The sequence below is a fragment of the Nomia melanderi genome, chromosome 8, assembly GCF_051020985.1.
Source record: "Nomia melanderi isolate GNS246 chromosome 8, iyNomMela1, whole genome shotgun sequence".
NCBI lineage: Eukaryota > Metazoa > Arthropoda > Insecta > Hymenoptera > Halictidae > Nomia > Nomia melanderi.
The window spans coordinates 11,071,577-11,622,538 of NC_135006.1; the positions used below are offsets into that span (position 1 = coordinate 11,071,577).

The 550,962-nt window shown below is 44.6% G+C and overlaps 10 protein-coding genes, 3 long non-coding RNA genes and 1 other non-coding gene across 41 annotated transcripts; 6 read left to right on the forward strand and 8 right to left on the reverse strand.

The window, feature by feature from the left end:
• Positions 1-14,280: 14,280 nt before the first annotated feature.
• sano (CABIT domain-containing protein serrano) lies at positions 14,281-246,623 on the forward strand. Of its 5 annotated transcripts, XM_076369735.1 has the most exons (6): positions 14,281-14,661; positions 14,797-14,962; positions 110,979-111,033; positions 195,159-196,991; positions 197,356-197,551; positions 243,748-246,623. In XM_076369735.1, exons 4-5 carry the CDS (start codon positions 195,307-195,309, stop codon positions 197,546-197,548), a joined length of 1,878 nt encoding a protein of 625 aa, XP_076225850.1. In that variant the 5' UTR covers positions 14,281-14,661; positions 14,797-14,962; positions 110,979-111,033; positions 195,159-195,306; the 3' UTR covers positions 197,549-197,551; positions 243,748-246,623. The 5 variants fall into 5 exon arrangements, 4 of the variants coding, with proteins under 4 accessions (XP_076225850.1, XP_076225851.1, XP_031833817.1 ...); XR_012999083.1 differs by lacking the exons at positions 195,159-196,991; positions 197,356-197,551; positions 243,748-246,623 and adding exons at positions 151,681-151,711; positions 175,450-175,551; XM_076369736.1 differs by having other exon boundaries at positions 14,281-14,962.
• Positions 15,540-137,298, reverse strand: LOC116427517 (uncharacterized). Its single transcript, XR_012999084.1, has 4 exons — positions 137,088-137,298; positions 92,079-92,158; positions 67,214-67,284; positions 15,540-16,291 (listed from the first exon to the last, which is right to left on the reverse strand). It is a non-coding gene; the product is annotated as an uncharacterized LOC116427517 (long non-coding RNA).
• Positions 208,743-208,862, forward strand: LOC116427581 (U5 spliceosomal RNA). The gene has a single exon (XR_004235118.1). It is a non-coding gene; the product is annotated as a U5 spliceosomal RNA (small nuclear RNA).
• A 659-nt stretch (positions 246,624-247,282) lies between the features above and the next one.
• Positions 247,283-249,479, forward strand: Uros1 (Uroporphyrinogen III synthase 1). The gene is made up of 2 exons (XM_031977920.2): positions 247,283-247,679; positions 247,771-249,479. Exons 1-2 carry the CDS (start codon positions 247,496-247,498, stop codon positions 248,382-248,384), a joined length of 798 nt encoding a protein of 265 aa, XP_031833780.1. The 5' UTR covers positions 247,283-247,495; the 3' UTR covers positions 248,385-249,479.
• Pez (protein tyrosine phosphatase non-receptor pez) lies at positions 248,594-251,609 on the reverse strand. 6 transcript variants are annotated; one of them, XM_031977918.2, is made up of 8 exons: positions 251,300-251,441; positions 250,967-251,167; positions 250,460-250,826; positions 250,215-250,383; positions 249,980-250,141; positions 249,819-249,907; positions 249,552-249,753; positions 248,594-249,479 (listed from the first exon to the last, which is right to left on the reverse strand). In XM_031977918.2, the coding sequence occupies exons 3-8, from the start codon at positions 250,807-250,809 to the stop codon at positions 249,153-249,155; spliced, it is 1,299 nt and encodes a 432-aa protein (XP_031833778.1). In that variant the 5' UTR covers positions 250,810-250,826; positions 250,967-251,167; positions 251,300-251,441; the 3' UTR covers positions 248,594-249,152. The 6 variants fall into 6 exon arrangements, with proteins under 6 accessions (XP_031833778.1, XP_031833776.1, XP_031833779.1 ...); XM_031977916.2 differs by having other exon boundaries at positions 251,228-251,441; XM_031977919.2 differs by lacking the exons at positions 250,967-251,167; positions 251,300-251,441 and adding an exon at positions 251,448-251,609.
• A 1,032-nt stretch (positions 251,610-252,641) lies between these two features.
• Positions 252,642-284,560, reverse strand: unc79 (UNC-79 domain-containing protein). 3 transcript variants are annotated; one of them, XM_076369762.1, is made up of 47 exons: positions 284,192-284,560; positions 283,968-284,087; positions 283,712-283,873; positions 283,011-283,181; positions 282,858-282,947; positions 281,841-282,026; positions 281,514-281,761; positions 280,438-280,652; positions 276,567-276,895; positions 274,734-274,875; positions 274,245-274,421; positions 273,581-273,858; positions 273,142-273,278; positions 272,285-272,515; positions 270,839-270,982; positions 270,287-270,404; positions 268,884-269,056; positions 268,345-268,493; positions 267,837-267,994; positions 266,668-266,849; positions 266,021-266,222; positions 265,368-265,562; positions 264,480-264,593; positions 263,166-263,314; positions 262,973-263,094; positions 262,476-262,707; positions 262,256-262,397; positions 261,833-262,028; positions 260,913-261,186; positions 259,775-260,067; positions 258,988-259,292; positions 258,148-258,239; positions 257,895-258,087; positions 257,725-257,813; positions 257,422-257,651; positions 256,851-256,961; positions 256,650-256,790; positions 256,421-256,575; positions 255,932-256,026; positions 255,467-255,718; positions 254,658-254,885; positions 254,439-254,594; positions 254,186-254,361; positions 253,464-253,737; positions 253,261-253,401; positions 253,060-253,182; positions 252,642-252,985 (listed from the first exon to the last, which is right to left on the reverse strand). In XM_076369762.1, the coding sequence occupies exons 1-47, from the start codon at positions 284,211-284,213 to the stop codon at positions 252,791-252,793; spliced, it is 8,307 nt and encodes a 2,768-aa protein (XP_076225877.1). In that variant the 5' UTR covers positions 284,214-284,560; the 3' UTR covers positions 252,642-252,790. The 3 variants fall into 3 exon arrangements, with proteins under 3 accessions (XP_076225877.1, XP_076225876.1, XP_076225875.1); XM_076369761.1 differs by having other exon boundaries at positions 257,895-258,080; positions 258,150-258,239; positions 270,287-270,416; XM_076369760.1 differs by having other exon boundaries at positions 270,287-270,416.
• Positions 284,561-288,702: 4,142 nt separating this feature from the next.
• LOC116427545 (dual specificity protein phosphatase 10) lies at positions 288,703-423,281 on the forward strand. Of its 6 annotated transcripts, none has more exons than XM_031978007.2 (7): positions 288,703-288,846; positions 300,255-300,388; positions 302,942-303,336; positions 308,202-308,387; positions 335,444-336,376; positions 410,795-411,187; positions 419,423-423,281. In XM_031978007.2, exons 3-7 carry the CDS (start codon positions 303,216-303,218, stop codon positions 419,734-419,736), a joined length of 1,947 nt encoding a protein of 648 aa, XP_031833867.1. In that variant the 5' UTR covers positions 288,703-288,846; positions 300,255-300,388; positions 302,942-303,215; the 3' UTR covers positions 419,737-423,281. The 6 variants fall into 6 exon arrangements, with proteins under 6 accessions (XP_031833867.1, XP_076226210.1, XP_076226212.1 ...); XM_076370095.1 differs by lacking the exon at positions 288,703-288,846 and adding an exon at positions 293,268-293,410; XM_076370097.1 differs by lacking the exons at positions 288,703-288,846; positions 300,255-300,388; positions 302,942-303,336; positions 308,202-308,387 and adding an exon at positions 324,581-325,346.
• LOC116427546 (uncharacterized) lies at positions 347,885-350,642 on the reverse strand. The gene is made up of 4 exons (XR_004235097.2): positions 350,393-350,642; positions 349,459-350,276; positions 349,187-349,386; positions 347,885-349,102 (listed from the first exon to the last, which is right to left on the reverse strand). It is a non-coding gene; the product is annotated as an uncharacterized LOC116427546 (long non-coding RNA).
• A 681-nt stretch (positions 423,282-423,962) lies between the features above and the next one.
• Positions 423,963-429,235, reverse strand: LOC116427512 (uncharacterized). Of its 8 annotated transcripts, none has more exons than XM_031977945.2 (10): positions 428,857-429,233; positions 428,624-428,735; positions 428,387-428,532; positions 427,740-427,863; positions 427,491-427,617; positions 426,955-427,062; positions 426,769-426,809; positions 426,624-426,668; positions 426,074-426,230; positions 423,963-425,974 (listed from the first exon to the last, which is right to left on the reverse strand). In XM_031977945.2, exons 2-10 carry the CDS (start codon positions 428,638-428,640, stop codon positions 425,789-425,791), a joined length of 951 nt encoding a protein of 316 aa, XP_031833805.1. In that variant the 5' UTR covers positions 428,641-428,735; positions 428,857-429,233; the 3' UTR covers positions 423,963-425,788. The 8 variants fall into 8 exon arrangements, with proteins under 8 accessions (XP_031833805.1, XP_031833810.1, XP_076226215.1 ...); XM_031977950.2 differs by having other exon boundaries at positions 427,491-427,587; positions 428,857-429,232; XM_076370100.1 differs by lacking the exon at positions 426,624-426,668 and having other exon boundaries at positions 426,074-426,293; positions 428,633-428,735; positions 428,857-429,235.
• A 659-nt stretch (positions 429,236-429,894) lies between these two features.
• Positions 429,895-431,985, forward strand: Atg6 (Beclin-1-like Atg6). 2 transcript variants are annotated; one of them, XM_031977944.2, is made up of 5 exons: positions 429,895-430,223; positions 430,490-430,647; positions 430,707-431,119; positions 431,194-431,682; positions 431,762-431,985. In XM_031977944.2, the coding sequence occupies exons 2-5, from the start codon at positions 430,537-430,539 to the stop codon at positions 431,877-431,879; spliced, it is 1,131 nt and encodes a 376-aa protein (XP_031833804.1). In that variant the 5' UTR covers positions 429,895-430,223; positions 430,490-430,536; the 3' UTR covers positions 431,880-431,985. The 2 variants fall into 2 exon arrangements, with proteins under 2 accessions (XP_031833804.1, XP_031833803.1); XM_031977943.2 differs by having other exon boundaries at positions 429,899-430,219.
• Positions 430,641-433,099, reverse strand: LOC116427514 (uridine diphosphate glucose pyrophosphatase NUDT14). 4 transcript variants are annotated; one of them, XM_076370104.1, is made up of 3 exons: positions 432,544-433,099; positions 432,373-432,434; positions 430,641-431,236 (listed from the first exon to the last, which is right to left on the reverse strand). In XM_076370104.1, exons 1-3 carry the CDS (start codon positions 432,984-432,986, stop codon positions 431,190-431,192), a joined length of 552 nt encoding a protein of 183 aa, XP_076226219.1. In that variant the 5' UTR covers positions 432,987-433,099; the 3' UTR covers positions 430,641-431,189. The 4 variants fall into 4 exon arrangements, with proteins under 4 accessions (XP_076226219.1, XP_076226218.1, XP_031833814.1 ...); XM_076370103.1 differs by having other exon boundaries at positions 432,373-432,446; XM_031977954.2 differs by lacking the exon at positions 430,641-431,236 and adding an exon at positions 431,975-432,209.
• Positions 433,100-433,248: 149 nt separating this feature from the next.
• On the reverse strand, positions 433,249-436,194 carry LOC116427528 (uncharacterized). The gene has a single exon (XM_031977977.2). It carries the CDS (start codon positions 436,192-436,194, stop codon positions 433,249-433,251), a length of 2,946 nt encoding a protein of 981 aa, XP_031833837.2.
• A 527-nt stretch (positions 436,195-436,721) lies between these two features.
• LOC116427570 (uncharacterized) lies at positions 436,722-437,477 on the reverse strand. The gene has a single exon (XM_031978073.2). It carries the CDS (start codon positions 437,469-437,471, stop codon positions 436,722-436,724), a length of 750 nt encoding a protein of 249 aa, XP_031833933.1. The 5' UTR covers positions 437,472-437,477.
• A 28,923-nt stretch (positions 437,478-466,400) lies between these two features.
• On the forward strand, positions 466,401-536,823 carry LOC143174790 (uncharacterized). The gene is made up of 4 exons (XR_012999142.1): positions 466,401-466,526; positions 478,202-478,367; positions 529,271-529,400; positions 536,714-536,823. It is a non-coding gene; the product is annotated as an uncharacterized LOC143174790 (long non-coding RNA).
• Positions 536,824-550,962: the final 14,139 nt, after the last annotated feature.

A 550,962-nucleotide genomic window follows, 5' to 3' on the forward strand; every position in this document is an offset into this window, starting at 1 on the left:
AACCAGCGAGAAACACGATTTCCTTTAAGCGCGAGCCATTGCTCGCGAGCAACAGACCCCGGCTGTTAATATATCCAGAGAACGAGGTACATGACAAACAGGTTTCTCTCCGTGGCGTTCTACACTGTTAGGAAGCCATTGAAGCGAGCGGTGCCAAGTTCCCCTGGCAGGTGATAACGCGAGCCCGAAGATTTTATCGAAGTCACCGCGAATTTTCGATTCCCATTTGAGTTCCACCTTTTTCGCGCACTGGAGCGTCGATTATTTCCACTGATTGAACATAAAGCGGCACAAAAGATTTGAATAATCAGACCATTCGAATGGTTAAACGCGAAAGATTTTTATAAAAGTCCTTAACTCTTCATGAAAGGATCTGTTCATACTAAATTAGGAGCTTCTAAAATGACCTACCTTTAACACTAGAACCGGATGGATCAAAATAACCCATTCGAGATCTCATTTTTTTCCAGCTATTCAACAGGTAACAGACGCTTCTTCGAAAAAAGTACTAGAGAAACTGGTTTAGCAATACACGAACTGAAGTCTCAATAATTGCACTATTGAGGTTTTTACAGAACTATTTGAAAAAGACAATTTAACTGCTCGGTAGTTCTAGTGTTAATCAATAGCTTTTCGAGATCTGACTAGGAATATCTCTATAGAAATATCTCCAACGTCGTTTTCATCCAATCTTCGTAAGCAGCTCTAAAATGATGTAACCATTTAACACTAGAACTACCAGGTGGGTCAAAATGACCAATTCCTAACTGCTTCTTTTACGATTGTAGCAAAGGTACAGATACTTCTTTGAAAAGTGATTAATGATGCTGATTTATTAATACCTAAATTGGAATACGAGACAATTGAAATCTTGATAAATTCATGTTTGTGGTTTTCATAAAGAAATGTTCAAAAGTCAGGTTAAGTGCTCGATAGTTCTAGCGTTAATCATTGGTTTTATTTCATTTCATCATCTATGCTAATCAAACCGAAAAATCTCCGAAAACATAGTAGGTCGTTCGTTCAAGGTTGCCGAACAGTCCACCGGGATGCTGGTGAATTGCTTAAGGACAACTTAGGAGACTCTACGTGACTATAATCGCCGACACGGGTCTCACGAATACCACGACGCGGGTTCGCCGATGAATTTTACGACAAACGTCGACTTTTCATTTGTATCTTTTCTTCTCTTTGATGAATTCTACGATTTTACGACGGCGCACAGTGTGGTATTTGCCCGTTCTGAGCGGCCGAAATTAAAGACAGGTTTCTATCGACTTTTTACAAGAAAATACGAGTGTAATATAATAATATACAATACTATGCAATTATACGGCATATAACAATAAATTTATTAATATAAATTATATATAATTTCACATAAATATATGAAACAGTATATATTTATATATCTTATATTACATGACGTAATATACAATAATGTAGTAGATAATAAATAATAATACATCGTAAAAAATATTTAATTGTTTAATTCATTGATTTCCTGCAAATTTTATATACCAGCGAGCAAAATTAAAGAATCACGATATTTGAGAAATTGCTGCAATTGAAAGAGTTGAAAATATATCTAAACAGAAAATGTCGATGAGTTTGAAGTTATGTTAAAGTGTCGATTTTCACGTGAAGATACATGGTAAAAAGCTGATAAACTATTAAAAGTAGTGTATATATATATCCGAAAACTTCGATAAAGAAGACAAATTCGTACAATTTTTCCAGAACACATGGAAATTCAAAGTTGAAGAGTAAAACGCGTACTCGAAAAATGCCTAACTTTCGAGATAGCTCAGCACTTTTCGTGTGCTCCAAGGATAAAAACACTCGTAGGACATTGTTCCTCGCACATTCAACTATCCCAAACAGCAACAATTGCTTGCTTTAGGTAAAATGTTTTAAATAGACCTTCGGCCAGCCTGATCAGGCGAATACCCCACTGTGCGACGCACGATGGCACGCGGCAGGGCGTGAACCACGCGAAACGCGCGAGCCACGAATGAAAATCGTGAATACGATTAACCGTAATTACTGTAATGACCACGTCGAAGATCGAGAGATAAGTCGACACACGCGGCTAGAAAACCGCCGCCGATCGTAACGGTACCGAAATCGATGGACACGGACGGTTCTAACAGTGGCCTCGGGCCGAAGCGTTGGAATGACGGACGTTACGACGGAGCTCGCGTTACGGCGTTACATTATTTTCTATGAAATCGACCGCGCGAGCAGCGTTCGACGAACGTAACGTGCGCGTTAACACGTTCGCTACCAGCGTTTATTTCGGTGGGGGCATCTTCAATTATAATATTTTATTCAATCCAATAAATCTTGTAAACAAATCGAGGAAATGAAACTGAAACGAGTTACTGAGTATCTGAATATAATGCCGCAGCTTGTAACTTGAAATAACAATATCTATAAGATTAATTTCATTTGCATGTAAAATATAACGTGTTAACGCATCAATTTTCTGAGCGAGCAGCGATATCGATGAACTTCAAGTCGAATATTAGGTGATTTTTCGTTTGACGATAATGCGAAATTGTTACCAGTGTTACTGTTTTGAGGGGAAGATTTCTAATATGGTTTAACAAACATGTATGTCATGGTGTTGTATTAAGTTTAAACGAAACATTGTTAGCGGTTTGCATGGTTTATATTAAATCTAGACATAGAAAGAGCATGGAATGTTTTCTTTTACTAACGCATTATTAACTATAAATAGTTCTAACAGGTGCACCTACGAAATTAAACCTTTGCAGTCGGAAGCTGTCCGCTAGAAACATTGGACACTTCTCGATGAAACATAGGCGACACTATTTGCAACGAACTAATGAGAAAACATACGTAAATTAAGAAACAAAGCTGTTGTATATAAATATTTCACATATTGATGCATTATACGAAACTTAATATTATATATAACACTTTGTAATTTTGTTATATCAAATCAAATGGTGACTGAGAGTCACCTTTCAGGTGCAAAGGGATAAACCGTAAAACAAGGGGTTAATCGATCAGCGTGTCACCTGAATTTAGGCGAACACCTGAATTCACAATCTTTGGTGTAAATTTACAACCTGATTTCCTCGATGACACATCGAGTTAACCTCTTGCCCTACAAAGAGTTAGACTCGTGGTGAAGATTTTCAACATGATTCAACAAATATATATATTACTCAGTTCATTCGAATTCAAAGTAAACATTCCTCTGTAATCAATCATTATACTTAAAAGGAAGTATAGGCACAACATATGCTTAGAATTTTCTCTTTTTCTAAGAAATTATTAATGACAACGTAGCCGTATCGATCAGAGTTGTGAAAGAAATCATAGGCCAAGGGATTAATAGAATTTCGTTGGGCCTACAAGATGGAGGAAGGTAAACAGAAGCATTCGCTGAAAAGCTTTGAATTCTCCGTTTCCCGTTGCTTCTGTGTGGGATTCTGATGACTGCTAACTCGACAGACAACGTGGTACGGCATCACGGGACGGTCGGTCACACTCGCGAGTTATCTTCCACACGGAGAGTGGCCCTGGCGCGAAAGACGCGAGGTTCACGGTCCCACAATGCCTCGGAACCTATTTTTCATCGTCCCTTCCAATGAATTATCCGGGCTTAACGTCGTTAAACGCGACCTCCTCGAGGCGGAGGGTAGCCGAGCGTGGGCCTAGGACAGTCTGGTAGCTCGTTCTTTGGCCCACCTCGACGAACCGACCTTTTCTCTTCTATTTTGCTCCCTCTGATCTTCAATCTTTGGACCCCACGTCATAGGGTGTCCGTCTTTAGAAGGTGGCCCGAGACGCTTTTGTGCCGGTCGCTTCGGGAATTTTTGTACGGGGCGCTCCAGAAATAGGGATTTTAAAAGGGAATACAATTCGGAGGGCTGGGCAAGAATTTACAACTCGGTGGCAAGAAAATAGATATGTTATTAACACGTTGAACGCCGCACGATTTCATAGAGAAAAATACACAAAATGGAAGAAATATAATATTAGATCGTTTGTTTGAAATGCATTATTATTATTGCACGTTGAGGTAGCTGAATGACATCGCATTAGGTAGCATTATTTATAATATAGAAACGTTTACAAATAATCATCGTTTAATCGGGGCTCACTGCTTTTAAAGCAGTTTAGACAGACAGGGGATATTTCAGAATCGAAGAACGTTCGATATTACATATTCTTTCTTAACCCTTTGCACTCCATGAGCGCCTCTCAATCGCCACGATTTGGTGCAACGAAATTATGAAGTATAATATATTCAACGTTAAGTTTCAAAATTCAGTAAAACAGCCTCTTTCTTTCATTCGTGCACCACTTTTCGTTAAATTATTCTCAAGAAATGTTGACTATACCTCATCAGAAAATGTATTGGGTATTTTCGGTAGATTCTTGGAGTGCAAAGGGTTAAGTTTCGCCAATGGAAAACAAGAAACTGATATCGAACCGCTTCTCATATATCTATTTAGCAAAGGTCATTGTTGTAGACTATGCATGCATGTTTCTCGATCTTCTCGATCTCACACGTGTCCCGGTGACAAACAAGCGTATAAGACAAATGTACACCTTCATTACCAATATTCGGCCAAATCAAAGAATTACAATTACAATTGAATTACGCTCTATACGAATTACCAGACTCCATCGATCTTCTGCAAGCGAAACGAGAGTGTATGAAAAAAACCCGTCCACGCGGTACGTTTCGACTATCCAGCTCACAAAGGGTTACTCTCCATCGCGCGGAGACCGCGTTCGGAACCTGTTCCCGCGATTTTTGGCTCGGCGACGCGGAAAAATCGGCCGGCGATCGCGTCCGGTCCCCGATCTACCCCCGCCGATCGCGGTCGGCTCGCCTATCCCGTGTCCGGCGACACGTTCGGCCGTGGCCGGCGTTCTTCCCGTGGAAGGAGGCGGTTGTAATTACTTCATTCCTCGCAGATAGGATACGGCACGCGTAATTTATTCGAGAAACCGTTTCTTAACGACCGAGCGCGCGACCGAGGGGTACGCTAATGCACTCGGAAAGTGTCGCGCCGGCCTGTCCCCCGGCCGGCCGTAATGGTGTCCCTGAAGAAGAGGCGCGAGAGAGGTGTCCCTGAATTTGCATGAGGCCACGATTTTACGGAATGTAAATTCCCTCCACCGATACGCCGAGCGAGAACGCCGGACCGGGAGGGAGGGAGAGAGAGAAAGGACGAGGGAGACCCGCTTAATGTCGCGACTATGATTAGACGGCCGCCTCGACCCCCTCGATCAGCAACCGCGTATTAATCTCGACGAGCGATATCCCCGATGATGCTACGGGCCGCGCCGAGCGTAATTAAGGGATGACTCGAACGATATAACCCGGACACCGGTGAAAAATACCCGGCGATCGATGCACGCCAAAGCGAAGATTAACTCCGCTTCCGAGAACGATACATAGGTGGAAGATTGTTCTAGCGGGTCGGACGGGAAGCCGATGGAAACGGGGTGGTCCGATCGCGTTTCCGGTTTCCTGCGACCGCCACGTTCGTCCGTTGGTTTCCTCTTGTTCGTACGGTGTTCCGGGTGCTCGAGATTTATCGCGTTCGCGTGGAAACAGTTTAACGAGTTCCTCCAGTCGGATTTTTTTCCTTCTTTTTTTCATTGATCGTCGGAGTTTCGTTTTCTTTATAGATATATTTCGTTTGCTTTTGGTTTTGTTGGGATCGAAGCGGAAATGATCGCGCTGCGGGAAGTGACTTTGCTTAGATTTTAGAATCGACGGTGCTCGATGTATGTAATTATATGCATATATATACGAGCGCGCGCGTGTGTGTGTGTGTGTGTGTGTGATCGTAAATAGACTGATTTTCAGCAACGCGTATCGAAGAAGAATGCGGTGTGCACGATCAAGTGTAAGGTACGATTAAATTGAATATTGTTTTTGCCCCGATCCCGGCGTACCCGATTCATCGACGGAGGAAAATAAACTTCCGTTTAACTCCTGAATTATTATCTTTCGTCCCGTTTTTACAGCCCGAGTTAAACTTAAATCCGTAGCTGTCTCTGATTATCTTCCGAGATTATTCCTAAGAGGCACGGATTAAATTAGAAGTAATTTACACGCAAACGGGTACATAAAATATTTATGATTCTATACGCCGACATCCGCGCGATTTCGTTTAATGACCTGGACCTTTGTCCGCGTTTCACAACGCGCGGGTATATAGCGAGCGACTCTCCGGCTCGGGCGATGATTTTAAAAATCAACGGAGTCCTTGATTAACCCTGGAAAGACTAAGACTCGAGGACTAGGCATCTAATCTGCATACATAACCATTTATTCCCGATGCTTTTCTCTTCGGACGTAATATCTTTACTGAAAACGATTTATCAATGACATTTTCGAGCACGGACGTGCACGTCGGCGATAAACAATTCTATTCAAAATGTTCCCAAGCCAACAGAAATAATATATCTTTAATATTTCATAAACGGCGGACTCGGGATTCCATCCCCTAGCCTTTCCAGGGTGAAAACTGGTTTAAGGTTATTTTGCTTCGGAAGTCCTCGATTAACTCCGGAAAGACTGAGCAATTTATTTGCATACGCAACCATTCATTTTCGATGTTCCTCCGCGGAGGAACAATATCTTTACCGCGAACGATCATTCAATGTCCTCCTCGAAAACACCGGAGACAATAAACGATTACTTTGAAATATCTTACACGAAAGGGATAACATATATCCGATATTTTATAATTGGAGGGCTCGCGGGATCGCTCTCCAGTTTCCTTCGCGGCTCGAACTGGTCTAACTGAATCTCTTTCTCTCGTTGACGTCTCACTTTTCCGAAGGAAAAGGAGAACAAGCGATTCGAAAAGTAATAAAATATTCTATGTTGAAAGGTTGCTTCTTTATTTACAACGATTCGCCTATCGACCCGTCAACAATCTATATTCGCATCTGAAAAGGCAATTACCGTATCGCGGGAAACGATTAGTTACGAACGACGATTGAGCCACTAAACAACACAACGTATAACAATATAAAATAAATATAAATTTCCGTTTAAGTGAAATCAAATCGAAACGTTGCTAACGTATCATTGTCACTTGAATTGAATCTGACAAATCTAAGCGTGATGTACTTGCTTCGAATATAAACGAAATATTACGTTTTTATTGCTAGTCGTTAATTTCTACAGTAAACATAGAACTATGAAATTCTTTTCTCTACCAAATTTCCAACAACAAGCTTCATCAAGATCACAATCGCGGAAGAAACCTTTGCTCTCCGAATTTCTTTCGCATTTTTTTCTCGATAACTCTGTATTATCATGATATTTCATTTAAAATTTTAACCCATTGCCGCAAACGACGGCTGCAGCCGTCCATTTCACGGACTGTACTGCATGCATTTATTTGTTTATTCTTCGGCAATACATTGAACAAAAATGACGTAACAGTCTAAACAACATGTAAGTCGATTTTGTACGATTTTTCATGACCTGAACAAGTCAAAGCAAACAATTAAAAAAACTGCGTTCCTGGCCACGATTTTAAAACTAAAAGTCTACGACAATGGATTGAACAATAGTTAGTTCTTAGAGAGGGTAAACGATTCTTTTTACTAATAATATCGAAAATAGCATAATAATATAATCTACTTTAAAATTATCATGACAAACAATCACAGCTGCGAATAAAACTGATGTAAAATCCCCTGACATAGCGCAAAGGGTTAACCCTTTGCGAACGAAGATTCTTTGAAATGTACAAAACCTACAGCGGGTGAAACTAAATTATGTATCAATTGCTTAAACAATAGAAAAAAAGGAAACTACGTGCTGATCTCTTGCTGTTTGAGTAATTGAATCACGTTTTCGACTTAGTCTCCGAAACACGAGAGTTTTATCTCGACAAACTGTAGACATTCGTCCGCAAACGGTTAATGGAGATCCTACTCGTACGTTACCCGACGAAACGACAGAAAGTTCTGCTGATAATGCTTCCTAGTCTGACATCTCTCGGGAAAGGTCGTCCGGAGAGCTCGCCGCGGCCAGTAATATACCGTTCGGTGTGTTTACACGCAGGCATGAAAATTGTCGGGAAAATGATGGCGGTGGGCGGGCACGGCCTGGCCGGGGGTCAGGTCGTGTCACGGAGGAGCTGGCGTACACGCCTCCCTAACGATCGAAATTCATTTCCATAATTATCTCACGACCGCCGCGGATCGCCGCGCCACCTCGGGGAAACGTTCGGCCTGATTCGAGTGCCTCGCCGGGGACATGCCACGAATTCGTGTGAACCGTCGACGGACGGAAGTTCGAGGTTAAATTCTTCGCCGGTCCGCGCGCCGCAGCGCTCATTATCCCGTGGCCCGTTAATAAGCGCGCGGAGCATTCCTTAATGGATTCGTTATTAGATAATTACGCGGCACCGATCACACCGGATATCGATTATCGGACGCGTTCCAGGTCAACCAGGAATCGCTCGGTCGAGTTCCATTAATTCTCATTAGGAGACCTCTGCCCCTGGGCCTTACGATTTTCCTTCGACGGAATTAGGGTTTCTTGGGCGTCCTTTTGGACGTTGGGACGATCAGCGTTTAACGCTTTGCACTTTAGAGGCGCGTATCAGTCAATTCGACACAGTGAAATTGTGGAGTTTGACATTCAATGTTAATCCTTTGCGGACGAAGATTCTTTGAAATATACGAAACCTTCGGCAGATGAAGTTAAATTGTATATCGATTGCTTAAATAATGAAAGGAAAAGAAATTATACACAGATCTCTTGCTGTTTGAGTGATTGAATCGTTTGTCTGCGAGTTACTCTTCCAAATATGGAAATTTGATCTCGCCGAAATGTCGACACTCGTCCGCAGGGGGTTAACATGTTCGTTACCAGCGTCACACATTTGTGACGACTGATATTTCATATTTTGTGCAAAGAAGAGTGAATTACTTTTACATGTGTGTTGATATAATATTGTAACGCATGGTACAATGTGCAGGAAATTGCGAAGATTTCTTGTTTCGAGTGTTATTTGTACTTTGCGAAGATGATATGTTTTATTTAATAAAATATTGCGATCATGAAGTCTTACTGAAATGCTGGTAGCGAATGTGTTAAACTTTGTGTGATGCGTCGATATGTGAAATATTGGAGTATAGTTTTCTTTTTCAATGTATGTGCGATTTCTCGACAGTCAATTTCAGAAAATGATGGTCTCATTGGGAAGTACTGACATTTTCAGCGAGATGAAATGTTCATATCAAGAAGACTAAATCGCGAACGAATGATTGAATTACTCAAACAGCAAGAGACCAGTGCGTCTTTTTTTATTTTGATTAAGCGATTGGTAGATAATTCAGCTTAGTCTGTTGAAGGTTTCGTACATATCGAAGAACCTTCGTCCGCAGAGTGTTAATTCTCATGGAAAAATACAGTCAAGTCCGATTCCTCGACAGTTGTAGCGTCGATATCAGAATTGACATCCATCTCCGTTCTCGAGTGACCCCAACACCGCGTGTTCGGGTTACAAGAGAACGTTCCCCGTTCTCCACCGGTCGGCGTGCGTGATCAGCGGTCCCCCTTCGCGTACATTTACATATCCGCCAACCCCCGTGATCGTGAGTGCACTGTTTAGCGTGCCGGTGTACCACGTATGCGCGCTCGGTGCCCCCCACTTTTTCTCGTCGAGCGTTTCCTACGGAACACGGGCGAGCAGGGCCGAACGTAAGGGATCGTGCGGGCGAGTGGCTCGCGAGCCTCGCTGACTCTCGTATCATCAGCCATAATGTCGCTTTTTCATAACGGGCACGGGAACACGGCCTTAAATCCTCGCTTCTTCGATCTCTCGTGCGCATTAAATTCAGCGAGGACGCGAGATTACTTATAATTAAACCTCCTGGGCAACGCGCGTCGTAGCTCGCCTCGCTCTCCTCTCGTTCTCTCTCTTTCTTTCTTTCTCTCCCTGTTTCTCTCTTTTCCTTCCTTTCTCTTTCTTTCTATTTCTCTGTCTGTCTCTCTATTTCTGTGTTTCTCTCTTTCAGTTTCTTTGTTTCTCTCATTCAATTTCTCTGTTTCTTCCTTTGAATCTTTTTGTTACTCTTGTTCAATCTCTCTCTTTCTTTTTTTGAATCTCTCTGTTTCTCTTGTTCAATATCTCTCTTTCCCTCTTTGAATCTCTTTGTTGCTCTTGTTCAAACTCTCTCTGTCTCTTTTTGAATCTCTCTGTTTCTCTAGTTCAATCTCTCTCTTTCTCCCTTTGAATCTCTCTGTTTCCCTTGTTCAATCTCTCTCTTTCTCCCTTTGAATCTCTCTGTTTCTCTGTTACAATCTCCTTGTTTCTCTCTTTCAATTTCACTGTTTCTCTTATTCAACCTCCTCATTTCTCTTATTTACCCTCCGTTTCCCTCGTTCAATCTCTCTGCTTCCCTCTTTCAATCTCTCCCTTTCTCTCTTTCAACATCTCTATTTCTCTCGTTCAATCTCCCTGTTTCTCTTTCTCTCCCCCTTTGTTTTTCTATTTTCCTCTTTTTCTCTTCATCCCCTTCCGCCTGTTCATATCCGCGGCCCAGCGAAACCGTCCGGCGATTTTTTAACTCCGCATCGGTGCACTCTCGCGGGCGCACGGCTCTCCCTTGGCAGTATGTTACTGCGCGGGACGCAATAAGGTACATCGTTGCGATACTCTCTTGCGTGAGTATGCATTTACCCGGTTGCGCGCGCTCGCGCCCCTTTCTTCGCTGATTATCCTTTGCGTAGGCAAGCGGCATGTTTATGAATGTACGAACTCCGGTGTTACCATGTCTCTGCGTGGATCTTTTATCTCGGAAACTGAAATCGTCGTAAGGGAACACGACACGTTGCGTTTCTACGAGTATGTTACAAACACTGCCTCTGCCTATTCCCTATCTTCCAATCGTCAGGAAGCAGATTGAAACTGAAAAAGACGTTGCTACAATTGAATCAGAATAAACGATGATCACCACGAGAAATAAAGAAGACTCTTCTCAAAAATGTAATCCTCCTTTCATGTTTACACAGATTTATCGAACAACTCCATCCAACAAAGCAGCGCTCTACGAGGAGACAAAGGGTAGAAGACCGAACAATCGCACGCTGAACAAACATCGTTCCGCGGCCGTCCACTCCGCTCTAACGCATTCACCGGCACAAATATTCCGAAAATATTTATGGGCGTCGCTCGGATAAGGGAAAAACACTTGGCCGGTGGCTAGGCGTGAAATTACCCGCGCGATAAAGATCCCATGCGACCGGCGAGAAGGAAAGAGCGAAAAGAGCGACGGAGACGTTCGAACGGGGTGTTCTCCCTTATCCGGGGCAACCCGGAGGAATCGTCCCCTCCTTGTTTCAGCGGTTTCACGGCTAAAGGAGTGTGCGCTGCCCCGTTCATGATCTACCGCCATTCCATTATATCCCTGGATATTGTGCTTAACGTCAGGACGTCGTGTAATGCCGTGTAATTCCGTAATATGCGCAACGTAATGCGGCCGCGAGTTCATTATTATCAAATCCATAAATTTGCCCGCGTTACACGGCCCGAGCGGGTGGCGGTGCCGGCTAGGGGAGCGGGAGGGGAGATGCAAATGCGCGGCGCTGGCCCGCGCCGAGCAGTAAATTGTTTCGTTAACATCGCTAAACACCGCCTCGCCGGATCGCTCGATTTATCTGGCTTGGAACGCTGGAATCCATTTCCCCCGGGTTCGCTTCCGCGATATTAAGGTCGTCCCCGAGCGCAACGCCGCGCGCGGAATCCCGTCCGGGCGCGAACCGAGAAGATTCCCCGTCGATGCTCCCGGCCGCCTCGCCGACACCGCTCGAACCGCAACGGTGGATCCTTTATCTGGATCGAGTGCCGGGGAACGACTAATTAAATCCTCATAATTCACCGGCGCGTATAATCGACGATGGTAACGTCGAAGGGCATCGCGGAGTTCCTTCGACAATGAGTGCGTCGTTCGGCGTTTTTGGTTTCTTGATTGCGAGAGGCTGCCTTGGGTGATGTAGATTACATTTGGTTCGATATCGTTGGACGCAATCGTCGGTTAGAAATGTTGAGTGTTCGATTGAATGACTTGCGGTAGTTCTGGGACGAGTCGTTTCTTTCGTGTGTTTTGCAGGTGTAACGATGATCGGAGGTACTGTCGTTAGGGATGTATTACAGATGAATTGCTGAGAACCGGCAGAGCGCTATCGAAACTCCGAAGGATTAATCAGGGATTATCGCGAGCGAAGGTCGTTGTAATTGGTCGAGTGGCTCGCCGAAGGTATCGGTTTCCTTCTCGTTTGGAATTAGGATCGCGACGAAAACGCGGGCGCAGCAGACCGCGTAGACGACGATTATCGCTCGGGGCCGTCGCGATTTTATTAGCGGACGCGCGTGCAAAACGCGAAACCAGTTTCTCCCCGCAGGAAAGCCCGATACCGATACGCGGCAATATTTCTACAAGGTAATACACTTAACGCGACGCGAAACAAAGCAGAAAAACCGCGGGGTAATGCAATAATGCCGGCAATTAACGCGACATTTCGTGCGCGCCGCTGTGAATCCGCGGCGACGCGTCTTCCTTAAACGCGCGGCCGACGCTGCATTATCGTTAACGACGGTCTAAACTGCCGGTGGCGCGGGACAGTGAACTCAGAACGAATCGTTACCGCCAAAAATTTCATCGCTCATCCGTTTTTACCGTGGATTGAACAAATAAATGGTGACTCCAGTCTCTTAGCTACTGGAGGATCAGCGTACCGGTTCCCTCGTGAGACTTTAGCGATACGAAGTTCGAGTGCTCGACGTTTGAAGAGTTCGAGGATTTTCAAGCTTCTCGAAGCTGTATTGCAAACGTTTAACACTAGAACTACCGAGCACTTAAACCGTCTTTTTATAATTTTCTTATAGAAGCTATAAGCGTGAATATATTAAGATTCCAATTGGTTTGTATTTCAGTTTAGGTATTCCTAAATGAGTTTCTCTAACCCCTTGCTCTACAACATCCTGTCAGACTCGTGGTGAGGATTTCAAATAAAATTTAACAAACATAAATATCATTTAATTCTCCCAAGTCCAAATTGAATATTATTTTTTTATCAATTATAATACTTCTAAGTAAACGTTAACATAGAATAAGTAGAATTTTCCTTCTGCTATAATAAACTATGAACAAAATATATTTGTGGAGCGCAATTGTGGAAGCAATCATAGGGCAAGGGGTTAATCATTTCTTAAAGTGTCTGCACCTTTACAGTAACTGCAAAAGAAGAAATTAGGAATTGGTCATTTTGACTTGCCTGGTAATTCTAGTGTTAATAGCACAACAAAAACTCGAGAGCCGAGTGTTTGTCGAGCAGACTGGAGATTTAGACAATCTACGAGATCAACGTGTCGTGCCTCGAGAAATCTGGAACTTATCCTACAAGTTCGGAGACGTGGAAGTTCGATGCTTCCACATCAAAAGAGTTCGACACACGATATAGTCTAAAACTTCAAAACATCAAGAACCAAAAAACACTCCGAACTCACAATTCCTAGAATCTAATGATCAAAGACGTTGCACTCACACTTCAAACAGCACTCCCACAGAACGTCCACCTCTAAACCACCGAATACCCAAAGCACCAGAACCCGATACCCTAAAAAGACCAACAGACCCAACAGCCCGTAAGATCCCATCGATCCCCATCCCCTAATGCCCCCAAAACCCCAACTAAAGTTTCCTCGAGACAAAACACCTTTCCCCCACCAACCGATCTCCTCAATGATCGAACCCCATCCACGGGATCCCGAAACCCCATACCGTCCCACACGAAACCACCATCATCCGATCCGAACTGTGCCACCGTTGCCCGATCGGTCCGCGCAACGAGAGCAAAACGGTTACGAGAACGCGCGAACGCGGCCATAATGCGCGCTCACGTAAGGGATACCAGCCGAGTTCTTCATTATCGTCAGGGGCCTAAATTGCGTGGGCGTACCTATACCTTCGTACACGATACTTACCTTGATGTACTGTACCCGGTACCCAGCGCGCGCGCGCGCGCGTGCTCACTCCCTCGCTCGCTCGCTCGCTCGCTTCCCTCTCTCGCGCGCGCACACAGTCATCTATCGGCGTGTGCGGACACGGCCGCTCACGGGTCGCGGGCACGTCTGCGGCTACAGGTTCGCGCGGCCGAGCCGTGCCGATGTTGCTCGACGCTGACCGAAGCCCGCGAAGCCGGTTGTCGCGCTCCTCGCCAGATGCGACGTCGAGTCAGTATCGCGTCAGTCCTCCAGCGGAATTGGTCAGTGATCTGTGTCAGAGCAGGGCCAGTCGTCGACTATCTCTTCCTTTTTTTCTCTCTCTTTCTCTCCTCTCTCTTTCTGTCTCTGTCCCTCCCTCCGTCTAGTCCTCCCGTCCCGTCCTCTCTCGCACACACACACACGCACACTCTCTCTCTCGTTCGCCAGCATCCCTTAGCCACCACCCCTGCCTGCCCCCAAAAGGAAAAAAACGAAGTCGAAACTTTTGTTCACGGAAACCGGAGGCTACGCGCCGTCCCGAAACCAGCGGCCCCCCCCTCCGTTCGACCGAGAAGTCAAAAGGTGGTTTTCACGTGCTCCGTGACGGGGGAAACCCCCCTCGCCGAGGCTCGACGAATTTCGACCGGTATCAGAGTACTTGTATATACATATATATATAGATACGGGGATATAGATGCGCATATATATGCGAGCATGTGTATATGTGTGTATCTATACGGGTATATGTGTATATGTATGTAAGTTGCATGCATGAGTACAGATACACGACGAACACGCACGCCCGTGCGCGGCGGGTACGTACAGTAAAATATACAGTGCCAACTAACAGTGGAGTTACCAGTGGGGAAAACAAAAATTAGTTTGCAAGCGGACGTGCCTCGCGGCGACCCTCGTCCACCACGTTCTGGATCGTACGGCGGCGGCAGGTGAGTGGAAAGTTTTATAAGGGTATCGTTTCGTGGCGACTTTTGCTCGCACCGTGGCCCCTTCGGCAGGCCCTGCAGGGCTCGGCGTTGCTCCGATCGATCGGGGACTTTGTTTCGCTAAAGTGGATCGGAATGCGTAGCTTTTAGTCAAGGTATTCGCAACGAGCGAGCGCGATATTGTAACCGGACGAGATCAACTGGTAGCTCGAGCGAGGACGTATTCACGGGATCGGATAGGAAATTGTAACCGGTGAACCGTACGTGTCACTCGCGGAAGAGACGTACGAATAGGGAGTGGAATATACTCGCCGGTACGATCGGTTTATATTTTATCGAGCAAGAAAACCTAGCCGTTGGGCAGCACAGTCACGGTACCATTTATGGGACCAATGGCTGGCATTGTATCGGGACGTTGCATCGAATAGTCACGCGTGCCTCGAAAAATTGGAGCGGACGTTCTCCGGGGCGCAGCTGGAGTCGGCCGGCGTGCACCTCTTATTGTCTTAATCCCCCGTGAATCACGGCAATTTATTTTCGAGTGTTTGCACATCAACGCGACACGTTCCATTACCTGGAACGGTGAGTCGGTGTTCCGCGGCCAGAAAAACCCGCAGCCGTGAACTGGCTCCGCGCTCGCTCCTCCTCGAATATTGTTTCCCTTTCTCTTTTTTTCGCCTGACCGTCCCGCGATGCCAGGAGACGTTGACCCGGTCACTTCTTGCTGGCTCGGCCGGATCTGCATCCCCGTCGCCTGATGGATCCCTTTTCGACACACGTAGGGCCCGCTGAGAGCCTCGGTTCTTTTCTACTGCGTTGCGCTGCGGCGAGATAGTATCCACTCCATTTGTTAGCGGCGTCGTCCAAAAAATGGCGGTCGAGGTGGGAGCGACTTCTCCCGCAAGGTGATCGTAAAACCGAGACTGGTAGGACGTGGCTCTCCTCTTCTCTTCGTCTCCTTTATTTTCTTCTTCTGCTTCTCCTCCTCCTTCTCCTTCTTCTTCTTCTTCTTCTTCTTCTTCTTCTTCTTCTTCTTCTTCTTCTTCTTCTTCTGCGTCTTCTTCTACTAAATCTTCTTCTTCTTCTTCTTCCTCCTCCTGTTCCTCTTCTTTCTTTTTATTCCCGTTTTTCTTGATCCCTTACCGTTAGTGGTCCGCTCCGCAGTCGAGGATCGCGTTGATCAGCGTCGAAATTTATCTTCGGAGATCCCCCGCCTCGTACGTGCCTCCGCCCGGCTTTTTCAGCCCGCCTCTCGAAACTCTTCTGCGGGACCCACTTTTCTTTCTCTTGTTGCGATTTTGTGCTGACCAGGGACGACGGAGTACCGGTACTCTGGAATATTAATACGCCGGTGTTAGAGGATGGGTATAGGTGGGAATATCGGTGGAACATATCTTTGGGTTTAGCCTGAGGTAGGTGTTCGCTCTCGCAGTTTCGGGGATAGGAGAGTTCAACGGTTTGCTAGTGACGTGGAGCGCGTGGTCTGAGAGTCCTGTGTAAGTTTGCCGCTTCGAGACATCGGTGGTTCGAGATACTAGTTCTTTCGTAATTTAGTTTTCGAGTCCTGAGTAGTTTGAGAGTTGGATACTGCTTAGAGTTCGGTATTCCAAGAGTTGAACGCTCTGAGAGTTGAATGTCCTAAGAATTGAATTTTCTGAAACCTCGGCATCGTGGAAATTAGATACTTTGCGAGCTGAAAATGCTGGGAATTTAGTCTCCCGAGAATCAAGTATTCCAGCATCGACAGTTTCAGAGTTGAAACCTCCAAGAGGTGAATACAGAATTCAAGCTATTTGGAAGTAAGTATACCACGAGAGATTAACGTCTCGAAAATTCGATGCTGCGAGGATTAAAAAATTGATAGCTTCAATACTTCGGTAGGATTCGGTGGCTGGAAACTTTCGAAATTACAGAGTCCTGCGTCTATTAGAGGTTCAGAACTCTGTGAGCTAAGTACAGAGAGCTCGACATTCGGACGTTCTCCAAGAGTTCAGCCGTGAAAAATTAATACCGAGAGCCATCATCTCTTCTACATGGTAATACTCCTGGCGTACTTGTACCCGTTTCCACCGGATGTGTATAAAGTAAGGTTCTGATACGCGAAATAAGGAAACAGTTTAACGCGTATAATCGAACAGGTATATATACCGATTAACCGATCCACCGGCCGAAGAAGTTCCCCTATTCGTCGGGATAATTGCCGTTTCGCGGTATCAATTAAAAAGAAGTTGATTGTTATAGGTGTTTCTCGTGGCGCACGTATTTTTCCGTCTGACCAGCAATATCGCCGTCGTGTAATAGGTTACATGTAGAACACGTACGCACCGCGAGGTGCCATTTTTTGCGGCCCCTTCCGATATTAGAACATATCGCAATTATGCGTTACTATTATTAACTGTTAATACGCGGCTTGAACCGGACTGGTTTGCAAATCCGGATTCCTATAACGTTGACTTCCCAATTACGCCTTCGTCAAGATACGCTCCGGCCGTCGTCGGAAGTTTTAAACATTTATTGCAACGGAAATAAATACCACTCTGTTCGATATCCCGCGACAAAATCCAATTTTCAACGGAGAACCGAGCCTCGCCGACCAGCCCGTCGGTTTCCCGAGCATGTCCGAACTTGAACCGAAGCAGTTTTCAACGCTTCAGCTGCCGCGCACGTTAATCACGCACGTGTAACATAATAACAGTCCTTTTTGGTTCTAAAATTAATTTTTACGATAATGCGCCCAGCGAAGGAAATATTCTTGGAATTTACAGGACGCGAGAGCGGTCGAGCGGAGCCGCGAACTTTCAATTTGACCAACTAAATCGCTTCAATTTCGCGAGTCTTTGTGATTAAATACGCCAACCGCGCTCTGTTCATTCCCTCAGGACGGCCAACCGGAGTCGCCGTGGATCCCGAGCAGGATTCAATTAATTACCTTTTGCTTTCATCGAGTTACGTAACAATAACGCAACTTCCGTAATCACGAATCCCCCGGAGAAGGGAGAAGCGAAGGGTGGTGAAAAAAGAGGAAATGATAAGGAAGGACGTGGATCCTGTTTCATGCGGAGTGCATTACCCGTTCGATAACTATCATTATTATTACTATCTAGTAATAGGCGCGGCCCCCGTTCGATTCAATTTCCAAAGAAGATGGTACTAAAAACCAGCCGGCCGGATCGATCCTTAATAGTCGTTTCACCGTGAAAGAAAAAGCTCGGACGTTCCCCGCAAACAACGATCCGGATCGTTTTCCTCGAATGCGGGCAATTTCAGGCTGGCGACCGCCGCGAATCACGATTTTCCCGCTGCGGTTTTTCTTTTTTTCCCCGACGGTCGCGCTCACCGGACAATGGCCCGGGTATACGCGAGCGAGCGAGCGAGAGAGCGAGCGGGAGAGCGAGGTTAAAATCGAATGTGTGTCACGTTCACCGCGGCGTCGATTAGTAATCGGAGCGCGAGCCGGCCAATTACACTTGAAAAAGTCAATGTTACGCCGGGGAAGGTTCGGGCGCGGGTTGCGCAACGTGTTCCGGGTTTGTGTGTTCCGTCGACGTTCCGCGCCGGTCCTGTGAACTTTCGCGGCAGCGAGGGCCACGGTGAATGAACGGCATTGTGTTTTGTTCGACGATCGACGCTGGCTGGCTTTGTTCGCGTTCGCATTGCACTCGATCGCGTTGCGTGGGTAAAACGATTCGTCGAGCATCGACGGGTTTGATATTGTTTGCCGGGGATCATCCGATAGAGAGGAATCCTCGATAGGTTCGTTTGTTGTTCGATCGGATCTCTGGTGTCTTTGCTTTCTGTTGTTTCCGGAGATACTTTGGTATCCGTAGTTTCCATTGTTTCAATGGGTCATTCGTTTGTTGCTCGATTGGTAAAATCTTCGATAGGTTCGTTTGTCGTTGGATCGGATCTCTGGTGTCTTTGCTTTCTGTTATTTCTGGAGATACTTCGGTACCCGCAGTTTTCATTATTTCAATAGGTCATTCGTTCGTTACTCGATTGGTCGTCGAGACGTGCCTGCATTTTTGAGTCTCAGATAATACAGATTTACTTATTAGCAGATTCTCAAGGTGAATCATCGTATCCAGGTAATACCGGGCAACTCCAATATCACCGACCGACGCAATAATTCATTATCACAATGGACTCCTTATCGTGCCTTATCGTGTTCAACTTTTGCACTCGTTATCGGGGTGCATCGCAATAATAGCCGCTATCAGGCGATGCGCTTGTCTCGCGAAAAATCTATACGCAACGAGCAAACAACTCTCTCCGCGGTAAATACGGTGATTCACATCGTCGCGCGTATACCGGGTGTTTCGAGAATGAAACTCCGACGCACTAATAACGATACCGAAGATAGCGTTCACGATACAACTGAAAAATATCGGAGGCGTCTCGACGCGGGGGCATCCGTGAATAGAACTGGTGTCGAGCCATTCAAAGGGCTAACAAAACGACAACAGGTACCCCGACGACCGATTTGCACGGTGAATTAGAGGATCCCCGTTTCGACCCCCTTCTTCCCCCTTTTTATTCCCGGTGCATTACGACAGCAGCGTGTATCATCAACGCGTTGTCCCCTCCCCCGATGCCGTCGCTCCCTTCACGCCGGTGGGATCGCAGAAGGAACCGGGGGACTGTTTTACGGCCGGCCAGCATCCGCGGCTAACAATGTTTGTTATAGCGGACGCACACCGCGGAATGTACGCATTATATCATTACGCATTATTACCCATTACATACCTCGTTACACCGTATGTATCGTATATTATGCCTAGACTGGGGCCGGCATAGAAAAACTGAAGGATTTCTCTCCGTTGCGTTGTACGCTCTCGCGGCTGATGGGACTGCTCGCGCGAACGCCGAGGACCATTGCCATGCGAGAGACTTTTCTTTCTTCCTTTCTTTCTTTCCTTCTTTCTCGCTTTTTCTCGCGTCTCGGCGCGTAATACGTGACACGGGCAGGATATCTAATTGTATAGTAAATAACCATCGCCGGGAGGCACATTGTGTGGCACCTATCGCGCCGTGACATTCAGACCCGAGATCCCTCCGGTATATGGGCACCTGGGACCAGTCTTTTCTTCGGTGCACCCCTCGTCACGCGTTGTCGATGGAAATCACGCGATCCGCGCCCACGAGCCTCGTCGCCGGCTGTTTCGGGACGTTCCGCGGGAATATGACGCCTATCGGCTGGCCCGTGACGTTTATTTCCACGGTTTCAGAACCACCGGCCGTTGCACGGTTCCTCCGCGGCACTCGCGTCGTCTTTGGATATCGCCGAGGATGTTTATCGTCGGGAAATGCATATTCGGCAGATAAGATTTGGCTTTTGTTGGCGGAGAAGCGCGTGGTCGTGTAATTATTGACGAGCGGGGAATAGTGATTCAGCACGTTCGCTATCAGCGCTTGTTTCGGTGACGGTCTCCTCAATAAAATCAATGAAATATTAGAAAAATGAAACTCAAACGAGTTATTGAGTTACTGAATATAATGTCGTAGCTTATAGCTTGAAATAATATCTATAAGATTAATTTCATTTGCTTTATGTAAAACGTAGGATTACGGCCGTCACAAATTTGTGACGCTGGTAGCGAACGTGTTGAGTATAAATTTACCTTCAAGATAATATATTGGTAATAGCAAAATGGTTTTCTGCTTTGCACTCGAAAGTTTTTCACTGGAAATACTTAACATTTTTCGACGCGATATAGACGATATTGTTTGAAACTAATTTAACGATCGTTCACAGGTAAATTAAGCGACAAAGCTATTTTATTTAAATGTTTCCTATAGGAGTACGGCCGTCACGAATATGTGACGCTGGTAGCGAACGTGTGAATGAGGAGGAATTGATGATTGATGAAGAATTGATCTGTAACGGATCTGACGTGTTTGCTTGTTGAATGACAACGACTTTTGCTTGATTTTTAGTTGATTTTAGTCAATGTTTACTGTTAGCTCCATTGAAGGAATATTCCAGGAAGTTCGCTCTATCTTATGAAAGTTGGTTGTGTTGCGATGGTAACTGGACTTCGAAAGTTCGCGCGTTTATGGCGTTTTTCAGCGTGGAAAACGTACAGAAGCGAACAGTTTAATGAAATGTATTAAACGAACGAGTGACCTTGTTTCACGGTTAACCGGTTAAAATGATGGCGCCCGTGGCGCATACGAGGAAAGCTGATAATGGTTATGCGGCTTGAAAGAAGAGAAACGCGAAACGGGGACGATAAGAAGGGGTAATATTATTTCGCGGATGAAGGAACGGGAGCAAATCGAATGAAATCGACGATAGGCGCCGGCGAAAGGTTCAGGAAGCAACGAGTCCTGTTATTAAATAATCGTAACGCGCAGCGGTTGCCAGTGAAAATCGAAGTATGCTTGATTGATCGTAGACAATTAAACGCAACCAGTAAAACTCTGGCGAGGCGTTCGAGCATGGCTGTACAGGGCGTTTCAGGAACGCCAACGATAATTTTTAAGACGCTTGGAAAATAAAAATCTGAATGCCAAACACGTTCGAACAGAAATACTCGGGAATCTGTACCATTTTACGCAGGAACGTGTTTCCCGTTACGTGTTCCAAACTCTAATTTCGCAAGAAATTTCGTCCACGATTTTTCCGAGCGAAAAGAACCGAATTTCCCAACGTCTGCACACGCACGCGTACCGTCGCACGTACATTTAAATTTTGTAATTTTCACCGTGCCGTTTGTGTTTGCCAAACGGCTGCATTTACGATTTCGTCGATACCGCCGATGGTCGATTGAAATAGCCGCTCACCCGTGAAAAATCAATATTTCCACCGTCCACGTTGGTTTTCCCTGTCGGTCGAGAAAAAACGAGAAACAGGCCATTCGGCGTTCAATTAAAGTTCCAAATTCAAACCGGACTTCTCTCGTTTCCCACGAAAATCGAACGTATCGCCTGCAGTCCACCGAAGAGATATTTTCCACGAGGAAGACGCGCGCAGATGGATCGCGTGGATCCCAAGGCAATAAAATGATCCTTTCACCATAAACTAAACTTGTAAGGTGCTCCTTAACCCCTTGCCCTACAGCATCGCGTCAGACTCGCGATGAAAATTTTAATGCGAATCCGACGAATCTGAATGGTATTTACTTTGTTCGAATATAAATGAAACATTAGCTTCCTAGTATCAACAATTAACTTTTGAAATACACGCGGATGTAGGATAAGCATGAAACTTTCCTCTCTTTGCAGTGTATTATTACCAAATATTTTTATTAACTCCTTGATCCACAACATCGTGTCAGGCTCGCGTCGAAAGTGTTCAACTGAATTTGAGAAATCTATGTGTCATTCATTTATTATGTATATTTAACACGCCACGTGTTCACCGATGACCGGAGCTTCCAGATAGCTGAACAATTGCAATAAAAAGATTGATGTTACATAAAGATATTTAATAACATAAGTAGCTAGATAATAGTGTAACATGACCACTGCGATACCGAATCATTAATAACTATTTTCAATACCATTTGCCTCTGTTATTAAAGAATAAGTGCTACTATACAAAACACCAGAAATTCTCGTGCCAGTCAACGTGTTAAAACATAAATTATCAATCGTTATCCTCCGGAGCAAACGTAAATATAGAATAAGCATTAAAACCTTCGTTTCCTAGTAAATTCTTAACGATAAAGTAGTTGTGTCGGTGATGGTTAAGAAATAAATCATAAGCCAAGGGGTTGAGCGTAGCTGCGAAAGAAGTCGTACTAAGGGCTAAGTTCGAGTCTCAGGACCTAAACGAAAAGAAATATCGTGAATTTATCTCACTGTTCACGCGGCACAAAGGCCGAGAGAGAAGGGTTTCGGCGTGTCTCGTTAGACAAACCAGGAAACATGAATCTGGCGAGAGTATCGTCGTTAACGCGCGAACTTCTTTCGTTCGCGAGCGCCGCCTGCGCAATTCCATTCGTTCCCGACGGTATTCCCCGCCTTTTTCTCTCTTTGAACGCATACCCGGTGATTCTCTTGTACCCGAGCTTGTCGCTCGATAACAGCCCTCCCTGCGCGCACCGCTTTACCGCCGGAGATTACGCGGATACGCGTTAAAACCGAATTACGCGACTCGGTTTTGTTCGATAACGCGAACATTGTTGGCTTATTAAAGCGATAAGATAACGCGGAGGGAAACCGCGTAGGTAACTATCAACGGTACACTAATTAGAACTGGTCCCCGTGCCGCGCGCCCGTTCGTTCTTTCGTTTCTCCCGCCGCGCGCGTCCGTTCCGCGAGCGTTTCCCCGATACGGCGAATTATCGCGAACACCGACGCGATCAAGGTCCGTAAGGAAATTAGCCCCCTCCCGCGACGCGAACGCGGAGCCCACGGAGTTCTGGGTCGTGGAAGAATGTTAACTGGAAAGTTTTTCGTTGGAAATATTCAGCTTTCGATCAGCTATAAACGATGTTTTGTTTAACCGTTTGGACACTAAACAACTTTCGTGGATATTTACCAAAAATGCGGAAGTGATTGGGGGCGTATGCAAAAAAATTAATGAGAGCAGTTATTTAATGAGATCACAAATATCCTGTTATTACAAACAAATATCAAAAAATAACATTTATTCGAATAAATTTAATTTGATTTATTTCTTGACAAACATAGTAAGAAGATTATAATTGACACTGATGAACAGAAGCGCCTCCGTGCTCTCCGCAATTTTGGCACAACACAAGAAGAGCGCTGTAGCGCTCCTCAGCACTCAAACGGTTAAAGTAACGGACAGAGTTGTTTTACTTCGGTGTTTCAATCGTCTGAATATTTCTTTTATTTTTAAGAGGAAATTTGCGTGACCCCAATGTTAGAACCGGAAAGAATCTGATCAAGTTTCATCCTTTACACTCGGAGCTTTCTTATTGGAAATGTTCAACATTTTCTGGTGGGATATGAACGATATTCTTTGGAATTAATGTGGAAATATACAAGAATTAAGAAACATATCTTATTTCAGTGTCTGGCGAACTGATGTGTTAAAGCTTAACCCTTAGCAGTCCGAAGTACTCTTGGCTTCTTATTTTGAGATTCAATCGATTTAACATCAACGTTATTTAATTCAATTACAGCTTAATAAGACGCTCCATTTATTTACTCCAGAATATCATGAACTCACTGAAATGGTACCTTTAAATGGTTTAATTATGATACTACAAACAAATATAGAAAAAAATTGTTAAAATAAGTAGTTGCTATAAAATCAAGTGCCGAGTCTAACTCAGAACTGCTAAGAGTTAACCCTTTGCACTCTCAGTCATCATTTAATTTCATATAACAAAATTCCAAAGTGTTATATATAATACTAAGTTCTGTATAATGCACCAGCATGTGAAATGTTTCTATAAAATATCTTTGTTTCTTAATTGACGTATGTTTCCTCATTAGTTCGTTTCAAATGGCGCCGTCTATGTTTCATCGGAAAGTGCCGAATGTTTCCAGTGAGATGCTTCCGAGTGCAAAGGGTTAACCCCTTGCCCTACAACATCGAGTAAGACTCGTGGTGAAGATTTTTAACATGATTCAACAAATATATATATTACTCAGTTCATTCGAATTCAAAGTAAATATTATTCCTCTGTAATCGACTATTACACTTGAAACGAAATACAGGCGTAACATATGCTTCGAATTTTTCTCCTTTTCCAATAAATTATTAATGACAAAGTAGTCGTATCGATCAGGGTTGAGAAATATATGATAGGCCAGGGGGTTAATATCGCGTATTAGACTTTGTAATTTTGCTGTATCGGATTAAGTGTCAATTCGCAGTCCCTCCTCGAGCGCAGAGGGTTAATCGAATTTAATCGCGGACACAGGATAGCGCTGGGATTCTTCTCTCTTCGCCTGGTCGAACGACGCGGATTTTCTTCCGACAATGATACCCGCGGCGACCCGCGCGACTCGCCTCGATAACCGATACCACGGTCCTTCGTGACAGAGTTCCGATTACCGATCGAGTTTCTCTCGTTTACTGGCTCTTAACCTTTCGCCTCTGTATTCGTTTTTAGTTCCCCGCCTTTAGGTTGAATTCTTTAGTTTCCTTCTTTCGGATATTGTACTGTCCGTGTGCAGTTAGTATTTTCCGTAGCGTTCCCGTGGAAAGTAGACGCCAGTCCAACCGGAATAATTCGAGTATCTTTTATCTCTGGATTAAGAAGGAATATTTGTTCGAGAGATAAGCGCCGAACCTTAAGCAACGTTTTCTTTCCTTGTTTGTAATCACAGGCTATTACCACTAAACGATACGAATAACATTCACGATTATTAAATCCGACACACAAATCTCCGTTACAATACAACAGATTCGACTGCTGCAATTCGTGAGAAAACACTAGAATTAAGCACCCGAAACGACAGTTTCCAGTTTCCCAATTTCGCAGTCATTGATATCTTGAAACCATTAAACATCTGAAACGATTCGAAAATGATTCCACTTCAATACTATGATCACTACACAATGAAACCGAAGAAAATCTATAGTTACAATTTATATGAACATTACCTATTAATCTCGTTAAATGCTCGGTTGTTCTATATTCAGATCGTCGCAGAAGAATGTTGCAAAAAATAGATTAACGTAGTTCGTCATAAACATTGAAAGCAAATTGATATTTAATTAACTCTTTATAAAGATCGAAATGTGGTAAAATTGATTTGCAACATTCCATGTGTATAATCTTAAGAACAATGATAAAATTCGTCAAAAATTAATCCCCACGATCGCACTTCGATGCCAATCGAAAAACCGCGCATTACAATACAAAATCATAAGTAATTAGGCACTCGAACGATCGATCGAAGATCGGAAGCTTCTCCGTTCACGTTGATTTATCCGATCCTCCTGTTTACCGTTCCCGGGTGTCCCCTATATTGTTTCCTCGGATTTTTCCGCGGCGCGTGATAAATGTCTCAATAGCGGCGGGAGCGGTGGTTAACACTGGTGATTTGAATGCGCGCAAGGACACGTCGGCGGCGGCGGCGGCGGCTGCTGCTGCCGCCGCTGTTGCTGCTGCTCGCGATGTGTGTCTTGAAATGGCTGCCGGGTAGCGTCGTTTATTTACCTGCGATTCTTATCGGCCGGCCGGTATTCGATCACCGCCGGGTTGCCGGTCAGTTCTCGTTTCGAGGGACGGTTCCCCGGGTGAAACCCAATTGAATTAGTTTACGTGGATAAATAAAGCGTTGCATCGCGTCGCGTCGCGTCGCGCTGGGAGGATCGATCGCCGCGGGGCGAGGAAGCGTCCGCGCCGCTCTCTCGTTTATCAGTCGGCGATTCGCGCGGGTATCGTTTTCGCGAAGGTGAACCGGCTTTCCTCGCCGCCGATATCGGTCGGCCCGCGGGACACCGAGGATCGGTTTCCATCAGAAAACAAACGGAAAGAAACGAAACGATTCTTTGGCTTGGCTTGGCTTGGCTTGGTTGGCTTTTGTGCCGATTAACCGTTTGAGAAGGTTTTTAGTGGAAATATTCAACGTTAACGGGGGAGATACCGACGACACTTGAAAGTAATTGATAGGGGAACGTATACCTGACCCTCGATTTACGCGGAATTCACACGAGCCTCTTTTTCTACGGTAAATTGGAACACTGTTTACGCGGTAGTCTTTACGCGCGATCTCAATTTAGGCGATCTGAATTTAGTAACAGCGAATAAAATATAATTTTGTTCTTTAAAATGCCATGTTTTTAAGGGAGATTCCTTGGAGTTTGAACGTGGTTTTATAGAATGTTTAGATTCGTTTTGATTGTGGTTCCGTGGAAAAGGATATTTTCTTTAATAGAGCGGAATATTAATGTTTACAGTTCGTGAAAGGAAACGAAGCAAAAACAATGTAGTTCACTATTTCTTGTGCTGGCTGGGTTTACTAGAGTCTCTTTTTATTTACGCCGGATTATATCTGTCCTTCGTTTCACGAAGAATGAATGTTTTACTGCTTTTACATCTAATTCATACGCCCCGAACGATCTCGCAAATTATGGGATTTTCTCGTTTCGATGAATCTTCGTTTGCGATTGCAAGGACTACAATACCTCGCTTCCTCGTTAGGCAATTAGCTCTGTACGGTAGTTCTCATCAAGAACAGGGGAAGCGATTTGAACAAAAGAAGGGCAATGAAACAGTTCGAAGAAAGAATACTAATAAATTAATAAGCCTGATCTTACTAGATTTCTGCAACGAATCGTTTTCTTCCTTGAATAAGGATTCCATCAATGAACCGTGTTGCATTCACATTTTACGTGTTTCAATTCTCAAACGTTCAACAACAGTTTGACACCAATCAAAATGTATTTCAACTAATCGAAAATATAAATAAACACTAACAAAATTATACAAAAACCATCCTCCCATCATCAAACTTCAATAAGTCAACCATTTACTAAAATAATCACATTTCTTCAACGATGTTCCAAAATGTATTATATTCTGTCGCATTTTCCCTTTTTCTTATCAATTCCCAATCCAAATCTCTTATCAACCGAGCTTCTCATTGTCAAAATCGATTATCCTACTTTTTGAATTTTTTAAACGCTTCAATAGCTCATGAATTTTCATACTTAAAATAAATTTTCTTACTATCGAAATTACTTTAAAGTTACACTATTTTATACATTTTACATATTCTTTAGATCAAAGCTACAACTGTAATAACAAAGAAAAATGCCTTCTATAATGATTATTTAATTTTCTTATTTTTCTCCCTCGATGTTCTCTTTAACTCTTTCATTAAACTTCTAAATTTTGAAAATCTGCTGCTACATCACTTGTCGCTACGTTCTGTTTTTCTCCGCTACGTTCGGGTTATCCGATATGGTTATTGAGTGGCTCAATTAAGACTCTTCACAGCCCCGCGCCGTGAAGTATACTCTAATTCGATCCGAGCTCGAAAGAATCCCGGAGAGCCTCCGGTTCATCGGACTGTGACCAAGAAGTTCGACGCTTACCGACTTTCCACGGTAGAGTAATCGGCTCCGTACGCGAATAAATCGCCGCCTCGCCTCTTCCGACTCTCGTTTTCAAGTGAGGGCGTCCGCGGAGCCAGCTCGCACGCGGCCACCGGAGGATCGTCGCTGGAAATTGCGCTCGAGTTTTTTCCGGGACCCGTTTTTGCCGTCGTGGCAGAGGCAGAGACCAGCTCGCGAACATTATTGCGGTTTCCGACGCGACATTTCTCGATAGATTTCCGTATATTCATATATTCACTGTTACCCAATAAAATACCGATCAACTTTTCGACGGCGTTCACCGTTTCAATGCTTAATCACGATCAACAGCTTGATTGCATTAACTTTAGATTACAATAGCTTGCTTGATTACATTGTAATCGACATGCACAGAAACATTTGATTTCTTGTTATTGTATCGGAAAATAATTCTCGCTTGTTATTACAAAAAGATTAGTAAATTCTATGATTTAAAATTGTTAGGGGATCTCGGGAGTGTATCGGATGATTTTTTAAATCTTTCCAAAGATTTGTACGAAAAACGTATTGTCGGAGGAGTATACAGCACGGAAAGGGTTGTACAGAGATAGAAATAATAATGATAGAAGGGTTAGAAGCATTTTCATTTGAATATTTTGCGTCTAACCGTGTTACATATAATTAGATATTCAATATAGAATCCTAGAATTTTTCTGTGTCAAGTCAAATCCTGACAGTGAGCCGCCTCTCGAGTGCAAAGGGTGAATTCACGTTACCCGCTGGAAAATAGTTCGTTAAACGGCTCGCGCGAACCGGTTCGCGGCTCTTGCAACTTTGACTCGCTAATATATCGCCCGGCGCGCGTTGCGTCACGAACGCGTTACAGTTCCGAAGAATTTTTCGACGATGCCTCGCGTACACTGCTACCCCGGCTGCGCAGCCCACGCGGCCGCGATCGCACGACGGGTTATATAATTGTTCCCGGCGCAGCTTTATGTAAACTTCGATCTTTCCGGGGCGCGTTTAGAAAGACAAGATCTGCGCGCGAGTTTATCTGTACGGTCGAGCATAGGAGCCGATCGGACGAAAATAATAAGGAAACATTGGCGACTGCTTACCTAATGGTTTCTTTCGTAACGAAGCTTGCTCGGTGCGTTCGAATTAAACGAATGAACCTGTGCACACCGTATGCAAAAACAGATATCGAATAGTAACATTCTGTCGATGCTACGTTTATAGCATCGAAGCCTACGAACTAGGTTTCCTCGTAAACGACAGGCCAAAATGAAAAATTTTCTTCTCCACTTATTCGTGAAGGTGGCCAATTTAATTATTTCGCGTAGACAATACAATCACGAATACAACCAACATTTCTTCACTCGTAATTTGAATCATTGATTATTTTGACACGTTGAACGGTTACGAGTTAACTCGCGTTGTATTAACATTTTCAACTTCTGAAACACAGAGCGACAGAAAAAATTCTATAAACGATATGTCGAAAGTTTCGTTTCAATCCATTATGTATAAATACAATTTATCGAAGTTTATTCTGATTGTTTCTCGTTCACATTTAATAATAGAATAGTAACCAGTAATACAGCTACCGAAAACTGCCGGTCAGCAATGTGTTAATCAGCAGTCAAACATTCCTCGGTAATCTACCATCCGAATTCCTTTAGTTTCCATTCAACAGCGTTCCAAAGAAACGCACCTCGCCCGGATCACTGAAGAATCACTCCAGAATCACCGTAGAATCACTCCAGAATCACTATAGAATTATGGAAACACTATATCCGCGTAACCGACGACAAAGAGGGATCGCCGGCGTTCGTGCTCGCGCGCGTGCGCCCCGATTGAAAACTCGGAATACGTCGGCTTGGAAGGTAGGTCGTTTATTAGAACGGATAGCGACCGGACCCGGCCACGCCCGGTCAGCTAATCGTTACCCTCGGTACACCCCGGAATATTAATTAACCGGCGTGATTAATAAAGAAGACGAAGCGGTGGCTAGTTAAGCGCGGCGCAGGAGTTACCGGCGTCCATTGCGACCGAGCAGGCGCCACGGTTATCGTAATTATTGTAATTGGCGTTTACGAGGGCCATGAAGAGTCGCCGGTTGTTGGGGCCCGCTTCTCCGGGAGCACCGGAGCGGAGAGGCGACTCGATCTTCCGGTTCTTCGGCGATCGAAGGTCGGTCATAGCCACGCGGGATTAGAGCGTTACTCGCGGCTCTCTGTTCCTCTCCGTGTCCCCTCCCCTTCCGCGATCGCCACGCACCATTTTCCTCCTCTCAATGGTTCGATATTTAAACAACCCGTCGTTCCCATTAAGAAGATTTATTGCCGCGCTCGAACGTGTCCGTTGATTGGACGTGAAACATGATAAGCCGACGGGAAAAAGAAGAGGGACGCGCGACATTTCTTTTCGTTTTCTCCTCTTTCCGCGCGGAATATTAAATAAACGCCCTGTAGCGAATATATTATCGTTTATTATATTAGTTGTCGTACGCGCCAGCGGTGAAACGTGTAAGAATGATTAATGAAATGTTTCACGTGTCTATTACAAATTGGCTGAAACCGATGGAATGTCCCGCGCACGGGCCGGTGATTTCAACGGCCGGCCAAGGGAGCTCGCTGCGCGTCGAGCGTGGCGACTGTAGATTTTAACTAGGATTTTTCCTTTTCAACTCGGTTTTTGTTTCACTCGCGCTGGGGTTTCTAGTGACTCCTGTGCGCTTCGAGGTGCAGTTTCAGAACGTTCTGTATATCTTTGAGCCTCTAACGTAGAAGTTTGCAATGCTGTTAATAATTCAACGTCAGTGTTATTCTCGTTTCGTTATTAATACAATATCGTCAATCGATCTCTCGCGACAGAAGCTTCTTTTCTATGGAAAAGTCAGATCTATGGTGTTTACTGTGGACGGAGCTCAGCGAAAGGTTATTCTGTTATTCTCGACTCTTATCTTCGAAGTGTATATATATACATAAAATTTCTTTGTTTCACAGTGAATCATAGATAGCGGAATAAGTCTGCCGGGCGCAGCCGCGAAGGAAATTGCAAAGAGATTAATGAGCGCCTGGCAATGAATCGCGAGGAGAAAGAAATCGGCAAAGAAATCTCCGCGTTGGCTACGCCAATGGGCGCGATGAGGGACGCGCGAAAGAAACGTCGGGCAAGGGGATCAAAGACGCGTAAAGAGGCGCATGCAATCAAACGAGGGAGGGCTGGGGCCGTTTAAACAGCGCGCGGGTTAAGGCTGTTGCACACTTAACGGCGGCGCACCTGACCGGTACCAGACCAACGTCAACCTTTTCACTTTCTTGTATACGAGGTTCAAATGGAAACGCGTCCTCCTGCGTGCACCAGAACTCCACCAGCATGCTTCGATGGTAAGCGGACGCGTTTCTATTTGGACTACGTTAACTCTTAACATTTTAACTACTTGCTGCAATGGTTTCAAAATATTTGATACGAAGAGCTTATAACAGGATCAAACCGTTTGTGAAGAGTGAAGTAAATTATACATTGGTTAGTGGATCATTAGTTCTAAAATATTCTGGTTGATAAGCGTTGATGTACTGACGAATAGCAAATTTGCATTATAAGATGAGCACTGAGCAGTCACATTTAGAGACAACACTAAAACTACCAAATGACCCATTCCAAAGTTCTCCTTTTACAATTACTGGAAAAAATAGATCCTTCTCTAAGAAATTTTTAAGGATATTGTTTTAGTAATACGTAAACTAAGTATTTAATGATCGAAGTCTCGATAGATGCACTCTTGGGGTTTCTATAGAAAAATTTAGAAATATCAACTCGACTGCTTGGTAGTTCTAGTGTTAATGGTTCAATGTTGCTCTTCGCATTCGTCTTGCTCCGTGTGTCGCGATCTCGACAGTTAAAGGTTAAAGTCAAGAGGTTAACGTTGGGCTGGTGCCGTCGGGCTCGGTGCCGTGAAGTGTGCAACAGCCTTTACGGCGTTCGGCGTTGGCTGCCCCGTTGCCTGCACCCGCCGTGTCTGGGTGACGTTCCCGTGTATCTCGGCCGGGGCTACATGGAAACGGATAATGAGAGAAACAACCGGATGGAACGTAGGGAAGAAGAGTCGTGAGCTTTACTGCCCCCGACCCTGCTCCCAGGTGGGACCCCTCTCGCCTACCCTAGGGCCGGGGACCTTGAAAGCGAAACAAACGCTCTCCGAGGCAGAAGCGTTCAAATATTAAAAGGACTCGTCTTTCTCTCTCTCTCGTCCCTCCCGCGGGAGCGTTTCCATTTCGCGTCGGGAAGAAAAACTGCGAGCGAAGAGCGGGATACGTCTACGTTCGAGATCATCCAACTAGGTTCTCTCTAAGCAAAATCAGAAGATGCATTTGTTCGTTGAAGTATAGATTCTCAGGACACAGAGGATACATGGTTTCGGAATCTTATTTAATTAGCTCCGTCTTTCGACGCGAAGTGTTCGCAAGATATTTTGCATATTGAAGCCTTAAAGATAAAGATACCTGTGCACGTCGGATACAACCGCGAAGCTGAACATCTACGAAGAAACGAGACGGTACCTAACTCGATCGTCGAAAATATCGTCGTTCGGGGGAGCACGGGGAACGAAGATCCATAAAGCGCGAAGGCTAAGCGGCGAATGAAAAATCGAGGAATCGGCCGATGAGCCGGTGCTCTCGGGCGCCCCGGGTAGACGCCGTGAGTGTATTCCGCGTCCGCGGGCTCGAAGTCTGCGCCCTTTTACGGAGGGAAATGGCTGGCTCGCAATTAACCGCGGCCGAGTTTCGCACGGTTAAGGAGCTCTAAACGGTTCTTGACCCGGTTATTAAGCCTCATATCCTCCCCGGGAACGATTTCTCTCGTTAGAGAAAAGACATCCACCTCCTCCTTCTCACGCGAAATCGAGCATGGCCGTAACAAAACGAGATTACGCCGGTCTCGGGGCCGATTTGAATGTAAGAACGCCGGCCAATTACATGGCTCGGCTGACTGAGCCGGCTCGGTTCGTTCGTTCGGCCGATACGAGCGGTTAGAGAGCACGGTTCCACGGGCACGGCAAGCCGACGTTCGCAAGAACGCGTCGTCGAAATACCCAGAGACCCAATTTGCCCGCGCGGTCGGCCATTATGATTAATTCGTCCCGCGCGCCGTAATCGCGCCGCATCTCGGCCCCTCGTAAAAATACGCGTTACCGCGTCGCTTCCACGGAGCTCGTTTCCTTCGAGCCCGTTCCGCGGCACCGAGTTGGCCCTGGGACGCAATAACAACAACAACAACAACAACAACAACGACGACGACGACGACGACGACGACGACGACGACGACGACGACGACGATAGAGAAAGAGAGAAGGAGAGAGGGAGAGAGAGAGGGAGAGAGGGCAACGGCGAACGCCCGTCGAGCGTACTTAACCGAGTGCCTGGTAACAGATTATTAATTGCGTTCCGGGTCTTGCGATTTAACCCTTGCGAATGGTCTCGCTTCGACCCAGCAATTTACGACTATCTATAAAATTGTTCAGATGAACGCGCGGGGAACGTCGGTGTTCGCGATCGCGTTGCTTTCGTTCCGACTTGGAAGAAGACGGTTAGAGAACAGATATTTGAGAAGTCCTCGTCGTTTCACCGAATTCATTCGACACGGATAGAATTCGTTACGCGTTTCTCTCGATTGGTAATCCATGGTCTTCCGTTTGACGGTGACAAACGTCTGCAGCTTATGATCCGCTTCCGTTTCGAATCGTATCGTTCCATTGTAACATAGTTCATTCTAGTTGTACCGGGAACGTTGGGATTTTTACGTTAATCCCTTCTCCTATAACATCGTGACAGACTCGTAACGAAAATTTCAAATTGCATTCAACGAATCTACGTTATTTACTTCTCCTGAATGCGAATTGAATATTACTTTTCTACTGTCGATCGTTAAGCTTTAGAGTAAACGCAGACTTAGAATAGACGTCAAATTCTGTTCGTCCGCCAGTGAATTGTTAACGGTGAACCAGTTTTGCCAAAGTGGAGAAAGAAATTTTCCTATACTTAATCAACGTCCTACTTCCCTCGAAGTGCACATCCTCATCGAACCACAGCTCATCGAGTCTCAGCCGAAATCGGTATCGACGCCGATTACAGCGCAATCGAGAAGCCAATTTCGAATTCGCCGCTCGTCCATCCCCGGTGACAGTGATCGTACCGTCTGAAAAGGACGACGGTCGTCCCGGCAACCGTCGCGCGCCGGTTGCACTGAAACTGGCATTATGCACGCGACGTTTGTCATTTAACCACGATAATCGCGCGCGAGCCCGCCAGGAGTACCCGTTCGCGTTTGTCGTGAGATTTCACGGCGCACAATGCAACGAAGGCGGGCAGAACTCGTATCCGGCGAGCGAGCGAGTAAAGAGCAGCTCATTCTCCCTCGGTCTCTCTCACTGCCCCCGTTTCATTTTCGCGTGGCTCGGGAGAGCGATTCTAGGGCCCCGTTTGACACAGTGCGCGCGAGCGGCCTGTTCGCTCGCTGCAACGACCTTCGCGGATAATGGTCGCGAGCGAGCGAGCTGAGCGTGCAGCTCGCGGCCGATCCGCGAGACAGCGAGGAGAAGACCAATTTACGCTCCCTGTTTATTTGAAAAGGAAACCCGCGCGAGCGAGCGAGCGAGCGAGCGGAGATCTCTCGGCTGAGCCGCGGAAAAATGGCCCCCGGTGCCATTTCTCGTTCCTTCGCGGAATGAATTGTTATAAATTATTGTTATTAAAGCCGGCGCGGTAAGAAACACGCGAGCTTTCTCGCGCGTTAATAAAACGCGAGCGACGGATTCCTCGGGCCTCTGGGCCCCGGAGCCTCTTCTTGGGACAACGTTTATTGCCTCGTCCGACGCGGCGCAACGCGTATTACCCGAGCATTCGCGGGCATAAACAGATCTCGCCGCGCGACGATTATCGCGAACACGATTCTCTCTCTTTCTCTCTCTCTCTTTCGCCTCTGTTCCCGGCGCGGTGTGTCGCGATTCTAAGAGGATTCGAGCGCCCTTTCGGTGTTCTCGCCGGAACGATCGGCTGCGCGCCGGCTTGTTGTTCCTGTTGTTGCCGGTTGTTGATTGCAGCGTTCCCGCTGCAGCCGCTCCGGAGGAAACGGACGTCGCAGCCTTTTACGCGGCTTTTTCTTGCTCGCGACTACCCTGAAAAACGGTATCGCGTGCTGATTTCGGTGCTGGAGCCTGCCTGGACGGAGTCCTAGCCGGTTTACGAAAGTAGTATACTGGAACTTATTATTAGCTTTTTCGTGCTCTCGCGTCTGCTGGTGGTGGCACGTAACTGTAGGAAGAATGGGGATCGTCGTGCGGCGTGATCTTACGCGTTCGTTTGTCTATAATTTCGGATTGTACCTGGAAATTAATCGCATTGTTCCGTGCAGTGAACTTTGGATAATTGATTAAATAACACCTTAAGAAACGAACATTTCAGTTGGACGTAGAAAAGGGCAACACGAAGAAGAAAGACTGAGAGTCGAAGTGTTCGGCAATATTAAAGGTTCAACTGAAGAATCAAACTTTCATTTTCCGCATTTGACGAACGTAACTTTTCATTCAAATGAATGAATGACTGAAGTTTCGGATATAGGAAAGGACTTCGAATAGAAGAGAGACATTGAAGCCATCCAGTTCGACAATATTAGGATCGTGTAACACCCTTCGGCCGGTCTTTAGAGTCGAATTCGAATCAAAACCCTCGCAAGTAGTTGTAGAAGAATATAACTACCTAAAACTTCAAGTATTAACATAAATCTACTTGAGATTGCCTAAAGCGTACCAGTGGGAATCGTTGATGCCAGAACCTAGGACAACGCTGGTCTCTGTTAGATCCACGCCCCCGCGTTCTCCCCGCTCACCGTGGCCATCGATTAGCGTATTTCAGCGACTAGAATTCCGTTAGGAGGCTCGACTGAAAATAAAACTGACGAAAATGAATCTCACCGTCTCGGGGTTACGTGGAATCCCGAAATGTGGCCGTGAGCCCGCCGCATCCGCCATTGTCCGGTTGACCTTCATGAAACGAAACCGTCCGCTTCCTGGAAATCGAGAACGATCGAGTCGGCGGATCACAGACGATTCAACCCCTCCCGCCCCCGTAACCATCGAGGAACGATCTGTCGCTGTCTGCGGGACCCTCGATTCGGATCCGTTCGATTATATCTAGGTGGTCCGACGAGAAAGTTATAGGCTTGCACAATGCCCGGCCGACAGGAACGTTCCGGCGAAACGGACGCGAAAAGGGGAATAAAGGGATACTCGAGGATCGTTCGGGGATGAATATCCTTTGATCTATGGAATAGGACCCGGCCAACGATCTACAGACCCCTGACGAAGCGTGAATCCGGCGAAATCGTGCAATATATCTGCCGTACGTGTTTTTCTCTCTTTGCGAACCCTTGGACCTTCGAGAAATCATTTTTCTATGCGAGTCCTTCGAGTTTGCCCATAGCTTTTTAGTGTTCATTTTGCAGTCTCTATATATCGACTACGTCTACCTAAATCGTAAACTTCAATGATAAATATAACATTTATATAAATACGAATAAATTACAATAATGTAGGAAGTAATAATAGTTCGCGCTAGCACAGCAACTCGACTTCAATACCTTAATACGCGACTCGTCAAAATACACAATGCCCCGAAATTCAAGCGCACCCCCTATTCATACAATCGCATACCTCCATCTCACTTGCACACCCTCCAGAACATTCTTCTGTCACCGTGCATTAACTTCATGTTTATTCGGAATATTCTAGATTCATCGAAATGAATACCATCAGCTACGAGAAATCTATAATTCAAGAAGTCAATATATTCTAGAATATTGCGAACACAATGAACATTGACGCGCGCACGCATAATCGCCGTTCATCTACTTCCACGCATGCTCATCATCCATTCATACATTTGTTCCCACGATAAATTCCGGTGAACGTTTTCCACGGATTTATATGAAACGTTACGATCGATCGAGTTTTACTGGATACGCCAGATAGAAGGTCAGGGGAGCAATCGCTACGGAAAATCTTGACTTTTCCGCGCCTATTTCCTTGGGAGAATCGCCTCGATTGTACGGGCAGCTTGATGAGCGCCGATCGGAGGATCAAAGCGTTATAGCCGATTCTCGTCTGTTTCCTGCGAAAATGCTTTGTTCGATTGCTGCTCGCCGCGGAAACGAGCGGAGATGGGATCGGGACTCGTCCCGAAAACGTGGTTTCCCGTTGCGGCGAACGGGTCGCAGCCGCGCATCCATATGTAACGATCGAACAATAAGGACGCGAGAAGGTAACGCGGGCCCGGTAAGTGTTACAAGTATACCCGGGGCTGCGCATTGTATGCCTCCTCGTGGCATACTGAACGAATACCCGTTATACCCGAGTTCGAAAGATTCAAGCGTTTTGCGCAATCGGTCTGTTACCGGGTCTCTCTCCCGTTCCCACCACTCGGTGTGCCTCACATTCTGACCAATGTGACACACTTTCCTGCGATAGAGTCCCGAGCGTTGCCGACCTATCGCGTACGCGCGCGATTTTTCGAAGGAAATCTGCTCGGCGAACCGGCCGTCGAGATCGGGAGTAACGTGATCCGATCGCGTATTAACCCTTTGCACCCGAAACTTTTTCACTGGGAACATTGAACGTTTCCTGCTGAGATACAGACGGATTCTTTGGAACTGACTCACGAGGGAATGAGCATGAATTAAGTAACTAAGCGGAGTCATTACTATTTTATAAGCTACTTCGTTACATCGAATCCAGGCAAACCGCCGCTCAAGTTATTTATACGATTAGAACGATTTTACAAATAAAATCAAATGAAGGGTGTCTCTTCGTGAATGTTCTCTTAACCTTGTCCCTCGAACAGAGTGACCCGGGGAATTTGTTTTGCTCGACTGGAATATTGATACGAACGTTCGAAGTAAGAGGGAAATGAGAAGTCGATTTCTTGGCAAGATTGAGAAACAGAATAATAGAAGCAATAATAAGTGTTTATCGTAAGGAACGAAGGAAACATGCGAGAGGTCAATTAGAGATATCAGAAAAATTCGAAACGAGAATGAGTTAATACCGTCGAAGCTTCTTACGGACGCTTCGAAAGCGTCCGTTCCATTCGCGGTTGCAACCGTAGTCTAGGGAGATCGTGAAAGTGATTAGAGCATGGCTAGAGATTGCGGTTTCTTCTTCCCGAAGATCGGAGTAAACACTGAGACGGTCCGAAAGTCGGTAAACATCCTTTTTCCATACGGGCATCGTCATAAATCTCTCCTATAAGAAAGTAAAATACGGACCGGCCGTTTTTTCGCGGCGGCCATTAAACAGTTGCAAAATACAGCCCCCTAGTCTCCGGCAGACTAATTACTTGGACGGTACGAATTACCGTCGTTTATGTAATGACTGCCGGTGCTCGGTCGTTTTGTCGCTCGGCTGAATGGGATGCTGCGATTCTCTCCGCTTTCGCGGGGCTTGTGACTCAGACAATGGCTGCGTTTTACTTTCGAATCTGTCGTCGGGTTAGCGATACCTGGTATCGTTGATATCGCGATCCCTAGACTGCCGCGAATCATTCGTCACCAGAATTACAAATTACCTTGTGTCTAGCTCTTCGCCAGTGGTATTCTCGGCGAGTTTTCCATCGATTCGATATGAACGTTGGATGCCCTGGGGGTCACCGGTGACCCTCGAGCAAATCGAATTATCATAGTTCACTCAATGAAACGACGATTATAACCCTTCGCGGGCATTTTGCGCAACATTTTGCTGACATCAAACTTTCATCTTTGGAATACTAAGTAACAAACGAACGATTGAACTATTCAAACAACAAGAAATCAGTACATAGTTTACTTATTCTCTGTTATTTAACCATTCGACGTGTAACTTGAGAGGATCTGCAAAAGGTTTTGTATACTTTAAAGAATCTTCGTCCGTAGGGGGTTAAAACATTTCTATGTTATAAACAATGCTATATGATATAATGATATTCAGATAGATGAACGTGGAATAGTAATAATGCAATTTGATGGAATGATTTAATATTATATTTTCTCCAGTCTGTGTACTTTCCACTGTGAAGTCGTTTGGCGTCCAATGTGTTAATCCTTTGCACTCGAGTGGCGACTCTCTGGCACTATTCAATTCGATATACCGAAATTCTAAAGTCTTCCACAAAATATTAGGTTTCGCGTAATCTATAAATATGTGAAATATTGAAATAATAATTTTGTTTAATTTATGTGTGTTCTCTCATTCAGTTCGTTTCGAAGAAAGTCGTCTATAACTCATTGGAAGATGTTGAGTATTTCTAGTAAAAGACTTCCGAGTGCACATTTTTCTGGTGACAGTACCTAGTCGAAGAAAATATTTATATTTCTAGACGTGATTTATAACAAATATATGGATATTCAAAATTTGTTGATGTCAATGTGTTTCGTTGGATATAAATTCTGTGGAGAATAATAAATACATACCCCCCGGTAAAGTAACACTCGGAAAAAAGGAACATGCTGCCATATTGGCGATTTCGAAAACAAATGTTAAATGACGCCACTGTAGCACCGATCGCAAAGGGTTAAATTGTGTAACACGGAATGATTTACGGAATTAGATACATTAAACACATTTTTTAAATTATTCAGGCATCGATGTGTTTATATATAGATGATTGTTGTACACGACTGATTGTGTATTTAGATAGATACGAATGATAGAAAATAAAGGATAGCGACGAATAAGAATATATCGAAGAAAGTTACACGCGTAATCATTCGATTTTACTACGTGAAACATAACTCTAAATTTTAAGCTGCGCAACTCGGCGTTGGTTTTCTTATTTAAAATAGCCCGGCCTATTTGCACGCAGCTCTAATCTTTAAATCTTACTGTCGAGCAAAATTTAATCCGACCACATATCACGGCTCGCGATTAAAATGTAACAGTTAATCCGATTACGACTCAGCTTCTGCAATCCGCGATCGTTACTAATCTACAATACCGTAATCGAGGCAATTACACCGAGTCGTAATTAATAATCGTAGAAAGTACCTGGTAACGGTTGCACGCCGTTCGTCTCTTGCTTATCCGAATGAAATTTTCATGAATATGCGATTAACCTTTAATAAATCAGTGATGCGCCATGATTAAATTCTCAAATTGATTTAAATGTATAACAGAAAGCTTTTATTTTATTACGAAATCATTGTTTCCTCTCCGACAGTCTGTTTCATCCAGCAAACCAAAATTTTCGCGAACTTTATCTAATTAATTATATGAACTTGCCCTATCTTTTACAACTCGATTGACCTACGTTGATGTTAACACGTTGAATGCCGCACGATTTCATAGAGCAAAATACACAAAATGGAAAAAATGTAACACTAAATAATTCTATTGAATTGCATTATTATTGTATGTTCATCTACTAGCTGAATGCCACTGTATTAGGTAGCACTGTTTATAATATAAAAATATTTTCAAATAATCGTGTTTGATTGAGTGAACTATAGTAATTCGATTTGGGAGTTACCGGTGACCCATGGCATTCAACATACTAATAATGTACCAAAAAAGACAGAGAACTTCAAACTTGTCCTATACCTACACGTACCCTAAAAAATAACAACTAACAAGAGAAGAATGTCATTTAACCCTTTACACTGGGGAGGTGACTCTTAGTCATCGCTTGGTTTGATACATTAAAATTATAAAGTTTGATGTTTAGTACTAAACTTTGTATCAAAGTAACATATTTTTGTATCCTAACACGTTGACTGCCACGAGAATTTCTAGCGCTTTGAATAGTAATAGTTACTCCTTAATAACAAAGGCAAATGATATTGAAAATAATTATTAATGGTTCAGTATCACAGTAGCAATATTACCCTATGATCTAGCTACTTACGTTACTAAATATTTTCATTTAAACTCAAGTTTTGCATTGTAATTGCTCTTCAGCACTTTGGAAGCTCCGGTCATCGGTGACCACCGTGGCAGTCAACGTGTCAATTTATCAATTAAATAATTAACATTAGTCGCAACAGGCATCGTATATACGTTATCAAAGAGCGTTGAGTATTTCCAGCGGAAAACTGTCGAGTGCAAAGGGTGAATTCAAAAACAATAGAATATCCCGCATTCTATTCAAAGTCTTCGCCACGAGCCTGATATTTTAAAGCTAAGGGTTACCGTTTCAGCGCGAAAGTTTGAGAATGTTCTTCAAACGGCGTCAGTCATTTCGATTCGAACGGTTTACACGCAAACGGTGTTCCGCCGTGCTCTCTATTAAATCCGATCTATGGATCGGTGTCCCGGCAATTCGCGATATATCTCGGGCCCTCTCTCGGATCTCGCGGGCCGCGATTAATAATTCTTTTACCGAACAGATGTTTCGACACGTCAGACATGCAACCGGACTATCCATCACGGTTGCCGACATAGCAGGAAGCTGACCTGAAAAGGAGAGCACCGGTCGTCTCGCCGCCGCGTTACATACTATCTTCATTATGTCACGATCGGAACGGCGCGCGCGCACGCTCGCACGCGCGTCACACTCGGAGAAATAATGTCCCGGCCGATTTCGTCCCGCGAGCAAATCACTGTGTCGCCTCGTTGCGACACGCTAACAACGATCCGATATCGGCGCGGTCCCGAAACGCGGACTTCTGACAGGGAATAATGATCTGTCGCCGAGTGGACCGATCTTATCGAGCCACCGTGAATTTCGATTGTGCTGGCTTCTCTATTTGCTGCTCGTAATATTTCAATTCTCGTTTTTTTCCACTTCGAGGATCGAGATCGTTTCGATTTAGGCACGTGTGCAGCCTGAAGTCTCTTAGTTGACGGTGTTTAACCCGTTTGCATCATGGCTCTACTTAAATTTCTGTGTTCAGACATCGGCGGCGTTCAACTGAGGGTCGGCCCGTATTACCGCGCGCGACCGTATATCGGAGGTTTACATTGTCACAAGCGGAATATTCCGCGGGCGGTGATAAAAGGAAATCGCGGCTCACGGAATATTCCGTGCTCGGGGATAGGAGACGATCGTCAGGAATATTTCGCTTACGGATGCAAGTGGGTTAAAGTTCCCTCGCGTTCCGAATGTCTCTTGATTAGAAACGTAAATGTTTCTGTACATTCCGTATGAAGTTTAACCGTTTGAGTCCCAAGCGTCGCGCTGGCGCTTCTCTGTTACATTGCTCAGAAGTGCCAGTCGGTTCGTAGAATCAAATGAAGCTTACTTCTTTCTTTCCCTTCTAATTATTCGTTTTTATTTTTCTTATTACCCGGAAATAAAACTGGAAGAACGTAACGATCGCGCTATTTAAAATTTGTTTTTGTAAAAAGGGAAAAGCCTTATTCAGTTTCTAAATCGAAAGGAAAGAAGCGCGATCGCGCCGCTTGGCTTTTTTTCGACTGGGCTTTTACTAAACTCCGTGGGACTCAAACGGTTAAAGATAACGATGCAAACGAAGCTGTCGAAAATAAAGTCACTTCGATCGACGCGACGCGCAAAAAAGTGACGGATAAACTTTCTGAACTCTGCCAAAAACTTAGCGTCGTATCATATAATGAGACTGAAATATTGTCGAACTGCTTTCCGGTAATTTCAACTTTATGTACATCTGTCGAAGCCCGTTTCGCGATCGGAAACAGCGAATGCGATTTCGACTCGGCGTATCCCGTGGAATAGGCCTTCAAGCATGGTTTTCGAGGAAATTTCTTCGCGAGTGGAACTTGATAAATAATACTCTTCGACGGGAGGATCGTTTTCTCCCGGTGGGAGAGTAGGGTGGGAGGGAGAGAGGGGAGAGGGAGAAAGGATCGATAGGAAATCGGTGGCCGGTGAATATCGGCGATCGGTTCCGCGGGGTAACGCTCTACTTGCCGAGAAATGTCAACCGCATTCTGCAACGGCGACCGGCCGGCCAGAACATTCGCCCGGCCTAACGCTTTTCCGAGCGCCTACGTTCCTCGTTTGATTCCCCATTGTTCGCCTCGGATGATGTCCTGAAACGTGTTTCTCGCGGCTCGGCTGCACGGAGACACCGGGGAGAGCCGTGCACCGGGAATATGCATATTTAGTCGCGGCTCGCGGGCCTGCAGCCGAGCCGAGTTAACCCTTTGAGGACAAATGTTGTCGTTTCAACGTGAAACTTTCTCGCGTGGAATACGGGCCAGTTAACGGATAATATCGTTGTCCGAATACCAAGACATTGGAACGTTCTTTTCTATTTCTGCGCGTAGGTATGATCCTTCCGTCAGCCGAACTGCGACGGATACCTCGATTTCCGAGAAACATTCGTTATCGTTCTCATTTATCCGTGAATATTTCGTATGATTAAATAACAGTCGAAAGAATAAATAAATCTCAGTAGAGATATTTCAATCCGTTAAAAACCACGGTTCAAATAACGTACGATGATTTCGCGTGCAAAAAGGAAAGGAAAATTCACGAAGGAAAATAAGAGCGCGGTGAGAGGCCCGCCGACCGTAAAGTCGTCAGAAACGTCCCGCTGTCCGCGGAAATCAAGCCGAAGGAGCCTTCCGTCGGGTTCTCCTCGCGAAAGATCGTTCGCGAGCGAGTGCTCAGTGTCCCCGGAGGGCTGGCAGGAGGGATTCAGTTGAATAGTCCTCGTGCGGAGGATATTGGTCGAGGAGTATCCCCGGACCGTCTTCGTTTCCAGCAAAAGCGAGAGTCACTCCCACGCGATGGTAAGGAACGCTTAATATCCTTTCCTCCTCGCCATTAGCGTCGATCGTTAGGCAGTGCTATTTCACGTGCGGAACGCAAACGATCCTGCGCACGATCCGCCACGAGCGGCGAATCAGGCTAGCCTGGCTAGCAACACTCTCTCTTTCTTTACCCCTCTCTCTCCCTTTTTCTCTTTCTCTTTCTCTTCGTCTATCCGTGAAGGTTTGTGCGTCGCGAAGGGCTTCGTAGGTGCGTGCGGCCGCATCCGTTTTTACGGCGGATACGCGCACGCATGGATGCACCCGCGCCGCGGCGGCCGTTTCGCTCCGCACTCGTAATTTATATCAGGGGGGGGGGGGGGGGGGGGGCGTTGCCTCGAAATTGTCCGTGGCGAATATTCTTCTGCGCATAATGATCCTTATTACCGAGCCGAGGATGTTTATGCAAATGCGCGCGCCGCGAAGAATGGGAGTTCCGATTCAGCCGCAGTTGTTACGTACGTTTGTTGCCTATTAATAAGACCCAAGGACCTGCGGTCCGCGTCGCGCCGGGATAACCGGAGGACCGAGGGTCGCGTCTGTGTCTACGTGAAACGCTCGTGAATCCTGCGTGTATCCTTCGATCCTTGATTCGCTTGAAGAATTTGGATCGTGGATCGTTTGAAACGATCACTTGGACTGGCGTTTGTGGACCCTTTGTTTCTTGTTTTACTCGAAGAATTGGTTCGACTCTATTATTTTTATATCGATCATTCTAGATCGATGATTGCAATCATCCTCGAGATACTAGTGTTACGACTGATACATTGTAGCGGCGTCCTCACCCTGCCCGCGCGCTCCCGCGATAAACAGTCGATGCTCAAACCCGAAACCACTGATGAACCAATCATCGGAAAGCGACCATTTGATTGGCTTATCGATTGTCACATGTTAACATACTTAAGCCGGCCTCATTTTCCGTCGCGAGCATTGTCTTCTACCTCTGAATGAGCGTAGGTACTGTATTATTAACCAGTTCAATTAGCGGATAAAAGCTTGTGAATCTAACGTCGTCTAACCGTCCATAAAAAACCAGCCCGAATTCCTTCAATTCGACGTTTGGGCACGTACAACCAGCATTCTTCCAAGGTTCACGTAAACGGTGACTTTTCCAACCCCGCTTCTCGAGCAACGAGGCCAAGTGACAAATTCAACGCGTCCAATCTTCATTCGCATCTGCTCTCGTCGCGCAATCTTCGTCGATCGCGATGCACGGTAACCGCAACTTCTCAAAGCTATCTTCCGATCCGATCGTCCGTCTCGTCCCCTCCCGTCCTCCCCGTCGCTGGCATTCCGTTCATTAATCTTCGTTCGCCATTCTCCGCCGCGCGTTTCCCGCTATCCGAACCAGTGGAAAACAGGACGCCGGCAACTGAGCGTCCGAGATCGTTTCACGGAACAACGGAAAATCGCGGCGGAGCGGAGCCGGTCGGATAGTGTGCCGGTGCCTACAATGGGTAACCTTGAATTTAGCAGAGCGGAAACGACGGCCGCATCTCGCCCGGCGATCTCTTTCTCTCTCTCTCTCTCTCTCTCTTTCTCTATAATTACTTTCTCCGAGCCGGTCTATCGGCGGGATCTGGTCTAATATGAGCGAGAAACTATCGCGGCGCGCTCTCGGTGCATGGTGCCGCGCGCATGACGTAACAGTAACCTACTTCCGCCCCGCGTGTTCATTCATGTGCCATGAAAGAAACGGGACCCGGGAGAGTAAACGAGAGAAATAGAACGCGGACCTGGCGAACGGTGGGACAAAGATGGCGAGTGCGCGAACGCGCGACGGAGAGAGAAAGAGAGAAAGAGAGAAAGAGAATACGTTAGGCCCCGGATCTCTCATCCTTTTCCACGGCAGACACGCACTCGTGTGTTGTTGTTGCCGGTCGCAGCGGCGGTTATCGTTGCATCTGTTGCACGATACCAGGCCAGCCTCCTGTTAGAAGCTCTCCGCATCGAACATTAGACCAAAAACGGCTAGGAAACGGGTCACAGCCAGGCTCCTCCAGACACCACGGAAAATTGTTGCCGCGATCCGAGGGAAGATTAACTGCATCGCCGAGTGTCGTTGATCGTGCTTCCAGACGCCGCTCCCTGGAAATCGTCTCGCGTGTAAGGAAAGCGGACACCTTTCAGCGGCGTGAATCGTTTACGTTGCTGAAAGGGGAGGGTTGTTCGCTTCAGTGGAATTGGGCGTCTGTGGTCGGACACTGAGTTTTTGAGATTTTGTAACGTTTTCGGTGTCACGATTCCAGATTTGGTGGCAACGATCTGATTATTAGTAGAAGATAAAGCGTTTATTATTTCATGCATTGTCTGTTGTAGTTGACAATTGTATGTGAAAGAAACATCAACTCTGCATTTTAGAAATCTCCAATTTCATTGGAAGATTATCTTTCCAATCAAACCTCGGAAACATTCATCCAATTAACCCGACTCTCAATCGCCATTTGGTTGAAGCAAAAATATAAAATGAAAAATTCAATGTAAAACGTTGAACAAGGTATTAACACGTGAAACAGAAATATAACAATTCTGCTCCATAATTTATGCACGATGATCCTTTATGCGCGTTACAAATAATATTGTTAATATTTCTTCAGAAAATAATGAATGTTTTCATGGAAAGTATCGTCGAGTGCAAGGGGTTAAATATCCAATAGAAAGTGCATGGAATACACTCCAAGTTAGACCATCCCATCGTACTCTTCCCAAACTGTGTACCGACAGTATAAATATACAACTGTCTCGACCGATATTCCCCCAAGTCCCGATATTATTTCACCAAAATGATTGACAACGGCGCAAAAGGAAAGGGAGGGGGGTCGGAATTTCGAAAGGTGTGATACGTCGTGGGTGTGCGGCGCAGGGAGAGCCGATTTGGCGACGCGAAACGAACGAACAATGCACGTCAGGTGAACGACACGCGGCGCGCGGGTTTCCGTTGCGTTTCGCGATCGGATTTGGGAGTAACCGGGAGGAATTTAAACGGGCGTGTAGGCGACAGTGAAAGCAGCGTTACTTAATACTCGTGCGGTATCGCCGCTCGTAAATAACAAAGACCCGCGCGCTCGCGCGCACGGCCGAGCCGCACACCGACGGGCCACGGCCGACTTTTGTCGCCGGTCGGCCGGCCTTAAACGTACAGCCGGCCGACCGGGTTACAGGAAGGCGGCCTAACGAAAAACGAGAGTCGCGGGCTGGAAAACGAAAGTCGAAGAGACAAATTGCAGTCGCCGACGAACGCGCATTCCCCGGGCCCCGGTGCTCGCGGGATTATTACCCTATAAATCCTGCCCCGACGAGATTAAAAAGCTCCGGGAGAGATCTTTGTCGTGCCACGGCCCCAACGCGCCGGCCCGAACCGCGTTTCCCAAACCGCTATTGTTCGACGCCGGTTTAACTACCTCCGAGGGACTTTTCTAGATTTTATACGCCGCCCGGTAATTCTACCTCCACCGTCTGTCGCCCTTATCAATACGCCGCGGATTTTATCCGTTTATTGCACGCCTGACAGACCGGATTTTATTTCACGCGGAGAATGTGGATGTTTGGCGGAATTTTTGCAACTGTTCACTCGCTTCTTATTCCCTTGATGCCTTTCTTGTAGGGTTTATTGATCCTTTTTCTTCTTTGGGAGTTCCGCTAACTATAGAGATAGGAAGGGTGGTAGGATTTCCAGTACATTCGCGATCGAATGTTATTACAAACTCGTTACACCTTAATGTCCAGCGAATATCCTTCGAGTCTACGATCACTATTTTGCACAACGTAGGAAGGAAGTCCCAGAGATTTTCCAAATCCACGCGAGTTTCCCATCAACAGCCAAGCATCTCAAGCGCAACCCCACGAGAAACTAAAAACTCCGTGTACGTCTCTCAACCAGATAATACCTGAACCATTGTTCTCCGCGAGCATCCTAAAACCTTCCCGAAGCGTTCCAACGTGACCTTTCCCGGTGACAAAAAGACGCCGCAAGAAAACCCCGCGGAAAGCTCGGTTGAGATTCGTTCGGTCGTTAAAAGGGGGAGAAGATGAAAATCTCGCCGCGCCGTTTCTGCTCGTGTGAACGGAAGCGGGAGAGCGGGATGCCGTGACGTTCCCGCGGCGGGAAAACCCCTGAACCGTCGTTCTGCCCGTCCGTTTGGGTCCGGTTCCCGCGGTCCGCGTTTCCGCGTTTTGCATGGCGGCCGACGCGACGGAAAGAAGATCGGTCTCGCTCGTTTTCGAGCGCGTCCCCGCGTTTTTTTACCCCTCCACGGAGCTGGATAAGGGGGCTACGCTCGGGGACGACGACGACGATGATCGCAGCCTTGAAACCTGTCCCCTCGGGCCCGGACGAGCGGTCCCCTCGATTTACACGGCGCCAGCCGGCGCGAAAGAGAGACAGAGAGAGATGGAGAGGGGCAGCGCCGGGCATCGTCGTGGAAATGCGTGCCGCGGCGCGCATTCTTTTTATTAATGAGCCATCGCCGGCGACGAAGGTCGTGCCTCCCGATGATCCTGATTAAACTGACGATCGCGCGGAACGGTGCGCCACGGCCGCGCGAAAGAAATTAATTATTTTTGCTCGGAACTTTTAATCCGTTTCTTCTCGGCCGCCATTAATCAGCCGGCTCGAGCTTGCATCGCTACTTTGTGCCCCGATGCTTTGGGTTTCCTTTGTGGCATCCGGTGCTTCGCCTGCGTCTTTTTGGAGCGACGATGCTTCTTGTCCATCCTTTTGGCTCGCTGGATGCTTGTGTTCGGTGTAAGCTTCTCGACAGCGGTATTCGTTGAGCACGAACGCGAATCGGTTTGAGCAGGCTGGCATTTGGATGGGTGGTGGTGTTTGCTTTGGATCAGAAATTGTTTGGTAATACGGGAGTTTATGGTGTTTCACCCTTTCTCGTCCGACGTTGGGTCTAACTTGATATAACGTTTCCTTGTAGCAAGGTCCGGCGTCGAATGTGGTACGGTAGTTTTTAAGTTAAGAATTATAGTGGTTTCAATGATCTCTGCATGCCGATAAATTTATTTATATTGAAAGCCATCGATAAAGGTCTTTGATTGTTTTCCAGCTTATTTTGTACTTCATCCTGTTTATAACTGTATCGAATCTGGGACAAAGTTCTTAGGTCGATGAATTGATAAAAGTCAAAAATTCATTCGCACCGGACTGCTGGGAATAGGAAAATTCATTCGAACCGCGAAGGGTTAAAGTTTGCTTCTCTAACATTGAAATCAACCGTCAAAGCTTGTTTTCATAAAAATCAGGAATCCGCCGTCGATATCTCTAGGCGATGCGAAAAGATCTCGAAAATCCAGAATAATGCTCACTAACCACAGCGAAACCCGTAACGAAAGAAATGTAAATTCGCAATCAAGCTTCGGTCGCGACGAATGAGATCGCAGAACTTGTTTCCACGAAAATCAAGAAAACCGTTAAACGGCGTCATCCAATCGCGTCAGTCGAGTTTCGCCTAGCTCGGAGAAACCTACTCCATCTTTGCTCGCCGCAGCTTTGAAGCTTCCCTCTCGGGGCAAACGGACAAACAGACAGACATCCGCGCGGACAGCAGATTTATTCAGTTTGCTGATATCCGATCGACAGGGAGCGCGCGTGATCCTCTCCCTCGCAGTCCCGAGCGCGTGACAAATCGAATCGAGGGCAAAGGGACAACCGGCGGGGAGACCGATGAATAGAGGAATAGATCTGTCGCGTTTAGGTCGATCCGAGGGAGTTTTTCGTGCCGGCCTCACCGGACGTCACCCGACGCGATGCCGCGGATCTATGTAGATCCCGTCAGGATCTGGAGGCACCGGTTTACCGACAGCGACTGTTCTAGTCACGGCCACGATCGATATCGTTCGATCCTCTCGGACGCTCTCCTCGGATCGTGGCATCCTGGAATTGGCAATTTCATCGAATTCTTCATTTAATCACGCAACCGTCGATCTTCACGCGGAATCAACGTTCCTCTGAGTAATTTAGAGGAACAGGTATTAGACAGAAACCGATCTGTCTCCTTAAAAATTGTAACAAGGTGAAGGCAACGTAAAGATACTCTTAAATTCTCGTGTTTCATTGTTTCATACTTTACGTACCTGTGAACGCATGAAATTAACCCTTTGCACTCGAGAGGTGACTCTCACTCACTACCTGATTTTATACGGTAAAATGATGAAATTTGATATTTAACGCGTTGAATACCATGGGGATCACCGGTGACCAACCAAATCGAATTATTATAGTTTATTGAATTAAACGATGATCATTTGAAAGCATTTCTGTATTATAAATAATGCTACCTAATGCGGTGCCATTCGGCTGTATCAACGTGCAATAATCATGCAATTCAAACAAATGATTTAATATTATATTTTTTCATTTTGTGCATTTTGCTCTATGAAATCGTGCGACATTCGACGTGGTAATGTTATACCTTGTACAAAGTATCAATTTGAGAAACATTGAAATAAAGTAGCTCTGTTCCTCAATGTACGTGTAATTTCTCGTCGAGTTAGTTTCACGAAATGTCTTTATCTCATCAGAAAATGTTAAAATATTTCTAATGAACAAACTTCTGAGCGCAAAGGGTTAATCACGTTTAATATCGACGTTAGAAGCTGTGGACTCTCCGCTCGGTAATTAGAGGATTAAACGAGTCCGCGATTTTATCCGATCACATTGGAAATCGTCGAGGCATCCTATTCAATCTAGCAGAATTTCAACGGACGAAAGTCTGCCAAAGAGACCGTGAATTCGCAGTTCAGCCGTCGAAGAAGTATTCGAGAAGAATCTCAACTTCGAACGTTCAAAAAATTCGATTCCAAGCGGCACCCCGCGGCGTCTGAGATTTGTCGAATGCATCCGCGGTGCTGGAGACGCATGGAATTCCGCAGACCCAGTTATTATAGCTGCGCGCTAATAATAAACGGCTGAAAGAGGCGCGCGACAAACGGAATCCAGCGATAACCTGTTACTTTGCCTAGCCCCGAGACCTTCGCGGCATAATGATTTTCCTTGTCCGCTAATAACGAGATCATGGTACCGGCAGAAACGATTGTCGCCGGAGAAGTTCAAGGCGAGAGTTTTCGTGGGGTTGGAATGACGTTTGCATCGGCCGTAATATATTGCTTATTGCTGGCAGCGCGCTAGAGAAATGTCAAGGTTGCCCTAGCGTTCTCGTTAATAATACGGCATAAATAGCCTGACTCTGGAAGCATGTTCGGCCTGCAAGCGCGCCGGACGCCGGGACAGGATGAAATCAATGGACCATTCCGCCGGTATCCTCGTAACATCGGAATTTGATGCTTTACTCTGAGCCTGGCCCTCTTTCGACACGACTGCCACGAGAACGTTCAGCGTTTCGTGCACTTAACCACTTCTTCTATGACGTCCAGTCAGACTTGGTATTACAGACCGTTTATTATATTGTTGGACTTATCTCGATGAAGATTTTTAACCGAATTCGAGAAATCTCTACGTTATTTATTTACTTTTAAGATAAATTAAATATTACTCGCTTATTATCAGTCTTTAACCTGTCTTTTTCTAATATGTTAACGATAAAGTGCTTTTATCGAGCACAGCTGCGGAAGACATCGTGAGACGTACAAGCGTTATCGTTACTTATTCTTTCACAACGACAAATGATGTTAGAAATAATCTAAGTAATTATTGAGTTTTCACGTTGCTCAAGTTACTGTTGCGTTTTGTAGATTGGAATATTCGTTATGATTGGTTCGCGATCGCGAGAATTCCTCCGAGTACAAATTTCCTGCGGACTCTGCGTATATTCCAGGAATATACGGACCCGTTCCAAAGACAATTCTCCCGGTCATTAGCCCTTTCTCTGGCGAGCTCTCTCGCCGATCTGAATCCCGCGGTCGCGTGCACTCGCTAGAGCGCCGATTACTCACGCCCACGCCGTGCACCGTGCGTACAACTCCTACCTATCTCAATCTCCCTCTTTCCCTGAATTTCTGACCATTAACCGCTTGCCCGCTAATATCGATATTGAATATTAGACTTCTAAACAATCCTTAACACGCCAAATGCCGTTTCTGTCACTGATGACCGACGCTTCTGAATCGCTCGACAGAAATTGCAATATGCAAGACGACTGGTGTCGAAAAATATTTGATAACATAAATGAGTTAACACTATTGTAATCTAAGAATTCTGACGCTAATTAACCCTTTGCACTCCGGAAGTTCTTCATTGGAAATACTCAACATTTTCTAATTAGACGCCAACGACATTCTTTCGAACTGACTTGTCGAGAAATCGCACATAAATTGAGGAACGGAACTATTTTCTTTCAATATTTCACGTATTGATGGACTGCGACATAATTTTGCTGTGTAAAATCAGTTGGCGAGTGAGAGGCGCATATGGAGTGCAAAGGGTTAATAACTGTTCCGATTTAGCTTTGCTACGAAGGAAGAAACCATGTATGAAACGTTTGAGATTCTCGTGGCGTGTAACGTGTTAAGAGCGTAAAACACGAAAGGGGAAGAGAGTATTCCGAAATGGAACGTTCCCGGTCGTTCAAATATTCATGTAACACTGTCCCCTTGCGTTGCGTCGCGTCGTCGACGATCGATACTTGATCTGCAATTAATTAGACAGGAAAAGTTGCGTTTTATCGCGATGGCTGGCAAGGCGAAGTAAGGCGAGGCGAGGCGCGTGCGTGTGCCCCCATTGCCACGCGTGACAACGGGAAGCGTATACAGGGTGTCCCGAATTTAAACGTCAGAATCGATGGACTAACAAAAATAATCATTCAGAGATAAGTCAGTGCGTCGTATTAAGCTGTAATTGAATGAAATAGCGTCCTGTATTCTTTTGTAGTATCACAATTGTACCGTTTGGAGGTACCGTTTCAGTGATTTCCAAATATTCTAGAATAAATGATTAGAGCGTCATGTTAAGCTGTAATTGAATGAAATAACGTTGACGTTAACCTCAAAGTGAGAAGTGGAGAGCCTGAAGGGGATAAATTGGAGACACCCTGTGTATCCGGGGCGGGCGGGCGGCGTCGGCTGATTAATTCGACGCGTAGCAGCCGCGGCGTACGGTTCGCGCGTCTCCGCAGATCGAATTCCCCGTAACCTTGTAAACCGGCGGTTACACGGCGTTATACATATCGGCGAAGGTGTCGAAGCCGAGCGGGGACCGGCCTACACGCCCACGCGCCGAACAGACAGATGGATTAGACAGATACAGACTCCTTCCTTGTTCCACTGGAACGATTAACCTATTCGCGCGGGATTCATTTCGCGTACATTATGGACGAAACGCGTTGAACATGGGATTAAGATACGTATAATCACCAGTAAAAACACTTTCCATAAAAACACTAAAAATCCATCGAGCTCGTATGTACTAGAAAAGAAGAAAATCGCGTCTCAATCTGTGCGACATCATAATTCTACTCCCAAAACTAACTGCTCGTTATTTGGATAACGACATTATTTATTTACAGCTTTCGATTTAAGGCATGAAAGCCCCCGAGTCGCTGTTACGGCGACATTCGACCGCTAAGGTTTAACCCTCTGCACTCGAAAGTTTTTCACTAGTCTAACGATAAACTGATCTAAGGTTAATTCATAGATAAATTAAGGAACGAAGCTATTTTATTCAAATATTTCACATAGCAATGCGATGTTCGATTTAAAGTACTAAATATTCAACTTCATAGTTTTGCTGTAACAAATTAAGTCGTGAGAGTCACCTCTCGAGTGCAAAGGGTTAATAAGGTTGTCGATTTGCCAGGAAAACCGCGAAGAAACGAAGGACGTAGCAAAAGAACAATTACGCGGAAGAAGGTTCTCGGTAGAAATAATAATAGAGAACTGTGTATATTCTATTTGTTCAAGAATATCATTCAACGGAATGTATTCAGCCATTTCCTGCGATGTTAACCCTTTTCCCGCAGCTCGGAATAAAAAATGATCCTTCCGAACGGAACGCGTTATCGAGAGACGTTGTGTAAGCCCCGATCTCTATCGAATGCTGCCGAAAATAGAAATACTCATTCATTAGAATACGTTCTTTCCGCGCAACGATTATTTCAGCACGCATACACGCATTCTTCGGGGCGAAAGGATTCAGATACTGTAGCGTGCAACGAGATTGGCTCGTTCCTGCGCGTTTCGGCTTCCATACTGCACAACGAGTCTAACTAGATATTCCGTGCGAGTACCACTGATTGCGAGAGCGTATTTCTACGGCCTTGTATATCCATCGATATGCAGGTTATCTCCTAAATCTATGTGAAAAGACACGTTGGAAATATGCGATAATAATATACCGCGGGAGACTGCATTTCTGAGGTACTGAATTTCGAATGCGTCGCGCACGCATTAACACGAAAGCGACACGGAAATCTTGAGTGTTTCACGTAACATTAATTCTTTCGTAGCAAAGATAAATAGGAACAATTATTAATCTGTTTGGCATCATAATTCTTACACTGTTAACTTACTTACGTTATTAAATACTTTTATTCGACATCAGTTACGTTACGTATAATTATTTTCTAGCAATTTGGGAATATTGGTCTCCGATGACTGACATGGTTAACGTGTCAATACCTCCAATGAATGGAAATAGCAAGTTCCATTAGATCGATTCGTTTGAAACTGAGCATTTCACTGGTTAAATAAATATTTAGCTCGGTTTTGATAAGCAATGGAGAAATCGAAAGGTCAACTATTTCAAAATGTTCGATTCTGTAGGAAATACGGTGTATCGTTTTCAAAGTTAGGTTTCACGGGCTCTTGACCTGCCAGATAATATTCCGAATAATAAAATTACTCTCGCCAGGCCGAGCAGAGAAGGAACCTCCTAAGTCGAGAGGTTAACGCGAAAAGCGGTCCCGAGAATTCCTCGGATCGTTAGCGCGCCAGTAGTCCAGTGTCATAATAGGTCAGACGGTGATAAATGAACGGACGTCGCCGAGCGGGGGCAGACTCGCGCGATCACCGGTACACGGTTGTTGCTCGTTGCTCGGACAACTTCTTACCGGCTGCTAAACATCCACCTTGATTTATAATTATTCCCAATCGATTCTGAGGATAAGCTAGTTCTGGTCGCCGGATAACGATCGGATCGCCATTCCTCTTTTCACGTTCCGACTCGCCTTTTACACTTTCCCTCTGACCGTCTTCCCTCTCATCTTCCGATATAACGCCAAAACTACCGAGCCCTTAAATCGACTTTTTGAAATCCCTCCATGGAAACTAAGAGCGCATCTACTCAGACTTTAATCGATTTACAATTTAGTTTAGCCATAACTAAATAAATGTTTTTAATCATTTCTCAGAGAAACACCTGTCATCTTTTTATTAACACGTTGAATGCCGCACGATTTCATAGAGCAAAACAGCCAAATCGAAAGGATGTAATATTAAATCATTTGATTGAATTGCATTGTTATTATTGCATGTTCGTCTGGCTGAATGTCACCGCATTAGGCAGCATTATTTACAATATAGAAATTTTTTCAAATAATCATAGTTGAACTGAGTGAATTACAGTATTCCGATTCGATTGGGGGTCACCGGTGATCCCCAGGGCATTCAACGTGTTAATTGCGAAAAGAAGATACCAGGGATCGGTTGCTTTGACCCGTCTGGTAGTCTCAGTGTTAACCTTGTTTCGACTCAGATTTTCAAACTTCGCTCAAACATTCCCCTCCCTGTATTCGAATTAAACTGTCACAAGATCGCATGAGAATCCATCGGGAATATCGACTCGTTCCTCGCCTCCAGAGGAAACAGAAAACGAGCGACAGGGAGAAATCGGAATAATTCCACGCGTCCCACGAAGCCGTCAAAAACGTTCAAAGGGTTAACACCCGACGAAAATTCCGACTCGAAGAGGAAGGTGTCGAGGACCTTCGAGACCTTTTCATGTGCTCCCTGGTCCGTAAGGAGCGAGTCCGGGCTTATCTCGACGAGAGGCCCGGTTTCACGAACACGGTCTCTGAGTGCACATGTACGCGCGGATAACACGTTGCCGCGCAGGCTCTCCTCCCCCTCCGTCCCGGCCCCACCCGCCGTCTCTGTCTTTCATCCGTTCGTCTCGTTCCTTCGTTTCTGTTTCTTCTCTTTCTCATCTCTTTCCGCTTCTTACTGCCATCCCCCCCCGCTCCCTTTTCCCTCGCCGAGAATCTCTTTCTCCAGCGACTCCCTTTCTTTCCCTCCGTTTACCTTCGACGTGTATATACCTTTTCCTACTTCTTCCATCCTGGAACTCTTTCCCTTCGCCTCTCTCTCTCCCTCCGTTCGACTCTGTCCCTCTAACTCCCGTTTCCCTCTTCGTCTATCCCTAGCTGCACTTTGGTTTCTTCTCTTTCTTCGATCCCTTCCTGTCCTCCTCCTACTTTTCTTCTTCATCTTCTTCTTCTTCTTCTTCTTCTTCTCCTCCATCGCCTTCTTCTTCGTCTTCTTCTTCTTCTTCTTCTTCTTCCTCGTCGGACGGTTCGCCGTCCTGCTCCATCGGTTCGCCCCTCTGTCTCACTCGACGAGCTGGTCCTGCTATAACCCGGAGTCGGCTGACGGTCGCCCCATGTATGGCAGCTTGTTTTATGCTGGCCGCGCTGCATTGCGATGCACGCCGGTCGCGCCGTGGCGCGCTCGCTCGCTGGCGAGGGGCCCCGTTGCACTTGGAGCGAAACACGCGATATATATCCCCGAGAGCCGCATCGCCGCGGCCGCTGCCCACCCGCCCGTCCGTCCCGGGCCCCACGGCCGCCGCTTTCGAACGCGCGTCCGCACGTAACACGGTGGCGGGACACCGCGACCGATCGACCGACCCGTCCCCGCTTTCGGACGCGAATTTCCCTGAACCGACCGGCACGAGAACTCGTGCGCCGCCGGCCGAATCGTGGCTCGAGCGGAGCACCTTCGTGTGCTTGCAGCACGCGATACGGCTCCGGGAAATACGACGGCTGTCCGGAAAGCATCCGACCTTGTTGCTGCAGAAGGCATCGTTCTTAACCCCTCGCCTTGTAATGACGCAAGACACGTCGCGAGGATTTCTAGGTTAGGCTAATAAAAATGTCGTCGGACGTGCGTTCGCGTGTAAGACTCCTTTGGCGTTATCCGTGCGTTGGATTTAACCGTTCGCGCTCGGAAGTTTTTTCACTGGAAATATCTTAACATTTTCTGACGAGATAAGAACGATGCATCGTGAAACTAACTCGAAGAGAAATCATACGTGCATTGAGGAACGAAGCTATTTTATTCTAATATTTCACGTATCACGGCATTAGGCAAAGTTCAACATTGAATATCAGATTTTGTAGTTTTCCACGTCAAATCAAATGACTGAGTCGCCTTCCGAGTGCAAAGGGTTAATCGTGAAGAATCGGTTTGACTACTAACAAATTCTCTTCCTTTCCTGTCAACTTTCGATCTCTTTAGAGTGGTGATCTCTGTAAGCTCCACTTATGGAAACTGTCTTAAAATTATCATTGAAAATAGCTCGCGTTGCAAAGGAAGTTTTACTCTTTCGTTACACACTTGTACCTTTGATACGGTTGGCAAAGTCGAATTATTGACAAGGTTCAGTAATAAAATTCCCATATAAGCGACAATTTCGAATCAAGTTGGAATTCACTTGGAAGTAGCCAAGGGTTAAGCAGCCGACAGGAATCATATATAATCCGGTTCGAAACTCCTTCAAACCGATAAATCTCGGTTTCGCCGAAATTCCGGAGTGACTTAACTCCAGTCGGACCTCGCTAACCCCTCGTCTTACAACAACGAGCGAGACTCGCGGTGAAGGTTTTCAACATGATTCAACAAATAAATATTACTCAGTTCATTCGAATTCAAAGTAAATATTATTCCTCTGTAATCAACTATTATGCTTGAAAGGAAACACAGACATTTCTATATTACAAATATTACTACCTAATGCGGTGCCATTCAGCTACATCAATGTGCAATAATAATAACGCAATTCAAACAAGTGATTCAGTATTATATTTCTTCCATTTTGTGTATTTTGCTGTATGAAATCGTGCGGCATTCAACGCGTTAAGCTTCCGCCTAACCGGAAATTCTAATCTCCCGGTCGACATCGGTTAAACGGATTCTGGAACGATTTAAAGCGCTCGGCGAAAGGAAAGTCGCGACCGGGTTGCGAGTCGTGTCCGTAGAAAACGCTTGCCGAAAGAAAGACGGAAAGAGAGGGGTGAGGAGGGTGGCATGCACGAGCTCGGCGGGTTCGAAACGCGCGTAATGGCATTCCTCGTTCTCAGCTGCGTTCGCACCCTGACCTTACTCGCCCATATTCGGGCCTGATCGTGATTGCTTTCTGCCTTTTTTGCACGCCAGCTTCCTGTCCCTGTGTACGTGCAAACGGACGCGCGTTACTCTTTTCACGGGCGCCTCTTATTACCTTTTTCTTCCCGCGTGCACCGCGAAAAAGCGAGAGCGAGCCACAATCGAAATCCCCCCCACGCCCAGCCGGCGTCATCATCCCGCACTTTCGCTTTCTTCTCGCCGTTTCGGAAATTCCCCTCTAACGCTGCTCGCGTTTCGTGCGAAACGAAGGCTGAGTATTCTTGATTGACACTGGAACTACCGTAGTAAACACGTTGACTGCCACGGTGGTCACCGATGACCGGAGCTTCCAAATTACTTGAAAACAATTATAATTTGTCAGACAACTGACGTTGAATGACAATGTTCAATAGCGTGTGTAAATAGGTAATAATGTAACCTAATGATTGCAATGCCAGAAAAGAAGTAATCGTTCCTTTCTATCTTTGCTACAAAAGAAAAAACGACACATAAAACTCTGAAGTTTTTCGTGGCAGTCCACTTGTTAAAACGATTGGTTTCGGTTTCCTTGTTTCGCAGTGATCGACATTAATACTGGATTTACGGAACCAGTGAATTTGATGGATACTGAATGTTTTGAAGATATTTATTAGTAAAAATCGCCTCGCCCCCCCCCCCCCCCCAATGTCATCAACACGCACTTTCGCTTTCTTCTTGCCGTTTCGGGAATTCACGTCTAACGCGTTTCGAGCGGAACGAAAGCTGAGTATTCTTGGATTGACACGAACTACCGTACTAGTTGACGCGACTGGATTCGGTTTCCTTGTTTCGCAATGATCGACACTAACACTGGATTTACGGAACCAGTGAACTTGACGGATACTGAATTTTTTTAAGATTATTTAGTAGTAGTTTAAGTCGAGTTTGGTTCGTGTAATTATGTGAATACATATTGTAGTACTGGAGGTTTGAAGCTATAATTTGTTCGATGTAAATGAACAAGTAGTTTTCTAGAACAAATAGTTATTAACCAACTAGGATATTCGAAACGGTTTCGAAAATAGTTTCACTTGAATTCTGTAACGAATGTCTGAAGACACTGAAAATAATCTACAGTTACAATTGTTAGAGTTAACATGTCGATTATATTAAATGCTCGGTAGTTCTAATGTTAAGTAACGAGGTAAATATGTGTGAATGTTGACGATAAACAGTAGGAAAAGATTTTTAATATTTCCCTGTCCGAGTGAGAATCAAGAGATGCAATTTGCGATATGGTAGATGAGTGGATTTTTTTCGATTCACCCTATGATCCGCTTCATTTGAGTTTATTCTATTTATTTGTTAAAAATTAAGGGCTCTGGCCTTTCGTTGCGACGTAGGGTGTTATATACGAAAGCTTAGGGAGATGAAGAAATTCGAATTAATGTACGAATCGGTACAAATGTATCAGTATAATGCGAGGTTAAATGAAACAATGATGTGAAACAAGGTGGTCGAGCATCATTATGGTATTATTCAGATAGATTTTTGCATTATTCTTAGTTGAATGTGAAGTTTAATCGTTTATTTCATTCATATAAGCGTACGTTTTGGAATATGTCTCTCGTGATTATGCGGAGGGAACTTTACGGACGAAGGCGTGGACGTTCCGTTCCTTTTAGCGATTAACGAACTGAGGATTTATAATGTAGGTATGGATATCGCATACTGGAGAAGTTAGATTACATTAATACGCTATTTTCCAACATACGGTAATTTAGCAGTGAACTATACTTAGAAGTAAACCGAGTGATCCTCTGTCGATAATGGGTCGGCCGTAACAGTAATCATTTAACGCGGATGCTGAAAACGAGGAAGGCCGCTGCGGGACAGGGATGTTGCGTAAGGATAATGAGAGCCCGCGATGTTATCGGTAAAAAAATCAATAACGATAATAATTCTTGCAACACTTAACGACGTCCGAGCGGAACAGGATGTCGGGACGTGAGTTCGCGCTGTATTTCAATTTACCGGAAATGAAAATCGAATGTTAGTGCTGTTCTACGCGGAAGTCTAATGTTAAATTTAACGAAGCTCAATAACGTGATTTCCAATAACAATGTCCGCAAACGGAATGTAATATTTTCCTTCGATCCAGAGAAAAACAACGAACGCATGGAATGCAATTCGAAGCTTTCACCAGGAGTCCAACCCGGCATCCTAAAGCAACAGAAACAAAATAAAGGCTACTCGATTATTCCTCAGCCCTAACCGACCGCTAATCAATGATATTTTAAACAACAAGAAAATCAAGTTCAATATTTCAAGCTTTACGCACCGCGCAAATGCTGAAACATTGGACAGTCGTGCTGTCACCGCGAGCCGCGCATCCCACTCAACAACAACAAACACACTTCTCAACTTCGCCGGAGTCAACAGCGGCGCGGACGTACCGAACCAATGGAAATGCCGGTGAAAAAGCGGGCGCAGAAACAGAGAAAGACAAAAAGTGAAGGAGACAGAGGGAAAGAGAGAGGGAAAAAGCGAAAAAAGAAAGAACGAAGGATCCTCCTCTACGCGGAGAGCCGAGGAGAGATCAATGGCTCGGACAAACGCAGCGTACAGTCCGCTGCTCTTTTCTCGTTACTCTTTTTCGATTCCGATAACTTGAAAAGCGGCTCTCTACCGAGATCCCTGCTCGTTGTATGTGCTCGACACACAGGGAAAGAGATAGAACAACCGGGGAACGGAGACAGAGACGGCAAGAGACGAACAGGGACAGCGAAAGAAAGAGAAAAAGAGGAACACGTTGAGAGCAACAGAGAAGCTCGGTTAATTTTTAAGAGGATCGAAACCTCGCGCACTCTCTCTTTGTCCTCGTCTCCTCGGTACCAACGTTGTCGTTCGCCTGTCCGATCCGGCCACCAATATTTCGTCCGGAATTATTTATATCGCGGGATACCATCCTTTTCTTCATCCTTCGACTGGTTCAACGAACCGGATCGATTTCAACGTTCGCGACTCCGCGTCGCGGAGAATCGTGGCGTCTCTCTCTCTCTCTCTCTCTCTCTCTCGCTCTCTCTCTTTCTATCCATCTTTCTCTGTCTTTCTCTCCTCCCCTCTGTATCTTTCTCCCTCTCTCCTTCCCCTCCCTGAATGTTCTCTCTTCGCTACGCTAGCTCGTTCGCTCGCTTACTCGCTTACTCGCTTACTCGCCCGCCCGCTCGTTCGTTCGCTGACTGGCACGCTCTTTCTCGCTCGCGTTCTCCCGCGACCGTCTCGGCCAACGTCGAATTAATTATTGAAACGCGGCGAGTACGCGCGAGCGGAATCGCTCCGCCGCCCGTTCCCTTAAACGCGCGAATGTCTGAAACGGCCTGAAGGCTAGTTTTCACTGACAACGCGCCGCTCTCGCGCATCCAGCCCCTGGGTGCCGAGCCACGTGACCTTGGCAGCGCGCAGAGAAAGAGAAGGAGAGTATAGGAACGCGCCCGTAAGCCGCGCGTTGCCCGGGACCGAGCGCGAACTCTTGTCATATCTTGAACCGCGGAATCGATCGGTCGTTATCGGCCGATTTTCGGCGGGGATCCGTGGATCGTTGACGGGCTGATCGTTTCGAAGGGTTTCGGAAGTGTTTACTTTGAAATACTCGTTGGCGAGGGAAGTCGACCGTGTTGGCTGATGGGATTAGGGGATATGTGGAAACACTTTGGGGTGTTAACCCTTTGCACACGAAGATTCTTTGAAATATAAGAAACCTTCAGCAGATCGAGCTAGATCGTATATTAACCCTAATCGTACCACGTGTTTTTATAACGAATCATACCACGATGTGACTCTCAGTCACTTATGAGAATAAAAGGAATGATTAAAATGTTATTGTTTTCGTTTATAGGAACACAAATTTTAAAAGCCCAAAGAAACTTTTGGAAATGCAATATGAAATAATCAAAAAATTTAAGTAGAAAGTTCAAATGTGAGTCAAAGTCTCGTCGTGGTCCGATTAGGGTTAATTGCTTAACACGTTAAGCGCCATGTCAGTCACCGAGGGCTGACGCTTTTGAGTTACTTGAGAACAATCGTAACATGCAAGATAACCGATGTCGAACGATGTTTAATAACGTGACGAAGTTGATAATAGTGCACTGCAAGTATTGGAAATAGTTAATAGTTGTCCCTGCTTTTTTTTTTGCCACGAAAAAATAACTAAATTTTCGTGGCGCTTAACGTGTTCAACAATAGAAATAAAGGAATATGCTGATCTTTTGCTGTTCGAGTAATTAAATCATTCGTTAGCAACGTTGACTCTGGGAAACCTTGTTCGTGACTGTCGGTTTTTTTAGCATGTCTTGTGTTCTGTTTCGGATTTCTTTGGCGATGACCCCTTGCACTATCATTCTTTTCACGATTGCGCTCAGTAGAGATATTTTATTGTTTATCGCTCAGAAGCTAATGCGGTTAAGTCGATTTTTAAGTATTTTTTGATTTCTGTAGATTTTAATGGAATAAATAATATCCTTTATAATTATTAAAGGGCTGACTCGTTTCTTCGTTTTTTCTATGGCAGAGAGCCCTCCTTTTTATAGCTTCTGAATATGTTTTATAATTATTTCAGAAGTTAAAACATTAATTTTCTTAATTTCTGTTCTCTGGATTTAACCGCGTTGGTTCCTGAGCGACTCGATTTATTTAAAACAAAGAAAGGATTGTATGCTTGGAGTGTGTCAGCGATTTTCTAAGAGAAAAATAGATGATACAAGATGAACGTTTCATTTGTACTGGGAAGAATTAAATGGCGTTTATTTTTGTTAGATTCCGTTTGAAAAAATCACCACGTGTTTGGTAGGGTAATATATAAACTTTTGTAAAGTAATTATACGCAGGTAAATTCTCCGTGTTTGGAGTTCTCATATTCAAGATCAATATGCACGAACATCTATCTTTCTCGTTTAATTAATAATGAAATAAAATGTACAGTGAATCTCCGCAAACCTGGTGTAATTGTATATTATTCCATGCACTTTGATTAATACGTTTCAAACAAGAATTTAACGACTGTTCCCCGAGGGTTTTGCGTACACATTGACACTTTAATTATTAATTTATGTGTCAGAGCTGGTTCGTCGAACCTGCGACTCGATAGAGTTCAAACGAACTGGGTTGGGGTAAATGTAATCTGATTACGCGTTAATGACGGCGATTAAAATTGAACCGTTGACTCGATTATAAGTTACTTTATGTAACTGTTAATTGGGGCCCGCCGCAATCGTTTCGTTCACAATGGCGGGGACGGAGGTATTAACGGTTACAGAATGGGACCCGTAATTGCGATAATTATTACATTTTAGTCGTCATCCGTGATGAGGCTAATGAGATCGAGCATCAGGCTTGTGGTTACTTTCTTTGAACGACAGTTTGCCGAACAATAATTTGATGTCTCGTATCGTTTTCGAACCGAATAATTAGGATAATAAGCGATTCTCTTAAAGTTACAGCGTAAAAGTGTACGCGGCAATTAGACGGGCGTTTATACCAACTTCGAATGGAACATATAAATTCAAGGGAAATAAAGTACAATTCTATGTATTCTTCGTGTCGTAAGGATTTATTCTTCTAGCTATAAGAATAATCTAAATCAGAGTTGAACTCGACCGATCGTTGTACTTTATTCCTCGTCCGAAGGTAATTTACTTTTTACATCAATCATCTCCCATTCGGTATTTTCCAATCCTCGATTCACACGTTCTTTTAAGGGTCTCGTGATTGATTCTCGAAAATGCTCGCTTCTTTTTTAACGCTTTTGATTCAGCCTCCATGATTTCATTCGCGTCGCTCGAGGGTAGACAATCATCGTTAACGACGAACGGACGAATACCGCGAAGATTATCCACGAATAATCTTCGATCGTATCATTCGGGTCACGGACATCGTCTAAAACCATTATTCATTCAGCGATACGTCTCTCGCGTGAGGTTCGCGGAATAAACTTCACATTAATTTCTATTTTCACGCGTCGATTAAAGGCCAGTCCGAACATTGTATTCAGCCGCTTACACCGCGGATTGTTCACCTATTCCGCGAAAAACATTGCGAAATGATTCCTCTCGCCTCTACGCGTCTCCTGGCTTGACCGTGTCCACCGCGGCCGAGCTGGAGGCTTGCAATCCTGCGGGTATTTATGCATTCATAGCTTCCATAAATCTTCAGAAGGGAACGAAGAAACCCGACGGAAAAACCGAACAGATGGTTCTAATAGAATTTTCACGGTTTTTCAACCGGCGCTTCATTTCGGACTTTAAGCGTTTGCACTGGAGAGGTGACTATGAGTCACCATTGGATTTGATATAACAAAATTACGAAGTGTTATATTAAGTTTCGTATGATGCATCGATATATGAAATATTTCTATAAGAGGTGAATTTCAGTCACCATACGATTTGATATATCAAAATCATAAAATCTTATAATATAATATGATATTAACACGTTGACTGCCATGCCACTGACGACCGGAGCTTCCAAATTACTCGACAATAATTATAATCTGACAGATAACTAATGTCGAATGATAATATTTAATAAATTACTAGATAACAGTGTAACGTAAGCATTGCGATACCAAGTGATAAGTAACTGTTCCTCTTTATGTTTGCTACAAGAGAATAAGCGATACATGAAACTCTGAAAGTTTTCGTGGCAGTCAACGTGTTCAGCTCCTTATAATCCATGAACACGTGAAATATTGAAATAATAGCTTCGTTTCTTAATTTACGTATGTTTCCGCGTTAGTTCGTTTCGAATAGTGTCGTCCATGTTTCATCGGAAAGTGTCGAATGTTTCCAGTGAAAAGCTTCCGAGTGCAAATGATTATGACTATTAATATAAAGACTATTTATACAATGTCTCATCGATCAAATGTTCTTCGGAATAAAACGGATTTTATTATTTCCAATTTATATAGAATGTGTGTATTATTTCAGTGCAATTCAAATATGATTCGAAATAAAAAATTCTCGATGAGCCGATAGTATGAAGAAAATATAGAAAACAGCATTCGGTATGCGAAGGGTTAACAATCGTTGAGCATTCATCGGTATTTTCGATGCTGTTTTCGCGGAGATCGTCGATTACCGACGCGAGTTGTATAAAATCGAAGGGAAGCGAGTCGAACGAACGTCCGCGTGTCGGTGACGGTCGAACGACTGAAAATAGGCGTCCCGCGAAACTAGTTTTTACCGTAAATCCGCGGAACTCGGCAGTCGGAAGGCTCGTCCTGTCGTCGTTCGTCGTTCAACGTCGTCGCGAGGATAGCGAACGCGACGATGGTATATACACACATCGCAAAAATAAATCCGACTTCTGGGTCACTCGCATCTTTTCCATTCTTCTTGTCAGACACAAAACCTCCGCGACAATATAGAAATTTCGATCGCGAACGATTTCGATTTTCGTTCTTCATTCCACGATAGTCTCTTCCTTTAGAAATTTTTTGTCGATCCATGCGCTGCACTCCGACAGACTCCATTTTTGGACAAGGTTTCTTGCATCGCGACCACCACCCCTTTGCTACATACTTTTAATCTAGTCCTTTTAGGACATTCAGAAGAAAACTAGTTCTCTTCGAGCAGAGTTCTCATATTCTATTAGATTCATTTAATCTTTTCCGATTAACTTCTATTTTTCACGAACAAGCAGCATTGAGCTTGACTAAACAAGACAATCTGGTATACGTGTTGCTATCTAATGTTGAACCTTTGACCCCTTGAACTACGATATCGTGTCGGACTCGTGGCAAAGATTTCAAATGGAAACAAATATGCATTTCGGCGAGATGAAATTTCCATATTTGGAAGAGTAAGTCGCAAACAAACAATTCAATTATTCAAACAGCAAGAGATCAGTGTATGATTTCTTTTCTTCCTATTATTTCAGCAATCGATATATAATTTACATTCATCTGCTGAAGGTTTCGTATACTTCAAAGAATCTTCGCCTGCAGAGGGTTAATTCCCTCAAGTTCAGACCGAATATTCTATTTCTACTATTAATCCCAGTGCTTCGGAATAAACGTGGATTGTTTCTCTTTCTAATGAGTTATCAATGAAATAACTCCGACGAGCGCAGCCGTGGAAGAAATCGCAGTGCAAGAGGTTAATCGAACAGACAAACACGTCTCGCTTTTGAATAGGCATAATAAATCGCGAGTAAAGTTGGACGTCAGAACTTTTTGCGCCGATCGATGCGTTCGATTTCGAAGGATTCCGAGAAACGCTGAGACGATACCTGGCGACGGAAAAAAGCCGGCTGGGACGGTGCGCGAACTGCGACCGCAGAAAAACAGATTCTATTTGTTGGAAACGTGTCTTGAGAAGGTAAGCGGGCTGCTCGCTCACTCGCTCGCTCGTGGCCTCATTGAATTACCCGGCCCGGCCGGCGTCCTGGTAGCATTGAAACGGTTAAATCCTTTTTCCCATACGAAGATACACGCCGAGATTACGTTAATTCCTCTCCGGTGCGTCGGTGGACGTCAAAGTGACGCGCGCGCGTCCTCGTTAGATGATTCACCGTTGAACCGTACTTAAGTAAGCACTCGCGCACGAGCGGATCCACCTTCGACCGTTCCCTCGCCTCTTAATTTATCAAATTTAATTATCACCGTCGTAACCGCGGACGTTCCGCCGCGGATGATTGATCGCGGCTCGCGGCGGTACGCGTAAACAGCGTTTTCGGCCAGGGAAAACGGTAAAAATACCCATTGCCGTAGACGTCAACGGTGGCTGCACGTCGATGACGCGGCGTGAAACAAGAGAGAGATTCTCCTGTGTTGTGAACACTGATCGATGAACCGTTCGGAATTCGATGGAACCAAATAATCTAATTGAAGCGCCATTCTTCAAGTATATCCTAGAAATGAACTAACTTAAACTGAATTTCTGAGACAGAGTACCAACCGAATCTCATCATTAACGCGTTAAGTGCCATTAAAATCTTGGCCGTTCTTTCGTAGAGTTTACCTTTTGTAGCAAGAGAAAGCTGGTACAATGATTATTTCTTACTATCCCTGCATTACGCTATTATCAGCTTAGTCACGTTATTAAACACGTTCATTGAACATCCGTTCTCTTGTATGTTACGATTGTTTCCAAGCAATTCAGAAGCGTCTGCTCATTAGCCCTTAATTCACTCTTAGCCAAACATTCACCGAATACATTCTCGAAACCAAGGTTCTCCGGCATTGATCACACCCCATCATCCTTTTCAAATACACTAATCATTCACTCACCTTTCAAATTTCGTCGTCGTTCACTTCATCCCTCGTTTTTCCGAAGAGAGACCGAATCCAGGGAGAAATGCCTGGAACCAAGTGACGAAGGACTAAATAATGATCGTCATCGGGAACGGCGCGCCGACACACAGACGGCAAGTAAAATTACAAGACGGCATTGAACGTGACGACGCCTCGGTTTCCCGCGCGCCGACGCCGATGATTATTTTCTAAATACGTGACGTCACGTAGACCGAGGCGAACGAGGAACGCGCGACTCCGCTTGGTACGCCGACGCTAATTAGACGGTTACGTCGCGAAAAAGTTCGACGAACCACGAGCGAGCGAGCGAGCACGCCTTCCACCGGCGCGGAACCCGTCGTCGTTCCGCGATGACACGGGAAACAGGTACCCGTTACGGGCGTTCTATGTAAATGCTGTCCCCCCGGCGAATTTTCTGTGTTCCTTTTTGCGGGCCGTTTCACTGAGGCACTGCTGTCCGCCCGTTCCGGCCAGCCGAGCACGCGCAACCTCGGGAAACACCTCTGGTTCTCCCGCTTTTCCTCATCCCGCGTTCGTTTTCATTGTCCGGGGAAAAAGAAACGAGACTCTCCGATCCGTGGAAACTTTCGTTCGCGTTGACACCGGCAACTGCCTTGGAATGGCGGATTTCAGTGTTCTTATTTTATAGTCATTGGTTTGTTGAGAGTGTTGAATATCCTACGTGATTTTAGAAGTGAATCGTTTTGTTTGAATATATGAAGGAAAATTACGTATTGTTACAGTTTTTATAAGGATCGCACATTTATCGTAGTCGATGCTCGGTTGTTCTAGTAATAACCTGCTGACGCGTATCAGGGACGGCGGAGAGAATTTTGGTGCGTTAAACGTGGGATTTGGTTTTGAGAATCACTCGCGGGGTGTGTAATAATGTGTCTGATGTATATTAAAGTAGATAAAGTGGAGTGAAATAGTATTATAGATTTATCGGAGAAAGTGAGTAATTGATGAGGGAATTAGCATTATTTTGGGTTACTCTCTCTGTTTCTCTCGTATTTTTATTAGTGTTTTTATAGTATCATAGTGTACACTAACTTTGAAATGTAACTATTTCTTTGCTTAGTTTCATGCGAGGTTTTATTAGGAAAACGGGAAGACCTTTCGATAACTCTAATCAACCACAAGTGAGGCTCGTGGGAATAATTCCTGGTTTAATAAAAATCATCGCTGTTCATTATGTGTGCATCGAAGCGGAAGATTGTTTTGCCAGCGTCGACGTTTTACCTTCGAAGTAAAGTCACGGTTACAGTGACTGGAAAATTTGTTCCCCTTTCTTGTACATTATTGATAATAAACTTAGACGGGTTTGGTTGCGAAGAGGCTTCGAAACTCCGCGATTCGTCTTCGACGTAGCCGTCTAATTCGACGGTCTAGGATCGAACGAACCGCTTCGGGTTATTTTATCAGAGAGCTATGCGATCCGTTTTGCCCATTAATATTGATAATAGTCCAATAAGTCGATCTTTATTGCGCGGACGGTCGTTAAAGCCGCGAAAGAAGAAACTGTGGATGATATTTTGTGCCTACGAACAATCGCATACAGGATAACGAGAATAATAAATATTTCGTTCGCGTGAGTTTCATTGCTCGGTTACGGGAAATGGGGAGCACCGAGATTCTTCCTTTATCAGATTTCACAGTCCAAGCACTCCCGGGGCAGGGGTTCACAGTTCAGGTGGCGCGTGAAGTTTCACAAACTTCGAAACCTTTCGACACGGTACGATACCAACGGATACTTCGTTCGAATGGATTCCCCGACCTCCGTTCGTTCTACACACGCGGAAATTCGCGAGAAACGTAACGAGAAACTTCAGGAATCGATACATTATTCCTGTTACCTTATTGGATGATCGACTGCTAATCGAAGAACGTCGATAGGATCGGCAAATGAGAATACCGAGACAATAAACCGCGATTAAAAATGATTAAATTTCTAAATGAATGAACCACTTGTTCGATGAAATTATTTCAAAATTACTAACGTATTCGCGAACTTAAACAGCAAAGGGTAATCCAATTACCTCGACGACGTACGAATCTTATTAACGATGTGAAGTATCGAATAAAAATTTCCGGGAGGAACTGTTTCCAAGGATATCCCGATGATAATCTTCTTATTTGCAAGTAGTTTCGAGCGCAGGGAATCGAATTGCTCCGCTCGACTTTTTGTTCTAACAGCGTTTCCTGCGAATCGAATGTATCAATCCGCGATGCGGACGCCGGTGTTCGATAGTATTCGCCTGATTCGAGTTTAACGGAGCCGGACCGGTTCCCGTGGGACGGCGAAACGGGAACGAGGATTCGAATATTATAATTCGAGGATGTATGTCATCGCGTTGAATGATTTTACACGACGCCGGACCGTTGTCGTTCAATAACCGTTGAGGCGGCAAGTATCGACGCGTCCCCAGAAAATTACTTCGTTCGCGCATGTAAATTGCAAATTACTAATTGGCGCCTCCGTGTACCTCGATATCATAGCCGCGCTATTACATCCGAGAACAGAACAGGGTGATTTACACGGAGGACTCGTTCCGTCGCGTTCCACCGTGTCCCGTTTATCGCCGCGCAATTTTCCGGGGCCTGATACGTCCATCATACCCTGTTCTGTGATCTTCGAAATTTCAGGCTTAGTATTTAATGTCTCTGTTGCGCTAATCGACGGCGATGACACTTAAATGTCACCCTTTCGGGAACAATCAATTTTATTTGTTCCCCCACTTGTATAATTAATTAATGAGAAAATTGCGAAAGAAAGTTTTTAGGAATTCTTGATTGAGAAGTTCCTCCGTATTTTCTTGATAATAAATCTTTCAAATAACCGAGATTTGTTTAGTGCAACACGTAGCATTTGTAGTCTTTTTAATTTATATATTATTATTCCTCTCATTTTCTTCACGTTCACTATAATTCTTCGAGTTCACTAATCCACGAGAAAGTCACTTTCGGCCTCGATTCCTTTTCCCGGCTAAGTCCACGAGATCCTCTCGTTTTTACGTTCAATTAATAACTGATCGCTACAATTCACAGTGAAACTTTTACTATTCACGGTTGAAGGCAAAAATCAAACTTTCACGGTGCCGTGAGACATCGCGGAGAAGAGGAGCGTGCGAGTACACGAAGCACCGTCCCACTTCTTCAGCTTTTTTCGAGTATTGATATTCCGCGCGCCCCGGGGAGCGTTTAATCCGAAGTTTCTCGGCGACTCGATTACTCGAGTGTTTTCGCGCGATGGAACGCGAAATCGTGGTACGAGGATAATAAATAAATTCTCGCGGAAGAAGAAAGGGGAAACGAACGAATCGCGAGGGCAGAGCCCGAGGACCGTAGGATAAACGTACGATCTCGCGTTTCGTTTCTTGCGAGTATCGCGTCGGTCCCGATCGTCGCGATGGGAAGCGGAAGAACCCTCGCGGAGGAGATTATTTATACACTGTGCATTATCATTACAATATTATTCACTTATTCAACGCTGATGGCCTTTATAGGGGCCAATTATGCGACTACCGGAAGAGGGCGCCGAGTAATAATGCACCGTGCAATTTGCGACGCGTATTGACGCCTGCAAAATGGCCTCCGGTCTGTCGTAACGGAGTGCAGTCGCTGCTTTCCGATCAGCAAAAAGTCCCAACGGTGAACGTTACCGTTGCCGGAAGCTTCCTTTCACGAGGAAAATTAAACAACGGCGAGACTTCGATTTCGAATTCAACTCGTTCTGCTTAGCCGGACGGGACGGCGATTAATTAGAAAGACAATTAATCCGCGCGATCGCGTTTATACATTTCATTCGGACGCTATGAATTTTAATGCCTCCCGGTTCTTTTCTGGACGAATGGACTTTCGTTGATCCTTGAAACTTGATTTCCTTCCGTTGATTTCCTTCTTCATGAATTTCATTTGCTCGGGTGAAACCATCTCTATCTGTATAAATAGAAATTCTGTCCTTAAGAGATCAAGCGCGTGAAAACTACCGCGTGAATAGCGTTCCAATTTACTTTGTAGAAAAAGTCCACGTAAATCGAGAGTCAGGTGTACACGATCAAGGTTTCAGAAACATTTGATATATAACGTCGCAAATTAAGAACTGTATATCTTATGAACTTCGTTATCTTACACATAAATTCTCCAATATAAGTTGTTTACAAAACCGTCTATTAATCGATGGTCCCAATCTGTTAACCGATAGTGCACGTACAAAGTGACCGTTAACCCTAGATAACTAACCTTAAATTACTGTTACCATGTAACAAAATATTCAACTCATATTTTTATATTTCCATTCAGTTCAAACGAAGTATCGCAGCTCAAGCGTAGAAAATGAACGTTTGTAGTCTTGGTAGATGTTAAAAATGCCCTGCATTCACAAAAATGGCGGAAGCTGGTAGACCATTTAGACCAGCGGCGGCCAAACCGTGGCGCATGCGCCAAACGTGGCACATTGAATGATTCCAAGTGGATTGCATCCTTGCGTCAACTTACACTTTTCAACTGCTTCAATAAACGCGTGCCCTGTGAACTCACGTGAATTAATTAATTTAATCGCGAGATTGAGTTATTCCTTTTCCTCCTCCAAGCGAAGTAGATCCTTCTATCCTTATTCTTCCACAACCGTGAATGTAAGGAAGTCGAAGAGGTGCTTGAGTATGGCGCGTCTGAACTCGCCTGCGAACGAAATTAGCGTATTGTATGCAAAGATTGGCCAGCACTGATTCAGATGCATGTTTAGTTATCCAGGGTGAAACTAGCACCCCGCGCTGAGCTCGAGGGTTCCACGAGTCGTCGCGAAAGCTCGCCGGCGCGGGTTCGTTAGATTTTCGTGCAGGAATGTGCCGGCTGTCCTTGCTTTCGTATGCGGCCTGTGGGCTCCCCTTCGCGGTAACAGCCGAGGAAACGCATCCGGTGCATCCGTGCAGCACGCAGTCACGCATGCGTTCTCTCCCGCGTTTCCCTTCTAGCCGCCGGTTCGCGCCGCGCTGCGTCGCGCCGGGGCAGCCCTTCCTTCCCTGCCCCTTCATTTCGCCCGGAGTCGGCTCCGCCATCAACGGCGGCCGGGTTTTTGTTTCTACGGGCGTTCTAGGCCGAGCGGAATTAACAGGGACAGGGTGTTTCGTGCTGCTTACCCGCCTCGGACACGTGTTCATTATCACCTGCGTTAGCCCATCGACGAAGCAGAGGGACGGGCCAGGGTAGGCGAGGCTGCCGCCGAGTTTCTTCCGAGGAACGCGAACGAATGGAGGCATTTATTGTTGGGTTGCAATTTCAGCGGCCGGCCGGCCAAGCCGTAAGACACTAACGAGGAAAACATTCGAACTCCGCGCAGCTTCTCTCCCGTTTTATTCTTATCGTTACTCGGATTATTATTATTGTTATTAGTATTAGCATTAGCGTTATTGTTATTATTATCGTATCGTCTTTATTATGCAATAATTGGGCCTTTAAACGTTACGAGTGGACGTTTCGCCTCGAGACCCGTACCAATGACGCTCCGGTCGGGAAGCAGCATTTTTCGCGTTCGCCGGAAATTCAGTAAGCGATACGCGGCTAGTCGCGTCGGGTTTAATCGAATTCGATGGAACTTTTATGATTGACACGATTTCAGTTGACTCGGTGGAAGTGTCTTCCGAGGTGGTTCGCTGCTTGAGATGTTTTACGTTGATGTCTGGTTATAATCATTATCTAAGATGTAATTTTAGAGATTGGTCGGATCTGTCGTTCGACGAAGGGGAGTGGTGACGATTAAATCAAGATGGATATTGCGCGAGATAAGATTTTATTGGTCGCGATAGCCTTCGGAGATTGGAACGAAAAGGAATATCGAAACTGCCGAAAAGTTCGGGAAGGAAACTGATGGGAAAGGTAAATAATACAGAAATGAACAATCTAAAAGTGGTAAAGATTACAAATCCTATTACATATCCTAGGGATGGCTTGAAATAGAATTTAACAAACAAAAGTGTCGCTTAATTCCTACAAATCCAAGTTGAATCTTTTCCTAACGAATCCTTTCCTCTCCTTTCCCTAACGAATTGCGAAGAATAGTTTCATCGAGAAGAAATTATAGTGCGAGTAGTTAACGAGCCCACACGGCAGAAAGTAAAACAGAAATCGCGTGAGATAAAGTTTCATGCTTCTCGACAGTCTCCGAAGAATAAGACGAAAACAAATATTTCAACCGCGAGAAAGATTTATAAGAAAACAAATATAAAACGAAGGCAATGCAAAAATAAATACTTCAAACGTAATCAAGATTACAAATCCCTCGTCCCGTTGACGCGTCCAAGATCAACGTTACTTTTCTATTAACAATTGTGAGACTCTAGAGTAAATGTGGACAGAGAACGTGGAATCCCCTCATTTTCCTAACGAATTGCGAAGAATAGTTCTATCGAGAAGAAATCACAGTGCGAGTTAACGAGCACACACAGACGAAAGTAAACCAAAATCGCGTGAGATAACATTTTGTTGGTCACGACTTTCTCCGAAGATTACGAACACAAATATTTCAATCCTTAACCCCTTGACCTATGATTTCTCTCTCAACTCTGATCGATATGGCTACTTTGTCATCAATAATTTCTTAGAAAAAGAGAAAAATTCTAAGCATATGTTATGCCTATACTTCCTCCTAAGTATAATAATTGATTACAGAGGAATAATGTTTAATTTGAATTCGAATCAACTGAGTGATACATATATATTTGTCGAATCACGTTGAAAATCTTCCCTATGAGTCTCAGCCGAGACAAATATAGAAAATGAAGATAACGTAACATCAACTTATGCTATTGAATTACGTTGTTATTATTACAGGTTTGAATTGCCGAATGTCAGTGCATTAAGTTGTATTACTTATAACACAGAAAAGTTCTCAAATAATCATCGTTGAATCGAATGAATTATAGTAATTCGATTTAGTTGAGGTCACCGGTGACCCCCATGGCATTCAACGCGTTAAAAATGACTCGCCCCGTTGACACGTGAAGACGAACGGAAACACGCGGAAAGCAAAAGAAAGCGCAGCGGGACGGTGTCGGAAACACGGTTCCCCGCTGGACGAGCGAGCGCGGGGGCTTTAATTTATTCGGCGGCCCGCGCGGAGGAGAGAGGACACGAAAAGACGGGACGCACGCGTCGCATAAGTAATGGCCGGCCGATCGGGTAACGATAGATCGGCTCCTCTCCCACCATCTGAATAAATAATTCGCGGCTTTTTCGTCCCGCGGTCTGGCAGGATCGGCCGTTCGACGTGAGAAGGTTCGAGCCCCGCGGATTTGCATATAAACGGCCGCCTCCTAACGTTACACCGCGTCACCCAGTCGTTACCGACGATGGCTAACGGGTCGCCCCTTTGTTCCTCGCACGATCATTAGCAATTATTAGCAGTAATTTTCGTGACTCGTGGGATGCGAGCAGCTATCCGGCTGGCCAACCGGCCGGTCGATCGGGTCCCATCGATCCTATCGAACGGCCGGGAACACGGCTCGGATTACGCCGGGAGACGTGGTCCGGGTGTCAATCCCGGGGACACGATGGGCTCTACCGTGTGATCGGCCTCCCGGAGTCTCTGGGAACGGCCGTTCGAGGAAACGGTGTTTCGTTGGCTGATTGCCTAAGGCATGCGAGGAAATTATTGGACGTATCGGAGGAACTGTTTGATCTTAGCTTGACTCCGATGGAGATGCCAGTATTTTCTCTGAAATCTGTTTAGACGTGAATTGAAAGGACCTTTTCTGAGAAATGTTAGATAATTTGCAATCGGTTGATTATTTTTCATCGGATTATGCGCGAACGCGTTAATGAGCTTGGCGAGAGAAACGCTCGGGGTTTACCAGAAGGATTAGAACACTAGATTTTACTTTTAAATGATTCAGTTTCTTGCGAATAATCAAAAGGAATTAAGATTGTAGATGAAGATTTCGTGGGCAGCGTGGGCTATTTCGTAACAGTTACTTGGCGCAACTGGGATGTATAGTGTTTTTCATCTTAAAAGATTTCGCAACAAATTAAATGTTATTCTACCGTATATTAATGTTATTCTACCGTGATGCTTATAATTAATAATCGCTTCTGCTTCTGCCTGCCACGAAAGAGCAAGTGAACAGAAAATATTTTATTCAAGGTAACACGGACAGGATTCTCGTGGGAATCCACGTGTTAAAGCAGTTCCATAGATTATAATTATGAATCATAAAGTTATTAAGGGAACACGAGTACGGAACGAAGAAACGGACGAAGCGTTTTCGATTCGGCGGCGTTGCAAATTAAAACGACGGCGTCCGTGTTTGTCGTGAACCGTCCACGGCGCCGTTGAGTAACAGACCCGGTCACGACATTCGTAAAATTGGCCGGGCACGGCTTCGTTACAGAAACGGGGAGAAAGAAGGAAGCGGCTCGATCCCGGAGCAACGGCGAATCTGGGACGAAGCCCGCGTAATTCTCTTATGACCGGCGGAACGCGGCTGTATCGAGCTGCTTGATCTCGACCGGGCTCGGTTGACCTTTGCGAAACCTGGAAGTCTGGTTATAATCGGCTGCGCCCCCTCGCTATCCACCGGAGAATCTTTGATACCCGGTTAATTATTTTTTAGCGAACCGTTTCGTCCGCTCTAGGTAGCTAGTTTCTTATCTAACGTAGTTGCATTTCTTAGCTGGTTTTCCATCCAGAAATAGTGCATTTCTTAGGATGTTTATTATCTACAAATGGTAGAATGTTTGAGAGAGTTCCTTATCTACAAATACTGCTTTTTAACTAGTCTCTCATTGAAAAATGGTTGCACTTAAGCAGTTTCTAGCCTAGAAATAGAATATTTCTTAGCTGGTTTTTGGTCTAAAAATAGTGTATTTCTTAGATAGTTTATTACCTACGAATGGTAGTATTTTTGAGACGGTTCCTTATCTACAAATCTTGTTTTTTAATTAGTTTCTCATTGAAAAATAGTTGTACTAAAGCAGCTTCTGGCCTAAAAATAGTATATTCCTTAGTGAATTTATAAACTACAAATGTATCTCTTAAGTAGCTTCTTATCTAGAAACACAGCCGTATCTCTCAACAAGTTTCCGATGTAAAAACAGTATACATCTCAGCTACCTTCTCGCCTAGAAATATTGAAATTTCTCGTCTACTTCTTCATCCAGATGTTCTCTTACCAGTTACCCGGATTCTCGCCCAATGGCACGCCTATTTTCATCTAGTATCTGAACAAGATACCCATATTTCAATCCTGAAAGCAGCTCTATCGATTTCCGTGGCATTTATAAAAAATGCAGCCGGAACGTTGTATCTTATAAGTGGATCCAGACGAACGATGTCTGGTGTCCTTATTTTGACGCATCCCTCTTAAACATAATGAAAATAAGGATAATGGTAACAGCCATTGGTAATGGTAATGGTAATGGTAATGATAATCTATCCACGGATTACTACAATCAGCCAGCGTTAGCGTGTAATTACCAAAGTGGTCAACTCCTCACGGTGTCGACTTTGGGCGTGTCGGGCCAGGGTCAGGGATAATCTCCTGAAATCGAACACGGACTCGTCACGAGGCTACGCTCGGATGGCCGAGTCGTTTTTTCCGTTTAACGTCAGGCAATTTTCTTCCCCGCTAATTAGACGGTCAATGATACGAGCCTCTCGATTCGCGTGTCGCGTGTCCAATATTCGCTCTGAAAAAGGAACGTCGGAAAAACCGATGTAAGACACGTGTATACGCGGCGTTGTCGGATCAACCTGCGTTGAACCGTTTATTAGCTTATCTCGATATAAATTTGAATGGTCGTGATTTATCAAGGACCCGCCAGTGGTCGTTAACCGTCCAGGAAAAGAGAGGAGACTGATTCCCCGGCGCGCGCTCTTCAAATCTGACACAAACGAGCCGCGTATGATATCCTTTATGGCTCGCCTTGAAACCACCGTCTATCTTAATTCGCGATCTTAATACGTCATGGCATCGTGATCCCCAGACGCGTCAGCGTCACGCGTCTCTGCCCGTACGTGATCCTCCCATCCTTCGTGCGCCTCGGTCCCCGGCTTTTCGTCACGTGACACCGCGCGCGGACCATTTACAGTCTCCTCGTTTCATGCTGTTAACACTTCGCCCGTCGGGAAGCATATTAACTCCTCTCGCTATTTCTGCTGCGTTTAAAAAAACCTCTTAACTCTTTGGATTCCAAATAAAAGCTTTTACGAAGGACACATTCGTTTTTGCAATACACGTTGGAACCGAATCCGTTGAAATGACGGATCTCAGTTTTCTTACCTTGCGATCATTGGTATGTCAAAAGTGTTGAACATCTGAAGTGACTTGAGAAATAAATAATAGTTTGTATATGACGGTCGGTACGCGAGGAAACCGGAAACGATTGTCAGAATTTTTATAAGGATTATGTATTAATCAGGTTAAAGTTCTTTCGAATGTATAGATCTGTTGATTCATTTTGCAATTCGATGAAACTGTTTTGTTGGTAATCATTTATTCGAAGAAAAGAATTCAATGCTTGTTCTGTGTCCACCGTGTAATCTGAAGATTAACGTTTGATAATAGAAGAGCAATAGTTAACTCTTTGCAATTAGACATTGGTCTAGACCACTTATCAGCGACACGAACATTCATTCACAAAATGATATTTTTTCATTTCAGAGAACAAGGTATATTGCCAATGATAATTATAATATTTATAATTTCTGGCTAGTACTATTGTTTATACGAAGGAGGCAGTCGAGTGCAAAGGACTAATTTAAAGGAGGCGAATAATACGATCCTTTCGTTTACAGTTCCAGTCGCGGTTGGAAGATTTATGAAGGAATCCTCAGTCGCGAATTGTTCGATTTTAATAGAGTCGTTAAAGGACTTGCGGTTATTAGGTGAAGCGTTAACGGCGAGTTTTTGCGTGCAGTTGTTCCGATCGGCAGGTGAAAACCGGTCTCATCGATACCGATTCACCTGTATCGAATTTTCATCGACAGTTTCTGTGTCCTCGGTGAAAAGTAGGTGGTGCACGAGAGTCAATTAAACGCTACTAATTTCTCCTAGTGTACGTATGAAATTTATATCTGACATCCGAGGAAAGTCTCCCGCGCTCGAGTGCTCGATCTTCTCGTCGATATCTCCGCTCGGAGCGAATGTGGGCCAATCGAACGTCGACCGTGAACTTCGTAATCTCTCCGTACAGAATTTCCCGTGTTTACTTAACACGATTAACACAAGATCGCCTCGATTAACGAAATTCGGTGTGTATATATATATACCGATACATATTCGTGAACAGTGAATTACCGATCATTTTGAGTTATAATCTGATTATAATCATAGTATAGTTTACAACGGAGCAAAGAGAAGAAGGCAAACGAGAAGGCAAAAACAGAAGAAGCCTAGTGCTTCCTCATTAATATTTCTCTCGTTATACGCATTTAAGCAATCTCCATTTATCCGAGCAATTACCGTATTACACCGGAAACAGACACGCAAGACCAATTTCTTGAATTGACTTCTCGGAATGGTCTGACGGCGCGGAGAAAGCGTTTCGCGTGCAACGAGTGAATATTTCGTCACTTTCGCGAGATACATCCGAGAAAAAAGGTTGTCGCGAGCGAGTGTAGTTAACGCTCGTTCGATGCTGGGCCGGTACACGTACCTAGCACAAGTTTCGAAACATGTACCTAGCAAATTGTTCTTGTGTGATGTAGTTCGAACAGATCTTCATGCACAGCGAGTTTTCAGTCGTTTTCACAGTCGTGTTAACCGTAGATTTACAGATATTGCTTGTACACTATATTCTGTTGTTCTACACAGAAAATTAAAGCTGTATTAGAGCTCTATAGATAGACAATCAGCACACATATTCACATAATTTCGTTAATCAAAGTCAATGAAAACTTTTATCGAATAACTTTGAAATTGAACATCCATTAATTACTCGCACTTCATTTTATTGCTCCTACCAAAGTAGACGTGCATTCGTATAGATCTTGAAAATTGGAGCACCATAAATAGAGAGTTAAGATACCTTTTCATGCAATTTCGCCAATGAAAACAGAAGCTTAAACCAAACAATGACTGTAACATTGAATATCCGTCTAACTATCGGGTTCAGTAAATCCAGCGTTATTCGCTGCAAGCGAAGAAATAAGTGAAACGAGGGAAAAGAGAGAGAGACAGAGAGAGAGAGAGAGAGAGAGAGAGGGCGAGAGCGAGAGAGCGAGAGAGCGAGAAAGATGAAAAAGGAGAACGGAATCGCGTGGAAACGGACGGTAGATGTGTCCGCAGCACGCGTGCTCTCCTCCTTTCTCCGCGTCGCGTCGAGCCGCATCGGGCCGGTCTCGATTCTCTCCTCTTCCCGGTTTCCCTGGCCAGTGTCAAGTTCATCGTTGAACGCTCCGTCGTCCTACGTGTGCTAACGCACTCGGCCCCGGCCGCTTCCTCTTCGGCCATAATTATGCCTCTTGCGCAAAAGCTTGTACGGCGACGTTCGTGTCTTCGCGCAACCGCGCGCGCGGCCGCGGCCAGCCTGAGAGACCTTCTTAGCGGCCTCGATCGACAACTCGAGGCCGTTTGCCCCGTGCACTTCCTTCGTGCTGTACGTCGCGTCGATCCTTATCCACGATCGCGGCTCCCGGTTCCCTCGGAAAATGCTGGTCGCATCGGAAACTTCGAAAATCTTTGGATTCTTTGAAATCCACGAATTCTTCTGCCCCTTTGATCTCTTTCGGCGTCGACGGTACTCTTTGCTTTGGAAAATATTAGGATCGGAAAGCTTGGGAAGCTTTGGATTCTTCGAGATTCACGGATTGATCGTGCAATTGAGCTTGTTTGGGTTTGATCGAGTTTTTTTTTAAATATAGGTTGATAGGGAAGCTTAGAGAGATTTAAGTTTGTTGAGATTCACGGGTTGATTTGTGTAATTGAGCTTGTTTGATCGAGTTTTGTTTTTGAAAGTTAGGATAATAGAAAAGGTCGGGAAGGTGTGGATTATTCTAGAGTTACGGGATTCCCTGGGCTACGATGGAAAATTGAGAGAACCCGAACGACCTTTAACGAAGGAGGTCGATACTGCGAAACACTTGTACATTGACGCTTTATTGCCTTCGGTTTTCAGGTTAGTGAAACGTATTCATTTTTCTGTATCTCGGATGATTATGTTTTCGAGCTGACGCGTAATAAAACGATTTCTCCGGTTATTTTCGATTAAAGTTTTACCAACGGTAGAGCTGGAGTCTGATCGGCGACTGGAAACATCTACCGACACATTCTACTTCTCTTGATCAACCCATGTTCCTCATACGTGGCATTTAATTCCCATTTCCTTTTTCGCAATGTAATGGATGGGGCCGAAAGAGTCACGACTGTTGCGTTCCTGCACTCCCAATAGCGTGTGAAATGGTGCAACTTCGTTCGATATTCCGTCGAGTCACCAGAAAGCCGGGAACATCCTGACCGCGATCCATTCCGTTGACCCGACGATCGGAATTTTCGGTGTTCGCGAGTTTTTTCATACTTGAGATTTGCATACTTGGATTTCGGCCAGACTGGAATTTCTCTGTTCACGGAGTCGACGCGGTCGCCGGAATTCCTTGAGCATGAATATCAATGGGGTTTTTATGAAGAGCGGGCACAGGTTCTTGGGGAACGCGCCTGACTCAGTTAGACATCGTCTACTTTCCAGAGGGGAATGACCAATTCGAAAATGAGGCTCCTATATTCAATCTTATCATGTGTTTTTAACAGGTGACTGACAGATTTCGAAAACAAATAAATAGCAACGATGTCCGACCTTGGTTTCCTTAATATACTTCATGAATGATTTACTAGTTTGTTTATATAATATATTATAATACGATTCTTCGTTTCTTTAAAGAATTTAGTTTCATTCCTTTGATAAATGCTGACATATAAACAGAGAAATCTCCAGATTTATTTACAGACATTCCACCGTATCTTTTTTATATTTTTAGGAAACGAATACCTTACTTCCGCGTATAAATTCTGGCGAGCGTGTCTGACTTCATTCTACTTAATCCACTTTGGAAGGAAACGCTTTTAATCCGCGACACGCGTCTTCATGGTACTTGTTTATCTTCTACCGGGCGTATACTTTTAAGAGACGTGTCTCTCGTACTTCGCTGCTTCAGTTCCGGCACACAGATCCGACTTAATTCTACCAAATCTGCTTCGAAGGGAAATATGCTCTTAAATTCATAAAATGATTCTACACGTTACGCATAAATACCATACGATAATACACTTCGTTACGACTTGTCGAAGCTCAAAAATTATTTATCGAATGATCACGAAAACGAAGAAGTATTCAGAAATGAAACGAAATTTAAACGACAAAGAAAAATTTGTCACTAGAAATATTCAATTTATTTTTATGAGATATAGATGACATTTTTTTAAACTAACTTAACGAGGAATCTGTTCACAGAATAAGGGGAACAGTGGTATTTCATTTACACATTTCACGTATTGACAGATTACTCAAGACTTAATGTTAAATACGAAATTTTACAGTTTCGATGCACCAATCGAGTGGTGACTGAGAGGCACCTTTGGAGTGCGAAGGGTTAATATTTGCGAACGCGGCGAGGGCGGCCGACTCGAATAAACGTGGAACTGGGGACACGAAAACATGAGCGCGAGGACCGAGAACGCGAAGGTTGAACGACCCAAGGGGCAAGCGACGAGAACTTAATATTTCTATAGAATCCGCGGCGCATAAATTACGCGGGACATGTGCGCATGGTCCATGGAAGGAACAGGAAGCGGTGCCAGCGCGCCGACACACGATTCGACAAAGTATTATCGACACGTGACGAGAAAGTCGAGGGCTCCGCTTGCGTGGGATCGTCATTCGACGCACGGAGAGGGTCGCTCGATTTTCGTGGTACTGCACCGAGCTGGCCAGAATGCTTGAATACGCTTTTAAAAAGCGAACGTGCGCTAGCCAGCGTGCTCCTCGTTGCATTTCTTCTGCAACCGCGGAAATCCTGGACGTTTCTCGGTGACAAATTTTTCGAGGACAGAAAGGAATCAGAATTAGACTCTACAAACTTTCACTGCTGTATTGTCAGATGTCTTCGTGAAATGATGATTGAACGTTCAGAAACTCGGACAACTGCAACAGGTGTCACTGATCAATTCTTGAAAGATTCGATACGTGGTAGCTATATATTTCTCAATATACACTCTTCTATATTCGAACATTTTATCTATTTAAGCTACGCAAGATACGAGTACGCTATTAAATTCATTCCTCTCTCCTAATTTCTCTTTCACTGAATCCTCATTCGCATTCTCCAAGGTCCACTTATACTCAACACTGTCAAGCCTCAATCAAAGCATTTATTTCTAACTTTCATTATCTTGTAATATAGAGCAATATCCCGTCAACCAATAATAAGTAAATAAAAAGATAGAATCCCCGCGAGATTTCGTGGGGGATCTGCCATTGTATCGAGAAAGGGATAGTTCCTGTTTTAAAATTTTTCTCATTCTTCTCCCGTGAAAGCTGAAGAAAATTGCTCAGCATTTCCACTTTCCTAACACGTTTACGCCGATCTTCGCCTCGAAGGTAAATTGAAGCGAGGACACGGAATTCAGATGAACGCGGGCGTTTCGGTTGGCGACGCAAGGGTTAAACGCGGCCGGTGACCGGCGGAATGCACATTTACACGGTGGACGAGGCAGCCCGTGGCAGGGCACGACAGACGTTATTGATACGTGACGAGAAAGCGAACCCGCGGGACCGCGGTGCCGTGTGGGATCGGCATTCGTTGCGCCGCGAATGGCGAAGACAGGCATCAGCCTGTACGTCGGTATGCAAAACCGATTCGATCGAGCGCGGTTTTCCTCCAACGAGACGCGTCCCCCGGCTCTTTCAATCGCTCGGTTCCAGCGACAATGTTGCGCCGTCGCCGTCGGCGAAAACGGGGAACCGAAACACGCTCGGGGGTAGGAATTGAAATACGCCAAGGTTACGCGTCTCGTGCGTGCGCATACGAGAAGATGATTTATGACGATCTCAGAGGCTTCTTTCTTCTTTTAGCTGTTAGATTATAGTACGTTCTTCTGGTACATTTTGCCTGATTATGCAAGTAGCTTGCGCGGTTTGTGTAACGTATCGTGAATTGTTTGCAAGGTCTCCGCCTATGTGCGTGACGCGACGGAATTGTGTTTCGACTAATAACTTCGAAAACGGATTCTGACCACTCGCAGCCGCATTTCTTACATCGGTCGTCTTTCGAACAACGGATTTCATATTTCATGAAGTATATCCTGGTCGAACGACTGTTTCGAAATCACTTCGAAGGAATTTGTTTTTATGGCAGTATAAACATCTAGCGAAGAGTTCTTCGAATTTTTTATGTAGTGCGAGTTGAATAGATTAAGGACTGCAGTTCGGCGTGTAGTTTGCATATCGCGTGACGATTACGGGAATAGTTCATCTGTTACCTCAAGGTATCGAGTTACCTCATAAGTAACGTTTGTTACACTTCTATTCTGAACATCAAGTGAACTCTTTCAATTTCAAATGTATTCCCCTTGATAATCTACAGATAATGAAGGAGGATGTATTTTATATTAACAACAGTTTTCTTTGTCTTAATCTTTCAAGACTAAAAAAGAAGAGAGTAAACCGCATTATCTATGGGACGATCCAATACTCGCACCAGAATCCTACGAAAACGATTTCCTTATAATTTAAAGTTTCCAGCATATACGCCAGTCTAGCCTCGGGTCAGCGTGCAGTGTTCATCCCGGACGAGCGTTAGCCGCGCGAATGAAGCCGCTTTCTTCCCGCGCCCGATACATTCTCGTTTCCAGCGAGATTCGCCTTCCCTACTACCGATTTTTTGAATCCGGCGCAGCAATTACCCGCGCGCAATCCACGAGAAAATCACTTCTGCGTAAATGGCAGGCCGCGAGTTGCTGAAGTCTAGTTTCCAGCGGCGGCCACCTTAAACCGATTAAACGCTCAGTTTACGATACATTATGCGGGGAAGCGTTCGGCGAGTATCGGGAGGGAACGCGTCCACTCTCGCTCTAAATCTTGCATTAGTATTGCCGTAATAATAATCCGGCGCGTACCTGCGCCGGGGCCGGACAGTTTCCGCGAACGCGAAGAAAATCACCCCGCGAGCGTTCCTCTCGCGCGTTACCGTCCATAATCGCGCCGCAATTGCGCAACCGATTAGCGGGAAATCCGCGCTGACATCCGGGCGCGATTTCTTCGGCGCGAGTGGAAAGCAGGTTCCCGCAAATGAACGAGCATTGGGGAAATCGCGGACAGCTTTTGGATATTCTCTGTAACGCAGTATCCATTGATCGTCGTGAGGTTAAGTTTCAGCTGGAAGCCGAACTTAGCTTGTTGTTAACTCTTGTTTCCTGTATACAGAGGTATCGTGATGTCTGGACTGTTACGAGAAGTTACGTCCGGCAAGGGTTATGTGATTTCTCTTTTGTGGATACACGTGAAACGATTTTTACGTTTTTCGAGTTTCTTTCTCGGAAGGTCTAATTGGAGGTTTGTTTTTTGCGGCTGGGCGGAGTGTCGCGTGTTTCGATAGAGGTGGAGTGTAATTATAATAATGTTTGATTTGAAATTCTGTGTTTTCTATCGTTCATTCGTTTTATAGGAATTCTTGTATCGCTTGATTGATCGATTTCTCAATTTTTGTCTTCCCTTTTGTTTGTGTTTTTACCGAGACAAATTTGTCATCGAACTTGATCAAATTTAAGATTTCACCTTTTCCTTCCTTCATTCATATCAATTTTTATATTATCCAATTAATTCCCAATTTTTGTCTTTCCCGTCGTTTCTGTTTCTGCCGAGAAAAATTTGGCATGAAACTTGTTCAAATTTAGAATTCCAGCTTTTTCTTCCTTCGATCTTATCAATTTCTATACCACCTGATTAATCAGTTCCCCAATTTTTATCTTTCCCATTGTTTCTGTTTCCGCTAAAAGAATCGTATCTGACTTTACTTTTATTTTGTAGCCAGTTAATCGACTGGTTACGGTAGGAATAGATATCATACGTGTACAAGCTGGTTGGTTAGTGTTAAACCGATTCTCGAATTTCTTTACCGTCGACAGCGTGTATCTCCTTTAACAAATATCCGAAGGAAACTAGTGTGGATCGATGGGAGATAAATATTCGTGAGGGTCTCTAAAACACGGGCGAGTTTCGCCGTATTCACGAGCCGCGGCGAGGAGAAATTCCGACGTTGGCCGCCGATTCCCGTTCGCGTTTCGTGACCACGGCTCGTAACCATCTGCGACGAAACGTCTGGGCACTCCATCCTGGACGATTTAAGGGATTAGCCTGAATCACCCCCGACTCTCCGGAAATAACCGTGGTAGCCGGAGCCACGAGCGTGCGGCACGAAACACGCGACCGACCGAAACTTTCGGCCGCGAAACGATTTTTATCGAATACTCGAAGCTTCCTCTTTCGCCGGAAGCAGGGGCGTTCTGAATCGAAAGAACCGCGTAAATCGTGGACTCGGCTAGGCGTATCGTTTTCCCCGAGCGCAGACGCGGCAACGTTGAAACTGGGTCGAAGTTTTAACCCTTAACTCGATCAACAGAACATTGTTTTTCTGAGAACCGTCAAAACAAAGAAGATGTTCTCTTTTAGGAAGCTTCGGCGGGTTAGAAGATAAACAATGATTTAGAATATTTAGAAGAAACGAAGAAGAATTGGATATAGTTGTTTCGCAATAAAACGTCTTTGAGATTGTTTGAAAATTGAGTTGGAACGGTTGGATAATAAGTCGCTCGAGAAGTCTCGGTCGTCGTGACATAAGGAAATATAAAGTTCTATGTGTATTAGATGTTTCATAATATGCTAATATGTGAAATGTTGAAATAAAATAGTTTCTTTCCTCAATTCACGTACGATTTGCCTTGAATTTGTTCTGAAACTGATCACTTGCATCTCAGCAGAAAGTGTCGGATATTTTTACTGAGATACTATCGAGTGCAAAGGATGGATCTATTCGTAATGATCGTCAGGCGGCAGCCCTCGGCGCAGATGCGCATTAAATCGACGCAAGAATCCAGCGCGATCGCCTAAAAATGTCCACGCCACCATTATTCTCGTTGTCCGACGGTCCGGCCTGTAACCAGAAATATTGTTCCTTTCATTCCGGGCTTTTATAGCTTTCATTATCACCGTGTGTGCGTGCGTATAATAAATACGGATTATTATTATCACCAGCGGTATTAGCTTCTCTTGTTTATCTTATCCCGTCCCACAATAATTTCCTTTTACTGCGTGGCCGAGAGCCGTGTTCTTTTTCGAAGATGATAATTGAAGCACGTCGGAAGTTCTCGTTGTTATTGGAACGGTGAAACGATCGGGGATAATGGACGATTCATTTCGAGGCGATTCCGCTCGTCAATTTAATGGCGACACCGTCAGCATCGGTGAATCCGAAAGAGCCCCGCGACACTCGTAACGACGGCCGGCCGCGGCCCATTAAAAATCCCAATTGCCGCTTCAAAAGTAGTTTCGTTATCGGCGCGCCGCCAACACAAAGAAAAACCGCGGGACGATAAAAACGGAAACGAGCCACAGTAAACTGGTTAAAAGTTCGTGCCGGCTAAATGCCGGACGACAGATCAGAGTTATTCCCGCCCGTTCGTGGCGGGGAAGTTTAAGGAACGGCGAACCGCGGCCGTTCCCAAGCTAATTACGTCTCGATCGATTCCCGCGCGAATCGTTCTTGTTCATCTTCCGGCGATCGGGCTCGGGAAGGAGGGACTTTTTTGATGCGATTACTGGATACCGCGAGCGGGGAAAAAGATTGTTTTGAAAACGTCCTCTCCATGTTCCGGGTGGATTACACGCGCGCGGTTTCCTTAATTTAGGATTAGAACCAGTGAAATCGAAATGCTATGAATAATTGCGGAAGACGGACATTAGGTTCACGATCACAGGTATTTTAGGATTACCGGGGATCAAGCTTGTTTTTTCGAGGGACGACGCGGCTTAATACTGGGCCGATGTTACGATGCGTCCACTCGGAAATGAGTATCCGACTTTTTCTCGAGTAATCACTGCTATAATTCGCGTGCGGCGATACCTCGGTTCGCGGGCAAGTCCTTCCGTCGATCGGCGCGGATCGCCACTGTGTAGATCATTGGAATTATCGTTTCAAGAATGTACGCTCTGTTTTCCATGGTGATTGGAGCACTCGGAGACCTCAAAAGTTTTTCAGCGTTTTGTTGGTGGGACTTCGCGACCGATTTCCTGGATTGATGAAAGAAGATTGACGATTCATTCGAATGGAAGTGAAATCTTTACGGACGCTAATTGTACAGTTTTCTGGTAATTGTGTTCTGATTTGGTTCAGTATGAAGATGCGAAAAACGTTGAATATCTAACCTAAAGCGATTGGAACTACTTCTATACCCAAGCATCGCAGAAATCTCCTAACCCATTCGATACTCAAATTTTGTTTCTAAACTTTTGAGTCTCATAAAAAGTTACTCTTCGATAACGGTTTGATTTATATTAAAAGAATGAGACACTTTATTCACGACAAATCTAGTCTACCTGTTCGATCTTCATCAGGTGATCAGAATTCAAGCCAATTAAATCCGCACACGTAACGAAAAAGGTTCGCCTTGGAAAGAAACATTTAACCTAGATCCTGGAACAATTAGAATACCGGTGTCCGAAGGTTAACAATGTTTCCAGCGGCCCGCTGACGTCGGCGGTGAAAAGTACCGCCTTGAAAGCATCGATACGATGCTCTTGAGTAATTACAACGGTCAAGTTTCGCTCCGCGGAAAACCGTTTGCAACGGGCGATAGAGTCTGGCGTTACGCGCTGGATAGAAAGTATCGACTCGGAGCCGTCTAGTCCATTTCCCGGAGTGATGATAGTGCTTAGTTTTCCGCGCGAACAGCGTTGCGCGCCGTTGAAGCGTGTTTCTCGGTCATCGTTCACACGTGTGCACAGGTACACGCGAACAGGCACAGTAGGCCTCTCGCGTCTGTGTATTGTTTATAGTTTTGATCGATTACGCGCGACTTAATGTACGAATGGCGAATTATTGGGACGTCCCATGAGTTTGTGCCACTTACTTTTCTTGACAAATATAAAATTCTTATAACTTCAGAACCTGTGGTTCTCGAATACCTTATAACGACTAAATTGAAGTATAAAGGTTTAGTCGTCTAAAATCTACTGTCGCTCTGTGATTACAGCATAAAGTTATGGGACGATCTAATAGCAACGAAAATAAGATGAAGAATTGTATAGAATCTAGAATAGAATACAATAGAACTGCATTCTTCAGTTTAGCCAGCAAGTAGTGGACTATACTTGTCAATCCTTGCACTATGATCTCTTTTACATTTTTCTTTTACATTTTTACATTTTTCATTAAAAATAGAAGAGTTCCATACACATTCTACTCGTTTTAAAATGTATCAGTATATATAAAATGATTAACAAACAGAACTAGTTAAACAGGGTTAACAAACACATGTAAAATAAGTAAAAACGAAGACTTCTTCGCACACTGGCAAATGTCTGAATTAATTACCAGCACAACAGGTTAACACATTGTGTACTGGTAACGAGAAATCTCGTTTTTATATAAAGACATTTAGCTATGCAACTTTGCTAACTACCGGAGCATTTAAAAAAACATTAAGTTTGATTCGAATTGATTATCTACTTAGAACCACGGTTTCCAACCTGAGAGGTGCGGCTACCAGGGGTGGCGCCAAAATTTTTAATAAAAAATTGATGTTCATACCATAATATCTACAAATAAACTTCATATCGTAACGTAACAGTACAAATTCAGTTAAGCAATGTTTACTTTGTAATATAGTTGTTATTATTTGAAACGTATTTATATTATTATATCTATTGCAAGATAGGGAGGCGGAAAAAAAATTGTTTAGGGAAGAGTAGTAGCATAAAGGTTGGAAACCGCTGATTTAGAATATATTACATTACAATTTGACATCTGAGTTCTCCGTACATAGCGATACAAGTCGATCTCTCTGAAAATCGTCATCCGGTACGCAATGTGTTAAGATATCGACGTCCATGTTCATTCTCTATCGTCGCATCTCGCTTCGTTGCATTCTATTTCGTTGGCGTTCCGTTACGCGGCTCGGCCAATAAGAAAAACGTGTCAAAACTGAACAAGACCGTTCCCCCTGCCCCGTGCACTTTCAGGTTGTCGGTAACCGGCACGTACGTGAGCGTCGAACAAGTACTCACTTACATGTACACATCCGCGCTCGTCACAATTTCTCTAAAATCGCCGCGTACTTTCTAGCATGCATCACGGCTAAAGAGGTTAACGGCCACGATATTTTCAGCTAATTGCGCGTGTTCGGCGGCCGGCTGGTTAACGGCCCGATAAAAAGTTTCGACGCGCGCCGCTGGATCACGCGCGTGCCTCGCCTCGTTCCGAGATCGAAAGTAACGCGGAAACGGTTCCGCCTCGAACCACCCTTCGCTTCTCCTGGTCTTTTTCAGTTTTTTTCCTGTTTCCTCGGTCGCTCGCGAGTCGATAAGGCGACGGAACTTTGCTACTCGATTCCGCTCCTCACCCGGAACACACTTTGAATCACGAAGCATTCGGCACACAAATCATTAACCGATTCTCGGATGCTCAATCATTACTTCTATCTTCCGTTCTCGCGAAGAATGCGTCGTATTACTCGTGCCTCTTGATAGAAACCATAACATATAGCGCAGACGAGTAGATGAGAAATGGCAACTGCACAAGAAACCACTGAGTCACCGTGCATTTCGCGAAGCCCCTCCTTCGTCCGCTTCGTCCGAACGCGCGTACGACCATCACGCCGGAAAGTTTATTATCAACTGGAAAAAACCGTTACACGGTACGAGAGAACGAAATGTCACCGGAACCGCTAAAGTCGCCTCGCGCGCATACGCCGCGTCGTAAAAGGATGAGGAATTAAAATTGAATTTCACCGGCGAATAAAAAGATCCTCCGCGGTTTCCACGAATTTCTCCAAAACGAGCCGTGCACAGTACATTAATCCGACATCGATTCTCCGCATCAGGAATTCCCAGCAACGCGCAGCACGCCCGCGGAGCCACCGCATTGTCGGGGAGAGAGAAAGAAATCGCGTACGCGTTAACGGATTTCGAATACTTCATCCGGCGCGGCGGCCCCGTCGACGAAGTCGAAGAAGAAGAAGAACGAAGAAGATATTCCGGCTATTCCGCGGCTGAGAGGACGCGGTCAATTAACCTGCAACTATCCGCCGGATCGTTCGGTGGTGGGGTGGGCCGCTCCCCTAATTAATCCCAAACACGTGTGGTAGCCGCGACTCGATTAAAATTCCCGCGTTTAATTACGCGGACCGCGATTAATCGGACTCCGCGGGCCGGCCCGATGACAATAGGGCGCGGCCACAGGGTGCGCCCGTGCACCCTGACGTGTCCGATCGATCGAGAGGTGAACCCGACGGCAACAAACACGGTAATTGTCCAGAATCACGGCTCCATTTCAGTGGTACCAGCGTCGATTATGTTGCGGGAACAGGTCTCACTGGGTACGGAGTTTACCAATCTCTATTGTCTGAATGAAGTTCGAGTACACATATTGCAACGAATGCAACTTCGATCAGTGAGAATGGAGACAAACATGTTTAGCAATGCGAAACTCTAATGCTTCACAACTTTTGATCGAATACTCTCTGCTAAAAAGATTAGTTTTGGGTGTACAGGATGGTGACCTTAATAGCATATGTCAACATCAATGTTATATCAGAATTGCTCTTTTTGTATATATGTGTGAACACTCTTTATATATATTTTCGAGAATATCTTGCAAATCGGTGTTTGTAATTAACGCGAACTCCAGCTTGGATTTAACTGAAGCTTATAGAAATGTTACTTGGTTCAGTTATAGTTTAACTTGGGTTTTAATCGTTCACTGGAAGGCGGAATTGATTGTGATTTAATTTTGATATATTGTATTCCGTTCTGCATTAATCGACAGTTAAAACTCGAATTTCTCGATGTTTCTCCTCTCGTAACTTTGTTTCTGAAGCTTCCAGTGGTCAAGTAACCGTTGTCTTTAGAAGACTGGTAAGAATTGCTACAGAAATTCGCGGTCCATTTGGAGGTGGAGCCTGGGGCAATCACTGGAAAGACGAAAAGGACAGAACAGCGAAGAGAGATAACGGAGAGATTAGCGAGGGGAGCGAGAAGGGGAGGGAAAGGGGAACGAAACTGGGAGAGGAGACGCGAAAGAATCGAGGGTTGGGCTGCCGCGTCGCGCATTGGGAAATCGAATCGCGGAGGACAGATAGTTACGAGATGGATAGAACAAAGGAGAAAATGTGGCTGGAATGACAACGACTGTCGCAACCGGCGGGGCCGGGGCCATTGTGTTTGCTTAATGCCCGCGTTCGAACGAGAAATCGACGGCCCGGCCGATCGGAGGCCCGTTCGTACTCGAACCGCTCGCTCGTGAAATTTTCTGCGTGAATTCGCAGTTTCCCGAAGAAACGAGACTCCCCGGGGAATCTTATAAGAACATTTGGAGAGCACCTTGTCCTTTAACCTTTAGCACTCGAAAGTCTTCGACTAAAAACATTCAACATTTTGCAATGAGTTGTAGACGAAATTCTTTGAGACGAACTGAATGACAGAAAATACATAAGTTAAGAAACAAAGTTACTGTTTCTATATTTCACATGTTTATGGATTACACAGAGTTTAATGTGTGTATGGTTACTGGGTCACCTTTCGAGTGGAAAGGGTTAAATTTTCGATACTGTTCTCGGGAAGCAAGTACTACTGTATAGGTTACCCGCAAGTAGAATCGGCCAGTCGTGGACAGACGCAGTGGATGTTCCATTGTAACTGATTCTTCAAGGGAGTCTCGATTCTCTGCAACATAAACACTTGGTTTACAAGTTCAGCAGACTAAATTTCATAATTATTACTTGTTAAATGTCTACGTCAATTTTTATTGATCCAATTACACGTATGTTCCTATTTTAAAACTCGCAATTTCAAAAGTCTGAAATCTAAACGAGTATCGATCTCTCCAGGAACAATATAGTAAACTGTACAATAACCTAACCTGTTGTTAATACAAAAATAAATCTGGAAATTTGATTATTCTTACGAACTGCGGCAATCTCCAAGGTTGATCGGGTGAGTTCTAGACCGTGTCTTCGATTAAGAAACTATTCTGCTCTACAGATGTAGAACGCTGCCGAAGGTCAGAGAGGTACGGATGCTGAAATGAAATTTGAAATGCCGATACTCTGACACAACCGCGCGTCATCAGGTTAGATCGATTCACCGGCGCGCCGGTAGCCGTGATAGCGAGCGAGGCTTTCGTAATTATTCCCCTGACATTATTTTCGAAGGAAACCGCGCGCAATTTTCGCCGAGCCTGCTTGGCGTCCCGATCACCACCGGCTCGCCTTGCCGTTCAAAGACGTTCGTTCGCCGCGACGCGCTCCCCGACTCGTCGAGAATGTTATTTACAATACTGCCAACCCTTAACTGCCGAAGCAGGCGGTCTGCATAAGCTCGTTGCCTCCTTGACCCATTAACCGAGTATCCTTTCCACGGAGAACGAAATAACTTATCTCGCGAGGATACGAACACTTCCATGCTTTAATTAAGAACTTCGCTTCTTACTCGATCCCGCCCGGGGAACGAGGCTGGACTGATCGATATTTCCTTCTTTAAACCTCGCAACACCTTGACCGCTGAATCGATATTACGGTCGAAGCAAGTTTCTCGGCGCAACAAAAACTGCGCGGTCAAGACCTTCCAGAGATCTTTCCAGTTAACTGTAGGAACCGTTGAAATCTTACATCGAAAGCCTTAAACCTTTCAACATTTTCTGATCAGATACAGACGATATTCTTTGAATCTCAGTAATGAGAAAATGCACGTGAACTAAGAAACAAAGCTATTTTATTTCAATAGTTCACATATCGATGCATTGTACAAAGTTTAATGTTATACATAAGATTTAAGAATTCAGCTATATCCAATCAGGTGACGACTGTCGCCTCTCGACTGCAAAGGGCTAAACTCGCAAACTTGCCGAAATCTGGTTTAGCATATACTAAGACTCCCAAAAATCACGAACATAGAGATACTCGAAAGAACAAGGAGCTAAGTACACAGGAATCCATCGTCTTAACAAGGTGACATATTCGAACCTAAAATACTCAAAAGGAGATAAAAACCCGTCAGTGGAATCTCGAGATCGAAGACAAACACCTGGATCGCAGAAACAGCGGAATTCAGTTTGAAAAATCTGTATAATAGGATCGAATAATAATAATATGTACTCGTAAAACGTGGCTCGTCGAAAAATCGATAATTGATCATTAAGGAAACGAGTGGCTTTTTACGTTTTAATATAACGAATATAACGTGCTCGAGCAACGCAGTTTGCTGGTTAACGGTGGGGCCGAAACAATTGGAAAACACAGAGTCCGACAATACGCATTCCACGGTGAGCAGCGGTTCACCTCCTTCGCCCATAATTATCGTGATTCGATTACTCGTATGTACAAGGATGTTAATCGCCGGGATCCCGACGGTCATAAGCCTGCATTCATTGAGGTCCGTGTACGCGGAGAATGCCAGTCGTTCGGCGCATTTTCATCGTTCCTTTTTTTTTCGTCGTTTTTATTCTTTCCTTCTCCTCCGGTTCGCCCCGCTTCCCTTCTCCCGTTGACCGTGGCACGGAACACGAATATCGGGTTCTCGAACGATTTCGTTTCGGTAGGCCGGCACGGAACAGGCTGAAGACGGGCCGGCACGGGACGGGACGGGACGAGCCGGAATTTCACGGTAAATTCCTGGCGCGTCGAACGTGGCCCGGTTCCACGTAAAATTTCGTACCGGCCGTCGGCCGGGCTCGAATCTGCCGAACCGGTGACCCAGTGACGTACTAAACAAAGCCCAGATCCCCCATCCTCTCCATCCGGAGGCTTCCATCGGGTTTTTCGTGACCGGCACGCCGGGAATTAACCCCTTAACGGCCGTGCCAGTGACATATACGGGCAGAACGGATCGACAAAGGACGGTAATGAGGATTTATTCATTTGTGTGCCTTAGAATATGTCTATCATTCATGAGTTTTTCAGGGAATATTGGTTAATATTGTTAATAATATTGTTCTAGGAATTGTCGAAGAAAAAGGTTTCGTGAAATGTTTCGGGATTAATTGAGCGTTGCGGTTATTAATATTAATAGTGAGTTCCGAGGTTTAGTGATTTTTGACGGCAGGTTGAATGGTAATTATTGAAGTGGTAAATCTTCAGAGGTGGCTGAGGTGATATTTCTGGGCATCGTAGTCGATGTTTCAAATGGGGAAAGAAACGCCAAAGTCACGTGTTACAGTGTAAACGATTAATTAAAGGCTTTCGGGAAACGTTCGAGGTACACTGGAATATCACTCTCTTTCGCCAGTTATTATCCGTCGTATATAATTCATAAATTACAGTACGTACTTCTAAACACGCTTAGTTGCTAGAACGTAATTAGGACTTGGGATAATTAGAACTTTCTTCCGGAGAAGTGTACGAGCAGCGATGTTAATATGCTAACCCAGTATTACAGATGTAAATATGTAGCTATACTAGATTCGGTGTTATATATGAGAATCTTTTATCACGGGGAATGACATCAATTTTATCCGAACAATCAAACGAGAGCATGATTAACCATTAATCCTAGCGGATAATTAAAAATTGGTACGCCTACACAAATATGATTTTCAAAATACATCATAGAGTTTCTGCAAACAACATTTCCCCAAGAAATCGCCTTACTATATCACTCAAAACAGTGTATTCCCTTCTAATCGTATTGCCATTAATACTCAAAACTGATTAAAGAAATACGTACTTCATAATCATCATCATCATTGAACTCCAAACAATTATCAAACAACCATCAGTAATCGACCCGTTACAAACATATACTAAACTCATCATGAACTAAGTCTCCATTCCACCTTCCGGATCGTCCAGAGTTTTAATTACCCAGGAACCCAATAATTTCGATCCTCGGATTACACCTCGGAACACATGCAACGGAAACACGCTGCAAAACTCCCCGAGCTTTCATTTACCCGGACCGTTAGTCGCCCAATTAAATCGTGTGACCCAAAGAAACGTAATACAACGCGAATAATAACAACAGCAGCGTTCTAGCCGTATCCCGGATTCCTCGCGACGGAGGCACGGACGCGTACCGCGCGGTGAAAGGTTACAGAAACCCGAGAAGTGTCCGTGTCGGGACTTGGCCGCCACCGAAAGTGGGTAACGAGACTTCCCCGCTATCCACGAGGGTCGCGTGCGCGACAATTAAGCGATTAAAGACGGACACGCGCGGCGCGAGCCGATCGCCGGAGCTCGGCCGGCGTTTGCCGCCTTGTTGCGCAAATCGCGCATTCGCGGCCGATGACGCACGCGGCACCCGCCCGCCCGGTGCCATTTCAGCCGGCGCTGTTTCGAGCCGTAATTTCAACGGCTTCCCATTAAGCAACCCGACGATTGCCGGCCGATTGGTTACAAGGATCTCTTAATCGACGCCGATTTTTATGCGCAATCGCCGGCTCCCACCGGGCGGAACGCGCTCGTCATCCTCTGATCTCGGGAAGAAGCCACAGAACGGACTGATTGGACAATAAGGACCTATGCGAACGAGCGACAACGCCGCAGCGGTAACGCTGTGCGATTTTGAAAGAAAAAGACGGAAGTACCGACAGTTACTGGCAGTGACGCTAGAAAGCAACTAAACAGTTGCGTTTTCCTCACTCCGCTGTAATTTCTCCTCTACCCTATTCCTTATTGGCGTAGGCTGGCCGAGCGTATATGCGTTATGAGTATGAATGCATGAATGCAGTGTGGCGTACCTGCTTAAGTGTTTGGGACGATGCGTCGGACGAATGTTTTAGTTTTAGAAATCGGGCGAAGAGGGAAAAATGTGTTTGCTTGTGTGTCTGAGTGCAGAGCAAGATAAGGGGCGAGAGCGACCGAGCGGGGACGAGTTTGACTCCGGCGATATAGACGACTTCATAGCGTAGCACGTAGTGCGGTGAACCCTAGTATATATATATTTACATTAAATACCTTATACGTTTAATAAGTTCGTCACGATTAACTATCCTTACTCACGATATCCATCACTGCATTAGCATCCTTCAATAAACTCCACAACCACGACAGAACTCTACAGTAACGTCGGGGTAAACTGTGTTCTCCTCAATTTCCCCTCAAATTAAGAGCAGAAATAGTCGCTCTAAAATCCAATTGTGAGTCACGAAATGGCTCTTCGAGCTCTTCGTCGCGTGACCTTAGTGTGCGTGCCGTCTTAGATAGTCATACACCAGAACCGAAAATCCGCGTGGACAAGGCGTGCGCCTTTGAATCTGACCACTTAGACGAGAGTGCCAGGTCGCCGGCAACTGACGGTACATGCTACTTATTCGCCTGTCATGTTAGTTCCATCGGCCTTAGACTTAAACATGCACAGGAGCAAGGGGAATCGGCCACTCGCGATATCCGGGCTGCTTAGACGCATGGTCATTATCATCGCATTCGGTCTCGCTTCTTTCTGTTGTTATTGCTGCGCGTTAATGATGATTATGCGTCGAAAACCGAGACGGCCGGAACATCGCGAGTCGAAGAGTCTTCTTGCTTTTGTGACGTTTTAACTTTTTGGAGTGACTCAGGACGCGAGGGTTGCGCAGTAATGTTCTCTTATCCTCTTTTTGCGAGACGGAAGAGTTTTTCTCTATTACTCCAACATCGCGACGCTATTGTATGTAGATTCTAAGAATCAAAATGGAAATTTGAGGATAGATCGAAGACGTTGAGACATTTAAGTTGAGTCGAATTGATAAGCGAAGACAGCGAGAGAAGAATGAACAATTCTTGATATCATTTTTGTCGTTTTTATTGGTAGCCGACATTGTGATAGATGAAGAATATAGTATTGATAGATTTGAGTTCGAAATATTTTACCGAAGAACGTTAACCGAGTCAAATGTCAGGTTCGACTCTGAGCAGAATCTAATAGAGTGTTAGGATTGAAGCAAGGGTTCAGAATATTCTCTGATAGTCGAGAAACTCGGAACTGGGGAGAGCACGTAGGAAGCTCGAGGAAAATCGAGTGGAAAGTGGGCTGGAAGCCTCGCTGGAATCCAAACCCGTTCTGTATCCAGGTGAAGGCGACTCGTTTTATCAATTCCCGCGGCACGGGAGAGATGCGCGGCGACGTTAGCCGCGAGGTCAATCTCTTTTCGCGTCGCAGGACTGGAATTCAAGGATCTCTCGCGTTTTCCAACAGCTATTGTGGAAGCGCGTAGCTATCCGCGCTTTAAGAAAGCAAATCGGAGGTTTGGAATAGGTTTGCGGTAATTAGACTGCATTTGCATGAAGGTTTAAGGGCAGTTTATTTAATCGCGATTGTGTGATAATTATCTTCGCGAGATCTGCGATAAATTCAGTTGTTTCATCCAAATGAGAGCATTGATTCCTTCCGCGCTTTAATTTATTTTCAACTATCAACATTGACTGATTTCTCGCTACAAGAAAACCATTCTATACTTACTACGCGAGCCATTCATTTGACAAAATGATCATTCCTAGCCTATGAAATTATCGACAAAATGCTTAATTTAATCAAAGTCTGAGGAATACTTTCTGTTATCATATAAAAACTATAAAAGGAAATTGTCAATCGGGTAGCTGTTCCATAAACTTAAATAGATGCGACAGTTACCAGAGATCAGATATCTAGAGTAAAGTCCACGAAAAGGAGGCTTCGAGAATTAATAAAATTCTGTTATTGGTCCATCGTTTAAACCGATTGGTATTTGAATTCGAATTAAACGAAGAAATTGGAGCAATCGCCTTGGCGTGCAAATAGCTCGAGTATAGGAGAAAAATCGCATCGATCAGCTTGGTCTCGCGAAAACGGCACGAGAGGAGGGCTCGATAACGCAGCGGACGAGCGTAACTCGCGGGGATCGGAGGAAAGCGCGCGATACTTGGCCGCGATCCGCGCCGATAGTCGTGTAGAGGGTACGCCGACCGACTATCGCGTTGCATTAGCATATCTCCGCGGCAATAAAGGCCTGAACCGTAGAGCCGCGTAAACCGGCTGATAAATTAGACGCGCTAATCGAACGCTGTTCCAATAAACGCGCGTAATCGGGCGCACCGATCCGACGCGAGAAAATTTCGTCGGCCAGTTTCTCCTACGAGATCGGCCTCCGACGCATCCGACGTTTTATCGTCTAACGACTTTCCTTTTGTTGGTGTGCTCTCGGGTTTCCGTTGACTGGCTCGCATAATTCGTTAGATTCGTATCCAGTGGATGATCCTTCGTAATCGAACGAACTTAGAAAGGTGGTTTAGGTAATGTACAAATGAGTTTGATAATTTTCTATGAAAATACCGGTTTATCGTTCTACTAATTGCTTAATCGTTCTTGTCATGAAATCGAAGAGAACACCAATGAACACACTGAACTCGGGATAATATTCGAAGATCGTTGAACTTATCTCGTTTAATCGAAACCAATGGACATGAACAGTCAGCTCTTCGCATTCGACAGTTTACCGTTAGAGATATTCAACATTTTCTGATGAGATAGACATTCTTTGAAATCGTAACAGATAAAACTATTTTATCTGAATTGTCATGTATCGACGGATTACACAGAACTCAATATTAAACACAAGACATTATAATTTTGTTGTATCAAGTGATTTGCTATATCAAATGCTGACTACGAGTCACCTCTCAAGTGCAAAGACTTAACACTCTCGACAGTTAGATTCACAATGAACTCTCCGATCGACAAAGACAGAATGTGCTAGGAAAGGATTGAGGTCTAATATTTAAGCCCTCCCCGGCCAGAGGATGATTAAACGAAGAAACCGAGAAGTTAATGGTTCTCCCTCGTTCTTTTCGTTTCTTTTTTTTCGACGACTGTTATATCGTCGTACGTGGTCGCTGCGTGGAGCACGTAACCGAGATCCACGATAGAAGAAGAGTTCTTATTCGCGGCCCGATGCGCGCGATCCGCCTCGGGCAAGGGACACGGGGCATTCCTCTGAACGCGACCGCTTTTTCGGGCCGCGGCGCGGCGCGCGGCGTCCTGCGGAAAGTCAATTTCGTTTATTAGGAGAGACAAGGAGGGAAGAGTGGCGCGGACGGCGGCGCCCCGTCCGCCGAACGCTGGAACCAGTTTCTTCGTACGTGCTTCGGCGAAATTTTATTTCGGGCGCGTTCCACTGAACGATTATCCTTACCGAGAAAATATGGAGGTAAGGGGAGCAGCCAGAAAAACGGGCGTACCGCTCCGTTCTCTGCCGTTCCCTCGAAACACGAGCGGGGACGGGGATTAGCCGCGCGGAATTTCGTCTCTCCTTTACCGGGAATCGAACGCTGCACTCGGGAACGCGATGCCTGTGTTTATCCTTCAATGGAGAATCATCGTTTATCCTTCCATATACTTGTTCCCAATTTCAGAGGTCGGAATCTAGGAACTTGAATATTAACGGATATAATCTAAAGTTAAAGGAAGAATCCAATATTGGAAGCGTATTATTGTCCTATTAACTTCACAGATCACTTTTAAGCTACCCAAGCGATACGATCCTCGATCTGAACCTCTAATCTACTCCTCAAACTAAAACCCTCGAACAACTAATTAGAAACTCTGCAAAAATCACTGGTATCTCCCACTTGTATATCCCAAGACATCAACGAAGACAATCCCAAATTTCCCAACAAGAACTCTAGTAACCATTTGCACCTTTGACAGATCAGCTAGTAAGTGAAAGAGTTCCGCGCAACGAAAAAACGTCGCTCGTTAGCTCCCGCGTGGCTTGGGGGTCCGGTCACGTTAAGAACGACCCGGTCTGGCCTGGAGATGGGGCCAGGAGGCCGAGGACAGAGGTGGTGGCAATCCCGACGCAATTACCGGGTCGCTATCGGCCGGTTACGTCGCGCGCCACGCAGCCGACTCGTAAACACGGAGGATGGTTCCGCGGATAGGGTAGAGGATGGGATGGGATAGGACAGTCGGCCGATTTCGTGTCCAGATAACCCCGGAGCGGCCGGCACCAGCCCCCCGCGTAATCTTTACGACGGGGGCTAGAAGGAAACGTCATAACTCGCTGCGGCCGTGGCCACCGTTTGCCGAGTTACGAGCGTGCCCCGCGCGAATAACGCGCTAATTGAATGAACCGGAGAAACTGCCCTCCCTTATCGTACCGCGAGGATCTTCGATCCTTCCGTCGGCTGCTTTCAGGAACGGAAGTTGATGCGTGCCGTCGGTTGACGGACAGGCACTTGGAAGGAATGTCAAGTTGGTCACAATGGTGAACTCTTCGTCAACCTGTAACTTAGGGTTGAAAGATAAGTAGGTTTGGACGCGTTGAACATTCTTTGGACAATCGGTTTCATGAAGCAGTGAAATAATAAAGAATTTAACTCTTTGCGGACGAATGTCGACACTTTACCGAGACTGAACTTTCATGTTTGTAATGCTAAGTTGCAAAGAAATGATGTAGGTACTCGAACAGCGAGAAATCTGTATATAGTTTCCTTATTCTACATTACTTTAGGTATTTGATATGTGATTCGGCAGAATCTGTAGAAGGTAATGTATACTTCAAAGAATCTTCGTCTGCAAAGGATTGAATTGATTGTAAGTGGCTTTCGTGAAGGTTTTTAAGATATGGTTCTCGTATTTAAGAGTGTTAGTTTTCGAGGTTGAATTGCTTGTCGGGAATAGGATATGGGTGAATAGGAGTGTTTGGAAATTACTATGTTTGAGGATCAACGGCGGTTCTTTGAATGCGAAGAACGAATCTTTACTTTCACGAAGCCGGCTTTAGGGGATAGTCTAGCAGGGGTCGGCGGTTCTTGGAAGGTGGTCGCGAGTAAAATGAACGTTCCCAAGGAGAACCGTGTAGAATCGGATTCTGCGAGATAATGGTCTCGGTAGATCAAGACTAAGCCAGGTACTGCAGCGAAGTTCTACGTAACTTCGTATTTTACCTTCGTATTTTATTATTTCCTGAGAATTTTTCCTTGACTGTAAGTGCATACAAATCTGAAGCGAGGTTATGATGTATGGGGACAGTTTTATGTTGCGTTGGGTGCCGTGGGCGATGATCGCGTGCCACCTTTATCTTCTTTGTACGAGGTTCAGGAAAATCTTCAGAGGTGAAGTCAATTTTCTGTGGAGGTGTCGGGCGAGGGTAACGATGTTTCAAAGCTGAAGTCAGTTTTCTGTGGGGGAGTCGAGGCGAGAGTAGTAACCTCGTGGGCTGCAGACGTTGGCCTGAAGTTACTTTGGCGATAGAGAATCGGAAAAGAATATCCGTTCTCGAGGTCTGAAGATAGATTTATCGTGGATAATGTTCTTTCGGGCGAAGTAGTGTTGCGGTCGGACAGCTTGAAAGACCTTTTCACAGCTGGTTCGATCGTAACAGGTCGGTCTACAGTTAAAGTGATCTTCCCGTTGAAAGGATTCGTCGAGTTCAAGGTAAATGGCCAGACGATTCAAGCTGGCTGCCTAACCTAGACATTGGCACATGTGTTAGGTACGTGACCAGGGAACTGAGAAAACATCAACATCGAATTTGAAGAACAATCACCAGCTCGATCGTCGTTGAAAAGGAACAAGCATGAGATTTTCTATATCCCGAGGAATTCTCACTCAATTATCATTCTTTTTCAACTCCGATCGAATCATTAGTACCATTGCTTGCAGCCCTAACGATTCAATCTCCTCGCCAGCTCGATGAACTCAAACCACCTCGATTACACGTTCCAAAAACAAACTTCACCTTCCCATCAGACTTTCCGTCACAGAAACAAGTAAATACACACAGTGCATCGGCAAACATTCGAGCCAACATGCAAATACTCGCTTCACCTAGACTTTTCGCTGAGGGTCGCTGAAAATGGCACGCAACCGTTCCCATACGACCAAATCGACAAACAGATTACATTCCTCATTTCACACGTATTTCGTGCGTAACGTCGCGGTGAGATCCAGCGCAGCCACCCTCGTCCAGGCGGCGGAGTTGACGAACGAGCGTAGGGGAACGCGGCACGAATAACAATCTAATTCAATTGCCGGATCGTTAGATACGACAGCGGCGGCCTCGTTAATACACTTAAGTAAATACGTCCGTAATAACAGATAGCAGTACGAAGGAATAGATTTTCGCGGTCACGCAACTCAGCAACCGGATTGCCGAGGCTGCTCTCCCTTGCTCGCTGGACGAGGGGGAGTACGGCGGGAGGGAAGAAGGGACAGAGAGAGATAAGACGAGAGAAGGAGGCAAAGAGCGAGGGGAGGGAGGGGGGAGACAGGAGACCGCGCGGTGATTCCAGCCGGCGATAGTTCACGGGACGAGCGCGTTATCAGCGTGATTAGTCCAAACGCGGAGAGCGTCGTAACTCCAGACCGAGGCGGCCGCCAAACACCGCCGCTAAATTACGAAGTCACCGGGCTGCACCCGACCGCAATAACCCGCCGGAACCCGTATTCCCCTGCCCGACGATAATTGCGAGTTCGTTGCCTATGTACGCGCCCGCGCGTCACCCTCTTCTTCCCCTTTGGCTTTTTCCCTCTACGCCTTTCTCTTTCTGTCCGCGGCGCGGCACGGCGCGTCCCCGCGGTACGTCGTCTCGCCAAAGGTTATGCTCTCTCGCGAGACAAGTTGAACAACCAGCCGGCTCTCTAACGGGTGTCACGAATCCTTGGTACGTGAAAAGATCAATCTGAGAGTTTGAAAAATGAAACTGAAAGCTTGAGGTGGTCTTTGAAGTTTTACGTTTGCGGAGTGCGCTGGGCACGCGTGGTTTCACGGGGAAGTGAGGAATAGTTGTGCCTGCTTTTGAAGCGTTGAGAATGGAAGATTGAGGGTTTATATTGGAAGGGAAGTAAGAAACACAGTAGATGGAACTTTTGATAAACTGTGAAAAGAGTGTTTACCATTGAACTGTCGGTTCGATGGGCTTCTTTAGAACTGATCGTTCGAATTTTTCCGAGCACGAGAAGTCTGAAAGGTGATGAACAATTGCGATGAACTTTTGAGACGCCCGGTACGTGGTCCGATCCGCGGAAACCTGAACGGTACCGCGTCCGTGGCCCAAGAACAAAGAGTCAGCGGGTTATCCGCGGGGACGTTTATTATTGCCACGATGTTTCTGCCGGCGCGCCGCGAGATTAATTCCGCGATGAACGATAATTGACTGCACTTAGGGCTAATGGAACCGATTCCGGGACGGTCTTTATAACGATCTGCGCCCGATCGCGGCGATACCGTGGAAGGTCAGAAGCGTCTCCCGCCGGCAGATCCCTCAATTCCAGTTGACCATTCTTCTGGTTACCTAACTGCACTTCGGACGTCTTCACTTTATCAAGATTGGGGGCCATTCCGAGGCATCAATTCCGTTTGATGGGGATAACAGCGTTCTTAACTTCACGATCCCCATAAACGATGACTTACGACTGTTGATCGCACTCGCGTGGAAATGAGTCCCGCTCACGAAACGCCCGTATCCGGAAGAAAAATTATATTGCGCGCCGCGGTACGACGCGTTTCGACGATTAAACGCCGTTCTCCCGGCAGCTGCGACTCAACCGTGCGCGCTCCAACGGATTTCTAAACCTAGACTGCAACTCTAAACTGTCGTTTTCCCGATGGAACTTCCTGAACAGGCGCAATTTCGTTTTAATCCCAGTTCACGCGATCATTAGCGAACCTTTCGATCATATCGAAGAGCGACGGGTTAATTAACGAAAACGTCAGCCGCACAATATCGCCTAAGACGTCCGGATAATTCTACGATCCGCTACTCATCCGATCGTCAGCGTTTCAACTCCCGTTGATCAAAGTCTCCGCTGCTGGAATAGCTCAATAAAGTATACAAGCGTTTAGGCTATTACTTTTAATGACACCGACGGAACGCCGCAAGCTACCGTTTACAAAAACCGGCCGAGCGTTCCGTCCAATTCCCTAGCGCCACCGAAACAATCCGATTTCCACTCATTTGGCATACCACTGTCGTTTCATTCCTCGAGCTTTCTAATCGCGTTTCGTTACGCGCGGTGCCGGAGGTGCCATAATCGATTTCTCACGGCCAAAACGATCAGTGCTCCCTTGCTCGGAGTCCCTGAACCGCCGATTGTCTACCCCGTCGCCGTCGCCAACTGTTTCCGTAATATCGGCCGAACTCCCGTCGAACTCCGCAGGAAACAGTATCATTTCCAGCGAGGTGAAGGCGCTCTAATGGCGGAATAATAGAGCGAGCGGGGAACGGTCGCGGCCGAGCGACCGGCAATAAACGTCAGTGGAAATGGCCGAAGATTAGCCGAGATAAATCTAATTGACCGCGGCGGAATAAGATAATAACTGCATAAATATCTATCGGGCGTCATTGTTGTCAGCGGGCCGCTCGCCCGGATAAAAGCAACGGGACAATACGGACAGTCTATTCTGTGCTCTGCTCGTATGTATCATATATGTGTGTGCGCCTGTATGTGTGCGTTTGTGCGCGTGTAAGCGCACGTGTGTCGGTAGCCGAGTCTGCTAACGCGGACGATGCGCTACCGGGGAAGACAGAGATCGTTGCCAGATAGATGCAAAGATACGGTGGACAACGGGCAATAATAATCTTATTCGCTGTCAATCCCCGCCGACTCGTGTCTCGTTCCATTGAAAACCCGGCGTCGCTCTTATCGATCCACCTTTGTCCGCGAGAAAATCCCCCGCGCCGGCCAAAGGACTTTTATCAATTCCCCTGCCAGTAGGTACTACCGGATACATCGGTGCTCAGCGATCCGAGATGGGATAAAGCATATTGCAAGTCGGCCCCGTTTAAAGGACTCCGAGCGTTTCTTCTAGGAGCAGCAAGCCGATGAAAATAGTTTTGTTTCATATCAGTTTGGAGCGGGTAAAGGACATCTCGAAGTATCAATTGGCTGTTGGTTGAGTGGATTCGAGATTTTTGGGAACCGAGAATTCTTCTGGGTTCACGGTGAATCGCGAATTTTTGAAATGATGAAATAATGAGATATGTTGTGGACTGAATATATGCAAGGTCTAAAGATTAAAACTACTATTATATTAAATCGCAACTAAGAACAATAACGCTTGACTCGATTGACGATCACCGACAATCCTAACTGCAACTCTTCGGCGAAGACCATATTCATACTCTAAAACAGTCCTCTCAGCGTTATGCTTCTTGAAATTACCTTAAACGCTACGTATGTTCCATATGATACTAATAATACTTCTACTAACAGTCCAATCGTTAGAAATGTTCAAAAGAAATTAAGAGGATGAAGATATCATGTAAACCAATTTCCGAAAGGATGGAAACTGTTCGAGAGCCTTTCTCACTGAAAACAAGCGTGGATCTATTAAGAATGGAGGCTGGAGCCATTGGTTCGATCGGTCTATACACAGCGGTTCCGCCACGCCGAAACTAGTAGAGCAAGATGACTCGGAGCGTGGCTGGCCGAAGGGTTCTCATTATACGAGCGGAGCGACCGAGTCATTCCGATGCCAGGATTAAACGTATCTCGAATGAAATTGGTACTAGTTACAACATTGAGCTACACCGTCGCTCGCACCTTTCCTCCGCAATTCTCTCCCCATCCCTCTTTACTTCTCTTTGTCCCTCTTGGTCTTTCTCCCTCTATGTCTATCTCTATCTTTATCCCGTTCTCGCTTACGCACGTTTGTCGTTCTCTGTTACGCGCACGTACTGTTCCTTGGCCGACTAGCCAGCAGCAATAAATATGCTGATTAAGCGAGTACGGACCGCCGGTTAATTTGCAGTATATCAGTATCCAACAGTGCATTTTAATTGGTCGTGAAGCATTATTGCAACGTATAATCAATGACGCCACACATCAACCACCGATCCCCGTGCCTCCCTCCCGCTCGCCGCGTTGTAGCGCTCCCCGGACGTGAACGCACCGGGAATTCTGGAAAAACCGGCCGTCTAGAAGGCGCGGGTTTGATCAAGGGTGCAATACTTCACCGGAGTCGGTGTCGAGGAACGCGCGGACGTCTCGGAGTCTCGTGGGAAGAGGTTCCGGACGCGGGATTCGGGTGCTGAGCAACTCGGCGGTCGGCTACAGCGTTTTTCTTTGGATTTTTCATTCGATTTTTTAGGGGTTTGTGAAAATACGGGAGTGGAATTTTTTGGAATCTCGGGTGAGTGACGCGTGTATTTAGAAGTGGAGATCTAAAGTTATCAGTGTATGGATTGAGAAGCTCGGACGCTGAAGTTTGAAAGTTCTAGGAAGTCTAGCAAGTTCGGTGCATTCCAAGGTGCAAAGTTCAGGATTGGGAGCAGAATTAGACGGTTAGAATTCAAAGAATTTCAAAGCTTCGAGAGATTGGAACTTTGGAATCCGAGGAATTTCAAAGATTTGAGAGTCGAAAATTCGCAGGATCTTATAAAACTTCGAGACTTCGAGATTTGGGAAGCCAAGAGGTTTCGAAGATACAAGTCCTCGGAATTCGAAGAATTCCTGTCCCATGCACCCCGGACCTGAAGTTTCAGAGCATCTGTAATTTCAGAACTCTCGGAACACGAGGGAAAAGCGCTCGTCGCTGCTCCACCAGTTTCAATTAGCCTCTCCCTAGGCAGCCGTGTCAGATGTTCTCTATAATACCGCCGCCCGCGGGACGAGTACAATACGCGGCATTCGTTGCGCAACTGTCGCTGGAGAGTCGCAGATTTCGTTGCAAAATCACTAAAAGGTCTGCAGCGGCGAGCCGAGGCTAGAGCGCGACACCAATCCTCGCGGGCAACCTTGAAGCGCCGAAGCCTAGATGCACTGGCGAGCGTGAGACTCCGGCCTATTTAGCTGCATCGTTGCACTTTACCGCGAGGAATCGAGATCGTGATACTTTTCATCGTTTCACAATTGAATAGATCGGGCTCGATGCCCCCCAGAATTCCACCTGAGCCTTTATACGGCTAATCGCGCTGAATTGCATTTGCATGCGCTCCCTAAGCCCATTGCAGCTCCATGACATGGATGTTAGTACTTTCCCGTAATCGAATGTCAAAGTTAATAATCCAAAACAGCGATAAGAAGACCTGTCCCTTATAATTTCCGATAGAAATTACTTTTTGACCGGTTATCAACGGCGGATTTATATCATCGTGCGTCAAGAGACTCTTTAATACAAATTAAACGTATAATGTCCACTTTGAAACCAGTTTCCGACAGCTGCTACATTCTCCACTTCGAAATTCTTGGAGCGTGACAGTTCGTCCTACTAATTCTCATCAGTTGCAGCCAGCACATGTCTCTTCTAGGGACATCTCGCAACCAATTACTGATCCTCGATCTCTTAATCCTGGCACTCAAACGTTCAAATATCCTCAGCGAATCCTTAGCTTCCAGAACTCTTACTCTCTAAAGATTCATTGAGAACAAGATTACACAAACGAAAATTCGTTGAAGAAATCGAAAATCCTCATCGCTTAGAAACCTAAACTATCCTAAACCTCGCAAGTCCTCAAAATCGACATTGCAACCTTCGTGAAATGCAAAGCCATTACAAGCGACATACACAATTGTAGAAGAACGATTTCGTTTAGAGTTTATCATGAACCTATTTTTCGAATAGTCTCGAAGAGTCAGGACGTAATGTTCGCGAACACTCTTGCCCAAGTAGTTACTAGCTCCTCCCACATCCCGAATTCGGTTCCTCCATATTCTAAACATACAACCTTCGTCTCAAGACGATCCAGACATTCGCTGCATTTCGATCATCACGCTCCTCCCTCTGACACCACCGATCACCTTTCGGCAACCTTCTGAATTCCAAGACCGCGGGTGCCGCCCGGCGAGGGGTGGGCACCAAACAGGAAAAAGAGGAGCGAAAGCACGCGGCCCACACGGTCCCTGTATTTATACTGTTGTCCCGTCGGCGAGCGTAGAACGCGCGCGTTCCGCCTCGAAGGCGGACACGCCGGCCGGCCTCAATTTGTCCGAGTGTTTAAACGCGCGGTTTCTATCTCTCGCGCGGAGTGCCGCGCTGGGGAGAGTTCCCGCGCCGCGCCAGGGGGAACCGTATCTATCGGCGACGATCTTCGCGGACGCGAAACGCGAACGGCCGCGCGGGAGAGAACACGGGATCCCGTCAGCAGATAAAATGGGAAACGAGAAGGGTAGGCGAGAGGCCCGACGGAGAGGGTGGCGCGGGGGACGATAATCGCGTACGAAGGCAATTTAATGACCCCGCGGCCCGGTCACGGCGACCGGGTCTGCTATTCTTTCCAAGCGTTACCCGCCACCCTCTCCGGTTTCTAGCGAGCCTAGCAGCGTCGCGCGGCCGGGAGGGACGCGGATTCTTCTGACCTTGGGAGGGCACCGGTTGCGAGGGAGGAGGATATACCGGCTTCGGACGATATCGCAGACACGATACACCTCGGAATGCGTTTAGGAGGATCCGCGCGTCTCGTTGCGCCGCTGTTAGCGTATCGTTAGCGAGCACCATTGAAGTAGATAGGAGAAAGGGATATTCCTTGCGGGACCGTTTGGGAATGGTAGCTGCGGAGTTTAACGCTGGAACACCAGAGTCACGCTTGGTCTATTTAAGATTTCTTTTATGAATCACTGTGGGTTACACGAGAGAGTTAGAAATAGGTTCTACTACTAAATTCGTATGTGTATGAACTTTCTCATATGGATATTCTGAAGCTTCTTCGAAGATGCGTTCTAAAGTTTCCGAGGCCTTAGCTTTTAGACCTCGATCACAGAGATATCGGGTAGACATCTTACACAATCTGTTGTAGATCATCTTATCCGAGTTGTCCAAGCGTAGCAGACTTTAATGATTCCAGCTTCTGTGAGATCGAATTCCTTGTGTCGTTTCTCTAATCTCTCCCGTTTTAATGTCACTCCATCGAACCGAGCACTCGATCAATAGTACCCGAAGAACATCAATCACTGATCGGCGCGACAATCTACAGGTTTGACATGAGAATCGGATTATCGTAAACGAATCGCGCTGCCTACTCCATTCCTAGGATCGACATTCCGTCGAATCGAAGACGGCATACGGAATTTCCTTCGGAAAACTAGGCTGGCCCACGGAATCTGGAACAGGCCCGCGCCACGCGTTGTCCGGCCAACGCGTGCGCTCGCCTATTCCTGTTCCACGTGTGTCGTACACCCACACGGGGCCGGTCTCGAGCCACGTCGATACGGTTCTCGGTTACCTAATCGCGGCGGTTCTCCATCGTCGACGGCATTGTCTCTCGTTTTCCTCGCCCCGCCGCCCTCTGTCCCCGTCCCTGCTACAGGCCCCGGCCAGGTTCAACGACGCGTGAACGCAAACTTTACTCGTTCCATTACATTTTCTACTTGGATAATCCAGCCCGTGTCTGTTGCCGGCGCGCGGTGTCACGTTCCTGAACTGGTCCCTCTTTCTCTCTCTCTTTCTCTCTCTCGCTCGATCCCTGTATACTCTGGTTACCGGACTGGGATTGAGGACTGGCCCGAAATTTAGTCGGAAACGAACGGATCACGGAGAATGAACTCAGAATTTTTAATATCCCTAAACGGAGCAACGGGACAATGACGTTTTCTTGGATGATTTGGTAATATGGGATTCTAAAGTTGGACGCGCAAAAGCTTCTCGTTTGACCTTCTGACGCGAGATTTGAGATTTCGAATTGAGTCTTCGTTTTGCACTTTGAGAGTAGTCTTATGTCGAACTTAACTTTTGGAATTTCTAGGAGTAATTTGTAGAGTTTTGAAATGGAATTTTATTGAGTTTGGAAAGGAAATGGTATTTAGATTCTTCTTTGTTACATGTAGCGATGGAGATTGAAATTGATTGCTCGAAGTTTCTAGAACTCGATATTTCTGTGCCTTAATGAAACACCTCGTATTTAGGTGGATCGATTCTGGTAGCGAATAAACGCGTCAAAGGACTCGACAGGGATGTTAATATTCATCGAGATCGTCGCGTCAACGCGGGATGGGACGTTCGAGTTTTACAATCGATCGGAGCGAGCCGCGCGCGCCGGCTCGCGAACAGCCTCTCGCCGGTTTAACGATCCACCGAGGCCGCAAATGAACCAGAAAGTTAATTCTGACGATTGATCGTCGTTAGGCTAGCATGCACGGTTGGACAAATTAAGGCGTAACGGGTAAATGGCTCGTTAACGCCGCCTCGTCGTCATCTGCCTCTGTTTCTTCTTTGTTGTTCCGCGTAGAAATACCCAACGGAGGATTTGATTGTTCTTCCGTTAATTTATGAGCAGAACCGATCGGCGTGAGCCTCGTTGGGAAGAATATCGAGCGGTCGGTACGAAATTGCCAACAAGCGAGCGAAATTTTCGACTCGGTTTCAAAATCGTTTTCATTGTCCGAATCCTAATTCTTCAATATTATTTATACGTCTGGACAGTTGTAATGAATTTGTCGGTTAGTATTTACCGTTTATAATAATAACAAATTATTTATAACTGTCCCGATACAGCAAGACGACGATAAATTGTACAAAATGGTTTTAAAATCTATGAAGCTGCTGTTTAAAGAATAAATATATGCGATGGTTCCTTTAGAATATTATATTAGTCTGTTCTAATCGGAATGGCGACTTAAAATCAGTCCATAACGAATCGTTCTCCCAATGTTTCAGTGCCGACAGAAAATCGGAAGCACCGAGCGCGCAGTGGAGTGCAGCAATATTATCGGTGAGTGGAATCATCTGTAACAAATTTTTCATCAAGTCATCGATGGCCAATTAACGCTCTCTTCAGCTGACTTTTTCTACGTCCAGCGTTGCCCGGGCCGATGACTTGTTTGTTTAGCATCTCTATGACGCAAGAACATCGAAGCGGAAGTTTACTCTGCGACTGATCGATGAGCATATCGAACTTTTTCGCCTCGATTCTGGGCCAGTTGATCCGCTCGAATTTCTTCTTAGCTGCGCGTCGCAATCTTTACCGGTTCGAAATTCTACGTGTCATGAACACTACAACTATCAAACAGCTCAAAATGATCTATTCCTGATTTCATTTTTTACAATCGTTGAGAGATACAACGACTTCTCAGAGAAATTACTGAATAACCTTATTTGCTGATGTACGAACTAAAACACAAGATAACCAACATCTCAATAAATACACTCTTATAATATCCGCGGAAGAATAATAGGAAGTCAATTTCACTGCTCGGTAGCTCTAGTATCAACGAGGGGATCCGAGTGTCTTACTCCGAGAGAAGGCGCTGTCGATCGACCGAGTAAACCGTAGAAAACCGAATGTCGTGCGGTCGCGCGACACATTACGACCCGCCATTTTGCGTATCGTCTTTCCAAACTCGGGGCTTGCGTTTCGCTAACATCCGGCCATTCCCGAACGCGTCACCGTGAACGTATTATCGCGTTGAGAAGAATAGCCTGTATATACTCCCAGGGTTAATGGATCGTGAAAAGCACTCAATCGATTGACGTTTCCTCTTTTTTTCGCGCGGTGAATGAGGGAAGTCCGCTTGTCCGATCACCGGGATAGTAATTGTATTATATGCGGAGTCTTCTTTTTGGATTTCGTTTCGTCCGTCGGCTCTCCTTCACTCTCGGCATCTGAAACGTTGGTCTCGAGTGGCGGCACGAACGTCGATCACACGTTTCATACCTATTGAGTTTCATTTTTAATCTAATCCTTGTGTTGAGACTTTAATTGATTTACAGTTGAATTTGCGTAGTGCTTAATCAATTTCTTTAATAATTCCTCAGAAGAACATTTGCTATTGTTTTAATAATTACAGAAAGACATCAGGAATTGGTCATTTGAACCTATTTCAGGTAGTTTAGTGTTAAAGTCTCATGACAATCATTCTTACACGTATCTTAATAATTACTCCTGTTATCGATCAAACTCTAGAAGAAACTCTATACCCACACTCCAAAGTTCCATTCCAACTATCCTGAAATTACATTTATACTCAGTATTTCCACTGAACTTCAACCAACAGATGAAACCAAAATAATGTGAAAATCAACATCGTTACGTGGAAAAGAACGTGAAGCATGATGAGTCGCGCAACGAAAATACTGTTCCCGAGTCCCCGACGAACTGTCTCAGCGGAGAGGTACTTATCCACGGTCTAGTCGAGCCATGCATCGCCCGATGAGAATATGACCCCGGCACGTTCAAGAGCCGGGTCCGGCGAGGCGAAGCGTGGAGACGCATTGCCGCGGCGCGGTCTCGCCGGGTCCGGGACATCGGGTTGGTGGTCGTGCGCGTCGGTGCCTCGGTCGTGTAGGTGACGGGGCGATATGGTGGGAGTACCGCAAGGGTCAATCCACGGCGCGCGGGCATTATATTCCAACGGCGCACGGGGGCCTTAGGACGCGCGGGTTCACAGCCACCACACGGCGACGTTCGAACGCTTAATGGACGGAATTTGTCTGGCCGGCAGGTACACTGACAGCCAGTCGGCAGAGGCCAGCGGCCGTGCCTCTGCGAACAGAGGAGACGCTTAGAGGATGCCCGATGACGGAGCAACGCGTTCATGTCGAGCCGCTCGCGAGATGTGGGACAGTTCCGCGGGAACTGATTTTTCCGCGCAAGAAATTGATGGGTGAACGATTTGCCGATTAGCTAGCTGCCGTGCTGCACCGCGATTAGGCTTTGGAGTCTAAGGCTCGGACCGTCTGAACAGTGAACACGAAGCTCGTAGGTCGTTTCGGTTCGATCTCCAGGTCGACTACGTTGATCTTTCTCTACTTTAGGATCGGTGCTTCGTTGATGGATGATTTTTAAGCGGACCGACGGTGGATATTTGATCTTTGGTCTGTAGACTGGTCTTCTAGACGAGTTTAGGAGATGAGTCTCTGTGGAGTTTAAAGGCTGTTGATTTCGCGGTGTTGTTAGACGGTTTTCTAACTGGAATGAGGATGTAGTTTAAGTCTTTTAAAACTCGTTTCGTATGTAGACGTATTTCCTTGACAGCGTTTGAGTAAAAACAATATATCGCTGTTTGTCTACTTGTTCAGTGGTATTTCAAACAGGTTTAGAGATTGAGGTTCAAGAGATCGCAATGTTTTGTAAGGGAAACGTATTGTTCCGCTGTCTTCAAATCTCAGGCGAAACGACGGCGTTCCTTCTGTGGCAACGATCGTCCGGCGACGGTTAGATTAATCGGTGACCGGGTCTAGTCACGGATCACGAGGAATCCTACGGGATAGCCTAGGCAGCCGGGCGGCTGGTTCCCGACGCCTCCCGCTCGAAACACTTGTCAGTGTTCGCAGGCGGTTCAGACAAATATCATCCATTAATGCGTGACTGCAGTTATGCGGGGCCCGGTCGAAAGGCCGCGCGTTCCTTGCTCGGTGCCGAGTATGATGTTCGAGGGACCGTGGATTGACCCTTTACGGTACCTCGAACGTCAATGGTTTAATTACGGCTGGAAGTTGTTTCTTCTATCGCGATGATTTTTAAACGGGCCGAGAGAGGAAAGAGAGAGAGATGGGACGAGAGACGATCGCGTGTATCCACCCTCGAAGGTCAGAGATACGCCTCGGGTGAGTGGCGCGTAAAATGGCCGACTTCTTGTTCGTTAGCCGGGAACGATGACGTTACGGTGCTGAATCGTAGAGAGATCAACTTTTGCGCATTGTCGTAAACACGCGGGGAATCGGCGCGGCTACCTGGCCCCGCCGTGAAATCCTAGACTCCGGGCAGACGCCGGTTATCCAGCGTGTATCGCTTGACAGTCCATTATCGGGCCAGCGGTCGGACCATTAATACGGATCGGTGTGATCGACGCGGCAACTTGCCCACGCGATAATTGCCGCTACACGGTTACGTCCGATTGATTTGTTGGCTCGATAAAGCCGGCGCGTTAATGTTCCGCGCCGAAATATCGAGTTCACGGAGACGCGTGACGTTTCGGTATGCCGAACCTGTTGCCGGCGGTTGAGCTGTTTCGTTGTATTATCACGCGACCGCTTTTAGTCTTCGAATTTTTACGATTCTCCGGAATTTGTTCGTGCTTCCATTCGCAAATGTTTAGATTATTAAATACATTTAACGATCTTCAAATATTCAAATTTACAAATTTTCGAATCCTCAAATATTTAAATACTCAAATTTTTAGTCTTCCAAATTTTCAAACTTCTATTGAATGATTGGTATTTATCCGATGCACTGTTAATAATTAAAAACTTGACTGATTTCGCAATCAATCTTCTAATGGTAATATTAATAGCTTCTTACCGAAATAGGAATCCACCGCGTGTAATTTCTGTGTTGTAACTATTACGGTATTAAAAGAAAATTCCTATAATATTCTACTGTTAATTTATAACTGACAGATGAAATATTAATTGTTTACTTGAAATCCTCCTCGCAGTCGACACGTCAATAAACAACGAAATAAGGAGAACTCGAAAGAGAAAGCTTTTACATCTCAGTGAAATCAGTCACCGGCGATCGTCCGGTGGCAAAACGGAGTTCGAGTAAGACCGGCAGGGTTCACGCGGTTCACACGCGCGCGGAAATGCCTGGACACTTGAGCTTTAACGACCGGAATTTGTCTGGTCAGGCAGGTACACGATACGCCGGGCTAGGAAAGCAATCAGGAAGCGAGGAAAGTCGAAGGAGACTAACGAGTAGTACCAGGAATGGATAAATAGGTAGCCGTCCCTGGAGACTTACCTTTCCGGTGGCAAGTTTGCTACCGTGCTAGCTGGATCTCGTCGCGTTTCGATAGTTTCGCGGATCGGAACAATGAAACACCATTTAAAATGCACGAACTCGTTTGACACCATTTATATCCTACCGAATTCCCCCAAATCAAGTATACCTCGAACCTTCTTAAAGGACTTAGGACAAAGATTACAACCAATCGCAATCTTCTTTCTCTAATTAACAAATCTACCACTGAACATCAATCCATCTAATTGTCAATAATTCTAATACTCCACTCTACTGAGTCCAAAGTAAAAAAAGGGAAACAATCGTCGAATCGACCGTTAAATATCCCACAATGTTCAGCTGAATTTATCATGCCCATTCACTATTCAAGAAATATTCGAGTCTTCGTCTCCGCGTAACAATGGCCGGCAATAATCGCTGGAGAAATTCTGCCGAGCATCGGCAACGGATCGAAAAGTTATTCAATTTCGAACAATTACGTATCACCGCGGCGATTGCATCGCGCTGGCTGGCCGTGAGAGACGGGGGCCCACGAAGAAGTCATACGGGTGGATATTTCCATTTGTATCGGCTATAAATTAACGCGACCAGGAAAAGAGAGAGAGCCGGCTGTCAAAGGAGGCACGTTGACCGGTCAACACAATCGGCGCGCCGGTTGTGTAGCATGCCTTTTTCGGCGAACTGTGAACGTAGCCTGAGGTCTGGCATTCCCCCTATCCTCGTCGTCGTCGGCCGGTTCGTCCGGGGTCACCGACGAGGGGTCACGTCGCTCGCATGGCATCGGTGACTTTTTCATTTTTCTCCTCCCCCTCCGACCCTCTCGCTCTCGCGCTCTCGAGACTCCCCCACCTTCCCTGCCTCCCCTTCCAAGCGATAGCCAGGGGCCTGTGCTCGCTGCTGCCTCGTTTAAAGGAGTGGTTGGACGCATAGGCGCAGCCTTTAGCGAGGATTCTTTTGACCCTCGCCACGGGGTCGTAGGTGACGGGCAGAACGAGGGGATCGAGTTTTTCTACAGAATATCGGGCTCATCGAGTTGAATAGATCTCGAGGAGAAATGATTCTTTTTAAACCTTAATTAGTATAAAACATCTGCGGGATGAACATTTTCATTTATTTCTATTTTCCTTTGCACGTGGTTTTTGATATTTCTGTATAGTGTTTTGTAGTATTAACTGAAGTGAATAAATAATCGCAATAAGTGACAGTGGTTTGTAAGATCCTTTGCAGTATTTGGTTCAGAATTAAGTTGTTTTGAAAGATTCAGGAAATTTGACGGAATACGCAGTCGGTTCATTCGAAATTTATCGAAACTTCTTTTCCTGATGTAATCCTATGAAAGTATAGGTTCTTATAGAGATCACTGTTTATGAATAATGTACGGTGCACAGCGGTTTTAAAAATCGTTTTTGAAAGTGACCGAGACAACGAAGCGTTTTTGAAAGGAACCGCGGAGGACGATGCGCGTGGGTCGAGCGAACGCGTTGCCCTTTAAATGTCATGTACGGTCTAATCACGGCGTTGCGGCGACGACATCGACCCGAAAAATAACGGTAACGGGGCTTGTGTGTACCGTCACGGGCGGCGCGAGTCGGCGCTGTCCCGGCTACAGCGGTTTTTGCCCGTTGCCCCGGCCAAGAACGGCGCCACGCTGGTCAAAGGTGCTCGCGTATAAAACCGATGAAGACGCACTCTTAGAGTACATGTACAACGGAGCTGCGGCGAGGGCGCAACGTGGAAGTGAAGTTAGGAGATCACCAGATAGCTAGGCTGATTTTCAAAACTTCAAGTTTTCAAACTTTCCAGTTTTTAAAGCTTCAAAGCTTCAAAGTTACACAGTCATATAATTTCAAATTTTCAAAGATACAAGTTACGAAATTTTTAATTTTGAAATTTTCAATTGTTTAAACATAAGTTTTTAATCTTCTCCAACGAGTAACTGATATTCGCCTGACGCACTGCCAACAATTCAAAACGATATCTAAATCAATTTTACAACGGCAATATTAATAACTCCTCAGCGAGGTAAGAAACCTAAGAATACGTGCAATGTCGTCCACCAATTTTTTTTATCTTGAGATCATGTTCAATTGTTAGTTTCCACCGCAACTCCGCTGTAAACGTACCCTTACGCTCGGACGCAAGAGGAAAACACGGGACAACGACAGTTACCGGTCGCGACATGATAAATACTCGTGATTACCGATTTATTTCAATTTCCTGTCGTGACGTTCACTAGTCGATGATTCTTTTTCGTCAGAAAATTTTATGTAGACTGATTATTAGATTCGAGATCTTAACGACAAAGGTTATTTTAAATGACAGCTTTTGTAGAATGAGTTGTTTCGAGGAACTTGAGTAGAGTTGACATCCTTTTACTTTCTCAATATTCCATTTTCTTGTTAAGTCGTTCATTCGTCATTTAAATCAACGAACAGGGTAATTTTACGACAGTGTGTCACTGTGCCTGATTATTGAGTTTCGGTATTAAACAAGAGAAATGAAATGCGCACGTACGCACCGATATCCTTGAAGGGACCAATTTGGTACGACCGTAGAAAATGATGCAATGTCCGATACAGTATTTTTTAATGAACGACTTTAATGGTATAATATTAAATAGAGCACCATAAGAAAATAATGCTCCAGTTCTCAAGGATACTGCAAGCCTCGCAGATATTCTCTAGATGTTCTCCTCGATTAAACTCAAGGATCCTGGTTCCCGCTGCAATTTAAAGACGTTATACATTAGCGCCACGAGTCATCGCTCGCTTAAAAGTACATGCGCGCTTCAATAATTATCTCGTCATGCAACCGGCCCGATAGATTAAATTATTATTATTCATCTTTATTGCGTGGATGAATACAATTATTATAATTAAATGGTAACAGTAAATAAGAAAAAGTGACGCGCGACAGCCCAGGGTTCAGGGTTAACTCGTTTTTCTTTGATCTAATCTAGATATCCCTTTCACCTGTTTTGTATGACTTCAAACGTTGCTCGTTTGTATGTGATGCGATCTGCGCCGGTGACCTTCCGTGTCAACTCCGTACTTAACAATCCCCTATTAACTGTATCGCCAAATAATCCTATATCCTGCATTTATTTGCCATCGGCAAGTTACCACTACTAAACCTATTAATTTATATTATCATTTTTATGTTCACTTAGCTCAAAATGATCTAGATAAAAAACAAACTTCTCTTACATTCTAATCATGTGTGGGTATTTCTACTTAAGTAAACGGGGTCTATTTCTAACGGACGTGACGCTCAAAGGGTTTTAGTTTCCTTATTCCATAACTATTGGTACCTTAAAACCCTTAACACTAATACCACCGAGCAGTTAAATTTAGAAATTCCTCTATGGAAACTCTAACATCGCACCTACTGAGACTTCAATCGATTCACAATCCAGTTTGCGTATTGCTAAATCAATTTCTCCAATACTTTCCCAGATACACATTTGCCATTTTTTCAATAATTACAAAAAGGAGACATCAGGAATGGATAAAATATCCGAAACATCCATGTTAAACACTTCCAACCGAATACTATAACGAATATCCGAAGAAATCAGAAGTACCGTATTACAGCATTAAATTCTCGGTAGTCCTACCGTTAACCCCTTGCCTTACAATATCGAGTCAGACACGAGGCAAAGATAAATGTCATTGAGTTGCGTTAAGATTAAATGTAACATTATTGTTCTTGCTGGCAGTTTGTATGGTTTATACTAAATCCAGACATAGAATGTTTTCTTTTACTAGTGCATTATTAACGATAAATAGTTCTAACAAATGCACCTACGAAATTAAATCGCAAGGCAGGGGGTTAATCCCCAGGCAGCGCGTTCGAAATTCTGACTAAGATGGAAAGAGTGCTGGTAGCTTGGTCTGCGTACGAGGAACGCGGCGGGCAGAGGCCGGCCTGGGCGATTAGAATCTGACTAGGCGGCGACGCGCGGAGGCAGCTTCTCGTCGCCTCGAAATTCGTCTTGCATCGACGAGCAGGCAGGATCGTAAATCACTGTATCCGAGGAATCCGCGATTATCCCATCGAAAGCGAGGCTCCAGCCGCGGCGCGGCGAGTCCGCCGCCGCCGCCGCAAAGAGACAAACGGGCTCCTCGTAAGGTCATTCGAGGGCCGCAGCGTCCGCCGGCGCGGCCGCGCGCGAGAGGCGCGTATACCTGCATTTCCGCGTTCACGCTGCCGAGCGTCGCCGGGTCGTAGGTCGAATATTCGATAGGCGAACGCCTGCTTAACGGTACATCACGTGCCTGCCCGGGCTTTTGACAATCCCCGGTGCCGGCTAATCGGCCGGCTACCACGAGAATGCCTACCGGAGAGTTAACGACCACCGGACTTTATCGGTGAGCGCCTCGAATATGGGACGCTCTGTGCGCCAGGAAACCGTTTCCGGAATTGAATTTAATGATACTAGGTGCTCTAATTGTGGAGATCTATATGGGGGAATATCTATTTTGGTAGGGGTAACAGAATGAAATGTACGCAAATGACGGATATTAGATTTCATAGACGTTATTTGATGAAACGTACGGTTGATTTTCATTTACGAAATTGTATGAATATGTATCATAATTATCTACTTATGCGGATTTAATTTTGAATATCTATACGAGTGAATATCTGTTTTGGTAGGAGCAGTAGAATGAAATGTGAATAATTGAGAGGTATTCAATTTGATAGATATTATTTGATGAAAGGTTCGGTTGATTTTCATTTCAAATAATCCTATGAATATGTATCTTAATTATCTATTTATGCTGCTTTAATTTTGAAGATCTATACGACTGTATGACCATTTGAATAGGAGCGATAGAAGGAAATGTGAATAATTGACGGATATCTAGTTTTATAAAATTATTTCCGTTGAGCCTTATCTGGATCTAGGTCATATGAACGTTTTTTTAGAGTTTATTAAACTGCGTAGGAGATTGGGCTTTCGAAGATTGTGTTGGGTGACCAATCCGTTATCTGTAACGCGTCGCGTTGCCTTAATGATTCACCGTTTTCGGGCATCTTCAACAGAGCCACCTCCGAACCCTGAGTCTCGACGACCAGGGTTCATCTCTAAGTCTTAGCCATCCTCGCCTTTTTCTTTCCATATTTTAATATATAAGTAACCGAAGTGCAAGCAGCGGAGACATTCGAATTGTTAATCTGGTACCGAAACTCTATCGAACCCGTTACTCAACAAGCTTTGTACCTACGCCGTCGTCACTAATAATAATATATTATTAGTAAAAGGTAAATTATATATTAAGCTATTTCGGCTTGTCGATATTTTCACCCAGTATACAACAATTGATTATGCTAAAGCAAATAACACCCGCTATCTTCTATATCTCACTGTAAAACGTTGAATGTTTCCAATGAAAACCTTTCGAGTGCAAGGGGTTAATTCGAGTGCCAGTGTTATGATTTACAGGTGTTCCGAGCGGATTTTCAATACTTTGAACGACCCACATTGGGAGTGATGTCTTTAGAATTGAATTGCAGATCCAAGAGCGCATGTTTCATGCAGTTAGTTTGCGTAGGTTAATTCGAACGGTGGATTTACGATTCGAACGTGTTCGATGTTTAAGAGCTGCATGATTGAAGTTTCAATGAATGGATATAGTTCAACGGATGTTATAATGGTTACGTGACAGAGGTCCTACCGATATTCAATCTCTTCAAAGTAGAACGACGAGTTTGAAATGTCTGTAGGCTTAAAACATCGGAGATTCATGCACGTTATAGCGCGCGCATCTACGAATGAAGGGTGTTATACGTACTTGCAAGGATAACCGAGAGCCTTAACCTTTCAGCGTGAACATGCAGTCTCACAGAGCTCTATATAAAATGTCATGAATTCTGTAACCAGTGAAATATTCCTTATACACTCGATACTATTGCTACGTAGAGATACATAAATAAGCGAAACCAAATAAACACAATAAATTTCTCTATGAATTGCTATGAACGAGAATATTTAACATTAATCGGTAATTTTCAGACTTCCATACTTAAAGGTTAAATTCACGTCCATACTCAAAGGTTAACATTTGCAACTCTCTCTGTAAATCGATCCGAGCCTCGGATGCCTGCCGAGAGTTCGCGTGCACCGAAAGAATAAGGAATCCGAGAGTCCCCATTCAACGGACATCAAATTCGCGAGCTCGTAACGCTTGAAACGCCCTGTACAGTTAAGTCCTTAAAACGCGGAGCAGCTCGGCTCGCGCGTCGAATCGCGTTTTCAGCGTTCCCGGGGGTTATAAGGTGAGACCAATTAAAAATCTGCGGCTCAGGAATCCCGCGGAATATGTCGACGGGGATAGGTCGTCTCAAAACAAACGGCCGATCCAAGCCGGCAGGATATTGTGCCCGTCGTAACGGTAAAAAAGAGTACTGCACAGGCGTGAAACGTCGTAGTCACGATTCGAATTCGCCTCGATCGCCGCGTAATGGATCTTCATCGGGCACTCGAGGCTCGCGTCCGTCCGCACGGCGGGAATTTTAAATTCGAACGGCCCGGGTATCGGGAACATTGATTGACAACTGTATACGGCACGATCACGATTATATTGTAGTCGCGTGCGCTCACACGCGCGTCCCGTCACGATCGCCGGCGTCCATTATATTAGATCTGTGTTCGAAGGTTCTCCCATAACTTTCAATCCGCCTCTACAAGATTGACGTCAACAAGCCATCGGGTTCCGCCTGAAAATACAAACGTTCGATTGAATCGCGGAGGAGAACTCGCCTCGCTTCCTCCTCGGTACAAACAAAAATCGATAGGAACGGGTATCTGCGTCGGACCTCGGGGCGTGAAACAATGTAAATATTAGCTTATTATACGCCAATCATGCGAATGAATAACTGGGTTAGGCAAGCTTGACCCGTGACGTGGCTCCGGCCAAGTCGACGTCATTCAAAATCCTCCTTCCACCAAGCGTTTCTGCACGGAAGTTGCGGACGACCGGACTGGCTAACGAAGGGGGTGTTGAGGTAACTCGAAAAGGAACACGGAGGAAAGAAGTCGAACGAAAACTCTAAGTAGTGGACAGTAGTAAATAGGATATTCTAAACGAGAAACGTCTTTTCGTGAATGACGATCCAAATCTCGAAGTACAAATTTTGAGAAGTAAAAAACGAATATTAAGCTTCTTATGAGATCAAGGACCCACGAGATTCTTTTTTAAAAGCCTCGCGACCCGAAACTACAATGTCAGAGTCAGGCAAATGAAATTCGAGCTGTTGAATGGATCAAGTTCCCTTCGAGAATCGGGGGAATCGCGTGGAGAAGGTTCTAAATGTCAATGGTGATGGCAAAGGTGTTCTTAAGATCAAGTGCTCCTCGGATCCCTGAGATTCAAGGATGAGGTAGCAATTAGACACGCGAAATAAGGTCGAAATCTCCTTGGATCACTATTTTCCTTCGAGTTTCCAGGTCCTTAACAGCTGGTCCAAGGAGAAAATCGCTGGAAAGGGTAGAAGAGAAGTCGGTCGACGCGAGAGTGTAAATCAGAAAAGATCTCGGTGTCAGATCCCCCTCGATAGGAAGCGGCTTTTGAAGGCATTGTGCTTGCCGGATTACACGGAATCTATCGCGCATTATACAGGCCGACTGAATAGATAGATAAATGGGCAACGTACGGGAATAGTCGAGGACAGAAAGAGAGAGCAAGACAAGGTAAAAGAGAAAGAGAGAGAGAAAAAGAGAGAGATGGGAGAGAGAAGAGAGCAAGGCTGGGCCCACTAAAGAGCACGATGCTTGGCTCCCTCGAACAATGGGGGTCTTGGCTATAATCGGAAGTAAGTCTTGTTAGCGTAATGCGTAACTGTACATAGTGACCGGCTAATTTCGCATTATGTCCCATTACGTGTCGACGGATTAAGGGCTTCGGATGGTCGAGTCGCCTTTTACTTGCCCTCTATCCGTCGTTTCTACTGCATCGATTTTAGTCACATAAGTTTGGAATAGCTGATTAAATGAAACATCTTGAACCCTTTGCTCTATATCGAAACAGACTGAATTCGGCAAATCTAAATATTATTCATTTACTTGTCACATAAATATTACTTATCCATTAACAATCTCTCATCTTCAGAGTAAACGTAGATACAGAATAAGCATGAAATTCTCTTTTTTCACTAAATTTTTAACGATAAAGTAATTCCAACAAGCACAATTGCGAAAGAAATAACAGGACAAGCAGTTAATCTTTTATCGATTTAATGATTCTCGGATATTCCGAACTAAATTAGCCAAAACATTAAATGAAGCCGTTTTTGAGTAAACATGATTCATAGAAATATTCTATAATCAAGTGATATGTGAAGGGAATGATTCTCAAAAGTAAAGCGAGAATGTTTTATTTCCCTGCAGTATGGCTTCATTAATCGCCGATAGAATAATAACGCTGGGAAAGTGGGATTGGCATGGTTCGAAATGGAAAGCGGCGGATTCCCGCAATCTGGAAATGGTTCGCAACAAGTTGGTGAACCGCGGACCCCATTCCGGCTACTATGTCCGTCTCTTCCTGGTCGGGAAGTATTTGCACGGTCACGCGATGCTCTAGGAGAGCGTTGCCTGCGTGAAAACAATATTACAGGCGCATCAATCTTCCTCTTTCTTCTGGCGAACTTGCCCTTTCCCTCGGAACGACGCTCTTCAATTTTCTCTGAACTTCGCGAGCCACCCGGAAGTTTGATCTCACGCGCACCTCACCCTCCTCCGCTCCTGTAAATGTACCCTGTCGGGTCGGCAAAAACTTGGCGAAACGTAATTTATCAATTTTCTTTCGTCGCGAATCGACCTCCCGGGACACGGGCCGCTAAACTTTCCGGGGTTCTTTTACGAGTAAACTCCCGTTGCGTTCCCAGCGCTGCACTTTCGAAGTTTCGACGTTGATAAGCTTCCTCGAGCCAGCGAAAGCTCACCGCGACGCGGCTCCATGAGATTTTCACCGTGACAAATCGACTTCTCCGGACCTGAATTCTGGAACCTCGCTTATTCCCTTGAAATCGTACGTACACGAGTTTCTATAAATCTTGTTTCGCGAGTTCTTTATAAGTTCTTCCGCGAATAAGTGCATTCGTCCAAATCGCTGGAAGCTTTCCAGAACGCATTCATTTCATATTTCTTCGTTAGAAACTACGTAGTCATGCTGGACGAGGAACGCCAAACTTAGCGAATAATTTTCACAACTGAAAGTGCACGAAGTTTCAGAAACTTCATTTGAAAGTTTCCTCATAAATAAATCTTGGCTTGATGAACGCTCTTCCAGATATAACTTGTCGACTTTTTTCCGTTCTTAATCATCTAGCTCGCTACGAAAACACGAAGCTTCATGAATATCATAGCAATCGAACGTATATAAATGTTTGCAGACCGTATTTCCCGGAAACCCCTCGTGCATGCAGTTTTCGAATCAATAAAATGCTCTTGGAGAGCTTCGCCTTTGATTACGCAGTTCGCTACGAAGAAGGGAAGCTTTATGAATACAGAACGGATACAAATGTTTGCAGGCTACATTTCCAAGAATTCTCTCGTGCAATCCATGAAAAGCTCTTGGAGACTTTGAACTTTTCTCCTTTGATTAAACAGTTCGCTTGAAATGAAACTAAACCTTAGGAATATTATCACAACCGCGTGTAAACTGTTGCCAATTGCATTTCTAAGTGTTCTCCAGTGAGCACGCGCTTCCGGTTCATTAAAGTCTCTTCGGGTCACAGTTTCGAGGTCTCATGGCGCACGAGCACGAGAATAAACGGCGGCGAGCGAAATTTCTGGGATTACCGGGCTCGCGTCGGTGCGGCAGAAGAGGAACGGAGGAGACAAGCGTGTCGGGGAGCCCTTTCAGGTGCATCTCGGCGCAGCCATGCGTCTTGCGGGGCAGCAATGGCATTTAAATGTTAGCTCTATCTGCCCGGTGGTATTTTGCCGCGGTCTGAGAGGCCGCGTCGCGCCGCTCTCTGTTCAATTTCGAAAGTTAAATGTCAATGAGCAGCAGCGCGCCGCGGCGCGCTGCACCCGCGCGGCTGCACACTCGCCGCATACGCAGATGCACTTTTCGCGGCTGGGCCACGCAAACCACGTGAAAGCTCTACGGAGGAATCCCGTTTGAATTGCGCGAGCCTCCTTTGAGTCGCGATCCTTTCGTTTTCCTTCTACGGGGATTATTCCGTTTTGTGCGTGACCATATATTAACACATTCGCGACCACTGACGCGAATTCACGTCGTCTCAAATAGAATAACTTCAAAAATATTCGATCCTTCTGCTCTTCTCCATTTGATACTTTAACTGATTTCGTTTCAAGCGACAGGTCTTTACAAGGCTAATATTTCAAACGAAATTTTCGAATGTTAACGTCAGAAATCTGTGGCAATTCGCTTGAGATTTTTTGCTTTCTTTCGCATCGGCATCACGCAACTTAAAAATCAATGACAAAGGAGAACCAAGAAACAAACTTTTATTGTAAACAATATCATGATACTGCGCGATAAATAACCATTCATCAGATACCATTGCCGAGAACATAAGAATCGAACCGAATAATCAACGGTGAACACGCCTGGGAAAAGTCAATTCGTTATCTTCGGTTTAACGATTTGGAAGACCATTAAGTAATAGGTAACGGATAAAGCGTCGAGAAATAAACAATATCCGGTATACGACTGTAACGCCGATAATGCTTCGGGAAATAAACAAGAACGCGGGAATTGGATCAAAGATTCTGGGCAAATACACTCGGCGGGTTGAATCGTCGTTCCTGGTTAACGGTTCCGGGGACTATTAAATAACCGCCAGCAGATAAATCGTCGAGAAATAAAGCGTATCCGGTCGGCAACTAAAGTAACAAATTAATAGAAAGGTTCGCGCATTCCCACGTGGCATCGGGAACGCTCGAAACGGTGGCGTTAAACGGTCAACTCAGCCAATCTCTGGGTTCCCGGCGATCTTCCTCGCGTCGCGTCGCGTTGGGTCGCCGATTTCATTCGCTTTTTCGCCCGGCTCAAAGAATCCCGCGTTACATGCGCCGCGCAGTAATCCGCGCGCGATATCGCCCGCCGATAAAGCCGCCGCGTTTCGGTCCGCAATTAGCGGGGTTAAACGGTCCGCAGCGTAATTTGCGCTGGGAAGCTGGCCGAAGCAGGAAGCTAACGCGTCGCGACGCGACGACTAGCCGTGGAACACGGTGGAAGAGTTACATCGAAGAGGCGGAGGAAGTTTCACGTGTTGCTTTTACCATTTTCGGAGCTTCTGCTTCACGAATGCAACGGCCGACCGTACTTCCAACACTTCTGCATTCTACCGTCGACCTTACCTCCGCTTCCAGTAATAAGTTCCAGATTCAGCGACGTTCGTTTGCTTTCTCGGTGGAAATTGCTACTTTAGATGAATATCTCGCGGTAAATTAAAGATCAATAGGAACTTCAGACTAACTGTACGACAACCTAAGAATCCCACCTTCACCTTGGAATCATAGTTTATTATAAACCATTCTCGCAAGTATTTTCTCCTTCGACGCTCTTCGAATAGTTGCGAATCGTTTAAATCTAAGAACTCTTTAAGTATCTCTACGTATCTCTAAAAACAATAATATTCACATTGTTTCGTGACAACAGTTCTCTCAAATTTCAAAGTCACTATCCTCAAATGTTAGTAAATGATAGAAGCTAAGTAAGAAGACGTTCGAAGGCCAAGCCTTCACGGATCGAGAAGACGAGGGAAGACGTTGCCCCGCAGGTGAGGCCGGACACGTCAGCCTCCTGAAATTCGGGGTCAGGTAGCAATTACTCGGGTCGATGTTGATCGATGTTGAAAATCGTGTGGCACGCATATGCGACTTCATCTCGCGGCGTTCCGCCAGCCGCGACGTGACGGAAAACACGACTCGCCGGGTAGCTATCTAGAGGATGGTAACGGTAGCCCAAGGATGAAGTTTTTAGTATGCGCGATCTGTAGCCCCGGCAGGAAACAGAGTCCCTTCCATTAGATGCCGACGGTTCTTGCCGCGGTTGGCCAGCATTGTTACGCCATAGGGCCAGGTAGGGAGGGTATATCCCTCTTATCGTTCAGAATACCTTCCGCCGTTGCTGCCGCCGCTGCTGCTGCGACTGCAGGGGGAAAGGTGGTACCCTTCGGCACCTTAAAAGGACCTCGACGAACCTCCAGTCGATATTCCACGTACACACGTGGCCGATCGTTGGGTTCTTCTACTCCTTCTTCTTTCTTTTCTTTTCTCCTCTCCTTACTCTGCGATCCCTCCGAACGCGGATCGACTTCTTTCGCTCGTTCTTCTGGATCGTTCCATGGGGTGAACTCTCCTGGGGTTGAGCTTCAGAAGAGGTAACTCATTCGTTCAATGTTTTACTGATGTTTACTGGAATACCGGCATTCCTGATAATTGATGTCTTTCTGTTTCAACGGGGTAGCTTCGTTATTGACATTAGAATATTAGATAAACAGTTGGGGGATGACTTGATGTCTAGCAGCATGGTAAAGAGGTGCCTACCTAGTTCAGCCTTTATCGATTACGTGTAACCGTATTGACGAATAGGAAATTAGTGGTCGACGATATTAGGGACTAGGAAGTAGAATCGATCAGCTGAATTCCTAGACGTGATCTTCTATCAGTACATATAAATTCTCTGTTCCTCTAATATATAACCGTGAAACTAGTTCTCGAGAGAGAAATCGACAAGGGAGTCGCAAATGAAAATACTGAAAGAATCTTCAACATTCTTTCTTTTGAACTAGCAATTACTCAGCCTCTAAACGTCTCTGCGCGAAATCGATTACCTCCGGAATGAAAACAGAAACGCCTTGCGCCAAAGATCTCACACACCTAGAGCCTCTGCGAAACCATTAAATTCTGTTCGAGTTTCCTGGATCAGTCCAAACAAACGGCTCCTCGCGGAACTTGTGCACCTGGTCACGAAACAGAATTATGGGAAGACGTTTCTCTTTTTTTTTCGATGAACGAAAACGGTCGACGCGATCAGTTCCTGCGATTCGACACGGAAAAACGTACACGCACGCGCGCGCGCACGCGCGATCGCGGAATTTTGTTTCACCGGACGATCGATAAATCACGGTGGACATCCGAAAGAACCGTTGGAAAATATTCCGCGGCGGCGAGACGCGATTCACGTCGGCACGACGGCGGCACGCGGGGCCATCGAGGCGTTCCGTTAGTCGTGGGTAATGAGTCCGCCGGCTAACAATAATTAACAGAGCCAATCAAACGCTCATTAGGTAAAGTAAATAGGGGATGTAATTACGGTCGATACCGCGCGCGCGCGACGTAGTGTAATCGTGCGTGCAAGTAATAAGCTGCGTTTACATAGTGGCCAGCGGACGTGTGTACACATATCGTTGAAGACATTACTGCTCCTTGCGAGAAACTGAGATATGAAAAATAAAAACGGCAGGAGGGGGGTGTTTCCCGCAAATATCGAAATTATCTCATCGAAACATGGCTGGTAATTGAACGCCGCATAAAAAGTCGAAACCGGAGAAACACATGAGCCGACTATTAGCTAAATCGATTAACTTCACTTTTCGAATTTTTTGAGATTTTATCACGAAGACGTTCCATTGGGTATTAGCTTTGTATATTTAGAATACAGTTAATTAGGACTGGGTTTGGTACTGCGAAATATACTCTTTCGGACGAGTAAAAAGTGCAATAATAAAAAGTCGAGGATGTATTGCATTTTATACATTATGTGTTCGGTAGATTGAAACTGTACCTTTGATAAAGACAAATATTATTCTACAGTAACTATTTGATTTTAAGGGGAAGTTTTTTAAGTCAATATATAAATAGCATCACTCTTCTCTACTTTTTGGTTTGTTAATGTACCCGTTATCAACATCCGTTACGGAGTTTATTAAGCAAATATATTGGCAAAACGAGGACAATAACGATTTGGTAGATTAGTCGTGATCTTTGTTTTAAGCTTTGAATTTTTGTTACGAGAACGTAATCGTAAGCATATTGATGTAGAAATTATCTATGATGTAGATTCGAAAATATACGATGGTTGGGGATTGGAAAGGCGAAATGGAAGATACTCGAGTAGAATGATTGGTGTTTTCGAAATGTAAAGACAAATCAGGTTTTAAACAATCGGCTTGTAATTCGATCGACCACCAAGCGAGCCACACGTGCCTATTCCATTTTGAAACGCTCGCCGGAGAACGAATTAATCATCGATGTAGTAATAAGTGTATATTATCGTTGCAGTTATGGTAGAATACTGTTACATTGCACGGGGTTAAAAGAACCGCGGAGTCGGAGACGTGGAATTCACTTTCAGCGCGAGATTTCAATCACGTGCGGGAGACGTTAATCCTGGCCGAGTGAAAGCCTTATCAAGAGTTTCAATTGCATTGTTAGTCAGGAAACTCCGCTAGCGACTGGTAAATAAGGTAGCAAATATTAAGTTCGCCTAAAGTGAATTTGTGTTACATAAATATAGAACACGTAGAGGTTACTATCTAAGAATTATCGCTTTCGCTTCGACGACGAAAAGTAAAGGCACAGCAGGCAGTTGCTCGATGTGAAAATTGCGATATTGCACGGTTTCATTATGTTACATTACATTTTTTAATAAATATTATACTTTCTTTTATGCTTTATTTCCTATATAAATAACGCAAGAAGAGGAATATTGATGAAGTTCTCGTCAGTGCATAGATCTTTATCGAAACATTCAACATTAAATTAAGTATAGATTTTTAATCTTACAATATTGATTCTAGTCCAGTCGCCTTTAAAGTGAAGCAAGTCTGTGCCAGAGCAACAGATTTACATACGTACTCGATTAATCAATCAAATTTCAAAGATCTCCTAGTGATAATTATACCCGAATAACAAACGAGCAAAAGTAACGAACCTACAACTCACGTATCGAAGCTTCAACCTCAGAAACAATCGATGCAACATAAATCTCAGCAACTCACGACTGTCTAGCATACGCCCAAACACTTTTCTTTCCAACTGGATCGATTCGGAGCACGCGATTACTCTCAGAATCGCTCTCCCGAGAAAAAGAACCTCGTCAGTTGTTGAAATTAATCGAAACGAACGTCGATTAATCCCGGAAGAAGAGAAAACGCAGAAGAAGGGAACGCGCGTCGACCGGAAGTCACCGATTCCCGGCCGATTCGATCCGCGAATTAATTCGATGAACATTATCCGTTTATCCAGCGGCCGATCCCCCTCGTTGCCCTTGGCCTCGAGGAATCGTCCCGGGTTTATCTGCAGTGATCTTCACGCCGACGGCGCCACGAGCTCGCTCGTAAAGGGAAAAAGAAAGGGAGCAAAGTAGAGGAAGAAAAAGATGAAGAGAACCACGAAGAAGATGACGAAGGCGAAGCACAAGAAGAAGGAGAAGATGAAGTGCAAAAGAAGAAGAAGAAGAAAAAGATGAAGAGAGCCAAGAAGAAGATGAGAAGGCGAAGCACAAGAAGAAGGAGAAGATGAAGTGCAAAAGAAGAAGAAGAAGAAACAGATGAAGAGAACCAAGAAGAAGATGAAGAAGAAATACCAGTAGCAGAAGAAGAAGAAGGAAAAGAAGAAGAACTAGAAGTAGCAACAGAAGAGGAAGAAGAAACAGAAGATACGACGGAAAAAAGAGGACAAGAAAAATTGAACTAATTGCTGCCCTCCTGCAGCTAGATTCTTGAAACGAAGCGAACCGCTATCTTTCTGATTAATTAAATTACTCGGCGTGAAATCAGGGAGGCAGCGAGAGCGGCGTTACGCCGGCGGACGCCGACGGTGGATGCCGCGCGAGCGCGCGCGCACGGCCGGCGTAGCGTTAAATGGTAAATCGTCGAATTAACATCCGTTTCTTACGACTCGAACGATTTCACGCGGCGCACGCGCCATTTTTTTCTCCCCGTGTACTCTCCTCCTTTCGACGGAACACGCGTGCGTCGATAACGATCGGATGATCGCGCGTCCGCTCGATGATTCCGATAAAATAAAGCAAGCGCCAACTTCGGGCTCCTGGTGTTACGTTTTGACTGGATTCGCTCGTTTACATTGGAACTCCGGTTAATTCTATTGACCGGATGATATTTGCTATCTGGAGAACGTTGTTATCTAATTTACTGTTTTCAATTTTGTTTCATACGTATATCGGTGTAGTTTTCGAGAAATTATTATCTTTTTTAATTCGATTTGGGATCTTATGATTAATCATGCACCTGGAAATTTTATAAATGATGTTATCAACTCTTGCCGCTAAAATATAACTGTTCCCAGGTTAAGATAATATGTGAAAAATAGGTGATCCTTTTTGCCACGAAGAACGACCATTTTTGTTACGCTTACACTAATATCAAAGAGAAAAATACTTCAGGAAATGTTTTAAATCATTAGCAACTTCGTTCCGTAAATCTATGCTGTTTAGCTACTGAATTCTGCAAGTTTCCGACCCTAGAAAGGTTAATACTGATTGGTCAATGTTGAACGTTCTTAGGAGGATCTAGGATAGATCGCGAATAGCTGCGTAATAGGAGACGATGACGACCGATCGACAAGAAGCTGAAGCTGACCAGCGTACACGTCATACGTTACGACCGGCGGGACTTTCATGTCCCCTAGAAACTGAAGTCGCGTAGTAAGAGTGATCCACATAAGGCAAGACGACGTAACGTATACTGTTACAGCAGCCTCATTCCGCCGCATAATGCGCATAGTGCACATTTCTATCCACGAACTAATATTGACTGCCGGGTTGACTGGTCGGGACGGGCAAACTTGAACTGGGTCAAAACCATCTAGATTCAGAAAATGAAAAGGTACAGACCGCGGAGAAGTTCCAACTGATTCACGAGACTCTCTCCATTCACCGCTTTCGCCGTTCAAAATAGCATTCCATATAGAAATTTGAAAAGTATTTTCTGCATCTCCAGTTTGTTCTTCTTTTGAAGATTGTGCATTCCACGCATAAGCTTATATCATACTGAATTATGTAATATTGAATATATCAAGTAACAGTTAATAAATTTGCAGAAGAAATTAATTCTATATAGAGCACGAGAAGGTTCTTAATAGCGCAGAGAAATTCTTGTTAATTCGGTCTGCTACCGATTATTATCAATCTCTGTATCACTGATGCACCATACAAGGTCAATTCACGACTCAACTACACATTTTCCGCAGTAGACGGTACTTCCAAGTATAGAAACTCCCTGCGCGTAAAATTGCACGGTACAACAATGTACTAAAGGACGTTCTAGATCGGGCCATGAATCCGGCCGAGTTCAGGAAGTTATCTATTCCATTCTCCATCGAGGATAAAGTCTGTTGCCCGGTATCTACGATCGCCGGGTTCCTTTGTCTCAAGGCGCGGCAATTACAAGATCGTATCTTAATTTCCTCGTATTCAATCTTTCGTCGCGTGAATCTGTCGATCCGCAAATAAACGAGCCGAAATAACACGAAGCCTGTGTATATCAGTCAGCCGAGAGAACGATGTTCCAGATAAAGATTGATTCCTTTTCATTGTCAAACTAATTCCCGTTCCCTAGCAACAATTTAAAGTCCGTTCCCCGAACTTCTGGTTTCCAAAAGCCAACATCGCTTTTAGCCGGATTTCAATATTATCCGGTCGCAAACGAAACAGAAAGCAAATCCTAATACAGTCGTAACCCAGACTCGAGACAGGACTTCTTTCCCCTGTAATTCGCGGTGTAGACTGAACCTAAGCCCGACTCGAGGACGAAAGTCCTCTGATCAGCCGTAACTCAACGCTTCGTCACAGGCCCTAACTCAATTATAACCGCGACCGATGAAAACGCGGCCCAACTCGCGCCGTCCACTCTAACCGAGATCTAAATCAAGCCGAAGCGAACGCTTAATAACTCACATAAACCGTGCGGCCGAGCCAATCCGCGAGTCACACACGACCCGTATGTAGCCCATAAAAGCGATGGAACCCGTCGAACACGAGCGGCCGGTGCCCAAGAAAAACCGGCAATGGCCATTTTAGGGTGCACCGGCCCTAAGGGTCCATAAATTCAGAGCGGAAAACGGCGAGGCCGCTTCGAAGTAATGAACTTTCCGGCTCGTAGACGAGTAAGAAGCGAAGAAGCCGGGCCCAGAGCGGAGGTTCTCTGGAAATCGAGAATTCCCCGGAGCGCGGCGCGGCGCGAGCGACCGAGCGAGCGTAAATTCAGCTTGGTGTCGTCAGGTTCCGCGGGTCCCGCAGGATCGCGGACGGGACATCTCGTCTAGGATATCTCGTTTCGCGGAAGCGCGCGCCATCGACGACACCTTCGTCACCGGGGACCCCTGCTGTCGGCGACACCGCGGCGGCTCGCAAATTTTCGCGCGGCACCTCCGCCGTTAACGAGACCCGGGGGCGTGATGTCCGCCAAGAAACCTCTGGAAACCGGAGGTCGAATGGGGTCCCGATGACTTGACGGTTTTCAGTTTCGAGGAATCCGCGATCTGTGATCGTTGGATTCAACGTTATTCTGATTCGATTTTGGTACGTTCATGTTTCGTATTCGAAAGGAAGGGAATTGCGCGTGTCTCCCGTGGCGACGCCAATGCTGCGGGACACGCTAGGAATGTGGCGTCGACGAAAGAATAGAGAATTTATTAAATAATCTGCCGCGAAGGCACTTTCAGAATCTCTATAACTGTAAAGCGGAGATCCTGGAATGGGTCGTTTCGATTTGTCCAGTTATTCTAGTGATAGAAGGGGATAAATATGTGGTATTACTATTCGGGGGAATTCGCTGTGGGGTCCGGTAAATAGGAACGTTTTCGAGTTACGAAACCTCGATACCTCCTAGTAACCCCGACGCTATAAAGTCACTAGAGCTAAAAAGCAACGAGGGGCATTACGAACGTGGTTCCAAAGAAACGAACGTTTACGAGTCGGTGGATAGACTCGGGCCGGGCAGCAAGCTGTAATTCCTTTGTCGCTGACGTAACAGAGTTTTCCTCGGTCTGTTGTCTCCCCTAGATGTATCTTTTTCCCCACCCCGCCCCCCGGCACCGCCGACGCTTATTACCGCACCGTGGCGAGCCCTGTCTCGCTTGATGCTTGGGTAAAGGCCCCCAGTGCAATTTGAATGTCTACGCCAGCGTGAAAATCACGTACGATAAAGAGCCAACTAGGGTAATAATTATCCTGGGAAGAGGGGGTGGGGCGACGGAGGAGGGAGGCTCCTTTATTCCCGGCTGGAATCTTGGAAGGCAGAAATTTTGTAAAATATAATTTCTAGACTGTTTAGTAGTCCCGCGGCAAATTATCCCCGATTACAACGCGAATTATCCGTTACCCACTGAACGTATAATTAATTCCGAAAATAATTAATGGCTTAGCTAAATAAATAGATTGTACCCTACTAAAGCCTCGGTTACCTGAACTTCTTCGAAGAGTCGAGTACGTTAAATATTCAACAACGGCACCGCTTTGCCGTGCGTAAAACCCGAGTTTTTATCTTAATTGTTACATTACACCCCTGCGCCTTCCGCGCGTATAAAATACGTCTGAACATGTTTCTGAAACGAACGAAAGTGAAGACCGTGTTCTCGACGGATTTACCGTGGCCTTTTATGAAAATTGAAATGTTTACGAAGTCCTGGCAGAGCAGAATGTTTGGGACAGAATTTTCTTTGAGTAACGAAATGATTTGCCTGCAAGGTTCGATTCTAGTTGCGAAAGCTTGATCCACCGATACTCGCCCTCGAACGGTTAATCAACTTTTTCATTGGAACAATTTCGATCAACTGTTCCTGTTCTCCTTTCTTTGTGACCGTTGCTCGCGATGTATACTTTGGAGACACCCGGTGAACTGGCTAGGCGGGAATTGTTTCGCGTGTCTATATCTTTCCCAGCCGTCATGGAAGACTTCACGAATGCGGGCACAGTGTGCTGGCTCTGACAAGCGTCGCGACGGATGCAGTGCGATCCCCCTATCGAACCACTTCAGTCAAATAATGCAGACGTTTGCATTGAATCGAGGCGGTGCACTCGCCGAGTGACTGATCTCGTGTAATGCTATTTACATGAAACATAATCCCCCCGGTGCTCGTGACACTGTTACATGGAAGCGTGGCGAAAGGCGGCACGAAAAGGGGCGGCGCGCACGCCGGTTTGATGGAATTCCTTGCCGGCTAATGGGGTGTTCTTGTCACAGCCCTAGCCCCATAACAGATTTCTTCTAACATGCTTAATAGTTCCATTCCACCAGTCCCTTTAATCTATATATTCGAATTTTACAAACTACCTGCCATTGTTTAACCATTCGGAGGTCACTCAAGCTTGTTTCTTAGCGAAAAGCGAGGACAATTTCTAAAATAGTACCCAGAAATTTACAGAATTGTTTTGAGCAAATTGAGAATGAAAAAACAAATTCATTATTAAATAACTCTGACAAAGGATTTGCCTACGATGGATCGAAGTAACATTATTAACCATTTGCACTCGAGAGCTGACTCATTCACTACTTGATTCGGTATAACAAAGTTAACAATATTATATAGTATATTATATAGTATATTATGTCTTATATAGTATATTAAGCTTTGTGCAATGCATCAATATGCGAAATATTGAAATAACTTGGTTCTCTAGTTCACGTGTTTTCTCATTAGTTAAATTCAAAGAATGTCATTCATATTTCATAATAAAATTTTGTGTATTTCTAGTGAAAAACTTTTCGAGTGCAAAGGGTTACTAACAATTTTTGTAAATGGCCTTATAGATACCCAAGTTTCAATCTCTTCGGATTTGCCCATAGAAATCTACAGTTGCATAAACTTGCAACTACGAACACGGGTTATTTATCGTTACCAATTAATCGAAGCCAATACTTTCCGATAAAAATGGAATGTCCTATTTTCGAATACAAAAGGAATTCCTTGCTTGCCGCTGCGAGATACCGGCAGGCCGTGTTGTCGAACGCGGCTCGAGGATCAAAACAGTTTCCGAGCGCAATTAATGTTTTTACATCTCCGGCGTGGTTTACTCCCCTCCGTACCCCTCCCTGCCGCAATCGCAATCTGCGTTCACTCTCGATATTCCCTTTCACGTGGCGTTTGCCGGGAAGATAGAAAACGACTTCCTGATCCGTGGGGTTAAGTGGCGAGTGACCGATCCTCTGCATCACCTTCCGCATGGGACCGTTTACACGGGCCCCGGTTGCCATTTACACGACATATTTCTGTCCGCGAACCGCGGCCGGGAAAAGGAGAAAGGTGAACCGACGCGATGCGACGTCTCGAATGGATTCTCAGCCCTCTATTCGAAAACCATTTGGCTCTGTTTCAAGCAGCACGGTTTTATAAGCAATCGCCTTTCCTCGACGGTTTCGTATTTAACCCTATACACTACAATTGTTTTCCTAGTTCTCGAATTTTGTTTTTCTGCTTTTAACCCTTCGCACTCGAGAGGCGACTCACAGTCGCAATTTGATTGGTCGCAGCAAAATTATAAAATGAAAAATTCAATATAAAATGTTGAGTAAGGTATCAACACATCAAACATAGAATTAAAAGAATTCTGCCCCATAATTTATGTAATATGTTCCTTTATGTAACTTGCAAATGATATTATTAATATCTCGTAAAAAAATAATGAATGTTTGTAATGAAAAATATTGTCCAGTGCAAAGGAAGTCTAATTTAATTTAATCGATAAAGTAAGGGACAAAACTATTTAACTTCAATATTTCACATGGCGATGCATTACACAATGTTCAATATTAAACATCAAACTTTCTAACTTTATCGGACCAGGTGATGACTGAGAGTCACCAACCAAGTGTAAAGGGTTAATTCAATGAGAATGTAAATGCAATTTGAATTTGCTACGCCTTCCCGCCAGTTGTTCATCTAACTGCTCAATATGGCCGGGACATTGTAACGTGTGCTAAGAAAATAATAAAGCAAGAATTCTATGTAAAATTTGCATGTAACATTGTAAAAGAACTCAAAAATCGAAACCATTTATAAACAAAGAATTGTTGAAGATATTCACGTTTACCTTCAACTGGATTCTGAAGATATTCTCGAAGTTTCTTCGGAAGCTACTTACACAACGTGGTCATCTTTGCTGGAGAAAGACGCTCTAATTGTTCGTCAAGAATACGCTGAATTCTGGGACCTCTAACTTCATATAAATGTGCCATTGTCCTACATTCCACGCGTAGATTCCCTAGACGTGTATGTATCTTCCATCGTTCAACACAAACTGACATTTCCCTGTTTAATTCAAGAGCACAAAACACCACGTCTGATACCACCACAGCCATTGTAGCTCACTGATCACGTGACCCGGCGGAAAGAAGTTGACAACTTCGCACTGCTTCAGTTTCGTTGCTGCTTTGCATCACGTGACCAGTGTGTCGAAATGGCGGTAAGCGAGAACATTGTGTTTCGGGCTCGTCTATTAACCGAAAGACTTCCAGTTTATATTGAACAGTTAAAGTTTCTAACTCGTCCAAGTGAATCATATAAGAAATTTGAAACGATCAGATATTCATGCGAAGTTAAAAGCTGCAGAGAACTACGAATATTTGATACACAAGTGGATCATATTCGTGCACTTAACCAATTCAGTCTAAGAAGAGTACCGTATGATCGTCGCTAGAGTATTGGTAAGTGTAAATTGTCTTCAGATTTAATTAAGTACAGAATTTTGTTTAATTGTTTTCTCCTAGAACACTACTTCCTATTTAATTCCTTTACTTTGAGAAGTTAATTAATCGACGCAATGATTAACTGCACCCTCTTATAACAGGCAAATAATGCAGTCCTCAAAATGGCGCTCGATTCTTGCTACCGTTAACGACAAAAAATACATATATTTCATATCGAGCTACAAAAATCGCGAAACTTCAGCTGAATTTTCCGCTAAATCACAACGGAATATCATTTTTCACCGGAAAAGCGGATAACGCTTCGCTACCAGCGCTTAACTCGGTGACGGTCTCCTCAATTATAATATCATCTTCAATTCAATAAATCTATACAAAATATTAGAAAAACGAAACTGGGACGAGTCATTGAGTTCCTAAACATAATGTAGTTTATAATTTCTAATAAGAATATTTATAGGATTAATTTCATTTTTATTATGTAAAATATGGGATTATAGCCGTAAATATGTGAAGCTGACAGCGATCGTGTTAACGCTGTATTGAATTTTATAAGCTTTATGTGGCATATGTTTGTGCCGATTTCTATTAGCGCAGTGATACAAACATGTACCCTAATTATCTACTCTTAAACCTCTAATTTCTAAGATCTAAATGAACGGATAACAATTTTTATAAGAACAGTAGAACAAACTGTACAGTAAATGCCAGTAAATCTGGTGTTAAGGTTCGATCCATTCTCGGTCTACCATTCATCGAATATTCCTCAGGTGTTCATAATGTACGTATTGACGCTATGAACCTGGTCCCATCTCGCTCCATGTTTGTTCGTCGAAAACAAAAGACGAGGGAAGAATTCTCAGTGGACCGAGAGCAGACCGATAGTGTGTATCGGGCCTAAACGTTTGCTCGCGAAATAACGCGAGCCGAGGTAACGAAGGGAGAAGGAAGAATGGACCGAGAGGGATCGCTTGGCGGAGTGGCGAGGCGAGGTGGGGTTGGATAGATCCAGAGAATACCGAGCGAGAGGCTAGCTTTCTCCGTAATGCAATTGGCTGCACGCGGCGGCGTTCGCGGCGCGCAGAGCTCTCGAGGATCCATTGTCCTCGTTCACCGGCGCTCTTGTAGTTTAGTGGGTTACTTAGGCGCGGAGAGAGATTTTCTCTCCGGCGCGGCCGAGCCAGTTAGATAATGCTCGCGTCACAGCCACCGGGACACGGCGCGGCGGCTAGCGCAGCGGCCGGGGCCTGTGTCGTCGAAAGCGAGGAAAGTTCGTTTCCATTGTTCCCGACGCGGATCGAAGGCCGTGGAAACGCGGGCGTCTTCGTGCTTCCGCCATATTTCCATCGGCGCACGTGCGCCACACGGCGCCGCGCCGCTATTCGCCCCGCGGATATTTACGGAAACCTATGTTTTCCAAACCGGAATTTAATCACCGCGATTTACGACGGGATTTAGTAATCGGTTTAGGAATCGAACAAGGAATTCGTTTGATAGAGCAATTTATAGCATAGTATATCGGAAGCGGTATGAATGTTCCTCTATTAACGTCCGTTTCATCCATTACGGTGGAAATGAAATGGGAACTTTACCGATCTTCAATAAAACTTGCCGGAATAGACGTAAAATGCCATTTTTCACGGTGTTCCGCTCGCGTGAACCTTTAAATCACTCGTTGTTCCATTTATTCTATGAGACAGGCCAACGGGGATGTAGATGAATCTTCTGTAATGCGATTTTTGGTAACATACTGTATTAACTCTGGTTTTTTTTTCAAATTGAGGGTAAATCCCGCCTTTTACTAAAGATTTCTGCGTCTATGAGATAATTTCGCGCAGTATCAATTACTTTTGCTGTTTCATTTCAAATTCTGGTCGACTTATGAATCGTTTTTTGGACTGAAGGAGTATTTCAAATTTATTCCGTTTCTTTGATCTCGTAGCCCGGAATACGAGAAGAATAATCCGGTTCTATAAAAATGTAGGAATTTCGAGCGGCAAATCGACCCTCGCGATCGTATGATAATCGTTTCTGAAATCGTCGATTCGTCGAGCCGTGGCTCGATCCGGACGGGATAGAGGATCGAGACGACGGGACGCCGGTCGGTCGTTAGAGCGGGATGTTTAACCAAACGACAAAGATCTCTCTTCTCCTGTGGATGGACTGGACGTTATGTAAGCGAGGATCTCGATCCCAGATCTCGTCTGATTACTCTTTACAAGGATCGTTTCTACTGCGAGGGTTTATCGATATCTCGCTACGAATTGATCGATCGCAACCAGGAAATGCCACAGACGAGACTGCCCCGTAAAAAGCACGGGAATTATACAATTTAAAAAACGTCGATCTCTATTTTAACTGTATCCCCCGTTCTTCCCATTCCCTCTCGTCGATCACGAGATGCCTGTATCCCACTGCATCGATATGCAATTTCTTACATTTTTCCGCCCCTTATTCAGAAACGAAAAGGAAAAAATCGGAATTTATGCATGAACTGGAATTTATTAGGTATCTCCATCTGTACATCTTGCCCGTGATTCGCTCGTTGGATTGAAACAGAGAATTTTTAATACACAGAGAGACCATACTTACGAATACTCGTTTCGTTAAGTATCAATGAATGTATTTTAGTGCTGGCAACTAGCAACCGAATCTTGAGCAATCCCGTACTGTTCGATCGAATAATAGAAACTTTATCGGTGCATTTAATATCGGTAAAGCTTCCTACCTGACCGCTTGACGAATTGGTATCGCACTAAAATTCCCTCCCGACATTACCGAGGGATGAGAAAAAATGCCCGGTTAATGAGGGAAAAAAAAGAATTATGGACGAGTTTCAGAGGCGTGGCAACGTCGACGGAGATTTTTTCGCGGGCACCGTGGAACGATCGGTTTCCAACGATAACGTAATTTCTCGCGGGCCGCGGGATTTTACGAGCGACTATCGCCTCAAACTTTCGCGTTTCGAGCACCGCGAAAGTTACATAAAGACTCCGGTGTACCCCATAATTTGATCGGGCGAACAATGGCCGCGCTCGCGTTCGTATTTAAAGCTCAGTCGAGGTGAAAGGCGGCGACGACGCGAAAATACACAGGCCGGAAAAAAAGCGGAACGACGGAAAAAAGATGAAACGGGCTCGGCGCATTAGATTTTTCGAAGCGATCTCGCGCTCACTTCGTCGTGGTTCTTCGCTCGTGGCGTGGCGAAAGCGTGCGACTAAAACTGTTACGTTTAGCTCTTGCTCGCGAAAATCCGTGACCGTTCCTGCCCGCGCCGCGAGCGTGTTCATACACGCGGACGATCGGTCCGATTTCAAGTAACGAGCGAAATTAGGTGGAAGAGACGTGCCTTTGTTGTCTAATCAGCGTAGTTTCCTTCTCAATCTATCCAATCATTTTCCAATAATACCCTATTTAATCGTTTGTCTTACATCATTTAATCTTACGAAATTCTCCTCGACAAACCCCTCAATGTACATTAATTTTAAATGGAAATCATTGCGCTAGAAAATCAAATCGCTGGATTTTTAAAATTGTCGTTAGTTACTTTTAGTTTATATCACGTAGAATGGAATGAGATAGTTTCGCAATCATACGTTGTCTGTTGTCCATAATTTTGAATAACAAAAAGGCAACGGAGAGAACTGTTCGTCGATAGTTTTATACCAGTGTCAAGCAAGATTCTTTGAAAATCGAGAGGGACACAAGGCCGGTGCTTCCCTCGGGAGGCTCGCTTGACGCGGGAAAACGACTGGCGACACCTGAAACCGTCTTCTTCTTCGCCGCGCTCGCGCAAAAAGATAATGCGGACGAAACTTGAGTAATATTGACCACAGGAAAAAGTCGCGGGATCGCTGGTCGCATGGCCTTTGCTAAATCGATTCTTGTACGCTCCCGCGGATTGCTTCACGTGCGCTGCGCCGTTTCGACACCGGCTCCGATCCGATATTTTCGTGCCCTGACTCCGCTCATTTTGTAATTCCGAGGCGATCGGCCTGGATCGATCACCGAGCCATGTTCTCACGTTGCGATCCCGAATCGCCGATCGAATCGTCCCGTCCCCTCGAATACTCAGCATGAAACTGATCATTCGCAGGAAAACGCGCATAGGAACCAAGATTCCATTAAATCGCGTGCCCAAAGTAATTACTCGTTCCAATCTGCACTGCAATCAAGAAATTCGTTCGCGCTCCACAACGTACCAAAATGGAATGCCGCAGAAATCTTTCTTCCGCGTTTTCTCAGCATCGCCATCACATTAAGTCTTTCTAGAAAATCGAATAACCTTTCAAAAGCCCATTCATCTTGCCTCAAAATTCAAACACATTCGAATCAAACTAACGAAAATAAACAAAAATACGTAGAACTCGAACAAAACTGTTTCCCAATCAAACAAGCTGCCACAGAAGCGTCCCACTGAAACCTACCTATCGAACAAGCCTTCCATAATCGGTCGTCAAAGGTTTCTGCTCGGACCGTTCCGTGCATAAATTTCACGGAGAGGCGTTCCGCGAGCGGAACCATCCGCATATTCAGTAGCGGAATGGCGGCGAGATCGTGACGGTTCTGAGGTCGTTCCTCGACGAAGCGTCGCCGCGAGGGTTGCGTTGCGGCCGGAAACGCGCGTGGCGGCCGATCGCGGCGGAAATTCGCGGCCGCGTCCCCGCGGGGGGGAGCCTCGCGCTTGACGCGTAGAAGCGAGATATATCCGGAGTCGCCGGCGCGGAAAACAAAGTCGGCAGCCGGCGAGATAACATTATTATCGAGTCGGGGCGCGGTGCCCGCGGAAGAAACGGCCACCGAGTATACATGGGAGCGCGACGGGGGGTTGGGGCACCGTGCATCCTTGCCCCGGGCTAAGAAAACGCCGCTGCGATCGAAGGGGAGTGAGAACGTGCAGCGAACCGGGCGAGCAGAGGGAGCAGGGCCCCCGGTGGAAGGCGGATCGGCGAATCTAACGACCAAATCTCGGCACCGGTGTAAAATGCAAAACAGCGGACGCAAAAGAGGCGAGAGCGTAGCGAGCCGGGAGCCCCTGTTCCCCGAACGAATTCCACGATGCGTGGCGACCAAGGTGGAGGTCGAGTACTCCGGCCGATCCCTCCTTGCCCCGTCCTCCTCCTACTACTCTTTTATCTATCCTCCTCCACGCCTCCGCTTCCACTTATCCCCGTCTCTCTCCCTCTTTTGCTGCATTTTCTTTTTTCTTCTTCTGCTTCCCTTTCATCTTCTTCTTCATCTTCTACGCCCTCGGTCCTCGTCGACGCGAGCTGTTTCTGGGCCTGTAGGGAGGACTTCGAACGTTGCTTTCGGTGTATCAGAGACGGTAGGTACAGGGTGTTTCGCGTGGAATTAGCGAGTAGTTTGATGGGGTAGACGGCGTTTTTGTGGATTGAACATTTGTTTCATAGTTTTGGGAATTTATAGCTGGAGAGATTGGAATGGAATACTTCGTATAGTTGTTTTAAGAGTTAGCGGACGTAATGGAGAGTGTGATGCGAGAATCAGTCGAAGAAGTTTCAGTGTAGGTGTACGATAATTGCGTTGGCGATTGAAGAGTAGTCAAGAAGGAAGCCAGAAAGTCGCGTTTCCGAATTCCGCGATGCGTGGCGACCAAAGTGGAGGTCGGAGCACTCTTAGCTCTGTGTTCCTCGCCTCCTCGAGTCCTCTATCGTTGTCGTCGTCCTCCTCTGCCTTGTTCTCTGGGTAGTGCGGCCGTTGCTGTTGCTTTTGCTCGTCGTCCTCTTGGTCGTTGTTCATCCGGTGCTTCCCCTCTCCGACTCCTTTTTCCTTTCTGCCTCCACGCGGGAGTGCGTGAAGCAGAACGAAACGAGGGTACCGGCTCCGTGTCGGCTTTCGACTCGGTCCTTTCTTTCGGCCGAGCCTGATCCCCGTGAAAAAGTCGCTCCGATCTGTATCGCGACAATAGTTTTCAGGAATGCAGAGACTTCTATCATTATTGCTATCGCCATTGTAAATCTCTGGAGATTCGAAGTTTATCATACTACATCTACGAAGAGTGTTCAGCTTGTCTACAGGCGAACTTGATCCGATCCACGAGCAAATAGGAGAATAATAAATGTGAAAAGATGCAGAAAAGTAGATACTAGTAGTAATTACAGGAAACTAGTTTATCATCTAAGCGATTTATAGGTTCGAACTCACTCTAGATCAGTTTGGGACCAAATATTTGATAGTTTGTTTATCGCAAGAGAGAGTGGAAAGCGATCGAACGTCCCGAAGTAGAAAATTCGAGAAACGCCGGCGAGATTACGGACTAGATTCATTGAAAGTAGGGATAGGCAGTGAATTACGTCTGGCAGCCGAACGACTTTTCCTTACCGTTTCACATATCCTCGTGTTTTTCTATTTTGGTAAAAGTTGAACGGAAGACGTTCTATTAATCGCTCCAATTAAAATCCCCTCGCCTCGCTTCCCGTAGATTGATGCCCATCCTTTTTCCCCTGTGAAGATGAACGTTGGTGCCAGGCCACTCCGTTTAATAACACTTTCACCGAGAAGCTTAATTGCGAGAGGCGGCGTTATTCGTTTGCTGGCGATGTTAATTGCATCGTTTTCGCGGTGACTTCTCTGTAAATAATCACGGGGTTAACGCGGACGTTTATACCGCCTGCCGTTCCCAACGGAACTCGTGGCATTTCATGTCTCGCGGTGCATCTGCGTTTTTATTTTCTGCCGCCGATTGCGCGCACGGTATCCAGCGCAATGAATTCAGTCGGAGTATGCGACACTCGAGAAAGGGAGAAAAATGTTCACGTCGGGAAAATTCCTTTTTCCATGAAATTCTGATTTTAAGCGAGTTATCTAAACCCGTTTCGTGCACACACAGAATTACGAATTTGACATATAAGCTCTCATTTAATGAACTCTCTATCAAAATCTAGAAAGCAGTTGAATTCAATATTATCTCTATTTACGCCGACGCGTTGAAATTATTATCGAAAAACGTGAACATCTCATTTGCTTGGTTTTTTGAAGTTTTATACTTATAGAAAATGTTTTATCGCGCGAAGATGCGAGAAATTGGTCTTTGAAACACTAAACTAACGTTTAACGAATTAAACGTTCGTAGTTTACCGTCATAAACTGTCGCGTTTAATGAATGGAAGGTGTGATCGATTTGTAAAATTATAGAGACGAGGACAGAGTAATTCGCGAACAATGGCGCCGCGACGGGGAAATAAATGCGAGCGCCGCGTCGCGTCGTCGCGATTACCGGGCACCAGCCGAGGGAGCGAGATAGAGCCAGGGGAATTTACAACGGACGCGCGCTCGCACGACGACGAATCGTTAATGAGCGATTAAATTATAAGTCCCGCGGGTTCAGGAAGCCGCGCGCAATAAATCCGACTTAACGGGCAGAGCCGTATTATTTACGCGGCGCGGTGACAACGTTAAAAACCCACGAGGAGTAATAACCGAGAAGGTGTTCGCGGATTAAAAGCCGTGACACTGCTAGTTCCAGCGATTACTCTTCCTCGCAACGGTGTAATTAAATTCCCGCGATTAACGTTTGTTTACCGTTTGCCCAGTTCGCCTTCCTCCGCGTCGAACCGCGCCGGAAACCGCTCGATCCTGCGCGGGAAGTTTGAACGTCGCGAAAGATTTTATTCAATTTTCCGCGTTTAACCGCTTCTTATAGACGCCGTACAAAATAAACCACGCGAATATCTCAATAGACAAGAACAATTACTTGCAACACCATAAACTGTTGCATATGCCCTATTTGATGGTCAGCCAGCAATAATTAACATTTACAATCGAGTACAGATACACACGTTTTAACCCTTAGTGCTGAATACTTCCAGTGAAAACGTTCCATGTTGACGTAATATTTGTGTGCTCATCAGAAGATCGATGATTGCTGTTAATTTACACAAGTAAGTAAGCTGTAATAAAACTATATTTGTAATTCCGCGGTTTCACCAAGTCGAATAATCCCAAGAAACGCGTATACTAATATCATATACTTATAATCATCGCCACCGCACGTGTGAGATTGAAAAGATCGACACGCACACGCGCCCATAGTCTACAGTGAGGACTTTCGTCGGACGCAAATATGTGGCCCCAGTACTGAAAGGGTTAATAAACCGAGATTTAGTACTCTACAAGTTCCGCGCGAAATTTGAACGCGAGAATCACTGAGGCCAACATGCTTTCGTACGTGAATACGGAGCACAACGTTGTCGCCAGGGGACGGAAGATGGATTTTACAGATAAATAATCGTCACATGCCAGCTGGTAGCGCGCGGAGCGCAGTGACGACTCATTCGCGAAATGGAATTGATAGCGGCCGCAATTACACGCGCAAATTGTAGCCGTCGGCTCGACCGCCGCGCCGCTCTGCGCCGCGTCTGTCCATAAAACGACAATGTACTCCGGCCGGCAGAAGCGTGCTCGGTACACGCTAAAACGTTTTAGATCCGCGTCCAGAGATAACCTAACCTTCGTCATAGCTTACCGAGCACGCGCGCGCGCGCGCGAGGCTTTTCTTGTGCATATCCGCCTGCCAGCAGGCTATACTCGTTTCGGATGGAAACGATGTAACGGTAGGTCCGGGTTTTTTCTATCTCTGCACCGTGTTCGGCCGCTTAATTTCCCTACGACCGCATTTCCTCCCCGGAGTCGTCCGTTCCGTCCGTGCCCTTTGCCACCGTGCTCCAGATCCAGCAGATAGAACGGTGGCCGGCGCGCCGTCTCATTGTCGCCGTCGCACCTACGCCGACGGGATGGCCGAACGTGCCGGACCGGCTCAACGATTAATGAACGAGGAAATCGTTGCTCCGCTACCGTGCAACCGGTTCACCGTGTGTGCCACTTAGGCCTCCGAGGGGCGCGTGGATTTAATTAAAGATGAATAATTAGCATCCGGAACGATCCGGCTCATCGTATGGTTAAAAGTAACCTTGATTGACATACACGTCGAAACGATGAAGAAGAGTAACGATCCGTATTATCCGCGCGAAACACGGTTGCGATAAGTCTACGTTCGATGAATAGGTATCATTAGTTTGTATCAGTGATCGAACGTGTGGTTACTTCAAGTAGTATTTTTAGAGTTGAACTCCTCTCTTCAGGGATCTGTGAAATAAGCTTCTGAAGGAAGGAATTCTTTATTAGCGCGTCGACGCGGGAACTTAGAGAGATTCGTGTAGCATTATTATCATAACAAAGTAAAGTGGTATTAGAATCAGTTATTAATGCTTTGGCATCATAGTTCCTGAGTTATACTAGTGTTTAGTTACTCATATTACTAACATTTTAATTCGATATCAGTTTCCTTCTTGTAATTGTTTTCTAGTCATTTGGATCACCAGCTGTTAACTACCACGCGTTAACAGTCAACACAGCTGAGGTCAACGTATAATTAATTACGGTTCGATTTCATGCTACTGGTACTGGATCTTCTCGCCCAAAACGAATGTTTCACCGAACTCGACTGCAGCTTTGTCCTTTGCCTGCCTTCTGCCATCGAAGCATCCTAAATCAATCGTTCCCACCCACTCCTGTCGCTCGTGCTCCGCAGAGGTCCGCGATCACGCAACCATCGGGAATCGATAATAGCGACGCGATCGTAAAAACGCGTATCGTTCCGCCGCGAAATCTCGTTTGGAACCGGTGACGCAACCGTCCTGTAAGAGGCTCGTAAACGTTGCCGGACAATGCGTCGGGAATGCCGGCCGCGGGACATGACACTTTCCAGCCAGAAAACCAGACTACCGGCGTGCACCGTGTCCATCCTGCAAACTGGCGAATTATTCAAACGAGGCTGGCCGGGGAGAACCCACGGCGTTCGCAAACCGCGCGTTCCCGTTGCCTCGCCGCGACCGGCTCGCTCAATTTCCCAGCTGTCCTTTTTCTTGTCGTCCGTTCGCGCAGAAAACACGCGCGCGCCCCGCCTTGGCCACCTCGAATGAGCAGTTTTCCGCCGCTATATTTCCCCTTTTTTCCTGTTAGAAACACGTGTGGTGATCGCTATTGCGAATAAATGATTTTCCGCTTGGATTCTTTTTCATTTTTTCTTCTCCCGAAGCACGCGCCCCGCTGCAACCATTTCGAACTCGGGATTCTTTGGTTTTACGCTGTTTTTCTTAGCGGAAAACCTGCACGAACACGGATTATACGATTGATTTTTGTCTTCACTGTTATTTTGCTTAAGAAGAGACGATCTCTCCAGTGTCTTATCGCAAACTTAATCAGTTCTTATGGGTTGAATACGAAACGTTCCGCAAGATCTTTTACATTTCTTGCTTCGGTCCTTCGATTCTTCGAGAGATCCTCTTCTCTTCCTTTGTATTGGAAAGCGCCACAGCGGCTCCGTTAAGGCTTTCCATTATTCCCGTCTATCCACCAGATAACGCGAAGCCGGCAGCCGTGAATGCATGATTTCCTTCATCGACGTTTCTTTCCCCTTAGAAGCGTGGAACGCGCGCGCGCAGCTGGGCCGCGTCGAATGCGTAATTTTCCGCGGGAACAAAAGGTCCCGAGCAAAGGTGAAGCACGCGCGAGCCGAATGCGTGATCCCCGCGGCGCGGCGATTCCGTGCAGACCGCGTCGAAAGTGAAAGATTCGACCAGGCGTGTCCTCGAGGGACCAATTATCCTGGGCGTAGCAATAATTAGCCGCGGCCGTTTCACGGAAAACACTCGATTATGCGCAGGCGTGCCCGCGGACGGAAATGGATTGCGTTTCAAAGAGTTTCGCGTCTCGGTTTTATTATGCGTATCAGAATTTTACGACGGAATTAATTATTCCTAGTGTGCTGTCGGGGCGTGGCCATTTTGAGGAAACCGCTGGCGTTCGTATTAAAGCGTGTACACTCCACCTCCACGGAAAACGAGTGGAAAGGGGGGAGAGAAAAGGGAAAGAAAAGAAGTAGCCTGTGAGAGCATCCCCACATTAGTACCCACCAATTTCATCTCGGACTGCCAATCCAACCTTGTCGCCACACATCGCAAGCAAGTATGTGTGTAGAACAATAAAAGTGTTGCATAACAGAGTCCAATTCGGAGTTTCAACTATAAACAATTAACTCTAAACGTACCGGCACTTTATATTCCGATCGTAACCGGTCATACGACTGGTTATACAATAAAGATAAGCAAATGAAACGATAATTTATTTTTCAATGAAAACAAACGAAAGGAACGACGAAAATTGAAAATCTGATTAATCGAACAATGTTAGAACTGACATAAAGTGAAATGGTCGAACATTGAATTTTCAACGAAATTTGAAAACCGGTTGTTCGACCGGTTGCGGTGCGTTTAGTGTTAAAAATAACTAACAGCTCGTCGACGGTTCGGAGCGGCATCAGCGTCGGCTAAGTAGGCTACTATTCCACCGATCGGGACCTGCGGATTTTATTGTCGTCCGGTTCGATGTTCGCGAGCAGACCTAACCGTCTCGCGACGAGCAGGGGACGCGCAAGCGAGGGCTGGCGCGAGCGCGAACGCGCAACCGGCGGCCGTTAAGGGCGTCTCGAAGTGCCACTTCTTTGTAATTACACCCAGTAAATCGTTTCACGCGGGACCATTACACGGTGATCCTTTACAGCGGTTAGATAATAACCACGTGCGATTCCGCGTTAAAAACGATCGGCCGCGGCCGTTCCTTCGGCTTTTCGTTCCTTTTTCCCTCTTTGTCTTTCTTCCTTCCCTGGTTTTTCCACTTTGCTTTTCCGTCCCCCCGTTTGCTCCTTTTTTCATTCTACGAGCGAGTGCGTTTCGGTGTCGCTGGACGACACCGTCGGGCGGAAACGTTCGATAATGATTACGATCGTTTGGAAGATACAGCTCGCGCAATGCGACGTGAAAAATGACCGACGAAGCCATTGGAAAATCGCCGTGCGGTCGTTGGTGGCCGGACTCGTCCCGTCAGTTTGTCCCGGCACTAATTTGAATAATTTCCCGGCCTGCTCGGTAAACACGACATTCTGATAATCCGCTGTCGCCGGTGACTCTTAGTAACTGTCCGGCCGGGATGCGCGCCAGCCACGATGTATTCTCGGTCTCTGAACCTCCCGTAATTTCAACGCCCCGCGATTCATCATCCGCGCCACTTTTACGAGTCGAGTTACCCGAGCATTTGTTCTTCGCCGGATTTTCACTTAGTACATTGATCGATGCGTTGCTCGTGTAAGTAGGAACACAGGCAACAAGATTCTTCGGCTACCGTGATGATATCCAATTCACTCGGGATCTATCGGTTACAAGCTACCAGTGTCTGTTTTAATTAAACGCTTTGGTTTAGTTCGACATGATTGTTGTTTAATCGCTGATAACGGTGAAATTTATAGCACTTTTGTAACGCGCGATACTAACTACGATGATCGTTATCGGAAATACCGCGCTACGGTATTTTATTTAATCTCTGCCGAGCGCATCGTTCCGAACTATTCGGATTCCGAGGCCGTAAATTAGGTGCTCGTGTTCTTTGGTGCTCGCACAAGCGAGTTAGCACCCGAAAAACCGGTCGAACGGCGTGGAAACACGGTTTCCCGTCCGGCCACTGAAATTTCGAGATAATCAGCCACTTTGTAAGGAAAGCACGATCCTCGAGGTGGTTCATTGTCTTACCAGACACTCAGAAAGTGTCACTCCCTTTTCCGCCCGTGTTGTGGCGACCGGCCTCGCCTGTGATTCTATTACAAGATGTCTTCGCATCAGCCGATTCAACGGTCCTCGTCGCGACGCGCGTGGATTTCTTTTATTCTATTCGCGACTAAGAAACTTCATATCTGAATTCCTCGACGAAATATCTCGCCGATGAATGCAAGATTATTACCGTAATGCATAAAGAAACTATACTCTGATTTATGAAAGAAATGCCTTTGGAGGTTGACCCAACGTATTCACGCCTCGTTGACTAATCGAAATTTTTTATTACCAATTGGTAAAGTGCATACTTCGCAACGTGAATGCATCATCTAACAATTCTTCTCGTCTTCGAGCTAATTCAGCGCATTTTCCCGTGGAAGCAATTCTACGGTTGAGAACCGCCGTCACAATTCGTATCCGTCTAGCGTTTATCTCCGCATGACCGACGTCGCCCAGGAGACGATATATTCCGTCGCGGACGCAAAATATAATTCATCGGCTGCGGCCGTCGTTGATATACTCGCGCCTGATGGCCGGCGCGCCGGGTAACGTATGGGTTTCGTGGATTTTCCGGTTTCGAGCGGCCGCGTGGTGACGAGGAAGGAAACAGGAAATGTCGTTGTCGGGTACGTTGCACGTGAGCTGTACGCGCGATGAAAACCAGCCGCTTTATCGGCCGGCTGCGACGGAAGGGAGGCGAAAGGTCGGGGAGCTCGGGCCGCTCGCTCGTTTTTCAGCGTTCGTCGCGCGCTTCCACGTAGTGATTTTCGGTGACGGGGTTTAGTCTTCCGTCCGCGTGAGCAGCGTGTCCTTCAAGCACACGCCGGTTTGGCCTAACGAGACGAATCCGTTAAAGGCGGAATTTCGAGGCTATAACCGCCGAACACTCGAATCGGTTCGTACGTACTTTATTATAAGAATTACGAGAGGTTTTATCGAGATTTCAGTTGATTTATAACTTAGAATGTACTAGTTAACTGCGTTCGATGAGTGTACGTGTCATCTTTTATCGTAAATACTTAGTTGTTTAAGGATGAAGTGTATAGTTTTTTAAAGGAAGGTGTAATTGTTCGAATATATTGTAGTTTCGAGGTTCTACAATTAATTGGTTAACGAATTAAGTTTAATTGTTTCTTAGTAAGGTACTTTTAGTCTTTTTATATTTGCGAGAAGATAGTTGCGATCATTTTGATCCTTCGGTGGTTTTAGCGTTGATACAAAATAAATACGTTGGTAAAAGTTTAGAAGTAAGAACTGTTTAAGAACAATTGAATCGGGAATAGAGAATTCGGATAAAGAATGGTAAATTAAGAAGCAGTTTGTGAACTGAACGTATGTATTAGTTTGATTTGTGAAACGTGAAAGAGAAAGAGGATGTGAACACGGTCTCCTCTGATTTCTGTTTCAGAAACGGGACACAAAGGACAACGAAATAACAAGTGAGTACCATTTCCATAGTACAAAGGGATTAGTCATTTGAATGCAGAATCGTTTCCCCGTGAAGTCGGTGGAAATATTTTAAGATGCTCTTAGTCATTGGCGTTCCCTTGTTAACAAGTGGTTTACATTGGAATGCACTTGAAGCGACGACCGGGGATTCTGATGAATATTCTCGTTGATCTACGTAAATCTAAAGTTTAAGTGAACCGTAATTATAGATATTACTCGAGAAAACAATTAAGAATCCTAAACGATCATTGGAAGAAACGATTCTGAGCTCACCGATGATTCACGGCAATGTATAACGTTCGAATTACACGTTACTCAATTCCTTCAATCAAACAAAAATCCTTCGTATTCAACACAAACGTGGAAAGACCGATAACTGGACGCAATCAAAAAATTTTTCATTGCCTTCACCATCTTGTATATTTTGCACTCTGAAACCTTTAGCTTGCTTAAGTGCCTTGTTAAAAGAAGCAACCTCATTTACTCTAATACAGACCAACCTCGCATTCCTCTTACATATACGTCGAATATAATACTGGAATCTCATTTTAAAACACAAAGACTTCTAATTAAAGGATCGCTTTTAATCGAAAATTGCTGTTCTGCAAACCCCTGTAACATTGTAATAAGAAATCGTACAACATTCCACATGGGTTTACTATAAAGTATAAAGCTTCTACTTTCGGCCTGGCGTTCGACGTATTAACTCGCACGGGTCACGGATGACCCACAACGGTCCGAGGACGGTAATTACACGCGTCCCGACGATACCGTGAATTATTACGCGATAACGTGGGCCCGGAACAGTGAAAGTATCAGCCGACCCAATCGGCAAAGTTCAACGTGGTCATCGGTGATAGACGCGTCGGACATGACCCACGGCGGAACGAGCGTGGAACGCCCGGTAATTGCTTGGAACAGGGCTGATACCGTGAAACGCGCCGGGACAACGTATCGTCCGGGCGAAAACGCGTCAGGGCCCCTGATTAGAAAGTATATGTACCTATACGCGGCGCGGGTCAACGCGCAACCTGGAAACAAGTTACATTGGCTCGCCCCGCGGGTCATCAATTGTAACTGTACATACGTTTCAACCCGGTGAAACGATAAAGCGCGGACCGCGTGTTCCCGTGGACAGGGAATCAAACGTATAATTCGATCGAACCTTAATTGACCGGCCGGAACCGTCGCGAATGATGAATGATCGCCGCTGTTTAATTGATTCAAATGGACGGCGACGGTTATGGAAACGGTAATACGACAAGCACCATTTCAAATGAGAATTATGAAATATCTTGCGCTGATCGATTCTGCCAACACTCCGGTTTCCTTCGATTCCGCTTCGTCTAATACTTCAGCGACTCTTTTTCTCCGGCAATGTGTAATCAGTTCGAGAATTGTGAAATGTAATTATCTCGATTGTAAAATATGGGATTTGTATAGTGACACTGTAACTGGTAATGGTTAGTTTAATGGTTCAACACTCTGCAATTGAGAAATGAGTTATAGCCATTTGGTTTGATGAAATTATAAAATTTGATATTGAATATCAAATTTAATTAGATGTGAGAAATATTGAAGTAGAATAGTTTAGTCTTTGATTTGAATATTACTTCTGTTTAATACGGTCGACAATTGCATTAATATTTCTTTGTGAAATGATGAATGTATAATCAATCTTTCGAGTGCGAAGGGTTAATGATGTGAATTCTCTTTTCTAATTAGCAAATGTACAGGTCTGCGACTGTAGTGTGCGATTCGGAACACCCTGTACGAGAGGATTGTAATTACGGCGACGTATAATTTGCGACCGCGGGTCGCGTCACCGTTTCCACGCGACAGACCGAAATAGTTTCGGCGAAAGGGCGCGACACCATTAACGCGATTCACGGAAGATGTTCCGGGAACGCGATCAGGGAGCCAAAACCGCTCGTTCCTCGCGTAAGATCGATCGCCCGTCTCGTTTTTATCGTTTCGTCGCGTGGTAATGAGTGCTGCCTCTGTAATGGCTCGCTGCATTAACATCGCGCGCGCGCGTTCATCATGTCGAGGAGGCCACGTCGTTCTCGACATTATCCAAACATGTCATCATTATTTCGATTTCCTCGAAATTCCTCTCGGCAACGTTTCATTTTTATCGTCATCATTATCAATACAGTGTCTACAACTCATTAATATCGGAGTCATCATTAATCCTTTACCTTCAAATAAAGTGTCAGACTCACGGTGAAGATTCGAACAGAATTTAACAGGCATGAATACTAATCGATTCTCTTGAATACGAATTAAATATTATTCTCCTGTTATCAATTATACTTTGAAGCAAAGATTGATGTAGAATACGCCTATAATTTTATTCTTCTTCTTAATAAACTATTAATAACAAAGTAGCTGTATCGATCATAGTTGAGAAATAATTCGTAGGACAAGGCGTTAATATCAGTACGAAAATAAAAGAGAACCTCGAATGCATCATCGATCAGAGACCATTCCGATCGATAACGAACCTATTCCATAAATTAATACGATAATTGGATAAAAGTAATAATTACACCACGATTATTAATACGGATCTATTCTTTTATAGAATTATGCGTGTATAATGGAAGGGAGGTGCTTCACGAATTTATCTAGGATGAAAAGATCATCGAGTTCAACCGCGGAGTTCGTTTGAAGCGCGAGTCGATTAACCGCCTGCAGAAGTTTAATAATGAACCGGTCGATCTTTCTCACTGGCGTATCGCGAGAAATCGCGGATATATTTCTCGGGCTAATTGTAGATTTTTCGCGGGGCGCCGGGATAGGTCGTCTGCGAACGCGAGACGCGTGTGGTGCATTTGAATTGCAACAGCCCGTAAGCACCGTAATAAAACTAATTAAAAGTAATTGCGAACTGTAACAAAAGGGAATAAATAATCGTCCAGGTTGGCGCGGCAATCTAAGCGTAGTCGGACTCGGAAAATAGGAATACTAATTAGAATGGGGTAAACGGCGATTGGACGTTAAATGGCGAGCTGGAATCGGCATTTAAAACAATTCCTCGTCTATACGGCTGTGTGACGACACCGTAACACAGTATCTGTCCGTTCCATTCTTACAGCGGACGGTGTGCACGTTTACGACACCATTCTCTACGCCATCGAAACGATTTCATTCGTTTCCCCTCATCCGACCGAGTCAAATGAATTTTCATTTCGCTCGTTCACCCGTCGTGCCCCCGCGTTTCGCCATAGGAAAAGCTGCATTTTCAAGAACAGCTTTTCTCCAAGCAAACGTCGCGTAACTTATTTTTAACACACCACTAATCACCCTTTTGCTCGCTCGATTATATTACTACGCCACCGTACATGGTAATTAACATCGTTATGGAATATATATTACATTTGTAAAAAGATTCCCGTATAACCAGGATTATATTTGTCTCGCACAGTGGCTTCCCGTTCGTATCTATTATTGTCTGCGGCAATTAACACTGTTGTAGAATGCTTTATTGCTTTTGTAGAACAATCCAGAGCTACCTGAATTTCATTCCTTTACGGTACAGTGCCTTCACTCCGAGTGTATTGTTCGAGCACAATCCGCGGTTCTGAACGAGATTTTCAGAGAATGATCGTTAACCGGTTACTTTGAAAATTAATCGACCACTAAGTAAACCAGATGTCACACGAGAGAATATTAGAAATGTTTAAGCACAAGGAATATAACGCGCTACAATCGTTTTAAATATCCAAACAACGTTGACGAACTTCAATCTGCAAATACTTCACATACATCCCTTGTTTCCATGTTTCATCTCAGCTCAGACAGTCACACATCAAAACACGTTCGCCACATCGCCGATCCCGAAATAAATGCTCGTTCGAGCCCGCTCACGTTCCATCGCGTCTCTAATAACCGTACATTCGCGGGGACGATCGACACCTTCTCCGATCCGCGATCAGGCTCGAGATCGAAGCAGCCCCGTCGAAATTTCGCGGACAAAAAGCCGGCGTCCAGTAATGCCGGAGTGATCGAACACGATCGTGCGCTCGTGCCCGGTATTTTTTCGGCAGGCGGCGATGATCTCTTCTTGCTCGGTGCTCGCGCGGAAAAGTGTTAAAAAGCGGTGTACCGTGCGTACAGGCGGCGGTACATGGCCGGCGCGTCTTGTACGGCCGCTTTTTCTTGCGCGGTTCACCGTGGAACCGCAGGAATCCCGCGATGAAATTGGAGAACGGAAGGTGCTGCAGGCGAAGAAATCGAACGCGGCGGGAAAAAAGAGGGCGCGGAAGGGAACAAGGAACAGGGAACGATCGGCGCACGAACATTGTACGCTGAAATTCAATTTTCTCGATCGACAAATAAACGACGGACCGCTGACACGCAGCACGAGTCCGTGGGCTCGCGTGATGCCAACTGCCCCGCGGTCTCCGCGTTCTTGTTTTTTGGCAGCCGCGCGGAATGGGATCACGCAAGACGGGTCGCGCCTACGCCCGAACGCTAATTACGGTTTTCGTCGGAAATCCCCGTGCCGACGCGCAAATCGAGATTGATTCCATTAACCTCGCGCCTCGTAATAACGCGTCAGACTCGTGCTGAAGATTTTAACCGTGTGATTTATTTCTCTGCCATGATCGATACAACTACTTCGTCATTGATGATCTACCGAGAAAAAGAGAAGAGTTCTATTGTCCGTGTTTCGTGTGCAGTAGAGTAATCGATAACGGAAGAATAATGTTTAATTTGAATACGGAAGGATTGAGTAATATTGATGCTTGCGAGAGGTTATTCTAGAGGTATTTCTAATCTTCAACGCTTCTTGTATGTATTGCATCGAAGAAATTCAATTATTTTGATGTGTGTTTTTATAGGAGACCGTAACGCATGTAGCACGCAGGTTTATTTGATATTGTATTTTTTCATTTTGTGTATTTTGCTTTTAATTGTCTTCGAATCGCGTGATACGAGTGAAACGATTGATGCGCGAGAGAAATGTGCAATTACTTCTGTTACGGCTGTGCTTCCTCTTCCTTCGCAACGTTGATCGTTTTCATTTTTAAACGCTGGAATGTGGTGTAATTTGTAGCATCGGCGAGTTACTTCTCACATTCTGTATTGTCGGTTATTGATGACACGCAGAGTACGGTGAAGTTACTTTAGTAGTCACGGGTGCGTTTGAACGTGACGCCAGCGAGCAACTGTCCCGTCCCAGAGCAAAGTTCCCTTTTGCGCCGTGTTCATATCGTGTTCATACGACTACCAGGTTCATGTCATATTTGTACTGTTCTCGTGTTCTACTCATAATGTCCTTGTTCAGCTCTCTGTACCCTGCTTGTACCTTGCTTCTTGTACCGTCCATGCGTCTCCCTGGTTTTCTGTTCCTTTTTCGTATCGTCCCAGCGTTTCCTCGCTACACATTCCTGCCTTCGGGTACCATTTTTATACCGTTCCCTGTTTTATTCGCGCGGTACGATCTTCTTTTTTTTAGCGCAGCCGTACAAACCGACATAAAAGAGAATTCCGAGAACATTCTGCACATCAGAGCCAAGAAAGGAAAAATGATTCTGATCGGTGAATCGATTGCGATCTGAAAATCACGATTTCTTACAGCGACTTTCTTCAACAAGTCAAACCAGTCATCTAAAAGAACACAGTATCCCTAAATCTAAAGTACAATAGATTCAAAGCTACTTCGACACCACTTAGCGTGTATCCTTCAGAGTCCTCCAACATTATCACCTTCGTTCGTCACAGACAAAAACACTATTCTCTCGCAAACAAACACGTATACCAATAACACTAACTTCAGAAAGGTCATCCTCACCATCGAAGCTCGCATTAACTTATTGCACACTTTCTTCAGCAACTGTGCTTAATGAAACTAATTTCTCATTAATAATTTCGTAGGAAAATAAAAAATTTAGTACTCTACATCAACGTTAGCTCCAAAGGTTAACGACCAGAAATAGGAAAGTAATATTTAACGTACACTCGAGGAAGGTACCATTTAAATTCGTCGAATTCAGTTTGAAATTCTCACCGCGAGTGCAACGCGATATTACAGAATAATGGGTTAACTTCGAATCTCGTACATTCTTCTCCTCGATCAGACCTCCGCAGTTTCCATCGGACCATCCTCCGCCAGCGCCGGACAAGCGCTCCGCGGCGTTAACCCTCTCACCTAGCTTCACCTCTCGGCCGGAATCCGTCGATCGCTTCTCGTTTCTCGTAGTCACGAAGTACATAACGCATGGGTAGGGTGTTCGTCGTTGAACTTCATCGGGGAGCGTCGAACCTGGTCCCCCCGTCAAGAGAAGATCCTCTCGCGGCCGCCTCAAAAACAGTTTCAATAAAGCCTTGCCAAGGTCGGGTTGGCTGTCGGTCGCGGGCGGCGCGGCGCGGCGGTGCCTAGGAAGGATCCCGTGGCCGGGCCGCGATCCTGTCAGCGAAAATGAAACCTCGGTTAACCGGTGGTTAACCGGTGGACCCCGGCGCGCAATCATGCTCCTCGCAGATTGTCCTTGGATAAAATCTTGCGCGGACCCCGCGCCGCCCGTTTCGAACCCTCGTCACCGGCTAATGGGGCCCGAAGGGGGCGTGCGGGCAGGACGCGCACGGAGGGACAGCGAGGAGGCAAGGAGAAAAGGGATATGCGTACAGCGAGAGATGGAGAGAGGGAGGGAGGCTCGATCGAACCGTCGAGTTATGCAAATACGGAAATTAATCTCTATCTCTAGGCGGGGTTCGAGTCGCGCAATTTGCTGCTCGTTACAATGTTACATGTTAATACCAGCCGGTTCGAAGTAATTATTCTGGCACCGTGGTTCGGGTGTCTGGGAGACTCGTCGTCCATCCAGTCACGAGAAGATGAAGGGATAGACGGGAGACGCACGGAGAAAGGGAGGTAGAAGGTGGAGTTCGCTGGCACGAACCTGCGCCAGCGAAATTTCGCTATGCACGCCTGCCCTTAAGCTAGGTGTCCGTTCGAGAGTGAAGCCGAGAGAGCGAAGCTACTCTCGCGAATGGATGCTGCGTCCTGGGAGCGACTACCTGAGAACAGACTTGGGAGCAGCTCGCGATGCTTTTAGGGTACGCGTCCGATGGAGGGTGGAACTGTCATGAACTGCTGCTGAAAGTTCTCGATGGGATACCGCTTTGGGAGTGTTAACGCGTTTAATAATGAAACGGTGATTTTTGGTTTAGTATTCCGCTTGTGAGAAGCGGTTTAAAAAGGTATACTTCGTATTTTTTTGTTCTGGAATGGACAGCTAGCTTTAGAGACGCGAAGCGGATCGAGCGAAAGAGAATCAGGAAGAAGATCGATCGCGAAATGCATGCAGAAAAAGTGACGCAATGTGAAAACAGGGAAGCTAAGGATTCTGCCAGTCCTAATTTCCTTCACGCTTCGGTCAACCCTCTCCTGAGAACTGGAATCGATATGCCAGAGGGCCCGGAGCTGGAGTTGGCCACGGGCAGCCTCGTTCGTCGCTTGTTTGCCAGTGTGGCCATCAATTTACAACTCGTTCGCTGTCTGTTTATCGATCGCCCTCATTTATCAGGCTCTCCGGCGAGCGGAGAGTAATTAGCGCGTCGAAGTACCGGTAATTCATTTATTCCCGGCCGCCTCCCATCGGGCGCTGATTTTTCTTACGCGGCCGACGGCCGGGCAACGTGTTTGTTTAAGCTCGCCGTTGTCATTTATTCGTCGGTGACGAAACCGGGAACATTGGGAAACCGATAAGACCGGCACTCCTTTTCAGTGAGATACAGACTCGTTACATTAGGAAGGTTATAAATTAAGGTAGATTAACATCCTGCGCATTGTGATTCGTGTCTAGAATTACGAGAGTTACCTTATTAAGCAATGTTTCTTGACACTTGCTGATTACGAGTATTTCATATCCACGAACGCGGAATATTTCCTTTCTTCTCTTTTTGTTCGTGAATGATCGTCAGCTATATTAAAGAATAATACCAGTAACAATGACGGCGATGATAATAAAAGTAATTTAGGTGTACGTCGACAATCGGGACACTTTTACTAATTTATTCCAATTTTTATAGAGCCGGGGGTGGTGACTTATGGATCGAGTCACGCAATAAATTCACGTTCTAATCCAATAACGTTAAGAGTCGGTACTCGATTGTGTAAGAGGCCATGGATAGGAGTGAAATGGCTGACGCGCGAAATAAGCGACGGCACCCGGGGACGCGGCTACCTGCACGGGTACTTGGTTAGATTTAGGGCCAACGCCCAGACCCTGTCTCTCCCTTCGCCCTTTTTTTACACACGTGGACACGAGATGGGCCCCGCTGAGTAGCTGCAGCGATTTAGGCTGAGACGTTCCCCTCCCCATAGGCGTGACCAAAAAATTCGATGTCGACTTCCGATCTTTCGCTTCGTTGGATTCGATTCGACAGACTTTGAACAGAAGTTAGTTACGACATTCTAAATTCGTTTCGAAGTGTCATTAATTATGAACGTAATGCTGTTTTAATACGAATGGTCTGCCTCACTGTTTGACTGTAAGATTCTAAAGATAGATATCTATATTACTAAAAAGTATTTTGTTTCCAGATATGAAATATTTCTCTTCAAAGACTTTTAGTTCGGTTCGATAAATTCAATTTCATTTGAGAGAAATACAGTATCTGCTATACTTTGCGACGCGAGAGAAACTTCGATCGTTCAGTTGATCTTGCAATGAACGCAGCGCGATGGAACAGTTCACGTGCGAGAAGGAACTCAGCTGTTTTATATTACGCTCGTGTGCAAATGAAACGTAGCTTGTCGCGACTCGAATCATTAAACACCGGGGAGCAACTGAATTCGAACAATAGAATCCGCGGACTCGGCTGCGATCTTCGCTATCCTCAAACAGTAAATTATAGACGGTAGTCTAGAGATTCCGCCTCCCACCGTTTCTGCTCTCGCGAGAATCAAACAGCGTGGTTATTCAAAGTATAGATCTGCAGCGGACTACCGAAGAGCAGGGAGCAATTGGACTCGAATCCTCGTCGCAATCAGCGTAACTCCTACACACGGTACAACTCGCGCGGTTCCCACGTAGCGCGGCTCGATCTGCATACAGAATTCCATCAAAAGCTTGATCCACGGGTCACCCTCTCCCATGGTGCCCCATCGACGCGATCTCTGACCCCCGTCAGCCGGCTCGATGCATCTCACGCAAGAGCTGTTGCCGCTATCGAACTCGTAAAATGCAGGATCTAAGGTCGCTTGCTTTCTTGTTTTCGTCGATTCGTCGCAAACGTCGGTGAAGTTCTCATGGCACGCACTGTAATTTCCCTGTAAGTAGACCGAACGAATCTTTCGTTGCTTCCGCTGAATTCTATCTTCGTAACTTAACGCTTGCCAGTCTCATCGAAACCGAACAATAGAAAGAGGATTCTAAAACAGTTCCCTTGAGGTTCATCCTCTTATTCAGCCTTGCCTTCTTGATAAACACTTAATTCTACTTCGACACGCCCCGAAATCGCCCCAAATCAAGACACTCCTCTGAAAACAGCTCCAAATTCCAGCATACCTCCAGGCAAGCAGCCGAAAGTCTACCAGTTCCCAAACACGCCTCGAATCGGTCGTTCGCGTACGATCCGCGCCATCAGGCGCATAATTCCCAATAGAATCGAACAGGATCCCGCCACGCCTCTGCCTTAGGGGTCTGCGAGCGTGATCGGCGAACGTCAGCTTTTCGTTCGCGTCGTTGGTTTTTCAGCGCCGTGGTAGCCTCGAACGCGTCGCGCCGGTTCGCGTGAGCCCGTCGCGCCGGCCGAACCTTCGGATATCCACCCCTGCTTATCGTCTTGGTGCGGACGGATCCGTTTCTCCTCGGTATCGCGAGGCCGGCTGGCCGGGCCCTACGCCAATGCGAAGCGCGAAGGGAAGAGGCACGAAGCACGAAAAAGAGTTTGCCATCGGGCGAACACTTTCCGAGCGGCGAGCGGCGCACGGAGTTCCACGACCGCGTTTCGGGACAACAGCACGTCGGTGCCCAGGCAACATGGGGGCCCCCCGTCCTTGGTCCGTGTCAGTGGCATAGACCATACAGGGCCCGTTCAAGGTCGCGCCGAGCCGGCCCGAGCGGCTGCGAAGAAGCACGACGGGTCTGCAACGGCCGACCGCAGCCGACCACGTTCGAGTCTCGGCTTCGACCGGCCCCGTCGGCCACGGTGGTGGGGGACGCGCCGATGGAGGGTGTGGAAGGCCGCGGAGGGGCGGCTAGCCCGCCGTGGACAGAGAGGGGGACGACGGTGAGTCGATCGAGGGCCTCAGCCAAGTGTCATCCTATACCCGTGTGCCTGCCACGTCGTTTCGCAGCGTCTTAACGCACATTAATATACGCTCCCTCTCTTTCTTTCTTTCTTTCTTTCTATCTTTCCTTCCTCCTCTTTTCTCCCCTCTTTCTCCGTCGCCGTTCTTCCCCGTGTATACGCTAAGACGACACCCGCCTTCGCCGCGGTTTTCGTTTCTTTCTCGTCTTTCTTTCGCTTTCTTTCGCCTCCCTTCTCCTCTCTCCCCCGCTCGTCCCTTTTTTTCTCGTTTTCGGTATCTCCCTTGTCCGCCGTTCTTTTTGCCCGTTCTTTCGGTCGCTTCCCTCCTGTCCTCCGTCGTCTTCGCTCCTCGGCGTAATCTTCCACCGCGCACGATCGGCCGTTGCTCGTTCTTCGATCTTTCGGGGTTTCGATGTCCCTGCTCGGACGAACGAGTCGCGCGATATACCCGAGAGCGTTATTTAAAACCGAGACTCCCGCGATCGGCCTCGTTCTCCTCGCTCGCTCAGCCGCGCGAATTAAATGGACACCCCGTGGAGTGAGGTTTAGACGGAGCGTGATCGATCGGTACACGATTCGCGACGGTCTCGACGGGTCGATGACTCAGGATTCGGGGATTAGTGTAGCGGAAGATCCGAGTTGACGATTTTTCTGGCTAAATTGACTACGGGATCTGAGTTCTTTGGATCGAAGCGTTGTCGCCGAGGTTGTTAGGAACCGAACAACCATGGGGTATGTCCTTTGCTTCGCTGTGTCGCGCTGGTCCATGATCACGGTGTCGTTCCGATTGATCTAAAGGACGTCTGCAACGTGTGCGAAGACATTGTGCACTATGGACGGTACATTTATCCATCTATAATATCGAGAACAATCACAATCACGTTGGAATAGAAGAAACATCCTTGATTCAGAAACTGTTTCGAGCTGAACTACGTTTATCCCAGTATATACAGTATCAGTCGTTCAATTCTAATCCCAAAGTTTCTCGCTCTAGCCCGAGCAAATTCATTCGAGATACACCTCGAACCGTGGAACGATGAACCTGAAATTGTACGAGGGATATCGAATTCCACCAAATTCCATGAAGTTCACCGGCGATTCCGCAATCCAGGGATCACGGAATGGATCCGCGCGGCTTTCCGGGGGTTTACAGTTAAAGCGTGGCTCGGGCCCGGCCCTTTCGGTAGATTCCCGGATTTATAGCGGCCGGTTCCTCGGAACCTGCAATTTCAGGGTTCGGTGTCGGACGTAACCGGCGTTCGAGATACGACCTTCCTCGGCCAGAGATTACGGCAGAGCCGGCCGACTGATTTTAACAATCATCTTCTCCTCCTCCTCCTCCTTCTCCTCCTCCGCCTCGCTCTATCTTCCCCTTCTTCTCCTCCCTGTCCCTCTGTCTCTGGTTCCCTTGGTGGACCGGTGTGTTCGTGACCGTCTGATGTAACAGGTTTCGCCTGGCCGTGGCAACGAGCCACGGAGGAGCAAACACTGGACTCCAAGGTTATTTAATAACAGGAGAACCAATGGAAAGCAGTTAGCGGCATGCGATGCCGATTGAATCCTTTTCATCGCGATGATTAGACCTAGGGGGAGCACCAACAGACAGAGAGATAGAGAGGGGGGGGGGGGGGGGGGGGGGTAGAGAAAGATAGAACGCGGTTGAAGGATTTGCATTTCCTGTGTGTGAATCACGGGTCAGCCGATTGTTTCCTCCAGCAGAATTATCGAGCATCGGAAGAGGACACGATCATCGGTTCCCAGGCGTTTCTAAAAAGTGTCGGATAAAAATGATCGTATTACCAGCTCGTTTCGAGTATCTCCGTTCTAGGGGATTGGGCTTCTCTCGATCAGACACCTCGAAGTCCGCGCGGGCATACGGAACAGGTTCTCTGAACGTTAGATATGGTAATTTGTGTTTTAATTAATAGAGTGCTGCATTAATATGTATTAGAATTCTGAGAGGCCTGACAGCTTTTTGTGGGAAGCGTAGGAATTTTAATTTATAGAGGTATTTATTGCACTTGTTAAAACTGCTTAGCCGTATGTGCTGATTTCTAAGCAGATCGCGGAAGTTTATACCTCTGCACAGTCCTATAATACTGAAACTGTTATGTTGGATCGTAGTTAGCAGATCCGGTTCGTATAACCAGAAATTGTTACGCTACGATCGACGTGTGATGCCCGCCAAATTAATCTTGGGCACCTGGATCCGTCGGTAGAGCAGTGGTCGCGTGTTCGCGTTACGTTTTGTTCGAATCGAGAATTTTGTACGAGTCTGTCGTGTGATAGACTCGAAGATGATGCGTGATTGAGTTTTCCGAATGTTGTACGAGAACTCTATTTGTCGAACGCGTGTCGTGAACTATGGAAAGAACAGTTTTGTCGAATGCGTGTGTATGACTGTCTTGACGAATGCGGATGTCTAACTGACTTGTCGAATGCGGATGTATGACTGCCTTTTCGAATGCGGATGGATGACTTGCACAATGGCCGAAGCCGGGCCCCGGATCAACTGTCCCGAACGCTCGATCGTGTTTGCGCCCGTGTCATAAACCAGAACCGTGTATCGACGTGCCGCGGTCCTCGGTATCCCGAAAGGCCCCTTGTTCCACGACGGAACAGAAACCATCAGTGAAACCCCATTTTTATTAATATCCGCCATTGTGTCGCTTTATACTTAACTTCGTTAGAATCACTTTAACCAAAACCCTTCTGTAAAGACCATAAAAATTTGATACTAAGACTACCGAGCACTTGAATTAATTTTTAAACATTTTTTTCTAGAAACCATAGCAGTCTGTCGATGAGATATCAACTGAGTTATATTCTAATTCGTATATCAATAAATCAACTATTTTAATTATTTCTCGATTCGTATGCTTTCCATGACTGTGAAAGAAAAAATGAAGAATAGGTCATGTCGACCCATCTGGTAGTTCCAGTGTTAGAGCCACGAAAGAAATCAAGACAGAGGATTAATTTAAACTCCTGTACAGAAGCATTCCGAATTTTGCCGGATGCAGAATCTGCGATCCCCTTACCAGAACAATCGATCGCAAGTGTAAAGGAAAACCCAACGCCCCGACGTAGGGTACCGAGAAAATATCCCAGAGCCGCGGGTGAAAATATCCACGTCGCAGATGGCGAGCCGCCTGCGAGATACGGGGCGAGTGCAACTCGACGCCTGTCGGCGGAACGGCTGAACTTGATATGCAGGCGATTGCACGCCGGATTCCGTTAAATGGTGGCCGTCGACGGCCGGCGTGCCGGATGATTTTCACGGCGACGTGACGCGTCCTTCCGGTTCGCGCGGCCGACCGGCAGGCCGGCCGGTGGGCATCGATAAACGCGTCGTTAATGCAAAGTGAATCGGTAGCCGGAACACGCAAGTTGTCGCGGCGCGGAGGCAATGAGCGACGCTGTCACGTCGTCCGAGATAACGGGCCACCTGGCCAAATAGGCCTGGGCTGCATACGTGCGGTGCCACCGCCACGGGGCCCGGGGATCGATAAACGTTCGAGCCGTTTCGAGGCTAACGTCGATCCATATTCCATCGCTGGATCGTTCCACCGGCTCGAAACCCTTCCGTCCCCGTAACGAGACGCGTCGTTAGGATGCCACGTCGTTGCGCCGGGACGGAGGAAACGGAACGGGACTTTATGCAGAGAATTTTACCCGGGGGAACCGTTGAATCGGGAATCGATCCCGTGATCGATGGTTCTTCGCTGGATTTATGTTACGCGTTGGATCCTTTTTACGCTGGGAACTGTTTGTTCGGGAAGAAGAATTTCTTGGAAACGAAGAAAGAGGCTTCGAATACTTTAATTCGTTAACGCTGGATTCATACTGTACAGTTACATTACAGGTTAGTTACTTAGAGCTTCGAAAATAGACGACTAGCATGCGTATTCGCATAGCTGTGTTATTTAGAATTAACCCAAATATTTAGCAAGTAATGTTCATGAAGTTTAATGTGAGTCGAATTGACTCGTTTCGTAAATCTAGCGTCGAAGGATATATATTTACTTACAACGCTACAGAATACTTTGCTTGTGTTTCCTCTTCGAAGATGAAGGTTTGGCGATCAACGTTCCTGAATCAGTTATCGAGCGACGATTGGGAGAGCAACGACCAAACTTCGATTTGTCTTCTTTCGGCAATGCGATCGTAAATTCGGCACGTTCGGCGGTCGATAAAGCCGAGTTTAAGAGTTTGAAGGAGGGCCTCCGCGTTATCGGTCCCCTTTTTTTTCGCGACAACCGTTGGGAGGCAATTATGGTAATTCGGATGACTCGGGCCAGGCCGGCGGCGTATTTTCGGCGGCTACTTTAGTCCCAGCGATGCCCGGCCCGCTCTTTATCCGCGATAACGTTGCCCCGGTAATTGCTCGTCGTGGAAATAAAAATTTCCGCGCGCCGATCGCTCGTATCAGGCGATGCAAGTCGGTGTTCGAGCCGACGGCCGCGTTTCCGATCGAATTACAGCGAAACGAGAGCGACAACACCGCGAAATTGAAATTCAAGGACGCGTCTGGCGAACACTCGCGCGAGAAAGTGTGCCTCTTTGTTTCGCCGACGCGAATTCGCGATTCGTCCCGATACGCGCGTACGTAAGTAAGCACTTACACGAGCGTTCATTCGATTAAGAAAGCTGGCGAGCTGCCGCGGCCTGGCGGCATTAATATTAATTAGAATTAGCGAATTAATAATGCTCCCGAGTGGGTTTCGTGTGAACGTGACCCCGAACGCGCGCACACTCCGCGACGCGGCCGAGTACGGTCCTCCGACGACGGCGAGGCCGCTCCATTAAAAAAATGGGCCAACCGAGAAACCGAAACCACAGTTGTTAATTAAAAAAGAAGAACGCGTCGGCCGCGTCGCGCGCTGTACGCTCCGGCGGCTGCTCGAAATTACATAGCGAAACTCCATTTCGTTGATGAGAAACTGGGACGGAATCAGAACGTTTCCCCTCGCGATCGTTCGATCGGGGTTTAATGAAATGATAATTGTAGAAAACGAAACGGTATATTTCAGAATAGTTTACACATATTTTCATGTTCCGCGCCGGGAAACTTGAAATTGATTAACAGATCGTTAAAAGGAACCGGAGCAGTGAAATGGTAGTTCCTAGATCTCCGATTCGAGGCTAGTCGGAGTGTGATCAAAGTAATCGGAGAGTCTTTTACCTGTCGTAAATAAAGAATATAGAAGTGAAATAATCGTCAAATTCTTTAAAATCTAGCTCTGTTTCCTCACAAAATGTTAGAAAGACTATTATAGGGCTTGCAGAGATGTTTCACGTATCTAAAACTTGAGGTAACGTTTCTTTTCGCGGATAATTACAAGTGGTTTCGAAAAAGAACGCAACAGAATGGTTCCCAACAGAAGTTCAAGCCATCCGGCCCATCTTCCGATAAATCGAACTGTCCCGTTCCGCTTGGACCGTTCGTTCGTCTTTTCCCCCGGGGTCAACGCGGCCGAAGAAAAAAGGAGCGCGCGTTCGCCGCGAAACAGAGAAATCTCGCTGATTGGATCGGGACCGTGCGTTCAACCGCGATAAGAAGCGATCCTCTTTCAGCGATTAATTAAGGAGCGAGTGGCGGAATGGGGGGCAGGGGACGGGAGACGTACCTCGTCACCCTATCCCCGGGAATTTCCTGATATTTCCCGCGCTCGATGAATTAATTGCCGATTCCCCGGCCCTCCCCGTGCACCCTCACGCCTTTTTGCGATTGTAATTCGCTTCCTACCGCCGCTAGAAAAACGGTGCGGCAGGCCTGCAATTAAAATCCTCCGTAGCCTGGGTGCCCGTGGGTCGATGCACCTTTCCACGGGGGACCATCCCGTCACGCGTAAAAACTCGGGAAAACGCCGCTTTCTGCCCTCCGCCGGATGCCACGAGCTTTCTTCCGCTCAGACTTTTGCGACTCGCCTTTCAGGAATATCGGACGCGCCAACGAAAAACGTGTAATGTTTTTTGCGAGGAACCAAGTTTCCTACTTTAACCCCTTGCCTTATAATATGATGTGAAACTCGAAGATTTCAAATAAAATTTAACGTATAGTGTTCAGTTCTTTCGAGGCCAAATGAAATATTATTTATTTGTCAGCAATTGTTATGCTTTGAAGCAAACGTAGACATAGAATGAGAATGAAATTCCTATATTTTTCTGGTGAAAATAATAAATTAATATTTCCCTTTTGAAATCTGCTAGATACCATGTAGCTTCGAACGCTTAAAACACAGATATTGCGTTTGTATTTCTTAATTACTGAATAATAATAAATTGGTATTCGTATCGAAGATATTACAATTTTACTTCGAAATTATTCACAAGGGAAGAGCACGTATGCATTGTCCACGAGCGAAGGCGCAGAACGCTCGCAAAAAGCAGCCATCTTGGCCAACCCCTGGGCAATCGTGAGTAATTCCCAAAGCCTGGTCTGCAGAGGGAAAGAGTCTTAAAACGATAATTCGCGTAGGGGATGTAGCATCGATAGGTTGGAAAGGGTTTGCGGAGGGTCGTTAGCCGCCTGTATGTTTTTCGATAACTTGACTCCGGCGCGTATCGATCAGGGAACGTGATGTCTTCATGCAGGCAACGAAATTCCTCGAGCGGATTGCCGGAAAGGATCGTGGCACGTTAATGCTCAGCGCGGGCCTTTCCGTGGTAGCCGACTCAAAACACAGCGTGCCGAGCACCTCAAACTCCGGCATGTGTCATTAATTATTGTCCACGGTCGCGAAGCGATTGTTAGCTGGGACCACGAGCCCGGCAAAGAATTTCTCCTCATTACAGAGAGTTATTTACAATGAACCGAGGGGCGGCCGGAGGAGGTGCACCTCGTTGAATTCTCGCCGCGAACCGTCTTTTAACAGTTAGATCGTAATTTACATGAAGCGCACGCGTTACGGACGAATGTTGCGCGCGAGCCGCGGCAGCCCCGGCATCCGCCGCGGTCATTTTGTATTAGATATCCACGGACGGTGGAACGGGGCCGGGCAACGCGGCAGTTTCCCTCTTAAAACGTCAACTTTAGCGACTCCTTAAGTATTTATAGTGCGACGCAGTCGGTAACCACCGGTTGTCGGGACGCGCTCGCTTCCGTAAGAACGAGAGAGTTATCTTTTTTTACTCTGCGAGCCGATCGACGAATCGGTGACCGGGCTCGGAAGAGCGGCCAGGCATGCCAGAAATTCGAAAATTACTGCTGGAAAATTTGTGAGATATTTTTGCTCGTTACCCGCGACGGATCCGAGGAACTGCTGGATGAAGAGGATCAGCGATGGCGAGTTTAGCTTCTGTCGATAGGAAGCGATCCGGAAATTTGGCGATCGAACGTTCAACTTTCTGATTGAGACGATATTATAAAAATAATATAATTAATTAATATAAGCACGCACTTTAAATTTACCGACAGTTACTATCAATTCCAATGCACGACTTTTGCGTCTGAGGGGATGAAAGAATTTTTTCTTACCTTCTGTCTTAGAGTCGGAAGTAGTATAATCTACAAAAAGTTCCTTTAATCTCTTCTATAAGCGTTGCTTATAACGTTTCGCGGTTCGCCTTGTGGTCCGACAGACGTTCAACCACTTTTAAGACACTTGAGATCCACGGAGCAAAGATTTAGGATCGAACTTCCGTAGGATCGACCGTGATACCTCTAATGGAAGTTTAAAAATGCAGTCCAGTTTCGCCGGCTGCAGCAATCCAATTACTGGAAGGAAAGACCTCGACACTCCATGAGGTCCGAGTAGAAACAAGGATTCAAGTTATAAAATAATCTGAAATAATGTTCCAATTTCCTATGTTACGTTTCCAAGTAGTCAAATATAATAAGTGGTCCAGAAATAAGTAGATTCTCGTAGAAACCTAAATAACTCGGCAGAGCCAGCGTTCCCTCGTTTGTAGCGCGTTTCCAACCGTTTCCCACACGACCACGAATATCTGACATATATTCGTTTCTATACACCGTTCGATGTAATCGCACAAAGAAACGAACGAGAAGCGGCGACCGGCAACAGTTAGATCGAAACACAACGCAGCGCCGTTCGAGAATTAAGAGGAGATCGAGCTGCGATACGAGCCTCGCGGTGTAAATTTTCATGTTGAAAATCGCGGATATCTGTTCGATGCGTCCCCCCGCTAATTTTATACATCCTGTCGTGCAACGGAGGGAAATGTTTCCTGTCGAAGCAGGTGCAGAACTTCTTTCAGCGTTGGGCGCGGTAATGGACGACACGCGGGACACGAAGAACGGACGAAAACGAACACGCAGAAGGGAAACAGAGAAAAATTGTCCAAGAGGAGAGAGGGGAGAGAGAGATTCACGGGAAACCGGACAAGAAAGACAGAGAACGCAAAAGTGTGCGGTTTATTGTTCAAGGGCGTCGACGAGCCGACCGAACGTTACACATGAACCGTATACTTAGCAGTCGTATAAGAATGCGCAGAACAACAGTGGTACCGTAACGAATGCATCACCGTTAAAGGAAAGAAGACTAGGAACGCGTGCAAAAATATTGCTGCTTAAATATGCAGCCGTATAACTGTACCGGCCGGTGTATCGTCGTCGTACGGGCGAGTTTCCATTGAATGGCGGAAAAAGAACCGATGGAAAAAAGCTAGGGAAGACGGCGCTAAATTCAGTCGTGAATTTGGATACGTATCTGCGGAGATCAAAGTCGTTGATTAAACTCAGTAAAGCCTCAGCAGTCACAAACCAGAAGCTACGCACGTTCATCTATCCGTCATCACTTTTCTTTGATTTATTCTCTTCTCGCGAGTAAGGGGGTTGCTATAAATCTATGAAGCTATAAATCTATGAAACTATAAATCTATGAAACTATAAATCTATAAAACTATTACCATAAACATCTTCGAAGAATAAAACTAAAGCACAACTGAGGAAGACTCATTAGAATCCAAGAGTCTCGATGCGCCATTTCCTAGATCGAAGACAAGGAAGCTCCAGAAGAGAATGACACTGCAACCGACGACTGCATCAGCATTCAAGCTTCCGAGTCCGCTCGATCGCCGAAGATAACGCGGATGAAATTGCCCAGAATTTAAGCAGCCTCGCGGGGATTCGCTCTGGTAGGATTCGGGATCTGATAAAAGAAAGGGAATCCACGCCCACGGGGTGATCAGGAACCACCGCGTTGTCCCAGGTGGAGGCTCGGCCGACGTGCGATTTAAATAATTTATCAGGTGGCGCGGGGATACATGGCGAGGCGAGGCCTCGTGTCCGATTCTAAGATATCGCCGATTAAGTCCAGCGATTTCTTTCGGCCTCGTAATTGGCCGGTACACCGGGCGAAAGCAATTATCGATTCTTTCGGTATCCGCGGCTCCCGCTACCCGTGATTTATAACGATTTATATTTACGACGACAAGTCGCCGGCCGTTCCTTTCCAGTTTACGCTGATCGCGCGATTTTAACTGGTTCTGGACGGGGCGACTGCGTTCGCGGGCATCTCGGTTATTTAACTCGTTATTTAACCAGTCCTCACGGCTTTTTGCGCCGTGGCAGCGCGACTGGCCGCAGCGAGCCGGCGCCGCGCGCGAAATAATCCACCGGAAGGAAAGAAAGGGTGGAACGTCCGCTACCGCCCCTTGATAAGCGGTCTGTACGAAATTGCCGTGCCACCGACGATGTCCGCGTGTACCCGGTGTCCCGCGATCGCAATTAATCCGCGGTGGCCTCTCCGTCCGGCCGGGGAAACCCACCGGCAACGGTCGCTTTGCATCGAGAAATGTAATTGCCGACGGTCGACTTGCCTCGCGTGCGAGCGAGCTGCGATCAATGGCCGAACAATCCGATCGTGCGTGGCAGTCCGCATGAACCGATGCCTCGACGGATTAGAAAGCCGCGATCGGCGGTCGGTTCTCGTTCGCTTTCGATATTTCAAACGAGAATGACTTGAGAATTACAAGCTTCCTCGGAAAATTCCGATAATTCCCAGTCGAGAACGATTGATTGCTTTTCATCGTGTTCTAGATGTGCTTCCGATTTTTTCGTGGACGATATGTTGAAACGTATGTAGTCTACTTTCGCGTTTACAACTATCCGTTGCCACGGAAAGTGAGCGGTGCATAATTGCCAGGTAGAATAGTGTTGAGTAGACTTTACCCCTTTTTATGAGCAGAACTTCTAATAGTAAGGTTTGCGATGGGAAGGCTCGCGGTTAGCACTTGATTCGATAAGATTGTAGAGTTAGATATTTAATATGATTAAATATTGAGACAAAGTAATTTCTTGATTTATGCGGACTTCTCAAGTTTCAGAAAATATCGTGTGCATCTCATAAGAGGATGTTAATAGTTTTAATGAGAAACTTTCGAGTGTATAGGATTAAGTGTCCGTGTTAGGGAAGTTGAAAGACTTCGCAATTTTCATTACGAAAAGTTTCTGTCGCTTCGATTCTCCACAGAGGAATGGTTTCTCGTGAAAATGCGGTTCCAGCGAAAAATTCTTTAATAACGAGTAACGGTGGCACGTTATCTCGAGACGTTCACGGGACGGTCATCCATTTATCTCGAAGCCTCGGTCTCTCGAGAGCGAACCGTGGTAATTAATAATCAAAATTTTTCGAGGCCGCGCTCGTGGCGAGCGAGTTGGATTTCCGGCCGGGTTCTCTCGCCGGTTGTTGTTTATTCGTGTCGGTGAACCCCGGCCGCGGCCCTTTGTTTCAGCCCCCGGAGGGGTTCACGCTACTCAATACGGACGGTGCGCCGGTGTTGCACGACGAGAATGTAGCTGCATTGTAGCGAACAACAACAACGGGCCGTAACTAAATCCGGCCGTCAGTTCCATCCCGTGGAAGTCCTTGGAGCGAGCGCGTACGCCTGACACACGTACCCACCGCGAACTACCCCGCGTGGATAATCGATTCGATCGTAAAGTCCGCTCCTTAGGCCGGATCGCGCGCGAAAAAACTGTTGGAAACGGATCGGAAACTCGCGGCTGCACTGTAATCGAAATCCCGACGGGGAATACCGGCGCGGAGCGATTCCTTTTTATCCCAGGGACAATGAATTCGATTATCTCGCGATGGAAGAGGATGGAACGCGAAAAATAAGGAACATCAAGAGTATAAGAAGTAACAACAGGTAAATAGAACAATAACGATGTTCTTCTATTTTTCTTGAATATGAAAATATTCTTGGAAGGATGAGTGCATAATTACATAACACAGGTAGAAATGAATGTAATAATAATTCGGAAAAGAATGCACGGAACGTTTCAACCGGCGCGAAAGCAGAAAGATCAGTTTTCCAACCGTCTATAATAGGTACTGCATGCATCTCGCACGGAACGTGTTACCACGATAAAAGAGAACAATACCAAAGAGCCCTGCGCAGTATTTCCCGGTTCACAATACGTGCTTTCAACGCGTTCGCGTCGAATGCAGATTAGAACGGAGCCGGGGTTCTAATTGAAACCCAAGCCGCGGGGTAACGTCCAGAGCAAAAGGGAAAAGAAAAAAAGGGTGAGGAAGGAAGAGGAGAAGAAAAGCTGGGAAAAAGTATCGACCACTTGTCAGCGTCCAGTTCCAACCGGCAATTTCGCGTCGGACAAATGCTCAAGGATTCCCGGGTTAAAGGATTAAGGTTGCGGGGATCCTCCCGCTGGTAAGTGCCGCGGGGCGAAGCAACAACGGGCCGTAACTAAATCCACGGAGCAGTTTCAGCCCGTGGAAGGCCTTGACACACGTTCGTCGGCGAAGTTACCCACGTGCAGAGCCGTGGATAATCGATTCGATCGTAAAATACGCTCCTTAAGCTCCTTGCGCCTCTCCCCGCCGCCGCTTTCCACCGTCGAGTAGTGTCGCCCCGTCTGCCACCCGCCGATGGATAACGCTTTTCCCTAAGAAACGGACTTTTGGTGATTGGAAACGGGTTCAGGAAGCCACTTACTATGAGATGACGAAAAGAAGACACTTCGAAGGAATGTCGGACACATTCGGTGCCGATGGGAACTGTAGTTCTCAAGAGCGATTGCACAGTTATGTACATTGGAAGCTAGTCATCTTAATGACTAAGGTCTCGTTTTCGAAATTAGAGTATTGCTTTGAGAACTGCAGTATTGTGAACTACAGTGCTGCTTTGTGAACGTGAGTACTGCCTTGAGAGTTGCAGTATCACTTCGGAAACTACAGTATTGCTTTGTGAAATGCAGCATTGTTTTGAGAATTACATATTGCCTTCTGAACAGCAGTACCGTCTTGAGAATTGCAGTATTGTTTTGAGGACTACAGTACTGCCTTATGAACTATAGTACTGCTTTCGGCATTGCAGTACCGCTTTAGAAATCAGAGTGTTGCCATGAGAACTATAGTATCGCCTTGGAAACTGCAATAAAAGCTTGAAATTCGCCTACTTTCGCCTACTCCAGGTAAAAGGAAGCACGTCCATTCTTACATTTCCAATGGTAACACGATTCTATCGTACACCAATCCGCTCGCGCTGCAATGATAGTAAAAGAACCAGCTAAAGAACTTGCTCCCTCCTTTGCCGTTCCGGCCACCTTCTTTTTGTCAACGTTAAATCATCCTCTCCCCTAGGTAAGAACTGTAGCAGCTTCTCATCCGAGGAATTAATCTCACCCCGTTTAAATAAAACTATCAGGGACTAATTCAATATGACAGACGGGGTCGCGCGAACTCCAGCATGCGGCCGGGGATAGATTATCACGCAACAAAATTAATAGGCTCTAATCGGAGCTAATAACCCGTTAAGCGGCCGCAGGATGCTCTGGTTGATCGAGAAAAATTAGCGGCCAGGATGTATCGCTACTGGCGGTGCAAGTGTATCGAGGCAACGCTTGCAATTACTGGGGTCGTGCAGAAACCCGATTTCACTCCAGTTGGATCGTCGATTCAAGGAATCCGATAAACCCAGACTTCTGTTTGCGGGTAAACAAGGACTCGATTATTCCTAGGATCGAATACTCTCCAAGGTGAAACCTTTATTTAAACCTTTTACTCTCGATTTAGACGTTAACCCCAGCTACTCGTTCCAACCTGCATCAATCTAACATCTATGAAACAAAGATTGCACAGCCATTCGCCAACCCTCGATTCCTTACTTCTCACCTCCTTATTTCCATTATACATATTACACATTACATATAGATCATCCCGTATCCACGTTAACTTCCACAAATCGTATGTCAACGCCAAGTCGCCCTTCAGCTGCGCCCCAAGATCGCACTCCCGAATCCCTGCAAACCCGACCCAGGCCGGTCTCCCCTCCGAAGCAAAAAGCGAGTGACGCGCAGAGGATCGGCGTTGGTGTCGTGGAGCAGGTCGAAACTTATTCATCCCGCGGTCGCGAGATTGACGGGTAGGCGAGTCGGTCGCGTTTACGAGGATGTACGCGAGCCGGAGGATGGTATTGGGCTTCGGGACGAGAAGACGTGTTCGGCGGTTTAAACGGGTACGATCTCCCGCAGGATCTCTCCCGCTGTGGGATCGCGAGGAACGGAGATGCTCTTCCGAAGGATGGAAGAACAGACGGCGAGCGCGACGGAGTGAGACGGGCGGGGAGGAGTGAGGAGGGCAGCGACGAAGCCCGTTGCCGGTGCCGGTGAGTGTGATGCCCGGCTAAATGTAAAACAAGAAGCACGAAGCCGGTCAGCGCGAATCTAAATATAACTACGACGCGGAGGCGCCCACCGTCCCTCCTATAAGAGCCCTGCTGGCGATCTTCCGCTGGCGCATAGCTGCGATCTCGTGCACTCGAGCCACCTCTGCCCTCCGAACGAGGTACGCGAGGAGACGACGCGGACCATGCCGCGCGCCGCCCGACGGCCGTGGGACCGACAGGGACCGACGGCCACTGTGGGGATTCGGGAGGGGGAAGGGCACGGGCTATCGCCGAGAGAGACGGCTGGATCGATGAACCGGGCCCGATCGACGAAGATATACGCCGTCCCGAACGGAGCCACCGTTCGACCATTTTTCGACGAACTCGCTCGCTCGTTCGGGAGATTAAAGACACATTGTTCGGGATTCTTTGGGACAGCTGCTTCTTCGGGCTTATCACGCGTGAATGTCTGGCACGTACTGGTCTTTAGGAGATCGTTGATGCGATGCGAAGATCGCTGTGGGCCTTTGTATTTTCATTTATACACCGAATGAGATATCGCGATTTACTTCGATGCGCTGGTTGAGTGAGACATTACGGATATTGTTATTGATGCGGTATATTGTATTTTGTAACCGCTGGAATTCCTCTTTGGAAGTGAATGTAGTTATCTTTAGATTGGTTGGGGCGATTGGGAACTCTTCTCTGGAGATAATAGGTTTGGTATTGATTGCCAGAGATCTATTTCGAACGAACTGGATTGTTATAGAAGTATTGTAGTTTAGCGGTTGCATTACGATTTACCTAATTTATAATACCGAAGGGATCCCGGTGCTCTTTCTACGGGGCTGCCGGTCTCAGGATTCGGCTGCGTGGGCGTGGGATTCGGTAAGACATGGACCCCGAGCGTGCAACCCTGATCCGCATTCTTCGGCCGCCTTGGGCCTTCTGTTCCGTGAAATACAAGGCTCGTGATTTCGGGAGAGGACTGCGCGAACGGGCGTTGTTGAGAAACGGACGAAGGTTTTGACACCGGGTTGTTTTCGGACGTCTGTTCTGGATGCCAGCGCCTCGGTGTCTGCCGGCGGACTTGTTTTCGTTTTGCGCTTTCCGCGAGGAGTGCAGCCGCAGTGTCGCTCAAAAGTACGGGGCCGTAATATGAATCAGACCTGAAGAATTGTTAAAAAGTTACATCTAAATAATAAAAACAATATTCCAAAATTGCAATCGTCAGAACTATGGAATTATCGTTTACATTACTTAACAAACAACATGAAATCTTTAGCTCAATTCATCCACTAAATCCCAAAATCGCAGATCGCATACACCGTCGCAACATCAACCTTCATTATACTCGTCCTCAAATAAAGAAGCCTTGAATAAGTTCAGGGCCATCCGCGTCCGTCGCCGCAATGCCAAGGCCCCGGTCACTAATTCAATAATTCCTGAGCAATGGGAGCAACAAAGTTTCGGTGGCGCGCGGATAATTAAGGGCGCGATTCGATTGCGTTCGGAGTTCTCCCGGCGAACCAGTTTATTACATTATTTAGCACCCAATTAAGGAGACGCAGTGTATCGAACCGCGGACGCGCGATCTCGTCGCGCATATACGTTCCCACAGGAGCGTCGAGAGGTTCCCCCTCGGTCGCCGCGATAATGTTTAAATAAAGTAGCGCGCTTTAGATTGCCGTTTAAAGACACGAACGGAATATATCGTAAAAGCGTGCTGGCCTGGCCCCGGTTTCGGAACAGGAATCGCGAGGCGATTCCTCGTTACCTCGCGGCGCTCGTCCGCGAACGCGCTGCTCGACGGCGTAATGGGTTTTAATATAAAAGCGGCCGAATTCGGACGGCCGCCGAGGGTATTTCATTGAAAGCCGCGGCGACGGACAAGAAGCGGAGTCGGATACGCATCCCCCGGCCCTCCGGCCGAGCCCGGTTCGGCTCTTAATTGGCTGATCAAGGCATCAAGGAAGCTGCTCGTTTTTTTGCGACTCGAGCTCTCCCTCGTGGATTCTCCGTGATCGGCCGATCTTATTCAATTGGGCCTTCTTAATCAAGATGAGACTCGTCCGATCGAAGATAAGTGGCGAGCCCAGGGCCCCGGCCACGGCGGCCTCCTTGCAATTTCGTCAGGCTGCCTCGGTGAATTTCGATCGTACGGATCCCGCCGCTACGTGACCGCGGCCGCCTCCGTCCCGCCAATTAACGTCGTCGTGCCTCATAACAATATATCGATGACCGTCGGCTCCCTCGGGACCCCAATTCCTCGTAAATTCGATCCTCCGTGCTCGAACAGTTCAATTTCATGCTTCCTCCCGTGTTGTCCTCGGACGGTTTGATTAATCCTTCGTTTAGCCTGTGCTTTTTCAGAGACGCGTCCCACTGGGTTTTTCTAAATTTTCTGATAGGTGCTAAAGGTATTGGAAGTAATGTCCTTCGTTTCTCGATTATGTCTCTCTTAGAAGGTATAAGTTATTTAAACCTTTTGCGCTCGCAAGATTTTCAATAGATATTCAACATTTTCTTGGTGACATATAGACTACACGCTTCGAAATTATTATTAATATTTTAAACTGACTAGTGTTGTTACTTTCAATATTTCGTATATCGATGTGTTATTCAAAGCTCAATATTGTATATAAGACTTCGTAATGTTGCTGTATCGAGTCAAGTGGCAATAGTCGCCATCGAGTGCAAAGGGTTAACACTTGCAAATCAAGTTCTCTCAAAGTAACGAATCATTTCATTATTCCTCTATTTATCGAAGATTCCACGAGTATTTTTTCGATTCGGTGTATTCTTCTTCGAAGCGGAACAAACGTTCCTCTCCGCGACGATGTCGATAGCATCGTGGATCAAAGTCGGCGTGCAGCTCGTCCGGAAGTCCTTTTAATTTCTTCTTAATGGCACGCCACAATGACGATTGTGCTTCTCATGGATCGTACCGGGCAACAATGTCGAGCGATGCCGGGTCTCTTCCTTCCTTCTGCCCGTGGGAAAGCCTGTAAAGAAATCACCTCCACCGGATCGGATGTAGCCGAACGAGCGATGATATCGGGTTCGGCCGAGACGTTCGGTCGTCTAAACGGGTACCAGATCTCTCGTGGAATCTTTGCTGCCTGGTAGAATCCCGGCGAGAAAGGGGGACCTCCTCCTGCGTAACGTTGCCTCCGCAATACCCCCGCTTTTTTTCATAATTCATGAACTGAGACCTTTCGGTGAGGCAGTTTCCATAGACGTGATGCACTCGATAAACATAGACGTCTCCCGAGTCGTCCAGTCGAACATCTCTCGACTCGCACTCGGCCAAATTAGATTTCTTCGCTAAACTTAAGCTCCTTTAAAGTTCTAACAGTATTCTATATTATATAAATAATTATATAAACAATATTATATAAAATATAATGCGAAGTTTCTAACAAAAAGGGTAAATTTCTCCATTTTCGGCAAACGAGAATGCACAAAAGAATAATCCAACGCGTCAGCGAAATAGACAAAATTGTCATTTCTCCTTTGCACACCTTTCGAAGTGTTGCAAAATCTAAAAGTTCTCGAAGACTGATCAAAAATATCTCGAAATCCAGTCCTCTTTAAGAGACGATTGGAAGCGACTTGTGAATGCAGGTTGCGTGCAATCGATAAAGGTAACAAATAGTTTTGAAATCTGTAATCGCCCCTGGAACGCGCGATTTTTTTTCGTCCCTGTTATCTACTCTGGTATCGAGTCTCCGATGGAACATCTTCACTTAACGCCATCATCTAGAACAGATAGCAGTGTTGCAAAGTTAAATGACGGAACCTGCAACAGGACAGCGCACTCCGGCATCATTCAGGAGGCCCCCGATCCTCATGGCGGAAAGAGCAGGACGAGTGTCCGCAATTAAGAGGCGGTACGAACGAGAAAACATCTGCAATGTAGATGCAATCCACTTAGTTGCCGGGCCCCTTCATACACGGTTCTTAATATAGACAGGATCGCCGGCGAAAGGAAGCGGCGGCGAAACGAGTCGTCCGGTAGCAGGAAACTACGATTCCTTTTTCGTGTCGGTCTCTCCTCCGTGGCTGGATCGGCGTCGCCGAGATTGATCTGCTCGCGTTCGACGGGATTCTTGCTTCTCCTTTTTCATTTCGAAAAGCCCGCCGCGCTTTTTGTCGGCAAACGCTCGAAACCGCGTGGCTCAGGCCTGACGCGTAACATTGAAACGCTGCTATTTTATTCCGACGCGATTAAGTGTAATACGAAAATAGAACAGAAGCAAAACCGCGCGATTAATACGGAGGGAGTCAGGGTTTGAGGATTGTTAAATGATTTTACTTTGGTAGCTGTCGCGTGAAATTAAATTATGGAAAATGTAAAGTTTGAATCTCGTCGGGAACCAATAATTTTATTACCAGTGTATATTATATTTCTTAAATAAATCGTGGTGCTGTATTTCAGGAATGAACTATAATGAACGAGATCAGTAAAGTATGAAACGAAATGCAGAAAGGAAGTATTGAATTAAGGAATTCATATTCGTTGATGAGGAATGTTTATACATTAAGGTGTTTTTATTTTTTCTTTGGATAATAACGGTTTTTGATATATATCATTCGTTGGAGTTTCTGATGGGTTGAATAAATCTTGTACAAAATATTATCTTCAAGCATCTGTAATGTAATAATCAGAATATCGTTTTAAGAGCTCTTTAAGATCCATCCGATCTGGTTCTCCGACTTGACGCGTATATACGCCGATTCCCGGCGGCCGGCGTTTTCTTCTGCGATTCAAGAGAAAACGAGGACCAAAGTAGACAAGCCGGCGAACAAGGCTAGCCAGGGGATCGACAAGAAGGGCCCGCGCGCTGGGGCCCGTTCCTCTCGAGTTGAGATCTAAACGGCGCGACGGACCAGCGTCCAACAGTCTCGCTCGAATGCTCGGAAGTAAACACGATTACGTTCCGGGAAGATCGAGCGAAGCGTTCGCCGATTGTCCCTCTAACGAGCCCCGCAGGAAATCGAATTACGCGAAACCGCTCGCCGCTCCTTTTTTTCTCGAGAAAAGTCACGACACCGACCAATTTGTCCGACGACTACCACGACGATGGTAACCGTCAGTTTCTCTGCTCACGAAAAATCGAGTCCGTAACGGCGACGTGTCATACGCGGCGGCGAATCGCGTATCAGTAATCGAGCTACAATTTCAACTCTTACGTTATCTAGAAAAATGTTTGCATCCGTTTAAACCTTACTATACTTTCGAATAAACTCAGTAGCTCTTCGAAGTACATGTGGTAAAAACTGTTTGAAGCGTGGAGAACTTTATCAAATCTGATTTGATTTGATGCAACAAAATTACAAAGTTTTATATATAATATTAAGTGTTCCACGAATCATCTGTGAAACATTGAAATAATATAACTTCGTTTCTGTATTTGTAAATGGTTTCTCGCTAGTTAGTTTCAAAGAATGTCGTTCATATCTCGTCCGAAACTGTTGCATCATTCGAGTGCAAAAGGTTAATAGAGCAGACGGTGTGGCTTCAAAGGTGATAGTCTACGAGTTCTCCGAAAGAAAGCCGACCGCGACACGGTGGTGCGAGTTAGAATGCGGATTACAGTGTGCGTAGTCGCGGCGCGAACGCAACCAGGCTTGGCGACCGATTTAATAGTATATTAATGCCTGTAATGCCGTCTGAATGACAATGAAGGCGCAAATGACAGGCGGCAGACACGCAGTTTCCAAGAATCCGCGTGATAATCATGCCAGGCGTGGCGAAGACCATTTTATTCAAATTGTCTCAGGGACTGAATTAGCCACTTTTCCTTATGCCGGGGGTGCCGCATCATTCAGAATGAAAATAATGAGCAGATATAGGTTGACGCATAACCATAAACCCAGCCTCCTCGACACGGAACCGGACTAATACTGCGAAAATTGATGGTCCAGTGTACAATATTCGCGGGACATTATACCGGCAACTAATTTCTTCTCCGATTAGGGGATAGCCGACCATAATTTCCGTTGCGTGCACATTTATAGAATCTAGACACGAGATCAGATGAAATCTTCGTCCGAGGTACGCGATTCACTTTATTAATCGTGGAAGTTAATTCGATGCCTTATGCAAGATAGATCACAGACTTGATTATGTACAATCATGGATCACTTTCATTAGTAAACATATTGTATAATACCTACTATGAATGTACAGGAACGAATCGAAATAAAAAAATATTAAAGACAATTAGCAATCATACGCAAACACGATTCTACAAGTTAAGATTGAAGGAATTTTAACTGAAATATTCTGGAAGACCACGGTTCCCGAAACCGCATGACAACACAATGGCACGCACCGCGTCTCATTGTCAGCTTATCGTCCTCCGGTCATAGGCGGTCCCACGTGGGCAGATCGGCGAAAAAACGCGTCTCGACTGCGTAACCATGCAACAACCGGGATACCTTAACCTCCGTGACGCGACCCGGCCGCAGAGGATAGGAGGGACGATGCTCGTAAAAAGACGAAAATGATTACGTAAGCGAGAAAGAGAGAGACAAAGCCAAAAAGAAAGGCAGAAAGAGAGAGAGAAGAGAGAACATCAGAAAAATGAGGGAGGAGAAGGCGTGAGGTGGTGTGTCGGAGGTTCGAATCGACGAACGAACGTGGCCGGCGCTGTCGGACCGCGGGTTGCCCGTTCTCCTCTTTTTCTGCTTCTCCAGGCCAGGTTCGCGTCGTCTTTTTCTGCTGCCCTCGGTCGACCGCAGAGCCCGAGCGCTCCGGCGTCGCTGCGGCTTTGTTATGAAATAGGCTTGAAAGCGAAATGCTCTGGCTCCATCGTACGCCGTCGTCCTGGCCCCGTTTCACTCTCGCGCCGGACCCATGCATCACCGTGGTCGCGTTTTATAATCGCCGTATCCCAGCCAGGGGACAATGTTGCTCTCCGCGACTCGATAAGTCCCGGATATCGATCAATTCTTTCGTTCGGCAGCGCCGTGAGATTGTCTGACCGCAGCGGGACGAGACAGACACTGTTCGATTTCTTCCGAACAAGTTCCTGGAAACGAGATTCGCGAGAGATTCGTGAAAAGGAGAATTATCGATGCTTCGTGGATCCTTCTTTCGCCTCGACGATGCTGAAGGATTTAAAGACACGGAGATATAAATTTTATTAGACATTTTCGAGTTACCGTTTTATACGGGAATCAAGCCTTATTGGTCGAATGGAAAGTTACAGAACACCCTGTATGTTATTAACAGGGACGGCGATCAAGGAAATCGACGATTTCATTAAGCCTCGAATAGACTGCGTTTCCGTTTGCCCGGTAAATTATTAAATTATTTCGAGAATCTCTTAATGCCGCAAATTCGAACGCATTCCGCGGAACGGCCCCCCTCGTCCGGCCAGTAAAATACATCCTGTCGGCGAAATGGAAGCGGCCATTTATTGGCCGGACTTTGCGAGCGCAATTACCGCGCGAAATATCCGCGGATATTAATGCAGTGTCATTCGAAATAAGCGTCGGGATAAATCAATGCCGGCTTAACGAGGCGCTGACGCGTGACAGGGGGAGCGGTTAAGGGTTGCCGATCCTCTGGCTGCATCCTTAATGCGCCTACGACACCGACGAAACTGTTCCGAGCGATATCTCCGACCGCTCCAGGGTTGCATTAATAAATTTCGGGATCAAGGTGAACCGGCGCGCTCTGATTTAAATCAGTAGATTAATCCTGCGTTGGATAGGTAATTATTTATGGTGTCTTCTTCGCGAAGAGGGAAGCGTTGGATGGAACCAGTGTGTGTACGTATAAGCTGGCCGCGATAGGACTTCGCTTGACCCGGCATCGAAGTCTCCGCGCATTGCCTAACCATGCGTCCAAGTCTTCGCGCATCGCCTAACCATGCGTCCAAGTCTCCGCGCATCGCCTAACCATGCGTCCAAGTCTCTGCGCATCGCTTGTCCACGCGTTGAAGTCTCCGCGCATCTTCTGATCTAGCGTCGAAGTTTCCGCGCATCGCAATCCACGCGTTGAAGTCTCCGAGCACCGCTTAATCGCACGTTGAAGTCTCCACGTTCAGTGACTATGATATACTATTTGCTAGATAAATATCTAATACTCGGATAACTGTACAGCTGTACCTTCTAAAGACAACTGGTTTTTTGCAAGCTAATGTAACTACTAAATTACAAACATTTATTTAATTTTTATTCGATTAGATTTTACCGCTATAGGAACGGAATAAATAAATAGTCACGTAGGCTTATATAATATACCGGCACAGGTAATATAAATAACGCAAGGACCTTACAGGAAATTGTTTCCCAAGTTTTTTCTCGTTTCTTTACAATTCAATTTGTTTATCCTTCATCTTTTTCATTGTCCTTTTCTCTTTCCTCTGCAGTGCAGTGTAATAATAAATGGAAACTTAACGGTAACAATTAGTCCGTAGTCGTTTTTTGTCAAAGATTTCCATTCCTTGAGACTTCTTTTTACAAAGGCGGGAACGAATTCCACTGCTTAATCTATACAAAACGGAGACATTTGTTTTAATTTAAAACGATATACATACGCGTTCCTTGAATACACTCGACTCGATATTATATAAGGCGGACGGTTGATCCGTTTCAGCGGTCGAGTGATCCGAACGAAACAAAAAAAAAAAGAGGAAAAGCCTCCTTTTCGAGTCCGCGAACGGCACGCGCGCGCACCGGTCCCGGCCGAGTGTTAACCAGACGTTAACAATCGACGGCATTAAATTCCCGGCCGGTCGATCGATCCACGGTTGCATCTGGCTGGCTTGCACAATTGGAAAGGCTGTCAGCGTCCGTGTACCGGGGAACGATGATTCTGCGGTCACTCGTCGGGGCCTCGCCGCTGGCACGGTAGCTGCTTTCCTACTAGGCTTTCCAGCCGGGCTTTGTACTTCTATTAGCGGGCGCGCACGTGCGCCGCTACATAACTTATTGACAGTGACGGGGCAGGACGAAAGGGAAAGGGGAGAAGACGAACAGGGAGAGAGACAGAAAGACGGAGGAACGGTGGGAGAGGGAGAGAAAGAGGGAAAGAGGATGATGCTTCCTGAACCGTGGATGAAAAGAAGAAAGAAAAGGACAGGGAAAGAAAGAGTCAGGTGCAAAGGAAAAGAGAGAGAAAGAGAGAGGGGGGGAAGGACCTTTTACTCGCGCATCTCGCGAAGGATGCACCAGAGGAACTGGACGATCACGCTGAGCTTTCTCGGCCGAGTACGTGACGGAATGAATTGGGAGAAAGGACGATCGGCTGTCTTCCCCGAAAGAATGTTTGCTCAGCGACCGCGTTGATTTGGGGGAGGAAGAAAGGAGAATCCGTGGGACGTGTTGGGATGCTCTTATCTTATTTCGAAAGTGAAAAATCTGATCAACTGCTGGTTGAAAGTTGGTCTCACTAATACGAGCCAACTTTAATAATGAAAACAGAGGACTTTCTACTTATTTTCCAATAATAAATTGATCATGTAACGTGCTATTCGAAACGAGCAATTAATAAATTATAAATCAATCGGCAATAAATTGAAAAGCGTTGAAACAATGTATGAATTTCAAATGATTATTAAATGCTGGTATTAATATCACCGCGACAAGCGATTACAAATTGCGAGTAGGTGTTAACGTCGAGGAAGACCGCGGAACGTGAGAACGGAACGTCGAGTGCACAAAGGAAGCCGTGTCTCAGGCTTCGTCTGGGTTTGAATGAATTTTTCGGGGTCAGGTATTCGCCGTGAACACGTACGGATGATTGCCCGCTCGTGGTGAAGGCGACGTGCTGAAGGAGGAGCAAGAGGACGGAGGGGAGTCGGACATAAAGGCGAGCGGTGCGAGGCGGCGGCTGATCCGTGATGGACGACGTGCGACCACTTTTTAAACTCGTGCCACCTTCCAATTAGCAATTATTGAGACGTTTCGGGGATCACCACGGAATCTTAAGAAGGACACGTCTCCGGCCGGCCGCTGGGCGGCTCGCCAGCCGTGAAAAACTGCCAGCGTTGGCTCCGTTTAATTGCACGCAACCGTCGACTCCAATTACCCAATTTTTCGTTTTCTTATTAAGCTCAAGTTCAACAGCTGGCCTTAAAAAATCGGCGGCTAAAATTAAGTTCCAGTGAAAATTGTCGCGAGTCAACGCTTTTCAAAGTTCGGCGACTGACACACTCAAACCATTCTACGAGACGATTCCGTAAAAACTATTAGATTCAAATTTTAATAATCTTTCCCTTCTGGAAAATACAATGAAGAAGATTTCAAACAAAATTTCAAATGTTTACTCCACCAGTAATACAAAATATCCAACAACATCCTAAATTTCCACCGCCATTATTCCAAACTCAAATATTCCACAGCGTTTAAAGATAAATCGTAACATTCGCCGATCGAAACTTTTCCCCGTCCTAGTGGCTCGCGCAACTAACAACCTGTCATCGCTATCAGCCGGGCGTTCGTCAACCGATAATTACGAGAGAGAGGACGGTTCGCGGTGGAAATGTCCGACTTAACCGGCGCTGAAGAAAGATTACGCGAAACGGTCGCCGACTAACCGAGTCCGGTAACGAGGCGTGTCTCGCCCAAGAACGGCGCACGTCGTCGCGGGACCCTTCGTTAAATGGGGCCCAGAACCGGGGTGTAGAGGTTGAGAACCGTGCGCCGGGTATGATGGATGACGAGCGTTCTTGCCGGCCGCCGGTGAGGAAGTTATTACGGTGCGCGAGAGAGGTGACGGCGAGGAGAAGCAGCCGAAGCTAGTCAAAAGCCGGAAAAAAGGCAGAATGTCGAGCACGCGGGCCCCGGAGCTCCTTCGAAACGTGCCCGCTTGCAACCCCCACCTTCCGTCGGCGAAAGTAATTGGTTAATGAGCCCCGGCAATCTCGGGCCCGATCACCGAGCCCGTTTTTCTTCCCGTCCCATCGAAAGCCGTTTCTTATCTGCGCGGGCCGGGGGATTGATCCTCTCGGGTTTAATCTCGTCCCCGTCTGAAAGGTTTTGCCACGAAGGGAAGAAACGGGTCGGCGGGCATTTAATCGCGGCCACGCCGCGCGTTCGATTTTCCCAGGGATGATCGCGATAAACACGCACGGAATTGTGGAGGAAGATGTCGTGGAATCTTAGCGCACAGGTAGAAACTGCGAAAGATAGAGAAATGCGTCGATGAACGTTTAAGTGTTGATTCATTTGAATATTAGTCTCCTAGTTACAATAGTTTATTATATAAAACGTATCGTCTTTGCGAAATGCAAACAATAATCATTTCCGCGACTTTCTGCGCATTGTACCAAGCGTTACAATAGAAAACAAAGGGTAAATGTGATTTACTCGTCTCTGGATAAAATATGAAACATTGAAAACATGCGACATCAGCAGCGAACGTGTTAAGATGCATCTAAGGGAAAAACTGTTCCGCATGAAACTTAACATGAGTTATGTTATTACATATTTATGTTATTCATGAATACCTTTATCGACGTATGAAACTTCAAACAAACCGACATGAATCGTAAACACCTTCGTCGATATTAGCATGATGTTACTCTCCGATTTTTGCTGCGGATTCATAGAAGTTTATTTGTCCAGCTCCTGCACATAAGAGGACATGCTGCAGGCACTCCAGTCGATGGTCGCGAGGCCGGATAAATGTCGTTCGTGAAATAAACTGAAATTATTCACCGCGATCGCGCGATACTGCGTTTTTCAGGGGGTATCAACGCGTTCCGAGAGCTCCGTAAATTTCAAGCCGAGGTAATTAATATTTCCAGTAGCATGAACCATTAGGACCCGACTCGGAGGCGTCGACCCACGCGCTGGTAAGATCCGCTGCATTAGCAGAAACGAGCAGGTGGATCCGCGACGGACGACGACCGGAGGATACACTTTTCTCGATGAAGGAAAATCTGCGTCGCGTCCCGATAAAAAGCCCTTGCTCGGAGACTAATTGTATGTTATTAGCGGGGCCGCATGCAAAACGCGCGGCAACGCGCTCTGCCGGAGCGGTTGCACGCGAAACGATGAAATAATTAACGAGCGGCCGGTCGAACGAAAGACGTGCTCGCGCCGGCTAATAAGAATAATTGTGCGGGGCCCATCTCGGAGATAGATGAACCCGAAAGTGGCCCCGCTGATAGGGGCTCCTAAACGTTTTGCTCGAATTACCCTCGATCTTCGATTCGTCGCTGTTGACCGGCATCGGAACCAACGAATCGCTCGCTGGATGCTCAGGTACAAACTTCGAATGATTTATAAATCGCATTGCGCCGGATCACGTTTGATGGAAGCTCAGCCAGGATAGCGGGTCGCTACCTGGCCGATGTCGATCGCGATGGAGTGTCGCGTGACTCGAATGCGAAATACGTCCTCGTTTCTCTTCTTTTTTTTCTCTTCCTTCCTTCGTCGCGCGAACATTCGCAATAGAGAACGCGGAAAGCGGAGCTTCGACAGCGTCGAGATGAATTGCTCGGGAACCTTCGTTTCCTGCCTCCCTGATTAAGACGTCGACGGATAAAGCGTGGCCGACGCAGTCGAACAGCGTCGAGAGTCAGCCTTTCATCGGCTGAGTGAATTTTTATGCTTCCAATGAAACTTTTCGCTTGTACATTTTGTTTCTGTGATATAGAATTTCTGTGTTTACGCTTAGCAATCGCCCCGGATCGTAGAATGAATAGTTCTCGTTGAAGAGAGCCATATACTTTTCTTTTTTCAATGTTTTAAAGATCAACAGACTCTCGTTACTCGAGTAATCCAGTTATCCTCCTACCTTCGTCGGGTTCCTATAAATAGAATCCCGAGCAATTTCGAATTGGCTCGGTCCTCCGCTGGCCAGACGATAAAACTTTCTCCGGATCGGAGGGGTTGACCGAGCAGCGCGCGCGGAATGTCAATAGCGACCTACATCCGATCGGCCTTGAGTCATTAGCGTCACGATAGTCCAGGCTATCGGTCGCGCGGCATCGCGAGATATCGATCTAGATCCCCGGCGGAACACGGGGGCAGGGTTTCTCTCTCCGGTCAAAGCTCCGCCGACAGCCGGGATTGCGAAACGGAGCACGCGCGAGCGCGATAGCAAACGGTCCCTAACGCTCGCCAACGGCTGCGCATAGTTGCACGTCACAATTGCGGCATACGTGCCCGCCCGTAATTAGATTAATACCCCGCGAAATTGGATTGCGAAACCGATTGCGGGCCCAGTCAGGTACGACAAGTTTTTCGTGAGAAACGCCACCCTGGGTTAATTAAGTCCCGACAGGTCGGTCGCGAGAAATTAGGCACATCCGACGCGGACTGCGAAGACGGGCCGCGTTATAATACGTTCCTCGATAGATGCAGCGCTAGCTTCTTTCGATATACAACCTAACTTTCGTTGCTTAAAACCATTATAAATTACCGGAAATTTAGAAAACGCCTTAAAGATAAAGGAAAATTGCATCACACGGAAATCATTGCTTATAGCTGACAGCTTGACTCCTATTCAGCTGTAAACATACGTGTTTTCCTTGATTAGCTACCATAAGTTTTTTTTCACAAAATTAAAAAAATACTTATTCAGAGACGAGGAGGTTAAAGAATGTAGATAGTGTCTCAATAATACAGAGTGAAGGATATTAGAAATAAAGTGGTATTTATTATACATTCATTTGAGTAATCTATGAAATTTGTAAAAATTTTGACCGGGTTTAAATACTGTCGACTTTATAAATTAATTGATTGGTTCCATGTTATTATTTTAATTTATTTTAGATCTTCCTTTATTCGTTCTTTTCCATTAGGAATACACTATTTCCCATCGATTTCGATCATTTCTCGATTTCGTCAAGTTCGAAGTTACTTATTATTCACATCCGAGAGTACGGAAGCAGCAGGATCCTTCTCCTTCATTTCATTTTCCTGCTCGTCCCCCCGTTCTAACCGCGCGCCGTCCCGTTCTCCAATTTTCTCGCCAACTTCGGCCACTCTCTTCTCCATTTCCTGGTCGTTCAGCTCTCGGCGAACCGGCCGAGCGTAAATCATTTCGAAAATGGATACGTGCGCTCGCGTAGCTCCGAAAAGATCCGGGGATTAGATGGGAACCGGTAGTGGGGTGGGAAGACACCGATTATGCTAATTCCTTGCGGGCGTGGCTCGAAATGTGATTACTAGAACGAAGACTAATGCCGCGCGCGGCCCTCGGGAATTTTCAGCGCGTTATCGGGCTGAAGCTGACAGTGTCGACCGCTGTTCAATCGCTTACCGCGAGAGAAGCTCACCACCTCTGCTCCGCGATGTAAATTCCCTGTTCGATAAGCGATAAGCGGATTATTAAAAAAACCGAAGCCTCGAGAGCGCGAATGCAGGTAGCGAGGCAAGAGCAAAATTACCAGGTCTCGATCAACTCTTATCGAAAATCGATGGACATATTTTCTATACCTTTATCGAAGAATTTTTTCTGCTAACTTATCCTACAAATTTTCATACTACTTTCCTGGTGAGTCTTATACATCGTGCCTAACAAGTGCAAACATCGTATACTTTAACACTAAAACCACCGAGCAATTAAAACAACTTATCCCTAATTTCTTATCGAAATTAGAGCAACACGTTCCTTGAGATTCGAAGCATCTCCTAATCCTGTATCCATACAAATACACAAATTCCATTCAAAATTTTTCGCAGGAACTTCCTTCGTCCTGTAGTTTCAGTGTCAAATTTATTTTTCAATCAAGAATAATGTAAACGTTCAGCAGATACTCTAGATATTCCGATAAGAAAGGAATGCAGCGAAATAAGCTGTTCCAGAATTTTAGAAATAAAACGCAGTGTATACAGATGAATTTATTCTAACTGTCGAATAATACGGATTCGAGCTCCATCAGTTGTTTCATCGTCGACAGCTGGAATCGTTATCCCCAAGGAATTAATCGCGCTTAGAGAAACTTCGACCGCGTTGGGACAGTCGCCGTTGGAGACAGTCCGATAGAAGCCCGAGATTTCGTTCGTAGCCAGATATGAATCGTTTCTTGAAATACGATTAAAGATTCGGGGGGTGGGCTGCGTGGATCGTGGCATTCGCCGATAGCCGGCGCGGATACTTATCTGGTCCGATGGCGATATATAGCGCGGCGCACGCCCACGGTCCGGCGAACGGTGTCGCAAACTCGGAAACACGGCATCTAATCGTAATGTTTTATTGCTACACGCTGGGCGAGGAATTAACCGGCAAGCCTCGCGCTCGCGGGCACGTGTATTTTGGAGGTCGATCGATTAAAATAGCGCGGATTTATCGGGCGGCGAGCTCGAGCCCGCGGTTTCCGCTATCGCTCGCCTGGATCGCGGACTTAAATATGCATGTAGGTCGCCCCATCTGCGAGTTACAGCTGTTTCCATCGTGTCCGCCTATTCGCGGTCCATGTATCATTATTTTTAGTCGCTTTTTGTCAATTACATAGTTGCTCGGTACCAGCGAACCTGTTGGAAGCGCGGAAAAATGCCGGAGATGCGCTGGCAAGAAAAGGAGGCGCGTTACAAACAAGAAGAGTACTAAATGGTAGCTAAGTAGGTTGCTCTGTCGACACACAGTCGCTTCCATCGTGCCATCTCGATCCACTTACTGTTACTTTCCTACGTTTGCCCTGGAAGACTATTCCGTTACAAAATTAATTCACGCGATTGCGCGAGCCAGACTTCCTTTCCTTTCGATCCGAGATCGAACCACGACAATTATCCTACCATATTCCGTCCAATTACGCGTATCGTTCGATGTTCACTAGAAAATCCCTTGAAACCATCGACGATCAGACAAGACGCTTTTCAGTCTCGTTCGTTCGATAAAAAGATCTCTCGGCGAGCCGCATACGGAAAACTAAACGGAACGGCTGTAACCAGGGAACAAGGGGACCCGCTGCATCGGCGAGGTTCGTCTCGATAGCGTGGAGAGCAGCTATCGACGCCGTTCGATCCGAGAGCGATATATGCGCGAGCGACGCTGTACGGAGAAACGAGCCGCCCACGAATAGACGAGCGTGTGTCGCAACGCACGGCGTCTCTCTGTTTCTCCCCGTGGAGAGACGGTCCGCAGCGGTCTCTCTCCTTTTCTCTACCCCCGTCGGCCACCTCGCTCCGTCTCTGTCGCTCGCGTCGGCTGATTTATCGACATGCCCTCGAATTATATGCTGCAGCTCGAGGCAGCTTTCACCGTGGCTCCGCGGCCTGTACACACGGCTACCACGACGCCGACGTCTCTACGATCCTTTTGTTTCGTCGGGCCGATTTCGACACCGGCCACCGCCGCGCGATTGTCCTTGCGTGCCCTCCTCCTTTCCCCCGTTCCAGCCCTTCCCGCCGACACGCACACCACCGTCCCCGCGGACCGGTAATCGCGACGCGTATCGATACGCGCGACGACAAACCGGGGCCCCTGACCCCCCGGCAGCCGGCCAGGGGCTCGTTCGTGTCGCCTTTATCGCTGGAACGCTACCCCGGCACCGGAATGCGGCGACGTCTGCAAAAATCGCGCAACCAACGATCCCATCGTCGCGTCGCGACGCCACGGCCGAGCGGGAGGAACAAGGGAGCTGATTCACGCGGACGATCGGGCTGGTTAATCGGCGCCACCCTCGGCTGTAACTCTCGCTCGGGGGCGGGGTCGCGTCTCCTTCGGCTGGCGGAGCACTTTTCAGACACCCGGTACGTGCGAAGATGAAGCGAACCGATTTGGATGCGAGTTTCGGAGTTGCGTTCGATGTTCTGGGCTTTTCATCGGAGTTTAATCAAAAAGGAATGCAGCTGTGGATGGTGTTTTTTAATTTCTTCTTTGATGACTTTCGCGAATTGCTGTTGCATTATTGATACTTTCCTTGTTGTACCGTGTTCTTTCGTTTTGATCAAACTTTGTCTTTGAAACGAAGACCTTGTCTTTCAAACGTTTGATCCGAACTTGTACGAGTTGTTCTCTAGGTATCTGTATCTACTGGAAGGTCTACAATCTGATGACAAGCAAAGAAATCCACGCGAAAATTCCGTGTTCGCCAAGGGTCTCTAGAGAATCAAGGAAAGACTAACCAATGATAATGTTCAGGAAAATAACGATACCAAAATAATAACCTAAGAACTCGCTGAACATAGATATCCCGTTCCACGTCCGAGAAAGACGTCTCCGGCCGCAGTCCCACCGTGGAATCCGCGTTTCCCATCGATCCAAGACGCGCGGCGCGGGCCGGACCGCGGGGCCCGGCGGTGTTATATCAGATACAGCGAGCGATCCGTCTGTTCCCGTATCGCGTAATCGCCTTATCACGGTAACACGCACGCCGCGAAGGAACTTAACGGTTTCCTGCGTTCGATCAAAGCACCGTTTCCCAGGCAAAAATTCCAATACAAATTTGCATCGTGCGCGCGAGACGGGGAATCCACCGTGAAAGAGCAATCTCTGTGTGTGCACAGAGAGATCCTGGCCGCGGCTCGAATCTTCGCCGTGGAAGACGAAGAGGCGGGAGGGGAGGGACGCCGGTGAAAGAGGGACGAGGCGTGTAGGGGAATGCAGGACAGAGGAGTGTGTCGAATAACTTCCTAGAGGCGCGCCTGTCACGACGCCCCGGGTCATTGGTCACCACAGTCCTTATCTCGGGCCGGCTGCGGGCCATCTCGCGCGGGCCCCCCTTTCAGGACGGCTCGATTTTCACCGCGCGATTTCATTATCCGTCCCCTCCCGCCTCGGCGAGCAGCCACGTTACACTCTGAATGGGCCTTTCACACGGCCGCGGCGATAAATTGCCCGTGGATCGTTAGAATGGGACGCGATCGGACTTCCGTGTGGGCCAACGCGCGGGGACTCGTCTTCGACGATGATTCACCTGAACGGTGACTCGCACGTTTTTACGCTTGGACCAGACGGTACGTGGTAGGCGACCATTGATCGAGATTGAAGAGGATCTCTGGTTGAAACGGACGATTCGTCGTTATTGAGATAATACGGGTCGCGCGGAACACGCTTCGCAGAACTTGTCATGTAAGAAACTAGGTCCAACGCCGGTTCATGTAGCCGGTGAACAGCGAGCGTTCTGGGAAGCTGCTCGATGGTACCGTTGAGACAAAGAGAACGGTACTGACGTCGGGTCGGCATTTAAGGCTTTTTTTCAACCTTCCATTAGCGCTGGAATGTTCACGTTTTCGATCAGTCATCGCTGCCCCGCGAGTCTTCCGATTATCGTCGCTCCGACCGTGCGGTGATGTTGAACGGATTCTTGGCAGACTGGGAATCTTATCTTCGTACTGTTAATACGATTTTCATAAATCATTTTTGCGTCGAGCGCGAAGGAGATTGGCAGATTAGACGTTCGGGAGGGATTATTGAGAGATTAGAAACTCGACGGAGATTATTACGAGATTAGAAACACGAAGGAGATTGTAATTAGATTGCTGCTAATGTCTCGGGCATAGGAATTATTATCGTCTAAGACAAACTAATAAGTTTCTAGTAACTTAGACATACAATAGCACTATTGTACGCCAGAAGAATCAAACTATTTAAGTATTAACACCGTTTCAACGTGATTTCCATCGCTGCTTCTACCTGATTTCTCCACAACTCTGTAACCTAGCATACAGAATCTTTGCTTCGGAACTAGTCGCGGCCCGAAGCCTTCGTTCAACGAAACGAATGAAGGGTGGAAAAAGCGTATGAGCGAAGGAAAGCGATAATTGCCGGCGTGAAACAATCGAGTCCCGTGGCGAGCGACCGCGATTTATATAATCGCCCGGACGATATCCGATACGTCGAAACCCGCCGGAGGTAACACGGAAGCATCCAGCCCGGCGAGATAGGTTCTGGAGCAGAGGCGGCTGTTCCCAAGCGGCGTTACGGCACCAGGACTCGGAATTTCCGTGCCGATCGCGGGCATAACCGTGAAGCAATTCGTCCAAATGGGAAGAATCGTTTAATGCGGTCCGCGATGCTCGATGGCCGAGTCACGATCGTTACTTTCCACCGGCGAGAGATATACGCTTTGGAGAAATCCGAAACAATCGACGGCACCGCCCATTTACGTACACTCCGGGCCCGACCGCGCGCAGTGTACGCTCGTTAAGTAACCGGGCACCGCGAGATAGGCGCGCGAGCCGTCTCAGTTTAATCGTCGGCTTATGATGCGAGCCCCGTAAGGGAGTAACGGTATCCGGGCCACGGTTCGGTCGATCCGGAGTGAATTCCATTGTTCGGTTTTTCAATCGAATTCTTTCTGCCGAAGCGTAATCCGCTGTGAACCGTCTGTTAACGTTTCAGCGGGTAACTGCCTTGAATGGAGCTTCCTTTCTAGACCTTATCGAAATTGGAATCGAACAGGAATTCGTGGATTACTGTATGAGGCGTTTTATCAGGTTCGGGGAAGTGTAGAAGTGCAGATGGAAAAATGAAATGTAATTTGAATTCCGCGGTATCGATTCAAGTAGAACACATTGTTAAAGTTTCTCCGGTTTCGACTGCGGAAAGCGTATACCCGTTAAATATATACTAAAACAATTACACTATAATAAGAATAAAACGATGAACTCTATCGAAAAAGGAACTAACGAAAGAATCCCCACCGGTTTGATTTCCAGATGGAGCATAGAGACGCGGCGTCCGTCCACCAGGAGCGCCAGTAGCGTTGAGGAAGACGGTCCTGGGCCCTGAGCGGGCCCTCTCGACGGTGACGTCGGCGCCGGGGCCCGTGCTCGCGAGGGTGGTGGGCGGCGTTGTAGCGCCGCGATGGCCGCGACCGACGGTCAGATCGTGGTTGCGGCGGCACGGTGGGCCGAGGAGGCCACGTACCTCCGCGAATTCGTGTCCAAGTATCGTCTCCCGGCGGTGATCAAGATCACGAAGGGCCAGTACGGTGGCCTGGGTGTGCCGACCTTGCCGGCGCCCAGCTTGCAGAGCACAGCGTTGCTGGTGTCCGCCGGACGCCGGCGAAAGATCGTCGCGCAGGCGGTGAAGATCAAGGAAGGCCGGCGCGTGGTCGGCGTCGGGCCCAGATTAGCGATCCCGGATTCGTACGCGGGCTACTTCGAGATCCTGAGCGAGGAGGGTCGCGCGGTGCGCGGTATAGAGTCCGTGACCGAGCTGTGCCGAAGATGCCCGGAGGAAGGCGCGCTGGTGCGCGAGACGGTGCGCGGGATAGCCTGCAGAGTGGACGACGATACAGGGATAGTGGTACCGGAGGGGACTAGGACTCTAGCAGCGGGGGAGACGATCGTAACAGCGGGCGAGGTGAGTCTGCCGGGCCGCGGCAGATTCCTGCGCTGCGTGGACTGTCGCGGCGACAGCGTGCTGCTCGGCATGGATCAGCGAGGTCGTTTCAGCGCGCTGGCCCGCGAGGACAACATCAGCGGCGTGCACACCGCCCGTGCATTGCTCAGCAAGCGTCTGCCGTTGACGGTGCGGCTGGTGCACGGCCAGCCGCCCAGGGGATTGAAGTCCTCCTCGCAGTTCGTGCCGGAGCTGAGGCTGTTGTCCACGTTCGAGGAGGAACACGTGTTCGCGTTGCCGTTGCAGCGGGAGGGTGCAGCGGTCGCGTTGCCGCTCGCCGCTCCTCTGAAACTGGTCAAGGCGAGGAACGAGGAAGCGCTCAGGTCGATGCAGGAGTTCACGAGGCTGGTGGAGCGCGCCTCGCGCCTCGTCGCGGACGTCGCCGATCGTGCTCACGTGCTGGACGGCCGTCTGGGCGAGAGCAAGCCGTCCAGGCAGACCAGAAGCGGATCCGGATTCCTCAGGCGGTCCTCGACCAACTCGGACAACGGGCCGCTGAACCATCACAGGAACAACGCGGCCCATCATCATCATCACCATCACTATCACAGCAACGGCCACCAGGCGTCGTCCGGCCACGCGGGATACAGGGACGAGAACCGCGTGCCGCCGTCCGCCTGCACCGAGGAGTACGACGAAATCGATCAGATCTACGACTATGTGCGCGGCTTCGCACCACTGCCCAAGAGCGTCAGGTCTCCGTACGAGAGCCCGCTGCCGGCGAACCAGAGCTCGAGTCCGCCATTGACGCCGGTCACCGTCACGATTGCGCCTCTGCTCGACGACAGACCGGAACCGCCGCCCATCGAGACCATACCGACCAAGAAGATACAGGCGGAGAAGAGGACGAGGCGCGCTGTGAAAGAGGCGCCGCAGCCGAGGGTCGAGAAGCCGCCACTGGCCAAGCTCTACGTGAAGAACAGCGGCACCCAGCGCGGACGCCCGCTGATGAGACAGAAGAGCGCGTCCCCGCTGAAGGAGACGCCGCCGGGATACAAGGGCGGCTCGCCGCTCTTCAATATACGATATAAAAGCCTGACGAACCTGCAGCAGGCCATGGAGTTGGACGGCACGCTGGACTCGAGCCATTCTGGTGGAAGGACATCGGGGGACTCCGGAGCTGGCGCTAAGCTGCCGGAAAAAAGGTATCCAGAGGATGACGATTCCAGTGGATAGTCAATTTTTCTTCATTAAGTCGATGCTCGAGATGACGTTTCTTTTAAACGAATTACAGAATTTTTCATAGCTTAGGAGGGTAATTCAAATAGCTTGTCTATGAAATAGAACGTGTTTCAGCACATGTAACTTGCGATAGATTCTTTTCTATTGAATAGAATGTATTTCCACTTAACTGCCAGGTTTTACCAAGATTGTGTAATGATGTTAGAAGCTGCGTACTTTTGATTAATACTCTTCGAGGCACTCGTTATCCAGAAATAGCCTAACCTCGAAGTATATTGACCCGAAGTGGAACGAGTTTGTTAACGTCCTATGAAATCGTCCACGCAGATCGCGGCGTCTGAGCAGACCGCGTTCACTGACGAATTTAGTGTGGGAGCTACGCGGTGGAAGTGGCCTAGGTTGCACGAGACCGGAAACCCCGCCGCCAGCCACAGCAGCGCCACTACCGCCGACCAAGTGTGGACCGCGCTTGGCTGTCACCGTGGTGGCACCGCGACGCGTCGGCACGCTCTACCTCTAACTCGTAAGTACCGCTTTAAATATTCTCTAGGTTGAAGCAGCAACCGTTTCACAGAGAAAAGGGATCGATAGCACCCTGGTACAGGAAAGAGAGTGAACGGGAGTAGCTCTATCGCGGAAAAAAGGCGAACAGAGAAAACTGACAGCTTTCTCACAACGAAAAAGGGGGAGAAAAGAATGAACACCCTAAAAAAGCGAGAAATACCTCGCTCCCTCCATCCGTGTCGCCGAAATCTTCACACCCGAGTTACGAGAGTCCCCGAGTAGCGGACTCCCCCGAATTTCCATCGGGCAACCGACGTCGTCTCATCAATCCCCGAAAAGGAAGAAAAACTCGACCCGTCCGTACGCAGCGAGCCGATCGAATTGAGCTTTATCGGGCCTTAAAGTAGAACTTTATTGCAATCTGGCACCAGTTACACGGGATTACCAACAGGATCGGAATAAAATTAAATTAATGATCCTATATCCCGGTCGGAGCAGGAACGGGGGGACGAGCCGCGAGGCCGGCGAGCCTAATCGTTTACCATTGCGCGGCAAACCCCGGACTACAAATCCCCTCGTTAAGCGCAAGTTTTTGCGTCGGGAGCACTTTGTCGCCTCGTAAACGCCGCGTAAAAACGGCCAGTTGCTAAAATCGCGCGGCGACGCGACCGGCAAGAGCCACGGGCTCTTTTCCAATGAGATTAATTTCCCGCCGCTACTTTATTGGCGGACGGGGACGATACGTCGAACGGCCGCCGACAGAACCTTCCCCTCCTACCCCTCTCTTCGCTCCTTGTCCAACCGTTCCCTCTCTCGCTCCCTCTCGTCCCTCACTGTCCTAGAACCCCTCCTCTGCCGCCGACCGCAATCAACAAGGAAGGCGTACCGGTTACCGGGCAGTTAGACCGTACTTTGTCCGGTAAAATCGTTAAATTTACAGGATCCGAGCCCGGTCGATCCTTTAACGAAGCATTTTAGTGGCCGTTATAAAAGGCGGGCAGGTGTTTCCCTATTGCCGTGACTCCTTATTCGTTTAATCGCCGCTGCCTCGGTCGCCGATCGTCATAACCGCATCTAGGAAACGCACCTGTGCCATCCAGGAAGCGGTTGCTCTTATTGCGAATTATTGTTGTTAGCCTCCCCGAGTCGCCCCGCCGAGTGCAAATTGCCGGTTCGCGCGTACGCTTCCAACCCGAACTTCTCTAATTGACGCGACCACATTGTACCCCGGCGCGAATTCCCGTTCAAACGTTCCGTCTTCGGGCGAAACAACCTCGGCGCGCATTTTATAGAACTCGAGGAGTGGACGGTTTTAGGTTGAAAGATATATTTACGCGAATGCACGGGTAATCTACATCTGTTCGGTACCGGAACAGCTGGTGCTCCGGACATCTTATCCTTCATCCGCATCAAGGCTCCCCCATGAATATTCATACGGTTAATGTATACATTTTCCAGCGATTCGTTTGATCGTCCGATCTACCCGATCTAGAACGAAGAGCAGTTACATTTCTTTTTAAGCGAACCGTGTCCGTGTTTAGTCACCCCTTATATCGAACGAAACATCGAAAAACTATTCCAAGTTTGTAACGTTTAAACTTCTCCGCCCGCGGCTAATCTCCAAATTACCAAAAATTCATTATTAACGCTACCAAAGAAATGACCAAAAACCGATTCACCATTCAACAACTCATCACGATCACCGAAACGGATGTAGAGAGCACTGGGGAGGTGTAAGTAGATAACAAGAGGAATCGGGAAACGGGAGGAAGACAGACGAAACGGTGGATAGTTCGAACGGGTGGATCGCGGAGCGAACAGCCTCGGGATACATAACGTCGTCCTGGCTCGGTGCAGCGATATAATAGCTCTGGTTTGCCTCGAAGCCGCTCCGTGAACGGAATTAAACGAGAGCAGGTTCAACGGCTGAACAAACCGTGGCTTCCGGTCACCGTGCTCCCTTTCCCTCCTCCCTCCACCTCGTTACCCCCGCCCCTCCGCCTCCCCACCGGTGTTCGCAGCCGCCCGCGCTCTCGCCAGAAACTCGATCGCGTATTACGAAAATTACGATTACTCGGGGGAGAGAAACCGGGTTCGCCCGGCCAGGGAGCCGAACGATTAACCGTCCTGGAATCCGATGTCGATACGCTGTCCTTGCTCCTCCTACGGCAATGTCTTCTGTCGACGCTCTGCCCGGTAGTCGGCCGATGATGAGGAATAAATGGGAACTGGTATTGCCTTCCGTTGAAACGATGCCAACCTTCGAGCTTCGTTACAACTTTTTAATGCGGGGATGCTTATCGCTCGCGCGCTCGAGCGGGGATCCTCTTCGTCCCCGTTGTCGAGTACCTGGTTTCGAGTTGCCTAGGCTTATTAGGGTAAACAAACTTCTTCTGCCTTCTCGATCCTAGCCTCCGCTTCTGGGATGATCGGTGTTACCCGTAAGTGCGCGCGTTCGGCGAAACGTATTTATAGATTCATTTGCGACTCCGGTGAACGGATTCGGTCGACGTAACATTTGATGCCGCGACGGAGACCGTATTGATATTCGGTGCTGTTATATTCGTGAAGTAATGAAGTGAGCACTCGAGAGGGACAGAGCAGGGAATTGATATTTTTTGTAATGTCACTGTTGCGAGCAGTTGGTCGAATCAGTGGCCGAAAGATGAGCGTTATCAGTTATGATTTTTAACGGTAGATATTGAGTAATATACGATTTTCTTGATTTTATGAAGTACTGAAGTTTATTCTTATCGTTTACTGTAAATTTTTCTGTGGGAACGTTATTATTATTAATTAACCACCGAGCTTCGTTTTGAGTTTCCGTACCTGGTTGTTTTCAAATAGTAATGAAAATGGTCGACGGACTCGACGATTCTAACGAATCCGCTTCGTTGGAATTCGTAGCGGTGCTGATGCAGTCGTCTCCGCAGATCATCGACTTTACACGAGATTTATCGTTACCGTCGATTCCGCATAATCGGAGTAATTTATTTAATAGAACACTAGCTGAAGAGTTCTAGATTCAAAACGACTGCTCTTCGAATATTCTTAATTCCCGCTGATGCTAAAGAGACACGATCGAAGAGCCACTCGATTAACAGGAAATCTTTATAATCCAGAAATCAATAAAAATCCCCGGTCAGCCAGATTACTCTATAAACTCTCACCTATCGAAGACTCATATCTGTAATCCAAGATGAAAACGCACGGGCTGCAATACACTTGACGCAATTACTCGAGGTTATCATCCTGCCATTCGATTCGGATTCATCAGAGAAACTTCTATGAACGCTTACGTTAACAACCTACCATTAGATTCGGATTCATCAGAAAAACTTCTATGAGCGCTTGCGTTAGCAACCAGCTAAACAGCTACGCGATTCGATTTTTATATTCCCCGGTATTCGCGATGTCGGCGTTGATAATTCTCTAAAATCACATCTGATCTCCGTTATTCTCATAGTTCCGCGTTCATTCGTGATAACACAAGATTTCTACGGACACTCAAACGAACGCACACATTTGGGTAGCTAAGTTAACTACTGAAATCGTCGGGCACCGATTTCAGCGTTCCTGGGTTAGAAATCGCGAACAGGAATCTTCCGACTCCTCGTCCTCGGATCCCTTGAATCCCTCGCATAACTCGATCCTCTATCCGACGGAGAGAACTCCGGGAAATCCTCTCGATCCTTGGACACTCTCGCAATCCCAGGATACAGTTATAGAGACAGGAAGTTGGTGTACTGTTAGGGGCTGCCGCGCAGGAAACCCTGGTTCCCGAACGGGCAATTAGTCGCGTGGCTTCTTCTGCCTCATCCTCATCCTCCTCCTCCTCCTCCACCTCTTCTTCTTCTTCTTCTTCTTCTTCTTTCTCTTTTTCTTCTTCTTCTTCTTCTCCTTCTTCTTCTCAACCGAGAGCTCGCGGACAGCGATTTCCTCCGACCGTAGTGAAGACATCGATTCCGCGGTGTCATACGAGGATCTCTCTTTCTCCCGGCTGCTGCTTATGGGATCCCATGCTCGGTAACCGGAACGCCGCTCGTGCACCGCTTCTCTACCATTCGATAGTTCCTAATCAACTGATTAAGTAATTAACTCGTAAACGGTCGATGCGCCGGCGAGCGAGCCACGGTATCTATAAAACGTTTTATGGGCGACACCTCTCTATAGGTTTAGCAAATTGATGGAGCTGCCGCGCGCCGCGAGCGCTACGCCGCCGTTGGGAACCTTACCCCACTTGTTCCCGGGGAAACGGTGATCGGAGCTGCACGCTCGCCGGTTTTTCGAGTGGATCGAATGTTCGAGCGGAAACTCTGGGAATTTACTGCGGTTTCGTTGCGTTCGACGTTGACAGATGTCGGCGCTTTTCGATGGATTCTACGTTCGTGTACTCCCGTGGAATTCTTGAGAATTCGAATCTGCTTTTCGAATATGGGAATGTGAAAGTTTCAATTGTATAAGGAATATTCCGTTCCTCCGAAGTTCCTCTAAAAATAGATCCTAGAGTATAATAACTTAATCATCGAGTTCGTTAGGCAACAGTGAAACATGATCACGATACCTAACAATTACGTGAATCAGCTGCAAGCAACGCTGAACCTTTGGAGCCTCCGTTGCGACGAAAAACCGCGCCGCAAGAAAGAACCTCCCCACATCGTTTCCGTCAATATATTCAATCAATTTCGCAGCGGGGGCCAAGCGAGAAGCGTGACAACCAGGAACAATGATCGACGCAGCCGATGTCGCAACAAGCGCAATTACACGCCGTTACCAGTTTTCACTCTCGTCCCCGAATTCATGCATATTTAACGCATGACCGGCCCGTACATTGGATGCAAATTAAAGACGAGTCGTCCGCTCATTACTCGGTGGGCACTCTCTCTCTGTCCCATTGTCTGCCTACATCCTTTCTGGCTGGCAGCCAGAATGCCTCCTCGCCGTCATAGTTCGCTGTCTCTGTGGGCACCGTTCGCCGCTGTCGTTTGAGTCACGCGACTTTTTCGCCCATTTACGAGCCACCACTGCCAGGCCCCGCGCAACAAGAATAGGACGGACAGAATACGGAGAGGTGAATCGTGGCGGAAGAGAACGCTACCTGGGCGGACCATCTTCTTAAGAGGCTCGCCTCCTACGATTTTAGACGCGGTTTTTTCGTCCACTGGGGCGTAGGTGAGCGAACACGATACGTTTCGGTACCGTTGCTGGCATCGCCTCGATGGCGACGGCTAATTGGTTATTTGCGCTTCGTACGTGTACAGAATAATTCCAAACTAAACAATTCGAATAGGAATACTCTAGAGTGACACATCTAATAGAAAGTATAGGATGATGTATTTTCATGCGATTCTTCTTCGAAATAATACATCCGCTGACTCTCAACTCTCCCTTGCTAAATATTTTCGAATTTCCATCCAGCTGATATATTTCGCATACCGCTGATATTACAATCTTCACATTACTTTCTACCGATTACTTCGCCATAGACGCATTCGCAGCGCGAAAGATCGTCGGTTTAATAATTTACACGCGATTCCTACAGCTAAACTCGGCATCCACTGCGTGCAGGGGTAGGAACAGTTTCTTGTCGAGGATCGTTGCGCAATTGCAGCTGGAAGCAGCGGTATCGCGAATCGAGGGAACGCGTGAATCGAGACGAGTTTAGCTGTAGCCGGAGCTCGGCTCGCTCGAGTCGAGCGCAAATCGCGGCCGATAGTACACGGTATCGGCCTTCACGCCCACGCGTCTCTCCCTTCTCGGCAGGTAAATACCTGCGCGTACAAGATGCTCCGAGAGGACACGCCTCGCCCCTGTTGCTCGACCGGCAACGATTTATAATCGGTTTACGACGGTAGTCGGGCCCGGCGGTGGTAACGCGCGCCATCGAAAAAGTCGGAAAAAGAGTCGGCCGCTGGAGCGAGTGGAAAGATCGACGACTGGTCGGACACGGTGCCTGTCGCTGTTGTCCGTCGTAGCGAACAGAGAGAAAGAGAGAGAGAAAGAGAGAGAGAGAGAGAGAGAGAGAGAGAGAGAAATCGGGAGGAAAAGGAGAAACGGAAAAGGATGGTGCCCGTTTGAGAAGTAGACCCTGCCGAGGCCGTCGTTACCGGTAGAGAACAAATACAGGTTCGCCCGTTGCCGCTTCGTTTTCTTGTCCCATCCGCGAATTACCCCTCGCTAATAATAATTCGAGACGATAAGGCGAACGAGCTCGGCAATAGGGAAATTGAGCTAACGGTACCGGCGCACAGTCATTTCGTTTTACCTGTTATCACTATTTTATGGACAATATACGAGCGACTTCGTTCTGTCGATTAGTTTATGGGATACTACTAGTTACCGCGCGTATCTTCCTAGTATGATTATTATTTAACCGGGGGCAGATTTTTCTGGGCGCGACGGATTTTACGAACCGATTCACAAAAACCTGCGGTTCGGCTGGTGAACGAGCGGTTTTCTTGTCACCCGGTTTCATTCGGGGATTGAAAACAGTTATGAAATCGGTTTCAGTTCTGGTAACAGTTACGGGGAACCGAAATAAGGCGTAACTATATTCGGTGTATCGGCTTTGAAACGGATCTATAATTGTTATCTTTTCGGTTCTGCATTTCGGTTATAGTTTGTTTCTACTTTAGGATTAGGAAATGATTCTCTTCGATTGAATAAAGACTTTTTAAAGTATACAAGACTTGCAACATATGGAGGCTATGCATCGAATGCTCAAACTATACACTGATCTCTTGCTGTTCAAGTAATTAAATCATTCCGTTGCAACTTAGTATTCCGAAGATGAAAATTTCATCTCGACAAAATGTCGACATTCGTCCCCAAAGGGTTAATAATGAATTTCATCAATGATGTTGGCTTATTATTGTAGATATAATATTAGCACAACAGTTATGACTCATTTCTGTTCTCCATAACTGTTTCAGTCGGAACCGACAAACAGTTACTTTCGGAATTTCTTCAATCCTTGATTATTACGATTGTAATTTGAAGATTGTTTCCAACTGTTGGATTATTTGTTTCTTTGGATTTGCACGTACTACGAATGGTGTAATTGTATAGATGCAATTATTGGGCTTTGGTCTTGCTCTCTTTGTTTCCTGCTGTACAGGAACATTACTGTCGGGCTGCTATGGATTCTGTAAATTCTGCAGTCTGATCATCATTGTGCAAATGACTATTTTCTCCCAGCGAATTTTTTCCGTGGTACCTGTTTATAGCGTACAGTAGAACGATAATTGCATCAGTGTAGCAACAATAACAATTAAGCAATAAAAGTGAAATTGAGATTTGAGCGTGCCAGAGGAACACCTCAGCATTAACCCCACTGCCAAATGCAGACAAGTTCATGGTCGGTAGTTATATCATCAACGACAGTGACATAATCGGATTGGTTCAGGTGGTACACGAATGTGAGGATGACCAACTTTCCATCTTGACATTTACCATACATAATCTAGCTTCGAATTTATTATTCAAATATTTAGCAAGTAAACCATAAAACCTTCAGGTAACATCTTTTTATTCAATAACCCCTCCAGAACTCTTCAAAATTCTCTAAACGTTTCCTCCAACAATTCACCATCAAAAATTCCCTTCAAATCTATCAAAAGACATCTTTCCAAACTTCTACAGATTCCCACATGAATCAACACCGAAACATCCTAGTCCAATTAAAAAGCAAATTCTCAACCACCTCTCCACATTTCTCAAAACTCGAACAATCCTCTCCAAGTCAACCAAAGAATCCCAAATCTCAACAAACTTCAACAATCAATACTCCAGCATCCCCCTCCCCAAAACTCATCAAACATTCTCAAAGAACACATCCTCAAGCAAACTCTCGAAATTCCTTCAATCAACTAAAATCAGCGTTTAACAAGCTCACCTCGTTTCTCTAAAACTCATCAAACATTCTCAAAGAACACATTCTCGAGCAACTTCTCGAAATTCCTTCAGTCAACCAAAATCACCATCCAACAAACTCATCTCGTTCCCCTAAAACTCATCAAACATTCTCAATCAAAGAACACGTCCTCAAGCAACTTCTCGAAATTCCTTCAGTCAACCAAAATCACCATCCAACAAACGCACCTCTTCCAATCCTCATCCCTTTCAAGTCTACCAGACATACACCCAAAAACCCTTTCCAAGCCGAGCCCACGAACCGCTGGAAAAGCACAGCCCGGTGAAAAATCGGTTCACGGTTCAGGTTGCGTCGCGAGACGTTCCAGAGGCCGCGCGCGTGTGCGTTCGTGCAGATTTGTGCGTGGGCGGAGACCAGTAGCCGGCTCGGCGCACGGACGGTTGATCGGCCTGTTGGACCGTGACGTGCCAACCACTACCACTTTATTATTACTACTATGCACTGGCGCGCATTACTCTCCGGGCAGCGTGTTCGCCGCGGCTCGCCTCCTTGGGCCCCGTGCACGTAGGTACCCGGGTACTCTCGCACACCGCGCCGGCCCGCTCCCTTGTGTTCGCGGCCGAGCGGGGCTTTATTACACTTGCCTCGACGAAGCGTACGCCACGCTACGCATCCGTCTTCGGGATCGACGGGGAACGCGGAGGAACGTGGTCCGCAATGCGGATGCGTCCGCTGTTTTCGCTCGTCGGGACGCGAATACGATTCCCTAGGCGATACGATTCCGAGCGTGCCGTCGGGACGATTCGTGAATAATGGTAAACGTGTTAACACAGTCGCGTCGGGACGTGTTCTTATGTACTGGCGAAGAGAATTAAAGAATCAGAAAATTTGAAGTTGAAGAATCGCTCAAATTCGAGGCGGAATCACTTTGTGAAGAGAGGATGTCGGGTAGTCTAGACTCGTTTTAAAGAGGACTGTGTTTAGGAAATTGCACCCATTATTTTTTTATTGTAGATTACAGTAATAAATGAATGTTTAGGAGAATGTTAATGGAGTGAATACTTCTATTAGTTAGGTTTTCTGGCTTTAGTTAGTAATTGTGTGTTTGCGGTTAAGTTGTGGGAAATAAAGGATCATTGGTATTAGATCAGTATTTGTTATGGCTTATGTGTTTTATGGGAGATTTAATTTGGAAAGGTTACTGTACTATTAGGGAAAACGTGCGATCGGCAATGTATATTTGTAATCCTTGCTTTATTTCGTTTCATGTGTGATTAGGAATTAGTAATGTGAAAGTTTCCTAACCTATACTTAAAGCCTCGCTTTTCTATTTTATTAAATAGTAACTATATAGGTACTATTAGCTTGACTTATTAGTTACTTATTAGTTACTAAAGCTTACGAACAGTGTGGTTTTACTAGGAGCGAAGCTACGCCTACAAGATGGCGTCGCGGGTCAAGAAGCTACTGCACTTTCTCGTCGCGCGAAATCGATGGAAAAATCGTTAGAACGATGAGAAAAAAACCGTGTTGCGACATGGTGAAAGGATCTATCGATCCCTCGCGCCGCGGGTTTCAAATAAATTCTAATGTACTTAACCCGAAGCGCTAAATCCCGGCACGGTAATCTGCCGAGAGCCACTCTTAGAGGTCTCACGTTACAATCACGAATCTCCATAACCATCAGCCTATTGAAAATAATCGAACACGTTGATTTAAGCTATCCGACTCTCTCATTACGAAGCCCTCCGTTCACGATTCCCTTCTGCGCCATATTTCCCGCCGGTTAACTGGAAGCCGAACGTCTACGAGCTGTTTCGATCCTCCTGAACATGGCATTCAATATTTCCTTCTGTCACATAATTATTAACATTTCGAATATTAACTGTAAATAGTTCGTACAGAGGTATAATCACAAACGGACTTCCCAAAGTACGATAAAACTAGCATTTAAAACAGCATACGTAGTCTTCATATTACTAATCGAAGTTCTTCATTAAGAATACCATTTTCTATTCAACACAAGCCATTGATGATAAAATTTAACATCACCTTGCGTCTAACCAACTTGATCTAAACTTCTAACTCCGATCCAATTTATTCATAAACTGTCTAAGTACAGACCTAAACAACAAACTACGCTTGATGTCACTATAAAAAGTAATTACAATGAACTCCAAATTCCAATGAACTCTCCATCAACGTTGCATCAACTTCGCACTCCCATCATTGTATAATTCAGCTATGCTTAACATAGTACCTTAACAGTTCACCTAACACCGCTCGGAAAGCACTAAAATTCTACTTGCACGTTAACCACAGCAATACGAGTTACAATGAGAATTATCAGAACGTCTAACCATTAAAGTAAAATTGAACGTCGAGCTCTGCAAAGGATCGCAAAAGGGTTACACCACCGTGGCAAGTGGGGAAACCTAAAGAAAGAGACGGTCCAAAGGAGAATTTTTCCGCGAGCCCGCACCGAGGATCGATGTTCGTCGCGCGCGACGCGCGATTAGAAGCGTATAAACTCCTCGAGGCCCAGCGGAACGGTGTAATCTAGCCGGACGGTGGATTGCGTAACGCGAGATATACGAGCGTCATGTGTATTATGCGATGACCGGTGCCCGAGAGAGCCCGCGAATCCTGCCGGTCCGGTTGGGCGGTTAAGGTGCATACACGCGGCGCGGCCGGGGGATTCGTAACGGAACCAGCGACCGCGCACAATTTCAACGTCGCGGGATTATAAATTCGCCGGCCGGCGAGCCGGACAGGGCGGAATCCGCGATCGTTACACGCCGTGTCCCCGCCGTGCTGTGAATATTATTATTTATCGGCCGACGCAGCGCGTCAACGCGGCGAACACGCGTCCCTCGATTAACCCCTTGTCCTATGACTTCTTTCGCGACTCGATAACACTACCTCGTCGTTAACCCCTTGGCGTACTATTTACTAAGCTCGTGTAATATTTTACTATCGACAATTTGGAAGAAATACAACAAAATTTTCCATTCTACTTCAAGTGGAAATTTCATTTGAAGATAATACATTGATAATAGAAAATAGTCGTTTGCTTTGATCCGTGGCTAATGAACAACACTGATTCTTGTTAAATTAGTTTAGAAATCTTCATCACGAGTCTCACTCGTCATTGTACGACAAGGGATAAACGCTTTAGTAGAGAGAGAAGAGGATTGGATGTTATACTGTGAAGTTTACTTTGAAGATCAAGCAAGGTTCAACAAACATTTTGTTTGCATGAAACGGATAAATAACATTTAAGGGTTGAACATTTTTGTCACGATTCGATACTATAGAAGACTTATTCCTACAAGCGCTTTTCTGTTTTCCCTTCAGATCACGCCTAAATCTTTCGCCTTTTACTCAAGATTTCCGTGGTGGGGAACAATTGATGAGTCTATGAACTAATTTTTATTTCTTATATAACGATTTAATGCTTATTTCTATAAGCGCTTTTCACGAACGTGCAGGATTAACTAATTAACGTTTCTCTTTGAAAGACTAATAATATATTCGAATGAGAATTAAGAACCGGAAAGCTTAAATTAAGCGCGTTGATCGAGTGGAAATAGACAGATCGTAGATATCGAATCTACTTTACGTGGGATCTTCGTGAGTCTGTCGACGTTGCGAAGTACAATTATACGGGATCTACTGTTCATGGAACAAGTTTCGTCGCACGAGTAAAAATCCTCGTTGCTACAGTATCGCAGTAGTATCGGCGAACGGTGGAGCAAGAGAAGAAATCTTGAAGTCGAGCAAGAAAGAGGGCGGACAAAGAGAGCAGGGTAGAACTTGCAGGTCGCGGCGAGCCAGAAGAAAAGGGGAAAAACGCGGCGCAAAAAAACAATGCGCGGATAGCGGGTCGGTGGTCAGCGAGCGAACAGCAAACACCGGCGAGTTTGATTTCACGGTTAGTCGTAAAACACGGCGCCGATTCCGCGGACGAAGAGCTGGCCAGCCTGGTAGAGGTGCTCGGGTATGCAGGTGCTCGACTCGGCTCGCTTTCGGCCCGCAGAAAGGTGTTCCCGCGGATTTTATACGCGGCCGCCGCAGGTCCGATGAAAAAGCAGTAGACAAGGATCACCGTCTGTTCTATCGGAATAGCGCGAGCGGGTCGAAGGCGAGAGTAAGAAGAGAATCTCCGATCATAAAGCAGAGCCTCGATGTTTACCGAGAAGTAGTTCTGGCGAGCCTCCCGCGATTAGACCTGCGACAGCAGTATCTGGGTCTGCTCTGACCCAGATTTTCGTAAGCTAGGTTTAACCCCTAAGTTTACTGACATCGACTTGTTCGATTGCTGCACCGAAGAGTGGCTTATTTTTTTAACTGAAATAGATGTTAGTTGATTAAGTTAGATAATTGTCTTATGTTCTACATAATGACATTGGTAACAACAATTTTTAATAGTTATAGAGCGGCGAAACCATTCGCGGCGCGTCTTGCATGTGATCGAGATTCCATTTTCAGTACTGTGAAATAGCTCGTTCGCTTTCTACTTCGTGATCGTTGAATTGTTAGATATAGAGGATCCTTCGGTAGAAGCGAGAAGGGAATAGAAATTGGGTATCTTTATGCAGCATTTGCATAGTAACGGAAGACGTGATGTCCAAGTGTAACCGGAGTGCGATATAAGAAAGGAATAAAAATATTCGAACTCTACAAGCACGAGGAACATCGAATTTACCCGAAGGAAGGAACATTCTCACCAAGAATTTCCCCGGCAAGTTTAACGAAATAAGTTTTCGCGGTAGACTCGGAAAGAAGAGCGGTCTCTTGTTACGAGCGTGCAAAAGGGCAGCCCGTGTTAGAGGTTCCGCCGGGAATCGGTCCGAGGTACAAGGAAGGCTCGCAGGACTAGCTAGGAGCGGAGCGACGGCTCGACGGGGTGAAGCGAGGGCGGGCGAAGGCGGCAGGCGGGGGTGGCGGGGAAATCGATAACCGTGAGGTTTCTCTCGGCGCGCTATTCACCGTCGAGAACGGCCGCACCGCGCCGGGGCGAGAGAGGTTTTTCGAGTGTACGAATGGCGGAGAGCCACGCAAAAGTGGAAGCGGAGTGCTCGCCGGTGGAGCGCCTTTGGTGTTCTTGTGAAATGCGCGAGTGCAGTTCCGAGAAGTGTGCAGGCTGGTGGGTGGTCTCCATTCAGAGATGTTTATGGCTGTGTCGTGGCAAAGTGGCTGCACGCCATAGCCGAGGCGCGCGAGAGAGCCCGGTACTCTCCTCGCTTGGCGCCCGTAGGGGTCGAAGACCCTAGGTTTGTCAGGTTTCGCCCGGCAGCCTGCGAGACCTTCCACAGCCCGGCCGACCAGGCTCTCGGCTTTCCTACGCTGGAAGCCTAGGCCTCTCCTCGGAGCCCCGTTCGGGATTTCAAACGCCTGTATTACCCAATCTTACCTTCCCACTTTAGACCCTGTGCTTCGTCAAGATTTTCATCTTAAATACACGCATCCCCACGCACACTTACGTCCCGCGCGCGTGCACGGTTCTCCGCTTACACGCGTCCTCGGCCTTTTCCACCCGGGCACCACGTGACTCGAGGAGCTTCTGCGCTTAGCTCGGATTTATCTACTCGGCCGACCGACAACGGAGGGTCGGTTAATAATGATCAGGCCTGCGCGGATCTTTTATGCGGATTCGCTATTTCAGGGAATAATTTATGGAAAAGAAAAGTGGCCACGATCTTATCGGCCGCCGCCGGGGGTTTTATTGCGTTCATAAATATATTTATATGTAGCGCTAAATTTGATTAAGATCTTTACTCTACTGCGTTCCGCGCGCGAGGGAACGATGTAAGCGCGCGAACCGGCCCGGTAATGACCGCTCGCGGATTTTTATGCGCGCCGTCCCCTTATCGCGATCTTCCGAAAGAATGGCAGAAGTTTTGCTGAATTTCCAGCGTGTTTCCTTTTTGTTATCGAGCTGTATTGCTTGCCCCCGCGCCCCGGCGATCTTGATACCTCCACGCGTTAGATAATGGCTTCGAATCTAAAACAATAAAGTTTTACAATTCTTTTACGTGCGTCTTTTATTTCGAAACCGGGGATGCTAGAATTAGTCTCATCGAAAAATCTCCTTAAAAACGTCATGAATATTATTCTTTTAATATGCTTCACAAATTCAAATATCAAAGGATTCTTTAACATCCTTAGTGAAATCCTTAGATGTACCTTCAACATTTCCAAATCGAACGAATTTTCAATGAAATATTACGAAGATATAAAGATTCGATGAATCAACTAGAAAACCGATTCTCAAGGGCCGACGCTCCTCGTAGCAAAACGAGAAGCGAAAAGAAGAGCGGAATGACGGGAATCGCGAAAAAATGCGGGCGTTACGCAAGCGACGTAAATCACGGGCAGAGGAGTGTGCGAGCCACGGTGAAAGTAGTCCAAACGGTTAATACATCATTTGGGAGCAGACAGTGCGCGCGTTGTTCGATTTAAATTGGCGTTCGAACGGCCGGCCCGGTAATCTAACGATGATAATTACGATATGAAAATTTCTCTATTGAAGCCGATCGATACCGATCGCGGGGAATTAATGATCGGCCGATACGATTGCCCGGACCGGCCTCTCTGTCGCCCCCTTTTAATTCGAAAGGTTAAAACGCCTAACGAGACGAATAGATCGTTCCGCCATCGCGCGCCGGCAGCTCGATCGGTCTCCCGGAGAACGTTCGATTGACGCGCCGCGCCGTTCGCATCCGCTTCCCTTTCGATTCTAATTGAAAAACGAATTATCGAAACTGTCCGTCTTAACCGGCAGAGATAATCGCGCGTAATGTATCTGCTAATCGGACAAATAGAAATTCGAGATAAGATGCCTCGAAACGAGAGCAGGTTTTTTCACGCTTCAAACCGACGATCGGCCGACGTTACGATTGTCGGGCACTCTCGTCAATCCCTATTCCACGTCAATCCTCATTCCTCAGGAACTTCCACGTCAATCCTCATTCCTCAGGAACTTCCTCGTCAATCTCCGTTCACCTGGAATTCCCTCGTCAATCTCTATTCACTTCGAGTTATCGACCGCGAATCTATTACTTCTCGTAGATCCTTCCTTGGTTGCTTCTTAACTACTCTGGCTGTCGAAGCTAGGCACAATAAAAACTTCGATATTTTAGGATAACAGAAACTTTCGTAATGAGACAACTGATAATAAGAGTAGCAATGAAAAGCTACTACCAATCACGTCCATGAGAAATACATCAAGGATATTAATATAATCTTACGAATCTTCCAAAGCGAATTCTGAGTTTGTAAACATCAAATGGTTGGGAGACTACAAAGATCGAACGTGTTCGTTCTTGTAACTTCGAGCCGCGTGTACGATCGAACGAACGATCGCTGGTATTTACGAACAAATTCTCCGACGGCGCAGCAAATTCGATCAGAAACTCGAAAGGGGTAGACAGTGCATCGACAGGGTACCAGAGCGTAGCGGTCTAATCTCTGATCAGTGAAAGTCTCGAAAGGTCAGAAATCCGAGTGTAACCGAGAGCAGCCGGTAGGTTTCGCAGATCTCGGAGAATTCCGTAGGATTTTCCACGAGCCAGTGACCTTCACCGTGGAGATAAATCATTGATCCAGCGAGACACGCCCTTCATCCTACACCGAGCGTGGCGGTATATCCAGCAAAGGTCGCGAACTTGATGCATTTCGCCGGGGTTTCCCGCGAACCTGAAGGTTCGATCTTCCCGGGGATCGCGTTCCCGCGCCGCTCGCTTTCACTCGGACGCGGGAAATAGTGTTCGAAGCTGGGACACCTGGCGCTGATCTCGATTCACAGACCACGCCTCGGAAACTTTCTTCTCGGGCGACAGTGATGGATGCGCTAACTACTCTAAGGGTACCCGCAACATCGTCTTTTTCGTGTAGGACTCCATTTCGAACGGTTTCCGTTACAGTTCCAAGTTTAAGATTCTAACTTCGCAGATATAACCGAAGTATGAAATGAACCATCGTGGGAGATGATGTATTAGCTGTCTTCTACTGTGTACAAGGTGTTTCATAACGCGCGAACCCCGCGGTGAGTAGCTTGCGCAATGCGCGACTAAGGAAGTGCGATAAAATCGAAGTTGACAAACATTGAAACGAACGAAAATCGTGATCAACTTGTTACGAACCACCTCCGTTTGCGTATAGATGGTTGATTATCTTCGTAACGTCGACGGATTGATAGTCTCATCCGCGTGAGGCGCAAGGCGCGACAAAGAAAACTTCTCGAATGAATTCGCGTGGATGGAAACAAGTTCAGTGGAAACAGTGTCCGGCGGACGTGTTATTATCCGTCATTACGCATAGACATTCGCCCGATGATATCCAGTTATCGTGAATCGCCCTATGGTGGCGGCAATAAAATGCAAAGCAGAGGCAGTACAATTTTCCGAAGGAATTCGTGTGAATCGAAACGAAGAGGAGAGCAGTACGCGGTGCGGGGATTATCCTCCCGTGTGAAATGCGGAGTCCAATTAATTCACCTGTAATACAATATAATTAATTCATCCTGTAAACAGGTAAACACCGAGACCGCGGAATCCGACGAGGCGGATTTTTCGATCGGATCGAGATGGATTCGAACAGGAAAGCCCTCGACGCTCTCCTCGTTCCCCGCGGTAAGATAATTAATTCGCGCGGTAACGTCCGCGCATTGTGAATCGGCTGGTACCCGCGCAGTCGTAAAATGCAAAGCGCAATGAAGAAAACTTCTCGAATGAATTCGAGACAAGTTTTTGTAGGTCCCGGATCAGTACAGCGCAACTGAAGCTGGCTCTCCTCGGCCGCTTTGGCCCGGTGGCCGTGGCAAGAAAAGGAACGCTTTAAACGCTGTTCCAAGAGTTTGAGCCAATCCCAATCTCCCGGTTCCACCCCTTCCTCGATAATTCTCATCTGCCTACGTCTATTTCCTCCTGTACCCGCTCTAACCGGTCTTTCTTTCCCTTTTTTTTGTCGTTCATCCGACCGCTCGCACTTCCCTCTTAATTTCCTGTTCACAGCGTCCCACCCCTTCCCGGCATTTTTTGTCGACCGGACAGAGACGGAGAGTGATAGAGGGAGGAAGAGGGAAGGAGACGGAGAGAGAGAGAACCCCACCACCGTTCGCGTGTCCTCCCCCTCTTTCTCGTTCCTCGGCCAACACCCCACCCCGTTCAATTAATATAAATGCTTCCTTCTATTTACCTCCGCCGGAGACTTCCACCGGTCGCCTCTCAACACTTCCTTATTAGAAATTAGCTGGCCGTTGATTCGCGCGAGCGTTATAGTCGCCGCGTTACAGTGACGTATGGAAATTACCCTAACACCGACGCGGAGCGCACACGGAGCCCGATCAGTCAGTAATTACGCTAAACATCGTACGGCATAATACATACCGTGGATCGAAAGAAAGACGTACGGTGTCCCGTTTCCATAAGAATCTTATTCCGCCTCGATATTCCGGCGCACCGGCATCGCGCAGGATATTATATTGATTGTTAATAAAATTCATTTAGTAATTGCGCGTAATTTCTTACCGGGCAGTCCCGTTCTCCCTACGATTCCGGCCGCGCTGCGTTCGTTCTAGATACGTAACTGTAAAGTCCCGTGATTCCCCCGATGCTGATCCGCCGGCCGCCCGTAATAAACTTGCTCGAGATGCATTAAAGTGCCGGTAATTTTTTTTACGAGGACATATGAAAATTAAGTAAGAAACCCGGCGGACGGGCCGACCAACCGCCGCCGATCGCGGAAAAGTGTAAATCACGTTTTCTTGCCGCGCCGGGGGGATTCTTATTTCTTAATATCGGTCCGCTTCTAGGCTAGGAATTAAATGAAAATTAGGTTCGTCCCGCGGATGCTTTCAAAACGGCACCATTAAACCTCGGCACCGGAGGCATATCCGTTTAAAGATTTAGAATTTCTTTTGGCCATTCATTAATCCGTTCGTAAAAATCCGACCGCCTGGCGGTTAACAGTTTTTAACCGGTGTCTTCGTAATTGCGGCTTATTAAATAATTATCCTCCGGCAATCAGATTACGAAATAGGATTACCCGCTACGCACGTGTCTCCCGACCTCCGAGGATCACGTTAATCATCGATCCTCGGGGATCATTCCGCGAAACCATAACTGCAATCGCAGCGTCGGTGGAAACGCTCGGATACTCGGCTGTTTTCCCGGAGCGCCCCTGGTGAATTGCTTTTTCGTATATGGCATATTGTTTAGCATACAATAATAGCGTTGCGCTTCCTCCTACCGTGTTGTTCGGGCTGGCTGCGTCCGCGGGGCCCTCCTATGGCATCCCATGGGAGGCCAGGTGCGGCCGATCCGCCGGTGATAACGTCCCGGTGCCGATATTAATCGATATTCTAATCGGTTAATCGGCGCCGCGGGCGTCTTTGAGCGTAATATCCGCCCGTAACGGGCATGTCCGTCCCGTCGATAAGTATCGACGTTGTTCACGACGCGTCGACGGGGCCGTGAACCAGCCCCGGCTCTTCTTCCCCCGACGATCGGCGCCGTTTGTTTCCTCTGAAAATTGATTTCCGGTGGCCTTTTGTCTCACCGGGAATTGATTCCTGGCTATTGTCCGTCTTCGAACCGCTCAGCGGTATCTTCTTGCGCCAGAGATCATTCACTGCGCCTGTCCTCGCAGATTAGATAAACGTTGATTCGCAACCGTTTGTTCCTCGGAAATTGATTGCTCTTTCGAAAACCTCATTATCAATCGCTCTCCGATCGTTCCGTTTAGCATTCGTCTACTTAGACAAACGACGTTCATTTCTTCTAAGTCTAGATATCAATTTTTCGATATCCCTCTTCGAAAGTAGATGTTCAGCTGCTCCTTCGACGAACCGTTCTCCGCGTGCCACTTAACTCGCTAGAAATCGATTCCTGGTTAACTATTTGTCTTCCGCAAAATCGATTCCTGGTTATTTGTTTCTTTGATTTATGGTCGTCAGTTCTCTTAGGAATTGATCACCGTTCATCTCCCTCTCTCTTCCTCCCTCCCTCGGCTGTTCTTGAAATTTGATCCGCCTCGCGCCGTTCCTCGCGGATCGATTTCGAACTCCCCGTTCCGTTTTACGATGACCGATTCCCCCGAAATAATTAGTTTAACAACGGTACACGCGGATCACCGAATGATCCACGTTTTTGTGGAAACCGGTTGCAGCCTGCACAGTATTTCCCTGTTCGCCGCCGGTCTCAAGGATGTTCACGGAGACCTTCGGTTCCGAGTTCACGCGGTGGAATTCGTTCGGCGAAGGTCGATGTAAACGCGTAGCAAGGCTGCAACAAACCGGCGCGCTCGAGGAGAGCGCGTTATTCGAATTTTATTGATGCCGCTCGCCGGGCGCTCGCGGAATCCGCGGTTTAGTGGCTGGAAATCATTTACGCCCTTCCGCTTCTTTCGTCACACCCCCCGGGACGGTTATGAATTATTCAGGGTTTCGCTGCCGTTCCGACAAATCCGTGTTATTCCCGGCAAAAACGCGGCCAAGCTGCCGCGAATCCGCGGAGGGAATCCTCGGATCGGCTGTTGCCGGCTGGTCGAGCCGCGGATGTTGGCTGCGAGTCCTCTTTTCCCTGCCTCGGATTCCAGCCAACCTTCCAAGGTAAATTGGAGCTTATCTCCATCCCCCGAAATGAATAAATTCGCGAAGCGATCGGGAAATACAATCTTGCCGAGTTCCATCGCCAACGGTCCGTTCCTGTGATCCCTCGCAAAGAGAATATCATTCCTCTGGTGCAACGGTATTTCGCGGAGAGGAATATCACTCGGTGACCAAGATTAAAAGGTCACTTGCCGGAGATTCGCGAGTTAGAAAATTACTTTGCCGCCGAGATTGAGTCGTCTCGTGACACTTGATCGAGCTTCGCGAATTAGAAGATTGCTTCATCCAAAGCTAAACCATCTTCAATTACGTGATAGAAGCTTGTAAGAAAATTAGGTCACCTTATCATCTCATGTAGCTAAACGGAGGTCTGCAAGTTAGAAAGTACTTCATGATCACGGCTAAATTATCCACCACCTGGTAAAGCTTCGAGAGTTGGAAAATTACTCGGTGCTCAAGATCAAACGATCTTCGGTTTTCGAGAAAGCCTGAAGATCCCTACATTCGAATGACCAACGAACGCTTCGCCGCGCGCTCCGTTTACCTTAAGGTCGAACGTTTTGTAACCGTTCGCTCCGCTTGCGACACGGAGTCCCGAGGTTTCACGATGCGGTTAACCGGCAGCGTCCTCGCGGCGACCTTCTCCCCGCGGGGAACAATCGTGTCGAATTTCGAACAACGGCGAACCGCGGTGATCTGGATTCGGCGGTCGCCTTAGGCACTAGCAGACTCTGCGTTTCCAAGGTCACGTCGCTAACTTTGACCGTGACGAGCCAAATTATCGCCGTTCTGTGAAACCTCCGGGCCAACTTTCTTTCAGTGGTCGGTCTTTCTGTCGACGCCTCGAGACCTCGTGACCGACAGACAGTTTCGTAAGAATGACGATCCATGAAGGTTACTCGGCAGTAGGTCTACCATGGACTTTATTGGAATGAGACTAACGTCAACCCTAATTGTACCACGTGTTTTTATAACGGATCGTACCGTGATGTGACTCTCAGTCAATCATCAGAACAAAAGGAATGATTAAAATGTTATTGTTTTCGTTTATAGGGCCCAAATGTTAAAAGCCCTGAAAAGCTTTTGGAAATGCAATATGAAATGGTCAAAAAATTTAAGTAAAACGTTCAAATGTGAGTCACACCGGGGTCCGATTAGGATTAACATTATAAAGTCAAATAATATTAAGCTTTGTACAATATATATGTGAAATATTGAAATAAAATTGAAATAAAGTTCCCAGTGACAAACTTCCCAGCCCGAAGGATTAATAATGACAGCAGACGGTATAGCTTTCAACTCAGCATTAGATCCGAGTTTCGGTGAGCTTAACTTAGACACAGTCTACAATGAACAACCTGATTCAAGAAAGCAAAAGCTTCAATCCTGCTCTGTCCTACCTATCTTCGTATTCTATAGAAAGTCCTCTAATCCATATTGGTAAATCTAAAATTACCTGAAACGCTAGGATTGAGGGTGTCCTTGGAAACCTGAACGACCAAGATTCCTAAGATCCGACGTCCGTTTCCCGAGATATGCCGTTGCAGTTTCGAAAGAAGGGAGGCGGGATGGGCGCAGAAATGGAAAATCGTGTGAGCGTTGAAATATCGGCGATTGTGTAAAGTGGCGAACATCGATAACGTTAATGATGGCTGTGGCTAGACCCGGCTGCCGCTTATCTCCGGCCGGTCCCCGCGAAAAAGCCGAGGAGGCCGAAGATCGATGCACCGATGCGCGCGGCCACGACCGGGGAGCATATAAAATGCACGGGTTATTGTCGCCGGGACCCTTACCGACAGTTGCTCGTTAGCTGTTACCGGCCACGGAGGTGAACCAGTCGAACCCTGCCTCCCTATACCGGGTGGTTCCGCTCTAACCGATTTCCATCATTTCCATACCGGTTCTAAGCCGGCCGACAACGTCCGCGGAAATGCTCTTTAATTCGCCGAGGCAGATGAAATTTTCCATTCCGTTGGAATCCTGCCCCGCGACCGGGAACGCCCGCTCCTCGGACGGCCAGTTTCTAATCTAACTCGAAGAATCGGACGTCGTCCTTGAACTTCTATGTTCCTGTCCCTCTGAAAAGAACGACGACGATGGAAAAAGAACCGGGATTTAATAACCTCCGGTTGAAATGCGCGGCCTGGAATGGAGCCACGTCCATCTAATTAGATGCTATTATTAGATAAACAACGTTATCGCGTGTAAAAACTTCACTGGGAATGATACCATCGATATCTAAACTGGGCCCGTATAAATCTGAATCTAATTTGCCCTGAACGCTCGCGAATAGTATTACCTGCATAAAGATTCGAATGATTATGATGTATAAACGAGTGCGCGGCAGGAACTTAATTGGAAATTTCGCACAACGAAGCATGCCTCGAAGGAATTGAAACGTATCTGTGGAACCTGAATGTTAACCCCTTGCACTCGGAAGGAGTCACTTATCTCATGAGAGAAATATACAAAAATTTAATGTTGAACGTTAAACTATAGAATTTTTATAATATACTCGTGGATGAAATATTCTCACAATATAGCTCTTCTATGATTTACATATGATTTCTCTATGTAGCTGTCGTACAAGATGCCATCGATATTTCATAGAATAATAAGTATTTCTAGCGAGAGGGTTGTCGAGTGCAAAGGTTAAGGGATCCTTGCAGAAGGTACCTAGACGAGAAGAAATGATCCGGAGAAAAGGAGCTCCGCGTGGTTTCGAAAAGAGCGGCAGGATCGCGTGCGCGCGGCTCGTTGGAAACGAAGCTGGCGTCAGGGGAGAAGAAAGGCAAGCAAACGCGAAGTAAAGGGACAGACCACGCCTCGAGAGCCGCCGTGGCAGTGGAGAAGTTCACATTCGCCTCACCTCGCCTCAGGCATAACTAATATATCGACAGGTATAACCCACTCCTCTCTCCCGACTCGGCTCTAGGGATGCGCGATTCGCGTGATCGTGCGGCTCGATATTGCGCTCGCGGATAACTCGAAGAAGGATCCACTCTTTCGTGCAGTTTCATAGATCCCGTAAACGAAAACAACCTCCACCTTCGAATTCGAAATTAGTCGAACCCTTTGCCAGAACGTTTTCTACATTGCACAGGAAACGGAACTACGCATTGAGGTCTTGAGAAGTGTTTTCATTTAGATTCCAAAGATCCTACGCGTAGAAGAGAAGGAGACCGTGCGAATCTCTTGTTTTTCGAATAAACAAATTATCGATTCGCAGTTTTTGCTTGAAAATATTCGATTAAATGTGTTGCGTATTATATGGCAGTCGTTAAGTCGGCGTTGGACTCGGCAAACACTTAATTCAACGCTGATTCTGGTCACGGTTAATCGATAATCGAGCGACAAGTTCTTCCCGGCGCTCGTTATTTTCATTCGTGTGCTAAATAGCGTAATAATTCACCTCTTTATCTGTTTTTAAATCGACCGCGCCCCGGCCGCCGCGGAAACGTGTTAAACAGAACAAGAGCGTACCTTAATGCGCTCGCACAATAAATACCGGGCCGGTGTTACAACCGCGTGGAAATGTTCGCAACAGTCCGCGGAATGTACAACAAGTTTCGTACCTTGTATATCATTCAATTAAATAAGATCTCCGCGATCTGTTCGAGTGGCTGTGCTCGACACGCGCCCTCCAGACGGACCGTCGCCATCTGTCAGAACGCGAAATCGGCGTTATACGCGTGTGCCTGGATTGAATTAACGCCCACGACGTAACACACTCGAACAACGAGATATTTCATTTCATAGTAATCATATATTTCAGCGATGGCAGCACACATCTGTAATATACTCGTTCGAACGATCCCTTTCCCATTTCCTCGGTATTCAAGCATCGTTCCACTTCACAGACGCAACCCTATAAAGCTAACAACTTCGATTCTTAAACATTCGACGCAACCTTCGTCCAGCTGAGAAACCTTAGTACGCAACGAAAGTGTATACTTTCTTCTATAATAGAACAAAAGCAAATGGCGGAAATCCGAAAATTCAAGTCGGGAACGCAGTTTCCTGTGAACACGTCGGCAAGCAGTCGAGCGAACGATAGTTCTCATGGATCGCGGAGCGAAGGTATGTTAGGGTTGCGCAAGGGACATCGAACGGGACGTTTGAACGCGAATAATGAGTTCACGATCATCGAAGGAAGACAACCGACGTTGCCCGGCCGATTTCGACGAGCCGCGCGGCGCGGGCTCGCAATTAACCGCGCGTGACGCCCGGTGCCCGTATCTCCGCGAGCGCGTTGCTAATGTTCCCGTTCAATTTTTATGGTCACGTAATAGTTTACGAGGCTCTCGTGGCCGCGAGCGCACGCCGCTATCGTGGCACATTCGAGCGGATCGCGCGCTCGTTCCCCGTAATGCGCTACGCTGAATTCGCTCTCACGCGGCGCGCTTACTCGCTTGGAAAATTATCCAGTAACCCAGTGACACTGTGAGAAGCGGCGCGCGGGATTTCCTCGAACGCGCCGCGCCGATAACCGGGAACGATCGGCTCGGTCCGCGATCGATTGGAGGTCGATTACAGCGATGCCCGGCCGAACATTCCGATGATTTTTCATCCTTCGGACTGTTTAATATTCATCGTAACGGTGCTCGATTACGGTGCTACTAATGTTCAAGCAGTTACGCGGTTGCGTGCAGAAGATACTGGACGGATGCTTCGTTTTATAATCTCTTAAGTATGCTTAAGTGGAACGACGTACTAGGTAAATTTGTATTTAATATTTTTTTAGAGCTTCAATTAAGATCGTCTATAAATCGCTGTTAAAGAATAAGGAACAATTTACCGGAGACCGTTCATTGAAGATTCCATCAGAATTCGGACGAAGGAATCTTCATCTTTCGCATTGAATCGCAGATTGATCATTAAATACTCCTTTCTGATTGAATATAATAACGACCCGATGCTTCCTGAATAGCTTCCGATGAGATCTTCTCATCGATTCGCCGCCTGGCTTCCACCGATCTCTTAATGACTCTCTTCGAATTCTAAGCATCGCGCGTCGATTTTTGTTCCCCGGTGACTTTCAACGCCCTCTCCATCGACGCCAGCGACCACGTTTCCCCGGACTCCCCGCTTAATCGTCGACGTATCCTTTTTGATTGCTTCGATAATCCGTCGATGGTCGTAAACACTATCCCTAATAATCCTCGAATGGTTTCATCCGGCGTCTAACGGTACCCCGAAGCTTTAACATCGAAGATCACTTTTATCAACTGGAGTACCCGTGAATTTGTTGTTGCTGCTTCTGCCTCTACTTCTGCCACTGCTTCTGCTGCCTCGGAAGGATCCCCGTAGCAGTTTTATGGTTACTTTTACCTACGCGGAGGCATCGTCGCTTGTCTTGGTCCGGCGGCTATCTCCATCTCGCCTCCGGGAGGCTACCACCAGTTAGTCATGGTCTGAAGGGCAGCCTTGTCTAAATACTAGACTTCATGGTCCGGGGATCCGCCTTCAGCAGTCCTCCCAGTTTATTGCTGCTCCGAAGGTCATCCCCATCCGAAAACACCGGTGCCTCTAGCAGTCTGAAGGTCACCCGGTGCGATCCTGGTAAAGCTTTATCCACTTAGAACAGGAGAAAGCCCTGAAATCCGTCGCCGGTTCTTGCGATTCCCATGAAAGTCAGTAATTCCAGTGACCCAGCGGTAACGGCTACGGTGGCGGCGGCGGCGTCGGGATTAAAAAGGAGCATAAGAGACACCGTTAGGCTACCTTAATCCTAACGGTGTCCGGCCAATCGGAAAACTGCCGAACGGTCGCGGTCCGAGTCACACTTTCACCGAGATTATTTATCGCAGGAAAATTATGCCCGTAGGGAATTCTGGGAAAAGCACAGGCGCGGAAGCGTCCAGGTCGTTCGTACGGTTCGAAGCACTTACGAAGAGTAGATCTAGGCGAAACATTTCGTGTTCGATACTGAAGAAAGAGGAATTGAATAATAACCCTTTGCACTCAGGCGACTCTGTCACCATTTGATTTGACGTGGTAAAACTATAAAATCTGATGTTTAATGGTGAACTTCGTATAAGGACTTGATACGTGAAATATTGGAATAAAATAGGTTTGTTCCTCGATGTACTTGTGATTTCCCTTCGAGGTAGTTTCAAGGAACGTCGTCTTCGCCTCGTGGAGGAATGTTAAACATTTCTAATGAGAAACTTCTGAGTGCAAAGAGTTAATAGTAAGAAACAACAGAGAATTTTTAACCCCTTGACTTATAATATCGTGTCTGACTTCTGACGAAAATATTAAACTGAATTTGAGAAACCTAAGTATAATTCATTTTTTTAAATATAAATTCAGTGTTATTTTTCGACTATCAATCGTTAACCTTTGGAGTAAACGCAGGCGTAGAATAAACATCCAAATTTTTTTCCTAATACATTATTAACGATAAAGTAGTTGTATCGATTATAGTTCAGAAGTAAATCATAGGGCAAGCGGTTAAATCTTTCTTATGTAGAGAACAAACGGAAAGTGGGAAACAGAGTTTGCGATCTGGCAAATGTAGGGTATTATTGTTTTCTAATCGAAAATAGTCTGGTACGGTAGAAACTTATTAAGAACATTGTAAATACAATATCAGATTCGAAATAAAGAATTTACACACGCCAGAGATTAACACAGAAAATTCGTGAGGCACTCGTTAAAATGGGAAGCAATCGAAAAGAAACGACCAACGAAATCAATCTTCCCCATATCCTGGAACGATATTCGTAACCAGCGATTTCATTCAATATTCTTCTCCCCGAACGCCCATTCGGAACGCGGAATTAGCATAAACACCCGTGTAGCGTTCGCAAGAACAACCGGCGCGTCGCGACGGAGCCTAATGACACGCAAACACCGATCAGTCTGCCCGCGTCGAGCCGCAAAAACCAGTTTGTTCCCGCGTATTTTTATCGCGAACTATTTAATGAAACACCAGGCGAACCTGTACTTACCGTCGCTTCCCTCTCAGTGTTGCCGGTGGTCCGTTCCGCGGGACACCCGGTATACGTTCCGCGCGTAACGCGCTCGGTGGGGCCCTGCGAAACCCGGAGCTCCGTTGATCGTTCAATAAACGCGGCCTGATGGGAAACTAAATCGACGGAATCGCCGGAATTATGGTATTCCCGAGATTGCTCAATAGACACAAATTAATAGGAATATCAGGCTTCCGTTCGCGGGCCGAGTAAAAAGACGCGCGTCGCTCCGGGAAACCGGGAGCGAGAGAGGAAGAGAGAGAACGAGTGAAAAGAAGAAAGAAGAGAGAAGAGAGGAGAGGAAGAGAGAGAGAACGGGAGAAAAGAAGAGAGAAAGAGAGAGGTCTCGGCTCACGAGATTACACGGACGCTCGTCATCGTGGCGGAGGACGCCGCAGCCCCGGGCTCCGAGATCGTTTAATCGGTTCGCCGGTAACTCTCGCCACGCGGTAAATAAATAACATTGTATTACAACCGTCGCCGAGCCGCTCCGCGCGCAGCAGAGCGGGTTCCACATCTCACGGAAGACGAACGAACGCGCGGATCGTTTTCCCAGGCGTTGCACTCCCGTTATCGTTATCCTCTCTCACGTACGAGCGCCGCGTCGGATCGGTGAGCGGCTGATTCAGCGCTGGCTGCGCGCGCGCACGATCGAGCACCGCCGCGATACCACACTTCGAAATGCCGTGTTACGTCGTAACGGTGATCGATTTTCCGGGACACGATACCGATCTACTATAGATACGGTCGATACTTCACTCGTTTTTTTTATGGTTTACCCGTGTTTTCTTCCGTTGATGTTTGAAGTCGGTTGTCGCTTTTGTTAAGGGAGTAATGAGGTCATAAATATTGTAAGATTCGATGTACTGTGAGGTGGTCGATTGTTGAGCATTTGTTTAGTGTATTTGATTTTAGTTTCGAACGGCGCGGTAAAGTCTGCGTCTGTTGATTATGTAGATTGAATTGTAGCCGTTGAAGGTGTGCTTGGAAGGATGTCAGGAAATTGTTGGGTTGAATGGTTTCCCAGGTATTCGACTTCGGAGGTTCGAAGGGGGTCCCCTCGAGGTGTAGAAATAGAATCAGTGAACCATGATCAGACGCTTCGGTAGATCGCGCTGGGACGCGAGTCCGATGAAGTTTCGAATGCGATTATCTCCACCATCGTATTTTAAATACCTCGCGTAATTTATTCAGTCGCGTCCACCTGCCTATCATCGCTTTTCTCCAAACAGCCGACAATAATTGAAAACACAAAGTCATTACCATAATCAAACAACCATTCATCTCGTCGCAAGGAGCCACGACAAACACGTTATTCAATGAGCCGCAAACTACAACAAACACAACATACACATTTACCAAATCGATGCATCCCCTAAAAATCAGAAATATCCTACCAAATATCTACTAAACACTACACACAACCAACAACCCTCTCACCGCTGCGAAAACATAAAAAAAAGTGCAATCAACCACCTCCGAACGATTACAATCCGAATCGAACGGCACGAGATCAGCCGTACAAACCCAAGCAAATCAATATCCATGCACGGAATCGTTACGTTCGAGTAGGCGTGACACGGAATAAGCATCCGCTACGTAAGATCGGTTATTAAAACGATAGAGGGGCGCCGTTCTAATTTCGTCTCGGGGGAGGAAGTTGGTCCAGCGTGGTCGGTTCGGTAACCGGAGCCAACGGTAATTGATAGTTCCCTGGATCTGCGGATCGCGCGGCTCGATTTTTCGCGGCGGGCGGCAAAAGGTCCGCCGCTTCGCCGGTCGGCGGATTTGCTTTGGCGGGCATACGAGGATATCTCTATCGGGCATGCTCACCACACCGCGCAAACTATGCCCGCGCTCGCGTATTTGCAAATATAATTGCGCTTCTTCCCCGTCGGATCGGATGCGCGCCGGGGCATTTTAAGGGGCGATCCGAACGCGGCCGACGATAGCGGATGGGATTATTACGGTGATTCCTTAATCGGCGCAATTAATAGTGCCGTTGGCGTATCGTTCGGCGAAAAATAGAGGAGCGCGAGGAGGGGGGAGGGGGGACGCGAAGCGGATGGGGGATAGGAGTAGCGGCGAGGCGGGGGATGCGCGCGCGGCGTCCGTTTCCACGCGAACCTGCCGCGCGCCGCGCGGATAGATATTTCAAGCCGAATCGTTTAACGACAGTCGTCCACCCGTTTCGCCGCAAAGAACTGTTTACGGTTAAATTACTGCCGCTATTACGAATTACGGGCGGGCTCGCGATACGGGCGCTCCGCGCCGCGCCGCCGGAAGCTCGGCACATTAATTAACCGTTCCCGTATATCCCCCGAACGGATCCGCGACTCGACGTATCCAGCCGCGCGGGATAGTTTCTGATATTGTACCATTTATGGCGGAAGCGTACGGTGTACGCTCTCGCGGACAAAACGGGCGCCGCATGCGCGCCGTCGTTAACTTCTTGCGTGCGCGAGCTCTGCGACCGACGCGATTCCTCGTGCTCGCTTTGTTTCGCCGATCCTGCTGCTGGAACGTTGTTCCGTGCTGTTTCTCTTTGTGCGTCTATTAAACGGCTGATTGGAATCATGATCGGATCGAGGGAATATCAATTTTTTCGGTTGGGTCGCTGGGAAATGGAGAATGCCATTTTTCGCGATGCCTATTGGGAAGCGGGGTTGGTGTATTTTTCTCGAGCTTGTTTCCGGAACTGTTCTATGCTGTTTCTCCCTGTATGTTTATTAAAAGGCTGATTATGGTAATGATCCAATCAGGGAATTTCAATCTTTTCGTTTGGATCGCTGGGAAATTGAGAATGCTATTTTTCGCGATGCCTATTGGGAAGCGGGGTTCGAATATTTTTATCTTGTTTGCGGAACTGCTCTATGCTCTTTCTGTTTGACAGTTTATTAAAAGGCTGATTATAGTAATGATCCAATCAAAGAATCTCAATTTTTTCGTTTAAGTCGTTGGGAAAATTGAGAATGTTATTTTTCGGAATGCCTATTGGAGAGCGGGCTTCGAATAGTTTTCCCCGTCTTGTTTCTGGAACTGTTTTACGCTGTTTCTCTTTGACAGTTTATTAAAAGGCTGATTATAGTAATGATCCAATCAAACAATCTCAATTTTCTCGTTTAAATCGTTGGGAAAATTGAGAATGCTGTTTTTTGCAATGCCTATTGGAAAGCGGGTTTCGAATATTTTTCTCCATCTTGTTTCTGTAACGTTGTTCTATGCTGTCTCTCTTTGTGCGTCTATTAAACGGCTGATTGGAATCATCATCTGATCGAGGGAATATTCATTTTTTTCGTTCAGATCGCTGGGAAATGGAGAATGTAATTTTCCACGATACCCACTGGGAGATCGACAGGTTCCATATTTTCGCGTGTAGAAATGCCGAACCATAAGCGGTTCAAGTCTCCTGTACCTCGTTGTCCATTCACAGACGAGTTTCCTATTTTCTGGGAAACGGCGGGGCCTGCGCATAAGAATTTTAATTCAAATTCTTTGTTTCTGTTTATTCACCTGATCACTTGGAGAGATACGTGCCTGCGAAGACTTTCACATTCCTGATCGCAGGAGATCTGTCTACCTCCCGGTCGCCTCTTAATTGAACGGGTCGTAAGACGGTAACCTTTTCTAAGAGGCAACTTTTTCCATTCGCAAGAGTGTTCCTTTCGAGCGGACGCGTTTGCGCGCGCTGCGCGTTAAGACCACCCAGTACAGTCCACCGCTTAATGGCTAGTCACTCAGCTCACTTTCGATGCTAATTTCCTATTCGTCAATACAGTTGCATTTAGCTACTCAAAGACTAAACAAAACACACGGCAGAATAGACTTCTGTTATCACTGGCTACTCTTCATTGTTAAGGACATGAAGACTATAAAGGACGCGAATCTAACTGATCCCTTTTCATCTTCCCTCATCTCTCTGTCAACAATTCCCTATTTGTCAATATCATTACACGTAACCAATCAGAATGCTAAACAAAGCATACAGCAAGAATCTCTTGCGAGCACCTGCTCTTCACTGCTAAGAACACGAACCCTATATAGGCTGCAGATCTAACCGATCGCTTTTCATCTTTTCTCATCTCACTTTCGACGCCAATTTCCTGTTTATCGATACAATCACGCTTAACCTATCGCCGTTCATTCTTTTGCGACATGTATTACTGCATACTTTCATTAATGAAAACAGAGACATCATTAGTACGCATTTATTTGTTTATTCAGTAATACATTGAACAAAAATGACGTGACAGTCTAGATAACATGTAAGTTGATTTTATGTACGATTTTTCATGACCTGAACAAGTTAAACCAAACAATTAAAGAAAGAACTGCGTTTCTGAACACGATTTTAAAACTGAAAGTATGCGGTAATGAATTAACCAATCAAAACTGTAAATAAAATAGAGATTCCTTTTAGTAAAAGTCTGAACTCACAGTCAAATTTAACACTAAACCTACCGAACAGTTAAGTTAACTTTTTGAAATTTTTCTGTAGAAACTCCCAGAGTGCATCTATCGTGACTTTAATCGATTTATAGTTCAGTTTGCGTATTGCTAAATTAGTTTCTTTAATAATTCCTCATAGGAATATCTGTTGTATTTTTAATAATCGCAAAATAGAGAACTCAGAAATGGGTCATTTTGACCCTGGTAATTTTAGTGTTAAAGCATCGAGATATTTGAAGGAATCATTTGGAAATCGATACTTTTCGATACCTACTCTAGTTCGAGTAGCATCGATACATTTATTGCTGGCGTGTTGCCAATACCACCTAATGCCCAATTTTGGCACTACTCATATCAGATATCAATACCAAGCATTTAACCCTTTGCACTCGAGAGGCGCCTTTCAATCGCCATTTGATTTGACCGAGCAAAATGTTAAAATTTAAGATTCAATATTAAATTTTATATAATGTATCAACACATGGAACATCAAAATGAAATAGTTCTGTCACTTAATTTATGCAAGGTATTCCTTTGTGTTAGTTGCAAAAAATATCGTTGACATTTCATCAGAAAGTAATGAATATTTGTCGAGAAAAATATTCTCGAGTGCAAAGGGTTAAATTTTGGTATGTATCAAATATTTCAAACAATTACTTGAGAATCGAATTGCTCGAAACTTACGAGAAATATTAGTATCACGCCCGTCGCTACCTTTCAGCCTGCGCTGTCCCGCTAGCCGCCGCCTGGTAGATGAACAATGCATAAATGAACAGACCCCACGCCTGGATGCACATATTCGTCCGAGTTTCTGTGCTCGCCGGAACGACGAAGGTCACAGTTAATCGACCGCGAGATACATAGTCACTCTGGTTACAGCGGGAAAAGTAACGACCGCTATAATTGCAGCCCTTCGCTTCCGTTTCAGGAACGGAGCACGGATAGCGCGTTTACCGGCGCGCTCACGGCCGACGCAGAAAATCCCGGCGCGAGTTTATCGGCTCGGAGTTATCGTTTCGCGGGAGAGCCGGTCAACGCACGGGGTGGAAAAAAAGGAACGGTGATCCGGCCACCCCAGCCGGTATCGCTGAAATTCCCGCGATCGCGGAAACGATCGCCACGGAAGCGGAACGAATCGAGATGTCGTTCCACTAATCCGTGTCGCGGGAAACGGGGACCACTGAAAAATGGCACCTGGCCTGACTTGCTTCCTTCTTCTAGGAATCGGACACTCATTCAGTTCGAAGTGATTTTTATAGAATAAACTGTATAACAGCGTTTCTAAGAATGGGGAATGTCCATTCGAAACGAGTGAAAATCGCGAGCAATCTATTTTGCTTTGTTAACCGTCGAGAGGCTGAATCGAACTATTAGAGGTTTGTAAGAGATGAGTAGATATTTAGAATACACGTGTACTTGCATCGATAGAAATCGACGTAAACATTGATCAAATGCTGCCTATAAAACTGCATATATCACATGGATCTTTATTCTCTTGAACCTTTGGGAATTGAACGTACAACAGGTCAGAAACCGTTCCTTTCCAATCATTTCACACTTTACATACTCGAAGCTAAAAACTGCGGACGTGCCGAGCAATAAAACCTCTGTCGATTAGTGCGCATTCTCAAGCAATCGAGCCAAGTAGATGTGTTTACGATGAGACGTTTCTCAGCCGTTTTTCCGTCCCGTCGAAAGGTGTTCGCGAAACAATGCGCGAATAAAATACCGCGGAAGAATCGGTGTGTTATGACGAAACAGAAGTTCGATTCGCACAGGATCCAATAGACAACGGCCAGCGTGCGTTGCGAGCATGCACCGTGTACTGTATCTTTCCCCGAAACGTGGAGAGCCTGCTGCTCGATTCGTTAACGATCGCGGAGCTCGGGCGCTCGCGAGGATTCACGGGAATCGTGAATGCCACGAGCAGGAGAACAGCGGCGGGAAGGAGGGTTCGGCCCCGTTGCACAATCGACGCCGGCCAGGGAAACCGGTGGATCGATATACCCCATCGGAATCAATTAGAAAGATGCATTGCGCGCCAGCCCCAATTAAGTTTTCCGCCGGCGACAATGATGAATAGCCGTGGGCGTCCGTTGCGGCCGACCGGCCGATTATAAAGGTCATCGAGTGAAAGTACGCGGCCAATTAATACCCCGATCGACACCGCGATCCGCGCCGATAATAATTACGCGCGCGGTGTGCACGCGCGAAAAACCTTCCCCCGTGGAGCCGGGCGACTGCGCAATCGCTACGTGACCGTCTCCCAGGACCTTCCATCTTCCTTATGCTACCCGTTGCTCGAACAGGTGAAACGATCGCTAAGGATTTCGAATGCCTCAGGGAAAATGAGGTCCTTGTACTCCTCGATTCGTGGAAAGTGTCCTTGGTAAAGAGTTTTGTAACTGGCTGCGATTAATTTGACACTGAACACATTGGTGATGTATGTTGGTTCTTGGTTCGAAGTAGTTTCTAGCTGTATTAACGCTAAAACTACCGAGCAGTCAAATTGACTTCTCGAAATTCTCCTACAGAAAGTTTAACGTGCATCTATTGAAATCTCTATTAATTTTCAATTATATTTGAATATTGCTGAACCGAGTTCTTTGGTAATTTCTCAAAGGATCATGTTATCTTTTCAATAATTGCGAGAAGAAAGAATGAGGAATGGGTCATTTTGGTCTGTTCGGTAGTTCGTGTTAATTTGATACTGGATGTATTAGTGATACGTGAAGCTAACGTTCATTTTCGGTTTCAAGTAGTTTCTAGCTGTGATTAATTTGACACTATTAGCGATATCTGAACGTAGCGTTTATTCTCGGTTTGAAGTTCCTTCGAGGTTCATATAAATACAATTCGAAGGGTTGAATCTATGAATCTAGTACTAGATCTACGATTCGTTGAATGCTTCGAGAGAAAGTATCCGTAACAATCGAAACTTCTCAGAAACGAATTCCAGCCAACAGCAGAGAGTGTTTAGCGTAGCTACCTGTAAGCTACTGGTCAAGCTCAATTATCGAGAAAGCGACGCGAAAGATTGTAATTTGCGTGTAGATCCGCGAGAGCCGAGGATCTGTCGATGTGAAGATCTAAAGGGGAGGAAGGGACAACGGACGCAAAGTAACAAAGGAAATTTCGAAGGGACGGTCGAGCGGTCGCGGTTGTGTAGTCAGTCGCTGGAGGAAAACGCAGGAACAAATGGCACGGAACGAAAGCCGGGAGAGATAACTGCGCGGCACGTGCACGTAGGCGAGCAACCAGGTAACCCGGTGCATACGTCGACCGTGCCTTCCTCCCTTTGCCTTGTGCCTGCTGCACAAAGCGCATTGTTGCAATCGGTCGACCCAGATCGCGTGCGGTCGAGTCGAGTCGAGTCGAGTCGAGTCGAGTCGAGTCACCTCACCGTCCGGCTTTTTCTACGGCCGATTATCCTATCGCGAGAGCTCGTGCTCGCGGATCCGCACGCGTCTCTCGTTCCAACCTCGAACAACGTTTTCCACTTTGAGGATGATTATCTTATCTCGAACGAACTTTGTTGCTGATCGCGCGACAAGTGGCCGAGTAATAAACAACGGACGGAGATTATTTAGGCACGACTGGACCTAGTCTTCCTGGGATTTTGGAGTTGAAATGAACATGTTTGAGTCGTTAGCGATTGTGGATCGGAATGTGGAGAAGATACCTATGATCGTTTAGGGGAAAATGTATTTGACCCGTTACTCTATGGTTTCCTTCACAAGTGTGCTTGGTGAAGGTGATTAGTGATTAATTTGCTTAAAAAGGAAAAGAATTTGATACTTATTCTATGTCTACCTTTCATTCGGAGGTTAACACGTTGACTACGGAGGTCATCGATGACTAGAGCGTCCAAATTGCAAGAAGATAATAACTTATGAGACAACTAATGTCGAATACAAATTGATGTAAATAATTAGACACTAGTGCAACGTAAGAATTCTAATACCAGGTATCAATAATTCTTCCTTTTAATCTTTGCTACAGAAAGAATAAGCGATAAAACGCTGATGTTATTCGTGGCAGTCAACGTGTTAACCATTGATGATAGTAAAGTAGTATTTAATTTATATTCAGTAACATTTAGATTTGTCAACTTCAGAGTTTCCATCGTGAGTCGAGCACGATATAAATGGGTTAAACTACTTAACACATTCACTATCGCTTAGAAAACATAATAAAAGCAATTCCCTTATCATCCTTACATCCCGACAAAATTAGTTCCACATGTCAACGACAGAACCCATTCGAGAATGTACATAAAAAGTTACAACGATCGAAGCACCAGGAAAGAATGAAAGTAACGCGCAACTATTTCCACGTTCCCCGAGCTGCAGTCCGATTCCACGAATCCCATTCCCAGCCGATAAACGGAACCATTGAAAACGAATTCTGGCTCACAGTATTCCCCGTCCGTTCCCATCGAAATACGTGTTCGTAAACGCACTACAAAACGCTTGGGTGCCTCGTAAGGCCAGGTTAATAAGTTCAAGCCGCCAACGATATTTTATCACGGCCTCGGGATTTCTCGCCGGCGTTCCGCGGGACCTAACCAAGGCGCAACAAAGAAGGGAACGAGAAAGGCGGGGTGGAGACCCGATTCGCACATAAAAATTTATATATCCTCGCGTGAAGTGATGTTTCTATACCGTAACGATCCTGCATGGAGATTCGTTCGGTAACGAGTGCGTTGACTCCGCCGGAACGTTTCCGAACGCGTCGCGTCGCCGCGCCGCGCCGTGGAACGGATGCACGGCGTTCGATGGGAATCGGCGGGAGGGGAGGGTTTGCAGCGCGATTTTTCCCCCGTAGACCGGCAGCGATCGGGGAGCCTCCGGAGCGACCGGGCTCTGTTCTTCCCACGAATTTCATTCGTCGATAAGAGCCTCCGTCGCTGCCGGCTAGCCGAGATTTAACTAAGATCCGCGTATTAGTATGCCCGAGTGGTATAACATGGTAGGAAAACGGTACATGGGACCGCGACAAAGGCCGCGGAGGTAACTTATGGGTATGAACTCTGCAAAAGGACTTCCTGTATGACCTCTGATCGGGAAACAAGGCCGTGGCCGCGAGCCGGGTCGATGCACGAGCCGGACGGCAAGTGCGGGATATATTCTGATATTATTCGTCGAACGATTTTTACCGTTTCCAACGATTCTCGCAAGCGGATCTCGAGCGTCCTTCGATTTTTACCTTGACATTTGTGTCGACGTTTTGTTTCACACTGGGCTTGGAGAACGAGAGAATTGGCATATTTATGAACGTTCGCGATTGGACGAGTTTGTACTATAATTGAATGTTTGTAAGACTTTTTTTTAGAGACTTTCAGGTATTTTTTGAGTATCTTTCTGCGAATGTTAGAATAAATTGTAATTATTTCGCGTAGGCATAGTGTCAATGATAGTCTAACTGGTGTAAAGGTTTAAAGGTATTTCAGCAAAGCTGTATTCGCATGTGGTATAATTGTATGATGAATAGTTGTAGTAGACTTCAGTGAAATATTTCACTGTACGAAACTGAATGTTGAATAAAAAGATCTAATATAATTTCTTCTTTGAAACGTTTAAAACGTTTAAGCCTTTGCACTCGAAAAGTGACTCACTGCTTGGTTTCCTACAGTAAAACTATAAAGTTTGATATTTAATATTATATCTCGTATAATGCATCAATTTGAGAAATGTTGGTTAAATTTCGTTGCAAGTCGATGTACGTGTAATTTCTCGTCAAGTTAGTTTCACAAAATAACGTCTTCGTCTCATCAGAAAATGTTGAAATATTTCTAGAGAAAAACTGCCGAGCGCAGAGGTTTCACATTCTGCGACCAAAATGCTCTTCTTCGAACATTGCCAGAGACCACTAGCTCAGAGCAGCACAACTACCATCGCGTTACATATTTTTCAGCGGTGCACGAAGCTCGCCTCGGTTCCCCAGGAAGAATTTTGTTAGTATGTAGCCCCCCGACATGATAAACGGTGGCAGGTACAACAATGGGTTCATTACCGAAAGTTTGGGCCAGCCTGGGCCCCTCTGGCGAATCCTGGCCCGGCGAACGGGTCCGGTTCACTGGCCTCTGGACACAAATGCCCGGCTCGCGGCAGCAGCCTTTACGAAAAGTACACGTGCACCGAGGAATGGGTACTCCTAACGAAAAAGAAGCTTCCCCGGTCACCCGCGAACTCTCAACAAAGACAATAACCTCGAACACTTACAAATACCTTCATCGTGAATCACAAATTCGAAGCTTCCCGCTAAAACCGCAGGAAACACTTCGTAACTCCGCCCACGAAATTCCAAAATCTCGACCCGCAGAAGAGATCGAGGCAAAATCGAACTGAAGACAGCTTCAGAAACACTCTCATCCCGGAAGCTACCTAGATTACGTTCCAACGAATTTATCCCACGGGAGTCCGGCGAATCGACGCGCCGGACACTCGAGTTTCTCACGGGCGCCGCGGACAGTTATCCCGGGCCGGCGAAAAAGTACCGGGAAAAAGTGGGAGGGCTGGGTGTCCTGGCGAGTGAAATTTGCACATCGAGCCCGTTTCTATTCCCCCGCGTGCCGCTAGGAGCGGCGTTTGAGGAAGGATTCGCGGTTCAACGACCGATCGTTTGCCGAGCCCTTCAAGCCTGGCAGCGGCGGCCGGGTCGGACGTCATATCTCAGCGAAGGATCGTCTCAAAGGAAACACTTCGCTTTGGGATTCGCCTGGCTACCGGCCGCTCGCGGAGATCTTCTTGCCCCCGGTTACCTGCGCTCGCCAATCACGGCGAAACGTCGCTGCTCGTAAAAGAGGAGCCGGGCCTTAACATAATATTACTTGTGTAAACTGGCGTAAACTAGCGCAAACGAGCGTGACGCGGTCTGCAAACAAAGTTGCGCCCTCCGCCTGCCGACTCCTTTTTCCCCTGTTTTCCATCCGAGTTTCGCGCGTGCCTTCTAAATATCCGGCTCTCCACCTGTCTTTCTCTCCCTCTCTCTCTCTCTCTCTCTCTCCCTGTCTCTTTCGTTCTTTTCTTCTGGTTAACCCCTTCGCGTTCTCCCGCCCCAGATCGCTTCCTCTTTAATAAACACGCCGATAGCAAAAAGGATTTCATGCTCGTTGTATACATGTCGCTTTACCGTAATGAGTAAAATTTTACGACGGCCGGCTGGACCGCACTAAATATCTGCCTTCTATCGAATTAATAATCGTACGATGTTGCGTGACAAAAACTGGGAACGGGGACTGGGGGAAAAACGGGCTTGAATTGGGTAGTTCGGCCAGTTTTGCGGCTTCCCGGCCTCTAGGGGACCGGAGTTTATGGACGGGGTTGAGTGGATATTTATGTTGTTGTTGGTTTGAAGTTTTTGAACCTCGTGTGAGCGGGGTACGGTAGCTTGGGTTAGATAGGAGTGTGTCGGTAGTGTTCGTTGATTTAAAATCGAAGTGGTTGGCCTTCGGGGATCTTGATGGAGTCTGGAGAATCCTCTCCATCCAAATTTTGTATGAATTGTTATTAGAATTCACTAACTTCATGTTGGGACGTTAACACTTCGTCTATCGAAAGCTAGTTAAACTTCTCAATATCTACATCTACTATGTTAAAAGCTAGCTTAGCAAATCTCAAACGACTTCGAAGGAAATCGTTACACTGTTAGTTCAAAGTTCCACAATTGCGATAGTTGCTAACTTCACTGTTACCCATTGCTTTTGACCCTAGGTTCTTATAAACACCATTTTCCAAATGTCTACGACATTGATTGAAGGAATTGCATATATTCCCAAATCGAGTATCTTTAACACGTTGAGTCCCACGGTGGTCACCGATGACCAAAGCTTCCAAACTACTTGAAAACAATGTTAGTTTGTCGGATAACTAACGTCGAATAAGAATGTTTAATAGTGTAAATAACTAGATGACAGTCTGACGTAAACATGTCGATACCAAATAATAAGTAACTGTTCTCTATCTTTCCTACAAAAGAATAAGCGACGCGAAACTCTAAAGGTTTTCGTAGCAGTCAACGTGTTAAACTAACCTCCAAGATCCAACAGTATGAGCATCAATTTTTCTAAGAGTAGTAGAATGAACCGTAGAATAAATATCTGTCAACCTGGTGTTAGAAATGAACTGTTATCCGCCAACTGCAGCGGCAACTCAGACGAATAGATTCAAGGTATGAAGGAGATTCGACGGATGGAAACGTTTGGTGAACAGTTCGCAAGGAGGTCTGCGCCGCATTTTTCTTCTTCCGTTGCCGGTAATTTGTTCTAGGCGTCGATAAGTCATTACTATTGTCTCTACCGCCGGCACTATCCGTCGACAAGTGTTTTAATGACCCATTTCGGTCGCGAGGTACAGCGAGGTTCATAAAGGAAGTCCTTTATTGGCTGTTAATGCCGACGCGTGGCCACAAAGGTGCACACGCGCGGCGCAATTGGCCGACGGAAAAATACGCTCTCGCTATTGTCCCAGTGCCGTGGTGCCCTTACGTTCCCGCATGAATATGGCTACGATGATACCCGCAGCGTGTGGGACGCTTTGTTCCTCCTCGTCGGTCTGTGTCTCTCACCCCGCAGTGGCGTAGGACTCAATCACCTTTGATATTCTGGACGATCTTCCTCGATGTTTCCGTCATTAATCACCGGACGATCGATGTCCGCGCGGGATAAAGGTCTCCCCGAGTAACTTCGTTGACACGTCGACTGCCACGGCGGTCATCGATAACTGAAGCTCCCATATTGCACGACAGTTGCAACAAGACGATTCGCGCGATGTAAAAACGCTCAGATAACGCGGATAAACTATTACAGATAACGGCGTGACGTGAGAAATGCGCCGAGCCGTTGGTAATTAATCTTAATACCATTCATCTTGGTTTGTAAAGAATAGGTAATGTTCTATAAAATACTCGACATGGCGGCAGTCAGCGTTGACCCTTTGCACTCGATTTATTTTCAATGTTGTTGGGTGTGAATTTGTGTTTACTTTTAGGGAAATGAATGAGAGTAATCTATAACGGTAGAATGCAACGTTTCATGTTCATTTTGTTAATTACTACTGTAATAAGATTTAATTTTTATAATCTTTCAAAGTGTGGTACTTTTCCAAATAATTTCTAACGTTCTATAAGAAATTTGTATTGTCCCCAGCAGGACAGACGGGTGCAAGGGGTTAAATCAAAACCGAACTGTTCATTCCGATGACTCCAATGGGCGGAAGTTCAGGCAATATACGAGTTAATGCTGATTCAAGTTTCATTCTGCTCCTTGCAGTGTAACGATTTGTTTATTCGTTTGATTGATTTATTAAATATAGCGTCGGAAGCCTTTCGACGTATGAATAAAGCTTAAAAACTGTGTATTCCATCTTCGAAGGGTCGAACTTCGGAAATAGAATGTGGAAGATTTGACTATCGAGACGTTGGACGTACTTCACTTCCGGATTTCAGTGCTCAAGACAATTGTTCCTTATACGTGAAGGTCAAAATTAAAAGAACAAATGGGTTTGGGAACTCAGAAAATTTTTCTTGCGAATATTTCAGCGTCTCGTTGAACGTTTCTGCGAATCGTTCGTGTTCCTTCGAGCAAAGAGAATATTCCGCCGACGAATGACGCCGCGAAAACACGGGACGAGCCGGTCGGTAACATTGTCCCCGAAAAGAAATAAACGTATGCACACCCATTGTGCGAATCCGCGCGGCGGAACACCATCAAAAGGGTTTTTGTTCGAACGTATGGCGGACCGTGCGCGTCAGCTTGCGTCCCGGTGAAAAAGAACTTCGAACCCTTGAAACACGTGCTCCGGCATTCATTTGAAAACGCCATTGAAAGAAAACGCGGTTTCTCTTTCAACGTTAACGAAAGAAGGAAATCTTCGCTGCTACTGTTGCTTCTTCATTTCGAGCAAATTTTCAACGAAACAATTCCTTCCTGTACATATTTAGCGATCCTTTTGTTAAATATAAATCAATTAACCCTCTGGACTGAATCTTTCGTATGGGCATAAAAACATTTGCGTAGTGTGAAATTAGTATGTTGATTTAAACGCCTATAACCGCCCAATGTTCGTGAATGTAGGTGGAAATGACGACGATGACCATTATTCTTAGTATTATAAATAAAACACTATAATTATTCTATTCTACAGATGTAACATCTTGATCGAACGCCCCAAGGATCAACTAATTAACATTAAAAATAATTGCATTCGTTGTCCATCATCGATGTCAAAGCGAGCGTCAACGTGTTAATATGTATCAACCTATAAATACAAATTAACGATGTATTCAATATTTTCAATAATTCTATTAAAACGAATGTATTTGGTGACTTTGAAGTTACAACGACGTCGAACGTTTACGCCTATATGTATTTGTTTAAAGTAATTAATTACTTCGCGTCATTGGCTACCTCGACGTACGAAATTAATTAAATCAACAAGATGCCAGTACACTGACATACACTTCAAAGTTACACAGGCCGATAAAGGGTTAGCTGACAATTCCTTTCTACACCTTTCTATTTGACGATGCTTATATTAAATATAAATTAACCAATTAATAACTCAAGTCGACCAAAGATTTCGTTGAGAAAGAATAATAACAGTTCAATTCGTCTTATCACCGTGTCGAAATGAATTTACAGAGCGGACGCGAAGACGAGAACGAATCCAGGGAGCGCGATGAAAAATGTAATCACCCGATTCAGGTGTTCACAGTTCCCTATTTATAAAAGCTTCGATACAACCATCGGGCGAACATGATCGATCCCCTACCGATTATTAATAACGACGCCAAGGCCGGCCCGTCGCGCGTCGCGGCGCGGATTTCGCACAATTATGGCCGGCTGAAATATTTCATCGGGGCCCGGCGTAATTGCCGCTTACCGGCGGAGTGATAAATAATTTACAAATATGATCGACGCCATGGTTAACATTGTCGGGGGGGCGGGATCGTTCGGACGGGTCGCCTTGAGATTTATCGAAGACCGCTCGTCCGAAGACTGTTGCCAAAGTCGACCTTCGAAACGACGTCTTTTGTCCCGGCGATTTTTCCGCTTTCGCCACCGCTGGAAGGTACCCAGGATACGAGAAAAAATCGCGAACAACGCGCGAGCACTCTATTAACTCTCTTCTCCACCCCCGTCGCTCGCGGCGTTCGATCATCCATCGGGAATCGTACGCGGCGATCGAATCTCGCCGGTACACCCTCGCCCGCGGTGATTTATCGTTTCAATTTGTCGGATGAACTTGTTGTCTGGTGGCCGGGGACGGGTGAATTTGTCGAGCGTTCCGGCAATTAAAGATCGCCGATCGAGATTGAAAAAGCATGGCTGGTTCGCCGGACGCGGCGATGTTCGCTCGATTGAAAAAATCGCTGGAATTATCCGCGAGCCCCGTCCCCTTTTATAATTTTTCGCCTGTTTCTTCCCTGCCGCGCCGCGCTTCGAACCGGTTCGTAGGTCGAAAAAGGAGAGAACGGGAAGGAATAAATTAACCGGGTAGAAGAACGCGCTCGGAAGAGGACGGAAATCACAGTAAGAAATTGGGGACAGGTCTGCCGATGGATGCGGGGAGCCGGGTGAGGATTGATTAAAACGTCCAGCCAATCGAGTTTTTAGCCGCGCAGCGGATCGAACCGCGGCGCGTAAAGCGGCGCGCTAAATCTTCGTGGCTTAATAATCAGTCTGAAGGCTCGTAACTCTTAACTGTGAATCCGCGGCCGGCCGTAAGGGGATGCTGGGGGTGGAACGGGGAAGGCGAGGACGCGGACGGGAGGCGTGTCGCCGCCGGTCGCCGAGCCAGGAAGAGCCGGAGAACATGATTCCGACACGCGTTTCCTCCGTTGCTCGCTGTTCGTTCCATCGTTTCCATCGCCGCGATTCCCCGTTGGAACGCGCAACGATCCTCATTAATTGTTTTTTCTTTCATCCCGCTTTTCCATCTGCTTCCCGTCCCCCACCCCCCTCCCGTGGAATATTAAATCATCGCGTAACCGTTGAGTAATCCTAATTAAACTCCATAAGTTGATCATGATTACGCCGCGGATTGTAACGGAAATATACAGGGTGCTCCGGAGTCTGCTCGGAGCGCACGGTGAAATATATCGAGGATCGAGAGACGAAATAGCGGTTTTAGCTTCGTATTTCACTTTATTCGCGGATATGAATCTCTCGGAATCGTAACGATCCGTTAATGGCGCGCGATCCTATTTTTAAATTCCTCCCCGAGGACTGGAACTTCAGTGATGCTACGCTGTCCGGATCTCCGAGCACAATATTCCTTCTCTAAACATGCAGATCGATATTGCTCTTCTCCGATTGGCCGGTTCGTTGGAGACCTCGAGTCTAACAGCGTTAAGTAACCCGGACTGTGTTCTAGCGAGTCTCTGTATTGTGAAGTAGAAGTTCAAATGGAGTGCTAAGAATTTCGAGGAGGCAGTGGAGTGTTCATCAGGTGTCAACTACCTCGTCCAGGTCTCATTAATTCCCACTTGGAACTTCAAAGACGCGTTTCTCGAGCGTCTCTCGATTCCTCGTTGCTATGAGTCTGGAAGTTTCTAGCCGCCGGTCGCTAGCCTTTGTCAGCAGCAACCCCTGCGCTTCAGAGCGAAGATTTGAAGAACCGCGGATCGTTGGGAGAGCCTGGTGTCCAACGGAAAGTCGCGCGTGCACGCGTGCATCGGAATCAGTCCAGTTTCCTCGATGAAGAGGTGGCATGGCAGCCGGCTGACGCGCCGCGTTTGCCGTTATTAGAAGCGCGCTATTACGCCGGCGGTATTACATACCGGCGGCAATAAACGAGGGATTTTAATTGCCCCCGCGATAAAACATTCCTGATGAAGACGTTCCGGAGCGTTTCGATCGGCCTCCCCTCGCCCGGCCTGCACGGGGCACGAAATTACCGTGAACGAGTGCGTCCACCGTCCCATGAATCATCCCGATAACGATCCAATTCTGGCCGGAATCATAATATTTCATTATTTATTTTACGCCGGCTTTCATATATTACGCGCTCGCGGATAGTAAAGACGCCGCTTTAACGTCGCGGCCGCCACTGAAATTCTTGATGTTTCAATTGAATCTCATACGGCGCGTAAAGTGCCGCTCGATCGTACCGATGATTCCGCGGCGAGCCGCGGGCCCCGTCGTCCGCTCGTTTATTATGGCACCGGGGGAGATTATGAAGTCCCCGGGTCCCGGTGCAGAGTCACCGCGGACCAACGGGGGAATCCCTTAGTGCCGGCGGAACGAGCAAAAAACTTCGGTACCGTTTACGAGCCAATCGAAATGTCAAATGTCGCTCGGCCGTTCCTACCCGCGTCGAAACCCGCGATTGTCAGTGGAAACGGCAGGAGCGTAACGACCACGGTATTCAGGTGGCACGTACAGACCGACCAGCTTTTTGCGGAAGCGTTCTCGAATCGGCCGGGATAGGCTTCGTATACGACTGTCGACGCCGCGCGGCCGACAACATGGCGGCTACGATTTTCGGATACGCGAGTATTTCGCTTATCTTCTGACGTGGCTACACAGTCATTCAATTTCAGTGAATCTGTTCCACGAGAACTATTGCATACAATAAAAACCACCTTCCAAGCGAGCTCTTCAATCTTTCGAGCTGACCGAAGGGATGTAACCATCGATGCCATCTGTAAAGCAATATGGCGGCCGAATAAGGTTCAAGTAGTCGACTCCATACTTATTCAGTTTCTTCGGTTATCCGATAAATTACTTAATAAGCTTCGACAAAATGATTAACCCCGCAATTACACGAAACCAGGGACGAAGAAAACTTGTGGCTCGTAGTTTCGAAGGTCGGCCATTTTGTCGGGGCGACCCGTAGCCACGCCCGGCCAATTCGACTCGAATGCGGGCTCGACGCATTGTTTTCCCACGTACGGAATATGAGGAGATCGGTATATACTCGGGGATGGCCGGTTGGCGTTCTGCATCGGCAATTTGCATGACCGATGATCGAGACGGCCGGGCACGAGCGAGCCTCGGCTCAGTGACTAGGTGCATCGTCATTACGCACTGGCCAGATACGATCAAACTGTCGATAATGATAGTCGCGCGACCTGGCGCACGCACGCGGATCCAGGGTCGCGTTTATTAAATTACGTCAAATTATTGGTGCCGCTCCGAGGGCCGATTACTAAGGCTGCCCTAGGTAGGCATCTGAACAGCCGTCGCGTGTGCTCGCGAGGATCGAGCACCAGCTCTCTGGTCACCCACGGATCGTTCCCCTTTTCTCCGGATTACAGATCGCCGTGGTATTGGTAGCGATCTAGCCGATCAAATGGGCCTCTGTGTTGATCCTGGGATTATCTCTGCTTACACAGGCCTTCTCTCGTCTAGAGAAGGTGTTAGAGGGTGGAGTTTGCAACGAGGAGAGCCTAGATCCGCAAATCGGCCGTGGCAACGCGACGGAGATCCGTAATACCCGTGGTGTCTGGCGGAGATACCATCTGCCAGACGCTATTATCGTTGATCCTCGTTTATATTTACCGAGAAGACACATCGGATGCCCGGAATTTTTCCGGCAGAAAGATGATAGCTTCGTAGAATAGACAAATCCCGCGCGGAGAATCGCTCGACCTTGAACGGTCAACACTTCGCGGATGTAGCGTGTCCGGCGATCTTTACCGTGTTTTTCGCGGAAATCTCGACGTACGCGATGATTCAGACGGGCATTCTTCTTCGGATTCTTTTCCAATTAGAGTGGCCGGTGTACAGTTACGTTTCACTTTTATAGCTTTACGAGCCAGCTCTTCGTGTGCCAGATTCGCCGGACGAAAGTAACCAGTTCCCAAATTCGGCGGGAACCCTGTGATTTAGGTACCGTTGCCGACCGGTATTTCCGAATTATCGCGTTTCGCGCTTGGAAATCGCGGCGAGGATTACGAACCGAGCACCGACGATCGTCGGACCGTCTCCTCGAGGGAAGAAAACAGTTTAACGCGATGTTTACGTGGTTTTTGTTTCCTAGTGGCCGGTAAACACATCGTGAAAGCTTATACAGCGGGAGAACTCGATTAATCGGGAAACTATAAAATCGATGCCTGTTATAAGACGCCGATAACTGTCATTAGATCGAACTATATAACCGGCGAGTGTCCAAGGTCTTGCGTGCGCCAGTTTTTCTGGCGTGAGCAACGTGGACAAACGATTCTGAGCCGAGCGACCATTTTTACGCTTAATGCGTAGAGCTCTTTCGAAAGTGTGCGAGGGAAAGGCCGGTACTCGTTGCGGGACTGAGTCGATTTAATTGTCCGCGGATTGATCGATCGGTTTCTTGTTTCAGATTCGAACCGACGAAGGGCTGAAGAAGGCAAAGAGCGGTCCGGATGGGGCGCCATGGATCTCCGACGTCTTCGACTAATCAAAACTCGTTAGCCAGAGCTCAAGCAACGACGGAGGGCCGGGTCCGTCGACGAACCCACCACTCGTCCCTTTAATTAATTAGTCGCAGCCGCGACATCTATTCGAACGACAAAGCTCGCCGACCATGGATCGTAGCGATTCCATGAGAGACACCGCGAAACACGCGAACGAAAGCCGAAGGAGAATGAGAGCGGATACTTTACTATATACGTGCATTCTGCGATCGTTGGCCAGCGAACGAACTTTTTAAACGAACCCGGGAAACTTCTTCGCTGAGATCAGACCTAAACGAGACACATTTCCCTGGAAATTCACGTTGCCTTTGAAAACGATAGGGTTCCGGTTAGAAGAACTCGGAGACGCCTGCGGTCGCTTCAAAAAACATCCAATCGGATAGAGGGATGGTCTATCGAGACTAACGATCAAACAGACGCCGAAAAATTCCGAAACAATGATCGTCGTGATAGTTACGCAAAATCGGACGCTTTCGAACTTCCTTCTTCAAGATGGCGGCGACAGCTGTGTTCTCTTCGCCATCTTGGAAGAGCATCGCAGAACATCTTCAATGCTCGCGCGACTCGAGCGTACAATGTGTTTCAGCAGAAATGAGATATTCCGCGGCGTTCGTCGGAGAAATAATTGATTTAACGTATATTCGTATGGTTCCGCGAGCAGCCGGCACTAATAAATCCCCCGACGTCGCGGCTACGGCGTCTCCGATGATCGATATTAATCCAGGTTGCGCTAAAGTACGGTGAACGAAACAGCGGATCGCTCGGGAGCGGTGAAAAAGATTACAGGAGCGATAATAGAGGGACTGTTAGGGTCCATTGATCAACGAGATTGCGTGCGAGCGTGGAAGAAGACTTCATAGATCACGAGGCCGGCACAGCACGGAGGGAAAGCGACACGAAAATTCGAGCGGAACGTGAAATCGTCGATCTCGCGACGCCTGCATCACGCGTCCGGCTGTCTGGCGGAGTGACACGCGCCGTTTAGTTTAATCTACTAGGGAGCGTAAGTTAAGGATACGAATGCCATAATAATGACCAACTTTTTGTGGTTGTACTTAAGTCATACTTTTACACTTTACTGTTTACGTTTAAGCCTAACTAAGTAACTGTAAGTTGCATCATATTCCATTACCCGGAGCGTCTTGTGTCGTGTTTAACGTTTAGGCCTCTGTTTTTCTCTCCTTCCCTCTCTCACTCTCTCTCTCTCCCCCTCTCTCTCTCCCTCTCTCTCTCTCCCTCTCTCACTCTCTCTCTCTCTCCCTCTCTCTCTCTCTCTCTCTCTCTCCCTCTCTCTCTCTCTCTCTCTCTCTCTCTCTCTTTCTGTTTACTCTGATAATTCCGGCGGCGGAAGATTTTCGGAACGATCGTCGACTTTCTGGATTAAAGAAAAATTCATTGGATCCAGCATACCTTAGACAACAAAAAGAACATTTCTCTTGCATGAAACTCGACATTGAAGTCTTCGAATTGTCGAACAAATCGGATTGGATTGTTTTTTGTACACTGATCGAGATTCCCAAGGATCGCTCGGCTCTCGAGCAGGTTCGGCGAAATTGTTCGTAACGTAAGTACCCAGTTTCGTTGTCGGTCTACTCGCGTGCGTCCAGGAACGTCGACGGAGGCCTCCGACAGCCGAGATTGCGTGAAGGAATTGCTTAACGAACTGTTCATCGGAAGTCAGGTATCGAGACCGCCTGTCGGTTAATGGTCCTGGCCAGACGACGCGCTCTGGACCTTGGTCTCACCTTTTGTGATTATTATTTAAGTACATGTTAAGCGTACGTTAGGCTAGGCTAGGCTTTCCACAATATGTTTTTCAACTCTACTCAAATTTCTCGTCCGCCGTTCTCGCCGAAGAGCGATCTAGGGACGAGAGAAACGTCGCAAGGAAAACGCGAGGCGAGAACGGACCCGTGCATTTATACGTTCTACAAAACCGTCGAGATCGCGGGGGACAGCGCGTCCCCTCCATCGTTGAGCACGAGCGACGCGAGGGGCCGGACGACGGTTCCCGCGTGAACGTTACGTTCATTTTTTTTTTTTTTTTTTTTAATCCGTACGACGTACTAGTTCTTACAGTTCTGTAACATAAGGTTTTCTAGGTGTAACGTTATCGAAGGTGTAGATTTCACTTTTTTGATTCTCATGGTAAACATTCTATTTTGCGTAATCAATGACGACGACGAAGGAGGATGATGATAATGAAGATGATGATGAAGAAGAAGGCACTCGGTCCCCTTTACGACGGAACTCTGTGCGCTATAATCGTTCGCAACTGACGAGAACGAGTATCCCGTATGACGACGTTCGCCGAGATTTTGCCAGGGGAACGGATCGAAGCGCTGCCAGTGTGTTATATCACCGTGAAACAATCCTCGCCCCCTAACCCTTCAACTCCTAATCTGTCCATTTCATCGTATTACAACCCGTGCAAACCTTTCCCGACCATCTCCACACGACCCCAGCGTTTAAGTGTTAAGTTTTGTTCGATAGGGCATTGGAGATGCATCATTGTCCACGCTATCGCGTTCGCTTCTCTCGTCGACGGTTCGTGTTTTCATGGCGAAATGCTCGATGCGTAAGGGTCGAGGATCGTTGTGCCTTCGATGTGCGCACGTTGCATACGTTTTACGATTCGTATGGAGGACAGACACGTCCACTTTTTTTTGTGATTCCGTACGTAGTTGTTCAGTGTTTTTTTTTATACTTCTCTTAATGCTTATCTAGGATAGCTTGTGTACCCTAAAGAGTGTTTCAATAAAATTGACAATGAAATCAATAAGGGTCTGTATCGTTCATGATCCCATTCCCTTTTAGAAAAATAGTTTCAGGTTACAATTATAAAGGAAAAGCTTGGTTCGGTTAATAGATCGTACATGAAGTTTGTTTTACGTTGTCGAAAACTTTGTTGAGAAACTTGATCTTAAATAAAAATATTTAGTCACAGAAGTAGCTGGATCATAGCGTAATATGACTACTATAATACTAAATCATTAATAATTTTTTTCAATATCATTTGCCTTTGTTATTAACTCCTTGTCCTATAATAACGAGTCAAATTTGTGATGATAATTTTCAATCGAATCCCGCAAATCTAAGTGTTATTTAATTTTTCATACAAATGAAGTATTACTTGTCTATTATCAATCTTTAACCTTTAAAGAAAATGTGGACACATAAGTGTTATTTACTATTCCAATTGTGACTTAGTGTTCGAGTTCACTATTAGCATGAGTATTGTAAATATATATATATATATATAGATGATAATAAATGTACTTGTGGCACCATCTACAACAAAATGCTCAAGCTATAAGAACAACTCCACAAACTTAAGTCTGAACACTGTCGGTATAGAATTAAGTACAGAGTTACCTATACCTTTGATCTGCTCTACAAGGTTGATGATTTTGCTACGGATGGCGCCACCAGAAAAAGAAATTTGCGAATCACACTGTAATCACAGCGAGGATACCTCGAAAATGGTAAGGGTTACTAGTAACCCTGACAACGTGTGACAAAATCTTACGTTGCATGTTATGTCTATCCTATACCTCGTCTGTGATGATAGTGATACTATTTTTGGTATTATCGATATTCGAGTATTCGAGTATTGTTTTTTTAGCGCGTTTATGAGCAGTGGAATTCGCGAACATGGCACCGCAGTACGAAGTGGTATTGTGTCGCGGATTGTCAGAACAAAATGATTCGCAAGAGGCTTACGTAAATTCATTTAAAACCGCAGGTTATACGTGCCATGTTATACCTACGTTATGTTTCAAATTTGTGAATACGTCAGAGCTTCGAACATGCCTTCATTTGCCGGACTCGTATTATGGTACTAGCTTTTAAAGATTTCATAATCGGCGAGAAATGGTATCTTTATTATTTTTCATTCTAATTGTTTAAATATGTATTTTGCTTTATAGGACTGATATTGACGAGTAAACGAGCAGTCGAGGCGATCGATCTTGTATCCAGAGAAGATGATCAGATCTTGGTACCTTGGAAAACACTGCCAGTATACTGTGTAGGGCCATCGACCGAATCTTTTGCTAAAAGTCACCTAGGTTCTGAGAACTGCTTTGGCAGTGAGACAGGCAATGCCAAAGAATTAGCTGAATTATTAGTTGCATCTGTTACGAAAGGGTCAAAGCCTCTCTTATACCCTTGCAGTGAAATTGGGAGGGAAACAATAGAAAAAAGACTTGCTGAACACAGTATACAAGTCAGTAAGATAGTTGTGTATAGAACTTTGCCAAGTGATACATTGGAACATGATTTATCAAAGTTCATGGATAATATATGCAGAATATTTGTCTTCTTTAGTCCCTCTAGTGTAGAGTTTGTAGTAACATTGTTAAAAAGGAAATGTTATGATATGATCAATGTAAAAGCAGTTGCTATCGGACCTGTGACTAAGCAAGCGTTGTTAAATGCTGATTTACATGTTTTTGCCACTGCGGACAAACCTGAACCCTTTTCTTTATTGGAAGCTATTGTGATTGCTGAGAGTGATGAAGTTAGAAGAGAGACTGTGTGAAGAGATTGCTGGAATGATGTGAGTGTGGTTTATTGTTGTCATACGCAAGAGTCTGAATTTTGTTAATTCATTAAGACTATATTAAATTCTGTATACTATAGAAATTGGTTTAACACTTAGAATAAAGTTATACATTGTAAGCTTGACTTATTATATAGTCTTAATGGATTACAATATTTGTCAATATTCTTTTGTTATTTATATTCATGGTATCTTTAGATCACTTTTTAATAGTTTATTAAAATAAGAATTGTTACAATCAACCATTTTAAACAGTTGACAGTTGGAAATTTTACTTTAATTACAATAATAAATACAGGTTTCTAAATAAACAGATTAAAAAAATAGGCTCAACCTATATATACAATACATTTCTATGTGAATATGACATAAAGTATAACATTGTATTGTTAAAGAACAATTGAGATACAGTTTGAAACATATACTACTTAAACATAATAGGTTTTTAGACATACAATAGAAAAACACAGATTCAGTGTTGTGCGTATCAGTCTTTGCTACTAATCTCCATTGGGTAGTCTATAACGTTTACAAAATATTTATGTGTGAATGATTATTAAAGAATACTGAACTCTGAAAGCACTTATAATATTCACAAAGAATTCTCGCAAACATTGTCGTCATTTTGACTGCAATGTTTAAGTATAGTTAAATTGATAACTGAAATATTGCGATACCTCTTTGTTAGAATAACTACTTTTCTTCTGTACAACATTTATCAATAGAATTTCTAATACATATAAGAATTTAATATCTACTTCGGTTAACAACATTACCGAGAAGGCACGAGAGATCAGCACCAACAATGGTGGACTGATTAGCGTAATAAGGCTGTGGGGGGTTTCCCCCGTTATTATATTTCATTTGAACCGCGGTTTCGTAATCCGGCGCGGGTCTATAGGAAGGAAGTAAGGCACGTAAGTTATTGATGTCCGTCGATGATACTGACACCACAGGCGGATATGGTGATGTTGATAGATCATTGTAGCTTGTCCATCGCGTGTGTCCTTCAGCATTCCGCGTATCCAGATTTACGGACACCGCATGATCACCTGAGTCATTGGTATCGCTATCCTAAAATACAGTGTAATTTTTATTAAGCCCCAAATTTAGCGAACGATTATGCACAGGGTGAACAATACTTACAAAATACCCGTTAGTTGATCTTTCTAATGGCCGTGATTCTTGATGTTGCATATAAAATGTGTGTTGCGCAATGCACAAGCGCCACACATATTTTGCATTGCGAGACTCGCTAAATATGAACTGCTTTGCTTCTTCACCCTCCGCTTGGCACTCTATTCTGAATGTTTTTTTGTGATTTATGACATTACTTATGTCTTTCCACCTAGAGTACAATAATTTATTAGTATAATTTTCATGTCATTTCTAATGAAGTCTATGTGATATTACCTGTAGAATTGTGTTGTTTGTGTACTTGGATAAACAACCATAATTCCATTGATAGAAATTCCTAATATTACTTCGTTATTGCCACTGTCCTATTATTTAATAAATAATTATTTAGGAATTCTTACAATTTTAAAAATACCTTTATACAAGTAAAGTCGTACCTTAGTGGAGAATGTTTCATTACCATATCCTTCTAACTGCATAACAATAGAAATATATAATTCCTCTGATGCAGCTTGAGTGACACCAATTAAATTCTTGTATTGGCATACAGCAGTATGCAATAAAGAATCTAAGCCTCCAGGATCAGACTGAATAACATCCTTAGAAAGAGTGTTAGGTTAAAATTAAATTGAATAACTTCATTGAAAATTTCTAATGAATCTGTTCAATTACTTTAGGAAATAATGTGCATTGTTGTAAGCATTCCATCGTATGTCTTTCAGCATCATAGTTACCAAATTCTGCTTGCATTGAATAACTTGCTAAAAGAGTAGCTTGTCTAGAATTGCAAGGAAATCTTCCTTCCAACACATCACTCTTTAGTTGCAGATAATAATGGTACCTTGGAACACAGTATGTGAGATACAATAGTATTAAAGCATAATTGATTTTTAAAGGTGTAAGTCAATGGTATCTACCTAGTCATCTCATCTTGAATAAGTTGCACATCTGTAACATAGTACATAACTCTCAAGTAGAGACTAAAATTTTTTGCTTCTTTCTCAAGTTGCTTTTTTAATGGTTTGTCCATGTCCACCCATCTTGGAGATGGAGAATCGTGCCGAGAAATGTAACGAAGTCCAAAAAATTCTGGTTGGCCCAAGCCTAAACGTTGAGTTACATTGTCCAAGCACTCCTGGCCTAAACTATCAATGCTCAATGTGCATTCAATGGATGTTGTATCCAACAGCTCGACACAGATTACATATTGGTTCTTTGAAACCACATTATATTGCCTACTTTTTTTTAGGTGGAATTTGAATGGCATTTTAATATTTTGATTGTCTAAAAAATAATAGAAAATTGATTTGGAACTATAACAAGTTATTAAACATAAAGATTTTTATATTATCACATATTAGGATTATTTTTTTAAGCTTAATCAGATAATATTTGACTGTGTATTTTATGTATTCGTTACATACTTGATCACTAATTATTACAGCAAAATGTTTAACGGAGAAGCACTATTATGACAGAAGAATCAACTATGTACTATTATTACAACTGTTCGAAAAGAGTAAATATCGCATCACCGTGAACAAACACCAAAATATCTTGCATTCCATGGTACTTTTACTTTTAATTGAAATATATGTGCATACGCGCGGCGTTTGTATTCCACTCTGTCAAGCATGAGAAATGTATTATTTTTCCCCGATTAACAAATCGAGAGCATTTCTAACCTCGTTTCTCACGACATTAAGGCTGCTTACAAATTCGCGACGATTGGTTTTTCCAATGATTACTTCACTTACAAAAATTATAATGGCTGAATTCAGTCGAAAAAAGCAAGAAACATTCAATGAACATAAATATTGAAATTAGACTGATTATTTAACACGCATAATACACCCACGTCAAACTACTTAACCTCCCCACTTTTAAAGATACAAGAATTTCTACCTGAAGGGAGAAGCTCCTACGTCACTAACGAAAGATAGGACAGACTGGACATCCAATGTAAATTTTTGTCACAACCGTGGTGTTACATGGCCTCCTTACCATTCCAGTGTCACTTGCAATATTACCAACAGAGTACAAATAAATACAAACACAGACTTCCGATACATATAGACGTTGCAACTTATGGAAATTTTTGTCTAGAGCTTCGATGGCCTCGGGACCATTTTACCATTTCCGTGGCGCATTTGATGTTACCGATAATACAAATTTTTAAGTTTATTAATAAAAATCAAATTAGAAATACATAGAAATTAATATTATAAATATTAAAATTCTATATTAGAAACTATATTAGAAATTAATATTATGAAAAATAATTTCCATTAATCCTTGAACATAAATATTTTTATAAATTGATTTATCCTATTAGTCATCATACAATGTTATAATTTATATATTTATAAATGCCATCTGTCATCAATTGATCCTAAGAGAATGAAGAAGGGTTAGAGCTAGAATCGAGGTAGGTAAAGTAGTTGTTACGTGAAATTTTTTGTTTCTCACAGTAGGCAGCGCCAGGTGTCTTTATTACTAAACTGCAATCAACGTAACTTATTGTTAAACAATTATCGGTAAAATAAAGTTATGATAATCAACTCTTCAAATTTTGTCAAAGTAAGTACATATGTTGTCTGCAAAAATACGTAAAAATGTTTATGGAATATATATAGTTTCTGGAATTTTCCAGAATGGAATGACTTTTTTAACTAGATAGTCTATTCCGAGTAATCATTAACAGATTACAATGCAGTCAGTATCAGTTTTTTTCGCATCTTTCTGAACGATGACAATTGTTTGTATTGTTAATTATGAAAGTATCAAGTATTGTGAAGTAACGAGAGGCGCGATGGTAAAATAAAATCCCTAGAATGTTATCAATATTACTTAAACTCTTTAATCGTTGTGCCATGTGGAGAATGACTAACATTCTTATCAAAACTGATTATGCACCATTTCATGTGAACATCTATATCTCGTCTTATCGAGGACATTAAAAATGTCGCGATAAATGTTCACGTTCACGAAATTCGACGCGCTGAAGGTTTCACCTAATCCCCATCGCGATTTTTCACGAATAATTAAAAATCTTCCAAAGAAGATAGTTCCATGGACGAGTAACGAACCGCACGAATATTTAACATAATAAATATATTTCGTAACAATTGATAAAGTACGATCACGCGCTAACATTCATCACAAACGATACAACGTACAACATCTTCTCAGATACTCTATATATATAAAATACTCTCTGACCAGCTAAACGAGAACTTCTCTTTCTTCTAAATCGAGTAGAACTGTAACGTGGCCGTGGAAGACTGCATCTCGATTTGCCCCATTTTGAACTGCAGCCGGTGCAGCCACCTTAAAAGCGTCGCGTTAGACTCTCGCTTGGACGAGACGAAACTCTCCGACGCCATCTTGCTCGGTGGGAAGTCCCTGCAGTTCTGTAGACGCACCTGCAAATGACCAGGCAACTGGTCGCAACGAATTTTCACGTTAAAACGAATCGACGTGAATTATTTCGAAAAAGTTTCACTCATCAATCAACCTGTACATGATGGGAATATAAAATTGGGCTCCAAAGTGGTAGTAACTTGCTGAGCAAAATGGAGCCACACTCGAGAAGAGCTTCTAGTAGACTCAGAAAATGTAAATTCACCATCTCGGCCAGCTACAAATACATGTTTCTCGTTAGAACAATCAAGAATTCCTCCAGATTCTCCTTCCTTGACGAACAAAAATGACTTACTACTCTCGAATAGCTAACTAGTTGCAATATGCAGGGTGTTATTTTCCCCCAGAACTCTAACAGAATGTTCATCGTGACGTTGTGACCCTCGCTGTTCGATGGGTTGTTCTTCGACAGTTCCTCGAGGTACATGGTCCACAGCTAGACAATTCGTTAATGAGCCAAGACCGAATATTAGTTAGGGTAATCAGTTATCGGCTTACCTGGCAGAGTATGAAAGCGTGGAACAAGGAGGACATGTGCAGAACAGACGTCTTAGATTCTTTGGACTGTTCGGGGAATGTGGAGAATATCACTTGCACGTGATCGGCGACGTAACAGGACACTTCTTGAGGTATCGGTTGCGCTATTGGGATCGATGGCCCGTGGTTGTAGGCGTTGTAGTTGCCGGAGAACATGGCTGTGTGCGTGAGGGAGCCCAGCAGGAGCCACGACAGCAGTCTGATGTGTCCTATGCAGTCCACGTACTCGCGGGCTCTGAAGAACCATTGATCTTTATCATGTCAGTTTCATCCTCTTTGAAACTTGGCAAAGTTTTAGATTCCCTATAGTCTCCAAACAAAATAACATTCGCGAATACATCGGTACCATTGTTTATCTACTCTTCGAAATCGTCAAAGGCCCAAAAACGAATTTGAATAAGACCACTTCAAACACAATCTCGATTGCTTTAATTAACACATTGGATGCCATTGAGGCCACCGATGACCTCAAACAAGTCGAATTACTATAATTTATTCAATTGAATGATTATTTGGAAACTTTTCTGTATTACTAGTAATACTACTTAATGCAGTGACATTGAACAAGATCAACCTACAATAATAACACATTTCACTTACATAATTTGATGTTAGATTATTTTCATTTTGTATATTCCCCTCGGTAAAATCGCGGGACTCGATGTGTTACTGTAGACGCTTACCCTTGCTGCATCATGGATGGAGCGGTCGTAAGCCACGGCAAGTGTCGAAGTACTGCTCTATTTTCCCTATTACTACCCCTCGAAATCTCCAGCGCCACGTACTGCGCCAATCCGCATTTCAGTATCCCACCCAGGGTGTCTTCGTTCAATCCTGCCTGCATCCCTTTGCTGTAACTCTAATCAGCCAGCAACGCACGCGTGAGAAATGCTGAACTCTTTGCACAGCTAGGAGGTAGCGTATCTTCGTCCTCACCTTCACTTTGCTCAAGGTGTGAAAGTCGGCTAGGAAGTCCAGCACATCTGTCAGCTGAGTCTTCAGAGACTCCGAAGCGTTCGTATTGTAAATCGGTGATATGTCGGTTTGAATGTTGTCTAGTGCGATTGTGTTAGGCAGCGATCCTCCGATGTCCTAGACATTCCATGTTTCAATCTTCACTTTGCCGGTCATTCGTTCTCTACTTTATTGCATTACCTGAAGCACGAAGTGCAAGAGTAACAGGAAATTAGTGTCGGGTAGGGTGGTCTTGAATTTGATGGCCTGAACTAGCTCGAACACTATTGTTCTGCCAAAGGAGTGTTTGTCCCTATCTCGAGTGAAGCTTCTGTGGCAGAGGTGGCAAAGATCTGTCAGGTAGCTGTACTTTATTGTGGAGTTCTGTATGGCGTAACTCAGCACTTTAGCGAATGGGTCCAGCATACTCTGTGGAAACATCATTGATAAGTCAATCATCGGTTCGGAGTACGGAGTACTTCTTCATTATTTGTCTGTCAGTATCCTAATATGGGATCTTCCAATTGCTCTGCTATATTAGTTAGTAATATAATTAATAAAACAGAAATAATCGATTCACTTTGTATGAACTCCAGGCTCATGAATATTTAACCCTTACAAAGAATTTACAATGAATACATAAGTTTGTTCTATGGTCGAGGCCCAAATAAAGTAATTCTGTACAGCTGAAGAATCATAAAACAAAGGGTTAATCATTCATTTCGCGAAGAGTGTACCAGCAACTACCGGCAGGCGAAGTGTTAACAGCGGCCTTCGCGGCGATACACCGTCGTGAAACCCCGTCCTGCCGTAAAGTCGCGTCATAAATCTTTCCTGAACCATATTCGGATAGCCCTTCGTCATCGGAGATCCCTAATCACCGTAATCATTAGCTCAGAGGCTCGAATAAATCTGCATTTATGTGCCAAGGGGCAAAGATTGCCATTACGATGGAAATTATTGCGAACTACGGTGTTATTTACGATTGCCGGCTCCGCCGAGCGACCGACCTTCGATTGCTGAATTCCTGGGACCTTCAGTAAAGAAATCATGATCCTTAGCAGAGGTGTGGTGTCTTCGATAGAGGACAGCATCAGCACCAGCCTTCGAAACAGGTTGTCGAATTGCGTTAACAGGCCGCTCCAGGTCGTCGCACCTGGTCCAAGACCTGCCTCCAATGGCAGACAGTCCAGGTAGCAGGCTATGTTGTAGAGTATCACCGGCAGACGTTCCGTTGGCAACGACTTTTTCGCGTTTAAGGCCTGAAACGAACGCCATCAGAATATTCTTACACCGCGAACAGTCACTGTGTCGTTTATCTCCGACAGTAAATAATTGATGTTGATACAAATTTGTTTCAGATCTTATTCTTCGATTAGTGATTACATCAAGATCCGGTCGAGAGAAACCAAGAAAGGAATATGTCTTCGGTAAGTACTAAAACACTATAAAATATACTTTACAAGAGAACCTACCTCGAGTAACAATTGCAAAGGCGCAATTGGATTCAGTTCGTTGAAATCGACCAAGGCCTGAGCGACGCTCTTGAAAAACTGCATTCTCGTGGATTCTGCGGAAAGACAAAATGAACAACCGGTTCCTATAATGATTAATCCTCACGCTGCGAAATTCGATTGCAGTTAATCGTTGTTGCACATCTGTTCACTGTGAAAACCTTGGTACATGCGTTATCAAAGTTTCTTTCTCTACTAAAGAATCTAGAAATTGTGAACATCCCTTTTCAATGATATCATGTCAATAGATCAAAAGCCAAGGTAGACTAACGTATTATTAATAAGTACGTAATTACAATAGTTATTAAATGAACACGACATTGTTCCTCCTCGTATCTTCAAAAACAAGCTAAAGATCAAAGAATTCTTTCTCGTTCGGAATGAATATTTCTGAAGAACACTCGAAGAAACGAATCGCGCAGCGTGGAGGTTAGTTTCCGTGCAATCTACCATTCAAATGCGTCTGGAACATCTGTATGAATACACCGTTAGGCGCTAGCTGATGAAGAACGCATCGCAGGAACTGGTGCGCCACGCTGATAGCCCCGCCCGGCAGGTGCATGTTGGTCTCGCTTTGCCAGGGGTACATCGCGTTTAGGGCCACTCTGCGAACGTCGTAAAATCATTTAAAGACCCTGTAAAATCTTAAACAAACGTTAACGATAGAATTCCGACGAACTTGGTCACTACTCTTAGGATTTCTGGTAAAAGTGGCGCAGCCAGGGACGGTTCGCGATGAATGAACGTTCCCAGGTTAATGATGCAGAGGCCGAGCTCCTCGTCGGAATACTCCTCCTTCAGTGTTCCACATTCCGAGCACCTGTAAGGGAGCCGCAGTTTTATCTAACACCTTCGCTGCTAATCAGTTCCGCGTAATTACCTCTCGTAAATGCAGTCATCGCCAATGCGAAACAGGCTGTGCTTCATGGTCGAGTCAGCGCGATAAGGTTGCGAGACGTTGTCGAAGTTACTCTGCAATTGGGGTCCAGACCTGGAATTAGTCGCAAGCTAAGTTGTGGGACGGAGGGTATCGTTAATTACTTTTAATTCGACTCGTCGGTTTTAAACGCTGTACGAATATTTCGTGCAAGGGACAAAAAGTTTTAAAAATTTGTTAACTCTGCACTCGAGGGGCGACTCCCAGTCGCCAAATGATTTGATACAGCAAAATTATAAACTTTGGTATTTACCATTAACCTTCGTATACTGCATAAATACGTGAAATATTGAGAGAATAAATCTAATTAACTATAGAATATTTCAAGTGAAAAACTTTCGAGTGCAAAGGGCTAATAACATCAAATCTGGACGAGATGGATAAACTTTTTGAAATATTCCAAGAAGCATACCGTATATTGTAAAAACATAAATTTTAATTTTAGCAATTCCGAAAATTAAACATTCAATGAAAAAATACTCGTTACAGACGAGTGACGTTTTCTAGAAGGTACCATGTGTCGGTGTGCCTCGTAGTAGGCCCGTCAGGCATGTTGAATGGTGGTGCTCTCCCTGAATTGTCGCGTTGAATCCGAACATGCTCCTTCATCTTCGCCTTTCGATCATGTTCGAAGGACTCTATAGTCATCGACGGTGATTCCAAGGCTACTTGCTTAGTCAATCTCCTCGGGCTTGTGGACCTGCTCGAGTGGACCTCGTTCGATGTCGGTATCAACGATGCTGACTGAAACGTAACGGTCTACTTGAAACCTGTCCCACCTTTCGAAATCCTTGTTCCATTGAATCGGAAAATCTACCACGTTATCGGACGCTGTACTGTCTTGCTTCACCGGCAGCGATGCAGCATCTTTCCCTTTGGCAGTCCCGTTGCTGAAGATGTTCGAATCTGACCAAAGAGACGATCACCGAATCTCAGGATCGATTCTTTTCAATAACCACCTCCGCGATTCTAAGATACGAAAGTTACCGTTTATCTCGTGAAGATTGAGCGCCTGATGAACATGCTTGACCAAAGTACTGAACTCGCAAGTGCCCTGCGACCCGACCGGCAGCAATCGTTCAGGCTTCGGTAATTCCAGCTGAGAGATGCTTCTGGGACTCGCGGTGTCGCTCACGCTGGTGCACGTCTCGCTGTTCTGGTCGAACGACGAACCTGGCGAACATGTTGTCCGCATTCCGTAATTAGCATCCAACTCTCGTTCGCCACGTCTCTAGTACTTACTAACTGTCAGCACGTCCATCTTGGACAGCGGCGACTCGGGGGATCCGTAAGTGTCCTCGCAGCGCAGGATACGTTGGGTGGGCCTGGGACCTGGAAATCGGAACAGCGGTTTCTAGATTATCTTCGCAGTCCGTAGAGCCTGACCACATCTATGAAGCTTCATTTTCGACTGAATTGTTGTTGAAACCTGTGATACTTCACATATATTAACCCTTTCCTTTCTGCGAGCTTCTTCGCGGATAAGTTTTTCGTGTAAGTCTTTAAAACCATCGAAACTCGCGGAAGATTACTTAATATTATACTCCCTAACATCCCCAACAGACTAGTCTCTAATAGACTTCATTAATTTTCATAGTGACGAACGAACATTTCTCTCTACTAGGGCACGATAACACGAAAAAGCGAATGCTTTCGTGTGGATGTCGACTATAGCCTGCGCTTGTAGCGAAAAAGTTGAAGTAGATGTATTAAGTCCTGTTCACATTGTAGAGTAATATTTTCTCATGGTTTCATTTGAAAAATATCTAGTTAGATCGGGGGTGGCCAAACCGTAGCGCATTTGACGATTGCAAGTGGGGCATTGCATCCTTGTGTCTACTTATTCTTAAGAGCTTCAATAAACGCGTGTCTTTTGAACTCGCGTAAATTAATTTAATTGCGAGATTGAGTCATTCGTTTCCCCCCCTAAGCGAAGCAGATTCTACCCCCATCTCTATTTTCCTATCCCAACCGTAAGGTCAAAGAGCTGCTTGAATTGTATGTCGTATCTAAACTCGTCTTCTGGGTTAGGTATATCTGCTACTGATTCTGGCTCATAGGAAATCGGTGATAGTGTTACCTGTAGGACGACTGGTTGTGCCGATAGGCAACAGTCTCTCTACAGTGGGAGTTGTTAACGGCTGAGGAGTGTCGATCCAGCTAGGATTCTGCCCGTTCTCGGTGCTGGTGATCTGAGAGGAGATCGAGCTGACCGCTGGTGAACTCGACTGATCGCTGCTCGTCACTGTGACCACCTGACCCGGGGACACCGGTGAAGCTACGGTGACTGTCTGTTCTATACGCTTCTGGCGGCTCAAATGCTTCGAGGTCGGCGAGTCGGAATTGCTGGAAGCCGGCAGCTTCTCCTTCGCTGGCACGTCTTGTCTACGATCATTCCGTTAAATTCAGCTTTTCCTTTGTCTAGGGTGACTTGGATTACTAACTCTGAAGCGATATATCGAGTGAAACTACTTCGTGTCTACGAGATGCAACGAGGTTAACACTAAAATTATCGAGGGACTTATCTTAAATTCTTTTAATAAAAGTTAGAATAGTACGTTTCTTTGTATCTGTACAAATACACGAATTTCAGTTAAAATCTTTTGTTAAAACGCCCTTGTAATTTAAATGCTTGCTAAATAACATTTCTGCGGTGGGTCAATTCAGTGTTAAAGGTAGTTTCCGTGTTAAAGAAATGGCATCTGCAATAATCCTTAATCTTTCAGTTTCTATTTCCACTAAATGGTATCCGCCTAGATCTTAATGGATGATGATTTCTTTGTTCAAATCGTAGATTCTACCGTCATCGGAAAAGTCGTTAGATTTGTAAATTGATAGGTTGAGCGTTAATGAGATCAAGTCATTACTTTTGAGGCAGAGGCGTTGATGTACTAGTAGCAAAAGCTGTAGACATCGGGAAGGGCTTTGATGACGCGGTCTCCCCGTTGAAAGCTACTTGCACGGTGATGTTTCTTTCTTGACTCGCTTTCTGCCACACTGGCTTCTCCGTGATCGTTCTCTCGAGGATCCCCTTCTCCGGCGTCGATTTCTCCAGGAATTTTTCCGACAAGGGTTTCGCCTGGCCAGGCAGGAATGAGCCCGTCACCATCATCTTCACACCCTCTTGGACGCTCCACTTCTTCTGGGTTCCTTTCGATGTCTGTCGATCGAGAAAACAAGCATTATTCAATTCGTAAAACTATTTCGATTATTAATTCGCGTTCAAACCGAAAGGAGCCACGCAAATGATGAAACAGGCGTCGTTTCGTTAAATACATTAGTGCCAATTAAGGACTATACGATTCTACAGTGACCTTCTAGATCCAGTAATTTCCAAGATATTCATGTTTAACAGTAGAACTGTCGAGCAGTTGAACTGATTTTTAAACATTCTTTTATAGAAACCATCGAAATGCGTTGATTAAGATGTTGTAACCCCTTGTCCTATAATTTATTTCTTAACCATAATCGATACAACTACTTTATCGTTAATAATTTATTAAGAATACAACAAATTTTAATGCTTATTCTACGTCTACGTTTACTTCAAAGGTTAAGATTTATAATAGAAAAGTAATATTTAATTTATATTTGAAGAATGAATAACACTTAGATTTCATTAATTCGATTGAAAATTTTCGTCATGAGCCTGACACGATATTGCAAGTCAAGGGGTTAAGTTATATTTTAATTTATATATTAATAAATCAACTATTTCAATCATTTCTTGAAGAAGCATTTATCTGCTTTTAATTATTATGAAAGAATAAATGAGGAATGGGTCATTTTGACTCATCTGGTAGTTCTAGAGTCAAACAGATAATTTACAATTTCAGGCATCACTCGCTCCTCCTCAATACAAATCATGTACAATTAAACTAATTTATTTTTTCATCATTTTCATATTTTCCATAAAAGTTTCATCATCCTCGGTGAATCGTGAAAAAAAAAAACACCTGCAGAATAAAGTCGCGAGTGTACGTATGTATACAGCGATTGAAATACCTGATGAGAATCGTCGTCGTTCCCCAAGAACCAAGTGGGCCTGCTGAAATCCGTCTTCCTGCTGAGATGCTGACCCCAGTCGATCCGACTCCCGACGTCGAACGTGGTCGAGGCTTTGGGCCCGTACAGGGAGACGCTCCTGGTCACGGCGTTCGGGCTTTCCTCCAGTTCGCCGAGCGAGCCACCACTGCTGCCATGTAAGGTGCTGTCAGAATTTGGGCTCTCGGGTATTGCGGCCAGCTCGGACTCCGTATCATCCGCATTGATCGAGTAGCTTTGCAGAGCATTCACAATAGCGGAAATTGTAACAAGCGGCTACTAAGTGTAAGCACAGGCACGAGTGTGTGTGATGGTACTCTCTGGCTCCTGGACACTTTCTACAAGTTCGGACACCGTACGGCGCTCTATCAATCGTTTTATCACGGGGACGCAACGTTAACGTACAGTTGTCTCGTTCGTTCCTACCGCGTCTGTATTTACTCTTTAAATATATTTCAGTGTTCCTCTGCGTTTTCTGATGTGCTCGCGTAACAACGGTTTCTAGACGTACGCCTCTTCAAGACTAACCGATTCTCTCGTGGGCGAGTGTTCAAAGACAGGATCGATCGAGAGCTTCTAAGATTCGTGACGACTCGACTCGTCGGAACGCAAAGGGATGGTGCAAGCTTTCGAAAATCGTATTCCCCAGATTCGAAACGGAATTATCGTGATCTTGGATGGGTATTCTTTTGGTAGAGCGAGAACAATGTTGAAGACAGGGGGGGGGTTTAACGGGGAATCCGTGAAAGTGCAGTGTCCGCTAACGTGTCGATCAAGGAGCATTCCAAGCTAGAGTAGCCTAATGCTCTACCTTATCGAGGGAAGGTTAAGATTTCATCTAAAATGCAATCCTATAAGATAAGTGGCGTGAATAAAATGACCTGGAATGCTTGTTGTTGTAACGACAGCTCGGCGTGCTCTCCTCCCAGTGCGTCTCCATCTGACTGTGAGTCGCTCCGGGGCTTCTTTGGTGCACCGAGAACAGGGGTGTCCTTATCGGAGGACTCTCCGTGTTCATTTCTCCTATTGTGTTCACTGCTAGGTCGTGGTCCACGCCGAGAGACGGTTGCGATACATCTAACGAACAATCGATCTATCACTGATAATACACCCAAGGCAGAGCTTCATAAAGTGGATGATAATATTGAAATCTTGCTGTTCCTTGTTTATAAAATGTAAATGTCGCAACTTGATAACGTGAATTCATTACTATTATTAGTTGGCACTAATTTTTAGGCACACGTTAGTTCATACGAAAATGATAAGATGAACCTTTTAACTGGCAAGATTAGATTTCAAATTACCACGTGATCTAGAGGGCGGAGCGCCCATCACCACCGTAGCAGGGATCCTCTTGCACTGATGGTGCTGCATGTCCAACGTGTTCAGCACTATCTTGATTACCACCTGCAACTGGCTGCACCACGGTTGTTGGCTATACTGACACTGGATAAAATAACAATCCTCTATGTATATTCGCAAGTTACGGGTAGCTAAAATCAGTTCAGGAAAAGAGTGCTGCACCTTATAGAGGATCACCAAAAGAGACATCAGCCAAGAGCGTCTGTTGTGGGGCTCGAGGTACCAGAGGCTATACGTTGGTGCTTGATGATCGGTGGTTGGCACTCCTTGAGGTGGACAGGGAGAGTGCTGCAAAATAGCGAGGACCGGCGGTGTCATCACCCAGCCCATCACGTGATTCTGGTCCAGAAGCTGAGGGAGATTGGCGATGAACACGTTGAACACCGGGGAGACCCTGTCAGAATTACAGTTTCAATTTCTCGTTTCCTCGAATTGGATTCTCTTGTCCGAGTGTTAATTATTATTCCTTTGTAACACAGATAAAAGGGAGATTACTGAGAAAGTGTTAAGTTTCGAAAGACGAAGCACGATGCGTTTGCTTTTGTAGAGACTATGTCCAATGAATAAAGGAATTGCAGCTTGACATTTGTCTATTGTTGCGCATAAACAAATTTAACGGATGAAGTTTAACGTTATTGTTTGAACTTGGAATATTATACCTTAGACGTTGAGGAGAAGTATGAAAGGTCCGTTCGATCTGATTGTAGCCTAGCAAAAGGTACAAGTGTCGCAGAACGATCCCTTGCGTCTTTGACAATGGTTTCTCGTCCGTCGGATAGGCCTGTGGAGTACATATTATTTGTTGTACGATAAACGAGGATTTCGGATGAGTTGAAGCAAAAAGGAATCTACCTGATCCTGCCTCGAGAGAAATTGCATCAGGAGGAATACCAATAAATGCATCGTCTCCTTGTCGGACTCTTCGAAGTCGATGATCTTAGAAGTGCAGCCTGGCAACGCGCTAGTTTCGTCGACCATGTTGAGCGAGTGGACGTGGCCATCTGTAATATTGATGGATGTTAATGCGCGCACTGGTTCGGGAGAAGCTAAAAGTTGAAACTCGAATCTACGGAGTATTGGTAGCTGAAAACTGGGAAAGGATCTTACCCTCGTCATCATATAATAGGAAGATCAAATTAGTTGAAAGAATTCTTTAAAATTCCTTATCAATAAAGGAGACTATGTTGAGGGCATGAAGTCGGGTTAAGATTAGAGATAGAAGAATGTTCAAGCATTCGCTACAGTTCCGATGAAATTCGATGATCGTTCAAATTTACTTCTTACTTCTATTCTGTGATTCTTTTAAGTGATCGTAAAATAACATTGAACGATCATTTAATTCGTACATAGCTACGAAACTACCTACAGCGTCTATAAAGAAGCGCAATACAAAAATCATCTACAGGGTACTATGTAAGCCATTCGTAACATAGGAAATGAATAATTCACTGTATTCCAGTGAGACAAGATTTACATAGCAGTTACTATCAATTGCGACAACAAGACATAAAAAAGAAAGAATTCGTTCACAAAACAGACGCACTTAGCACAGTAATCGGCGAATATGAACACTGAAGCTCAAACATTTGGACTCGCTAGGAAAATCATAATCGTTTTAAGTGAACTGCGATTTATATCAACAAGTTACATTCCAAATCTTTGAGCCTTAGTGTATAATCAAAGAGGGGCAGAACTTCCTTCCAATGGCACAACGTTCCAATAAATATTTTTCAATTCCAGTTTCAAGCGTTCTATCCGTCGATCGAATTTCCAGCATCGAGGACAGAAGGAGGTACAAAAGAAAGACAAGAATTAATAACAAAAATTCTCGTGAAAGAAGATAAATCTCTTCGTAATCGATTTACAGGTTATATGAAATGTCTGCCCGTCCCGGATGCGCAGCGTTAAGCCTAGGCCCCAAAGCAATCCTCCAAGTTACCCCATAGACAGGGACTTACCGGTGGTCCCACACCGAACACACACCTATTCCCCTGAATGTCGACATCCTCGACACAACCATGATATAAATACTGCGTATATACAGACATAGGGTGGGGTGTTAGTACTTAATAGGGCTGCGGTGGTAATGGGAAACACGGGAACATTGAACCGCGTAACACAGAGGAATGCCGCGTGTTTGAGGCGAGCGCAGACACACTACTCTACCTGGTATACTGTTATTAGGTGGGGTGGACCCCAGCAACTGACCCAGTCCGAATCTGGAGCTCTTGCGCTTCAGGATAGGCGCCGAGTATTGCCGGCTGTACACCTTTTCCTTTTCTGCGCGCGGGTGAGGGAAGCGTAGCACAAGTCAAAAACAAAAGTAACGTGGTACCGTAAAAACGGGTGCGGTATACAGTTCCTTTTTTTGTCGTTGGTGCGTGGTGACCGGCTACCGTTCGAGAGAAAGAGACTCTACGGCTAGCCGGGTCGGCCGACAAAATGGCGGACGGAATCTCCGGTCACACCGGTGCTGTCTCTTAACTACCTTAGCTCTTAGACTACCGATTGCTTTCTTCGTATCAGATTTCTACTCGATTTTTGTTTCTGAAGACTATTACTGTTTCGAAATTTAGTGAATGACCCGTTTATTAAACGTAAGAAGTGATTTGGTTAGGGACCTTCGTAGATTCATTTTGAGGAATGATTTGTTCTGAAAAGGATTCCTACTATGTGATATGGTTTATCTTCATTTGTCATAATTTTTTAAAGAGAATAATTCACGCGTGTAGTGGGAATCCTCTTAATCTCGAAACATTCAAGACAGCAGCGGTGTGTACCCTAATGTATCGGGAGTGACTTTTAGAGTAGATTTAATTTCCACGAATCACGTCACCTAGTCTCTTTATGGATCCACTAGACACTGACACAATCATCGGACGATCTACGCTCTATCCTGATGTTATTCTAGCTCTGAGAGGAAACAGCCTGACGATGATCTAATTAGAATCAGTTTTTCATCAAACTTTTGGCCTCTTGTTATACGGTATTCGTAATAAAGACAATCGTATAGCGAATCTCAGTGTACTCTCCAAGTACCCTTCGACCTAGTACCTTGCTTCGTGTCCTGTCGGGGAATCATCGATGCAGGCGCGGACATGGTGCGTTTGTAGGGCCATTTCGTGCCGAAGCTGGCGCTCAGTGTCTTTATCGAGTTCGAGCCGCTGCCGTCTATCTGCGACAAAGCTTCTTGAGCCCTGTGCAGCTTCTTCATAAAGATCTCGCTGTTCAGATCCGTGTTCCTCAAGTCTACGGAACGATTCATCATGTACTGTACGTCTTGTGCCTCGTTGGAAACATTTTTCATCAGTTTGTCAAGGCACTGAATTATCTTATAAAGGAACCTTTTCAACCAGCACACGCCGATTTTAATGAAGCTTACGTGAGACATAGTTCTCAAGAAAATATTTGATACTTTCTTATCTTATTGACTCTTGCTGACTTACGTCTCTGAAACTAGGGAGTCCAGGAAAGAAATTTAAACTGCTCATTTTGAGGTGAACAATTTAAATAGAAAATTTCTTTTCTGCACCTCCTAGTTTCAGAGATGTAAAAACTATTTTTCAGTCTTTCAAAGTGGATTTTGGCCGATTAGAAAAGTTTCGTCAGAATCGGCGTGTACTGGTTGAAAAGGTTCCCTTATTAGAACAAACATTTACTCGAAGTAACTCTGAATAGACTGATCGAAGCGTGATTAATCGACTTGCCGCGTGGATAAGGAATATCCCCGGACCTCTCCAAGCTGATCTGGGCCGCGAGGAAAAGGGCGTCGAAACGGTTCAAGAAGAACTCCCACGTCAGTATGTGTCTGTCGCTCAGACTGTTGTGAAGCTGATAAAGAGATTGGAGCACCATAGGTCGGTCCACTATCACAGTATCAAACTGAGTCTCTAAGCAGAGTATCAGCGACTGAAACCCAAGAGTAAATCCAAAGACAAGTTCAATCGATTCCGTCCGATAGAAGCGTTAACCTTCAGAGGACCGGCATGTGTACAAATCCCCTAATTATGCATCATGCGCACGTTGCAAATATACATAAATATTCGTAAAAGAAGAGATCATTAATATATTTACGAAAAAACCAGTCCTCGAAAGGTTAACCCCTTGCCATATGATTTTCTTCGCGACCAGCCTCGACTAACTATTGTTAACATCAATAATTTACGAGAAATGGGAAGAAATGTTTTGTTCCTTGTAAATAGGATTGACTTTGATGGTGAGACATTGCAAAAGGTAAAATAGTCTAAAACATGCACAGACAAATTGGCTTGAATCCATTTGGAAATCTTATCCACGAGCCTCGCTCGTCATTATAGGGCAAGGGGTTAAAGAAGTTTCTTCCGCGTGACCTTACTCTCATAGCGGTGTCGTGAATGGTACCGAGGAACAAAGTGGCCCTCTGAGCGACGTAAACGTTGCTGTCGTCCATGCTCACGATCAGATAGCAGAACGCGTTCGCCAATGCCGCCTGCAAGCTCGTCACGTTCCTCAGCGGCGTCGAATCCATGAACCTCGCTATCAACGTCACCCTTTCGACTGTCGGTGGTTAGTCAATTCAGAAAAGAAACGAAATCATTTCGCATCGTACCGTCTGCCAAGCTACACGGATTGATCACCGTTAACACGTTGACTGCCAAACAACGCTCGTCAAAACTCCTACGCAGTCGAAACAGTTCTCTCAATACTAGAACTACCGAGCTTTCTTAATTTTTTCATGGAGACTGTAAGAATGCTTTCATTAAGATTTCATTTTAGTTCACGTATTCAATCATTATAATATCTCGATGAGGTGTTTGTGCCTTTTCAGTACTTGTGAAAGAAGAAATCGGAGATGAGTCATTTTGATGTAGTAATTCTAGTATTAATAAAGCAGAAACTAAAGAGTGAAGGTTCTTTGTAACGACTGCTCGGCTGTCTTTGTATCTCATATATCCAACAGAATTTGGTTCGCTCGATATGTCGCCAACAAGATTAACGTTTCACACTAAAACTACCGAGTAGTTAAATCGACTCTTTGAAATTACTGTATAGAAACTCGAAGAGTGCATCTATTGCGACTTCAATTGATTTACAATTAAATGTGCGTGTAGCTAAATCAATTTCTTTAATAATTTCTCGCAGAAACATCTGTCATCTTTTTAACACATTGCGTACTGGCTAATTATCAGAAAACTAAATTGTGCGGATGGCGATTTTCAGTTTAACTTATATCATTATATATAGAAAAACTCAAATTTCATATTGTTATGTAATATATTTTACACAGACAACCAATTCGAATTACATTCAATATTTTTTTAAATGCAGTGGTAGTTAGCAAAGTTTTCTACCTAAGTATCTTAGTACAAAAGCGAAATTTCCCGTTACTAGTGCGCAATATGTTAATATTGCAAAAAGAAGACGCCAGGACTAGGTAACTTTGATCTATCTGGTAGTTTTAGTGTCAATTTCATAGAAAAAAATGGGTCACCCGAATTCAGCTGACGTGGCAGTCAAAGTGTTAAATGAATGTTGCTCGACTACCTGCGACGAACCGAACACGCCAATCGGAATCGTGAAACTCTTCTTCGATCAGCCGCCAAAACGTGTCGGTACCGCAAGGCAACGTCACGCAATGAAGTAACAACGGCACCGTGATCTGCGCTATATGCGAATGCTCCGCGTTCAGGAGACCCCATAGGCTGTGGGTCACACGAAAGATTATGCAAGAGCAACAGTGATCCACTTGCAATTCATTGAGACTAATTCTAATGATCACTTTCAACGTGTATATTATATACAGAAAATACCTGATACTTTTCATTCACCTGAAAGTGGAACCAGTTAAATCGACGTTCTTGGACTGAGTTAAATAAACAATAATCTTATTTTCGAATCATCGAGACATTCAGAATTAATAGACTAATCTAATTCATTCGATTCTACACACAACGAGTTGAATTTTAAAGGAACTTTCCTTCGCACACTTTCGAAGGATATAATTTTGCATATGTTTTCATAGATATTTTCTGGAGAAGATTCGTATTCTTACTTTTTGATCAAGAGATTCTCTTGACACCACGTGAAGAATCCCCGGTGATCCTTCACCGCTATGTTGAACGCGTCGCCGTACAGGCACATCACGTTTAGGCATTGGAGCATGTAGTAGAGGATGTCTGGCTTGTCGACCGTCAATATTTCCTAAATACCAGAATTAATGTTGTGTAATAAATGTCTTTATTATGAAAGAATAAGTAATATTATACGACACGCTCAGAATTCTCGGGGAGGTCAACGTGTTAACCTTTTATCTTCCAAATAGAAACTTTTAGAAAAAATACATTTATTTTCACAGTATACGTTAACCAACTCATTTTTAACGAAAATAAGTATTTTCGTACAAAGTGCTATTCTACCTCAAGAAACTGGGTAAGCATTACTAAATATACATCGATTTTATACAGATGACTTCGTGACTAGTCCATTGGTTCGCATTTTAATGATATTGGAACATATGGTTTCAAGACGATGCCGTCAGGAATTAAAGGGTTAATCGAACACACTTGAAAGAATGCAATTCAGATTTGTTACCTTCAAGAGTTTGTGTATGTATTGGAGTTGCTCGGGCAGGTCTTCGATCTTGAACCGGAACTTTCCAACGGAAGTGTGCCAGAAGTCCACGTCTTCGTTCTCAGGACTCAGATTCAACGGCTGGTCGTTTTCCCCGATTAATCGCGGTTTGGCCACACTCACCGTTGCAGTACCTGAAACGGAAATCCCATTTCATCGGCTACACGCAATAGCAAATTAATCCTTCGCCGACAATGCAGATTTGACACTATTTCTTGTATGAATTTGAACATTTGCGAGAATCTTGACTTTTGTTACTGCTTCATTAAGAAAACTGTTTCGACTGCACAGGAGTTTTGACGAGTGTTTATTTGGCAGTCAATTTGACTCCAACACAATTTCTTCTTTGTATTGCGAAATGGTATAAAGATTTGAGTACAGTGTCATTTGTGTCTCAAATGAGGGACTGTGATTAGTATCTTAGAATTCTTTCAGGTTTGTACAGAACTCACAAAAATGTAAAATCGAATTTGATCATAAAAGATTCATATCGCGAGGGTTAAAAGAAGATAATTCCCCTAGATTCGCAGTAGTACGAGTCTCTCCGTGAGCGGACATTCGGCTCGCATTTAGCTGGAATCGATAGCGTTCACTTGTTCAGAGAGAGTAATTAATTCATCGAGGTAGAACGAGTCCGTGCGTGGTCAGGCATCGAACGCGTGAATTCGAGTTGATCGATCAGCCTGTTATTAGCGTGTGAATAGATGAAATGGAAGCTTAGAGATTGGTTTCACTGGATCTTCGATTTCCCGATAGATTTCTGAGTCTGTATTTTATTTTGACCAAAAACGTTAGTAGCGATAAAACGTGCTGAATTGTTGTGCAATGAAACATTCGAATTGATCTAGAGTTGGAACCATTTGAAGATTTTCCTTCGCTGTGAATGTACGAACTTCCGTGGTCTAATAGTTGGAAAATAATAACATGGAAATCGACGGTGATAATAGAAAAGTCGTAGAATAAATATCTATTTCATGTCGAAAAAACACAGCGCATTTGAACGATGCGGACAACTGACGGCGCACTCTTATGTGACGAAACGCGCTCAACTTTTCAGACGCGTGTACGTCGCATCACTACTCTTTTTGTATATAAGTAATCCAAGTAATACATTTTGTATTTCGTTGTTATCTATTATAAATTAATGTATGTATATAATAGTATTAACATAGATTAAGACAAGCGCTGTCGCGCTGCTTGGATCTTTTCGCATCCCATTCGGAAAGCGCCATTGCGCTGTGCGGCTTTTTTCGACCGGGTCTTTCTAAAAACCTCTGGTACTCAAACGGATATAACAATCGACGAAAATGGAAAGATAAATAATTCATGATCGAAGTAACATAGATAACGTTGGATTTTCTCACCTACATCGGTTTCCGATAGCGTGACAGCCCTCGCGACCGCTGACATCACCTTCTCCGTGGGCAAGATGGCCGCGAGGTCCAGCTGCTCCGAAACAGTGTCTACAGTGGCTGTCATGATCTGTTCGAAGAACTGATATAAACGATCAAAATAGCTACCTCCGGCCACATAGATTAGCCTACCGTGTCATTGGTCACACAACGCCCAACATTTCGCAGTGGAAGAAGAGAGACAGAGATAGGCACACACAGTTTAGACGAAGAGCATGCTGCATTTGTTTTCGCATATCGCATTTTTTTTTTGTATCGTTTCATTCTTGTTCTATTTTACTTTTCTTTTCTTTTTGTTTTCTTTTTTGCTTGTTGTTTTGATTCTTGCGGAGAAGTGTTTTCGCACAAAGAGGGAGACAGATCAGTGTACTTTAGGCGGTGTAACAATTCGTGTATGCATTTATATTTATATGTATATTTGGATATATATATATAAATAGAAATAGAGAGAAATTTAGCCATTTAGTCAGATCGAGAGAAGAAACTGTGCCCGTGAGAGCGTACCTGAGGCATGTTCGCCAGGACACCGCTGACGGAATGCGTTTCCGGTACCTGCATGCTGATCACCACGTTCGATTTCGAATCCCCTTTCCTTGAACTCTCGGGACTCTTCCTCCCGTGTTCCTCCGCCGACTCGTCCACGATTTTCTGCAACGATTCGCATCGCAACCCCATTTAATCGCAATTAATTCGAAATCGTAGACACTTGATCATTTTGTACAATATTTGATCTTTTCATTTAGTTTTGATTGTTTCTTACTCCCTTAATAATTTTGTATTTTATCTTTCAATTTAATTTTGATTGTTTCTTATTCACTTGACCATTTCATATTTCATCTTGTTATTTGGTTTTATATTTTGTATTCGGTTATGTTATTGATCGCCAATTATTCAGAAAGTATCCTGTCTTATGATGATTACATTGCAAACCTGGGTTTAACATTTACAAAATTTTAGCGCGTCATTTCGCATTTGAAACACAAGTATATTCCACATCAATTTTCAATTTTCCAAATTTCCTCTAATGTATTAAGGATTGAAAATTATTAGATCGGGATCTGAACCTGCGGTTATTAATATCTGCTCGTAACGTTCGTCGTTCAATATTTAATGATCAAGATCGTAGGAGTCAGTCTTGCTAATTACTATAAATAAAGAGAACAGTAGGCCAGCTTGTGTCACGCTGCAACGTAGAAAAATCATGGTTCGTATTTAGCAGTGATTTTTCTGGAAATTTAACCGAATGATCTAACCACATTCCGATATAGAGCTGAGCAAAGTACCATGACCTATCCCGAGTGTATCGTTGACTCAGTTCGATGCCCAAAATGGGTTCAGAAATGACATAGATTTGTTCCCTAATTCACGTATGTTTCCTCATTAATTAATAATTCTCATTAGTTTCTCGCTAGTTTCAAACCGTGTCATCTAGATCTCATCAGAAAACGTTAACATTTCTACCGATAAACATTCGAGTGCAAAAGGTTAATAATTTCTTCGAACTATACTCCGATATAAACCCGAACAAAGTACAATTAACACGTTGCCACGAAAACCTTCGGAGAACAGCAGTTATTTGTTAGTTGGTATCGAAATGATTACGTCGGACTGTCATCTAGTTATTTACGTTATTAAACATTCTCATTCGACATTAGGTATCTCACAAATTTACATCGTTTTCAAGTGATTTGGATGCTCCGGTCATCGGTGACCACCGTGACAGTCAACGTGTCAACTCCGGTGTATCGCTGGCACATTTCGCTACCCGAAACGAATTCAGAAATTCAAACCAGTGTTCCGATGGTCAATCTGTCATCCGGGACCTTGAGAAACGCGATCGTGAACGTATCGGAACGCGGTGGACAAGTGCGTCATTGAACGGTCCGCTTGCGGGGGACGCGTCGCGAGGCGATCACGGTTATTTCAGGAGCCGCGGCCTAACAAACTCACGTCAGGCGGGTAAGCTGGATTTTCCGGTGCCATGTAGGTGACCAACTGCAGGCAGAGCTGATGCCAGATCACCCTGGATTCGCAGTAAGTGCACTCGGCACCGTCGCTGTCCGAGCTGCATACGTGACAGCTGTTCCAGTTCGAGGCGACGATCGACTTCATCAGGTGGCACGCGTCCCTACACACCCACGTGTTGATGCCCGTGTGCTTGTCCACGTTCTGCAGCTCCATCTGCGAGCAATTGGAAATTTTGGTCTCGTTTCTCATCACTCGATTTACGCAACTTCGCATCTCTTACGATTATGCTACAGAAACAGCTATTCATTTTCGAAACTTTGCACCTCGTATGATTCGACTACAGAAACAACTATTCATTTTCGAAACTTTGCAGCTCGTATGATTCGACTACAGAAACAGCTATTCATTTTCGAAACTTTGCATCTCTTACGATTAGACTACAGAAACTATTCATTTTTAAATGTGAAATTTATCGAAATTCTGTGATCATACTTTTCTATGTCCTGTAAGGCTTTTGTCATAGTTTACATATATAGATATGCTAATTACAGTTTTACAGTTTCATTGCTCCCATAACTGGACTAGACTGTCCAAACAAAAGGTCTGAAATTTACCGAAATTCTGTGATCGCATTCTTCGTAGGTAGGTTTCTGTCGTAGTATACTTGTTCGAATGTGTTAATTTGTTGTATTATTATTTAGACTAATGCCATCGCAATTTTGGCAATGTGGAATATTGCCGAATATGGAATGAGAAATTTAGAATCAGTTGTTTCAACTGCCCTGCCAGTTGCAGGATGATCGAAATACGTTCTGGAGAATTTGGTGCACTGATATTACCTGTTTCAATAATATATCGAGCATGAGGATGCAACAGGACAGGTTCAGTTCCGCGTTCGTCATGAATTCCATGTGTCTAGGTGTTGGAGCCAGGTCGTCGGACAACGGCGTCGATTTTCCCGACTCATTTTCTACGACTGAACATTCCCGCTAGTTTAATTACGTGTGTATTATGTTTAACACTCGCATTTTTCTTAATCTCTTATGATGCCAATAGTCCTCGATATTCCTTCTCTAATTAATCATTAGGTTAGTTTAATCTAATCTAATCTATGGCCACGTTACAATAAGCAAACTTTTTCCTTTGATTTTCTTCTGTACAGTTCAAACGCTGCAAACGATGCAACATTCGTTTTTATTAAATAATTAATAGAATTTCTAAGCAACGGTGAACGCGTTACGCGTTCAGCTAATTTTCTGCTGTTTTTCGGATGCATACATATGGCGTTCCCGTCCTCGTCCTCCCTTTTCGATCCTTTGGTAGGCTTTTGACCGGATTCCGAGGAATTCATGGCGCCCATCACAGCCACGCCGTCGCTGAACATCGAGAACAGTTGACAGAGAGGAATGCTGATCTCCAGCATGGTCAACGTCTGCAACCAGTTCAACGCCTGCTCCTGCACCTTCGCGCAGGTGTTGACGAACCGCTTCGCCACGAAATTGTACATCTTTTTCGTGTCGAAGCCCAGCGGACTCATGTCGCGGTCCAATATTTTGCTAAAACGTCGAATTTTCTTGTTCATTCGACGAATCAACCTCTCCAGGAAGTCGGAAAATTTATCTTAATCGTTTTTTTATTAACCAAGATATTCAGTTTTTTCTTAGAAATCCTTAATTCGAAGGATTTTCTAAATTTTCGTAAGAAATTTCCTTCCATTCTATTTTCTATGAGATAGCACTTCCTTGGGAATCCTTCAAATTATTTTTCATATTATTTTAAGTATTTCTTTCGTGCTAGTTGTACAATTTAAACGTATCGATTCGAATGTAGAACTTTTTCGAAGAGAATTGTATGTCAGTTTTTTAAATTATTTTTTTCATAGGGGATATTGATATTTTTATTTCCGACTTTTCTTAGTAGATGAAACATTGAGCATATATACCATAGGATCATTTTCAATTCGTGAAGCTCGTGTTCAGGTACGTCGTTCACCATGGCCTCCATCCAATGTGGCATCACGTAGTCCCAGACATCCGGTGTAATCACTTCGTAAGGGACCAAACAGAAGAGACGGTTCAGTCCGTCTTTAAGGTGCGATGTTCTCGAGGCTAGCGTCTCCCTATATCATCAGAATTGTTAGGGTTACACGAAGTAGATTAAGACTTCAATGTATAGCTCTTCCTAATAATATATAATATTATTGTCTTATGAAACATTGGGATAAAATAGGTTTGTTCCTTAATTTACGTATGTGTCCTCGTTAATTAATACTGCTCATTAGTGTCTCGTTTCAAAGAAAGTCGTTTCGATCTCATCGGAAAATATTGAACATTTATTGAAAAATTGTCGAGTGCTAAGGTTAATAACTTCTTCTTAATTATTCCCTTGATCAAACGGAACGTTCTCGTAGAAGTTCGTTTGCAAAACGCACCAGTGTCCCCCAACGCGTACATAGTCTGCTGGATGCGGCAACAGGCAAGATATGAACACCTCGTAGTGCGACTTCATCACTCTCGCTAGCCAACCGCAGACACACTCCGTCTTCAGCTTTTCCAGCGCGCTCTCCGCTTGGCCTACGAAATCGATCGGATGTTAGAAACTATTTTCGAACAAATGTCTCTTCGAGGAAGCGGCGATAGTTCATCTACCGTTCCGTGGTTTTCGCGAGACAATCGACAGCTCGGAACTCGAAATCTTTGACTGGAATGCGAAACATCCGATTTCGCGCGAAGAATTTTAGACACTGAACAGTTATGGGAGCGAAATCTGGGACGACACATCGAAAACAGAGGGACGTCAACAATGTGGAAGCTGATTAAAATCTGTGTTAGCGTGTCACGTTGATGGCATGCGAGAAAGTCTGGTCGAATTTCGATTGGAATCTCCGACTCGTGGATTCTCCGCGGTTTTCTAACACTACACTCGGATGCATAGAAACTCCGTGAACGAGTTTCCTCGATCCTCAAGAAAATAATTCTATTTATAATCGTTATCAGCATCGAGCGCGAGAAACGAGATCGAGGTTCGATGAGCAGATTCTATGCACCGATGGACGGCTAGAGACTCGATCAGCCGCGACGCAGACGCACTCTTGTCCCTTGACTTCTCTTGGCTTCTCAAGTAGCTTCCTTCGAACAAACGCGCGACTGTGTGTAAGGCGAATTCGTTTGTGTACACTCGTGTGTGTGGCATGCACACGCGTAGGAAACATATTTTCCTCCGTGGTATGTGTAAATACGCGGGAACGCGCGGCCGCCATCTTGTCGGGCCACTCGAGCGGTCTGTTTATCGGGAAAGCCAGGAATCGAGCTACTTTTCTTTTAAATGATGCAAGTTTCAAGCTTTCTTAGTGTGCAATGAAATCTGTGTTCTAAATAGAAGACAAATGTTGAATCGAATTTTCAAATGTTCAAATTACAATACTAGAAGAGGAAGAAAATAGAAGGATGTATGCGAATTGGAGTATCGAAATGTTGATTTCTTTAGCCGCAAAGCTGACGCCCGCGCGAGAAACGTAGGACACAGAAATAGGAGGAGACATCGAGTACACCGATCGTACCATTTACAGGGATAACGAAATTTTTAAGAGAACAAATGGGGACGACACAGAAGCTAGTCGATACAATGTCGAACAAGGAGGGTGGGGTCACAGTTAGAAGCTTGGAGAAACACCGACCACACGAAAGCACGAACACGTAACACATGAATGTTTTACCCACGCGTCTCACAGAGAAGTTCGTTCGTTATTTGTCTCTCGTTCGTCCGGGATCACGCCACTTTGCCTCGTTTCACGGTAAACATTAAGGACAACATCGATCTCTCCGCCCGTTTCGCGGGTGGATGGCAAAGCGAGCTCGATGAAAGAGAACCAATCAACGAACGCGTCTTCAGGGTGTCGCAAAAGTTGTATGGTCCACTCGAATGTGCCTACGATCGCGGCCAGAGACTACCTACTGTCTAGTGATGGGCTTGGTGTGCTCCGAATCGCTTCGACTATCAACAAAGATTGAAATTCCAAAATTCTAATGTTCCTTAAATTTAAAACTTATTGCTAAACCTGGATTCTTAAGAACACGTGCATTTCGAAAGCCTCGAAGACCTCGAAGAACCAGCTCCAAGGACTTCGAAGTTCAACGGATCGTCGAAACGATCGGAGTCCTCGATCAGTTTCCGCGGAGGCGTGGCGAATACCGGGCCCGCCCATCACTACCTACGTCTTTCTACGTCTACGTCATAAGTGTATATATGCGAAGTGGTAAATTACCAACAGAAAAGATAAGATGCATAAGGCTTTTTTCAGTACCATCGAATGAGTAGGCAGTAACATGAAACCAATGAAATAGCATTGACAATAAACGCCCGAGAATTTCGACGGATGTGTCCTGGTTCGGCGTGCAAAGTCCCACCAGCAGCCAGACACCGAATCGCCCGAGCAGCTGCCTCTCCTCCAGACTCGACGGGTCGGCTGGTCCGCCGCTGCCACCGGAACCGCCGCCGCTGCTTCCTGGGAATCCTGTGCTGCCCTTATTAGTACTTATTTCCGAGATCTCTCGGTTACTATCCATACTTAGCGGTTCAGCTTCCTTAAGCAGGCTGCAATGGAAAGAGGAACGTCTTTAGAGGCAGCGGTCGACGCGATTTGAGCTCGCGTCTGGTGCCGTGGCCGACACAACGCTGCAAAGTTTCGAGTGGTCGGATTTTGGAAATGCTAGTGGACTACGATCTCTTTTATTAAGATCGACATTCTCTGTGACCGAGTCGCTTCAAATCGTTAGATTCTGTCGGCAATAGTGTTCTCTTATTCGAGGTTTTACTCTGGTTGAAAGACTCCGCCCATTAGGCATACTCTCCGCCCGCTAATCACATGCCCCGCCCACTTTGCTGGGTAGGAGGCGTTCCTGGGGATTTAAAATGAACTTTGCTTTAAATTTTGATTCCTAATAGTTTCTAATACTTGAGAGCGTGTAGTAGAGAGGGAAAAGTTAAAGAACATTGAGGGTATTGGGCAGTTATCCTCAATGGTTTCTTCAGTTACATTTTACTCCGCCCATTGCGTATACGCTCCGCCCAGTCTGTTAAGTGGGCGGTTACTTTCTTGTTCAAAGTGAAGTTTCCCGGATTTTTTTCACTAACGATTTCAAGCGAGCTGGAAAAAATGCATCGAACATCGAAGAACCACAGCTTCCATGTTCAACGGTGATCTGAATTCCTTCGCGATCACGCTGATTTTGATATCAAAGGAAAACATTCTCCAGTTTAGGGACGTTACAGGTTAATCGAACGATTCGATTGCGAAGAAATCCAGCGAAAGTTACTTTCAATAATCGACGACAATATCGATCAACGATTCAGACATGTTTCGCGAGGAGCTAAGGATGAACCGGTCGATCTAGGTCGACCACGAGGCAGACGCAACCTCAGATCGCGATCACTCCAGGTCATATAGCGAGATATTTACACCGATGAAGTGAAAACTTTTGAACGATCCACGATGGATCGATCGCCAATTAAACAGTTCGAAACATCGATTCACTGGGCTCTGGATTCTAACTACTTCGGTGCATGCCGGTTGCAATATCGAAGACTACCAAATGCAATTCAGGGTGTCGAGAAAGTGTGTAAATATCGTTCCTATTGGAAACAGAAAGATCTAATTATCAAACAATTTAAAATATTTCTACAACTAACAGAATCACCAGGAAAATAAACGTAAACGTGGTGATTAATCATTTTTGGCGAAAATATCATCTAAAGAAAACGATAATATCAGGATGCTGCATAAACACCGCTCAGAAATATTTAATTCGAAACAAGAACGATAGTAACTCAATTCAGCGTAAAATTTCAACGACCGAACTCATCGATAAGACTACGATGCAAATTTAAACGTTCACAGGCCAAAGTGATTAACCCTTTTCGAATTTCTTCAAATTGCAGTGTCAGAACATTTAATTGGTTCCTCGCGTGCGTAACTGAATTAAATTCATCTACTTTTTATTTCGCGGGGTTAACCACGTCGGCGAATGAACGGGCTTATCGTTGTTTTTGCAGCAACCGGATCAATAAAATCAGGTCAGGCGTCCCGTTAAAATTGTGTCTCTGTGCATGCGGCGTACCAGTGTGTCTCAGGTAATAGGTATCTATTCAAAGCCAGTACCAGTGGGTCTGTTTTTATTTGTGGAACGGTACCAGGTGCTGGTGTGTTGTATCCAGGACGTGCTACGACGCGGTGTCCTCGGGTAAGGCGCATTGCAACTTTTAAGGTGCACTTTTCCTATGCTCTACGCTGGGTGAATGCTTCAAAGTCACGTGTCTTACGCGGCCACTTGGTCAGTCGGAGAGAAAAACTTGCCCGACGCTAGAACTGCCCGGCACCTCGTCCCTCGAACCTTCTTCGTTTATCAATTCCGCTGCCATCGAATTCTTTTCCTCGGCCGCGTTTCACTGGCCGGACAATCTTTCCCGGATAATCTCGGACTCCGCCGATTCATTCGATCAATTATTATAAAATATGGACTGTATCTTTTATCAGATAACCCGTAGATGCGCTTAGGGCCATTGAGGCCTGATTTACAAGCTCTTCGAGTGGCAGATAAAGTGATAATCGTCGTGGCGAGTCCTCTGACATATTTTAACATTGTCGAGCTTCGAGTTCATAAGAAATTTTCGACGTTACTTTTTCTTTTCTTTTCGAAGGGAAACCTTCGACGCATTCATTCGTTGCTCGTACTAAGTCTAGACTGTTTGAGAAACGATTTTATCGGTCGTTAATGGTTTTCCCACGGAAACCTATTGTTCAACGTCAGGTGCCTTGCGGTTTCAGCGTTGGTGGCGGATCGAGATACAGGTTAGCAGTCGAGGCTAATTAAAAGGTAGATTAACCGATCTGACGCGAGAATAGCTTCAGTAACGATCGAAATATTAAGCTTACTTGCTTTGAGACCCTACAACACTGTATCTCGATCGTTATCATGAATATTCAACGATAATATTCGGAGCATTTGTCGAGCACGTTCGCCGGAGGTCATTTCCGTCGACGGTTCATCGCGTCGTTCGTTTTCAAATGTCCGAGCACGCCTCCGTCGAACGTGGCCGCAGCATCATGTCTTACCAAGCAGGATGGACCAGCACGAACAAACACGCAAAGCAACAATGATCCTGCGATCATTCGTTAGTACGCGTCATCGTGTCTCTTTCGAGTGTACTCGTCGAGCTAAATAGATCCTTCGGGCCCATTCAATGACAAGAACGAAAGAATCGACTGGAAACGGTTCCTCTTAAAACAAAACACCATCTCCAACGGCTCGCAACTGTTAGAAAGAACACCGGAAAACGCGGCGACGCCCGTCAATGGTCGCGATCTATGGATCAACGGATGCGAACGGAACGGATCGAACGACTTCGACGTGCGTTCGTGTCGTTGGGGAACAGGTCTCTCGCAGCGGAATCTCGATACCGACGAACCGAAGGTGGAAAGAGGCTCGCGAAACAGTCTCGTCATCTCGAATTATGCAACCGATATTTCTACGAAACAGTGTTGACTGTATGATTCGATAAATGAATTGTAAATTGTGACGTATGTGCATTATATAAATATCGATGGTAATATTTTTTTAATTTAGAATAATTGATTATCGATTCCACAGTTTGAACTCTCAAATATTGAATCCTTCAATTGTTAGATACGTTAGATGAATTTTCACTGCAACTTGTTTCTCGAATATGATTCGATAAGTTATAAATTGACGTATATATCAATTAAATAAATATCGAAGCTATTTTTTAAAAATATAGAATAACAGAGTTTCATTTCGACAGTTTCATTCTTCAAATATTGAATCTGTCAATTGTTAGATACGTTGGATGAATTTTCACTGGGATTTATTTAGTACGCTTAGATTCGATTTATTCACTCGGGACACCCGGTGTGTTACGAGATCCTCTTCCCTCCGCGTGCGACCGTCGTCATGAAAAACTCGTGCAAATCACAGCGACTGCGAAGTGTCCCTTATCCAACCAGTTCCCATTCTCTGTCCCCATTTCTTGTTCATCGAACGGTAAGCGGGTTACACGATCTCTCAGCAAAGGTATACAACACGATGTTAACCGTCGACCCGGGATCGTGGATCTCTCACCTGACGATCGCTTGGACCAGGTAGGTCTGGGTTTGGGAGTCCAGTTTGGACATGTGCGGCAACGCCATGTGGTACACGTGATCGGTGCCGCAACCGTTGTTGTGACGATGCTCGTGACAGTGCTGACAGTGACGGATCGGACGATTCCAGTTCGAGCTCGCGCACTCCGTGGAGAAACAGACGCTGATCGCCGTCTTGTCGTTCGCTTTGCAATTCTACGATAATTGGACTACACTTCAGTTTCTCGTAAATTAACGCTTAATCGACTGGCGGATTTTATTCTCGCCGCTTTTCTCAAAGATTGGTGCTTCTTTCTTTATGAAATGAAAAATGAAGATAATAAAATGTTTTCTGATTTCTCTTAAATTAACGTTTGATTCTACTGGCTGCTTTCCTCTGAAACTCATTACTTCTTTCGAAAATAACAAATAATGGCAATAAAATACTGTTCATTTACTAGCAGATCTTTGTAGCTGGTTGCAAGATCAAATTATATCCTTGACAAATAAAAAATATAGTATTGGTGACTTCATTGAACTTACACGTGACTTGTCAATGATTTTTGAGAATCACCCTAAGAATCAACTTCTGAACTAGATCAACGAATAGTTCATTATATTCATTTTGATCGTTGACTTCTGAAGCCTCGAATGTCTCATGAATATCTATAGTGGCGTTCAAAAGTTCCCGACCAGATTATTTTTGTTAATTGAGTTCACGCCGCATCTATGCACCGCTATCGTTAATGCAAAGATTATTATTATAATAGAAAACAAGCATTATTTCCTTTCCTAAACACTCTAGCCCGAAACCATTGAACACGCCGAATTATTTCTAAAAACATATGTATAAAGAGCACACGGTATTATTGTTCTACAGTATCCTCTCATGCAATGTATCCTTTATATGTCATAATAACAAGAAGTTATATGAGAGGTTTTAGAAGTAAAACCTTTATTATGTAAAAGTGCCAAAAACGATCTGTCCGGGAATTTTTGCACGCTACTGTACACTCCCTTCCTTGAAATCAGCTCATGTAGCAGATTCACTATCGTCCCTCATAGTCTCCTGCTCACCTTGATCTCGCACACCATGGACACCTGTTGCATGGGGTGCAACATGTCGTAAAACATTTGATTAGGGTGCTCTCTGTTGATTTCGTTCGCGCACTCGATACAGAGGTACAGAGGCGGCGGTTTCTCCGCGGCGAATGTGATCGATATCCGGTGATCGTAGCAGACTTTACCTGCCGTCGCGTTTCCGGGATTGGGACACGTGTCCCTTTGGCACACGAACGGCGTTACGTCGTCTGGAAGTCCATTTGCTATAGGATTAGTTCGAGATTCTGAATTGTCTAGAAATTTCCATTCGGCGAACGGCCATTGTCGGAGTTGATTACTTACACGTGGTCTTCATTAGAACCGCTCTTCGATCGAACAGGTCCAAATTGAACGAGGGCCAATAGTAGAACAGCAATTTCGCGGCGGAAGCCCTAGCCGGCGCTGTTCCGTAAGCCACCACGCAGAGGATGTCTTTCACCACGCCCGGCTTTACGGCCATTAAACACTCTAGCAATTGTCTATGGTGAGCTGAAATTAAAAGATCGAACGTTTTGTGTAATAATACATATTCCTTCATAACAAAGGCAAATGGTATTAGAAATAATTATTAATGACTTGGTATCACAGTACGTGTTACACTATCGTCTAGCTGTTTGCGTTACTAATTATTTTCATTCGACGTCAGTTTTCTTATTGTAATTGTATTTAAGCAATTTTGAAGGTCACCGGTGACCATCGTGGCAGTCAACGCGTTGACACTAGAGTTACGAAACGAGACTATATGATTTGTATTGTATTTTATAAACATTTATAAAATATTAATTATACATATATAAGATTGTCTACTTTTAAACCTCTAATTTCTAAGATCGAAATGTACGAATGTCAATTTTTCTAAGAACGATGGAACAAAGTGTACAGTAAATGTCTGTGAATCTGGGGTTGAATTAAGAAACTGTTGAGTTATAACTCCTAAGTTATTAAATCGTTAAGTTACCAAAGTATTAGAACTAGAATTTACTGGAAAGGAAGATTTAAAAAATATTTCTATTTTTTATTCGGTATTATTAATATTGTTATCTCGATTAGATTAAACGCTTTTGTGTTTTATATTCGGTATTGACGTTGATATTAACACTTCGTTGAATTGAAACTGAATTAGCCGATGTAGAATAGGAAAAATGTTCCTAACGCGTTCGTAATATTCTTTCCCGATCGATGTTAACATTAGTTTTGTTCTATTATAACATATTATCGTCCATATTAAGAGAAGACGCACAGAAACTGCAGATTATTTACTTGTGTAACAAGTGTATTCGTTAATTGTATTTAATATTCGTTAATTCGTGGAAGACGAACCTGGATTACTGGAATATTGGAAGATCATCATGATGACGGCGGCTATTGATTGACTGGCCGCGTTCTCCACACCATCCTCCGTCTTCCTCGCTGTAATGTGCGTCGAATCGAATGTTATACGTAAACATTTTACTCTAGGAACGGAAGACTTACTGATCGTGAATGGCAAGATATAAAAGCAGAGGTAATTGACGATGTCCTGGTGAAGCTCCACCGGAAGCACCAAGATTGAACTCGCTGTTAAGTACGGTACGTTGTCGATCAGATCGTGATCGAGGAACGGCAGGAGACACGCCAGACATTGAAGCAACGCTTGTCCGAACGCTGAAAAATTGTCGCTTTCTTAATCATTAATCAGAAAGTACAAACGAATAGCAGAGTAACGATAAAACCAATGCTCAATTAACAATGATCTTTGAGACTAAGTATTATAGATGGAGGAAACGATAAATAACATAATCGTTGAAGCGTCCCTGTTTGAAATGCAACAGATTTTTCTAATAGCGAGAGATTCTTAAGTGTCTCAAATACCAAACAGCTTTTAGACTTTCAAAGGATCTCAGAAAGTCCTCAATCCTCCTCAGAATAATCCCTAAAAGTCTACAAAATCAATGTTAATCTCTTACACTCGAAATGCAGCGAAACCAAGAAGTTTCATATTTAACATTAACTTTAGCGCAATGAAACAATGCATGAAATATTGAAATAAAATAATTTTGTTTCTTAATTCATGCGTGATTCCTCGATAAGTGAATTTTCAAAACTATCCCCTGCATTTCCACAGAAAATCGAATATTTCTAGCGAAGAACTGTCGAGTGCAAAGGGCTATAAAGTCCCCCTAGAAACGACAGACCTTGCAAACCGATATGAATGGACGGAACAACGTCCATCAGCTGAGTCAGAGTATTGTACAGCTGCTTGTAGTCCAAATTCGGATACAGCGCCATGCGTTCCGCGTCGAGCTTCTGGGACTTGATCATCTCCAAGGGGGCTTCGCGGACTTCCTTCAGCAACGCTGATGAACGAAAAATCAGTTCGCGTAACGATACACACAAGCAACATCATACAACACAATAAGAACGGAAAACAACGAAACAGTAAACTCTTACATAGCAGAGTCTGAGAGAAGTATTTCAACGTGTTCGCTATATCATAGCCCGCAGGCACGGGTTGACTGCCATGTAGCAGTCTCTGGTAATGATCGTGAAGGCTGACCAGCTTCGACGAATCTTAAACAAGAACAATCACCGATGACAATCGAACCTTCCACTCTCCAAATTGGAAATTTTACTTTCGACCCTTCAGTAATCTACCAAACAATCTTGATACTCACAGGCTGCGAATCTGGTGCCCATTTTTAAAGATGCTTGATTGGACCTTCGCTGGACAAGGATTCTTCCTCCAAAATTATTGTCAAACTGTCACGACCCTTGTCTCGCCCCTCGACTCGACCATGGCCATCGTAGCACCGAAGTATTTACTTCGGCGGTGATTTAATTGGATCAGAGGTTCTCTGGGATGCGAGTCACAGCGACATCGCGATCAGCCCTTCGCGTTCTGCTTCGAGTCCACTGGATTGTCAAGCTCGTTTCGAATCACCGACGAGAAACGCGACGTCGCGGCATGTTTTGCCAGGCTGCAGAATCAGCACGGGTCCATCGCTGAAGACGTGTCGGTGGAGAATGAGCGCGCACGTCGTATCGACCTGTTTGGGAACGCGGCGCCCTCTCATCCTTTCATCCCCTACCGGGATGCGGAGCGCGTTTCCCGGGAAAATCCAAGAATCGCGCACGGTTTTCCGGGATTTTGCTGGACATTTACCCCGACGCAACGTCCGATTCATTCGAGAAATGTTTGTCGCGTCGTCGCACGACGGAATTTTTCATTTCGCGGATGTTTGGACGGGAAGATGGCTGAATGTGAGAGATATTGTCCATTATTGTAGTCATTATTGCAGTTTACGGACGTTATTCACGTTTCTCGGGTGTATTTTAGTTCTTGGCAGATCAAATTAGGCGGGATTCTTTACGCTGTTTCATTCTTGGAGCTGTTTATTTTTATACTATGCTATAAATTGACGAAAATGAGGTTTAAAATTGCGAGAAATATTTATTTATTCCTTTATGAACTTTTTTTGCTAAAGAAACTGTATGTTTCTTTTCTCAATTTGTTGGGAATTGAAGCTTTTAGTAAAATATAGAGGATTTAATTATTGAGAGAAAGTAAATCTGGATGAACAGTTATTGAAAAACAATTTTCAGAAATCCTGCCTTATTCCTCAAAATATAATTTTCCGTTTGGTATCTTTTAACGTTGGAAGATTTCCCGGTGGAGAAATTCCACAGAGAAAGATCGTAATTTCATGGACCGAGGCCTTTTGTATTTTCCCGTAACGCATGAAGCAATGCCCGTAAGAGGATTTAGCTGAATTTATGTGCAAGCGCCACAGCAAATAATCATCGTCGATCCGAGAACAAGTGCAATCTTCAGTTAAACGTTATAAAATCGTCCGAAGGCGAGTTATGCAAGAAGCTTCCTGCCATTTACGTAAGACCGTTCGCATGAGGTATGACAATCATTCCGTAATATCGTTATCCTCGATCCAATAAGCCGCAATTACGTTTTTAAGGGATTACGAGGCGTTTATGGCGACGTCGCATTAGTGAATGAATCTCACCGTAACGATTTATGGGCCGATTCGTTCGTGCCACGAGAAGATTCTACGTTATCGATAAGATTATTCATCGGAACTTCTGATTTCGTTGCCTCTTAATTTGTTTCGAACGATTCCCTTCCTTACTTTTCACGAGTTAATTAATATTAGCCCCTTTCGTCAACTTGCCACACGATTTTCTTCGGTACCGTGCTTGCTAGATTTATTTTACCATCGGTAATTCACAGGAACCAAAACAAACTATTAAATGCACATTTGTTTCAGAGGTAAAACACTGACAATAGTAAAACAATCTTTCACTTGGACCTATGTGTAACGAAATTAACATTGATTTTTACTGAGCATTTTAAACAGAATTTAACCAGCATAGGTGTTGGTCAATGCTTTTGGATTATTCCTCTGTTTTCAATTATTATACTTTAGAGCGAACGTGAACGTAGAATATACTCAGAATTTTTCACCTTTTTCAATAAATTATTAACGACAGAGTAGATTTATTTTCAATGGTGTTGAGTGTAAACCTGTGTTTATTTTTAGAGAAATGGATTAAAATAATTTACAACGTTAGAATTCCACGTTTTATATTTATTTTATTACTATTATTATAATAGGATTTAATTTGTATACTCTTTCAAAGTGTGCTATTTTTTCATACAATTTCCAACGTTCTATGATAAATTTCTATTGTCATTTCTAGCATGACATACGAGTACAAAAGATTAATCTCGCACGTACTCGTACACGTGACAGGCGACAGTATCGGACTTCTCAATTTTCGAAGTTCAAGCACCCTCATTAACCGTTTCTCGAACTTCGAGATTCTGTTTGGCACCCCTCCAACTCGTGCGCAAATCGCATTAACGATTTCGACCGAGCTTTCGTGTTAAGGCACTGTCAACCGCGGTTAACTGTGTCACGAGGGGTCGATTCTAGGTCGGCTCTATGACGTGCAACAGCAATCGATATTATCTAAATACGATGCACACCTGCGAGCGGTGAAGTCATTCGCTGGAATACGCGCGCACCTTAATCGAAAGCGGACGCTGCTTCGATCGCGCGCGGCGCGGCGGAGAGTCATCGAAATAATCCCTTGTCAGAAGCAGAAGCGCTCTACGAATAGAACCACCCCCGCTGCAGGAAGAAAACAGAACAATGAAACGAATCTACGACATGTGATATTCTACTAAATGTATCTTTTGATTATTAACATCGAGATTAACACGCGTTTACTTTCCGAACGTGTCTAAAGTATTTTCAAAGTAGAACCACCCCTCGAAGAAAAAAATAGAACGAAGTAAATATAACATACGACAGGTATTCTAATATATGTAATCTCTTTGAAAAATATTTTCTTTTCGAGGAAACCACGAATGATTCTTTAAATAAAACTACCCCTGTGATAGGGTAAGCGAAAATTAGAAAAGAGGAAATAGGGTGGAAGTTTCGAAATAGAGTAGAAATAAAGGAGAAATCGTATGAATTCATCCTATAAAAAGTCATCCTATAAGTATTGTCGTATTTTAAATAGTAATTTTCAGTGTAAAAAATTAATACTTACATTTCTTGCCATCGTTGACGTATCGATCATCGTTGCGTACGATGTTTAACATTTTTGGAATGATTCTTCGATATTATTTTCATTATGACTATCATTGAAATATATTTTATATACTGAGATGAGAAACGATGTTACTTCTGGGGTGACATAATAATATATGTACATAGGTATTAAAAATATATTGTCAAACGTAATATAATAGATCACATATGTATTGTTATAGATAACATAACAGATTATTAAAGGTAATATAAAAGATTACTAACGATAAGATAGTGGATTATTAAAGATAGTAGAATACAATAGATTATTAAAAATAATATAATACAATAGATCATTAAAAATAATGCAGTACAATAAGTTATTAAAAATATTATAAACGGGGGTTCGTTTGAGCGAGCAAAGGATATTCGAAAGGAATTTCTGGCGTCGACGGTTCGCGAGGGTGAAACAAAGGGATCGGCGCGGGACTGCGCCTCTTTCCTGATAAAGGGGATAGCACCGCGAAGGGGTGTGAAGAGTCTTCGAAGGCAGGTGACCGGATCGATTTCTGTATTCCTCGCGCGCGCGCGTGCACCCTTCTTCTTTGTCTGCGTGAACGAATGCAGCAGTGACGCAGACGCGTGCCTACGCGAGATCGCGTGCGAGTAAACGAGCGAGCGCGGCACGGGACTGTTCGGGGTAGTTCGGACAGGGTGAGACGGAGAAGGTGTATGAACCGAGCGGTTGGGAGGAGCGAGGATGATCCAGAGGAAGGCGAGGAACGGCGAGATCGAAGGGGGTGAAATCGAGAGGGAAAGGGTCGAGGAGGAACGTAAATGTAGGGGGTGGGATTCCTAGTGAAAGGGAGTGAAAAAATTCGGGACGAAAATCGATTGACAAATCGAGAAGATAATTTTGTTTTTAATATTGAATTTTTAGATTGATTGTCGATAAGTAATGTGAATTCCAGTTGACGTAAATATACGTATGATTTTTAATATGAATAATACAATATATCGCACAAAATGAAATTGATATCTAAACTATAAAGCTACGGAAAGAGTTAGAAGTTACCAAACTCAGACTTGAACTCTACAATCGGAAGATTTTTAATAGAAATATTGAACACTGATAAGATACAGAAGATGTTATTCGAAACTCAACGATAACTAACTAATAACGGTGATCCACATAGCTGTGATGCAAAGTTTAATATTAAACACTGAACTTCACAATGTTACTGTATCGAGCAGCAACTGAGTCACCGGATAAATACATCTCGTAGGGTTAATAATATTTCTATCCGTCGCTGGAATAGTAAACGTACGAGATTCTAGAATAAATAACACCCCTGGAATGTACGAAAGGGAACGACCGTGACGGAAAAGAAAAGAAAAAAGCAAGCGTAGATGTATATCCGAGACCAAGGGGTGGAAAACATTGAAACGAAAACAGAGGAGAAGGCATAGACATTGTTGGAGGGTTGGATCGCGGGGGGTGGCGGAGGGCGGAACGGAGGCAACGAAAGGGAGACAAGGACAGTGGGCGGGATATACATGGAAAGTCGGGTTGCCTAGGACACCACATGGACACCACGCTCGCCTGCGACGTCATGGCGTGCGCGAGAGGGACGCTGCCAGAGGGTGGGAGCCGCGCAACCCTCGAGCCGGCGGTCGTCTTAGAAAACAGTGCTCGCGGGGCAAGCCACGTTGAACGTCGTGCCGTGTTACGCACGCTCGCGCTGTCTTCTGCACACTTCCACCAGCTCACGAAGGTACGGGAAAGCCAGATCATCCCTTAACCCTGCTACAGTCGACTCGATTCATCGATCGAGGCGCAGTACTATCTCGATCCATTTTTGTCGAGTCTCCGTTTCACTGAATTAGTTAACCCCGTGCACTCGAACGTTTTTCAGTAGAAATATTCAGCGTTTTACGACGGAATATAGACGGCATTTTCCGATAGAAACGAATCTTTTGAATCGAATAACGACTCGGTTGTTTGAGGTCCTATTGTGTTATTGGAAATGTAGAAACGCGAGTACCGTTTCGATTTTCTTGAGCTTTTATGCAATTTCAATGTACCTTTGAAACAATGGTAGAGCTACGGAATGATTAAATACGAAGTGAACCGGATGTTAGCGTAGCAGGGTTAAAAGTAGACCGCTGCGCGCGTGATTCTACGAAGTAACCGAGAAATAAGTCGTTGAAGTTGTAGGAATAGAAATTCGAAGAATCTTAAGGAGGATACGTTGTCTAATTTAGAACTCGCGGCAGGTAATTCTTCTGAGTCTCCTCCTGAGAATTGCCAATTTTGCAAATTGAAGGGGTTGACAGCAATTCGTTGAACATCGGTGAGGTTCACTTGATGATTAGGTTTACATCACGTTTTAGATCATATTTTTATCTATAAATAGTAAACTTCAGAAATTAGTGAAGTGATTTAAAAGTATTCCAAATAAGGGTTGATAAGAAGTTCATTTTATATTTCACAAAACTGTCTTCCGTTAATCCCCCCCAAAAAGCAACCAAATTACCTTATTCAAGAGCTATCTCAAAAGAACCACGTCAGACATCCAAACTAAAAAGCAACCAACTGAATTAACACGTTGAATACCGCGAGGGTCACCGGTGACCCCCGACCAGACCGAACCATTATAATTCAGTCGATTAAACGATGATCATTCGCAAAAATCGTTATGTCATAAATAATCCTACCTAATGCGACGACATCCGGCAAGACAAACGTGCAATAATAATAAAATTACATCTCTTTTATTTTCTGTATTTTCCTACGTGAAATCGTGCGGCGTTCGTGTTAAAGAAAACCCACAATTCTTTCCCTCACGCTGAAATCTCCCGGGAAACGACAGTAATCGAGTGTGCAGTGAGAACCGCGTTTTCCGGTCAGCGTGAAGCGGAGATTTCGCCGAGATAATATCTTCCGGTCGACCGGGGATCGTTAGGGGGTGCGTATCGGTTGTACACGGTGTCCATCGTCTCCCGATCTCGTAAATTGATTAACACTACCCCGGCTGGTTGCCAGACGCGTTTCGGTGGCCGGCGAGATAATAAAAAGCAAACAGATGAATCAACTGGCGTACAAGGCCAATAGGCGGCGAAAGGGGGTAGGTTGGTGGGCCGGCGAGGGTGGCCGCGTCTCCCCTTTGTTGCCCCGTCGACGGGCATCACGGAGCTGCCAAGGGTCCATGTGATTTGATTATGCTGGTAATACGGTCCGTATGCCGCCCTAATTGTTGCGGTCTACCCCCCGTGTCTCGCGATCTCCTCGCAACTATGACGCGAGAATTCGATCCGGCGATGGCGTAACCGTCGCGGAATCGAGAACGCGCTTCGTTTATTTATTCCCCCGACGTAAAGAGTTTACGTTTATTAATTATTAATGACGCCGACGGCGGATAGACGCGTAAAACGGTTCCATTCCTCCTGCTCGCCGTCTCTTCAACCCTCTAGCTAGCGTCTTCTTCGCCGCCCTGTTACGGCGAGTTACTTTTAACTCCACTGTATTTTAGTCAGCGTTTCCTATGTCCTTAACAACTCTAATGGTTATTTTATCATTCGTTTTGTGATTAATTTATGACTTCTGGCTCTATCGTTCGTCATTCTATTCGATGTAGTTTCTTGGTTGTTCGTGTATAAATGAGCTGTGTCCGCATCATTGATTCGTGTTTATTAAATCGAGTGTAAAATATTCGATTTGTAACGATGTTGTTTTGAAGGCTGCTGTGTTGTTAGACTTTCCCTAATAGGCGATGCCTTTTTTTGAATAGAATGGGAGAAGAAGTATTAAGACAATTTATAAGATTGCTGTGTTAAGTTTTAAGACTACCGTGTTATTAAACTTGTCCGATTTAGCAATGCTTTCTTTGAATGAAATTGAAAGAAATTGTTAATCTAAAGGTTCGAAGTAACGAGTGTGACCTATGGGTCAAGATTGCTACAGTTTCTGCATGCCCGCATTATTCCGGCCGCCGAAGCGTCGTCCGTAGTCCGACAGTGTAATCGGCACCGCGGCCGAAGAAGTAGAACGATTTAATTATTATGTTGCCCTCGGACGGATAAACGATGCTGATGTCAGAATTATTGTCGGAACCGTGACGAGCGATTGTTACAATTAGAAGATTCGAAGGCGATTCCAGTCGCGACCTCGGTGTCGTCGTTACGATTATTGGAGATCGAGATAACGTTCTGAAGGCCACTTGCAAATATACGGTCTTCAATATATTTAGCTCGCGACCATTTAGGACATTCATTTATTGTCACGCGAGTCGAAGCTTCTACATGCTGCTCGAACTACGAAATCAAAGAAACCATTCACACGAAACAAAAGAGAAACGTTGCTATACTGTAGAAACTATAGCTTCCGAAATTTGTTTAACGCTAGATTTAGTCAATTTGACAGATACTGGATTCTTCGAACATTATTTAGTAACAGTTTTCGTCGATTTTGCTTCGTGCAATTATGCGAATACTTATTGCAATACTTCGAAGCTACAATTTTCGCGATTTATATAGACGAACAATAGAATAAAGTGTAGAATAAACGTCCGTAAATCAAGTCTTAATTGGAAGATTCAAATAGAAATTAAATACGATTATTAGACATTTTCGAGTAAATCATAGTCAACCATAGCTCGCTTAATAATTCATTCTGAAATAAACAATATACAACAAATACAATAGTCCCGAAATGTAAAAAATATTTCTTCTATAATTTATGAAAAGTAACTCGAAACACACAGATATCTAAATTCGTACCCGCTCGTTTCTTTCGTAGAAACTGACAAATCAATGTTATGTAATCAGCCGTTATACTTTTAACGCGGCCATCAATTTCCCAGTTTCTTTGATCCGTGTGTAACGTTGACACGCCAGATGGAAGGAATCTTAGTATAGTCATTCAACGAACGAAACACGGCGATTAAACTTATCGGAAAACGACGGAAGAAAAGTCTCCGCAGCGTTACATGAAAAAGAGAAAACGTTCAACGCAAAAATTCGTGCGCGAAATTACGCGTGAACGTTTAAACCTGCCGCGTTCTTCTGGTCTATTTGACCTAATCGCTTCCGCGCTTTTCTAGCAAGACTCCATTTGTTTAACTTTTGTCGAGTTAACAGTGTTCTCATTTTGTCCAGTGTAATTGGAATCTGGGAATACCGTAAAAGATTTATTATTAGTCTACCTGTTCCTATTTGCTCTGTAATTATTAGGTCGACTAAAGAGTTTTCACCTTTTACTCTTCAGTCTGTCATTTACATTATATCCAACGTACAAATAAATATTACAAACAAGTGAACTAAAAGGCAACAGAAACCTTCCGAATAAAATACGCAACGCGTTCAATGAAATTTAAGAAGAATCGAGCAGTGAAGTGGATTTTATCAAAGTTTACCGCAGATTTATATATATACTGTGTTTATACGAATGTTATTAGACGGGAGTTATTAAAGAAATTGATTTGGCAATATGCAAATTGAATCATGAATCAATTAGTTTCTATAGAGAATATTCAAAAGGTCAATTTCAGTGTTCGCTAGTTGTAGTGTTAAAAACTTCATCCACAGAAGTTTATTACATAAACAATTAAATGATTCGCTTACAACTTTCGTTCATAACGTGAACAATTCAATTATCCCCTCGTAACTTTCTCTTAATAATAGTATCTACTACATTCTCTACTGTGAAACTTCGAAATCTCAATACCAGAAGCTTCACCTCAATATACCTTCATTCGTCCTCAAATAGTTAACACGTTAAGCGCCATGTCAGTCACTACTGACTGACGCTTCTAAATGACTAGAAAACAATCGTAACATACAAGATAACCGATGTGAAATGTTTAATAATGTAACTAAGTTGATAATAGTGTAATGCAAACATTGCAACGCCAAATAATTAACAATTGTCCCTGCTTTTCTTTGCTAAAAAAGGGAAGCTCTGCGGGAGAACGCTGAAGATTTCCGTGGCGCTTAACGTGTTAACCTATGTAAGTTTCCTCATTTCTTAGTTCCGAAGAATATCACTTACGCCTCATTAGAAAACGCTGCGCATTTCTAGTGACAAACTTTCGATTGTAAAGGGATAAAATAAATTGATGGATATTCTTTATAAGGTTAGAGAGAAACGCTCAACATTTTCCGTGGCGCTTAACGTGTTAAACAGAGCGATCCGGTCGATCAGTTGCGTCGGTCGCGTCCCGAATCGTCGACGGCGAAACGATCTGTGGGCTAGATTCCACGGTTATTGCTCGTTAAGACGGTAAATCATGGAACTGCGGGCGAGAGTCTCTCGTCGGTGACGCAGTAATAACAGTATTGGTAAGTAATAGCCCGGCGAAACCGGCTGCGGCACCGTAGATAGCTAGTAATGCGGTAGTGGCACCGTTCCGTTGCAAAGTAGCCTTAAGGTGTGCTCACAGTGTCTAGTTACGCGCGGAACGCTCGATATCGAGTCGGTGGCGAGCGGGCGAAGGGGATGGCAACAGTTTCGTCTTGGCGGCACGCGGTGAGGGACGGGTGCAGCGAGAAACCGCGTATCGATTCGTCTGGAATTATGCTCGAGCGTCGCTCGATATCGTTGTGCAACGATAAAAATATGCATCGGCCGCCAGGCCGAATGGAAACGATAACCGATGGAAATCGGCGGCGCATTCCTCGCGATCCGATTTTCCTCCGTCGTCATCGGTGGCAGACGGTTGTCCGCGCGACCGATCGGAACGCTCGATGAATTTCGATTTCCAAATCGCTCGCGTTCGATCTGTCAATGTAAATTCGTCGCATTTTTCCCTCGTTCCTGCTGTTTTACTTCGACAAGTATTCGTTTTATCGCCGGCGAACGCATTTGCAGCATACGTGATACGACTGTGGTAGATCGCAATGTAAATACGAGATATTAATGGTAATTCAAAGCGTGCTCGAAATATTTTTTTCTACCTCCGAGTCACGTGTAGTTTGTAATTGTTAGCAGGACTATTTAATATTCCAGCGGTGTTCCAATAGCTCGCGGTTGAATCTTCGTTTGATGTTCTCTAAGTTGGTTTATGGGAATATATGCTGCCATAAATATGTTTTCAGAATGTAACTGGAAATGTAGGAAGAAAGAACCACTACACATTGCATATTTTATATATTCCCCGCGTGCACTCTGTGCAACGTTACACTTTCAAGTGTCCCATAAACGCACGTCACACTTTCGTCAACAAAACTAAGGAAAGCTAGAGAACGTCCATCGAATAAACACCTGTACTATTACGATCTTCTCTTTTACTTCGAATATTAATTTCAAAGATTCGTTGATGGAACATAGCAACTGAGAAACTAGTCACAGAAACAAATAGTATCACACGCGTTGGGAAGAAGTATTTCGAATCTACGAGATATTCCCATTTTTGGATATTAACTTGAAAGACTCGTTGATGAAACCATAACAACCGAGAAACTAGTTACAGAAACAAGTAACGAACGCGCTGAGAAGTATTTCGAATCAGCAGGATATTCCCATTTTTTAATAATAATTTAACACGTTGACTGCCACGAGAATTTCTAGCGTTTTGAATAGTAATGCTTATTCTTTAATAAAAAAGGCAAATGATATGGAAATAATTATTAATGATTTAGTATTACAGTAGTCATATTACGCTATGATCTAGCTACTTATGTTACCAAATATTTTTATTTAAAATCAAGTTTTTCGTTGTAATCGCTCTTCAGTAATTTGGAAGCTCCGGTCATCGGTGACCACCGTGTTCAAAGTATTAAAATCCTCGTTGCTGAAACATAGCAACTGAGAAACTAGTCACAGAAACAAGTAACGAACGCGCCAAGAATTGTTTCACATCTGAAAGATATTCCCATTTTTGAATATTAAAAATATCTGAATATTAATTTTAAATTTAAAAGGGTCGTTGATGAAACATAGCAACCGAGAATCTAGTCATAGAAACAAATAAGCAACGAACTATGAATTTAAAAGACTCTGAACCTAACCAAGACCTAACCAGTACTCGATGAAACATAGTAACCGAGAAAGTAATAACAGAAACAAATAAATAACGAACAGAAGAATTGTAACGTTATAAATAAGTAACGTTGAGAAGAATTTTTTCGAATCTGCAAGGTGTTCCTATTGTTTCGTCCAACCCCTTCCGGCGAGTAGTAAAAGAAATCGCAGGGCAAGTGGTTAATTAGGCGCGAGTCACTTTCTCGGCTCTCGGGCGCAAGCGTTTAGACAGCCGCCCGTTAAACCCCGTCCCGGTGGGCCGGTAGTGGCAGTGATCCGACGCGGAGGCATAAAACAGCCGGAGTCCTTGCCGCAGCCTTGCGTTTTCTCCTTGAGGCTTGAATTCTATTTAAATACGCGGCATACTACTCGATCCGTCTTTCTCTCTCCATCTCTCTCTCTCTTTCCCTCTTTCTCTCTGTCTATCGCGAATGCGCGATCGCGTGGCCATGGTGGGGGACGTAGAACTCTCGGCGAGGCATTTCTACGTTCTTTCTCGCGTTCCTCGTTGCCTAGCTAGCTCGGACCACTTTTCCGTGCCCGGTCCCTGTCCACGTTCGATTCATTCCGCACGGTTCCTTCCGTGATATCGCGTTCGTGACTGGTCACGATTTAGGGTACGATAGCGTTCGTTGAGAGACAGTCGGAGGTTCGGTGTAATTACGGGAATGGTGTACGTCCGATAGATAAAGGATATTTTTCTTAGCACTGGGTTCAGGGACATTGGAGCCGCTCATTGGGTAAAACCGAAGAAAACCGATGCAACAGTTACAGATTCATATAGAATTCGTATATCTTCAATCTAATACGTAAAATACATAAAATAGTATGTTGACGTAACTTTTATTATTATTGCAATTGTTCCATGAGTTTTTATTATTTCGTGGTAACGAACCTAGTCGTTGTGAGATTTATATTAAATATAAACCGTTAAGAATATATAAGATAGTAAAATACATAAAATGGTATATTCTTGAAGTAACTTTTATTATTATTGCAATTGTTCCATGAGTTTTTATTATTTCGTGGTAACGAACTCAGTCATAGCGAGATTTATATTAAATATAGTGTTAAGAGCCAGTGAGGCGCTTCAATGGTAAAGTCTTGAAAATTACGGAAGGTGAAGATTTAAAGAAAAATTGATGATCGTTTTAGATCCTAGATATTAGAGGTTTGTACAGAAATAATTAGGATGCGCGATTGTGTGATTATTCTACCGTTAATTCTCTTCACAATCGACAATTAGTCATTCAATTTCGTTGAATTTTCATTCATTTTTTCGTAATCGAAACAGTTTTGACAACATTAAAACCGTAGACATTTGTGCGATACGATTTAACCGATTTCTAGTTCAATTTGCCGCGTATAACCTAACGATGAATGAATCTTCCGAGTCGACGCGATAAAGTGAAAGGATTCTAAATAAGGATTTTCGAAGTGGCGGGGAACATTATTCTATTATCGGCTCCGGATTATTTCGATTCGACAGTTGAACGATCGGTTGCCGAGTCTTCTTCGAAAAGTTAGTTTTGCTCGATGAGGAAGTTCACGGCTACGGGTTCGACCTCTGACCTTCCAATGAATCAACCTGACCTTAAGCAAAGTTCACAGCGAGGAACAGAACCTCTGCGGTATAGCACGGTCTAGTCGGGGCAGCATATTGGAATTTATTCGGCATAGCGCAAGCTTGACGTGTCGGAGAAGTAGAGAATCGTGTTATCTCGAAACGCGCTAACACTTTGGTTACCCTCGTGGCGCGGGTCTTTCGAAATTCTCACTTGATTTCGGAAATAATGGCTACCAAAGGTTTCTTCGTTAAATCGCCCATTCAAATATAAATAATATAATTAAACTAAGCAATACATATTAACATATACATATTAACATATACAAATCCGAAACAAACAAAAATGTCTTTATCCTATCAACCTTCAAGGAAATCTTCGATTTCAAAGTTTTATTTAATAATTAATTGTCACTTTCGGTTCGGCTCCTATTACAATTATCTTTCTCTCAAATTTCACTTTTACTTTGATTTTAAATATTTCAATCGTTCAATATTCAACACTAAACGTTTATATACACCTATTGTAACCGGTCGAACAACTGATCATAAAATAAAGTCAATCCAATGAAACGATAAATTCTACCTAGTGGAAACGGGAACAAAAGAAAAAACAATTGAAGAACTGATTAACCAAACAGTATACATAAGAATTGATGTAAAGTTAAATAGACGAAAGGGAATGCACAATTTTTAGTCAAAGTTGAAAACCGGTCGTTCGATCGCGGTACGTTTAGTGTTCAGCGTCGTTCCTCGGAAAATGCAATTTCGATCGAGATTCAGTGAACTGTCCAACCGATAGAATCCATCAGATACTCGGAGAGGTGTGTGACGCGTTGGTCCCGTTCGTCCTCGTTCTAAACTTCGCTCGAGCTCAGCGAAGAGCGTATTTCGAGTTCGGTCTCGAAGATTAACCGGATCTCGAGTGACTCAGTTGTCGAACAACAATCGGGATAGGTTTACAAGCGACCGCTGTTAATGCACCAGAAAGTTAGGACAAAGAGACGTACGACTCCGGCTTGCCTTGGCGCTGAGCCCGGGAAGTTCCTGTTCCCTCTTCAAGGTCCTTCGACGCCCGGGCCGCGAGGCGAAGGAGTCAACGCGCTCGCGGCTGTCCTCGGTGTTATTCCGTTGCGAATTATTCCTGACCCGGTGCACTCTCACGGCCAGAGAGGAACTCGGAAGATTGAGTGCTCACTTATTTTCTCGACGTCGTCGGGAAAAGAATGGGAAAATTAACCTTTCGAGGACGAACGTCGACACTTCGGAAACTTCGTTTGGGACACTTTGCATTGTAAACGGTTTGAGCTTTTAACCCTTTACACTCGAGAGGTGACTCTCGCTCGTCAGCTGATTTCATATAGTGAAACTGCAAAATTTGATATTTAATACACCTTGTACATCAATTTGAGAAGTATTGAAATAAAATAGCTTTGTTCCTGAATGTACGTATCATTTCTCTTCAAGTTAGTTTCACGAAATATCGTCTTTAATTTGTTAGAAAATGTTAAAATATTTCCAGCGAAAAACTTCCGAGCGCAAAGAGTTAATTGAACTGTTAACCGTTTGCAGTCGAAAGGTGACTCTCGCTCACCACTTGATTTCAATAGTAAATCTACAAAATTTGGTATTTAATATTATACCTTGTACAACATCAATTTGAGAAGTATTGAAATGAAATAGCTTTGTTCCTGAATGTACGTACGATTTCTCTTCGAGTTAGTTTCACGAAATATTGTCTCTATCTGATCAGAAAATGTTAAAGTACTTCTAGTGAGAAACTTCCGAGTGGGAAGGGTTAAATGATAATCTTGTTTCCATGGGATAACTAGAATAAAGAAGGAAATTACTTAACCTTTAGCTTTGAAATTGAAATTATGGTTTCGAGGCTTGCTTTGAATGTTTTAAGTAAAGGGTTAAAGTATGCAGGAAATAAATACGGAAAATTTGTGACGACCGCGTGGCATTACGGACGGTCCAACGTGTTCGTTCATCAGTCACCGTTTCCACTTATCCCGAACGTTGAAGTGTTATGGCGTTATCTGTTTTTCGTCGATCTCACTTTCTAATAATCGGCGTGCGACAAGTTATTGCCGAGGATAAATCGCGCCGTATCACTGTCAGTATCTGCAGTCACTGACAAGCAAAAATATCGAGTAATAGATACGTTAGCAAATCCATTATTCGATATTGCGAACACCCAACGCAAATTCTAATAAACCCTTAAACAAAAAGTAGAATAATTCACCGGCAAACAATGAGCTATTCAGCTGATAAAGAAACGAGGCGAGAAATTACGATATCAACGCAAAAAACATGGAACAGCTATAACGTTGTTCGCGTAACTTATATAATTATTCTCTATTTATACATCGAACATTAATATTTCTCATTGAAATTGGAATAATTAATATTTTCTATTTATGTAATATTTATTAATATATATTAATATTCTTTAATATCTATCAATATTTATTAACAGATATTAATACTTATTACTATCTATCAATATCTATCAAATGATATGTATCAATAATTAATCGATATAATCCCACGGAAAAACTCATTAATCATCGGATTCGTCAACGCTGAATAAAAATCCCGTTTGCTCTTATCTCTCAATCGTTGTCCAAATCAGATTCCGCTCGCTTGTTGTCTCGCAAAAGAATCTCGCTGAAGGTTGACAATTTGTCGAAAATCAAGATACACAAGAAGCAAAACAGGAAACGGCGCGAACGTTCTTGAAACTGACGGAAGTCTCGGTCCCCCATTGATCACGCTCTTGGAGTGAGCAAGAGCAAGTGAATCGCTGGTCCACGATTAAATCCGTCGAATATGGTGATCCTCCGAGCAAGGACCTGCCGAGAGAGGTCCTTAATAGAAGAGGACCGGTTGTGATTTAAAGTCGACCGGCGTTCGCGCGACCTCCGTTACCCGACTTCCCGGTGCGATGATTCACTTGAACGTTGGACATTATTCGAATAAAACTTTATTGGAATAACAGTAACTCGATTGAAATGCGAACGAAATTAATCGTGAATGTAAAATAGATAGTCAAGCGAATAACAAACTTAATAGTAAAATTGAACTTAAGAGTTAAGTAAATTATAACAAAGTTGAAAAATGAAAATCAATAATTCTCTAAACGAAAGTAGAGTTAACAATTAAGTAAAATTAACCGTTCTTCGATTATTCGTTATCTACTACTCATTTCTTCAATTCAGAAATTCGATCAACATCAAAGTAATATCATTATCATTTCTTATATTACCACATGCAGCGTCTGGAGTCACTCGAAATACGGAATAAATTTATTTGTTACCTACGAACGATGACTATATTAATCATTCGTTACCCGCGGATAACAATGGGACTGAATTTATTTGCCATTCGTCATTCGTTATTTTGAATACACTGTTGCCCAACGGTGACTCAGTTTCGCCGGGAGACGCGGACGCTCTCGCGATCCGGCCGAACATCAGCGCGATCACGATTCGAAGAAGTTCAACGGAAGATGGTGGTCAAGAGCCACGTGATCGTGATCCCCAGCCGTCGACACCGTTCCCGCTGAAGTAACAAGGATTTGTTTTCGTTTTCAGATCGCCTCACCGTGATTTCGCTCGAGCATGGGAAGCATCTGCCGCGCGGAGGCCGTACGATGACCGAACACACCGGCTGAGCTTCGAAGAAGGACAGCGGCCATGCCTCGAGGACGTCCGGTCTCGACCTCCTGGTACACGCGATATCTCACCTGCACGATTTTTCCGGGATTTAATTCTAGAATCACTGAACAGCTCGAAATGATCTATTTCACATTTCCTTTAACCTCTTCAAGGACCCTGGCACGTGTACATTTGATTTTAATTTAACACGTTGATTGCCACGGAGGTCACCGATGACCGGAGCTTCGAAATTGCTTGAAAAAAATTACAATAAGAAGATTGACATCGACTAAAAATCTTTAGTAACATATACAGTTAAATAATAGCGTAGTATGAGTACTAATATCAAATTATTACTAATTACTTCTAATACCATTTGCCTTTAATACGAAGGAATAATGATTACTGTAACAAAACGCTCAAAATTCTCGTGGCAGCCAACGTGTTAACGTCAAATTCGGACGGACACTTGCTTTATTTTCGTATAACTTCCATCGTTGTCTTCGTATCGTTCAGTTCGTATCAATATAAAGAAAATAAATTGCATTCAAACGAGACTAAGATCACTTTTGTTCTAAAAAAAAAACTCGACCCTGAAGAGGTTAATGTTTTCATGAGTTTCATACGTTACCAGCATCCATTCCGATGATGATATCGGTTGCAATTATTCTAGTGAAACGAGTCATTGGGTTCTCATATACAATGTTATTTCTCATAAATTTGAATGATAATGTTTGTAACGTTAATAAGGACGTGGTAGTTCCCTTTCTCTTAATGCGATTGCAAAGTTATAGTTTCTTCGACTGTGAATGGTTTATTTTAACACATTCAGTGCCGATGACGTCTTTCAGCGTCACGCAGAATTTACTGTCTATATTATTGGCGTATGCACGTGTCGTGCAGATGCAAAGTTTCGTCCAATAATAACACATTGGTATGTTAAAGCCGCCAAGGGGACCGTTACATTGTATTGGTTGCAAACGTGCTAACGTATTAACATACTAAGGGATGATTGTACGAGCGAAAATAAGACGAAAACGAACAGCTACGGATTTGCGGTCTCGGCCTCGTTTTCAAGTTACTAACGATTATAATTAGCCAATAGTGACGCATGAGTCAAATCCCCGTCTCTCCGTCTCTCGCGTGGTGCGTCGCTGTACCCACACTGACCTGCCTCACATGCGTCACTGTTAACGGAACGTCTCGGCTCGAGCAGATTTTCAACCGTAATTTTTTTAACAAGAATACCGATGCAAACACGCGTTGAAGTGTCCGCATTGTGTGTAATAAATATTGATACTCATATGTTCTTAACCAAATCGATATTTCCTTCTTATTAACATTTAACAGCGAAAACGGATATCAATCTACCATTAACTCTTGACCTTCAACGCGTTGACCGCCATATCAATCAAATTCACACAACTCACAACTTAAAAATTAACTTTCACAGTAATTTATTGGGCAAACTCTCACTAAAATCTCCAACAAACTTCAGACAGTAGTAATTGTAATGAATAACGTTCCATTTTATTTACCGAAACTCATTTATATTTTACTGTCTCCTCATTTATATTTTCTTCAACCCAATAAATCTTCCGAACAAAATATTAGAAAGATGAAACTGAAACGACTCATTGAGTTCCTAATAATGTAGTAGTTTATAATTTCTAATAACAATATCTGTAGAGTTAATTTCATTTTCATTCTGTAAAATATAGGATTACTGCCGTGACAAATATGTGACGCTGGTAGCGAACGTATTAAACCCATCGTCAGCTGCGATCGTATCGCTGCAAGTTTCTATACCGCGACCTTCGGTCTCAATCTAATAAAGTTCGTAAGCCGATGACTTTTGTCGTGCCGCATTCAAGCCTGGTTTAGCTCCTCTTTTTCTTAACCGTTTGAGTCCCACGCGCCGCTTTCGCGCTCTTCAGATTTCATGTCGAAAAAACCCAGCGCATTTGAACGATGCGGACAATTAACGGCGCGCTCACAATGTGACGAAACGCGCTCAACTTTTCAGGCGCATGTAGATCGCATCGCTACTTTTTTTGTATATAAGTAATTCAAGTAATACATTTTGTATTCCGTTGTTACGTATTATAAATTAATATATGTATATAATAGCGTTAACACGTTGACTGCCACGGTGGTCACCGATGATCGGAGCTTTCAGATTACTCGAAAACAATTATAATTCGTAAGGTAACTGGCGTCGAATGAAAATGTTTAATAACATCAAATAACTGGATCATAGTGTAATCTAATAATTGTGTACCAAGTAATTGATAATTATTCCTTATTATTTTTGCTACAAACGAATAAGTGATACACAAAACGTTGAAGTTCTTCGTGGCAGTCGACGTGTTAACATAGATTAAGACAAGCGCTGTCGCGCAGCTTGGTTTCTCTCGACATGAAATAAAAGAAGCGCTAACCTTTGGCATTCAAACGGTTAAGTTAGAAACTTCGTTCTTCTGTTACTCCTAAACAATCGCAGCGGAAACGCATGCGCATAGACTCATAGAGGACCGCGCCGTGCGGGCGTCGAAGTCTCCGCGCCGCCTAAAATGGCGGTAAAACGACTGGTGGCGCGAGTGCTCACGGATAACCTTTTGCAGATCCTCAATCAGCAGACTCGAGACCAAAGACCGAGCGGGGCCGAAGACACGCGCGCAGACGGAGGAGGCCAGTATCGAGCGGTAGCATCGGACAATAGTGCGGACAGAGAAGGTCTGGCGTGATTTAACGAGGAGGTATGCCAGCGCGACCTCCGAGCCCGACTTCCCGGTACGTGAGTCAGGATCTCAGGAATCGGCAGCAGCCGCAGCCGCAGCAGCAGCAGCACCACCATCAGCCGCCGCCGCCGCCGCCGCCGCCGCCGCCATCGCGAGGATGAGCGCAAAGATATCCCTGGCTGCGCCGAACACGGCGCAGTCAGCGGTGAACCATCGTGGTAAAGCATCGTCGGGGCTGTTGCTCGCCGGGAAGTCTGTCAAGAGACCGTCGTCGATGAGTAAGTCCCGAGACCGAATACCGTATCGACCACGTGGACTCGGCTGGACTGCGTTGTTGGAGAGTTGGCACTCGGGACGATGACAGCAGGCAGCGAACCGCTGTCGCCGTGCGTTTCGTTTGCGGTATTGATCGTCGCTTTGCTGGCGGGCGGCCTCTTCCGTGTTTGACAATCTGGTTGTTGCGCATGAGGACGAAGTTAATGATCTGCGGATGTTATAGATTCGACGGAACACTTTGCACTCGGATATATACGTTTAATATAAATGGTCGTCTTTCGAGTCAATGGTAATTTTCGTGAGTAATATGGAGAAACGTTTTGTACGAATTCAGGAGTAGAACTATTTTAGTTAAATGTTCCATTTGTTGATATGGAATATTGAGTATTGAATTCGATGTAGAATTTTGGTTATATTAAACTGTGAATGAGAGTTGTATTTCGAGTGCGGAGGTTAATTTCGTGAGTAGGATTATTATGTTTAGATTTATTTTATTCAAACAAAGTCCTCGGTTTTGATGTTTGTTCTGTGATTATAGTTTCCCGCCTGCAAAGTGTTCGTTATTGTGATTGTATTGATAAATAGCGCGTTACTTTCAAAAATGAATCTGAGAGATGGATCTTCTTCCACTATGATTAAGTAGATTCGTGTTCGCTGCAAGTGCCAATTCACCAGCAACGCAGGATATGTGCGTCGTCTGGCCGCGGGACGTTGCTTTGACCGGACGTGGCGCACGTGGATCGTGGACGTGTTATTCATGATCACGCGGGAGCGTGCTTGTCCTTTGGATCGATTGCATTGATTTTTGAACTGTATAAATTTGAAATTACTTCTGATAAAGTGAAATGAGAGAAATTTGAGCTCCAGCATAAAGTGATCGCTGTTTTATAGATCGATGATTTCTGAAATTTCATTCGTTCGATTGTATGAATTGATCTCTTGAATTTGAAAACATGCTTAAGACAATTTTCGGATTAGAGAAGTTTCTAACGATGAAAGGGTTACCTCCTTAATACCGATCTTTACAAAAATTCTCGAGAACCAGCCGATTTGATTCGCAAAATTCTCTTTCTCTAACAGTTATCAAACCTTTCATATAAAAACTTACTTTCCAACGATCTATGAAAATTATTCCTCTATTGTTCACGTTAGATATACAGTTCGATATTCAAAATTATCCTTAACAACGAATACGCGAACCATCAGAAATTAATACTTAACCATTTCCATACATTCTGAATTCTATTGTTCTTCATTCCGCGAACATCCACGTTATTCACTAAATCAGACTATTTCTGTTCCACCGTAAACAGACGTAGCAGCGATACCATAAACCGAGATCGTAACTGAAACTTCGCGAAAGCTGCAAGCGCGATCGGTTCGCAGCAGAATTTCAATGAAAATGGTGTCCACTGTAAAGTATCTCGCCGTGAGCAAGTACCTACGTACGTGTACAGTGTCGGACGTGTCAGAAATCGTTGATCGCGGTTAACGTCGAATACTAGAGCGATGAATAATCAATGAACACGGTCCACGTGACTGACCATTGTTCCCCAGTGTGCACAGGTAGAAATTCGTTAGCACCGTCACGCCGGGAATATTTCGCGGGCCGGCCATTGTTTCGATCCGGAGATTCACGGTTCGCTGGTAGCCGCGACCTCGACGACGACGATCCAATTTTTCGCGTGGCCCGAGGTCGTTCGTTGGCCGAAAATAAATAGGCTCGTCCTCTCCTTCGGGCGTACGGTTTTTTCTCCGTTCCATTCAACGGGCCGAATTATGCTTGATCATCGAGTAAACGGTGCCGCTGACTTCGCGACAGAAGTTGTTGGCCCACCGCGTTTTTTCCTCGTGATGCACGATGCTCCTGACGTCAGTAACATTTGGACGTCCGCATTTAACCTCTTGCGCTGGAAACTCATTCAGAGATTCGGCAAAGTATCGCGCGACGAATTTTGTTTCTATGTACTTCAAAGTTACGCACGCTAGTTTTGTTTATTGATCCTTTGCACTCGGCAGTTTTTCAGTAGAAATATTTGAACATCGTCTGATGAGATAAATACGACATTGTTTGAAACTAATTTAACGATAATTCACGGATAAATTAAGCAACAAAGCTATTTTACTTAAATATTTCACATTGCGATACAAAGTTTAATTTAAAATAGTAAATATTCAACTTCATAGTTTTGCTGTATCAAATCAAGTGATGACTGGGAGTCACCTTTCGAGTGCAAAGGGTTAACTCCTTGGCCTATGATATATTTCTCAACTCTGGACGATACGGCTGCTTTCTCATTAATAATTTATTGGAAAAAGAGAATAATTCTAAGCATATGTTATGCCTATATTTCCTTTTAAGTATAATAGTTGATTACAGGGGAATAATATTCACTTTGAATTCGAATGAACTGAGTAATACATATATTTGTCGAATCATGTTGAAAATCTTCACCACGAGTCTAACTCGTTGTTGTAGGATAAAGGGTTAACACATTCGCTGCCAGTACTTATTTCAGTGACGGTATTCTCAATTATAATATTTCCTTCAATCCAATAAATCTAAACAAAATATTATAAAAACGAAATTGAAACGAGTCAGTCAGTTCTTAAATGTAATGTCATAGTTTATAATTTCTAATAATTTAAAGAAAAAGTAAAAATACGTAAAATATAGGATTACGTCCGTCACAAATATGTGACGCTGGTAGCGAACGTGTGAATTTTGTATGGAGTGATACATTTTAAAATAATGTAGGATTTGTAATGCAACAGAACTATCGATGTGTAGGAGACGTTGGCAATTTTGGAATAAGAATATCTCGATGTATTCTGATGTATTGGATCTTTTTCGAACCAATATTTTTATTTTTTTTAACACTGTTGTGTTCGTGTAGACTTTTTCTATTTAATTTGTGGAATATGTTCGTTTTGTCAAGGATACCTTTGAAAGGGGAACAGGAAAAGGTTATTACAGTAGATATTCTTATTTTGGTTTGTGTGTAATGCTTCGACGAGTTATTACATCTGGCAACGAGATTGAATGTTAATTTATGTTTGGCTATCTTGGATAGGAAAACAATGATAGAAATCATTTTCGCGAATATTATTCATGGCACGCGTCCGATTGCACAATTATATGTAAATAGGTTGCGGATGTTGATGCAATGTTGCATTTCTCATAGGCAGAGTTACGAAATCCGGGATGAGTCAGCAGGGACGAAGGAAAAGATCGCTATCGATAAATTGTCTCATTCGTTTGTTATAATTACTCGTGATCCCGAAACATGTTTATCAGAAAAAAGTAGTACGATATTCAAATTTTACATGAACTTGTAGTCGACTGACTGGAAAATCGAATTCATTCCTAAATCAATTTCTACTTGTCGAACACAGTTTGATTAACCTTGCTCCACGAATGATTTCTATGATCGATTTCTATGACTGTGTCATTAACAATTTACTCAAAATTCTTAACACTTCATCTAACGCATCTAATCAAGCCAACCACTCGCTAATTACCAATACAGTTTTCATCACCGCGTAGGAATACACGTTTTCGCTCGCAAAGTTTTGTGAATTTCAAATCAAAGTACAAAGGAATCTCGTAACGTCGTTCTGATTTCTTGCTTCAAATCAGCGTAATTTTAATAAGTCACTGGTCGTTGACTTTATGCACTGGGAAGGCGTGCCACGCACGTCGAGCTGTTCTTGTTTTAAAATTGCCAATGACATCTTACATACACATCGATAGTCTCATCGCATTACGTACATTAAATTGTTTTGAAACGTATCACTTCATATAAAATGACTAATAAACAAAATTAATGTAAATATCTGCGTAAAACAGATGAAAACAAGATTCTTCGCAGAAGACTTTGCCAAATCATTGAATACGTTTCAAGAGTTTAACCCTTCCGCTATAATGGACGAGATATCTCCATCGTGGCGAAAGTGTTAACCATTCGACATCGAAACGCCGATTAACAGCGGTAGACCCACTGTTAATTAGAATTCAACAAAATTAAGTAACATTTACGTTGCCCAAATTCCGTTTAAAATCCGCACCAAGCGTCTAACACGTTATTAGCCGTTTGCACTCGAGAGGCGACTCTCAGTCGCCATTTAATTCGATATACCAAAATTCTAAAGTCTTCCATAAAATATTAATACGTTGGATGCCGTGGGAGTCACCGGTGACCTCAACCAAATCGAATTACTATACTTCATTCGATTAAACAATGATTATTTGAAAACTTTTCTATATTACAAGTAATACCACCTAATGCAGTGACATTCGACAAGAGAAATCTGCGATAATAATAACACAATTCAATTACAGAAGTTGATGTCACATTATTTTCATTTTGTATATTCTTCTCAGCAAAATCGTGTGGCACTCAACGTGTTAAGCCTCGCGTGATCTATAAGCACGTAAAATATTGAAACAATAATTTTGTTTCTTAACGCATGTCTTTTCTAGTTCGGTTCGTTTCAAAGAATGTCATCTATAAATCAATGGAAGATGAATATTTCCAGCGAAAGACTTCCGAGTGCAAAGGGTTAGAATGGCGAGGGGTTAACGGGTCGTCAGCGGAAAATATGCTTAGCGCGCGTGGCTCGTCCAGGTGTCTTTGTTCCATCCAATGACGAACCGGGAGAGGAACGATGCGAGAGGGGCGCGCGTCGGTTAGGTTCCAGCGATTTTCCCAGTGAACCGGCCACCTGTTCCCGTCGCGGGTAATTTTGCAATCGGCCGGACAACGATCCGATGCTAAATGACTCGCGATTCGCCGCGGCCTAATGACACACACACCGCACGACACGTCACGATATTACACGCGTGAACGGAGGATGCGTTCGTTAGCCGTAGAGGTGACTGGCACCGAGGAGAGACCCGTCAAACGAGCCGCCGTCCCAGAACTGGAAGCATCGTCGAACTCGTCGCGACCGAGCACATTGTTGGAGCGAGACACCACCATGCCAGCCTTGACGCGCGTCTGCACTACTGCCACTCTGCCGAGGATCAAGAGATTCAAGTTCGCCTCGATCGGTGAGTGTCCCCTAATCAGCCCCCCTCAATTCGTCCACGATTTTGACGGAGCATGTTCTGTTCTTTTTCTTCCTTGTATCATTAACAAATTGTCTACCGCTCAATTTTCGGAAAATTCCGCCGATGCCGATTTTCAGCGAGATCAACTTATCGCAATACATAGAGAAATTCAAATATCATATTGCTATGTATTTTAAATAGATAATTAGTTGTCAAATTTAATATTTTTTCAAACGCGGTAAGTAGCAAAATTGCTTAGCTAAGTGTCTTCGTATAAAAGCGAGGTTTCTCTTTGACAGTATGCAATGTGTTGGTATGGCCGTCGATGACCAGTCCATCGAGATTGATTGAAAACTGTAATTAGAATATTATGGTGACTGACGTCAAAATATTTCGTGATACAAAAATCGTGACACCTTTGCGTGACAATTTTCGTAGAAAAATTGAAGTTCGTTCATTTGGGTCTTGGAAATTAGTTTAATAATAGATAATTCGGATATGAATGATGTCTAAAAGATTCAGTACGTTCCATGAACCTAGTATTGATAATTGTTTATATTTATCCCCACCGTGACGAAGTAAATAATATTTAAATCGTCGAAGACTCTCGTGGTAGTCAACGTATTAAACGACTATCTTTGTTCACTCGAAGAACAATCAATGATTATTCGTTGATCCAATGTTCAGAAATGTTGACGAAAGTTTGCTGACGATTCTACGGGAAAAACTGTAGAGAAAATCTGGCATGCAGATTTTTTATGCAACGCTTCGTTCTCGAGAGAACAGAGTTCGAAGGTTAACGATTGAGACGCAACTTCATTGCCTCTCGTCCCGTCTTCGGCATCGATTTCCCGCGGAACGAAGTCACGAACGGGAAAACTTCACCTCTGTGTTTTTCGCGTGTTCGTTCGCGTACTACGATTCCCCGTTGTTTATTTTTAATATCTGTTACGTGTTGCTTGATAACAGAGGGAAACGTCACGCGACGCGCTGGTAATAAACACCGGCCGCGGCTCGATCAGCGGGGAGACGTGTGACGTCGCGTCAAATTGCACACGTGAGTCATATAACGACGACTCTCAGGTGCTAGTCACAGATTGCACTCACTGTCGCAATCGGTGGATAATCAGTTTTTATCGGTACTGTTCGAGGAAACGGCGAATCATCGATCATGCGATTATTCCTTTCATCAGCCGCGCTTCAGTCTCCCTTTGTTTATAAATATTTCACCTGTCGATGGGACTCCGATCGATAGTTATTCGTATCGGTAGACCTTTATAGATCTTTATGAATATTCAGGTAATTCGGACAAGTTTGAGATCTCCGTGAATTAAAGATTTTCAGGATACAACGATCGGAAAGAAAGGATTAAGATGGAAAACAGTTTTCGATCCTTTATGGATCTTTATGGAGATAATTCGGGCAAGTTTGAAATTTTTGTGAATTGAAGATTTTCAGAATGTCTATAATAATTGGAAAAATGGAATTAAGATAGAAAACAGTTTTGGACGTCGAAGATTGTAGAGGACACTACACTGCGAATACATCTTTTCGTATCTTAATTACCTTTCGTAGTTAATTCACTGTCGCGCGATACGAGGGTCCACGTCAGTCTCGATTTCGGTGTTACTCATTTTCTTCGTAAATTTACTCATCGCGTTATCAGATTAGCGGAAAATGGCCAGTCGCTTCTTCGTGTCAAGGTTGCTATTACAGTCACAGTAATTGCAAAATCTATAAGGTTCACTCGCTCTTATTAGCTGATGATTCATGCGTGTACGTGAATCAACGATGTCGCTCGAAATTTCGCGACGCGTCATGATTTAAAGTGGATCAAGTTCTTTTTGAAGAAAATTACTGTTCCTTTGAAAGTAAGCTTTTATAACGGTGTAACGGTATTATACCGCAATTAAGACCGACTGCGATGCACTCATTTATATCTTTGCTTTGAAATCGGAACGCATTTACTGGAAAGTTTCTCGAGGAGGATCAAAATGCAAGGTTTCGTAGCGTTTCATTATCTTTTATATGATGTTTGTATGTATTCGAACTATCAAAGGAAATTATATCTAATCCCGTTTTCTTAATACTGTAATTAATAAAATGAATACCTTAAGTATACAATTAATACTATGATATTACGTGGAATTACGTTACAGTTGATCTAAGCACGCAGTAAATAAATCAAAACCGACCTCCGAGTTCGCCTTAACGTGAAACCACGAAGGATTAATGGAATCATGAATTTCCCATCAGCTGTGAAAATTAATTCCCGCTTATTACAAACATGAATCCACATAAGCATACGCGATCTAATTTACAGAGATTATAGAGTCCCTGTATTGTAAATTAATATCATGTCCTACGTACTATAATTTGCCGGCCTCCTATTTTCCATTCGCCGGGGAAAAAATCTTTTCAACCACATGTAATCTCATTACATCAATTTATTTTTCTCCGCGAGACGCCGTCACGATAATGAGGTACGAGTATCCGCGGATCGTAGTCGATGGGCTGCATTTCACTATGCACTCATGACATGCGTAAATCTGTAAAATCCAGCGAAGCGTGTAGACTAGCAATTCCAACAGTTTCCATTTTGCTAAAAAATCTTCCAATGTACAAAGGGAAGTTCTTCTTCGTCCCGGTTTACAGAAAACTCATACACGAAAATGGAAATGTGAAAAAATCGTCGATCCATCAGTAATCAACAATTATTACAACTCGCTCCAACATAATAGGAACAGATTTATTCAGATCTCGGAAGATAAATTTGATTCAATGAAATTTAATCAATGGTTAACGATTTCAATGATAAATTCCACTCTTAACGCAAGGGAAGTCTCTTAGTTTAAAACAAAATAAACCGAAAAATATGAATTGAAGCAGTCAGGGCATCTCAATTCTAACGGAACCTTCCGCATCTACAAATTCAATTATCCAGCCTCGTTGCGATTCTAAAGCTCTCTCTTCTTATTTCAAACTCTCGAGTTAACACTGACACTACCGCCCTGGTTTCTTCTTTTTCCAAATGTCAAAAAGGCAACAGGCGTTTCTCTGAGAAATTGTGAAAGAAATTGATTCAGCAGTACGCAAACTGAATTGTAAATCAATGAAAGTCTCAATAGATGCACTTTCAGAGTTTCTACAGAGGAATTCCAGATATTCAGCCTAACTGCTCGATAGTTTCAGTGTTAAATCACGGAATAAAAATTCCGTGGACGCGAGAAAGCTGATTTTTCGGAGCCGTTTGGACCAGCGCGCGCAGAGGCTCGCTCGCGAATCGTCGATCGATCAGCCGCGGCCGCAACGAAAGCCATGGACGTGGCTCGAATGCGTAATTACCGCGGAAACAGTGCAGCCGTCGGTCTGGTCGACGACATAAATATAAATAACCGCGGTCTCGGTAGCCCGTTGCCGGTTAAGTAAGTCAACAACGCCGCGCCGGCTCGCGCGAGCGTAATCGGGTGGATCGAAACGCTCGCGGACCGGCGAACAACTTTCTAGCGAGTCCCGCGGCGATCGATGGCTCTCGCTTTCCGCGGAGGAAAAGCCGTTTCGCCGCGCGGAGAGGAAAACGCAGGAGAAGAAAGCCGACGCCGAGGAAAGAGAGAGAAAAATCGGGCGAGTCGCGTGTCGCGCGATTTCACGAACCCGCTCGAACGTTCCCCGGACTACTTTGGACGGGCCGTGGCGCCGTTCGACGTGTCGCGATGAAGCAATCGTTGCTCGCTGCGATGAAGGATCGCGTGCAACGAGGATTCCGATTGCTGCAATCCGTTGCTACCGACCCCGATCAACTGGCTAATACGAAGTCCAAAGACAAGAGTTTCTGTTTTTGGATCGCGAAATTATCAAAATGCAGTGGCCTAATTGTAGTCTAAATGAATGGAAACTTGAGGACACATCTTTTGAAACATAGGTAACGGCGTGTAATATGAAACAGTAATTCGAGGAATGAGTAGCTTGAGGTGTCGGTTGTCATGGGAAACACTTCATTAGTAGGAAACAATAATATTAATAGTAGATTTGATGCTTTCACAGCTGGATTGTTACATTCAAACTTGGCTTTCGCGCGAGTCGTGTTCGGTAGGACAATATAGGAAAATGGGAACATTATCTATCGGACACGGTTCTCACCCGAAAGACGAGTTTCGATGTAGTAATATTAACATGTTTAGTGCCACGTGTACTATATATGATACATGCAAATCTCTGTAAGAAAATATCTTTAAGGGACATACGCGTTACAAAGCAATGATACCATAAAGGAACAATATCAAAGTACATAAAAGTTACCAAAAACTTGAATATAAGTTAATATTTTATTAAAAAAATCCAAACAGTTCATAAGTAAAATATAACCGACATTTCGTGTTAATAAATGTATATCAATTAAGAGTTTGTCATTGCACGCGAAGCATTATGGTGTTGCAGTACGTCAAATTTTCTGAAAGAGTTGAATAGTCGAATTTCGTAATATAGATAGAAACAGTTTAATTTTTTTATGATTTATCATTGGACATGTTTGTCTTTCACTATTCAAAGGAAATTTACTGCAAACTTATTTTCTTTATAGAATAGTTATTATTTTTCCATCGAAATACATACCATATTAGATACTGTTACCCTGTTATATGAAATTTGATGACAATCTAAGAATCGAAATTACTGAGTTCGAAGTATTCGTTCGAGACACCAAAAGAAACTCGATTAACGAAGGCCTGATTGTATTCGAATTCGTGGCATTTTCGAAACTGTTCTATCGTGTCTTGAGATATTTCTTTGTATCTCTTTAACGATTAGAATCTTAATGATAAATCGTCAGCCGGGAAGTCCCGACTGGAGGATTTCTGTTTTTCGGATCTTTCTGATACACTGAAAATTATATATATATATATAGTAGACATTTTAATAAGAAATTCTACCGACGATTTCACGGGAACTATCACATAGGCGAAAGACGCGGCCGATTCGCATGATTACTTCTTTTTTTCCGCGCCGCGGCGAGTAACGCCGTTTATCTGTACCCTCGATGACGTCAGGTTGATACGACAAAGATGTGTGTTTACACGCAAGCGCGGCTGTATACCGTGCGTTATCAATATAGCGGCAAGTGTTACGAGCTACCATAAGCCTCGAGCATCTCTGAGCCTGTGTAAATCGCGATCGTTTGCCCTGCGTGGCAAATAAGCGCTCGGAACTGCGGCGAATCGTGAAAATCGCGAAACAACTCTCGAAAAATCTCGGAAGACTATCTCTACTCGTTATTCACGATTCACGACGAACTGCTCGCAAGTTTACTTACTAACGAACATTTCTGTTAATGCCGATTCACCTTTCACGCGAATCGGAAGGAATATTCCGATGCTCGATCATTGTTTCCTCGTTACTTAATTTTATTCGCTTAAGCCAGTAAATACCGTCTCTCTTCGATCTTGAAGATGGCGGAGCGCAAACTTAACCTCTAAACGTCCGCAATTTGATTCCATTCAATCAATTATCGCAAAACGGTCAAATCATTGATTCGACCCCAGTCCAGATGAATTCTAAACACCCTGAACGTTCGATTTCCAAATGAATAATTTCGTTTATGCATAAAATACACAAAAGATTATTACTTCGTCATTAGCGAAACTGAAAACAGGCACGCGAAAATAAAGGACAAGAATATTCTTTAAAGACGGAAAATACTCGATTGGTCTTCGTCAATTTTTTCTCATTGTAATTCCACGAAACGACGTGTTTTTCCCGTGCGCGAAGGGTTATGGGAAGGGTTAATTTGTCGAAGCGAAATCTGGGCGTTCGACGGACGTGTCCGCCATTACAGGCAATTTTCGCCATGATGGCGGGGATTTGGCGTGTTAGGCCGCGGCAGGTCGGCCGGGTGCATTGGAAGACGTCAATTGAGACAGTTCTAACAGGCAACGTAAACCTTCCGCGTGCGGAGGCATCGCTCGCGGGCATGTTTATCGCTCGTTCGAGCCGAGTGATGCTTCTGTGTATGATGTCAGACTCTATCTTTGGCGCGGAGTGGATGACCACGCGCGAACCAGTCCTCGCAACTGCGTGCACGCGCGAATCTCGCTGGAATTCCGCCGTGGAATTGAATTTGTCCAACAACGAAACTTCCGAAAATGATCCAATACCAAACTCAATGGATTTACATTCGGCCTTAGAATTTCCTGTCTCTAAAAACTACGTTGCCATCGATGAAACTTCAAAAAGACAAATCTTAACACGTTAAGCACTATGCCACTCACTGGTAACTGACGCTTCTGAATGACTAGAAAGCAATCCTAACATAAAAGATAACCGATGTGAAATGAAAATGTTTAATAACGAAGCTAAGTAGACAATAGTGTAATGCAAACATTGTAACGCCAAGTAAATAATTCCTGCCTTGCTTTGCTAGAAAAGAAAAACTCTACGGAAAAACGCTTAACATCTTCTGACGCTTAACGTGTTAAAGTCGAAGTGTAAAGGTAACAGAAACGATCTTATGTCGACTTGTTTCTATATTTCTATCTAAAAACTTGCAAACCGTTCCGCGTTCAAAGGGAACGCTGGATAAACGAAAATCTAGTGAAACGAGAGTTTCAATGAGGTCGAATAGAATTCTCCATCGACCGACGAAAACGATCGTAGAGAAAATAAGCGTCCCATCTATTCTCATCCTCATGGGTCTTAAACATGGCCTTTAAAAATTCGGATTTCCATGAATGCTCCGCTGATTGATCTATTCTCCGAATGACACGACGCTGATGCGATTATTAGAACGGGCAGGAGAATTGGCAGGATCGGCGTCAATTGCCGCAATGTCCGCGACATGACTGTCGCTTTACTTGACGTTTCATTTCTATTCCTAATCGGCGCCCTGATCGCATTCCTCGTCACAAAGTTGTCGATCATGGTCCGGCCGGCTGTTACACTCGTCAAAGCCTGTAATTTTCGTCTCTTGCGTCCTCGCGGCGTTCAGGCGAACAGAACGGCGGCGGCGCGTGCTTCGATATTCGGAATCGGTAATCAGGGCCCGCGTTTCGAGTCTTGCCGTAGACCAGTCGATAAATCGTTTACATGGCTCGGCGTCGCGGCGGATTCATACTTTAACCGGCGGACGAAAATAGAAGGGGCTCTAGGCTCTCTTGCTGTAAATCGGTCGAATCGGTGCCGTTGTTTCGACACGGATTTCTTTCTTGGGCACTTTCTCTTTATCTTTTATCATTTCTCTTTTCGCCGTTTCATTCTCCACATCGACTATTTTCACTCCATCTACATTTTCATTTATCCTGAGATTCGTGGTTCTCACTTTCCTCCACTTTGATATTCTCTATTTTCTCTTCGTTCACCTAATTATTTTCATTCCTTCTTTCCCTCTTGAATCTTGTAATTCTATTCGCTTTATATTTCTCCTTTCTTTTCATTCTCTTTATCGCGCGATTATTCCATTCCCTCCACATTTTCATCTGCTCCACGAGAATCGTGGGAATTTTCTATTTTCTGTTTGTTCACCTAATTACTTTCATTTCTTCCTTCGTGTCCTCTCCTTTCCCCTCGTACTCATCTCATTTTCTTCGCTTTCCTTCGTTCGCGCGTGGTCACCTTTGACTCTCTTCTCTGTTCGGGCATTCTCTACTTTCTCTTCGTTCGTTTCATCATTCCTATTCTTTCAACTCGTTCGTGTAGACATTCTCTACTTTCTCCTCGTTCTACTTTGTTTCTTCTCACCGATCGTTTGGTCATTTTTCTCTTTTATTCTCTTCGTCCGATCGTTTGTCGTCTACCTTCAACGAACTACTCGTTTTTTCGCCTGTGAACGGTTAACTAATCGAGTTCCTTCTGTTCCGGTCATTCGCGTGATTTCCCACCGCGCGACCGTTGTTCTCGCCGTCTTTCTTTTTTCGTCCGTTGCGTTCACCGCCAAGGAATTTCCTGTACAAATACGCCGATACCGTTAATCTTATCTGACCCGACGGATCAATCGGGAATCTATGAATGCATCGATCAAATCCGATGTACAAAGCCGAGGATCATTGATCGACAGCACTCCAGGTGAAAAAACAGGTAATTCTGACTCGAACAATACTATCGAATTTCAGTTTAACCCTTGTACGAACAACTAAAATATTTACGATTCTTCAAGCTTCGATGCCAGAATATTTTCTCACGAATCTTTTATTTTGCACACGCAATTCGACATAAAAATATTTAACCCTTTGCATCCGAAAGGTGACTTCTCATTCACCTCTATATTTGATATAACAAGATTATGAAGTCTGATATGTAATATTAACCGTTTGAGCTAAGCGGCGCGACGGCGCTTCTCCGTTACACTGTCTAGAACGGCCACCCTATCGGTTCATAGAATCAAATTAAGTTTATTCATTTCTTTTCCTTGCAATTATTTATTTTTATTTTCACTATTACCTGCTTGGAAATGGAAATACGGAAATACAGAGATAGAGAACGTAAAAATAGAACTCGAGTGGCACTCAAACGGTTAAGCTTCGCATAATGCCTCGATACGTGAAATATTGTTAATAAAATGATTTATTTTCTCTCTTAATTTACGTATGTCGTCTCGTTTATTTGTTTAGATGGATATCCTCTATACATCATGAGGAAATATTGAATATTATTAGTGGAAAACTGTCGAGTGCAAAAGCTTAATAGATCCGAAAAATGAACAGGTTAACGTATCCGAAATAATTTAGTGAAATTTTTCAGCGTAACAGCTGTAGCGACGGAAATTCAAAAATGATACCTGATTGTTCGTACAAGAATGAAATTGAAATTCGATATATCGGTCGAGATTCGATGAAGTTTCGTTTGGTTGAATTGAACGATCAATGAAACCGATCTTCTTCCTTTCGAAATGTGCTCAGACATATCTGGTTTCATAATTGCAGTTCTTTTCTTTTTCCCTATTCCTTTCTTCTTTCTTTCGGTAACAACAAGTTTCGTGAGCCGTCTCCGTTCGAGCCGACGCTTACTCATTGGCAGTCGGGATTAATATTTGAGGAACGAAATCTTCGATAACGCGATAAAGTCAGGTTTCTTGTCGGGGTCGATGTTATGATTATACTGTGACGGTAATAATGACGGTTCCCCACGAGCAAGAACGCGATACACGGTGATAAGGAAACGCATTTGTTCCCGCTAGAATGAAGAAACCCGAGTCAAGCGGAGTGAAACTTGTGGACGAATAGATTCTGACGAAAATGCGATGAAACACATGGCGCTGGTAACCGTCGACGATAGATCATTGGAAAAATCCTCCTTTGTACACCGTTTCGAAGAGTATTTTGACAAATCGCGTTATTCAGTGAAACAGTACCTGTGAATATTCATGGAGCTAAACAGTCTGCGATTTTGTGGAGAACTTCAGGAAAAGTTGCGCACCGTTTAATTTTCTGTATCGGTCATTCCTCTGAATTGAAATGGAACGAGACTCTAATGAAATCTAGCGCAGTTTAACTTTTAACAGTAGAATTATGAAGTAGGTCAACTAAAGTCATTCCTAAATTCTTCTTTTACAATTATTCAAATGAGAATCGAATCTGTTGCTGTCCCGAGGAGTTACTAAACAAATTGATTTAGTGATGCGCGTGTTAGATCGGTCGGATAAAATCTTAATAGCAGTCTTGAAGTTCTTATCTGAAAGTATAAGTCAATTCGATTTCTCGATGGTTCTAGCGTTGAAGGAATTTTTAAAATATTCGGCACTTTCAACCCTTTGTACTCGAGAAATGATTCTCACTATTTGATTTGATACAATAAAATTGCAAAGTGTTATATATATTATTAAGTTTCGTATAACGCATCAGTATGTGAAATATTCATATAGAATAACTTTCTTTCTTAACACTATTTCTACCGAAGGTGTCTAGGGACATCTTTTGAAATCTTAACTTAAAATTATTTTCTCAGTCTAATCAGTTCCCCTCAATTGAATTTTGGACATTTCCTATAGTTAATTTTATAATCGTTATTGGAAAAGTCGAAAGGACAATTCAGAGAATCTTGGAAAATAATTTGAAGTTAAAATTTCAAAAGGTGGATTTCGATTAATCTGCATGTTTCTCGTTAGTTCGTTTTAAATAACGTCGTATATGTCCCATTGCAAAACGTTGAATGCTTCCAGTGAAAAGTTTCCGAGTGCAAAGGGATAACTCTTCGTGTCCATTGGCTGATGTCATCGATTTTTAGGTAATTTCGCAACGTTCCTCGCGTAACCTGCACGAAACCCGTGATTCCTCGGGGGCCGCTGCGTACGATCGCTGCAAGCGTCGCACGACGCGAACGGAGAAATTGAACGAAGCAGCCGAAATAGACGTGAACACGCGAAGAAAGTTACCGGCGAATCAATGATACTCTCTTTCCTCGGGGCTCACCTGAAAAAACAGTTTACGTCTGCGCATCGTCGGCCGGCGATTCAGCGGAACAGCGAAACCGTCTTCTCAGCAAACCGCGAAAGCGAGAACGGAAGCGAAGAAAAACTAGTTTCCTTTCGCAACAAAAATTCTTCCACATAAAAACCGGTTAGGATTATAACTCTCCGCGCGTTTCCATATTTTCTTCCCTTCGAACGATCGCGCAGCCCGTTGTATGTTGTCGTATGGTACGAGACGCTCTATTTCCTCGAGGAAATTAACGAAACGGGAGCAAAAGGATTTCAGAATTATACGAAATGTTCGAAAGGAAAGAAAAAATGTTCAACGTTTAAATTATTGGATTCTTTCGATTCCTTTTCGCCCTTAACGGCGATGAATGTAATTAACACGAGAAAATCTTAATTACCTTTTCCTATGAAGATTGACGTTTTCGTAACACATTGACACTAGACTTACGGAGCCCGTCGATTTGACTAATATCGAATTCTTCCATTGTTTGTTAATTAATTAGTTTCAGTCGATTTCGACTCGTACAATTACGTAAACACGAATTCTCTGTCCTTGAAGCTCCAATGTCCGTGATCTATACGAGCGAACGCGTTTTCTAGGGACAATGGAATAAATTGTGGAATGAATATCCGTAAATCCAATGTTATCGTAGCAACTTCATTTTAAACTTCTCTGTCGTCACGTGCAACTGCCAGGCAAACGATGACGAGTATACAAACACCGTTAAAGGATTAACGAATTTCAGCAGTAATTCGGTTAAACGAGCAAACGCGGGGCGTTTGATTCGCGAAAACACGTTCGCCTGAAAGTGAGAACGGAAGTGGAGAGAAACTAGTTCTGGCCCGCGAGAAAATTCTTCCGTTACAGGAGCCGATCGAAATTATCGGGCCCGATAGGTAGCTGCCGTGTTACGCCATTTTTTTCCAACGACCGCGTAATTCATCGTTACATAAACGGGCATAAAGCGTGTTCGATTTTTTGTTCGCACGAAAAATCGACGAAGTTGCATAAACTGTCGCGGCAAGTTGCTAACTGCGGAGTATCGTTCGCCGATCGCCGAATAAATAATTCATGCGCGGCGCGCTCGCGAAAATCGCGCTGCGACGAGCGAACGAGAAGAAAGAACCGATGCGGCGGACGATAATAACGGAGCATCGGCGGCGACGAACGCGAAAAAACGGAGCCCGGTCGGAAATGCGTCGTCGCCGGCGAAGAATTCGTGCGGCCAACCGTCCCGCGAACTTTCACCGACTCGTAAAAGCAGATGGGATCTGGAACCACGCGAAAAACATCGTCGAATCAATCGTCGCGTCGCTTCGCGTGGAAATGTTTCCTCTGCGAGGAATCTCGAGTTTCCTGGTCTGATCTCGATCTTCCGTCGTGTATCGAAATGCCGTCGATTGCGAGAGTCTTCAAACCATTCACTGCTGGGAAAATTTTCAGCGTTTTGTCTAAACTACGCGATACATCGTGGTTGGCAATGAACGTGTTGAATGATTTTCAAATTTTCAGATGTAATCTGGAAATGGACTAATAAATTTTCAGCTATATGCCTGGCAAGGATCAGAATGAAGGGGTTAACTCGCAAGCAATGCCACCTATCGCGCAAATAGACAACTTCTACAATGAAACATAAGAATCAATTAAGTGGCCTTAACATTGGAACTACTGCAGTTGGACTGACTTTCCTTAACTCCTTTTATGGAGACTATAAGCTTGTATTTGTTAAGGATTCGGTTATTACCGAGTGGACTATTTTAATCATTTCTTAAAGAAGCTCTTGCGCTTTTCGATACCCGAGAAGATGAAATTAGATCATTTTACCTATCTGGTAAGGCGAAGTCTGGAATTGAACACTAATCTTTGCACAATTCAAAAGTATATGAAATATTGAAATTAATAATCCCAGTTTTTTATTTTATACATGATTCCTCCTTAACTTCCAAAACATGTCTATATCACATCAGAAAACGTTGAACGTAGAAAAACTTATGATGAAAGGGTTAATATTAGATACCGGAAGAAGTTCATATTTTCTTAGCAATTCATTACTATCCGCTTTCAATTAGTAGTTCTCTACCCAGTTAATTCGCTGAAATTATCATTAGCGACAAGTTATGTTCATGTCGTTGATATCGAACAGAATGAAGTTTTCCAAAAGTATTCGCTGCGTTGAAATGTTGAGTTAGAAATCCGCACGAACTTATGCCGGTAGCGAATATAACATAAACGGTAGCAGCAGCTGGAAGGAACTCTCCCGGCGCTCCCGAGGATTCCACGCGTCATTTTTCCGCGGAAGATTCACGGGACACGTTTGTTATTCAAATCGTATTCATCGATTCAGCGCTGGTTGCAATAAACAAAACGTGCGGCGTCCAATGGAGCGCGAAGGTATATACTGTATCGAACGATAACGAACGCCGCTCGCGCCAAGGCGTTTCGTTTTCTTTTTCCCCTCTATTTTTGCCCCGCGTTCAACATTCCGATAAACGTCAGTACATCTCCTTATCGTGGTGACCTTAAGCTGAATCGCTGAATCGTCGGGGACTACTGTCAGCGTCGCGGAATTTAATTGGCCGTCAAAGGATGTCGAACGGCATGTTCGGCGGCGCGCGTATCTTATCGCGCGCTACCTCGTTTGCCGGTCGATAATTAACACGTAAATCGGACCGCCGATTAATAATCGTAACAACAATAAGAGAAATGGACGTGCGCAATCGGAGAACACCGGTAAACGGCGCCGGTCGTCACGGAGAACGGTCCGCCGGAGGCCATAAATCGTGAGAAAATGGCGGGTGACGAACGTGTCAAGAATCCGTTTCCTCCGTGTGCGTTTTAAAACTAGTAATTTCGAATAAAAACCGCCGCCGGCTCGTTATCGTCGCTCCTTTTCCCCTCGGTGTCGCGGTTCTTTTAAATAGCGCCGTGTTTCGTAACAATCGTCTAGAACAATATGATCTTTTCGCGAACGCTTGCACGCGATAAACAGGACTTCTTTTATATTCATATTATAGCTTCAGGTTTATTTCCCTTTGGTGAATACGCATACGATCCGGGCATACGATCAATATTCATTTCGTTAACGTACTTAATATGATAATTTTGAAATATAGATGTATTAACTATGTCAACTTTGTGATTGGAGGTAACAACATTAGAATGTCTCCTACGCAATATCAACATTCGCGTAACGCATCGATACGCGAAATATTGAAACAAATACCTGTGTTTCTTGACACTGTTTCTACCGAAGGTATCAAAAGACACCGAATTTTTAATATAAAATTATTTTCCAAGCTCAGTGTATCCTAAATCGACTTCCCGACGTTTCTAATTATTATAACATTAATTATAGAAAATATTGAAACTTCAATCGAAGAAGAAATGATAAAACTGAGGAAATAATGTTAAGTTGAAATTTCAAGTGTCTTTTGACACCTTCGGTGGAAATAGTGCTAATATGCTTTCTGATTTTGAAAGCGTTAAGTATTTCTAGCGAAAAACTTTCCAGTGCGAAGGGTTAATGCGACGTTAACGATACCGAGGGATTAAACATGCAAAACGAGATCACGCCCCGTGCCCTTTGGCCGCGCCATTTTGGATCTCCGAATCGGCCGCCGGGGTTAATACACTTGGGCCGGGCAAGGACGATTACACGGGGTCGAGCACGTGGCGCGCTCTTTCTCGCGATATATCTCGCTCTTATCGCTGGAAAATTCGTCATCGATCCTCCCGAAAAAAAGGAGGAAGCCCTTTCGGGCTACGTCCGCCGCACGCAGGTCCCTCTTCGCGTTGTTAGTGTGCGTGGCGAGCGGTGACTCATTGGCTGGCTCTCAGTCACGTGTACGTGTCCCTCCACGTGTACGTGACTGCATTCGTTCGTATATATCGATGCACACACAACACACAGGCCTCGATTTTACAGTGCCGTACGACACGCCGAGTGTGTTCGGCCGCGGAGTGCGAGAGAAAAAATCGGAATTCGTCGGGTTCGGCGGCGAAACCGCCGAGAATTCTATCGAAATCCTGCATCGAACACGTTCGAGAAGAATGTTAAACGGAATTCTCCGAGCATTTACGGGGCAAATCGACTCGAAGCGATCGTTGCCAATTAATTTTGCATCGTTACGGACGGATGACCGTTGGTTAGTTTGACTACCAGCGTTCCTTTGAAACGTTCCGAAACTTTGAACGTACGAGTATAAAATGAGGAATTCTTCAGGGAGAATGGAGGTGGAAATGATTTCGTTGGTTCGGTGATGTTTAACTTGTTTCTAATGATCGATGTTTTCGTCGCGTACGAATCGTAAGATAGATATTCAACGGAAGAACCGAATTAGAAACAGGTAGCGCGGTACAATAAAAACGAGTTTATATAGAGAGCGACCATTGTTGGCGCCCAGATGAAGAGGAAGCAGCGAAAATAGCGGACGCGGAGGTTGTATAAAGTTATTGAAACCGTCTGGACGAAATTGGCTCTCGAATTTAGCACCCACGCGTTTTCCACACATTGTTTATCCCAAACTGTGGCATCTACACGGATTTATTAAAAGACCCGCGGTGAGCAGACTCGCTAAGCAGCCGCTAATTTCACTCCGCGCGTGCGAAAAATGTGTCAGAACTGTTTATAACGTCGCCGGGAATTAACGGCTGTGTTTTTCCGGTAAATTTTGTCTCTTCCGTCGACGGAGACGGAATTAGACCGGCCTTGGAATGTCATGCGGATAATCGACGACGATCGGGATCGATGACACTCTCATTCGCTTTCCTCGGAAGCCTCGTTCTTGAATCAAACGCTGGCTCCTCTATGATTAATTAATTAACGCGATTCGAAATACGAACTTTGTATCCTGGAATGTATCTGAAACGAACGGTTCCAGTGATGTTTGTGGTTCATAGTCATTCCTTCGACAGAAATAGCTAGCTCTTCGAGATTATTCGATTCATTGTTCGAAAGAAATTAGTATAGAAACATCCAAGCGTATATTTATAAATTTCCAATCAGATTTCCACTACGATTAGTTCGTTCGTAACACTTGTCTATCAAACACACGGCCGTTTTAAAAAGAAAGCTAAAACTTCGTCGAAAATTCGAAAATCGATACCCACTAGACATTCACAAAGTCCTTCTATCCAACATTCATTCCATATTAACTGCCCCAACGAACATAACAAATACATAAACGAAAATTCACCAACTATTCCCTAAAGTTCAACGCAATCTATTAAAACCCTCCCACGATTTCCCCTGTAACCATCCCTTCCTAGCTCCCCAAAATCTCAGAAGAACCAAGTATAACCAGAAACAATCCTCAACTTAGCAATCCACATACAAATGAAAAAGCAAGCTCGAACATCAAGATCAAAGAACCTACCCAACGTTCATTTCAAATTACACTACCCCAACAAACATAGCAAATACATAAACAAAAATTCACCAACACTCTCCTAAAGTTCAACACAACCTACTGAAACTCTTCCAAATATCCCCATCACCAACCCGAAACACCCACCTCCCGAAAATCTCCAAAAAAAACCCATTCAGCACTGAGAAATCAGTGTCCCCGGATAAAGAACGATTCCCCGGGCCTCGGTCGTACGTACCTGCGGCGTGTTGCGCGCTGGCGCGTCCGATCGGGCACACGGTTACCTCCGCAAGTCCTCCTCCTCTGTGTGTCGCGTGGACGCGAGCCCTCACTCACACGAATAGTCGCGCGATTCCCCTCCGGGCCGTGGCCTCGCGGACGGCTGTAGTCTACAGGCTGTAGTACTCGTGTGGATCACGATCGTTTCGTCGGTGTGTTCCGTGTGTGTCTCTCTATCGCGGGCCGAGAGAGAGAGAGCTCAGGCCGGCCGCCTTCAGTCTCAGCTCGTCGGCCGCCGTGTACGGATCCATCGAGCAAGCTCGGTCGGTCCCTCGCCCCCACGGTCAGCATCGTGTTTACTTCCGGCCTGGGATCCCGCGGTACCAGAGCGTTCACCGGAAATGTTGACGAAACGAGCCAGGCACGGGGGCCCTCGTACCCGCGTGCCAACGCTCTCCTGAGAACACCTGTACTTTTCTCGATCGACCCTGTCTGTATCATCTGTTGAACACTTCCTCGTCTGTCTCTGTCTCTCGAGAAGAAATCCGGGGTTGCTCACCCTCTTCGTCTGTCGCCCTTTCTCTGTCTACTCTCGCCCGTCTCTCTGTCTTCGCGCAACATTCGGCCTGTCTGTCTGCTCGCCTATCCGTTCTCCGAATCTTTGGTCCTCCTCTAATTCCGCGCGGCCCTGTCATCGTACCCGCGGCACTCGAGGACAGTGGCACCTCGGAGGAGCAGGACAGTGGTGGTTTTTCTATATGCGGCCGCACGTGGATTATCGTCGCTGGTCGCCGTTCGGATACGAAGTGCAACGGGCCCCTCAACGGATTTCGGTGAACGACGACGACGACGACGACGACGACGACAGTGACGGTTGCTGTTGCGACGACGGCGGTGCGTCAGCAGCGCGGCTCGCGAGGCGGCCGGTTGGTTTCGTCGTAAAGGCGAACCGGTTCCACCGATCGGGAAAGGTAGGTGCCTTCTCTGACGAACTGCGGCTCCGTTCGACCCCAGCCTCCCTTTTTTTCTTGCTCCCTTTCTTTCTTTATCTCTTTATGTCTTTCTTACCTCCTTTCTTTCTTTCTTTCTTTCTTCGGTCTCTACTCTTCTCGGCACTTCAGAGCACCTCTTCGTCCACGTTAGTCGATCTGTTGACCGGGGACACGTTCGATCAGGTGTTCGAGGATTTTAGAGGCTTTACGGTTTCTTTCGATTCTTCTTTGATTATTTCTTGTTTGCTTTGTTCCGTTGGTTTCTGCTCTTCTCGAGATAATTCGGAGGCATTCCCTGGTCCACGTTACTGTGTTCGATCGACGAGAGTTGACCCGTTGACCGGCGACGCGGTCAGTCGTCAGGTGTTCGAGGAGACCGAGTCCTCCAGAGGTTTTATAGCTTCTCTCGCGTTTAATGATGCTCGTATATGGATGTATTGTAATTAGAATAGAGGACTACATGGGAATTCGTGGTTCCATCGATGATTTTTGGGATCCGAGCACGATCTTCGATGAGCTTCTTCGGTAATGGTCTCAATAGATGTAAAATAGGACTGTATTAAGCTGCAATTAAACTTGTACTTTATACCTGTTTAAGACTTTTATACGCTACGAATGTGTTGATGTCTAATAAATGGATTGTATCAGGTGAATTAGATTTTTCGAATTATAAATTACTTTAGATTATTATTATAATTCAATGTACCTTCAATTTTATTCGAATTAAAACTTCTAGAGGATTCCCCAGTTTCATTAACATAACATGTCCATGAAGAATCGCCAAAAAAGAAATCGCTGAAGTATGCTTACAGAAACTTTGCATAAACTTCCGGGATCTGATTATAATATCCGAGCTGCCGTGAATTATATCGCAGTTTGTATTTACCGGAGCATAAATCACTTCGCCCGATCGTTATCGTTCATGTTTAATTGCGTTTGTATCGGTGCGTGCGTCACCCGGTTAGCAGGTTAATTAATGGATCTCCCCCGATTGGAAATCCTCCTGAGGAATCGCCGAGAGATTTGTCTTCGCTAATCACTGAATCGGAATGATTATCGTTGCCGCGTTGATTGTCGGGTACAATCAGAAACATCGAACAATATAAACTAGTATAAAGGACTGAGAATATAAACTATTCCATTGTACATACACACTTTCTACTATATGCTTCGTTCATATCGATCGATAATCACGTAATCGTATCGACAAATGACAACTAAAAAACTTCTCTCGAACCGTATCAACCTCTTCACACAACCAAAGCAACTTTCTTAACGAAACAAACCAAAGACACATTTCCCATAATAATTGCTCTTTTAATCTCGCATCCTGCAGGTCAACAGAATTCGTTCGATGTCATCAAGAAAATTAACTTCCAAATCAACGTACAAACCCATACCACCCACATTCGATTACACGATCGAACTATTAAACAAGCGCAAATCATTCCATTTGAATGTTCATTTCCAAAATCAGATTTACGCGTCAGATAAGTCAATTTCGTATTTTATTTTCGGTTGGCGTAAACGCGCCATAAACGCGCACACGTAAAGGGGCAACGCGCGCGCCGCGCTTTGTGCTTCAGGTGTGAATTCTTCCGTGAAGGAAGAGTCGATGACGCGTCCCGCTCCGCCGCTGGTTACGAAACGGTGTTGCTCGGTTCCTCTCCTTCCTTTTTTTTTTCTCTCGCGACGGATAACGTTTTCGTAACCGAGCGAGCAGACCTCGGGATCGAACGAGACACGAGTGGGTGGGCGTACGAAGCGGCGAGAAGGATCGGATCCTTTGAATACCTGAACACAACGGCGAGTCTCCGCGCGACGGAATTGATTTATCGGTGTGTATTTGTTCGCCGGCTTCCGGGGCAACCCGAGTTTTATCCTGTTAATCGAGATGTCCGTCGATTGGCGCGAGCTGACTAATCGCGACGATGACTGCACGTTTTAATCGTTGATTAGATAGGAAGATTTCGCCTTCGTTAAGCCTCCTCGCGATGGATAACTCTGAATGGATCCTCGATTGCACGTTGCACGGAGTGCACATGCGAATCGAGAATCGAATAAAATTTCTTAGGAACTTCTCATTGCCCGTTTCTCTGTGTTTAGTGTTTGTTAGAGCTCAGACCCAGGGGAGAAAGGAATTTAAAATGCAGTTCCTACGCGGAAGATGTAATGAAATTGAACAAAGGCGTGGCGCTATTTGGTTCGCGGAATGATCGAGTCTGGTTGATCCTGATTGATCATGGGCGTCCAGGAAACATTCCATTGGGTCGTTAAAGCAGGTCTTCGTAAATGTTATAGGTTGATCTGTACTGGGCTTCGCGGTATTAATTAATGTCGGGTTCCCTGATAACTTCGTTGCCCTGTAGAATAATAAACATACTCGATGAATGATCCGCGAGCTTCGCTGAACTACTGGGGAGCTTCGTCCAGCTTTATCCTCGGAGTACCCGGGCAATTCGCTGCAAATAGAATTGATCTAAACGAACCTAACAGTTCGAACCGGTATGGTCCTGAATATACTAAAAACATTACACAAAGAATATTACCAATACTCCAGGTTACAACCTATACTATAATCTTTGCTAAACCACAGTAAAGCTTCATTCACCCTCATTTCCAAACATCATCGGACAACTAATTGCAAAATAGAATTGAACTAGATCAACCTAAACCAAGCCTACATGGTCCTGACCGTGTACACATTACACAAAGAACAATACTCACAAATTAGAATCCAAACTAGAATCTTACTTGACAAAGGATTCCTCCATATCTTCCACCCTAATCGGACCACTGATTCTGAGTCGCATTTGAACTTTTTACTTAAATTTTTTGATTGTTTCATATTGCATTTCCAAAGGTTCTTTTGCGCTTTTAACCCTTTGCGGACGAGTGTCGACATTTCAGAGAGATCGAATTTTCATAGTTGGAGCACTAAGTGACAAACGAATGATTTAGTTACCGAAACAGCAAGAGATTAGTCCATACTTTCCTTTTTTCTCATTATTTAAGCAATCGATACGTAATTTAGCTTCATCTGCCGAAGGTTTTGTATATTTCAAAGAATCCTCGTCCGCTAAGGGTTAAAATTTGGGCCCTATGAACAAGAACGATAACATTTCAATCATTTCTTTTATTCTCATAAGTGACTGAGACTCACATCGTGGTATGATTCGTTATAAAACCACGTGGTGCGATCAACAGCGGAGCTTCATTACCTTCAGCCAGTCGTCAACTGTGAAACGGAGTGAACCGAACGAACCAAAAAGCTCCGATCGAACTCCGAAATCACGATCGATCGGGTCCACGGACGGAACGCGGTCCTGCCCAATCGTGGACCCGGGATCAAGCATTCCGGCGATGATACGGCGAGCAGAACGCTGCAGACTGGACCCCGAGCGGTCCACGGAACAGAGGCAGCAGGTGCTGGCGCTACACCTGTCCGCAGGCCGAGAGAGCTCGGGCCCGGGCAGCGTGCGGGCCGGTCGCCCCGCTCGAAGCGTCGAATTCCACGGCGTTTACTCATTCCAAACAACGAACCCGAAGACTCGTCGGGGCCGGCGCAGCGAGGAAGAGAAAGGGCGAAAAAAGAGGAACGAAGAGGAGGAACCTACTCTCTCTTTCTCTCTCTCTCTCTCTCTCTCTCTCTCTCTCTCACGTCCCCGTGGCGGCGGCGCTGCGAACAACGAACGACCGAGGGAAAAGGAGAAGAGATTTCGAGAGAGAAAGAGAGAGTCGGCGAGCCTGTAACACGGGGAAAGAGAGACCGCCGGGCCAGAGGCAGCCTCCTCACCTTCTAATATTAGTTGGCTGACTCACTACGATTCGATCCCGCGACGAACCTCGCGCGTTCGTTAAAGTCCGTTGCCACGGCATTGACACAAAAGTCAACGTCGCCCTGCACGCGGCCGGCGAGGTGTTACGCCGGTTCGCGTTGGTCCGGTATCGCGATCCAGTGATCAGCGCTGGAGTGCGGCTGGAATTATCAACGATATTTTCAGTTCATGATCATTGTTGTAACTTCAACCTAGGTGGAAAGTTGTAATTTTATTTCGTTTGGTATGTTTGATGTTGTTCGTGTCTAGATCTAGTTTTGGAGTCTAATGGTTAGTTTTCGTTATCTGTATCGAAAGATTGTGGGATTCTCGGGATTAGCTGATCGAAATGACAACGGGTTTTCAGTGACGTTGGGATCAAGTCTGATTCTGTGATTGGATTAGGGTGAACATTGTATTGGCTTCATGGGGCGGAGAGTCTGCGAATGATTTGAATACAGATTTCGATGTAAATTAAGTTTGGAGTAGATTCGGGTTTCATTCGGTCTGCGATTAATGAATTCCTGTGTGTCCATTGGATTAGTACGTACCTGTAGGAGTATTGAATGTTTCATTTGCAAGGGTGAAACGTCAAACGTTTGAGGTCGCGAGATTTCCATTGTCGGGGGCAAAGACGCCGAATTCGTCTGCACTGTTCGCGAAACCTCTTCGCGTCGCTGGGGGCAAATTTATTACCGCGATTATGCCATTGTTGCTAGCCTGACAGCGGGGACACCGCTAATTTGGAAGTTGGACGACGACCAATGGTCCCGACAACGTTGCGACAGACCGTGTCGTGGCCCGACTTAGAAATTACGTGATGCGCGGCGTGGGTCATTCGGCAGCCCTTCGACCATATCTGGCGAACGGTCCTAGTATCGTGCGATTCGCCGGTTTTCTAACTGGTACAAACTATGTAGGTAGCTAATCCCACGGCAAACTGAACAGCATAGATCCCTACCAACTGAAAATTCGATATAACATCAATCAAACGCAAATGTCGATTTCAGGATATTCGTTGCATAACGAAGCACATTAGAATCAATCGACTTCTTAACGATTCCCCAACTTCACGCATCAGAGTTCTATCGACGATCCATTAGAGCAGAAAATTAAAATAACATAACTATACTAGATCTATAATTATCTGCCAAGTATACTAAGTATAGAAATTTTGTCAATTTAAATTAGTCCAGGTCGATATTCAACCTATATTTGAATAACATACGCTTCACCTAATCTAGTTAATGTAAACATAGTTACGTGAATTTTATATCCACTAACATCCTTTAACTCCATCATCCGATGCTCCAAGATAACGCAGGAAACATAATTGATAATTGAGAGTCACTGTCAACAGCACCACCAAAGTAACTCGGGTATCTTATAAGACTTATGGTTTATAAATCACAGCCCCGTTTCCACCCCCGTTCGTTCACCTCCATTATCGCACGGGTTCCCGCACCTGAAACACCGGAACACGACGCAATGTCCGACGACGCGGTCGCATTATTTAGCCGTTATCTCGCGGCGCAGCTAGCGTGCGCGTACATAAGAGAGATTACGCACCGGTTAATCAGCGAACGAATTCTAGGCAGCGAGCGAGCGAGCGAGCAGAGAAGGAAGCGCGTGTGCTTTCACTCTCGGCCGCGATCGTGGCCGGGGCGAACGACGCGTCACCGTCGATCATTATGCAAGCGAAGTCGCGCGGCCATTATTTCAGGTTCGCGCTTATGAACGACATCCTCCAAGGTTAGCAAAGTCAATCGTCCACCTTAAGACACCGGTTGTTCTGCCCTCGATACAGAGTCCCGGATCCGGCAAGGATAATTAAGGTTTCTTCGCGAAAATAGTGTTCGGCAGAGGTTCATCGTTTAGATTGTGATCGATTGAAGCTATTTCTGTTAGTTTCAGATTTGAATTTCGAATAAGTAGAAATACGTGGAAGCTCTTTCTTCCAGTCTTTAGGATGTCAATATTTTCAATGGCAAATCGTATTGATGAGTGAATTGGATGTAGCTTCACGCGATGAGTGGTAACGGATTGACATTTGTTTGAATCGGGACGTGAAGTTCTCTTGTTCTTGTTTTCGTAAGGTAGAACTTTGTTTCTTTTATTTATTTTTTAAGTTGCGTGAAGCAGGTTATTGGCAACTGCATTAGATTGGATGGTTTATGCACTGTGTATTATGTATTCGATGGTTATGAACGAGCGATTAGATTGATTATAGTATTTTCATATTTAATCTCATACCTCTGTTTGATGTCTGTTTAATACTAAAACTACCAGACGCTTCAAAATCACCTATTCCTTGATATCTTATTTCGCAATTATTGAAAAGGTACGGATACACGCGAGCAATGATTACAGAAACTGATTTAGTAATGTCTAAACTGAAATCTTAATAAGTATCTTTTATAAAGAAATTTTCAGAAGTCGGTTTAATTGCTTGGTACTTCTGTTGATCTCTCTCGTTGTTCTCTACTCGGAAACAACCGTTGTTACGACGTTTCTCAACACAAGAAATTTCTAATTTCATATCTCCACTATTTAACTTAGCATTTCTCGTTGTTTTCTACTTGGAAACAACCGTTGCTACAAAGTTTCCCAGCGCTGGGGGTTAGTATCTAATTTCATACCTTCATTATCTAACTTAACATCTACCTAACATCTCCCGTTGTTCTCTGCTCGGAAACAACAGTCGCTACGATGTTCCAATCGAACTGTACAACATCGGGCCGGAACGCGATGCACTTCCGCGAAAACGCGAGCCGCGGTCGCGGAACAGTTCACGGGGCCACCGGCCGATTCATCCGCGTCGCAGTCGTCGGCCGATCCGCTCGTTTCCCGGGATAACGACGCCGGTCGGTGTCTGGAGCACCTGTGCAAACGGTGGAATATTTTCGTCGCCGCGGAACGACCGCGGGGAACACGCGGCCGCCCGGTGTATTTCGGCCGGTTGACTCATCGCGCGAGTCTCGGCACGCACCGCTATTTAAACGGGCGGAACAGAAACGACAGTCGTCGGCACCGCGACCTATCGAATTCAGTATTTACCTGGTCGTGTCACGGTAATTCCTCGACGCGCGCTCGCGTGTCGCAACAGCCCCGAACGGGAGCAGCGTGGTCCTCGTCTCGTCGCCGCGCGGTTTTCCCGGTATTATTCATAATCTTATCACTGGTGTTGTTGTTCCTGGTGCCGCTGCGGGGCGCATTAACAATTAATCGTTAACAACAACAACGCGCGCGTGGAACGTCGCTGGAGAACGGGGAAAGAGAAAGAGGGTAACGGAGAATTAACAGTGATACGAGGTAATCGTGAATTAGACTGCCGAGGGAAATTAACACGTTGAACAAGACTACATAGAGGGAAACACTCCAAATTTTCAATCATTTGAATTCCATTATTACTAGTCATCCATCCGAATGTCATCGTATTAGCATTGTTTATAATATAGAAATGTTTCCATAGAATCATTTCATTGAACTATAATAATTCACTTCGTTTCGGTGTCACCGGTGATCTCAATGGCATTCAACGTGTCAACGAAGAAGAGTCGTTATATGTTCATTCAGAATGATGAATTCATATTTGTTAATCTATTTATACAAAGAATCACTTTCCAAAGAGCGAAAGATGAATACACGATGAGTATATTGAAAACTACCGAAGTAGAAACTTTGAGAATGAATGTGTAACGATTTTCTTTGGACATCGAGAGGAACTGGATCGTGAACGCTTTCGGTCGAAGTACATGTCAGGGAAGCCAGTATTCCTGGACAGGGGGTGAAAGAAATAAGCGAAACAGTTTCCGCGAACGCCTGTCGGCTAGTTCGGTTACATCGTTCACGAATCGCGGCGGAGTTAACGACCAGACGGGCGGCGTGTGCGCGCACAGTTTTATCGTAGTTCATGGAAGCCCAGCAATGAGGAAGCCCGGGATTCTATATACCGTGAAACCATTAACTGAGTCACCGATTAGGCGCGTCCGCGGTGCCGATACGCTGCCGCGAAACAAAAAAAAATACGCGACCTGTCGCCCCGCACTCGGTCCGATAGATTAAAGGTCGCTGCACGATATCGGAGATCGTCTTCTGTCCTCGAGGCTATCGTTAACCCAGGACGCCGCTGATAACGCCGCATAGGCGCAGCCGCGGGTAAATGTTGTTAAATTTCGTACCGAAAACGAGGAATTTCGTTTTTATAGAAACACCTATGTACCTCCGCAGTTTCGAGACCTATCGCGTCGTTCTAAAAAATATTGAATTTTATGAGAACCATTTTTAATAGCTGACTCCTTAGTCTATGATTTCTTTCTCAACTCTGATCGATACGGTTACTTTGTTACTAATAATTTATTGGAAACAGAGAAAAATTCTAAGCATAGGTTATGCCTATATTTCCTGTTAAGTATAATAGTTGATTACAGAGGAATAATATTTACTTTGAATTCGAATGAACTGAGTAATATATATATTTGTTGGATCACATTGAAAATCTTCACCACGAGTCGCACTCGTAGGACAAGGATTTTTTGAGGATAATAGAGTATTTTTAAATTATTTTTTAATTTATCAAATGATAATAAGATTTGACTGTTCTACATGTAATGGTACAAGTTGATCTCATTGAAAATCATCCACGCTTCCCAGTTTTCTAAGAATTAACCTATACACAATGTGTTGAGGATTGTTAGTTAAAATTCGTGCTGATTACCACGGTTTCGAGGAACGATCAACCCTTTGCACTCGGAAGCTTTTCACTAGAAACGTTCATCGGTTTCTAATGAGATGTAAATAACACTTTTTAGAATGAACTTAGTACGAAATCAGAAATTAACTGAGAAAGGAAACTAATGTATTTCCATGTTTCAAGTATTGAATCGAAGCTTAGTATTGTATATAAAACTGTATAACTTTACTGTATTAAATCGAGTGGTGACTGAGACTTACCTCTTCAATGTTTGGTTATTCATTTTTGTGGATATTTTTTCCAAGGTGCTTCTACAAGATTGATGCTCTTGTTGGATCTGGCATTATTGACTAGTGAGTTAACCCTTTGAACTCTGGAGGCTCCAATATTGCACCAGGAATAATATTAGATATTTTAATGAATCTTAAGGAAACTACCCTACAATTATTCGACTTTTCACACATCTATATTTTGCATTAAGAAGGATAATAAAAGGTCTAAGAAATGTTATAGCATTTTTCATTTTCGCTAGGGATACCATAAAAATTAGTTGCAGTTGCTGGTAGATTACAAAACCATCTGGAGTGCTAAGGGTTAAGTTTGGTATTAGTGGGGAGAGTGTTAGGCTTTGAAAGTCCGAGTGAAAATAGACCCAGCCACCGCAATCCGATAGTTAACAGAATTCTTATAAAGGCGAAAAGCTGTGAATAATAGTATCCATTCATTTGTGTGAAAAGGTAAAATATTAGCTATTGGAGTTAGGCTTGTGAAGTTGTAGAGATTCATCAAGGGATTAAACGTAATCAAAGGGTAATTGGATTGAGGATAGTACGATAGTTTTAATTGAGATGCTATCTTGTTTCATGGTAAATAAATCTCTTTTCTAAGTGATACATCCCGAGCGATTTTACGGAACAGAGATAATTCCCCTTCGTTAGATTAGCTTTCCACAACAGAACCCTCATTAAGAAGAGAAGCTGTTTCGACGAAAGGAACATTAATTAGTCTGAAGTGATAGTTTCGAATAAACATAAATCAATAATCGTAATCTTATCGTCCTCCCGTGGCTGTGTCCATTAGCTCGAACCACGTTCGCATAAATCGTCCGATGCGATTTTTCAAATGAAACGTATGACGCGCAGATGAACGAATTTCAATTCCTAAACCCGAAAATCTTCGACGAAATGAATACAAAACCTCTAGGAACTCAATCTTTCAAATTTCAAGATATCAAAACTTCACACTTCCCTAAAACCTCTAGAAACTCAAACAAAAAATTTATAAAACCACTACCTAAGAATCCCTCTAACGAATAAAACGAGCTCCTCAAATTTCCAGTGTCTACTCCGAAAAACCTCGAACAGCTTCAAAGCCTCGCAAACCTTTCCAATTCCAGTTTCAACAATTTCAAACTAAAATTCAACCGCGCCCCTACCACCCACCCTCGCAAGCATACCAACGATACCCCGAAAGCTCGAAATCACGCAGAAACTCATCCCCAGTTTTCCCCGATCCATGTATCACCCCGCCTCCGTCTAACGGATCATCTTGTTCCTCGGTTTCAGCGTACGCGTCGGGGTCGCGTCTCGATATAACCGGGGCTGACGTCAAGCAGCCGGCGGTGGCGGCGGCGGCGGCCCATCCCCAGCGTGAAGCTCGTCAACAGGAACAGTGCTCGTCGTCGTCAACAATGTCGACATTGGTGTGCTGCGAGCCGGTCACCGCGGGACGGTCCCGCGACAACCTGAAGCTCGTTCTGAATCGTAGCCTCAGCGAGCCAGGCCCGCCGGCCGGCACGAGCAGCTTCCTGTCGTCGCCGACCTCGGGCACCGTGTCGCCCAGCTCGTCGACGAGCAGCGGCGTGGACATCGTGGACGCCGCGGACAGCGCGAACTGCAGCCTGAACGCTAGCGGCAGCAGCATCAGCGGCTGCAGCACGACCAGCAGCAGCGGGACCGACTGCGACCTGCCGTTGGTCGACGTGCACCACCGTCACTACCATCTGCACCATCACCACTTCCATCAGCACCAGTTGTCCGCCTCGAAACGCTGCAAGCTGGAGACCGTCAGCCTGCCCGCGAGCCCCTGCAACGACAACAACACGCTGCAGAGGCAGCTCGTGCTGCAGCGCACCAGGACGATCACCGCGGACGACCTGGCGCAGCGTCTGCTAGGTCGCCGTCAGACCGACGGCCACCCGACCGTGTTGCTCGACTGCCGACCCTTCATCCTCTACAATGTGAACCATGTGAGGGGCGCGATCAACGTGAACTGCTCGGACCGGTTCAATCGGCGCAGGCTGCAGCTCGGCAAGGCTACCCTCGCTGACTTAGCTACCACCAGGGAAGGCAAGGAACTGCTGCGGAAACGACACTACAGGGAGGTGGTCGTCTACGACGACTGCACCGATGACGTGGACCGGTTGCCCGTGCAGCATCCCCTATTCCTCGTGCTGGTCGCGCTGCTCGAGGACAACCGGGAGCCAGCTCTTCTTCTCGGTGAGTGAGCTTCTTTTTTCGGCTTTGGCGCGTGGTCCACTTGACATTCAAGAAACTTGGAGAAGTTCCGTCTTGCTGGGCTGTTTATATTCGTCTCTCGTCGATGTTTTTAAGGAGCTTATCGAAGATATCTTTGGGTAGCTTGAAGAGATACGGAGTTTCAGCGATTAATTGGAAGACATTATCGGATGTTGCTAAGGGGGAATCCTTTTGTCGGTGGAAACCGATTGGTGCTTTTCTATTTTGCTCGACGGGAACACTGGACAAAGCTACTTTGTGCCGGTTGCGTGTTCCACTCGGTGAACGCACTAGGTTGATCATTTTTTTTCCACTCCCACGGTGCTGGGTTCGAACAAGTTGCGCGAAACGACCAGACACGTGAACAGATCGGAGCGTTTTTCTCCGTAACCCCCGATGGGAAAACGACGACGCGTGTTATATTCGTTGTTTGTTGTTTACGTAAGATCACGTGGGAGCGCCTGACATTCGGAAATAACGATGATGCGTCGTCACGAAAGTCGCATCTGCGCCTCTTCTTTCTCCCGCCGCAGCCTCGGAGAGCTGCCTTGAGCGCGCGGAACGTGACACGCTGTCTCGGGTGACCATTTTTATTATAGAACGTCCCGTTTCCTCGTGGATTTCCCTGGGAAATCCGATCTATGCTTCCACGTATAAATATAAATAGGTTCTTCCTTAGGAATTACTGTTTTCTCGATCTCTCTGTTGAAAGATGCTGACGAGACAGTTTCGTCATTGAACATCATTTCAAAATATCAAATGTTTACATTCAATCTCAGTAATGCCATAAACATATCTAATGAAGAAATCTGTCTGAAATCATTCAGAACTGTTAACATCCGAAACACATCCCGTAAATTTTCAACGAAACATCGATGGACATGTTACCATTTCAGTTACACAAGATCAATCTCATTCCCAAAGCTCTCAACCATCCTACTTCCTTCCAAAGTCAAAAACAGTATTCACAAAATAACAGTATCCTGATAAGTACCATTTCTCTAATAACAACAGCTCAGAAAGGCTACTTCCAAAGTCTCAAACATACACAAATTGCTATGTTTTTCTTCTGTCTCCACTGAAACGTACTCTTTCTCGAGCCTTTTCGCGTTAGTTTTACGTTTCCCTGGACTCCTCGAGCCACCTGGACCGAGAAACAGGTAGAACGGCGGATTTTTCTCGCGGAACGAATTCCGCGATTTGCGGCCGTCTCGCTCGGCTGGCCGGGGTGGGCGGCCGGGAAACTGAATGGAAAATGTCGGGGGCAACGTGGGTGGGGAAGATTGCGTATCGGCGTTTCGCGATCCTCTCTATCTTGGGGACTCTCGCGTAACAGTACTCGGGTAAATACTCTCCGGCAAACGCGCGCGGTACGTGCCCGTTTTACGGAATGCGGCCCAGCGACGTCTGCTCGGTAGACCGTCCATTGACGAGACGTCGAACTAGTCCCACCGTTTTTCCGTGATCGGTCGCGACCGGTCTATATCATTCAACCTCCTTCGCACGGTTCGCGGAACTCAACCGCTGCGATCGTGACTTACTGTTTACGTTGTCGCTTGATTATGGATGTTTAGGTAGTTTCATATTTTTTAGAACGTAGTTACCCTTTTCTAATTCTTCACTGGAAATATTCGACACCGCTTCGATCGTGATTTTATATTTATATCAATGCTTGACTATGGATCTGTGAATAAATTCATATTTTTGAAAATATAATTGCCTCTTTGCACTCGATAATTTTTCACTGGACATATTCAATATTTTCTGATGAGATATGCACGACATTTTTTTTAAATGAATGTAACTTCTCCTATAATCTCGTATTGAAACCTTTTAATCGAACTCGACAAACCCAAGTAGTATTTATTTTGAATATGAATGAGATATTAGTTGTCTATTATTAATCTTTCACCTTCAGGAACATAAAATTCAGAATCGAGAGAAGAAAACATAGGACATGGGGTTAATGAGAAATCGTACGTAAATTGAGGAACTGAGCTATTTTATTCTATCCCTTCACATATTAATGCATTTTACAAAGGTTAACAATAGGTTTACATTTATCGTACAGTTTATTCCATTGTTCTTTAGGGAAATTCATGTTTATTCATTTACAATCAAAACCACTGTAATCATTTACTAGACAATGCTTATATAACGCGTTAAATTGACATTGCGTATAGAACTGTATAATGTTGATATACTGAAAATCGCCACTGCAAAACGCTAAAGAAACAGAATTACGATAAACGATAGTTTCCCTTAATGAGCACTACGAGATAAATAAATATTTTATACATCTTAAATTCCCTTCGCACGGCGTTTCACTTTCAAGCTTCCAATGAGTGCATCGATTGCGAATTCGTGAGTTCGAAGGGGAACTATCCCCGAGAGAAGCGTAACGATCGATGATCTTCGATTTCGATTCGGTGATCTCGAGGATTAGTTCCTCGTGCATCGATCCGCCGAGGGTAAAATGTCGTGGATCGAAATTATGCTTCGAGAAAGGTCGGTCCCGATCGTTCGCTCGAGCGATCTCGCGGGTAGAAATTATCATTTCGCTCTAGTTGAGAACTGGATAGAAACTCGTGTTTCCCTTTTACGATTATGCGTATGAATAATCCTTCTCGACTTTGGAGCGAATGATATTTAGACTTCTTTCCCCCGATTCTCGTAATGGAAAGTTTTTAACATAGATGGAGAGGATTATTCGTCGGACCGGAATCTATAGATTACAACGACGATTTTCCTTCCTTCGGATATTAACACTAGAACCGCCGAGCATTTAATACGATCGATATGTAATCCCCATAAGAATTATAACAAAAGATTATTTTCGGTTTCTTGAAACATTCATTGTAGCATTCAAGCGAAACTATTTTGAAAATCATATCGAATATTCGATGCTTTCAACACTAGAACTACCCGTAACAATCAAAATAACCGGTTTCGATTTCTTTTTTTCGCAGTGATTAATATGGTTAGTATCAGTAAAAGCATCGAATATTCGAAATGATCTTGAAGTCACAATTTTTATAGGGATTACATATTAATTAACACGTTCGATCTGAATTCTCAATTATAATATTTTATTCGATTCAATAAGTTTTCTCAACAAACTATCGAAACAAATGAAGCTAAAACGAGTCATTGAATCCCTAAATGTAAGTCTGTAGCTTATAACTTCAACTAACTATATCTATAGGATTCATTTAATTTTCTTTATATAAAATATAGGATTGCGACCGTCACAAATATGACACTGGTAGCGAATGTGTTAAATGCTCGGCAGTTCTAGTGTTAACCCTTTCCGGTCCACTGTCCAGTATCACTGGACATCACATTTTCGTTGAACGGGTCCAGTATCACTGGACATGTTCAATTGACATACTTATAGCGGTTCTTGCAATCGCAATTCACGTAGGAAATTGATTTAAAAGATACCGTATGTTAACTAATTTTAAATTATAATTTGTTTTCATAAGCAAATCAATTAATTCATTACAATTGTATTTTTTTTCATTTATTCAAATTGACTTGTTTCGTTTTATAAATTAACTTGGATCTGCCCACTAGCACTCTAATAAAATCAATGGACCGCAAAGGGTTAAGATATCAATAACTGCGAAACGAGAACAAAACCAGTCATTTCGACTGTTACGGCAGAGTTCTAGCGTTAATATTCCGATGTCGCCTCCGGAACGGATGCGCGTTAATAGACGCGTCGGAACAATCGACACGAATGAAATTCAATTCGTGGCATCGGGATCGCGCCGTGTCGATGCACGTTACGTATAACTTTCCCGTTTTATCCTCGCCATGATGAAACCCACGCCGAACTCCGGCGCTCAACCTTCCAATTAATTGTCATTATTGTCGATTCACTTCTGCAAATGTGTATTTCGCATAAACATCCGCGCGCAGCCGATAAACGTGATTTACGTAGTCCCACGGAATGCCTGGGTTCCCAGTTTATCAGTTAATTAAAGCCGCGGCCATAAACCCGCAGAAAAATGCCATTAAACTTTATGATTGGTTTGCTAATAGACGGTGGATTTAAGGAATCTGTGTCTCCGGCGAACGCATGCGCTCTACCCGCGGCTTCCGAATGAAATCTCTAATGAAACAGAGTAAGCTTCCGTTTCAACCCTTTGCGGACGAATGTCGACATTTTGGCGAGATGAAATGTTCATATTTGGAAGACCAAGCCGCAAACGAGTGAGGTAATTACTCGAACATCTACAGATCTGCACGTAGTTTCCTTTCTTTCTATCGATCAAGCGATTGATAAATCATTTAGTTTCGTCTGTTGAAGGTTTTGTACATTCCTATAAACCTTCGTCCACAAAGGGTTAACCCTTCGACGTATCCACGTATGCGACGCACTAGTTTCCGTAGAGAAACGTAACGTACATATGACGCAAATGCAATTTTTAGTAGATTTCTAGACGTGGATGCGTCTCTTGCTATTATTCATTTTCGTTTTGTTTCCTATTCCTATTAGACTCTACTTATGCCAGTTTACATTTAGATATCCTGTAACACTATTTTTACCGGCGCTGTCAGAAAACACTTGAAATCTTAACTCAAAATTATTTTCTCAGTTTAACCCTTTGCACTCGAAAGCTCTTCACTGGAAATACTGAACATTTTCCGACGAGATATAGGTGACATTGTTTGAAACTAATTTAACGATAATTCATAGATAAATTAAGCAACGAAGCTTATTTAAATATTTCACGTAGCGATACAAAGTTTCATTTAGAATACTAAATATTCAACTTCATAGTTTTGCCGAGTGTCGCCTCTTGAGTGCAAAGGATTTCATTATCATCACTGGAGAAGTCGGAAAATCAATTCAGAATATGCGACTAACTCAGCAAACAATTGTAAGTTAAAATTCGAAGTCTCTTGTAGAAATATCGTTAACCCTTTGCACCCCAGAGGCGTCTTTCAGTCTCCAATTAATTCGACACAGCAGAATCATCAACTTTGATATTTAATATCAAATTTCCCATAATTCATCAATACGTAAAACATCGAAGGGAAGTACTTTTCTTTCTCAACGTAAACGTAACTACGAATGATTTACCATTTAGATTGCCTGTTTAACATATATCATACATTATTCACGCGTTACGCTATGCAAAACTGAGAGATCCGAAGCTCGCGCCGCAGTTAGCTTCCCCCATGAACAGAGAAAACGCGGGAATTCGAAAAGCGAGCCGAACGAGACCCTTTCGATCGTCTGTCGGGAGTTAACGAGCCAACGCTGAGTTATTCGAATTATATTTAAACTATGACAAACACGTCTAACGACCGCCACAATTTGTCGATCGTCTAGCGACTGATAACCTTTTTACCGCACGCGGCGACAGGCTTATCACTTCCCGCTCCCGCTGTTCGCGGTTTATTATTTGTATCGCGGATCTAGCGGCGGCGATAACGCCGAACGACGCAGAAAAACTGCGATAGAGCGCTCGACCGAAAATAGTAAACAGGAGTGATCGCGATTCCGGTGAATTGGAGCGAGCGAGCGAGCGAGCGAGCGAGGATGACGCGAGCGCTTGAATGAAACCGCTGGAAACGTAACGTGACGCTCGCCGGCTCGCATCCGCGGAATATTTTCCACGGACGCGGCATTTTCCGCCTCTCTTCCGTCTTCGCCTCGTCTTTCCTCCTCGAACGGCTCCTTTGACACTTCGACGGCGGCGCGTTCCGCTCGGGCACGGTAGATTTCGCTGTTCGACGTCAAACGCTTCTCGCATGATCGTTTCAGTAATTAGAACGTGCATGCGTCAAACCTATTGTTTAACACGTTCGCGGCCAGCGTTTGTCTTCGATAACAATCTTCGTCGTTACAATATTTTATGAAATACAACGTGCCGCCTTCGCGAGACGCGAATTAGATTCAAGGGAAGGCATCTAGTCAACTTCCTATGTGACTTTCGATTTTTTATGTAATGTTTACGGGAGAGTAATTTCATTTTTTTACAGGAGATAGACAATATCTGACGGTAGTCGCGTTAACCTGTTGGGAGAATAATAATATTAACACGTTGAATGTTATATGATAAACTTAGCAAAGTACATATACAAAATGGAAAAATATAATATGAGATTGTCCTATTGAATCGTTTTATTTTTATTACATGTTTATCCTGCGCTACATTAGGCAGCATTATTTAAAATATAGAAATGTTTGCAAATAATCATCGTTGAATTGATTGAATTATAGTAATTCAATTTTAAAGGGAGTTTCCAGTGACCTCCATAGCATTCAACGTGTTGATGAGTATTAATACGTTATATTTTTCGTTTCTCTCTGTAATATGATAACAGTCAGATAACCATCTAGTCGGATTCTAAATGTTTTTTGACTCGTTCCTTAATTACTTCCTCAATGGGACAAACTACGTAATATGATAGATAACACAGAATTTCGTATTTGTCAGAGACACTACTGCTGGCGTGGTAATTATCGATACAGGTGACAGTGGTATACATCGATTGCGAGTTTAACGTTTTCTTCTGTCGTTGGGAACGGAAGTTGCTTAAACCTCGCTTGAACTTCGGAATCCTTCGATTGTATTGTAGAAAAAGGAACTGGAAACTTGAAATTTCAAGTCGGGAGTTTCAAGTTCGAAATCTGAAACCTGAAACCTGAAATCGGGAGTTTCAAGCTTGAAACCTGAAGTGTGAACGTTCGAAATCTGAAATCCGAGGTTTGAAACTGGAAGTCTGAAGTTTAAAATTTCAAATTCAAATTCCCCAGTTTAAAATTCGAAATTTGACCTCCGCGGTTTACAATTTCAAATTTCACATTTCCGGAGTACAAGATCTGAAATTGTAATTTCCGAGTTTAAAATTTGAAATTTCAGCTTCGAAATTTGAAATCCGGAGGTCAAGATCTGAAATTCGAATTCCCCAGTTTAAAATTCGAAATTTCAGCTTCGAAATTTGAAATCCGGAGGTCAAGATCTGAAATTCGAATTCCCCAGTTTAAAATTCGAAATTTCAGCTTCGAAATTTGAAATCCGGAGGTCAAGATCTGAAATTCGAATGCCGTTTAAAATTTGCGATTCCACGTGAACCCTCTAAAATTGAAAAGCTAAAGCCCTTACGTAGTTGATCGCAACCTTAAACCGAGTGACCCCAGGACTGCCCTGAGGAACTCGGCCAAAAACTCGCATCGAAGTACCAATAAACGCGGGCTGCAGCTCGCGGTCCGAAAAAGGGCATCGAATGGCGGCTGCAGTCGAATCTTGCAACCCGGCAGAGGGGGTGGGGAGCGCGTTGGAAGACTTCCGTCCCGGTCAGGAGGTTGAAAAGTTACGGAAGCTTTAGAAGGAAAGGGAAAAGTCGAGGAGCCACGGAGGGGAGTCGTGCGAGCGAGCCTCGCGAAACGTATCGGCGTTTGGCAAACGGAATCAGGGACGAGAGGAGCCCGGTGGCATAGTGTAGTGCGCAAATTCTGGCCGACTATTCGCGGCGTCATCTCCGACATGAGTCATTCCTATGAATAGATCCCCACCTTTTGCCGCGGCTTGTGTGTATATCGCGCGCGGTGACTTCGGTCGCCATTTCTCTGTCTCTCTCCCTCCTTCCTCTTTTCGCTCTCGCTCGCTCTTTCTCCCTCCTCTCCCTCCCCCTCGCTCGCCGTTTCCTACCTTTCCTTCCCGCGATGCTTTTGTAACTCGCCGTTTCGCGTATCGCGAAACGATTTCCTAGTGGAAGATACAGGGTGTTCGAAGAAATGCGAATTTCAACGTTCACTGGGGCATTCTAAACTTTTGTTTAACATTAGATCATCGAACGAGTCAAAATGCCATTCCTGGTTTCTTCTTTACGCGATTATTAAGAAAATTGCAGATGCTTCTTTGCGAAACGATTTCCTAGTGAAGGATACAGGGTGTTCGAAGAAATGCGAATTTCAACGTTCACTGGGGCATTCTAAGGTTTCGTTGTTTAACCCATTGACCTACAATATCGTGTCGAACTCATGACCAAAATTTTAAACTGAATTTGACAAATGTGTTATTTATTGTTCTTAAATATAGATTAAATACTATTTTTCTATTATCAATTGTTAACCTTAGGAGTAAATGTATGCATAGAATAAGCATCAAGATTTTTCCTTTTCTAATAAATTATTGAGAATAAAGTGGTTGTATCGATCATAGCTGAGAAATAAATCGTAGGGGAAGAGGTTAACACTAGATCATCGAAATGGTCAGAATGAGCCATTCCTGATTTCTTCTTTACGCGATTATTAAAAAAATTGCGGATACTTTTCTAGGAGTTATTAACGAAATTGATTTGGCAATACGCAAACTGAATTATGGATCAATTAAAGTCTATAGATGTATTTTTCGACTTTTACAATAACGATTATAAAATTCATTATAGGAAATATCTGAAATTCAATTGCGGGAAAATGATTGAACTACGAAAATAATTTCAAGTTAGTTTCGAAAGGTGTCATTTGACACTTTCTGTTGAAATAGTGTTGAACGTTACATATCTATTTGGAGAACCCTTATCCTTGGACACCCTATAGATTCCTTAGGTATAAGAGAGTAAGGAATGGATCCTAGGGATAAAGGAAATGTGTTATTGAAATGTCTGTTATTTCGTAGTATATTTGTTCAATGGTTCATTTAGCTGTCTATGCAAATGATTAACCTCGTACGTATAAATTGCCGAGTGTTTGTTCTTATTTTTCAAACTCGGTGAGATATGTTTGTTATTCGCCGAACGTACATATGTGTTTTTACTTCGAGAACGAATGTTAATTTCCAGAAGTCCGTTTCTTGCGCGATAGCTCCCCGCGATGCGCAGCTTGTAACGTTCCCGGTGAGATGAATCATGCGTCGTCTTCTCGTCTTTCCGATATCGATAGATTAAGCGGCAGGGGAAAAGTGTCCCCAATATCGATCAGCACGCGTGCGCCGCGCGTCACTTGAGAATGCACACGCACAGCTCCCGCGGACAGAAAAACGGGCAGCCTTAGAATTATGAAAAACTGGGTGACTCAGTCGGATGGCCTTCTGGTTTCTACTTCTTTGCATGAAAATCGACCGTAGAACTTCCTTTCTTGTCTCCGCGGCGATATTTACTGGCCGCCGATACTTCGTACTCGAATGTTCCTCGCTGCGACTATCCAACATTCTCCGGTCAAATATAAACGAGATCTTTTGGGATTATCTTCGAGAGAAATCGCACATATCGTGGAGCAAAGGTATTTTGTTTTAACGTATCGCGTGTTAATATATTGTACTCTGTTTAATATTAAATGTCATTTAATATTTCAATATTTCAATATCTCACTATCTTACTATTTCAATATTTCAATATTTCAATATTTCAATATTTCAATATTTCAATATCTCACTATCTTACTATTTCAATATTTCAATATTTCAATATTTCAATATCTCACTATCTTACTATTTCAATATTTCAATATTTCAATATTTCAATATCTCACTATCTTACTATTTCAATATTTCAATATTTCAATATCTTACTATTTTAATATTTCAATATCTTAATCTTTTAGTATTTTAATATCTTAGTATTTTAATATTTCAATATCTTAATCTTTTAGTATTTTAATATCTTAATCTTTTAGTATTTTAATATATTAGTATTTTAATATTTCAATATCTTAGTATTTTAATATTTCAATATCTTACTATTTTAATATTTCAATATCTTAGTATTTTAATATTTCAATATCTTACTATTTTAATATTTCAATATCTTAATATTTTAGTATTTCAACACCGTAATATTAAATTAAATTAATATTTTAATATTTTATTTTATAATACTTTGTTTAATATTAATACATTGTACCCTGTTGAATATTAAATGTCACTTAATATTCAATATTAAATATTTAATATAGATTATATATTTATTTAATATTATTTAATATTTAACATTAAATATTAAAAATAAACTTTACAATTTTGTTTGCATCAGATCAAACGTTGACAAACGTAACTATGTAAATCAAAGATCGGTTTCTGCGAAGAAACCTTTTTGTTATGAAATACCTGGACGATTCGTAGATCGACGTTCGTTATCGTTCTTTGAGGAATCCGTCGATCGTCACGAATATTGTTGAACTTGTATTTTAAGACGCCGGTGTTGGTTCCCTCGTGGCTCGATGAATTTTCATCGCGAGAGAGGAGAGATCGGCGAGAAAAGAATAAAAATTCCCAGACAATCACGCAGGCGCCGAGCAGCGATCGCGTCGACGCGATTCTTTAGACGCTTCGGCATCCCCTGGGTGCCAGCCAAACAGTCGGCGACAGTCTACGCTTTATCAGTCCTCTTGGCCTCGTCCTTTCGCGATACGATCGATCCCGATTTTCGTCACCGAGAATATACTCGAATCATTGTTGTTGATCTTCCAACAACTTTTGCGAACGAACGGTGGACATGGGTCACTTGTGACCCATGCCGGCCACTTGTAATACATATTTCAAAACCACGATTTATTTAAAATTGTCTCGTGACATATCACCGATCAATTTTTAATAATACTACTCAATAATCGAACGCTAACTGCTTTATTTATTAAATAGTTAGTATAATAGCTATTTAATAATATTATAACAAACAAGTTAGAGATGCGAGATAAAAAAGATTAACGATCGGCTGATATAATTAAATCTTTGACCTTTATATCTTGTAACGAAAATCTCGATCGGCAAGGATTGCTCAACTCCGCTGCACGGAATCGATTGTCCACGCGTAATTAAGCATTCGCGAAGGACTGGTCGAAAGTGACTCGACATTACAGCTAAGGAAATATGTAAACCAACGCAACGCGTTTCGGCTGTTTATCAATCATCGGCTACCGAAGGTTCAGCGTCGTAAACAGTGTCGTGATAACCGATTGCTCGCAAGGTGGACATTGACGGATGTCGTCCGATATCTTGCAACCATTAATTAATCGTTATCCGTCGGTAATCGGAGCGGCGACATATCGCTTGTACACTCGTATCTTTTAATCAGTCATGCCCTACCTCCGAGTATCGTCGATAATGGACTCGCGATCGTTGACGATCGTCTTTGGACCGATCGGCGAATCAGGGCACCTTGACGCATATCTTTATTCTATTCCTCTCGTGCCAGCTGTATCTATTTTTCAGTGCTTCTGTTTTATGTCCCTTATCGAAATACTAGACCAGTATCCACTGATACTTCTACCGGATCAGTTGCCAGTGCGCCGACTGTCAATCACGGACGCTCAATAGCGTGAACAGCAAAATACACATAAGTGGATTTGCTTGTAGACCATGCCCTTCACACAGCTCGATAAAGGAAGAAAGAGATTTTTCGATAAACTCTTTGCTTCTAATGCTAAGAGAGGCGTAGATTCATGCTCTTGATTCTTTCTTTGTAGTGAACATTGAAAGAAAAAGCATGAATTCTGCTTGAAAAGAGAACGGGATTCAAGCTTTTCCTCTGACTTTGAAGAAGCAGACTTGTACTCTCTTGATCTCTTGACCCGTTCCTTTGTCGGAAACGAACTATGAATGGAAAATCCACGACATTGTCCGGAATAGAACCATGAACGCAAACGAGCTGTGAATATCGTTTAATCTCTCAAAATCGAAGAAAGATACGCGACGTATCTATGACTCTCGTTTAATCCTTCTCTTAGCAATTTCTTTCTCAATGTCGCAACGCTATTTTATCCCTATTGAAACCGTCGAGGTATATCTCGCAGTTCAATAGCCAACCGATAATCGTCATAAACTCACGTTCGACAAATGCGAATCCAAAACCTGTTTCTCCTCGGTGTTTAAGAAGCTTAAAGCACAATCCAAAACGAAACTCCATACGAACTATAACGATTCACGATAAAACTCAAACTTCATACATTCCTAATTTACATAATACTTACCAATCTGCATTATATACAAAACTCATATTACTAATACCACAATTACTCAAACAATGAATGCTATTCAACATTATCGGTAACATTCCCATGCCGGCATTCGATTAATCCATGAATACCCCGAAAAATTCACCCTTTCCCCGTCCCCTATCAGTCCAACCCCCTGAAACGTTGCAGAGATTTGTAATTTCGAAATGTCGATCCTGCACCCGCGTGAGCGTCACAGATCAACAGAGAAAGCGAAAAATAATAGACCGCGGCCGACCACGTGCCGGTCCCTAGAAATATTCCCAGCCCGGTCGGAAATGGAACTCGAATAGGAAATAATTCTCTGGCCGCGTCATAGGTGCCCGTTTAAATTTATCTTCGATTTGCGTCACGGTTTCGGTTTATTGCCAGTAAAAGCTCGGGTCCGGTGGGAAGCCCCGGCGATTGTTGTTGCAAGAGGCTTGCCCGCCCGATCCGCAACGCCGCGGACACGCTCCATCCGGGATTAAAATTTTCGCGCGCCGGGCCTGGCCCGATTATAAATACTCGGACGTCGAATCTTCTCGAGTGGCCCAGGAGGTTATCGACTGTCCAAGCCGAAGGATACGGGCTTTTTTGCCCGATGACGGGGTGCCCGGCTAATTTAGCGATGAGCTAAGCGGACGCCATCGCGAGCGACAGCCGCGCTCCTTCCGCGTTCCCGGTCCGTTCGTCTTTCCAGAAATTTCCACGCAGTTTACCAGGCAAATAGAGTTTAGGGTGAGTCGGGCAGAGATGGTACATCTTTCTTGAGAGAACTGTTACAGTGGAAATATCGTTGGTACTTAATTATATTTACGAAAGTAAATATACGTGACAAGGATAATTGACATTAGTACCACCTAGCTACTACTGGATTTCTTCTTTTCGCGATTATTACAGAAATAGCAGACGCTTCTCTGGGAGTTTTTAAAGAAACTGATTTGCCAACATGCAAATTGAATCATGAATCAAAGTCTGAATAGATGCACTCTTGGAGTTTCTATAGAGATGTTTCAAAGAGTCGATTTCACTCGGTAGTTCTAGTGTTAAATAGACAAATCTGTGTGGAAAATTTAGTATATCATTGAAAGCAATTGAAAGTATAGATATTTAATAATGTATGTTGAATTACCTTATATTTACTGTTAGGTCACTTGATGACTAGGCTGTGGAATTCGTCTGATCGATCATTTTCGTTTTTTCTTACCGAATTTTCTGTAGGTTTTGTTTTCTATTTCTTAATATTCTCGATCACTAGTTTGCTGTTCGTCAATACGGTTACGCACACGTTCGCCTGAAACAGATACCGAAAATAACGAAGAGCATCGCACAATTCGAGTTCTGTGGGTGTATTTTTAAAAGCGCTGTTTCATCTCGGAGATAAGGTGGTGGCTGGGACGTGGCTAGCGTCTAGTAGACTTGACTAGCAAGAGATTAATCGTTTCCTTGAACCTCTTCTGTTGCGTTTGAGAGATACCGGTGGAGCATCATTAACTACTCTAATATACTATTATGAAGAAGCTATTTCTGGAGCACTTGAGCCAGGGTAGAGGATCAACTTAGAAAGAATCAGCGAAAGATGCTTCGATTAAGATCAAAAACGTTTCTCCAGCTTTCTTCGAAGTTCATCGATGTTCTTGAAGTTTCTCCAGCTAAATCGGAAAAGATTTCAATCGTGGAACAAAGGAACATCATTAATCACTCTGATAAACTGTTATAAACGCTATTTCTGTACACCTCGAGCAAAGATAGAGGATCCACTTAAAACTGTGCTTCGATTAGAATCGAAGAGAACAATGGTTTCAAATTCTTATCAACGTTTCTCGAACTTTCTCCGAAGTTCATCAATGTTCTATAAGTTTTCCTTATAACTGTTATAACTAACAGTTTAAGACCTCTATCAAATTTTTGGAACATCTCCGTAGTTCACTGATGTTCCCCGAGGTTCCCCTGAGAAATCGAAAATAATTTCGGTCACGAACAAAGAGAAATCGTTAACCCCTACGACATACTATTATAGAAAGCTATTTCTACTTCGGAGCAGACGCAAACACAGATCAACTTACGATCAGTGGAAAAAGCTTCAAGATCGAAAAGATCAACAGTTTAAGACCTCTATCAAATTTCTGGAACATTCTCCGTAGTTCACCGATGTTCTCCGGGATTTCCCCGAATAATCGTGAAGAAGGAATTCGATCGCGGGACAAAGAAACAACGGCTAGAGTCGCTCGGTACGCGGGTTTCACGCCGATGAAAGGAGACGGGGCGACGCATTGTCCGCGGCGACGGGAGAGCGAAGCCAAGAGCGTGGCGAGGCTAAATTCACCGATGAACTAAGCGCCACCCGGCGCGGCTGCAACGCGGTATCGCTCCTCGCCGAGATAAGGACGCAGCGATTCGAATCGCGTTCACGCGGTGCACGCGCTGCCGCATGTGCGTCTTCGCCTGGCTGTAAATTATGCAAGCGGCTCGTGTCTTACATGCGTCGCCGCGAACGCGATTAGCCTCTCCGCCTCGCGTTATGATACTCCGTCACGAACCCTGGTGTGTCACTTGGCTGCGCTAATTCTTCTCCTCTCCTCGTGCCTATTGTCTCGGGGAATTTTCCTCGAGCTTCTTCACCTCTCCGTGAACCAAGGAATCGCGGGTTTTCATTGTTCGCGACGTTGAATCATGCCCGCGTTCGTGTTGCTATTTTCATTTCCAGGCGTGCGGATATTCTTCTGAACGTAAACACTTCGACTCGAGGAGCTATGCTCGTAACGGTCGTTAGTCACGACGGTAATCCATTTCGAATTTTTCGAAATCGTCGGAGATTCGTTTTCTTTCGTTTCAATGTGATTTTAAATTTTGATTAACCGATATTGATTTCCTGTAACACGTTCGCTACCATGGAAAACAGCGTTTTACGTATCACTCGTTCTTCCCCTATCAAACATGAAGAATTATCATTTATTTGGTATAATTCTTACGTTTCGCTATTATCTAGTTATTTACATATTTATTCGTCGGTTATCTTATAAGTTATAATCATTGTCTTGCAATCTTGAAGCTCCAGTCATCGGTGACCGTTAACGTGTTATAGGAAACATAATTTTCTTCTAGGCAACATCATTTGCTTCTTTGTCAAGATATTTTTAAACTAGATTATATTGTTAAGTTATCTTCAATATTATTAGTAAAAAGAATCGTTTGCATTGCTCTCTAGGTAACTATTATCTTTTACAACGCATTTCAAATCAAATATTGCAATACTACAGTTATCGAGGAGAAAGTGCGAAAGAAATTCAAAGAAAAATACTCAATCCGTCGACCGTCGATCCAGATCGCGCCAACGTGACACCGGTCGTCAACGCGTCTACGCTCGAATCCGCGTACACGCGACGCCGGTGTTCAAAGCGAGCCGACCGCCAACACCCGTTACCGAAATCATTAAGGTCAAACAGGCAGCCAAGTCTCGTAATCCACGTCTGACTCACCTCTAAATATCCGAGAGGGTATAACCGCGACGCGCTGTTACGTAACCGTGATTTTTTGACACGGGGCCATCGGGTTGCACCCGTTGGCTAGCGTAAACACGCCGCCGGGGTTAATATACACGGTGAGTCACGCTCCCGTCGTAGGAAAGCGGGATCCAGGGGACGTTGCACGGCTCTATCGCTCTCTTTTCTTCTCTTCTTCGCTCCCTCTTTGCGTCAGCATTGAAACGGCGGTCAGTAGTTCCTCTTTCTCTTGTACCTAACGTCCAACATGCTAAAACTAGGGGTGACAAGGGGTTGGAGAGAGGAACCAGTTGTCAGGATCATCTGTACAACGAATGTCTTATATTTTTCTATATATTATTCACAGTTTCATCGAAATCTAGGGGTAACAAACGGTTGAAAGATAGCTGCCAGCATCAACGCAATGATTCTCTTCCGCTGCTTATTTTCCCAGTTTTATGGAAACTACGATCGAGGTCAATTTCTCTTCTCATCTAACTTTGAATATATTAAATTTGAAATTTCACAGCAAGAGATCAGCACTTAGTTTCCCGTGTTCCTATTCAAGCAACTGATATACAACTCAGCTTCAAGGATTAAATCTAGAAGTAACAAAGGGTTGAAAGAACCACTATGCCACTAAGCTCAATTGTTTTAGTAACGAATGCTCTATTATTCTTCATCAGTTTCACAGAAAGACGATCGAAGGTAACTTCTCCCCCATTCGACATCGACACGTTTAACCTAGTTGCAATTACACAGATCACAGCGAATCTTGTGAACTGCATTTACGGAACGGTGTCTCGGAAAATGGATCTCGCGAAGATTCGAGAACCATTGATCTAGGTAACGTCTTCCTCTTTGTTGGAACCTTTTCAAGAGTGCCTACCTTCAACGTTATCGTTTCCCGTCTAGCGTCGGCCCCGCTAAATCTACGAGTGACAAAGGGTGGGAACGGAGTGGAACAGAGTCTGTTCTCGGTATCGTCCGAGATAACGAATGTTTGCTTCGCGCTCGGCTCTCGCGGGGATCTTAAATCGCGAGCCTTATCGACGACACGCCGATCCGCGGTGCTTCGACCGGTTTCCGTGGCTTTCGCCGCCGCGATCGGTCTCGTTTCCACGGCCCGTCCGGCGCCGCGGCACGCAGGACATGCATGCAGCGACTCCTCGCGGCGGTAACCGCGGGAACTTCGTTATTTCCGAATGTATTTCGGGCACCGGAGGTTTGTGAATGAAGCAACGGCGCGCGGCGATTCGATCATCGGGCTCGGGGCACTTTTAGCGCTCGTTATTGATAGCGGCCGGTTATTTCGAGGGTGACAGACCGCGGGAACGTGGTCCGTGACGCACATGCAATTTCATTCGTATTTCTGCTTTTACCTTCTTATCCCTTTGTGCCTCTTCGACTCTTCGCATCGGTTTGAACACTGAATTCGATCGACACTCGTGGACGGTTAATCCTTTGCACTCGAGAGGCGACTCTCACCACTTGTGATCTGATGGAACGAAATTATAAAATGTTATATTCAGTTTTGCATGATTCATCAGTATTTGAAATATTGAAACAATGGCTCTCTTAATCAATGCTTGATCGATTGACACATTGCGTATCGGTTGATTGTCAGTGAGATCCTGTATCGCTATAAACTCGGATATCACGCCGTTATGCAATATATTTTAAATCGATAATCAGTTCGAATCTAATTTAATATTTTCTTAAGTGCTAATTAGCAGTAATGTGTCAACTCACGTTTCGTCCTTAGAAAATCTTATGAAGGAAATGAAACTGAAAAGAATTACCTTCGAAACATGACGCCCTGTCCTCTAATTTTAAATCACAGTGTCCACAGCATCAGTTTCGTGTTCCCTGTACGAGGTACAGGATTGTGACCCTCGTAAATATGCGACGTTTGCATCGACCGTGTTAAAAAGCACGGCAAACGACAGTACAATCGAATTTCCGATTGTGCTCGGAGAGTCCGAGACTGCGTCGCGTTTGGCCGGTGATTTTTCCAGGCGAATATATGTATTCGCCGCCGTTCAGAGATACCGTCGCGTCGGCATTGTGCGATTCATGTTTCCCCGAGCCGAGCACCGTGGCCGAACGTCGTCCGCTTTCATTCAGGCTCCGTAATCGTGTTCATTGTTGCGGGACCGCGCGCTATCTGCCGCTTCGTCATTTTATCGTGACTTCCGCTACGTTAACGTTGAATTACGTCCTCGCCGAGCCACCCACGGAAGAGGCTGCACGCCCGAACAGGAGATCCGATCTGCGCGACGATTTTCGAACGGCCGGCGCAACCCTCGCCCCGTCCCTGCCCATTACCGCCACGCGCTATCGATAAACGACGATAGTTATCGCTCTCGTTCTCCTCGGATCGAAATGGAAAAAGTCGAACGGAGGGTGCGCGGAAAAAGAGGAATTCTTGGTCGAGACTGTCATTCGGTTCTGTTTATTAACCCTTCGCGCTCGAAAGTCGACTCGCAGTCACCGCTTGATCCGACGCGGTAAAACTGTAAAATCTGAACTTTCTATGATGCCTCGATACGTGAAATATTGGAATAAAATAGCTTCGCTCCTCGATGTGCCTGTGATTTTCCTTCGAGTTAGTTTCAAGAAATATTGTCTTCGCAAAGTGTTAAATATTTCTAGCGAGAAACTTCTGAATATAAAGGGTTCAACGTTTATTTCAATTCTTTTCCGTTTTCTCGTTTGCCAGTGTAGAAGAACGTCGTATATATCTCATTGAGAAATATTGCACATTTCTAGTAAAAAACTGTCGAGTTCAAAGGGTTAATACGTTGATCACTATAGTGGTGATTAGTGATCAGAGATGAATTGCTTGAAAATAATTAGAGGAAAATTGATGTTAAAGGAAAATACGGAATTATATAAGTAATTACATAAGTAGTTAGATGAACAGATGTGTTCGAGGTTTTAGAAGCTTAATGAAAGAGAAATTAGATGAGTGATTAAGTGACATCGGAACATAGGAGTGAATCATTAATGATTGATTCTAACACCCTTCGCCATTGTTATGGAAGAATATCATTGTATAATGCTGTTTACTCTTTAGTAAGGATGACAAGTGGTATCAGATAATAATTATATATAATTTCGCGTCGTGGTAATCGCGTTACAGTATTACTTTTAATTAATTTTATTAATCTAGTCGTTCTTCAATTCTTCGGTTCTTAAATCAACGTTCTTATCGCAATTTGGGTAGCGCTGGGTATTGGTGGCCAATTCCAAACGAATCTTTAATGTTTCCGAATAGAATCTATACCTAGAATTCCGAAGGAAGTCTACACGATAATGCAGTATCTCCATCGTTTGCAAAAATATAATCGCTTCGAGTTCAGCACACTTTCACAATATCGTCCCGTTTAATACCATTTAATGCCGTTACACGATCCACCATTGTTATTTATAGAAAAGAAATGCTGATCGACAACGATACGATATCGCAACAATGAGTATCAGTATTTACCGAGAGCTCGGTAAACACCTACCTCGTAATTAAATTCTATTCACCTCGGTGTTCCTCTTGTGCCCGTTTGGACGATGAAATTGTGCTCGGCCACGATACGATATCATTAGCCAGCGATTGCCAATATTTGTATCTTCAATTCGATCGATTGTCTTGCCAGCTCGCTCTGTTTACCGTTAAGTCGAGACTGGTTAATTAACACGATTACCCTAATCGCCGGTTAAATATATAAATCTGAAGTGTGTCTCCGGTAATCAGGCCCCGTGACGAGATAACAGTTGCCCCCGATGAAAGAAAAAAAGTACTAGGTTGCACGAATATCTCAGAATTATTAATTTTCTTTCTGGTCTCATTAAAGTCGCGATTAATTGGAACCTTACGCGCGATATTCCCCTCGCGGGGAGTCGAATATTCTCCGAGCCGTATTTCCTTAACACTAGATTTACGGACATTCATTGTACAGTTTGTTCTATTGTTTCTAGAAAAATTACTGTTCGTTCGTTTAGATTTCGGAAATGAGGGATTTAAACGATTAGGATTCATATTAGCGCACTTGGGTTAATCGACGTCGACACAAACATTTCAAATAATGTTTATAAAATTCGATATGAACCGAATTGACTCGTTAAATCTAGTGCTGATCAACACTAGCAAATTACGAACAGAATACTAAACTATTTCAATATTCATTTAATATCAACTAACAAGCTAAACCACGACAAGTTCAACCTCTAACTACGTCAAATATCAACAAAATCAACTCACGAAAGACGAAGAAACGAGATATAAAGATAAAAACCAAGATATCTATCATTATTCCAGTGTCGCGTATTCCTTTCATCGGCAACGGAGTCAAACAGTAGTCTCCAATTCACGATACGCTTTCTTCAAATCAAATATTTTCCGAACCGCGTACGTCGTCGCTATCGCGAGCAAACAATAGAGGAAAATATTTTGATCGGCCCGGTGAGTCATCCCGCCGATCGATCGGCCCGAGTATGTAAGTGCCGAGCGTTCGATCGTTTTATTCGCGGATTCTCGCTCGTCCTTCTGCCGCGATAAGAAGAAGGACGAAGCGCGCGTCACGCCGCTGCCGGCACGCATAAATATGCATGGGCTTCTTCGCGATAATAATTCACGAGACGGCTCGCATCAGCGGAATCGGCCGATCCCCGCGGATCCGCCGGCTACGGGGAGCCTGTTCTCCTGCCCCGAGGCGGTCGGGCCCGTCCGGGTGACTCTGATTTATCGGGAAACGGTGGGAGAGAGCGCTCGTTAACCCGAGCTTCGACGGTTCAATCGGTCCCTCCGCGGGGAAACGGATTTGTAATAGTCGCAGAATCGGCGACGTTTATTAGAACCGAGTGAGAAATCGAGGCGGAGATCTTTATTCCTTACGATCGCGCCGTGCACACTGGGTGCCCCGTTTAACCGTTTGCGCTCGATTTATTTTCCGGCTGCGAACTTTGGCGAAGAAAATTGATGTCGGATAAGAATATATAGTAACACTAGTTCGATGACAGCGTAATACGAGTACTACCAAAATCATTATTCATTCTTTCTAATACCATCTCTATTTTGTAATTAGTTATTTTACTATGTGGTTACATTAGGAAAAGTGCCGGTGTAGTTAGTGTTAAAGAGCAACGAGCAACGAGTTACCCGAGCGTAAGGAGAGAGACCGATTTCCGATCGTCGCGTTTCGTCGTGAATCACGTGTGATCGGCACGGCGGCGAAGGAAAACGCGAGGAAGCTTGCGCCATCGGCTCGCAAAGATACGAAATCGGCCGGTGAAAGAGGCGGTGCCCAGCCTCGCAGAGAAATGGAAACGAGGGTAATGAATACGCGGAGCGTTCGAGCGCCGGCCATTGTGGCCGGACACACGATCCCGCTAATTCTCACGATCTCGCTCCCCGCGAACAAAGGGAACAACAACGGACAGATACGGACGTGTTGCGCGCACCGCGTAACACACGGAACGGCCGCTGTAATTTATGCAAATTGCGTTACGTGGATACAGGCCGCGTTGACCGGCGAGCGGCGTCGCTTCACCGAAACCTTTCATTCAACGATGACGCGCGCTCGTCATTCAGTCGCGTCGCCATGATTTTCCGCGACGACTTTAAACGCTAGACTCGCGAGCGTTTATTGTGCTTTACTGCATTATTCCTAAGAAAATTCTCGCGTTGATCTCGGATATTAGAGATTCAGAAAAGGGGAATTGGAATATTTGTATAATTACATCAATTAGAATTAACGCAAGTTTTCACTAAGTAACGTTTATAAAATTTAATGTTCGTGAATCTTGTGGTGAACGCGAGAATTTCGCAGAATTCCTTTGGGTCTTGCAGTGTTCCTACAATTTACGTTTATTGTGCTTTACTGCATTGTTCCTAGGAAAACAGGTGTCTTGTGTAGATGTTAAATATTAGAATTTACGAAAATCGTGATACTGATATAATTGCGTCACTCCAAATTAACAAGAATTTTTACTAAACAATTTTAGTTCAAATCTTATTTCAACTCGCGTCAACTGTCGTGGTTATTAGCGACTCGCTAAAGAACTATAAAATTTAATCACAAATCACAGTTTCACAAAATTTCTTTCTGTCTTAAAATCTTCCAATTGCTTCGTAATCACCTTAATTCCGAGCATCTCCCAAAGTTTCCAATACAAAACGCTCGCAACCTTCCCAATCATCCCTCAATCCCCATTCACCGACTCAGCATACCCACCACTTGAACGACAGTAACCATCCCCCGATAAAAAGAAATTCAATTTCTCCCCGTCAGTCGAAACAGATCCGTCGACCCGTACGAACCGGTCAAAGGATTGGCGAGCTGCAAAAAAGGACGGGGAAATCAAAGAGCGACATCGGACATCAGGTTGAATCATCCTCTGCACGGTACACGCGGGAAAAAAGGAGGAAACGAGCGGAAAGCGAGAGAAAGGGAGCGCGCCAGAGGGGTGGGCGCCTCGATTACCTCGATCGGAGCCCGGTGGGATTCCCCCCCACCAGGCTCCGGGCCGCGGGCCAAATTGAAAATCGGAAAAGCGTGGAAGCGTGAAGGCCTGCGCGCCACGAAACGCAGCCTTAATGAATTAGTCATCGCTTTTTGAGGACGCTGTAGCAATAGAACGCGTAGCTTGCCGGGGAACACGGAGGGGTGGGGATGGAGAAGGGGGTGGGGGCAGCACGGACGAGCCGGAATGGCTATATTTTGCTTTTGTGCCGGTTTCCTCGATCCCTCGCAGCATCCTGCGAGAGGCCGAATGGGGGATGGGATTTCGGAGGGGGTCGAGCTCAAGCTGCCCGCCCTCGGATCGAGGGAGAAACACCGGCGGCGTCATAGAACGCATCTGGATCAGCTGTCGATGACGATTATTATATATGAGTCACCCGCTAGAAGTTCGGTTTAAAGTGTATCAATGACTAACGTGTCCAGCACACGTAGCTGCTCCCCTCCGCCCTTCATTTTTTCCGCGTCCACCCCACGCCGGGCAGCGTTCCCTTTGATTCTCGTGGCACCTTCTCTCCGTTGTTCGTCAACCGACCCCCTTCCACTACCCCTAATTCGTCGGCTTATTCATCGAATGTGTATGACGTGTACGGCTTTGTTTCTCTTCTTCCGACCACCCCTTTCGCCCCCCAAACGACCGACGGAAATCTCGGACGAGAGGCTGCGGGGGTCACGCGGCGGATTCGGTTGACTCAGTTTTTCGAGTTGCGTCATTGCGGACCACCATGCCTCACCCCCCATTTTTCGACAGGGTTTTAGGGGTGAGATTCTTTTTATTGAAGTTCGAAGTTTCTAGGTAATGAACCGTTTGAGTTCGAAGCGGCGCGATCGCGCTTCTCCGTTACGCTGCCTATAAGTGCCAATCTTTCGGTTCGTAGAATCACATGAAGCTTATTTATTCCTTTGCCTTCTAATTTTTATTTTTGTTATTATCCGCTTAGAAGTGGAAGCATGTAACATATTTGAAATTTGTTTTTGGAAAAGTAGATAAGCGTCGTTCAGTTTCTAAATTGAATCGGAAGAAGCGCGATCGCACCGCTAGGCATTTTTCGACCGGGTTTTTGCAAAAACCGGTGAGACTCGAACGGTTAATGGGAAACATGGATATAGGGTTCTTGGGAAGCGTTTGTAGTGTGATACGGGGTTGATCGTTGCTGACCGACTTTACTCGTATAGGCATATATTTTAGCAACTTTATTATCATTCACGATATCAATTCTCGAATAAAATAGTAAAGTGTCGCCTTAAACTGCAATTGAATTGCCATCATAATTCGTGATTAAATCTAAGCCACCCCTGTAATCTCCAAGTGGCAACCTCTCCGAATGATTGATCCTTTACTCGCCTGACCCTATAGACTAGCTTTCCAGAGCCTCTAAAAAACTTTCCACTTGGATGTTACAGTGATCAAACTATTCTTTTCAAACCTAAATAAAATACAATCATATTTTTACCAAACAAAGACACTTTTATAGGAAGGAATACTAAAAATCATGTTGCCCCGTGCAAAAACTGCCTGCCGCATATGCGTCAAGGGATTTCCTGCTACGTCCGACGAAACTGAAATCCACCCCACCCAGTCACCCGGTCGATTATTTACGAACAGTCGGTCGAAAGTGAATAGCGCGGCCGTGAACACCGGTAAATATGAACTGCGAGCGTGTCCCGATGCGCTATTAACGCGTGAACCGAGGCCAGCAGTCGCGTTGTCAACCGCATATGTTCACCGAATGATGCATCGCCTCGCCAATGCATCCCTCTCCCTTCTCTCGGAGAGCCCACTCGACCCCGCGACCCGCCCTACTCGATAATCTTGACGAATCTCCATCCGCGAGGACGTCCCGACTCGTTACTTTTCTTTTCATGATTCTCGAGCTGGACCCTAATCCTGGATTTTTTTTTAAAGTGGGTTGAAAGGATTTAGACGATTTATATATACGTAGGTGGAGAATGCGCGTGTGGGGAAGATTCTTAATTTTGAGGAAGATAGCCTTGGAACTGGCCAACGAGAAGGGATTAGGGATCCTTTTGACATCCTTCCGTTGAACATCTTGTTTTATTATTTTTCCTGGGGATATTCGGTATTTCTTCTTTTTATTACCAGAAATTTAGTAACTTTGGAATCGAATTTTTACCTTGCCACGTGACAACCGTTTGCACTCGAGAGGTGACTCTCGTTCACTACCAGATTTCATATGATGAAACTATAAAATTTGATATTTAATATTATAAATTGTATAACGCATCGATTTGGGAAATATTAGAATAAAATACTCACAAAATATCGTCTTTATCTCATCAGGAAATGTTCAAATATTTCTTCTGAAATACTTCCGAGTGCAAAGGGATAAGTTACATACATATGAATGAATTCATATTCAACTCGAAACATTTAAATATTATTTAATTGTTAAAAGTACTAGAAAATCAATTTTTGAAGTACATATATTTACGTAATGAGTATGCACTTCCTTTCTAGCTAAGAGATGATTAATGGTAAAATACAGTAGTTACGTAAGATTACTGAAATAAATGAGACATAAGGTTAATTACTCTCTGTCAATTCGAGTGAAATTTCTTGGTATCTATATTAACACTAGGGGATGAAAGAATAAGAGACTTCGGATGCAGTAGTCCAAGAACAACCATGGAAGTCTTTCTTTCTTTCTCTTCCGAGAAGAAATTTAGCAGCCTTGGAACCAATATACAGGCCTCGACGTCAAGATCCGTAGATAGATATTCTAGTTACCGGTGACTCGGTTTCGTTGTTCTCCCGCGGTTCCGCGAAACCTCGGGTGAAATACCGCTCGGTGACGCATAACCCCTTCGCTCTGTCGCCATTCATCCTTCACGGAACTCGTTATCTCGATCTATCGATAAACACTCGCGACGACGTCCCCGTGTGGCCATCTCCTCGCAGAAAATTCCCATCGACGAAGAAAAGTTTCCACGAGGAGAAAGAGAAATCGTGACAATGAAATGTTCATTTTCCACTAAGAAGTCCCTAGACTCTGGTGTCATCTTTCCCCATTCTTTCTCAACATCTTCTGATACACGTATCTTCATGTATACCGAATATATTTCGTCCACCATTATTCAATACATTTTTATCGGATACATTTACACCGACGTATCTTTCAATCTCTTTTCTTTTTGATTGAATCGCCATGAAAAATTATTATTTACCAGTGTCCACGGTACTTGACCAGACGCGCGCTGTCCTTCGCTCACGGTGGTCGTTCGTCCGAGACTTTTATCAAGCCACGAAATCTTCAACATCCTCCTTGCAGCCGGGTTTCGAAAGCCTTGGCTTTATTCATCGTGGCAGATTTCAGCGTGCATCCTTCTGCACCATGTTGCACCGGCGCTCAGCCTTGTCGGGATTGCGGCAGAACTGGTCGCGACCTTCGATCATTTGCTGAGAAGCGATTTTTAACGAATCCTCGCCATTAGAAGCACAAAGGAAATCGCTAAAATTTATTCCAGGTCTCCCTAACAATCTTTTAGTAGTTTCATTGGTATATTTCAAATAAACGTCACTCGCAAGCTGCTGGCACACGGAACTTGTGAAATTGAAACATAACTATTGTCTACAGACAGGAAGTGATTAACGTTTCTTAACGTCTAGTTAATAACATTCGATAGAGATCAAATTTTTACCTGAACGAATAGGAAGTACAAGAGATTTGGCTTGAAAAGGGTTCACAATTAGGTGCTCGAAGCTTGTAAGCGATTTCAATCATTTCGCAGTCGGATAATTTTGTTCGAGGTACTCGCGTTGGTACGGTGTCCGAACATTCGAGCTCCTTATCGTGAGAACGCGTCAACGAGAAAAGCAGAAGCTCCCGTGACGCATCATTCGGTAATTCGTGGCTTGCCGGTGATGCGAACGCGTGGCGCCGCTGGATTGTTTTCTAGCCGGCCGTCCTCTCCCGAGCCTTCGACGCTCTCGGCCCCGAAGAGAACGAGGATGACGCGCGTGCATCGCGTTCTTTTCCCGTTAATATATCAAATTAAGCCCAACTATCCGGGTCAGCTTAAAATTACAGCCATTCCCCTTTACTCCGTGGATCTTCCCTTTCGATTCCTCGCAATTCACACGATTTCTTTCGTCAAAGTAGCATTATCTATTGCATAGAAACGTTTCCAAATAATCATCGTTTAACACTAACCGTACCAGAAACCGATCAAATGACCGAACTTAAAATTTTCTTTCATTTCATTAACTTTACATCAATTCCTATACCGTCCAATTAATTAGTAATCAATTTTCGTCTTTCCCTTTGTTTCTATTTCCACTAAAAAAAATGTTCTAACCTGTTTACCAGTTAACCTTTATTTTGTAGCCAGCTATTCGATTACGGTAGGAAAATTGCCGATACCGTTAGAGTTAATTGTGTGACTAATTTATCATGTAACTGTAGTAATCCGATTTGGTTATGGGTCACCGGTCTCCATGACATTTAACATGTTAATTTCTTCGTCTTCTGACACACGTTTCACTGAAAAAGATGCATATCTCCCGTCGAACTCTTCGAATCAGGTGTTCCATGTTAGGTGCCGTAACCCTACACACACTATCGCAATCTTCCTTTCATCCCCGAGGGCTTCGCGGAATCGATTCGTGCGGTTCCCGATCCCACCGATTCGGTATCGGACGCGGTGAACGGTAACGATCACCTTTCTTCCGATGAACAATCGACGCGCAATTATATTTCGCTCTGTCCGGTTTCCCTCGGCCCGATATCCGAGCAAAATATAGCGGAGCGTGACGCATCGTTCGATTATTTGTGCGTGATGCGATATACGTACGCAACTGCGCGTCGAGAGCGGCCGTTCCCGTTTCGTTTTCCCTCGCGGCCATTAGAAGAATGGGAATTGTGCTCGCCAAAGCGGCCGGCAAAACATGGGACTTTCATTCATCCGCGGTTTGTCGTGCGTTCCGCTTTTTTCGCCGGCCTTTCACTCGTCGCGAGCCATTCCCAGCTGCTAACTATTCCGCTTCCGCGTTACTCGTTCCGAGATAATCTTCGGCTCCCCCGTCGAATATCGCGATCCGCCTGATAAAGTAATCGGAGAATTGATTTTCCGCCCGTCTTCCATCGAGAAACGTCGCGCCGATCGAACATCGAATTATCGTTCGGCACCTTTCTTAACACATTACCGGCTAATTTTCAGAATTTTCAGTGAGATCAACTTATATCACTGTACATAGAAAAACTCAGACATCATAACGTTATGTAATATATTTTAAATAGATAATCAATTCGAATCAAATTTAATATTCTTTTAAATGCTGTGGTAATTAGCAAAGTTGCATAGCTAAGCGTCTTTAGATAGAAACACGGTTTCTCGTTGCCAGTGCGCAATCTGTTAACACTTAGGCGACTAAAAGGAACTATAACTACAACCTCCTCCGTTATCTTCGATACAACTCGTTCAATTAATTCGGTTAGAAACTGTGTTTCGTAGAAACAACAACCGTATTTGAATTGCAAGTAATCCCACTTCAAGACTTACGAAATAACAAAAGAAAAGATAAAAGATAAAAGATAAAAATTTTCATTGAGCCGCAAAATAGGAAAAATGCCTTACTCCGAAGATTAAAGTGCATAATAATTTTAAAAAATTAAGGATACATAAAATTACATTCGTGACAATGTGGCTTATAAATTTCAGTGTTGCGGAGCAGTTCTTAATTTTTCACTGTGGAACTTGCTTCAATGCTCCTCGAGTCGAGGGTAGTTTAATGTAGCGTTTGAATCACTTGTCCGAGGTCATTCGAGATGTAATTATGATATTACGAGTAATTATAGCGAAAATTGATCTACTTAACTATTCGAGTAAATTGAACGTCGACTCTAGCATTTAAGTGTTAACACTAGATTCGTGGTACCTGTCAATTTCGCGAATGTTGTATTTTATAAACATTACTTTGTGACAGTTCAAGTCGATTTTTATTGATTCGAATAGGTGGCATGTTTTCATACTTTCAATCGCGTTTGCTATATATTATATTATATTTTTACACTTTATTTGTGAACGAATACATAGCACGTGGTACTCCGTTTTCAAAGTGAACTGTAAGAATAGAACATTCTTCCATTTTCTCGGTTCTTGCCGATCACGAGTTTACAGGCTGACCAAGGAAAACACAATAGCAGCAACCAGTATTGGCTCATTGAGCGATCCATTTGCAAGTCAACGATTTTTTGTCGCGTGCATAATTAAAAATCAGTAGCGAAGCGTAACAGACATTGTGCCGGGGACCGCGTGCATTGTAAATGCGGAAAATCAACTTTATCGAACAGTAACTCGATATTAGCATACGGAACACGTTAACGCCTCGAATGGCCAATCGACCGCAGAGAATCTCGGCATAGTTGATTCAATTATCGCGCCGCGAGTCCTTGCACAACATAAAGCACTACCCTTGCTTCGAACCTGTCACCGACGAAATGTCTTATGCAAACGCAACCAAGAGCTGAAGCAAGGCGAGCAGTTAATTGCGATTCGTTAATCTCATGCTGCCTCGATCTTCGGTTTATCTACGTGTTCGAAACGTTACTTGAAAAAAACTCCAACAGCCGAGCAACGATACCCAAACACAATAATAACCCCCATAAAACGAGAAAAACAAACGAAATCTTGATCTCCAACAGGTCGACTACCGTCCAATTACTATAATTCGCTCAATTTAACGATGCTCACTCGACACATTACTATATTATAAATAACGCTACATAACTTGGTAACATTCAACAATAAGTCCAATAATAACAACGCAAATCAATTAAATAATTACATTCTCGTCATCTTCATCTTGAATCTCCAATTGAATGTTTCAATTAGAAAAATGACTATTAACCCTTTCCGATGCGATTTAATCACGAAAAATTGTTCAAAGCATTTTACTTTTATTAAAGAAAACAGCATGTTTAGTTATATAATTCGTACATTCTGTTAATGAAAACACTGTTAACCATAATCTAACAAGCTACTACCAAATATTATGCCAAATGATTCTCAATTAAGAACTGTACAAATTCTATGTAAAAACGTGTTACCTATAGTCGTACGAGTGTAGCTCGTCGCTGTACGGTTTACAACGAAAAGAAAATATATATATAAGAGTATTAATGTATATATATACAAATAACCTATAAAAGAAATAACTTGAAAAATATGAACTCGCTTCGATTGCTGCCAGCAGAAAGATGCGCCGTCGCAAAGGGTCAACCGTTGAAAGCGAAACGCGCGGAAAATGACGAGCGGTCACGAGACGGGAAGAAAAATTTCTGTGGCCGGCACCCCGTGCCGATGAGTCACGCCGATAATTGTCTCGTGGGTCCCGGTGGCCCCTGCCGCCGCGTCTGGCGTGCGGCGTTTTCTCCGTTCTGCGACGCGCGGAACAATGCGACGACCACGGGGACGATGGCCCCGTGGAATCGCGTTTTCTAATCCTCGTGCCCTGTTCCCTGTCGTGCCGGCCGCGGGGCCCCCGTCGAACCGTCGAATCGCGGAGCTACCTCGACGCCTTACTTTCTCTCTGACTCACCCAGCCTCGTCGCGTCCCGTCTCGTCTTGTCGCGGCTCGATCCACTTGCTCCCGAAGAGTCTCCGACGATCGATCGCATCGATGGCTTTTTTCTCTTCTCGTCCTTCTTTTTCTCTTTCATTCGCGTTATTCTGTTAACCTCTTGAATGGGAATGACGAGTCTCGGGCGCACGTGCTCTGCGCGCGGAAATTGATTTTGTAAATTATTTTACAGATCTGTATCGCGACGAAAATAATTTGTTGATTTTCATAAGTGAATTTGATTGGACTTGTAATATTATAGTTTCCTTTGCAATTGTATCTGCGAAACGAGACTACATTATTTTACAAATTTATGTCGTAACGAAAATAATTTGTTGATTTCCATAAGTGAATTTGATTGGACTTGTGATATTATAGTTTTCTTTACAATGACTGTATCTATGAAATTGCTACGAAACTAAGTATCGTAAGCAGGAACATTCGAGTAGAAATAAATCGTAAGGCAAAGGGTTAACACGTTGGTGGTCACCGATGATCGGATAAACATCGATAATATTTTTTACCACTAACGTAACCAGACGTCACGCGTAAATACGAAAATTTGTGAATCAGGGAACAGAAGTATTTTATAATATTTCGCGAATTGAAACGTTATACCATATAATTAAATAGTAAGTACTAAATTCTATAATTTAGTGACATTGAACCAAGCGATGAACGAGTTCGCCTCCCGAGTGCAAAGGGTTAATCAGTAATCTTCACATTTCCATACTCGAAGGTTAATTTCACGTTCATACAATAAGTCAATCCTTCGTAACGTTACATAGAAGCAAACATTCAATTTCATTCCCGCCTTTGACACGTTCGCAGCCAACGTTTCGTTCCAGTTTCTTAATATTCTAACTTACATTTCCCACTGTTTGTTTCCTGTTAGATAAAAGTAGCCTTTTATTAACATTCCAGTATTTTGAATTCCTAACTGCAACATAAAGCGAACGTTTAACCTTATCCCCAATAGCCAGCCAACGTAAAAACGATCAACACGGAAATCTTCGTTGAATCGAGAACGGTGCCGGTACTTATCCCCGGTGTACTCCGATTTTTGCCTGTTTACGGTCGAATCTATGGATGCAAACGATCCGGCGCGCTCCGGTCTGTCTCCGTATTTTTATTCGTTGTAATCGATGTCGGGTGAAAGTAGGGGAATTAGAGCAGAACGGAAATGTTTCTGTCGACCGGCCGGAGAAGCGGTGCCATTCCGGCGCACCTGGTTCGATCGACCTGTTCCACCGAGAAATTGCAAAAGACCGGCTCTCCAGGTATTCCCTGAACGCGGCCGGCTGGGAACGGGGGCGGCGGCGGCGGCCGGTGAAAAGCGCTTTCCAAATCCCTGCCGGGAGGCGACGGTCCTCGCTCGGTGTCGTCGTAAATATTCCTGTCAGCGGCGCGTGTCGACGTCGCTTTTCCGAAAACCGCGCGCGCCCTGGCACTTGCGGCTTCGGCGGCCGATCGATGACACGTGTCCGTGTCTCTGTCGCTTAAACGGTCCCGTCATCTCTAACGGGACGAGTAATCCTTTCGCTGTGTTAGTAAATTGCAAGCCTTTACTCGAAATGTATCGTAAATCCGTAGGAAATCGGGAATTGATGTTTTTGGGATTTTGTGTTTGGTACGACACGTCACTTGAAAGTTTTTCACTGGAAATCCTCGACGGTTCCCGACGAGACGACGGCGTTGTTTGAAACTTAACACGGTGACTGTTTCTGTGCTATAGAAAGAATAAGTGATAAAACGCTGACGCTTTTCGTGGCAGTCAACGTGTTAAAGCAAGAATTATTAATTCTTTGATGTGAAAATTCTTATATTATCCTGTTAGCTAGTTATTAACGTTACAGGAAATTTGTTCTTGAAATCGATTTTCTTCCAAGTCATAATCATTTTCTTGTAATTTGAAAGCTCCGGTCGACGGTGGCCGCCGTGGCAGTCAAACGGAGCTTCGAAGTTTATTGGGAACAATTACAATAGGAAGATTGATATCGAATGAAAATCTTTAGTAACATAAGCAGGTAGATAATAGCGCAATGTGAGTACTGTGATACTAAATCATTACTAGTTATTTCTAATATCATTTACCTTTACTACGAAGGAATAAGGATTATTGTAACAAAACGCTCGAAATTCTCGTGACAATCAACGTGTTGAAGATCATTCGTAGATGAATTAAGCAACGGAACTATTGTATTTATATGTATCATACAGTAACGCATTATGCAAAATTTACTTTGAAACACTAAGTATTCCAGTATATAGTTTTGACTGAGAGTCCTCCCGGGGGCAAAGGGTTAACGCATATGGCTGCATAGATTAGAACTTCCCAGTGGTGGGAGAAGTTCGTTAGTTAAACTCGAACGCCGTAGTTAGTGAATATATTTATTCGGATATATCAGAGTTAAATCACAAACGAAACCGTGTGGAACCCGCTTTACGCGTTCATCATGGTTGTTTGGCTTATTAAAGAGGTTACCATCCACGTTTCTAAATTTGAGTTGAAATTGATTTGGTTCAATCCGCATTTCAACGTTTTAATCATTAATTTGCAATAATTGATGAATATTAACGTTGTCCTTCAGTGCAATTTCAATGTTACATCGTAACTGGATCTTTATTATCTAAAGAACAATCATGAAGCTTCAATGATCATCCGCCATTTTGGATACAAACATGCGAGAAATATTTGAATCGTATCATGGACTCGTTTATCGAAATCCAGTCCACGATCCCTCTAAAAACGATCGAGGATCGAAGGACTTCGCACGATCCGGCGAAGATCGACGAGGAGGAAGGAGGCAGAGCGCTCGCGGAAGCCCCGGAGAAGAGGTGTCGTTTCTAAATCGGTTTTCGCGTCGGTCGTCGAAGCACGAAAATCTAAACCAGCCGGGAATAAACGAGGCACATTTTTCAGAAGGTGTCCGAGGCGGATCGGACTTCGTGCCAGATTCGTCAGCGAGGCCCGATTTAGCCGGCTGCGGCCGGAGCATTAATGAGCAGTGAGGTCATCGCCACGCTGCCAAATAAAAGCGGAGGAGACACCGTTCCTCGAGACTGCTCGACCTTTCCTCGGACGCCATTTCCGTGGATCAAACGAGCCCCAGGACACCGTTCTCTCGCTCTAACTCTGACAAAGTAGCCACACCAAACGGAGAGCACTTAGTGGCTAGTAGATTCGATGCTTTCACGGCCTGAGAGGTTCAATCTCTACGGGAATTACAGCTTCGGGAATTCACGTGGATAGTTTGCGACTTCTATCGTGTAAACTATCCGACGACTAATCGTTTAAAGGAAAACCCATTTCAGAGGATTCTATGTTTAATAGGTTCGATGTTTTCACAGCTTAGGTTATAGTCATTCTAGCTTTCGAAAATTAGCTCTCCAGGAAAGTTGTCCTAACGTATCGCCATTGTTGCACTGGTTTCGTTAGTAGTTAAAAACATTGATCGGTGTGCATCTAGAAAACTACTCTATTACTATATCTTTGATACCTTGACAAGATTATACTGTTTAGTATTATTCTATATTAGTCGTTTGGCTACAGTTGCATAAGTATCGCAGGTTTGACTGACATAAGCGAAAGGTCGTTGAAATTTTTGCGAACACTTGTTATATGCAGACATTTGTCGTTTTTCTCTTGTGGCCCGGACAAGCCAAACCGTTGGACACCTATGGCTTAGATGATGACGACGTCGGTAGGCAGGGAGAAGGGGGAGAGAGAGAATGAGCAGGGAAAAAAGAAGCGTGGCGAATACGCCGCACACGCGTCCTCATCGTTCGTCCTTCGTCTCCCATTCGGCCACTTTGGGAACGGGGAGTGAATCATCGGCTGGGATCAAGCGGATGAAAGGAGCCGTCGCTGAAACGCCCGTCAGCTGGTGCACGGGGTCGACGAACGCCGGTTTCGGTACGCGGACTCCGAGACTCGCGCGCGCCTGCCCACCTTTGTCTTCCTCTTTCTCTCGAGGACGACCGATATTTTTGGCAACCCGGTTTTCCTGGGAAACCGGTGCCGGTTACCGAGACAACGCGCGATCGAGGATACTTCGGAGCAGGTGGTGATCGATAGAGCTTGAGATTCCTTCGTATCTTTTGCTCCAATTCTGGTGGACCCTGTCATATAGATTTTCGAGGTCTTCAACCGTTGGATATGACTTTTGAATGGTCTGGACCCTTGGATATGGCTTTTGGTGGTCTGGACTTTTGAATATGACTTTCAAAAATTCTGAACCTTTGCAAGTTTTTAACTTTTGGAGGTTCTGAACTCTTGGATATGGCTTTTAGAAATTCTAGACAATTGGAGATGGCTATTGCAGGTTTTGAACTCTTGGATATGGCTTTTGGAGGTTCTGAACTCTTAAATATGGCCTTTAGAAATTCTGAGCTTTTGGATATGGTTATTGCAAATTCTGACCTTTTAGATATGGCTATTACAAATTCTGAACTTCTGGATACGGCTTTTGCAAATTCTGAACTTTTGGATATGGCTTTTAGAAATCTTGAATTCTTTCATATGGCTTCTGGAGGTTTGAACTCTTGAATACAGCTTTTGGAAATTTTGAACTCTTGGATATGGCTTTTAAAGATCTTCATTTCTTTGATATTACTTCTAGAGGTTTTGGACTCTGGAATATAGCTTTCGAAGATTCTGGACTCTTGGATATGGCTTTAACAGATTCTAGACTTTCAGATATAGCTTTCAGAGATTCTGGACTCGTTCCAAAAGTCGAAGGGTTCGAGCACTCCGTCGAGTGTTTAGAATTTCGTCAGAACTATTGGATCAAGTAATTGTGGGAGGACGTTGATCGAGAATGTTTAAGACTAATAAATATAAGTGGAGAGTTTGCGGTGCTCTTCGTCAGTTCGACGCGTCATCGGGACGTCTAGGCTTCCAGATTGATTTATCGGCGTCGATGGCGGCTCCTCGGAAATAGAACTTTGTAGATCCGAAGGATATTAATTTTATCTGAAATCTATTTCGAAGAGAGCCGAGAGATCTCTCAGTTTCTTTGAAGATCAGTCATTCGAAATAGATCGTTCTTATCGAAAACGTTCGGGGACAACATTTCTGTCTCCAGATAATTAACAGTGAAGGCTCGACGAATTATTTCCGAAGCTCTTCTCGAGAGTTTCGTGTCTTTTCGAGAATGAAATACTAAACGGATTTAGAAATGTTAATCTATGAGTCAACCGAGTCGAACTCGCCGGTGATTGTTATACGATCGGCGGACTCTTCGTCATCGCGATGTTGACGATTTTGGAAAGATGATATCACGACAGAAACAATTTTTCTCGCGGTGAACGAGCCTTTTCAACAACACAGGGAAAGAAAGACAGAAGAAGAGAGACAGAGACGTACCACGAACGTCCTCTCTGTCAATAAATGAGTACACCCGCCGTGACTCACCGTCCACTTCGTTCTTTCTTCGTGAAGTCACTCGGCTTGCAAACAATTTCACCGGATCGTGAACCGTGAACAATGAACGCCGCACGATGACTTCGGGCGTCGATAAACAATACCTGATCCTTTAAGCTCTTTTAACAATCGACAATCGCTGGGTGGTTACATATCGAATTCGTTTCGATGAAGATACGATCGTCGAAAGTTCGAGTCGAATACGCACGCGGTGATACATTGAACGTTAACGATAATGGTAAAAATTGATAAAAGGTAGATGTGATTGATATATCATTGTTACGCGAGTGATATTTTACGCAAGAATCAGTACGGACAATGGAGATGGTCAGAGAATAGATAGTAGTCGGAGAAATTCGAAGGAACAGCTCTGTGAATTCAACGATATCCGAATATGATAACCTATTAATCGTTTGCAATAATACAGTCAGAATTTGTTGAAAATGTAATCCCAATATGTGGATAATGTTACGAAAAATTCGTGAAATAGAAAGTATCCGTTGAAAGAATTCAGTAGCTTAGTCGATAGAGTGCTGATTTATGACCACGAGGATTCAAGTTCGATTCCCAACACGAAAGGAGGTTGGTTATACATTCAAATTAGGTTTTTTTCACACCTGGATTTTGAAAAGGTGTTGTTTTATTTATAAGTATTTTATTCCAATTTGTCCACGAATTTTCATGTATATTATAATTAAATTTGGATGCAGTATAAAATAAAAAAAATGAATTTGCATATTATATACTTTACTTTATAATAAAAAGTAGAAGTAACTAAATCAGCAAAAAAAAAGGAGTAAAATGATACAACTGTGCCAATAAGGGAAAAAATCCGGTTGTTAAGTTTGATGACACAAATCGATGATTATCTAAATCTCTCCCATTCAGAGAAATGATAATGATAAACAGAACTCATAAAATAATGACAGAGGGAAAATTGTTTCTCAAACAGAGGAAATAGAATAAATCCTCTAAGAAAAGAATAGAAAAATAAATATATATATTTCAGTGTCTCATCCCCACACAAAAGATGAGTAGTTTCATGAGCAAATACAATAAAAACAAAATTCAAAGAAATAATCCTTCCAAGGACAAAACGACAACTGTCATCGTCAAAAGACGAATGAAACATGGATGATTGAGATATATCGCACACAAACTGAACTCTTCAGAGAAGCCGGTTCTGATTGTGTTCCGGGGCGAAGTGACGACGACAGGTAGCCCCAAGAGTGCTGCCTGCGTGGCTGCGTGTTTAGGAAGATCGGATTGTGATTGGAAAGCCCTCGGCAAGGCGTGGGGGAGGGGAAGAGGCGAAAAGAATATATTGTTCGACAATGAACGAGCCCGAGATGCTGTCGGAATGCCGTTCATTGGCAGACCTGCACGAGAAACGACGAAGAGGGCCAGGGGCGAGGTGGAGGTGGAAGGGGAGAGCAGTCACAATGCGGGTTGCTTTCCTCGGGTGGCCTTCACACCTTCACCTCTCGTCTCACCTCTCGCTCGACCACGCCGCTGTCTGATTTCCACATCGTAACACGTTACCCGTGTGTCTATCAGGACTTCTATTAGCAACCTGGATTGCTATCGACGAATAAATTTAAAAACAACTAAAAAGCGTTATACATCTCGTATCCTCTAAAGAAATGAACCTCTAAGTACGGATGGAATCCTCGAATCTCCCGAATACAACATAAATCTCCAAGAACAATCATCGGCAACGAAAGACGAAACGAAAACAAATCCAAACTGAAAGAGTTCGCCGAAGATACTTCTAGCCATTCTTTCCGCGACGAGCTTAACGAGGTCGATCACGATAAATTCCAATTAACGCGTGCCCCATCGGCTCCGGACCACGAGGTCACGAAGTGCCGGGCGACAAAGGCGCGGATTAGCGACGAGTCGCGAGTCCCGTGGGCGTGCGCGCGGTTATCGTAATTAACCACCGAACCGGCGGAACAACAGGACCGCGCTCGCGTTTATTTACGCGCTAAACGGTTTATCGTTTCGCACAATGCGTCGTAAAACGGCGTGACTAAGTACGATCTACGGCGATCGCCGCGCCTCCGAGGAAACCGTTGATCGATGAAATTTAAGGTGGCCCTCGAGCGTCTCGCTCTCTCTTTCCTCCTTCCCTCCTCCTCGCTCGCGCGGCGCACACACGCGCGAGCGCACAGGGCTCCGCTGACTTATTTGCCGAGCGTGAAATCGAAACTGGCGTTCAATTTCGCGATCGACGCATCCGGCGTTATTTACGACGCGGCCCCGCGTTCCTGCGACTCGGCCATTCTCAGCGCCGAGAGAATGGATCGTAAAACACCGTAAAAGTTCGTTCTTCGTTTCTAACACGACACGCTCGTATGATCTATCCGTCGGAGGGCGCGAGCAGGGGAGGCAGGGATCGGAACGGAAGAGTTGTCTAGGCCGAGTTCCATGATTCTGCAAAGATCAAAGTGCACGTTTATCTGTTCCTTTCACCTCTGCTCGCGGTAATGCAATGATTGTCGCCGGGCGTGATGCAAACGCGACCAACCACTCGATTTTCCCCTGTGCGAGGCCGTGGCCGCATGAACGTCGAAAACGACGGACGTTGCGCCGTTCCGATGCAGTGTTACGTTGTTTCACGTGGAACCGGTCGCGCGAGTGACAAGCGTCGAGTGCAACGTCTGTAGAACGTCGATGATCCTGACGATCGCCGTCGTTCGCGTTGGAAATCGGCGAACGTTACATTGTTTCATTTCCATGGAATCGGCCGTGTGAACATCGAACCGACGTTCGAAGTTTCGGTCGTTCGTCTCGATTTTGTTATCGAAACTAGCAGTCGAATTGGATTTTTGAAATTCTCCCGTAGAAACTCCAAGGGAGCATCTATTCAGATTTCTATTCGTTTACAATTAAGTTTGCGTATTGCCAAGTCGACGTCTTCAGTAGTTACCCAGAGAGTCGTTCGTTATCTTTTCAATAATCGTAAAAAGAAATCAGGGATGAGTCATTTTAGCCTGTCTAGTAGTTCTAATATTAATAATCAATCGCACTAGCATGAAGTTACAGAGGAAATACGTTCTATGTTCTTTTTTATTCTACGTGTCATTGTTTCATCGAAGATTGCACAAGTACCGAACAAAGCAGCTTTTCGTTTATATAAAAACACCAGCGTGAATTCGAAGAAATTAATAAGGCCGAACAATGCTGTTCGTAGGTTTAACTCTTAAGGGGTTACAAAACCTTCTCGCATATCGAACGAATTCTTCTGCGTTCCGAAGCCGAGGGATCCGTCGATCGTTCGTCGCCGATCGCGGAAGCGAGACACCTCGGATCGAGATCGTAAACCGCTGATTTACGTAACCAGCCGCGACAGCGTTGCTTCTCGAGAAAAATCGGCCCGTGGTTTTACGAGGTGATTTTACTAGCGTTTAATTTACGCGCTGCGTACTCGATCGTCGATGATCATGGGCTCGTTAGAGCAGGCGACGGTCGTGAAGAACGGAGGACGCGAAGACTTCAGACGATTCCATTCCGAACATGTTCATTCGTTTATATAGTAAATATTAACGAGCACTAGTCCTATGTTACAATAGTTGCTTAGTTGTCACAATTTAATTTAAACAAAAACAATAGTTTTGGCAGTTGTTACAATTTATTCCAATAGGTGTTTCCATAGTGACGATGTTTTGTTAAATGCAAAGCATCCATTGCAATGAAGACTTGCGTAAAGCTGATTTAAGTGTTTCCACACGAAACACGAAATCGAAGTTGACAGAAACACACGACGCTGGTATTAAACGCGTCAACCTTCGGCGAAAGGTATTCCAGTCTATTTTAAGCCAGATTTTTAAGGAATTCAATTAACTTCTCACGTGTATAGGTATATCGAACTCGCGTTCAAAATTTATATATATAAAATATCTTACATATATATAAAGGAACAAAGCTATTTTATTTCAATACTTCACTCAACGATTATACAATACAAAACTTAATTCGTTGACTGCCACGGTGGTCACTGATGACCGGAGCTCCCAAATTGCTTCAGAACGATCGCATTAAAAAGATCAATGTCGTATAAGAATATTTAGTAACACGAGTCGTTAGATAACAGCGTAATACCAATACTACAATGCCAAATCATTGAACATTCTTTCTAATACCATTTGCCTTTGTTATGAAAGAATGTGTATTACCATACAAAACACTTGAAATTCCCGTGGCAGTCAACGTATTAACCCTTTGCACTCATTTATGTTGGAGAAGTATTTCTTCGAGAAATGAATTAAAGTAACATACAGTGATAGAATTCAAAGTTTTATATTTGGTATATCATTTATTATTAGTATCATGAAATTACATTTTTCTAATCTTTATCGGACGAGTCAAAATGACCCATTCCTGATTTCCTTTCGCAGTTATTAAAAAGCTAACGGACGTTTCTCTGAGAAATCATTAAAGAAATTGATTTAGCAATGAACTGAATGGTAAATCAATTACAGTAATAGATGACACTCTTGAAGTTTCTATAGAAAAATTTCAGAAGGTAAATTTATCTGCTCGGTAGTTTTACTAATACTTTACTGTTAAAGTATAGCATTATTCCAATTTCCAACGTTCTAGAAGAAATTTCTATTACCATCTCTAGCACGACGTACAAGTGCAAAGGTTTAATACCTATTATGTATAAATAACACTTTACCCTTCTCCTGTACGAAGTGAAACGATGATTGATCGTCCATCGAGTGCAAAGGGTTAAAATGTAAATCAGGATCTTCAGCTTCCGTGTTCTCCATCCGTTTACGAGGGCGAATCGCATGTTCGGCGGGTTCGTGCGTTATTCCGGGGCCCGGCGACGACGATACAGGGATAAACGAGGAATCCGGACGTCGTTAAACAAGTTATCGAGACGATCGAAACGCGGCCCGTCTATCCGTGACGAGAAGTAACGCGGTCGTTAACGAGGAACTGGCTCGCGGGGCTTTAAAGCGGGACATAAAGCGACGCCCGAAGTGAGAACCGAAGTAAATTTACGCGCGATGGTTAAGTAACCTCCTCCGACCCCGTGAGACCTGATTGCCCGAACGAGAGGCAATGATCGCTGGGAATCTCGACGGTTTCCTCGTAAAACCTCTGCCCACGGTGCCGGCGTTCGCCGAGCGACCGGCCAGATGGATATCGCCTCGAATTAACGCGGACTACGCGATACCGTCGAAAATAACCTATCGGCCAACGCTCGAAAATAGTAGGTTAATGACTCTATTAACATGACGCCTGTCAAATTAAACGTTCCCTTATGATTTATTCCTTGTCCCTACGCGCGTGCTTTCGCCTCGCCTCCGACGATCGCCGTGTTGGTTAAGTGCGGCTCATGCGAACCGTTCGCGTTGGAAGTGGTTTAAGTTATTATCAAGTGTTTCCCTGAGAAATTAAATTAACGGTTGTGATAGCTACAATGTTACGCTGAGAGAAGCGCTTTCTACTTGACGCGAAAACTACCGGACAGGTTAAAATTACCCATGAATGATTTCTTCTTTTCGCAATTATTGAGAAGATTACAGACGTTCCCCTGGGAGTTTATTGAAGAAATTGATTACCAATACGCAAACTGAATTATGAGTCAATGAGAGCCTCGATGGATGGTTGGAGTTTCTATAGAGAAGCTTCAAAATGTCAATTGAACTGCTGATTTTATAATTCTGCTTGTTCGTTCGTTTAACTTTATATCGATTCCTGTATCGTCTAATTGATCTAACTAATCAGTTTGCCAATTTCTGTGCTTCCTTTTGTTGATATTTCCATTGAAAAGAATTTATCATGTGGGATTATTAGAAAATGAGTGGAGTAGAAATATTTCTAACTATATTCATTGGTAATCGAAAACGAGTTAAGACACTTCTCGCACTCTTCCAAAGATCGCTCGTAATTCTTTCTCTTGTTACCCTTTCTCTCAAAACTCAAAAAACCAAAAACCAAAAAGATAGCTCTTCGAATCACTCCATAATATCTCTCTTTCAACCCAGTTATGGTGAGTTTATTGAAATCCGCGCGTTTCCATCGTAATTACTAATTTCTGCAGTTCTCGACTCACTCCCACATCCAACTTGTTTACCCTCATCTTAGCCAGTAATTTGACTGGTTACTGGAGAAAGTAACAATGTTTAGTGTTAATTCCTTGTCAACCTAGAAACGTATTCCCCCAGTTTCCCATCGGCAGTTGCGCAACCAGCTTCTGTATCGGAAGCACACCTATTGAACCGAGCCGTTCGCGGGCCAAACATTTCCGTGAAGCGTATTAACGTTCCCCTACTATCGATTGTTCTCCGCGTGCGGGTGTAAATACACCAGCCAGCGCCGATCTGTAAACAAGCTACCGGTAGGTACCGATCAGCGCATAAATCGCGCCGCGCAGGGGACTTCCGTGAACCCGAGTTTCACGGAAGAACGCTCGCTGCCTTTCCCCTTTCTTCGGGTCGCCAGATCCGCGCGATAAGCGAGGTGAATTCGGTATTAACCTATTCACTGTGCAATTTAGTTTCAAAAGTTTTCCATTGTGCACGCAGTAAAATCAAGCAATGAAGCGTATACTGGTCAAACGCAGCTCGAATGCAACCATAATGTATTCTGACGAAAAATTCAAGCAAAATGAAGAAGAATTACACGTTTATCTGATTAAATATATCATTCGTCGTTAAAACGATGCTCAAATGCAGTTAACTGGTTAACCCCACTTTAAATGTTGTTTACAGTCAACAAAAACATATAATCCGTTATTATAATTATTGTTATTGTAATTCATGGAATACGGGGATTTTAACCCTTTGAACTCTGTAGGCTCCAATATTTTAATGAATCTTAAAGAAACTACCCTAGAATTATTAGATTTTCCACACATCCAAATTTTGTACTAAGAAGGAAAATAAAAGATCGAAGAAATGTTATAGCATTTCTCATTTTCGACAGGAGTACTATAAAAATTAGTTGCAGTTGCTGATAGATTACAATACAAACTGGAGTGCTAAGGAGTGCTAAGTTTGGATCATTTCGCCTGGGTTTCCTCAAGGTTCTCGGGAGATCATCGAACGTCAAGTTTTAATAATCTCGATAGGTCTCAATCCTGTCCCTCCATTTTCATAAAATTTCGATAGCTTCGCACGTGACACCAATGTGTCCGATTGTTTTCGCGAGACACCAACGTGGTGTCACCGGGCGGCATAGTGATAATAAAAAATGTTTATCTTAAGTAAAAATGCAATATACTCTCATACATTACTCAAACGAAAAATATTATTTGCCAATGAATGAAGTATGATTTCTTTCTCAACTCTGATCGATACGGTTACTTTGTCATTAACTATTTATTGGAAAAAGAGAGAAACTGCAGGTATATTCTATGTTTACGTTCGCTCTTAAGTATTGTATAATAATTCATTACAGAAGGGTAACATTTACTTTGAATTCGAATGTATTCCGTAATATTCATGCTGGTTAAATCATGCTGAAAATCTTCGCCGCGAGTCTGACACGTTGTTATAAGGTAAAGGGTTAATACGTTCAGTGCCACGTGTACCAGATTTTTCTAAGAAAATAGTTTCAAGGGACACATGGTCAAGCATAGCGGTATACGTTACAAAGCATCGAAAATATAAAGAAACAATATCAAAATATATAAAAATTACGAAAAACTTGAATGTAACTTGATATTTTATTTAAAAAATCAATACAGCGCGTAAGCAAATTACGACCGAAATTTCCGTGGCGCAGAACGTGTTGACACTTTGACAGAAATGCTTTCTACGCCTTAAATAATGTTTAACCCGATGAATGTAATCAATGGAATTTTTCATATTTTCTATTGTTCTCTCTTTATTTATACCTCAGATTATACATTATGATGCAACGTTCCCTCATTTTTATTCAGTTTACAAATAGCAAAGTTCGAGGTCTGAGCGAGCAAGTAATGGACTCAAAGTTCGATTGAAATTGTCATTTATCAGACTTTTCTGGCGGGTTCTCAAAAGCGTTGCTCCTCGTTACATCTGGCGGAAACGACGATTAGTTTAAATTAATCAACAGAAACTTTCGTTGATTCGCGCGAAGTTCCGTTGATTCAATTACGTTCCGTTGTTCCCCACGCGTTCGTGTTTAATATAAATTTACAAAGATCCATGATCCGTCCAATGATCATCGTTAACTTCGTTCTGGCACCAGACGATCGTTCCAGTCGCGAGCCAATTGACCGTCTCTCATTCCTCGTTATCGAATCAGAGATGTCCACTTCGTAGGAGGACCGTGATTCACGCCGTTGCCATTCCTCGTATCGGCTAATTGAAAGTACAAGTCCGCGTCTGGGGCAGAAATGAAATGTAAATCGAGTCGACGTCGCGGTGGTTAGCGGCGGCATCGAAAATATCGATCCTGTTCGATCGCGATGCATAAGGAGATCCAGTCGAGCGTGAAAAGGCTCGTCCCCGAGCAACGATCCACTTTTAGCTTTCTGATCGATGGATGGTCAGCGAACGGTACGAATCGTTCAGTAATCGTAGATTTCATTCGCCGAATCACTTAATTAATTCTAATGTCAATTTCCTGTTTGACACGTTGACTATTACGATGGTCATCTGTCACGACAAACCGGCGCTTCCGAATTGGCTCAAAATTATAATAAGAAAATTGATATCGTAGAAAAATGTTGAATAACATAAGCAAGCAAATAATAAGGTAATGGAACCTGCATCGCTAGATCAATAGTAACTAGTTAAATTAATAACACTTCAGTTATCTTTGCTATGGAAAAATAATATATAAAACGCAACACTAAACCTACCAAGTAATTAAATTGACTCCTTGAAATTCCTATAGTAACTTCGAGAGTGCATCTATTGAGACTGCAATTGATTTACAATTCAGTTTGCGTATTGCTAAATCACTTTCTTGAATAATCTCGCAAAAAAATATCTGTTATCCTATTAATAATTGCAGAAATTAGGAATGGGTCATTTTGACCCGTCTGGTAGATTCAGTGTTAAAATACATTTATAATCATAAATGTTAACTTATTAACACAAAATTGTAAATTTACCATTTATTTTGGAGTTACCCAATATTTTTGATTTGCTCGGTACTGTTTAAGCCTTTGCGCTCGGAAGTTTCTCACTAGAAATATTTTTGACGAGGCAAAGACGATATTTCTTGAAACCGTCTCGAAGGGAAATCACAAGCACATTAACGAGCTATTTTATTCCAATATTTCACGTATCGAGGCATACAAAGTTCAACGTTAAACATCAGACTTTACAGTTTTACTGCGTCAGATCAAGAGATGACTGCGAATCACCTCCTGAGTGCAAAGGGTTAATATTAAATCTACGTTAGGTCTGGTTCGTCGATGAACTGAAGCTTCAAACAAAGAATTACAATGATGTAACCTAAAAATAATCGAAAACCAATCTAAGGAATCTAGAATAACGTTAAGTTTGATTCGCGAAAAAAGCGTCTGTGCGCGCCGATTCTGCACGCGCGCGCTTTTCCCTTCGGTCTTGCATAATCCGCCATTGTGCGAGCACGCATCGACGCGAGGCGGCGACACGCGCGCGATAAAACGAGCAACACGAATTTTCATCGGCGCGCGTGAGTCATCCCCTTAGATTTCCGCGCGCGGGACATCCGCGTTTCCTTCGAGCCGTTGCGCTCGCCGCGAACAAAAGCCGACGTCGATGGCGGATCAATTATGCAACCGCGATTTCTTCGGCAACCTCCACCGACTTGTGCGCCACCATAAACCGGCTGTGTAATTGATGGCCGAGGCGACTCGTGCCCGTCGCCGGCCGGGCGAGCGTGTTTCTTGGGAAACCGAAACGTCGCTTCAATGTCACCACGAGCGAACGTTGCCGATCCAACGAACGCGATTCGTCGCTTTCGCTTTGCCCATCGATGAACGGCGTCTCTTCGGGAACAATGATCTTCCAGTTAAGATTTGATTGGGTCGACGTTGACGCGAGTGATCGTAGGAATGGTGTGGGAAGAATGTTGGATGATAGGCAGCAGTGTCTTTTGTAATTTGACACGTTGAATACTGTGGAGGTCACCGGTGACCTAAATTGAATTACTAGAGTTTATTCAATTAAACGGTGTTTATTTGAAAACATTTCTGTATTGTAAATAATACTATCTAATACGGTGATATTCAGATAGATGCGATAATAATAATGCAATTCAAATAAATAATTTGATATTATATTTTTGCCATTTGTATTCTGCTTTCGAATTATGAATATCGGATATCACATTTGGACTTGGATTTAAATTTGAATCGAACTTTGAATCAGTATCTCCGCTATTATCATTAACGCTATTTCATAGAGTAAGCTTCCAGATTCCCTAAAAATACCATTCCAAAATACCATGATCAACGCTAGATTCATGGAACCCGTCAGACTGACGAATATCGACATTTCTAAACATTTAGTAATCGTTCAAGTCGACTTCGATTCGTACAATTACGCGAATACGCATTGCAATGCTCCAATTCTGAATTTCCACGATTTCTATAGACACCTATCTACTTAAAAACGGTATAATATAACTGTAGAATAAACGTCCGTAAATCTAGTGTTAAACAGTCGCATTTCGTCAAACGATGATGAGTCCATCAAATTAAATCGACACCCGTTCCAAGGGGAATCAACGATCAAAATACTGTCCTCGTTTCGGTTGATTTCAAAGTGTCCATAAAACGTCGCTGATGAGTTCAATTCCCAGGTGCCAGGCGGCCGCCGCGGGCTATTCAAATGGGAATCAGGGTCGCGGGGTTATTAGCGTGAAATGAATCGGAAGAAGACGGAGCGAGAATGGCGTATAGAGCGTGCGCGTGTAAAGAATGCGGGGAACGACGTCGGAAACGGGTCTTAAAGCGTCGGACTGCGTCCTTCGAGAACGCAGCCAGTCCGTTTCCTACTGCGCGCGGCCGGCTGACTCACTGCCTGGTATGATTCCGTGGCTGCTATTCGCGGCACGGGCAGACAGCGTGGACCGACCGGCTCGAATAAATCACAGAATCCAGCTGGGAACCCCATCTCTCCCTTGTCCCATCCGTTCGCAGCTCCTGAATCTTGTCGTACGATCGGACCCTCCCGGGACCTTCGGATTCGTAAATCGAGTACGGTTTTTTCGGCAGCTCGTTTCCTTCGGTAAACTTCGCGTTCGTTCCTTTGGCGTTTCATTGACTCCTATCGAGGACGGACGGCTCGTCATTATCTCCGTCCGCTTTCTCTGGGATTCTTCGGATGAATGGTTTTTGTAGTGAGTGCTTGTGGGGAGAATCGTGATCTATCTACGACATCGTAGTTACATGCAGTAGTTGTTGTTGTGGTAGTTGTAGTAGTGTAGTAGTTGTAGTAGTAATGTGGTAGTAGTGTAGTAGTTGTTGTAGTAGTAATTGTAGTAGTAATGTGGTAGTAATTGTAGTAGTAATGTGGTAGTAGTGTAGTAGTTGTTGTAGTAGTAATTGTAGTAGTAATGTGGTAGTAATTGTAGTAGTAATGTGGTAGTAGTGTAGTAGTTGTTGTAGTAGTAATTGTAGTAGTAATGTGGTAGTAATTGTTGTAGTAGTAATTGTAGTAGTAATGTGGTAGTAATTGTAGTAGTAATGTGGTAGTAATTGTAGTAGTAGTTGTAGTAATGTGGTAGTAATTGTAGTAGTAGTTGTAGTAATGTGGTAGTAATTGTAGTAGTAGTTGTAGTAATGTGGTAGTAATTGTAGTAGTAGTTATAATAATGTGGTAGTAATTGTAGTAGTAATTGTAGCAGTAGTTGTAGCAGTAATGTGGTAGTAATTGTAGTAATAGTTGTAGTAATGTGGTAATAATTGTAGTAGTAATTGTAGTAGTAGTTATAATACTAGTTGCAGTGGTTGCAATAATAGCAGTTGTAACAATAGAAGTAATGTAGTAATACTTGTAACATAGTGCACAGTAGTACTTCTAGTAATAGTATTACTACTGATAATAATAATAGCACACCACTACTAATTATTATACTTGTTCCACTACTCTATTATCTACTACCTGAATCAATAGCCACATAATTCCCAAAGGAAAAGTTTATAAAGTCATCATCTCTTTACATAAAAAGATAATTTATTCATATATCATTTTTATAAACAGTAATGTCAGTCCACGATTCGAAAAGCGATATTCTCCGAAAATCCCTCAGCAAACTCACGTTTCGGCTTTCTAACGGAGTCGTTCATCGACACTGCTGCTTTCTCCGCGAGGGATTCCTCGGACAGCGGCGTTATCAATACGTTTTATCGATTCTTACATGTGATCGCCGCGTTTTCTCGGAAATTTAGCAAGATTTTCTCAGAGAAACAGGCAAACGTTATCAGCCCCGTTATCGTGCCTTTATCGGCGAGAATCCGTCGATACGCTCTCGACCTAGTCTTATCGAATCGCGCCTCTTCTTCTCGCTCAGGTTTTTTTTTCCTTTTTTCTTCTTCCTCGCGCCGCGATCACGGTGACTAAACAGTCGCGTATCGAGCGCGGCACCTGAATGATAAGCGTCGCGATAAACGGGTCCGATAAGTCAGCTAGCCGGTGAACAGCCCCGAAAACAGCGTTACCCCGGGGGAATACTAATTCCTTTCTGACCCGACACCTGCCCACCCCACTATCTCGGAACGCGAATGCGACCCCGAAACTCGCTCCTCCATTAACGTGACAAGCAATTATTACGGGCGATACAAACCGTCGAATACAGGGGAAACGAACTCGATAAGAATGGAATTCGGTAATTATTATTTCTAAATAATTCATTCTCATCCCTTGGAGACACTCTTCGAATACACGTCGATCTTCGTTCTGTCCTTTATTCGAAGAATCGTTGAGTCTTTTAGTCAAAATTATTATCAGTATACAAATATTATTTCTTAATATGTGGTTCAATTAGAATTACATCTCATATGCACTGATCTAAAAGAAAATTAAAGAAATCGTTGAGTCTTTTAATCAAAATTATTATGAACATAGAAGTACAGTTCTGTTTAATTAAAATTGCATCTTACCAAAATTATGGATTTTCCTCCGAATGAAGTAACGGCGACTTCGAGCTTTGATGTTTCAATTTTATATTTCAACTTTCAAACTACAGATGAATAATTTAGTTACTCAAACAACGAGCCACTTACCTTTTCTAGTACCTAAGATTTCGACGAGCAATTCTCTTCTTCGCGAAACAAATTCTCAAAAGATTAAAAACTCTATCTGCAAACGGTCGATGGCTCGTATTGCTTGACTATTACATACAAATCGACAAGTTTACAAACCCTTTGCACTTCAGAGACGCCACTCAGTCAATTGATTCAACACAGCAAACTTGCAAAGTTGAATAATAACGTTAAACTTTCTATAATACCTCAATACTTTAAATATTGAAAGAAAATACTTCTCTTCCTCAATGTATGCAATTTCTCGACAAGTCAATTTCAGAAAATGTCGTATATATTATTAGAAAACATTGAGTATTCCCAGTGAAGAACTTCTGAAGTGCAAAGGGTTCTTTGAACGCAATTGTCGTTATGATTCATTTTCCAACCCCTTTGAAATGATCCTCACCTGTTACTCCATTTACCACGCAATACGTAGCCGCCTCCGGACGCCCCATAATTTCGAGACGCGACGGACATCATCGAAATCAGCTGAAAACGGTTCTCCGGAAAAACGCGGCAGGGTGAAGCGTGCATTATCGATGACAAAATTGCCGGACTGACTCACTGCCGATGCTCGCCGCCAGCTCATACGGTCCCATTCTCTTCTCGCTCCCTCGTTATCCCCCGCGTCATTCTCACCCCTACCGGAGTTCTTTATCCGGGCATCATCGCGTCGCAACGGCCTGCATTGTGCAATCGGCCTGAAACGAATTAAACGCCGTGTCCCGGCCTCATCTGCTTCCATCCAAATAATAAGGGAACCGTCGAAAAACCACCCTGCACCGAAGGGGATGGGATTGATACACTCGAACAGAAAAAAAAGGGAGAGTCGTCATCAAGCTGTGGTTAGAGTCTGAATTTTATCTTCGATTTTATCATCGGAAAAGTATCCTGCACAAATTGACAGAGAAGGGTGTTCCCATGATTTCAACCCTTTGAAAACTCCTACTGCTTGGGTATATTCATTATTTCCTATGGATACAACTATTTTATTTTAATATCTCATGTTCATTATGTAATTCCACTAACGTTGACCGCCACGGTGTTTACCGGGGCTTCCGAATAGCTCGAGAACAAGTACAATAAGAGAAATGATATCTGAATCAATGAAAAATGATATCTCAATTAAAAAAATCTGTAACACTGAATAATTGATAATTATTTCTAATACTATTTGCCTTCGTCATAAAGGAATAAATATTATTGTAACAAAATGCTGCAAACTCTCGTGACAGTCAACGTGTTAAATATATCATATCGAATGTTATAATTTTACTGAGAGTAACACTTCGACAAGTGTTAATAGGACCCATAGAATAAGATCATCTTTCGCAAAGAACTTTTATAAAACTTCTACGATTAACGCTTTGAGCATTAAAAATCCTATTCGTCGCTTCGAAATTGAATTTCAAATCAAAACTGTAACGAAAAGCTGTAGAAAGGTGATAATATCCTTAACCCTTTGCACTCGGAAGTTTTTCACTAGAAATATTTTAACAATTTCTGATGATAGAAAGACGATATTTTGTGAAACTCGAAGAGAAACCATACGTACATTGAGGAATAAAGCTGTTTTATTTCACCTATCGAGTGCAAAGGGTTAATCGATTGTTCCTATCGGGAAATTGAAGGCTCTTCTTGGCGCGATTACCTTCAGGGTCTCGTGAATTTTTCATCGGCGTCGATTCGTCAAATTTCGGACAGATTCTCCTATTAGTTTCCCTCGGCCGTAATTCCGGCGTGATCGATGGTCTCCCGGTGAGCGACGTCGATCGATCCCCGACCCGTGGCGACGTTTTTTCATTTCCTTTTAATTCGTCGATGAAGGGGACGATGCTCGCACAGAAAGATCGTTGTTCCGAGAGAAACACTGGCGGTGTTTGCGCGATCGCGCGCATGAGTCACGCTCAGGACTTTCGAAGCGGAGTCCGCGAGCAGTTTCGCGAGCTTCCTTGACGCTTCCAAGTAAACACTCGCCGCGATGGAAAAATTCTTCGGCCAGCGATGCGTCCGCGTTTTTTTCCTACCGCCGCTTTATTCGCCTCCGCAATTTACATTGACGTTGTTGTCCTCCTCTCTACGAGTCTACAACTTGTTTACCAGTTAGCGTCGCCGAGAGTCTCGAAATCAAGGATACACGACAGACTATATTCGACTCTCCATGAACTCGAGCTTCAGTTCACCTATCTTACTATATTTTCCTTCGATTTCATGAGAATTATACAAACACGTTCTGTTTGGAACTATACGAACCCTTTGCGCTCGGAAGTACGTCGCTAGAAATATTTAACATTTTCTAACTAGACAAGACGATGTTTTTTTTAAATGAATTCAAAGAGAAATCACAAGTCAATTAAGAGGCAAAGCTTTTTCCCAACATTCCACATACGATTATACACTCAATATTAAATATCAAATTTTAGTTTTACCGCATCAAATCAAATGGGAGTCACCTCTCGAATGCAAAGGGTTAATATATTGAACACCATGGAGATCACCAGTTCAACTAGATCAAACTGTGCGATTCGCTCAGCTTAACCGTCACTTGAAAACGTCCCTGTATCACGAATCTAGTTTTCTTTCATTTACTTTCCTACGTCACAATACAATAAAGCAGTATCGTTCAGCAAGATAAACCTGCAGTCGTATGAACGCAACTCAAATGTCATTCCATGTTTTCCCCATTTCGTTTCGCTCCGTGAAATCGTATTCAACGTGTTAACTGTGAAACAACCCTTCAAACGTATCAAACTCTAGAGTAAAGGAAATTTACAACTAGATGGGTGACTTTGGATTTTCGTCGAGTGCACAGACGAAGCGTTCGTAAATTTCAGCGGATACGGTGGTTCGTCGGGGGAAATGGCGGGGGTTACACGGTGACTCACCCGCCTAACGTAATGTAAACGGTGGAAGTACTTACGGCACCAGTAACACACTGCGCCAGAGCAAACATTGTCCGATCAACATCAGCGCCGGCCGCGATATGCATTCCCGATCCGGGCACAGCGAATATTACGTATGCCCGGCGCGTGTTTCGCGTTAAGTGATTCATTCATGCCCGGAATCATCCGTGAAGCGCGCGCGCGCGCGCGCTCGTGCGTCCCCGTGGGCACCAGGAAGGCCCGTCGTCGACGTGGCAGGTGGCCGGGATTCTCTCCCGTTTCCCTTCGGGAAGCGACACCACGGTAGGACTCTATTTACAAGAGACTCGTCCGGGGACAAACCGGTCACGTAACTAACAATAAGCTTTTCGCGTAATGGGTGTCTACTTCATTTCCCCCGCCATTGGTGACTTTTCGCTCGAACAACAGTACTTTAGATAAGTGGATTTGATGATACATCTGGAATCTCAAGATGACTTCTGAGGAGAGCGGGTAATTCAATGGAGCCTAGTGAATTTGGATTTGATTGTACGCGTAGAGATCCGAGATGACGTTTGAGAACTGGGAGTAATTCAATGGAGCTTACTGAGTTTGGATTTGATTGTACACTTAGAGATTCAAGATCACGTTTGTCTGTCTGGAATCTCGAAATGAGTTTTAAGATGTATGAGTAATTTAATGGAGTCTAGTGAATTTGGATTTGATTGTACGCTTAGAGATTCGAGATGACGTTTGAGAACGGAGGGTAATTTAATGGAGCTTAGTGAGTTTGGGTTTGGTTGTATATCTGGAATCTTGAAAGAGATTTTAAGATACGCGAGTAATTCAATGGAGTCTAGTGAATTTGGATTTGACTGTACGCTTAGAGATTCGAGATGACGTTTGAGAACGGGGGGTAATTTAATGGAGCTTAGTGAGTTTGGGTTTGATTGTACTTTGAGAATTGCAGGTGCTTTAGTAAATTTTAGTGGGTCAATTAAGTTATTTCAAGAATAAGGGTAACGAAAATATATGGTCTTTGTTATTTATAGCATAATATACAAAGAGGTTATATGTAATTGAAATGGTACTCAACGCTAGAATAGAATTCAGACAACAGAAGTTTAACCACAGTTCACTTACTCGCTTATTTGCGAAAGTCAAGATAAATGGAGTTGAAGTAAATTGAATTCTACTTATACTGAAAACGAGGACCAACATGGCCGACATTCCTACGTTCCGGACCGTTGCCTCGCAACCCCTTCGAGCGATCCCGTGTTCAGGCGATTCGAGGGAATTAACTGAGAGTATTTCGGTGGCATTGTTGTAAAATGACACCTGCGACACGCTCCCCCCTTCCGCCAGCCCTTCCGGCGGCCTAGAACGACACCGATCTATGAAGGGTGTCGCGATTTGTTTTTTCAAGGGTGAACAAGGAATTCAGCTGGTTTAATTGGAGGGGCTGTCAGTGGAATATTTTATGATTCGTTTAAGTAAATCAAAGCAGGTCGCAACTGTACTGTAATCCTTCTTCATGGAAATATTCATGCAATTCTTCAGGAATCCAAGGGTTGCACTCTACTGAAAATCCCCAAGAACTGTTGTATAACAAAATTCCACACGTGAAATTCACCGTTATACATTTTCATTTCAATTGCACTGAAATCATTACACGATTAATTGAATTATATCTAGTTTTAGTTCCTTTAACATCCAAAACTCCCCCGGAAATGCAAGACTCGCATAAAAGATTCATAACCCGGTCAAACGATTAAACTCGTCGTTACACGTTTCAATTTCAACTCCGCCAAAATCATTAATTAGAAAACTGAAGCTGTATCTAGTTCCAGTTCCCTAAACTTCCAAAATTTCCCCGAAAATGCAGGGTTCACATAAGAGACTCGTAATCCGTTGAAATCGTTAAATCGTTCAACCGAAGACATTAAGCTGGAATCTGCAACTATTTATAGTTCCGCTTCCCTGAATTCCCGAGATCCCACGAAAAAGCAGGATTTACATAAGAGGTTCATACTCCGGCGATAAAATTTCGATGGGGACAGCCCTCGCGGACGTCCCACGGCGGCGATCGCGTAACAGCCGAGACGGGACGCGAGCACGTCAATTTCCAGCGCGCCGTTGCTTCGGAACGGCGGCGAGATTAAAGTGAAATGGAGCAAACGCGTAACTCGGTAAAGATGCGATGAGTCACCGCGTTTAAAGGACGCTCATTTCCCATTTTCTTCGCGGCCGCCGCCGCCGCCGCCGCCGCGGTGAGTCACGTTTATCGGGCGAAGATTAATCGGCGATTAATGAAAGAACGTTTTGTTGATCGAGGGCGTCGTTTCTACGCAATTTTTATCGGTGAATAATGCGGCGCGGCTCGTCCGCAATTATTGCCGGGAAAAGTAAACGATAGAGAAAGAAAGACCCGGATGATGGAAAGAAACGGTTGAAAGGCATGACTAACGCGGCAGATAAACCCGGAAATATCGCGGCGCTTAAGGGGATACGGTATCGCGGCTTTATAAAATTCCTTCGAGGATCATTCCCTATCGTGATCTCGACTGTCGAGCGAAAGAGAGAATGCGCATCGTGATACTATTAGATTGACTAAGTCTAGTCGAACTTCGCGATCGAGGTATCAAGAGGAATCCTTTTCCAAGAGAAATCCTGTTTGAAGAGGATACCTTTTACGTAGCAAATAATGTTAGTATTATATTGTAATGCAGTATCATTGTGTTATAATTTAATAATATCGCATTTGCCGTCATCCCTAAATGGGTAGGTCGTGTAATCCCGGTATTATATTGTAATACAATATTATTATACAGTATTACTATATTGTAATGCAGTAATATTGCGTGTACCGTCGCCGCCAAGTATCGCTTGAAGATTTAATGAAAAATAAAGAAACGAAAAAATAAAATGAATGAAAGAGTGAAAAACAAACATATCTATTTGTTTGAACGTTTGATAACTCTGATATATTTAGTTTAGAATATCACTTTGTCTGAAGAATTCTGAAAGCGATTTGGAACTCTCTGTTGCCTTGTAGTTTGCTTATTTGTATTACTTATTCATGCGTTATACTATGAACGCTGTATTGAAAAGGGAAACGACAAGACTTTTCTGTCGACCTACCGTTTACCATAGTCACTGGCCGATTTATTAAACGACTCGGTCCGCGGAGCGAAATTGGCAGCGTTACCGGCAATCGTAAACCACGATTGGTAGCAACAGTTTGACAGGGAACGGTGTCGTGCGCAGCTGCCAGCCAGATCCGTGGTTATTGTCTCGGCGGCTGTAAACCTTCGCGACCAGACGGATTTACATAGTTGTCGCGCGTAAACTAAAACGCTAAACGGCTGTGAAACATCGGCGACAGAGATTTGCGTTCTGGCACGCTTCGCTCACCCCCAGATTCAAATCCGGCGATTTACTGCCACTCCATATACCCGCCCGTGATTCTCAAAATATAAATTCTCGTTGGCTAGATGAGGATCGCCAAGAAGCAACATTGAAACAGTTTCACGGCAGTAATCGTACTCTGTGCACAATAGACTCTAAAAAACAAGGGTGAAATTTCTTTAACAATAGTTACCCACGTTTCGCTGATATTGCCAACGAAATGAATCTTCATAGAAACTAACAAATTCTAAATTTTCCAGGAAATCCTAAGATTTACCATTAACTCGCGAGAAATGTTGCAATCTGAACAATCTATGCCCAAACTTGCCCCAAGATTTTTAACACTAAAGCTACCGAATGACTCGGAATAACTAGAAAAACTCTTTTCTCAGTGTTATCAAGATAACAGATGCTTCTCCAAGAAATTGCTATAAAATAGCGATTCGAACTCCAAAATTCCTTTCTCACGATCATCGAGAAGTTGCTTCTACAAGAGGTTTCTATAAAACTTCATCTACTATCTCTCAAACTGGAAATCCCAATAAACGCACCTACAGAGTTTACAGGGAAATTAGACAAAGTCAACTTGGGTTTAGACTCTAAAGCTGTAATAAATAATTAATGCTCATACCATAATATCTACAAATAAATAAATTTCATATCGCTACGCGACAGTACAAATCCAGTGAAGTAATGTTTATTGTAATAAAGTTATTAGTATTTAACTTCAATCGTATCACGTGTTTTATAACGAAACATGCCACAACGTGACTCTCAGTCACTTATGAGAATAAAAGGAATGATTAAAATGTTATTGTTCTTGTTCATAAGACCAAAATTTTAAAAGCTCAAAAGAACTTTTGGAATTGCAATATGAAATAATCAAACAATTTAAATAAAAAGTTGAAAGCTGACAAAGTCGCATCGTGGTCCGATTAGGGTTGAAACGTGTCTATATTATTACATGTATTAACCCTTTTCGGACGAATGTCGGCATTTCGGCGAGATGAAATGTTCGGATTTGTAAGACCAAATCGTGGACGAATGATCTAGTTAGTCGAACAGCAAGAGATCAACACGTAGTTATTTATTTTTCTATTAATTAAGCAATTGATATACAATTTAACTTCACATGTTGAAGGTTTTCTATGTTTCGAAGAATCTTCGTTCACAAAGGGTTAACCGTTTGCACTAGAGAATATTTTTCTCACAGAACCATTTTATTTCGATGTTCCATGTGTCGATGCGTTATATAAAAATTTAATATTGAATTCTAAATTTTATCATTTCCATGGGTCAAATCAATTGGCGACTGAAAGGCGCCTCTCGAGTGCAAAGGGTTGAAAGATAGGGAGGCGCGGAAAAAACAATTTATTTTAAGGGAGGCGTAGTAGCGTAAAGCTTGGAAACCGTTTAGAGGATCTATCTCCGTCGATAGATCCCCGATTGACGATTCTTTCCTTGAACTGGTCCACGGCGACCGACAGCTTACGTAAGCTGAATCACGCGCGGCGGACATGCCATTGGTAAATCGAAGTCGGTGCATGCCAGGACGGCGTAATGGCAATAATAATCAGCGGTCGCATGGCGGCGTCTTCGGAGTAAGCCTCGAAGATCCCCCGCGCGTTAATTCGCGGCTGAATCAGCCGCGGTTCTCCGTCGCGAGTCCCCGATAGCCGTCGCGACGCGTTCTTACATACATGCGATGGTAAACAAAAGCGGCGCGCGTGGCCACGCGGCTGTTGCTGTAATTTTCAGGGTCGTGCTCTGCGCTCTGGCAAGTGACTCACTCCTAACCGCATCGGGCATCGATAGCAGCAACGTTTTACGTCTCGATACATACGACGCCGACCACGGTTCGCTCGTTCCGCGCCGCGGAACGGGGCCGGCTTCCGGGCTGAGACCGACGAAGTCGTTTATGCGCTTAGCCGAAATTCGAATACAGCTGTTATTCGAATTCCAATACAATGGTACCTTGGCTCGTGGATTTAACACTATTTCTACCATGAAAAGACGCCTTTCGAGATTTTCACGCGAAAGTGTTTTCGAGGTGTAACACGTTGACCGTGTTAGGCACTGATGATCAACGCTTCTGAATTAATTGGAAACTAATGCACAGATCAATCTTGGATCTGATGCAAAGATTTTGAATAATTAACAATTGTTCCGATTTTTCTTCGCTAAGAGAATAACTCTATGGGAAAACAATCAAGATCTTCGCGGTGCTTAACGTCTTAATCAGTTTTCGTCAATTGAATTTTGGACATTTCCTGTAGTTAACCCTTTACGATCGGTACATTCTTCTGGTGTCAGTACCAACTAGTCGAAGTAAATATACATATTTTCAAAGTTATTCGTGTATAGGTGGTTTATAATAAATATACGGATATTAAAAATTTGTTAATGTGTTTTGTTGAATATAAATTCTGTAAAGAATAATAAATACAATACCTCTCGATCGTAAAATGACACTGCACTCAGGAAAAAAGGGTATGCCGCCATATTGGCGATTTCGAAGACAAATGTTAAATGTCGCCACTGTGGCACCGATCGCAAAAGGTTAATTTTATAAGCGTGAGTTAGAGTACAGAACGTGTTAGAATCGTTTGTTGTCGATCTAGATTCTTCGAAATCCTGGCTCCGCCTCGATTCTGAGTTTATTAATGCTTCTGAAGTATTATAGATAATATGATAATTGGAACTGAAACTTTCGTTTAATTACGTAGTGACTTGATGTATATATGATCGAATTTTACAAATGTATTTTGAACAATTTCGTCTGAAGTCCGTATTTATCCCGACTGCAAGTCGCCCAATTAAATCGGATGATCGATATTCAAACGATTCAAGTCACTAAGAATTCACTTTTGACGAAACTGTAATATTTACGAGAGGATGCATCATCCCTTTGCCCTGGATCATAACATTATCGATGAACTTTATTCCCGGTGCGCAAAGCGCCAGTGAATCATTCCGGATCGCGTAACCAGCCCGTATCTCTGTTTACAATTTGATTCACGTCGATTTTGCGCCCTCGCGATCTTCGCAGATCGCCGATACGTTCGCGGCGCGTACATTCTTATCGTTACAACGCGATGAAAGTAACGGTTAGCTGTAAAACACAGGATTCATCGAAACAAAGGCCGCGAAATAGAAATTATGGAACTGATACAGAACCGATACAATATCAATTCTAGAAAACCGAAAGCCAACATCAGTGTGAGTCAGAACCGATAAATCAATCGCACTAAAATATATTTTTCGACGCGCAGCAATGCGAAACAGTTGTCCTTGCTGTGGTCACCCGAGTTTCAATGATGAACTACTGAATAACTGGAAACTGTAGAAGGCAACCTACAATCAACCGTTATATTTAACTCACTGTCAATTGTACACAATCAATAGACCTCTCTGTAAATTCCAGTTTCTAAAAGCACAATTAGAAAACCAGAATCACAACGGACAATGATCTTTCTTAACCAGTATCATAACAATCATCATACTTTGGGTACTTTATATATTTCGTCATCTCGTAAGTTCTTCAGAATGGTCGTAATTGTCAGTTGCGCACAATCAACAGACTACAGATCTCTCTAGAAATTCCAATTCCTAAAAGTACGATTAGAAGAACAGAATCACAATGGACAATGGTTTTTCCTAATGAATAGCATAGAAACCATCATACTTTTATATATTTCGTCGCCTCACGATGATTGCTCACTCTCGAATTTCTCAGAAATGCGCGTAGATCGGCGGAGTTCGGTAATCGGAATATAATATTCTGCTCGACTCTACGATTCACGTCTCGATCGACGGATTCGCTCTCGATTGGCCGCGGTTAGAATGGAATGCGCGCAATAAAGTGGTATGATTAATCCGCCATTAAGGATTCGCGGCGCGCGCGCTCGCCAGCTCGCTCGCGGCTATGTTTTCGTTCCATTCTCGTTGCTCGGGTTCCCTGAATAGACCGGAGTTACATACTCGCGCACAATGGATGCACGACGAGCAGGCAGGCCGGTCAACGTTGTGAGGTAATCAGTATTTTGATAGCCGCTTCATTTTTATTCGCCTCAGCAGCAGGGTGAATAATCAGATGATTTTCGCTGGACTCACGAGCAGACAGCGAGAACGTGTCATGCAATAGTTATTTCAATCCGAACATCGACATTAATCACTGTGATATCATCCAACATCGGGCTCTTACCTTCCTTAGATTCATTTGTAAACTTTACATTTGCAACGCGGAATCGGAGAGGAACTCGATTATTTCATTAACACTAAAACTACTGGAGTGGTCAGAAAGAGTCATTCTTGTTTCCCCCATTTTCTAATTATTAAAAAGATAACAGATTTTTATTATTCGAGACTATACAGTCTCGATAGATGCACCCTTCAAGTTTCTATACAGGAATTTCAAAATCTCAATTTAACTGTTCGGTAGGTTTAGTGTTAATAAGAATTTGCAAATCGAAATCCACCGTAACCACTGTTGCAACCCTTTCGCTTCTCGTGAACCTTACAACATATTGTTCTCGGTCCCTATGCTAATGGATTTTACTATTACTTTCCTTTCATAGCAAAGACAAATAGTATTAGAATGAATTATTAGCGATCTACCATCGCAGTTACACTGTCACCTAGTTACATTACTAAATATTTTACGTTACTCCGGTCAAGCGACCGTGGCGGTCGACGCGTCGAAGCGTCGAGAATCCCATAACAAACGCGACTCTACCGACAGATCTACCAGAACTATCACTGGCACGGATAAACGGAAATCTACTTTAATCTGAAATTCGTAGCATCCTCGTGCCCGTTCGATCAGCCCGTTTGATCCCGAGATCAAAGCTATCTTTGTCACTCGGAGACCGCTCGGAATCTAAAAGCGTGCAAAGTCCCCGCCCTATTTATCGGGCGTCATCCCCGGAGGATGATCTCGCCGCCTCGAAAGTGACTAATCTCAACTTTGATCCTCCGAGTGAGTAATCATCGGCCGAATTCACGAAACACGGTGACGTCTCCGCGCGAGCGTTCCCGCGGTTTCGCCGGAATTTTCGATCGCTATGATACCGAGCAGTGAGGTCAGAATCGCGAATAGTCTCGCTGGACCGCGAGAAAATCGCTGACCGATGACAATCGCGGAGGCTTCCAGGCCTCCGGGCTGCCGGCGGCAGAGTCACGCTCGATCATAACAACCGTTTCTCTCTAAACGTTAGTCATTAGCCTTGAAGGGATTTCCATCCCGCGTGTCCAATTGAATCACTCGCGGCGATCGATCGACAAATAGAGGGAGGCAACGCATTTATCTGATTTCGTGCGCGATTGCCGTGCGGTAGCTCTCCGCCTCGGGAATCGACCTTTTTTTGTAATAACTCTTCCCTTGCCAGTAATTGTTTCGGCATTTTTCCTTCGCTGTCGAACCCTCGGATCGGTTCAATGAGCACGTTAACGCTCTGAAACTGCCAAGCACAGAACGGGACTGTGCAGCTTGCGACGCCTAAAAATCGCTAGAATTGATTTACTGAGATTTTGCACGAACGTCTATATCTTAACGTATAGCCGTCTATAGTCTGCGACAGGATAAACATAAGAGCACCTTGGCAGGGTCAATGTTCGCGAGACGAGAAATCGTTTACTCGTATATCTGGTGTTTCTATTGTTAACGCTAAGTTTACGCGACGATTTGACCCATGTTGGATTTTATAAACATTCGGTAAATACTGATATATCAACCCTTTGCCCTCGACAGAGTGTGCTAGAAATGTGCAATATTCCTTAGTGGGATATAAACGAGGTACTTCGACACTAGCAAACGAGAAACTGCACGTAAATTAAGAAACATAGCTATTTTATTTACTCGAGCGCAAAGGGTTAATCCTGATCTTCTTTGTACCTTCGATTTTCGAGAACTAAATCGACGAACATATGCTTTTGTAGGAAAAATAAGGAAAGCTGCACAATAGACGTCCGGAAGTAGACAACTAATCCTAGTGTTAAGATTGGCTGCAGTTTTGTGTGTAGTGTTCTAGAAGTCGAGTCTTTTGTGTTTAGAAGTACAGTGTAACTGATCCGAGGTTTGACATTAAGAATGATCGTTACGAAAGAATTAAGAAGTCTCGAGATGAATAAGTCCAACTAAGTCGGCTGAAGAATAATCCGTTGGCTTGGACGTTCCTAGTAGGCAATTAATAGCTTTTTAGGGTTGAAATACTTGGTCGCTGACAGGTACCGTTTCTCTGAAAAAATGTCTCATTTTATGACTGATCCTGAAACCTTTCCTCCCGTACCAGGAAAGGTACCAGCGATACTATCCTCGAACGTTAAACATTACTCATCGGTGTCCTGCGAATTTGTTCGTGAATTCGAATTTCTGCGAACTGACTTGCAAACTGTGATGTAATGTTGTTTTTTTGAATAAAATTACAATCAGATGAATGGCTAGAGATCTATTGTATGTCTCACTAATTGTTACGTGGGAAATGATGGATTATGTCGTTAGGAGGATTCGAATAAAAGGAATACGACAACCAGTTAATAGACCCGGGATTTCCCGAATGAACCACGCGCCATGCGTCGCTCCCGCCGGATCGGGAATTCCTGTCGGGATCGGATCGCGACCGCAACGACGGTTCTCGAGGAAGAGGGAAGCAATCCTCGCCTGGCTCGAGATGCAAATCACGAGGCGAGTAAAGCTTCCTACACAGGCTTGAGCGTGCTGCGATGCGTCGACTCTTGGGCCTCATAAAAGCTGCATCAGCTTGCCCTAATACTCCCAATCTTCTCAATTTACCCTGTGACGCGAACGTTGAAACTTCCAAACGTCGAACTATTTTCCATTATTACCATTGAAAATACAACACGTAATATTAAATACGAAAAGCAATCGAAGACTAAGAAAACATAAGCGAAAAGGTAATTAACCCAAAGAATCAAATTTCAAAATTCCTGGGTTACCAAGACAATTGACGCTAAATGAACCTAGTGATTATAGAAATCTACATACGTAATCTTCATTGCATATTGAAGGAAATTCAGACAAGAACCAAAAAGCCACATACTTCCTTCGTCAAACAACTCTGATTCTCGACGCCAGTCGCTTCTGACGCTGAGCTACATGCATTTCACGCATTGCATTATATATCGCGGAACCTGGTAGCCGATGCATATGTTGCAACCTGCCTTGACGCGTGTAGCGGGCTTAAGACGCGGCAGCGTAAAAGTCTAGTCACGCGCGCGTTTAGTGAAATACGAGTGTTCTTAATGGAATCCGTGGCTCGTGTCTCTCTGACGGGGCAACGGTGAATATATTATTCCCGGAGCGGAAGATCGCCGGCCCCGGAGGACGTTCCCGTATTCGTGTCATCGTTCTCCGCGTCCTCTTTCCGATTGCCTCGCGGAAGAGCGGCGAGCGGAGGCAACCGCTCGCGAAATTGCTGCCGAGCGTTCCGTGCCTCGGACGATTGTGCCCGTGTGTGAAACGATAAACTCGTAAAATTAGATGCAAGTTTGCGGGCTAATTGCGTAACGCGGCCGCGGACCGTTCTCCGCGCCCCGGATGCGTCCGCGAATGAATCACTGCGTGCGGGAGACGCATAATGCCTCGATTTATTTTCGCTCCCAGCAAAAGCCCACCTTTGATCTTTTGTTCCAACCCGAGGGCCCCGACTCGGGAACCGATAACTCGCTCAGCGATCCCCAAAGAAGCCTCGCGGGGTTGATTTTCGTTGCTCGTAATGGCTGCTGTTTCGAGTTTTCTATTATTTAACTCTGGAACCAGCGAATGTTTAATATGATTAACCCTTTGCACTCGAGAGGTGACTCGCAGTCATCACTTGATTGGATACAGCGAAACTATGAAGTTGAATATTTGGTATTTTAAATTAAACTTTCTATTGCTATGTGAAATATTTAAATAAAATAGCTTCGCAGCTGAATTTATCTGTGAATTATCGTTAGATTAGTTCCAAACAATGTCGTCTATATCTCGTCGGAAAATATTGAATGTTTCTAGTGAAAAACTTTCGAGTGCAAAGGGTTAATATGTAATCTTTGTAAAAATTGTAGTAAAATTTCTTTCGTTTTCTACGTGTATTCATAGTATTCGAGGGAAACTGTTCGTTTTGGAAATGATTTTGGATATTTAACAATTCCCAGATATCGATAATTGCGAAATAAGAACGCCGAAACCATTTTTCGGTAGGTTTTAACCAGCGTCTTTCTTTCCGAGTTCAAGCAGAATGTTAATTCTCCGTTTCTGACGCCAGGACGGTCTTCATTTATCACGAAAACGTCACCAACATTACGGGTGAACAACTTTTAGATCGCGTGTAGCGATTCGAATTGTTTTCGAGTGCCCCGACGATAGTAATTGCGTTATCTTCGGCTTGATAGGAGACACGAAAGGTCGCCGTTTCGCGAGTAGAGATCACGGGCGGCGGCTGGTTTCGTATGCAAGCGGAATTGAATTCGAAAAGAACGGTTCCCGTCGTTTTGGAAAACTATCGACTATAAAGGCCGATCGGTGAATCACTGCGCCCGACCCTAACGAGCGCCATTGTATCTAATAATTCAGCTACACCCGATTCAATTCAAATCACCGCTCGACCGCTTCTTGACTGTACGCCACAGTTCGTTGGTTCCTTCGGGCGTGGAATATTCTGCTCTTACTTATTGGATTACATACGGTGATTATAATAATCATTTATTTAACAACAATACACGCGTTAGTCTGTCATGCAGAACAGATCGCTGAAATTAATCTAATCGACCTGAAACTAGATTAACAAGTAATGAGCAATAATCACAACAAATCTTTATCCAATTAATACTATTCTTCCCTATTACATTCTATCCTAGTCGCAACTCTCCCAAACCCATACATTATCTTCCCATACTCATCCCCTCACACCCATTTATCATAAAACAACCAAACATTATAACTAAAGTTCCCAACCAAGTCTTCAATCTAATACATTAACCTTCTAAGCACGAATGTCTTAATTTAGTGACATCAAGCTTTCATATTTACAATACGAAGTTGCGAATAAATAATCGATTCGTTCCAATAACAAGAGATCAAGTTCTCTTTCCCCAACATTTAGGAATTTCATCTACAATTTAACTCTTTGCGAACGAAGACTTGTTGCAACATACAAAACCGTCAGCAGATCAAGCTAAATTATACATCTATTCCTTAATTAATAGAAAAAAGGGAAACCACATGCTAATCTTCTGCAGTTTGACTAATCAAATCATTCGTTCGCGACTTAGTTCTCTAAACGCAGACATTACGTCTCGAAATGTCGACATTCGTCTGCAAAGCGTTAGCTTCCTCCGCGAAAGGTTTTCGATACTCCGAACAATCCTCGTCCGCAAAGGATTAAGATCTCGAAACCGGTAAACCTCGTTCACGTTTCCCATTACAACCCCAACAGCTGCGATCGTCTCCCGAGTAATACAGAAAAAGAAACCAACGAGCGAATTCCATAAAGGTAACAGCAACCTATCAAAGATAAGAGTCCAAGGATCCGTGGATCACGCGCAGGTGACGTTCGCCGGGACACGTACGCCCGAGCGATGCACCCGAGCGATCCCGGCTCATCCAGACTGTTCTCAAACTTTCCATTCTCGAAAGGCCGATCAATCGACTGGTCCGGCAATTAAGTCGCGTTGCGTTCCGTATTTACGAGTGAGCCGCCGCCGCCGCCGCCACCACCGCCGCCGCCGCCACCGCCGCGACAAGGTCGTCATAGGACGCCGTTGCGTGCCGCTATGAGCGAAATGCACGAAGCCCCGCGAAAACTAGGAAGAACGGCGTAGCGGAGACAGGTCGGAGAGGGACAGCCTTATCGCGCGGCCGACGAGCGCGAGCGAGAGGGAAGACGGCAAGCGTGGTACACAGGAGAGAGAGACTGTGGCGGTGCTCCTCGACCGCGTTCGTGTGTCTTCGTCCCGCGGCTCGCGTACGTCACGCAACAGCCGGCCAATCGGCGCCGAGCCGGATGACTCATCCAGTCGAGCCTCATGTAAACTCTCTCGTGCCGTTTAGCCAGCAGTCTCCCGCCAACAAGCAAAAGGGCAAGCGCCGCTTTTGCCACGTATATCTCCACTCTCGGCTGTTAACAGTCAACGGTTTTCGGCCACGGACTTTAGTCAACCACGTTGTCAGTAAAAAGGAATCTCGTCTTCGGTGTGTGCTTCAATTTAGTCGGTACCATTACTTTTTTTTCTTCGCGCACCGGGTATAAGATATACATATATATATACATATATATTTGTAGATATATGTGTATATACATACGCGCACGTATATATACGTGTACATGAACGGACCGAGTTGTGCAGACGACACAAACGCGACGCGCAACACGACACACGACCCCGCGGAGACAAGAGAGCGACTCTGCCGCCTCGCGACCGTGTGTTTTGCGTAACCCCCGAGCCGCGATCGAGTTTTGTGGTGAACGAAAGAGAGAGTGACCAGCCGGGAAACCAGCCGTACGAATGTTCATCGGTTCTGCCACCTGTGTGTGTCAAATGGTGCGGTGAGGAGCCCGTTCGCGGAAACCGTGGAGCGAATCTCGAGCACGAACATGAGGATGAAGAAGGAAGCGCCGTGCCTTGTGCTTAGGCTGGTCCCTTTGGAGAATCTTGAACCGTGGGGTAAGAACGCTGTTGCGTCGAGTATTCGTTTCGATGGCGAGCGATTAACCCCTTGTCCTGTGAGCCCTTTAGCAACCGTGCCCGCTAGGATCAATTTGTCACGAATAAATTAGCGAACGAAGGGAAACCCTCGATTCATCTGTGTCCACTTTTACTTCGAAGCATAATAATATTTAACCCTTTGCACTCTGGAGGTGACTCTCAGGCACTTGATTTGCGGTAGAACTATAAAATCTGATATTTAACACGTTGAACGCCGCACGGTTAGAGCGAAATACATAAAATGGAAAGAATATAACATCGAACCATTTCATTGAATTGCATTATTATTATTGCATCTAGGTGAATGTCACTGCATTATGTAGTATTATTTATAATATAGAAAGGTTTTCAAATAATCGAGGTTTAATTGAATGAATTATAGTAATTCGATTTGGTGGGGATCACCGGTGAACCCCGCGGCATTTAACGTGTTAATGTTGAACTTTGTATAATGAGTTGATACGTGAAGTATTGGAATGAAACAGTTCTGTGTACTTTTAATTTCCCTTCGAGTTAGTTTCAAGGAATATCGTTTTCGCCTCGTCAAAAAGTGTTAAATATTTCTAGTAAGGAATTGCTGAGTGCAAAGGGTTAAAACAGTATTTAATTTTCACGTAAAACAATTGAGTACGATTTTTGTAACGTCCGATTCAGAAGTTCCGCACGAGTCAGACTCGATATTGTATGGCAAGGGGTTAATAGTGTTTCGCGAGAGTTGTATAAAGAGCAGTGTGTGGGGATGATGGTAACGAAGGGAATATTTTTATAGTGGAAAGTCGTTTTGTGAGGTGAAATCGACCTTGAAAGATTTGGAGGTTGTTAGGTGTAATTTTCTGATGGTTTAACATTGGAACTACCGAGCATTTAACCGTTTGCACTCGAAAGGTTTTCAGTAGAAATATTCAGTACTCGTCAATGAGATACAGACGGTGTTCTTTGAAACTAATTAATGAGGAAACATATAAATTAAGAAGGAAAGTTATTTCCTTTATAATTTATAATTTTACAGATCAAATCGGTGACTGAGAGTCACCTCTAGTGCAAAGGTTGATACGATTAATATTTTATCTCTATAAAAATTGTAACAATGGATTATTTACAATTTCTTCAGGCACTCACTATAGTATTCAAGTGGAAGTATTTATTTTCAAGCTCATTTCTAATATTCAGTGCGTTCAACTCTTCCAGTCACCACCTGATTAAACGCAGCATACTTATAAAATTTTAAATTTTAAATTAAATTTAATTTTAAATTAAATTTAATATTATAGCTTATATAACGTATCAACGCATAAAACATCGAAATAAAATAGTTCTGTCCCTTAATTTATATAAAATAAGCAATCGTGTTAGTTCCGAAAAATATCGTTAATAGTTAGTCAGAAATTAATGAATATTTGTCATGAAAAATATTGTGCAAAGGGTTAAAATATCAATTACTGCGAAACAAAAAATACTGAAACCAGTCATTCTGACTAGGTAATTTTAGTGTTGGTGTGGAGAAATTACTGGAATGTAGGAATTGTATTTGGGGTGTAAGGTGGAACTATGAGTAGAATGTTAACCCTTCACACTGTGGGGGTGACTCTGTCACCACTCGATTTGACGCAGTAAAACTGTAAAATCTGATATTTAATGTTAAACTTCGTATAATGCCTCGATACGTGAAACATTGGAATAAAATATCTCTGTTGTTTTGTCAAAAAATGTTAAATATCTCTATTGAGAAGCTTCCGAGTGCAAAGGGTTAATAACTTTTTTATTTGGTTTTGTAATATGAGTACATTTGTTTTGTCACGGTAATCGGTAAATCGTGGACGTGAAGTTTGTTTTGATTTTGCGTGATTATACACGAACTTTACCGTTTACTATATTTTAAATTTCCCGCGTATTTTCTTGAGGAACCAGACTCTTTTTAGTTATTCCAAGTCAGTGGTATCCGATTATTCTTGAACCGTTTGATTTATGCTGATTCTAATTTTACATCGGATAGTAGAAGTTCGAGAATAAAGAACACGACGGGCCATTAGTTTCAAATTGATCCTCGAGTTCTTGTCAAAGCTCCCCGACAACATCCCCGGATTTATTTGTCCTGCTTATTATGGCTACCAAGCTCACGACTGACGTCGATTTCCACGGGAAATAAACCGTGTTATCGTCAATTTGTTTGCTCGCGCATTTTGTTTATCTTCGAGTTATTTATTTGCATCTTACGTTGGCCTGACGCCAGTGGCATCGTGACTAACACCAGAGTCACCAGACAGCGGTCGGGATGACCAATTTCAGATTTCTTGATTGACCGTCGCCGGAGATCGAAATAACATCGATCGAGAAATACCGAATAACTTATTCTAATAACTGTATTATCTTTGATCACTGTTTTACACTAGGGCTACCAGTCAAAATGACCGGTTTCGATTTTTTTGTTCCACAATTATTGATATCTTAACACTAGAACTACCAAGCACTGAAACTGACTTTTCTAAATTTCCTTATAAAACATATAATTCTCTATTTATTAAGATTTCAATTAGCTTACATTTCAGTGTGGGTATCGCTAAATCAGCTTCAAGGATTTCTCAGAGAAGCATTTGTACCTTTTCAGTAATTATAAAAGAAGAAATCAAGAATGGATCATTCTGACCCATCTGGTAGTTCTAATGTTAAAAGTATAGAATATTCGAAACGATCTTGGAAATAAATAGCTTCACTTGCTATATTGAATGTCTGAAGAATCCGAAAATAGTCAATTGTCACCATTTTTATAGGGATCATATGTTGGACGCGTTAAATACTCGGTAGTTCTAGTAAGCATCAATCACTGGACCATGGGCTTTAGTACAAGTATAAACGCCACGGATCAAATTATAGAAACCAGAGTCAAACAGAACTTTCTCTGTACCATTAAGTGCTTCAACAAACTTCGAACAAAATAAATTTCTCTTTTCTTATCGAGCCTTTCTGCCACGCTGAGTATAATCAATTTATAAATCGAAGCGCTCAGTCCACTTGCGAATCTTAACTGCTTAGTACTATCAAGCAATTCATTCGAGAATTTTAATTTTACAATTACCACAATTATGAAGATACTTTTACTTAACAAGGGACGATACGAAATTACGAAAAATTATAAATAAAATTATAAATAAGTCTCTGTAGTTGCCAGGTAGCTCCAGCGTCGATACAGCCATGTTCGATTAATTGGCGTTACAGTTTTCCGCCGGTTCTAGGATCGCGTTCGATTCATTGAGAGACATCGTTACCTGTTTCTACTAGTCGGTCGCCTAATCCCCCGGCCGTCCGACTGGACAAGTATGGGCAATGGTATTTCTGAAACGTCTGGCCTGCGCCTGCGATGGGAGAATACGAAGTCGGACGAGGCACGCGGCTGCTACGTACAATCTCCGCGGCGATGACTCAGAGACCACGGTATTTCGGATTTTAGGCGTAAACGCGTGCCCGATGACTCGTGTCGTGTTAATCGGACGGGAATGGTGGAATTCATGGATTCTTCAACCCCCGGCTGGCTGCACGCGTGAATTGCAGCCGCCTAATCGGCCTCTCTCTCATGTCTCTGCGTTAACCCTGCTGCGATCCTCAATTTATCCACACGTTTGACCTATTATTAACCCCTTGCAGCCGGGAATTAGACTACAAACTCGTTTCCTGAAAAGACCAATTAAGCAATACCAGGAGAACACTAGAAAAGCTGAATTATGAAATAATGGGAAGAAATTATGTGTCAGTCCCTTTTATTTGGAGCTTTCGGTTTTAGACGTCGACGCTCGAAGTCGCCATTGTAGTGGCATTAAACTGTAAAGGGTTAAAAAAGGTGGAGCATACAGGTTTTCGGTTAAACTATGAAATTCAAATTGCATTGGACATGACGAGGATGCGATTAACTCGAAAAACAAAGAGAATGCTGAGAGAATGAGAAAGTGATTGGGTTATGTAGATACAAGCAGGGTTAAATTACATCACGAGTAACCGATTATTCGGTCGATCTCCAAAGGAATTCTCTCGTTTCGTATTTACATCGATAAAATGTTGTGCAAGGCGGATCGTAGACCGCGCGAGATTCCGTGGTTTCTTACGAAAACGAGTCTAGGGGAATTTTCATCGAAACTGATCGGTCGTGATACGGTTTCATAAGTCGACGATCGGAATGCTGGAAACATTTTAATAGGATAAACGAGGGTAATGGAATGATCGTGAATTTCAATCTATAATAACGATCAAAAGTTGATGTTTACTAAGAAAAGTGACTAGAATATTCCGATAAATCGGCGATCGGAATACGCTGCTCACCGCGGAAAGCGTGGCGGACACGAAGAAATCAGTTTTCACTTTGAAAATACAGGAGAACTACATTTCCTGGGTAATCGAATGCGATAACCACATACAAAGCCATTCGAGCATCCCGTATTTCTCGCCTACCGGTTAAGGGTAATTTTCCAGCCGCCATTATCTGTTAATAAACGCTATCGTTATTTCTATCTCGGCGAGATAAACGGCCGATCATTTTTCTCCGTCCGGTTATTTATCGTGATTCAGTAGAACGATCCGGCGTGTAAAGTTCGACGTCTGTCGAAGCGTGCACGCTCCGATCGCGTCCTGTGTGCATCGACAGTGTCGAGCGGAATGTGGGTCGCGACTCATTCGGGTCATTATAACAATCAAGTTGTTCGAGGTTCATTGCTCCCGTTTCGCGCACGCCGCCGAACTGTTTTCCTTGTTGTTGCCGAACAAACCGTGAAGACGTCGCTGCCCGGCCAGGAGTCGGCGATAAACGAAGGCCTTGAACGTCCTTTGATCCGAAAAATCGTCGGAGAGCGTTGCGAAACGGTTCGACCGCTGGAAATCGGGCCAACGGCCGCTCGATCGCGCTCGATCCCATCCCTTTCCCGAATAATTCCGACCTATTAAGCGTAATTACTTGGCTCGTCGGTCGGCCAGGAATATATCGCGTCGGTTAAACGTGAACTTGTGACGTCACTCGGTGACACGCACACGCGTGAACCTCGCTGTGGCGTGACCGTGTCGCGTTATAGCACGCCCCCGCAACAAAGTCGCGATTTCCTTCGGGAAACCAGTACCCGACGATAGCGGCTGCGGTGGGGCGGACACTTTGTTCTTCGGCGCGCGCGTATCTGGATCAAATCGCGAACCAGTCTTCGTCGGGTTCGCAAACCCGTCTAACGAGCTACCCGAAAAACCGTTACGCCTGGTCCCTTTTTTTCCATTTTCAAACGGAGAAACCGCGAAAGAATGCTCGGTCGTAGATTTATGGCGAGACGATGGTTGCCTTCGTCTTGCTGTGATCATCGATTCAACGTTTGAAATCATATGGAGTAAGAACAATTCGATTGTCAGCAGGAATTTTATTATTTGTTCCTCGGATATAGAGGCCTTTGTGAAAGATAACGGAGAGTTGTACGGTGTTCGTGATATTAGAGAAGCGGTAGCGTGATCGACGCGAAGATCTAACCAAAACGTGGCATTAAGTATCGAATAGGGGGTAATCTTCGCGAGCACTTCACGCGTTCAATCTCTGCCGTTCATTGGACCCGTTTAGCGCGAAATGCGCAGCTTCCGGTGAAATCTGGGGGATTGCTTGATCCACTAGGATCCAGCTTTGTTTCGATACTCCAATTCTAACGTAGTATTCAAGAATATCGACAAATCTTATTAAAGTATTCTACACGAGTCATCATTCTTCAAGATTCCTCGAATTCCTTTATTCGAATTGATCTCCAAACGACTCTGGCGGTCACGTTGGAATGCCAGAACGATTTGCGATATTCGACTCCGAAGTATCAATCCAGTCCAATGTACAAAGACCTGGGAACATAGATACAACTATAACTAAAAACCGAGTTACCCAAACATCGCAACATTCTCCATTCATTCCCCATTATTTGCTTCTTTACACCCACCCTCGTGTAAATCCATTATTACCGTAGCGGACGGAGGTTTCGAAAACGAACCCGAAGTTCGCGCAGTATAGGGGTTGAACTCTCCTCGGCGCGACGATCACAATTAATTAAAGATACACACGTGTGCGGGGGCGGATTAAGCGGAAAGCGTGCTAACGTGGCGGAATCGAATCGAATCCGGAAGAAGGAGGGACTCCCGCTCTCCCACTCCGCCACCCCACGGTTACCGAAAGGAAGTTTCGTTGCGGCGACTGCGGAATAATCATCGGGCCGCGCGACAGTCGGCCACAGTCAGCCGCAGGGTTGGCAGCCGTGCGGCGCGACGGCAGGGGGCGAAAAGAGTGACTCATCGTTGCGCCAGGCCAGGCCTGGCCTCACGAGGCTGCAGGTCAGGAGAGGAAGACACTTTTAGCCCACATTTCTTCCCCTGTCTTCTCTCTCTCCTTTCTCTTGTTCCTCTCTTTCTCTATCTCTCTGTAGTTAGCCGCGTTCCTTTATTTTTATCCGGCCCGTTTATTCGCGGTTCCTCGATTCCTATCTCGTTTCCTGCTCACTGCCGTTTTCCTCCTTTCCCGTGGTAGATAGCCAGTAGTATTTACCCACCGATGATTACTTCCGGATATATAAATGTCGAAGAAGCGGGAGCAGTGTTTAGATTCTCTTAATTCTCATTACGCTGCACTCGTTGGTTCTTCCATAGGTTTGGCACTGTATTGATGATTGGAAAGTTTGTTGACACAATTAAGAAAGTGTCTTAACGCTAGACCTACCGAGTAGCTAAATTGACTTATCTTAATTCTCTTGTAGAAACTCGAAAGTCCAGTTTGCCTGCTATCGAATCAATTAGTAGCTTTACAAGCAAGCATGTGTTACCTTTCTAATAGTTCTGAAGGAAGCCGGGAATGCTTCAGTCTAATCCATCTAGTAGTTCTACTGACAATGTTAGGAAATATTGAGTCAATAGTCGAACCACGGTGAAATAGAACGAAGAAGTAACCCTCGTTAATCGAACGCGTAGAATCCTAGAATCCACCCCAAAAGACGCGCAAGGGGGGCCGAGACCCCGAGGTCCGAAGACATCCACCGATTCTTGGTGTTACTTCTACTCGGCTCGCGTTTCTCGAGACCGGAAGACTCTCAAGACTCCCGAAGCAGCCCCGGTAGGGCTTCGAAAACCGCACCGCGACACCCCGAGGTGTGCAGGATTCTAGGGTTCCCGAGCCGGCTGCCCAAGAATCCAGCGAGCTCACCCGAAAATCGGTCGCTGCGAAACGGAACACGAGTTTCTTCTTCGGATCCCCCTTGTGTTCGCCGCTCCGATCGCCGCCGGCGAACAGTACAGGTTTAGAGAGACGTGTGGTACGCGGAAGTATGGCGGACCTGCTGCGCGGAAGGTTTATTAGCTCGTGGTTTCACGAGAAATCGCTGTGTACACAATCCCGGGCCAGCGATTCCGTCCGGTGGGAGGCTGAATCGCTGCATTGTGCTTCCCGTCGGCCTCCCCCACCCTTCCAGCCGGCTCCTCTTAGGTGTACACGGAGGGAAGATAAACGGGAATGTCTGTTCGACTATTTTCTCCGGTTATTTGCCGATTGTAAACAGAGAAAGTCACCGGAGCAGCGGATATTTTCGACGTCCCGGCCCGGCGGCACGTCGAAACAATGGGATTATACGGAGAGGACCGTTACGTGGCGGACGCCATCTTGGTCATTGGTGGTCGACGCCTTTTCGAGACTTATCGCGGTCACCGGTCACTCTAATTGCATTTGTGCTTTGCGTTGCGACTCTGTTTTAACGGACTTCGATTCTCTTGTTTGGAGTCGGAGAGACTCGTAGCGAAGACTTCTGGGCCGGCTTAACCCTTCGCATTCGATGGACTCGTCATTTGGTTTGATAAAGCGGAATTATCAAGGTCGATGTTTTATATCGAACTTTGTGTAATGTATCGATACGTGGAATAGGTTTGTTCTTTGATTTATGATTTTCTCTTTCAACCCTTTGCACTCGAAAAATTTATCACTAGAAATATTCAATTTATTTTTATGAGATATAAATGACAGTTTTTTTAAACTAACTTAACGAGGAATCTATTCGCGAAATAAGGGGAACAATGGTGTTTTATTTCCATATTTCACGTATCGACAGATCACTCCAAATTTAATGTTAAATAGGAAATTTTACAATTTTGATGCACAGTCGAGTGGTGACTGAGAAGCACCTTTGGAGTGCAAAGGGTTAAGTTGACTTGCAAGGAACATTCTAGGGCAAAGGATTAAAAATCGATGTTTCTTGGTTGATGTGGAAGATTGTTTTATTACTGTCGATGGTGTAGCTTTAAAAAAGTGTTCTGTGAGTAGGAACACGTTACGTGGAAAGTAAAATGCCGATCTTCGGCGGTTAGGGCAACAAATATTTCCTTCGTCAACGCGACAGGAGACAAGCTTCGCTTGTAAAGCGATCTTGTTAAATCCCCGAGCAAATTTTTCGGTAGGAAACAGCACCTGTCCCTGGTCGGCGTTTTTCTGGAAACATGATACTTCACGCGACGAGTTCCCACGACCGAGCGACTTGCTCGGTCCCGTTGGGTCCTGACCCAGACTATGATGCCCTGGAACGAGGTCTGTAGATTCTAAAGTCACAAAATTGTGTCGATTGAAGTCCAAACAAAATGGTCAACGAAGTGGAACGCACGTTGTAGTCTTCGTAAAATGAAGGAAGACCTTTGGAATATAGTGATCTGTCATTGGTATGAAAGAATAAGGCTTGATAAATACTACGGTCTGCTAAACATTCTTTCCTTGCCTATTGTTTCCGATGAACCAAGATAGAGCAAGATCGGGCCGGGATTCATAGTGTGAACTCGTGCAGTATCAATGACTGATGAATATTCGATAGAACTATTAAGTAATACTAAGTAATACTAGTGATATTAGCAATACCAGTGATAGTAAAATATTAAGCAATAATAAGCAATACTAGTAATATTAACAATACTAGCGATACTAGTAAAATATCAATCAATACAAAGTAATATCAGTAGTATTAGCAATACTAGCAAACTACTAAGCGGTACTAGTAATATTAGCAATACTCGCGATACTAGTAAAGTATTAAGCAATAATAAGTAATACTAAGCAACAGTTAGCAGTACCAGTGATACTAGCAAACAACTATGCAATACTAAATAATACTATAATAGCAATATTAGCAATACAAATAAAAATCTAAGAACAATTCAATCATTTAAGAATAATACAAGAATCTAAGTAACACTAAAACACTAAAACTTCTCGTATCAGTGAACGCGTCTCAACGAAAAGGAACATCAGACTTCCCTCTAACGACAACGATTTCCCATTTGTTTTCCAGGTGGACACAAAGAGTTCCACAGGCGGCACAGGGATCTCTGCGAGGACACGTTGCTCCCATCAAACGGGGCCGGTCCATCAGCGGTCAGCGGTTGCCCTAGTCCCGGACCTGGTTGCCCAGTGTTGAGCCTATCCGGACCGCCGACTCCCCAACCCGCGGACATCGACAGCCACCCGGCGTCCCGTGTCCTACCCTTCTTGTACCTAGGCAACGGCCGGGACGCTGCCGATCTCCAGCTCCTGCGCGCGCTAGGCGCCACCAGAGTCCTGAACGTCACTTCGCAGTTGCCCGGTTACCATGAAGAAAGGGGCATCACCTACAGACAGATACCTGCGTCGGACTCCGGCCACCAGAACCTCAAGCAATACTTCGAGGAGGCCTTCGAGTTCATCGGTGAGTGTCAGTCTACCTCCGGTCCGCGCGCAGACGGATGTTGTTCAGAGCCCGCGATTCCCGTGTAACACTTTCCCCGCCGCTGACACGCGCGTCGCGCTCCGTCAATTGTTCGATTAACGCTGCTGACGCAACTGTTGCGTTTCAGTTGAGCACTTGTCGTTATTGCTCCTTCGGCCCTTGCGGGACCAATGAAAACGGAAACGATATGGGTAGCGGCAGTTTCATAGCGCGACAGTTATAGCTCGTTTCATTGCCCAGAAGTGTTATATTACGGGCTCGTAGGATCACACTTCGTTTATTTCTTTTCAATCGTCCACTTTCGTCTTCTTGGTTACTTGCTTAGAAATAGAGATACGGAGTTCAGTTAGCATTATCCTCTGTGAAAATAGGCGAACGTGGTTTACGAGCTGAAACGATAGATCGTCTAGCAACTGTTCGACCCGTGGGATTTGAAGTAGACGTTTAGGCACTAAACTTCTGTTGCATCAGGCTACTGGAAGCATGTTCCAAGGAAAGCGTTGTCCTGTTCGTTCGCGGCGTACTCGGCCAGCGAAACGAGTTCACAGCAAGCTCCCGGTCGTAGCATTTCCGCTCACTCGTCAACAGGGTTGGCTAGAGTCCGGTGCGGCGGTCCGCAGCTAGTAAAACACGGCCGGGATTAGTCAGGCCAGAACACAGCAGTGGGGGGATGGATAATTGATGAATTGGACGACGAGAGAAGCATTTGAATAGTTAGCGGGAGGAAACGCGAGACGCGTTTATAATGCGCCGGCTGACATTGAACGAGCAAGCGTGGTCCGATCCATTGACGGTTTTCAGACCTGTTGCTCCGCCGCGACTGAAAATACGCGCGCGGTGCGTCCGTTCCCGCAAATTGGTCCAATTGCATCGGCCGGTGTCAAATGTCGGGGTGAGGTTACGGCCGGCGCGTGTACCGCCCGGTGGCCTGGGCTTAATTCAACGTGAGAGAGACTACTAAAACGGGAGAGAGGTCAGTCGACGCGAGCTCTAAACGTTCACAAAGAGAGAACGCTGGCCTCTGGTCGATGAGTAATTCTTTCGGCTGGCTGGGTGTGTCCACGGCCAATGATCGTCATTGCCGTTCATAACGCGCCACGAAACTCGACTCCCGACGCGGGTCGGCTACGACTCGCTCGCGATTCACGTTCCCAACGATGGAGGATACGTGTTCGTTGGATTAACAGTCGGATCATCCAGGATCATCCAGGTGTCTTACTAGACCTGGCTTGTTCAAATTCTATTATATAATATTCTGACCCCATAAGGTTATTGTAACTCGAATTATTTTACCTATATAGCTACGACACATTCATATTTAAAGTGGAGACCCGTAGAAAGTGTGTGAATCGAATTTTTCTTCGAGTTAGTCTTCCAAATATGAATATTTCATCTTATCGAAATGCCGACATCCGTCTGCAGAGGGTTAAATGTGGCCTAGAGAAGCTAAAAGATTAGACACCCACGCTCCAGGCCTTCGGACGCGGAAACTTCCTAACGGTCCGGATTCAAGGCGTCCTTTTATTTCCCCTCTCATGGGAACCAAGGACTCGATCCTTTGTGATACCTGCACCGGTTAAACTTTCCATCCTGATTGGACCCTCCCGTTCCCCGGGAATAAAGATTCCACCGTTAAAACGGTAAACGCCGTCCGCCTCGGGCGCCGGAAGAACGCTTGGATCGTAACTCGCGATTTATTCGCGCGGAAAATTGTTCAGGATTCGTGTAGGGTTTGGCTGATGGGAATGATACACAGACAGGGGGTGATTTCAATAGACACTCGTAGATTTTCCAGTTGAACGAAGATCGAATTCGAACAAAATTTGTGTGAAAATACTCCATTGATGGGGTTGAAAATTCAACCTCTTTCAACCACAACAAACTCTTCATTAAACAGCGTATCCATCGTCAAAGCGAAACGTAAAAATTCCAGCACCATATCAACAAGGCAAATCGCAAGGCAATAACCGCGAACCGAGCACCCGGAACATTTCGACACCGCTTCTTCAGCGTTTACTTCTAATATCCTCAAAAAGTTCCAAACTTTCCAATGTAACGTCGCTTCGCTAATACAGCAACGTATCGATCTCCTATCGCATTAACCCTTTAAGTGCTGAATACTTCTAACTGAAACGTTCCGTGTGGACGGCATATTTCGTTGCTCGTTTGGTGATCGACGAATTATGTTAATTTATACAATTAAGTTGCGATCAAATCGAGATTGTAATACCTCAATTTCACTAAATTTAATGATGCCAGAGAAAGGCGTATATTAACCGCGTACACGTAGAATTGTTAGCACGGTACGCGTGAGACTAAAAAGATCGAAAAACGCATACACGCGCCCACAGCACTCAATGGGTTAATTGCCTGTAATTCCATCTGAAAACCGCGAATCGACGTACAAACGAAAAGGACGCTTCAAAGTTGGCAATAAACTAACATATTCTACGACTAGTACAGCGTATCGATCCTCTGTCGCATCAATTTCTCGTAATTTCCCACGGAAAGGGCTGAAAACACCCCGCTCGAGGCTCGAGTCGCGCTGCGCGGGACCTTGAAGGGTCAAAGTCGTCGCTTTGTTTGCCCACAAGAGACGTCTTAACGGTCAACGCACCAAGGTGCCCTTCATTTCACGCAACAGTCCCTACGGTGCCGGGACGGTTGGCCAGGTACAGCATTCCACCGGTTGCACATTCGGTAGGAACTCTCTCCCCCCTGTGTGCACGCCGTTGCACGCACACACTCTCGCAGCTCCCTCCTCGTCCACACCCTTCTTCCACCTCCCCTTCTTTGCCGGTGTCGTTCGCGTACACACACGCAAGAACGAACGCACACATTGGCGAGCGCACGGGTCACAGAAATGCGGTGCAATAAACACACGACTGACACGGGACGAGGAGAGACTGGCAGCCAGTGGGGCACCATGAAGAAGGGTTGGGCGGGGGATTCACTGGTGTGCATTCGCTCGTTCGCTCGCTCGCGCGCGCGTGACTCATGGTTTCATGAATGGAAGCCTTTCGTCTTCTAGTCCTCGCGCATGGTGAATGGTCCACCGGAAACGGCTGGTTACACCCTGTTTCCGTTACGCCGAACTTGCGTCGACGAAGGGAGAGACGTTGACGACGTCCTTCGGGACTCGGCTGCGGGTCTAGCTTCCTTCGGATCGGACATCTTGGGCTAGGATGTACCTACTTCGATCACTAACCCCTTGCGAGAGTTTCCTTGTTTTTCTGGAAGTTGATTTCTGTCTGAATGAATATGTTTCTGTTTGTTTTGAAGCGAGCTAATGATAATTTTTAGGGAACGAGTGTTTTGAGTATCGGAGTTTACTGTGACGAATTAAGTAGCTGAGAGTCACTTCTTCGGTGTAGGGGGTTAATAACGATTCGGACGCAATTGATTCGATTGGTAATTAGCTTTTATGAAGTTTGTTCGTTGCTGATCTATAATTAAAATTGCCATGGTGAATCGCAATTGATAGTTGCAGGCCGTAGCTTGTAATCAAATGAATCGTGGTTGAATTGTTTCAATAATCGGATTAAATATTGAGAGGTGTCGATTAAGAGCTTGGGAACAGGATTAATTAAAAGATACCCGTGACGTCACACTGCCGAAAGTCATATTTCCTTTAACCCTCAATAGTTCGACCTCGCTACCAGTAAATCTTCAATATTCTCTCTCTCGCTGCAAATATTCGTAAACTTTTTCGACGTCCGGCTTGTCCGGGGATCGAGCTATAACCCAGAACAGCAGATATATTTCACATATAAATTAATTCGGTCCCATTCACCAATCATAACATTCCAGCTGTATTATCACCATAATATCCTCCGCGGTATAAATTTTTTCCTACGCCAGGTGTTCCGATAAAAAGGAAATTATATTTCTGCCAAGCAGAAACGTATCCCTATGCGGACGCTTTCCGAAATGTACATACGCGTTAATGTAAACCGCGCCCTCCTCGAAATTAGTTTCCGTATCGCGGCTCGCTCGAAATATTGTTAAGCTTATTTATAAACGCGCCGGTTTAAATCGGTCCCGGATTATTTCATTGCGGTTCCTGCCAACGCGACGATGACCACGCTGAATTGCGCAGCGAAAATCCGGCGCGCCGCAACAAGTTTGCGCGTTCTGAGAACGTGAATCCACCGTTTTAATTTTAACCTTCCGCAGAACGGACCTGGAGCTGGCGGATTTTCTGGGCCGGTCGGGGGAGGGGGGAAACGGCCGGACTCGGGGCAACAAGTTACATCCGATTTCCCGGAAAACCGCGATATCATTTTCGGGATCGCGCGACAGGTGTCGCCGCTCTTTGTCTTTGTGTACGCACATGTGCCTTCTGTCACCGAAATATATCACCATGTCGCCCCTCCCGCTATTTTCTCTCATTCTGACTCATTCATTCCCCTCCGCGCGACGTTCGCCGTGCTTTTACCCGATTTCCTGGCATGGTTTCCCGATTAGCTTGCTCCGCATACGCTTCCCGTTGCGGTCCTCGAATCGCGCGGAGACGCGCCATGTTGGTTCTTTTCATTCATATAGACACCAGATTCTCATGGTTCTGTGGGGAGAAAGGGGAAAATTCTCTGGAATCCACGCGATATATATAAGTATTCGGAGTGTAGTTTTTAGAATGCTTATCGAGAGAATTTTCATTTTCTATTGTGGTTTCGTACTCGTAATGATACTCTTAAGAATTTGAATTTCCAGAGATATCTGTGGTCCGTTACTTTCGAATAGGGAACAATAGTTTTGTTGTGGAATAGAGTAACAAAATAGTTCGAGTATTTGATTTTTAGAATGGTTGACGAATTATTCCGGTATGAACCTTCGTGAAAATTTCTATTTCTAAACGATAAAGGCGTTTATTTTTGTTGAATATTGCATCGGGTCTCGGAGGAGTAAGATTGCATTTTGTTCTATTTTAATACGAACAAACTTTTATAACTTAAATCTAATGGAAAAATACTATTCTAATATAAGCGTCCGAGGTTGCGATCGATACCGAAGTAAATTATTCAGTCGATACTATTTTCTGAATGCTCACGGACACCTCTTTCGCCTAATCTTAATTTCTACCAAGCAAAACGTCGGGACGATACGCTCGACTAAAAGAAAGAGTGACGCCTTGCCAAATGTTACTACAACGTGACTACAATGTTCAAATAAATCCCACAGATTTGCAAAAGTTTGTAAAACAGTTGTTATTCTTGTCAAACAACGAGAACAATACACCCGTTCGCTGCGTTTGCCAAATGGCAACCAATTGTGTACTCGGGGCTTGAGGGGGTTGAAGGGGATCGTGTTTCACCCATATGCACCTCGCTTCCATCACGTGATTCTATACAATAATTGATATTTTAAACTTCAACGATTTCATTCGGAAGGATACAAATAAACCATAGAAACGATGATCGAGATTTTTGATTTACCAAACATTCGAACACAAAATCAAATCTACCAAAATACCCAAACAACTTTTCGAATATTTTTTAGTGAAATCATTTTTTATTTCCATCTTTCTAATCCTATTTCAAAAAGTTTGAATTCGCATCAAAATCCGCAGTTCAATCGTTACTTAACCCTTTGTGCTCGAGAGGTCACCACTAGATTTGATATAGCAAAATTATAGTCTTACACATAATATGTGATATAATTACATACATTAATAATAATATAATTATATATGTGAAATACTGTACGTACGTACGTTTCTTAGTCTCAAAGAACGATGTTCATATCTCATTGAGAAATATTGCACGTTTCTAGTGGAGAACTTCCGAGTACAAAGGGTTAAATTTAAATGAACTGAAAAATTTATTTAATCTTCGAGAACGTTGGTCGAAAAGTCAATGAGAAATTGGCTTTGGCACCGTACTCGGAGAGTCGAAGAGAAATGCTGGCTCATTTATATCGTGACGCCTAATAATGACGCTAGATTCGAGCCATCTTTATCAGCAACGGCTCTCCCGTGTCCCCGCCGTTTTCTCTCACCATTTCCAGTTCCGTCCCCCTAACTTTCCCCGTCACTCTCCGTCGGACCATTCGTCAGCCGTGACTCATAGCAGATGCCAGCTCGCAAGTACCTACATACATACTCCGCCACGCGAGTGATTCTCGGCATCGGCCGTGTATCGTTCAAAGGGGAACCGATGCGTTGCGCGCCACCCCCGTGTCGCCGCGGCTAACGCTTACTTAAACTACTTCGATTACCCCCGGCCACGATCCATCGGTCAGATAACGGTCTTATCTCCGCGCACCGATTTAGTACCGATTAATCGACACTTCGGGGGCCCGAGCAAAGTATTTTTCACTGTCACCCGATGATCCAGGGGATTATTCATTGGACACGGGGGTGGTTTCGCCTTCGATCATCTCGACGATCAACGTTCCGCAGTTCGCTGCACCTTTTTTTTCAAATGCGGTAATGCGAGAGATTCGTTTAGTATAATAATAATAACAATGATGATGATGATGATGATGATATTAATTATATAATGTATTATAACGTAATATATTATTATAATAATATTATAGTACTTATAATACTAAGTGCTTATTATTATAATATAATATATTATTATTATTATTATTATTATTATTATCATTACAGTTGTTGTATAACAATATTAACCTCTTGCACTCTTGTGCAAAACAATATGCGCCACTGAAAATCAAATAAAAAATAGTCGGAGCAGTTGAAAGATTTCTCCAAGAGAAAGTTGTAATGCAAAGAATTAACATATTATTTAAGAGCGAAATAAGCAAGGGTAGTTTGTGCATCTGACAGATGGTCGTTTGAAACTTAATATACCGAAGAGTTCGGTAATTCGCCGAACTTCGATTCTAGCAGGTTTTCGATCTTTCTGGTTCTCAAGAATAATGTCGGTCCCCTCAACGGTCACGTCGCATCTGTCTTCATTGAGCCGCAAGACTGATCGGTCAAGGAATGAATTAAGCTCAGCGTAATTTGCAATTGTTAGTGTCTTTTCAATGCGATCTTATGTCCCGAGCACGACATTCGTCCACTTTTTGCCGCGCGTTTTTATTTCCCTCCGAAGAAAGACGCACATTGCGGTTGCATGCATCCGCACTTGCAGCAACTCTCCATCTCTCTCGCTGCTCCCCCCCCCCGGTCCCGCCCTCCCTCTTTCTCTTCCTCTAGAGGCTACCCAGTAGTACGTTCAAGTGGATACGGGCGGTCGTCGCATGTGACTCATTGGCGATATGATAGCGTCCCCCATGTTACGTAACCGAATCGCCTGTTTGGGTTACCGCGACTGGTTTGTTTGACCGTTTATAACGCGATACCCGCGTCATCCGAGCGAGTTGCACGGCTGGATGTATCATTGTGTTCCCGCACGTTCCCGTAAATCACCTCCTAGAAATTCCGGATGACGTAGACGTGAGACGCGCGTCGATGACCTTCATCCACCGGATCATCGTGTCTCTATCTAACCCGGACGATCGGTGATTCCCAGCCGTCTAACTGGAGAAGGATCTTCTTCCTCGCGTTCCGTAGACTGGTCGGATACGCGTTGCATGCTCCGCTCTATAATCTGCCCGAGAATAAAAACTGCCGCGATTTACGACGCTATTCTCTAACCGGTAAATAAATGAGCTCGATAAAACACGATTGACGAGTCGAATCGTCTCTCCCTGTTAGCGGGTTCATGTAGAAACCCGTAAATACACCGTAAAGTCTGATTCTTAAAGGGATCGGGGGTTTTTACTGACACAAATAGGCTGTAAACTTTTACTCTCAACAGGCTGGGGAATTTTTACTGGGAAACAGGCTCGTATATCTTGATTCGCTAGTATGTTGTGAACTTTTATCAGCGAACTCTTATTCATCGACTTCTGGTTTTTGCATGTTGCCAGAGGTGTGTATAGAGGGTATATTACTAGACAAACGTAGCACTCAGGAAATTGATGAAACAAATATCAGTCTTACGATCCCACCTTCTAATTTGCACGAAGAATTGAAGGGAATTAGATAAGAACTTTCCCAAGCAACAATTGCAACTAGAAGCGTCCAGAAACTCGAACGATGGTAGCGATCAGGATGGTAGAGTCACTAGAAAATGAGGACTCTCGTAGCCACGTGTCACTAACGAAATCATCGAAACATCCATAGGTCACTAATGAAATTATCGAAGCGTTTATATATCATTATTATATACTAACGAGAACATTCTCCATTGGTTACAGAGGAAGCCCGGAAAGCCGGTAGCAGCGTGCTGGTCCACTGCCAAGCCGGTGTGTCCCGCAGCGCGACGATCGCGATCGCGTATATAATGCGGCACAAGGGTCTGTCGATGGTAGAGGCGTACAAGCTGGTGAAGAACGCACGACCGATCATCAGCCCGAACCTGAACTTCATGGGCCAGTTGCTGGAGCTGGAGCAGGGGTTGAGGGCGTCCGGTGGTGTGGCGTCTGCCCCGGAGGAGCCTAAGGGTTGCCACCAGTGCCGCTGGTCTCATCAGCAGAACAGCGAGGAGGTGACGTCCGGCTGCAGCGTTTGAGGCAGATGAACCAGTCCCGGATCGGCTGGGAACCTCGCTGCTTCCTCTCGCGCCCTGTCGCGCCGCAGCAGGCAAAATGGCCGACGATCGCGAGCCAGCCGACCGGTGTCGATCGAAACTCTGATACATATCCTGTATATCCGCGCGAAGTGCGTCCTTTCTGTCGCGAACGACAGCTACGACGACAACGAAGAAGAAGAAGAAGAAGAAGAAGAAGAAGGAAAAGAAGAAAGAAGAGGAACTCGGATTTATAATAATCGCTACTATTAAAACACGTGCCTTGGCGATCGCCGAACCCCGACTGAGGGGCAAAGCGGATTTCATACGCAGAGAGACGAATTTCTGTTCGAACGCCGGATAACTCGTTTCCGGGTAACAGCGAAACGACAGGGGAGCCCGTTTGGTCGACCGGGGACCGCAGATTCGAACGCGGCGACGAATATCTTATCGTTGGTACGCGGTTATATTATTTTTTTTTCCCTTTGCTTCGGTTTGGCGGGACCGACGCGCGCTGAACAGTCGCGGGTATTATTTATTTCGTCGGAGAGAGAGAGAGACTTGTTCGGTGCGAATCGTCGTGCAGAGAGAACGGTGTACTTACGGCGACAGTGTTCCGCCGGTGTCTTTGGCACGAAGGCCCGGGATGCGTTAGGTTTCTCTCTGTTGTTTATTTTTATTTTTTTTTTTGTTTTTTCTTTTGTTTCCCTTATCCTCTCCGGGCAAGGAAGGAACGGGAGCGAACGATTCTCGCGTGCGTGTCTAGTAAGACGGATTTTTAGTTGCGAATTCGCAGAACCCGTTTCGTTTTAATTCATGCGATGCGTAGTTTTTGTTTCCTTTTTTTTTTGTTTTTTTAAATCATTGCGGAGTCTTTGGTTGGTACCTCGTTCAGGGACACTGGTGTCGCGGTCGGCAGACGATCGTTTCGCGGGCGCACGTTTCCGAGCGTGTTTTGCACACCCCGGGTGTATACATTATGATTATTATTATTCTTATTATATACATACATATTACAATGTTACGCGCGCGCGTTCCGGCGGCAGCGTTGTTTCGCAATCGTCGAGGCAACACCACGCGAGAAGCGCGTCGACGGCGAATACGGTCGAATGTAACGTCAATTGAGGTCAATAACAATTTGTTGTGCACCCGAGCACTTGGGTTCGGGATCGTCGGGGCGAGAGGGCGGGGGTGGACGGTCGGAGGATCGACGCTTGCCGGATGATTCCGAGTTTGTCGCTGTCTCGTTTCGATGTTCCGCGGACTCGAAAGAAAACGAAAAATCGTGGAATGTAAAGGATGACGGATCCTCGTCGGAGAACCATCTAGCGTCGTCGATAAATCAGCGATTTCCTTCTCGCGCGAAGTCCGAATCGCTCGACGACGAACGTCGATCCCGAACAGCTTCAATTGCTCGCCGAGCGCAACAGAGGTTTACTACGTTTGTGTTGTTCTTTTCTCTTTCTTTTTTTTCTTTTCTTTTCTTTTCTTTTTTTTTGCCTTTATCTATTTGTATCTCTGTACTCGTATATTACACACATACGCATACACACGTACATGCATACATACACAGAAACACACCGCCGGCTATCGAGGGCGGTTTATATTTGATAATGAGAAATAATCGTGTATTCGTTAATCGGAAACTTTTAACTTAACCACGTGCGCGCTCCGTAGCATTTAAGGATCTGGTTGAGATCCAACCATCGTAATCATCTAGTCGTTTTGTCGGGATGTAATTGATTTACTTTTAAGGTGCGAACGATAATGAGCGAGCGAGAGCAAGAGAGAGAGAGAGAGAGAGAATTTAGGAGAGAATGTAAGGGCGGAACGCCCTGTGCCCTCCCCCATGTTACATACACACGTAAACACACCCCCTCACCGCCAATTAATTTAGAATAAATACAACACGTCGACAGACTCGAGGGATGAGACGGATTATTATTATTTTTCTGTTTTTTTTCTCTTTTTTTTTGTTTCTTTTCTTAGACGAATACGAGTGTAAAACGATGCCAAACCAATTATTAGTTCGAATTCGACGGGTCCCAGGCTTCGAGCGAGCTTCGAGCGAGCTTCGCTGTAACGACCAAATCTGTTCTGTAACGTCGGTCAATTCAAACGCGCGCGGAGGGCCGATCAAAGGTCCCCGCGATCGGTGTTTTAGCGACATCGAGCGATTTCGCGCGAGAAGTTGAACACTTTCTGCCATAATCTTCTGACCTGGTCACGTGACACGCGAGAATCGAGCCCGAACATCAATCGTTTCGAATACTTCATTGAAATTCAATTTTTCCCCTTGAGACGCTATTATCGGTACTGATTAACTCTTGACCCGATTGAGAAAGTTGTGTCCAGTGGGAAGCATCGTTCGCGCATCGCGTGACCAAAAGTTCAAACGCACTGAATAAGAAGCTTCTTTCGTTCACGTTCTTCGAACTTGCGAACTGCGTTTCTCGTGCTCGACGCACGATCTCCTAGCGAAAGAGAGCGCTCGTAGAGGTGAGATCCTCTCGGGCACGATTCACTCGATCCGCCATTTTGTACGTTACCGTTCGAACGCGTCGCTGGGCGCAGTTTTCCGGTCGTCCTTCGAAAAACCACGCACGCGTGTGTTTGCTACCTGTAGCTTTCGTAGCGCCGCTTTCATTTTAATCGACGAGACGTTGTCCCTCGCGGGGAAACGGGATGGAAATCCCGACCCTCGGGACAGCAGCCACTCGAGCAGCCGAACGGCCTAACGGGGCGACAAGTTGAATTTAGTATGTAAACGAAGACACGTGCGCGGATAACGACACACGACAATCGCCCGCTGTTAATCAAACCGAGCAGCTGTTCAAAAAGAGAGAGAGAGAGAGAAGTTGACGAAGACGATGATGAGGAGGAAAGAAAGAATCGCTTTTAACCGATATGCCTTTCTACGTTAGAGACTCAACTGTTGACAATAAAAGCTCGACAAGCTGGAGAGGAAAGAGAGCGAACATAAGAGGGAAAGAGATAGAGAGGAGGAGGAGATACCTTAATTATTCGCGTGCGAAGATAAGAGAGAAAAGAGTTCACGGCAGTAGCATACGAGACAGAGCAAGTTCCTTGAAATATTCTCAAATTCTCTCGAGAAGAAGATAAAACGGTACATATCAAAGAAACGTCGCCTTTATTTTCCCCTCTTGAATGGACCACGGAGGACCCCGTTGCCGATGCTGAGCGATACGGCCCCGCGACCGTCCTCCGAACGACGTTAGCGTCCCCCTGACACACACACACCCCTGTGGTCCTTGTATAAAGTGTAGCGAATAGAGCGTTGTACATAGAGAAACATTATATCGCAGAGAGCGATGGCGGGACAGGCGAATCGCGAGCGGAGACGATGTTGATCGAGCGCCGTGTAAAAATGAGGAGAGACAGAGATAGGACGGGGGGGAGAGAGAAGCGGAAGAAGGCCATGAGCGTGTAGTACCTGTTGCGTCGTAAGAATGTATATGTGTATGTAGCGTTTACTGGATTGTGGAAGAACTTTAACAATAAAATTGTATATGTCGACCTGCGATAAATAGTCGTTGCCGATGAACCGTTCCTACGGCACTTGGCCACGTAACCGTGCGGGATTCGACCTTGAAGCGTGAATCGCGGCTCGAGAAAATCCTACGGACGTGCCATTCCGTTTCTTTTTCTATCATCCCACATCCTGTATCCTTAGCGTTCGTCCTCGGACTTCAGAAGTAGAGCTTACTTGGTACCGATGATCCTTTATATTAGACTCTGCGAACCAAACCTAGCGAAATAACATTTTCCTGGGCGTAGCTTCTTTTTTATAACTTAACACGAACTACCGAAGAGCTCAAAAGATTTACAATTATTACAAAGACAATTCTCGGAGAAATTACTGTAGAAATTGATTCAACGATAGGCAAACTGAATTGTAAATCAATAGAAATTTCAATAGCACTGACGGAGTTTCTATAGAAAAATGTTGAAAGGTCAATTTGACTATTCGGTAGTTGTAGTGTTAAAGTGATTTTGACTTGAGGCGAAGGATCTAGTTTGCGCGGGGTTGTTCATTTTGAATTTGGTTTCCGGTAGTTCTATTGTAGAAGAGTTAGTGTCCTTAGAGTAGTCCGTAAAGATTCGTTTTGTAAATCGCGGAAGTCCGCAAGATGTCCACGCGACAGTTGTTATTGGTACAGTTTAATCTAACAATGGAGATCGGGTCGCAAAAGTGCAACAGACACGGTTTATTAAGAACATGTTTATTTAGACAGAAAATATCGAATTTCGAATATAATAAAGTTTCCAAATTCTTGCGATGGAGTCGGGTTCAATCCTTAGACCGAGCAATCTTTTCTGTCGAACATGATTCCCTCGAAATCGACGGACACGCGGGACCAAGATGGCCGCCGTGGCGCGTCCCGCGGTGAAACGGACGGTAAAGCGGAGCAGCCGTTCGCGTGGTTGCCACTTTCCTCGTTTCATTGTTCCGAGATTTATATTTCCCCTCAACAAATAAAAACGTGATTGTGCATACGATTCAAGTACGTAAATTACAAATTCGACCTGTTACTTTCTCTCGACAATGTTCGCTCAACATGCACAATGTAACTCGCATTCTCAGTCTCCTGCTTTTTCTAGCTGCACACGTGTATACATAGGCTGTCCCAAGGATTTAATGACCGTACCTTGTGCTGCTGTCATATTACGCGAGACGCCCTGTATACACGCATCGCTGTGTAAAATATTAGGTTGTAACTAAGGCTCCAGTCGGTGTCTGCTTCCAAACGGAATCGCAACGCGCCCATGAATCCGTTTACAATGGCGGATTGAACGGATATGCCGGAGCTTTAGTTGTAACGGTATTACAAGTAATAGTAGATAGAGGATTCGTGGTTTGTCTTCTGGACCTCGTTACTCGCCCCCCGTCTCAAACACGATCCCTCTCGCACGGTCGAATTAAATGCGATACGGAATTGCTTGTTCTGTGCCTCTCTGTTCGCGAATTGATTCGCACAAACCCACGTCCGAATTTGTTTCCACGTTAAACACCCTTCTTGTAAACACATTCGTCACCCCAACGAGAGAGAGACGAGCGGCGAAGCGAACATTTTCGCGGGTAAAAAAGTGACACGGCACGACGAACGTGTCGAGCATCGCTGATATATAGTGACGTGCAAAACTATGGGGTACAAAAACGATCCTTTTCAATTAATATTCTAATAGACGTGTGTCGTTACGGTATCGAAGGAAATCTTGTTATCCTTATGCTTTGATAGAATTGGCAACGGACACTGTCTACAGTGTTTAATAATTTCGTAGATGGAAGTGATTACCGAGAAATATTTTCAGACGGATATTATTTTGCACGTCACACTACGCAGATCGGTTTTACAGTAAAAACGTCGTTACTTAGAGGAGATTCGCGATCGCGTCAAGCATAGATTCAAAGACGATTCTTAATCTTGATCACTCGTCTAACAATGATATATAACAAACTGGAGCACCTCGTCTACTGTTTACGCTGTTACATCGCGAAAAACATATTTAACCCCACCATTATCGACCATGATTAGATACCAACGATACGACGACGCAAAACAATATATATTTATATATATATATATATTTATATGTATCTATTTATATATATCTTTTTTTCTTCTTTACTCTCATTGCATAATAAAATTCACTCAACTAAAGCTCTATAGGTGAAGCAGATAAATTATGATTACTTCTCTTTGCTCGTGCGACGAGATCTATTGCTTGTTACGAAAAAACATGATACAGAGGAATTGAGAGCGGACTGTATGTAGCGTAACGTATCCTGATTCTCTCGGGCTGCGATTTTTTATATGAATCGTCGGTTTCGTTTCTGCCTTTGTGTCTCTCTTTTCGTATCTGTTTAAGAGCCGCTTCGCTATCTGTCCTTTTCCGGCTATTATTAACGGGTAAATTCACGATTAATGGAAACTATTGGTATATGTTGCTTATTCACGGCTGATCCGCGGTCTCTAAGAATCGATCCGTAAAATAGACAGTGCGTCGCCGGGCTGTCCCGCGTAAAGAGAAGTTAATTGCTGGCCAAAGCTGCCATTGCGCGGATTAACGCGGCGTTCTCGTCTCGCAATCGTTCCCGTTCCAACGTCATTTCATGTTGCTGTTGCAGCAAGCGTGCTTCTAACGCCATGATCTTGTGATCTCGGTCTTCGAGGAGTGACAATAGCCTTCTGTTCTCCTCCTGCGCCCGTTCTATTAACTGAAATTTTCCCCAGTGATCATTGTATCATTATTTAAATATTTTCACTTGTTTTCCATTTCATCAGTTATTTTATCGATGATTTTTATGGTACGGTACCTCGTGAGGATTGTCTCCAGTCGGTGTAGGCACTCTTGGCCTATTTCCGGTGTTCACTGACGTCTGCGGTTCATGATTTCCGTGATCCGATTGGTTGACACTGTCCGACTGATTCAAGGAATCAAACTCCTCGTCATCTGCTTCAAAATCGGAATGGCTAAAATGAAATTGTAGTTTTCGCGCGTTAGTGGATACATGTTGCCATCTTGGTCCGAACTGCCTATAACGATATATTAGGCACGACCTTTAATATAAACGATCCTAACATATCCGATAATGTCTACGATATTGTTTAAATTGATTTCTCTTTTTGTTGGTTAGTTTACGCTTTAGTGTAACGTGAGTCATGGTAAACTACTATGAACGAGAAAAGTAATTAAAGAGATTGTTACTGATTTCGGATCGTTTGTGTGTATATAAAAGGATATACAAAGGACTTACGTACTTGTTACAATACGCAGGCTCGTATTTAAAAGAATTTCTACTTAGCTCTACCGTACTTCGTACAGGTCGTGCCTAATTGTACATTGTCACGTACAGTAGCACTTACCAACTGTGCCTATTTATACATGACCTGTAGGAAGTACGGTAATGCCTAAAAAGCAGTAGCAGTTTATTACAATGAACTACTAAATTGTCACTAAAGCACTATTATTTATGATTCTGCTACTGTAATATATATCAGTATTTTATACCTTTTGTTACGCCTTTGTGTAAACATTTTTGCAGTCCGATCCTGAAACATGCGCAGTTTTACATTCATACATAATCTCTGTTTGGGACATTTTGGACATTTCACCGTTGTGCACGGTATTATATGTAGTATATTGAACAGATATTTATACATTCATGTATATATGTATATAATCGCACGAACTTACTTCTATGAGTTCAGGATCAAGGAACTCATTGTGATATGTGTTGTGTTTAGTTTCAAGACAAGTGCCACTAAGCTCTTCTTCATCTTCTCCTGTACTACCTCCTGTACTCTGCAGAATTAAGTCGCTAACGAAATTACATTGCGGAGTAACAACGGGTTCGCACACAAAACTTTCACTAATATCCATTATATTCGCGGCCAAATGCACACGATCATTGTATCAATAGCGCTTCTAAGTGCAATTCTACTTATCGTACATTCAACAATATTACCATTCTACCATGACAAAATATGTTATAATATAGATTAAAAATACCAAACACAAAGCTAAAGACAAACATTTCTGCTTGTATACTTGAAATTTAGATTTACTATGATTAATAGAAGAAAATATATCTAAATTTCTCATGCAAAGTATAAAAACTAAGAATTTGATATCAGACGAGCGTCGATGCAAAGACTCTTTACTTCACCGTGAAAGTGCTCAAGAGTCATTAAGATTTTGGGAGTTTAAGGTGACTGCAAATAGTGACAAACCTCCGTCGACGGTAAATGCACTACTCCAGTACTTCGTCTCTTTTCCCTAAGTTTCCGTCTGTCACGTTGCTGCTTGCCCTTATTTATGTGCGTTGGCCTGTGCAAACAGGATACGACACTAAAGACACTAGAACCAGATCCAGAAAGTGTTAGCAAAATATGCGAACTCTATACTGGATCTACATAATAGTGGCAAGCGGTCGAAATTTAATGTAACATCCTTGTTGAACCGATGGATGAATTACTTACCGGCCAGTGACACGTTTGTCCTGTTTCCTCATTATTGGTTTGTTCTGTTGATTCTCATGACTAGGCACACTGTTGGAACTTGTTTCACATACACCTTGAGACTCCTCCACATTTGGTGTACTTTCTACAGCACATAATATTAATATAATATATATGGCACAGCATAAATTTAATAAATGCTGATAATATTAAATTAATTTTAATTCTATAATTATTACAAAACAGAAACATTATTTATCTTTTGTATATTTTTTTGATCATTTGTGATTTTCTTAATATTCCTTATCATATTTTCTTAAATTCATTATATATAAAATGTTCAATGGAACTATTCATTACATGTGAACAAAGTATACACCTCTTAATATCAGAGTACTTCTATTCCATGCTAGGATAAAGAATATGAAAGTCGGAAGTTCTTTGACTCGTATGTATGGAACATTGGACTACAAACATATTAATACATAAAAAAATAAATATAGCATTCATAGATGCACCATAAAATTAATAATGATAGAGTAGTGATAACTAACTGTAGTGATAACTAAGTATTGATAACTAAAGCCACATTCACAGATATTTTACATTCCCCTATTAATAACCATAAGCAATTTGGTATTATGATTAACAAATAATGAGAAAATTACTTTGAAAGTTTATTGAAGACGTGTCTCCTGTTCTGGGTGGACCAACCCTTGCTCGTGCCGTTCTAATTCTTGATCTTCTGGATGCTAACTCATAGTCGTCAAAGTCTTCCTGGCTGACGGAACTAGACGCCATGCCGGTTATATCACTGTGAAACAATGAAAATAAAACAAGTATTATCTAATGAAAATAACAGTTTGTGCAACATGATGCAAAACAAAGTAAAAAAGGGCTCTTACAAAAAATACCTGGACATCTGAACAAAGGGGTGGGTGATGGTGTGTGATACCTGTAGTGGACCAGCACAAAACTTGGAGGCCAAAAAAGCGAGTGCTTGATTTTTAGGTTTGTCTAAAGTAAAATCACAGAAGCATAAACTGCTCTTAGCGAACAAGGAAGTGCGTGCGCGATAGATGATAACACAACAAAGACAAAAAAAGAAGATAGCAGTAATTCTTGAATTCTTAGTCACCTGCCGAGGTGAGCAGTCTTCACCTAGTTCCACTGACGATGCGGTGACTCACTACCAACCTATGTACGATTGACAGCTGTCAACCATTGAAACATCCATAAACACGTACGGTCCGCAACGATTGCATAGGTTACAGATAGATAGGCATATCGATCGTTCATGCGCTGTTTCGCATAAAGCACGATCCTCAATGCTTTGCTTCGATAATACGATAATAATTAAAATAGTTTCCGTATCAAACACACAATTGTTCTCGAAAATACTCAGAATCGATACTATGCACTAACAATGGTCGGCTGCGGCTTTCTTAACAGATATTTTATTTTTTTACGCATCAAGAAAATGGTCAGTGATCTGTGGCGCCGCTCGAGACGAATCTCTTAAACTATTAAGCCATTAATACAGACTTAATAAGTCTGTGTACTCGAAGTCTACGATGCATATGAGAATTTCACGTATCGGTAAATGTTGGTATGTTCTAATAGCTTGACCATTTTAACATAGATGGCACTGATTTTGTAAGAAATTTAATGAATTTCAATCGAGAAAAGATGCTTCGTATCGTTCTTCGATTATTAATTAAATAATCTGTAACTATGTAGACCGGTAAATATTCACCTTTCTCGCAGCGATGCTATCTTAAAGTAGAAACTTTCCGCTTTATTTTGGTAAGCTGGATATTGACAAATTTTGACGGGATTCGGAAAGTACCATTCTGCGCACACCTTTATATATATTCCAAGTTACATTCGTATACAAATACATCTCATCCAAAAAGATCTTCTGTCTATGGTTTTAAAATATTGACTACCAAAAATACCCTAGTGCACTAGCGGATTCTACTCGAAAGAAATGGCCACCTAGCGAACTATGAAAATGTGCAATAATAAAAGTGCACTTTGTAGTTGTTAAAATTTGAATAGATCATAACAAAAAGACTCTCCAAAATCTTAATAAATTGTAGAAAGTCCGTTAAAGTAATTTAGGCACATTTAACAGGGTCGGTAAATCAGAACCAAGGCCAAAAATTATATTACATAATACATCTATACAGATTTTAAGTCTGTGCTAGTGTATACTAGTCGATGGTAAAAACAAAATTATTGTTAGTTGCTCTACGTACGCCTTCTTATGGAGGATAATGAAAACAAAATCAGCTGACACTGTGTTCCAAGCATCAAATGCGTATTTATAAATAACACGGGGAACAAGAGCATTCTGTGCATTATTTTTTAGAAACAAACGATCAAAATGGTAGACATGAAAAGTAATGTAAGTTTTGCATGTCAGCAATGTCTACAACCGCTCAGGCTAGACCCGAGTTTTTATCATCTCGGAGAACACACACTAGCAGAACTTTCACGTAGGTAATTTCTATTGCTACTGTATGATTTCGTAACCAATTTTATATTTTGTTTAGTTTTTCCTCTAATTCGTAAGAATATCTTCTAGGTTTGACATGTTCTAGAAGTTTGAAAATATATATGTTTTTGTTTTTGTTTTCGTACTTTGCACTACATTATATTTTTTTTTGTGTTATTATTCGACGAATGAGTTATTTATTGCATTGATAATCAGTAGCCAGAAGTAAGAAGAATATATGTAAAAGCAGTATGTGTAATTTTATCAACAGTTCCCATACAACAAGTGGTAGGTGATTTAGAACCTCAAAGTGGAAGTATGGAACATCTTGTTCCTCCATTTAGATTAACAGAATCTGCAAATGGAAATAATGGATTCATGTTGGTTGGTGATTCTGGGGAAACAGAAAGTCTAAGTCATCATTTAAAGGTATTTTGAATGTGTTTAATCTATGTGCATAGTCATAATGTAATGTTTATTATTTGAAGGTACGGGCAACTCTGTTTGATATTCTCAGTAGTAGTAGCTCTGCTGATCATCCACTTTGTGATGAATGCACTGATAGTCTCCTCCTATTAATGGATCAGCAATTAAGAATGACAGAAGAAGAATGGTCAGACTATAACGAATATTTAAAGAAATTAGAAATGGAACAACAGCAGCAAGGACATGAGGATATTGAAATGGAAACACTCACAAAAGAGCTTCAGGATGTTAAATCTGAAGAAGAAAGGATGATAAGTGAATTAGAAGCACTAAAAAAAGAGGAACTGGCAACTAAGAATGCTATAGCTCAACAAGAAAGGGAAAGAGAAAGATTACAAAGCGAGGAAGAGAGATATTGGAAAGAGTTTTCAAAACACAAAAGAGACCTTATATTAGCTGAAGATGAGAATTGCAGGTAACTATGATGAGGTATTTGCATTTATTGCATTTTTTGTACTTCACTCCCATTAATGTTACCAATTTGTTTAGTCTGGAGTGCCAATTAGCCTATGCAGCTTCTCAGCTTGAGAGACTGGAAAAAACAAATGTTTTCAATGCTACATTTCATATTTGGCACTCAGGACATTTTGGAACTATAAATTCCTTCCGTTTAGGCAGATTGCCAAGTGCACCAGTTGATTGGAGTGAAATAAATGCTGCTTGGGGACAGACAACCTTGCTGTTAACAGCACTTGCTCGAAAAATGAATCTCACGTTTAAACGTTTCCGTTTAGTGCCATTTGGTAATCACAGTTACATAGAAGCCTTAGACCAACACAGAGAACTACCTTTATATGGAAGTGGAGGATTTAAATTTTTGTGGGACACAAAGTTTGATGCAGCTATGGTGGCCTTTCTAGATTGTTTACAACAATTTAAAGAGCAAGTAGAGAAGGGTGACAGTGGATTCTGCCTCCCGTATAGAATGGATCGCGGGAAAATAGAAGATTCTGCAACAGGCAACTCTTACTCCATCAAGTACAAATCTTTATATACACAATATAAACTCTTTTAATCAAAATTGCTTTTAATATTCATTCTATGCATTTTGTTACAGAATACAATTTAATTCAGAAGAACAATGGACCAAAGCACTGAAATTTCTTCTGACAAATTTAAAGTGGGGTCTTGCTTGGGTCAGTTCCCAATTTGCAAAAGATGAATCTGAGCATTGACTTAATACCAGTTTACCTCGATTCATCCAGCCCTTAATCATACATCTCTTTCACATTCACTTGTGTACATACATGTTCTTTGTAAATAAACTCAGTTAAAGGATAAGCCTTTTATTTAGTGTTTAACTCAGCGATACTTATTTTTAACATCTTTTAAAAGGATTCAAGTGTGTTAAGAACAGTGTTCGGGTTTGTTAAGAAGGAACCAGGTCACACCATACATGAAACTTGGAGGGCTTTGTACTTTCTCAGAATTGATGTATTGTTTTACTTCAGGGATGCTCATTTCCACCACTTCAATCAGTTCCCCTTCAGACGCAGCACCTCCTCCTTTAATATGATTAATTGTTTAAAGGATGAGAAATTTGAGGCTTTTTTTCCCTATACTTTATTCGACACTGTAAGCTTATCTCTTACGCCACATTCTTTATAATGTGTACAAAACAATTCTAAAATAAAATTCTAAACAAACGATACTCAAAATTAAGCTTACCGGGGTGAGTTTGCATCTCATCTGTCACTTCCACATAAAAGAGCGTATTTTTGAAGACAGAACTGCAAGTGTTCCTATATAATATTTGTAGTATTATACAGACGCAGTAACGTTCAGACACGCATAAAATTACAGCGTTTTGACGTGAATAAACCACTGTTATCGGCGTACCCGAAAGTATTGATAAGTTTAATACTCTCCGCAGGTGCTTCGTAACCGCACTCTTCCCTCAGCTCATCCCTCGCGATCTCGACCAGTGACTTATCCTTGTCAATGATGCCGGCGCAGAGTTCCAAGGTCAAACCCAATTTCGGCGGATATTTCTCAAGGTCAACCGGTCCGCTGGCCTCCGTTACATGCGTGTAGAAGAACGCAGGACGGAACTGTCTGACGAACACAAGCTTCTTCCTGCTCGTGTTGAAGATAATTATACTTACACCGTCATGAACTCTCACAACGTCCCACTCCTTCTGTTCGCCATCTTGCCGATATACAATCCGAACAGGTCTGAGCCACGGCGAATCCGGCGGACACTTCGTTATTCTAACATCCTGCAGGTCGATCATTTTTCGTCGTGCGATCTCATTTTGCTTCTTTCGTGCGTTGACATCCATTTTTCCACGTTACCAAACTGATTCCAAAGTTCACCGACTGGATCATCCGAGTCCAACCATTTAACTGTAGTTGGTAACGTGTCCCCGTCAACAATTGAACGCAGCCATCTGTAGATGTCGCGCTGCGTACTAATTTCTCCGCGCAGGCTCGAACCTGCATTGCTTCCAAATTTCCTAACATCCTCCAATATCTATCCGATTATATCCGAAAAACTGCAACAATGTGTCCGCAAGATAATCGATCCTCCTTCAATCGGAATCCTCAAGCTTTCCTCTTCTCCTTGACTCCCTTCTTCCCAGACTCCGGCTTCGTCTTCCTCTCACGTCTCTTCTTCTCCTTTTTCGCGGTTTCCACCTTCACCGCGTCCAGGATCTCTTGCTGGCGGACCTGGGTCTCGACGTGGATCACGTCGGGCCTTCTACGGGGCCTGGTGACCGCCGCCGGTGGCGAGAACTCGATCTCCATGTCGGAGGCGGTCGAGCTGGAGGCGACCGATGCCTCGTCTTTGTTCTTCACGATCTTGAACTGGAGCGGCTTCATCGGTTCGGGCACTCGTGCCTCGTCCGCGGGCTGCTCCTGCTTGATCGGGTACATCGTCACGTAATAAGTTCCGTCCTTTCTGTGGATATGCAAAGTCGGCGGGTCCTTCGCCGCCTCCTCGTCCTCCAGCGCGGACTGGGCCCCCTTCATCGACGTCGAGGCTTGCCGGTCGTGTCTCCTGGTCCCCGACCTCTGTCGCGCGCTCGCCGACCGGACGCGGTTTCGGTCCACCGTCGCCGGCCTCGCGCCTCGCCCCGCGCCGCCCCTGGCACGCTCGACTCCCGGTCTTCCTCTGGCCGGCGGCGTTCTTCCGCGTTCGCCGGTCGCCTTGCCACGACCGGTTCGCCCTCGATCCGCCGATTTCGTGGTGGTCGCCGATGCCGACTCCTCCGGCGTGTAGGACTGCGAGTCGTCCTTCGCCTCCTGCAGCATGCCGTACAGGTGGCGACCTATCGCGCCCGGCCTCCAGCCGATCCGCGGCTTCAGATTACCCGGCGTGGACAGCGTGTTCCACAGCCAGCCCATGTTCGCGGGCACCCTCATGCGGATGTCGATGCAATCCCTGTGCCCGTAGTTGATGCCCGGATAGTGGTCCCCGACGAAGTATACGTAACGCATCACCCTTTTGCTGACTCGGACCGGCCCTTGACCAACGGCAGCCTTGCTACCAGCTAAATCACCACCGTAGAATCGATAATCACCACCGGCGCCTCCTTTCTCGCGTCTCGACGCTCTGCCGCGCCCCCTGCCGCCCCTGAACTGCTTCCCATCCCCTGCTCGTTGCTTCTTCGCGCCAGGTACTCCTCGAACCAGTTTGGACTTAGAGGCCATGACAGTCGCGCTCTGCGCACCTAGGAGGTTCTCACTCAGCGTCTTTCGTCTGGACTTGCACATCGGCTCGCCGCAAGGGCCCGTTTCTAGATCCGCGATCCCGACAGTCGAGTCGATGTCTTTGTCGCGGGACTTGTCGGCCTTTTCGTCGCTCTTCTTCTCGTCTCTCCTCTTCCTGCCGAGGATCGGCGGAACGTCCGGCAGCACAGGTATAGCTTCTCGGACGATCCCCAGTCTGGGCGGTAGCGCGATAGCTGCTAGAGGTGCTGGAGGTGTGTAGGGCAGCGGCGGACGGTCATCCCCTAACGTGACTGCTTGTCTGTTACACGGTGCGTGACATGGTGGTGGCGCTTGCTGAGCCGCTTGTTCCTTTCTTCGTGGTCCAGTACCGGTTTCTTTCGGTAAGTAGTCTTTGTCGATGTCTCTGCCGAAGTACGGACTCTCGGACGGGTCCATCAGGCCGAGTCCTGGAAGGCCTGGCACTTTCCCGATGGAATCGACGAACTGCTGTGTCTCTTTGAACGCTCGGATTAGACAGTCGATCCCGAGGCATGGCTGCTTCGAGCATTTCGCGACGCCGGTGTGCCAGCTCTGGGTGTCTTTGCCGGCGCAAGTGCAGCCTGGCCTCGGCCCCGTGGACGTAAGACGCGGCTTGCACGCGTCGAACACGGCTGACGTGCCCTGCCGCTCGTGCTGCGACTTGTCCGTCAACGTTGTGCCACCGGAACATCCGCACCGGTTCTCCCCGCCGCCTTCCAAACGGATCCTCTCGACATCCTGCTCCTCGCGGTAGAAGCAGTCAGTGTCGTAGTCGGGCCATTTGTACCCGGCCGGGCCTAGGTAAATTTGCTCGATGTCCCCGCCGCCTCTGAGCCTCGCCGAGCAGTCTTGTCCCGTATCCTCTATCGGGGTTAGGTAATTATTGACGCAGTAAGTATCGGCCGAGTCGTCTACGGGCCGAGGCTGGTGCCTGGCTAACGATTCGGGGTCCCTCAGCTTCATACAGCAAGGTCGCTTGCAGCCGGAACGACATTCCATGGGACCCGTCGATCGATCAGCCGGCTGACAGCAGCAAGTAGGTTCATCTGGATACGCTCGGTACACTAATTCTCGGAACTTAGGATCGTTCAGCTTCTCCGCCGTAGTCAGATCCTTGAAACCGGGATCGTTGATCGAAACACGCGGTGGCGAAGCAGGACGCTTCAACGCCGCCTGCTGGACAGGTTCTTCTGCAGCCCGAGCCGAAGTCAGATAGGGGCACAGAAACTTTTGTACTGGAGAGTCCTCTAACATGAACGATTTGCCGTTCAGTAAGAAACGCTTTACGATGGAACTACCGAAACAGGATAGTCGGAGGACGACAGACACACTGCCGCAGGCCTGCCCGCTCGGATCGGTCAGATCGAAATCGTTCTTTGATACGCTGACGGGGGGTGCACCGTTGGTCTCCTTTCGGGATTTTGACACGTGGTCGCACATGCACGCCGGCAAAGCGACCTTTATGCTGCTCAGAAGCTCTTTGTTCTCGTTTCTCGACTCCTCGTGGTACACGTCCAAGCGCAACGGGGTGACTTTCATGGTTTTCATCAAAGCGGTCGGCGACTTGGCGAACAAGCATGATTTACCGGATTTGAAGATGCTCGAATTTCCTAGCTGTTCGCGATTGCTAGGAACTGTTAGGTTGTATTCCGGTAAGTCGGCGAATCTCGCGAAAATCGTCAGATTTTTAACGTTTACGTTGGGTTTCTCCGGGAGAAAGTTGACTTGGTCAACGAACACTTCGAGCATGTACAAGTGCTCCTCGTTCGGCTTTGGTATCCTTTTTCTCGACGCCATTTCTCCGGCTATTTTGTCGCGTACACAGGAATTTAGGGCAGAGGAACCGCGAACCCGCGAATGCTGGCGGAAATATCACCGGCTGCAACAACCCATTAATTTTGCGTCCAGTTTACGACCGGCACATCGTAACCTAACTGCACCGAAGTCTCTAATCGATCGGTTCCACGCGAAAAGTGTCGCGTGCAATCACCATGGCGACGTCGGTGAACAAATTGGGTAAGACTCTGGTAACGGGTGACCCGTTCGAATTATAAACTCGATGTTTAAATTTGTTAGTCTCGCGACAATTTTCTAAAGGAATTTCATATAACATTCTCACGCTAAATTCAGCACTCTCCGATGAGCACATTTTCAAACTGCCGCAGAAACAAATTTTATTATTCCCAAATTATCTCACAATAATCTTCGATCAAATTCTTTCATTGTATTTCAACACTTCCACAAGTTAATCACAGTAATGCCATGTCAACGATCAACCGTTGCTACCACAATAAACCCAGAAACAGGAACGAAACCGTCATACTTCACTTCTTACGCTTCTTCCCTGTCTTATCCTTCTTCCCTTTCTTCTCCTTCTTCCGTGGCGCAGCTGGATCGATCCCTTTCAATTCGTCCAGCGTGGTCCTATCCGGAAATTGCGTGGCGTCTTTGCCAAGTCCCTCCGGATGGTAGCTAGCAGGCACCAGCCTTCTCACGCAGAACTCCCGCTCCTTGTCCTGATTCCTGAACACGAAGAACAGTGGATGGAGCTCGTAGTGGGTCATCAGGGACCTGCCGAAGCAGAGCAGCTTCAGCTCCATTTCCAGCGTGCCGGAGGGGTTGCCGCCTGGATCCGTCAGGTTGTACTTCCCTGTGACAGCGAACGGTTTCGGCAGGTTCTCCGGATCGTTCTGGCTCATAGCGACTTGGTCGCAGAGGCAGCCGGGCAACGTGACCTCCGTCTCCGCGGTCGGATAAGTGTCGCCCACCCGGAAAACGCCGACTTTCAGCGGCCTCGATTGCAGATCCCGTACCAGGTCCATCGGCTGCATCACGAACATGCAGCTTCTGCCGATCATAAAGCGCAGACTGCAGCCTTCGTCCTCGGCCGGCGGAGGCTCGTACGAGTAGAAGTCCTGCCGGGTGATCTCGAACACAGGGAAGTCGAGGAACTTGATCTTTATCGCGATCGGGAACTCGCCTATGTCCTTCGTCTTCCCTTTGGTCAGCGTCAGCTTGTGCACCAGCATCTCGGCCATGTAGATACGCTCGTCGCGACCGCCGAAACAGGTCATTTCTTAACGATCGACAGTTCCTCGGGGTTATTGCGAGATTTACACGTGGTACCGATCGTACCGTTCACTGGAGCTGCTGGATAGCTTGGAAACAATTACGAGGAGAACACTGATGTCGAATCGGTATAATTCGTTGCTTAGGGAACTGAATAACAATGAAGCTTAACGCGTTAGCTGCCAGCGTTACATATTTGTGACGGCCGTGATTCTATATTTTACGTGGTGAAAATGAAATTAGTCCTATGGGTATTGTTATTAGAAATTGTAAACTACGAAAGTATACTTAGGAACTTGATGACTTGTTTCAGTTTCATTTTTTGGATATGTTGTTTAGAAGATTTATTGGATTGAAGGAAATATTGAGCGAACGTGTTAGTTAATAATTAATAATTAATTTTAATACCATTTGTTTTTATTATGGCAGATGAAGTTATATGAAACGCTGGAAATCTCTGTGACGGACAACGTGTTAATTTTGAAGTTCCAGACGTTCTTCGTTTTTCGTTTATCGGAACTCGCGTTGATGTGAATTCGGTTGCAGCTTCGTATAACGGTTTACTGATTTATCGTAGTAGAATTTTGGACATTGTAATTTGGCTTGTGTATTATGTGATTGTATCTGTGCTTCCCAAACTTTTACGAGCTCGGATTTATTTTCGAAAATAATCTGCTACTTGCTTGATTTTGAAAACTTCTAGATTACTGTGTTACGAATGGTTCCAACAGAAATTGACGAAATACCTAGTGACTGGAATGAAACTGATCGTCGAGTCTGCCTGGACGCAGAACCGCTAAGAGTTCAAGCGGGAAAGAGGTTAAGGGTTCGGTTAAATTTACTGAGAATTTTTTCAAGTGATTTTGAAACGGTTAACAAATGGACATTGACAGACAAAATGTGACGATCGTGCCACGAGTAACTTGAATATCGTATGCGTACGATTTTTCGTCGATAACGGTCGTCGATGATAACGTTCCTATTACCGGCGCCGCCATTTTGTTTTAACCGTTTTATCCGGTATATGAGCTACTCATTAGTCAAAGCGTTTAACTCCTTGTAGATATATTGATGTCTCACATTTATCATCGATTGAAACATCAAGTGAACATTGTGGAATATATTTCACTTTATTATTAACATGTAGCTTAATCCATCAAACATAAAATTCATCAAATAGTATATGTTTGAAATAATCTTTATTATTATTGGCCAAAGGAATTCTTATTACTTCGCGGTACTGACTTCAATAATAAATAAATTTACTTAAAACGCGAATAGTTAAAAGTCAATCGAGTGATTCAACGATAAAACGTTTGAAAGCTCGAAAAATGGAGTTAACCGATTTGTCCGTGGAACGGCTCATATTTCAACGCATCGATGGCTCTATCCCGCGGCGATTGGCGCTTCCGTGTCTATAGATATATCCCGTCGTCGATCCACGGATAAAAATGATTGACGTACAGTCACGTAAATCTCATCGAGCGTACGCGACTACGCGGCGTCTCTAATTCCATTGGCAGTTATTACTTAGCTCCCACAGTGGTGTATACTTAATCCCGCGGCGCGGAACACGCTGCTAGAACCGTTACGAAAATCCGAAGGAAAGCCGTCCGCGTATCTTTTCCCCGGCGTTCACGGGGACCAATACGCTATTACCATTCGTGGACTTCCTTTCCGAAAGAAATATGGTAAGCCGGCCGTTTCCTCCAACGTTTCGCGTTAATCGCTTTTCCATCGGTGGGGAACCTCGTTGTTCTGGAACGCAAGATCAGCGGAGGTTCGTCGAACAGCATTAAATGAGAAATCAGACTTCCCTTTTTGTATGGCTTCTATATTAAATTTGCTAACTGTCGATGAGTGTCGACGAATGAATTAATCGAATGAAGTTTAATTAAGGTATCCTGTCGATCTCGGCAGAATTATCGACAATGAATGGTCCACTACGCGGTGCTATTGCGGAAAATCAAAGCAATTGATCCTTTGAACTGGAGTCGTTCGATTTGATATAGTAAAATGCTGAAGTTTGATATTGAGTATAATAATGTATCAACATATGTAACGTTGAATTCGACTCGGTTCGGGAGCGTATCGTCCAAATCACAGATGTCCGATATTTCTAACGAAAAAGTTTCGAGTGCAAAGGGTTCACGCTGAAAACATTTATCAAAACTGCAATGATTTCATTCCTTAAGATCAGATTCCAGCGGAACATCGTTAAAGTCCTCGTAGTTCGAGAAACGCAGACAATAAATTGCAGAAGTCCTCATTAAACCCCTGTAATCCCTAATTCCCGAGAACGACCCACTTTCGACGGGCGCCCCTTTCCAATCACCTCCCGCTGGATCAACCATCACGAGTCCCTTACTCCCGAGGCCCGTTCCAGAACGTTCCCGACTAGCCAAATATAGCAGCCAATTACTCCGCGCGACACCTAAGATTCTAAAGAAAACCGATCCGAAAGCACGATGCGTAAATTCCACGGCGTTATCCTCGGGACCGACCGCCGCACCGATCTTTTATACCGATACCGAAAATAAAGTCCATCCTCTTATCCGCAGTGGGATAGCCAATCGATTATAAGAGCCATTCAAAGGCCGATTCATTCTCCACGCCTATGACAGGGTCCGGGCATCCGCACGGCAGAAGGTTCGGCCGGGTTCCACGGGGCCTTGGCTGGCGCACGGGCCCACGGGGAGGGATGGAGGAGGGACGGATGTCGAAATAAAACGTGAAAAGGCGGCCTTGGAGCGATTCGTCCCATTCCGTGGACGCGGCGTTCGGGGCCCGGCCACCGAAAGCGACCGCCGGTCGGGGCCACCGGTGGGCACCCGAACACCGTGGGCCCCAAGTATGCGCTAATTGGTACGGGGCGCTCGCGCGCGCGCATACACAGGCACACACAGGCCCGCGTCCTGTCCATATTCCACGTGAACGAAGAAGAAGAGATAGCGACTCGCTGACCGGCCAACCGATGCTTCGTTGCGGACGCGGCGAAAGGGGCAAGAGGAGGCGAAGTCGAAGGAAGAGGAGGAAGAAGAAGATACCGGTGAACCGGGCGCGGCCCGGAGCCCCCGGTTTCGGTGTTACGGAGGCCACTGGAAGCCGACCGGGCCCCGAGAGGCAGAAGTAAAATTCCGGGACCGGGCGACACGGCGGCTCGTTAAAATGCTTCTGGGGGATTCGGGCCGCGGGACGGTCCCAGGTAATTGGCGATTAGCGATTAAAACGAATGGACGTCTCTCTCCCTCGCCCTCGGCCACCGTTCGTCTCTCTTTCACGTTTCCCGGTCCCTTCGCCGCCGCCATGGCTAACCCCGCGCGCCTGCAGCGCCGCGCGCGGACAAAGTAACCTTTCGAGCGACTCTTTTATCGAGCTGGAGAGCCTTTTTTCTAATCTCTCTGTTCCTCTTTCGGCTTTATCCGACCCCGTAGACCGACTTTATCTTCCTGTCCCCATAACGACGCACCCGCTGATTGAAAACGAACCCGGCCCGTTTCCGAAGCTCCTTTCCCGCGGCCGGCGTAATGGCGTCTTTAATCGTGTGACGCGACGCGGCGGACGATCGGTTCGGCCCGGCCGACGCGGCGCGGCGATTGGGGAGCCGTTTCTTTTCTTGCCCCGGGTCCGCCTGGGAATAACCGAGTGATGCCGAACCGCGGGAATGGTCACCGGCATCCGCCGTATCACCGGAAATAAATACCGAACCCGCCGGACACTAATTCGATCGTATTTAGCCCCGGCCCCTGGCCTCGCGGCCCGCTAGGCCCCCGGGACGCGCTCGTTAAGATGCCCTTTTAATTACCGTTTACTGCGGCGATTATTAATTTTAGTATCGCGGTCCCCGGGGGCAACGATAACACTTTTTACGAGCGGCGTTCGCCGCGCACCGACGCGGACAGGTGGTTCCACCGGAAGGCGCAACGGCGTACCCCCGGCGTTTCAATTAAAGTTAACTGCCCCCGAACGTCCCCGTTTCCAGCGTCACGCGACCGCTGAACGGCTTTTTTAATTGAAATCGATCCACGGATCGAAATCGCTTTCTCGGAACCCTACGGCCGCACGATCGACCGGCCGGATTCTTAACGCGCGTCGTCGCTTATCGCTCGTTTCGCAACGCGTCGAACGCCGAGGGACGCGTGGACGCGCCCGATTGTTTCCCAGGTCGGTTTCGTCGCGTAATCGGTGAACAGAATTCACTTATTCACGAAATTGCTCGGTGAAGGAGATTCGCATCTTCCGAATGTCGTTGTTTACGGTGTGTGGAATCGTCAGATCCGTTTTATGCAAGTGGATTTGCCATCGATGGAAATGCCATTACTGATCAACTTTACAAGGGCTTCGTTTAATTAACACGTTGGACGCAGCACGATTTCACAGAGCAAAATACACAAAGTGGGAAAAATGTAATATTAAATCATTCGATTGAATCGCATATTATTATGTAATGTACATGTTCACCTAGCCGAATGTCGCCGCACTAGGTAGTATTATTTATAATATAAAAATGTTTCAAATAATCAATTTTTAATTGAACGAACTATAGTAATTCGATTTGGTTGGGGTCACCGGTGGCCTCCACGGCATTCAACGTGTTAAATTCCGAATTCATTTGAAACTGAATTTTAGAAATCTTAAAATCTGTGTCGTGACAAAATTCGTTCGGCTAATTGCCGGAAGAACAATTTGAAAGGTCTCGCGAATGAAGAAATGTGCGTGAACGCGAACTATGAGAGTTTATTCCGAATCGGTGAGAGGCTTAATAGAGAAATCACGGGAACGCGATGTCCCTCGCGCGATAACTTCCGTTAAATTATAGTAAAAGCGGGGAACGCGCGCGCGCGCGCGCGAGCACGCTCGCCGTTCAACACGAGATCCCGGGGTCCCTTTGTTCGCCGCGTAGGAAGGGTATCGGCGATCAGAATTATACAGCGAGACTGCGGACTCGAATTAAATGCCCGCTTAGAGAGGATCGACCATTGTGATTTACCGGGCTTTTTTCCTCGTCGTGACGTGGTAGCGCGGCGCCATGGTCGGCGAGGTTAATTTGCCTTTCCGCCGATAACCGTTATTTCGGTATTGCTCGAAAGCGGTTACCCTTGTCCCGTGCTCTACCGGGTATTAGTCATCCGGCTAATCCGTGACGAGCGTTGCACGATAAGTTAACATTGTTAACCCGCTCCATCATTCATGCGGTGCACGGAAGCAATTTCTCTTCTATCGTTCGCGAGTCGTTCGTTTGTCAAAATGGAACTTCGAGGAACGACAGACTTTCTGGTTGATATTCAACAGTGAATTGTCTCATAATACATTAAATAATAAATGAAACATCGAGGAACATTAAACTAAAACAGCTCCGGTCCTCAATTTCTACGTAACTCTAAATTAGTTACAAACAATGTCACCGACGTTCGAGGAAAATGATTTTCTCGAGTGCCCTCAAAATAACTCATACCCACGATTAAAACACTATTCTAACAAACCACAAATCGAAAACTCAGAATACTTCTACAGAAATTACTCAGTTAATCTCTCATATAGAAGTCAATGTTCAAAATCAAGAAATTAACACAGTCCGTACCACCGGAATCGGTTATATCTTGCTTACAAAGTGCAGAGATTTGTTCGATGATAGATTAAGTTACATCCAAGCTTTCGCTAACTTTTAATATATTTTGATATTATTCCTTTACATTCTCCTTGTTTCGTGTATCATTGTTCCTTGACAAATGTCTCGCAAAAAATGTTTCCTCACAAAAATTGCGCGTGTACCATTTGTGGCACGTGTTAATGTTTAACCTTCATCCGCCCGTTAAATAGAATCCCAGCAAAAATTAATCTCGATTCGAGTCGTAGAAGATCCAATGGTCCGATCGAGGTTGCTCCAATTCGCCTAACACAGCGATCGAAGTAGAAGACACTTGGCCACACCGATTGCCGCGAACACGTCGAAATCGTGCATCGAAAACGGTCCCACGACATTATTTCCTGCACCTCCCTTGCGCTCGTCCGGCGCGGTTCTACGTACTTGTTACCGGCGCTGCGCGGAATACTGTTCGGGTTCATCGGCAATTTGAATAATTCTCTCCTAAGGAACGGTTTTCTCATCTCGAATTCGCCTAACGTCCGGCGTTTTTGTTGCACCGCGGGCCGGCTACTTACCGCGGAATGCGAGTGCCTCCTGCTGCATGCTAGTTTGCAAATGCCCCATTCCCACGGGGAAAACTCCGGGCGAAGCGCTTCTCCACCGCCCGGCGCGGCGCGGCTGTTCCGTTTCCGTTTTCCAGGTAGCCGTTCCATTCATAGTCCCCTTCGCGGAGCCGCGAACGTCCCCAGGGGGAAGCTCGGCCGGCTGCGCGGCTGCTAACGACTCGAAAATTTCTTAGGTAACTGGATTCGACGACTGTCAATCTGTCCGCGGGCTGTCGTCGACGTAAGGAACGATTAATGCGATCCGAACTGCTGGATTATTAGGTAAATGAATTTGGTTTGACGTGATCATTCGGAGAAGATGCGGAACGAACCATTCGGATTGCTGTAAGTATGCAGATCGTTGAATGTTGCATATGTTTCGCATACCCGGCAGTTCTTGGCGGGAATATAAATCAATGGGAAGCTTGTTCGATTTATCTTTCTTTCGTTGGAAATGTTAGATTGGTCGGAGGGTTTCCTCGAATACTTTTGCGATTACAGTTCGTGCTCGATATTGCTTGTATCGTCGAATGCCTGTATTTTCAATTATTTTTAGCGAGTATTTTATAGAGACTTATTTAACTAGTCTTGTCTATTTTCGCGAATGTTGTTTTGGTAGGCATCTATGATATTTAGGATGTAACAGTTCTTTATAAGGGCTATTTCTCCATAACTATATAGCTTTCAATCTTCAATTTCCCGAGGCTCCCTAAATGATAATTTTATTGTTTCCTTTCGATTTGTTATAAAAATATCGTTAATGAACAGTAATTTATTTCACGTGAACAGTGTCAGAATCTAGAAAAGAAAGAAAGAAAGACGCACGCGAGAGCGAAACCCATTCGCCGATCGCGATCGCGGACTTTCGTCGGTTTCGCGGGTAGTATACAGGGTGTTCCATAATATGACTATCCGTTTCAAACTTTTAATGCTAACATCTCCATAATCTACAGTAGCTCGCTTTCGTATAAGACACAAAACCCGAAAATAGCTTCTTAGCAAGCTCCCAGTACCCACATCAAAGAGCTTCCCCATGATTAAAAAATTCCAGGTACACCAATCTCTTGGCAGCCTTATAGCATACGTGCGCGAAGTATAAAGTGCCCACGCCACGAATGCAAGCAGCGGATCATCGAAACGCAAGTATGAGTCATAACCTAGAGACAAGGTCAAACAGGACGCACGTTCACCTGAACTTTCTTTCGTTGTGTCCCTCGTTCTTCGAATGAATCCTGTATAGTCCAGAGAGCAGACCCCGCTTGTCCTAAAGGCTGAAAACTCAGGGAGGCAAGGAAACTGGAAGGGTCACCGAATTCGGCGAAGTGAGACGTAACGTTACTCTATGTACTGTGAAAGCTGAAATACCGAGGAGGTAAGGAAATTGGAAGGATTTGCGGCGAAGTGACATGCAACGATAGATTTACTACATAGAGTAACGATAGATTTACGTTACATAGAGTAAAATTACATCTTCGTAGCAAATACTTCCAGTTTCCTTACCCCCCTGATTTTTCAGTTTTCAAGACAAGCGAACTCTTTTCTCCATCAGACTATGCAATGCACCCTGTATACCGTCGCGCGGCTCCGTGCGGATTCTCCAGATGCCCGCGATCACGAGAGGGAGAGTACCAGGCTCAGGAAGAGCGAAGAGGGGCGCCCCTTTCGGATTTTCGATGATCTAGATCCGAGTAGCACCAGGAAGCCGGGACCGAAGGCAAAATTACCGGTGTGCCGGGTGGAAGGAGGCCTCGTTCGCTCGGCTGAAGAGGTCGGAGGTCGACAAGCGGTACCTTCTTCAGCGAGGAGGAAGACCATCCCCGCCCACCCCTCGCCGACCACCACTACCATTGCTACTATCCGCGTTTCACGTGTATCTACACGAACACTTAGCCGAACGATCCTCTGCACGTTCCAGTACTGGAACGTATAGTCGGAGGAACATGGCCGGCACGCTCGCGCGCGCACACACGCTTCGCCTGGACCTGTTCATAGACCAAGCAAGAAAAAGAGAAAGAGAGAGAGAGAGAGAGGAGCGGTCGTGCAGCGGGAGGCGAGCGTTCGTGCAACGAATACCATAAGGATGGCTGGCGGCGGACCAACTGCTCTCGAAGAACGACCTGAACGAGGAGAGAGGTGAAAGAAGGGTCCGCCAATGGGAGGGGGGAAGTGGGGCTCGGGGAGAAGGGAAGGTGGAACAAGGAAGATGAGCCAGCGGAGAGGATATTAGAACTCTCCCGCGGCGCTAGACGAAATTTGTCAAACAACCTGGCTGATCCCAATTTGTTCTGGTGCGTGTCCTTACCAGCGGGCGAAACGGCCGTAGGTGGTTCCAGGCGGACGGGCCCCGGGGCCCTATCGCCGGACGCGAGGCCCCTGGGTTATAAGCTACCAGCTGTGATCTTATTAGGTTATTAAAAGCTGGGGACTGGTCGACTGTAAAGTGCTTTTTTCACGAAGAACTGTTGATCGGGTGACACTAGGCGTAGATTTCGCGATGATGCGTTGGGTTGGCAGTTTTCACTGTTGATTCGAAGAGGAATCGAGCAATCTTTTTACTTCGGATTCGATGACTTCGGTTTTGATCGCATGGATATCGTTGGTTTCCCTTCGGAACTGTCACTTGATACCTGGTTCTTTTCTTGGATAACTTCATCTTGGATGCCCTTTAATCGTGTTCAATTTAACGAAGTACACGTTTATGGACTAGCAATGAAATCAGTATTATGATAATTAAACTGCGCATTCTTGTGCATTCATGGGAAATTCGGAAGTGCAAAATTGCACAGAATGCATATGAAAAATATTTATATAAAGTATAGTTCTCTCAATGAAACAACGATTATTTGGAAACATTTTTATATCGCAAATAATGCTACGTAATTTCGTGACATTCAACTAAAAGAACGTGCAATAATAATAATGCAATTCAATCAAATGATTTAATATCATATTTTTCCAGTTTGTGTATTTTACTTTATAAAATCGTGCTGCAATCAACATATTAACACTTTGACTGCCACGAAAAACTTCAGTATTTTATGTATCACTCATTCCTTTGTAGTAAAAATAAGAAGGAACAATTATCAACTATTTGGTACGCAATTAGTAGGTTACACTATGATCAACTTATTCACGCTATTAAACGTTTTCATTCAACCTCAGTTATCTTACGAATTATTATTGTTTTCAAGTGATTTGGAAGCTCCGGTCATCGGTAACCACTGCGGCAGTCAACGTATTAATGGCCGTTCAAACGACGGCGAATTGGAATCGCGTCGTTATCGACCGAAAAACGGGGGTGGCCAGCGACGAGATGTCGGTGTTCGCTTCGATTTGCATCGGCCGCGGGTAATCGCGTTCCCAGAACTAATTCAGCGTGTACGGTGTATCGGGGTAAGGACGCGGTTCACGATCGTTCGTTAGATAACATTGCAGATGATTATCGGGCACTGTGCCCGGCGATTTCTGGCTCGCCGGATACCGTAAGCGGGCGAGTTAACGGCCGTCAGATGCCCGCCGCAAATTAGCTGTTTATTATTTACCGCTTGACACTTGCTCGTTTAGGAGTTTCTCTTTCCTTCCGCGTAAACTTCGCGCGTACCCTTGATTGTACGGTGCCATCTGCGTGCAACAAATATTTCGGAGAACCATCGTATAAGCGGAAATGAGGTGAACATCGGTGAGTAACGGAATTGCACTGCGAACGGTTCAATCGTTGAGACATTGGAAATGCAGACAATTCGTTGATTCGCGATATTCTTGTGTTATCTCAAAGAATCATTGTAAGTTTACAACTCTACATAATATAAATATGTATTAATAAGAATATAACAACGTCGATTAGTACGTTAACAATCGCTTGGATCATTTATGACGAAGGAATTGCAACTTTGCAGATTTGTTCCGAATTAATATACTCTAACTTTCGAACTATTTCTTCTGTTCTCCTTAGATCTCCGTTACCGTCAATGGTTAGCTTACCACAAGTATAAACGATAGGCAATAGAAAAACAATATTCTATTTCAATTCGAAAGATTTTAATCTTTCTATGTGCTAAACACTTTGAGAATCCTCACCGTCAACCTAATTCTATAAGACGTCGGGAGACAATGGATTAATGATATTCTCCCGTAATTTTCTCGCGCTTTGTCCGGGGGTCCACTGAAACATTCGCGTATCATCATCCTTTCTTCCTGTTGATTAGGCCACGAACTTTTCAGATCGAGCTCGCATGTTGCGCGATTCGTTACGGATTCCTCCTGTGGCGCGTCTAAAGGGGAAGAGCGACGGAGAGCGCGGCAGCTGACAGACCGAGATATATTCAGTCCGAGATAACGCTTCCAGATTCCCGTTCGGTCGCGCCACAAATTAGCAGAATTAATGACCGACGCCGCGGCTCGTGACGACAACGGGCAACGCGCGGCAACGAGGGACGAAAGTAATTGCGTTAGACTTGACGTTTATTTTACGACGGTGTCCCGTAGGCTGGTTAACCCGGACGTAACAATCGTTTTCGTCGGGGCTGCCGGTGCTCGCGTCCAGAAAATTATCGCCAAAATGAACCCGCGCTTGGTGCTTTTCATCTCAAGGTTGGCTCCGTTCGGGAACCTCGTCAAGGTCCTCGTCGGGATGAACGAACCTCGAGAATTTTTCCCCGGTTAACCCCTTCACCTTCAATATCGTGTCGTCGGGAAAATTTTCAACTGAATTTGATTGAGCGTTATTCGTTCTTTTTGAGTATAAAGTAAATACTGTTTTTCTATTAGCGATCGTTGACACGTTGACTGCCACGAGAATTTCTAGCGTTCCGAATAGTAATACTTATTCTTTAATAACAAAGGCAAATGTTGAAAATAATTGTTAACAGTTTAGTATGATAGCGGTTATATTACGCTATGATCTAGCTACTTATGTTACTAAATATTTTTATTCGATCAAGCTTTTTATTGCAATTGAAAGCTCTTCAGCAATTTGGAAGATTTGGTCATCGGTGACTACGGTGGTAGTCAACGTGTTAACCTTTGAAACCATCGTAGGTATAGAATAAACATAAAATCTTTTCCTTTTCTAATACATGGTTAATTATAAAGTAGTTGTATCGATCATAGAAGAAATAAATCATAGAGCAAGGAGTTAATCAAGCTCTTAAAGAAATTAATTGGAAGATTCGGCGAAGTCTCGCGCGATGAATATTGTATACGATTTTACGAGGATAGGTACATTAATTTTGTTTGTTAATAATTTTGTATAGAAACATCTCGACGTGAGTGATACGTCTTTTCAACGGAAGAGATTGAAGAATGTGTTAGCACAGTCTGCAATTTGTGCAGAAGTTTGAAATATTGAAAAAGTGAGATCGCATAGTTTAATGATGATTTAATCATACTATTCTTAAGTTCGAAAGTATCCTTGACGGAATGAGAACGCGTCTAAGTCGAAGAGAAGTTGGCAAACAAAGTAGCGATTAATTGCAAAAGTAATGTTGTTAAAGCGTTTGTGCTGGTCATAATTAATGTCATTATTGAAAGTGTATTAGAGCGTTTTACTTGAATAACTACTCCATTTTCTCCATTGTGGGAACGCCAGTTCGATTGTTGACATGGATTCCGAATGGCTACTCGTGGAACAAATCGAACACCGACGACTGGACTTCTTTCCGCGACGATCGACGCCACAATAGCCTTTTTCTTGCGATCGAACGGATTCCTCGCAGATAACCGTTACGATTTCTAGCGCGCCGTGATCTGAAACTATTGAACGGAAAAATTAAATAATGAAGTAAATCTTATTTGAGATTAGAAAATCACAGTACCCTATCTAAGAGAAATTAATAATTCTCGATTACATTCACTACTGCCAAGGAAACCTTAATTTCTACTCGCGCATGTTTAACTCTCTATCACATAGTATTACATGAAAATTCACGATTCAATCGTGCAACAGAGAAAATTGCATTTAAGACATTCACTTAACATATTATTCCAGAAATCATTGCATTTAAGACATTCGCTTAACAAATTATTCCAGAAATCATTGCATTTACAGATCGAAACAGATCACCACGTGTAGCATCGAATAAAAACGGAAGCTGGAACAATACTTAATGTTACAAGTTACGTAATAGAAATTAATAAAATAATAAATACATTCAACGTCATGCATGGATATTCTTGTATGTAACGTCCCTGCACACGACACAGTGCATACCTTAATTTTATTGCTGCAGCCCCACCACAACGGATTTTCACGAGCCGCCGCCGGATGAAAATGAACTCGGCCGTCGAAATTGTTCCGCTTCCCCGCGGCGAGGTCGTGCGCGGAACGGTCCCCGTTTGCGTAAATACGTTCGGGGAATTATGCCCCGACGAGGGGCCCCGTGTGTGCACGTGCGGCTCACGTTTAAATCGTGTAGCTATCGGAAAAGATCGTTACCGGGAACCATAAGAGAGTCAGCCGGCTCTCGTCCGCGGCGGGACACGCGGGATGAATCTTCAAGAACCGGGTTAGCAACGGCCGGTTGAAGCGCGGCCACGGGAACCGGAGACGGCCGCGCAGTTTGCCGGAGAAAACGACCGGGGCACCCACTTCTAGAACCTCTAAAAGACTTTAAAGGGGAATGAAACTAGTCGCGGAGTGTATATAGACTATCGTTTCGCCGAGAAGAGCCAAGCAACCACGAGGCGCGAGGTCCTGGAAGAGCGGTCTTCTCGCCTGATCTGAGGCTCCGAGGCCGGGGAATGCCTTGTCCATTTAGACTGTTATTTAGACCGGCGGTGAGCAACCTGTGAAACGCTTATGTGCCGGCTGAAGTCTACAGATGCGTGCTACAAAGATGCCATGGGTCTTTTCGCTTTTGTTTCGTGGCTTTTGGGCTGTGTTGCTGATGGGCGGGTGCGTAGATGGAATAGATAGATAGATGAATAGAGGAAATAATGGGTAAGTAGATAAATGTATAAATACACAACTAGATAACTAGACAACTAGACAACTAAACAACTAGATAAATATGTAAATAGATAAATAGACAATTAGACAATTAAACAACTAGACAACTAGACAACTAGACAACTAGATAAACAGATAAACAGATAAACAGATAAACAGATAAACAGATTACAGATAAATAGGGGAATAAATAAATAGACAACTAGACAACTAGATGAATAGATAAATAAATAAATAGGCAAATAGAAAAATAGAAAAATAGAAAAATAGAAAAATAGAAGAATAGAAGAATAGGAGAATAGAAGAAAATAGAAAAATGGAAAAAATAGAAAAATAGAAAAATGGAAAAAATAGAAAAATGGAAAAATAGATAAATAGATAAATAGATAACTAGATAGATAGATAAATGGATACATAAATGAATAGATAAATAGATATATAAACACATAGATACATAGACGAACGAATAACCAACCACCGGCACCCAAAATCATCAGCTACTTCATACTCCCAAACAATACCCCTGTGCAAGCAGAATTCACACAAACAATCATTTCAACATTGACAAATCTTAAGAAAAGATAGAACTACCTACCTAACTAACCAAAATATCAACAATTATTATATCAATACTATTAAACGAAAATAAACGTAAACACCAATGCTTCCGCTGAAATAACGATCCATTACTCGAACCACCTAAAAGTCCATGCGAAAAGTACCAAACCTCTCTGCACCATCAATACTCGCCACTAAAAAGCATTAATACAATTACTTCTAAGACACCGGTTGTTCATAACCAATAACGATTACAGCCACGATAATCATTCACGATCAAGCGTCCGAACATCGTCCGTTACGCAACGATAACGGGGTCCAGCGACGCTCGCGTACACATACCTACTATGTATATGCTGTTTACTTTGATTCACGACGCATCCTCGCCGGATACAGTTAACAAGGATGGTATCGCGAAAACTGTATCGCGCCGCCTGCACAGAAGCACGGTTTCCTGTCTTCGCCGCCGGGGCGATGTTAATTACGCCGGTCACCCTTTAACGAACGGCCCGCCGCCCGTAAGGCTTTCCGCGCCGCGGCCAAACGGAGGCCGCGCGCGTTCCGCGATCATCGCGAGATTACATTCCTCTCGCTAAATAGAAGTGGAACGTTGGTTAATCGCGGGCCCGGTGAAATTACGTCGGCTGCCCGGATAGGTGATTCCGCGGCGGAATAACGTGTACACGTGTCTGTGTCTCTGTGTGTGTGCGCGAGCACCGCGAAACACGTTCTCGCATGATTAAGCTCTTCCGATCGCGGAGAGGTCGTGATCACGAGCCGGCAGCGGCCGTGTGTATAATCTTATTCGTACGAAAATCGGGGCAAGCTCTTCCTCGCGGGAACGATCTCGCGCAGGATTTACTTCGATCTGGGCGACACGTTTTCTTAGGTTCCCAGGCGATGACTAGTGATTTTTCTCGCGTTCCATCTTTTCGATTGGGGTCTTGTGGGGGTCGTGGATCAGTTTAACACGTTAAGCGACATGAAAATCTTAAGCGTTTTTCCGTAGAGTTTCTCTGCTGTAGCAAAGAAAAACAGGAATTATTAATTATTTGACGTTACAATGTTTGCATTACGCTATTATCAACTTATGTTACGTTAGTAATATTAGAGGTACTGAATGGGTCAAAATAACTCATTCCTAAATTCTTCTTTGACGATTATTGAACGAATAATAGATGCTTTCCCAAGAGATTTCTAAAGAAATTGTTTTAATGATACGCGAACTAAGGTTTGAGTGATCGAAGACTCGATATGCATTCTAGGGCTTTCTATAGAAACATTTCGGAAAAACAACTTGACTGCTTGGTAGTTCTAGCGTTAAACATTTTCACATCGGTTATCTTGTATGTTACGATTGTTTTGTAGTTATTCTTAGTCATTAATGAGTTAACTAGTTGAGGACGAGTGAAGGTATATTGAGGTGAAGCTTCTGGTATCGAGATTTGGAAGTTTCACGGTAGAGAATGTAGTAGGTACTATTAGTAAGAGAAGGTTGCGAGGGAATAATTGTATTATTCGTGTTATGAACGAAAGTTGCAAGCGAATCATTTAATTATTTGTATAATAGGCTTATGTGGTTTCTAACACTAGAACTATCGAGCACTGAAATTGACTTTTTGAAACTTCCCTGTAAAAACTTCAAGAGTATCTATTGAGACTTTAATTGATTCATGATTCAATTTTGCATATTCAAATCAATTTCTTTAATACCTCCCAGAGAAGCATCTGCTATTTTTTTAATAATCGCGGAAAGAAGAAATCAGGGGTGAGTTATTTTGACCTGTTCGCTGGTTCTAGTGTTAATTCTTTCTGTGTTTTTGGGAATTGACCGTACACGGTGTTACCCCCTTAACGTCGCGTTAGAGGGATTATCGCGGGGATGTTCTGTTTCTATTATGTTGCTTTGGATATAGACCTTCGGAGAGAAGTAACGACGAATGCGGGAAACAAAAGGGAAACGAGTGGAGCTAAGCTAGACGAAACGTGACACTCGTCCTCTGTAAGGTCTCGCGTGGATAGAACGAGGGAGTGTTTGCTGCACGCCGCTTAGACGGTCACGCAAAGTGGTCGCGTTCATTTTGCACACTCTTGTCGGTTATCCGTGAAAGGAACGGGGAGGGAATTACTTTGTAGTAATCTCTTTATCCATTAATCCCGATTAACCATCGTATCTCGCACTTAGTTTCTTCCGTGTCAAGGAAATTTCCAAAGAAAGACATTGCAAGGCAGAACGACGATTTCCATTAAATAAAAGTTTCGTGAAAAGTTAATCTTCCCAATCTCCGATTTAATTCGAACCTTACGCAACAATTAACCTCGTACATCATATAAAAATAGAATGAAGAAGGAACTAAAAAGAAACAAAGATTGTATATATGATTCATTTAAGTCAGAGTTGAGCAAACTGCAATCTGATTATATACATCAAGACCAACGATGAAAATGCAACTTTCCATCGATTACGAGTTACTGTCAGCAATTATTGATCAGGACTCACTATAACCAGCTCAATTTCAATTGTAGATCCGTGACAATCAAAGACTGCCGAAGAAAATTTCTTATCGAACCAATTACAGTAGAATCTCGATTGTCACGGTTTCTCATTCGTTCCCAGTTCCATTCTCCAATCTTAATTACCCGAACCATCTCAGCCTCGATTACTTACCGATAATCAACGATAATCGATCTTCAGCGTCCGATTATCCAAATGGCTTCATCCAATTACATCAAACAACTGAACTTCCAACTACACCGCATTCGAATCATTACCAACACAAGCGATCGGCTTGTATTCTGTTAACTTTCATAGATCAATACCCAAAATCCCTGGATCCACCCTAGGCTTCAGTTATCGTCGCGAGGGTTAACGAGAGCGGCTAAGAATAGACGAGAAGAGGATCCGGCCGAGAGAGAAGAACCACGGCGGGGAGAGGTGATCGAGCGTAGGCAAAGGGGAGCCGAGTTAGGTAAAGCACAAAGGTAAGAGAGAAGGGAGGTAAAAATGTTTCGAGGCAAAAAAAGAAAGAAACCACGCCGAGGAGCGGAGAGGGGCAGCGAAGAGGAGACGAAAGGGGATAGAACGAGAAAGAGGGACGAGGCGAAGGAGGCGATGCCGGAGAAAGAGAGGACGGCAGAGGAGGAGGGAGTGGACCACGTTGAGGTCGCGACCCGTAGCCCGCAGGCCCCCAGTGAAAGGCCCAACGGCGATCCGCATCCGCGGGGCCCTGAGCGACCGAGACGGCCTCAGCGACGAGAGGCCGGGCGGGACCGAGACGGACGGCCGAGCCCTGCTGAGGCACCGTGAGCCGTTTCTTAAGATCGCGTTCTTCTTAGCCGGGGCCCAACTGCCATTATGGCGCACTTAAAGTGGCAATCGTGTGGAAGGCAGCACCGGCTCACCGCGCCGCGCTGCGCCGCGCGGCGCGCAATAGCCCACGAGGTTGCGCAACCTTCGGTGACCCCACCCTGCTAGCCCCAACTGGTCGGTGAATTGCGACCGGGGAACGAGGCGGTCTTCGACGTTCGATAACTAATAAATCGCCAATAAGTCCGGGGTAGCGGGGCCCTGAGAACGGGGCCCGGAGGAGTCGAGGCGGGGACATTGTTGCCTCGCGGAGCGATGCACCGTCACGACCGGTGTTCGAGCATTTTTCGGGTCGACAGAGTTTTCTGAGATGAGGACCATTCAAGTAGTTCGATGAAACTCTTTATGGGGAATCTGAACGAGTGAACTTGGATTCGTGGGTTTCTTTATGTAAACGTGAAATGGCTGATGCTTTGGAGTTAGCTCTTTGATCTGTATGCTTCGATAGTTTCTTGGGCTGCTAACCAGTCTTCTGTTGGCAGATTGATTTAGTAAGCAATTAATCTTAAAATGAGTGTCTAACCTAGAAGTCTAGAGCGAAGTGTCCCTCGAGTTGTGGAAATTTGGTTATCTTTGGTTTCTTAGGCTGCTAAACAGTCTTCTGTTGACAGACTAATTTAATAAGCAATTAATCTTAAAATGAGTGTCTAATCTAGAAGTCTAGAGCGAAGTGTCCCTCGAGTTGTGGAAATTTGGTTATCTTAATATCTAGCATGTAATTAATATATAATTGGAGTGTTAGATTTCTGAAGAGGAAAAATGATAGCCCAACATCGGTCGTAGAGCACGGCCGCTCGACTGAGACCACCGTTACAAAGGGTATCCTTTACTCCCGGCTACCCTATCGACTCGCTCTCGGTGGCTGTGGGTCCCGACAACCACGGATACAGCTCTGATCGAACGATAATTGGATAGATTACGCGGAACCTCCTCCAACCTCGATAGCATCGCGTTTATGCGCCCGTTTTATGTGTTACACGGCCCGTGGCCCTCCGCAACGTACACTCGACTACAATACGTGCACGTGGGCCCGGCGACCACAAACATAAACACCCCGCCGCCGCCGCCGCCTATGAGAACTTTCGCCCGTGCGCGCCGGTAAACGCTTCAAGAACCACCGGGAACGATCGCGTTGACTATTCGACTTCCGATTCTACTTACCGGCCCCTTTTGATTACTCTTTTCCCATTGAGAAATATCCGAGCCGGATCTAGTTCAAACGCCCGGACCCCATTCAGAAAAAGTGAAAAGCGCTGCCGGCGGACCGTTGGATTGAGTCGCCAGTTACTGAGAATCGCGATAATTTTTCTTGATAACGATGAACAATAGGTCTGCGGAATAATGGGGCCGAAATGTTCATGTACACCGACACCTATCGGTGAATGTTTAATTCCAGGAATACGTTGCTCGTTTTAACTTCATTTTCGGAGCATTTGCTATTCGAAGTTTTCGTAGGATTAGAGTACTGTTTCGGACGTAAGTGTATTAATTAAGAGTTGGTTAAAGGGGGAATGACGCAAGTGGATTTTCATCTTAATTGAGACACTGAACTGAGTTACTAGAAACTAAAGAATTGCTGTTTCTGTGTTTTCCGTGCGAAGAATACGGGGAGATCTCGGATATCGTCGAAAACGCGTGAAACGAGGGGCGTCCGTGGAATGCGGCGAAAAACGCGGCGAACGAGGAGGACTCGGCAACGCGCGCGAAATGGTAATTCCAAATGGCCGATAAGGAAGCCACGGCTTCGCTGCGCGTCCCCTCCGTGTTCGCGAAGACGCGCGATCACGCGATCGCATAAAATTTCAAGCGCCGCGTCCAGAGATTTAGATGCGGCTATCTGCAAAGGCTGTGAATCTTCTTTGGAAAACCCTACAACATTCTTCGCGAACCATTATAATTTCATTTAATTACATCAAATCTTTCAACTTAGTAAACGATGATATTTTCGGATTTTCAGAATCTCAGATTCTCAAACGTAAATTTTTGAACTTTCAATCTTTCAAACTCTTAAATTCCCAAATTTTTCAAAGGTATCACGTTTTATTTCGTATTTACTTTCTTAAATGAAAGAATAGATTACACGTTGCCAAGTCACCTAATCGAAAGATGACTCTAGCGTTCCTTTCTACGAGAAAATAATGTTTTCTCTTCTGGCAGTGTCCACGATACTCCCGTCAGAAGCGCTTCTGTCGAAATGCGAATGTATCGAGTTTGAAGAAAAAAGGCAAATCAAGCACAACTCGCGAAAAACGAATAATCAGAGAACCCTTAAGTATCGTTTAATAAGTACAATACAATAATAATGGCAATAATTCCGATGGTAATAATAATAATAACGAAAGCTCGAAGCAAATTCGTTCGCAGGAAACGCCGTACTTGGACGTGAAAGAAAGAAAAAGGAAGGGGTTCGGTCGCGACGTGAAACGATGGGGGAATAAAATGGTTCACGACCGAGCCGAAGATAATTGTGGCGACGCGTCGGATTCATGCGGCCTCAGTCCGACCGATTTCAGCGGGGATGACGAGGAATAACAGTTTCTCGTACTTAATTGCACGGTATCGACGGTAACGAGGGCGTATCTGGTGATCAGTATGCGCGCGCCGTTGATAATTAACGGGTAGAGGACGTTTTGACGTGCTTTGCGTATTTGAGGAGCGATCGATCGCCGCCCGTGCACCGTTCTCGTCTTAATTCTCGATCCCGGCTTGTTAAAAGTGTGCTGCGCCGCGATTTAATCGCCGGTTTCGATTGCACGTCGATGGTAATTATCAACACGCGTGCTGTGTGTAAGAGCGAAACGAAAGGCGGCGTTTAATTCATCGAGCGCGAGTAATTAAACTATTTTAGTGCCACGAAGAGGATCAGCGAGACGCCTGAACGAACCGAGCGAATATTATTCGGTAGCCCGATCCCTTTGTTAATTGTTGCCTTTCCCATTCTCCTGTTTTTTCTCCATAGAATACCTCGAAGCATATGAACCGCATTATACTGTGGCACGTTTAATAACCTCCGAATAAAATAAAACGGAACGATCGTTCGCAAATCGATAGGAGAAAACGAGACAAGAAATCGCAGCTAAACCAGGAAACAGGTATCGGTATCAAATTTCATTACCGTGGCCCGCAATCCACGAAGAATCGGATCACGGTCGAGCGACCGTACAAAAAGACACTTTTTACGGACAGACCCATAGAAGTAGCTTATTGTCCAATTTATATCGAGACTTCCTCGAGCTAAGAAAAAATTCCGTCGATAATACAACTTGTTCGCCGCTGTAACGGCTACGACTTGATGGAGAAAAAAAATTGCCATTTTTAAACGGTCCCGCAATAGAGCCGCTTCGGGAGCCTCTGTCCTCGGGTTTCTTCGACCCGGTTTCGGTAGCTTGCCGCGAAATCGCGTAAAGTGGAACGATCGATGGCCGCCGTCCGCGCGCGCACACATACAAACGAGAAGAGGGGCGACGAAAAACGTGATAAGAACGAGGCTAGGTGCACCGCACCGCGCTGACTGTGGGAAAAGGATCGAAACGCCGGCCAAAGAAGCGGCGCGACTCGCAAAAAGCGTTAAACTCGTGATTAGACGCGGATTCGCGCATGCCCTTGCCCGTGTATTTTGTATCGCGCCACCGAGTTCGTGTTGCCGCCGCGCCGTTTCTTCGTCCCACGGGTTTCTTTTCCTCCCCGGCGCACTTCTTGCCGTCGCCGAGACGGGTCCCCATCGCCGGGCACGAGTTCGGTTGACGGCGTTGTCATTCTCGAGAAACGACAGGCAGGCGGACTTTCGTTGATCGAGGCAATTGGAAATAAAGCGAACTTTTTTGAACTGATCATTATTAACCCTTTGCACTCGGAAGGTGACTCGCAATCGCCACTTGATTTGACGCATAAAATCTGATATTTAATGTTGAACTTTGTATAATGCCTCGATACGTGAAATACTGGAATAAAATAGCTTTGTTCCTGAACTTGTGATTTCCCTTCGAGTTAGATTCAAAGAGTATCGTCTTTGTCTTGTTAAAAAATGTTAAATATTTCTAGTGAGAAACTTCTGAGTGAAAAGGGTTAACACGCTGGATACCGCAGGATTTTGTAGAGCAGGATACACAAAATGGGACAAATTTACTATACGATCAGTTGATTTAATTGCAATATTCTTATTGCACGTTCATCTAGCTGAACGAAATCGCATTAGGTAGAATTGTTTATAATATAGGAATGTTTTCGAATAACCATCGTTTAATTGAGAAGCCAAGACGTTGGGAATAAGAGAAATTTCTTTGAATTCAGCATTGCAAATGGTACCTAGTAAAGGAATGACGCCTGAAGTTGGGAGGAAGAGAAATTTCTTGGCATGAGCTGACTGTTAATGTAAATGTATGGTAGAGTTAAATTTAGGATGGTTAGGAATAAGAGAAATTTCTTTGAATCTAGTGTCGTTGTGAATGGTATGGTAAAAGAATGACATTTGAAGTTGAGAAGAAGAGATGTCTTTAAACTCGATATTCTCGCAAACGATATATATCAAAAGCATTAAATATGCCGAAGTTAGAAATAGAAACTTGTTCACCAGAATGGATCGCTATTTCAAAGAGTATACTGTATTTTTATTGAATCGATTCTAAAAGTTCAATTTATTTTATCCATCAAAGCTTCTCAACGGAATTCTCCAAAAGTCATTTCCAGGGCAGCGCAATTTCAACTAGCGTACCAGTAACAAATCATTCAATAATTCAGCAATCCCCGGAATCTCTTTTTAACAACTTCGTGCAGCAGAATAATCCTGAAGTAAAATCCTGCCTCTATCCCAGCTAATGCCTTAAAACGAGCGAGTGTTTAAAACCGAACAAACGACGTCGAACCGCGGAACCGTGACGATTCCCGTTCCGACGTATCGCGGCGCGATCGTGTGTCGCGGGATCCGCGTCGAACGCCGCGACAATTTCCTGTTCCCATTAGTCGACGTCGTGTCCACCGCGAAGACGCGTTGGCCCGTGTTTCGTTAGAAAACCGCGCCGCGCTCCGTGGCACGGGTGTACGGATGGACGTTTCGAGGCGAGTTAACGCGGCCCTTTCGCCGATAAACGCCCGCGATAAAGCGCGCGCGACCGAGTCCGCTTCAATCCCACCGGGACTAGGGATGGCATGAAGCACGGAGCGTGCAATAATCGACTTAACACTTTATTCGTGAATAACACTTGAGAAGGAATGGCAGCGCTGTTGATGTATCCGTGATCTCGAAGTCATTGGAATGTATTCATTGTTCTAACATTTTGGGAACTAGCTGCTTGGTCTAGATTGTTTTGAACGCTAATCTGGAGCAGTAGGATGAAGAAGATCGGAGGTTAAATGAGAGGTTGAACTACGAGTACGTTGAGAAGTGTAATGGGTATTTTTAGGTATATTGAACCATGATCAGAATTGAATTCTCTATTACATCTCCTATCTTGCAGCACAATATATAATCCTAATAGTCTATGATAACTTCTAAATTCTTAGTAACCGAGACAGTCAATTATCCACAATTCAAATACTACTTACAAAAGCTTCGTTAACATCAAATCACCTAAAAGCTTTCACACTTTCGAACTCTATAGGTATTTACCTCAGCATCCGAAAGTGACTTCAGTAAAATGCTTCACTCACCGAAACGGTGTTGTCGTTGAGCAATATTTCAACTCCAAGAAGCGAAGTTCGTTCATCGAAATTGGCTCGGATCCGTAAACACGTATTGAACTTGATCCCATCCCTACAAAAGAGCTGCTCCGTCTGCCTAGTGTCGCGCGGCGCGCATCGGGGACGTAAAATATCGCTCCTCGCGGAAGCACGACGAAACGATACGGCTCGGGCTATTGCCGTTCACGGAGCCGCTGCAGCCGGGAAGGGGTGGGAACGGTCCGTGATAAAACGATCGGGCAATAAACGGGCGCGTAAGTGGCCGCGGAATGTAATAGGAGCAAATTGGAGACGCTTTTCCTCGCCCCGATCCTCGGCGATTTTCACGGCCGGTTGACTAGAGACAGGCTCTAAAATAAAGGAATGCAAAAGAGGGTTTCCTAGCTCTGAACGCCCGGTCACCTCTTCGGGCATCAGCGGCCGGGCAATTCAGACGCTTGTAACGAAACGGGCCCCCGGCCCCTGGTGATCGCGTGAAGCTTCGTACCTAAAGGGAACCATTAATCGGCCTCCATAGAGGAAATGAAGTTCACCGGACGACTCCACGGCTCGTTAGCCGCGAGGATCCTAACAGTTTTAGTAGACCGTCCCGATATTTAATGCCTCTTTTATATTTTATTGGGCTCGGCCGGTAGCTCGTTCAGCCGCGCCGCGAGCGCGCGTTCTCGAACTTTGGTACGAACGGCGGATTCGTACCTGGGACGTTTATGTTGCAGTACGGCCATTTTGTAGTTGGACGTTTCAGATAAATATTACCCCGGCCGGGTTGCATGATTCAATTTGAGGGGAATAGGCCGATAACGCTGTGTGAAGCTTTAGAGGAAGAGGAATGCGTATCTGTTATTCGGTTTCTGTTTCTCAGATTAGGATGGACAGTTACATGTTCGGAAAGTTCGACAGAAAGATATATCTTCGTGTTATGGTTCATCGAATCTTTAGGGAAAACGAAGTTTATCCGTTTCTCATACTTCGCGATGAAGTTGGAGTTTAGATATTTCCTGTATCTCTTCGCATCCTGGATACTGGTTTTTCGAGTTCCATTAAAGCATGAAAATCCATAGTCGATTAATCACAACGGTACTTCAAGCCATATTCGACTCGCAGACAGAACAATCCAATAATTCTTTGAAAGCTATCGGCGTCAGCTTCTCTCCGGATTGTAGGTGTCAGCTTCCGGCGCGACGCGTAGGCACGCGGACAATTAAACGTCGGTGCTTCCCCGCGCGGCCCTGCCGAAGAAATCGTCTCTTCGGAGAACAAAAACGAGAATCAAGGATAATCACGTGGCAGCCTCACCTCGCACGGTGTCAATCCACCACGGAAGGCAACGTTGTTGCCCTAAGCTCGCTGTTTCACGGTACATTCGAGCGAGCCGGCTTTTTTACGGGCTGGCAAAAAACTCTTCTCGCCGGGATTCCCGAAACGTATCGCGCGTGCTCGCCGCCGGCGGCCATTACGTCGGGGTCCGCCATTATCGGGAGAGGAAACCGCGCGAATGTAGCGCGATCGGCCTTTCGTCGACGGGAAAAAAGGCTACGGGAGCGCACGTAGCGTGACCCAAACACGCGTGACAAATTCATCGTGTCACGCCGGCTCACGTGCTACAAACAGGGGATCATTCGTGCGCGCGCGGCCGCGCGAACGAGCGGACCACACCGTCGCGAACGATAATGCACGACAACGTAACGACGGCGGTGCGGGGCACACTGATATAATTAAAACCTAGAAAGAAACGCGGCTATTAACGTGCCATTAACGGGTTTGGCCATGCGTGACTACCTCCGGTTCGAGTTCGGCTTTTAAACTGGGGCCCTAACCACCGACGGATCGCTGCCATCTCGTCCCCCTCACCCTTTGACTTTCATTAAGCCCTTGTCAATCCGGATGCTTCGATTTACTTTAACTAAAGAAGCTCTTTTTTTCTTTCTATATTGACGTTTCCTTTGATTTTTCTGTTTTTTTTTTTACTTAGATCTCTCTCTCCCTCTCTTTTCTTCTTTTTAATTCAATCTATATTTCTTTCTTTTTATATCGATTTTTTTCTCTTCCCTTTTATCTAGACTCTTTTCGCTTTCTTTCTATTTCTTTTATCTCGATTTCTCTTTCTTTCTTCCTTCCCATCTCAACACTCCTTTTTTTCTCTCCGCGTCAATTCGTTCACTTACGCTTTTTACTCGGGTCACGTAATAATCGATCGTGTTATCGGTTTTTCACCCTTCCCACAGGTTTTCTTTTCTCGTTTTTCTACCGATCACGATATTGCCATGCTCGGTTTTTTTACGAGATTCGTTCGAGGATAATTTGTTAACATTCGTTATTGATGGTCTTCTCTTCTTGTTCGAGACATGTTCTTATTTTTTTTACTTGTTTTCATATAGTAGTGAATTTATGGAGACTATGTCCACAAACTTTGCAAATGTAAATTTTACCGTACTTCGAAATTACTAGTTCTACCAACTTTATTTCGAAAACACTATTATGATAGTTAAAACAATAACTTTACCATTTCCTCTGCAATTATTGTCTTCATCAATCATAATAACTTTAACAAACTATAAATTACAATAATATATTACAAATCTCCTCCAAAATTCTTTCCTCATCCAGTAATCTCGACCACTGCGGGCGTCCATCGATCACTCGATCTCTCATCGGATCTAACTGCCGCAGCGTCGTTGTGCGCGTCGACCCGTTTCTAAGGATCCCATACACGTTGAAACTTGTAACTTACATCACTACTAGTGATAGGTTTGACTCTTCCCAGGACTCATGATGCACGTTGCACTCAAACAAAAAGCGAAAAAGACTCGAACATATCGCTCGTAGCGACACCTGCGTCGCCACATGTTTCAACCTGTTTAGAGGCCTTAACCCCTTACCCTATAATTTATTTTCCAATTATGCTTGATAAAACAACTTTATCGTTAACAATTCAGCAGAAAAAGAAAGGAATCTTACACTTATTCTGTCTGTACATTTACTAAAAGTTAAAGGTTGCTAACAGACAAATAATATTTAACCTACATAGAAAATAAATAAATAATCAGCGCGAAACACCGCGAGTCTGGCACGATGTTATAAGGAAATCTTGAACGAAAAGGCTGACGTATGCGGAGGATTTTACTTTCAGATAACAATATCAAAACTGAATACAACTGTGCCTGACAGAATGCCGGGACGAGTCCTGACCTATGACAAAATCATTTGTGAAGTACAACCATACGAAATATCGATGATGTATTAGTCACGTTAAAATGTCGATATTCACATAATGATTCCTAGTAAAAAGATAGAACTATTAAAGATAGAGTGCATACTCAGCTGAAAACTTGAATACTGCAGAAACGTTCGTACAGCTTTTCCAAAGCATATGGAAACCGTTGCGAGAAATTTGAAGAGTGCAACGCGTAATTTTCGATTACACCGAGGATACGAAAATTTGTTAAAATGGAGTTATGGCCTGATCGGACCCCACTGTGCGGCGTTGTCTTTCGTGAAGCGGAGATCACCTCCGGTGTTGGTAACGCCTGGTGACCGGCCAGCCGGCCGGGAATTTCGAGGAGCGAACACCGAAGCGATTTCGTGGCCGGTGGTGGCCGGCGAATACCGACGGGGTTGAGACAGGGGCATATGGGATCGATACATCATAGGGGCCCAGCGGGGGTCCCCAGATACCATCTTAGTTAGCATCCACGAATAGACGCGTATACACGCGTAACAGGCGGACGAGAATGAAACGAGCCACGGCCTCTCTTTCTCTCCCGCTTTCGTCATTATACCTCTATCCGCTTTTATCTGTATCGGACCAATATCCGCCGCAGCCGGGAACTATCGGTTTCTCTTGGAATCCGGCGAGAGGATCGCTCTATTCGCAGATACGATGGCGCGACTCTATATTCTACGATTTACTGCTGCGCCACGTCGTAAAGAAACACGAGATCGCGCGTGTTAACGTATTGTTGACAGACGTGGGTCGTAGAATGTTGGAATTGGGATTGCTGAAGATAGATTGAAACTATAGAGGATTAAACGTACGATGTTCGATGAGTAATATTTTTATAGAAGACGATTGTGGAATTCAATGTAATAGTCATCCTAATTAAATAATTCAGTTCTTTGTACTAACTCTGTACTAACTTTTCGAATGTTACCTTTTAACACTAGAACTACCAGAGAAGTCAAAATGACCCATTGCGTCTTTGACAATTATTAGAAACATAACAGATAATTCTATGAGAAATTTCTACAGGAATTGATTCAACAATAGGCAAACTGAACTGTAAATCAATAGAAATTTCAATAGTAGCACTGTTGGAGTTTCCACGGAAATATTTCAAAAAGTCAATTTGACTGTTCGGTAGTTCTAGTGTTAATATTCAGTAAGATCTCATTTACCATGTCCATATTTGCAAATGTTGTTTATATTTCCTTTTGTTATCAATGATATTTACAGTGTAATACATTGTTTAGTACATTGTTTACGAAAAGTGAGCCATTTTCCCAAAACATACCCTAATCATGCAAATCGCATAACTAAGTCTATCATAATTACCCGACTCCATTTTTCGAATACGACTGTGTTCTGTCTTTCGTGAAATCGCTTTGATCGAGTGCCTCGATTCCGCGCACGCGATTTCCTTTCTCCGCGATCTCCGAAGTGCCACGAGACTTTTGAGACGTTCGCCGTATCTAATCGCCGAAATCCAATGGGGAAAGAACGCGTGTTACGGTTTCGTTTCCACGCGACTCCCGTCCCAACAAAAGACGCGAATTACTCGTTCGGCCCGGCTGGTTGCCGGCACCTCGCCGTTGAATGGCACCTCGGTTGCGTCACGAGACAATGGGCCAGACGAGTGTCTCGAAGAATGCAAGGTACCCACACGTATTTCTCTCCAGGCGTGGATCAACACGTGTGTGGCGCAATCGAACGGTGGCAAGGCGGGACGCGGTGGCTATCAGATGCACATCGACTGGCCCCTGGGAAACGCACTTCCGGTTCGTCGTCGTTTTCGCCCGTTTTCCTCGCGATTCGTTCCCAAGATTTCGCTAACCGTGTTACACGCGCGGAACGCAATCGTCGCGCGACTGTTCTTTCCCTGGAGAACGAGGAGGCAAGTGAAAAGGAAAGGGAACGAAGCAGATGGAACCGTCGCGGGAGCGTTGCCTCTTGAAATAATAAGAGATTGAGGTAATAAGGGATTGAAATGGTAAGAGATTGAAGTGGTAAGAAGTTGAGATAATTAGAAATCGAAATAGTAAGAAATTGGGATAATAAAAAGTGAAACGATAAGGATTTCACATAATACGAAATTGAAGTAATAAGAAGTTGAAATAATTAGGAATTGAAATGATAAGAAATTGAAATAATAAGAAAGTGAAATAATTCGAAATCGAAATAATAAGGAATTTAAATAGTAAGAACTTGAGATAATTAGAAATTGATATTATCAAAATTTTGGATAATACGAAATTAAAGTAACAAGAAGTTGAAATAATTAGGAATTGAAATAGTAAGAAATCGAAATGGTAAGAAATTGCGGTAATAAGAAACTAATATAATTGAAAATTGGAATAACAAGAAAGTGAGATAATTGAAAATAGAAATAATAAGAAATTTAGAAAGTAAGAATTTAAGGTAGTAAGAAGTTAATATAAGAATTTCGGATAAAAAGCAAGAGAAATAACAAGAACTTAACCGAAACAATATTACTACCAACTATAATTCTCAAAAAAAACCACCTAGACAAATAGAAACAACCCAAAGAACTAAGCCAATAAAACCAAAAACTCAAACGGCTCTCGAACTTGTTGCCTCAGTTCTTACGAAACGCACCATGATTTTTCCATGGGACCTAACTGCCGCAACGACAACCGGGAGATGTGTCCCGCGCGTAATTAAAAGTAACAAGTCTCGTCGGGATCCGCCCGGCAGCATTATCGTAAATTTCGGCCCGTAATCGGCCGCAGCTCGCCGCGGCAAATAATGTAAACCCTGCTCACATTTCCATCTAATCGTTTCATCAACCCATTAAATCCCAGGATTCCTCGAGGCCTCGGGGCGATTATTTCCCCCGCCCTGCGCTGGTTGCCGCCGTTACGACGGAAAACTCTTTCCTGCCCGCGTGAACCCGCCTCGACGCGCGCCCTCTATAAATTACTTAGGGAAACCGCGCGATTTCAGACCGAGATCCGCGAACGAGCCATTACCCGACACCCAGCGACTCGGCGACTGCTCCACGACGTTTTACTTTATCCTCCTGGATCGACGCATACAAAGTATCAATTGTCTTCTAGTTTAGCCGGCTCTCCAGATGTTGTCAGGTAATCATTTAGAAAAATATGTCGGGACTTCCATTTACTCGTGATATCGCTTTTATTTATACGGTTGTTTCGCGCCTTCCGTCCATTTTGCGTGCAACCTTATTTGCACGCAAACGTTTTAGACGTTTTTGTCTTAGTATCTCGGCGTTGTTCTGATGTTTGCCGGAGTGTTTGCATTGTTATTGAAATTTGTGCTTCGAAGCAGCGTGTGTATACCTGATGAAGATAATGGTAATTGTTCGTTGATTATTCTTTTACTTATCGAGATTCCTCAAGATATAAGGACAGTGTTGTTAATATTAGGTTCGTGGGTATGTTCTGTAGTTTATTCCATTGTCAGTGAAAGATTTGATGCTCGTTGACTTAGATGGTGGAAGTTAGAGCTTTAGCGCGTTTAGAGGAATGCCATGAGGGTCAACGGTGATTCCTAACCTAATCACTACAGTTCTATACTCAATTATAGAACTCAAGTATACTCAATGAAACGACGATTATTAGAAACATTTCTGTATTATAAATAATGCTACCTAATGCGGTATTCAACTGGATGAACGTGGAATATTAATATAATTCAATCGAATTGTTTAATATTATATTTTTCCATTTTGTGTATTTTGCAGCATGATATTATGCGGCATTGAATGTGTTAAGAATGGACAATTAGGACAAACAATCGACGAAAACCTTTAACAAATAACGTTTGTAAAAAGCAGTATACATCGAATTGACACGTTCCTTAACACTAAACTACCACAGGGGACAAAATGACTTGTTCTGGAAGTTTTCTTTCATGGTTATCAAAAAGGTAACAAATGATTCTCAGAAATGATTCAAAGACTATTCTTCATGATACGCAAGTTGAATTATAAATTAGTCGAAATCCCAATATATGCAGTTTTAGAGTTTCCATAATGAAATTAGGAAAAAGCAGTCCAACTGTTCGGTAGTTCTATTGTTAACACGTTCCGTGCCGTTTTTTAGACTTTCCGTTCAGGCCATGTGGGGCGTGTACGACCCACACTTTCACAATTAAATAGAATTAAATACACGCAGTATACGTGATACTAAGATGTCTATATTCGACTCTACAATAAATTTTTAAGAAGTTCTTCGTTTTTCAATGAGAAATATAAATAATTCGTATAAGCCTCACGCGGCACGGAACGTGTTAACACGTTGAATGCCATGGGGTCACCGGTGACCTCTGACCGAATAGGATTATCATCCTTTACTCAGACAAACTATGATTATTTGAAAAGATTTATATATTATAAATAATGTTGCCCGATGCGGTGACGTTCAGCTAGAAGAACATACAATAATAATAATGCGATTCAATCAAATTTATTGAATATCATATTTCTTCGATTTGGGTATTTTTCTCTATGAAATCGTGCGGCATTCAACGTGTTAAACTTCCAATTAGCGTTAAAAGTTACTAGTGGCGATTCGAACGGAACCTTTCCCAATACGAAGATCCACGGCGAAGAAGTCCTAAATCAATTTCGCCATCGAGTCGGTATCTGTATCTAGAAAAGTTGCAACAACCGTCGGAACGTTCCGCGTCCCAGACAATTACAGGCATCGATCGGGGCTCGGTTACGCCTACGATCTCGTTCTCGTTACAAAATCATCGGTCAGGGAGATTAACAAAGGGTTCGGAAACTGCTTTATCTGTTCCCGATCTGCCCGGCCAATAACAGAGTCCATCTCGTTGTCTCGGTACCACAGAAAATCCACGGCGGCCTTTTCCTTGCGCACGGTACGCCGAGTTCTCGATAAAACCGCCTCGCCGGGATCGAAAATTAACGAAACGATCTAGCCAAGGTACATTCCCAATCCGGCGATCGGGCCGGTTAGTTAAAAATCTCCTTTCTCCTCTTCTTATTCCTCTTCTCGCGCGCTCCCTTTCATTTCAAATCCTAGCGTTCTACGTTGATATAATATGAGTAACTACTGGCTGATCGATTATTCGAAACGTGTTCTGCCGATAGGTACGGCACTGTGAACGTAAGTTTTCGTAACGAGCGATGATCGAGTCGTTGAGATACTCTACAATGAGTTTTTGGGTTGGCTGACGATAGTCGAAGTTCTATTGTTTCTGCTTTCGTGAATTATTCGAAGAAGTTTCATTGGAAACTAGGAAGCAGTTGATAGTTGTTCTTCTCGTTGAAGACGTTTTGTTTTATTGCTTCTTTAGTATCTTCTATCTTCTTTTTTCTATTTTCCGTCTCTTGGTGTTAACCTTTTACGATCGGCACATTTTTCTACTGACAGTACCAACTAGTCGAAGTAAATATATATATTTTCAAAGTTATTTTTCTGTAGGTGGTTTAGAATAAATATATGGATATTAAAAATTTGTTAACGTGTTTTGTTGAATATAAATTCTGTAAAGAGTAATAAATACAATACCTCTCGGTCGCAAAATAACACTGTCCTCAGACAAAAAGGATACGCCGCCATATTGGCGATTTCGAAAACAAATGTTAAATGTAGCCAGTGTGGCACCGATCGCAAAGGGTTAAACCACCGTTGAAAACAGCGAACAGTAGCATCGCTATGATCGCGCGAGAACCCTCATCCACCGACTCGTTCATTCGACCGACTCGAATCGTCCCGAGTAACCGCGAGATCCTTGGTCCCGTTTCACCCTTTAGCGTCCCTCTCACACTCTCTCTTCCCCACCCCTTCGCCCTTCTGCCCGTCGGAGACAGCGAGACGTGGCTCATTACGCGGCACGGCCCGCTTTTATTGTTCATTACGGTAATGAGCGGCCCTGGGTCTCTTGCATTTCGGATTAACCGGCGATCAATTAGCCGGGCCACGGACAGCGGGTGAACCATGGCCGGGCGTGGCGGTGCGGGACGGGAAGGGAGGGGGTTGCGCTGGCAAGGAAACCCGAAACTGGAGAATAAATAAAAGGCGGGGAACGTGACGTCGCGGGCCGCGGCCACGGCCGTCTCGGGTTAGGTCTTGGCTACATAATCGGCACCGAATTCGAGGAGAATGCGAGACACGTGTATTAATTTCACGGGACGGCTCGTAAAACTCGTGCCTTTACGATTCTAGCGCAGATACGGGTCTACGCTCTCTTCCCGGGGCCCCGAACGTCCGCCAGTCAGACAGGTAGGTACAGGTTGGTACAGGTAGAGGTGTATCCGATACGCTGCCCTGAACGTTTATTTAAAACACCTTTGCCACGGAGCTCGTGAGTAATATTACCGTCGGACGACCCTTTTTCTTCTTCTTCTTCTTCTTCTTCTTCTTCGACTTCTTCTTCTCTATTTGGTTATGTTTTCTCCTCTTCTTCTGCTTCTTCTCCTTCTTCTTCTTCTTCTTCTTCTTCTTCTGTTGCTGCTGCTGAACCCGGCTGAATTCTTCTCCTGGCGAGAGAGGGACTCACCAATAAGCGTACCGTCCGTGTAATCGTCCGAGTTGACGTAATGGTATTTACCTTGGAGTTCGAAGGTGTCTCCGAGTAAGTAGGTTATGAAAAAACTGACGCTCCGAGCGGCTGCGGGAGATCTCTTCGAGGATCTTCGGAGTTTTAGCTTGTTTCCTGGTAGTTTTCGGGGATGCTTGCGACGGCGAGGGTTTGGGTTTTGAGCTGTGATCGTTGGAGTGGGGAATGATGCAGTTTTATTGTGTTTGGGGCGTTGAGTATAGATAAATGTTTTTTTGTTAGTGAATTTTGTGACGTTCGGGGTAACTGCGATGTTGGAATGGTAACGTTACTGTGATCAATGGAATTTTGTAAATTATTTTATGAGATAGTATTTGAATAGAAGAGATTAACGTTTGGACGTTTCAGTTGCAACTTTCGGGGGTGTTCTTTTTAAATGAGATTGCGATTTGGGATTTTTGGCAACTGTTGGAAAATAGTATTTATGTCAATGTTTTACGATATTTCTGTTAATTAACATTTAGTACATCACTGATTGATATTGCACATTTTATCGCTGCTAATTAATACTACTACCGCCTTTGTTCGACCGAAGAGGATAAAGGCGGTGCACATTGAAATTAATGAGTGACGATAAATTTCGTAATGCACCTTCCAATGCGAGTACATCTTGCTAGGATGGGGACAGTCGCGACTCGGAGGGGGGAAACAAGAAGATCGAATAAGACGGAGAGGACAGCGGAGGAACATGGAACAAGAGACGCTGCGAGGTCCCTTCCTCTTCGTTCCATGGGACTGCCCAAGGCGGATTCTCTTCGGGCGTCTCGAAACCCGGAACAGAATATTCAAATCAGGGACTGTTTTACTTTCAATTATCTCGCGAAGCGATAACCAAATACTAGCCTTACTAACGATCTTTTTAGCGTCTGATCTTCTCAATTAATTCAAACTCATCAGACTTAAGTAATCTATAATTATTTTGTGTTATTTAAATTAGTTGTTATAACAGCTGATTAACCCTATTAATTAGCTATTTAAATGTAAACAACGACGACTAAGTGTTCCGAACATTTAAACGAATTTTCTATTAATATTATCATCATCATTATTTCTATCGATACTGATTAATATATTACAAACAATTAGCTATTTGAAAAGATGACTAATACCAAACAATTGTCAAAAGTTCAAAGTCAAATCACGTTAATCGAACATCTCCGATTTCACCCCCGTGCGAGCTTCTCTTAGTTCTCCGTTAAAAAAGAACTCCAACCCCAAACTCGAACATTCCGACACAGAAAAGAATAAAACACCAGGAAGGACACGACAAACTGAGAAAAAGGAACAGAATTATTTACGAAATGACCCGATAACTCGGTCCTCCCTGTTCACCCTCGTCCGCCGTGAACGGCGATCAGCTCGCGAAAAGAAAAGGCATCCGACGATCGGTCCAATGACCGTCGAGGCGTTCGTTCTCTTCCTCCTTCCCGCTGATTCTTTATGCATCCAATATTCATCGGAAATTATGATTTTGCCGGCGCGTGATTTTAAAAACAGTTATAATTCCCGGGAGGTTAGTGTTCTTGCCGGTGTGTTTTACGTTCCCCGGAGCACCGATTACACGACGCTGCGGCGTCGAAACGAAACGAAACGAAACGAAACGAAACGAAACGGTCCCGGCCTCGTCGTGAGAACATCGATCGAAATCCCGCAGCCGTTTCTTCTTCTTCCTCTTCTTCTTCTTCTTCTCCTCCTTCTTCCCCGCCGGCTAATCCTCCGACGCGACAACGCGTCGTCCACCGGTTCGTTTTCTTTCGCGAATCGAGGCTATCCCTCGCACTTTTTCGCCCGGCGTATTTCGCGCGCCTTTCTTTACGACGCCAATTACTTCGCCATCGACTGCAAACGGTTGCGGGGTATTGACGAGTCGGTTCCGTTAGTTTCACGGGGCCCGATATTCCCCTCCGCCGGGCATCGTCGATTTGCCCTCGAAATCGAATCGAAGCCGCCGCGACTTCCCGTCCCTTGTGTCAATAACAGTAACCGCGGGATTGCACTGAGAAACACCGTGCAAATGCATCACAGTGGAAAGAGAAGGATGGGAGTGGAGGATGTACTGGGTGTTGGAGAAATCGTGCAACGGAGACAAGAATAGCTTTGTATTAGAAAGTAAATGGAGAGTGTAAAGTACTTTTTACATGGAGTAATTGGAGATTCGAGCTTAGTTGTTTGAATAGGAATCAGCTGATTCGCGTGATTGTTTGCAACTTGCAATTTGTAATGCATGCGGAGTTCATTCGTTGAGGTGAATTAACGAGTTTTGAGTATCGAAGAATTTTGTTAATGGAATATTTGATCGTTTCTTCATGTGTATGAAGTGAATTCGGTTTTCCTACTTTCCATTTTGTAGTTGATTGGTTCTTTAACAGTTTTATTGTACATTTTTTACTTGTTTCTTTTATTTAGGTTTAGTTGTTCCTCGGTTGTGCTCCGATTTAGGATACACCCTGTATACCGGAGGCTCGTTACGCGTTTAAATTTCATTCGCCGATCTTTCTCTTTCTCCTCGACCCTGCGTTCCTTGGTTTAACACTTTGCGTGCCCCGATCCCAACCCTGTAAGAAATTCTCTGCGCACTTTAACTAAGCTCTTTTTTCCCGTCTCTTTTTGTTGTTTTCAGCGTGAAGAGCGACTTCACACGAAGGTCACATCAATAAAGCATCGGGGTAGAGTCTATTTCGGTGTTTCACGTTCCTTCATTAACCGATGTTCCTTGAATTACGAGCGGAATTCTTTTACCACTCGGAATCCCCTGTGTGTCGTTCATCCTCGTTGCCCGTGGAACTGTAATAAGCCTAAAATACAAAATACCTCGGCCAAAAATAACACGGAATCGGTAATAATGAGATAAAAGTACACCGAAAATCAAGAAGGCGCAAAGAACAACCGACACTCCGGCTTCGAAACGCCTCGTTCCAACACGCGAACACACGAAATTCAATAAATTAACTCTTCACGTGCAGTTCCGCGCATACGTTACTCCGGGCCGTATCCCGCATAATTCTTTCCTCTTAATTGGACGCGACCTTCGCTTCGATATTCTTCATAAAATATTAATGCAACGATCGAGCCCGTCCGGTCGGTGTGCAAAGGTTAACGAACACGAAATCCCGAGTAATTACCGTCCTCGCCTATCGGAGGGTCCGATATTTGCGTGGCGTCGCCAGGATTCATTCTAATTACCCTCACGTACGTCGCGGCGACGGTGCTGCCACTGCATCGTCGGGCCCAGCGGGCCAACCGAGTCCCCCTCCTAGTTTTTCGTGTGTCCGATACGCCGCGGGCAGTTAATCAAACCGCAGAACGTAATAAAGAGAAACCCGAGGATCAATCCTCCGGCGTTACCCGTTCCCTCGGGCGAAACCCGTTCTCCCCACCCCTCCCGCGGAGCAGCATTGTCTAATTTATTCGAATGATCGTGTAAAGACCATCCCGGATAACGTGCACCTGTAAACGCAAAACATCGGCCGCTAGTAGGGGATATATACACCCGGCACAGAGAGAACAGAGCCACCATAAAACGTCCTACTAATAATGCCGCGATCGGAATCGTAAAAGCTGCCGAACGAAAACCGGGCCCCCAGACGATCCGAGGCCTTAAAATCTCTTCGGTTCTTTCTCTTCTTTTTTCCTTGCCCCTTCTACCTCTCTCTTCCTTCCTACTTTTTCTCCTTCTTCGTCTTTTTCCTTTTCTTCTTCCTCTTCTTCTTCTTCTTCTTCTTCTTCTTCTTCTTCTTCTTCTTCTTCTTTTTCTTCTTTTTCTTCTTCTCCTCCTTCTTCTCCATCTTCTTCCTCTTCTTCTTCATCGATCCGACCTCGAGAGCTCACCGACCGACGTTTCCATCTGTCGACCCACGCCTCGAGTGATCTCTCGATCGCCCGAGCCCCAATAAATGCAATTAATGATCTGTCACTTTTGATCCTGGCACCGCGTATCGGATCCTGTTTCAACCTGGCGCGAGATGGGCAGCGTATATAGCCTCCTCTCGGGTCCTCGCGCGATTATTAGCGTGGCCGACGAAAATTCCGCCGATCGGGCCCCGGGTTTTGTAACCCGGGCCCCCGGGCCCCCGTTGCAATGGGAAGCCGAGCGGCTCGAGAGCGGCAGAGGACGCGAAACGAGGACCCACCGGGTCGTGTTTCACGATTCGTCATCGCGATGCTTCTTCTCCGTGGATCCTCCGTGGATCCTCCGGTATCGGGTCGATCTAATCGACGCCTCATTAAGGATCTACCAGCGTGGTCGGTCCGCGCCGTTGCGGACAGTGGTTCTCCGTTCGTTTTGTTCGATGGAATACAGTTACTCGCAAAAGTATCCGACCGCTTGCTTGTGTAATGTGTTTTACAGTGGTTGTTTCTTATTGTCATAGCGTTTGCTATTGTTAGGTGTCGTTCTTAATTGTTATGAGCCTTGATTTGCGTACTACAAATAGCGTTTATTAAAAAAACATTACTTAATACATTATTAATTGTCATTATAATTAATTATTTGACGTAATAACGAATGGAACTATAAATGTGGCGTTCTGCGCGATAAGAGTGGAAACATGATATAGGTTTAGTATTTATTGAAAGCAAATTTAAAATTTTTTCGGAAATGCAAAGTTGAAGGTATGAAATTTGAGTAGCTGTACTGGTTAGTGGATTATATTACGCTTTGCGTCCCGTAAAACAGCAAGAACGTTAGACGCGAATTTTTAATATACCACTTGAGTATATGATAATAAATAAGTACTTGGTAGCTTTCATCGCTACTTGAATTTCTTGGAGAGTCTTCGATAGTCTCTCCTTCGTTATCCAAGGAAATTACTCAACTTATATAGTTTTTTAGGACATAAATTCAGCTAGAAATCCTTAGAGGATCTTCAAGGATTCTGAAGATCTTAAATAAATCCTTGCTAGTTCCCGTTGCTGTTCGGACTTGAAGAGTCCTCGATAATCTCTCCTTCATTATCCAAAGAAATTACGCGACTCGTGTAGTCTAACAGGTCGTAAATTCGACTAGCACTCTCCGAAGAATCTCCACAAGCCCTAAAGACCTTAAATAAGCTAAGACTATTTCGACAGTCTCCTCTTCGTTATCTACAGGAATTATTCAAACCCGTGCCGTGTAACAGTTCATAAATTCAACTGACAGTCCTTCCAGGTCTCAACACTAGAAGCATGAAGTAGCTCAAAACGGCCTATCACAAACTTCTTCCTCCAAAATTACCAAAGAGATTTGAATAACCTTTCAAGATACCATCAAATAAATCGATTTAGTAACACACGAACTGAACTTCAGTAAATACATTCTCGTAATTTGTAAAACAAACTAGAACGCAGCAGATCCATATGCTCAATAGCTTAAGTATTAACACTTAATTAGCAGGCAACACATTAATGCATCAAACTTCCACAAACACTTCTGAAATACCCCCTAAATATGCTCAGGCAAATCCAGCCAGTTAATTGACTTCTAAGCTACTTTAGCTTAGGAGTTCCGAACGCTACCACCGACAGCCCCCCCGTCATCCAAAGAAATCGTTGAAATCCAAGAACGCAAGGTGACGGAGAAGAAAGGGTCGCTACGCGCAGCCTAACAGGGAGGTCCATCAGCCTAACGCAGAGACAATGGCGCGCAAGGCCGAGTGCCGCGGCCTGTCCCGCGGGATATATATTTTCACGTGTCGAAGGGGATCGTCGGCTCGACGAGAAGTCCACGAGAAAATCTCGGACGAGCCATTGTCCCGCGAGTAGACGTGTTTCGCGTCGGACGCCCGGAATTCATCAAGGTAGGTGCCACAGTTATTGGCTCGCGAGCGCAGTCGGAGAGGAAAACAAGAAACTCGGTACCAGGGAAACAAAGAAGATCTCGATGGGACGGGAACAGAGGTGGAGGAGGGGTCACGCCCGTTGTCACGAGCTGCGTCCAGGTAGCTTCACGCAGGACTCGTAATTAACCGAGCTTTCCGATCCCACTACCGGAACCGGCCTTCTACTTCGAGATCGAACTTCTCGGTGATAGGATTTTCTTCTGCCCCCGCGGATAATTTTTTCCTCTTCTCGGAAGGGATCCTCCTTTAGACGTTGATGTCCGTTTCACAATCGACTTGATTCCCACCTTTCTCTGCTTCTTCCTCTTCTTTTTCTTCGCCCTCTTCTTCTCCCTCTTCTTCTCTCTCTTCTTCTTCTTCTTCTTCTTCTTCTTCTTCTTCTTCTTCTTCTTCTTCTTCTGTCCTCGCTACGTGACCGTCCCATCTGTTGTCCAACCGATTCACGGCTACATGTCGTCTGTCTTTGGCCGGTCTTCGTGGTAATTACGCCGAGGACGTTGAACCCCGCCACCGGTACTTGAAATCGTATCGATCCCCGGCGATTTACGGCGCGCCTCTTGATGTACCAACACAGGTGGACGGAACTTCGCTTTCCGAGATGGTTGGGCCTGGCCTAATGGTACGCGCGGATGTATTTGAGGTATCTGTGCGAGTCTCTTTCTGACTGGGTGTGCTTGCAGTTTGATGAATGTTTACCGAGACATTAATGTTTTCTAATCGGACACTGATTCTTGTGTAGCTAGAGCTTTGGGATTCTTGAATGCTGAGATTTGTTTCATGTGAAGTGGATTCGCGTGAATTTGTAATTTATTTCAAAGTAAATGATTGAATTAGATTATTCAAGTTCGAGTTTAAGTCTTCTTTGTCAATCGCAGTTTAATCATTACCGAGCCTTTGATTCTGATACGCTATGGGGTTTTCATTGTACAAACGAATCAACGAATAACCAAGCATTCCACTCTTCGAGGTCACGCGCCGCCATCTTGCCCTCGAGTTTTCGAAATAATTCAATTACTTGCACGACTAGAGAACGGTACAAAAAGTCCTCTTCTTTTCAACTCCTTAACAGATCCACATATAATATAACTAACTACCAAAAAAAGGTTTCTTACACCTCGGGAAAAAAGCGTCGTCCGCGACCGTTTAAACGCGTCAACGGCCGGAACGAAATGGTCTTCGTTCGTCACGCTCGAATTAAATCCAGCCTGAAAACTGACTAAGTATTCAACGTTCCCGTTCCGAACGAAGTTCGTTTCCCGCGCAGATTTGCGCGCGTTGCGACATTCCGCGCGCGGCCGTCCGCCGGCGACGCCGCGCACCGTTGCAAAATATTCCCCTTGCGAAATCAGATAAACACAGCTGAGTCATCCGCGCAGCGCTGAATGACAGCATTTTCGCTTGAATCTTTGTCAAGGTGACACAGTAATGGGTTCTCCCATGGAACCACGGTCGCGTGTTCTCGAGGATCACCGAGCGTACCGATTTATCAGCTACTTCTGGTTCGATGTCCCAATTTTTCGGGATTTACCGCTATTTCTGATTCGATCTTCCGATCGTCTTAAATATATAAGACCTTTAAAGTTACTATAATATCCTTGATTCCTTCAATAAGCACATTCAATATGCCACATGCAAATCTAACTTTGAAGCATAAGCTACTGGGAATATGTACGCAAGCTATTCTATTTCGTTACAGTTTATCGAATGGTCTCGTGAACAAACTCTTAATTATCCCGAGGAAAATAAAAGAATAATTTTTGTTTGGAAAATTAATTTTTTTTTACCTTTCAATTGTTCGATTCTCTTCTACTCAGTTTGTTACGTTCTTGTAAACATGCGACAAAATGTGGAGATCCAAAGTATATTGGGTCTCCATATTTCGAACACCTTTCAAACAACAAGTGCACGCAAGAATATTGTAATTTTGATCGAACGCAAACATTTCGGTTGCTAACGCGAGAGTCGATATAGATATGTCACGCGCAGAATTTATTAAGTACTTATCTATAGGTCGTTATCTTTCGTCAAAATAATTATTGCATCTATTCGTGTCTATGCAACAAGTGCTCACCGATCGGGTACACTTTAATGATCCAGGGTGAAAGAAAAGGAGATATTACTGCAAGCTGCGGACAGCAGTCAGAAATACGAGTGCAATGAAAAATAAATGGTCACTTCGGTTATTTAGTGCTAAGAATTCGATTCTTTATATGAAATCTCGAAATATTATGTATGCAATGTATACGACAGTGTCCCGATTCTCAATGGCGTCGGTCTGCTCACCTTGGTCTACGCGAATCCGTTCGGTTTCCCGATATTCTCTCGTCTCATCTACATTTTTTCCCAGCGGTCGAGTCCGACCAATAATCGTAACATCTGCCTTGGAATTCCAGAGATCGAGGAGTCCGGCGGACGCGTCTTCTAATGAGAATACCTGTCTCCACGACGCGCGGTTCAAAAATCGGCCGCCATCTTTTTCCCGTCCTCCATAACGGCGTGAAACGCTCGATGATTCATCCGCGTGCTCGTCCACGTGGAAAACGAGTGATGTGTAAATAGGTAAGTACTTACCGTAGGACCTCGTCCAACCGAGTCACTGTTTTTCTCAATTTAAATTAGTCAGTCATTATACGACGGATTTTCGTACATCAAAATTACAAGGTTCTATACACAGGGTTGTCGCAAAAATATCATTACACTTTGATCGTCAAGCAAAAATATAAGAAAAAAAGACACAGAAATAAAATCCAACGTTTTGCCAGTTAATAAAGTGTGGCAGCATTTTGTTGCGACACTTTGTATAATAATAAGCTTCGTATAATATATGAAATATTGAAATAGAAAAGATTTGCTTCTTAGCTTAATTATTTCTTTTTTATTAGTCAGTTTCGGAGAATGTTATCCAAACCTCATCGAAGAATGTTGAACGTTTCTAAAAACTTTCAAGTCCGAAGGGTTAAATTGATAGTAATGGAAATAAGAAAACAATCCGCCAAGTGAATAATATCAACGGAATACTGTGTTTTATTTAAAAAATTTTACGCCGAGGATTAACAGGCTTGTTCACGCTCCTCTCGCGGTGAATCGCTATTAGAAAACACGCGTGAATATAGTCTCCGCAAGCGACTTTTCATGGAAACTTCCTTATTATCGGCGAGGATCTTTTCCCACTTCTTTTACACAGATAAAGTCAACGCTAATTGTAATGGCGATAATAAGGCGGGGACTCGGTGCACGCCATGTCGCCGGAGAGCCTCGGACCGTATAGGGAAGTAGTTACGGCCGGATTATAGGAGCTTGATACACGAGGAAATGCTGATTAATATGACGTGCAATTAACCGTGATGACAGTAATGTTTCGTTATTGTCACGAACACGGCTGAGGTAAGCCGTGGCTAAGTGCGTTAGATTACACGGTTGCGTGGAAGCCGACGTGAACGATGCGGTTCCGCTTCTATCGGTACCCGGCTGGTCGTCGCTCCTGTCGTGTTTCACGATCGACGCATTTATTTTAATTAATAATATGCTAGAACCTCCGTCCACCTTTCCGTAGGACGCAACAAATTCTATTTACATACGACCCGATGATCATCCCGAAGCATTCCGTGGAATCCCTAACGGAGGATGAATTGACGATTTCCTTATCGCCCGACTCTTATCCGTCGTTGCTCTCGTTGCGAAAACTCGAACAAGAAAATCCCTCCTAATCGAAGTTTCCATTTTACCGCAAAACGGATCGCTCACTTTGTTAAACTCTTCTCTTAAGCTGACCGTTAAACTTGTTTCTTCATAAAGATTACGAACCGTATAATCCGGGCGGTTTAATAAATTATCCGGTTGAAAGGTTAATCGCGTGTTAAGTTATTTAGGCTCTACATCTCGCGGCTCCACCGGGAACTGTTCGACGTTTCGTGAAACTATATTAAACCGATTAATCGTCAATCTTCCTATAACGAATCGAATCAACTCTGATTAAGAGGTTATCCAAATTTTCCCGAAGTAACTACATATCTCCAGTATACGCTTTCGAACCCTTAAAATCAAATCAAGGACCATCGAATGGACGATGATTAACGTTTAATCGTCACCGATTACCATTATCGTTGATCAACGTGCCTCGAAACAGGGTAACGAGAATAAAAGGAATCGTGATTAAAGAATCAACATGCGACGTCGCGCCGCCATTTTCCCGCCCACGGTAACGACAGCCCTCGACAGGCCGGGCCGGTTCCTGAAAATCCAAACCACGGTATCTGCTTACACGTATTTTTCTCGTTAAAAGAGGCAATAGTAATACCCAGGTCAGCCTCGATTACGGGGGGATCGTGTTCACGGATGGAGGGTGGGACGGCGAGAATTCCGCCGGGGCCAATTTTCGTCCATTCGAAAGAGGCGCCCGATAAGAATTATCGTATTAGCAGCCGGCCAGTCGGCCAATCGAGATAAATACGAGGGGTTGGGGCGGGGGGTGGGGGACACAAGCGAATGGAATAAACACTAATCACCGTCGGCAGGCTCTCTGATCATGCAGACCGTACTCCTCGTCGCCGTCGCGATCTCTCGTCGAAAAATTTCAGGCGCGTCGCTGTCGCTTTTCGTGGCGCTGGTTGCCGCGAGTATCGTTGTCTAATAAGGTCCGATGCAGAGGAACGACTTTTTGCCGGCGACGTCGACTTTCTATCCTTGTTTCATATCACTGCAATTTCACTTCGATAACGGTGTACCGATATTTGCGGGGGAAATGGCAGGCGGCGATCAGTTGCAACGAAGGATCGTTTATCTGCGTTGGGTATAAATACACGAAACGGAGAATATGGTATCGAAGTATTTTATTCAACTGTGGTATCATTCTTGCGTGGGTATCTTATTAAACGTCTTTAGGTTGTATTATTTCTAATATGAACATATTTTCCAATAATCATCGTTTAATTCCGTGAATAGTTTTTCGACTGTAGTAGTTCTAGTAATTTGATTTGGTTGGGATAATCCATGGGATTCGTGTTAGTTGTTTCAGGTTTGATTTCGATTGTGTTACTTGTTGACCTGTGAACTGCGATCGATACGTACGAGTTCGTGGAGAGTAATGTTCAACCTTATGAATTTCTTTGACTTCAGGAGTGTGATCTGGTTTGTCTGTGCGAAAGCGTTCGTTGCTAGGAATTGAATAGCAATAATTCTATAAGTTTCTAAATAATATCGAGAACATTCGACAATCAACACTGGAACTACCAAATGGGTCGAAATGATCAGTAACTGATTTATTTTTTACAATTACCGAAAAGGTAATAGGTTAGTCTCTGAGAAATTACTGAATTTCCATTATAAGCAAACTGAGTTATGAGTCTGTCGAAGTCGAAGTAGATGTACTTATAGAGATTCTATAAAAAAAATTGGGAAAGGCAATTCGACTGCTCGGTAGTTCTAGTGTTAAGGAGTTAGATCGATTATTTCTTGAGTATTCCGACGGTCGCAGACTACGCTGTGCCTGATAAAATAGCGAGAAACAGGGTCGAGGACATAGCCGCAGGACTATACGTGCGCGCGAGCGTGGCCGCCTTCGATTCTTTCTCGAGAAGCATCGCCGAGGTTCCAGATGAATGGGATTCCTCGATGGATCCCGTGAGATCGGGTTTCGTTGCTGGCTGTTCGCGCGAGGACGCTCGACAGATTGTCGGACACGATTTTATAATTGATCCGGCGAGATAGAGGCTAAGCTTCCTTTTATTCGTGCCTGAACAACTGAAAGGAAGCAATTTTTTTCACGCGACATTTGTAACAGAGGACCGCAGCTCGGGATGAATGTATTTTTACTGTTCTATTAAACGCTACACGCTTCCCACGCAGCCGAATTCCGGATACACACGGTACTCCAATTTCTGTGTGGTCTTGTTACAAAGAACAGTATATTTTTATTTCTATCAAATTAATAGTGCACTGTTATTAATTGCCACCCCATTTTGTTCTGCGAAATTTGAACAGGAAACTACGGATGAAAGAAATTACACATTGTTCGCAGATCAAAACGATTAGCTCCACTGAAATGTTTACATCTTTAATGCCAGAACACTTGATTGACTTTAAGAGTTTAGTTCTATCAAATACTCCCACTTCTCCGTTTGTTAGAATTGATTACTTTTGAAACGTTTCTATTTTTAACGCCAGGACCCTTGATTAGTTCTTTACGTATTCAATTTCATCAAATATTCCAACTTCTCATTTTCCAAGAGCTTCGCAAATGTCCTATCTTCTAGTTCCACGGTCCCATTTGAAAAGAATAGAATATCCGACCAGCGTCCCCCGATAGCCAATGCTCCAAGCGATCCCGTCGCGCGTATGTTCGCGCTCTCGTCTTTTCGATCGCGAACGGCGGTGCGTAGTGCTTGCCTCGCGTCGACGAGCGTCCTCCCAGGGGCGGTCGTGTCTCGTCAACGGGCCACCGGGACGGCCGGTCGAGAGGTAACGACCTGCCGGGTCAAAGAGCCGGGAGAGACGTGGAAGGACGCTTGCTCGCGGGGTAAAGTAAAGAGAGAGGGAGAGGGAGACGATAAGATTCAGTAGTGCCTCGATAATAGAAGACCTTGAAAAATCTATTAAATCCGTGTTTCCTAATTCTCCTTGTGCCGAGGTAAATACACCATAAGTCAGCATATTCGACACAGAATGGATTAACTCTTTGCAAGGAAGGACTCCTAAACTGCTCAAAACTTTCAGCAGAGGAAGCTAAATTCTACGCATCCCTAAGTATCAAAAGAAAAGAAAACTGAACACTATCCTTTGATTACATGAATTATTGTAATATATAATCACGTATTTGAATTAACAAATTACTTTCTTTCGACGTGCCGACGAGGCATTCGTTTAAAAACTACCCACCGAATTTGTCTTCTCAATGTACACCTCCCTAAAACACTCTCTACGATCGACCACTGAGGTACTCGCACTGCTCCCATCGAAGTGCCTACCTGACGCATCGACGAAACTCGACAGGCAATCATCAAACGGTAGAAATCACCGCGGCGCAGAATCACGCGTGCAGTAATCGCGGTTCCAGGGACAAGATTCGACAATGCGCTGGAGGAGCCAAGAAGCGCAACGCCAAGGGGGCGGGGGGAAAGCGGCAAGGGGGCTCGGCACGGAGAAGAAAGAGATCTTCGGTGGAGATTCGATCGGTGGGTCCGGTCGGTCTCTCGGTGAGGGATCGCCGACGCGGACGAAGAAGCTCGCGCAACGGATCACCCTTGTACTCTCGTACGTATCCCCGGCGCCGATGGTAGTCCTTCGGGTCCTGTTGTTGGCCGGAGAAGTTCCGTGTACCGGTGGCGTGTATTCGGTGGAGGAGTGCAGAGAACTCTGGTTAGAGGGGGAGGACGGGAAGGGGGCGTACGGGAGACGAAGAAGAGCGAATGCTTCTGGAGGAGTACGCGAGGAGGATGAAGGAAGGAAGACGCTGATGGAAGAGGACGACGAGAGTCAGGGGAATGAAGAGAGAAGAGCGGTAGGACGAGACGAGGGAAAGGCTGCAGGAGCTGAGGAGAGAGAGAGAGAGAGAGAGATAGAGAGAACACGGGGAGAGATGGCGGAGAGAATCCTCTTTCTTCCTTTCTTTCTTCCTCTCTACCTGTAGGAGAGTGGATGCCGGAGAGCCTCGATGGACCACCTACCGTTCCTGATCCGATCTCCATAACGCTCGTCCGTCTGTCCGTCCGCCCGTCCGTACGTCGGTTCGTTCGTCTTTCGCGCGCGGACCCGGTGCTCCGTTCGCGAGGCATCGCGGGGCCCCGGTGTTCCCATCAATAACGCTTATAATGTCTAATTAATCACAAATTATCTAGATCCACGGCTGGAAAACGGAGAGGTCGGGTGAACGGTCGATACCGATTGGCCGAACGGGTCGCGTCGATCGCGGAGACGTAAAAGGGGGACGGGCCGCCCGGTGACCCGCGCGCGAGAAATTCGTGCGACGCTGCTTCGTCGAACGGTGATGATGAAATTATCCGTCGACGGTCTGGGGTCACGGCTACGTTACGCAACTAATTGATCGTCTCGTTCGCGGCACGAACGGAACACGAGAGCGCGCGGGATCGTGACTCGGCGATTCGCGGTTGAATCGTGTTTTCGTGGGTCGCCGGTTTTCGGGTTTAGTGGCGGCGTTCCGTGGTATTTTCGGGGTTGAGTAGATTGATGGAGGACTTGATTTGTCGAGTGCGGAGTGGTTAGAGGGGTTTCGAGGAGCTTTGAGCTGTTTAACGATCTTGAAGGAGGAGTTAGGAAGAGCTTAGAAAGTTTTGAAAAAGTATAAAAAAATCTGGCAGAGTTTAGAAGACTGTCGCAAAGACCCAAGTAAGTCAGAGAGACTTCGAACAAGACTAAAAAGGTTCAAAGAATCAGAAAGTCTCGGAAATTTCCAAGGATCCTAAAGTGGACCAAAGGAATCAAAAAGTTCCTAGGAAACTGGAAGATCCCAAAAGTGTCCCAAAAAGACCTATAAGATTTCCGAACAATATAGAGAAACGCGAAGCGAAGCAAAAGGTCTCTAAACCAAAGCACACCGAGAAGTGTTCCAAAAAGATCCCAGTAACCCGAAGTTTCCCAAGGACTGCAAGTAATCGAAGAAACACACATCGAAGGAATCAAAACGGTCTCTAGAAGGCTGAGAGTTGGAAAATGAAGACCGAAGAAGCCGGAGGTTCCCAAGGATTCCGAGCAATTCGAAAGAATATCGCAAATGTATGCGCGTGGTAGCGAGCAACTAGCGTTACCCACGCCTCCTTGTTCCTTGTTCGACGGATTCACAATGAGTCCCGGGGCTCGGCAACAATAAGCGCCACCGTGAGCAAGTTGCCCGGCGATTCCCGTTTGAATGATAACACGTAGGTGGACGACGGTGCCTACGCGGCGCAACGAGACGTCCTTTTAGACGAGCGGCAGACGCGCGGCTAATCCGCGCGGGGGACGCCGGGGCGACGGGGGCGTGAACACACTGGAGCGGGGGACGAGGCGCGGTTTCTGTAAACAAAAGGAGCGGAAATACGAGAGATCCAGCGGCACCGTTTGATGGCGATTCCATTGGCGTTTAATTGAAACCGCGTTATAGAGTAATGGCCGTAATATTGGTGTTTAATTAACGTCGATCGAGCCGACGGCCTTCGGAACCGACGGAAGGGGGGGGGGGGGGTTAATTGCCAATGAATTTCATGATTCAAACTCGGGAACTGTGAAATAACTACTTACGGCCCGAGCGGATTCACTTTGAAGTGAAATTTGGGATTTAACCCTTTACGTACCGGTACTTCGACCATCGAGCGTTGTTACTCGGCAGTATATCCACCGTTTGTTTTGCGCCGTTTCGAATCTTGAGAAGTTTCTCTTCGTTTTTTCCCCTTTTTTTTCGTTTATCCACCCGTTCGCCGGTATATCCGCGTTCGGCGCCGAATTATTTTTTCCTTATGACGAGGCGAAACAGAGGAAACGTTTTAAAGTGACGCGGATTTTTTTAAATTACTTTCCCGTTGCCCGCCGATACGTAAATCGGCCGTTTTTGAATATTTTATTACATTCGGGGAAATCATGCGTGCGAAAGGGGTGCCGTTTCCGTGGCTTCTTGTTTTACTATCTCGGGTCCGGCCTCGCGTTGAGGATATCGCGTTGAATTAATTGAATACGAATATTATTCAGTTCGCATTAATTGAAACGGGGATAGTGTTTTCCGTTCGTAAATGCTTGAACGTGTATAATAAATTTGGTCTTATAGTGAACGTAGGAATTTTTATTTTCCTGGAATTTATTAACGCTAAGGCGATTCCTGTCGCGAGTCTAACCGTGGAAGAAACGATGCGAAGGGGTTGAAACGTTGCCGTTAACAACGAATACTTGCGTTTTTATTTTCAATGGCGCTTCCACTTGTATAGTAAATTATGAAACTCATTTAACAACGAAATTACAAGGAACACAAGGGAGATTATATTTCTCGCAGGTTACAAATTTAAATTTAGGTTCTATTGGAAAGTGTAATACTGTATTTACATTTAGCAAACGTGTTAATTAGATACATAATCTTTAATCGATCTCGAAGAAAAATAATACAGAAACTTGTGATCGATGGTTCACAACGGAAAGGAATAATGAAGAATAATGATTGTAAATGATTTTTATAAGCCAGCAACTCAGTTTGAAAGTAAAAAGAATAATCAGGTTAAGTTCACTCGACGAATTATTCAAGTTTGGGGTTACTGAACTTCAAATTGAAATCGTCCGATCGCGCCGCGGCTGATCCCACATGACGACTGCTCGTTAAATTTATGAATAATTAACGACAATTTATGTATGACCCCGACAGGTGATATTAATATTGATATTGATTAATGGTGCATCGTCAGGTTTACACGGAGATACAAGGCTGCCATTTCGACCGGTGGTTCCGAACGAGATCAAGCCGGACAGATTACACGTGAAAACTCAATTTATCTCTTACCCGTATATATTCGCCGTTAATAAAGAAATCTTAATTTTACGCGTACAGTTAGGATTATAGATCGCCGATTTAAACGGAAATTTCAATTTCCACGGCGATTAATGATAAAACCAGGGCGAAATAGAACTTTATTCGCCGCGTGATAGCCCCGGTACATTAAAAATGACGTAAAATTGAGAAATTCTATGAAGGTATCGGGTCCCATACTTTCCTCCGACATCATTGCCACCCATAAACGCGTAACGCGTTTACTTTCACAGATTGACAGGCTCGAATTCTTTCCACGCGCGTCGTAAAATCACGCAGAACGCCGGCATACTCTGCTCGATATACTCGTTATATAATGCCGTAATTTTTCCCTTGTACATCTTGTTTCACTTTATTAGCCTCTTACCCGCCCTATAAAACAAACCGACAAACAAACAGAAAAAAAGGGCGGGGGGGGGGGGGGAAAGAACGAGGACGATTACCGAGCGAACGTAAAATTATTACAAATGAAAAACGGAATTAATCGCTCCGCCGTTTCGCAACAATTTAATTTAATTCCGTAATAACGCAACCAGTTTCCGATACAATTTTCTTCGGCGTGATACAATTCAATTCGATTGATCGAGTAAATCGATCGGACACGCCTACATGATTTTCCCGTGCGCTCCGTTCGCTGGAAGCTCAAAGAAAAAAAAAGGGGAAAAAACATACGAGGGAGGAGAAGAGGTAGAAAGGGAAGGAATCAAGAGCAGATCCTCGAATCCGACCGCATGTCGAAGAAAATCCCATAAAAAATTACTGGGATCCCGGGAATCCCATGGAAAATCACAGAAATTCCCAGAGAGAAGGCATTGTGACGGGGGCAACAACGCGCGACGACAGGCAGAATAAAACCGGCCAGGTATCCGGCGGCCCAATTAAATCTGTAGCATGTATCACGGTTATAAGGAGAGAGAGAAAGAGAGGCCGTGGGCCTTTTTTGCGGCCGACCGGGATCACGCTAGGCGGTCCAAGGGGAGGCAAAGGCCGCTCCCGTGGCTAACGCCGCGTGGAATCGACAAGGGAACGCGAACGAACGCGGGCGAATTGGATCGGCCGCCGATCAAAGTAACGATAACGAACAAAACAGAGAAAAAAGCCGGAAAGGACTTATCGAACGGGGTAAAAAAGGAACGAGAGCGCGGGGGGACAAAAGGGGGACGGCCGAAGAGGGCCTGGGAGGAGGAGGAGGAGGAGGAGGAACGAAAATTGAAAGGAGAAAAAGGCGCGCGCGAGTTAATGGAACGAATGACACGCTCGTGGCGGATGTCCGTGAATCGATTGTCGACCAGGAAGCATGGCAGATCGCTCGATGAGAAAATTGAATTCGATCGACGGACCCGTTGCTCGACTTTTCTGTCGATCCGATTGCTTCTCCGTGGGATCTCTCGCCTCGTGCACGGGGAATCCGCCGAAGATAATTCCTCGATGCCCGGCAACGAGCCGATGCTATTAAGAGGAACTCGGTTGAACACGGCGAATGATTTCATTGTAATTGGCTTTATCGAATTTAACGCAGGCGTGCGCCGTTTGACGAGCGCCGGTCGTCTTCGGTTTATCATACGGGAACCGGTTGTCTGGGCGTTCCTACGCTGAAAACGCCGTAATCCGGAGAAACTAATTGGTGAGGAGGTAGCTGGGATGGGAGCCGCGTGTTCGCCTCTAATCAGTACAATTAGAATAATTAATCGGCTGCGTCGCGTTCGGTCTGGCAGCGGTATCTTTATAGACTCCTGAGCGAAAATTTCCTTGGACACGAACGTGGACGAGCTTAGAGGACACTCCCAGAATCTGGAGGCTTCGGAGTGTCCAGAGGGTATTCGGGGAAGTAGAAGGAAGCAGAGGATCTTTGGAAGGGTCTACTTCTGGTGGTTACTTTGAGGAACCTAGAAGATCCAATAGGAGCTTAAGATTGTAAGGAACTATTAAGATATTTCAAGGTTTCTAAGGAGAGTCTTGACATTTTTTAAGAAGACAGAAGGTCGAAGACCGAAGTTAGAGGAGTTAGGAGTATAAAGAAGTTCTAAGACTTTTAATGAAGACCAAAGGGGTCTGAAGAAGTCTTGACAGCATCGAGTGACTTCAGACGGCCAAAAGTAGTCGCAAAGATTCTGAAAGAGTCTTTGTTTTACAGCTTTCAAATAAGTCTACAGGGGTCTAAGAGTCCCAGCTTCAAAGAAATCCAGAAGATCAATGTCTTTAATAATATCTAAAGACTCATGAAGCTTTGAAAACTTGAAAGGGTACTTTTAAAGCGGTCAAAGGTTAAACCACCTGACACAACATCGAATGAAATTCCCATTTCCATCTACCTCCTTCCATCAGCCGTTCCATCCCAGAACCGCCAAAAATCCCGACCACCCTATCCCTCTCGATTAGCGAGGGAACTATACCAGCAACATAATAACCGGGACGCGGAGGAATGAGAGCGTAAAAAAACCGCCGATTGCCGAGGTATCCAGGGAAACGAGAGCCCCGTCACGTTTATATACCTACACCGGAGGGATCGAAGAGTTCAGTCCCCCAGCGCGTCCCGGGTAACCCCGTGCACATGGTGTTTGTACTGCATCGTCTATAAATCGGAGGCAACCGCCTAACACCTAGCCCATTATACAAAAGTAACACTCATAAAAGGTTGCGTGGCGGCCCAACATGTCCGCCATTATTATTTAATAGTCCCATTATTGTAATTGATAAGTAGCCAGCCCGGGCATCGTCTATCCATCCGTCCGTCCGCTCGTCGCGTCGCGTCGGTGGCCAAACGGGGCATCTGTTCAGCCGCGGAGAGAAAACACGTTTTATTACGCGCTGACTCTTCCACGAACGGGAATCATCGTGTTCTCCCTTTTTGCTCGCCTCTCTGTCCCGTCGTCCCTCTGCCCTTCTAATGAACAAAACTGCTTAACGCGGAGCGTTGATAAGAAGTCGAATTATCTCGCACCCTGGCCTGCAACCGTCTCCTTTCGCACAGACTGCCTCGACGCCTAGCGCCGTGTATTCTACACGACACCGGACCAACACGTCCCCTTATAAATACTCGTTTAATTATGTTGATCTTCAACGGTCCCAGTTTTATCGCCGTTATCTTTCTCTGTCTTCTTCTCTTTCTCTCTCTTCCTCCCTCTCTCTTCGCTCTCTTCCTTCCTCCCTCCCCTGGCAACTATTCCTCCCACCCTGCGGCGTTCCCTTAACAGCTGCACGCATCGGTGAAGGGGGAATATCGTTGATTTTACATGCGCCAGGTATACACATCATTAAACAGGGAATTATCACTGATTACATTATTAAAACCGATTACCTCGCGCCTTCCGTGCCGCGATATCCGTCGATGCCCGTTATCGGCCCGTCGTTCCGCCCGACACAATGTTCCTCTTCCCGATCATGCTGCTGGCCCAGCTGATCCTGATCCCGATCGCCGCAGTAATGGGTTCATTATAATTATATTATACGGCGGATTACTGGCCGGGTGTTAAGTGAAAATTCATTTCTTGCCTCGAGCGCACGCGGTACGTTTGAAAGCGGCTCGCCACCATTTTTCGGGACGCCGGCGAGGCGAACGCCGGTCGGAGGGTGGGATGATGTTTATTGCGCACGGAATGGGAATTATTTGTCAGACGGGGAAAAGGGGGCAGGCCCCCATTAAAACGAATCGTAAATTTCTGGGATCGCGGAGAAGTAGATATTCGACGGTGTACGTTTATTTTCTCAGAGAGCCAACGTGGAAGAGGGTCGCCCGTTTTGTTGAATTATTTGAAAAGGTAATTAATTTTCGGCTGATTGTTGCGTTTTATTCGTTTCTTGCTGGTCGCGCGGGTAGCGTGGCAAGTTTAATGTGGACTTAGGTTAAGCAGATCTTTTAGATATTGGAAACTTTGAATTTAAACGGTCCTTTGGGTTTAAACGTGCTATCCACCGACGATTATTGAACCGGTTGAAGAGCAATAATTAATATCTAAGGATCTTTTAAACTTCTACATGAATTGAAACTATAATTCCGAATTGAATAATCACTTCCATTAACACAATCATTTTCTAGTCACACTATCGTTCAAAGAAAACTTCATAAAATCACAGGAAAATAAAATTCCAACACTAAAGTTCTCTGCAAAAAGAATCACGGCGATTCCAAGTTCCAGCTTACTAATACGTAAATTATCTGATTTTGATTAGCCGACCAGCGATTCAAATGAGTGAGAGCTCAACAAGAGATGATTCAAAGCATATCTGCAAAATTCGATGTACCAACGTATAATTCGAGCGTCCAAATTATCGAGTTCGTGGGTGACCAGTATTCTAACCGATCTACATAGATCGCTGAGAAATATCGAAAATGTTAGAAATATTAAAAATATTGTTAATCGAGGTTCTGTACCTCTATTCCGATGGGAACGTAGAATTGTCCGCGCGGAATGAGGGAACGGGGCATCATTGGTCTCGATGATGATGCCCGGGACAAAGAGCATCTTGGATCGATCACCTCCATTGATCGGGAATTAAATTAGATTTAATGGAGAGCACTTCCGATCGGCCGCGTTGTGTTCCACAGCGCGTCGGTCCACGGTCCGGTGGAAATATTAGCAGAAATTTCGCGAAGAATGCTGTTACAGTGCGGCGCGGTTAGGGGATACCGTTCGTGGTCTCTTATGCGCTTGTATATACTAGCGTAATGATGGTTTATGGCCCGATGGAAGGCGTAGAGACCCCGTAGCGGTCGTGTTGGACATGCGGTAAACCGCAGAACGCAGCCGCGGCAAAACCTACGGCAGAAACGCCGCGCCGCGGACGGGAATCGCCCGGTGGCTTGCGAGACGATGCGCGTTAAGCTTAATTACCTCGTCCTCCGCCTTTCGTCCTGGACCTGCGGCCTCGCGAGGGATATACAGGGTGTGTTGCTTCGGATATTGTTCGTCTACCACTTGGCGAGAATTGAGAAGTCCGGAAAAATCATTTTCCATTGTTGACTCAAGCTAAAATTGAAGTAGCAGCGCGACACTCGTTGTTTCGACATGTAATTAAACACTTTATCTATGTAATTGTCGTAGATGCCGCGTAATCGTTTTAAAATATCGACAACTGTGTAGTCTGCAGCGAGTTCTGCGTTTCTTTCCATGAACAGCTGGTAGCTAGTCGTAGCAGATAGTTCTGGTAGCTAATTTACCAGTTCAACGCCTTTCCCAAGTTTTGAATTACGAAAGGAACGGAAAATCTTCGAGTTCTCGGAATTGAAAATTCTCTTCTGCTTCAATAAACCCGAAATTCAATCAGAGAAACATCTATTGTATTAAGAAAAGAAGAATCATCTATCGTATTAACAAAATCGCAACGAGTTCTAGAAAAGTCGAGGCAAGTTTTTTATTTTAACTGATTGAATCTACCTATTATTCTGAGACAACTCACCAGCGTGAAGTAGAAAACGTAACCTTTCGCCCTCTTATTTATTGTTTAACTACGCTCGATGCACTTACTATATCATAATTTAATAAAAAAAGGAATAATGTTGATGCTGTATATCTACGTTTACTCGAAAGGTGAACAACTGATAGTGTGGAAAATTTTTGGCAAATTTTTGGCATGGCAAAAATTTACAAAAAAGCCTTCGCCAGGAAAACAAAAGGGAGGACGATGAGTGTCATGGAAAGAAAAGTCGAGACAGTGCAGTGTGGGCTCGCAGGAAGAAGTTTTGTCGATTTATCGCGACGCGGGGATCGTGCCACGTAAGCTCCCTCCCCGCGTCGCGGTCCCTCCGCTTCGTTTGATCGAACGCCGCAATGATTGCCTCGACCGCGTATCTGCTCCCGCATCTCCGGCTAATGATTATTAGCCCCGAGCTCTCTTTACCTCATTTTTAGCCCCCCTCCCGACCGCGGTAACCCCAACACACCCTTGTGCTTGCGGATCGAATCCTCGTGGGCACGAACCCGGCGAGCATCCTGCCGGGCACCAAGTCATCCGGATGCGGACGAGCAGATATCGACGCGAAAGGATCGTGACGTTCGTCTCGACGGTGTAAATTGCGTGGGCCCCGTGTAAAGGAATGAATTCTTCGATTCCGCAATTATTATCGTCATTTGTAAAATAACCGGCGCATTGATCATTAGCGCGTGCTAGTGAATAATCGAGGGAAGTAACGTCTGGTGTATATTAAGAATCAATAATCCGCCATAATTCTTAATAAAATTATAATGATTCATTCGGAACAGTTCTCGATAAAATTGTAATGACTCGCAATAATTCTTAAACTTCAAAATGTTGAGTCGATGAGAGGCTTAATAAAATTCTCGACTGAATAATTGAAATTTATAATCAATAGTCCATTGTGCGGATGTGCATTTTTAACGCGAGCGTGTGACAGACGAACAGAAATAAACAACCGTATTACACTCCGAAAGGAGCCCCCGACAGTATTGATTGTGAAACACGCTTTCCGCTTGTTCCGCGATCAAAATTGCATCGAAGGGATTCAATATTCACCGGGACGAACATTCGAGTCGATTTGTCTCCGCCGAATATGGTCCCGCGATTCAGTCGTGGAAGGATTTTCGAAAAGCCGTACAATACCCTTAAATAAACGTTCGTTTACAAGCGCCATATTTCATCGGGATAAATCTGCCGCGATATTCCCCTCCGACCCCTGCTCGCCCAGTTTCGTGTTTGTATTCCTTCGCGCGCAATGGATCGAATGAATTACGTTGAAAAGAAACACGATGTCCCACTGACTGGCCCCTGTCCGGCGCAATTTATAAACCCCGTATCTGTATTAACGTGAATTATGGATCATTTGTCACCATTATTCCGGCTGATTCCGGCCGTGATTCCGTTCGACGTAATCTCCTTTATCGGAACCGGCCGCCGGCGGATCAACGCGCGAATAATTAATCGTTTCGCGGCGAGCATTATGACGTGCCCCTTAACGAGAACTGAAATACGCTGGTCAAACGGAATTAAGAGATCGACGAAATCAACGGGGACGTGGCTCCGAGCGAAATCACGGGTCCCGTGGATCATTCGCGGAGACAATGATCGCCGCGACGAAATTCCCTTGGGGGCCAGTTTCGGATGTTACATTGGCACGCCGCGGCTCGAGGTTACGGTAATTAATAATTCGATATGTTCAATACGTTGACCGATACTAAATGATCTCACGGTCCGGATTAGACTTCGAGCGCGCCTTCGCCAACCTCTCAAGGATCAACGCGATGGAGATTGCGTAACCGGCTACCATGTGTCGGGATATTAATAGGATTGATCTCCTTCGATCGATTTCATCGTTCGGCGTTCTTGCTCGTTCCCTTTCCCTTGCGCGAGAGACAATCGTGGTTATTCCTTTGTTTAGTAATATCGAGACTTGTTTGGCAAAGAGGAATCGAGGAGTTTTTAATAGACTCATTTACATTCTTTAATTTTTTAATTAAGAATCGAACAGTTTCGATTTGTGTTTGGTTACGTGTTATTGAAATCGATTTTTCATTATGAAATTTATATATTTTTTTCAGAGTTTGTTGTTATTCGAGTTTTACTGTTTTCATTTTATGACGATGAATCGGATTTGTGGTAGTATTGATTTATGGAGGAAATTTCTGTTTAGATGATGGAATTAAGATTATCCTTGAGCTAAGTTTGATAATATAATCCCTGTTCTACTAAATCGTCGCCCTGAATCGTAAAGTATTGTCAAACCACGCGATCGATGGACTAGATAGAGGATTACACAATTGTCGGGCCATGTGGTAACGATCTCGAGTGCCACGAGCCAGATGCGAACGATTTAAAATCCTTGCAACCAATGATCATCCCCCTCAAATCAACATTTCAATACGAGGGGCTCTTCCAGGACATTAAGCAATTTATTCGAATATTTAACTCGATATATTCCTTCGTTCATTTCATTCTCATTGGTTTCATCCAATAACCACAAATACACCAAGTGCGTCAGTTATTCAAATTGAACCTAACGAAATATTGAAATTATAATAGAACGTGCTAGACCTCTTAATTCCTCCGATTCCGGCGTAAAGTAACTCATCAAACTCCACATTTTCATAAGCGTTCGATCTCTATTCATTATATAATAACCTTTCACATGAATTATTAATAGAATCTGAACTGTATAACAGATTCCACTATTCTTAATAAATCATTCCGCAGACAACATTCCGAACTCCATAATTATCGAACTCGATAATCAGATTCCACAACTTTATACAAACATACCGTGATTAATTAAAGTCCATGATTAATTTTTCTCTTTCCGTTATATAAAATATTGTCTAACTCCCTTGCAAATACTTTCAAAATAAAATTCACATTTCACTGAGCTTCTTGTTCATTAATACTTTAACACTCGACCACGCATTACTTGTGTTTTTGTTCTGTAAAGTCAAGCAGTAAATTACTATTTATATATATATCACGGGAATATATTTATTTAATTCACGATCCAGGAAATAAAATATGTGCAACGCAATAATCATAGCATTGTATATACTTTTCAAATCGATCTATTTCCAACGCATCAAAAGAAGTAATTTTCACTGTATGATTCCATGAAACGTCCAGTATATGAGCCGTTCTTCTTTGAAACTGGAATAAGTCCATCTCTAACTAAAAAATCATTCATTTTCTTTAACAATTTTATTAAATAAACTTCAACAAGTTTACATTTTACAAACATTACCCGAATAGATTAAAGTTCGCCAATATTTCGAAATTGATTCAAACGCAGCCTTCAAATATCTCAATAAACAAATGGACATGTATCATTTAAAAGAAACAGCTCGTAAGAAATCCATACTTTAAGATTACCAGATGCTTAAATATTCTCAAAAACTCTCATGACATCGGACATTCTAACTCTAACACAATCAGAATTACACAATGCGCCTCTAATTGATCTTTCCCCATTTCCAATACTAATTTGCTATTCGTCAATGCAAGCACGTATCCAATCAGTACGATCAACAAACCACATAGAAAGCAACCCCTCTTACTCTGCGCTCGGACTCTTCTCGTGAACAACACGGAGTACCTGCTGTATTTTTCTCCTCTGGCCTGGTTCGCTCTTCATTCTCACGCATCTCTCTCTCGCCCCGTTCGCCGCGAGTAAAAACGGCACGTCGCTTAATAAATGCATCGCGGATCGCCTTGAATCTTCCCCGAGCGATCCATCGATGTCTCTGTCGGTTTTCAATCGCCGGCGAAATCGTTCCGAGCATCGCGCGGATGGCAATTAATAACTCCGCGGCCCCGGGTCCGAGTGGATATCCGATCGGATCCGCCGCGATCGATCACGCGAGCGGCCGATCCTAAGTCGCTTCTAAACCCCGGCACCGCGGAATATCATCATTATCGGTGCATGATGCTGGTCCTTCGCCGTATCGCGTAAAAGCATGTCCGCGATTGTGCCGCGGTGATAGATCTCGCCGGTGAAGGCCCAGCAAGATGAAAATTAATGATCGCGAGTCTTCCAGATCACAACCGATCCGGATTACGCCGCATCGATCAACGGCTCCGTCACGCATCGCCATCGATCTACGATTTTCCCGGCCGACATTTTTATTTCAGCGGCGCTCGCACATTCGCGTGTGATTTTCTTGATTCCGTAGACGAACATCGCAAGCATCTGCTATTCGAATGTATACTATTCAGAATAGAATTGACGATGATAGTCTGTTAACAAGAAAAACCGATCTACGTGAGGATGTTATGAAAAGAAATTGATGTAACTTAGTTTTCATTGCGTCACGAGCTTTTGTACTATAGAGACGTCGTGTTTACCTATCGTCTTAGTTTGAATAAAAGTTGATTTATTATTCTATTATAACACGAATTTGTATGAACGGAGGAAATGATTGAACTGTGTTGCTAATATCGAACTATAGATTTTGTAACTAGGACTAGGTTTGTAGAAATCAGTGACGGGAGTATTTTAAAAAGCGTAAAAGTGCATGGGATCACGTCATTGAGGGTTTTCTGAAATAAGTAGAAACGACGTTGGACTATTTTGAGCCGATCATTACCGCGTTTTATTACATTACGCGCCGTGGAAATGGGTCGTTATTCTTTAGCCCGTGACCGGCCGCCATTTTGGAACATCTTCGACTGCGTTCGTATTGCTTCGAGCGTGAATTTCCTCGAGATCGGTGTAAATTGTGTAAAACTTGTAATTCGATGAAAATCCGAGAAGAGACTACGATTTACTGATGGTTTACTGTCCAGATAGTTAATGTCCAAAAAGAAATTCGAAAATATAGACGCATTTCTCCTATTGTAACGTGGGAAATCCGCGGCCATTTTGAATGCGATTCGATCGATATGAGCGTAACAAACGAGATTAAAGAAAGATTCCAGCGCGGTTTAACGAGAAGCGAAGGCATTCCACTGGAACCAAACAAATTAAGATTCGCAATAAAGATTCTTTTACTCCACGGCGAAGTTCAGCAAATTTCAAGTCAACTTTCACGATCGATAAAAGAGAGAACATTAATCGCAGGGACAATCGCGTGATCCGAATAACGAGCTCCCAATTAAAGTTTTCCGTGCGACACGCGATAATTACATCAACGTTCGTGCTTCTTGCATACTTCGCCGTTTATTCGCGCCGGGATTAACTATCGGCGCGGGCTTGTAAACTGGCCCAGCGGATTCTATTAAAACACGCGTCTCATTGTGTAACGCGATACGATCATTCAATTAAACTGCTAGTTTCTGCGGTTGAAGTCGCGTTTCCGTAACGACGTTCGTTTCCACCGGCAGGCCGGTTATGCAATTAAATTGCCCGGTTTCGCTGTTTAGAGCGGCCGCCTATGAAACGCGATGCTAATCTGTCGATCGTTCTCCGGGGATGCCCGGAATCGTCTCGTCGAGTGTTTAGGGGGGTGCCCGGCCGGGCTTAGCGGCGACAGGATGTGGAAAAGGGCCGTCTGTCGCTCTAGTGGGAAGACAACAAGTGTCCTCGACACCCTACACCGAGAGTCACCCCTCCGTCGAGTCCGGTTTATTATATCAGGTCACGCGGATTACCATCGGAAACTACACTGTCACCATTTTCTGTTTTCCTTCGCTCGCGGCCGAGCGACGCCATTGTTGAATATCCCTCCAGCTCCATGACGAACGGGACTGATCGAAAAATACAAAGCAAACATTTGTTTAAGCAACACCGTCGCCGGACACGTCTTCTCGCGCTTGAATAAATTGTTTCTGCGTTGTTACACGGTAGTTTTGTTTTTCTGTTGGAATCGAACACTCTGGCGATCGGCTCGAGGACATTTCCAATCGTTCAGTTGCCAAGGTCCGATGGTTGCTTTCAACTCTTTCGAACACGCAATGTTAGTATAGTTTTTAAGTATAATTTAAAGCATAAAATCTAGCGAGTCTCAATATTTCTACTACATTCACTTGCAGTCGATAATTTCCTTTCGAACAGTAATCTTAGATGACATTATCTAGTTACTCCAATGAATTCATATCCATTGCGAAAATCTATTCCAAAATCCTCAGTTTTAATCAATTTCCAAAAGACTAGGTTACGTTACGCTAAATCGCAGTCGATAATTCCTCGTGAAACGCTGATAATTAGACTCTTCCTCGCAAATTCAAAGTGGCAAAGGCCGTTTGTTACGAAAACCTGTTAAGAGACCCATTTACAACCGATTCCCACAAGGCTATCAGATAATCGGTAGGCAGCGCGTTAATACGCGTGCTCCGTTTCCTCGATAATCGAGCCGGGCCCGCGACAACAAGTGCGAGACCGAAACACGATCCCCGCAGGCCAGCACGCCGGCATAACAGGCCGCGCGAAGGATTAGCCGGGTCGCCGCAGCCTATAAGCAGATATTGCGCGCGTGCAAAGCGTTTAAGCGTTTCGCGGGACGGTTTCGTCTTACGTTTAGCGCCGGCCTGGCCTGGCCTACGGTCGCCGCGACGACCGAATGAAAGGGTAGGAAAGCTGGCCGCGCCATAGGGGATTTGGAAACAAGAGCGGCCGTCGCCGCGCCGAGCGAAGAAAAAAAAGCGGCCCGCTCACGTAAACGCTCCCGTTCTCGGATTACGAGAGAGAGAGAGAGAGAGAGAGAAATGTCCTAAGCTGTCGCACGTGGGCCCGCCTGTGCTCAAGCGCGTGCGGGATCCACGCGTGACCCCCGAAATTCGTCAAGGCGTGACCCTGCGGGCGAACATAACCCCATTGGCGCCGAACCGACGCCATTTTGGTGACGCTATTAGCGTTTTAACCGGGGATCGAAAAGCTTCCGAACATAATTGTTTGAAACCATCGTATGGAAGGGTTGGAAGCAGTTGTAATATTGCTTTCGATTCTTGAAACAGTTCTGGCGAATTGAAATAAGATCGTAATTGTTGTATATCGGTACTTAGCTATATTTCACTTTCGGAACTATGATATCGGTTCATATTAGTGCTATAACTGTTTTTCTGCATTCCTTTTAGGTTCGTATAATAGTTCAACATCTAACAATAGTTTCGTCGAAACCGTTTCATTCGCAACTTATGTACGACAGTTTGAAACAGTTAGATTTGGAATCTGTTCGATCCCCGCGTTCCACTGGGAGACTTCCGAAAGAATCAGCTCGGAAGTTCACCCTTAAACGAATATTCCTCGGCTGATCCATTCAAAAAGGAGCAAAGGTGTGACGCCACTGAGAACCCGCGGCCAGAACTATGAAGAAGAGAGAGCCGAGGAAGAAAGGAAGGAAGAAAGAGAGCAAATCCGAGAGAAAAAGGGCAGGGAGGAATAAAAAAGGAAAGAAGGGTGTCCATAGTAGGGGCTCGCACGCCGTAGCCCCATTTAAATCACCGCGACCCGGCGTTTGCTGACAATGCGCGCGGTGATTGCGACAGATGCGGCGGTTCGCGCGCGTGTCCCTTTAAAAAGGACGTTTCTCTCGCAGCCCTCGTGCGCACCACTCGTGGCCCCATCGTGTGTCGCCCCTCCTACACACAAGGGGCGCTCTCCATTCACTGAGAAAGTGTGCACAGGTGCGTGCCACGGGGTTCCCCATTCACGGTGTCGGTCTCCGCTTTCGCTCTCTCTTTTCGCCCTTCCCTCCGTAAGGTCGCGCTCCCTCGCTCCGCCGCGCACCGGTCCAGATGCGTCGGCGGCGGGACGATCCCGCGGGCGCAAAACACGGGCGCGCCCCGTTCACGTTTGTTCCAACAACAGCAGCAACGGCAGAGGCAGCGGTAGCATCCTGTCGCTCGCATCTGCGGCTAAAGGATAGTCCAGACTAAGAAACAGCTCGCGGACGAATGGCGGCTGACACGACGCAAGTTTCGACACGATTAATGAATTCATTTTTGGTCTGTATTTTAGTTCCGTTGTAACGGAGGATCGACGTTAATTTCGTGTGGATGCGTTATGTTGTTTGGCTACGCAGTTGATCGTCCTATGGACAATGTATTATATAGAGATACAGAGTTAGTTACGAGCCCAATGGTGGAATAATAAATTAAACTTGCACTATAAAATAACCAGTTTCTTAAATTCACAAACAAAAAAGATTGTAATGTAGTTGAAGATCAAGTAATAATTTCGAGAATTCCCAGAATCTCGCTACCAAGTGGATAGAAACGTAAATTACAGTATTAGCGCTAACGTTGTAAACCACCTTCAGGTTGATTCACTGTACAGCATTCCAGGCTGACTTTCAAGACAACCAACTGTTTTGCTACTGAAATATCTAACATGGTATTAATACTGTGACAGTTGTATGTACATCATTGCTTTGACCGTATTTCCATCAGAAAATTAATACACTACTATTCGAAATAATGTCGCTGATGATGCATTCAATGGCGGTTCATTGTTGTCAGATAAGTGAACGTAATCCTCGGTGAAGCTCAGGTCTGAAGGGTTGAAGGTCGTAACAACCCTTCAACGCATCGCAACAATATGTAGACAGTCTATAGACAAAGTCTCCCAGTCTGGATCAGCCTTAAAAGAGACCGAGCACGGCCCAGGGCGATTCGTAACCGGATCGAAGGTGAACTTAGTATTCCCTCGCCGTACGCGGCTGACCGCTTGGGATTCCAGGCGTCCGGCTCCCGGCCGGCCGAGGCGGAGCAATTTACGAGATACTGGCGCTGCGCAGCGCGGCGTTCGCGAGACACAACGTATCTCGGTTTGTTCCCCGTGCAGGCAGGTAGGTAAGTTACTTATTTACCCGTTATCGGGGCGACGCCTGTTAACGCGCCGACGCCCCGCGCGGCCGCTTTCACTCGCGCCGCCGCGTCCCGGAAAAACCGATACCCCGGGGAAAGCAAATCGGAGCTGACGTAAGCGGCGAACTGCGGCGCGCGGATCTCGGTAACGGTTTCTCGGACACAGAAATATATCCTGAAATTTCGGTCGGTTTTCAACGTCCATCGTATGTTCGGCGAAATTCGATGGTCTGCAGGTTTCGAGTGAAGTGTGATGTTTGGAGAAGTTGGAGAACGAAAGGAAGCTGAATTTCATATTAAGCTCGGAACTCAGAGCACGTTATGAAGTCAGCTCTTCAGGTTCCTTGAAGGAAGATATTTGAATACTTTTTTTAATAGTAGAATTGATTATTTCGTAGCCTAACCTGAGAACTCAAAGCACAGTGTAAAATTAGTTCTTCGGGTTCCTTGAAGAGATTCGAACATGACTATTTAATAGTAGAGTTGATTATTTAATGATCAAATGAAGATTAAGGAATGGCATAAAATAAGTAGAAATCTTGAAATTGAATTAACTTTCAAGATCTCCGAGGATTTACAGCAAAATGTAGTTGATGTTATGAAACAGGTAACAAGTTGCTATAACACCTGTCGGATCTAACGATCCGCGCGTTCGTCGGATCGATTTCAATGCCCCCGATCGTTTCCCGGATATTTCGTCGTACGTTCGCGACTATGATGAAGATAGCTCGCGTGGCGCGGATAGGAGCCGAGGATCGACGAGTCGATGTGTAACTTAATCCATTCGGTCGCAGCGCGGCGCTGAAGCGCAATCTGTCAGATCTCGATCGAACGGTCCATTTGGCGGGCCCCCGATATCGGGGCCCGATTGGAAACTCGATCGAACGTGCCCGAGGCCCCTCGCTACCTTGCGGCCGGTGCCGTGCACTGTAACGCTGGAAACGTAGCTAGCCACGTAATATCTGGCGACTCGATCGCAGATCGTATCGGGCGCGGTGAACATCCAACTTGGCAAACAGGAATCGCGATACGCCAACGGAGAGAGGGAGAGACGGGGAGAGGGATGAACGGCGAAGTCGAGTACAAAGCGCAAAACCGCAATTCATATTAATCGTTCCGCGGTTTGTAGAATCGCCCGCGAATTTTATCGGCGGTTTATCGGTATTCGGACGCTGACGGCGAGATCGACCGGGACCAGCCATTTTGTCGCGCCGCTCGCTGTTCCATTCACAACCGAGTAGTACATATATAATTTTAGATCGATTTGCTTTCGTAATGTCGAATTAAATTCGTCGAATTAAGTTGAAATTGAGTATTATCTTTCTGTTGAGGTTTGATTTGATCCTTGGCGTGTTTATAGGTGGATAAGGAATACGATTGCTTCAGTTTCTATATACATTATGAATGTTAATGTTTGTGGTCGATCAAGTTAATGTTTATATTCGTTATACGTGGGTATATAGAAGTGAAAGACGATTGTATTATTAATATATAAATTTGAAGTTTTCTCAGTGACAATGGACATTTTGCGTTTCGATTCCAATGTTATATGTATAGAGATACGGAATTTATTTGCACAAAATTTGTATTTTTGAAGTGATCGTCGTGTTACATAGCAGGGATTATTTAGCGATGCGTTAACCTTCAATTTTCGTTATCTGAATAGTCGAATTTCGGGGTTTTGGCCACAGGCGGCCGCACTGTGCGGCGTGTCGATCGAATCCGAAGTTACTATTCCAGCGGCGTGCGGAGATAATCCAGCGTAGGAGATGCTCGGCCGGGGCCCCGTAATATCTGGCGACTCCATCCGCGATCGTATCGAGCCCCACGAAACATTCCGCATGGCAAAACGGGAGCCGTGATATCAAGCGGCCTGCGCCGGGGAGATGCTCGAAACCGACGGCCTAACGTCTGTTATTACACCGGGCCCGGGTCCCGTCGACAAATGTTCGCCATAAGGCGCTCGTCGTTTTGTTGAAACCGCGGAAGATCCGCTCGCCACGATCCTTCGCGCTGCGTCTCGTTTCTGTAAAGCTGGCTATCCGTTCCGAAGCAAAACTATCGCGATTTGCTCTCGGACGCACTCAGAAATCGAAAGCGATTATGAGCTCGATGGGGTTGAGCCTGACAGTGACGATTGCGTCAATTGCATACCGAATGTTGTAAGGATTATTTGGCAATTTGATCTAACTGTCTATACTCAAACCTAGTTCTCAAACCAAAAGTTCTAGGATCTGAATGAACGAACATGAAATTTTCTAGGAGCAATAGATCAACGCTAGATTCGAAGTGCGTAATGTGAAACATATCGAATTTTACAAAGATCATTTGGTAAATATTTGCATCGATTTTGATCGATACAATTCCAAGAATTAATTCTATTCTTAAATCTCCGAGTTCTAAGACTTGAATAGATGATCAACCTGTGAATGAAAAGTTACGGATCCGGATTCATCTATTACACCCATGGAATAGTGATCTCTTCTGTCAACATGGCATTCACGTATAAGAAATGCTGTCGTAAGCAACTCGCGATACTTTTACATTCGAATAAACACTTAGCTTTAGAAACCACATCGAGTCGTCGCCAGGGACACGCTCGCAAACGCATTGATACCCTTAATTTATAATTATACCCTCGGACCCGCAGTGATTTCGAAAATTATTCGAAGTGACGCGATACCATTAGATCTCTATCTCTTTTTCTCTCTCTACGGTGTAATTGAACATGGCTCGACGGTTGTCGGCTGATCAGATATAACTAACGCTTAGATGTTTATACGCTTACGGCACACTGAAGCGTGTAGATCAGGATGAACCAAGAATATCGATACGGGCAACTGTAAGCTTCACTTTCAACTAAATAACATTTTTAATGTACGCGGGGTGGATTTTCTTTTTCGACGCTCGCTTAGAAGTCGCTCTATAAACGTGAGTATATTTGCATAAGCATCCGGGTGTGTCTAGCGCATAGGTTCGAATGAAAAGCGATAATTAACAATTAAAATAGTCTTCGTGTACCTTGTAACACGGATTTAAATAGATACCCTCAACGTCGCGCGTTGTAATTAATTCCCTAGAATTATCGATTTACAATTAATTTGCTCGACTCTTATTGCTTGAATTCGGAGACACATTTCTTCGTGTAATCCGCTGCCTGGAAAATTCTTTAATAACCGATAACCGATTATTAACACATTCTACGTCGGCTAAATTGCAGCTACTAGAAACGCGAGTGTCGTTGATTATATTGATGTATCTTTAACCATCGGTCACATCGAAATTTCTAACTTACGGAAACGAATAAGGAATTTCATTTTGTAATTTCACTTTGGATTTGTGTTATACATATAGATTAAAAATCTTGCGTTGTCGCGGGGCCGGCGCGCAATGTGTTAACAGTTATTCGAAGAAGACTCCGGGCATTTTCGAACTGGATAAATAACAATTGACGCTTCAGACGTATCTGTTCATGATTCTCGATTTAAGTGTTGTCATAGTAAATGCAAACATATTCAACGATCGTGAATCAAATAGTAATCCTAGAGCATGAGACGATAAATAGATAGATAAGTTTTATCCAAACCTGATCTCATTTTAAATTGTCAAATGTAATTGTTTTCAATTGTTCTTAGCGATATACTGAATCTTGCTTAGAGACCTGTTTAACTATTCCTCTTATCTGTTTTCATAAATATATTCCTTTCGGCTAGTTATCGATGATATTTACGTAATAGTTATCATGCGTGCCAATAATTATGAACTGCCATCACAATTCTCCAAGGTTTGTTTGCATTCAGTATCGAGGATGTTCATCGGGCAACTTTTCACAACTGTCTCTTTCTGCGGGAATAAAGAAACCGCGTTTAACGCGGCAGCCTAATAACGGGTGTCCTGGCGGTAAAGCGACGCTGTTCGACGCGTTTAATTTGTAATCACGACCGACCGCCATTGAAAGCTGCGTCGAACAGCTAGCAATAAAGAATTGAATGGCCATCGCCGATCAAAGGTCCCCTTCGGCTATTCTCACGCACGTTGCGCGTATCCGTGGCGTGGAAAACCAGCCGCGTTCGCCTCTTCTCGTACGTAGTGCCTATATACAGTAGTCAACGCGTATAACAACGTGTACTTAGCACTGTCTAAATGACTATCAGCCTTCAGGGTCTATAGTAAACGAGATTTAATATTAGGAGAATGGTTTTTCTATTATCTAAAAGTGTCTTTGTTAAATAAAGATTTCAAAGACATTTAAAGGTGTGATGGATACTGAATTATACATACGAAAAAATAGGGGATGCGCAGGAAAAGAATTAAATGCTTATAGGTATTCGCCTTATAATGTATGAGACTCGTGAAGATTTTAAACAGAATTTAACGAAGATAAATATTACTTAATCCTTGCGAATTCGAATGAAATTTTTTTCCGTTATCGACGATTATATTGTAGAGCAAAGGTGAATATAGAATACGCACAGAATTGTTCTCTTTTTTCAGTAAATTACTGGCAAAGTTACGTCGATCACAGTTGAGATATAAATCAAAGGACAAGGAGGTTAGGTATAGGTGAAAATATGATAAATAGATGTCTCGTGCATAACGTTTGCATAGTATTAAACGGTGAATGATTCATATTTTGCACCCAGCAGAGTAACGTGCATCGTGTATGTATATAAGTACGTGCACCGTTGTGTAAAGGAGGCCTTATGTTGCTCTGTACGTTGGTAACCCGATAATCGACGTATCCAGCGAAGGGCCGGTGTGCCTATTAAGACCCAATAACGACACGTAACAGCTCAGGTGTTACGTTCTCCCTGTGGCGTTGTTTTCAGTGCCGCAGGAGATCGAGTACGCCTACAATCACCGCGAGAATCAATACCGAATAATTAACGTTTCCTATGCACTATTTACTGTTAACTTTGATAATACTACTATTAACCTTCAATCATTATCTTCCAATCACCGTCGTTCCGTTTGTTCTAAACGTTTTATTTAAAACACAAAGAAAACAAACAAATGAAGTATACATATAACACCTATATAAAAGTAAAAAGTATATCACTTCTTGTATTATTATACTATTTTTTTATATTACCTCTATATATTACTTTCATTTTCACATACCACATTCGCATCAGCCTTCACCCTCAAATCTATTATTCAACAGTTCAATACTATACACTCCATCACCCTAACACAAACGCAATCAACCCTTTAGAAGACAAACAAAAATAAAGCGTACGCATAATACCTGTACAAAAGTAAAAAGTATATCACTTATCGTATCATTACATTACTTTCATTTTCACCTACCACATTATCTTTCACATCAGCCTTCACCCTTAAATCCATTATTCAACAGTTCAATACTAAACACTCCATCACCCTAACACAAACGCAACCAACCCTTCTACCATTTTTCTTTCTCTCTCCCTCGTGTTCCACGAAACGTCCCGCGCTACCTGCCGTGGCTCGCGGCCACCGTGAAAATGAAGAGATCGACGCCTACGTTTCAGCGGGCCCGGGCCCCGTGCTCGACGTATGTATACGACGTGTCCGAGGGTTGCCGTTAACGAGCCGCGCAGCGCACCGGCCGGAATCCTTTAACGCCGCTGATCCACGGGATCGCGTACCGTTATTATTACGGCGCTGCACTGTCGCTGCGTGGCAACGGTCTAACGTGGGCAACGTCAGCGTTAAGTAAAAGCCGTTTTCTCCCCGGCGCGCGCATATACACGGCTCGCGTCAAGCGTAACGAGCCACGGCGATACAATTAACACGCGTCGCGGCGCAAAGGGAGGAGCCGGTTCCCTCGTCGGCCGTTAATTATCACGGCGTCGCTTATCACCGAGCATTCCCGGCCGTTATCGGGTCCCGCGATCGGGCACAGCGCGCTCGTTCGCTCGAGTTTTTTACTGGATCCCTTTTCGCGTGCTTTCCCGGCTCACCTGCGCCGGGATTCGCGCGTTATTCCTGCTGAGTCGTCGATGCATGCTCTTTGTCTAATGGCAAGAGAGTCGCAAAGATTCGTAGCTGAATTTAACCCTTTGCACTCGGAAGTCTTCCACTAGAAATTCGACACTTCCTGGTGACAGACGACATTTTTTGAAATGAAGTAACGAGGAGATGTAGTCTACTAAGAAACAGCTAGTTTACATAAATATCTTACATGTCGATGCATTGTACACAACTTCATCTTATACATAACACTTCATGATTTATATGTCGAATGTAATAGTCACTGAGAGTCACCTCTCAAGTGCAAAGGTTTAATACTAAACTACCGAGCGGTTACATTGACTTCTCGGAATTCCTCTATAGAAACTCCAAGAGTGCATCTGTTGAGACTAACTGATTTCTAATGAAGTTATTGCTCGATCAATTTCTTTAATAATTTCTGGGAGAAATATAAGAATGAGATCTATAGTCATTGCGAAAGATACATTAAGAACGAAGTGAAGATACATTAGGTCCATGCTGATTTTTGTTTTATTACGTAGAATCACTAAATGACGGATTTCCTCTGTATCATCTAACTTCAAATATCACCACAGAATACTTATAGAAGCAGCGCGAAAACCTCGAAAGAAACCACTTAATTAATCATCGTCGCAGAAGGTTCAACAACCACAAACGTCTCCCATTACCCAAATTTCCAAATCCAAAACTATCAGAAACGAAGTCTGTCTCTTAACCAACACCCGTTAGAAACCTAACCGAGCACGAGCAAAAATGACCGAAAACGAACTTCAAGAAACAGATCGAAACCGCTGTCGAATCGAAGGAGACCCGAGAAGAACGCGACAGGGTTGAACACCTTGGAAACACTCTCACGGCTGGAACAGGAAGGGAAAGTGAAAACGAAGTGAGCCTCTAGCGAACTCTCCGTAACAGAAAAAAGAAGGGAACCGAAGAAATCATAACACCGCAACGGCTCGCACCCTCCCACCACCGCGGGCGAGCAAATAACCACCAGCCGTTCGCCCTTAGACTCGCTCTCGGATCGACGCACACGCACGCGAACGCGTGTGCGCACGCATTTCGCAGGCGTGGGTCTGTGCAGCTAATTGCCCGTACCTGGTACCCGGCTATAATTATTCCGGAAGCTGTCACCCGCGGTGTGTCTCCCGTTCGACCGTGTTCGTCGTTCCCGGGTAACCCCCTGCGGACACTTCCCGCCAAAACTGGCAAGGCGACAGCCCTGTCTCCCGTTCTCTCCGCTTCTCTCTCCGTTCGCCTCGAGTAACGCGGGAGCAGGTGTTAAAAATAACTTAATTAATGCGTTAGCAGGCCCGATGCGATAATTGGTTCGCTCGGAGGTAGAGAAACTATGATTAACTCGGCATCCAATTAGCTCGTATTAGGAGTAGCGATCGGCGTTAGCGCGATCGCGTATATGAGTACCGTGCGTGTACAGGGTGTCAGAGATTTAAACGATCGAACTTCGCTCGTTCCTTTTGCCAGTAGGTACTCGGAGAAATGTATATAGAGTTGCTTTGGGAATTTCGAAATGTCTAGAAGACATACGGAAACCATTAGGCCAGGTTGGATCTCGATGTTCGCATTTTGAAGTGTTCTCGTTTCGAATACTTGATATCTATGTGAGGTTGGCTTTGTCGATCTTCAAGTTTGCTTATTCTGTTTATATCATTATTATAATAGCGTTGCGTAATGTATAGTATTACCTAGTGATGTCAACAACGAACTCGCCTTTAATCTTCGTACTTTTCATTGTTCCTACTCGTATAGCAAACCGTCGATCGTTTGAAACTGAGACATCCTGTATACACGTGTATACACATACGGTGTATGTATCTACATATATACATATATGCTCCATCTTCTATCTTCTTCGAGCCTTCGTTAATCCAGTCTCCGTTTCTCTCTATTTCAACTCGCCGCCTTCCCTTTTTCCCTCCCCCTCTCACCCCCTCACCCTCGTTAGAGACCGGAATTATCGGCGGATTGTTCGCGGTCCACGAATGTCCCGATAATGACGCCGGCCATTACGTATGTATGACGGGATATCGGTCTTCGGTTTCTTGCATTCGGAAAGAGGCGGTCCACCGCGACCCGCTGACGCCTCATTACCGTGCCACCGTGTACCTGCGACATTTTCTTTTCCCCTGGCTTTCCGTCGTTTCTTTTCCTGTTTTCTTCTCACTTTTTTCTTCATTTTCCTACTCAGACGCAACGCGCGGCGGTCTAGACTGTCGGGTAATTAAGAAAAATTCTGAAATCACTTTTCCATCGGTCATCATACTGCACTTTCTGTGTAATTTTGCACTCTCAATCGAATATAGCTAAAATTAAGTCGATGTCCATTTAATATTATTAAACACTTTATTAACAGTTAACACCAGTCACTTCGGATTAGTGGTTTCCGAAGTACGACGTAATTTATGTTTACAAAACTGATAAGTTACCGATGTGTAACATATTCGTATTCATAGGTACATATCCTAAGATATAATTATCATCGCGTCAATGTTAATTGATCTAATAGCAGAGTCTGCTGTTCGTAAGTAACACATACACCACTCGAAGCATTCAATTACGTTCGTATTCTTTTACCATTGATTTTGATCTCTTTACTTCTAATTAGACACTTTACAGCCTGTCCGGCGAGGTGTGGCAGCAGACATAAACAAAACATTCGCCGGCATACGGTTCTCCCATTCGCACTTGCTTAAGTTAGTTATCCTGCAGGTTTGTTTACGTTCACCGCCTCATCTTATTGGACAAACTGTAGACCATTGCACGTCGGGTAACCGACAACGCGGATGCGACCCGCCGCGAGCCGGTAGCCGGATTGCTCGCGGAGGATATCGTTCCCGGTCGGTCTCGCGGTGAAATGTCCGCGCGCGAACCGTCCCGCGTAATTGCGCCGATAAATTGCTGGTTAATTGAACGGCGGGCGTTTCTGATTTACATCGGACTGATTTCCGTTGCTTTCATAAATCGGAGCAATACACTGGGAAGTAGGTTTCCCGCGTGTTTGGAGATGCGATATCGCGGATTTACCGTTTAACTTGCCGTTCATTTATTCCTTTGTTGATTTTGACGGTTACACCGTTTGATAAGGGATATAATAAAAGTGATGGGACTGAAGAACATAAATAAGTGTATAGGTAATGGAGATGGAGGAAGGAAGATTTATGGAAATAAAAATAAGAGAGTTAAAGAAGACTTGCGTGGTTGAATGATTAACTGTGTAAATTGGTTATGGAAATCGTTGCTTCTAGGAGTGAACAATTCTTCGAATACTATATTGGCAAGCTTCTTTGATTCTTTAATAGTTTATCGATTTAAAAAATTGATTTGGACGTTTTAAGAAATGGAATATTTCATCTTTGTGGATGGAAGACATAAAGATTTCATGTACTATGTTGAATTTTTCGTACAGCTGATTCTGTGGGAATCTTTTAATTAGTAGATTACGATTGGATCGATGTTCAACGTTCTCCAGACATCCACTTGCCAAAAACGGAACGTCGAATGGCCCTGCTCGGGATCTTTAAACGTTGAAACACGGCGATTTCATTCACGAATCTCGTGGCTCGCCTCGGGCACCCACAACGTGTGATTTCGGGTGGGCAGAGTTTCGCTTTCGACTCAATTAATACTGTGTAGTTTCGAGAAATAACGGTAATAAGTAGCCTGCGGATCTTTATGCAAATTCATGATTATTTCGTAAAAGTCAGAACAGAGAGATTTATTTCACTGATTGTATTCCGAAGTAATTTACCGTGTCGAAGAATGAATAAATTAACTTACATGCAGGCAACAAAATATTTACAATTATATCTGTAAACTCCAGTTACAACATTTTCGCGTGGACCTCTTGGTTTTGAAGTATAAATAGAACTTTGTCCAATACTCAGGAGAACGTAACAAAGTGTAACAAGGGAAAATAAAAAAGGATACTAGGGTACTCAGTTCCGTAGATAATAATTATATTAAAATAAAAGTTTATATAATTTAATAATCTATTGTTCATTAATATCTATTATTAATCTCTTTATTTTAATGTTAAGTTTTATTTTCATTTTAATTCCAATATTAATTTTAATTTCAATATAACTGTTGTCTAGACATCTGAGTATCTAAGCATCCATTTTTATATTTCCCTTAATACAATTTTTACATTCTCCTGAATATTAGACAAAATTCTATTCACACATCAAAAATAAGATTTCCAAGCGAAAATGTAACTAAAGCAATAAAATCTATATAATTTAATAATCTATTGTACCTTAATATCCATTATTACTTTCTTAATTTTAATATTCAGTTCGATTTTAATCACATCGAAATAATACTCCAACATAAAGATACGAAAGGAAACAATTACGTCAGATTTTCCAATCACTCGATCGGTTGGCTGGATGGTTCTCGATCTGTATGAAACCAATTTCCAACGTGAGACAGTTTCGACGAAGTCGATGCTCTTTCACCGGTGGATTTTTCTCACGAAACTGGAGTTCTGGAAAATATTCATTAGGATGCGGTCCGGCATGGCGGTCGAGAAGGAGGGGAGGGGGGGCGTAATTGGCGGACGGTATGCGATCGAGAAATGGAGCGGTGTTGTTTCATTGCTTGCGGTCGGGTTCGGGGAAGGAGATAATGGAAGATCGGGGACGACACATGGAGACCGAACGTGAACCGAGTTCGTGATTCTTTCTCGCTCGCCGGTAATCGTAAGTACACGCTGAGAAGAATCGGCGAGCGGGATAAATGACAATTATTAAATGGCTGTTAAATGTCAGCGGCTCGTCGGTGAACGGACACGTACGAAGCGCGTCGGTGGTCGTCGGTGACGGGATATGAAAGTGTACGGTAACCGGGGTAGATCTGACTTTTCGAGTAACTGTTAAGTAAATGGATAGATCTTTATGGTAATTGCACTTTTTAGAGACGTTGTTAGAGAAGGAATCACGATAGAGAATGGTTCTTTCTGAGACATATTATGAAAAGTATTGTATCATCCTTTAACCCTTTGCACTCGAGAGGTGAGCCTGGACCATCATTCGATTAGATGTAGCAGTATTATAAAGTCTTCTATATAATATTAAGCTTGGATAATACATCAGTACATGAAATATTCGAATAAAATAACATTGTTCCTTGATTTACGAATGTTTCCTCATTAAGTTAGCTTCAACGAAAGTTGTATATATCTCATCAAAGTATTGAATGTTCCTAGCGAAAAGCTTTCGAGTGCAAAGGGTTAACGCACTGACTTAGATTGATTTAATTTACATCAATTCGGTGTTTTGATAGTTTTAATACACTTTCTTAGAAATACGCGTTGACGCTAAATTCTGCCGTAGCCAAAGGGTTAAAGAATAAGTATTACTATTCAACACGCTAGAAATTCAGCGTGTTAATTTTCAAATTTTTCGTAAGTGCATTGAAATCTGTAGTCTATTTATGAAGGCTATTATGGAAATGTATGTGCGTAAGGTATAGGAATATGCAAATATTGATTAAAAGAGAGATCGTAAGAGTAATGAGGTTGGTTTAGTTGTTTGTTCTTGTAATATTTATGAAGGGGATGGGAGTTGATTCAATGTTAATTCGTTGGATTTTTTAATGAGCGAGGTACATACGAAATAGGCAAGACAGATGGTTCAAATTGAGTGTACAGAGTGTTTGAAGTGTTTTACACGGAATATATGAAGTGGATGAAACAGAGGACGGAAACGAGCCAGCTAAAACGAAGGAGATTGGAATACAGGAGGCAGACGATTTACACGAAGCAGATGCAATCGAGACGATGGTTTCAACGAGCCACTCGTGAGCACCGAACGGTTGAATCTCTTTCTGGTTATTTTCTGTCAATTTTGCGGTACATGACGTTTATAATTGAAATCAAACTGCTTTACATTTATTAAGCCTGTTTCAAAGTCTTTACGTAACTTCAGAAGTTTCAAATTTTCAGATGTTCAGACATTCGTATTTACGAATTTTCAAACGTTCAAATCTTTAAGTCTTAAATTTCTTTTTTGAAGACACCGAGAGTAACGTAGAGAAACTTGCACGATCCAATTTTACGCGAAACTGTCCCTAATCGTTCTCATCCAATTGACGTTCATAAGGGACGGTGCCCACGTTACTTATAGTATATAGAAAAAAGATCGGATTAAAGTTGTCTACATAGCCTCATCAATTGAAACCCGTCGATGTCCGCGCGGATCGATGCAGCTCGCTAACGCGATAATTCTCGGTCGATCGTGACAATCGAAGTAATAATCACCTCGGGAACAATCGAGCGGTTACAAAACTCACTCCAATTTACAGTGCCTTGTAAGAATTCGAGGAGCGCATTTTTGGAGACATTTTAAAACTGAAAACGTCTTCCTAACTCGATCAAATAAAAACCAAACCAATTCATTTAACTGAAACACAACTAATTGATCAACATCACAAGCAACCCTACATTACCATTCGTTCATTAAGAAACCTCGCGACGTTCATCCTCTACGCTTCCAACAGAATCAAAAAATTCAAATGCATATTCAATGTAAACCACACCAATTCATTCAAGTAAAACACAACTAATTGATCAACGTCGCGCACGACGTCGTTACTGTTCGTGCACTCAGGAACCACGTGACTGTCCTAGGGTCAAGTATCATCGTTGGCTCGATCCGCGGCGGTCGTTAGTTTCGCCGTGGCTGTTCGTCCGGCTCGTCATCGTTATTACCGTCTTCATGCGAAAATAGACGAGTTCCCAATCGAGCGGCGTTGCGCGAGTCGCTCCGTCATCCGGCTCGGGGTGCATTTTGCGCGCAGTGTGCCCCGACGGACAGTCGCCGCGGAGCGACAAGCGTTTCGCCGATCGCTTCATCGCGCGCGGTCATCTCGCCGCCGCCATAAACAATGCGCACAGGCGAATCTCCTTGAGATCGGCAATAAGTAATAACCGTGACGGGTAAGGCCCCGGGACCGGGGCCCGGTGAGCAACATTCTTAAAGGGGTCAGGCCGCGTGTCACGGGAAAGGGAGAAAAAAGATCACGACGGACGGCTTCGGCCCAGGGTCCGTATAGAAAGCGCAGCCCGTCGGGCAGACATGGCTGTCCGGCCTGCTCTTAGCGAGTGTCGGGATCTCCCGCTAATTCGTTCGCTTATTTTTCGTCGAGCCCCTGTTCGCGTATCTGCGCCGTTACGTTGTGTGTTCGTGAAAGTGAATGTAGCTTGACTAACGTTAGCATTCGACGGATGGGTCTAAATGATCCACTTAGGGTTTTTTCTTTTGTAGTTACAAAAAAGGTACAGGCGCTTCCCTGAGAAATTATTGAACATTTACAAAACGTGTGATACTAATAACTTATTATTAATCCAGTGTACACGTATATTGAATAATTTCAACAGTTAGAACAACTTCACGGTTTCTGAATCTCAATTAATGCGACTTTATTCAGAGAAACGAGGCGTCACCATTTTTGGGCCCAGCGGACGACTTCCAAAACAGAAACGTCCAAATCAGTTTTTCATCTTCCCACGCGATTACGACAAACATTTCAAACCGCGAATAACAAATTCATTCACGAAGAGGAAGGAATCCAGAAGATAATCTAATTTCGGGTCCCACGGCAAAAAATCCCTGCCCAAATCAGCAGCAAAGCAATCTTTCAATCATCCAACAGTTCCCTCGCGTCTCCCTTCGCAAGTATTCCACGAACTGCAAAGCAAACGTTGGAACCGGGTCGTGATCGCGCGCGAGCGCTCCGGGCCCAACGGTTGTTGACCGGGCGCGGGGTTGAAAATCACGTCGCGGCCGCGATGCTTCCTTCGCCGTGGTATCGATGGTATTTGATTACGGGGTGACGAGGCGCGGGTTGAATGAGGTATCGTGGGTCCGGGCGTCGGGCCCCTTGGTGGGGCGATAATACGGCAGTTAGTATGCGGCGTGTACTGTTACTTAATGTTAATGCGGTTCGGGGCCCCCATTGATACTTCTGTCGGGTATATACGCGCGCGACGGGAACGAGAAGAACGGATTCCAGCCACGAAACGAGAGGAGAAGCCGATTCCTCCCGGGGCCCGGCGAGCGGCCGCGCCGGGGTGGCGCACGAAGAAGCCGACTCTGGAATGCCACGAGTCCCGATCCGGTGTAGGTACAGTCCGCGCCCGTTCCAACCTGTCCCGGCCGTGTACCAACTCGCGCTCGCGCGCGCGAACGGGCCCCGGGACGGCGCGCGGGGCAAGATGGTCGACGGGATCGAGCTCGACGAAGGGGGAGAGGGGGAGACACCAGCCGCGCCAACAACGGGGAAGAAATCGCTTTATCGCGCCACCCGGGCCCGTTCGGGCCCCTCGACTCGGACGAGATCCTTGACCGCGGAAAAATTACGCCGCGATCAGTCTTCTTGCGGAAGCCGGACCCCGCCGCGCGAAGCTGTAGGAAATTTGATGAAGATCACGCTAGCGACTGTGGGTATACCCGACGATGCTTCAAAATTGGAATTTCGTTGTTGCGGAGAATTGTCCGGTGGCTTTTTTTTGTCGCAGGGTTTTATTTAGCGGTTCCCGTACTGGGAAACTTCGGTTATCGCTTATGGGTTTTTGTGGGATTCTTGAGTATAGCTTTGGCGGTGCAGTTGATTTGTTTGATTTGTGCCCATTTTTTAATGGATGTGGTGTTTCTTATTGTTTTCTTATAGTTTCTTCTGTTGCTGTTGATTATATTTTGTTAATTGATTTGTATTTTGTGAGTAATAAACGTCTGAATATAAATTTGGAGATAGTTTGGTGTGAAGTTAGTGGTTTAGTTTATAATTGATTATCGTCGGTGTTAGAACTTTTTTTTGTACATATATATACGGTGTATTTGTACATAATATGTTTTAATATTTCAATGATTTTTATATTCATAAATCTAGTATTTCGTAGACACAGTTAGGTTTATTTTGTACATGAGCACGGTTTGTATGTGGAAAATGATCGACCGGACGGTTCTTCTTCTCCCCGAGACCGCGAGTACGTTTTATTCGTTTAATCTGTTAATGCCTTTTATCGCAGAATGTGGTCGTGCTGGGTCGAGATCGACGATAATCAGTCTTCAATTAGTCGGGTTTTTGTCGTGATACTAATAGGTATCGTTAAATCGTGAGCGGAATTAGCGCGGGGCATAATCCGAGTGATTTCAATGCGCGGTGATGACGGTATCCCCTATATTCCCGACACGATAAAAAATTCGGCCGACCAGTTTGTTGCCTCTGTATCACGCAACGCGTTAATTAGCCTAGCTTATCTTCCAGGGCAGATTGTGTACATATTGTATTAACTTATCTAATATACTCGGTTTTTATGCAATTAAGCCGGAATCGCGACTCGAGCGACTCCGATGTATGGCTAATACGTGTGGGCATGCAGAAAACTTATCTCGAACAGATTAGATAAATTAACAAGGCTACGCGAAAGTTAAGAAACTTCTCGTACTTTCTAATAAACTTCCATTTGACTTACTACACTGCATCGAAATGTTATCTGTTCTATTTCTCAACATCATCCAATTTTCCGTTCCCTTTTCTTTTTATACAGTTTCATTTGATTTAACGCAATCAGTTAAATGTTAACATAAATATTCATATAGTTTACGGTATTATCTCTTCGATCTTCAAATCTAGAGGCAATGACGATTTTTCTATAGGCAGAGTACATTTTTTACACGAATTTTTTCACAAGTACCCGTCCATCTATCCCGTGAAAACACAATTCGATGCAATTTTCACCGGGCGAACGTGACGAAACGTTTCCGATCGGTTTGCGTGTTCGCTTCGAGACTTCAATTAATTTATGCCCCGGCGTTCCGTTACGCAATTCGATAAGGGCAATTAACGCACGGAACGTCGGTCCCGCGGCAGCTTTTACCCGACTATTACCCGCTCGCCAGTATTTTAATGGGACCGGGATGTCTTTATTACGGGGACACCTAGGTGCCGCGCAGGATCTACGGTCCCCGTACGTCTGTCCGCCCTTCTGTTCCGACCGCGTTCTCCCGCATTCGCGTCACGTACACTCGTTTAATCTACGCGGATATAAATCAGGTTGATTTCCCTCGAACGAGGCGAACGAACGGGGCTGCATCCCCGAAATGAACCCTACTTGCGTCACCGTCAACGAACCGGCAGTCGATGTTACCAAATCATTACATTATTAACGTTATTATTTAATACATCTTTCACATTACACTATCTAAGTACCAATTCAAACATGACAAAAACTGAAAAGATAACGAGGATTGAGGATTTCAAAATTCTTCCCTTAAATGGAATTCTACATTTCAAAACGTTGACTTACTATACACCTTAAAATTCTATTTGCTTCACCTATAATGACAGGAACAATTAATGAACAACTGGCAAATAATAAACTCCAGCTGAGTAGTTTACGGGTTAAACTCGCTACTCGAGTGACATCTCGTGTCTTCCTCGTTTCTTTTCCCCCTTTTCTCCTCTTTTTTCTGGACGGCGTCGAATAATTCACTCGGAAAGGGCGACGAGTGAAAAGAACAACGAAACGATCCGAAGGAGAGGCAGGGGAGAAAAAAGGGGTGGTGGTTATGGGTCCAGGAGGGGGAGGGCTGAAGAGAGAAGGAAACGTAATGAGGGGTGGCGAGGTGGCAGACAGAGGAAGACCGAGAGACAAGGAAAAAGAAGAGGCAGAGAGTTCGGTCATACTTCGCCGGAAGAAATTTTTATGGGGCCCCATCTACGAGCTGCGAGCTCTCGGCGGGAACGCCTGGAATTTTTAGATCCATTCCCGGTCACTCGTAAAACCGCACGCCGTAATTAAAAGCCACGGCGATCGCAGGAACTCCGCGTTTAGTGTCGCGGACGTTTTCATTACGGCGAGTTACTTTCTCGGACAGATACGGCCGGAACTGTAATGGAAACGGCCGCGAAACGGGTCGCGCCGAAAGCGCCGTGGCTAATTACTTTATCGGCCGTGAAACTTCTATTTAGTCGGGCACCGCGGCTATGTAATTGTCTAATTAATAAACGGGGGTGGCGGAGGCCGAAAAGCCGCCGACGATGCTCCGTGATTCTGTTTGCGTTTCGGAAAAAGGATGCGCCGCCATATGCGGCGTACAGCCGTAGGATAGCCTGCGGGGCAGTCGATTTTGAAAAAGAAACCAGTTCGACAACGCGCATCGAGGAACTTTATGTGTTCGAGCGCAATCTTGAAGCGGAATTATGAAAAAGCTTCTATAGCGGTTTACTGGGTTTGCTTTTGTTTCTCGTCGGACTGTTGGGAATATTTCGCTCGGTTACGAGTTTCCGCGGGAAACGTCGGATCCTAATAAAATTCAATTGTTCAACTTGTCGTTTTCCCTTTGAATTTCTGTTTATGATTTACTCTCTGTCTCGATCATTCGAATTTCAGACTCGTTTCTCTAAAGGCGGCGTTCACTCGCGATAAGTCTTGTTAACAATTCCTAACAGTGTCTACTCTCAACTGAATATCTCAATCTTAAAGCTAAGAAAAATCCGAATTCCCCAGGCTCCCCAAATTGGTACTGTCCGTTCGCCGGAAGTCGCCAGGTCCAAGACCGACAGCGAGACGGCTGGGACCAGCGACGCGAGAAACGGGGGGGGGGGGGGGGGGGGGGGGAAGAAGAAACGGGAGCGGATCTCTCGTCGGTGAAAGAAAAAGCGGGGAGGGCGGGTCGGAAAAAAGGCGAACAACCGGTGAAAGATATCGGCGAAGAAAGAGGACTCCGGATTGACGCGAAAGACAGAAAAAGAACGGGCCGGCGAACCGAGCCGTGTATACACCGAGAGAGGTTCGGCCGAGGAGGGTCGGGGCGCAGGGGCGAAGACGAGAGGGAGTGGAAGAAGGAGAGACTACCGAAGATTCTCGAAGGATAGAACTATGGAAGCAAAAACAGAAACCAGTCTCACTGACTCAAGGCTGCCTACCCGAGGAGAGTACCTGGCCTGAGCCAGGAGAGAGAGCCGAGAGCCTCGGCTACCTGGTCCGCCGCGTGAGTACCTGTCTGCCTTTACCTCTGATTCCTCTCTGCCTTCTTCTGCTTCTTCTTCTTCTTCTTCTTCTTCTTCTTCTTCTTCTTCTCTTCATCCCTGATGCTGTGTTGTCTTTTAATCATACTTCATCTTCTACTTCTACTTCTTCTTCTTCTTCACATTTTCCTCAAGCGATTTCTTCATCTTCGACCTCTTATTTTACTTCAGCTTCATTCTTTACTTCTTCTTCTTCTTCTTTATGTTTTCATCATACGAAATTCTCTACACATGCCTCCAACCAGCTATGCTTCCTCTTGCTTTCTGTTTTCTCTTGTAATTTCTTCATCTTCGACCCCTTATTTTACTTCAGCCAGACTTCATCCTCTACTTGTTCTTCTCCTTTACGGTTTCTTCATACCAAATTCTCTACATACATACCTCCAACCAACTGAGCTTCTTCTTGCTTTCTGTTTTTCCCTACGATTTCCTCACCTTCGATCTCTTATTCTACTGTAACCACTTCTTCTTCAACTTCTACTCTGTATTTTCTTCGTTCTTCTCTGTATTCCTTCGGCCAGGCTTTTACTTTTCTACGTTTCCTGCATCCACAATCCTCTATTCTTCTGCAGCCAGAACCTTTCGTCTATATGTTTATCCATTTCTAATTCTCCATTTTTTACACTTTGACTTCTTCTTTACCTTTTCTTCATTCGCAAGCCTTTATTTTCCTGAAGCTAGACATCTCTACATTTTCTCCACTTATTATCCTTTATTTTTATGCTACTAGACTTATATCTACTTCCTATCTTTCCTCCATCCGCAGTCCCCATCTTCCTTCAGCCAACTTTTCTTCTTTCGTCTTCTCTCTCTACATTTTCTCCATCTGCAATCCTCTGTCTTCCTGTAACTAACTATGATTCTTTACGTTTTCCTCATGCCCGATCCTCCGTCTTCCTCCAACCAACCGATCTTCTTCTTCCCCTTGCACCGGCGATCCTCTTCGTCTCGAAGAGAAGATGGAAAGAGAGAGTCAGAGCTCTCCTGTTCCGAGGGGGTCCCACCACCGTGGCTACCACCTTTATCCTTGGTCCGTGGCGCACCGATACGCGGAGTCGTTTCACGCAAATTCACCGGGGGAACGCCTTCGTTGAGTGCCGGGACCCGAACTCGTTCCCCCGTTAAAACCGTGACGCATCGGTCGGTCGGACCGGTCGAAGAAGACCGGGCGTCGTTCACGGGCAGCGGAGTATCGCATCGTTCCTCCTTTCGTGATCCCTTCGCGATCCCGAGGAAACCGAGCAGAGAGACACCAAGAGATAACGGGACACCGATTTCGATTCTTTCCACGTAATTATTCGTGCCCCGTGTATACTCTGTTCGTTATCGATAACACGAGTACATTCCGCTAATGAATACGACTGTTGGATACTCGGCCGGCGATAAGGCTTACGACAGTACTAGATTATCGGGATCGATTCGGAAAATCGAATTATTCCCATAATTAACCACATAAAAACACACTGAGTTCATAACTACTGGAATCGAGCCCGGAATTAGTTACGGATTGCAGGAGTTAAAGCACCGTTCGAAACGTGGCGCGCGTTGTATAAGGTATTAATTACTCCTCGAAAAAATTCGCATCTCATTTCCGAGGCTGTGTTACGAATTTCCTAAGAAACGCTTCTCTTTTTGTCTCGAATGCAATCGTGGCGATCAGTAACGGCTCAATCATACAGACCGGGTGATTTTTAGCAAACGTTAAGCGGAACACTTCGGGATAAATCGATCACGACGGAACGGCCGATCGACCCGATAATTCGAAATTCCAAGCGATTACATCCTCGAAATATGTGTAATTCGATTTCACGAATGCCTCATACGATTCTTCCTCGGGTTCCCAGTTATCTGGACTGTTGGCTGCCTAATTAAATCGGTTAATCGAAATTCCAGCGTACACGTGAAATCCCCCGGGCACGCGATATCGGTGTTGGATTCGCTGGCGAATCGATTTCGCACGCACGCCAGGAGAGTCGCGACGCGCGGCGCGATGGCGCCGCTGCGACACGCGAGACGCGATATGCCTGCGACGCGCTGCGACGAATCGCGATCATCCCGACTGGACGCGACCGATCGATAATACCGCGCAGAATCGTCGATTGATTTGCCCCCGGAAAATCTCCGCGAGCGATCTGTGTCCTCCGTCGATCGGAATATCGGCACACGTTGCCGTCGCTCGTGCAGAAGGCAAGCAAACACGGTTTTTCCCAGCTGGTGGCATCGATTCGACTCGCGGTTTCTTGTTAACGAAAGGAAATTAACATCCTGTACTCCTGCGCTGAATTATGTCATTTTTATTGCGCTTCTTGCCGCAGCTTTTATCCCAGATAACTCCGGGACGCAACAAATGATTCACAATTTAAGCGCGAATGTTTATTTTCGCAATCACCGGCTGGCCGACGTTCGACCGAGCGACGGTAAACACTTGAAGAAACTACTTCCGAGCTAATAAGCGACGTAACAGTACACAACCGTAATATTTTTGTATCAATTTACCGATTCATTAGTTATTCCCCTGGCAATCGGAGCCAGCGGGCCGGCGTTTTTGCAGCAATTCATTACCGCGCCGATATTTTCGCGGGCGGCGCATCGATCGATATCTTTTTACCGAATCGCCGGCGATATTTCTCTAGCGGTTCATTAACGCGTCGATATTTTTTCGCAGCTGGTCGATACATCAACGTTCCCTCTTCTTTTCTTTTATTTTTTCTCTCTCCCCCTCTCTCTCTCTCTCTCTCTCTATCTATCTATCTTTCTACGTCCCGCGCCTCGCGCCGATTCATTAATGTATCATTATCCCGGCGCGGATATATCAAACGTGTACCATAAAAGTGAAGTTCATCCGCGGCGGAGACCCGTTCGTTACCCGTCGTGGGATAATGTCCATCAAAAAACCATTTCATTCGCGACGAGTATCCCCGCGGGGCGCGCGTTATCTATTCATACCGATATCTCATTCGACGCCGAGGGAAAAAAAAGAGGGGAGAAGGCGGCGGAGAAATGGAAAATGGAGGGGAGGACAGAACTGGCGGAAAAAAACACGCGCACCGTCTCGCCGGGCAAATTTACAAGCGTCCTCGAATAAATTATCCGAGGCTATCGGGCCCGCTCGGGAAGCGGCGATTCCGCGCGGATGATTTTCCATCGGCGCGTCGCGGCCGTTACATTAAAGGACGGGGCGCGCTCGTAAAAGCCCCTAACACCTCGTTAAGATGGGACATCGGAATACTAGATGATCGTTACGGGAGGAGCTAACGAGTATCGTCGCGCTGCACGCTCGCGGACCCCGATATATATATGTACGTGCTCGCGCCGCTCGCGGAGCCAGAAACTTCGTCCAGCCAGGCATCCTTGCGAAACCGACTTCATAACAGAAAAATACCTCTTTCTTCAGCCGCGCCGCGCGAAGAATGCGAACTCGTTATTTCAGCGAGAGAGCGCGTTCAGACCCGATCCGCGCCGGACACGAAACCCCGCTGCATTCCGCCGTTGCAACCCGGACCCCGGTTCGTTCTGGGTTTCGAGATGATTTTTCAACCCCTCCTCGGTTGATTCAGTGGATAGGAATGGCAATGATCTAACGTTTCTGAGCTCTATGGAAAGATTCAATGAATTTTGGATTAATTAACTCATTTCCCTATGATTTTTTTAGTAATTATGGTAGAGAGATATTTTACAATTCGTAGTTCATTGGGAAGAGAGGAGAATTCTATACTACGTCTATGTTTACTTAGAAGCATTATAGTTAATAATAGAGAAATAATATTCAACTCGGACTTGGAAGAATTAAGTGATATTTGCGTTTGTTCAGTTCTAAATCTTCACGGGTCTGACACGATATATACTATCCTATGGGATACGGTTATATATTAGTAAATACCTAATATCATAATTAGATAGTTACATATTAAATATGGTTAATATTATCGACACGATCATCGATTATCAATAATTTCAACATTCCTTTGTCACTCGCATAATCATATTTATCCACAAATTTCTGTTCCATACATCCGCCAATATTATGACTACTCGAAAGCTTCGAGTACCTCACGAAGGAATTTTCAGCTCCTCATTCCACTCCCATCTTGAAGTCAAAACCCAGAAACTCATTCCCACGAAAGCCCTCGCAACTCAAAAGACTCGAATCATTCTCACGCCCGAGATTCACCGAGACTCCGAATCACGTGACATCAACTCCATAATACATATGTACCCGTATCGAGATCACTTGAGCCAGCAGTCACCGTAAACCAGAAGTGCGCGTGTAGCAGCAGCCTTAAATCGTAATAACTCGCATATTCTCACGAAACGAGCAACTATTGCCAGCCGCTGCTGCCACAACCCTCCTCTCCCCCACCCACCCTCCCCGCGGTGTCCATCGGCAACAACGTCCCAGTTAAGCCGATAGGCCGGTATAACAAACTGCGACGCTGACAACGCGCGCCGCGTTTACACACAGTGGGCCCTAGCCGCGCGGTGATGGAGCCGGACCAGTCAGCTCAGTCAGCCGGTCAGGCAAGCGAGCGGGCAAGCGAGCGAGAGCGCAAGCTGGCAGTCGCCGGTCGCGTTGTAATCGCGGAATAATTGAATCTACGCTCGCCGCACGCACCGACCGATAATCCCTCTTTCTCCGTCCTGCCAGCGCGTCCGCGCCTTTCCATCCGCGGCTGCCGCGACTTTCCTCGTCCCCCACCAGCTTTCCATCCATCTTCGTCCCTCTTCCCTTCGACTTATAACCTACACGTTCCTCTCCCTTCCCGTCTATCCGTAGCTTTATTTATAAGCGCCCGAAGCTACCGGCGTAAACGCCGCGCAACACCGAGGAGCCGGGCATTCATAAAGCCGCCGAGGGACTACGGAGTGTCCGGCAGGTTTCCTAGACCAGGGCTTCTCAAACTTTCACGCTTAGCGACCCCCTTCACCCGAGAGAAGTATTATCGGATACCGACGTTTGTCGTGTGGTCGATTCTGTTGTTCCTGGGAGATACGACGCGAGGTTTAGATCTTGGGAGTTGGAGATTTAGAAATGGGATATTAGATATATTGCGTCAATCGAAAATGATAAACGTTGAACGAGTGAATCTCTTTGCGGAAGAGGATTTCTTGAGATATTCTAAATCTTCGGCAGAGAAAGTTAGATACGCTGAAATTGTATATGGTAAAGAAAGGGTGCTGTGCATCGGTCTTTTGTTATGGGAATATTTACATTGTGTTGTTACCTCCACACCTCGAATATGAAAGTTTGATGTCTCAAGAATGACGTTCCTCCGAAGGGTTAACCTTTTGCCCTCGAGAGGTGACTCACTCACCACCAGACTTCATACAGTAAAACTAGAAAGTTTGATATTTAATATTATACCTTGTATAACTCATCAATTTAAAAAATATTGAGATAAAATAGATTTGTTCCTCGATGTATGTATAATTTCTCTTCAAGTTAGTTTCACAAAATATCGTCTTTATCTCATCAGAAAATGAAATATTTAGTGACTTGTTCACCTTTGGTACGGGGTAAAGTAGACATTCCACGTTCATCCTGTGTCTACTTCTATTTTGAAACACCATGATTGTTAATAGGAAACGAGATTTAATTTAAAAGAGTGGAGTGACATTTACTTTATTGAAATTCTATCTTTCGCCGAGAGTCTGACACGATATTGCAGGACAAGGGGTTGAAACATTTGCTGATGAATCATAACGAAGCTCCTAGACATAGTACAATGTCAACTAGCTTTAGCCAAACTGGTTTCGAATGAATGTTAAAGTTGCGTGTCCAGTTCCGTAGTTTCGCCACATACCAGTGACCCGAAAATTTCGTTAGGCGGCCATGCACAGGGTCGCGACCCACACTTTGAGAAGCCCTGTCCTAGACCACTGGTGTTGCGCTGTTGTCCCTCGCAGCCGACGCTGGTGGCGCTGTGCAACCGACGACCCCGTTTACATCGGGCCCCAACGTGCTCGACGGGCCCCCGGGGCACGCTACCTCGCTTACTCGGGGCTCGATCCCCTTTTTGTCCCACCACTTCACTCTTTCTCTCTCCCTCTACCTCTCTCTTTTTCTCCCTCTTGCCTTCTATCGTTTGTATCTTTCTCCGTTTTTCTCCTCCGTCTCCCTCGCTCCAAGTCGCATTCTCTCGCGGTCTCTCTATCTTCTTGGTTCATCGTCTTCGCTTCCATCTTCTCTCCTACACGCCGAGAGGATCCTTCGACTCGGTACTCCCGCTAAACGCCGGCGAGATTAATGCCGCGCGTCGCCGCGGACGAGACGATCGATGCTCGGCTTCCCTTTGAGCGCGTTTCCGGACCCACTCGCGAACAGGTAGGCATGTCGGTTAATTTTCAGTTGGAGGGTCTATTAATTGTTCGCGGCCGAGGGGCGATTCTCGGTTGATCTTCAGTTTCACCGGGAGGGATCGGGCAGTTTGGTATTCGACGTTGAGTTTTCGGGTGATCCAATAACGCGTGGTGCGGCGAACGACGCGGAGGATTGTTTTATTGTTTTGTGCGATTATGGAGGGATAAAGTGTTCGACTAAATAGGCAGGAGAAAGTTCACTGCGAACAGAGAACGAGGCAAAGAATTCCGTCGCAGGTTGGAGGACTTCCCACTGATGGAAATGAGAAGACGACACTGGCCATCTTCGTTTACTCATCGTTTCCACTTATAGTTTGCAAATTCCCTTCGTTTCTCGTAAAGAATGTCTACGCGACTCGATAATCATTGTCCAAACTGTCGCGAAGTTGCTCGGCCAATCAAGAATTCGTTCGACTGATCATCCCACGCGTTTACTCGGAGTGATGCGAACAACGGCGGGATGTTTCCGCAAGGTCGTTAAGTAAACGCGAAGAAACGGGCACGTAACGGTGACCCGGATAAACAGATCGAACGTGTCGCGAGAGGAATACGAAAATGAATGGACGCGCACGCAGGCAGCGTTCTAAAGCGTTCCGTGGGACGCGGAACGGGATCGTGATGGAGCTTTATAGCGCGACCGCGTGCTCCATAGTGCTGCAGCTTATGAAATACCCGGATTACTCGTGAGATACTCGTGCAGAGCAGAATTACCCGAGTACCCGAGTATCTGATAAGGTCCAACAAATGGTGCAAGTACCATTACTACTTGACCCTCAGATTCAGTTTTAAAATAATAGTATTTTCATCATTCCATACAGAAATATAAATATCAAGGTAATGTCAAGGTAACACGAGTAAACTATCGAATAAAACATATTCGATGATGTTTTGTATATCCGGGTAAATAGCCTTCTGAACAACCGAGTACTCGACAGGTTGGGTAGCAATAGCTTTAGAGATAGTTATAAGATGTAATGAAATACTCAGGTACCTAGGTAATCGAGCATCTCATGGGCATTTTCCTAGGTATCTGAATGTACAGCTGCCACGTGGACATTTACAAAGGTACCTGAGCACATTCGCTCGGGTACTATTCACTCAGGTACCTGAATATTCAGGCATGTCCTGGATATTCATTCAGGCACCTGGATATTCGGGCACATCCTGACTATTCGCTCAGGTACCTGAATATTCAGGCATGTCCTGGATATTCATTCAGGCACCTGGATATTCAGGCACATCCTGACTATTCATTCAGGTACCTAGATATTCAGGCATCTCGTGGACATTTGCTCGGGTACCCAGTTACTTGGACATTTCATGAGTATTTACTCGAGTACCCGGATATCTGATATACTCGAGTAAAAGCACCAGCTGTGGAGCTCTTTCTCGCGCATCGATTACGACAGAACGGCCTCGTTCGATTTCGTCTCGGTTTTCCCAGGGATTTACGGGGTAGAGACCGCGGAACGCGCACGGGATGGCATTTCGTTCGGCTTTCCGAACGTCGCGCGCGACGCTCCCGCCGGAATTCAAATAGCACCGCGAGCTTGGCGGACTCGGGAGTTAAAGGTTAAGAACGTTCATCGGGTACGATTCTCGGCGCTGCATCTAGATTTTCATCCGCTGCTCTCCTCTGTAACGAACTTCCTTGATGTAAGAGATCGTAAAAGTCTTAAACAGCGGTTCTCATCTGCGAGCCTGTCATAGGTATCTATAATTATTGTTCCGGTGCACACCCGGAGCACCCGGGGTTCAGAGTTATCTTCGGTATCGATGAAAAGGGGAAAACTTAAGAATGAAGTGCCATTGCCATCAACTGTGATACCTGCATTTCTTAATGGACGCGGACTTTCTTAATTCTGAGATACATTTAGTGGAGTTCAGAGTTGTTCTCGATATTGATGGGTAAGGAAGGACCTACTATTTAATACTCAACAAGAATCATATGCTATTATCTGCAACTATTGGCCCAGCAATTGGTATTTGCACCAAACAGAAATTCCAGTGACTACCACAACTGCACCTAGTAGCAACCAGTTTCTACTCTATATTAAAGCGCGGCTTGCTCTTTCCAATGCTACCAAAAACAGCACTGAACTCTACTAAATAAATCCTGACATAACAAATTCCGATGCGAACTCTGCGTGACGCGCCGCGAGCAACGCTGAATTAAAATTACTACTACAATTATGAATAGTAACACTCAATTTTCATCTACACTAAAAAGTACACTTCCCAAAAAAATCGAGTTTTACTAACCGAACCTTACACGCAACTTGATTCGTAAAACGTTTTTCACCGCGTTTGAAAGGCGAATGCCCCATAGCGCAGCGCGTCGCGGCGCGAGTACGTTGGGGCTCGCTTGTACGTACAGGCCGCCTCTCCGCGGCGCGGCGCCGATTTAATGCACCTGAGCAGAAGTTTAAACTCACGTAAAGAGGATGGTGTATCCTTGAATGCGGTAAGGCTGTTCCTGGCCTTGGACGTCCGCGTTCGTTGCAGACGGAGCGCACCGTGGAAACACACACCGGGCTCGTTATTTTCAACCGATGCGTTGTGTAATGAAGCACGGCCGCTCCACTCGCTCGCTGGCCACCGCGGACCGAGCGGCGTTCATCTCGAAGATTATTAGATCCGGACGATGTCGTTAGCACAGGTACACAGCGGTGCCGGAGGAACGACATCCTCCGCGGCAATTAAAAATGGCGAATGATACTACCGGGTACGTGGAATTATTTACCTGCCCGCCGCGGGGGAACGGCGCGCGGTTGGAATTTCCGCGAGAAATCGCGACCGTTCAGTTCGTCCAGGAATTGATAACAGTCATCGTGTATCGAGCTTCGATTCTTGAAACTGTTGATTGTGGTCTGTTGATTAACATGGTCCTCTGGCTTTAGTACTACGTATCGTTATCAATTTTGTGGATTACTGCTATTTTCAGGCTCTCCACTGTTCTCTTTGTATTTAATCAATGGCGATCAGCTTTTGAAAGTAAGAGATGTATACGCGAAGATGAAGCTGTTTCGGTATCTGGAAAGCATGGATAGAGAAATGCTTGATCCTGACATCTATAATCTTATCATTTTAAGTTTCGAATATGAAATATTAAAGCATCATTTCTCAGTATTTATATTATGCAGCATCGATGACCGACACACCCCTTGAGTTACAATATCCTGTTAGACTTGCGACGGGAATTAATATTCCAAAGCAAATTTCCTACTTCTTATCCTAGTTTTATCGTCAGAAATTTAAGGTTTACTTCATTTCTACCGGCAATTGAAAAAGCGAAAAAACCGGTCGCGAATATGTTAACGCTTAGCCAACCGAATAGGGAGATATACTTTTCACTTAGCAACGTATTAGCTTTTCTGTTTACTCTTTCTTTTGTCATTTCGTACGCCTTGAACCGGTATCACTTGCAATTCATCAAATAGCTCTCTTGCCTTTATAAAACAAAGTTTAACAAAATCAGTTGAACGAGTTCGATCAGAACGAATAAGAAAGGTTATAGTTACAGTTCTTTTTAGACGGTCGCCTGAGTGTCAAAAAATATATCGTAGGATGACGGGTTGAGGACCTACCGATGGATCCGAAATGTTTGCCAAAGCAGCGAATCCAGCGAGAATCGTTCGCGAATCGCTAGAGATCGAGGCTCACCTAACGATCGGTTTAAGCTCACGCTGCGGAAAAACTGGAATCCCCCGAACGAACGAACGTGTCCGCGGAACGTTCGTTCGGGGCCCCAGGGTTTATAGCAAGAACTCGATTAAAATCTACCTTTCTCGTGGGGGATTTCCGAGGACGATTAAATCCGCGGCCCCGTGTAAACTCACCGTGACGCCCGGTCAGCGCGGCGCATCGATTAAGATCAACGGGATTCCTCGCGCGAAATAATCCCGCCGAAGTGGTGATTTTTGCCGGCTCATTAAGCCCCGAGGACGTTCTGCGAACGTGTGAGAGAGCGGTTGCGCGTTCGCGCCGCTACGTGCGGTACTCGGCCGCTCGCACGCCCGGACAATCCAGCTAATTATGCGTGAATAATAATATAACCCATTATCGGCCCATAAATACCCGGCGATCACGCTAACAATATAACCGCGGGACCTTCTTTCCAACCGGTTAACGTTTTCCCCGCCGAACGTCGCTTCATCTTCGTGTCTTTGTTCGGCGATGATTCTTTGACCGAGTTTCTTCGTTCAGATGGATACGATCTTTCGCGATCGAGTTCAGACACTCAATGAGATTCTTTAAACTTTACAAGCACTAAATTAAGAATTGTTTATTTTACTGGCTAGGAAAGTTACTTTATACTTAAAGACCCGTGGTGAATTCGACATAGACTTTAACAAATAGATATTACTCAATTCTTGTGGATTCAAATGAAATATTATCCTTATAGGTCTCTTACGCGTCGCTGGCGAGCCCGCTGTGATCCCACGCGATTAACAAAACGGCGTGGCAATGATCCTACGTCCAATGGTCACAACTGCGCTGCGCGATCGCAACGGTTCGCAATAAGAATGACAAATGTATGTATATTCCACTTTTTTTTAATTGCGTATGTTGTATAAGATGAAATTTGCTTTATGTATGTGGTAAATGTATGTAAATTCGCTAGCGAATCGCGCCGCTAGTGTGCATAGGCCCTTGCAAGGGAACATTATACGGGCATGGCCGATTTATGAGGAGCATCCGGGGCCGTAAAAACGCTGCGTAAATTCGTGAAAGGACAAAGAAGGTGCCATATAATTTTACTGCACTCTCGCCCGTGTTCTCGTTTTCCCATCCACCTGCGGCTCCGCAACACGTAACCCTTTTCCCTGCTCGCGCAGCCCTAAGCGTTGATGTAATTTCCGGGCAATATTTTCGAATGATGTGTGTATCGAGTCGGGGCTAATTCCCTTTGACGCGTTTTAAATCTACGCGTTGTTCTGGCCTTTAGGACCGAAGACCAGCCGACAAATTGAAACCCTAATTACAACTTCTTAGATGGAATTCGAGGTTTCATTACCTTCTGCTTGGGATTATGTTTGTTTCAAGTGGTTCTTTTTCTTTCTCGGTTGATCTGGTTAAGTATTGAATTTCGTGTAACCAGTGAGCGATTTTGAATCGAGCGCGTCTTCCCGCCTTTTTGTGCGACAACATGGCGTGTCATCATAAGGAACGATATCGTAGTCTTTTTTTGAAGAAAACGATTAGTTTTAGTAGAGAATAGTTAATTGTTTGTTCGCGTACTAATTTATATTCGTCGTGGCGGTGTTATCTGGATCTTTATGCGAAATTAGAATTTTCTGCAACGTTATGCATTAAAGTGACCGGCTCGTAACGTCTTATTGAAATTACAAGAGCCCGTTTATCGAGGTTTTTTGCGGACGTGGTTGCACAATATATACCCCGATAAATAAATTTATTCAATAATTGCACACAAAAGCACCTTCGCGGTCTCAATACCTGTAGGACTACGAACCGTGAATGGGCCGTTTCGACGACAGTTAAGCGGAAACTTATGTTTCACCCCTTAAGAATCTTAATAAGTTGAAAACAAATTAACGTCGTTCTTAAATTCTTCTAAAATTTGTCACGAGCGTATAAACTCCGTAGTCCGTTAATCACGTTTGAGATTGGATCGCGATGAAAACTCCCGGTCGAGCAGAAAAACGTTGATGTTGAACTCATTACGTATCTTGTTACCAAGCAGTAACACGATTACCGCAGATAAAGCGGTCAATTCATTTTTTTCGGGCGGTTTTTTCCTCGTTCTTTTTTTTGGAGGCTTCTGTTAATGGTATCAATTACAGGACTAAAAATTAATAATAGTGCGGTACTAATGGCACCGGACCGTTCCTTGGGCGACCGAGGATTTAATACGAATTAATACATGCGTCGGTGGCCCATAGAAAATTGACGTACGATAATGAGAAAGAGAAAGAGAGAACGGTTTCGTAAGACGACCGGTGCGCCACTACTTTTTGTGTCAATTAATATTTCGTCACGGATCAGAGCCGACTAAAAGGAGCGTCTAGAAAACCCCCGAGGGTTCTTGCTGGCTATTCAAGACTGAGTTCAGCTACCAGCTCTCGGAAATGGGAATATCGACGTTCGGACATATCCCTTTTACATCTCGCCGCTCCACCGATCCCTCCAGTTCGACGATCGTTAAATGATCATGTGTTCCGATACGAAAACGAAAGTTTCGTCGTAGTTCAATAAAATTTTTATCGGGAATCCATTCCTACGAGAAACGTTCTTAACTCGAATTCTTACTATTCTCACGCTACCGACGAATCGCGGGCTGTTTTCATCCACAGAATATTACTAACTGAATATCAGCATTTTTAGAAGTGTTATTCTTCGGTTGATCAATTTTTCAATTGATAAGAATACTGAAATACTTAATCAGCATTCCGCAAAAGAAAATATCTTCTCTAGCTATTAATTTTAGACAAACGAAAAATTATGTGTCTATAGATCATTCGCATTTCGTTTCTCTTGTGCAATACAAACATTGCAAAGGTTGATTAAACAAAATTTAATATTGAACATCAAACTTCATGCTGCGTTAAAAGTGACGACTAAGAGTTGCTCCAATGTAAAGAGCCAAAGTAAAAATCAAGTGGGATGAAATTTCAGCCATAGTCAGTAACCTCTTGATCTACACCATCCTATCAGACACGTAACGAAAATTTTAAACTGAATTTGAGAAACCTAAGTGTCATTTACTTTCTATTAAATATAGTTTAGATAATACTTTTCTATTATCACTCGTTAACCTCTAGAGTAAACGTCGACATAGAATAAGCATCCAAACTGTTTCGTTTGCTAGTCAATTATTACTTTTCAGTTCTGTTGCAATTTTATAGATACAATTATAAAGGAAACTATAGTATTATAAGTTCAATGGAAGTTACTTATGAAAACTAGACAATTATTCGGTTATGATATGGCACATACCAGCGAGACTCGTCACTTCCACTCAAAGGGTTAAGAAATAAATCATAAGTTAACGGGTTAACCTCTTGGCCTATGATATATTTCTCAACTCTGGTCGATACGGCTGCTGTCATTAATAATTTATTGGAAAAGGAGAAAAATTCTAAGCATATGTTACGCCTGTATTTCCTTTTAAGTATAATATTTGATTGCAGAGGAATAATGTTTACCTCGAATTCGAATGAACTGAGTAATACATATATTTGTCGAATCATGTTGAAAATCTTCACCACGAGCCTAACTCGTTGTAGAGCAAGGGGTTAAGAGTCAGCTCTGTTCCGATATTCTCGAAATGTCTCGGGCATCGGTCGAAAGGGAGCAGGAGCACTTTCCATCAAGGGAATCCCGTGTGCCTTTTATTCTCTCCGTGCGGGCACGGTGCCCAGCGAAAGTCGTAAAGACCTTTTCCCGGGCCGTCCTTTCACCTGTCACACCTTGACACTCGTAGGAGGCCGAAAGGCTAATGCGTTCGAGTAACCGGATTACAGGCCACGGGATTAGGAACGATGAAACGCTCCGGTTGGCTCGCCATCTCGGGGAATTAACCCCGCGGGAATCTTTTAATTCTCACGCGTTGGATAATAACCGTAATGCTTCCTCCTTTTTCTTCCCGCCCCGTTTCCCGTTTTCCTTGCAATCCGATTTCATTTGTTCGCCTCGATCTATCCTCTATCGACGGGACACTAACTTAACCCGTTGCCCTGTGACTTGTTTCTCAATTGTACGATGCAACAACATCGTTAATAATATTTTGCAAAAAGAGAACCATTCTGCGCGTATTCTATACCCACGTTTGCTGTAGAGTATAACAGAAGAGTAATATTGAATTTCAATTTAAAAATACTCGGTAATACTCATGTTCGTTAAATTCTGTTTGAAACCTTCAGGAATCTCACACGTGATTGTAAGGCAAGGGGTTAATATAAGCAAAATATAAACATTTGTTTCTTTTTATGCATACGATCCATTATTCGGTATCCATCGCGCGTGTCTTTAATAACTAAACTGAAAGCGACCCACGAATGTTTCCAAAATCTAAACAATACCAACTATATTTTCACGAGTTTCCATATTCCTTTGGAAACAATAGGAACGAAGTAAAATAGAAGCTAAAGTATAATTCCATTCCTCTCCACATTGTTCGCCAAACAAATCTTAACTCCACCCCGGGAGTCTAACTGTAGACACTAAAATTTCTAGTCTAATTATGATTACCAACAGATTCTATGCGTTCACGATAAAGCACGAATGCACGCGGTTCAAAGATAAAAGAAACAATTATTCCATCTCATCTTATCGGCATCCCTAATGGAAGAAATCGGTTCAACCCCTGTCGCTCGAATTTGCATCAGCAAACTTTTATCGCGCGCATAAATATCCGCTGTCGAATCATCGTTGAGCCGAGACGCCGAACGTTATCGTGGCCGAGCGATTTTCGCGGCGAACCGATCGATCGTCGCCCGTTTCACGCCGGACGGAATAATCTAATTACTCGTAGCGGTTTCTAAATGCACGCGTCTTCGGGGAACCAGTCAGTCTATCTTGTACTTATCTCGAGGTCGAACGCGGCCGGTTCCCCACGGGTCCGAAAAACTCCGCTGTATATAGGACACATCGCTACCCTTATCTAAATATATCCCGAGGTGGAAACGGACCAGGACGTTTTAATTAACTAATTAACATTCCTCGTGCCGTACCATCCACGGTTCCGCTATCGTCGATCGGCCCACAATTTGACTAACAAAAGTCCCAACCGTGCATCCCCGTCGCGGCTCTCGAATCTTTCTTCGCTGGTCGGTTTAGACGTCGAATTCGTCGCTCTCCTTTTGTTTTTTCCTTCTTTTTCCTTTTAATCTTTTGTTCTTCTTCTTCTCCGAGGAATCTCTGTATGGAAAGTTCTGCTTTAACCTCACTGCCGGAATTTCGGCGTTAACTTTCCCCCAGGTTTTATCGAAACCAGGTGACCGTTGGAACGTTGGGACTGATAACGCGAGAAATTCCTTTGGAAATCAACCTATCGTCATCGTTCGTTAATCTCGATGCGCTAATAAGTTGAACCGCGGATGTGTACACGATTACGAGCGTTTACGCCACGTGGAAACTGGAATCGAACGGAAACTAGTTTAACACTGGAACTGACAGATGGATTAACATGACTGATTTCTAAATTGTTTTACAATTATTGAACAGATAATAGATGCTTCTCTAAGAAGTTTCTAAAGAAATTGTTTTAGCACTGTGCGAACTGAGCTGTGAGTGATCGAAGTCTTGGTGGATGCACTGTTGGGGTTGCTATAGAGAAATTTTGGAATGTCGACTTGATTGTTTGGTAGTTCTAGTGTTAATCTGTGAAGGGCGTTACTCAATTTTAGAGAATGGACTTGGACGTGCATTATGGAAGCTTCTGACGCACCAAATTTTCGAGAACTTTAAATAGGACCTTCGATTAATTCGAGTGACGTAGAGTCTCCTTTTTTATAGATAGCACTCCAAGATTAGACATTGAATGTTAACCTAGAATATTAGGTTAACACGTTAATGATGACCGGAGCTTCCAAATTACTTGAAAACAAGTACAACTCGTAAGATAACTGGCGTCGAATGAAAATGTTCAATAACGTGAATAACTAGATCGTAGTGTAACCTAATAATTGTGTATCAAATAATTGATAATTGTCCCTTTATTTTCGCCACAAAAGAATAAGTGATACACAAAACGCTGAAGTTTTCCGTGGCAGTCAACGCGTTAACTAATAATTCCTACGATAATGGTACAAGTTAACACTAAAATTCAGCTGAGTATATATTACGAAACCTTCGTTTATCTTCCATTCATTGAAACAACAGATGTTATCTTGTGAAAGGAATAAAACCAGCCAAGAAACGGTCAATTTTCGATGTAACGAGAACACGATCGACAAAGGAAAGCGTAAAGGTTGTGCACGCGTGCACGCATGTGCGCCGCGGCGATAATGATACAATCAAGGAGTTCCCGTGGAATGTTAATTGTAATGCGCGACGGTTTAAGTGTGGACGAACACTCGGGAGGGCCACGAATATAATATTAAAGTTACAAATTGCATAGGGTTCGTCTCACCTTCGTCGATACGCCCCCGCAATGATGGCCCCCCTGCGGCAAACCAGGGGCCCTGTAGAGTCGAGCTAATCGGCGAGCAGCTCCGGTGAGCACGCTTCGCCGCCTCGAGCTCGGTTTGAGAGGAGAGGCTTCAGAGTTGGCATTAATAACCGGGCTTTTTCGTGTAGATCAGAGGCCACGCGATGCACTGTATTTAATCCACCTTTCTTTTCGTATATCATCGAGTTTGTCCATTATTACGTAGGATGATCATGAAGTTACGCCGGAAATATGCAAATCCGGCTTGCGACGTCCCGAGGAACACGTTCCGTGTTGATTACATCGAATGACTTTAAGACTTTTAACATTGAAATGTCGATTTCATAATTACGACGAAACACGATGTGGAAATCGTTCGATAATTGTGATTCTGTATTAGGGAAATACGAACGGAGCTTGCAGCTCAACGACTTTTTGAGGTTATTGGTTTAATTTTCGGTTTCCTCGGTATGCATCCTGTATTTTACATTGGAAGTGAATTTCATTCTTTATGGCACAAGTGCGTTTTTCGTTTCGTTCGGACGCGAGATACGGATTTTGTATGGTACTCGAATGGTTTCGGTGTTTTCGGTGGGAGACAAGGAAATTATTGTGTACGCGCGATATTTCGCCGGGGAGAGAAAGTAAGGTAATAAATGATGTTAAATGTAACATTTACTGTAGGCAGACTCTTCGCCAACCGGCTGAGTGTGCACACGTTCGAAGTATTTGAACAAGTACCACCGATTGCCGGATGTGAAATAAGAGAAACGCGTTAAACCGCAAACGGTGAGGCGTAGAGATTGCCAAGCAGTAAAATCTGTTTACACTTCCTTGTTCAGATTAAAACACCGAGTCCCATCATTAATTTATTAAAGAACGCGAGCCAGGAAATATTCAGAGAACCGTAGAATTGAATTTTTTAATAACTTTCTACCTTTCGACCAAGGGTAACGATGAGTGTACGCAGTAAACGTTGTCGAGCCAGTATAAAATAACTGTTGAAACTGGATTTTTATAATGGAACGAACTCGCTCGAATCGATATCACATATTTGTCACGACCATTTCACGAATCGAGGGAATTCAGTTCTTGAAAATTACTTTCAGCTTCCATCGCATTTCACAGGTACGATGTGTTGCACTTATCGTTACCAACTCGCTGTCAACTTAATCCAGAAAAGAGACAAATTTGAAAATTAAAGGTACAATAAGTTATCTGTTATCCGAACCTTTCACTTACGTTCTGTTCAAACCTTTCATTGTAATTTCCTCTACATCTTCTGTTTAAATTTCCTTCAAATCTTTCACTCAAATTTTCTACAAAACTTCTACTTAAATCTCCTTTAACTCATCCATTCAAATTTCCTTTAAACCCATTTAACCTTTCTTCGAACCTCAACTGAAATATTATTCAACTTTTTATACAAATATTCTTCAAATTCTTTATCTTCAAAGTTAATCCTTTACAGACGAAGATCCTTTGAAATATAGAAAACCGTCAGCAGATGAAGCTAAACTATACATCGTTTGCTTAGATAATTGAAAAACGGAAACTGTATACTGATCTGCTGTGTTAGCAATTAAATCATTTGTTTGCGACTGTTGCAAATATGGACATCTCGCCACAATCTCGACGTTCGTTCGCAAAGGATTAACAAGTCCGATCGTTTCAGCGTCGAAAACCGACATCGTAACTGTTCCCGATCCCCGAAGTCAATACCTCGCCGGCGAACAGCCTGATTCCAGGTTCGCAGCTCCCGGGAACGCCAGGACGCGTCCCGGTGGCCTCTCCGGGAAGGACAAAGACCAGATTTGCGTGGGCCAATGCACCGCGCGCCGCGTCCCCTTCGGTGCTGCACCGAAGCAATTACTCGTCGATCCTGTCCGGAGCACGGTGGAATCTTCATCGGTCATCGGACGATCCGGATGCTCGTCACGTGGCGGCGTTTTGCGTGAGTACCACCGTAAGACCCCGTGGAGGAGAAGAGGGCAGCGGGTCCATTGAATGGAGAGGACCCGGCGAACGGTGGACGCCCAGAAGAAAGGGTTCAGGAGGATTGAGGAGAAAGGGAAGAGCATCGATCCTGACGACTGTCACGTCAATGCAAACGTCTGGACGCTTAACACTTGAAACCATCGAGCATTTCTGGTAACTTGTTTAAAATTTCTTCTGAGAAGTATGCGGGTAGATTTGCTGCAGTTTGAAATTACTTTTATTGTTCTAACACGTTGACTGCCACGAGAATATCTAGCGTTTTGAATAGTAATTTTTATTCTTTGATAACAAATAATTTAGTATTACACTAGCCATATTACGCTATGATCTAGCTACTTGTGTTACTAAATATTTTTATTTAAAATCAAGCTGTTTATTGTTCTTCGGCAATTTGGAAATTCCGGTCATCGGTGACCACCGTGTCACTCAACGTGCTAAAGTGCCATCTTTATAGCGTTAACACGACTGCCGCTATTTTGTTACATAAACATTCATATTCCTGGTAAAGTATGGAATTTTGCTGGATGTATGAGATCTGAGGAAGACAGTAGAACAATCGACCGAAGAATCCTGACTTAGTTTCCGCTTTATTAATACTAGAAGTACTGATCACTTAAATTGACTTTTACCGATGTATAAAAACCAGATACGTGCGGCTATTAAGATTTCAATTAATTGTGTATCTCAGTTTTGCTATTACTGAATTAGTTTCGTTAATAATCTTTCGTAGAATCTCTACTTTTCCAATAATTGTAGAAGAAGGAATCAGGAATAGGTCGTTTTGACCCATCTGGTAGTTCTAGTGTTAAGAACACTGTCTCGACCGCATACGAGTTTCCGTGAATGTTTACTTAACAGTCGAACCGTTAATAATTGTAAGAACTAGCCATACTCGCAAGGAAGTTCTCGGATGAAAGTTAAATATACTAAACGCCAATTATTTCGTTTATATTAATCCTTTGCACTCGGAAATCTTGGACTAGAAGTATTCAACATTTTCCAATGAGTTACAGACATCTTTTGAGAATCATAGAATATACATAAGTTGAGAAACAAAGTTATTGTTTCTATATTTCACATGTTTATGGATTATTCAGAGTTTAATATTCTGTGTAAGACTTTTTAATTTTGGTATATCATATCGAATGGCGACTGAGAGTCTTATTATCAATCGTACGCTCCAAAGTATGCGTACAAGTAAATCAAGAATACTTCCTCGCTTCCGAGTAAATTATTCATGACAAGAATATCAAAGCTATGAAAGAAATCACAGGACAAGAGGTTAACACGTTGACCGCCACGGTAGTCACCGGTGACCGGAGCTCCCAAATTGCTCGAAAACAATTACAATAAGAAAATTGAATCAAAATATTCAGTAACACAAGAAGCTAGATAACAGTGTAATATGAGCATTGTAATACCAAAACAATAATTATTTCTCATACTATTTTCCTGTATTATAAAGGAATAAATCTTGCCATAACGCTCGAAATTCTCGTGGCAGTCAACGTGTTAATCGTTCGGTATCAAGCCAACACGCACCGAAGCAATCCGCATTATCCAGCAGGATCGTGCCCAACGATGACACGCAGCGCTTTGTCAGCGTCCAAGCTACTCAGCCAGGCCCTCGTGCAGTTTTTCCCCGGCGATTCCCAGCAGCGCGAGGACGCGCGTCCTTGTAATTAAATACTCGCGCTCGAGTACATTCGTATCCCCGTGGTATCGGCCGGCTCGTCTGGCCATTACAGAAATAACCTAGGCGGACTGCGCGAGACGCGGCCACGGTGCTCCTTTATTGCGGCATAGGAGCGCCCCGATCCGGTTAAAATATCGGCGACGCTGATGGGACCACGAGTTCCCGGGCGACATGGCCGCAGGAACGAGGCGCAAGAATTTTTAGCGTTCCGCGCGGTTTAATCGGCGGGCCGCGACGCGCGAGACGGGCCCCGATAACGCTGATGCGCCCGGCTTATCTTTATTAACGCGCCGAACGTAGGGACCGACAGTGGACTTTTCGTTTAGGCATCGATTCCTAGGGAAATTCGTTTATAAATGGTATGAAAGGATTTTTTAATGCCCTGTGGTTCGTGGAATGTTGCTTCTTGAGTTTCATACTGTTGGTGATTAGGGAAATTCAATATAAAGGGTATGAAGAAATATATCGATGTCGTATGCTTTGTAAAATTGTTGTTTTTCGAGTTCGATACTGTCGGTGACTAGGAAAACTCATTGTAAAGGGCATACATGAATTTTTTAATGTTGCGTGGTTTGTGGAATGTTGCTTATTGAGTTTGATGCTGTTGGTGCTTAGGTAGTTTCACTATAAAGAGCGTAGACGAATTTTTTAATACCATATGATTTGTAAAATGCTGTTCACGGAGTTTGGTACCGTCATCCTTAAGAACCGACGTGGTCTAAACAGTGAATCTTCAGAGACCGACAACACCAAATTCCTAACAGATGAACAACAATATCAAACTCCAGGAACATTTGACAAATCACACGATATTAACGAAGTCCACGACCTCCCTAACGGATTTCCTTGAAGCTTTGTGAATAAAAGTAAATTTCTTCCGTCATGTGCGCTCACAATATTTTCATTAAACAGCCGATCCTTGGTAACTTCTCCCCGAGGTTAAAGGAGGACCTGTCGATCGATACGGTGTCCTTTATTTTCGAACTGCCCCTTTACTCTTTCATTTTCCTGTTTCCTTCCCAAGTTTCTTCTTCCATCACGGGAGATTTCGAAAAACCAGAGGAAGATAGATGACTCTCGAGTGTTGAAAATGTTCCTCGATACGCGCGCGCGCCAGCGCGACGGAGAGTGCGCAACGCGAGGCTGCTGCGGGGCCCTACGCGGCCAATGCAACCGATCGAGAAAGAGCGGGGGAGGGAGAAGGAGAAGAGAGGAGCCGGTTGGCAAGAAATTCCTGCAATTTAATGGGATTCTTTGATTGGTACTTGATGCCAGTCGCCATTGGCCCGATACATACGCCACTCACGTACCCCAAAGGCATTTATAAGAATCGCGGTTTCTGCGCGGCTCGCGGGCGCGCCTCGCGCGGATTCGGCCGCCGCCGGTGCGCACGCTTGGGCCTGAACGATTTTTCCTGCTGTCGGGAGGCTTCGCGGCTGCCTGGGAAACCGTTTTCCGATGCACGCTTCTGTGCGAGTCGTTCGCAGGTGAAAACGATGAATTACTCTTTTCGAATATTTCCTTCGTGCATAGAATTTTAGATCTCCCTGTTTTCTATTTTGAGCTATTTGGCGTGGAAAGTGAATAGTTTGTAGGTTGTTGAAAATCGTAGACTACAATTCTTCTGATTTCTCATTCCACGGAATTTACTTTAATCAGATTTCTTTGAATTTATTGCACCGAGTCCTCCATGCGAGAGTTACTTCTTAAGAATTATAGAAGCTTGTTGATTGTTATATATGAAGACTAACGAGGAAATGAAATTTCCTGTCGTCATGGCGAAACTACGAATCTATCCATTCAGCTGACGATCGGCAACTCCGTGAACACCCCGTACACGCCGAAGCGCACGCTACACCTCCCAGCGGATCGCGTCGAATGGTGGCTAATAACATAAATATAACACTTCTCCGTAGGGGAACAATTAAATATATTTCAATAAACCGCGCCATTATTCTAACCTCAATTTTCTGTATCCCTTTCTTCGTGCGTGCTTAAGGGGAGAGCCCGGGATCGGGGCCCCATCCGATCGATATTAAAACCCATGAAAGTCAGGCGTGACTGCGTTTGAAACAGTCCATAAAGAGTATTCCCGCGCGCGGGCAATCCATAATTTCAAATAAGAGGACCGCGGCGACGCGACGCGACACAAAAGAACGGCTTTAAGGATCTCGTTCGCCTCGCAAAACGAACGGGACGACAGGAAAAAACTTTCGGATTGCACGGGGACCATCGCCGGACACAATAACGTCGCGGCCGCGCGTCGCATTCCCGAGTTTTACCTCGTCCGAGGAACTTCGGCGCCCGTGGGTTCCTGGCCGGGAACGATTTCAATTCGAGAACGCTAACAATCAACCGGGTCGCCTCGTTATTTACCGATCGTTTCCCCTCACCCCGCGCTCATCGTTATAAGTTATAGCTCCCCGGGCCGTTCCGACGAGAGATCCCGTTTGAAAGCACCCGGGCGTCGTTAGCCGCCATTATTAATCCCGGAATCGAATGTACTCCCCGAGGAAAATTGAGCAACGAACGGGCTTAGCGACTATCGTTCTTATAAATAACGCCCGGACGCGTAATCGTCGAGATACATCCGCGGCTACCTCGCCCGTTCCCTTCGATACTATCGTCCGCTGATATACAGGGTGTCTTAAACGGACGAACCGGGAACGGTTGATTCCCTGTGGAAGAAAAAGGAAGAACGCATGAAATTCGTCGTTGAAGGGAATGGGGAAATTGTATGGTGTTTGTTGGGAATGTTTCTTTGGGGTATTATAAGTTAATGTCGATTAGGTTGTTCGTTAACTTCGAACTTAGGGGAAACTGTATTTTATTCACTGTAGAATCGAATTTCACATGTGGGACCGAAGAATGTTAGATGTCGGTCCAGATTTTGGAGACACCACGTATATTGACAAGGTTTTAGCTTCGGTTGCATTGGGTACCGCTCGATCAAATGAGGATTCCCGGTAGACGGCGCCCGAGTCGCAGGAAATACGCGCGATTAGCCGCGGCTTCTACACTGCGTGTGAAAATCAAGCGTGTTCGCCGGGACTGGAAATTCCTTGATACCGGCGAGGAGTTCATTTCAATAGTCCCGATCCTCCTAACTGTCGGATCAGTATCCTCGGAGACTGTCAGGTTCCCCGCAATTCTAACTGCGAAACTTTACCCCCGTAAGGTCGCGCGTTACGAGTATAATCGTAAAGAAAAGAAACGTTGCTTGTAAAATGTCTTTCGACAAAATGATTCGGTAATGTTTAATAGATAAAACATTACTATTACATCATAAATAATATTATTTATATATAACAATTTCTAAACCATTTACTTGTACAACTCCACGAAGTACTATTCAAATATCAAGCATTATTATTACAGTATTATTTCCATATTACAATGTACACACAAAAATACACATCATTTATTAACCCTTTGCGGATGAGGACACCAAGCTAGAAACATATGAAGATAAATTATACATTAAATGCTTAAACAATATAAATAAAGGAAACTGTACACCGATCCCTCTATTCGAGTAATTAAATCATTCGTTTGCAACTTAGTGTTCCAAACGTAAACATTTCATCTCGCCAAGATGTCGACGTTCGTCCGCAAAGGGTTAATAATGCATTTCGCAACAATGCAATTCATCATTTAAACACCAAGAATCAATTTCGTAGACACCTAGGATTAATCATCAAAGAGTTACGAGCAACTCGACGGAAAGTCATTTCCTCCCTCCGCCCTTCTCGAGGCGCGACGAGCCGCCGAGTTCTAACGATCACTTTCTCCCGGATATTCGGAATATTTTCGGAATTTATGATCCACGCGGCGGCTCTCTCACGCGTGATAACAGATCATCGGCGCACAACGGGGGACAGATCCTGCGCGCGTCTACCTGGAAAATTCTTTCGAAGCCTTTCCGAACGGAAAGACCGCGCGACATCGCGCCGTCACGGTCTCCGCCGTGGGTTTCACGGCTAATCTAACAATCTACGCGTCGTCGCGTCGTCGAACTCCGAAAATCCTCGGCCCCTGTCTATCGAGTACGATCTTTCACCCGGTTTGTCCCTTTAACGAGGAATGAACGCCGGGTCGTTAATAACTCGGCCGCGCGCCACCTAACAGACCGTTCCCCGATTTTCACCAGGACTCGAGATCTTAGAGGGGGCGGCGGGTGAACGCTCAATTTACGAAGGGGATAAGTATCAGGTTCAAGAGCCCGGCTCGTAATTGATAGGTCACTCTGTTCGTTCTTCTCGGATGACGGCTCGAATACCCTTAAAAGTGAAAATCCGTCGACATTGTTCACCGACGCCGCGCACCTGTGCTCCATTTCGCTTTCTTTCTTCGGCTGACGTTGATAACCGATGGATCGCGGTGATGCAGATGATCTCTTTGATAGTGCTAATCGCTGGGAGGAGTCGAGTGTCCTTGTTGAATGATTAAATTGATTTATCACTGTTGATCCTTTATTGATTCACCTTGGGAACGTTCAGAAGTCCGAATTAACTTGAGTTCCCTATAGTAGGAGAATGCTGTTAGAAATTAGATCTTTGCGTTATTTCTATCGAATTCTTTACAAGAATGCTGTTCGAGATAAGATAGAAAGGGAGATATTTAATTACAAAACTGGTTTCCCACAGAATCAAGCAAGAAACAGTTGTACACATATAATTGCTCACAAAAAGAAATTAATTATCTCGTTCTGGATCTAAGATATCATCAAACTACCGAACCAACTCGTAAATGCTTCGGTTGGAGATACTTTAATTAAAAAAAGAAGTCCCAAGCATTAACATATCAACGCGTAATCAACATACTAATTATCACGCAGTTATATCGAATGTAAACCTTCGAATCGCACAGAGTACGCAATATGAAGAACTCTGAGGTTCACATCGACGTTATTTCATTTTATTACAGCTTAATAACATGCTCTGATTATTTATTCAAGAATAATTAGGAATCACTGAAATGCTACCATTAAATAGTACGATTGTAACACTACAAATGAATATAGAGAACATTGTTAAAATAAGTAGACGTTGCAACAACATTGCAATAACGTTGCAACAAACATCCAAGATCCAAGAACTCTCGAGAGTATCCATCAGCGAAAACTGTTTCCCATAATAATCCTATTTTTAAGTTCCCCCAACACTAGAACTACCGAGTTAAATTGAAGTTACCAAATTTTTCTACAGGGACTCTAAGACCACAGCTACTAAGATTTTCGCATGTTACTAAGTCAGTTTCTCCAGTACTTTCGCAAAGAAGCATCTGCTGTCTCTTCAACAATTGCAAAGGAATAATTCCCGAATGAATTCCCCATTTGGCAATTCTAGTGTTAACATTATTTAGTAAACATAATTTAGTAAACGCTTACGTCGATTTTGATTCATTGCAACAACGCAAAAGCGTATTTTAACCCTTTGCACTCGAGAATATTTTTCTCAACAAATATTCATTATTCTCTGATTAAATATCAATACGTTTTACAACTAACATAAAGAAACACCTTGTATAAATTAAGTGACAGAACTAGTTTCTTTCGACGTTCCACGTGTCGATACATTATATAAAATTTGATATTGAACTCTAAATTTGATCATTTTGTTCGGTCGAAACAAATGGCGATCGAAAGACACCGTTCGAGTGCAAAGGGTTAATTGCATATCTCTGAACCCCTAAATTTCCAAAATCTAAACGAACGAACAACAATTTCCCTAAGACCAATAGAATAAACTACACAACGAACCTCCGCGAATCTAGTGTTAAAATTCGCCATTCACCCGAATATCCGCAGCCTAGTAATCAGATCGCATTCTGCGCAACACCGGCTCATTAGGGGTTAAACGAAGCTGAATGGGCGGCGGCGACGCGGCAGGTAGAGAAAAGACACCTGTTGATCGCGGCAAGAGAGACCGAAAATCGTCTCCCACGAGAGAGGCGCGACACGCTCCGGGGCCTCGTTAAAAAGCCAACGAAACGCTCTCGCTCCCAATATATCACGCCGGTGGCATCTACACGGCTGACACGGACGAACGGGCGAACACACGGCCGCGACGGACGGACGGACAGACGGGTCCTCCAGAAAACCGGGATCTCGCCGGGACTAATGGGATTTTAACTAACGATCGCCGTGGAAGAAACGGACACCGTTGGCGACGAGCCCGGGGCCGGAGGACCGATCGATCGATCGCTGGCCCCGATGGAATTAACGACTGTTGAATCCTACCGGGCTCCGGTAAATTGGATTCTTTTGTGGCCCCTCGGGTATCGATCCTCGGACGTTCTCCCCGGCGTTGCTCGAGAGTTCAACGTCGCTCGGAGCAGCTTCGCTTTCGGATCGTCCACGAATCTCGATCGTCCCGCTTAACCCATTACTGGACAACGTACGAGGGTTAACGTGACATTTCACTTTCGATTTTTCCTTCTTTGAAACATGTATTTTGTATTATCGTTAAATTGTTCGGTTGTATGAAAGAGGATTTCGAGGATTTGGTTGATGGTTCGAGAGATTCGTTCTCTTCTGTGATTTTTATTTTATAGTTTCTTACTGCGATTGGTTGTTTGTTATTAGTCTAGTTGGGTTGTTGCACTGATTATATTTGTATTATATTTAGAGCTCCATAGAATTCGTAATAACGCTGTGACAATAGTCCGTTTTATCATAGAAATTCCTTGTCCACTTGTTTCCTAAATTGAATCGTCGAAGCCTCGTTTTCTCAAGGTGCGTAAATGTTTCGACGAACAAACGTTGTACTTCTAAATGTCAGGAAGTCCCCGAAAAGACACGGTGCGTGGCTTCGGTTTTAATTAAATTAAAACGAACTTCGCCGTCGATCGTTTAAAAGTACTCCCGTTATCGGCACGACTCTCGTTAACCGTGTTATAAAATAAACACAGTTTCCCCAGCGTAAAAGTAATCCCGAACGCGCGGGCAGAGGTGGAATAATAAATCTGAGGACCGGCCACCGGACGAACCGTTCCACGAAACCGTAGAATGACTTAAACATCCCCGGCGTCGAAATCCCGCGCGGCTTCCCGTTCCCACCGAAAAAATGCAATCCAATCACTGAAAACGCCCGGCCATCCGCCGGAATCGACTTCCCCTTCGAATTACAAATTCACGACGGATCGAACACTCAATCCCCCGATTACTACCGCTGGAATCGCTATCGAATTGGTCGGCAGGGCACCGATGTCCGTCCGGATCGCCTCTCATTAAATCTTTAATTAGGATCCACTGATCGACTTCCTTCCCTGTTATCTGGCCTCCTTCTACCACTGCTGCGCCACAGAGAAACCGAAACAGAAAGGGTGGAAGGGCGAACCGAGGGGAACAGATAACGAAGAGTATCACGTCGAAACACGCAGGTGAGCCCTACTAATGATCGAACCAACGGAACCATCCGTCCGTGCGTCCGTCCGTTCATGGATCCGCCACCGCGGCACCGGAAGATTAGATAGAGGTCGACCCGACTCGGATTTTTACTTTGATCCACGCGCGATCCTTTCGTTTTACTCTAACAGGTTAGGGTTCGTGACAGTAGTGACCGGTAGGAAGACGGATCACTGAGAAGTGTCGAGATTACGTGGAAAAACAGTCACAACGTTGAATGAAGAAGAAATCATTTACTAAGTCGGAGACGTTGTTTATTTTGGAAAACAGTTTACGTGAAGGAGTCCGTTCATCGAGGCGGAAACGAAGAAAGTAGAATTTACTCTTGAGAGCGGTACGCCACAGATCCTTTAGTAATGAACGTAAGACATGAAGCAACGGGAGAAATTCAATTTGAACACATTCGATACGACCATTCTGAAGCAAACTTGTCACAGTCAACGTACCACATATGGGACATCTTATTACAAGCAAGACAGTTTCGCTCTCTATTAACACACAGAATTTCATTAACCCCTTGGCCTATGATTTCTTTCTTAACTCCGGTCGATACGGCTACTTTGTCATTAATAATTTATTGGGAAAAGAGAAAAATTCTAAACACATGTTATGCCTGCATTTCCACTTAAGTATAGTAGTCAATCAACTACTACAGAGGAATAACATTTACTTTGAATTCGAATGAACCGAGTGATACATATATTTATTGAATCATGTTGAAAATCTTCATCGCGAGTCTCACTCGTTGTTGTAAGATAAGGGGTTAATGAACATAGAACACGAAAGCAAAGAGGAAAGGTCAAACCCAAAACAATCAGACCAGCCGCCATCCAAGTCATCGCCACTCTCCTGTCATCCGTTCACGAGAAATGCTCCCAACTGCCATCTCAGACCCCTAACTTCGCGATCAGGCCCAAACGAACATCACAGAGGAGGGTCCGGTACATCACACGCGAAGTCGCCAGGGCGACAACGCGACGTTGCAACTCTTTTTCCCTTCCCTGCCATTAATTAAACTCGTTCCTCTTATCGACGGGCCCCGCCAAGGACCCGCGGGAACGCGAATGACGTGCGACCCCCCTAAAAGCTGGACAAAGACAGAGGGAAACCGCGCGAGCGGTGACTCGCCGCGATTTGCCGCAGAAAATTGAACGATCACCTGGGGACCGAACGGGGCCGGACACCGAACGTCATCGACGTGATTCGATTATTACCGGGGCGAACGTACCGGGGGCCCGGCGAACTCCGCCCCCTTTAACGACGAAACGAAGGGGAGGAAGGAAGAGAAGGGCCCCTACCCGTGTAATTACAAAACTTTTTTGCTGCCCCCGAAAAGCGGGTTCGTTGCGCGCCCCGGGCGGTCGCGGTCGGGGACCGAGGGCCCCGGCAGCCGCGCGCACACTCGTACATGGTGTGTCCGAGAAGTTTCGGTGGATGGTGCCAGAAAACAAACGAAACTGAGGGTAGGAAGGTGAAGATTACCCTTCATCCCTTAACGCTAGAACTACCGAGCACTTAATCCCTTGGCGTACAATGTCGAGTGAGTGATGAAGATTTCTAGATCTATTTAACAACAATCAACGTTATTCATTGTATGTCCGAGAAGTTTCGGTGGATGGTGCCAGAAAACAAATGAAATTGAGGATAGAAAGGTGAGGATTACCTTTCGTCCCTTAACGCTAGAATTACCGAGCACTTAATCCCTTGGCGTACAATAACGAGTGAGTGATGAAGATTTCTAGACCTATTTAGCAACAATCAACGTTGTTCGTTACCCACGGGTCAACGCAAACAACTATTCTGCTATTATCAGTTTATTATCTTCGAATAAAATTTCCACTTCAAGTAGGGGTCAAATTCCCACTTCAACCAAGGGGTTAAACTGACTTTTGAAAATTTCTTCGTGAGAGCCACAAGTGCGTAGTTATTAAGATTTCAATTGGCTTATATATCAATTCAGGTATTGCTAAATCAGTTTTCGCAATAATTTCTGAAACAAGTATCTGTGCCTTTTCAGTAGTCCTAAAAGAAGAAATCGGGAATGGCTCGTTTTGGCCCATAGTTCTAGCGTTAACACTGTTTCTACCGAAGGTGTCAAAAGACAGCTTTTAAATTGTTAATATAAAGCTATTTTCCAGGTTTTGTCGTATGTTCTGAATTGACTTTTCGACTTTTGCAATGACGATTATAAAATTAGCTATAGGAAATGTCCAAAATTCGATTGAGGAGGGATGATTGAACTCAGAAAATAATTTGAAGTTAAAATGTGAAGTGTCTGTTGACATCTTCAGTAGAAGCAGCGTTAGTGGACAAATTTTCTCGGTGTGTATACACGAACTTCAACCATTACTCATTTCTGTTTGATTATTAATTTAGAATTGTTACCATTTCAGTCCTCGCGATGGAAGCTTTCTTCTTATACAGGGAAAACTAAAACGTGGTGTCGAATTTAGATAAATTAATGAGCGTCGATATTGTCTTAATTCGTCTTAATTCGTCTTAAAGACCTTTTTAGAGATCGATCATAGCATTAGGTTGAACAAGCAGTCTTGTTGCATTTCTAAATGAAGTTTAAGCCTTTGCACTCGAGAGGTGCCTCTCACTCACCAATTGATTTCATACAGTAAAACTATAAAATTTGATATTTAATATTAAACTTTACATCAATTTGAGAAATATTCAAACGAAATAGCTTTGTCCCTCGATGTAAGTGTGATTTCTCGTCGAGTTAGCTTCACAAAATATCCTCTCTATCTCATCAGAAGACGTTAAAGTATTTCTAACGAAAAACTTCCGAGTGCAAAGGGTTAAACATTAATTTCACTTTGTTGAATGAAGATTCATTGAACTATGTATTGAATATTATACTCGGAAGCTTTCCGTTCTTCCAGTCTGCTAATGCATAATATTTATTTATACATTATAATAAAAATAACAAGCCTTCCGGACTGATCTAGGGTAGATCTTAGGCAGTGAAATGGAACGAAATTGGCTGGCAGATCAACGGACTACAAAGAATAATGGAAAAGAATCATCCATGATCGAACCGATTTCCATGACAGATCCATAATTTGCAGCAAAGCTAGTACCTCTATCCAGATATCAGAGTATCCATAAGTTACCCTATAACTTATGTATCCTCTAAAATATCTAGCTAACTGCTAGAGCTATTGCTACCCAGCCTATAGTATATTCACCATTTCTTGAAATGCTTTCAATACTGATTAAAATTAATTTTACTCTTTCCGATATCTAGCTGTATCAGGAGTCCCGAGTCTAGTTTACAAACCTGTCGATTATCCAAGAAGATCTGACAGAGTTACTGCGATCAGTTGCTAAAGAGACTCCAGGTAACAGTTTCCGAAAGCTTCATACACGTTCCCAAGAGTGTATCGCGTCGCACGAGGATTACCTTGAAGCATAATAAAGATAATCTGTTTACATCTTCTGATTCCTGGGTTTCCTGGTACCATTCACCGAACTTTTTAAGCACACCATGTATAACGGCGAGCGCGTTCCGTCGCAGCAAGAAATTCGGCTGGCCGGCGTCGGAGTCTCGCGGCGCTTCCCCGCCGGCCATGATTATTGCTCGAAATTGGCGTCTCTCGTCGGATGGCTTTATACGATAAAATAAAAGGGTACACGGGAATTTAAGAGCGAGTTACCGGGCCCCGATCAACCCGTTTCATGCGCGGCGTAAGCGGTGATAAACGCGGAGTATAATAATTTACTAATTACCGGCCAATAAATTTTATCTCCTTTTTTACGCGAGCGCGATTTAATAAACGATTTTTCGGGGATTTCTCGGTGCGCGGATAATATGAATCCTACTCGTGAGTTCCTCCCGTTTTACTTTTCGACTTGCAAATGCCTCGAGACAGCCTTTTTACTTCAAAGACGCTTCTCGAATTTAACGATCGTGCGACGATGGTCCTCGTTGTCGGGGAGACCGGACAACTTTTTGCGATACGTTCCCATTGTTAGTCTCTATTCTTCTATTGCTAGGAATATTCAAACTTTCGAACGATCTTTGAAGCAAGACAAGTTAAACGATCAATGTTCTGCAGTGAAAATTGTAACAAAAGGAAAGGCGACGAAAACTAAGTGGACAATGTAGAAATTGATGTTACGTAAGGTTTATTAAGGCTACGTATCCGGAAGATACCTAGAATTTTAAATCCGGCCATTTAACCGGTTCTCGGGACAGTTAGTGTTAACCCTTTGCACTCGAAAGTTTTTCACTTGAAATATTCTACACTTTCTAATGAGATGTGGACAAGATTCTTGAAAATGAATTTAACAAGAAATCATACGTAAATTAGGTAACAAAGCTATTTTCAATATTTCATGCATTGATGCGGTATACGAACGTTAATGGTAAGTCCCAAAGATTTATAATTTTGCTGTATCAAATCATCCGGCAAGTGGGAGTCACTTCTCAAGTGCAAAGGGTTAAGTGATCCAACGAGGGCAGCAAACGCGAATCGAACGCACGTTGTCAACACAACAAACGGCGTATAAACAACACCTTCGACAATCTCGTGATTCAATAACCGTTCAAATGCACGCGCGAGCGAACACGAGTTTACTTGTGACTGGCCAACAACGTGTTAAGAATACACGGGCCTCTAATTCGTTTTTTGAGTGGCCCCACGAGAGCCTTTCGGCCCGCTCGCCGTGGGGGCAGGAGGGAAATGTGAAAAGACGCATGTCGTACCGTTAATTCGGTGACGTTGTCAATAACGATCGGACGTAGATGTATAGATGGATGGCCGGATAAAGGAACAGAGATTTATCGTCGGTCGACGGGGCCGAGCGCGGGCCACGGCCACGTTTCAACCCGAGGTCCGCTCTGCAAGCGATCCGAAAAAAGTCGAGAGAGGC

Excerpts from the sequence above, each read along its gene's own strand:
- LOC116427514 (XM_031977953.2), bottom strand. The coding sequence starts at position 432,986 with ATGGATGTCAACGCACGAAAGAAGCAAAATGAGATCGCACGACGAAAA. Across the intron at positions 432,447-432,543 it reads AAACTTATCAATACTTTCGG|GAACACTTGCAGTTCTGTCT; the intron begins GTACGCCGATAA and ends AATATTATATAG. Across the intron at positions 432,210-432,372 it reads TGAGATGCAAACTCACCCCG|GAGGAGGTGCTGCGTCTGAA; the intron begins GTAAGCTTAATT and ends ATCATATTAAAG.
- Uros1 (XM_031977920.2), top strand. The coding sequence starts at position 247,496 with ATGGCACCGCAGTACGAAGTGGTATTGTGTCGCGGATTGTCAGAACAA. Across the intron at positions 247,680-247,770 it reads TTTGCCGGACTCGTATTATG|GACTGATATTGACGAGTAAA; the intron begins GTACTAGCTTTT and ends TTTGCTTTATAG.
- LOC116427570 (XM_031978073.2), bottom strand. The coding sequence starts at position 437,471 with ATGACCTGTTTCGGCGGTCGCGACGAGCGTATCTACATGGCCGAGATG.
- Pez (XM_031977915.2), bottom strand. The coding sequence starts at position 251,354 with ATGTTCATTGAATGTTTCTTGCTTTTTTCGACTGAATTCAGCCATTAT. Across the intron at positions 249,908-249,979 it reads ATGAAACATTCTCCACTAAG|GACAGTGGCAATAACGAAGT; the intron begins GTACGACTTTAC and ends ATTAAATAATAG. Across the intron at positions 249,754-249,818 it reads CAAACAACACAATTCTACAG|GTGGAAAGACATAAGTAATG; the intron begins GTAATATCACAT and ends ATTGTACTCTAG.
- Atg6 (XM_031977943.2), top strand. The coding sequence starts at position 430,108 with ATGGTAGACATGAAAAGTAATGTAAGTTTTGCATGTCAGCAATGTCTA. Across the intron at positions 430,220-430,489 it reads CACACTAGCAGAACTTTCAC|TTCCCATACAACAAGTGGTA; the intron begins GTAGGTAATTTC and ends TTTTATCAACAG. Across the intron at positions 430,648-430,706 it reads GTCTAAGTCATCATTTAAAG|GTACGGGCAACTCTGTTTGA; the intron begins GTATTTTGAATG and ends TATTATTTGAAG.
- LOC116427545 (XM_031978007.2), top strand. The coding sequence starts at position 303,216 with ATGAGCGCAAAGATATCCCTGGCTGCGCCGAACACGGCGCAGTCAGCG. Across the intron at positions 336,377-410,794 it reads GGAGCCAGCTCTTCTTCTCG|GTGGACACAAAGAGTTCCAC; the intron begins GTGAGTGAGCTT and ends TTTGTTTTCCAG. Across the intron at positions 411,188-419,422 it reads GGAGGCCTTCGAGTTCATCG|AGGAAGCCCGGAAAGCCGGT; the intron begins GTGAGTGTCAGT and ends CATTGGTTACAG.
- unc79 (XM_076369760.1), bottom strand. The coding sequence starts at position 284,213 with ATGGGCACCAGATTCGCAGCCT. Across the intron at positions 282,948-283,010 it reads TATCTTGCCATTCACGATCA|CGAGGAAGACGGAGGATGGT; the intron begins GTAAGTCTTCCG and ends CGCACATTACAG. Across the intron at positions 281,762-281,840 it reads GGTTCTAATGAAGACCACGT|CAAATGGACTTCCAGACGAC; the intron begins GTAAGTAATCAA and ends CTAATCCTATAG.
- LOC116427528 (XM_031977977.2), bottom strand. The coding sequence starts at position 436,194 with ATGGCGTCGAGAAAAAGGATACCAAAGCCGAACGAGGAGCACTTGTAC.
- LOC116427512 (XM_076370098.1), bottom strand. Across the intron at positions 427,063-427,490 it reads TGCATTTACCGTCGACGGAG|AGTACAGGAGGTAGTACAGG; the intron begins GTTTGTCACTAT and ends TTAATTCTGCAG. Across the intron at positions 426,810-426,954 it reads TTGATCCTGAACTCATAGAA|GATCGGACTGCAAAAATGTT; the intron begins GTAAGTTCGTGC and ends CGCATGTTTCAG.
- sano (XM_076369736.1), top strand. The coding sequence starts at position 195,307 with ATGGCCGCGACCGACGGTCAGATCGTGGTTGCGGCGGCACGGTGGGCC. Across the intron at positions 196,992-197,355 it reads GCTAAGCTGCCGGAAAAAAG|ATCGCGGCGTCTGAGCAGAC; the intron begins GTATCCAGAGGA and ends TCGTCCACGCAG.